The 539123-nt window shown below is 51.4% G+C and overlaps 182 protein-coding genes across 182 annotated transcripts; 83 read left to right on the top strand and 99 right to left on the bottom strand.

Annotated features, from left to right (window-relative positions):
- Positions 1-9871: 9871 nt before the first annotated feature.
- On the bottom strand, positions 9872-11424 carry CLAFUR5_13716 (Cytochrome P450 monooxygenase adrA; the record flags this gene model as incomplete). The annotated part of the gene is made up of 2 exons (XM_047912864.1): positions 9872-10290; positions 10341-11424. 2 exons carry the CDS (start codon positions 11422-11424, stop codon positions 9872-9874), a joined length of 1503 nt encoding a protein of 500 aa, XP_047768854.1.
- A 595-nt stretch (positions 11425-12019) lies between these two features.
- Positions 12020-12592, top strand: CLAFUR5_13717 (NAD-dependent epimerase/dehydratase terH; the record flags this gene model as incomplete). The annotated part of the gene is made up of 1 exon (XM_047912865.1): positions 12020-12592. The coding sequence occupies one exon, from the start codon at positions 12020-12022 to the stop codon at positions 12590-12592; it is 573 nt and encodes a 190-aa protein (XP_047768855.1).
- Positions 12593-14346: 1754 nt separating this feature from the next.
- Positions 14347-15983, top strand: CLAFUR5_13718 (uncharacterized protein; the record flags this gene model as incomplete). The annotated part of the gene is made up of 3 exons (XM_047912866.1): positions 14347-15284; positions 15342-15780; positions 15840-15983. 3 exons carry the CDS (start codon positions 14347-14349, stop codon positions 15981-15983), a joined length of 1521 nt encoding a protein of 506 aa, XP_047768848.1.
- A 366-nt stretch (positions 15984-16349) lies between these two features.
- CLAFUR5_13719 (uncharacterized protein) lies at positions 16350-16796 on the bottom strand (the record flags this gene model as incomplete). The annotated part of the gene is made up of 1 exon (XM_047912867.1): positions 16350-16796. One exon carries the CDS (start codon positions 16794-16796, stop codon positions 16350-16352), a length of 447 nt encoding a protein of 148 aa, XP_047768849.1.
- A 3030-nt stretch (positions 16797-19826) lies between these two features.
- Positions 19827-20207, bottom strand: CLAFUR5_13720 (FAD-dependent oxidoreductase oblC; the record flags this gene model as incomplete). Its single annotated transcript, XM_047912868.1, has 1 exon — positions 19827-20207. The coding sequence occupies one exon, from the start codon at positions 20205-20207 to the stop codon at positions 19827-19829; it is 381 nt and encodes a 126-aa protein (XP_047768530.1).
- Positions 20208-20327: 120 nt separating this feature from the next.
- Positions 20328-21193, bottom strand: CLAFUR5_13721 (FAD-dependent oxidoreductase oblC; the record flags this gene model as incomplete). Its single annotated transcript, XM_047912869.1, has 3 exons — positions 20328-20536; positions 20586-20715; positions 20768-21193. 3 exons carry the CDS (start codon positions 21191-21193, stop codon positions 20328-20330), a joined length of 765 nt encoding a protein of 254 aa, XP_047768529.1.
- A 5768-nt stretch (positions 21194-26961) lies between these two features.
- Positions 26962-28797, top strand: CLAFUR5_13722 (Sphingomyelin phosphodiesterase; the record flags this gene model as incomplete). The annotated part of the gene is made up of 1 exon (XM_047912870.1): positions 26962-28797. One exon carries the CDS (start codon positions 26962-26964, stop codon positions 28795-28797), a length of 1836 nt encoding a protein of 611 aa, XP_047768528.1.
- A 2606-nt stretch (positions 28798-31403) lies between these two features.
- On the top strand, positions 31404-33422 carry CLAFUR5_13723 (Tyrosinase; the record flags this gene model as incomplete). The annotated part of the gene is made up of 1 exon (XM_047912871.1): positions 31404-33422. The coding sequence occupies one exon, from the start codon at positions 31404-31406 to the stop codon at positions 33420-33422; it is 2019 nt and encodes a 672-aa protein (XP_047768527.1).
- Positions 33423-34965: 1543 nt separating this feature from the next.
- On the bottom strand, positions 34966-35370 carry CLAFUR5_13724 (uncharacterized protein; the record flags this gene model as incomplete). Its single annotated transcript, XM_047912872.1, has 1 exon — positions 34966-35370. One exon carries the CDS (start codon positions 35368-35370, stop codon positions 34966-34968), a length of 405 nt encoding a protein of 134 aa, XP_047768526.1.
- Positions 35371-35880: 510 nt separating this feature from the next.
- On the bottom strand, positions 35881-36938 carry CLAFUR5_13725 (uncharacterized protein; the record flags this gene model as incomplete). The annotated part of the gene is given in 2 exon segments (XM_047912873.1): positions 35881-36265; positions 36277-36938. 2 exon segments carry the CDS (start codon positions 36936-36938, stop codon positions 35881-35883), a joined length of 1047 nt encoding a protein of 348 aa, XP_047768525.1.
- Positions 36939-37144: 206 nt separating this feature from the next.
- CLAFUR5_13726 (Cruciform cutting endonuclease 1, mitochondrial) lies at positions 37145-38275 on the bottom strand (the record flags this gene model as incomplete). Its single annotated transcript, XM_047912874.1, has 1 exon — positions 37145-38275. One exon carries the CDS (start codon positions 38273-38275, stop codon positions 37145-37147), a length of 1131 nt encoding a protein of 376 aa, XP_047768524.1.
- Positions 38276-39081: 806 nt separating this feature from the next.
- On the top strand, positions 39082-41642 carry CLAFUR5_13727 (putative beta-glucosidase I; the record flags this gene model as incomplete). The annotated part of the gene is made up of 2 exons (XM_047912875.1): positions 39082-39286; positions 39343-41642. The coding sequence occupies 2 exons, from the start codon at positions 39082-39084 to the stop codon at positions 41640-41642; spliced, it is 2505 nt and encodes an 834-aa protein (XP_047768523.1).
- Positions 41643-41808: 166 nt separating this feature from the next.
- CLAFUR5_13728 (Interferon-induced GTP-binding protein Mx1) lies at positions 41809-44558 on the bottom strand (the record flags this gene model as incomplete). The annotated part of the gene is made up of 7 exons (XM_047912876.1): positions 41809-42241; positions 42347-42370; positions 42445-42626; positions 42729-42820; positions 42913-43375; positions 43429-44034; positions 44091-44558. The coding sequence occupies 7 exons, from the start codon at positions 44556-44558 to the stop codon at positions 41809-41811; spliced, it is 2268 nt and encodes a 755-aa protein (XP_047768532.1).
- A 296-nt stretch (positions 44559-44854) lies between these two features.
- On the bottom strand, positions 44855-47205 carry CLAFUR5_13729 (Ferric/cupric reductase transmembrane component B; the record flags this gene model as incomplete). The annotated part of the gene is made up of 4 exons (XM_047912877.1): positions 44855-46436; positions 46490-46949; positions 47001-47021; positions 47121-47205. The coding sequence occupies 4 exons, from the start codon at positions 47203-47205 to the stop codon at positions 44855-44857; spliced, it is 2148 nt and encodes a 715-aa protein (XP_047768531.1).
- A 3457-nt stretch (positions 47206-50662) lies between these two features.
- Positions 50663-51403, bottom strand: CLAFUR5_13730 (UDP-N-acetylglucosamine transferase subunit alg14; the record flags this gene model as incomplete). Its single annotated transcript, XM_047912878.1, has 1 exon — positions 50663-51403. The coding sequence occupies one exon, from the start codon at positions 51401-51403 to the stop codon at positions 50663-50665; it is 741 nt and encodes a 246-aa protein (XP_047768871.1).
- A 210-nt stretch (positions 51404-51613) lies between these two features.
- Positions 51614-52845, top strand: CLAFUR5_13731 (Proline iminopeptidase; the record flags this gene model as incomplete). The annotated part of the gene is made up of 3 exons (XM_047912879.1): positions 51614-51923; positions 52029-52601; positions 52664-52845. The coding sequence occupies 3 exons, from the start codon at positions 51614-51616 to the stop codon at positions 52843-52845; spliced, it is 1065 nt and encodes a 354-aa protein (XP_047768872.1).
- A 533-nt stretch (positions 52846-53378) lies between these two features.
- On the top strand, positions 53379-54978 carry CLAFUR5_13732 (uncharacterized protein; the record flags this gene model as incomplete). The annotated part of the gene is made up of 2 exons (XM_047912880.1): positions 53379-53570; positions 53632-54978. The coding sequence occupies 2 exons, from the start codon at positions 53379-53381 to the stop codon at positions 54976-54978; spliced, it is 1539 nt and encodes a 512-aa protein (XP_047768873.1).
- A 606-nt stretch (positions 54979-55584) lies between these two features.
- Positions 55585-59043, bottom strand: CLAFUR5_13733 (DNA mismatch repair protein MLH3; the record flags this gene model as incomplete). Its single annotated transcript, XM_047912881.1, has 1 exon — positions 55585-59043. One exon carries the CDS (start codon positions 59041-59043, stop codon positions 55585-55587), a length of 3459 nt encoding a protein of 1152 aa, XP_047768874.1.
- Positions 59044-59573: 530 nt separating this feature from the next.
- On the top strand, positions 59574-61034 carry CLAFUR5_13734 (uncharacterized protein; the record flags this gene model as incomplete). The annotated part of the gene is made up of 2 exons (XM_047912882.1): positions 59574-59607; positions 59695-61034. 2 exons carry the CDS (start codon positions 59574-59576, stop codon positions 61032-61034), a joined length of 1374 nt encoding a protein of 457 aa, XP_047768875.1.
- Positions 61035-62345: 1311 nt separating this feature from the next.
- CLAFUR5_20363 (uncharacterized protein) lies at positions 62346-62969 on the bottom strand (the record flags this gene model as incomplete). Its single annotated transcript, XM_059463199.1, has 1 exon — positions 62346-62969. The coding sequence occupies one exon, from the start codon at positions 62967-62969 to the stop codon at positions 62346-62348; it is 624 nt and encodes a 207-aa protein (XP_059319176.1).
- Positions 62970-64051: 1082 nt separating this feature from the next.
- Positions 64052-68785, bottom strand: CLAFUR5_13735 (ABC multidrug transporter atrG; the record flags this gene model as incomplete). The annotated part of the gene is made up of 2 exons (XM_047912883.1): positions 64052-64448; positions 64506-68785. The coding sequence occupies 2 exons, from the start codon at positions 68783-68785 to the stop codon at positions 64052-64054; spliced, it is 4677 nt and encodes a 1558-aa protein (XP_047768876.1).
- Positions 68786-72761: 3976 nt separating this feature from the next.
- Positions 72762-74735, bottom strand: CLAFUR5_13736 (Cationic amino acid transporter 1; the record flags this gene model as incomplete). Its single annotated transcript, XM_047912884.1, has 4 exons — positions 72762-73200; positions 73258-73929; positions 73983-74492; positions 74545-74735. 4 exons carry the CDS (start codon positions 74733-74735, stop codon positions 72762-72764), a joined length of 1812 nt encoding a protein of 603 aa, XP_047768877.1.
- Positions 74736-75955: 1220 nt separating this feature from the next.
- Positions 75956-76249, bottom strand: CLAFUR5_13737 (uncharacterized protein; the record flags this gene model as incomplete). The annotated part of the gene is made up of 1 exon (XM_047912885.1): positions 75956-76249. One exon carries the CDS (start codon positions 76247-76249, stop codon positions 75956-75958), a length of 294 nt encoding a protein of 97 aa, XP_047768878.1.
- A 179-nt stretch (positions 76250-76428) lies between these two features.
- Positions 76429-77610, bottom strand: CLAFUR5_13738 (Fumonisin B1 esterase; the record flags this gene model as incomplete). Its single annotated transcript, XM_047912886.1, has 1 exon — positions 76429-77610. One exon carries the CDS (start codon positions 77608-77610, stop codon positions 76429-76431), a length of 1182 nt encoding a protein of 393 aa, XP_047768879.1.
- Positions 77611-79017: 1407 nt separating this feature from the next.
- Positions 79018-79389, bottom strand: CLAFUR5_13739 (uncharacterized protein; the record flags this gene model as incomplete). The annotated part of the gene is made up of 1 exon (XM_047912887.1): positions 79018-79389. One exon carries the CDS (start codon positions 79387-79389, stop codon positions 79018-79020), a length of 372 nt encoding a protein of 123 aa, XP_047768880.1.
- A 147-nt stretch (positions 79390-79536) lies between these two features.
- Positions 79537-79976, bottom strand: CLAFUR5_13740 (uncharacterized protein; the record flags this gene model as incomplete). Its single annotated transcript, XM_047912888.1, has 2 exons — positions 79537-79742; positions 79793-79976. 2 exons carry the CDS (start codon positions 79974-79976, stop codon positions 79537-79539), a joined length of 390 nt encoding a protein of 129 aa, XP_047769162.1.
- Positions 79977-80901: 925 nt separating this feature from the next.
- On the bottom strand, positions 80902-82314 carry CLAFUR5_13741 (Glycosyl hydrolase 5 family protein; the record flags this gene model as incomplete). The annotated part of the gene is made up of 1 exon (XM_047912889.1): positions 80902-82314. The coding sequence occupies one exon, from the start codon at positions 82312-82314 to the stop codon at positions 80902-80904; it is 1413 nt and encodes a 470-aa protein (XP_047769161.1).
- Positions 82315-84219: 1905 nt separating this feature from the next.
- Positions 84220-85047, bottom strand: CLAFUR5_13742 (Heterokaryon incompatibility protein 6, OR allele; the record flags this gene model as incomplete). Its single annotated transcript, XM_047912890.1, has 2 exons — positions 84220-84944; positions 85026-85047. The coding sequence occupies 2 exons, from the start codon at positions 85045-85047 to the stop codon at positions 84220-84222; spliced, it is 747 nt and encodes a 248-aa protein (XP_047769164.1).
- An 80-nt stretch (positions 85048-85127) lies between these two features.
- CLAFUR5_13743 (Survival motor neuron-like protein 1) lies at positions 85128-85737 on the bottom strand (the record flags this gene model as incomplete). The annotated part of the gene is made up of 3 exons (XM_047912891.1): positions 85128-85237; positions 85288-85525; positions 85576-85737. 3 exons carry the CDS (start codon positions 85735-85737, stop codon positions 85128-85130), a joined length of 510 nt encoding a protein of 169 aa, XP_047769163.1.
- Positions 85738-85849: 112 nt separating this feature from the next.
- Positions 85850-87040, top strand: CLAFUR5_13744 (uncharacterized protein; the record flags this gene model as incomplete). Its single annotated transcript, XM_047912892.1, has 1 exon — positions 85850-87040. The coding sequence occupies one exon, from the start codon at positions 85850-85852 to the stop codon at positions 87038-87040; it is 1191 nt and encodes a 396-aa protein (XP_047769158.1).
- A 328-nt stretch (positions 87041-87368) lies between these two features.
- Positions 87369-88366, bottom strand: CLAFUR5_13745 (UBX domain-containing protein 1; the record flags this gene model as incomplete). The annotated part of the gene is made up of 2 exons (XM_047912893.1): positions 87369-87851; positions 87911-88366. 2 exons carry the CDS (start codon positions 88364-88366, stop codon positions 87369-87371), a joined length of 939 nt encoding a protein of 312 aa, XP_047769157.1.
- A 649-nt stretch (positions 88367-89015) lies between these two features.
- CLAFUR5_13746 (Vesicle-associated membrane protein-associated protein scs2) lies at positions 89016-89993 on the top strand (the record flags this gene model as incomplete). The annotated part of the gene is made up of 3 exons (XM_047912894.1): positions 89016-89055; positions 89118-89211; positions 89279-89993. 3 exons carry the CDS (start codon positions 89016-89018, stop codon positions 89991-89993), a joined length of 849 nt encoding a protein of 282 aa, XP_047769160.1.
- A 553-nt stretch (positions 89994-90546) lies between these two features.
- On the bottom strand, positions 90547-90857 carry CLAFUR5_13747 (uncharacterized protein; the record flags this gene model as incomplete). Its single annotated transcript, XM_047912895.1, has 2 exons — positions 90547-90669; positions 90795-90857. The coding sequence occupies 2 exons, from the start codon at positions 90855-90857 to the stop codon at positions 90547-90549; spliced, it is 186 nt and encodes a 61-aa protein (XP_047769159.1).
- Positions 90858-91829: 972 nt separating this feature from the next.
- On the bottom strand, positions 91830-92814 carry CLAFUR5_13748 (uncharacterized protein; the record flags this gene model as incomplete). Its single annotated transcript, XM_047912896.1, has 3 exons — positions 91830-92083; positions 92135-92234; positions 92287-92814. The coding sequence occupies 3 exons, from the start codon at positions 92812-92814 to the stop codon at positions 91830-91832; spliced, it is 882 nt and encodes a 293-aa protein (XP_047769166.1).
- Positions 92815-93559: 745 nt separating this feature from the next.
- On the top strand, positions 93560-95262 carry CLAFUR5_13749 (uncharacterized protein; the record flags this gene model as incomplete). Its single annotated transcript, XM_047912897.1, has 6 exons — positions 93560-93708; positions 93770-93945; positions 94008-94173; positions 94850-94998; positions 95055-95160; positions 95214-95262. 6 exons carry the CDS (start codon positions 93560-93562, stop codon positions 95260-95262), a joined length of 795 nt encoding a protein of 264 aa, XP_047769165.1.
- A 1768-nt stretch (positions 95263-97030) lies between these two features.
- Positions 97031-98285, bottom strand: CLAFUR5_13750 (uncharacterized protein; the record flags this gene model as incomplete). The annotated part of the gene is made up of 3 exons (XM_047912898.1): positions 97031-97960; positions 98013-98146; positions 98261-98285. 3 exons carry the CDS (start codon positions 98283-98285, stop codon positions 97031-97033), a joined length of 1089 nt encoding a protein of 362 aa, XP_047768799.1.
- A 750-nt stretch (positions 98286-99035) lies between these two features.
- On the top strand, positions 99036-99940 carry CLAFUR5_13751 (uncharacterized protein; the record flags this gene model as incomplete). Its single annotated transcript, XM_047912899.1, has 2 exons — positions 99036-99556; positions 99613-99940. The coding sequence occupies 2 exons, from the start codon at positions 99036-99038 to the stop codon at positions 99938-99940; spliced, it is 849 nt and encodes a 282-aa protein (XP_047768800.1).
- A 208-nt stretch (positions 99941-100148) lies between these two features.
- CLAFUR5_13752 (uncharacterized protein) lies at positions 100149-101515 on the bottom strand (the record flags this gene model as incomplete). The annotated part of the gene is made up of 3 exons (XM_047912900.1): positions 100149-101083; positions 101163-101385; positions 101450-101515. 3 exons carry the CDS (start codon positions 101513-101515, stop codon positions 100149-100151), a joined length of 1224 nt encoding a protein of 407 aa, XP_047768797.1.
- A 316-nt stretch (positions 101516-101831) lies between these two features.
- CLAFUR5_13753 (25S rRNA (uridine-N(3))-methyltransferase) lies at positions 101832-102743 on the bottom strand (the record flags this gene model as incomplete). The annotated part of the gene is made up of 1 exon (XM_047912901.1): positions 101832-102743. The coding sequence occupies one exon, from the start codon at positions 102741-102743 to the stop codon at positions 101832-101834; it is 912 nt and encodes a 303-aa protein (XP_047768798.1).
- Positions 102744-103016: 273 nt separating this feature from the next.
- On the bottom strand, positions 103017-105557 carry CLAFUR5_13754 (uncharacterized protein; the record flags this gene model as incomplete). Its single annotated transcript, XM_047912902.1, has 2 exons — positions 103017-105158; positions 105279-105557. 2 exons carry the CDS (start codon positions 105555-105557, stop codon positions 103017-103019), a joined length of 2421 nt encoding a protein of 806 aa, XP_047768795.1.
- Positions 105558-109263: 3706 nt separating this feature from the next.
- CLAFUR5_13755 (Putative reductase 1) lies at positions 109264-110442 on the bottom strand (the record flags this gene model as incomplete). Its single annotated transcript, XM_047912903.1, has 3 exons — positions 109264-109977; positions 110017-110264; positions 110304-110442. The coding sequence occupies 3 exons, from the start codon at positions 110440-110442 to the stop codon at positions 109264-109266; spliced, it is 1101 nt and encodes a 366-aa protein (XP_047768796.1).
- A 612-nt stretch (positions 110443-111054) lies between these two features.
- CLAFUR5_20104 (uncharacterized protein) lies at positions 111055-111422 on the bottom strand (the record flags this gene model as incomplete). The annotated part of the gene is made up of 2 exons (XM_059462944.1): positions 111055-111098; positions 111149-111422. 2 exons carry the CDS (start codon positions 111420-111422, stop codon positions 111055-111057), a joined length of 318 nt encoding a protein of 105 aa, XP_059319177.1.
- Positions 111423-112170: 748 nt separating this feature from the next.
- CLAFUR5_13756 (Transcriptional activator protein DAL81) lies at positions 112171-114035 on the bottom strand (the record flags this gene model as incomplete). The annotated part of the gene is made up of 2 exons (XM_047912904.1): positions 112171-112655; positions 112709-114035. The coding sequence occupies 2 exons, from the start codon at positions 114033-114035 to the stop codon at positions 112171-112173; spliced, it is 1812 nt and encodes a 603-aa protein (XP_047768793.1).
- Positions 114036-114377: 342 nt separating this feature from the next.
- CLAFUR5_13757 (uncharacterized protein) lies at positions 114378-114803 on the bottom strand (the record flags this gene model as incomplete). Its single annotated transcript, XM_047912905.1, has 1 exon — positions 114378-114803. One exon carries the CDS (start codon positions 114801-114803, stop codon positions 114378-114380), a length of 426 nt encoding a protein of 141 aa, XP_047768794.1.
- A 164-nt stretch (positions 114804-114967) lies between these two features.
- On the bottom strand, positions 114968-116203 carry CLAFUR5_13758 (Putative lipoate-protein ligase A; the record flags this gene model as incomplete). The annotated part of the gene is made up of 1 exon (XM_047912906.1): positions 114968-116203. One exon carries the CDS (start codon positions 116201-116203, stop codon positions 114968-114970), a length of 1236 nt encoding a protein of 411 aa, XP_047768801.1.
- Positions 116204-116664: 461 nt separating this feature from the next.
- On the top strand, positions 116665-119553 carry CLAFUR5_13759 (Leucine-rich repeat-containing protein sog2; the record flags this gene model as incomplete). Its single annotated transcript, XM_047912907.1, has 5 exons — positions 116665-116909; positions 116963-117074; positions 117127-117473; positions 117525-119109; positions 119161-119553. The coding sequence occupies 5 exons, from the start codon at positions 116665-116667 to the stop codon at positions 119551-119553; spliced, it is 2682 nt and encodes an 893-aa protein (XP_047768802.1).
- Positions 119554-120364: 811 nt separating this feature from the next.
- Positions 120365-120913, bottom strand: CLAFUR5_13760 (60S acidic ribosomal protein P1; the record flags this gene model as incomplete). The annotated part of the gene is made up of 3 exons (XM_047912908.1): positions 120365-120411; positions 120485-120704; positions 120845-120913. The coding sequence occupies 3 exons, from the start codon at positions 120911-120913 to the stop codon at positions 120365-120367; spliced, it is 336 nt and encodes a 111-aa protein (XP_047769180.1).
- Positions 120914-121365: 452 nt separating this feature from the next.
- On the top strand, positions 121366-122903 carry CLAFUR5_13761 (CUB1 family protein; the record flags this gene model as incomplete). The annotated part of the gene is made up of 3 exons (XM_047912909.1): positions 121366-121974; positions 122030-122250; positions 122303-122903. 3 exons carry the CDS (start codon positions 121366-121368, stop codon positions 122901-122903), a joined length of 1431 nt encoding a protein of 476 aa, XP_047769179.1.
- Positions 122904-123878: 975 nt separating this feature from the next.
- CLAFUR5_13762 (uncharacterized protein) lies at positions 123879-124412 on the top strand (the record flags this gene model as incomplete). The annotated part of the gene is made up of 1 exon (XM_047912910.1): positions 123879-124412. One exon carries the CDS (start codon positions 123879-123881, stop codon positions 124410-124412), a length of 534 nt encoding a protein of 177 aa, XP_047769178.1.
- Positions 124413-125077: 665 nt separating this feature from the next.
- On the top strand, positions 125078-125746 carry CLAFUR5_13763 (uncharacterized protein; the record flags this gene model as incomplete). Its single annotated transcript, XM_047912911.1, has 1 exon — positions 125078-125746. One exon carries the CDS (start codon positions 125078-125080, stop codon positions 125744-125746), a length of 669 nt encoding a protein of 222 aa, XP_047769177.1.
- A 1552-nt stretch (positions 125747-127298) lies between these two features.
- Positions 127299-128423, bottom strand: CLAFUR5_13764 (uncharacterized protein; the record flags this gene model as incomplete). The annotated part of the gene is made up of 5 exons (XM_047912912.1): positions 127299-127495; positions 127543-127612; positions 127666-127775; positions 127827-127938; positions 128025-128423. 5 exons carry the CDS (start codon positions 128421-128423, stop codon positions 127299-127301), a joined length of 888 nt encoding a protein of 295 aa, XP_047769184.1.
- Positions 128424-130092: 1669 nt separating this feature from the next.
- Positions 130093-130870, bottom strand: CLAFUR5_13765 (uncharacterized protein; the record flags this gene model as incomplete). The annotated part of the gene is made up of 2 exons (XM_047912913.1): positions 130093-130566; positions 130619-130870. 2 exons carry the CDS (start codon positions 130868-130870, stop codon positions 130093-130095), a joined length of 726 nt encoding a protein of 241 aa, XP_047769183.1.
- A 1243-nt stretch (positions 130871-132113) lies between these two features.
- Positions 132114-133374, top strand: CLAFUR5_13766 (uncharacterized protein; the record flags this gene model as incomplete). The annotated part of the gene is made up of 3 exons (XM_047912914.1): positions 132114-132680; positions 132769-133033; positions 133085-133374. The coding sequence occupies 3 exons, from the start codon at positions 132114-132116 to the stop codon at positions 133372-133374; spliced, it is 1122 nt and encodes a 373-aa protein (XP_047769182.1).
- A 543-nt stretch (positions 133375-133917) lies between these two features.
- Positions 133918-137823, bottom strand: CLAFUR5_13767 (Elongator complex protein 1; the record flags this gene model as incomplete). Its single annotated transcript, XM_047912915.1, has 1 exon — positions 133918-137823. The coding sequence occupies one exon, from the start codon at positions 137821-137823 to the stop codon at positions 133918-133920; it is 3906 nt and encodes a 1301-aa protein (XP_047769181.1).
- Positions 137824-138321: 498 nt separating this feature from the next.
- CLAFUR5_13768 (Cytochrome c oxidase subunit 8, mitochondrial) lies at positions 138322-138671 on the bottom strand (the record flags this gene model as incomplete). The annotated part of the gene is made up of 3 exons (XM_047912916.1): positions 138322-138347; positions 138406-138438; positions 138497-138671. The coding sequence occupies 3 exons, from the start codon at positions 138669-138671 to the stop codon at positions 138322-138324; spliced, it is 234 nt and encodes a 77-aa protein (XP_047769186.1).
- Positions 138672-139550: 879 nt separating this feature from the next.
- On the top strand, positions 139551-139781 carry CLAFUR5_13769 (uncharacterized protein; the record flags this gene model as incomplete). The annotated part of the gene is made up of 1 exon (XM_047912917.1): positions 139551-139781. One exon carries the CDS (start codon positions 139551-139553, stop codon positions 139779-139781), a length of 231 nt encoding a protein of 76 aa, XP_047769185.1.
- A 456-nt stretch (positions 139782-140237) lies between these two features.
- Positions 140238-140909, bottom strand: CLAFUR5_13770 (uncharacterized protein; the record flags this gene model as incomplete). The annotated part of the gene is made up of 2 exons (XM_047912918.1): positions 140238-140471; positions 140526-140909. The coding sequence occupies 2 exons, from the start codon at positions 140907-140909 to the stop codon at positions 140238-140240; spliced, it is 618 nt and encodes a 205-aa protein (XP_047768817.1).
- A 2735-nt stretch (positions 140910-143644) lies between these two features.
- CLAFUR5_13771 (Interferon-induced GTP-binding protein Mx1) lies at positions 143645-145833 on the top strand (the record flags this gene model as incomplete). Its single annotated transcript, XM_047912919.1, has 3 exons — positions 143645-144375; positions 144426-145539; positions 145591-145833. The coding sequence occupies 3 exons, from the start codon at positions 143645-143647 to the stop codon at positions 145831-145833; spliced, it is 2088 nt and encodes a 695-aa protein (XP_047768818.1).
- A 343-nt stretch (positions 145834-146176) lies between these two features.
- CLAFUR5_13772 (uncharacterized protein) lies at positions 146177-147172 on the bottom strand (the record flags this gene model as incomplete). The annotated part of the gene is made up of 1 exon (XM_047912920.1): positions 146177-147172. One exon carries the CDS (start codon positions 147170-147172, stop codon positions 146177-146179), a length of 996 nt encoding a protein of 331 aa, XP_047769146.1.
- A 1956-nt stretch (positions 147173-149128) lies between these two features.
- CLAFUR5_13773 (uncharacterized protein) lies at positions 149129-150352 on the bottom strand (the record flags this gene model as incomplete). The annotated part of the gene is made up of 1 exon (XM_047912921.1): positions 149129-150352. One exon carries the CDS (start codon positions 150350-150352, stop codon positions 149129-149131), a length of 1224 nt encoding a protein of 407 aa, XP_047768820.1.
- A 4142-nt stretch (positions 150353-154494) lies between these two features.
- On the bottom strand, positions 154495-157001 carry CLAFUR5_13774 (N-terminal kinase-like protein; the record flags this gene model as incomplete). The annotated part of the gene is made up of 4 exons (XM_047912922.1): positions 154495-155947; positions 155998-156629; positions 156687-156830; positions 156879-157001. The coding sequence occupies 4 exons, from the start codon at positions 156999-157001 to the stop codon at positions 154495-154497; spliced, it is 2352 nt and encodes a 783-aa protein (XP_047768814.1).
- A 453-nt stretch (positions 157002-157454) lies between these two features.
- On the top strand, positions 157455-162343 carry CLAFUR5_13775 (uncharacterized protein; the record flags this gene model as incomplete). The annotated part of the gene is made up of 3 exons (XM_047912923.1): positions 157455-157565; positions 157787-158992; positions 159167-162343. The coding sequence occupies 3 exons, from the start codon at positions 157455-157457 to the stop codon at positions 162341-162343; spliced, it is 4494 nt and encodes a 1497-aa protein (XP_047768815.1).
- Positions 162344-162619: 276 nt separating this feature from the next.
- Positions 162620-164006, bottom strand: CLAFUR5_13776 (uncharacterized protein; the record flags this gene model as incomplete). Its single annotated transcript, XM_047912924.1, has 4 exons — positions 162620-163214; positions 163275-163346; positions 163398-163767; positions 163814-164006. The coding sequence occupies 4 exons, from the start codon at positions 164004-164006 to the stop codon at positions 162620-162622; spliced, it is 1230 nt and encodes a 409-aa protein (XP_047768816.1).
- Positions 164007-165917: 1911 nt separating this feature from the next.
- Positions 165918-168847, bottom strand: CLAFUR5_13777 (Ribonucleoside-diphosphate reductase large chain; the record flags this gene model as incomplete). Its single annotated transcript, XM_047912925.1, has 3 exons — positions 165918-168491; positions 168546-168703; positions 168829-168847. 3 exons carry the CDS (start codon positions 168845-168847, stop codon positions 165918-165920), a joined length of 2751 nt encoding a protein of 916 aa, XP_047769145.1.
- Positions 168848-169788: 941 nt separating this feature from the next.
- On the bottom strand, positions 169789-171856 carry CLAFUR5_13778 (uncharacterized protein; the record flags this gene model as incomplete). Its single annotated transcript, XM_047912926.1, has 8 exons — positions 169789-169979; positions 170125-170453; positions 170507-170883; positions 170936-170988; positions 171057-171078; positions 171289-171456; positions 171487-171530; positions 171598-171856. The coding sequence occupies 8 exons, from the start codon at positions 171854-171856 to the stop codon at positions 169789-169791; spliced, it is 1443 nt and encodes a 480-aa protein (XP_047768813.1).
- Positions 171857-172189: 333 nt separating this feature from the next.
- Positions 172190-173244, top strand: CLAFUR5_13779 (Acetolactate synthase small subunit, mitochondrial; the record flags this gene model as incomplete). Its single annotated transcript, XM_047912927.1, has 2 exons — positions 172190-173090; positions 173144-173244. The coding sequence occupies 2 exons, from the start codon at positions 172190-172192 to the stop codon at positions 173242-173244; spliced, it is 1002 nt and encodes a 333-aa protein (XP_047769190.1).
- Positions 173245-173657: 413 nt separating this feature from the next.
- CLAFUR5_13780 (uncharacterized protein) lies at positions 173658-173987 on the bottom strand (the record flags this gene model as incomplete). Its single annotated transcript, XM_047912928.1, has 1 exon — positions 173658-173987. The coding sequence occupies one exon, from the start codon at positions 173985-173987 to the stop codon at positions 173658-173660; it is 330 nt and encodes a 109-aa protein (XP_047769123.1).
- A 1944-nt stretch (positions 173988-175931) lies between these two features.
- Positions 175932-176354, top strand: CLAFUR5_20364 (uncharacterized protein; the record flags this gene model as incomplete). The annotated part of the gene is made up of 1 exon (XM_059463200.1): positions 175932-176354. One exon carries the CDS (start codon positions 175932-175934, stop codon positions 176352-176354), a length of 423 nt encoding a protein of 140 aa, XP_059319178.1.
- A 551-nt stretch (positions 176355-176905) lies between these two features.
- Positions 176906-178633, top strand: CLAFUR5_13781 (uncharacterized protein; the record flags this gene model as incomplete). The annotated part of the gene is made up of 1 exon (XM_047912929.1): positions 176906-178633. The coding sequence occupies one exon, from the start codon at positions 176906-176908 to the stop codon at positions 178631-178633; it is 1728 nt and encodes a 575-aa protein (XP_047769122.1).
- An 868-nt stretch (positions 178634-179501) lies between these two features.
- On the top strand, positions 179502-181199 carry CLAFUR5_13782 (uncharacterized protein; the record flags this gene model as incomplete). Its single annotated transcript, XM_047912930.1, has 1 exon — positions 179502-181199. The coding sequence occupies one exon, from the start codon at positions 179502-179504 to the stop codon at positions 181197-181199; it is 1698 nt and encodes a 565-aa protein (XP_047769125.1).
- Positions 181200-182141: 942 nt separating this feature from the next.
- Positions 182142-183897, top strand: CLAFUR5_13783 (uncharacterized protein; the record flags this gene model as incomplete). The annotated part of the gene is made up of 2 exons (XM_047912931.1): positions 182142-182330; positions 182392-183897. 2 exons carry the CDS (start codon positions 182142-182144, stop codon positions 183895-183897), a joined length of 1695 nt encoding a protein of 564 aa, XP_047769124.1.
- A 123-nt stretch (positions 183898-184020) lies between these two features.
- Positions 184021-185752, bottom strand: CLAFUR5_13784 (uncharacterized protein; the record flags this gene model as incomplete). The annotated part of the gene is made up of 4 exons (XM_047912932.1): positions 184021-184888; positions 184938-185229; positions 185288-185612; positions 185663-185752. 4 exons carry the CDS (start codon positions 185750-185752, stop codon positions 184021-184023), a joined length of 1575 nt encoding a protein of 524 aa, XP_047769127.1.
- Positions 185753-186965: 1213 nt separating this feature from the next.
- On the bottom strand, positions 186966-188933 carry CLAFUR5_13785 ([Pyruvate dehydrogenase [acetyl-transferring]]-phosphatase 1, mitochondrial; the record flags this gene model as incomplete). The annotated part of the gene is made up of 2 exons (XM_047912933.1): positions 186966-188487; positions 188623-188933. The coding sequence occupies 2 exons, from the start codon at positions 188931-188933 to the stop codon at positions 186966-186968; spliced, it is 1833 nt and encodes a 610-aa protein (XP_047769126.1).
- Positions 188934-189213: 280 nt separating this feature from the next.
- CLAFUR5_13786 (60S ribosomal protein L31-B) lies at positions 189214-189800 on the top strand (the record flags this gene model as incomplete). Its single annotated transcript, XM_047912934.1, has 3 exons — positions 189214-189315; positions 189431-189505; positions 189582-189800. 3 exons carry the CDS (start codon positions 189214-189216, stop codon positions 189798-189800), a joined length of 396 nt encoding a protein of 131 aa, XP_047768621.1.
- A 1077-nt stretch (positions 189801-190877) lies between these two features.
- On the top strand, positions 190878-192404 carry CLAFUR5_13787 (uncharacterized protein; the record flags this gene model as incomplete). Its single annotated transcript, XM_047912935.1, has 3 exons — positions 190878-191066; positions 191221-191743; positions 191935-192404. 3 exons carry the CDS (start codon positions 190878-190880, stop codon positions 192402-192404), a joined length of 1182 nt encoding a protein of 393 aa, XP_047769128.1.
- Positions 192405-194143: 1739 nt separating this feature from the next.
- Positions 194144-194342, top strand: CLAFUR5_20365 (uncharacterized protein; the record flags this gene model as incomplete). Its single annotated transcript, XM_059463201.1, has 2 exons — positions 194144-194281; positions 194331-194342. The coding sequence occupies 2 exons, from the start codon at positions 194144-194146 to the stop codon at positions 194340-194342; spliced, it is 150 nt and encodes a 49-aa protein (XP_059319179.1).
- Positions 194343-195014: 672 nt separating this feature from the next.
- CLAFUR5_13788 (Adenylate-forming reductase Nps10) lies at positions 195015-198146 on the bottom strand (the record flags this gene model as incomplete). The annotated part of the gene is made up of 1 exon (XM_047912936.1): positions 195015-198146. One exon carries the CDS (start codon positions 198144-198146, stop codon positions 195015-195017), a length of 3132 nt encoding a protein of 1043 aa, XP_047769130.1.
- Positions 198147-198983: 837 nt separating this feature from the next.
- Positions 198984-200492, top strand: CLAFUR5_13789 (Major facilitator superfamily multidrug transporter mdrA; the record flags this gene model as incomplete). The annotated part of the gene is made up of 1 exon (XM_047912937.1): positions 198984-200492. The coding sequence occupies one exon, from the start codon at positions 198984-198986 to the stop codon at positions 200490-200492; it is 1509 nt and encodes a 502-aa protein (XP_047769129.1).
- Positions 200493-200532: 40 nt separating this feature from the next.
- Positions 200533-200937, bottom strand: CLAFUR5_13790 (uncharacterized protein; the record flags this gene model as incomplete). The annotated part of the gene is made up of 2 exons (XM_047912938.1): positions 200533-200596; positions 200651-200937. The coding sequence occupies 2 exons, from the start codon at positions 200935-200937 to the stop codon at positions 200533-200535; spliced, it is 351 nt and encodes a 116-aa protein (XP_047768765.1).
- Positions 200938-204037: 3100 nt separating this feature from the next.
- On the bottom strand, positions 204038-204563 carry CLAFUR5_13791 (Citrate synthase, mitochondrial; the record flags this gene model as incomplete). The annotated part of the gene is made up of 3 exons (XM_047912939.1): position 204038; positions 204156-204415; positions 204489-204563. Coding segments are annotated over 3 exons (336 nt in total).
- A 2939-nt stretch (positions 204564-207502) lies between these two features.
- On the bottom strand, positions 207503-208402 carry CLAFUR5_13792 (uncharacterized protein; the record flags this gene model as incomplete). The annotated part of the gene is made up of 2 exons (XM_047912940.1): positions 207503-208246; positions 208358-208402. 2 exons carry the CDS (start codon positions 208400-208402, stop codon positions 207503-207505), a joined length of 789 nt encoding a protein of 262 aa, XP_047768764.1.
- A 259-nt stretch (positions 208403-208661) lies between these two features.
- Positions 208662-209681, bottom strand: CLAFUR5_13793 (Aldehyde reductase 1; the record flags this gene model as incomplete). The annotated part of the gene is made up of 2 exons (XM_047912941.1): positions 208662-209298; positions 209347-209681. 2 exons carry the CDS (start codon positions 209679-209681, stop codon positions 208662-208664), a joined length of 972 nt encoding a protein of 323 aa, XP_047768720.1.
- A 1763-nt stretch (positions 209682-211444) lies between these two features.
- CLAFUR5_13794 (uncharacterized protein) lies at positions 211445-213007 on the top strand (the record flags this gene model as incomplete). The annotated part of the gene is made up of 3 exons (XM_047912942.1): positions 211445-211574; positions 211606-211981; positions 212035-213007. 3 exons carry the CDS (start codon positions 211445-211447, stop codon positions 213005-213007), a joined length of 1479 nt encoding a protein of 492 aa, XP_047768769.1.
- A 247-nt stretch (positions 213008-213254) lies between these two features.
- On the bottom strand, positions 213255-214729 carry CLAFUR5_13795 (Regulator of nonsense transcripts 1; the record flags this gene model as incomplete). Its single annotated transcript, XM_047912943.1, has 2 exons — positions 213255-214426; positions 214477-214729. The coding sequence occupies 2 exons, from the start codon at positions 214727-214729 to the stop codon at positions 213255-213257; spliced, it is 1425 nt and encodes a 474-aa protein (XP_047768770.1).
- Positions 214730-214837: 108 nt separating this feature from the next.
- Positions 214838-218190, bottom strand: CLAFUR5_13796 (putative RNA-dependent RNA polymerase 1; the record flags this gene model as incomplete). Its single annotated transcript, XM_047912944.1, has 7 exons — positions 214838-215314; positions 215398-215994; positions 216047-216525; positions 216659-216704; positions 216870-217313; positions 217359-218048; positions 218083-218190. The coding sequence occupies 7 exons, from the start codon at positions 218188-218190 to the stop codon at positions 214838-214840; spliced, it is 2841 nt and encodes a 946-aa protein (XP_047768767.1).
- A 120-nt stretch (positions 218191-218310) lies between these two features.
- On the top strand, positions 218311-219139 carry CLAFUR5_13797 (uncharacterized protein; the record flags this gene model as incomplete). Its single annotated transcript, XM_047912945.1, has 2 exons — positions 218311-218652; positions 218771-219139. The coding sequence occupies 2 exons, from the start codon at positions 218311-218313 to the stop codon at positions 219137-219139; spliced, it is 711 nt and encodes a 236-aa protein (XP_047768768.1).
- A 365-nt stretch (positions 219140-219504) lies between these two features.
- Positions 219505-220111, bottom strand: CLAFUR5_13798 (uncharacterized protein; the record flags this gene model as incomplete). The annotated part of the gene is made up of 2 exons (XM_047912946.1): positions 219505-219628; positions 219678-220111. The coding sequence occupies 2 exons, from the start codon at positions 220109-220111 to the stop codon at positions 219505-219507; spliced, it is 558 nt and encodes a 185-aa protein (XP_047768771.1).
- Positions 220112-220883: 772 nt separating this feature from the next.
- CLAFUR5_13799 (Ferric/cupric reductase transmembrane component 7) lies at positions 220884-222812 on the top strand (the record flags this gene model as incomplete). Its single annotated transcript, XM_047912947.1, has 1 exon — positions 220884-222812. One exon carries the CDS (start codon positions 220884-220886, stop codon positions 222810-222812), a length of 1929 nt encoding a protein of 642 aa, XP_047768772.1.
- Positions 222813-223349: 537 nt separating this feature from the next.
- Positions 223350-224314, top strand: CLAFUR5_13800 (uncharacterized protein; the record flags this gene model as incomplete). Its single annotated transcript, XM_047912948.1, has 2 exons — positions 223350-223478; positions 223532-224314. 2 exons carry the CDS (start codon positions 223350-223352, stop codon positions 224312-224314), a joined length of 912 nt encoding a protein of 303 aa, XP_047769153.1.
- A 100-nt stretch (positions 224315-224414) lies between these two features.
- CLAFUR5_13801 (uncharacterized protein) lies at positions 224415-224861 on the bottom strand (the record flags this gene model as incomplete). The annotated part of the gene is made up of 1 exon (XM_047912949.1): positions 224415-224861. One exon carries the CDS (start codon positions 224859-224861, stop codon positions 224415-224417), a length of 447 nt encoding a protein of 148 aa, XP_047769154.1.
- Positions 224862-226230: 1369 nt separating this feature from the next.
- On the bottom strand, positions 226231-227073 carry CLAFUR5_13802 (uncharacterized protein; the record flags this gene model as incomplete). Its single annotated transcript, XM_047912950.1, has 1 exon — positions 226231-227073. The coding sequence occupies one exon, from the start codon at positions 227071-227073 to the stop codon at positions 226231-226233; it is 843 nt and encodes a 280-aa protein (XP_047769151.1).
- Positions 227074-227564: 491 nt separating this feature from the next.
- Positions 227565-228056, bottom strand: CLAFUR5_13803 (uncharacterized protein; the record flags this gene model as incomplete). Its single annotated transcript, XM_047912951.1, has 1 exon — positions 227565-228056. The coding sequence occupies one exon, from the start codon at positions 228054-228056 to the stop codon at positions 227565-227567; it is 492 nt and encodes a 163-aa protein (XP_047769152.1).
- Positions 228057-228356: 300 nt separating this feature from the next.
- Positions 228357-229157, bottom strand: CLAFUR5_13804 (UPF0591 membrane protein; the record flags this gene model as incomplete). The annotated part of the gene is made up of 3 exons (XM_047912952.1): positions 228357-228506; positions 228567-228871; positions 228989-229157. The coding sequence occupies 3 exons, from the start codon at positions 229155-229157 to the stop codon at positions 228357-228359; spliced, it is 624 nt and encodes a 207-aa protein (XP_047768846.1).
- Positions 229158-230587: 1430 nt separating this feature from the next.
- CLAFUR5_13805 (Hydroxylase/desaturase CTB9) lies at positions 230588-231410 on the bottom strand (the record flags this gene model as incomplete). Its single annotated transcript, XM_047912953.1, has 3 exons — positions 230588-230943; positions 231063-231186; positions 231252-231410. The coding sequence occupies 3 exons, from the start codon at positions 231408-231410 to the stop codon at positions 230588-230590; spliced, it is 639 nt and encodes a 212-aa protein (XP_047768868.1).
- Positions 231411-231424: 14 nt separating this feature from the next.
- Positions 231425-231721, bottom strand: CLAFUR5_13806 (uncharacterized protein; the record flags this gene model as incomplete). The annotated part of the gene is made up of 1 exon (XM_047912954.1): positions 231425-231721. One exon carries the CDS (start codon positions 231719-231721, stop codon positions 231425-231427), a length of 297 nt encoding a protein of 98 aa, XP_047768843.1.
- Positions 231722-232423: 702 nt separating this feature from the next.
- Positions 232424-235304, bottom strand: CLAFUR5_13807 (putative ubiquitin-conjugating enzyme protein 17; the record flags this gene model as incomplete). The annotated part of the gene is made up of 5 exons (XM_047912955.1): positions 232424-232613; positions 232716-232842; positions 232943-233369; positions 233452-234967; positions 235213-235304. 5 exons carry the CDS (start codon positions 235302-235304, stop codon positions 232424-232426), a joined length of 2352 nt encoding a protein of 783 aa, XP_047768845.1.
- Positions 235305-235774: 470 nt separating this feature from the next.
- CLAFUR5_13808 (Acyl-CoA thioesterase 2) lies at positions 235775-236943 on the top strand (the record flags this gene model as incomplete). The annotated part of the gene is made up of 2 exons (XM_047912956.1): positions 235775-236020; positions 236107-236943. The coding sequence occupies 2 exons, from the start codon at positions 235775-235777 to the stop codon at positions 236941-236943; spliced, it is 1083 nt and encodes a 360-aa protein (XP_047769149.1).
- Positions 236944-237468: 525 nt separating this feature from the next.
- CLAFUR5_13809 (Dynein light chain Tctex-type) lies at positions 237469-238140 on the bottom strand (the record flags this gene model as incomplete). The annotated part of the gene is made up of 2 exons (XM_047912957.1): positions 237469-237867; positions 238126-238140. 2 exons carry the CDS (start codon positions 238138-238140, stop codon positions 237469-237471), a joined length of 414 nt encoding a protein of 137 aa, XP_047769150.1.
- A 477-nt stretch (positions 238141-238617) lies between these two features.
- CLAFUR5_13810 (Vacuolar transporter chaperone 1) lies at positions 238618-239246 on the top strand (the record flags this gene model as incomplete). The annotated part of the gene is made up of 3 exons (XM_047912958.1): positions 238618-238651; positions 238814-239036; positions 239129-239246. The coding sequence occupies 3 exons, from the start codon at positions 238618-238620 to the stop codon at positions 239244-239246; spliced, it is 375 nt and encodes a 124-aa protein (XP_047768520.1).
- Positions 239247-240082: 836 nt separating this feature from the next.
- Positions 240083-243476, bottom strand: CLAFUR5_13811 (PAB1-binding protein 1; the record flags this gene model as incomplete). Its single annotated transcript, XM_047912959.1, has 5 exons — positions 240083-240516; positions 240566-242500; positions 242553-242823; positions 242936-243134; positions 243361-243476. 5 exons carry the CDS (start codon positions 243474-243476, stop codon positions 240083-240085), a joined length of 2955 nt encoding a protein of 984 aa, XP_047768518.1.
- A 671-nt stretch (positions 243477-244147) lies between these two features.
- CLAFUR5_13812 (Bud site selection protein 6) lies at positions 244148-247583 on the top strand (the record flags this gene model as incomplete). Its single annotated transcript, XM_047912960.1, has 2 exons — positions 244148-244540; positions 244596-247583. The coding sequence occupies 2 exons, from the start codon at positions 244148-244150 to the stop codon at positions 247581-247583; spliced, it is 3381 nt and encodes a 1126-aa protein (XP_047768522.1).
- A 2118-nt stretch (positions 247584-249701) lies between these two features.
- Positions 249702-251861, top strand: CLAFUR5_13813 (U3 small nucleolar ribonucleoprotein; the record flags this gene model as incomplete). Its single annotated transcript, XM_047912961.1, has 1 exon — positions 249702-251861. One exon carries the CDS (start codon positions 249702-249704, stop codon positions 251859-251861), a length of 2160 nt encoding a protein of 719 aa, XP_047768521.1.
- A 1748-nt stretch (positions 251862-253609) lies between these two features.
- CLAFUR5_20366 (uncharacterized protein) lies at positions 253610-253972 on the bottom strand (the record flags this gene model as incomplete). Its single annotated transcript, XM_059463202.1, has 1 exon — positions 253610-253972. The coding sequence occupies one exon, from the start codon at positions 253970-253972 to the stop codon at positions 253610-253612; it is 363 nt and encodes a 120-aa protein (XP_059319180.1).
- Positions 253973-254514: 542 nt separating this feature from the next.
- Positions 254515-255128, bottom strand: CLAFUR5_13814 (uncharacterized protein; the record flags this gene model as incomplete). The annotated part of the gene is made up of 2 exons (XM_047912962.1): positions 254515-254813; positions 254870-255128. 2 exons carry the CDS (start codon positions 255126-255128, stop codon positions 254515-254517), a joined length of 558 nt encoding a protein of 185 aa, XP_047768516.1.
- A 302-nt stretch (positions 255129-255430) lies between these two features.
- Positions 255431-256016, top strand: CLAFUR5_13815 (uncharacterized protein; the record flags this gene model as incomplete). Its single annotated transcript, XM_047912963.1, has 2 exons — positions 255431-255913; positions 255987-256016. The coding sequence occupies 2 exons, from the start codon at positions 255431-255433 to the stop codon at positions 256014-256016; spliced, it is 513 nt and encodes a 170-aa protein (XP_047768515.1).
- A 950-nt stretch (positions 256017-256966) lies between these two features.
- CLAFUR5_13816 (uncharacterized protein) lies at positions 256967-258230 on the top strand (the record flags this gene model as incomplete). Its single annotated transcript, XM_047912964.1, has 4 exons — positions 256967-256995; positions 257049-257329; positions 257379-257620; positions 257673-258230. 4 exons carry the CDS (start codon positions 256967-256969, stop codon positions 258228-258230), a joined length of 1110 nt encoding a protein of 369 aa, XP_047769121.1.
- Positions 258231-258495: 265 nt separating this feature from the next.
- On the bottom strand, positions 258496-259326 carry CLAFUR5_13817 (Coenzyme A biosynthesis protein 3; the record flags this gene model as incomplete). Its single annotated transcript, XM_047912965.1, has 1 exon — positions 258496-259326. The coding sequence occupies one exon, from the start codon at positions 259324-259326 to the stop codon at positions 258496-258498; it is 831 nt and encodes a 276-aa protein (XP_047768517.1).
- A 209-nt stretch (positions 259327-259535) lies between these two features.
- On the top strand, positions 259536-260374 carry CLAFUR5_13818 (Monothiol glutaredoxin-5, mitochondrial; the record flags this gene model as incomplete). Its single annotated transcript, XM_047912966.1, has 3 exons — positions 259536-259562; positions 259612-259879; positions 260202-260374. The coding sequence occupies 3 exons, from the start codon at positions 259536-259538 to the stop codon at positions 260372-260374; spliced, it is 468 nt and encodes a 155-aa protein (XP_047768514.1).
- A 710-nt stretch (positions 260375-261084) lies between these two features.
- On the top strand, positions 261085-261519 carry CLAFUR5_13819 (uncharacterized protein; the record flags this gene model as incomplete). The annotated part of the gene is made up of 1 exon (XM_047912967.1): positions 261085-261519. The coding sequence occupies one exon, from the start codon at positions 261085-261087 to the stop codon at positions 261517-261519; it is 435 nt and encodes a 144-aa protein (XP_047768513.1).
- Positions 261520-261773: 254 nt separating this feature from the next.
- Positions 261774-262695, bottom strand: CLAFUR5_13820 (Glyoxalase 3; the record flags this gene model as incomplete). Its single annotated transcript, XM_047912968.1, has 2 exons — positions 261774-262156; positions 262215-262695. 2 exons carry the CDS (start codon positions 262693-262695, stop codon positions 261774-261776), a joined length of 864 nt encoding a protein of 287 aa, XP_047768862.1.
- A 2431-nt stretch (positions 262696-265126) lies between these two features.
- On the bottom strand, positions 265127-266828 carry CLAFUR5_13821 (Sugar transporter STL1; the record flags this gene model as incomplete). Its single annotated transcript, XM_047912969.1, has 2 exons — positions 265127-265876; positions 265935-266828. The coding sequence occupies 2 exons, from the start codon at positions 266826-266828 to the stop codon at positions 265127-265129; spliced, it is 1644 nt and encodes a 547-aa protein (XP_047768812.1).
- Positions 266829-268061: 1233 nt separating this feature from the next.
- On the top strand, positions 268062-268520 carry CLAFUR5_13822 (uncharacterized protein; the record flags this gene model as incomplete). The annotated part of the gene is made up of 1 exon (XM_047912970.1): positions 268062-268520. The coding sequence occupies one exon, from the start codon at positions 268062-268064 to the stop codon at positions 268518-268520; it is 459 nt and encodes a 152-aa protein (XP_047768863.1).
- Positions 268521-269719: 1199 nt separating this feature from the next.
- Positions 269720-270208, top strand: CLAFUR5_13823 (uncharacterized protein; the record flags this gene model as incomplete). Its single annotated transcript, XM_047912971.1, has 1 exon — positions 269720-270208. One exon carries the CDS (start codon positions 269720-269722, stop codon positions 270206-270208), a length of 489 nt encoding a protein of 162 aa, XP_047768864.1.
- Positions 270209-270391: 183 nt separating this feature from the next.
- On the top strand, positions 270392-270906 carry CLAFUR5_13824 (uncharacterized protein; the record flags this gene model as incomplete). Its single annotated transcript, XM_047912972.1, is given in 2 exon segments — positions 270392-270760; positions 270772-270906. 2 exon segments carry the CDS (start codon positions 270392-270394, stop codon positions 270904-270906), a joined length of 504 nt encoding a protein of 167 aa, XP_047768858.1.
- Positions 270907-271266: 360 nt separating this feature from the next.
- On the top strand, positions 271267-271725 carry CLAFUR5_13825 (uncharacterized protein; the record flags this gene model as incomplete). The annotated part of the gene is made up of 1 exon (XM_047912973.1): positions 271267-271725. The coding sequence occupies one exon, from the start codon at positions 271267-271269 to the stop codon at positions 271723-271725; it is 459 nt and encodes a 152-aa protein (XP_047768859.1).
- Positions 271726-272054: 329 nt separating this feature from the next.
- CLAFUR5_13826 (uncharacterized protein) lies at positions 272055-272603 on the top strand (the record flags this gene model as incomplete). The annotated part of the gene is made up of 1 exon (XM_047912974.1): positions 272055-272603. One exon carries the CDS (start codon positions 272055-272057, stop codon positions 272601-272603), a length of 549 nt encoding a protein of 182 aa, XP_047768860.1.
- A 930-nt stretch (positions 272604-273533) lies between these two features.
- Positions 273534-274220, top strand: CLAFUR5_13827 (uncharacterized protein; the record flags this gene model as incomplete). Its single annotated transcript, XM_047912975.1, has 2 exons — positions 273534-273791; positions 273846-274220. 2 exons carry the CDS (start codon positions 273534-273536, stop codon positions 274218-274220), a joined length of 633 nt encoding a protein of 210 aa, XP_047768861.1.
- A 1756-nt stretch (positions 274221-275976) lies between these two features.
- Positions 275977-276833, top strand: CLAFUR5_13828 (uncharacterized protein; the record flags this gene model as incomplete). The annotated part of the gene is made up of 2 exons (XM_047912976.1): positions 275977-276492; positions 276717-276833. 2 exons carry the CDS (start codon positions 275977-275979, stop codon positions 276831-276833), a joined length of 633 nt encoding a protein of 210 aa, XP_047768865.1.
- A 653-nt stretch (positions 276834-277486) lies between these two features.
- CLAFUR5_13829 (uncharacterized protein) lies at positions 277487-277849 on the bottom strand (the record flags this gene model as incomplete). The annotated part of the gene is made up of 1 exon (XM_047912977.1): positions 277487-277849. One exon carries the CDS (start codon positions 277847-277849, stop codon positions 277487-277489), a length of 363 nt encoding a protein of 120 aa, XP_047768866.1.
- A 1743-nt stretch (positions 277850-279592) lies between these two features.
- Positions 279593-282996, bottom strand: CLAFUR5_13830 (ATP-dependent RNA helicase mtr4; the record flags this gene model as incomplete). The annotated part of the gene is made up of 3 exons (XM_047912978.1): positions 279593-279773; positions 279826-282167; positions 282283-282996. 3 exons carry the CDS (start codon positions 282994-282996, stop codon positions 279593-279595), a joined length of 3237 nt encoding a protein of 1078 aa, XP_047768512.1.
- A 3458-nt stretch (positions 282997-286454) lies between these two features.
- Positions 286455-287060, top strand: CLAFUR5_13831 (uncharacterized protein; the record flags this gene model as incomplete). Its single annotated transcript, XM_047912979.1, has 1 exon — positions 286455-287060. One exon carries the CDS (start codon positions 286455-286457, stop codon positions 287058-287060), a length of 606 nt encoding a protein of 201 aa, XP_047768506.1.
- Positions 287061-287981: 921 nt separating this feature from the next.
- On the top strand, positions 287982-289065 carry CLAFUR5_13832 (uncharacterized protein; the record flags this gene model as incomplete). The annotated part of the gene is made up of 4 exons (XM_047912980.1): positions 287982-288216; positions 288266-288330; positions 288395-288664; positions 288772-289065. 4 exons carry the CDS (start codon positions 287982-287984, stop codon positions 289063-289065), a joined length of 864 nt encoding a protein of 287 aa, XP_047768505.1.
- A 1562-nt stretch (positions 289066-290627) lies between these two features.
- CLAFUR5_13833 (uncharacterized protein) lies at positions 290628-291200 on the top strand (the record flags this gene model as incomplete). The annotated part of the gene is made up of 1 exon (XM_047912981.1): positions 290628-291200. The coding sequence occupies one exon, from the start codon at positions 290628-290630 to the stop codon at positions 291198-291200; it is 573 nt and encodes a 190-aa protein (XP_047768504.1).
- A 55-nt stretch (positions 291201-291255) lies between these two features.
- CLAFUR5_13834 (AFG1-like ATPase) lies at positions 291256-293615 on the bottom strand (the record flags this gene model as incomplete). Its single annotated transcript, XM_047912982.1, has 2 exons — positions 291256-293466; positions 293523-293615. The coding sequence occupies 2 exons, from the start codon at positions 293613-293615 to the stop codon at positions 291256-291258; spliced, it is 2304 nt and encodes a 767-aa protein (XP_047768510.1).
- A 474-nt stretch (positions 293616-294089) lies between these two features.
- Positions 294090-295744, top strand: CLAFUR5_13835 (Maltose permease MAL31; the record flags this gene model as incomplete). The annotated part of the gene is made up of 2 exons (XM_047912983.1): positions 294090-294723; positions 294753-295744. The coding sequence occupies 2 exons, from the start codon at positions 294090-294092 to the stop codon at positions 295742-295744; spliced, it is 1626 nt and encodes a 541-aa protein (XP_047768509.1).
- A 1063-nt stretch (positions 295745-296807) lies between these two features.
- CLAFUR5_13836 (Branched-chain-amino-acid aminotransferase, mitochondrial) lies at positions 296808-298211 on the top strand (the record flags this gene model as incomplete). The annotated part of the gene is made up of 2 exons (XM_047912984.1): positions 296808-296810; positions 296913-298211. The coding sequence occupies 2 exons, from the start codon at positions 296808-296810 to the stop codon at positions 298209-298211; spliced, it is 1302 nt and encodes a 433-aa protein (XP_047768508.1).
- A 1797-nt stretch (positions 298212-300008) lies between these two features.
- Positions 300009-301407, top strand: CLAFUR5_13837 (Casein kinase I 1; the record flags this gene model as incomplete). Its single annotated transcript, XM_047912985.1, has 3 exons — positions 300009-300076; positions 300132-300271; positions 300332-301407. The coding sequence occupies 3 exons, from the start codon at positions 300009-300011 to the stop codon at positions 301405-301407; spliced, it is 1284 nt and encodes a 427-aa protein (XP_047768507.1).
- Positions 301408-302711: 1304 nt separating this feature from the next.
- Positions 302712-306350, top strand: CLAFUR5_13838 (uncharacterized protein; the record flags this gene model as incomplete). Its single annotated transcript, XM_047912986.1, has 2 exons — positions 302712-304357; positions 304415-306350. The coding sequence occupies 2 exons, from the start codon at positions 302712-302714 to the stop codon at positions 306348-306350; spliced, it is 3582 nt and encodes a 1193-aa protein (XP_047768503.1).
- Positions 306351-306602: 252 nt separating this feature from the next.
- On the bottom strand, positions 306603-307181 carry CLAFUR5_13839 (uncharacterized protein; the record flags this gene model as incomplete). The annotated part of the gene is made up of 3 exons (XM_047912987.1): positions 306603-306814; positions 306886-306939; positions 306980-307181. 3 exons carry the CDS (start codon positions 307179-307181, stop codon positions 306603-306605), a joined length of 468 nt encoding a protein of 155 aa, XP_047768502.1.
- A 516-nt stretch (positions 307182-307697) lies between these two features.
- On the top strand, positions 307698-309758 carry CLAFUR5_13840 (GRIP domain-containing protein; the record flags this gene model as incomplete). Its single annotated transcript, XM_047912988.1, has 3 exons — positions 307698-307737; positions 307890-308032; positions 308085-309758. The coding sequence occupies 3 exons, from the start codon at positions 307698-307700 to the stop codon at positions 309756-309758; spliced, it is 1857 nt and encodes a 618-aa protein (XP_047768889.1).
- An 851-nt stretch (positions 309759-310609) lies between these two features.
- CLAFUR5_13841 (uncharacterized protein) lies at positions 310610-311741 on the top strand (the record flags this gene model as incomplete). Its single annotated transcript, XM_047912989.1, has 2 exons — positions 310610-310947; positions 311288-311741. 2 exons carry the CDS (start codon positions 310610-310612, stop codon positions 311739-311741), a joined length of 792 nt encoding a protein of 263 aa, XP_047768890.1.
- Positions 311742-312995: 1254 nt separating this feature from the next.
- CLAFUR5_13842 (uncharacterized protein) lies at positions 312996-314966 on the bottom strand (the record flags this gene model as incomplete). Its single annotated transcript, XM_047912990.1, has 3 exons — positions 312996-314653; positions 314704-314832; positions 314909-314966. The coding sequence occupies 3 exons, from the start codon at positions 314964-314966 to the stop codon at positions 312996-312998; spliced, it is 1845 nt and encodes a 614-aa protein (XP_047768887.1).
- A 1220-nt stretch (positions 314967-316186) lies between these two features.
- On the top strand, positions 316187-317746 carry CLAFUR5_13843 (uncharacterized protein; the record flags this gene model as incomplete). The annotated part of the gene is made up of 1 exon (XM_047912991.1): positions 316187-317746. One exon carries the CDS (start codon positions 316187-316189, stop codon positions 317744-317746), a length of 1560 nt encoding a protein of 519 aa, XP_047768888.1.
- Positions 317747-318391: 645 nt separating this feature from the next.
- CLAFUR5_13844 (uncharacterized protein) lies at positions 318392-319949 on the top strand (the record flags this gene model as incomplete). Its single annotated transcript, XM_047912992.1, has 2 exons — positions 318392-318811; positions 318864-319949. 2 exons carry the CDS (start codon positions 318392-318394, stop codon positions 319947-319949), a joined length of 1506 nt encoding a protein of 501 aa, XP_047768893.1.
- A 258-nt stretch (positions 319950-320207) lies between these two features.
- On the top strand, positions 320208-322047 carry CLAFUR5_13845 (Heterokaryon incompatibility protein 6, OR allele; the record flags this gene model as incomplete). The annotated part of the gene is made up of 2 exons (XM_047912993.1): positions 320208-321926; positions 321976-322047. 2 exons carry the CDS (start codon positions 320208-320210, stop codon positions 322045-322047), a joined length of 1791 nt encoding a protein of 596 aa, XP_047768894.1.
- Positions 322048-322271: 224 nt separating this feature from the next.
- Positions 322272-322715, bottom strand: CLAFUR5_13846 (uncharacterized protein; the record flags this gene model as incomplete). Its single annotated transcript, XM_047912994.1, has 1 exon — positions 322272-322715. One exon carries the CDS (start codon positions 322713-322715, stop codon positions 322272-322274), a length of 444 nt encoding a protein of 147 aa, XP_047768891.1.
- A 345-nt stretch (positions 322716-323060) lies between these two features.
- Positions 323061-323444, top strand: CLAFUR5_13847 (uncharacterized protein; the record flags this gene model as incomplete). Its single annotated transcript, XM_047912995.1, has 1 exon — positions 323061-323444. One exon carries the CDS (start codon positions 323061-323063, stop codon positions 323442-323444), a length of 384 nt encoding a protein of 127 aa, XP_047768892.1.
- A 977-nt stretch (positions 323445-324421) lies between these two features.
- Positions 324422-324859, top strand: CLAFUR5_20367 (uncharacterized protein; the record flags this gene model as incomplete). The annotated part of the gene is made up of 1 exon (XM_059463203.1): positions 324422-324859. The coding sequence occupies one exon, from the start codon at positions 324422-324424 to the stop codon at positions 324857-324859; it is 438 nt and encodes a 145-aa protein (XP_059319181.1).
- A 379-nt stretch (positions 324860-325238) lies between these two features.
- Positions 325239-325655, top strand: CLAFUR5_13848 (uncharacterized protein; the record flags this gene model as incomplete). The annotated part of the gene is made up of 1 exon (XM_047912996.1): positions 325239-325655. One exon carries the CDS (start codon positions 325239-325241, stop codon positions 325653-325655), a length of 417 nt encoding a protein of 138 aa, XP_047768895.1.
- Positions 325656-327060: 1405 nt separating this feature from the next.
- CLAFUR5_13849 (uncharacterized protein) lies at positions 327061-328236 on the bottom strand (the record flags this gene model as incomplete). Its single annotated transcript, XM_047912997.1, has 1 exon — positions 327061-328236. The coding sequence occupies one exon, from the start codon at positions 328234-328236 to the stop codon at positions 327061-327063; it is 1176 nt and encodes a 391-aa protein (XP_047768896.1).
- Positions 328237-329159: 923 nt separating this feature from the next.
- On the top strand, positions 329160-329785 carry CLAFUR5_13850 (uncharacterized protein; the record flags this gene model as incomplete). The annotated part of the gene is made up of 2 exons (XM_047912998.1): positions 329160-329254; positions 329332-329785. 2 exons carry the CDS (start codon positions 329160-329162, stop codon positions 329783-329785), a joined length of 549 nt encoding a protein of 182 aa, XP_047769173.1.
- A 3233-nt stretch (positions 329786-333018) lies between these two features.
- On the bottom strand, positions 333019-333815 carry CLAFUR5_13851 (uncharacterized protein; the record flags this gene model as incomplete). The annotated part of the gene is made up of 2 exons (XM_047912999.1): positions 333019-333270; positions 333321-333815. The coding sequence occupies 2 exons, from the start codon at positions 333813-333815 to the stop codon at positions 333019-333021; spliced, it is 747 nt and encodes a 248-aa protein (XP_047768601.1).
- Positions 333816-334056: 241 nt separating this feature from the next.
- On the bottom strand, positions 334057-334662 carry CLAFUR5_13852 (Phosphocarrier protein HPr; the record flags this gene model as incomplete). The annotated part of the gene is made up of 1 exon (XM_047913000.1): positions 334057-334662. One exon carries the CDS (start codon positions 334660-334662, stop codon positions 334057-334059), a length of 606 nt encoding a protein of 201 aa, XP_047769174.1.
- A 664-nt stretch (positions 334663-335326) lies between these two features.
- On the bottom strand, positions 335327-336828 carry CLAFUR5_13853 (uncharacterized protein; the record flags this gene model as incomplete). The annotated part of the gene is made up of 2 exons (XM_047913001.1): positions 335327-335665; positions 335716-336828. The coding sequence occupies 2 exons, from the start codon at positions 336826-336828 to the stop codon at positions 335327-335329; spliced, it is 1452 nt and encodes a 483-aa protein (XP_047768680.1).
- Positions 336829-337539: 711 nt separating this feature from the next.
- On the top strand, positions 337540-338094 carry CLAFUR5_13854 (uncharacterized protein; the record flags this gene model as incomplete). The annotated part of the gene is made up of 1 exon (XM_047913002.1): positions 337540-338094. The coding sequence occupies one exon, from the start codon at positions 337540-337542 to the stop codon at positions 338092-338094; it is 555 nt and encodes a 184-aa protein (XP_047768683.1).
- A 279-nt stretch (positions 338095-338373) lies between these two features.
- CLAFUR5_13855 (uncharacterized protein) lies at positions 338374-338757 on the top strand (the record flags this gene model as incomplete). The annotated part of the gene is made up of 1 exon (XM_047913003.1): positions 338374-338757. One exon carries the CDS (start codon positions 338374-338376, stop codon positions 338755-338757), a length of 384 nt encoding a protein of 127 aa, XP_047768682.1.
- Positions 338758-340126: 1369 nt separating this feature from the next.
- Positions 340127-341829, top strand: CLAFUR5_13856 (uncharacterized protein; the record flags this gene model as incomplete). Its single annotated transcript, XM_047913004.1, has 3 exons — positions 340127-340248; positions 340299-341423; positions 341478-341829. 3 exons carry the CDS (start codon positions 340127-340129, stop codon positions 341827-341829), a joined length of 1599 nt encoding a protein of 532 aa, XP_047768686.1.
- A 302-nt stretch (positions 341830-342131) lies between these two features.
- Positions 342132-342782, bottom strand: CLAFUR5_13857 (uncharacterized protein; the record flags this gene model as incomplete). The annotated part of the gene is made up of 1 exon (XM_047913005.1): positions 342132-342782. One exon carries the CDS (start codon positions 342780-342782, stop codon positions 342132-342134), a length of 651 nt encoding a protein of 216 aa, XP_047768685.1.
- A 503-nt stretch (positions 342783-343285) lies between these two features.
- CLAFUR5_13858 (uncharacterized protein) lies at positions 343286-343684 on the bottom strand (the record flags this gene model as incomplete). The annotated part of the gene is made up of 1 exon (XM_047913006.1): positions 343286-343684. The coding sequence occupies one exon, from the start codon at positions 343682-343684 to the stop codon at positions 343286-343288; it is 399 nt and encodes a 132-aa protein (XP_047768541.1).
- A 518-nt stretch (positions 343685-344202) lies between these two features.
- Positions 344203-345252, bottom strand: CLAFUR5_13859 (uncharacterized protein; the record flags this gene model as incomplete). The annotated part of the gene is made up of 1 exon (XM_047913007.1): positions 344203-345252. The coding sequence occupies one exon, from the start codon at positions 345250-345252 to the stop codon at positions 344203-344205; it is 1050 nt and encodes a 349-aa protein (XP_047768540.1).
- A 1172-nt stretch (positions 345253-346424) lies between these two features.
- On the top strand, positions 346425-349511 carry CLAFUR5_13860 (uncharacterized protein; the record flags this gene model as incomplete). The annotated part of the gene is made up of 2 exons (XM_047913008.1): positions 346425-346617; positions 346672-349511. The coding sequence occupies 2 exons, from the start codon at positions 346425-346427 to the stop codon at positions 349509-349511; spliced, it is 3033 nt and encodes a 1010-aa protein (XP_047768929.1).
- A 180-nt stretch (positions 349512-349691) lies between these two features.
- CLAFUR5_13861 (Peptidoglycan deacetylase-like protein FGM2) lies at positions 349692-350616 on the top strand (the record flags this gene model as incomplete). The annotated part of the gene is made up of 2 exons (XM_047913009.1): positions 349692-350381; positions 350413-350616. 2 exons carry the CDS (start codon positions 349692-349694, stop codon positions 350614-350616), a joined length of 894 nt encoding a protein of 297 aa, XP_047768780.1.
- Positions 350617-350674: 58 nt separating this feature from the next.
- On the bottom strand, positions 350675-351618 carry CLAFUR5_13862 (3-oxoacyl-[acyl-carrier-protein] reductase, chloroplastic; the record flags this gene model as incomplete). Its single annotated transcript, XM_047913010.1, has 3 exons — positions 350675-350768; positions 350823-351477; positions 351531-351618. 3 exons carry the CDS (start codon positions 351616-351618, stop codon positions 350675-350677), a joined length of 837 nt encoding a protein of 278 aa, XP_047768930.1.
- A 2734-nt stretch (positions 351619-354352) lies between these two features.
- Positions 354353-355228, top strand: CLAFUR5_13863 (Allergen Asp f 7; the record flags this gene model as incomplete). Its single annotated transcript, XM_047913011.1, has 1 exon — positions 354353-355228. One exon carries the CDS (start codon positions 354353-354355, stop codon positions 355226-355228), a length of 876 nt encoding a protein of 291 aa, XP_047768931.1.
- A 779-nt stretch (positions 355229-356007) lies between these two features.
- Positions 356008-357141, bottom strand: CLAFUR5_13864 (uncharacterized protein; the record flags this gene model as incomplete). Its single annotated transcript, XM_047913012.1, has 1 exon — positions 356008-357141. One exon carries the CDS (start codon positions 357139-357141, stop codon positions 356008-356010), a length of 1134 nt encoding a protein of 377 aa, XP_047768932.1.
- A 2280-nt stretch (positions 357142-359421) lies between these two features.
- CLAFUR5_13865 (uncharacterized protein) lies at positions 359422-360791 on the top strand (the record flags this gene model as incomplete). The annotated part of the gene is made up of 2 exons (XM_047913013.1): positions 359422-359440; positions 359530-360791. 2 exons carry the CDS (start codon positions 359422-359424, stop codon positions 360789-360791), a joined length of 1281 nt encoding a protein of 426 aa, XP_047768933.1.
- Positions 360792-361822: 1031 nt separating this feature from the next.
- Positions 361823-362576, top strand: CLAFUR5_13866 (uncharacterized protein; the record flags this gene model as incomplete). The annotated part of the gene is made up of 2 exons (XM_047913014.1): positions 361823-362491; positions 362529-362576. 2 exons carry the CDS (start codon positions 361823-361825, stop codon positions 362574-362576), a joined length of 717 nt encoding a protein of 238 aa, XP_047768934.1.
- Positions 362577-364238: 1662 nt separating this feature from the next.
- CLAFUR5_13867 (GDP-Man:Man(3)GlcNAc(2)-PP-Dol alpha-1,2-mannosyltransferase) lies at positions 364239-365978 on the bottom strand (the record flags this gene model as incomplete). Its single annotated transcript, XM_047913015.1, has 2 exons — positions 364239-364447; positions 364502-365978. The coding sequence occupies 2 exons, from the start codon at positions 365976-365978 to the stop codon at positions 364239-364241; spliced, it is 1686 nt and encodes a 561-aa protein (XP_047768777.1).
- Positions 365979-366350: 372 nt separating this feature from the next.
- CLAFUR5_13868 (uncharacterized protein) lies at positions 366351-367703 on the top strand (the record flags this gene model as incomplete). Its single annotated transcript, XM_047913016.1, has 1 exon — positions 366351-367703. One exon carries the CDS (start codon positions 366351-366353, stop codon positions 367701-367703), a length of 1353 nt encoding a protein of 450 aa, XP_047768927.1.
- A 40-nt stretch (positions 367704-367743) lies between these two features.
- CLAFUR5_20368 (uncharacterized protein) lies at positions 367744-368631 on the bottom strand (the record flags this gene model as incomplete). Its single annotated transcript, XM_059463204.1, has 1 exon — positions 367744-368631. One exon carries the CDS (start codon positions 368629-368631, stop codon positions 367744-367746), a length of 888 nt encoding a protein of 295 aa, XP_059319182.1.
- Positions 368632-369789: 1158 nt separating this feature from the next.
- On the bottom strand, positions 369790-370334 carry CLAFUR5_13869 (uncharacterized protein; the record flags this gene model as incomplete). Its single annotated transcript, XM_047913017.1, has 2 exons — positions 369790-370110; positions 370215-370334. 2 exons carry the CDS (start codon positions 370332-370334, stop codon positions 369790-369792), a joined length of 441 nt encoding a protein of 146 aa, XP_047768928.1.
- Positions 370335-371876: 1542 nt separating this feature from the next.
- CLAFUR5_13870 (uncharacterized protein) lies at positions 371877-372770 on the bottom strand (the record flags this gene model as incomplete). Its single annotated transcript, XM_047913018.1, has 1 exon — positions 371877-372770. One exon carries the CDS (start codon positions 372768-372770, stop codon positions 371877-371879), a length of 894 nt encoding a protein of 297 aa, XP_047768562.1.
- A 1536-nt stretch (positions 372771-374306) lies between these two features.
- CLAFUR5_13871 (GTP-binding protein rhoA) lies at positions 374307-375206 on the top strand (the record flags this gene model as incomplete). Its single annotated transcript, XM_047913019.1, has 5 exons — positions 374307-374374; positions 374429-374456; positions 374583-374780; positions 374842-374976; positions 375057-375206. 5 exons carry the CDS (start codon positions 374307-374309, stop codon positions 375204-375206), a joined length of 579 nt encoding a protein of 192 aa, XP_047768561.1.
- Positions 375207-377379: 2173 nt separating this feature from the next.
- Positions 377380-378612, top strand: CLAFUR5_13872 (Tyrosine-protein phosphatase DSP3; the record flags this gene model as incomplete). The annotated part of the gene is made up of 4 exons (XM_047913020.1): positions 377380-377572; positions 377623-377830; positions 377882-378032; positions 378112-378612. The coding sequence occupies 4 exons, from the start codon at positions 377380-377382 to the stop codon at positions 378610-378612; spliced, it is 1053 nt and encodes a 350-aa protein (XP_047768560.1).
- Positions 378613-378744: 132 nt separating this feature from the next.
- Positions 378745-378978, bottom strand: CLAFUR5_20105 (uncharacterized protein; the record flags this gene model as incomplete). Its single annotated transcript, XM_059462945.1, has 1 exon — positions 378745-378978. One exon carries the CDS (start codon positions 378976-378978, stop codon positions 378745-378747), a length of 234 nt encoding a protein of 77 aa, XP_059319183.1.
- Positions 378979-379577: 599 nt separating this feature from the next.
- CLAFUR5_13873 (Amidase chry2) lies at positions 379578-381620 on the top strand (the record flags this gene model as incomplete). Its single annotated transcript, XM_047913021.1, has 2 exons — positions 379578-380535; positions 380587-381620. The coding sequence occupies 2 exons, from the start codon at positions 379578-379580 to the stop codon at positions 381618-381620; spliced, it is 1992 nt and encodes a 663-aa protein (XP_047768559.1).
- A 2355-nt stretch (positions 381621-383975) lies between these two features.
- On the bottom strand, positions 383976-385181 carry CLAFUR5_13874 (Tyrosine-protein phosphatase yvh1; the record flags this gene model as incomplete). Its single annotated transcript, XM_047913022.1, has 4 exons — positions 383976-384342; positions 384394-384729; positions 384841-385062; positions 385132-385181. The coding sequence occupies 4 exons, from the start codon at positions 385179-385181 to the stop codon at positions 383976-383978; spliced, it is 975 nt and encodes a 324-aa protein (XP_047768792.1).
- A 1961-nt stretch (positions 385182-387142) lies between these two features.
- On the top strand, positions 387143-389768 carry CLAFUR5_13875 (uncharacterized protein; the record flags this gene model as incomplete). The annotated part of the gene is made up of 3 exons (XM_047913023.1): positions 387143-387594; positions 388090-389163; positions 389267-389768. The coding sequence occupies 3 exons, from the start codon at positions 387143-387145 to the stop codon at positions 389766-389768; spliced, it is 2028 nt and encodes a 675-aa protein (XP_047768558.1).
- A 2326-nt stretch (positions 389769-392094) lies between these two features.
- Positions 392095-394155, bottom strand: CLAFUR5_13876 (uncharacterized protein; the record flags this gene model as incomplete). The annotated part of the gene is made up of 1 exon (XM_047913024.1): positions 392095-394155. One exon carries the CDS (start codon positions 394153-394155, stop codon positions 392095-392097), a length of 2061 nt encoding a protein of 686 aa, XP_047768557.1.
- Positions 394156-394599: 444 nt separating this feature from the next.
- Positions 394600-395510, top strand: CLAFUR5_13877 (37S ribosomal protein S25, mitochondrial; the record flags this gene model as incomplete). The annotated part of the gene is made up of 2 exons (XM_047913025.1): positions 394600-395054; positions 395105-395510. The coding sequence occupies 2 exons, from the start codon at positions 394600-394602 to the stop codon at positions 395508-395510; spliced, it is 861 nt and encodes a 286-aa protein (XP_047768556.1).
- Positions 395511-395740: 230 nt separating this feature from the next.
- CLAFUR5_13878 (uncharacterized protein) lies at positions 395741-396381 on the top strand (the record flags this gene model as incomplete). The annotated part of the gene is made up of 2 exons (XM_047913026.1): positions 395741-395956; positions 396007-396381. The coding sequence occupies 2 exons, from the start codon at positions 395741-395743 to the stop codon at positions 396379-396381; spliced, it is 591 nt and encodes a 196-aa protein (XP_047768555.1).
- Positions 396382-397149: 768 nt separating this feature from the next.
- On the top strand, positions 397150-398985 carry CLAFUR5_13879 (Integral inner nuclear membrane protein ima1; the record flags this gene model as incomplete). The annotated part of the gene is made up of 1 exon (XM_047913027.1): positions 397150-398985. The coding sequence occupies one exon, from the start codon at positions 397150-397152 to the stop codon at positions 398983-398985; it is 1836 nt and encodes a 611-aa protein (XP_047768554.1).
- Positions 398986-399533: 548 nt separating this feature from the next.
- Positions 399534-399788, bottom strand: CLAFUR5_14685 (Ecp38; the record flags this gene model as incomplete). The annotated part of the gene is made up of 1 exon (XM_047913833.1): positions 399534-399788. The coding sequence occupies one exon, from the start codon at positions 399786-399788 to the stop codon at positions 399534-399536; it is 255 nt and encodes an 84-aa protein (XP_047769104.1).
- A 109175-nt stretch (positions 399789-508963) lies between these two features.
- On the bottom strand, positions 508964-511477 carry CLAFUR5_13880 (uncharacterized protein; the record flags this gene model as incomplete). Its single annotated transcript, XM_047913028.1, has 1 exon — positions 508964-511477. The coding sequence occupies one exon, from the start codon at positions 511475-511477 to the stop codon at positions 508964-508966; it is 2514 nt and encodes an 837-aa protein (XP_047768987.1).
- Positions 511478-511780: 303 nt separating this feature from the next.
- On the bottom strand, positions 511781-512686 carry CLAFUR5_13881 (uncharacterized protein; the record flags this gene model as incomplete). Its single annotated transcript, XM_047913029.1, has 1 exon — positions 511781-512686. The coding sequence occupies one exon, from the start codon at positions 512684-512686 to the stop codon at positions 511781-511783; it is 906 nt and encodes a 301-aa protein (XP_047768988.1).
- Positions 512687-513641: 955 nt separating this feature from the next.
- Positions 513642-514450, top strand: CLAFUR5_13882 (Guanylate kinase; the record flags this gene model as incomplete). The annotated part of the gene is made up of 3 exons (XM_047913030.1): positions 513642-513747; positions 513811-514127; positions 514193-514450. The coding sequence occupies 3 exons, from the start codon at positions 513642-513644 to the stop codon at positions 514448-514450; spliced, it is 681 nt and encodes a 226-aa protein (XP_047768986.1).
- A 430-nt stretch (positions 514451-514880) lies between these two features.
- On the top strand, positions 514881-515726 carry CLAFUR5_13883 (uncharacterized protein; the record flags this gene model as incomplete). The annotated part of the gene is made up of 3 exons (XM_047913031.1): positions 514881-515193; positions 515273-515439; positions 515526-515726. The coding sequence occupies 3 exons, from the start codon at positions 514881-514883 to the stop codon at positions 515724-515726; spliced, it is 681 nt and encodes a 226-aa protein (XP_047768696.1).
- Positions 515727-515837: 111 nt separating this feature from the next.
- On the bottom strand, positions 515838-517226 carry CLAFUR5_13884 (uncharacterized protein; the record flags this gene model as incomplete). The annotated part of the gene is made up of 3 exons (XM_047913032.1): positions 515838-516677; positions 516729-517053; positions 517105-517226. 3 exons carry the CDS (start codon positions 517224-517226, stop codon positions 515838-515840), a joined length of 1287 nt encoding a protein of 428 aa, XP_047768985.1.
- A 1604-nt stretch (positions 517227-518830) lies between these two features.
- CLAFUR5_13885 (uncharacterized protein) lies at positions 518831-521134 on the top strand (the record flags this gene model as incomplete). Its single annotated transcript, XM_047913033.1, has 1 exon — positions 518831-521134. One exon carries the CDS (start codon positions 518831-518833, stop codon positions 521132-521134), a length of 2304 nt encoding a protein of 767 aa, XP_047768756.1.
- A 442-nt stretch (positions 521135-521576) lies between these two features.
- CLAFUR5_13886 (uncharacterized protein) lies at positions 521577-521867 on the bottom strand (the record flags this gene model as incomplete). The annotated part of the gene is made up of 1 exon (XM_047913034.1): positions 521577-521867. The coding sequence occupies one exon, from the start codon at positions 521865-521867 to the stop codon at positions 521577-521579; it is 291 nt and encodes a 96-aa protein (XP_047768983.1).
- A 559-nt stretch (positions 521868-522426) lies between these two features.
- Positions 522427-522933, bottom strand: CLAFUR5_20369 (uncharacterized protein; the record flags this gene model as incomplete). The annotated part of the gene is made up of 1 exon (XM_059463205.1): positions 522427-522933. The coding sequence occupies one exon, from the start codon at positions 522931-522933 to the stop codon at positions 522427-522429; it is 507 nt and encodes a 168-aa protein (XP_059319184.1).
- A 377-nt stretch (positions 522934-523310) lies between these two features.
- CLAFUR5_13887 (uncharacterized protein) lies at positions 523311-524144 on the bottom strand (the record flags this gene model as incomplete). The annotated part of the gene is made up of 1 exon (XM_047913035.1): positions 523311-524144. The coding sequence occupies one exon, from the start codon at positions 524142-524144 to the stop codon at positions 523311-523313; it is 834 nt and encodes a 277-aa protein (XP_047768984.1).
- Positions 524145-539123: the final 14979 nt, after the last annotated feature.

A 539123-nucleotide genomic window follows, 5' to 3' on the forward strand; every position in this document is an offset into this window, starting at 1 on the left:
AGCATAACCAGAATCTGAGTATCCCTGGAGAATACCTCCTCCTCTTCTGTACATCAAGCCCAGGTCCGGGTATGATCTCAGATACCTGGAGAGTTTCTTCAAAGCTCTAAGATGTTGCTTTGGAGGGTCAGCAACATATGAGCTGATTCTTCCAAGGGGGAAAGCAAGGTCTGGCCTTGTCATTGTCATTGGCCACATCCAGGTACCATTGCAACCCTGGTACTCCTGTTTGTTGCACCTCTCATCCATAGTAGCTGAAGGTCTCAGATCCTCATAGCTGTCTATAGGTGAGAGTGTGGGTGTGGCCTTCTCTGGAGAGATGCCCATCTTGGCAAGGTTAGTTTGGATGTAGTGTCCTTGATCAAGCTTTACAGTGCCTTGGGACCTGTCTCTTATAATCCTCATTCCAAGGATCTTCGTAGGTTCACCAAGATCTTTAATCTTAAACACTTTTCCAAGCTCAGCCTTAAACCACTGAACATCTGACAGCTTTGGAGCTGCAATGGGGATGTCATCCACATAGGTGAGGACCATGAGGTCTCTTCCTCTGTGGATGAGTAGGCATGGATCCACCTGGGACTAGGTGGATCCAATCTGTTCTAGCTTGGCAACACAGAGCTTGTTCCAATCTCTAGCTGCTTGCTTCAGTCCATACAGGCTTCTAAGGACCTTGAAGACCATATTTGGTGGAATTTCAACACCTAGGGGTGGGATCATGTAGATGTCTTCAAGAAGGCTGCTTTCGGTGAAAGCATTGTTCACATCCACCTGGTGTATCTCAAGATCTCTCTCACATACTACAGCCATGAAGACCCTAAGGGTATCATGCCTAACAGTAGGTGCAAAGGTCTCTTCAAAGTCAACACCATATTTCTGTGAAAACCCTCTTGCAACCAGTCTTGCCTTGAACTCTTCAATGGCTCCACTGATCATTCTTTTCACATCAAAAACCCACTTAGATGTAACCAGGCTTGCACCCCTTGGTGGTACAACTGAATCCAAGGTGTTGTTGCTTCCTAAGGCAATAAGTTCTTTCTGGATTGCCTCTTTCCACATATGTCCCCAATTGGGGTCTCCCACTGCCTCCTTATAGGACTTTAGGATTGGCACTTCCTGCTGGTAGGCTATGGCCTGCCTAACAGCAGCAAATGCATATCCCTCCACATCATTCAGGATTTTCTCAACCCAGCTCATAGTTGGATCAAGATGAAACATCTGAGCAATCAATGCCCTATGATGCTTGGCTTCATGCTCAGCAAAGCCATCATCTTCATCCCCCCTTGACCTCTTGTTGCCTGCAAGCTGAGGTGGCTGTTGAGGTTGATCCTCCTGAACAAGTTCCTCTTCCTTTTCTTTTCTTGGAGTCCCCTCTACTCCACTCTTCTGGTACACTCTAATGTCTTTTGGAGGTTGGGGAAGTTGCACAAACAGAGGCTTTGCCTGGAGCTGCTGTGGCTGCATTGATGAACTGGAGACCTGAGCAGGAGGTCTTCCAACGGGGTTTCTCTTCAGGGCTCTGCTTGACTGGTTTGTGAAGGTGATGCCAAGATCCATATCACCCCCCCTTCTCATTCTCAAACCAGTCAACTTGCCCGTGTGTTTTGATGGCTTTCATGTCAGGCTCCCAGAAGAGCCATTGCTTTGTGGTGTCCTCCACATAGCCAACAAAGACAACTTCTTTACCCCTATTCATGAGCTCGTCACTTCTCAAGCCTTGAGGTTGGGATCTCGGGTCTACACAGACCACTGCTTTACATCCCTAGACTCTCAAATGGTCAACTGATGGTACCTGGCCAGTGAAGGCTTCTTCTAGTAAAAGAGTAGTACCATCTATTATTGGTCCATTTGGAAGTCTGTTTCTGACCACAGTTTGAGCAATAAGGGCCTCTAGCCAGAATTCAACTGGCATACTCGAGTCCTTAAGCATAGCTCTCACTGTATTCTCAGAGGCTTGGATTGACCTTTCCACAGGTCCATTCTGAAGTGAGTTGTAGGCATCAGTTGTGTCCATCTGAATGCCAAACTCCTTCTCCCACTGTTTTAGCAAGGAAGGAATTTCCCTTGCACCATCACTACGGATTGCAGATAGAAAACACCTTGAGCTGTTCTCTACCTGAACCTTCCATTCCTTTAGAGCTGTAGGAGCATCACTCCTAGCCTTCAAAGGGATTACCTACTTCTTCCTCAAGAAGTTGTCTACAATCTCAAGCCAGTACTTGAAGCCAAGTCTTGAGACTGCCCCTTGAAAAGGCCCACAGATGTCAATAGAGATGAGGGCCAGCCTCTCTCCTTTCCTCTCTGTGGCAGGTCCTTTGAACTTCCTCATGTTTGCAAGGGAGCAGATCTTGCAGTTCTGGTGTTCAGAAGGAACAGGAATGGGATCTTTCTTGTCAGTGACTCTATGCAGGTTTCTTAGCAGTCCCTTGCTAAGGTGTGCACATCTTCTATGCTATAGCTCCCACTGGTCCTGGGACTCAGTGGCAGTCATAGCCTGTTCCAATTCACACTCAAAATGTGTACCTAACTTGGACAGATCCAAGTCATGCTCCTGTAGAGAGGCATATGCTTGAGGCATAGCTTCAAGCTGCTCTGAAACACTTTGAATGAATGGAACACCCCCTCTCAGTTTTGTCTGGACAACAGGTTTTCCAGAAAGGGATTTAAGGGTGAAACTGGGTGGTTGGACAGCAAATTGTTGGCTGAACTGATTCCATTAAACAAGACTAACTCCAAGGCCAGGAACAAACAAGACATTTTCTAAGACAATTTGCTTTCCAGAAGGACCACCCATTACTGCACTTCCCATATGTGTAGCTTGTAGATAGCCACCCCCAACCTTGATCCACTTCCTCTTTTGAAGAGGCTTCAGTGTCCTGAATAGTGAATCTTGGTCAGTCATATGTGATGAAGCACAAGAGTCAAGCAACCACTCGGACGAGGGGTACTTGCCCTTGGCTTCCACAGTGCAATGGGCAACCTCATCAACATCATCATCTTCTGATGGTATCTCAGGGTCTGATGCGTCTTCCTGGGTCGCACGGGCCCTTGCAGGCTTCTTACTAGAGGAGGCCTTTGGCTTGCGGCTCTCCTTCATCTGCTTTGCAAGGTCCGTCATCACCTTGAGGACATCACGAAGGTTTGGTGATGATGACCTCCTACGAGGTGGTGACGGTTGTCTCTTAGCAGGGTAGGTAACCCTAGCTAGTTTGTCCTTGTTCCTAACAGCCTGCTGAGCTGCAGAAAGGTGTGGGCACTTGCTCATAAAATGGTCACCATTGCAGAGATGGCACGTGAGCTTGCCCTGGAAACCCTTCTTAGCGAACATGGCTGTCCCTTGATGAATCATTGATTCTTGCTTCTCCCTAAGGATTGCAAGAATGTCTTGTGGTGAGAGATTCACCTGGGCATCAATTGCATCGCGAATTGAGCCAAATGAGTCTGGCAGAGCTGCTAAGAGTTGCTGGATCTTTCTGTCCTCAGTCTTGATGTCTTGGAACTGAGGCGAGATTAAAACAGCCCTCCTTGCAATTGAGCTAAGCTCCTGCCAGGCGTCATCTATTGACTGGTCCTCTGTCATCACGAAATTGGTGTATTGCTGAAGCAAACTTCTTCCAGTAGCGAGAAGTCTTCTCTTGTATTTGGCTTCAGCCCATTCCCACAACTCCTTCGCATGCCGGATCTCGTATGTCATCTCTTGGTCATCTGTCGACAGACAGATGTACATCTCATACAGGGCCGTTGCATTGTGCCGTCTGTACGATGCCTTCCTTATCGCTTGATCTAAAGGAAGGGATGACTCCGATGATGTAGAGGGTGTCGCTATAGATGGGGTTGCAGCGGGAATGTCCGTAATGATGTCTTCGAGGACCCAGTCAACCTGCTTTGATACCAGGTGTATTCTCATCAGCTTGAACCATGTTTCGTGGTTCTCTCTTGTCAGAACAGGTGCTACTCTCTTTCTTGTAAACCCAGTCTCGTTCTCCATTTTTTGTAAGTTGAGGGACAGGTTGGCTGCCCTCAGGTAAAAGGATGTATTCGGTCGTACGCGATCGGATCGAAATGGGATAAAACGAACGCGAGGTTGATGGCGGAGAGGATGGCTATCCGCCGGGAAGGGGAGGAAAGTCGAAGGATCGTGTTGGTGCTGAGACACTGTAGCGTAACTCTCTCAGCAGAGGGGGTTTCTGAGACACTGCGGCTCTCTCAGAATGAACAGTTAGTCGATGCGAACGCGATGTCCGGAGAGCGACTCTTCTCAGTAAGCTCGCCCACTTGTCTGAGGTATTGGCACAGGCTCCCTGACTCGGAGTCTGACAGTGCCTCACTAGGCTCTTTCACGTCTTATATGCACCTACAGCACGGCTATAGCTTCCTATACAAGGCGGGTGCGGCCTCCAGTCTGCCTTCCTTTTGTTCTGAAGAGGAATAACTCCAATACGACTTTGTCGAGGGTGAAACACCGAGTTGCTAACCCGGGCTCATAACCTATTAAACAGGTACGAGTTGCGCAGCAGTGGAAGACGGCGGATCACACAAAAGACGAAGAAGGACCCAATGGGATAGCGTGTATCTACATACAGTATCGCCGGTGTTGGTGTAGGTGTTTCAGGAGGGACAGCTGTACTTAGGACTTGACTAGCAAGCCCTGATTACTAATCCCCCTAAGCACCTAATGTTGACCCTATGACCTGCATATTCTCAACAGGTTATACCTAAGCTTACGAGCGATTATAGAATAGATAATCCGCGCTCGAATTAAGAACAGAATTCTTAAGTATAGTTAAGGTACTTATACGAATACTTAGTTCTTAGTAGCGAAGAAGGTCGAGCTAAATAGTAAAGCTATACTATATAGGTTGATCAACTCCGCTATACTCTTAAACGAGGTAACGATAAGGGATACGAACATTCCCCTAGATACGGACGGGTTCTCGGAAGACTTTACTAGGTATAGAGTAGCCTCTTTAGTAGACTTGTTTTCGGGGTACGACTAGATTACGCTTAACGAAAGCAGCCGAGACTTAACGGCCTTTATAACGCCTCTTAGGCTTATACGGTATATAACGTTACTATAGGGTACAACGAACTTAGTTACTTAGTTCGTACGGGTAGTAACTAAGGTGTTAATAGACTATATTTCTTACCGAGCAAAACTATTTCTTAACGATATCGGCGTAAAAGGTCCTACTAAGGACTATAGTAACGCTAAGGTAGAGCCTAGCCTTCGACGATAGGTCGTAGAACATATTATATCCCTTAATCTTATTCTTACGGACCTAGAGAGGGCCGGAGCGATAGTCGTAGGGGAGAAGTCGTAGTGGCTTTATAAGACCCTAAAGATCGTAGGCTATATTACTAGCCCGAGCGGCCGCTATCTAGATCCTAAGGTAGTGGCTAAGATCTTAAACTAGCTGACCCTAAAGTATATAAAGGACGTTCGAGTTTATTTTAGGATCTATATTTACTTCCGGATTTAGGTCCCCTAGTTTGTGATCGTCGCTCGGCTAATATATAAGCTTTTAAGGAAGGACGTCGAGTTTGTCTAGACTAAGAATAAGTAGTTCTCGAAAGAGAACCTAGTAAGATTCTTAGTAATAGTACTAGCGTTAGTGACTATCTCCTACGTCCTAGGAGCTAGTAGGATCTTCGTTTCTATTAACGCGAGTAGTATTAGGTAGGGTTATATAATATCGTAGGAACTACTAGATAATACTCGACGAAGACACCTAGTAAGATATAAGAGCAGCACCTAGAACGTAAACGAGGCTAAGTATAATATAGGAAAGCGGGAGTGCCTCGGAGTACTAAAGGGCCTTAAGAAGGTGTAGCGCTACCTCGTAGGAGTAGACTTTATCCTCGAAGTTGATACTAAAACGCTAGTATAGTAGTTAAATCGGCTAGTATCCGATATTCTAAACTCTCTAATAGTAAGGTAGGTTACTTAGATCCGGCTATTCACCTTTAAAGTAAGGTATGTCGATAGGAAGAAGCACTCTAGACCGGATATACTGTCTCGTAAACTACCTATAGCTAAGGAGCTTACAGAACCTAATAATAACATTAATAAGATAATTAACGACAAATTATTCCGTTACGCTAAGCTAGTAACACTTTCCCCGTTATTCTAGAGCGTAAACGACTCCTCGAACCCTAGTATAGTAACAATTCCGAGCTTATAGCTTATATTCTAGTATATCGAACACGACCGGAAGGGGTCACCCGGGCTAAGTATCGAAACCTCGTTAAGAAGAGTCCTCGGTACTACTTAAGAGACAAGCTCTTATTTTATTAGCGGCGAAGGGGTACACCGATATAGCTAGTAGTAGACGATAAAAATACTTAGAAAGAGATCGTAATATACTATTACGAAAAGTATAGTCACCGGAGCGTAGAGCTAGTATATAATCTTATTACTAGCCGGTATTACTAGGAGGGCTACTTCTCCGACGTATTAAATTAGGTAAGGACTTATACTCCTTATAACTTTTACGAAGGTAACTAGAGAGTAGGAGAAATATACTTCTCGACTTAGTAGGTTATAGGAGAGAGGTAGTACTACAATCCCGTCTACGTATATAGAAACGGGTACTTACCTATCGCCCAAGAAGCTCTAAGTAGGTAGATTAAGGCGAAGGTCGTACGGAAGCCTCTAAATTTACGGGCGATTACTAAGTCTTTATACGAGATAGTATTTAGCCGGTATAGATACTACTATAAGATTGTGTTTAATAACGCTAGTATTAATAAAGTAGAGGTAGAGAGGATGCTTATTAGTATAGGTATTAAGTATATCCGGATCTTACCCTACTATCCGTAGTTAAATATAACTATAGAAGTAGGACATTAACCTGTTCTAGCTATATTAGCTAAGCTTACTAAGAATACCTACAAGTCCTAGGAACGATAAATTGCTACAATACTTTAGGCTAATAGAACTACGGTATCTAGAATCACGGGTATAACGCCGGCGGAGGTCCTATATAGCTATTATACTATTCTCCCGATCGAGATAGAATACCCGATATAGGCAAACTATAAATAGGGATCTATTAGATCAAAGGAGGAGCTATTAGCTATTCGGGCGCGTTAATTATAGGTGCGGGACATAAGTCTTTAGGAGTTATAGTTACGAAGAGTAAGGCTTCGTGCCCTAAGTAAGGAATACTTCGATACTAAACGTAGTATTAACTTCTAGAGGTTCTAGGTCGGAGATCTTATAGTCAAGTTCAACAAGCCGTATAAGAATAACCTATCTAGAAAGAATAGGTACCGCTAGCTTAGGCCGTATCGTATAGCTAAGGTGTACTCGGGGTTCAGTATATACGCCCTTAAAGAGCTTAATAGTACGAGGTTAAAGGGTATATAAGCCCGAGAGAACCTGAAGCTAATCCTATAGTTAAGACCGGACCCGGAGCTTAACCTTCCTAAAGCTAAAGACATTATAGCGCTAGAGAATAGGGTTAATGTCGCGAATATCGAAAAAGGCGATCTTCCGAATAAGAATAGACCTACTACGTCCGAATCTAACGACAAAGAGGATGACGATATACTTCTAATAGGCATTAATAGAGCTGCTACACTTCCGGAACTAGAATCTAAGCCGACGAGACTATAGGTGCGGCCTTATAACCTTACTACGGAGGAGATAGCCAAATTTACTAAGATTTAGGTTAAAGGAGGGATAGGACTCTATTATTTCTTTTTTTCTTAGGCTTCTAGTACCTAGTTTCTAGCGTGCTTAACTGATTTCTAGGCTATATCCTTGATTTAAGAGTAGGCTTACTACGAATACTAGACTTTGACTTAGCCTCCTTAGCCCCTTATAGAATGAACTTACGATCTCCTTAATATCTCTAGACTAACTACTTGACTAGACGCCGGATCCGCCTTCTTTACGTATAACTTATAGGTATAGTTTCTTAGTTTATATTAGCGTGGCGGAGGTGAAACTAGGGATAGTTTCGTAATAGGGGAGGATATATTAACGAGCTAAGGGCCCCTTTAGACCCTAAAATTTGCGCGTCGAATCTCGTTAACCTTTAACGGTTAATTAAGTAGTAGGGGTATATAGGGGTACTACTGAGATATATATAGTTAGGAGGCAACCTTAGTAGGAAAAAAAGATTTAGGAAGAATCTCTCTATAAGGCGAAAATACGGGAATCTAAAAATTTCAGATTTATTATCTTTTAGGATCACTATATATATCTCACGGCCCGTAGACCGGCAAGTATACACACCTACACGTAAGCTATCCTAAGGTCACTAGGCGCGCCCTTGCTTACTAGGGTAGTTAGTCGTCTTTACTACCTTTCCTTATTAGGAAGGATATATCTACTACTCAGCGTAGCTTACTACCTAGTATATCCTCTATTATTAGCTATTACTACCTCGTAGCGTTCTCGTATACTCTGATATATACGTAATATGTCCTTAGGTATAAGCTTGGCCTATTCTTAATAGTAAGATTAAAGGTAGTAACTATCGCGATCCGAGCGTATATATAGGTAATATCCTATTATTAGAACTTGAGGCTACGTACGCTAAGAATTAGGTGACTAATTAGTTACCTATAGCCTCTTTAAGAGCAACACCTATCTATTCTAGATAGATATATACAATATATAACCTACTTTTGAAACACCCTATATAAGCCCGTACAATAACTTCCTATACTTCTAACGTAATAGCAATACCTTCTAAGATAGATATAGATAGCCGGAAGGGGTTAGCGTAAATATAGGGGTTATAGAAACTATGTCTAGGACTATAGCTCCTCCGTCGATCCTTAGATACTAGCGCGCGATACGGGCTAACTATAGCGCAATCTGATCGTCTAGCTTAATAACGTCGCGAGAGAACTAGACTTTAAACTAGAAGGCGTAGAGCCGAGTCTACTAACCGGCTAACTATCCGGTAGGTATATCCGGAAGGCGTGTCTTAGTACGAACGGGGAGCCGCGGGAAGTTGTTAGACACGGCCGAAGTATAGGTAACGGCGAGGGCGTCTATCTAAGCTATTAACTCCTCGCCCTAAGGAGAGCGCGGGACAGGAGCTATAGTAAGCTATAAGAGAGAAAGGAGTCTAAAACACGTTAGTATTACTATATTAACGCCGACACCGCGGCGCGGCTTATATATCTTGATCTGATTAAGAATAAGTTAGCTAAGGCTAAAGAAGGTTAAGGAAGAAGCTACCGAAGGGTAAAGAGGTTATTAAAGACTTAGTAAGCTTGAAGGTTAATGTTCGTAGTCAGATTGATTTAGAATAAGAGCGTGCTTTTATACTTACGTTCTATACGAGCTACCTAATACTACGAGCTTCTAACGATATAGGAAGGCGTAAACACGCGTAAGAAGCTCGCGGCGAGGTTATCTAACGGGGTTAGTAAGCTCGTAGTGAGCTTAGGTAGTAGAGTTAAGCCGCGCAAGGCAGTTGTATATACGGAGTGAAGTAAGCTAAAGGATTATAGGGTAGGAAGCCACGACGAAGGAAGCTGAAGCTTCAGAATCTCTTTTGTTATCGATTCAAGTATATAGGCGATCAGGCTGGCCGCCTCAGGCTGATACAGGTGTGTCAGGGTCTAGTAGGGGAGGATGTGACGTTCTTATCCGAACACACCGCCGGCTTGGCGCTCAGCTTCATATTTAGAGTTTTCTCAGGTAGCTTTTCTGTATCTCAAATTCACACTCGCCAAGGTTCTCACACTATTGTAAAGACCTCTCGATCCCACTGCAAGTTTTGCTTGGGGGTGTGATGAAGTCGTAGCAATGTTGATGGAGAATTGCTGTGCAAGTGCTCGCCGGGACGACGCTTGGCATTGAGTCGGTATGAGATGAAGTCTTTCATCAAGCACATCCGCTCAGTCGCGGTCAGGAAAAGACGGTCTTTTCAGGCCGCTTTCTAGTCTCAAGGCGCACGGCCGGATCCACCATCTGGAAAATACCATTCTTGACAGTCTTTGGTTCACACCCCTTCTGCAGTCTGAGATCGTACTGCAGCAGGACATGAGCCAGACATAATTTGATCTCGACCGCAGCAAGGAACCTGCCTGGACAAATGTGGTTCCCCATGCCGAAGACATTGTGCTCCTTGGTAGAGGACACAAAAGATGTACGCTCGTCGCCATCTTTCACCTTTCTGAGATACCGATAGCCGTCGAATTTCTCCGGGTCGTGGTGCAAATTCGAATTCCACATCCCAGAAGAGGCAACAGCGATGATCGAGCCGCGAGGAAGTCGAGTGCCGGCTGGTAAGAAGACATCGCGGACAGCTTCACGCTCGAGACTGACTGTCATCTTGTAAGCTGAGCTCGAGTGTTAGGAATGGTACGTGGCTTACCTATCGATGGCGGTCCAAGCCTTTGCGACTCTTTCATAACGCTGTCAAGCAACTGCATGTTCGCCAGCGCCGCCTGTGTCAAGCCCGTCGCTCCGATGGCGTCAGTGATCTCCCCTCGCAATGGCTCGATGATGTTTGAGTGCTGGCAAATGTCTATGAGGACTTGTCGCAGCGCCTCAGAAGTTGTGAAAAGGGCAGCCATGGCGAAAGCAAGCTGCACTCCACCATGATCAATGGGTCTGCCAGCAGCGATCTCTTGGCTCCAGGCAATTGCATCTTGAAAGTCTTCCTCGCTTCCTGCCTCTGCTGCTACCAGTCGTCTGTCAAGTTCGACTTGCATAGCATTCCTTACATCCTTCACCAGCTTTCGGCATGTTCGAGCTCCGGGCAGGAACCAATGAACAATCGGTCTCGTCCAGCTTGGCCATCTCTTCAGCTCAAAGGCGGCTGCAAAAAATCCGGTAGCATACGTCGTAGTCATACGCTGCCATTCAGCATCTCGCGCGAGATCAGGCCCCACGAATGCTGAAGCAGCAGCCCTCGAGACCAGGCTCATCGTGTCGGGAGTCCAGTTCAGCGTGTGCCAGTCGCCATCCAACCCGCAAACATCGTCAAGCGCTGCGCCAACATGCTCGCTAATGATAGGCACCAATCGTCCATTCTGCGACAGTTTCTTCTTGATGGTATCGATCACTATGTTGTCAGGGTTGTGGATGATAGCATTAGCTTCAAAGCCAGGGTAGTTGCCGAAGAAGTCATGGTAGATGAGTGCTTGATGATTGAGGTCCTTGTTGCTTTTCACCCAGTCTGTTAGAGAATCTGGCAGGATGATGCGAGGCCCTGATGGCGTGTCTAGTGTGACGGGTCCATTGTGCTTTCGAAGACCGTTGGCGACGAGAGATCGGGCATTTCGCGCGTACTCAGCGTGTGCTTTCCTTCGAGTGAAGTCTCCGGGGTAGACATTGACGACTGGGAAGATTGACTTTCTGCTTGACGAGTAGTAGAATAGAGATACGACTGTGATCAGCAGAGCGAGCCAGGTAGGCAGACGTGAAAAGAGATCCAACGCGTACGAGATTACCATCTTGAGGGCGAAACACAATGCTGCGGTGTACTCTTACCGTGGCTCAGTGCCAGCGAGGCTACATATATATGTTTGGGTGCCATGGTGATGAGCGTGCCGCCGTGATGGCGGTGTCAATGTTGAGGGCAAGTGCCAGTCGGAAGGACTGAAGAAAGGAGGAACGGGAATTGGTCCGCGGACGAAAACGGACGAAAGGTCTTGGCAAACTCGGGATTCCATCCTTCCAACTTTCACCACTTGCGCAACACCATCAATACACTCTCAAGGTATGTTCCGATCATCGTAAGCCACCATACATTACTTACTTCGCCATAATGTGAGGCTGTACGGCGTTAATATGGACAGCTCTGCACCCACTAATACACTCCCCTCCTAGGCCACGTCTGCGACCAACTTCTCCAACTTGGCTACAGGGTCAAATGCACGCTACGGGACGAGACTCGTTGCAAATGGGTCATCGATCACTTTAAAGAGAACTAACTTGGCCTATTCGAAGCCGTCGTGGTCACTGATCTGAGCTCGCCGGGTGTCTTCGACGCACTCTTACAGGATGCCAGCGGATTGGCACATGTAGCTACAGAGGCTTTCGGCGGCTATGATCCCAACATTGTCGTCAACGCAACGATCGCGTCAACAAACACTTCAGATCTTCCAATCAGCGCTGAAGAGCCAAACGCTCAAGCGGTTTGTGCTCACATCATCTAGCAGTGCTCGCTACACCACAAGCCCAAAGTCGAAGAAGCCAAGGACTATCACTGCACAGGACTGGAACATCGACGCAGTCGCCCGAGCATGGGCTTCGCCACCGTATACGCCAGATCGCTTCTTTGACGTGTATGCTGCATCGCAGACGCAGTCCGAACATGCTCTGTGGAAGGCTCTGCGCGAATGCGAGACTGACGTTGTAGTCAATGCTGTGGCACCAGACAGCAACTTTGGACCGTCTCTTGTTTCCGGCCACAAGAGCAGCACCGGCAAAATTCTCTACGATGCTTGGAAGCAAAGTGATGGCTCCATGCTCAGGCCTTTCATGGACGGTGGTTATCGATGGCTGCTCGACGTCCGAGATAGTGCGAGCTTGCACGTATCTGCTCTACTGGACCCAGATGTCCAGAACGAACGCCTTCTTGGATATGCCCATGAGTACAATGGACATCAGCTAAGTTGACTTTTTCAAGCAGCATGGCCAACACCTGGGTACCCATGTTGACTTCAAACCTGCTCTACCAGGCGACTGGTCTTGCATCGATCAGGTTGAGAAGTCGCGCTCGCTTGAGCTGCTTCGTCGTCTTGGAAAGAATGGCTGGATTGCAAAAGAGCAGACTTTGAGGGAGAACTTACAGTAGTAGCAGGACTGCGATCAGCTGGACTGACAGCGTTGCATCGATTCACGGATTCCGCGAAAGCTCGAAGATCGTCAGTGCCAGAGGTCGCATTTGCCTAAACCCGCAGCGTAATATTCACGGCATCCGTGTCGAGGGTCTGGCCTCTTCACAAAGTCCGGGCCCGAAGATTGAGAGAGTGACGCCCGAGGCTGGCTTGTTCCTGACGACGATTTGAAATGCTGTTGATTACGACTAAGCTACCGCCGTGGTCGAGCTGATCAGAGCGCGATCTAGGTGACCACGATCCTGCGGCCAGAAAGTTTTGCCGACACAATCCGTATCCAGCGTTCTACACAGCGCCCCGATGAATGGGATAGTCTGGTCCCGTGCCGGCCGGTCCTTCTTGTCGGGTCTCGGCCGTCGACCTAGTGATTCTAGTCGCTATCAACTTGTATGGTGCCGCTATCTATGCCTTTTGCTTCTGTGTCGCATATACTACTGCTGATGAGAGGCAGGATCTTGACCAGATCTGGTAAGGATAGCTTGTGTATGCGGCACATCATCTATGCTGGAGGCAGATCACAGCAGGATTCGCACTCTTCCGGATCGACTGCCTCGTATTCCACAAACTCTGAGATGAGGAACGAAGAAGCAAACCTTTGATCCTCACGCGGAACCATGTATGAATCGCGGAAAGGCCGCTGCGGAAGCAGAAACTTGGTACCGGTCGTCGCATGATTCGCAATCGGCTCAGCGTGGGCGCCACGCGCAAGCGCTTCGTGCCGGTAACTCAGCGGCCCACAGTGGCGATAGTTGCACAAACAACGAGCGACTGCGAACAACAACAACGTCTTGTCACCAACATTTTTGTCTAGACATCAACGTCGTCACAATGCTTCAGGGAAGCATGACTGTCAACGTGGTCTCATGGTCCTGCCATGCTGGACCAAGACCCGATTCTGCCGCCTGCTAGATATGATCGACGGCGCCTGCCCCTGACATCGGATGTACGACACTTAATATGCTCGGACGGCCGAACCTTGTCGCTTCGCAACGATCCGAATGGGTTCCAGGTCCTGCTCCAAATGGTATAGTCACGCCTCTATTCGAGCGTAACACTTGCCAAGCTCTCCATTGCAATCACTTTCGGCATCACGGTCGATCGAGGCGCATGCATGCTCCTGCAACATGATTGACCACACTTCAGATCGTCTATTCACCAACCTCAGCTCTTGCTGCCAAAGATAGGCTGCTCGCCTATGTCCTGTTCGACTCTTGAGGTACCATCATGCTGCTTCTCTAGCAGGAAGACAGCGCACACCAGTGATGGTTTCGAACAGCCGTTGGGGCACTGTCGTCGTCGGCGATGGTCTCCTCGGAGGGCGAGACGGGACTGAAATGACCTCCACGCAGCACTATCGGCGCAGGTTCTGGTCCACCGCAGTGCTCGACACCGATCGTGAAAAGTTTGATAGGACCTAATGGACATGGGCGATGAGACTCCTCGTGGCTCATAAGTAGGCCTTTCGACCCCGTCGACACGACCTTGCTCTGCCTCATCGACAGCTCATCTTCTATTATTCTTCTTTCCAGCAATATGGGATTTTCCAAATATATCGCCTTTGGCGCAGCTCTTGCTGTCGCCGTCCATGGGTCTCCGGCACCCCAAGCCCCAGCAATCACTGCCATTCAGGCCGCTCCAATCGTCGCTGACGGCCCACGCAATGATGGTTTCGGCAGCCAGACTGCCACACTTGTCACCACCTTTGCATCGCCATCTCCTAGCGCTGCTGCTGTTGCCCCATCCGCTCGCGACTTGAGCAAGCGCACCTTCTGGGGAGGATTTGGTTGGGAAGGATCTGGTGCCAGCAAGAAGTGCACCTGCCCCTTCTATGACCCCTTCTGTGTCTGGAACAAGCCTCAATGCCCACAACAACCACAACAACCACAACAACCACAACAACCACAACAACCACAACAGCCACAACAACCACAACAACCACAACAACCACAACAACCGCAACAACCACAGCAACCTAGCCCTCCAAAGCCAACCCAGCCTACCACTACCGCCCCTGCGGCCACAACCACAGGCCTTCCATCTTGCCCAAGCTCCGGCGCTTACACCCCTTACTACCCGGCTCTCGCGACCGGCTACACCACTGATCCCGCACTCGCCGCCAGCCGTACCTCCACTGCTACTGGACCTTGCCCAACAACTCCAGAGGCTGGAACATACTGTGGATTCATCAATCCACTTGACCCATGCGCTCCTCAGCCAGATGGCTACGGTCCTGTCCCCAAGGGCGATTCTGTCGACACCTTCGTCAATGACCCACAGCTGATGGCCAAGGCTCTTACTGCTCCAACTGTTGTTCCAGCTGCTGGCGGTAAGGAGTACACTCAGGTCTTCAAGAACTTGAAGGGTGCCACCAGTGCCCAATCTTACCTAGGTCTCCGCACACTCAAGGAGTACGATGTCAAGACATGTGCTGCTTTCTGTGACTGCACAGACCTTTGCACCAGCTTCAACATGTGAGAACTGCGCATGTCTGTGCTGATGTATAACTGACAGGCTAACGACTTCTTCAGGTACATCGAGCGTGATCCATCGCTCAACCCAACCAACAACGACTCTACCTACGACCCAGGCTACCCAACGGTCTGGGGACAGAACTGCCCCAACCCACCATCTATGACCTCCTACAAGTGCACTCTCTGGGGCTCCAAGATCGACGCCTCTACCGCTACTAACACTGGCGAGAAGCGCAGTGGCTTCGAGGTCGTTATCACCGGCTCAAACGGATACAGCAAGACCAACGTAGCACCACCTCCACAGCCAGTGCCTAACCCGCCAAAGGGTCCAAAGGACTGCGGAGGCAAGGGTATCAATGCACCAGAGTACTGCATCGGTAACAACTTCTTCCCAGGACCCTTCAACCCCAAGGTCTGCTACCTCTACGCTCTGTCGCTGAACAGCGCCAACTCCAAGGCTGGCATCAGACAGTCTTGTAAATTCTTCAACGCCTACGTAAGTCTTGGCATCATAACGTGTCATTCGCTATCAGAGTGATGCTAACTCCTCGATAGTACCTCTTCAAGAACGGCAAGCCATCGGGAACATACTGCAATCTGTTCAACAGCGAAATCGACATCTCCTTCGCTACCTACAGCGGCAGCAAGATTGGAGGCGACAGCTACACCTGTGGCCAGTCTTTCGGATACTTCTTGTAGACATCTTGCGGGGATGAAATGGAAGAAGAGACGAATGATCGAGAGTAGAAAATGGCGGAAGCAATGTTTGATGTTCGCGAGCTCAGCGTGTAGTTTTTCTGCGACATGGTTACAGTCGACATAATTGATTGCTTCAAGCTACTCCTTCAACTCACAACTTTTCCATCGTTCCATGAGCTCCCCAGCTTTGAGGACGTACGCAGCACTCGGCAATACTTGCTCTATCAACGTGTTATGCAGTTCCACAGTCCTGTCACCACATGCATCACGAACGACCCATCATCAGTGGCCTGCTTCGCTGTGCTCAACACACAGCCCTATGTTGACAGACCACATATGATCAAGCTCTGTACGACATTAGTCACTTCACCAACACATAGTCAGGGTTCCTCTTTGCAAACTTGCCTTGATATTCCTTTCCCCAAGCAATTCTCCTATGCCTTGCGACTTTAAACCCGATCTCAAGCCCGGCTGTCTCAAAACCCTCACCTCCTTCTCTCCATCCAAAAATCTGAGGTCGATATGTTCCTCACCGGCTTCACCTTCGGCGGCGGCCAGGAAACTTCGCAGATGATCGCCTCCTTTCGCTGTCGGTAGACGAGTTCCGTTGACGTCTACCAGACAGTGTATCACCGGTATTTCTTGGCAGATAGCCCAGTCACGAAGGATGCGCGCTTGGCGGACGGCAGACAGACCAGTCTCGCCACAAATATCGACGACGGAGTTGTGGTAGTCGAGCAGCAGGAGGGCTGTGCGGGAGGATGGATAATGGAGGGGCGAGGAGGGGTCTGGAGAACTGGGAAGGACGGACATGGTGGTTGTGACGTGTCTTGAAGGTGGGCTGCGTGAGGTATGAAGTGTTGGGGTAGTGGATATGTAACATCGCTGTCCATGGAATTCACCCGGAGATAGACGGAACTCACTTGCCGGTCTCGGCGGCTTGTGATGGAGGCCGCAACGATCACCCGGCGCCGCCACCCAATCTCTCTGCGCAATACTCACCACCGCACTCAGGCACAGACTTCTCATCTTCGCGCCATCTGTCGCACCGGACAACCAGGACCCTGGCCCTCATCTGCTCCATGTCTGTCTGGCTTTCTGGTGATCAAGCTTCGAGTCGACGTGCGACACCCTGTATTGGCCGGCCATCGTATTTCCCATTGCGAATTGCCAGTACCTCCGCCATCAGCGGACCATCAGCATCGTCTAGACTTCGCACACCAGGATGTGGGTCAAGCTGGATGTTCCGTGCAACTGATGCATCGTTCCAGGCCTTACGCTTGCTTTTCCAAGCCTCACCTGTATACCTCGAAAGAGCCTCACCAGGAGCACTGGAAGGCGTACCGAAGATATAAGTGTTTGGCTGGTCGTTGTTTCCAAGGTCTATATCTGCATCGAGATTGGACGGTTCACCTGTGACGTCTTGCTGCGCTGGACGGGTCAGATCAAAGTTTACATCGGCAGCTGCCTGCTCGATGTCTTCTGTCATCTGATTGCGGTGAATTACTCCGACAGGGACAATTATGTCAAGAATTACTACGACAGGGACCATTATGTATTTCTTACTCCGACAGGGACTTGCACGGTATCCATATTACTGCCACAGGGACCATTATTGCCACATCGTCGCATTCTCACCCCAACCCATTTAACCTGCTCTCCCATTCCAGCAGAGCACGTTAAATGAGTTAGGGCAATGCCAGAAACGCATGGCCTTGTGAAGGCGAATGATCGTGAGCTACTGAGCCATGAGCAGGTTAATCGTGGAGGTGAATGAACGAGGGGCACGAGCAGCGCGAGCAGGTTAATCGTGGAGGTGAATGCACGAGAGGCACGAGCAGGGCAATGAGACTATACGAGCAGGTTAATCGTGGAGATGAATGCAAGAGAGGCACGAGCAGCGCGAGCAGGTTAATTCAGTAGAGGTGAATGAACGAGAGGCACGAGCAGGGCAATAAGACGATGCGAGCAGGTTAATAAGACAATGCGAGCAGGTTAATGACACAATGAGAGCAGGTTAATGAGACGATAGACGGCCAAGAGAGTTCATTCGAGCAGAGCAGAGACAGACAGACACACCCTAAAGCTAATCACAATCCTTGCCTTGGTAGCGGTACCAGGCACACCGATTCATAGCGTCGACGCGAACGCCGACAGCAGAACGACCAGCCACAGAGTAACGCCAGCACCTATCACTCGTGTCACCCTCGGCGACACGGCCAACACAGCGACGGTATGGTGTTGGGCGAGCTTCACGAAGCTCAGGGCGCTCTATAATGTTGCCGACGTGCGTAGCTTCACGAAGCTCGCTAGCAGCGTTCTCATCAAGATGAGCATTCAGCTCGTAAGCTGCCCACTTCGCAGCAGACCACGACCACCACTTGCCAGCGACCACAGGTTGCCTGCGAGTGACTTTCGTCGTACCCGCAGGACGACCTCTCTTCTTCTTGGGAGCAGGCAGCGGTGCGCTCAGACATGTCAGCTTCGAGGTCGTGAAGGGTTGAGAGAACGACAAGCTTGCTTGTCGTGTTCGAGGCTGAGGAGTGAGACTTACGCAGAGGAGGGACCATTGCGTTACTTATTATGTCGCTCGTGTAGTTCTTATGCTTGCTATAGTGTTGCGGGTAGTTGTAAGAGGGTGTATATAATAGTGTAGAGAGCGAGCAGTATAAAAGGTGTAGTCGAAAAGATAGACATCGCGAGACAATAGCGTAGCGTAGGTTATTGTGTATGTGAGGGTAGGGTATAAGGATAGGATGTGAGAATAGGATGTAAGCATATAGCCTCTTTGCTACCCACGTTACGACAATAGCAACGCTCGACTGTAGGGCTAGCAGGCTCGGCGATTATATACGTTATAGCATTGCCCTGTCTAGTATGATTTAACCTGCTCCGCAAGGACAAGTGGGCAGGTAAAATCACACTAGACATAGTGCCTATAACTGTATAAGGTCTAAGGAATAAGAACGCCGAGGGAGGGCTATAAGCTAGGCGATCAAATGTATTATGCTACTTCCCTGTATTATATAACCTGCTCACCTGTTCTTGCAGAGCAGGTTAAATCGCATAGGGAAGGCGCCTATAACTAGATAAGGTCTAGTTAACAAGAGAACGAAGTAAAGTACGGTTACACGGACATAGCTATTAACTCTCCTTTGCCTACCTATGCTACTTGATTTGTTGCTCCTATATCGCTTTAACCTGCTCTGCAAGAACAGGTGAGCAGGTTAAAGCGATATAGGAAGCTCTACCTGGCTATAGTACTTCATTTGTGTCGTTGGCGATAATGGTCCCTGTGGCAGTAATATGGATACCGTGCAAGTCCCTGTCGGAGTAAGAAATACATAATGGTCCCTGTCGTAGTAATTCTTGACATAATTGTCCCTGTCGGAGTAATTCACCGCATCTGATTGTTTGCACGTTTGCTAAGCCTACCGAGCTTGATGAACTTGGTCTTGATGCTCACAGCGGCATCTTCGTATGCTTGTGGCGTCCAAGTGACGTTGCGAACACGAGTGAAGATGGAAACCCGTTCATTTGTTGTCAAATGCTCGTACTCGGTTTCGAGCTTGTTGATAAGCTTCAATTCATCTTTCGATGGCATGGCTTGGGGGCTTAGTCTCACTTCGTGAGCAGGTGTACTTATCACAAGATGATGACTCTCCTTCCGTTCTATAACCCATGCGTGTTTGCTAAATCGTCCTTCAAAATCCGGAATAGAGCCAGTTGCAGTCTGCGGAAAGACGTTCGATCGATTGGAAGGCCAGCGCTAGAAGATGCCAGAAGCGTGATAAGTATTTACAGAACGAGTTCTCTGTCTCAATCATGAAAACTCTCAGCTGTCTACTGATCCAGAGCCTCCAAGATCCTCGGTAGCACCTCATACTCCATAATGTTCCAGATAGCACTCGAACCATGACTCTCCCATGCCGAACCAGTCCAGAACGTATTCGTCTCTCCTTGCAGTGCATTCATCTTGTCATAGAATCGATCTTTGATGGCATTGACCGAGACTTCCAGCTGTGTCGGACTATGGTTCTGGAACTCCACGATCCTGGGGCCGCCTTCTTCGGGCGAGGTGTAGTTGTAAGTTCTCTGCACAGCTCTGGCGGCTTCCAAGATCGCGTTCTCGATTTCCTCGACTGGTTCATAGTGCGATGTGCCGTACCACACGATGTGCAGGCCCTCGAGTGGTGTTGGTGCGAATGCGTACGCTGCTGGCATTGGCGGAATGTCGGCGGGAGCTTCGGGGTCAAGGTTCGCGATGAGTGCATTTGATGGAAAGCCAGTGTTACCGACGATGACTGCGTAGTGGAAGCTGTTGTTGAACTGTGAGAAGAGTGCTTATTCGTTCTCGGTAATTCCGAGGAACTGCTCAAGCTTCTGAACCTTTGGCGGAATCGAAATCACGATCTTCTGAGCACGAATGAGCTTCTCACCAGACGGAGGACACGCTCGCACGGTGACACCAGTTTCGTTACGCTGCACCTCTGTGGGTATGCTGTCGAGGAAGACATTAATGCCCTCGCCAAGATGAGTCAAAGCAGAGTCGTCTGCGAGCTGTGAGTATTTGTACTGCATGAAGGCGTGTCGATGACTTACACAAAGCTTGATAGTCGTTGTTGGCGTTCACGAAGCGAGAGCCAGGTACCTGCGCAAGACCCTGCGCTTGCAACAGGCCGAAATATTTCAGCATATATAGCGTCGGCTGAGCCAGGATATTGCCAGCGCCCTAAGCTAAGTCAGGACGGCATTTAGACAAAGGCTGGAATGATAGATCGAACCTCGTTGATGTACCACACTGTCTGGGTCAATGCACTAAGATTGTACTTGTCCAAGAATTCGCCGTACGGGAGAAGTAGATCCTCTGGGATCGGATCAGGTAGATGGTATCCACTTGCCAGGTAAGGATACTTCTGCAACTGGCCAGCGTAGCCAAGCACGGCTGCAGCGACCTCGGTCTCGTTGTACGAAGGAGATACATCTGTCTCCTCAGCAAAATCCGCATAGAGGGTCTTCTGGTCAGGGACATAGCCTTGGAATGTGCCCATCGGGATGCCGAGGAAGTTGAAGTAATCGCGCACCACTGTTATATTGACCATAATGATGACTCCATAGTCGAAAGTCGTGTTTGTAGCCGCGTCCACATAGGTATTGACATGGCCACCCAACCTTTTTTGCTTCTCGATTACAGCAACACTCTTTCCCATCTGCTGGAGACGGATGGCAGTGTATATGCCACTTGAGCCGCCGCCGATGACTACAACATCACGTCGATGGTCTCGACAGTTGTGTTGGGTGCGCTGGTTGAGGAGGCGCAGGCGGCGAGTGCCTGCATTGCCAGCGAGGCCACGTAAGATAAGCGTAGCAAGAGCATGATGTCTTGATGCTGGATCGTAGCAAGAGATCACAGCGGAAATGGTTGAAGAGGTGCCTGCTGCCTCGATGCACACGCAGAAGCGTGCTTGTGCTCCTCGCGACTAGCAAGATCAGTGCGCAACTTGTGCTTTCGTCGTTGAGAGTCAGAGAAGCCTGTGATGATGAATGATGCCAGGATTCGTTGAACAGAACTTGAGCCAGTAGTCGTGGAAGCGATTCGTAACATATGTGAGAACAGTGGTCAAAGCAGCCGTCCTGGAGCCATAAGGTGGCAACCATCTTATACCAACAGGGTCTACGGTGAATGAAGAGTGACCAAAGACATGCAAACCTGATCCCGCCCTGTAGCCGCGTTGGGTGTAACAGTCGGCACTTTCTTGACAGCCTGGCGAGCATCGGTACCGGTCTACACATGTCAATACCAGCTGATCCTGCAGCTTCTGACCACTCGCATCCAGTGTGGTAGGTTAGTATGCAGCATAATTGAGCGAAGGGCAGCTTGAAGGGCATGCGAAAGTGAACGAGGCGAGCTTGCGAGCCGGAGTGAACGGAGCATGTCCGTAAAGCTCCCGTAGCGAGAATAACAATCAGACTCTGTCACCTGTTGCCTCGCCGTGTTAATCCGCATGTATGTGTATGCGGTCTGTGCTTAGTGGGGGTAGGTCGCTAGATAAGAGCCCTCGCTGCCAAATCCTGCTAGGACGCTTATTGGTTGAAAAAGGACCTACAATTTTGCAATTAGCTCGCTTAGTAGCTCTGGCGCGGTAAATCCTATTCCGAGCACGTGAGAGCACATTGCGACGACGAGCATATGCATATGCATATTGCGACGATGCCTACGATCTTTCTCGAGTCGTAGGAGCGCTGCCCTTCGCTCACTTCAATAAGGACATCGGCCTTTCAGCATATCATTTTAAACACCTACAGGTAGCTGTCAACACACGTTGGTCCTTCTGGCGCTAATTGAAGCTGCATGACGTGCCAGGATCGGAGAAGAATCCATGGCAGTGGATCATGCGGCGCAAGATTTCAGCTTCATGCAATATACGGTCAGTCAGGAGTGAACATGAAGGCGAAAAGGGTGTATGTTGCAAATATCGCTGTGCAACAAAAGGAGGCCAAGTTGTCGCCCCAAGTCTTGTTGGGAGGATAATTCCTCCGATCCTCTCCGCATGATCTCGGATGAGGCCCATTGATTTGAACGATACAACAGCAGGGTATCAGACTGTGATCCCTTCAGCGGCATGCCGCATCGACCCGTGCGTGTCGTCTTAACCGGAATGCCTGAATGTATGCAGTTGTGCTCGAGGGCGCTGTGTTTGGTGGGGAGATAACGATGAACATGCGTAGTGTCCCTCGTGGTGATCCGAACACCGCTCCTTACATGTCTTACTATCTCCAGCCATCATATGCCGACTCTTGTATCGCCCGCCACATATACAGTGCCGGTAGGACTGTAAGTGTCGTGCGATCTTCGTGTCCAAGATTTGAAGCCTCCAAGTACCAGGACGGACAATAATAAGTTGAAGTGGGCCAGCACAGCGGTGTAGGCTGGCGAACTCGATGACGGCGTGTGATTGACAGTAATTCTGCCCAGTCTCCGCAAGTGTGACAAGGGATGCGTGTCGTATTCCAGGAGGAGCAGAGTTGATGTTGCATCGTAAAGGAATAGAAGCTGGTGCAGCGCAGCAAAATCTCGGCTCAGCTAGACTACAACTAGCCGAAGGCCTGAATTGAGCTATGTACGGTATACTGCAGCGACGACCATTCCATCGTCTTTGTTTACTCTCTCGCTCCCTGATCCACCTACCTCTCTCCTTCTCTCAAGCTTCGATGCGGCCGGTGTTGCATCACAATCGTGTGAGGCCAGATCAACATTCGGCTGAGTAACTATACTATGCGTTTGAACGCTCCAATACGAATCGTCTTCGGAGTTTCTGCTCTTGCCTGAAGGATCTTCGACTCAACTTCGCCCACAACGCGTCTTATACAAAATCAACGATGGCTCTGGCCTGCGTAATACCACAGACATGGATCTAAGGCGCCTGTCCTCAAGGGAGTACTACACGGAATTGTCAAGGTCCCAATGATGGCGATGGCCTGAATAGTCCACATGGCCCGTTTAGATGAGCGAGGGCTGATGAAGAGGTGGCCACGCCATTGCTCCTCCTGCTCACTGTCCAAGAGGTCGAATCGACCGTCTGCAGTGCTAGGGGGGCGCTTGTAGCCTCGCATGTCGAGCATCGCTGAGTGTCTCGCCACATGCACTCCACTGCCACTACCAGTCCGCCTCTACTGGCCACGGGTCCGTTGACAGAACGATCAGGCTGCAGTTGGGTTGGCTGGTAGACCTCAGAGCAGTGCAATGATGTAATGCTTTCATTGGAAGACCCAATTCTGGTGAGCGCCTTAGACAAATCGACTCTCCGGGATGATACCTTCTCCTCATTAGTTCCTGCGCGCATTGCGACCTGGAGAACACGAAGGGTGAAGCAGACACTTTGTGGGGTGTGGGCGTGAGCCCAGATTCCGCAAAGTGGATGCTAAAAGGAGCTTAGCGCATACTTGACACGCAGACGATGGAGGCGTCACAATACTCAGCTGCCTTACCTCGTACCTCAGGGACCTCGCGACCGTGAATATCCAATAAGAATCTATAACGTGCTTCACCACCGAGCGGGCCACTTCTGCCAAGAACTGTACCACTTCCACTTTGATTACGACGGTATCTTAACACGACGACATCCTACAGAATCGTTACTAGGAGGACAATTCCTCTTCAGATTCTTCGCTATCTAGCAAGTCTACTTGACAGGTACGTACGTTATGCCCCGACTCGCCATATCGCTTATAGCGTCGTAGCCTTAGTGCTAGCCGAACACTATCTAGCGACTCTCTACTTACTTCCTACCTCCTAGTATCCTCTAGAGGTATCAATTACGACGCCTTATCGAAGGTTAGAGACCCTCTAGACTGAATGTACTTACGCTTTCGTGCTTTTCGCTATATAAGGGCCTCGTTAGACTTACGTAGCTTACTAATCTCGCTTCGTATAAGAGCCATCTAATGCGCTATCTCTCTACTCCCTTTTATAAGCTGATACACCCCTTCCTATAACGAGTTTAGCGATGAACCTGCCCGGGCACGTATTTTGTTCGTTACTAGTATCGATTAAGAGTCGAATTCTTTTGTAGTTCGTAGTATCTTCGACTCCTAAGGGGTAGAGTCCGGAGCTAGAGGGGTTAGCGTACGTAGCTTGACATTAAGCTTGTCTATTACTACCTATAGATTAAATAGAACCAAACCAGCGCCTCTAAAGCTCGATAGGATGTTCTCCTGTCTAAATATAGCATTCTAGGCTGCCCAGAAGGCGCGTAGGAACTCTACTTTATCGATATAAGTAATGCGCTAGCGTACTAAGCCCGAGAGCTAAGCACCGTATACCTTCTTTAAAGGCGAATAGCACCTATATCTAATAGCTAGAGTAAGTACGAGGCGTACGATGGTATATATAGGGCCAAGATCTTGTATTCCTTATATAGATTCTAGAATGCCTTCGAGTTATAGCTCTTGTAGCTATCGATAATAAGTAGTCTCTATGCCCTAGTCGTACGAGCTATAGTATGCTTCTAGAAATGCTCTAGCTACCGTATACCGAACTTATTATTAGTCTAGCCGTTCTCTATTAGCCCGATTGTCTAGTCTAGACCCAAGTTGCCGTCTTAGTACTAGGTACTAATGTGCTGTTTACCTATAAGGATGACGTAGGGTAGGAGCGCTGTTCCGTCTATATAGATAGTCTTAATCACTATTGCCTATTCTCTGTTACCCTATTAAACGACCTTCCTCTTTCCACTACGCCTTTCTAAACCCGTAACGACGCTCTGAGACGTAATGACACCTATTATAAACCCTGTCTCGTCGAAGTTGTAGGTGTCCTGGTCAAGGATGCTATACTTCTCCTTTATATTACGCACAAGCAAGAACCACCTCTCGATAACGTCTAGATCTTCTATTAGGGCTCGCTGACGATCGTATCTACGTGTTATGCGAACCTTTAGCTCACGATGCCGCCTAATGAACCTGTCTGTCCAATTGAGACTAGCGGGCTTAAGACCCTTCTCTTGTAGCAATGAATCGGCCATTGCTCGTACACTAGCCTTTGATGGCGGGAAACCTCTAAGATCCAGCTCGAGTATGTACTCAAGTATCACCCTCTCTTCTAGCTCTGTAAGCTTCTTCGAATTGGGCTCGCAGTCACCCCGAGGAGGTCGTCCATTCAATCGATACCCTAGTGTAGTTCGAGACGCGTCGTATACCTTTGCAGCAAGTCGATTCGTGACTGTCGCGTCGCGTTTCGTGGCCTGGACAGCTAAGGTCAGTTTGGCCTCGTTTGAAGACAATACACGCTGTAATGGTGGTTGCATAGCTGTATCTGTGGAAGTGGTACAGTTCTTGGCAAAAGTGGCCCGCTCGGTGGTGAAGCACGTTACAATGCCTTGTTGTTGTTATAAATGTGTTGCAGAACTTGGCCTAAAGCATAACAAGGTTTGACAAGGCTTGAGGAAAGGCCGGTTTGGAACATTACATCAACCGATCTTAGTACATGTCTAGAAGCCTCTCGAACGCTTTGCTATGTCTCGATATCTGCCGTTGCACATTACTATAACGACGACGACAGTGGCAAAAAATTGTCGCTTCTGTGGATCGAACTGAACACGTTGTTAGAACCTGTGGGGTGCGTTAACTTGGTGAGCTCGACCTACCACAGTACCTCCAGATACCGCACAGTTGCGTTGACCAAAGTGGACTTCAGTCTGTCAAATCGTTAGTTTGCGGCCAAGGCAACAGGCTAATAGTTGAAGACGAACCTGGCGCTCTCCCAAGTGAGCTAAAGCGACGGAAACTATCGGGTGGGATGGGTTTGCTCTCCCTGGCTGGTAGGTCATAGGGGTCTAATTGAATATATAGTACATAATCTACAACAGCAGTCCTACATGGGGGTTTCCTAAAAGCTTTCAATCGTCACATCGTACTTCGAAGCACTGCTGTGCAGCTTTGACCCCATGAGTGGAGAGGGATATGGCATGAATGGACCGGATCATAACTCCCTGCATACCGTTCGTCGGCCGTTCTGAATCATTGTAATATACCCACAACGTGCTTTACAGCCTGTCAAGACTTTCGTGCAAGTTGTGTAGGCACAAATTGGCGATGGGATCGGCTTCGAAGTTCGTGCTGTGAATTGGATTCCACTGGGCATGTCACACCTCGGCTGTGCGGACCCCACTGACTTCCTTTGCGTCAGTGTTCGATCTTCCAAAGTTCTTGCCTGCAGTGCTATATACTCTGTGTAACTCGAAGACACGACCTGCTGTATGCTAAGTCTCTTCTAACGATATGATTGCAAGATCCAGCTGATCACCAGCTCGTCGGCATTAAGACTGCAGCAACGACAGTGACATCGTGAGCCACACCTTATTGGTCTCGTCCACTATCTCTCAGGACGCGAAGGACCTACTGCCATTTGCGGATATGTAGCAGCCTGGACAGCCCACAGCAACTCTTGCCTCCTCCATCAAGGCCGACGACCTCAGCTATGATACCTTCATTCAGGCTGGCCGCGGCATTTTGCCTCCCACTGCTTGCCTTGACCCAGACTTCGCCACAGACAAGTGCACTCCTCAAAAAACTTGAAGGAATCGAATCATGTGCCGGATGCGAGACTCTTCTTGTCCAGCTTAAAGGCACCGCACTTCTAGGCGACACAGCCTTCATCGATGCCGTCGCCGGAGTATGCAAGCTGGCGAGAGCAGAAGACAGCGATGTCTGTGAGGGCATCGCAGAAGCAGAGGGACCAGTCCTGGCACATGCCCTCCGAGCAATGAGTCTACCTTCCCATACTTCTCAGCTCTTTTGTACAGCAGTACTTGGCCGGTGCGATATCCCGAATGTCAGGCCCTACAATGTCACATTCCCAAAGCCTGAACCAGAAGCGACACGGCCTCCACCCAGTGGCAAGAAGCCTTTGCAGTTTGTGCACTTCAGTGACATACATGTCGACCACAAGTATGAAACAGGAAGCAACTCCAACTGCTCCAAACCACTTTGCTGTAGATCTTACACACCAGAAGACGCTCCCGGCAACAACTCCTACCCAGCCGGACCAAACGGCGATCACATGTGCGACTCACCCAGATCCCTCGAAGAGAGCATGTACCACGCCATCGAAGCGTTCGCTCCAAACGCTAGCTTCGCGCTCTTCACCGGCGACATCCCCGACCATGCAGTGTGGTCCATTGAGAAAGAAGACGTCAAGTACAGTTTGCGGAACGCTTACGATACAATGGCATCTATCCTCACAATCCCCGTCTACGGCACAGTCGGCAACCACGAAGCAGCACCAACCAACAGCTTTCCCAGTCACGCCACAGTTGACCCAATAAGCAGCCAATGGGTCTACTCCATCCTCTCCAAAGCCTGGCGAAAATGGCTCAATAACGACTCCATCACAGCCTCCGACTACGGCGCATACGCACACCACGTCCCAGGCACGAACCTCAAGGTCATCTCCGTAAACACCAACCTCTGGTACAAACTCAACCTCTGGGTCTACGAAGACACCATGCAATTCGACCCCAACTCTCAACTCGCCTGGCTCGTCTCCGAACTTCAAGCTTCCGAAGATGTCGGTGAGAGAGTGTATATTCTAGGCCACATGCCGCCCGGCGTCGACGATGCGCTGCGCGATAGTTCGAATTACTTCAATCAGATCGTGAACCGCTACGATGCTACGATTGCGGCGATGTGGTGGGGGCATACGCATAAGGATCATTTTGAGATTACGTATGATGATTATGAGAACCAGAGGGCGGAAGGGGCGAGGATGGTGGGGTTTGTTGCTCCGTCACTTACTCCCACTTCGGGCTCGCCAGCGTTCCAGGTCATCACCGTCGATCCTGAGACTTTCGGAGTTCTGGATATCGAGACGTACGCTGCATCTCTGGAGCACCCAGAGTATCAAAAGTCTGGGCCGGTATGGGAGAGGCAGTACTCTACGAAAGAGAGCTATGGACCGTATCTGGGCGTTTCGGGCAACGGGGAAGAGCTTACGCCCGCATTTTGGCATAATCTCACTGAGGTGTTTGAGAGGGATGATGAAGTTTTCCAGGCTTACTTTGCCAGGAAGACGAGAGGGTGGAACGTCAGTCCTTGTGTTGATGAATGTAAAAAAGATGAGATCTGCCAATTGAGGGCGGCGGAAGCACAGTACAATTGCATCAAGCCAGCGCCAAGGAGATTTGTCATGGAAATGGAGAGTGGAAGTAGAGAGAAGCAGAACGATGGCGAGGATTGCCATGGTGTTAGTACTGGGAGCATCTTGAAGGAGATTGCGGATAGGCATGTCAAGAGAGGTTACAAGCAGGACCTATAGAGGTTGGAAGAATGTACTTTAGAGGGAAGGTGTAGAAGAAGCTAACGGCTCAACGCGTGAAGCATGTTAAAAGGAAGACGAAGAGTATCATCAATCGAAAGGACCAGGCAAGAAGTCGAAACGACCCGAATCTCCATGATCTGACTCCGTCCCGAGTCGTATGACCCAAAAGCGGTCGCCACGCTTCGCTCACATCCATCCTTTCGCATTCCGCGTACACCGCACTCGATCCTTCGTCTCGCCCTAAGTATAAACTCGTGTGCAGTAACACTCTGCATCACCACTGACTCATCGGAGCCTCCACGTGTTGTATCCAACAGGCAAGTGCTGTGCCACGCGCAGCGCTTCGAGCACTTGGCAAAGTGCCTCATTCGGCGAGGTGAAACGTACAAGGTGTGTTCGGTTGCTGGAGGGTTACTCAAATGAGGCTCTGCTGACGACTTCGTTTCATGTCGTGATCGAATCGAGAGGCGAGGCCGGTCAAAGTAATGCGGCGCCTGTCAGCTCAGAAGAGATTTTGTTTACACTGTTCACATTGTGATGCCATAAGTAACGTGCGTCGAAAGATGTCGTATGATTGACCAGGATCCTCATCGTGAGTCTCACCTCACGAATCAAGACATTCAACACTTTGCTCTTCGGACTCGGTCATTCGCATAGGAATGCCAGGTTCCTGACGACGTATCGACTCGCCTGCCACGCCTGCATCGTCAGAATATACTCCGCGTCACAGGGTTCATGACCAGCCTCCAGGGACCAGGGCACCTGCGTAGAGCGGAGCCCTATATGTGACTTTGGCGCCGATGATCCGGTTTGACACATGGTATCCATGGTCCGGACAACGACTGTGCATTCTTGGCCTGCGACGAAGATCATTATCGCATGGCATCGTCCTCTTGGTATTGTTATTCTTGACGTCCGCGTCATCGTGACCTCGTGTTTTGCTGACTGGCGTCTCAATCGGTTTACTGGCAAGCCGAACAATGGCTTGCACCCGGTTTGCGATTCTTCCGGAGAAGTCGTTGCTCAGCTCTCCGGTGGCCACGCGACTCAGGCAGAAGGGTCAGGCGAGGCATGCAGAAACAAGAGCATAAGGCAGGATTTCGATAGGGTGGGCATAAGCTCGTGGAACGAGAACGCCGATAGCTCTCATGAGCCCTAATATTTCGTCAACGATATCGATATGCGTGTGGATGCCTGATGGTGGCGGCCGGGTCAGCATTTCTTCCGCTTCAGTCTCGTGTTCTTGGTGTTCTTTCTTGCGGGATGCGCACTCTGCCTCGCGCCTGCCCCTCCAAGCAGCACAGCTTGGTGAGGTGCATCCATGTACGCGAGCAAGCCATTGCACCTAATAAGGACATGATAAGGTTGTTCCTACATTAGCACATTGAAGGAATGCACACGGACTTTTCTCCAGGATCACACTTTTTGCATCTATTTTCAGCGCTTTGCAGTGACACGACCGACGCCACGGAGAATGTTCATTGGAGCGATGCCCGATGGCAGTTCTAGAAGCTGAGGCGCCGAGAACGAGCACCTGTGCGCGGTCAACGTGAAACGGTCTGGCGCTCCCAGATTCCCAGAACCAGACTCGGTTTCTGCACCACGCGCGCCGATGCAATGCGACATGAAGAGAGACTGCTTCTGGTTCCGGTCGCGCGAGACAGCTGCAGCGGAAATCGCAGGTCTGTAGTATCCACTCCGCGATTCAGCACATCCATACGGAAACAATAGCATTCTTCCCCGACCTTCAGGCTGAACAACACCTCTCGCCGTGTTCGCTGTCATCGTCTCGTTTGTTTGTGGCGTCTGCGAGCCCGTTTCCGGGCAAGCTGCCGCACGCGTGTCCAATTTTATCAGCGCGCGTCGACCAGTAGGCACGCGCTCTTCGCAAACCCTCCTACAACTTACAAGAAGCAGGCTGGCGACATGCATCTGCTTATGCAGCACCTCGATCGCGACCCAATCGTCGCGCACGGCTTGACTAACATCCCTACGGCACCGCTGCCACAGCCCTGCGCCTTGACGTCTTCGGCCAGGAAGAGGGCTTCGCTAACATCGACACCAGTCAGCGGCACGCCCAGCGCCAGTGCCGAGAAGTCCCCTGTCCCCTATTTCAGACGGTAGAGAGACCCACTGCTCGAACACGAACTCGAGGGCGCACGTCGCATGGCTTCCCTACTGGGTTTCACTGCTACCGCGCCAGCCAAAACCACGCCTACTGCCCTAGTCATTGGCAGCATGCCGTCTGGCTGTGCTGCACTGGCTCGAGCACCCACAGCAGTCGCAGACGTCCCCGCGAGAGGTGCAACGAAGCGAGACCCCGCGAGATGTGCAACACCAAGCCCGTGTTGGACTAAAGTCCTACAGTCCTACTGCAACCGTTGAGCGCCTCCCGTTCCTACACCCAACTGTCAAATCTCCCTTAAAGTGCCTCTCCGCTACCACGGCACTGGGGCCTTTTCTCGAAGCACATCAACCAACCCATGCGCGCCAGCTTCTGCCTTCTGAGACTGTGACTCTCGTTTCTTACCATTGGCATTGCGCTCACCGTCAGGACCCTTCTTAATTCTTATTTCTATTGATTGACTGCCATCGTCTTCATCATGCGCTTCTTCACCGCGGTCTCCGCCCTTTCTGTCGCTTTCACCTCCGTTTCCGCACACATCGCAGCACCTTCGGGAGATGCGCCGACATTGCAAGAGCGCCAAAATGGCATTTTGGTTACCACTGGTGCGCAAGGCAACATTTACCCACGACTCGAGATCCGACAGATGAAGGACAACAACCCGAATCAATACACTCTTTTGGTCTTGGCTATGGAGCGATGGCAACAACGGAACGAAGGCGACCAGAGCTCATTCTTTGGAGTCTCTGGAATTCACGGTGTACCGAGAATCAACTACAACAACGTAGGCCGATGCAGCAGCTGTCAAGGCGCTGACGGTTATTGCACACACGATTCTATTCACTTCCCCGCGTGGCACCGTGTGTATCTTGCACACTTTGAGCAGGAGTTTTTGAAGGTGGTCAGGATCATTGCGAATGAGTACCCAGCTGGTAACGCCAGAAATACCATGGTAAATGCTGCCAATGTTATGCGATGGCCATACTGGGATTGGGCTGCGAAGCCACCGGCTGGCCGACCACACCTGCCCAAGATCGTGTCCGACTTCTCGGTCACGGTCAACGCACAACAGGGTACCCGAACCTTCAACAACCCACTTTTCCGCTACGACTTCAAGTCATCAGCTGGCATGGTCTACAGCCCATTCACCACATGGACTAGGACTTACCGCTATCCCAACAACAACGGCCCCAACGCCGCCAGTGACACCAATGCTTGCATCAACGCCTTCAACAATGTTCAACGCACTCTGCAAGATCAAGTTTACTCTCTTTTCACCAGCTGCAGGGACTACGCACACTTCAGCAACGACAACGCTGGTTCGAGCTCGACCCAATGCTCCAACAGCTTGGAGGGCATTCACAACACCATCCACGGTGTCGCAGGTGGTCCAGGAAGCCAAAGTGTCTCCGCCGGCCACATGACTTACCTGTCCAGCGCCGCTTTCGATCCCCTGTTCTGGCTCCACCACGCCAACGTCGACCGTCTGTTCGCCATGTGGCAGAGGATCAACCCAAACCAATACGGTGGCGCTCAGACTGCTCCACACAACACCTGGACCATCGCCCAAGGCTCGCGCCAGGACTCCAACTCACCCTTGACTCCGTTCTACAAGAACACCAACGGCCAATTCTGGACCACCAACGATGTGAGGGATTGGGCCAACACTTTCAGATACACATACCCAGAATTCTCCAACAGCGATGGCTCCGCCGCCTCGATCAACCGCTACATCAACGGTCTCTACAGCCCCAATGGTGGCAGGACCGCAGGCTCTTCCAAGCGTGAGGCCATGCCACAGCTGCCAGACCTCTCCAGCATCATCCCAGCCCTCAACACCTCTGTCCTCAGCGGCATCACTGATGCTCTCGCCGATGCCCTCGACTCCAACCCACTGGCGGCCCAGAACGGTTCCCTCTACCAGTACGTCGCCAACATCAACACGCCCCGCTACAAGCTCGGTGGCTCTTACAGCATCTACTGCTTCACCGGCCAGCCCGAGTCCGAGGACCCCAAGACTTGGACCACCGCAAAGAATCTGGCAGGTCTTATGGGTGTCATGGCCCAAGGCGGCATGGAGGAGAACCCAGTCATCATCGCTGGCTCCATCCCTCTCACCACATCCCTCTCAAGCCTGTTCGACAGCGGTGTCCTCGCCGGTCTGACCGAGGCCATCATCGCGCCTTTCCTCACCGCCAATCTCAACTGGCGCGTAATGGGCCCAGCCGGCACCAGCGTCGACCCAGGCACGATCGACGGCTTCGTGTTCTCCGTCGTCACATCAACCGCCAAGCAGCCAGCAGACTCCAACTCCCTCCCAGTCTACTCGCCCTTCATCGACCTGATCGATGTCACCAAGGACCAATCCGGTGGTGCCAACTCGACTGAGCAGGCCACCGCCGCGCAGTCTGGGATCAGCTCCGCCATGGATGCAGTTTCGTCGACTGTCTCGGATGTCCAGGAGGGTGTCAACTCGATGTTGTCGTCGGTAATGTAAATACGGGACAAGGCAAGGCATTGTTTTGGGGAGTACGACAGTTATTATTGGGAGACAAGACAACAGCAAATTTGTACAGCTCATCGGCTTAAGGCTCGAGAGATAGTTTCCTTTTATCCTCATTTTGATCTGATATCTTTGTGCAGCACTCATTTCTATTGCACAATTTTTGGCGCGATCAACTGCTGAACATAGCGAGATGATTAATGAAACAATCATAATCGATCAAAAAAGCCACCTCCTTCTTTTCGCACTCACTTGTTAGTGCATTGATTATCGCAGCCTTCACCAGGACAGCACATTCCCTCCATCAATTCGCTATATATGGCGCCATGCTCACAGTTCAGCATCTCCGAACCTCGGACGGAATATCGTAGCAAGCCAGAATATCTCTCACCAAACCTCTATCAAACATTCCGAATACAGTATCGCCAGCTTACACACGTGACACATCGACACTTTCCCGGGCTTACGCAATCCTCAATTGAAACATCAAAACGCCCACAAAGTCTCCGAATCTCCACAACAGAGTTCACGTGGAGGCGCAGCCGCGCAGTCTTTCCCAAAGAAGGCCGTTCCAAAGTCGTGTACCTCGTGTTTCCCGCTTCAGGAGATGGTGATCAGACAGATCAACCTGTGCAGCCAAAGCTTGTCGTGCACCGTTTCAAACAGCTTTGCCGAGATCTTCATTTGTGATGGCTAGGCCGGATTGGGAAGAGGATGTGGTCGGGTGTGGAGATTGGCTGACACGAAGATTGCCAAGGTGAGGAGGGTTTGTTGTCTACTTGAAGAAAGAAAGGGTACTTTGGGTAGGAGGGGCCGGGGGTGTTTGTGGTGATTGTGATTTGGATGTGTGGAAGGATTGGAGGAAGGATGGGTGTGTGGACTTGCTTTCTCTTTGATATGATTACATGTTTCGACTGCCAAACAATGAGGATGAGAACGAAGCCGACGCCTTGCAATGCCGACACATCGAATCGTGGACAGCCAAGCAGGAGAGTCGCAGAGGCGCACGGTTTGTGCCTGCCGAGTCGTGGTAGGGAGTGCGTGGCTGCCATGCAAGAAGTTTTCGGCGCATCGCCTGAGCCGTGAAACGCAGTGCTCGGCGGGAAGGTACTGCCCTGGTGTGTTGTGCTGTTCTGAACGCTGTCTCTGCTGTCAGATGCGCTTTGATAATGTCAGGTAACTGTAGCAATTGGGACTTGAATTGGCAACCGATTCTGCCCGAGGCCTCAGAACGGCGCTGTACTGTGATGCTGTCGAGATCCTATCTCTCTGGTTTTCTCAGCTGACACAGCCTCCAAGCATCTTAACACGCTCTAGCCTCAGAATTCCAGTAAAAACAAGAGCGATAGCGAGCCACCCAGACTATCCAAGCAGAAGCGACTGACCAGACAGCCTCGCAGCGCTCGAAGATACACGTACCGTATACCCCTTCCCTTGCCTAAGCAGCATCACATCTAAACCTCTCAGTCTACCACATCCATCAGCATCCCACATCCAACTCCCACCAGACTCATCAACTCACCCCACCCTTCTGACCCTACCGACAATAAGGCCCACACCAATCCTGGAAAGGCTGCACCCATCCCTCCGGCCCCGTCATCAACACCGCGCTCTGTGCATTCGCACTCGCCGCATAAGCCGCCTGCTGCGTAACTTCCGAATGCTGGACACAGTCTCCCACAACCTGGATGAATGTAGCGCCAACACACGCCGTTCCGTTGTTCGCACAGTCTTGGGCACAAGCTGCCAGGTCGGTGGAGGGGTAGCGGGCAAGGTCAGGGCCGATGATGTTGAGGCCACAGCCGATGAAGTATGTGAGCTCCTGGTTGTTCGCTGTGATTGTGACGTTTTTGGCGTTGTCGGTAGGGCAGGTTGGAGAGCATTGTGCCGTGGCGGAGAGGGCCAGGGTAAGGAGGGTAGTGACTGTGGTGGTGATATGCATGATTGCGATTGTTACCTTGAGGTGAGTTGGACTGTGGTGAGGGGCGGGGAAGGTGTTCAAGGCTGCACTCCTGTGGTTGATATAGCTTCGTCGAATAGATGAAGTCCTTATTATAGGCCTTCGCTAATGGATGTATTCCGGTCTTGGCTTGTTTCGATGCTTGTATCGTGACACAAAACTGGAGTCAATACGATGTGTGGCCACAACATCCGCATTTGTACAACAGGCCGGGGCGACCATCGTATGGATCCATTTCGTTTGGTCTTGCCCGCAAGAGTGGTGAGGGTTTGAGTACTGAAGTGTCGTGATATTTGGACAGCTTCCTGTGAAGCGGATTCTGAGCTGGACATGCTACGGGCAGATGTCGGGATCTACAGTTCTACAGATTCGTCCTTCGTCGAGACCCACATGTGTGGTCTAGACTGATACCTGCATTTGCAAGAATGAAGTCGTTTTGGCCTCAGGAATGTGATACTCTCAGCATGGCAAGGGATGTGCAACCCTCCAGTGCTACTTCAGTCCCCTCCTCGATTTCTCGAACGTCGCTCGATCCAGACGACCAGAGCTCAAAGCGGCTGCAATTGCATCTACCGCCTCACTGCCCTGCGACACTTGCCTCACCGAAGCAAGGACAATATCCATGCCAGCAAGCGATGCCAAGACCGCCAGCTCGCCTGTATTGCCAAAGCTCTTGATAGCGCCAGCTTCGAGTGCATCACTAATGGTGACGCCCTGGAAGTTGAGTCTACCACGCAGCTCCTGCTGAAACCACTTCTTACTCAGACCCGACGGCTTCTTGCTGTCGAGCACTGGGTAGATTGCCCAAGATGGCATGATCATCTTAACTCCTGCCTTGATGGCATTCTTATATGGAGTTTCATCGAACTCCGTAAGTCTGCCAGCGACACATTAAGTGTGACAGGCTTAAGGTCCGTATTGGCAGTTTTACCAGCAGCGCCAAGGCCTGGGAAATGTTTCGCGGTGGCAACGTAACCTCTTGATTGCAGACTGGTCACCCAGGATGCGGCGCGCTTGCCAACAATGGCAGTATCCATGCTGAATGAGCGACCTACGCTATCCGTGAAGTCTCCTTGCTCACGGAATACGTCCACGACTGGAGCCAGGTCGCCATTGGTATTGTAGTTGGAAAAGACGTCAGCCACCGTCGAGCCGGCAGATGCAGCTTCTCCGGCAGGATCATTCGATGCACCGATTGCTTTTGCCGACATTACGGGACCTCCTGGAAGACGATTGACTTTGCCACCCTCTTGATCTGTCACCACCAACAATGGAAAGCCGGGGTAGCTCTTGGACTTCTTGTAAGCATCTTGTAACGACTCGAGCTGCGCAGGAAGTTGATCGTTAATATTCTCGCCGAAGAAGATGACTCCGCCCACTTTACCAGCGGTCGTGGCGTCTATCAGTTCTTGGGGTATGGATGTGCCTGGCCAGCTCCAGATAACGTGATATCCAGCCTGTACTGCATTGCTGTCGGCCTGAGCTGCCGCAAGACTCAGCGTAGCAATACTTGCCAAGACCAACCATACCGAGCTGTTCAACACCTTCATGCTGTGTCGCTGCAATACACTCGATTTTGGAGCAAATTGTGCGAACCCCTGTCCACGAGGTCAACTTTATACCCGAGGAATCGCTGTCCAGGTCCCCATGTGGTCAGTCTCCAATGGCAGGGTAGCACCCACGTGAAAACTCTATCGTAGATTGACAGTCGATGAACAGCGAGGTCATCGGACTTCAAGGAAGCCGCCTGCTCGCTTCACTTCAAGTAGTCCGCTGTCTGCTTCTCTGTCATGCCTGGGAACGCGATGCGAGTTGCAATCCACTCGGGGCTGAAAGGATGGACAGCAGTCTGGGCATTGTGCTCTGACAGATCGCTGGGTTTGATCTCGTCGACGGTCTTCTGCCACAACTTGTTAAGAACGGCACGATTCTCTTCCCATATAAGCCAAGTAACAGCTTGCAGTAAACAGTCGGCCAGGTCGTCCAGCTTGCCTCCTGCCATCGCGACAGCGTCTTTACTCTGACGTGGGTCCAACCTGAAAGCCTCTGCAATCTTGATCGCTTCTCCTTCGAATCGCAGATCGAGGTCCGATGTCCCTGCTACCCAAGAGCGGACGATATCAACCTTGTCTTTCTTGTCAATCTTCCTGCGATCAGACATGGCGTGCGTGATCATGGTTTGCACATTGCCATTGTCCTCGTCAAATAGAGTCGGCGGCTTCAAAGACATCGATGCTGCGGATGACCAGAATTGCGCCACTCTCGCTGGACTAACTGCGAGGACGGTTGGAAACGCATCGGTCATCTTGCCTTCCTGTCGTAACGTTTCGAGGGACGCCCAGAGCATGCTTTCGAGCATGTTCACACGAACAGTCCACTCTTGGATGGCAGCAGCGCCGCCGGAACGAAATCTTTGACGCTCAATCAAAAGGGTGTCCGGTTCGTGGCTAAGCAGATCTTTCGTGACCCTGTACGCTGTTTTTGACAGCACTGCGGGGGTGAAAGAGTCTTTGGTCACTGGCGCAGCTAGCTTGGCTTTCACACGCTTAATTGATCGTTCTTGAGAAGTTTCCACGGCAATGTCCTCAGTGAAGTTGTCTGCAGCCGTCTCGAGCAGATCCATGCGTTTCCAGGAGTGCACAACCAGCGAGATCTGATTTGGCTTCTCTTTGGGCATACGAGGCTCAATAACGCAGTATGCCAGATTCCGAATGCCCATGTCCAGGCTGACAAGCCGTCGAGGAGTGTTCCCCTGTCTTTGCTGTGGAACGGTGGCCGTGAGTGACGATTGGAGCTCAGCTTTGGTTCCAGTCGTCGGTAAGCCAGTGAGATATGCCCAGTATCTGAGCTGCCAACCCTTTAGGGACGGCTGTCGAAGGATGGCCATGACGGGACAATTGCAGTGCCCGGGCTAATTGAATCAAAGAAGAAGGTCTAGTCACTTCGATGGCGCTGTCTTCGTTCTCGTAGGCTGGCTTGTCACTGTCATCGCGACTATTCCTAGCACCGCTCTCGGTTCCGTGGTCGTTACGCGTGATTGAAAGTTGATCGCGAAAGAACCGTCGCCGAGAAACACGAAAAGGGCACGGGCACGGACCACTTACGACATATCATGTGTTTGACATTGGAGCAGTGCCAATCATCGCATGTGAAAGCAGTGCCCAGCGTAGAGCCTCTGTGTCTTGATTCGTGAAGATGCGGAGGAATGTGTATGGTCGGAGAACACAGAGACACCCAGGGGCAACTGCCGACAGAACAGCCGAGGATCGGTCCGTGTTCGGCCGGCGACACGGCCCTGAGATCCAGCAAGATCTCACACTAAAACACCGCCATCTTGACGCCCTCTGTGGAGGGGTGTACAGCCACAGCAATCGTTGAAGCAGCATGTGATGCAGCACTCTCTTCAAGGCCTTGTCAAACGTGGGCTCGGCGTTGATAGGGCGCCATGTGGCCCACCTGCTACGAATCTTCGGAGCGTCCCCGTCCAGCTACCACGTGGAACGGAGGGCCGCTCTCCGCTGCACTAGCCATGGGCTTGTGTGAACCTCAGTCGTCTTGATTAGGCTGAGTACCTTCACTGATCACTACAAGATAGATCCTTGTCCCAAAGCAACACTCACCTCAAACACTGGGCATACAGCTGGCTGGAGCAGCCAGGTTTAATCTCGCTGCATAGCTTCGGAGGTAGACACCATGAAGTACCAAGACTTCGATGCGGAGGAGACATTGGCCAAATTAACCATTACTGAGAAGACTTCGCTGGTCTCAGGTACTGACTTTTGGCATTTGGCTGGGATCCCACGACTGGGCATACCCGCCATCCGAACCTCAGATGGGCCTAATGGTGTCAGAGGGACCAAGTTCTTCAATGGTGTTGCTGCAGCTTGTTTGCCTTGCGGTGAGTCGTATTGAAGCATTACCGCTCTATCGAAGTTGCTGAGAATCCCAATACAGGCACTGCACTCGGAGCGACATGGGACAAAGATCTTGTGCAGAGGGGTGGCGAGCTCATTGGCAAAGAATGTATAGCCAAAGGAGCGTCAATATCGCTAGGCCCGACTGTGAACATGCAGCGATCGCCGCTTGGCGGCAGAGGATTCGAATCCTACTCAGAGGACCCAGTGCTCGCTGGTCACTGCGCAGCGGCGGCCGTCAGAGGCATACAGTCAACGGGTGTTGCAGCTACCTTGAAGCACTTTGTCTGCAACGATCTGGAAGACAAGCGAATGTCCAGCAACAGCATAGTCACAGAGCGGGCGCTGCGGGAAGTGTATCTTCTGCCGTTCCAGATTGCACAACGAGACGCCAAGCCGTGGGCATACATGACTGCATACAACTTACTTAATGGTCTACACTGTAGCGAGAACCCGAAGCTCCTCCAGGACATCTTACGCAAGGAGTGGGGCTTCGATGGAATGGTCATGTCTGACTGGTTTGGAACATACTCCACTACAGAAGCCTTGAAGGCTGGTCTGGATTTGGAAATGCCCGGACCACCAAACCTTAGAGGACAACAAATCAGTTTGGCAATGAGCTGTGGCAAAGTGTTGAGGCACCATCTCGATGCACGAGTTAGAGAAGTTCTGAAGCTGATCAAGAAGCTGCTGCCTCTGCAGGTTGAGGAGAATGCTGAGGAGACGACCATCGATTCGCCAGAGACTGCTGCCCTTCTGCGATCAATAGCGGCTCAGAGTTTGATCCTACTAAAGAATGAAGACTCAGTTCTACCATACAAAAAGGACAAGACGACAGCTGTGATTGGACCGAACGCAGATTTCGCTGCATTTTCCGGAGGAGGATCTGCAGCTCTTCTTCCCTATTACGCTGTGACGCCCCTTGACGGTGTCAAGAGCAAGACGCAGAATATCCAGCACGAACTTGGCGCACCTGGCTGGAAGCGTCTGCCACTACTCTCGCGTGTGGCAAAGACAAACACTGGCAAGTCGGGCTTGATCATGAAATTCTACCTGGAACCACCAATCAAGTCCAATCGCACTGCGATCGACGAGCTGCACATCCGCGACACAAGTATCTTCCTGTTCGACTACAAGAACCCACAGCTCAGAACACATCTCTTCTACGCCGACGTCGACTGCACCTTCACACCTGACGAGACGGCAGAGTACGAGTTCAGCTGCTCAGTCGCAGGTACCGCAAAGATCTTTGTCGACGGCAAGCTAGTTGTCGACAACATGACCAAGCAACGTCCTGGCGATTCGTTCTTCGGCATTGGTACCGAGGAAGAGATTGGCAGTATCCAGCTCGAAGCTGGCAAAGACTACGCCGTCCACGTCGAATTCGGCTCGCTGCCCACTCTCACCTACAAGAAAGAGGGTGTGACAGCCTTCGGCGCCGGCGGAGTTCGACTAGGTTGCCACCGCAAAGTCGACACGAAAGTCGAGATCGAGCGTGCCGTAGCACTAGCGAAGAAAGTTGATCAAGTCGTCCTCTGCGCCGGTCTCAACAGCGACTGGGAATCGGAAGGCTACGATCGCGACCACATGGACCTCCCACCTGGCTCGGACGAACTCATCGAAGCGGTCATCGCCGCGAATCCGAACACCACTGTCGTCGTGCAGTCGGGCACGCCCGTTACAATGCCCTGGGCAAGCAAAGCCAAAGCCATCGTGCAAGCTTGGTACGGCGGTAACGAGACTGGAAACGCTATCGCTGATGTCGTATTTGGCGATGTCAATCCTTCTGGAAAGTTGAGTCTGTCGTTTCCGAAGCGGAATGAAGACAATCCTGCTTTCCTCAACTACAAGAGCGATGACAACAGAGTCATCTACGGCGAGGATGTATACATAGGCTACCGCTTCTACGAGAAGACCGGACGAGAAGTTCTCTTCCCCTTCGGCCACGGGTTGAGCTACACCACCTTCGACACTAAGAACCTCGCCATCAACGCCACAGACGATTCGGACGAGATCACAGTGACCGTCGACGTCTCGAATACTGGCAAAATTCCGGGATCTGAGGTCGTGCAGGTCTACATTGCTCCACAATCTCCTAGCATCAACAGGCCGAAAAAGGAGTTGAAGGGTTTCGGGAAAGTGTTTGTGGAAGCGGGCAAGACGGAGAAGGTGGAAGTGAAGCTTTTGAGGAAGTATGCGACGAGTTTCTATCACGAGGGGAAGGATGCTTGGTTGAGTGAGAAGGGGAAGTATACAGTGCTCGTGGGCAATTCGAGTGCGAACACGTCGTTAAGTGGGGAGCTTGAGGTGGTGAAGGAGTTGGTCTGGAAAGGATTGTAGACGTTCCAAAGCCGCAGATTGTCTCATGGTTGAAGGACACGGGGTATCTATCCTGACATAGACCGAAGCGCTTTATGCTGTGGTGCCACCTCCATCTACCACGCCATTGTTTGCTGTGTCCGTATGCTCTGCGCGAACACGTATTCAAAATATGCTTCGAACATCCTTAGACCTTGTTCAAGATCTTCATCGCATCCTTCAGACTTTCGATCTCCTTCTTCAACTGCGCCCTCATTCTCTGCAAGCCCGGCGCCTCTCCAGCAATCTCCCTCAACTCCTCCTTCTTGAGACGACTCACGTAAATCGGCGAGAAGAGCATCAATGGACTCTCCTCTCCGTGCAGAAGGTGATGGTTGACAGCCTGCTTGCATACGGAATCGACAAAAGTCTTGCGCGCAACCTTGTAGTACGACTTCAGGATGTCGTGAATGTCCTGGACGATGAAGTCGTCATTGCTCATGTCGTGGGCGGCGACGGCTTGGCTGACTGGGACAACTTCTTGGGTCATGCTGTCCGGGGAACCGAATACACTGTTTTGGTTGAATCGCGATAAAGGGAATGCGTTCTTCCTCATGCTGGCCATGACTTTGCCCTGGCGACTGGAATCTGGTTAGTAGGCGCTCTAGAATCGCGAGAGCGCAGAACGCGCCAAGCTGCACACCCGCAGCCTGGGCACTGCTACTCCTCTCAAGACTTGAACGTACCTCTTCTGTAAGTTGTTGTTGAAACTAAAAGCAAAGAATTCAAGGTCAGCAGGTGTCTCAGACACGCGAAGATGCCTGGCACCCTTCACTTTGCTTACCAGTGATTTTGAGTCGCCGGCGTGTTGCTCCTCTCGACTTGGAGCAGGAACTTGGTGTTTGTCATGGCCATGCCATAGCGAGTGTTGAGTTTGTCCGACATTTTGTTGAGAAGCGCTACGCGGACGTCTCGATCGGAGCATAGAGAAGCCAGGGCAGACTCAATGAACATTTGGACCATCACCTAAACAGAAGTGCATTAGCCATTGTCAGAAACCGCGTTGCGATGTCTCAGCGAATGCTATTGAGCTGGGGTTGAGGCCTCCTGCCCTTCGAATTAACTCACGATGATGTCGCTCACGTAGCCCAAGCTGATGTCTTCCCACTTCTCCGACTGCTTACGCATGGTCGTGGCAATGATTGAAGGGTTGAAGGTGCCTAATGGACAGATGTGTTAGCCAGAGTCCATGAATGGAGCGTACGGACTCTCGATCAAACCACCACTTTCTGAGCCATTGTTCAATGCTTACCGATCTCGAAACCTCTGTTCTGCAGAAACTTCTCGTGCAGCCACGGTTTGATGTCGCCGGCTTCTCGACGTAACAAGCTGATCTGCTTGTGAAGGACGTCGGCCAGCTCATCGATGTCTGCTTCCTTCCGCACGTTAAATTCGGTCTCCTCATCGGGCGGTGGAGGGACCGCATCCTCGCCATCCTTACGCAGAAACGAATATGTTTGACCGAACTTCGCCATTTCGTCCGCAAACGTGTCTTGTCTGAACCTAACAGCAGGGGCGATGCGCAGCGTCTCGTTCGAGTTGAACACAGTATCAGCGGCATAGTTGGCGGTGAGAGCAAGAGTCACTAAGCGCTGGAAGTTGGTAGCTAGTTCGGTGAGGAACGAGTTTTGCTCAAAGAGCTCGCCTCGCTCAGGCCCGAGGTTTTTGAGCTTCTTCTGCTGTGCATTCAATTGGGTCTTAATCTCTTGCTTGACCTTTCTTACTGTCAGTACGTGAAGTCTCTTGGTGGGTGAGATGATTGAGCTACCTTCGGGAACACCTTCTTCACCTGTCCAGATAGGATCTCCTTGAGTCGCAGACGTAGCGAGTTGATCCCGACCTTGTCCTTGTCGATGAGGTTCCATGGCGAAGTCGAACGAAAGAAGCTGTCCTCCAAGCTTGTGCGGTCCAACTCAGTGTCCGAGAGCTCCTTCTGGCCAGGGTTAACGATCATGTGCCAGCCAAGCTTCATGGATCGACTGCGGCCGTCCATCAGGTTTACGACATGTGACTCGGCGCCTTTGTCAACTAGGTCAGGCTTTGTAAGTACACCGAGCGTGCGATCCCCAGCAGGGTCAGCTTCTAGTGCCAGTTCGAGGATCTCTTGTGTGGCCACATCGACGTGGGCAGGAATGACAGCAAGCATGACTGACCGGGGGTTGATCATGTAGCCATGGACCATATTGCGCACCAACTCAATGTCAGCTTTGGTGGTGAGACCTTCGGTAGTGCTCTTGAAGATCCCTGGCACATCAACGACACTCAGATGCTCTTGATCAGGTCCAGAGACCTCGAGTCGCAAAATGTCGTTCGAGAAGGTGGGTGTGCGCTTGCCGTCTTCACCGGTCTTGGAGAGACCCATCTCGGTATGTACCTGCGCGTGGAGTCAGCATGTGGGCGTGGGTGGTATGACGACAGCAGCAAACTGACCTCCTTCATGATCTCTGTAAAGACAGCGGAGTCGAGTGACTCCACGTCCTTCTTGTACGCCCGGACTCGCGCAGTATGCTCGGGTGAAGCGTGTTGGTCGGGGATGATCGAGACGACGATACCCTCAGATGCCTCCCTACGGAAGACAATCTGAGTGGCGAAGCGGGTGCATAGTCCGCTGTCGCGTGGTAGAGGCTTGTTGACGAGACCTTCCAGCACGCTGCTCTTGCCGGAAGACTGGTCGCCCACGACGACGATCTGCGGCAGATCAACCAATTCGCCAACACCACAGGCGAACAGCTTGTCAATCTTCTCGAGCATAGCGGGCTCGGCCAGGCCGTTGACCTCTTCCTTCTTGTTTGCCGCCATTGTTGGTGTCGACAAAGTTGTGGTGGCAGCCGGGAAGAGTGGCTTGGAAAAGGGGGATGGCTGGGCGAAGCGAATTTGCGTCGGTGCGAAAGATCCCATCTCTTCGGAGTTCTGTTCGGGGGCGACTGAGGGAAAAGGTTGAAGTTCCAGTGACGGGTTAAAAGCGCTCGCCCGCAGCCCGCACGGCTATATATGCAAACGGTCATGCAGGTTCCCGCATTTAGCGCCGCAGCACATGTGAGGCAGGCACGACCATTCACAAAGCAGGCCGCGAGACAGTGTGTCTCAACGCGCGGAGCTACGGTGCAGTAGATGTAAGTCAACAGACTCCTGCGGGAATGTTATCGTGCTGTCACTCGTACCTGCCTCCGGCGTTGCAGCAAGGGTCGAGCGTTCTACCAGCTGTAGCTTTCCTCCACGAACGCCACTACAGCCTTCTTGTTCTCCCTAGCCAGCCTCGAGACGATGACTCGCACATCATCAGCCATACTCGGCGGCCCGCTGACAACAACAGCAGTACCATCGCCATCGCGACCCTCCTCACGAATCTCTCGCTCGAGTATCGCCTTCAGATTCATGCGCTCGCCATGCGTTATGCTGACCTCTGTACCGGCAAAGGCAGGCTCTCCGAGAGTATCACGAAGAGCATTCGCGAGGCTCGGTGTCCGCACGCCCCAGAACAGCTTGTTACGTCCAACCTGGCTCGAGAGGAAAGGTAGCACGGCAGTGATGCCAACGCCGCCAGCAATGCAGATGAGGTTCGGGTATGATGACAAGTCGTGGGCGCCCACCAAACTCTGACCGTAAGAAGATTCGACAAGGAGCGAGAGAGTCTTGCGGTCGCGTAGCTTCGACGTGAGTCCAGGATGGGTCCGAATAAAGAATGTCAGGCCGCCTTTGCAGGACTGCTGGTTCTGTGTGGACAAGCTGCGCGATCGAGCTGGAGAGCCCGAGGCAGAATCAGACTCAATCGCTTTAATCTCGTGCGCAGGCATCTTCTCATCGCTGACCAAGGCAGATCGTGGTGGCTGTGAAGTCTGATGCGCCTCAAGACCTCCGGCGATAGAGAAGGGATGATTCTCCCACACTCTCCATGTCAGCGTTGGAAAGTATAGGTAAGCTTGTCCGCTTGTTGAGACGCCAGGAATGTCAAGTCGTACGTAGTCTTCATCAATAATGGTGACGCGACCATATCTGACTCCATTCCTTGCAATTCGTAGGAACCGCATGAGGCGATCGGAACCCCAGAAACCAAAGGCGATGTAGAGCCATGTCTCATAGCCCCATTGGAAGTTGAAGCGCAGCACGACATGATAGAGACCACCAATGAGAACGAAAAACGCCAAGACCTGATGCCACACCAAGAAGAACTCGTATGCCTTTTGTCGTATCTTCAAGGCGGAGAGCGGAAGCATGACGACCAGACCAAGCGTTGCGACGATGCCCCAGATCCAGTACGGCAGCTTTGATTCAGTGGCATGTTCGTGCGTGTCGAGGTAGAGCTTGAGGAGGATGGCAGAGTGAAGGCATGCCTGTAAAGTGGCAATGACGGCGATCCAGCGATGAAGCAACAAGTAGGTAGAGTGCGACCAGTTGGTGACGTACAGCAGTATATTGTTTCGACCGGCGTACAAGATCAACAGAGCCAGATTGACGAAGCTTAGGACACCAGTGCGGTAGGAGACTAGAGTCGCAACTTCGATGGGTACCGTAGCCCACCAGGCATCGGGAGTCTTGACTTCGTACCCGAGTGAGCAGGCGAGGATGTTGATGATCCAGATATACGCGATGAACAGTGCTTGGCCTCGTGTGGGTACAAGCAAAGTGTTCGCAACTGGTACGCGGTGCTTGATGCCCCAGGCCGGTGGGTCAATGAAGATGGCATTGAAGCGAGTGACGAAGGTTCTTGGAAATGGAACAAATCTCAATAGTGACGTTGCGATGGGGATCCCAGCCCCAGTGAGCAGTAGTATGAGGCTGGCAATGATTAGCGCTGGCTCAAAAGCGAGTGAGACCATGATAGCACCTACCCTAAGGTCACATGCATACGTTCATTCTTTTCGAAGACCGAGTCTCCGTGGAAATTGGCGAGCCAAGTCTCGTCCTCTACAAGGCTCGGCTCCATGAGCATCTCCTCCGACTCGGTCACATTCGTTGGCGGGTTGACGACAATCTTGGCCAGTGACTGCTGGTAAGTTTCCTTCGGCTTTGGCTGGCCAGGTACTCTTCCCGTGACTCGACGATTCCACCACTGCTCAATCGTGTAGATGGGTATATCTTCACAATGCTGCGAGATGCAGTACGCCAACGATTGGAGGTACGGGTCGTTGACCGCGTAGCATGATGGCGATGGCGGGACCTTCTCTGCGCCCATCCCGGCCATGCGTCTCATGTGGGAGTGGTCCTGGTTGTCGCCTTCGCATTCGAGTGAGTACGCCGATAAGACATCGCGACATGCTGTCGCGCACGCCGGTTTGTACATCGTGATGCCTACTATCTTATCAGCTCATACCCAGCGTCACCGTGTCATGGGGTCCTTACCATATCCAACAAAGCCAGAGCCTGCCAAACAGAAGTGTGTCAGCCATACTCAAGAATCACATGGCAATGCCTCCGTAGGTGGTGCCAGACGGTGCCTTCTGCCATTCAGTGCCTACCTACCTCGTGTTCCCTTCGAGCAAAGGACTGAGGTAATGAACAGCGTGAGCAGGAGCCAGTGTGCCTTGCATATCGAATGGACAGCCATGGCGAGAGACGAGGGCCAGGGCCTTGATGGTCAACGAGCTTCGTTGAGTAGCTTTCACAGGTGAGATTGTCTAGTATCATATACCAACGATCCTTTGGTACAACCGGTGACTGTGCTGACCCTGCATGTGCATCTCGCGTGCTCACAAGCTAGTCTCCCACGTTTCGATCGTACACTGGCGCTCTGCTCTGCCGAAGAAGGCGTTGTTGTGGAATCGCGATAGGTCGAGCATGCTGCGAGAGTTTCCCAGGACATCTCTAAACTTGCTCAATCGCTCTCGAGGCGTTCCTTGGCGGAGCAGGAGCTCTGCGTGGCATGGGAGGAGCAACACATGGAGAATCTAGACCTCACCTGTTGACTGATCAGGTCATATGTACTGTTTGAGCACGTACTCAAGGCATGCCAGGATGGTCAACCTGCTGCACTTCGTATCACAGTGTGCTGCCGTCTTGGACCCAAATGATCAACGTGCCTTCGCTGACTTCCGCCCACCTGCGTGAGTCCATGTATACTCGCGACGAGAGCTGACTGCTACCAAGAAGCAGCACCCGACGGCACAACGATCTCGACCTGGTAGAAAGATCATCGCCTTGAACTTGCTCAACAATGCAGCCAGTCAGTCCCGCTCAGTGTCCTTCTCCTTGCTTCGGCAATGCTTCCCTGCATCTCGCCCGTTTTCTATCGTGCAATCTTTACCGTGTACCGTCAGTTCATCACAAGATACCACAATACTGCTTCGAAGACCAATGTTCTAGGAACGCGTCGTGGAGAGGATCGTTTCGTTGCCGGGGCTGGATGAGCGCGGTCACCGCCGTATCAGTGTCGAGCTACAGGGAACGACACCAGGAAGAAGAGACGTTAGCGATACGTGCAAGAGGAGAAATGTCGCGGTCTAGATGTATAGCACGGATGAGAGAAGGGAGGAATTGGAGATCGAACACTGCCAGGATATATGTCTCTATAGAATAGTACGCCGTACTTGCCCTGACAAGGGCTTCGGGCCGGTCATCCGAACCAAGCTGCCGAGGAACTTCAGCATGAGGCACAACATTCTTTCCCGTATATTTAACGCAAGGAGCCCTCGATGCTATCGAAGACAAAAGCGTCAGAACCTATCCTATAACTCCCGCTGAGGCTGCTTTTGATCTCAAGAGGTGCCTTGGTCCTCGAGACTTTTATCCAAGAATCCGACCAAACTCGTCTCAACCTCCGTGCGCGGCGGATACCTAGGTAGCTCGCTTCCCTCCCGCTCCTCGTCACCCATACGACATGACCATCATTCACCTTCCAGGATCCATACAGTAAGTCCTCTTTTGCCGCCTTCTCTGCTCGCTCCGTCTCCAGCCGATACACTTCATCATCATACTTGGACAACTCTGTATCGTAAGCCATCGCAGCCACCATTTCATTGTGCGCGACAATCATTTGCTTAATTCTTCGCTGTGCTCTTACCATTTCCACGTGACGCCTCATTTTCTCTTCTTGCCGTAGCGTATGCAATTGTTTAGCCTTCGTTGCACACCACCTGGCGCCTTCCCCGTTACCTTCAGCTAGGAATAGCCTCCTGAAGAACTTGACAATGTCTCTCTGCGTAGAGAGCTGTACATTCTGGAACTGGCCACAGTCTTCGCTAAATCTCACCCAGCCTGTTGGTTCATCTTGCCAATATGATATGCCTTTGGTTGGCTTGGTCTTGTCTGGCGAATGGCGCTTGGCAGCTATGCAAATCCGGATATACCAATCCATCCTGTGGATTCCGTACGAGTCCGGCCACCAGAAAGGACGATGGTCTGAGGTCCTCCAGTCGCTCCAGTCGTCATAGCGATTATGATAAATCGTGGAGAAGAATTGTAGTCGAGGGTGTTCGGCTATGGCATGGACCCACGGTATGTCCGTGAAAGGGTAACGGAAAGGGGTTCGTTGAACGATGTCCTCCACGGACGTACCAAGCGACCATCCTGATAACAAGTCACGGATATCAAGACGAAGGTACCGCAGATTTGGTAAAAGAGCCAGGATCTCCTGGACATACATTGTGATCCCTGAATGCATTTCCCTCCTCTTTAGATCGAGTGTGAGACAGACCGAAGTAAGCAAATTCCTCCATTCTTTGGTCACAGCCCTAAGGAGCACGACATCGTCCTCTCTAGCACGAAAAGCGAAGGTCCTTTTCCGGAAGTACGATCTCAGAGCCACGGCCCTGCACTGCTGCGATACGGCGAAATAGGGATGTGAGGGCCAGAACTCACGCTTCCCGCTGTGGCGGTTGAGCAAGAACAGCTCGCGGAGAGTAACATCGCGTGCATCAAAGAAGTCAGGAAGGCCTTGCTTGCGGAGTCTGATCCTGCGGGGCTCAGAGTCGCGGAACACTTCGTCAAAGATCAGTCCTTGGATTTCAGTGGGTAGGCGGAGAAAGCGTGATGGCTGTTCATGCCCATGAGCATCTGATCCCTGAAAAGGCCCGAGGGCGCTTGCTATGTTGAACTTGAGATTGCGAGCCATGGGTGTAGCAGCTCCAGAGATAATTTTGATGGTATAGGCAGAAAAGTGGTGTGAGAAAATCTGACAGTGTATATCGAGACGCGGATGTACTGCTTGATGGCAGAGGACAAAGGTGCGCCTTATGAAGTAGACTTAAATTTGCACCCAGACATATTGGGGACGAGGTGTCCAATGAGCAGCTTGAGTATCGTAGCGACGCTTCGTTCTCGATTGGCCGGATGTTTCGATTGTCCTCAAAAGCAGTTCTTGGCAAAAATGCGGATCATGACTTGCCTATCCTAGGCCATTGTCTAGTCTTCCGAGCAATGAGTGGCCACGCGATGCGACGCAAGCTTCTACGGATTGTTTGATTGGGTTGCCACAGTCGCTGCTCCAGACGCTGATGCTTCAACAGAGCAGATCAGGGAAAGGGCATAATGAAGGGACATGTGGTGGGAGGCGCGTCTTGCTACACTGCACATCTCTATACCTTTGCAGGCGCCCGATAGCTCCGTGAATTCCCTGGTATATACGTCCTGAGATCAGAAGCGCAATGGTCGGAATAAGCCTTTGGGTCGACGGGGTTTGTCCAGATAGCAGACCGGTCATGGAGACGGTCACTCCAGAGGTTTGTTGCTATACTTCACAAGTATGGGTTGAGGTAGCGATCGAGTGAAGAGCGGAGCGGACGCAGGAGAGTCGCTGAACTCCGACCGTGCTGCTGGGGGCTCTGAAACATCCAGGTCACCAAATATCGTCAAACGTAGGACCGATGTTACTGTGTAGTCCAGACCAAGGCCAGGGTGTACTCACTGTTCAGAATCGAGGATCGATGCATCTGGGCATTTCGTTGCAACGTCCATGTTCGTTGAACACGAATGGGGGAGCCATGCCTCTGATGTGGCAATGTCATTGAGCAGTCATCGGCAAAGTCCTTCAGCTACCATTGCCAGCAGGATCTGAAACAACGTCCACTTCAGACCAGCACTCCAACATACTCCGCCCTTCCCTTGCCCTTGCCCTCCAGTGTAGGCCACTGCACCAGAAACCTGTCCACGACCCTACACAGCAACCATCCGCTCAAACTCAACCTCTTGACTCTCGCCCAGCTCTCCACATATATAGTCCTCATTTTGCCCCTCGTCATACAACCTCCGATATTGAAGAACCTGAGCATTACACTTGCAAATACCAGAATCGTCGCAGTCGCAGGCCCATTGCATAGCATGAGATCCGGATGACCCCTCTTCCCCAATAGCCCCAAGCAAACCCCCAGACATCGAAGGGACGACACCGGCGCGGTGTAGAGAGGCTGGTAAATTTCCCTTGCCCTCGGTACAACCTCAACATTCCACAACCCAACACCCTCTCCACCCTGCGCATCGGCGACCTCCCCCTCAAATTCCCCAACCCTCTCAGCTGAGATGCTATCTCCCGAACTTATGACCCAAGTCCTCATCGGAAAGTCTCTCCATGCCAGTCTCACTTCACTATCCTCCTCGTTCACAGCCCGGCGGAGCATCGCGATCATCTCTGCCGTGTGGCCGCCGGAGCCGAGAACGATGAGGAGGTGTCGCGGGACTTTGACGGGTTCATGCCTGCGGCGTCGAGGCTGGGGTCGGTCGGGGTTTAAGATCGTGGAGAGGCGGTGGTAGATTAGTGGGAGGGAGAGGAGGGCCAGGGAGAGGAATGTTGCGATCCAGGCTGCGAGGTCCATGGTTGAGGGTGAGTTGTGGGGCGGCGGGGAGGTTGGTTATCGTGGTAGCATTTTGAGCGTGGAAGGATGGGCGCACCGGTGGAAGTAAGGCCGGGGAGGTGTTGTCGTGTGGGAGAGATGGGAAGGTTGCATGAGGTATTGATGGGGCAGTAAGTAAAGCTTGATTGGAGACATATCTCAATCGGGCATCGAGCTCTGGTGAACACATTGATGGTCACATCGCGGTTGCCGACATTGTCAATCCAACATATTGAATGTTCTTCTGGTCACTGCGATCGCTATAGCAGCACAGGAAACACAACAGGCGTCACCATGGGAGCCGGCTACCAACACCCACCAGCATGGGACAGCGGCCATCTACCAGTCGGCGAAGTTCACAGGCTCTACTACGAACAATACGGCCAACATGATGGCAAACCAGTAATCTTTCTACACGGCGGTCCAGGCGGAAGTACTGCACCAGACAACGCCGCTTTCTTCGATCCTGATATTTATCGAGTCGTGCTTTTTGACCAGCGCGGTAAGTAGTAGAACGTGGGCAGAGATGCAGTCCAGAACGTACCGTCGATAGTCACCAGATGATATCACGACTTCTTCGGGGAGACAGACGTTGATTTATGAATAGGCTGCGGCAAATCAACTCCCCATGCCGAGCTGCGGGAGAACACGACCTGGCACCTCGTCGCCGACATTGAAGCCCTCAAAGCTCATCTTGGCATCACCAAGTGGCACGTAGTCTTCGGTGGTTCTTGGGGCAGTACACTGGCTCTCGCATACTCACAGACTCACCCTACCAGTTGCGGCTCGCTCGTCCTGCGTGGAATCTTCGCGATGCGGAAAGTCGAGACAGATTTCATGTTCGAAGATAAGGGCGTTGCGATGATCTACCCAGAGTTGTGGGATAGGTTTGTCAGTCATCTGAAGCCAGAGGCGAGGAGCGATCCGAGAGACGCGTACTTGAGATTGATGACGGCTGATGATCCTGCCGTGAGTTTGCCAGCGGCCAAGTTATGGAATACACTGGAGATGAGTGTCAGTAGGGTCGAGCCTGCTGCTGAAGATGTTGATAAGGTTGAAAATGATGCGTGGGGTATTGCTCATGCGAGGTTGGAGGCGCACTACTTCGTCAATGGGGGTTTCATGCAGGATGGCGATCTGTTGAAGGAGGAGAACGTGGAGAAGATTAGGCACATTCCATGTAAGTCTTTGGCTCGACATGATGTCTGCTGGCGAGAAGTCTTTGATACTGATGGACAACAGGCAGCATCGTGCAGGGCCGTCTTGACCTGGTGTGTCCGGCGAGGACGGCTTGGGAGCTGCACCAGCTTTTGCCGCAATCAAAGCTGTACATGATACCTGTTGCTGGTCATAGTGCGAAGGAGCCGGGCACTTATTCGAAGTTGATTGAGGTGTGCGACGCGTATGCGAAGGATGACTTTTGAGGGTTGTCGTCCAGCACTGACGACGTTTCGACCTTGCTGATGACCTGGTAATGATGACTCGGCCTGGTGCGTGATAGCGAAGGAACAAGTAGTCAGTCCAATGATCTTGATGAAAACATGGCATTCTTCCAACAGTACGTGTTATCTCATTGGTTGTTGGTGCGTCCAAGTTTTGCTGTTGATTCCAGAGTTGTAATATGACACTGGCACGGCGCCCTACTTTGGAGCCATTACGGTCAGTCGAACATACCAATCTTTCAACAGCGCATGTGATCTCGTGAGTAAGTGGTGTGTCGGTGAATGATAGGGACGCGCTTTCCGCGAAACAACGCGTACCTGCGTCATTTATTAAGGTTTACGCCAAAGCACGGCCTCTGCCCCGCCGCTAGCTTCACAGCCGCGATTGCTCGAGCTCTCACCTCCAGCCTGAAACTCAGCCAGCATTTGTCTTCACGACATCACCACTGCGACAAGTAGTCTCGAGACGTTCGCCACGACATCATCACCACACCCGTCTCTGCCTCACTTGCTGCATGTACCCTGACAACAACGTTGGTCCAACGCTACCAACCGGCGACCGACTTCTCGAAAGTAGCACTGCCACGACGGCACACACCACCACCGCAATGGCCGACTCCAACATGGACGTAGACATGGACATCGACTTCGATCAGGAAGACCCAGAGATCGCGCGCATGCGAGCCGAGGCCGAACAAATGCAAGCGGTACGCCATCGAAACGACCGAAGGGGAGGGATGGAGGACTAACAACATGTGATACTTGTAGTTGCCAGAGGTTGAAATGACGACTGAAGCCATGGCCATGGATGCCGTGGAGGAGGGAGAAGTGGGTCCGAACGAAGTTGTGCCCAACAAGATTCACATCGAGGGCATCGAGTCACTCACCACGAATGACATTGAGAACTTCGCGAACGACAACTTCCCGACGGATGCGCCCGTGAAGATTGAGTGGGTGCATGACAACTCTGCGAACATCATCTACAGGACGAGCGAGGCTGCGACGGAGGCACTGCGACAACTCGCGACAGCACACCCGGAAGACCCTCTGGAGTTACGCCCAGCTGCGAAGCTCCTTACGAACCCCGACATCGAGCTCTTCGTGCGACGAGCAACCTCGGCAGATGTTAAGAAGAAGGGTGCGGCACGAGAGAGTAGATTCTACCTCAATCACCCGGAGTGGGACCCAGAGAATCGACCTCGAGGCAGCTTTCGTGGACGAGGCAGAGGACGCGGTAGAGGTCGCGGAGGACGATACGATGAGCGAGCTTCTAGGAGGAGTTCCGGCGCATCGGAGTCGTTCAATGTTGACCTCTACGATGACAAACCACAGGCAAAGATGCCAGAGCGACAATTGACGGAGGATCTGTACGCAATGCGACAAGCCAGGCGGTCGGAGCGACAAGACGAGGACTTGATCACAAGCAGAAAAGACGGCCGACTACGCAATCGAAGCGCGTCGCCTATGCATGATGGCGATGGACGATACGGGTTTAGAGATGACCAGCCTCAGCGCCGTACTGCACGCTACAGATCCCCACCTCCTCCCCGCCCACGCTCGAACACAGACAACTACGGCGCTCGTGATAGCATCCGTACTGAGCTTTTCCCCAACAAGAAAGGTAGCGCTGCACTCGGTCGCAGCAAAGACCCAGTCGAACTCTTCCCAGGCCGCTCCTCTTCTCCAGCAAACGGTAAGGCCGATCTCTTCGCCAACAAACTCACCAACAAGCGTCAGCCGGACGTACATCCCAACGAAGTGGCGCACGCCATCGGTAAATGCACCCTGAACAACAACCACGTAACGTTTGCTCACAACACCTCAGATCGACGACCGAGCCACCGTAACGAAGACAGCAAGCCCCGCGACCTATTCTCCCGAATTGACGGCGGCAAAGGGCTCGCCCTCAAGCCCAAAGCCGGCATCCTCAGCGAAGCGAACGAAGGCGACAGCGGCAGTGGTTTCAGCATCAAGGGCGCCGGTGGCATCAAGGACTTCAGCGTTAGAGGTGCTAGCAGAGTTGCGCCGCCTGTGAGGGAGCCGATGCCAGCGAAACCGGACCTCTTTGCGAACAAGATGAATTCGAGGCGGAGGCAGGCGGAGGACTTCTATTAGGAGAAGGATTTCTACACCGCTGCCCCTCGCGGTGATTCACCTATAGAGAGTGAGGACGAGCGAGATCGAGCTCCACCACGTGGACGAGACGAATATCGACCACGCTACACCGATCGCTATCCCGATCAGTACACGGACGATGCTGGCTACGATGGAGATCACAACGAGAGCTATAAGAAGAATCGTCACATCCACAAGGACCGCCGGTCGGATCGCATGGTGCATTAGAGGCCGAGTCACTTGGCGTGATACGCTGCGACGGCCGCAACTCTCGAACTCATGATCACGCGACCCCACCACTCACCATATTCTTCTCCCCTCAAACACCATAACGGCCTTGATCAGCATATTTTATCATAACGAGGCGGGCGATCATTTTCTTTGGGGCTTCAGCGAGGCGTTGAGGAGTTTGCGTTCTGTAAGCACTGTACCGTGCCACATCATCCTGCATGGGAGAGTGGGAAAGGAATGGGGTTAGAGCCTTCGATTAGATACCCTAAATGAGAATGCCCAGTGCTCTGAATGCTATTTTCGACAGTCTCTGATCACGCCTGCAACTGTTGATATTAAAGAGGATCACGGCAGAACTGATGCTACTCCTTCGCCTCAGGCTATCGCACTCTCGTCTACATCGTGTTTGGCTCCAGGCTTCTTCCCTTTCATCCACGCCCCCAACGCCCCGACATCAACACCGCCTTCCCTGCTGCTCCACTTGATCTCATACTCCTCACTTTCATCTTTAGACCTCCTTGTCCACCTAGTATCTTTCTCGATATCCCCTATCCCAGTTCCTATCCCTTCACCGTCTTTCCCCATATCAACCAAAGGCACCATGCTAACCCTACCATGCGCACACCCGAAAGGAAACACACGACCTCCCAAATCTGTAACGAGAGCTTCGCACTGGGAGAAAGACAGGAAATCATTGAACATGACTGCGCTTCGACATGAGCGGGACTGGAGGAGCGCAAGGAGTCTGGGTGGTAGGAGTGGTAGGATTTTGATCCAGTATGGCTCATTCCTCGCCAGCTCGTGTTCGCGTGACGCGGAGAGGGTACTGACGGCGTTGCGAGTGCCGTCATGGAGACTCCAGATTTCGGAGCGAAGGAGGTCGATGCAGATCGTTGGAAGTCTGGAACAACGTTCCGCGATGACGGTTGGGAGGTCTGTCACGACTAAGCGGTATTGTTGTTTTGCTGCATTGGTAGCGAGGGGCTGGGTGGGTTGGGAATTGTAATGGATACCGAAGAGGTTGAAGTGGGCCTGGTATTTCTGGAAGAGGGAGTGTTCCTGTGCTGAGATGATGTAGCGGAGAGTTTGGGCTTTGGTAGTCTCCAGCGCGATGTTCGTGGTTGCGACGACACCATCTTTAGTAAAGAGTGAACTGAGAAGCGATTCGAGAATAACACGTTCGGAGGCGGCGTGTTGGTCGATCAGGACGAGCAGCGTGGAAGGAGCGGATGTGACGTGTGGGATCGTTGCTGATGCTGGCATTTTGCAGAGTATGAATTTCCGATCGACTTGAGCGATGACCTGTGCGTGCTTGAGGGCTACCTTGGACAGCTTGGTGCCAGCCGCGTGAACGCTGGCTTGTACGGAAGTATGCAGGCCAGCAGCGCCACGAGCACAACAGTTGGCTTGATCTTCATGCTCGAGAAGGCCCGGCCCATCGATCGAGGCGACGGATATTTGCTCTTCCTGTCTGGACACGAAGACAGGGTTGTTCCACTCTTTCAAGAAACCCGGGAGCCATTTAGCTTTCGTGGCCAAATCCTCCTTTGTGCCATCTTTCGCTGCAAGAGCTGCTCTTTTGGAGAGACTCAATGGCTTTCCAGTCGATGATAAGGCAGTGTTGATACCTGCACTCTGCCGTTTTGCCGAGTCAGTGTCAGCTCCCAAACTAGGCTGCTCGGGAGCCGATGTTGCAGGAAGTACGACGCCCGTCCTCGAATTCACCCGATACGGCTGCTTGCTGACCGGATCTCTCCAGGATACAATGTCCTCCCCGCCCATTTCTTCAGTATCCAGCAAGGTAGCAGCAGGAGCTGGACCAAGACCACTGTCCTCCTCGGCCTGAAGTATATCGGCATCGTCTAGACCACTAAAGTCGTCACTTGTTGGTGCAGGCTTATCATTTGGACTATGTCCCGTGGCAGCTACAACGTTGTTTTGATCTGTGCTCGAAGGCCGTAACATTGTACCTGATGTTGGAATCCTGACGCTGTGCGCTTGTTGATCTGCATTCTCGAGACTGTTTGCTCGCAGCGGCTTGGAGCCAGGGTCATCGATCGTAGCTTGAGAACGAACTGGGCTGCTTCGATCAACAGTATGGTGTGGTTGAGATCTTTCATCCGTAACCTCTGGCGCTCTCTTAGTGACTGAGAACGTCGGTCTATGGATACCATGCGGTTTGCCTTCCAGCCTGCCAGCACGTATGTGGCTTTGTAGCATTACATCGGCCTCGTGATCTTGTAGTGCTCTTGGCCTACTGGCCGCAGACGCATCGCCGGTGGATAGATCGACGATCTTTCTGCGCTTAGAAGTGGGCCGTAGTGCGTCGCGGTCCTGATTGATGAAACTCTGCTCAGGCACAGACGAGCTTTGAGATACTGGACGACGACACGATAGAGTTCGTGAAGTAGAACCCGCAGACTGCCGTAGAGTCGAGTTTGATGCTACTGCTGGACGTTGCTGTAGTTCGTTCCGTCTTCTTCTACGTTTCCTGGGCCGGAAACCATGGCTATCGAGCCAGGCTGTGACAGATGCCTCGAGAATGTCAACCAAACTTTTCAGCGTGGCATCGTTGAGATTCTCGGCAGCTGATCCAGCACGCTGACCTGGCATGCGGAAAGCCAGCTGTATGCAATACATGGGAAAGCGATCTACGCCCTTTTGAGCTTGCAGCTGTTTCTCTGTGTATCCACTATTCGTCTCTTGGTCCTGACCGTTTCCAGCACTTTCGGGCCGTTCTTCTACGACACCAAAGCTACTGTTGGCAAAGACTTTGTTGACCGCATCGGGAAGCTCGTTGTTACCACTACCACTTCCGCAAGGGCTGATGCCCAGTGCCAGAAACTGGCATTGCTTTGTTGGAGCAGGATCAAGACATATCATGCCTTTCAGAGCAATTGTAGGAGTAGAAGCCGATAGTGGCACCCATCGAGACGCAGATTCCGGCGGAGCCAGTCCGGCGTGAAACAGCATTGGCATATTATCACGTAGATCGAATTCGGTCTTTTTGCCAGAGAGCTGATTGAGGCTCTTCTCCGTGAGAGCCGACGCCACTCTAGGATGGTGACCAACGATGTTCATAGCATTATGCTGTCCGCTCGAATCCCGAAGCTTGACTGCGCAAGGAAGAGGCCATGCGAGAAGAAGCGCAACAATGCCTCTTTTAAGTTCGTGTCTGTCTTTGTCGTGACTACCTTCGGCCACCAATGCACGCTGCTTGACACGAACCGGCATGTTGCCAAACAGGTCCCGCACTGATATGTTCGTACCATGAAGCCGACAAGTGCTGGGTAAGTTCACATTGTTTAGAGGAGCCATATATCGGGTGATGGTTTTGCCTTGGTGAAGGGCCAAGGTTGACGAATCGTGGTCGCCTGTCTGCATGGATGTAATGCTCAGCAACGACATTGCTGCTAGCTCAGCCAGGAAAGTGCCGTTCGAACCATGGAAAGTGGTAGTCGGGCTGGTTGACAAAGTTCCAACAGGAGCACGTTTCGAAGTACAGTACATCCTTCCAAGACCACCAATCTCGGCAAACTCTGCTCGGGGGATGCCGACGCCATCGTCGTTGATTGAACAGCCTCCTCGTCTCCAGTCAACCGAGATGTCAACTTCGCTTGATCTGGCGTCCAGACTGTTCTCCAGCAAGGCAAGCACCACGGCCTGCAAGCTGGTGATGTGTTTCGAGGAATGAATTTGTGAGATGGCTTCAGCACTCAGTGGCAAGATTCGATGTGGCGATGCTGATGATAATGGCGATGGTTGTGAAAATGGAGGCCGTGTAGGCTTTGACATGTCTTTCAAGGCGGCATGATCCTCTTTCTTCGACGACATATCTCCAAACTTTGTGCTAACATTTGGATAAGGATGTTGACTTTGGGTGGCAAACGGAGAAGCCACGACCAGCCGATATAGTGTCAAGTGTTGTCAATGCAGATATGTCGGCTGAACAAGCGCCTTTCGCGATGAAGGGACAGATTTCCCGAGTGTTGTATGTCAATGCAAGGAGGATATCGTCTTTTGTGAAAGAGAGCGTGGATAGGTCTTCCCACGTGAGCGACAGGGGTGTGGGTGGCTGCTTCCGCCCGGTGGCCCGCGTGGTTGCGTCTGACGCAGGGACTCGTGGGACTGGCCCGATAGGAAAGGCCAGCTCCTCGCTCGAAGCAGGAACGACCGTCGACGAGGGAGGAAGCTGCGTCGACTACCTACCTAGGTACTGTATCACCAACGCTCCGACACGCCCACACAGTCGCGACTCCGCACCGCCGCCATTCACACTCCTGTGGCCATCTGATTGCCTGTTTGCTGCTCCATCAATTGCTACGCGCAGGCTTTCTTTGTCGACGAGACCCATTACTACGACGATGGCTACTGCTGAGGTTGCGAGCAGACCTGCTGGTACGTCGATCCAACGCCATATCGAGCCAATGTGTTTTACGAGCCGCAGGGAGCGATTCGACCGCAAGACTGACACGCGAGCCGCAGACCACCCAATCAAGAAGAAGCCATTCGCGAACTTCATCCGCAAGCTAGGCATCAAGACCAACGACTCCGACAAGGCAAAGAGCAAAAAGGCGAATGGCAAGAAGAGCGTGAAGAACAACCCATATCCCGAGTCAGGACACCTGGCAGTGCAGCAGCAGGCGAGCCAGCCGTCCTTTGGCGAGTCGCAACAACACACCTACAGCAGCTCGTTCGCATCACTCCCTGCTAGTAACGGGCAAGAGCATGGCAACAGCAACAAGAGCGGCGCACCCACGCTTGCCACCAATCCTGAGACCGTCAATAGCGATGGCGGTAACAGCAGGGCCGCAACGAATACCACAGGTGCTGGCGCGCTGAGCAGCATGGATGGCCAAGGCGCAAACAGCACTTTCAGCTCTCCAAATCAGAGCAACCACTCTCTCGCTACCACACTCACCACAATCCAGTCACAGGCCAATGCTGCAGGCGCACCAAATGCCGCTTCTGGCAGCAATTACTCGCACAATAATCAGAGCCAGGGCATGGGCACCTCGTTCAGCCATCAATACCCCGTGTCACCATCAGCGAACTCCGCTTTGACCGGCACCGCTTCAGCCATCCCTCGACATCTTACCACCGATGCCAACACACCAGCCACTTACAACTCAGCCACAGCGAACAATCTGCTGAGCGACAACGCGAGCATTTTGACCTTGGCATCCTCCTCCAAGCGACGCAGACGCAGCATGGACACAGACGCCTCAGTACGAGCCATGGCACCCCAATCCGTCTTCGGCGGCAGCCGCGAGTCCCTTCCCCTCAGCGTCCTCAGCGGCACCATCACCAGCCCCGACGCTCCGCGCCAGTCCTACTCCCACGGCGTCTATGGCTCCGCCGCAGCCGAGCGTGCCTCCGTCTACTCCTCCGCAGGCCTTCGCGAGAACATGGTCTCCCCAGTACCACCAGGCTCCGAGCGCAACTCCTACTACGCCAAGCAATCTGATGCCAAATCCCTCCGCTCTGTCAACAACCTCAAGGACGATGCTCGCTCTATCACGGGCATCTATCCTCGCTCGGAACTCGATAACCGCTCCTTGAACACTACCGGCGATGTCGCCAGTCTGAGGAGCTTTGAGGCGAATAGCGGTTTCCAACACGCCCGGAATGGTAGTATCCCCGGAAGTATTGGGAATTTCACTTCGCCACCGAGCTTATTGAGGCAGGCTAGTACAAGCGGTGCTACGGCGCTTAGTATGGGAAGGACAGATAGTGATTGGCGTGAAGGCGATGACGAAGAGCCGACTGCTGTTGATGTGGAAGAGCATCAGGATGGTGGTGAGGATGTGAAGAAGCATGGTTAGGAACAGCCTTGTGTGGAGAAGCGCGGACGGGAGAAGGAGCAGAGTGACTATTGGAGGAGGATGGTGTTATGCAATGCCACGTGGATGGCTTGGGATGAGGCGTATCAGGCGAAGATGGGGTGGCTGGAAGCGATATGCGCGGAGCAGCTGTGACGAGAGAGAAGTCATCATTCTTGCAGGCGACGGAGAAGAAAGTTCCGCTATTCATTTGGAGTCTCTACAAGTCTTTCAGATAGCACGATACCCCAACGAATCAAGGTCGCTTTTCGGTTTTACCAGCGACCAGCCATGCATGGCACGGCAGCCTCATCGCTGCATAATCAACCCTTACCACAGGAAGCATTTCCTTGCCTTTCTTCCCTTACATTTTCGAGTGGGTTTAGGTTGGCAAGATTCGCATCTTTGCGCCGCATGGAATGAGGTGAGCTCTTCTTTTCGTTCCTTCTGCTCTTGGGACTCGCGTCTGTCCATGTTTGCCGCAGGGATATGTAGATGCTGAAGATGAGGAGAAGGCGGCGATGGGGATTGGTGTAGTCGAATGATGTGATGTGGTAGAGGAAGGTTTGGTGCGTATTATCTTGTGCACGGGGCTTACTGATGGTTAGAAGCAAAGCGTGGCTCAGGTGGAAGTCGCTGGAGGAGTTGAGGGACTGGATGAAAGTTAGTCTTCACGAAACGCGCGATGGTCGGCATGGTGTGGCTGACTGGAGTGACGGTGGCATGGTGGCGGTGCGTGGAGTCAATTCGGTGCGAAGATGAAGAGACTTAACCGGCGATGGAGGGTGCATCAGAGAAAGGCCAATGGGATATGCCAGTCAAGCCTCCAGGATCATACTGTTTATCGTCTCCCGTAAGATCTTATCATTGACACAGCCACTGTGGTCGAAAGAGTTTCTGAGTGAATAGCTTTGCACGTCTTCAGAAGCGCGGTATAGGGTTGTGAATGGGCGCGCTCCAGCTTGCAGGCACTTTCTGACACATCCCAAGCCGCGGTCAGCTCGATGCACTCCTCCTCTTGTAGCGAGAGCTGCCAGATAGAGTTGCGCAGTTCTGCTGCCAGTTTTCCGAGTCGAGAGTTGTCCATTGTGATGTTTTGATGCTGGGAGTGGGGAGTGGAGTTGTAGGGAAGCTGTCCAGATGGCGGATGCGGAGAAGTGGAGGGTAGTATCTGACGAGCTGGGTGTTGATGTATGATGTTTTCGGTGGTGTGTTGTAGTAGAAGGAAGGCGGGTGGAGGGCGCGAGATAAGCTGCGCGAATTGGGGCGCGCTTTCGGCATCTGCCGGTGCTAAGCATGTGATCGCGCCCCCATTCACTTCTCAGCCGACAAGCGCTCACCCTGCTCCTTGAGTAGCGCCATGACCTCAAAGACCGATTCCTGGTTGTCATCAGAGATTACAGCGTGTGGAAAACCCTCGCTCTCCGTGTCTTCGAACTTATAGGCCATGTCCCACAGGCTCTTGTCAATGCCACTCGCCCGTATCTTGTCGTACGTCTCGAAGATCCATTGTGCGTACATGGCCCGTACAAGGTCGTACATGAGCTGGGTATTGGATGCTGGAGCGGGGGCGGTTGGTGGCAGTGGTATGCACTCATTCATAGGGAGAGTGATCACAACATGAGGCTGCTTTTCGAGGTTGCGTCGGGCGGAAGCCTGAGACCCATGGAACGCGACCAAGAACTGGCGGCAGTCGCCCGGGGCCCGGGGGTCGATGGTGAAGGTGTTATGCGCGTAGAAAATTCCTCGAGTCTCGTCGTAGAGAGCCTTGCAAGTCTTTGAGATACCAAGAGGATGCTTCTCGCGTGCGTCCCGAGGAGCATGACAGATGCCTCGGCTGTCGTGTATGAGCTTGATAGGTTTGTCCTGGGATACAGCGAACATCGAAATCTTGTTGCGCAGCTCCGCAGGCAACTTGCCGAGTCGAGAGTTGTCCATCTCGGGTTGTGGTATGCTGGCGTCAGTGTCCGAGCTGTAGGAGAGGCAGATAGCGCCAGGTAGGAGTCGTTGAGGAGTTGCGTGGAAGTTGGAAGGCGTATAGTGCTACTATCAGATGGTTTGTTGTTTTTGTTAGAAACGTCGAAAGAGAGAAGAATTTGAAGCAGCTCGGCCCCCGAAAGCACCAAGTCACATGCTTCGAGCCGCGCTGTTCCGATGTAGGTGAATGTACGGGCCCTCGCTAACTTCCCCTTGTTCATGCACTTCGTCTATGACATGGGAGATCCGATTGAGTTCTCATAGGTGGCGCGGCATGTGTGTGTCCGCCAGCCAACCACTCGGGCGTCTTCACTTCTGCAGCTCATCTGCCTGTGAACATCAACATTGATACCACGACCACCACTGCCCAAGCAACGCGCAAGCAATAACCATCCTTGAAACGACTAGATCCTCGCCAACATGTTTCACTTCCAACCATTACACTTCTCCGATAGGAAGCGAGGTGACTACTAGAAGGTGGAGCGCCATGAACACGACAATAGAACCGAGATCCGCGACTTGCTGACGCAGAGATATGGCTGCCAAATTTCCTCCACGGCCTTCAACCCCACTCGCTTCAGATACCTCAGGTCTCGTGCCACGTGCACCAAGTCGTTTTGAAGGGCGAGGCACTTTTCAGCGGCGAAGAGACTTGAGTGCAGCCGGGTCAACGGCCTCGCAAGAGCAGGCGAAGAAGTACGCTACCGGCGAAGATGTTGACTTTGGTCTTGAAGAGCTGCCAGAGAGAGGCATGGCCGTGGTCTGAAAGTGCGACTGTATCGGTACGACCTCGCCAGTGAGCCACACGCTAGCTAACTTTGTCACCTGCCCTCAGAACTGTATTACTGAGTGGCTGCGCGATAAGGCGACGGTCCGGGCAGATTCATGCCAGATACCACAGTATGCCAAGTAGGCTCGGTGATACTCCGCCCGAGAAGGCTGGAAAATAAAGCATTCTGTAAGCTCTACCATCTCTCTGCAGAATTCTATGCAAACCTGTGCAACGGCACACTCTATCCATCGCAATGCCCCTAAAAGGCCCCTCACGCCTTCTTCTCCTTCTTCCCCCTACCCGCCTTCTTCGGCACCCTAACCAGCCAGTAAAAGAACACAGCCGCAAAAATATTGAAGATAATAAACGCCCACAGAATCCCAAAGTTCCTCCACCTATCCGCATAATCGATGTTCACGCTCTGGAGGAAGACGTTCGAGTCATCATAACTACAATATTGGCAGTCGGAAGTGGCCTGGTCATTCTGCAAGTACCCGCCGAAGTCGGCGATGTAGTCTCGCATGTAGTCGATGCAAGTCTGGCCAGCTTGGCCGGGTTGGAAGGTGAGGAATTCGTTGTCGGCGCAGGTGACGGCGGTGTTGGCGATGCCGGTGGCGAGGAAGCCGCCGACGAGGTAGGTGAAGGGGGAGATGCGGTACATGAAGATCCTGTGGAGATGTTAGTCATGACTGTAAAGAATGTGTCAAATGTTGGGATTGACTTACCAGAACCCAGGCAGACTCTCTGGTGTCGCGAGGACACCACAGAAGATGAGGCAGAGGGTGAACATCAAGTTGGCGATGTTACCACCTGTCTCCGCACTGTCCATGCCGGCGATGATCATGTTCGTGAATGAGGAGGTGAAGAGCAGGAACTCCAGCATGAAGAGGAAGAACAGCGCTCCTCGCTCATGTGTGGCGCCAGTCGAGGCTGCATTGTTGTAGAGGCCGACAGGGTAGTAGTAGCAGAAGAACATAATTACCGCCATGAGCGCATTCCACGGCAGTTCAACCGCAATGTTGCTGATCATGAACGACTGCCAGCTGTACGTCTTCGACGGTCGCTCACGAACCTCGTAGAGTGCACGTTGCGTAACGAAGTGCGGCATTATCTGCTGGACGAGCTGGCCGAAGATGGTGAAAGTCATGAAGATTGAGAACATTTGGTTCTGGAGACCTTGGTGCGTGACTGGTGCGTTGTAGAAGATGAAGCCGATGAAGAGGGCCGAGAAGAGACAGAGCGCGGTCTTCGAGTAGATGTAGGAGGGTGTTCGCCAGTATTGTTGGAAGACACGGATCGTGACTTGCATGAGTTGCTCGCCGAATGGTGCGGCGAATTCGCGGTAGCTTTCGGCGTCGTTCTCGTTCGAAGATGGCTCGGTCTGCTTGGGTCGCTCGCTTGCGAGGTAAGCTAGGTGTTCCTGGACTTCTCTGTACTCTGGGCTGTTGCGCCACACTTGGTGCCAGTCGATGTCGGTGGTGGTACCGGGCGCAGCGCCAATGACTTCAAGCATCCACTCTGCTGGGTTGGCATCAGCAGGACACTTGTGTCCACCATTGCGCTCGAAGTAAGCGGACAGGATGTGCGAGTTCTCGCCAACGTCGCCAAAGTAGACGGTGCGACCACCCTTCGCAAGGAAGAGCAAGCGGTCGAAGCGTTGGAACAACATGGCCGAAGGCTGGTGAATAGTGCACAGAATTGCTTGACCGGAGTTCTTGAGCTTCTCCATCAGATCGCAAATGGCCCAAGATGTTTGAGAGTCGAGACCGGATGTTGGCTCGTCAAGGAACAGAAGCAATTCTGGCTTGGCCGCAAGCTCAACACCAATGGTGAGACGCTTTCGCTGCTCGACGTTGAGACCTTCACCGGGCACACCGACAACTGCATCGGCGTATTCCTCCATGTCCAGGAGCTTGATTACTTCGTTGACGTATTCGAGCTTTGCGGCCTTGGGTGTAGACTTGGGCTGACGCAGCAGTGCGCTGAAGTTCAACGCCTCACGAACAGTCGAAGTCTGAAGATGCAGATCCTGTTGTTGCACATATCCGGTCTTTCGCTGGAACGAGGAATCACGTTGGCGGCCATCAACGAGCATGTCGCCAGAAATGACACCCATGGTGACGCGAGTAGCCAGCACGTCCAAAAGTGTCGTCTTACCGGCACCAGAAACACCCATGAGTGCTGTCAAAGTGCCTGGTTTGACCCAGCCGTCGACGTGATCCAAAATGCGACGCTCCTCACTCTTGATCTTGATGTCGTAGCAGACATCCTTCCAGCTGAATATGGCAGTCTGCTTAAGGATGATGTCGGTAGCCTCGGTGTAGCTTTGTTGCTTCTCGAGAGCATTCGAATCGTTGCGACCAGCATCGGCAGTCTCCTCGTCATTCTTCTTCTCCTTGAGGGCACGTGGGATGTGGCCTTTCTGGAAGAGAAGGACTTCACCCTTGGACTTCTTGGCGCTGATGAACTCCGTAGCGGCGAGGTATGTGCACATGAGGAAGATCATGAATGCGATGATGATACCGACGTTCCTCCACTTGTGACCTGGGTAGTAGCTGTATGCAGACTCAATGTAGTTGGTGCCCTCCACGTAAGACAATCCTGCCTGCGATCCAACAGCCGAGCACACCTGAGACTGGTTGTCCAGCGTGCCATAGGTTGGTACACGTGCACTGCATTCGTAGTCCTGGCCAGAAAATTCGTTGATCATTAGTGACTCGAATCCATATGCAACTGGGTCGAGGTAGTTGATCCACCTGCACCAGCCGAGCATGTAATCTGTCGGGATGGCGAAACCGGTAAAGATCACGATAGCCAGAATGAGGATTGCTGCGGGCGCCATGGCTTGCGACAGGGTTCTCGACGTAGCGGCGATGGTCCGAAAGAACATACTCATCGTCAAGGTAGTCAGGAAACTGACGAACAGGAAGAAGAAGAATACTCCGGGCTCACGGCGAAGGTTGACCATGAAGTACAGCGTGATGTTGAAGATGATGGCGTTGGCGATCTTGTACGGCATGTCCGTCAGCATAGATGCGAAAGCTTCTGCAGATGGATGATACAGCGCATAGCGGGAGTGCTTCTCGACGATGGGTCGCTGGGCGTAAAGTGTGAGAATCTCCAATGCGGAACCGAAGGCGTTGATCAAGACAGCGAAGAAGAGTACCGCACCGCGTTGGAAGAACGAGTTGGTGTCATTCTGGAGGTTGAAGAAGACGGAGCCGAGGATGAGAGCCATTGCGAAGTTGCCGAAGAGTTGTGTGTAAGTGAGTTCTGGATCTCCAACCAGACGGCGGAAGCCACGCCAGAGACATAGTTGGACCTGCTGTACGTAGGAAAGCGTGTATGGCGACTTCAGCCGCTGACCCTTGCCTTGCTGTGCCTTTCGGCTGGCGACGAATTGCTGGTAGGCCTCGCCTTCGAAGGGATACCGCTTGTCGTAGGCCTCGATGTCCTGGATCAGTTGCTTCCGCTCTGGGCTGTTCTTCCATCGTGCCGCGAATTCGTCCGGTGTGCGTGGCACTTTGTCTTCGTAGCCCTGGCGGACGACACGCTCCTGCGAGGATGTCATGGAGGTGAGGAAGTCGGCAGTAGTTTGTCGACCTGGGCATACGAAACCCATCTCCTCGAAATAAGCACGAGCCTCGTCTGTTCGGCCGAAGAAGATTTGACGACCCTCATACAGCACGATCGCCTTGTCGAACTGCTCGTATGCTTGCTGTGGTGCCTGGTAGATTGCGACAAGCGCACAGCATCCTGCAAGCTCGGCACTTAAGCGGACAGTCTTACAGAATTCGATGGCGTTGGCAGAGTCGAGACCACGAGTAGAGTTGTCCCATGCCTGGATCGGTGCACCGCTAAGTGCTGCTTCGGCGATGGAGACACGCTTTCTCTCACCACCAGAGACACCACGTACGAAGTCGTTTCCGACTCGCGTGTTGATAGTGTGACTGATACCGAATGTAGCCATGACCACATCTCGTAGATGCTCAGCCCAGTGGTGCTTGCTCACTCCACCGGGAGGTGTTCTCGGTGCTCGTGCTCGTGCAGCGAACGTCAGGGTATCGCCGACAGTCAGCATGGGAAAGTGCACGTCGACTTCGGCAGTGTAGATCGCTTCACCCCGGAAGTACTTGTGCATGTGCTTCGCTGGGATACCCTGGTAGTTGAGATGTGACTTCTCGTCAACCTCAAATCCATGGATCTCTCCAGTGATGGTCTTGAGGAAAGTGGAACAACCAGATCCAGGCGGGCCCAGAACTACCAACATCTCTCCGCTTTCGACGAGGCCATCGAAGTCGCGCAGAATGTCGATTCTCCTTGGCTTCGCCATGCCCAGTGCTTTCTTGACAAGACCAAATGCCTCAAGCCAGACGTTGCCGACATCCTTCTGGTAATCGGTTGCTGCACCGAAACCATGTGCACTGAGGCCGCGGAATGCAACACCGCCGGTTCTCGAAGGTGTTGTACCGTCCTCCTTGTTCATCTTGATCATACTCTTCACCCATGTCCTTGCTCTGAACTTGTCCGAGCTGGGATCCAGCTCGGATCCTTCTTCTGCTGTGAAAGGATTCGACGGTACTGCGCTCCACGTCGATTGCTGGGTCAAGGATCGTGCAAGAGTGGCGATTTGGCGATCTGACTTGGTTTGCGACTCCTCGTCTGATTCAAACTTCTTCTCCGGGGTAGCGTCCTCGTAGGGTTCGAGACCTTGCTTTTCGACATCTCGTTGGTCCACATTGCGTTCGTACGTCGGGTCGCCACTTTGGATGTGTTCTGAGGGTTTCCGGCCGACACCAGGTCGCTGTGCTGTGCTGGCGGAGGATCGTCTTCGTCCTCCAAACTTGGCGAAGCTGGGCCTTCGTTCTGTCGAATGCATCGCTCCCTCGGGATCTTGGTCTGTCACGCTGGAGCGTCGAATGAATCCAGTAGCGGCATTGCCAGCACCAGAGTTCTCTGCTGTGCGGTCATAGTTGCCGAAGGCAAAGTTGCCCACGAGGGACATGGTGCCCTCTTGTGATGGCTTCTTGCTTCAGCCGAGGTGAGGCGTTCGTCCGGCGGTGGTGTACAAGCTGAGCTGTCCCGGCCGCTGTCTATTAGGGGCAAAAGCAAAGAAGCATAGAGTCAGGCAACAACAAACAGCCCTACCGCGATCAAAAAGGAAGTCGAGCAGCATTTATTGAGCCCGTGACATGTGCCACGCGCTACGACAAGAATGCATAAAGGCAGCATTCCGAATTCCGGTAGGGACAGGAAGACACAACAATGACGGCGCAAGTTGCAGCTAGTGGGTCCAAGGCAGAGGCAGATGCTGTGATGTGAGTGGCTGGGAAAGAGAATAGGGCAAGGATAGATCAGCTTCCGGTGCCAAGTACATGTACGAGGCAGATGCGATGATGGATCATGCGAAAGCGCTCCCGGCAAAGTGGGACACGGGACGGCGACCGCGTGCAGCTGCTTTATGCACGACAGGGGCTGTGATTTGTATAGTGTATGTAGCCGGTGGTATCGTTCGATGTTTCCGCCCACAGTATATTGTAGCGTAGCCGACCGAGACCTCGGCTAGTCTAGTTCTACGGCTGCGGCTTTGCCGCCTGTACAGTATCCCTGCAACCTGCAAAGATCTAGGTACCGAACCCCAGTTATGCAAAGTTTATGCGCATAAATTGACGGCAATCCTCTACTTCGTCTGCCCGTCGTGCCGTGCTTGGAAACTCGTGGCAAACTTGCGCCAGTGGGAACGTCTGTGGAGCTTTTCGACTTCTCGAAGAGGCAGCTTTGCGTGCTTTGTAACTTCTCCAACACGCCATTCAGGGGTCGCGATCCACGCACGCGATAGCCATGCCACGTTTGCATGCCTGCGCTGTGCATCTGTGGATCTCCTAGTACCATCTCATGCAGCTTCGCATCAGCGGCGCGTTTGCCCAGAGACGACCTACAGCTTCCGCGAAACTTCTCGACAGACTGCGGCGTCATCGATAGGATTCTCGCATATGACTCAAATGTCTCTTCCGGCCCATACCACAGGTGCAGAATGACTGCGGACATCAGCACAAATCCACTTCAGCTCAGTCCAGCAGGCGTTGTGTGAGCCAAGACGTGGCTGCTATATTACGGAGTGCATATTCGTACAGGTACGAGGTCACTACTGCGAACACGCACCATCGTAAGGGAACGAGATGCAGACAAAGCTAATCTCAGCGCACTGACCGGGTCTCCACGCATAAAGTTCAGCACGCACGTGAGAAAGCTTACAGAGTTGTGCTAGCGTCCACGGCTTTATCCCTGCTGACACGAGTAGAAGGATCGCGAGGCACAGGCTATATCACAGCATTGGACAAACACGCAGCAAGTATGAAGATTTAGCAGTAACTTGCTCATTCGTTATACCTTGAGCATCCCCACCCCTGATCGCAAGACACAATCAACGCCAACCACACATCTTCTGCATAAACCTCTTCAACGGCGTCCTTGAGAGCGTCCGACGTGCCTCCTTGCTCCAATCGTTCAAAATCTCCACCGGCTGAGGCACTACGCTCCAGTCCATGAACGACACCGAAATATGGTCCTCCAAGCCACCGCTTGGTAACAACTCCAGCTCGCACTCCTCTTCTACCTCCACATTAGACAAGAGACCCTCCTTGATGTGTACAGCGGTCATCCAGTATCTGCACATGTGCGGCATACAGTGATCTTCGCCGCGCAGAATCACAATCTTTCTGATGCTTTGAACATCCTTGTGGCTGATAAGATCCAGTAAAGCGGTGGTCTCCCCGGACACTTGCGGCTCGAACTTTCGCATCGCCCTCCTGCAGCGTTTCTGGTACTGGTCCACGGGCTCCGTACACAGGCAGAAGACATTGTTCTCGAAGAAGTAGCGCCGTGCTGCAGTGGACACCTGAGCGAGCGGAGGCGTTGGCAAAGACCTGATGGCAGCCTCTCGGTGGAGGCAAATACGGTGCATACCGTCAGTAATCCAATTCTGCAGTTCCGGGGGTAGGTCCAGCATCCTGAACGGTCTTCTCGCCACCTGAAAACCTCTAGTACTCTTGGTCTAGCCCTCGAGCTGCTGGTCCATCTGTTCATTCGACAAGACGACTGGTGGGAACAGCCTATGAGCGGGTTTTCGCACCATCGCTTCTGTCATTGACTCATTCTGATCCTTTGCCCTTGCGAATGGATTCCGCCTTGGTCCAACTGGTGGTGTCCATGTTCTTCCCCAAATCTTGTATGTTGGAATGTCGACAAGTCAGATGGTTCCACGGAGAGGGGAACCACGGAAGATATACGTCTGAAAGTAGTGAATAAGTGCGTAGTAGGTGTCGTTGTTTGGTACTTCAAACCAATTTTCCCTTGAAGTGTGGGCGACCTTCACTGATGGAGGTGAGTCCAAAGTTAGATCAACAGCAGCGATATAAGGAGCTATTCACATATAGTCTCATCATCTTTGACTCTTTTCGGCCTCAAGGGTACATCTTGACCCACCATTTCGGGTTGGCAGCACTTGCAACCACGGTCCAGTAAGGGTACCAGACCAGTATCACAATGGACTCAGCAAGTCCTGCTAGAGATGTGTCTCGACGCGAGACGGGAACGCTGAAGCTTCCAAAAAGTAGATGGCAGGTACTGAGCGTAGCGCGGTAGCAAATGATCCCACGTCGAATTTGGTCTTGCGTCGTTAAGCGACTTGTCACCCTGGAACCGAAGGCTAGCGGTAGCGCTCACTATCAACTGCATATTTCGTAATGTAGGCAGATTGCCGGCAGCCTCAATCGCAGACGTTCGGAGACGACTGCTCCTCGGACCCCTTCGCTAGTCGTAGTAGGTTTCATATCAGGGCAAGATGGAAAGATGGATGCTCAACCCGCACTCAGGCTATAGTCGCATGCTCGTGTGTGACATCGGCTAATGGGTGGATTAGAGGCACGGCTTGATAGTGAATGAACTGTTCGGAGCCATTTTTGAGCGTCGAAGCAGCGTCGCATGTGCCGCCAAGCAATCAAGCTTCCCAAATCCTTCTAAGAGCACTTCCGTTCTCTTGTCTCGAAACCACCAGGAGAACAACAACAACGCCAAGCCCACGCATTTCAAGAATCATGGCAAGCAATATCTCCTCATCCCACTCGCCGTCGTCGCAAGACCAGCAACCATGATACCTCCTCAAGCTTCCCGTAGAACTACGCCTCAACATCTACGACGCAGTCTTCTCCCTCACGTCACTCAACCCTCTCGAGCCCCAACCTCGCCGTAACCTCTATCCAGACCTCCTCTACACTTGCACACAGATTCACTTCGAAGCCAACAAACCCTTCGACAAACAATGCGACAGGCTCCAAAAGAGCGCCAGGGTACCTCTCACTGAGGTCAGGAATCACATCAAGCAGGCGATCAAATATGACTCACTTTTCGGAGCCGGGCCAGAAGCTATGGAGCTGCTTGTTCTCAGACCTCGTCGATTTGAGACGGATGTAGCAGTCAGACGTATGGTTCATGCGGAATGGGAGAGGAGCTTTCGAGGCAGTATGGAGATATGGGACCGTGGCAGGGAGGGGTAGGGGGAGGCTGAAGTCGCTTCTCAGGAGCAAGAGTGGGAGCAGGAGAGGGACTCTCCGTCGAAACAATTGAGGCAGAGCTCAGGGGAGGAAGGGAAAGAGCTCCCCCAAGTCGACGAGGAGATCACTTCTTCCCACCGAAGATGGTAGAAGAGGGACTGTCTCTTTATGTGACTGTAGAAGAATGCATTATCATTGTCAGCCAAGTGCAGGGTCATTGGGTAGTGGCTCGGACACATGTGGTTGCGAAGCAAGCGCTAAATCATAGTACGTACAGGCGCACTGTTTTGGCTGTTTTCAGGAATGCCTCCGCAGACAATTTCGTTTGCAGCGGCTGTGTAGTAGCATTTTCTATAATTCGCATCATCTACGCAACGAATCGCATGACCTTACGACTCACACGGCAAGCTACGGATGACCTGATCTTCCTTAGATGATACTCCGAATTCCAGCGATAGCATAATCCTTAATTCCCCTCTTCTTCTTCTCTTCCTGCATCTCATTGATACTAGTCCGTCTCTGATCCTCCGGAATTTCCACACCACTAATCATAGTCCTCTGTCCCTCTCTCATGCCAGTGTAGATATCAATGTCCCTCGTCTTAATGTACAATGGGCGATGGTCGGGTCTCGCGAACCAGCTGTAGACCTTCCAGACCAGGTACAGGAACAGCGTGAGAGGCGCCGAGAGGAAGGCTTGGAAGAAGGCTTCTGCGTTGAGGTAGCCAGAAGGGGGTCCAACGGGGTAGAGCGCGACGTAGAACTGAGCGACTATGCAGAGGATGTTGATGATGAGGCAGACGTATGAGCCCCAGATGCCGAAGACGGCTTTGAAGGGCAGCTCCTCGAGGGTGTGGCCGTTGGCTTTCCTGTGGAATTGTTAGTCAATTTAGAGAGAGTGTGTGCAAATTGAGCGAACGACATACCAGGCTCTGCGAAATCGAATGTGAGCCAGCGCGATACTGCCATAGACGAAGAAGCCCGAGAGTCCAGCCAGAGACAGCAGCCAGTTGAAAATGACTCCACCATCCGGTGCCAGATTGATGAAAGCTAAGCAGCCAAACAGGAGCTGCAGGATGATCACAACGACTGGACGGCCCTTCTTGTCAACATATGCGAATAGCTGAGGACCCATACCTGCAATCATTGTCAGCAGTAATTTGCAAACGTAGGCAAGATTATACGCACCATTGGCAGCGAGAGCCTGGATCGTGCGAGTGGAGCCGAAAGTGCACGAGTTCGCAACACTCAGGACTGCAATCAGGATGATAGCGTTGAAGATCGACGGCAGAGCCTTGACACGAGCCATCTGGATGGCGATGACGAATGGCGAGTGTCGCGAGTTAGATCCTTCGGCAGTGTAAAGATCATTCATCTCAGAAGGCACGATAAGACCGATCAGGAGAAGATTGACAATGTAGAACAGACCAATACGCCAGACAACTTGCTTGGACGCTCGTGGAATTTCCTTCCTCGGGTTCATGGTCTCGGCAGCGGCCAGTCCAGTCAACTCAGTACCGTTGTAGGCGAAGGACGCCGTGACGAAAACCGTGCAAAAGCCGTGGAAACCGTTCAGGAATGCGTGGTAGGGTGCCGTCCTGCGCAAGAAAGATCAGTATCGTTCGCTTACGAGATGGAACAGCGGACTTACCAATATCTACCACCAATGTAGCCTCTGTCATCAGTTGGGACACCACCGACGTTGACAATGATTCCGAAGATCATAAAACCAATGCAGGCGATGATCTTGAGCAGACTCAGAGCGAACTCGACCTCAGCGTAGCCCTTCACGCCGAAGAACTGGATGACGACCAAGGCAAGAAGCAAAGGCACGATCCAAGCCGAATTGTTGATGCCTTCCGACCCTGGCCAGTAGTGAATAATGTTGCAAGCAGCGGAGATCTCAAATGGTAGAACGGTCAACCAATTTATCGCGTAGTCCCAGCCTACGGCGAAACCCCACGATGGGTCGATGAAGCGGCAAACGTACATGGTGAACGCGCCGTTCACAGGGTACATGACCGCCAATTCTGCCAATGCCTGCATCATGAGGTAGATCATAACACCGACAATGGAGAAGCCGATGAGGACTGCAGCAGGGCCACCAGTTTGGAAGGCACCGCCAGATCCGATGAAGAGACCAGCTCCAATGGCGCCACCACTGGAATTGCATGTCAGTATGGTGTCCGAGCGCGCGAGGCTCTTGTACTTACATGGCGATCATCTGCATGTGCCTGCCCTTCAGACTTCGGTGGAGCGCATTCTGGTCTTCGGTGACAATGGCCGTGTCATCGGGGTCGACGCTGAACTGCCCGCCGTGCATATGTTCGCCGATTGGTGCTGGGTGAGCATCAACGTGCTGGTTCTTCTCGCCAAACTCGGCGCTCTCTCTTGCGAGACTCATGTTCGCGACGGCGTGACAGGGTCAGGTCGAGTGAGGTCGGAAGCAGAGCAGCAGAGGACGGAGTTGAAGAAGATGAAGAAACAGCTTCCAGAAGGAAGGCGCGCGCGCTCGTGTAAATTGCCACGTGAGAAAAGCCAGCGGCCAAGGTCTTGATAAGGAAGGTCGGGTCGCTGGAGTGAAGCGTGCTTTTTAGCTTTGGGGGACACTTCTCTGCAACGTACCTGGGCAGTTCTAACTTCTTAGATCACACAAGCTCAGTGCTTATCTAGCCGAGCATTCCATTGCAGGCTTGGTTGTTGGTGGTGTGAATGTCTTATTACACGTTCACGTCTCTATCTTCGTTAGCACCGGCGGTGAATGGAGTCACACTGACCTGTCGGCCATGCCGTAGACGTGTCAACAGCTCAGCCGCATCATCAAATTGCATTGTTGGTTATCGCCAGGTCATCGAGAGTGGTAGGCCCAGCCAGCGTGAACCATTGGCCGCGTACGATAAGGGATCCCTAGCGTGGCGTGAGCGACGCGATGAAGGTTTGGCTGCGCGAGCGGCCGCTTTGCAACTTCACTCGTGGAAGGATGTGCTGGTGTGCATGGGAGAAGCTGACTGAAGCATCACAAAGCCGTGCAACGCCCGTATGCAGTGATCGAGGTTAAAGTCACGCAACTTGCAAGTGTCCTGTCTACATGTATCAATGGAGAGAAAGATGCACTACCCCAGACGTTTGCGCATGTCATCTATCATCTGGTTCGGTGGGATGAAGGAAGGGACGTTTGTACCCTGGTCGCGTCCCTGAAGCGAAACGAAACGTTCTGGACGCCGGGGCAGCCTCGGTGCACTTTAGCTCAGAAGCTGGCCCGTGCCGCTGCCGCGCAAATGCTTGCATGGTGCTTGTGTGGCTTGACTGGTGGCTTGACTGGCTTCGACATCTTGGGATCGACCACCGATGTCACATCGCTCGAACGCGCAATCCTTCCACTACCGCAGCACTGCATGGCAATTCCAACCAAGGGAACGACGGCATAGGCTCAGTGAACCCCTTTGCTGCAGGCACCGTAAGCAGCCACATCGTACACAAAGCCGTGCAATGTCGAGGCCAGGCAACTCGGCTGAAGAACACAGGATTGAGCGCCACCGATCGCTGAAGCTCACAGACAGGGCCCTTGCCATCGGGTGTCTCCCTTCGCAGTCAGGGCAGCGTCGGTAAGCCTGCCTTGCTGCCTCAATACGCAGCCTGCCTCTCGAAATAATCCCTCACAAACTCCACCCTCTCCGGCCCAGCGATCGGCACACTCTCGAACGCATCCCCAAGCTCCATCACAACCTGCGTCCCATTCTTCTCATTAGGCCTCCACTTCGCCAAAGTTTCATTACCACCATAGCTCCCGCCCAAATTAGGATCCAGCGTCTTCGCGAAGTTAGCCCAGTAGCTACTCATCTTCTCCTGAATCGCATAGTCCTCGTCCGTGAATGGATATGTCTCCGCATTGGCGTACAGTGCGTTGAGAGCGTACATAATTGGTGGAAAGCGCCCTGGTCTTGGCCTGGTGGTGCGTGGGTCCAGAAGTATGTGTAGAAGGGAGACTTGGCGGATTCGTACTATTTTGTGGCGTAGAGCCAGGAGCCGACGACGGAGGTGTCGGTGGCTGCTTGGTTCCATTGTGCTGTGGCTGTGTTGGTACTGTTGCCGGCCGGTTAGAGTCGGGTGAAGCTCTCGTAGAGGCTGCCGTACTTCAGTCCGTTATAGTAGTTGAACTCGCCAAGGGTGTAGGTGGTGATGGAGGAGGCACCAGACTCGTCAAGAGTATTGCCAGTGATGACTGGGATGTCGTTCGCTGGGCCGTCGGCGAGTGTCTCGGTGTACTTCTTTGGTAAGACGTAGCCATCAAGCACTGGCTTGAAGACGAGAGGATAACCTGCCGACACAGCTGTAACCCACCAGATGGTATCGTTGCTGACGCGGTCATCGGAGCCGTCAAGCAGACTGCTGAGAGGAAGCTTGCGGAGCTCGTCGATGGATGTAACATTGTGGTTGTATGTGTAGTTCTGTCCGAACAGAAGGGCTTCTTCCATTGTGACATACGAAGTGGCAAGACCAGCCAGGAGTGTGTCCTTTGGGTAGCGGATTCCAGACTCTGAGATACCTCCATGAAAGTACCTGGAGAACAGCTCGCTGTTGACGGCATGGTAGACCTGCGAAGAGCCAAAGGACTGCCCAGCAATAGTGACGCGACCAGGGTCGCCGCCAAAGTTGGCAATGTTGTCTTGAATCCACTGCAACACAGAAAGTTGATGCAGAACACCATAGTTACCACTTGTATAGTGACCCGTTTGCTGAAAGCCTTCTTCGTTGAGATCAGGGTGCGCAAGATATCCGAGAGCACTATCACGACGGTTGAAAGACACCAGGATCACATCTTTCAATGCCATACCTCCGCCATACCACCACGTGTTGTTGCTCGTTTCACCAGAGCCCTGGTTCCAGAGCATGACCGGGAGTTTCGCGTCAGCAGAAGCGGCATTAGTCCAGATGTTCAGGCTCAAGCAGTCTTCGCTGACGCTATCGTCATCACTAGGTCCAGTAGGACATGCGGACCCGAACTCAGTTGCCACGAAAGTAGTGTCCCATTTGGTAGGAGGCTGGGCGGGCTTCCATCTGTCATCGTAGCCCGTGTCTGCGCCGTACGGAATACCCAAGAAGGCTGTGACGTTGGGGCTTGATCTGCCGCAGTAGGTCTGTAGGGTGTTTTTCGAGAAGTACTGGAAGCCCCGTACCGGGCCATTCGTGGTTTGGATGGTCTTGTTCCATAGCTGAGCGTGACTCGTGGAGATGGCTAAGCTCGACAGCAGAGCTGCGAGGGAGAGTGTGGACGGCATTGCCTTTCAGACGTGGTGTACTGGGTACTGTGAGCGAACATGTTGTGCGGCTCTGCCAAGTGATATAGCCTCGGATTTGTGCTCCACAGTGGCTTCATCCGTACCGTGACCTCGTCGGCCGAGCCATGTTCGGAGGGCTAGCAAAACTCGAACCACAAGCCGCGTATTTAGAGCATCTACCCATAATTCCGATGCAGACTAAAGCTGGATTTGCAAAGATATGTACGCCTGTGTGGAGCCACTACACGTCCAAGGCCTCGCACGGAATGCGAGGCTGCGTATACATCGTCTCCACCTAGTGGCTATTCCGACTTGTTTGGCTGGTTTTCGTCGCACGAACGTCCTTGAAGTGGCTCTAAAACACATCAGCATACCCTAGTTCGAGCTCGTGGCTGTACTGTAGGCATCACAGATTCACAACACAGTCATCGTCACCGAGAGCATTCCAGTCAAGGGCCAAAAGCGACGCGGGACGGTACCGTGAGAACACACTCTGAGCACCGATGGGAGGCGGGCCTGTCCGCTGCCTCGCATGACGGCGAGCATTGGGGCTGTATGACCCTGGACGCTCGGCCGCAGCAACATACAGCCTGGGCTGAGTCCGCCTGAGCCAGATCTAGGGTATCTCACCGCCAAGCTTCGAAGCATGTGCGACTACGCCCTCGATTCCACCAAGCATCGTTGTCGCCACTCTTGGCCTCTCAAAGGTGTTTTTCGTCACATAGCTCTTGTCCGTTGCGTTGCTTCTGTTACTGGCTAGGCTGATCGCTCGAGGTGTGGACCAGAGACATCCGATGCGATCGTTGGTCACAATTTGGAGCAAGTCCGGAGCACTTGCTTCGATAGCGGTGGGCATACAGCTCAGGTTGAAGCACTGTATACGCTGTGTTCTGTACTCGGACTTCAGGCGCGAGGGTATCATCGTCGCCTTCGAGATCGGTCGTCCTGCCATGGTGATGCTTCTTACGTCCCTCTTGCAAGCACCCCGGACAGCCAAGGCAGACAATGCACTACGAATTGCGCTTGTTCATGTGCAGGTATCGATGTTGATAGCAAAGTATATGCCATACTTTACTCGAGCTTGTTGTTGTTTGTGTCGTGGAGGGGGAAAGCTGTAACTGCGTCCCGATGTACCGTAGGCCACAAAGACACCATGTGGTTCCTGAAGATCCACGTGCAAGCTCACCTCGTTCCCTCCATCAATCCATCAACATTAAAGTCGTGATCTCCTTCACGACTTCGACTAAACGGCACTTCATCACTCAACGCAGTTTGCAATGGGAATGGGGGGCCCCGGAGGTCTAGATGCAGGCCTCTTGAACAATCTGGAAGTCTTCTTACCATATCTCGACTTGGACCATTACCCTCTTGCGCCACCGATTCGCCAACCATCCATCAGTTTCCTCATCACTCCGCATCGTCTTCCTTCAACTCCAGCTTCAGCCCATACTTGGTTTTCATCGCACTCCACTTCGCTCGGCACAGCTTGCGCGCCTCTTCGGTAGTGTGCTCGTGATACTGGCAGATGTCGTACTTGTACGGCGCGGAGAAGCTCGTGATATCTGCATGGCTTTGTGCTTTGCACTCTTCGCCCTTCTTGCCTCGCTTACAGCATCGGCGCCGTTCGAGCTGCGCTGTTTTGCAGAACAGTCTTGCCAGCACCGCCGGTAGGAACCTTTCCACCGCTGTTGTGTTGTCCAGTCGTCGAGGAGTACAATCGAAGACCAGGATGTCGACCAGCAGCCGGCACAGCAGTGACTCTGTAGGTAGACCTGACATCGTCTCGCCAATGATGCCCAGAGCCGGGAAGAGACATTGACGGGGTTCAATCTGCAGGGCCTTATGCTGGATTGTTTCCATAACGATCTGACGGAAACCCAGCGTGTCGTACTGATCTGCGAACCGAAAGAGACGGAACAGGTGCTTTCATGACCAGGTAACCGGCTGCTCGCGAGTATCTTCGTGAAACTTTGGAATCTCCTGATCATTCTCTTGTATGCTCATGTCGTGCGCACTCGAATCGCTGTCGGGCATCGGTGTCGGTCCGCTGCAAGAGTATGTGCGGCTAGGATCGGGTCTCCAAGCGAGGCAGTTGGTGTAAAGCCAGTTCACGAAGCACTCAAAAATCCACTCTGCCATAATTGTCAGTGCGAGTTCTCTCAAGCTCAGGTTATACACCCACCCTGAACGTCACGGAGCTCGATGCTGCCGGTTTGGCCTTCGATGAACCGCTCACCAAAGGCTTTGTTGAAGTACTCAGACAGCGAACAGATAAGACCCCGTGGTACGTGAAAGGCTCGTCCTTTGGTTCCGACGTGGACCTGGAGCAGCTCAGGCGAGTAAAGCTCACTTGATGCAATTAGCATGACTCTGGTATGAGATCGGGTATTACTCACTGCGCTCGTGGACCGAGCTGGCCTACACTGGCCCTGTTGACGCAGTGGCGGCAGTTTTGGAACTGTCGCTGATGCTGTAAGTGTTGGTATACTGATGAAGGAGCTGGTGGTGGTAGTAATGGCGGTTGGTGTAGTGCGGTGTGGCGAGTTCGTCCGACAAGAAAGCAGCTTTATGGCGAGAGTCGGGGCAGGCTCATGGTCTGTGCGCCCTCACATTGACGCTAGCATGTGCTTGAAGCTCCATTCACTATCATCCTAGACCGACATCGGCGTGACGTACCTCCACGAACGCTCCTCGCAAAATGACTGTGCACGCACCGCTATTCCCCTGTCAACAACCATAGCAAGCAATATGTAGGGGTCACTGGTGCTTGACACGTACGCAGCCCATTTGTATGTCCTCATTGACAGATCATCACAGGTGCATGCATGGGTTTGAAACGTTCTCACGGGTCGCATTCAGTAGAGGACAGCTAGGTGCCTAGTCATGCGAAGCTGGCGACCAGCTCGTCGCCACACACCAAATTTAACGACTCAGAGATGCGCGGCATGATTCAAGCTGCTCTTATGAAGGTTTCTTGCTTGTGGCGTGTAGCTTTGCAGTCATCGTCGCGCCTTAGAAATTAGTCCACAAACGAGCATTCCATACGTGGCAAGCTAACAAGCTGTCAACTCGATCCGGAGGGCTTGTACGTTGGTTCTGGGAAGCATTTGGCCTCGAGAATGTGTGCCAAAGAAGTGGTAGCATAGGATGAAGCCTCATGATACCCGTACCTCATTAATCAGCCCTCTTCGACACAGCGTTGCAACTTTCGACTGCCTGAACATTTTCAGACTCAAGAGTGAAGGCTGTGTTTCAGAACCTCGCGAGATCCTCTGCAGATCATCGGAGTGCCTATCTCAACATAGCACTAACCCAAGGCTTCCACCACCTCTCAATACCCTCTGGAAACTGCCATCCATTCCACTCATAGTTCGTCAACGCCCACGTGTCCGGCACACCCTGGCCTCCAGACCTTATCCTGTAGCTCCCTGCCAAACTCCACATCGCCCAGCTGATGTTATGCGCAGTCGTGAAATTACGAATACATCCCTGCAGGGTGTCGTTGAACAATGTCTGATCCTGCGCCCACCCAAACTCAGACATGATCACCGGAGTCTGCCTTACGGCTTCCGGACAATCTCCCGTGATATTGCACGCAGCAGGCTTATCAATGCCGAGTGCATTGAAGCCAGATTGGTACAGTTCCGCTTCGATGATGGGACAGTTTCCGGTGTCGAGGTTCTCGGACATAGAGTAGAGATGCAGCTCCCAAACAACTTTGTCAGCCCAGGGATGTGACGCCAGGTCGAAGAACATGGGCTCCCGACGAACACCATCGCGCACCGCGTCGCATTTATAGCAAGGCGCCGTGTTGAGGTTCAGTCCAGTGGTCAAGGCTGACAGGTCTTGGTCGTACTGCATACCAGACCAGGTCACCAGAATATCCGGGTTCGTCTCGTAGATGGCATCGGTGGCGGATGTGTAGTTTCCCACCAGACTCAGCCAGTTGTATCCAATCGTTGAGGTGGGAGAAGTGACGTTGATGGCTCTGCGGAGCTCGTTTCGAAGGGACATCGATACGACGTTCTCATGGCCTTGGGCCCAGTTTGCGATGTACTGAAGGCCACGCTTCCAGTTGTCGACGGGGAAATTGTAGTCATCGAACCAAGCGTTGCCGTCTGTGTTGTTGCAACACCACTGAGCCTTGCCCACGTGCACATCCGGGTGGATGTAGATTTGCTTGCTCGCTGCGACCTGGGCGATCTTATCCCAGATCTCGAACCTCGTCGTGTCCTTCGACCAGCCTGGGTTGCGCGCAATGATCTCGTTGGTGACTTTCGTGCCATTCTCGTAGCCAAGACCGTTGATCATGGCCACTTCCAGAGGTATGTCTGATCCGTTGCGGGCGTAAATCTGGTTTATCATCTCATCCGCATAGGTCAGACGAATGAAGTTAAAGCCAACACTGGTGATCTGGTCCACAATGTCCTCGACTGAGGCCCACTCAAGGCCTTCTGGCACCATTGTCTCGCCACTACCTGGCCAGTTGACACCCGCCCATGTTACAGCTTCGCCGCGAGAATTGACGATGTCGCGACCGCGAGTGCTGAAAGGTCCATATGGCCATGAGGAGCTGTTGGTGCTGGTTTGGCGTGGATAGAGCTGATGTTGAGAGTCGTATGATAGGGCTTGGGCTGATGCTGACTTTAGCAGAAGCGCTGCTGATAGTACTACCGACAGCATCTTTGGCACAATTTGTGGCATCAATGGTAGGCACGGTGGTGTATATTTCAGGGCCGATCACTTTCGGCTCCACCTATGCATGCCAAGGATGTGAAAGCGGAGAATTATCCGTGTAGGCTATTGTCACGGTCCGAGGCGGGGATTACCAACGTGTCGTTCTTCGAGTAGGATGTTGTCGTTGCAGCAGAGAGACGCAAGAGCTATTGCTGTGTTATTGAAGCGATAGATGCCGGATGTCGATCACTGTCTCGGACATTGGAGGTCACTAAGGGTCATCGAGCACCCTCAATGATCCCCAAATGCCGTGCCTATGGATTATCTTGAATCTTGCCTGGCGACAAGGAGCAAGTGAGCTCTCCCAGCATGTGAAGCTTGAGAAGAGACCTATAGTCCATAGATTGGACGCAGCCTGCTGCCTGTGCAGTCCTTTTCTAGACGCGGCTGCCACTGCCGCTGTGCTTGGCTCACGTCCATCGTGACATCCTGTGCGTGAGCCTGCCGTGTCCATGCGCAAGTAATTGCTTCATCATGACCAGTCACACCAGCGTGATAATAGGCATATTTTCCACGACAGCATTCTCTGGCCAAGCTTGTCCCCGAATCAGATCTGGCATGAAGGCAGGTCTCACAAAGGTATATGACCCCTCGACATTCGTTTGCCGCAATACCAAGGGAAAGTCGGCTCCGGCTACGACCGCAACAAGGTCTCCCTTACAGAGCTGTTGACAGAAGCAGAGTCCGAAATGTCCATGGTCTTGTGTTACAAATAGCGCCTCGTTTGCTGAGATAACAAGCGACAACTGTAGAGAGTATTCGCCGACAGAGTCCATTTCCGGATGGGGGAACATGCCTGCTGCATGCGCTGCCTGGGACAGTTGATCATCATCGTCCTGCATTGACTGGTGTATCTCTAGCGCAGTGTGCAGTTTGGGTGCGAGGAAGTCCTCGAGAGCGTCTATCGAATGTCGCATCGATAGTCCATAAGTCATCGTGGATTTTTCCTGCAACAAAACAATCAATTTTCGTAACATGCTAGATTGCGTGGTACGATGCTGGACTCTGGCCGCCAATGCGAGGTACGGGACCGCCTCCCTGACGATTGTGGTAGCAGGAGCATACAAGTCCATTGCAAACTGTCGGGGACTATATCCGTCCCAGAACCTGTCAACTATGATGCCACGACATCGAAGCACCGAGATATCATGAGAGTCACGAACAATGGACGTCCATGCCGGACTGAATCGTGAAGCGGAGAAAGGCTTTCCGTTGGTGCTAAAGTATTTGGACCATTTGTAGCGCTTTCTGGGGTGTTGTCGTTTCAGATTGCCCATATAATGATTACATGAGAGTATTTCGTCTTGTTCCGTAACGCTGGCCCAGTCGATGGTCCAGCTCGGTAGGCCGGGTGTGATGCGCGTTGTGCATGCCAGATTCAAGAACTCAAGATCATCGTCGTGAGTAAATAAAGCTCGCGTGGCTGCTGCGTAAATATGCTGAACACTGTGTGAATAAGAAAGCTCCAGTGTCCCAAGACCGACCCGTTCGAAGATCGGAAGAGCTCCCATGACCTTATCTCTTGGGTCCGAGCTGTAAGAGTTTTTTGCCTTGATCAGTATGGGCGCGAAGCTTGCGGCACTGCAGCTATGTGGCCCAACACCTGCTTGAAACCACATTCTTAAGCCAAATCTCCACCTTTCTTCGTCAGCTATATCGGTGTACATCCAGCCTTTTAGTTCTTCCATATGTCGCCATGATACAGAGTGCACCCCACACGCAAGGTATGGCTCGCCGTTTAGCAATAGCTCTTGTATTGTCCAAAGACGCTGGAACCAACTCCGTTGTGCTAAGTCTCGGAACCCGCGTACGGCGGCGCTGTGGACACCTGCTCGCATGAGTAAAGCTTAAAGCGAGCTGTCGGCGAGCCTCTCACTCACCCAGATTCTTGAGTAGAAGGCTAATCTTGAAGTGCACCTTGAACGGTACGCTTACTGGGTCTGGCAGCAGACGACAAAGGCGAGCAGCACGAAACAGGTCCTTGGTGTCCGCAGTAGCCTCGCCCAACCAGATGATGCAGCGGCGTGCTTCTCGGTATATGTCAGGCATGAGTCGAACTTGGGACTCTTTCTCGATGACATCCGATTGGTTGATACACAGACCATCGACCCATAGTCTTCTCGACCTTTTCTTCAATCGCAGATAGCGAAGCGCGGTGTCCCAATTGGCGGCGATCGAAACTGCAACGGAGTCGCAGCTGATTTTTCTGGAGACCATGCCGTCACCCCAGGCATATGAGAGGGCCTCAAAGCTTGAGTCGAATAGCTCCACCTTGTGAAGAGTGCCAACAATCTTGTTGTGGAAGCATAACGAAGGCTCCAGCTCCAGCAACCGGATCTCGCCCTCACCAATATGTTGGTATTCGTGGGAGGGAGCTAGCTCGTCCGACATTGTCGAGATAAATCGTGAGGATTGGCTGAAGTTATTGTCGTGTGAAGTGTTCTCTTCCTCGTGGAGTTTCAGAAGAGCACTATTGGCTGTCGCCACGTAGGCGCACAGCAGCAATGCGTGCTCGTCCAGACTTCTGTGCAATACCAATGCTTGCACAACAAAGATAGGCGTCTCGAAGGCTTGCCAGGGTTCGTCATCTGGTAGTACTGTGTCACCTATGTCAGCTGGCAATCACGACCAGCCACAGCTGCTACGCAGACTCAATTACAGGGATCGCGAATACTTACACGACATTTCTATTCTAGCCATTTCATATGCACGAGTAGACACTCCCCATGCTGGCGGCGACACAACGTGTCAGTCGCAAATGGAAATGTTTGCCTTCTTCATCATCCCTCCTGCATCGCAGCCCAAGCCTTCTGCTGGCCCTCGTACAGTCCAGTATAGTAGCCAGCGTAGTACCACGACATCATGATATTCTTGAGGTTCTCGTCTTGTCCTACCTTTCGTCAGTAACACGGCAAGGAGTCGTCCCGAGGGAAATCATACCTGGCGTGATGATGTTCTGAGGAAGGCTTGCCAGACCGGGAGGAACAATGGGACCTGCTGTCGTGGCCGGAACTGGAGCTGTTGTTGCGGTAGACTTTGTTGTGTGGACGAAGTTGACAGGGGCAGTAGACTGTGGTTGCTTGGTGATGCCATTGGGCGTTTCTGATGAAGTCTCGTTTTCTTTCTCGACCGCCACTACTTGTACCTTCTCCCCCTTCGCTGCGAGGCTGTGGTATTTCTGTTGACATGTTAGCACGTGCTGGATTGTTCTTGCCTGTCAAGACTGACCTTGTACTCGGCGAATGCTTCGTCCCAGCTGTTGACGAGCGCAGAGTCATCCCACAGTTCGTCGTGTGTCAACTCAGCAGCCTCTTGCGCTGCCATGTCGAACAATGAGACGTGATGTAAGTCGGAGAAGGGAATGATGTGATTGGAGTTGTTGATGTCCATGTAGCGGGATCTCGGGCAGATCCGAAATTCTACTCGAAAAAGTTCAGTCTCGAATGTCAAGCTCCCATACTCCTCCAACACAACCTATTGCCCATCGAACTGTACAGCAACCATGTCCGCCGATACCAAAGGAAAGAAGCGCAAGTCCGGCGACAACATTGTCCCCGCCGCGAAGAAGATCAAGACCAGAACCGAAATCAACGTCGCAAAATCCGCCGACCGCCCAGACCCCGTCAAGTTTGCGCTGAAGAAGAGCAAGACAACAGTCGTAGAGAAGGCGAACGGCAAGAATACCAAGGCCGCCAAAACGGTCATCGAGGAACCAGTAGCAGCAGACTCAGAAGAAGCCGATACCATCGTTTCCGACGCTGAAGAGGGAGGCGCAACTCTCACAGCAGACCAGACCGAAGCCCTCCTCGCCGGCTTCACCGACAGCGAAGATGAGGACGAAGACGACAAAGTAGACGAAGGCATCGACCTCGCGAATTTGCCAGCACCACCGAAAGCGAAGAAACCTCCAGGCGACAAACCCTCAGACCCCGAGAACACCCCAGGCGCAATCTACATAGGCCGCCTTCCCCACGGTTTCTTCGAAAAACAGCTACACGCATACCTCTCCCAATTCGGCACCATAACCCCAGGCCACCTCCGTCTAGCCCGCAACAAGAAGACCGGAAAGTCAAAACACTACGCCTTCATCGAATTTGAAAGTGCTTCCGTAGCCGACATCGTCGCAAAAACCATGGACAAATACCTCCTCTTCGGCCACATCCTTCAAGTGCGCAGAGTACCCGCTGAACAAGTGACCGAAGGCATGTGGGAAGGACCAAAGGGAGTAAAGGGAGGCAAGGCTCGCCCTCGGAATAGGATCGAGGGCACGAGATTGAGAAAGGGTGCCGAACGTGAAGTCTGGGAAGGTAGAGTTACGAGAGAACAGCAACGCAGAGACGACAAGGCGAAGAAACTTGCGGAGATGGGCTACGACTTCGATATGCCTGACGTCAAAGCCGTCAAGTCAGTCCCCGCGCAGAAGAAGGTCGAGGATACGGTGACGCTGCATCTCGAGGACAAGCCCACGAAGCTTGAAGAGCCCGTGGAAGTGGTAAAGCCGGAAGAGGGCGTGAAGTTGATTGAAGGCAAGAAGAAGAAGCGCGGTAAGAACGTCGAGAAGAACGTTGAGAAAGTGGTCGAGGCAGTTGAGGATGCGCCGGTTGTGAAGGAGGAGACAACTGTGAAGAGGAAGAATAAGGCGACTGGCACAACGTCCACGACGAAGAGGAGGAAGGTCAAGGCTGCTGCTTAAAAGACATGGAATTCTGGGTATCTCGTGTACAAAGCTACCTTGTGAATGATCTCAAGTGTATTCCGAAAGTTCATGCCGTCGTGGCCTCAGTCGGCGGTGCAAATGCACCAACCACTTCCATGGCCTAGGGCCTCTCGATGAAAGAGGTGGCCGCCTATGTCAGCACTCGTCCCTCGATCAATACAACAGATGCGCGCGCTCGAACGCTACTACATTGTCTAAGGTGCTTCAAGCACTCTACGCAGGTGACCTCGTCATTGCATTTGGAGCGCGGAGGCCAGCGCTTTTGTCAGGAGCCCTCGCCCACTCTCACTATCCCGTCCATGCACTATCTGCACATCAATGCAGCTGATGGTACGAGCCCAGCTTCTTTTAGAGTCATGCCGAAGTCTTCGTACTTGAACTCCTTCCTGGGAAAGTTGCTGACGAAGGAGTTGACTTGAGTGCCGTTCTCCTTCTTGACGGCTTCGGCGACCTCGAAGAGTGTGGTCTCAGCCGGCAGCGTCGTCATCACATTGCCACTAGCTGTCTGCAGACGAAGACGTGCCTCGGAGTGATTTGCCTTGGGTGCTGTGGCAGCTTGAATGCCACCAGTGGCAGGAGTAGCGGCAGCGGCGCCAGGGTTGAAGGCAGCTGGGTTGTTGCGCATAGCCTTTTCCTCCTCTTGCTTCTGCTTTCGGGCGAGCTTGTCGGCCTCGATCTTTTCCTTGACACGCTTCTTGGCTGCGATGTCGTCGGCCTTCTCCTGCTTCTTCTTCATGGCCTCCTTGATCTGCTCCTTCCGCTGCAGATCCTCCTTCGCCTCCTCAGTCTGTATCATTATGTCAGCAGGAGTCATCATGGTATAATCATCAAGGTGCTGTAGCCTACCTCCTTCGTGATCTTCTTCTTTATCTCGTCATTCCGCTTCTGCGCGAGCTTGTCCTCCTTCGCCTGCCCTGCCCGCTTGATCGCAAGCTTCTCCTTCAGCTCTTGTAGACGCGCTGCCTTCTCTTCCTCGGTCAGAGGTGCGATCTCCTCTGTGCTCTCGGCAAAGTCGGTGTGGCCACTCTTCTCGGCGTGGAAGGTGGCTTGTGCCATGCTGCGGAACTTCTTACTGCACTCGTTGCAAATCATGCTCCTCGCCGACTCGCCCGCCTGTAGTTGTGGTGCGCCCTCCTCGTCCTCGAAGCCTGCATCGTCTGCCTTCAGCTCCTCGACAGACTTGTCGGCATTCTTGTCAAGCCAGTCGATGGCGCCTTGGAGATTACCGCCCTTCTTTATCGCGATCTGCGCCTTTTCCTTGTCGAAGCCCATCTCGACGAGAGTGTCGAGGTCGCCGGCCATGATGAGTGCGATTGCTGGTGGGTTCGGTGGTGTGGCGTGGTCGTGTGAGGTGGTGGATGTCGATGTTGGTGGGGTATTTGGTGGTGTTCGGCGAGAGTGTGGCGGTGTTATGGCAAGTGGATGCAAGAATGTCGAAGTCGTTTTGTATACCCAGTGGATTAGTAAGGCGCTGGTGGTGAAGGTGTATAAGTAATGAGAGGCTGTTGAGAGGGTGAATGTCTGTAGTCGTGGGAAAGAAGTGGCACATGTCACATCTCACATGCTGGAAGCTCTGGCTTGCAGGGGTCTTCTCGTTCCGCTGTGGGTGACGTCGCTTGCTTGCCCAGATTCACTCCACTCTTCTCCTTGATCGCCAGCATCCAGCTCCATTGACGACGTCGCATACAAAGACAGTCACCGAACACACGACTTACCTACAGGACACGTCGCGCGCATAGCCTGCACCACCTCCTACGCCCACTCCGACTTCTTCAATCACTGCGTCGCTACCTACAGAGCGACCAGCGATCCCCACGTCAATCCCAAAGCCAAATCGGCTTCCGCCTCAGCAAACGCCTGCCACCACCAGAACCTCTACTACACAAAACACGACCACCTCCCAGAGACACATCCACCATCGCATTCAACTCCCCGCGATAGCATCGCTATAATGTCTGTGGATCTCAGCCCTCCCGAGCTGGGCTTCAAGCGTACGCATCGGCCACGTCTCGGACATCCGATGCTGCCAACTTGCTAAACACGCCGCATACAGGTCCTTTCACCCACGAGGTCAGTCAGGTCCTGCGCCTGTCCAACCCAAACCACGATCCTGTCGCCTTCAAGGTCAAGACTACAGCACCCAAGCAGTACGCTCGCATCACAATGGCACATCACGACCACGGACTTCGCCGCTGACATTGCTTTGTAATACAGATACTGTGTTCGTCCGAACTCTGGTCGTATCGAGCCCGGCGGCCATGTCGAAGTCCAGGTCCTGCTCCAAGCGATGAAGGAGGACCCACCGCCAGATGCCCGATGCCGCGACAAGTTTCTCGTCCAGTCCGTTGCCATCTCCGCCGAGAACGATACCCCGAATGTCACACAGGTGTGGGCAAATATTGAGCAGACAGCTAAAAGCAGCATTCAAGAGAAGAAGATTCGCGTCAACTTCCTCCCAGCAGACGGCCAGGCAACTCCAGCTGTCGGCGGTCTCGCAGCCACAAACGGCATTGCGCATCACGGCGACGAGCCTCCAGCCTACGACTCTCCATCGCCTGTCGCTGTAACACCGCAACGACCGATCGCCGCATCCGCTAGCCACGAGAAGAGCCCCGCATACGACAACGCACACTCTGAGATCGGGCAACCACAGTCTACGCTCGGCGCAGCAGGCGCGGCCATCTCGAACGCGACCGGCATCTCTCAAGACGACCTACGACGCCAACTCGACGAGGCAAAGGCTACCATCAGTAGGCTACAGAATCAGGCATCAGAGGGATTGCGGCAGCGCAAGACGGGCGGAGAGACAACCACAGCACAAAAGTCGAGCCCAGGCATCCAGAACGCACCTCCAGCTGGCGGCGTCCCTGTCCAGATTGTGGCCGGTCTGTGTCTGCTGTGCTTCCTCATCGCCTATCTGTTCTTCTAGGTGGGCGATGACTGCGCTCCAGGCATGCCGTGCGTCGAAGACATATGTTCTATGCAGGACTGGTGGAGGTGAAGGACCCCGGACAACGACTGCAGGAACAGCACGGGACAGTGTCGGACATATGAGGGATGGTACTTCCAATGGGCACAACGAGCATGAAAGACATGGATACACTCTCAAGACGGCATTGTGTGATGGGGATCGAGTGCGCGCTCTAGGATCATCGGGCATGAGCGTGGGACTTGAGAGACGACGTTGGGCACACTGCCGATTCTTTCCCTTCTGTGTTCTTGTCTTTGCTGAGATACCGACCTTTCATACATGCAATCATATTACGATAGACTCGATTCTCCGACTGTCTCCACATGCTGCGGACCCACCTCCACATTGAAAGTGAGACAGGGAGTGACCGTGGATGGAAATGCAGTCAGGTCATACAAAAACTACCATGCCATGCCTCATCTATGCTACGTTAATGCGAAGTCCAAACAGAGCCTCCCCTTCAGCCCTCCCCTTTCACTTCTCCACTCTTCCCCTCTACCTCACCCTCACTCTACTTCTTCGCACCCCCCTCAGCCTTCTTCGCATCCGCCGCCGCCTGCTTCTTCCTCATGATCTCCGCTGCTGATTCCTTCGCTTTGGCGAGTTCGCTGCCCGATTTGTCGTTGCCGTTTTTCTGGTCAAAGTTGATCAGTCGGCAAGATCATCATATGTACGTGAACACTGTGAGATGGTCGAATGCTTATGGGGAACCGACAGTAGCCTCACAGGCCTCACTGCCCTCGAACTCGGAAGACTCACCATGCTAGCCTGCTTAGCCAAGTTCTTTTCACGGGCTTTGTCGCGCTGGTTGCCACGAGCCATGGTTTCTGCTGGTGGGGGTCTGTGGGGTGTATTGGATAAGTGTTTTGGTTTTTGCCGCGACGGTACGATTCTTTCTGGTAATTGGGGTTGTGGGATTGCTGTGGTCTGGTAGCTCTGTGGTGTGATGTTGTTGTCAGTGCGGGATTGTCAGAGATGCGGCTGCAATCTGCGGGATATTTCTGGAGTGAGGTCTGGAAGGCGCAAAGGGCTCGGGGCCACGTGGTGATTGGTGCGGTTGTTTGCTGGGGTTTGGAAGAAGGAACTTTGGCCTGATGGGCTTGCTGGTTTGCTTTCATGAACGTTGACAGACACAATTGAATGCAGGCGTGGCACTCTTTCGCCGGCAGTCGATGGTTGATCGAAACGTTTCGAAAATGACATTTGATCATCAGAATGTCGGCGAAGTCAGCACAGTGGCATCCATCAAGCAATTGCAAGAGCATGACACTTCTGACAGCATCGTCTTGCATTGACTGTACAGGCAGGGAGCTATGCCACGTCCTCGAAGCTCGGCCATCGAGCACAGGTCTACGAACTTCAGCGGCAACGCTATTGAAATACGCGCAAGGTGCTCAATGCCGCTGGCGGCTCCAATATCAACACATCGCCTATCGCACGAGTTCCGACTATGCCCTTGCGGACCTTGAGGTCTTCCCACAGGCGTGTGGGTCTCTCCCAAGCCTGACACCTTCTTCTTCATCTTCTCTCCACTCGAACCCCCTTCCGGCAGCAACCATTGCTACACTGCCCAGATCACCCACGACATGGACATCTCCAGCCTTTCGCTTTGGCCGCTGGCTCGTTTCCTCAAGCTCAACATTAACAATACCCCGGCTCCGGACGACCTGAACGGTTACCGCCCTGAAGACAAGGGTTCCATTGGCTATGTTGTTATGTTGGCATTCCGCTTTGTGGGAACGAGTCTTGGCGCAGGTTACAATCTTTCAACGTCGACACTAACGGTCGATTACCTTAAGGTATACCATCATGGATCTTGGCTCCAGGAATCGGTGGCGCTAGGTAATCATCTGGCACATCTTCCGGCAATTGTCGAACTTCAGCCCACTTCCTGATATCTTCGTAGTTGCGACAGACATGCTTCGTGTTGAAGTCCACAAAGGCTTTCGGATACGGGTCGTCGCCACCAGGCTGATACCACACCTGGCCAAGCACGCCGATGTCGACAGTGCACATCAACTGCTGCCGGATTATGTCGACACAGTGTGCTATAGAGGTCAGCCAAATTTCCAACATCTCAAGGTTGCGTCATCTCTCACATATATGCTTTTGCACGATGTGGTCCTCGTTTTGGAATGCGCCTTCACCAAGATCTTTGTAGTAGCCGAAATTGTAGTAGAGACCTTTGCGAAGGAGGTTCTGCGAATGAAGTCAGCATTCGAACGATACCTAGCGCCCGAACTGGACGTACCAAACAATGGAGATGGTGCAAGCCTTCGACATTTGCAGGAAATCCACCTCCATACTTCTCATTGATCTGGACCTGATCCGCCGCCAGACCGACCTCTGGGGCGACTTCACTGGGCACCCGCACAGCTCGGTAGTTGATGCCAAGAGCCTCCCAGGCCTCATCAACCTCAGGTCGGCCTTTCTGTCGATAAATGTTCTCCTGCATGAAGTGGCCCTCGAACTGCTGGATGTGGTAGTTGACATCGATGTCTCTCGTCACCGGCGAAGCTGATGACGTATGGCTCAGGCAACTCTTGGTCGTGTTTCTTCGATTGTATACAGTAGCCGCTCCAGCACCCAAGGTGACTCCTATGGCCAGTCCGATCGAGCAGCACATCAATGCGACCCAGAATACACTGTACTTTACTGCGGGCTTCGCGACACTCCGCGTCTCGGACGGCTTTTCGTCATCATCTTGCTCGTTGTCGCGGAACGGCGAGAAGCTGCTCAGCAGCGGCACAGCGGCCATACCTCTACCTTGCGACGGCATAACGATCGATGTTCGGCCAGCAGACTAGGCGAAAAGTCGTCAAAACTGATGGAAGTTGCACAAGTTCACAACAGAAACAGAAAGCAAGACTTCACGTCACACCCACCCACTTGTGAAAGGCAAACATCAGCTGGTGGTAGTGGCACGCACGTGGCACGCAACCTAAAGATTGGCGATACCGTATAGCCATCCTTTATGCAGCTGTGATAGGTGCATCAGCCTGCATTCGATAGTGCACAAAATCCTTCCAACGAGATCGACGTGGCGCACAGGGCGATGTGGGGGCATGCCGTGTAAGCTGTTCTAATTTTCTCCGACTCTACATGGCTGGGCTGAAGCTATGATCCAGGCCGTGCCCATTTCTGGAAGAGGACATCAGCAAGTCCTCCGCGGCGGTATAGCTTGGCTTCGTACACCACGTGTCGATCACTGTGCAGCAAGAGCTCTTGTGCCAGCCGTATAATCAATTGTGTGGCTGGCGCACACCATACGGAGCTCGCGGCTGGCCTTGAAAACAATGTCGAATATGGCTTGCGACACGGGAGCAAACACACCACGACTCCACGAGCTATGCGTCCAGAGCGCCATGGAGGTGTGCAAATGGCCCATGGTGTGATACTGCCGCTGCCATAAGTTCGGCGATGTTCGCTGCAAATTGCCCACTTGAAATCAGGCCACTGGCATATTCCATCAGGATCGACAAGACTTTCCAAGGATTACACATCATACCACTATATCCTTTACCATGAAGAGCATCCTAATCGTCCTTGCTGCCACATTGGCATCAAGCGCTATTGCTCTGCCCATAGCTGAGCCACAGCCGGAAGCACAACCAGAAGCACAGCCAGAGCCAGCACCACAACAGAATTACGGACAATACGGCAAGTATGGAAAGTGAGTCGCTTGCAAAGTACAACGTTCCAATCTCGGCCTTTCGTCTAACACAACACCACAGCTACGGCACCTACGCTCCTCAGACCTATGCCAACTACGGTAAATATGGCCAAAAGCGTGAGCCCGAAGCTGAGCCAGAGCCACAGTCAACGACGCCTCAGAGCTACAGTAACTATGGACAATATGGCAAGTATGGTACATATGGCAAATACGCTGCGCCAAGCTATGCCACCTATGGTCAGTCCGGATGCCTCGTCCCCTGTTGTGCGGTTCGACACACTGACAGCTGCCCCCAATAGGCAAGTACGCTGCCACGAAGCGTGACGCAGAAGCCGAGGCGGACGCCGATATCGATGCTCTGCTCGATATAGCTCTCGCCATCAAGCAGAAGCGAGCCGACCCTATTACATATGCCTCATACGGAACTTACACTCCTCCGAAGGGCGGTTATGGGAAATATGGACCGTGAGTAGCGAGCCATACTTGTTCGGCGAATGTGCCACTGACACATCGGGCAGATACTCCAACTATGGCAAATACGGCCAGGCCAAGCGTGACCCCCAGACAGAAGCTGAGCCACAGCCAGAGCCAGAGGCTGCACAGTAGAGGGTATGATCGTGACTCATTACATATAGGTAACGAAGTAACGAAGATAGATGAATATCAAGCGATGACTTGAACAGCCGAGATCGATGCCATTGGGCTACATCATGTTCCAGGGTTGACTCGATCGAGGGTTGCTAGGTCGCGCACGAGCACACGCTTTGAGTCAATACGTGGCGTAGCCTACTTCGAGCACTTTGCCGTCATCAATTCTATCGGAAGGTATTACCTGGTGGCGTGATGGTTACTGTCAACAAAGAACCAATGTCAATTTCTACCGAGGCGCTGTACAACAAGCGAGCTCACACCACTTCTGCTGATCGCGGTGCCAGCTTTCTCGTCTCGCTACAGATCGAAGGTCATCAGTGGCACTGCGAGGCAACGCCAACAACACTGTACATGCACCACGGAGGCTTGGCCTGGACAGTGTCCGAGTCGTGCATGAAGTACTTGATCGAGCAGTTCCCTCCACTGTCACAACCGTGCCACCCATTGGTCTTGGACAGAGAAAGCACACTTACCTTCTGACATTTTACAGCAACATGAAGAACTTTGCTATTCTGACCGTGGCCACGCTGGCCTCTGTCGCTCTTGCGGCACCAGTCGCGGAGCCTGTAGCGGCCGCTGTTGGGGACTATGGTGGATACGGAGATTACGGCACCTATCCAAGCGACTATGCCAATTACGGTGAGCGACCTGTCCTTCTTACAATCATCACTGAGAGACTCACTCACACTACGCAGAGCAGTACAAACGCGACTCCAAGGCAGATCCAGATGTCAGCAGCGATGCATCGCTTGATGCCGCGTCCGCGATCCCAGAGAAGCGTCAAGGCGGGTATGCAAGCTAGTGAGTAATACTTCGGTATCCTTGCCACATCCGCACACTGATATTGGCATCAGTGGCACGTATGCTCCGCCGTCGGGTGGGTATCAAACCTACGGGAAGTAAGTCTCACATCTTGCTTGTCTTCTCATAGTCCTGAGCTGAAGACAAGGGCAGATATGGAAATTACGGCAACTACCGACGTGAGGCTGAGGCTGAGGCAGCGCCGGAGTCTGAAGCTGTAGCCGAGTAGAGGAAAGTTATGAAGGGGCGACCAACGGTGTCCACCTTGAGAGGGTAGGATATCTGGGAAGTGTAGCAGTCGATCGTATACTCGTGGTTCGAGCCGTTCCGCTTCAAAATGAGCTGTGTGATAGCTAATGTTTGCCCAAATCGAAAGGCATTAGCTATCAGTCGTTCCAATGAAGCACAAGGACTTCTGCTTACCACCACCTCAACCCACAATAAGACTCAACCACTTTCAACACACCTTACCGACAGCCCCATGGCCATTGGATCATGGCACTAATCAGCCAACAAGCGCCTTGAAGGCTGTGCCAGCTCTTTCTGGATGCAATACTCCGGTGTGACGTCCCCTGCGTCCAGATGCGGACATTAGGTAACTGCCTGGCTAGATCTGCCCTGCCATCCAACTGCAAAGACTGGTCCTTGTGTCAGAAGGCAAGATTGGTAGCTAAGCATCATCAAGCTATTCGTTGGCATGTCGAAGCCACAGTAGCACAACCCCCTGGCCAAGCCTTGGCGTCATGCGGTTCTCTTTCAGCTCTCGGGATTTGAGACGTCGTGGCTGCATGGTCAATAGTGAGTGCGAATGCGAATCGCTTGGGCAACGAAGATTGCTCGAAATATAATTATGGCCAAGGCGTTCCGCAGGTGCATTCAAGACCTCCCTCTTTTTCACCCCCACAGACAGATCTCATCCATCGACAACAATCACATTCGTCTCGGAGAGAATTATGAGATCACTCATCGTATGCTCTGCTTTGGGGTTGGCGACTATAGTCGTTGCCACTGAATGGACATTCCTTGACTTCCAGTCTGCCGGCCTAACCAAAAGGCAGCAGTCAGATTTCTTTGGCTGGAACGAAAGATGCGGCAGCGGTGATACCTGCCAGGAGGCCTGTGGACCTACCCGTGGAGGCACATGGGATCGATGCACCGCGAACAATAGCAACCTTTGCTTCAACTCTACGCAGATCTGCTGCACCGATGGCAGTATGTCAGCTCCAAACTATCGCACAATTGGTCGACTGATTGAGATGCCCCAGATGTTTGCCCAGTAGGCTCTTACTGTGCTGGCGGTACTGCTTGCTGCCTCGAAGGAGATGTACCGAGCAACTGCGGAGGCTATACTTCCGTGGCGAGCATCGTCGGAGCTGAAGCTACAAGCGCTGCCGCATCTCAGTCATCCTCATCTGCGCCAACTCCACCGGCCTATGCTACGCCTACATCAACAACGCCGCCCTCAGCTTACACTTCCAGCTCGACAACAAGCTACGGCACAGTGCCCGGGGAGGAAGCAGTGACATCGACACACCCTCATCCTGGGCAGCCCACTGTCAATGCCACCACTCCCTCTTGGTACCCACCACCACAGCAGACAGGCGGCGCAGGCAGACAAGGCGAAGCGGTTCAGTGGATGCTAGGAGGTCTGGCCTTCCTGGGCTTGAGCTTTTTCTTGTAGCGCACAGATGATTGCAGGATTTGTGAGACCAGTGAGAACATTATTGGGAGTTGTCCGAATGTGTACAATAATGGCTTGCCAGATGTGGCTCCGGTAATCATGATTTCGCATGCTGATCCTTTCATCAAGCTTCTCCAGCAGTCTGACACCGCCAGCAGATGTCCCTCTCCCCGTTGCTCCATTGATTCTCTACAGGATGAAAGCATCAGTAACACTCTTGACCACATCCAACTTTGGGTCATTAGTAGCATGCACACTCGACGTGTCTTCCTCCACTGCCTTGCACTCGCCCTTCTCATTTCCCACGCACTGCATTTTAACATCGCGTTCTTCAATTGGGAGGGCCTTGACGAGGGTCTTCTCATCGAGCAAGTCGGTGACAGCCTTGAGCTGGCGCTCTGAAAGGCCACGAGCAGCGATCGGGAGTGTCTTGACGATGGTCTTCTCATCGAGTAAGTCAGTAACAGCCTTGAGCTGGCGCTCTGCAAGTCCGCGAGCAGCGATCGGTAGAGTCTTAACCACCTTCTCATCAAGCAGATCAGTGACGGCCTTAAGCTGACGTTCGGACAGGACCGGGAGATGGAGGTTCTGGAGTGGCTGGCCGCTGGTGAGACCAGTGATGCTCTCAAGCTCAGCGGCGCCTGGGTTGCCAATCTGGCGCTTGCGGATTGGGAGGACTTTGGTAGCATCGCCGACAACGGGAAGGCTCAAGTCGCTAAGCGCCTCGGTGACTGGCTCAAGCTGACGCTTGCTGTTCGAAAGGATGTCCAAATCATCGAGCTTATCGCTTGTGATCTCGTTGATGTCGACCTGACGCTCCTTCAGGCCGAGGAGGCTGAGATCGCCGACTGTGTTCTCGAGCTGTTCAAGGGGGTCCTGACGCTTTCCAAGCTCACCAAGGCCATTCAATGGGAGATCCTTGAGAATATCGGTGGCAGCATCGAGTTGACGCTTCCTGAGGCCACCGAAGCTCGAGACTGGGAGACTGTCCGTGACCTGATCAAGAGAGACAGAATCGGTGACGCCTCGAAGGGCACCAGACAATCCACTGGCCTGACGAGGACCGACAGGCAACTTGGTCAAGCCAGCGACTTCTTGAACGATGCTCAGTTCAGGAACCTGTGGTGACGTTAGCACAAGACCTGTCGTAATACGAGACAGCCAGCCATACTGTTTGCACTGGGGCTGCGTAGGCGGCGCCAGTGAGCGATGCGATCAAAAGACTGTTGACACGCATGGTGATCGGATCTCGGTGATATAGGTACTTGTGTGGGAGAGTTTGCTTGTTCGGAAGGAGCGTGGTAGCTGGATAGGCAAGACTTGGGTCAGTAGAACGACGTTATAGACGAATGAACCAGAGATGAAGCAACAATGTCTCGCAGCAAGGAGAAAGTCCTTATACTTGAGCCCTTCACGTACCTATACAACCACAGATTGGACTCATCGGAATACGTTGAAGCGGCACGCGTGAGTGGAAGATCTCAAGCTTCTTACATCATCTGGCGCAATCATCCAGGTGATGTGCTATCATCATGCTCCGATCGTGCAAGCCTGACAGCGTCATGGCAACGGCTGTGATGAAGTTCGAAGGCTGTCGTGTTGATCGGACAGGGGATGTCATAACGCTCGTTGCACGACTCTCCACAACACTAAGTCGAAAAGGTGCTTGCTTTGCAAAATCTTGCCTCGCAAGTGCTTGTGGTCCTCTGCTGTCCGGTAGGTATCCATCGGTCCAAAGCCGACTTTTTCGAAGGCTGCGTTGCAGTCATTAATAATACGCTGGCCTGGCGATGTTGTAGCAGAAGTTACTACGCGAACAAAGACATCCGTTTCGTGTCTCGCGATTTTAGCGAAGGGGAACATGTGGCTGCAGATAGGCTTCGACAGCGTCTATGGCTCAGCACAACATTGGCTCGGCTTTGGGTCTGTCGGTACCAAGCCTGCAGTAAAGGCGAGACTACATCCGATATGGCTACTGGAGGGCACAGCCAGCGAATGGGTTCCTCTGCTCGACGCCATGCGATGTTCTGGATGCAGCCATGTGCCTAAGATCTGTCTTCCGGCAGAATGGCGTTCGGAGACCAGCTGAGGAAGTCCGTATGTAACTTCAGGTCCCATCTTGCGAGGACAGTCCTTTCGTCCTCATCATTCTGTATTCCGTACTCGATCGCAGAAGAGCAGACGATAAAAGACGATGTCGCTGGAAGACCTGCCCCTCGAAAAAGCGTCCCTCCTCTCCGACTCCCCCGATTCCGAAACAAGCCAAACGCTCCGCCAAACCCTCTTCCACCCAAACAACGATCGACAACGTCGAGTACGACAATACTTTCTCCTTGCAGTAAATACATCGATTCTCTTGCTGTCGATACTATTGAACGTTCCGACATGGGTGCCAAGCAACAGCAGCACCGCCGTGAGCGCAGGGAATGTTCCATCATCAACGTGCATCCACGAAACAGATATGCAAGATGCTAGAGGTGCGATCGAGTATGAGCAGCGCGTCTTCACAGGAGCATTAGTGTATGATCCTGAGACAAAGAGGGCTCTAAGGAAGAAAGATGGGGAGAGGGAGTATTTTGGCGTGCCGTCGAAGGAGATTGATGATGCTTGGGATGAGTTGCTTCATGGGGAGTTCCCGGTCATGACGGACGAGGAGGCAGCACCTTACGAGCCAGAGTTGAAGAGGATCCCGATGACTGATGAATTCCATTTCGAGTGAGTGTGCTGCCATCTTGCAGTTGTGGCAATGTGACTGATATGCTTTGCGTTAGACCTGATGTCACGCATACCTTGCACTGCCTGAATGCCCTGCGACAGGAAGTATCGAAAACGCTTTACAACGCTACCACTGGTCACTCGCATGGCGGCGCTGTAGGATTGCCCGAAGGCTGGGCGATTACACACATGGAGCACTGCATGGACCGGATCCGTCAGTCGGTGATGTGTCACGCGGACCTTACGCCCTCGCCTCTGTATTACTGGCCAGGCTTCAGCATCGCCCTTGGGAAGACGGGAGAGCACACCTGCAGGAAGTGGGAGCCAATTCGAAAGTGGATTGATGATCGTGGCACTCGAGGTCCGATGATCGGTGCGCCATAGCTTGTCGTGTGATACTGTCCTATCCGAGCCACGATCCTCGAATAATCAGAAGCTATCGCCCGAGGTCATCTGGTAGGCCAGCGCAGCCCAGCATTTGGGTCCTTCAGCACTGATATCCAGGACCGAGATCACGATCATAATCCCCCTCGCGCTCCACAGTCGTCTTCAGATCTCTCAGCTTGAGCTTTCGTATCGTCCTAGCTGTCGCTCAGTACGCGCAGGCAACTGGAAAGGCAGACTCGACATTTCGTCGGGTCGAGTACACTCGCTCCAGAGTCAGCGGCTTTGCTTCGTCCGGGTCTCCTCCTAGCACTTGGCGGACATCTTTCTCAAGCTGGGCCGCCGCGCTAACGTCGCTCGACCAACGACTGAGCTCCAATACTACGCTCACATGCCATACGTTTTCGGCTTTGTCTAGCTTCGCCACGAGTCTAGTCCTCGGGTAGAATACCATCTCAAAGCTGGAGATCTGCGCCAAATTTTGAGGTCCCAGACTAGCAAGGAACTGATAGGACGGAGGCGTAAAATTGTGGAAGCCTCTCTCGTCAACCCGCTTCCTCACAGCATAAAGATCGTCCATAGTAAGGCTCTTCGCCTCACCTTCATCTCCGTGAAAGCCCTTCCTCGCCTCCTTCTCGATCCGTTCCATCGCCTCAAGCCCAAAGACATTCGGTTCGCGATTCGGAACCACCTCCACCGCCCACACCTTCTCTGCCTTATTCAATCTCAGCTTGACGTTAGAGAAGTCCCCAGATCCATGCGTGAAATCAACATTGAACCTCGACATCGTAGCCAAGTTCTCCGGCTGCAAGCTGCCCAAGAATAGCTGAGTTTCGTACCTGAGTCGGTAGCGATGTGGCGCTTCATGGCCCCAAGTTGTGCTCTGGAAGGCGAGTTGGAAGCAGATGGTGCCGAAGAAGATGGGTAGAAACTCTGATCGAATTAACTTGTAGGTCTGTGAGAGCGGTGGGTGGGTCGGATCCCACAGGGTATCGTTTTGGAAACCGTCGATGTAGAAGTCATAGATGCAGCAGCGAAGTTTGGCTGGTAAGTCGAGGAGCTTCGTGAAAGTGGCGTTGTCGTCTGCGGAGTCGAGGGCTTTGATGAGGATTCGTTGTCCGAGCTTAGGTGCTTTGCCGAGTCCTATCGCACAGCATCGTGTTAGTAGGCCCACCTACTGAACAAGCTCGTGATGATACCGCTTCCGGCTATTGACACATACCTCTATCTTCGTGGAATCTGCGGAGCTCTTGAAGCGTGCAGTTGGCATAGCTTACGAGGCCGCGATCAAGGCGATGCACAGCAGCAATGGTCTCGCCAAGACTGGCGCTCTTCTTGATGTGGTAGTTGGCATTCTGTGCCCTTTTTCTCAAGTCTCCGATAGTCGCTCCTCTGTAGGTGCGGAGGCGCCAGTATGTATCGCCTATGGACATACTACGGCTGATCTGTGGCTGAGTGGTCAGCTATACTGTGGTACACAAGCGTGTAGAACAAAGCTTTTGGCCATACCCTGCTATCTGCGCCGCGAGTCATTGTGTATGGTGATGATGAGGATGATGACAAACGTTGTGTCATGGGCGAGAGAGTCGTTTTAAGTGTGCGACTGTCATGCTCGCGAATGGACGGCTAGCTGGCAACTCGTATGTGTTCGCTGTTCTTCGCTTGTCGAGTCCATGGACTCCAGATCGCATATGAAGACTCGAGCACGTCCATTTTCTTCAGCCTCGCATGCCTTCTCGTGTGCTTTGTAGTCCGCAGGCAAAGCAGAAGAGCATGTGCACATTGCTCGCGACATTTCCATCAACGCTGTCTGGTCACGCCCATGGCAGCAAAGTACTTCTCCCCGTCGCCGAAGCTTCATATTGACAGTCCACTCTCTGACCAGGACCTCTCACCCATCCTCATCACTACTACTATCCTCTTCCCTCTTCCTCTTCTTCCTATCCTGCTCCCGCAACTGTTGCTGCCTGAGAGGCACCCCACTCTTATCCTCCACCCTCTTCTGGAAAACATAGCTCCTCGCCTCACGATCCTCTCCCTTCCAGCCCCCACCTCCTTCAACATTCCCCAACGTCCTCGCATGACCATATCCCGGATACGCCTCGGCCATGAACTTGAAACTCCTGACCACCTCAAGCCCACAATGCCGTCCCAGATCTCGAATATTCCAGAGTGTATACGGTTCACCTTCAAATAGCGTGACGACGATTGTGCCAGCTTGCGAGAGCAATGTGGAGCACGTTGTGAAGAATTTCACAAGCAGTTCCTGATTGAAGCGTACCTGCCGGTTCACATCTGTACTCTTCCCTCCCACATGCGGGAAATTAAACATCACCACATCAAATTGGCCTCCACTCTTCTTCAACGCTTTATTCCCATCCAGCTTCGTCGCGTCGACATTGTACAGCACCGTCTGTCCCTCTTCAAGGTACTGAACATGCTCTTCAGCCTGTGGATCATACTTCTTGAATAACTCTTCCTTCCCGTCATAACATGTCGCCGTCACGTCACAAGCACCATGCTCTTCCACGATACTCTTTGCGAACGAGAAGTCGCCCTCGCCGATGAGGAGGATGCGATCGCTGGTGGGGTCGAATGGGATTGTGGGGGAGGGGTGTTGTTTCTTCGCTGCAGAGTTTGGCTTGGTGGTGAAAGGCTTTGATTGTGATCGAGAGGAAGCCGGCGTTCTGGTGTGGAGTTTGCGTTTCTTGTTCTTGGCCATGGTGTAGATGGTGGGTGTGGAGGTTTTGGCATTGGTGCGGACTCGAGATTCACTTTCGAGGGAGCTTGGACTGTGGTGCATTGCGCTAGTGGTGCAGGGATCGGAGTGGAGTCCGCTGCACTTTGACAAGTAGAATAGTAGGACACAGATTCATGGGAATGTTGTCGTACAGAATCCATGAACTTCGTGACATTGAAGGAAACGACGGTAGTAAAAAGATGCACCATGATAACACTACCGAACGGTTTCTCATCTTCGCACTGCCATTGCCTTGCTTGTCGCAGCACTCTACACATGATCCTGCATCGACGATTGTTATGATTGAGTGCGTCTATCTGAATGCTAGACCTACTCTTAAAACATATATCCCGAATTATCATGCCCCGTCGACACACTCGGTGGCAGATCCTCAGCTCTCGTACCCCAGGCACTCTCGTTCCTTCCCAGCGTCAACTCCAGCACACCACCATCCAGGAAGAAACTATGCGAGATCCAGTTCTTAGTATACGGCTTGCCGTCAAGCGTGGCGCTTTGGATGTAGATGTTCTGATAGTCGGCATCGAAGTTAATGTTCTTGATCGTGGCCTTCTTGCCCGTGAGCTTGTTCCTGATAGACACTTCCTCGAAGAACGGAGGCGTGATGAGGTACACGTCCTGCCCAGGGTTTGGAAAGATGCCCATCATGGTTAGAGCAACGAACGAGCCCATCGCGCCGCTATCGTCGTTGCCTGGGATGCCGGCAATCGTATCGTTGAATTGCGAGGGGATGTAGAAGTGTGCGCGTTCTGCGCTCTTGCCTGGACGACCTGCGTAGTGATACTGGAACACTGGAAGGAAGCCTTGCTCGTCACCGATGTAGAGGAGTCCGCTCTCGTGTAGGTAATCTAGACGCTTGACGAATGTTGTCGGGCCACCCATCGTAGTGATTAGCGAGGCCATGTCGTGTGGCACGAAGAAGGAATACAGCCATGAGCTGCCCTCGTATGTTTCGTGACCGTCTGGGTTGAGGTAGCAGGAGGTGAAGTTCAGTAGTGGCGAGCAGAATATTGGATCCTGATAGCCCCAGGTCCCGTTCAGAAACTTCGACTGAAGGAACCCAGTAAAGCCAGTGTCTGTGCCATTGATGGCGCTCGTCTCATCGGCTTTCCACATGTTCTTCCAGTAGTCGGAGTTCGTCACGTATTTCTCATAGTCACCTTGGTTGCCCAGTCCACGCGCGACTTCTGCGATGCAGTAGTCATCGTAAGCATACTCGACCGTCCTGCTGATACTCCTGGTGAATGGTCCAACTCCATACGGGTCATAGTCCTCAGTTGGCACATAGTTGAGGGTCTTCCAACTATGCAACCCACCACGACCCTCGACTGACCAGTTCAGAGGTTCATCTTCTGCGTCTTTGACCAGTGCCTCGTAAGCAGTATCCCAGTCAACGCCGTAATCGGTCGCAAGCTTGCCGAACTTGACATAAGTGTCCGCAAGCACCACATCCGCATTGCTGCCGCCTTGCGTGAAGCCTTTGCACAGCGACATGCGGCAGTCAGGGAGCCAGCCTTCCTGTCGGTAGATCTCGATCAAGCTGCGGATCATCTGAATCTGAGAGTAAGGGTCGAGGATAGTGATCAGACTGTGGATGCTTCGGAAGCTGTCCCATATGCAGTAGTAGCTGTCGTAGTAAGGCTCAGTGCTCTCCCAGAGTGGGTTCTCGCCGGTGTAGTCCTGCGGCGAAATACCTGCTCGGTAAACGCCCGACCAAAAGGTAGTTTGGAGACTCTCATTGACGCCGCCTGGTACGACTTCTATCACACCCAAGGTATCTTCCCATGCTTGCTCAGCGGTGGATCTGGTTGCTTCAAAGTCGAAGTCTGGAATCTCCTTCTCTGCATTACTGCATGCCTGGTTTGAGCTGATGAAGCTGACACCAACACGCGCAAGAATTTGGTTGTCAGTGTGTGGTGCATTGAACTGGACCCAGGCGCCTGCTGGCAGGATGTCTGGACTGTTGTCGATGCCATCGTTGACCACAGTAAGGTTCTTCGGCTCAGTCCCTGCGCGATTGTTCATGAAGACTCCAGTGTCGCAAATCTCGGCGCCTGTGAAGTCCGCGCAGAAGTGAAGGGTGTAGGAGCCTATGCCAAAGCTGGGCGAGAAGACACCACTACCAGAAATGCGGCCAGTCTTGTCGTCTACTACTACCGAGCCATTGGTCCTCGACAGAGGAAGATCGATCAGGTCAGCCAATATCAGCGGTTTCAGAGTGGAGTTCTCCGCAGTAGGTGTCGCCGGGAAGTTGAAGCGATACAGCGCTGTGTGGTTCGTTACTGTCATCTCGGTGCGGATGTTGGTGTCCATTGTGACTGCAAAGTACCCAGGATGTGCTTCGGCTGTGCCGTTGATCCTGGGCACTGCTCGATCCTGTATGGGAAACACGCAGCCATTGATGTCGTCGTTCCGGCAGCCAGCTTGTGGGAACAGCGGGAAGTTGCCAAGTGAAGGCGACTGTGAGACATGTTAGTACACACAATGTTCGAGGACTGGATATTCAAGCAGCCTTTGACCGCCACAGTCTCGATGATGCTCATGACATGACCACTGCCATTATCATGACATGGCACTTACTCCTCCAGTGCCCGAGTCGTGCATATGGCTAAAGCCAGTTATGTTTCCCGTCACATCTCCAGTACTAAAGCCTCCCTGGTTCTCGACATTGACATCGGCGCCAGCCTTCGCCATACCGAAGGGTAGTGTTGCTCCAGGGAAGACATGGCCGCCGTTCGTCGTCCCGATCAATGGATCTACAAGACGAAGAATGCTGTCGCTGCTGGCATTCTGCGCGACTGCAGGCACAGCAACAAGACTAGTCAGAAGCGCAAATACAGCTTGGCGAGAAGTAGCCATCTGGACAACGGTGAAGATGTTTCGCGTTGACGGGAACCAACACAAGCGGCTAGTGTCGCTTTCATGAAGCAGAAAAGCTTCGTCCTCACAAGGTTCCAGAGCATCCGTTTCATTTACCCGGTGACCTCGATACTTCCGTTCCCCCCAGATCGCCGCCTTCCCCCCAGCAATACCCACACTTCAGATATAGCCATCTAGGCTCCTGTATCAAATGGCATTCAATATCGCATCAATTCAAGCTAATGTTATCGCGTCTAATCGCGTTGTTAGGTTGTTGTGGGCTCGCAGCGGCACTGGGAGGTGATCTCGAAATCCGCCCTCCCAGGACCTCATTTTTCGCACTTTCTCAAGCCTAATCTCATCCATTGCAACACTACCACCTCAATAGCGACATGGACGATTACGAGACGGTGTTGTTAGCATCACAGCCACCTGCTATCGACCTCACCGCCGCCGCCGAACCGCCTGTGCTGCCAGAAACACCTTGTTTTGACCGCTCCGACTCAGATGCGCGTGGGCGTCGAAGAACGCGGTCTATCACCTCTCACACCTTCATACGACCTCAATATTCGACACGCTCTGTATCACCACGGCCTCAGAAGCACGCGTTCATTATGAAGCCGGTGCTAGATAGTCCTATGCCGCGAGAAGACACGTTCTCTAGCGAGAAGGAATTGACCGATTACTACCACGCGTTTGGAAAAGAGGAGGGCTTCGAATACAGACCAGATCCGAAGGGCTCCAAGGATTGTAACCGTGCTGGACAGCGGTATCGCTACAAGGTAGTGTGTTGCTGTGCTGGCTTTGCTAAGACCGATAAGAATAAGGCGAAGAAGAAGTCTAAGCGATGTGGTTGCCCTTTCTACTTCTACGCTGTTGCTGCTATGCCAGACGAGCCTGAAGGGGAGTGGGAGATACGGCATTCGAACAAGCCTGAATACTATCGACACAATTATAAGCCGGACGATGTAATAGCGCTTGTTATATACCGCTAACGTTTAAGGACTGCTACGTTCTTAGAGGAGCTTGAACGCCTTCAGAAAACACGTATATCGACAGCGAAGATTATGGCCTATTTCAGGGGGCGTGTGTTGCTAAAGCCTCACGACATTCATAATATTGCTTAGGCTCGTAATATCAACGCTCGGCGTGAGCATAATTAAGCAGAGAGGATGGTTAATCTACTCAACAGTAAGTCTATATATTATAACATCTACACGGACTCCGAGACAGGCTCAATTCGAAGTATAACAGCCCTTCATCCGAAGAGCCTTAAAGCCTTTAAGAATACGCCGTATACGATCTGTATTGACTTAACCTATAGTATAAACCTATACAATATAGAGCTTATTAACATTATATCTGCTAGTCCTATAAACAATACAATCGAGCTAGGCGTTAGCTTGATTCGACCTAAGCCTAACAAGTTATACTTTGTCGAATTGCTACGCTCTCTTCGTAAGGGCCTTAAATAGACTAGTTATCTAATGCCTACGGTCTTCGGTACTAACCGTAAAGAGGTACTTATATTTGCCGTCGACGAGGTCTTTCTAGAAAGCACGAATATTATATACGATTAGCATCTATAGTAAGACATCCTTATACGCATACGGAAGGAGAGAGGTGAATTCGGACAGGTTAGGCAAGACGGCTATTAGACGGACAGTCTATCTACTGCTTAATTCTTAAAGCTATTCACTTATACCGTACGGAGTTAGTCTAAAGACGAGTTTAATAGCAACGTTACGAAGCTCAATATAGTATATCTAATATTTAAGTAGTACTTACACGTTAACTAGTAGCGCTTTAAGACACGTATTGTCTATTACTAGACAAACGAGATTAAGCACTTCGGCGAGAAGATAATATTACGAGTTGAAGTATATTACGGCCGTATTAAGGAGTGGCTTAACTATAGTAGCCGCTACGATATCTTTATACTCTTCGAGTCGTTACTAAATTAGTAGAACTAAGGCTAGGACCGTCGACGTAGTGAACTCGCTAATAACCGTAAGCGTTATTATAAGGTGTTAACCGGTCACTTCTAGTAGAGCGTAACTCGCTATATTAGTAACTACGTACTACTCGAAGTGCTTAAGCTTTATAAGCGCGTAGAAGCATTGCTCTATAATAACTATAGGGTTGACGATGCTAGTAATAAGATTAAGTACTCTACGTATAGCTACGGCTATAAGTAGTGTTAGTGTAACGACTATACTACTAAGACTCTAGGCTAGCTATATGTTTATAATATTATAAAGCTTCTTAAGGTAAATAGACGACGATCTACGAAGCTACTACTATAGCGCTTCGACCTCTATTAGTTTGTTAAGTTCGACAAGATAAGGCTACTTAAGAAGGTATAGCTACTACCTCAAATACGAGAGCCTAACATCTACTTTAGTAACCGTAAGCCTATAATAGGTAGTATAACGTTATATTCGACGAAGCGAGCACTTACTACTCGTAAATTAGACGACTTGAATAAGGCTACTATTAAGAGAGCGAAGCCGGCTATAGTAACGACTACTACCTTCGTTCTTAAGCCTAGAGTATCACTTACTTAATTAAAGAAGACAGTACCTAATTATAGCTATAAGAGTAGCTAATGCCGTACTTAGTAATACCCTTGCTAACGAGACAATCGAGTATATAGTCCTGCCTATTACGCTACTAGATACGAGTACTATAACCTTCGGTAGGAGTCCTTATAACTAGCTCCGCCGAAGTAGCTAAGTAAGGTCGATATACTACGCTAACGACTCGCTAAGATAGAGGCTCGTAAGTAGTAGCGATAACATACTAAGGAGGAGCGAGCAAGATTATAGGCTAACTACTATCGATAGTAAGTAATATTAGCTAAGTAATACCGTCGATAGGTTACGCTATAATAATACTAATTACAGTAGTTATAGTAGTAACGGATAGTATATCTATCGACTTAGCCGGTAAGGCCTCTATACTATAGTATCGTCTAGTAATAGTACTTCTAATAGTCGTAGTAATAGCTAGGTAAGTATTAACATTAGTAATAGTAATAATAGGTCTATTATATCTAGTAGTAGTAACGACAGCTTGATTAGTATAAACTAGTATATATAGCGCGTAGATATAGGGCTGTAGGGCAGAAGCTAATAGGCCCTAAGTAGATAGTAGTAACAATACCTTTTCTTAGCCTTATCCTAATATACTCCTTATAGCAAAGTAATAATGATGCCAAGCATACGATATAGGCGCAAATACGCTGTGCTACGTATATTATGTATCGTCGGTTATTGCTGCGGGGAAGGCGGCGATCTGGGGGGAACGGAAGTATCGAGGACCCGGTGAAGACATGGTCGTCGTTCATGCTATCATGCCCCGCGGCGGCATACAACGTTGCTCCACAGGTAGCGGTATGCACAATACGGTCAATACCATTGTGGCCTTGTCAATGGCCCCTCACCTGCCAGGTACGGAGAAGTGATGGAACGTTGCAGAGAGGATGCGAGGAACATGGCAACATGGCACGCATGGCTCGAAGGAAGCCACGGAAGCGGAGGTGACTTTTGGCGGAGGCTGGGATCATCCTGGTAGTCTATGGTCACGTGTCACGCTGTTCGTGGTGATCGCGTTGTGCAGTTGCAGTATTACAATTTACAGCGTGACACGGAACCACCGTCGGCGACCTTGTCACGGCATCGAGCTACTCCTGCTCAAACGTTGCCTACTTGCAAGCCATCACTACCCATCCTACTTCTAAAGCCCGTCCTCGATCGAGCCTTGGTGTTCGCAGTCCACCGCACCATACACACTGCATCGCTCCGAAGAAGCGCAGTACGACGACCTGTACACATGCCGTGTGATAGTCCTCACAAGAGCTCGATAACCGCAGCCCTCGCCAAAGCTGTGTCCCGACGACAGGCCTTCCCATTACACGTAGAACTGCACACCGAAGACCGGACTGATGTCCTGCAACCTCCCCTCCTCCGGCTTCTCCATCCCATTCAGCCAACCTCTTCACATCCAAATTCGACCTCATCCTCTCCGGCGTAGCACTCTTACCCACCGGTATCGTCCCTCTCTGCACAGCCCAGCTCTGTAACATCTGCCCAATCCCCATCCCGGCCCTCTCCGCCAACTTCTGTATCTCAGCATCGTCGATAACTCGCACACCAGTGATCGAACCGCCACCAAAAGGACCAAATGCTGTAGTCACGATCCCGTGCTTCTTGTGGAACTCTAGGAGCTCGTTCTGAGGTAGCCAGGCATGCATTTCAACTTGATTGCAGCTGATCGGGATCTCTTTCGAGTAGGGCAGCAGTTCCTGCACATCCTGCAATCCCAAGTTTGACACTCCGATGGCGCGGGCTTTGCCTTTCTTCACGAGCTCCTGCATGGCGAGCCAGGTAGGAACGAAACTTCCCTCCTGCCCATTCTTCTTCGCAACATGCTTCGGCGTATGCTCCTAATCCGGTACGGGTAGACCTTTCTCATCTAGCAATACCCCCATACCGCCCTGATCATACATACTCGGCTCTGCCTTCTCCAACGCTTCCCTTCCCTTGTTCTTGAAGACCACAGTATGATGTGCTAGGAACAGATCTACATATTCCATCCCACTATCTTGCAACACCTTATCCAGTGCGAGCTCAACATTCTCCGGTGCCAGAAATTGCAGCCACACCTTGGACGTTACGTGGATTTCTTCTCGTGGGATTCCAGGAGCTCTAATAGCGTTGCCGACAGGTTTACTGGAGTTATAACCCCAAGCGGAGTCAAGGTGTCGATAACCCGACTGGAGAGCTGTGAGGATGCATTCTTCAGCACTCTGCTTCTCGTCAGAGAACCAGGTGCCAAACCCGACTGACGGTATGTCGACTTTCTGGCCATTGGCTACTGGCATTGGGAAAGATTTGGGTAAGGATATGGTTGCTGTATGGTGTTGATCTTTGGGAACCGATCGTATTCTATGCTACTGCGGAACGCTCTTATACATTGGTCCTGGAGGCGACCTTTGAGATAGAATGCGGCAAAGGCGCACACTACCTTCCATCGAGCGGCCTGCCCTTCATGGGCATGCTGCGCGCCAAGCCCTGTTTGAGTTCGATCCTTCGGCCCCAGAGAGGCAAACCTTGGGAAAGCGTATCGATCGGCCGGTGAGACGTAAACAGCAACGCGAGACAACCAGGCGAGCCAGGCGACACGTGAAGCTGTAGCCAGACTGAGAGAATCCATGTTTATCAAAGGGACTCGCGGATCAAAAAAAAAGCGATAGACATGTTGTGGGCGCATGGAAAGCTTCGTCACATAATGCTTGAGCAGTGGCTAGGTTAGAACGGCCAACGTATGGCACGACGTCTGCTCTCACTTGCCGACGATGAGGACCCTTGTCGTGACTACAGCACAACTCGACACGACAACACAGACACTCCCAAGAGACTTGCACAACCAGACGTCTGATCCCGACTTACTCCCTTCATCCCATCTGTCCCTTCCTTCCACCCGCTGTACCCACTCAATAGTCACAACACCTGTAGTTCGTTCCACCAGGACAGAACCCTACCACCCCAGTCAGCGTCTCCCTCGCTAACCTCGCTCCCTCAACTTACCAGTCAAGAAGGTCCCACCCGCACACCCTCTGCTAGTCCAAGTACAATAGCTTGAAGAATCCTCACAAGGCTCCACATGGCAGCACCTGATATTGGCGGGATCGTTGGGACATGCTCCCACGATGGAGACACCACCCGCGGCGGCACAGTTGGCAGTTGAGATGCAGATGCCTTCGACTTGGTGGAGAGATGTGCCGGTGCAGCGGCCGTTGACGGCTGCTAGGGTGAAGGTGCTGAATGGGAGGATGGAGAGGAGGAGGGTGGTGTAGAGCATGGTGATGTTCTCAGGTGGAGGATTTTGGCCAGGGTTTGTGGAGCGAAAAGGTCTGAGAATCTGATAACAAGCTGACTAGTAGGAACCGAAGTTTCGAGCGCATCACTGGAGGAGTCGGCATCTTTATGCTCACTCCTGGACGAGGTCGAGACTCAGATGGTGTGCAGTCAATGCAGGCGCTCTTGGCCTATAGCTCAGCTGGCCAGATTCAGGCACATACCCGCCTCCTGCGGCCATTGGGGCATGAAGCCGGGCGGCATTGCACACTAGCACTATAGCCATCATGCAGATACACGCTGGTAGTACGGAGCGAGGTCCAGTCAGTGTAACTATACGAGCAACGAGTATGTGCCAAGCAGCGCCACCAATGTGGAGGGTAACACAACATACTGGAGGCTGCAGCTTCTCCTCATCAGCCCCCAGCTTTGCTCCGCGAATGTTACGGCAGGATGCCACTCAAGCAAAGGGTCAGATGATCGTGATGTTCTGAGCCGAAGGCCTAGCTAGGATATCCGTAGTACTGCCAGTCCACGCCTTCGGTCTAGGTCCATGGGCTGTGCCGCTATTCATCTATATTGACAAGGGATGGCGAGGCAAGGACAGAGTCTCGTGGACTAGAACCATGGGTGATCGCGCTCGTCACACTCAGAGGCATTGGACTGCTTCTTGTGGTTGACATAGTGCCTGGTCATTGTCGTTTGCTGCCAAGTTTTGGTAAGATGTTGGTCGTACAGCTCATGCTTAGCTTTCATCTAGAAGAAGCTGTTGCGAGATCAAGTCCAAAATCTCGGCAAAAAGCTTGCTGGTGCGCCGTGTTGCTATTGTCAGGCGCCGCCATATCATCTCGCCTGACTTGTCCAACACTAGCCAACGCATTCATCCTCGCTGCTGCAAGTTTTGTGGTGTCGAATGAAAGACTGTGCATATCCAGCAAGCGCCGATATCTCGTGATCTCATTCGTCCAGTACTCGACTTCCTCTTCTGTCACGGAGGAAAGTAGCATTGCGAACATGAAAGATCCGGCCATAGAGAAGTTACTGCGACAGATCGGAGACCACCAAAATGCCCTTAGACGAGTGACTTGAAGGTTTTCCAGAAGGGTCGAGATAGCGTTTACAGTGATTTTAGCCTGAGATCGGACCCGAAGGTAGAGAGGCTCGGTGGATGGTAGGATGCGAAGGAGCGCCTTGTGGACAGCGATTTGGACCGTGTAAAACGCGAGAAACACCGTACCTACGTGTGTTAGTGGTTACGCGAGACGCTACATGTTGGTACTTTCAACATACCTGTCGGATCCAGGAATATGTCGTTGACACGAAGTAGCTCTGACAAATACCGTGTCTGAAAGTTTGCGAGCTGCATATCGAAATAAGCACCAAGTCTTTCTATCTCTTCAGTAGTCGAAGCACCAAGAGTTTCTGCTGGTTTCGTCGTGTAGAACGTCGAAAGGACCGCGGACAAGATCTGGGAAAGCGCCGCGAATGCCACGAACATACGAGAGCATGTATGCGGGAGCACTGTACCCGTGATCATAGTCGCAGGCAGGTCTTCTGCGACCGGCAGGGGCACCGTTGAGCCATCTTCGTGAATGTAACACGGGCGTCCGAGTCCGAGAGCGGCCCATTTGTCTGTAATATACACAGACCACCAAAGACGTTTTCTTCGACCGCGATCCACAGGTGACATATCCCAGTTCGAGGGATCGACATTCAACCCAAGATCATGGCTCATACCGACCAGTGTTCCAATTTCGGGATAGATCCCGGGTAATGGTGGCGTGCGATGCGTTTCAGGGTGGCGTTGAATAAACAGTAAAGCCGTCTCGATGATCTCCAGGCGCGGAGCACGACTATCAGTCGAGAGTGCTCGGGAGACGTAGTCCTGTAAGGGAGCCAGCGCAATATCCTTTGCCGCAGGACAAAACGGTATAGCCAGTCCATACATTGCCGCCAGCAGCGGTAGATCGATCTCATTGCCTTTCGTGAAACGACTGGGGTCCAACAACGGGTAGCTCGTATGTATGACCTCAAAGTACGTCGTCAGCAGCTCGTGATGAAGCGGATATGCTGGGTCAAGCAGACTGCTTGGAGGATAGTGTGCTAGTCGAGCATTCAAGTAGTCTTCGGGCACCAGAACGAACATTGCCGGCGGCGCTCCAGCCACGCGGACGCGAAGACATGCAAAGCCATCGGTCTTGTGGAGGTCAGACTGGTTGAATGTCGAGTGTCTAAGCACGAAAGGGTCAAGGTCGCCGGACGGGCCGCAAAACTGGCTGATCCATTCTGTGCGGGTATGTCTCGACGCCTCGGCTGTCGTCTGCAGGTCTCCAGGCGGGAAAGATGTTGACGGTGCTGCATCAGGTGTCGCAGTAGCCGAAGAGCTCACAACTGAAATGGTACTCCCGGGCAGACCTGTTGCCGCGGGATGGACCCTCCTTCTCCTCGGGGTAGGTCCTTGATCATACGAACACACCTGTCCAGATGTCCGGCATAGATAGCACGCCTCATCGCCAGGATCTCGAATGCAGCACACCTTCCTTCGTCTGCAAGCATCGCATGGTCGTTCCTTTCGACTTTTGTACTTCCGGCCGTAGCTGGACGAGCTGGCTTCCATCAGCTCACTCCAGGATCATGCACCGCCTTCGGTGTCATCAAGCTACCCCATGGGCAACGTCGTGGAGAGAGTTGGCCGTTCATGGTTGTGTAGGAGCTGCAGTGGTGAGTTGGAGCTCTTATCTTCACCTTCCTTGTTCGAGCTGATAGGCACAGATCGGCGAAGCAGACCAATTGCCGAACACTACCGATCTCAAAAATCAGACCCACGGGACGGGGCTGAGGCAAGACACTTCATTGTAGCGCAGCTATAGAAAGAAGACAGATCTAATCAACTCCCAGGAGCGGCTCAACCGCATGGTACCACACTGTACAGTCCGCCTCGCTGACGCCTCCAATCATATCACAGTACTTCAGACGCCGAAGTTCGCGCACCAACCACGTTCTGCATGGTTTGCGGGAACACGAAGAGGTGTTTCCCAGGTACGCCAGCCTTGACCTCCTCCCACGTGTATGGACCACCCGTTATAAGGCAGCCACCAGGTAGCTCCTCCTTTCGTGCCTTCAGAGAATCCCTCCATGCCTCCATGGCTTCACTACGGATCTGAGGACAGGTTCTGAGTACGGCTTGTTCTCTGAGTGTCGGGACCTCATCCAATCGACTAATGTTCCAGCCATTTGCGATGATGTATTCGAAAATCTGAAGCCGGAGTTCTGTTACTAGCCGCCTCAGTGGGAAAGGGAAGGCTGGTGGATATGTTGCCTTGTCGGCCGTCTTGCGAAGTCGCAGGCCTTCACGGATGCACTTTTGCTTGTACTTGCTGGTCATGGTTGTGTGAGCAGCAAGATGTCGACGAAGATACAGAGTGGGCTGGCTTTCATATTCGCCTGGAATAGAACGCGCTTGCGGCCTGACACTTCTCGTTCAGTCTCATTGTTTGCTACGGAAATGAACGAGGGAGATGGCACACACTCGATGCAAGTCGTAGATTTTCAAGGAGCTATAGGTCTCGGTAGCATTTTCTCCAGCCACTCTATCAAGCGTCCACGCTGCCAGGAGTCCAGGTGATCCAAGGTTATTCCCATGGCAGACTCCCACGAGTCGACCTCGTGCACCTTGCGACGGATCATCCTGCTGTCGAGGGCATGCTTCTGGTCTGACGCGCCGCCCTCAGCACCGATAGTAAGCGCACCATCCGTGATGGCACCGTATCGAACGGAAAGTTCGAGATCAGCATCAAGGAGCACCTGAGATTTGGTCGACAGACTGTACTGTGGCGTCTGTAGGTATGTCCAGTCGAGAGACTTCAGTTCCTCGTAGCCTTTGCGGATATCTTCCTGCTCTAACCACCCTTCATCGACCTCTATCGTCGGCTGACTTTGAGCCTCGTAGTGCTTCGAAAAGTGCTTCTGCACGGCTGCGATAAAGTCGTCGTTGCTCAGCAAGATGTTCCCAACCGGTGAGCTAACACTCTCGACACCACGAGCAGTCATGAACGGCTTCGCGGGCGAATGTAAGTAGTCTGGTATGACAGGAAGATTCGGGCTTGACAGTAAGCACGTTCCGTGATGCAGTGCCCGGTTTCTGGTGAGCTTGTACGCAGAGCCAGAGACCTTCAATGGCTTCGGTGTATCAAAGTCAATGGCCTCGAAAGGTGTGCTGTGCGTGTCGTCTGGGTCAGCCCTCGCAGCACGATGGCCTTGATCAAGTACAATGTCATGCCGAGCATTGACTCTTGATCGCTCGACACCACAGCTCCTCAATGCCCGCACTACCATTTCGGCATGCTTGTCGCGGGTGAACTGGGTCGAAGGACATATCACCGTCCAGTTCACATTTCCCTCATCATGGAAGACTGTGCCGCCACCACTCCTCCTCCGTACAAGATCAACACCTCCCAGACCGGGAGGCTCCGTTTCGGGTCGTCCACGGGAAGCATCCAGCAATGCAAGATTGACCTCCAGCCATGGATTCTGGTTCCTGCCGATGATGATGCTAGGACGGTTGACGTACAGAAATAGTACAGCCGAATCAGGTGCAGCTTTCTGTAGCAGATAATGCTCGATGGACAGATTCAGGTATGGATCACGCGACCGAGAGATGTAGGATTGCACTGGCTTTTGCAGGCCTTCCAGTGCTGAGGACGAGAGGCACCTCCGCGTTGCTGTTGGCAGTCGAGTCACCCCTCTGGCGTAGGCGCTCTTGAACAGATGGTGCCTTAAAATCATGGAACCATACTGTAGAAACAATGATTGGTGATGTACAGGCTGATCTTCCAGGGGTGCGGCTGACTTTGCTCGGGCTTCGGCGGTTCAGCCCGCCAATCCGGTTGGTGGGTGATGGGCAACGGTGACAACGCGCGCTGGAGCCTGGCACGAATGAAGTGGACCTGATGCGTCTGTCATAGTGCGTGACGATATCATATTACGGTTCCGTTGTCTTTGTTGAAGATAGCATGTTATGAGGGACAATAGTCTGCCCCTCAAGTGTGTTGATAAGCATCGGGAAGTGTAGAGCTCGGGTGCGACGTACCTGCGTCTGGTTCCTGCAGCCAGCATACGCCGCCTTCCCTTTTGGGTTGTTTCATTGACGAACTCTCACTTCAAGCCTCACTTCCACCACCCACAACTTCACCCCGCCGAGCACCTCCCCTTCTTCCACCCGCCGACAGCGCGACGATAATGCAACAATGGCGTCCGACAACTCGAGCCAGTCATCTCGACCACCAATGACGGTCCTCGAGCTGATCGCCTTTGTCAAGAAAGAGCTCGACACCGATGAGGAGCGTCAGGCGAAGATCGCGCTCGCCGGAGATGGTGGCAGCGGCGTGGTGCCAGAGAAGGCACACTCAGGCCACACTCTGGACTTGAGCCACAAGAACATTGAGGCGCTGCCGGTTGCGGTGGTGGCATTGATCAAAGAGCGCGTGGAGAGGTGCGTGGAGGTGGGCAGGCGGAGAAGATGCTGCCGCGCTGACGGTGACACAGACTTGCACTATCACACAATCCACGCATTCAAATACCACTGGAGATTGCTCAGTGTGACAAGCTACGCTACCTCAACCTACGATGGAACAAATTGAGGAAGTTCCCAGACGCGGTCGGTGAAGAATTCGAGCCAGGAGCAGGGATGAGACATTGACATGGCGCAGGTACTGTCCCTGTCGAGACTGGAAATACTCGACATCAGCAAGAATGCTATCGATGGCATCCCAGAGGGCATCCGAAACATGACGAACCTCAAGTTCCTGGCCGTGGCTCGCAATCAAATCCGCCGTCTGCCTCTTGCCCTCGGCGACATGAACCTGGTCAAACTCAAATTCGACGAGAATCCTATCGAGTTCCCACCAGCTGAGGCACTCAAAGCGTCGGTGGACCGCACAGCCAATATGATCGACTCCGAAAAGGACAAGGACATGTGCCAGCATGTGAAGAAGTACATGAAAGTCTGTGCAATGCAAGAGAGTTTGCGCTCGCACTCCTCTCAGGAGAGCATGAGGTGTGTTTGGCTGGAGCATATTGTCCATGTTGCACACTAACGACCCCCTAGCGAGAGCCAGGAGACTACTCCACGACCTGCCAGACGCGGTGTCACCGGTGGTCGCTTCCCAGTACGACCGAGCATTTCCAGCATCGATGGTTTCAACCCCAATACCTCCTCGGACTCCCCGCCCAATGCACCACCACCGATCCCCCAGAGATCAACCGAGAGATGGCATGGCCATGGCGTGTCTTCAAACGATAGGTATCCGTCATCTATGAAGCGCCCACACGTCGCACCCCTGTATACTGGTGGTCTTGAGGCAAGCCGGAGCAGGAGCGAGACTGTCGCCTCCTCCACAGACTCCATCCGCAAGACCCGCGGCTACGGTTATGTCCCAGGGAGGAAGATCAGCCAGCAAGAGATGAGAAATCAGCTCTCTGCTCGTTCAAATCCAACGCCTGCACTGACACCTCCACATTCACGCGCCCCAAGCGTGACCTCAAGCTACAACAACTACTTGGCGGTCGGCAGTGGCAATGAATCGTCATCTGGCGCGGTAAGCCCGATTGACGGCTCATCCATGCGTGCCAAACTATCTCGCAAGCTGGCGAGTCTACCGGAGAGTCGCAACTCACGTCTGCCAACCATCACCGCCATCAGAGCTGTAAAGCGCGTATTCTATATGCTTGCTCATCTTTATGGTCCAGTGGCAGACATCGCCCAGCAGCTCGGAGGCAACTCTTCAAGAAAACGCACACGCTTGCAATTGCAGGTCGTCAAAGCGCATGTTCAAAGCACTGAGCTTGATCGTATGCTGAATAAGGCTAGCGTCACTGTCGAGGACAATCCGGAGATCGACGCGACACTTCTGGCAAACATCATACGCGCTGCGATCAAGTCTCTTCGAGAGCACGGTCTTGTTATCAACGAGCTGCGTCGCATCCATGCGCAGGACCTCAAGCAGATCGATGCAATTCACGTACGCTGTGTCATCACAACAGCCTATATGCTCATCATTGAGGCGCGCAACATCTGTCTCATGCTAGGCTTCAAGATCAAGCCCAAGGCCCAGCGCGACACGATTCGCGCTTCTCAAGCTTGGAGCAGTCGAACGGTGACTCCAACGCAACCGACGTCCGCAACCAGTAATCGTCGTCGCGGCAATACCATCCTCCCGAGCTCAAGCCATGTTGCCAACGTTCGAGGCATCGCACCTCCGGTGCCTCTTCACACTGGTAGCAGGACCAACACCATGACATCGATCAGCGCTGCAGCCACACCACGCTACAACAACTATGACCATGTGCAGCCACAGAGTGCATATCCTTCCCGCAGCAACACGATCCGCAGCAACATGACTGATGTGGAGACCGAAGAGACACCAGAAAGGGTATACTCCAAGCTCAAGGCTTGTTGCAACCTTGCAAGCCAGGTCCTGCCTACAGTACGCAACGATCTCCTGCAGCGCAAGATTCTGGCCGACAATTCGGGTCAGATGCACAACTCTCGCCAGTATCTCGGAGCTTTGAAGAGATGCGAGGCCATCGGCCTTCTCAATGAGAAGCTTCTCAGTCGGCTGAGTAATATGAGGATCGTCGACGCTGCGCGTCATCAAAAGGAGTTCTCGCACATGATTGAAGGCTTTGGAAATGTGAGTATTCCACCCCAAGCGTCTTCACGATACTTTTTGACCTTTCAGCAGGAATGGGCGAACTTCGGTAGCGAAGTTGCCAACCTTGCATCACAGCGGATTGATCTAGGCAACATTCGGCATGTCCTTCGACCTCTCCAGCACGCGGTCAAGGATGCCAATCGGGCGACACAGCACGTTACTCGCACGATCAAGCCGCCACCACACCCTGGCCTCCCGCATCAGCTGAATACCGCGTTGGCACAGCACGCAGGGCAGGTTCCGCCCATGCCAGCTACTCCATTGGCTGTAGCACTTGGTCCTGCTGCTCAGGCTACAGTGCCGCCGACTCCGACAACATCTTTTCACTCGCCGGAACACTATTTGCAGGATCCCATGCGGCGTCCACGGTTGGCCGAGAGAAGTGCAACCACATTGCCACTTCCCAGCTACCCGCGGATATGATTGCGACCGCAATCGAGCATTGGTAAGCACGTGCAGTGACGTTTATGTTTTGTGGGCGGCGGGTATGAGCACGGGCATGAGCATGAGCATGAGCATTTTCTTTTGGGTGGAGCAATTGGCAAATGGCGTTTTTGACAAAGGGATGGAGTCGGTTTCAGGGGCGCAGCGAGGACTACCGAAAAACGGACGGAAAAACAACGACAGGACGACTTTACGATACCACGACTACTGTACTACTACGATCGACTTTTGGCAAGGCGTCATGGGAATGGAAGGGAAAAGCGAAGGAAGGAGCTAGTTCAACAGACCTTGCATCGCGTTGTACCACCACTCGCGTTCGGCAAAAGGCAGCGCATTACGACTTCACGACAGCGCACAGAAGACGCACCTCGCGATCATTGGCAAGGGCACGGACAGGCTCATGGAACTGTACTTGTAGAGGAGAAAAGGGCGAAGAAAAGAAGTGCTCGGGCACTTCACAAAAAGACATGAAACCGGTGTCATGCATCGGACACGGAATGGAAATGCTCCAAAAAGCGACGAGCAAATGCGGCTTGCGCTCGATTGTCAAACAGAGCTGTTGTACCATAGCAACGCAAAGCTTGCGCATTGAAGCGCACCACTCTGCAAAGACTTTCACCTTTCCAGCCCACCACTCCCTGCCATTCTTCATAGTAGTCGTAGTGGGTTCCTTGTCGTGATCGTTGTGTACCCTTCGCAATGCCATCTCTTCGTCGCATTCCACCACATAGCATCAGTCGAAAGCATTCCCATCGTTGATCGAGATAGATTTCGTAGGAAGGCGATCCGCTTAGTCGAAAAGACCGAAGCCCATGTCCTCGTCGGACTCTTCCTTCTCTGTAACAAACCGTTAGCTTGCTACCCATGATCCCACCTCGCTTTCCGAGATCTGCGGAATCTCTAAACTTACCCTCCTCCTTTGCGGCCTCAGCTGGCGCATCAGCAGCGGCATCACCACCTGCGACAGGGGCACCACCAGCAGCGGCTGGGGCGGCACCACCACCGGAGCCGACGTTCAGTAGCAGCTCCTTGACGTCCTTGCCCTCGAGGGCCTTGGCGAAGAGGGTGGTCCAGATTGGCTCGATGTCAGGGACCTTGGCGGCGGTGATGAGGGATTGGAGCTTGTCGGCCTGGAGGGGGGTGTCAGTGGTGAGACTGGACGAGGAGAGGTGTAACAGAGGAAGGGTAGGGGAAGAGGGGTTATGCTGGCGCGCGGCGAGGTATATCGTGATGCTGCGCAGATATGTGTAGAGGGGAATTATGAACATACAGTGATCTCGACACCATCATCGGCGAGGATGAGGGCCGCGTAGGAAGAGGCGAGCTCGGCGGTGGACATGTTGACGGACGTCTTGGGAGTGGTATGTGGTTGTAGAAGGGATGAGATGCTAACACGCTCGAAGTGTCGTGAAAGGCTTCTTCTCGTCGACGATGATGGTGTACAGCAGAACTATCGGTGGTCGCATCCGGTCAACGCCTAAGATCTTTTCGCTTGTGGGAGATATCTTGGCAAGAAGCGGCGGGTAAAGCCGGCGATTGCTGAATGCCTGAATTGATGCCCGATATGATGCAGTTTCCCCGCTGTCGTAATACCGCCCGCCGCTCTGGAACCGGAAGGAACGCTTGTGCGATCTGAAGAAACGATTGTGTCCCTTGCTGCGGCATGAACGACTCAATACTATGAGCCACTTTCACCTCCAGCGACAGTGACCCAACCTGCCACTAACCAATACTTAATACCTCTGCAATCAACGTCGACAGTACAAGCACCACCCCCCACTCTCTCCCACCATGTCCGGCACCGATTCCCCTCACCATCGCGTGCCACTCGATCCCAAGGAGCAGCCCATCCTCGACCGCATCCTCATAATCCGAGACCACCTCTCCCTCCTCAAACAAGACCGCACCACCTACGTCAAGTCCGCCGATGTCACAAAATACTACACCCAACTCATCGAGCAAGTCGAGCTCCTCAACCGCATCCGCTCCGACAAGCGCAATGAGCAGAACCGCGTTGACACCGTCTTGGACGATTGTTTCCGTCTGATCTCCCTCTTCTTCCTCACGATAGGGAGGAACCGCGAAGCGCCTGCGATATACTCTGCCGTCTCGACCGTGAAGCGCTTACTGGATCACTTGAAAGAGGCGGGGTTCTATCTTCCTGCTGACCTGAAGAGTATTAGCGAGCATGTGGAGAAGTGGGAGCAGACGATTGAGAGGGGGAGGGAGGAGCATAGTCATCATATCTTGACGCTGTTGGAGGCGAGGATTGGGGTCTGCAGGACTACATTGAGAGAGTTGCAGGCGCCACTTGCGAATTTGGAGGGAAGGATGATGAGGCTTTACGAGAAGCTGGTGAGCATACTGAGGAGTCTGAGTGCTTGCAATTGTCGGAGCAAGGTATGTTAGCATGGATATGCTGGAGAATTGTGGATGTTTGGCTGACTTCCGGCAGTATCCGGAGAAGGAGGTTGAGGATTTTCGTCAGCAGCTTCTAGCGATCCAGGATGAGGTTCATTTTGAGAATGATCCACATGAGGGCAAGACTGCCGAGGAGGTGTATGTCGAGCGTTTGGCCATGATTCAGATTTGCGAGACGTGCCAACAGCCACCTGAGGTGGTGGTCAAGTCGCTCTTGGCGAGATGTTTGTTGTGGGTGGAGATCATTGAGCAAAAGTACGTGTCTCATCTTCGTTCCGGTGGGGCATATCACTGACGACCTTCCTAGACGCGGCAAGATCGATCCACGCTTCCAGGACCAATTCGACAGATTACTCAAAATCCGCAATACCCTTGAGAACGCCTCATTGACACAAGCCTGGTCACTTCGCGAGACCGATCTCTACGACTTCCAACGGACACTTGATCGAGTTGATGAAGCTCGCGTCGATGGCCAATTCCTCGACGCAGAAGGCAAGCCGTCGGATCTTCATGCTCAACGAACACTACTCTACCTTCTGCGAAAGGGCTACGCCATGATCTACCAATACATCATCTCCTCGGAGCCAGTATCAGAAGCTCTCCTACCGATCTACAATCAGCTCTTGACTCTGAAGAAGTGCCTCGTCGAGGTGAAGAAAGCTGGCGGTGTCGATTCACCAAGAGAGCTATACCCATACAGCATGAAGCTCAACTCAATCGACAACATGAAAAAGGATGGCAAATTCATGATTGGTGATGACATTCCTGAGGGTCAGGCTAGTGTGCAAGCACTTCTTGCAGAATGCTTTGATCTCGCGTACGATCTGAGGAATGACGCTCAGGAAAAGGATGAACCAGAGCCCGAGGCTGTCAACAGTGTTGGCGTTGGAATCGAGAATAAAGCATAGGAGCCTAACAGTGCTGGCTGGAATTGTTGCGACGATGGATTTTCTTGCTTGGCGAGGCGTTCGGGAACGGATACTACCACGGCTGGGGAGGCACTTTCCAGGCATGATGATGATGGCGAAGAAGATGAGATCGACGAAGAGGATGATGAGTTCCATGATGCTGTGGAGGCGCCTGAACGATTGGAGACATGGGGTGAATTCGAGGTTATAGACGAGGACTAGGGCGTGCGTTGTACATGTTCATCCAGAAAATGACAGGATGGATCTGTAATCGCGAGTGCGGTATACTTGGTGACATTGATAGTGTAGCTTGGTTGACAGCGACAGGATAGAGGTGTATTGATGTGAATTTGTTGATGTTAAAGCCACCTGTGGCAATCGAAGCTCACTAGCCATGAGGAGAGGTGTGGTATCTACGCTGCGCGACGGTGAATGCTCGACGCATGTGATACTTACGAAGCTGTGACGCAAGAACGTACCAGCCAACATGTGGGATTGATAGGAAGCAAGCACACTCCACTCACCATCCCGCACGACGCAGCATCAAGCCAACACAGAAGTTCCGAGGCGATGTCGGACGAAATTGCTGAAGGCTTCGCGGAGCGCATGCACAACCAATGTAGCGCTGCGCTATCACAGCTCTTCGCTGCTACTATTCGCTGTGGGACTCCACACGAAGATGGATTGGACCCGACAAATCATCTTCTGCACAATGCCTCGCTAGTGATGACGGCCGCGGGCGCACCTCGAACGAGTAGACCGTTTCGCTTGATGGATCTCCCTGGAGAATTGAGGACTCACATCCACGAGGTATAGCCGCCATTGCTTCCAGAGAGGCTGTCACTAACCACAGTCTCTGGTCAGCTCGCATTCGCTCGTGCTCCGGGGGAGGTCGTCCCCCTCAGAGACAAGCTCCCGGGCATCACCCAACCCAGCAGGCAGCTCCGTCAGGAGACCCTCGAACTCTATCTCAGCATGACATCCTTCCGCATAGCACCCGATGATTCCGAGAACGACTATGGCACCTCGCTCGTGCGGCTGAACAACTTGGGGCATAGCCACGCGCGCCTCATGCGTCGCATCCGCATCGAAATTCGACCACCAAAGCTACCGGAAGTCGACATTTGGCGATGGTTCCGCCCGTACAATGTCGACGACTACGAGAAATTGATTGTCCAATGGCGCGATTTCATCCATGCTCTCAAGGATGCCGGTGTGCAAGCTGAACGGCTACCGTGGACTTTGGGCGACCTTTCAGTGCGACATATCACGAGAGCTGGCTTCATAAGTGCAGCACAGGCGGCACAGATCGCCGCTCTGCACGAACTTATCATCAAACCAGTGCTGCGCCGTGCGGAGTTCTTCCCACTCATAGGATTTGCCAACGTCGCAGATCGAGTTAGAACCCACGCGAAGGCGGGCTCTGTTGTTGCATTTGACCGCAGGCTGATGGAGCAGATGCCGAAAATTGAGGAGGCGCTTGCACATCTTGACTGGAAACAGGATTGACGTTGGTAGGACGCCCGGAGGAAGAGTGCGAGGTGCTTTGTGTAGAACAATGCAGTTGAGCAAAGTGGCCTATATAGCGACGCGGCTTTATCAAGTGCGAGGGCAGGTGACAACGTTGATTGCCGCCGAGCGCTTGGACTTATTCTTATAGCAAAGGCCTTTGCTCAAACGCGCTAGCGTGTAGCTCAGCAGTAAGGCCGTACCAATAAGTCGACCTTGTAGCGCGTCGCCGTATATGTTATGCACGGCTAGCGCCCATCAGACAGCCTATTTAGAAGTGGATTCGAGACCACAGCCGGCGACGTACTTTGTCACCAGCCCTTGGTGTAGTTGCCAACGCTCTTGCCAAGCTGCTCAGTGCATGTGACCGCCAAGTCCTGCACGGCACCGGCTACGCGCGGGGTGCTGGAAACGCTCATGATTGAAATACTGCAACCTTTTGCACGAATTCCACGGTTGCCTATAGCCACATATTCAATGGGGCGACCTCTGCGACAGCGCAATGTCAAGGCGCAGGAAGAAACGCGCCGGAGCCAAGGCGTTTCGCTTGCTCGATCTACCGGCGGAAATCAGACACTCTATTTATTCATGAGGTACGCTCCTACTGACCCACGGTCCCTTGGAGACTACCCTGACATGGTTTTGTCCATCAGCTCGCTTTCGCCATGCCACCCGACCACACCTTTGACCTCAAGAGAAAGACCCGCGGCATCACCCGAGCCAACCGACAACTCCGCGACGAAACTCTCGGCCTCTTTTTCAACTCGACTCGATTTCGCATCAAGCTTTGCGGCCAGAGAGAAGACTATCGCACTTTCATCGGCAAACTCGCCTGCCTAGGTGCTGCTAGGGTTAGTCAGATCCGCAACATCGCCGCCATTCTGGTTCACTACGAAGACCGACCGCACATCGGAATCTGTGGGTTCCTCGGGACCTACACCATGAGTGGCCGACGAAATTTCCACCGCAGCTACGACTGCTTGATCAAGCTCTGGAGCACGGTCATGCACGAACTCACCAAACTGGGTATCCGGCCTGCACAGCTTTCTTGGCCCGGACTTGAAGCTGAGGGTCCCAGTGGGGCGTACGAAGCCACGGAGGTAGCGGTATTGTATGATAATATTCTCAAGCCGGTGTTGAGTCAGGTACCTGAGTTCGTGGTGGGGTTTCCGGACGTGAGGGAGAGGGTGAGAGCAGCTACAGGGACCTATGCTGTCGAGGCCGAGAGGGTCAATACGAGCGAGGCTGTGAAGGCGCGGGCAGCTTTTGCAAGGATTGGCAAAGAGCCCGGTAGAGAACATTGGGCGAAGCTGATGGCGGCTCATTTTGAATGAAGTGAATCTCAGCAAGCAGAACACATCTGGCGCGCCGATATCTGCATGTGATCATAGCTCAGAATATCAGCTGCTTCATACAGGCCGTTGCCCACTTTACAGCATCAGGGCGCATTGCTACAGAACCGAAGAAGAATGGCGACGCGCTGTGCCTCGACTACATCCGTCGGACCTTGCTCCTCAGCCACGTGCCAGCTTATCAAAGCGACGGCGTTCGCTTTGGTATCCTGTCGAAGCGCTCGGCGGCAATCAACTTTGTCACCAGCCTTTGCTCGTTACAGCCGCAAGCTCAGCTTTACTGATCCTTGACCTTACTCTGTCAAGACGAATAGCACCACTGAAAGCTCGCTAATCTGATAACTCTTATCATTGAGCGAGATGATGGCGATTTGGCCTGAGATGGTCGAGTACGTATCGTTGTATCTATGCAGAGCAGTCTGCCCTGTTATACCTCACCCCATCATCACTAAATGGCGTGCATCTACGCAACTCACATCAGCGCTCCCGTCTTCTCTACCAATTCCACGTGTGGCCAATTACCCTTTCCCGTCTGATTTACACGGCTTTGCCTCGTTGCACGGTAGATGGTCGCTTCCCTGTGAATAACAGCACCCAAAACTTGCATCCTCGACACAGGTCTGCGAAGATGTCAGTTAGCACTTGGAGGAAAGGAAATGGGGAGATATGTCTGAACCAGTAAGCCGGAATTGCAAGAGCAGACGCCGCAAGCGCGAGAACAGTGGCGCAGATGCTGAGCTTCTTGATGGTTAGATGTCTTGGGCGAAGACTCTGGAGTTGAGACTGGATTAGGAATGCGTGCAGTGGGGCTATATCGTTGTTCTAGTAGGTTGCGTACCAAGACTACGATATCGCAGCCCGACAAGAAGCCATGGCCTGCCTATTCGTAGCACAATCCTGCGAAGATCTGTAACAGCCAGATGAAACCGTGGTCGGCAGCCTGGTACCCGTGATGAGGTCGTGATAAGATAGGTGGCGGGCTGGACTCGGTATGGCGGATGTTCTGCGGCGTTGTCGGTCCATGGCCTTCACTAAGCGGTTTCCGGATCGTGCAATCGTTGACTATGCTTGGCATAAGGGATAGTGCTTCTGTCGTGCGAGCTACTCTGGGTGTAGTCTGGGACTTAGGTGTTTCTCGCTTTCTGGCGCTTCGCATAAGTTCGTATTGTGACTCCATCCTCGTCTGGCGAGACTCATAAAGCGCCGATCTTTTGGTCTGGGCCTGCAGTCAGGCATCCGGTCTCTCGAAAGAGAGCAACGTGTGATTAAGCGTTCTATACATTGCAGCCACCTTACCTTCACCTGTAAGCAGAGACGGTCATGTAAAGCGCCTCTCACGTCTTGCCAGCTTCGTCCACGTCGTCCGCGGCGGCGAGCCTCGAGAGTATCTGACAAAGAATGTTAGCACGCCCTTGAACATAGTTGCTGTCTACCTTGGGGAGTATAGCCAGCGCCTTGCGCATGGACTGCATAATGATGGAGACGGTCCTCCGAGGTGGTGGAGAGGCATTGAATGTCATAGAGTAAAGTCATCCTATTTCGCATGGTACCAATGTGGCTCGAAATTGTCTAATGCCACCTCATCAATCGTGGAACCCAAACTTTTCGACCGTAACGACGTATGAAGGTCTTGAACCAGGGGTCGCAGCACCGGCACGCATTGGACGATAACGGTGCCAGTAACCTCTGAGCTGTACCATATGTTGCTCATAGCGTTGCGCCAGAAGTACCCTGAATGGTCAGCGCGAGTGTAGCAGACCATGGTGAAGTTTGCTTACATTCATCCTTCTTGTTTCCATCGAACTTCCATTCTGTTCGGATAGCTGATTCGATGGCGACGACCATACCCTGGGAAGGACGTTAGTCGCGATCTCATCGGATATATCTCGTGATTGGCTCACCAGACTCATGGTTAGACAAAGCGCTATCTTCTCTTTCCTCTTCATGTCCAAGCCGTAGGTGACAACCCAGGGAAATGCGGCAAACACGAAGTCCATAACGACATTGTAATCTGTGCATGATCAGTAACGTTTCCTCGCAAAGTCGATCAGCGACGACATACAGTTGCCGCCCTCCTTGAACCTGTTTCGAGAATGCTTGCTCAAGCAAAAGTCTAGCCGATACCACACTTGGTAGCTGGGAGAATCGCAGATTCTTCCCCACTCCACGACACACTGCTGCTTGGTCAGTACGGCCGTGTTGACTCGTAGTGAATGCTGTTCCGGCGCACCTTGGCAATGTTCTAAGACATCATCGTGACTATGCAGAACCACAACACACCGTGACAGATCTTCCAGTGGGAGAAACCTCTCGTCAACTTCAGCAATGTGACTGCAAATGCGGACTTTGTCAAGGATTGACCCAGGAGATTGCCGCACGAAGTGATGTTGATCAATATATGCATTCGATCATCCCATTCAGGGCTGACATAGCCAGTCGCATACTCGATCGCTATGATAGTGTCCGTTATCGTGAGGATGCACCAAGCGAAGAGCAAAATGTAGTCATCCCACCACAGTCCATGCCGGCGGGTGACCTTAGACCCAACGCGCGCGGCGAGGAATCCTGTCGCACCCGCATACAGCGTCCAGATGCCAACATTGAGCTCCTTCTGAGGATCGGCGTAGTGAATATCCGGGTTCCTACGAAGGAGGTCCATTCATGCCGGGCGAAGCGAAACAACCCTGGAGGGAAAATCGTAGTCCACGGCCGGCGCTTGGCGAGAAGTGTGAATATGTTCAATGTGTCAGACCTGCTGGTACAGTAGGTGAAATAGAGCAAAGTAGTATCTAGAGTCAAAGGTCGAAGCGAAGAAGGAACGTCGAAGAAAACAATAGGCATGGGGTAAGCAGTCCGACGAGCCTTTGCTATATGATCTGGACCAGACTCGGACGCGAAAGCTCTGCTTATGGCAATGGCTCCAGAGGGGTTGCATCATGTCGCACCGGCTGCAGGCTTCGTAGCGATGCCGGTATATGGAACGCTACACCGGCGCGAGCTCTAGATGCCTTCTAGCCTGCACAGTAACAGTCGCTCTGCCCCAGATCAGCGTTGACTGCCGGGCCTCACCTCTTGCAGGATGGCTTTCCTGCCTCGAAGATCTCTCTTACGGCCATTTTGGCACTGTGTCTTGCCTTGCTAACATTGTAGAAGCTGATTGATCGTTCCCGACGGGGCGATGCGGCCAATATATTGCAATACAAGGGGAGTGTGCGATCGCTGGGACCGGAGGCGATGTTTCTCTTCACAGATGTTGGGCCGTGTCATATAGATTGCGATCCATGCAGTTCTTCTAAGCGATCGTGGAAGGTCCCGCTCCACGTGGCATTGGCAGTTTGTCCCACTGTAATGGGATTGATCACGGTATCATGCATCAAGCACGGTTCGGCGGGAGTGAGGTCGTCGTGTCTGTGTGTTACGTGAAAGTACGAAAGAGGACGTTGTGCTTCATGCTGATGAGTTGTCCTGGAAGAAGAGCAGGGGGCAGGTTGTCTCGGAAGTCACGATCCGAAACCCTAAGGCTTAGCCTGGCGGTGTTCGACACGAGCTGGCACGAGGTTCAGTGATCGCTCCTTCCATGCCATACAGTCAGAGCGCGACATCTTTCACATGCACATGTTACTGACGTCTCATCCCCTGGGCGTATCTCCTGTGGTTCCGAAAAGATATAGAAATGACCGTGATCGGCGTTCTTCCATGGCACCTGCTGGCGTGCGAGGCGATCTGGAACGAACCTTTCATCGCGTCGTGCACAAGATGAGCTTCCAAGCAGTGGTCATCATGAAAGCCTGGTGGTACAGTCGTGCTTAGCGCAGCCCGCATGGTCATTCAGAGTTGAGGCGCTATTGTGTAGCTTTCAGAAATCATGGCAGAAGGAAACACACGTCCACAAGAGACGGCGGTCAATGTGCTTCCTTGACAAGTCATAGACATTGCTGTGTCGAAGCTAGGCCAGAGCGTGGATCTCGCGACTATGGCCCTGCATAGGTGAGTGAATGTTAAGCAGCACTGGGCGACCTCTCAACGGCGAGATGGCGAACAGGTATGTGGCCACCTTGCAAGATCACCTCGAGGCGCAAATACAGGGTCTTGGAGCCAGTGATACATCGAATATCCTCGCATATAACCATGCCGATGCAGGAAGATTCCGTGTCTGCTGCCCTCACTATGACTGACGCGTGAAAACAAATTCTCCTCGCAGTGACACTCACTGCGTCTTCGCCACGTGCCTCCGCCAAGCAGAAGAAGAGGCATACCTCTGCGCTCCACGTCGGTACCTACGCACGTTCAGCCCGAGTCGTAGCTGCTTGTGATGAGGCGCGCTGTACTCAATCATCCTTCCACTTGCGATCTCTACTAACAAGAGCTGATCGCCAACCCACCAGAACTTTCTCGACCTTCTCCCAGGGCTCATCGTCCATCGCATCTACCATGCCAGACATCCCGCCAACCACGTGCTCCACCAGTCTTCCTCTACCGAGTTGCGCCTCTAGTATCTCTTTCGGTGTGTCGGGCGAGCCGAAGACTTCGCCTGCATGCCAACGACGTAGCCAGACCATGAGGTTCGGCCAGGAGGCCTGTGTGAAGTCGACATCACTAGACTGACCGATGCTAATGTTGTCATCGCCGAGACTCGCTGTTATGCGCTCAAGTTGCTGCTCCCAGCGGATGATGTGATTCGTGTCGAAGTTATGAACCGTCGTGATAAAGTCGTTTTCGTGGTAGAAAATCTTCAGGGTTTCGGCACGGATAGCCTTGCACGTGTTGAGCAGTGCTGGGCGATCATACCCAGAAGCGCTGTACTGAACTTCCAGTTAGCATGTTTCAGTGAAAAGACAATGCTTGCCGGTTTACCTTGATCCTTCGATTCCAGCCCTTTCTCACGAGTACCAATCGGTAGATCTCGTTGCGTAGCTCACCAGGCAGAGCAAAAAATGGACTCTGCTCTTGTTCATGGTGGCACGATTGCTTGGCGGCCGATCCTGGCTGTACGAGGGAGATTTGATGGCTGATGTGTGGATGTGCCCACTTGCGGCGCGAAAGTGGGAGTAGTATCGCACCGAAGATGAAGCCCGCACCCGCCAGCACGATGCTATTCGGAATCATGGTGGATGGTGTGCAGTGGTGTATTGTTGCAGGTCAGGTAGAAAGTGCCGCGAAGATGTTTATTTGCGTCGCGCCGTGACACGTCTGGAGATGTCGTAATAGCAAGGCGTTCACTACGACCGTCAACTCAGACCTAAAGCCGGAGAGCACGTGAGGAAGGCGCGCGGCTAGCACGAGTGGTGCAAAAGCCCAGACACTGCCACAGTCGTCAGCATTCAATCCGAGTTCTTTCTCTGACGAGATAGTCTCTGAGGAGATAACAGCGGGACATCCAACACTGGATTGCCGGTCGGCCGCCATGATCCATTCCCTAAACTCCACGCGGCACCACCGTATCCCGCCGATCCTGCATTGCCACTACACGCGCGAATCTCACATACACACACTCGAGCGCCGCCACTACTATGTGTACTTCGGACACTGTGACGGAGGCTAATTACACGATCAATCCGCCGACCCCGAGTAGTAAGACCGCTGATGGAAGGATAAGCCAGTGTAAGCATCCAGGCCTCGACGATGCTGACAACAGGTTGAGGAAAGTGCAGTACTGTGCGAAGTCTTGACCGAGCGCAGCACTACAAGACAGATGGGTATGCCTATCGTAACATGACGATCGAGCATGGCGGTATTGGGAAGCCAGAGGAGGATGAGATGTTCTTCAGGAAAGTGGATGCCTTCGCGGTGGAGGACGGCACCGTGCTCGAGCGATGCGCCACAAAGACGTATACCAGACAAACATCTTCCTCTTGGGCAGTCTACATCTTCAGACCGGCTTCTCTGTGCTGTCGCCTGAGCTCGATAGTGGCATTAGCTGAGTCATGTTGGCAGATATGGGCACACGCCATGTCTGTGGTAGATGTCATCAGAGCCGGTGACCAGACAGTGGACTGATGTATAGAACTCGACTTCTTCAACATAGATGCCATCGACGAGGAAGGGCGTGTCGGCAACTGCATGTGTGGGCGTCGAGAGGTGAAGTCGGCAGGTGCAAGCTTTCACAACAATGCTTGTCGTCTCGGCTGGTCACATGACCGACGGTCCTTGCAGACGCGTAAACTCCCAACGTGAAGATGACTTCACACTGCAAACACATCATGTGGTAATCCTCATGCCGCAGCACCCGCGTGTTGCCGTCATGTCTTTCAAGCAGTGGGCGATAAGTATACAGTGGCTGTCCCTTCCCTATTGTCTCTGCACTGTCTTGCACACCTGAAGCTATAGCACTGACAACAGATTCACTAATATGGACACCAGGAACGCCAACAAGAAGTACAGGACGACGCCCGAGTTCGCAGAATACCAGGCCGAGAACTTCTGGAAAAGCAACGAAGGCGAAGTGCCGCCCTTCAACACAGACCCCAGCAAACTCGAAGAATTGGCTCAGAGGAAGCTGTCAGAAGGCGGTTGGTACTATGCCTCCTCGAACGCCGGCCAAGCTCTTAGCCATCTTGCGAATCGACAAGCCTTCTACCGACACAAGATCATCCCGCGCATGCTCGTAGACACCAACAAGCGCGATATAGCGTGGGAGATCTGGGGACACAAAGTTGCTGCACCGATCGGGTTCGCGCCAGTGGGCATCAACAAGATCTACAACGCAGCAGGAGAGCTCCCTGTGGCCAAGGTAGCAGGCGAACTGAACCTCTCATACTGCCTCAGCACAGCAGGCTCGCAGCCAATCGAAGACGTGGGCAAAGCAAACGGTAACGGCCCACGCTTTTTCCAGCTACACATGCCCCACGACGACGAGCTCACCATCTCCCTCCTTCAGCGCGCGCACGACTCCGGCTTCACAGCCTGTATTCTGACCGTCGACACCTGGCAGCTCGGCTGGCGCCACGACGACATCAACACGAGCAACTACGCCTTCTACCACGGCATCGGCGCTTGATCCCAAGATACAGCCAAACGAGGCGGGTAGGAAGTCGATTGACAATGTCTGGCATGGAAGAGCACACGATTGGAGCAAGATGCCGTGGTTGATCAAGACCTGGAAGGAGACTAGTGGAGGAAAGCCATTTGCTATCAAGGGTATCCAGAGTGTGCAGGATGCGAAGAAGTGTGTCGAAGTGGGATGCGATGGCGTTGTGGTGTCGAATCACGCGGGTCGACAAGTCCATGGCGCTATCGGAAGTCTTGACGCGTTGGATAATATCGTCAATGGTGAGCTGACTGCTTCCCCTCGTCATTCAGCGCAGTGCTGACATATCGTAGCTGTCGGCGACAAGACCTACATCATGTTCGACTCTGGCATCCGCGGCGCGACGGACATCGTCAAGGCTCTGTCACTCGGCGCAAAGTTCGTCTTCGTCGGACGACTCTGGATCTGGGGTCTGTCCATCATGGGCGAGCCTGGCGTTCGCCACGTCATGAAGTCCCTCCTCGCCGATCTAGATATCATGATGAACGTGGCGGGGATCCAAAGTATCGATCAGCTTGATCGGACCTGGCTGGAGAGTCAGCCAAAGAGCGATTCGCTGATCCAGGAGAGGGCGAAGCTTTGATGAATACATGACTACAAGTGTTAATCCTTCAGGCATCCCATTGGCCCTCAGCGGTATTTGATCACAGGCCATGGCGCCAGTGAAGCATCATCGTGCAAGCTCTCAAGGTTGTCTTGATTCTCCTCCACGTTGTATGACGGAAGACAAGGCACCGAGGGCCCCTGACAGAAGAGCTGGCCGTCACACTCTAAAAGTAACAAGCACTGTGAACTGCACGCGATCCTCCGGGCACCCTGGACAACGCAGATTTCGTCGAAGCGCTGCGTGTGCTCGACGCTTCTAGATCACAAGCCGTTGCCACGCTGCGACAACACACTCCAACTTTCATGCGGCTGGCCAACTTTGTCGAAGGCGCTTGCAACATTACCACATGGTGTAGCCTTCGTTAACCATACGTTACGTACTCTACGTAGTATAGAGCTGGGTGCAAGTATATCGCATCCCCTACGAAGTAGACGAGGCCATGCCACCCAGTCCGCAACGCAACAAGCACGGATCATATCATTGATGAAGCTATCTTTGTCTTCCTCATCTGATTGTATGTCACGACTTCTCTAGCAAGCTCAACCTTTCGAACGCTTTCAGTAGAGGCGCCTCCTTCTTCTGATGCGAAGCCGACAGTGCATCAAATAACACACCCTGCCCACCCCAAGGACGATGCGGCTCCTCCGCACTCTCTTGTGTGCCAGTATGCGCAGGCTGGGCGGCATGTGTCATGAATACCTCGTCCATGCAAGCTCCGCAAGACTCCACCACGTCCTGGAAAGCCTTATCGACAGCCAGAGCTCTCTCCCTCATTGTTCTTCGCATTAGACCTTCCACCAGCCTTGAGGTATCATCCCCAGTGGCATTGAGTCGCTCGATGAGGCGAGCAATTGAGTTGACAAGGTACTCCTCTTCATAGACGGTTCCCTTCTTGCCACGAGCACGCTTGCGCTCTTCTCTTCGGCGATTCTTGGAGGTCTTGCGTGTGACGTCTGTCGCCAACGTACCCATAGAACGATTCGTGTACCTCGTCATGAACGTACCGGCGGTAGTGGTGTTGGTTGGAGCCAGCGAGATGTCATCAGGCATGTTGTCATCGTCGCCACCGCCATCTAAGAACGCCATTGGGTTCTCTGCCTTCTTTTGCCGAAGCTCGCGGAGGCGCGGAACTTGGTTTTGGAGTTGTGTTTTCATCTCTGCGAGCATCTCGGTCATGATAGCGGACGCTTCGATCAGGCCTGGATCGACGAGGTCTTTGAGGAGCTCGGGTCGTCTTTGCAGAGAGATGTGGCGGATTGCATCTGCGAATTGATAGCCGCGGCAAAGAAGGCGGACTGCAGTGTCTAGATCGTGGAGGTGGTCGAGGTATATCGTTGCTGCTGAGACGTAGTCTTTGGCTTCTTCTAAGCTTTCTGCAAGATCAGAGGCGAGGCCTGACATTTTCTCATCGGACATGTCCGTTAAGCCAGCACAGGCTAGACACTCGCGCCACATACTGCAGGCACGGTATGCTTCGTATGCTAGCCCATAGTCTTGTATGTATTCAAAGGCAATACCGGCTTCCTTGTACCGGTTTCTGGCGTCGAGATAGTTGCCGTACAACCTCATCAGCTCCGTCAATCGTGTATTATCGTAGCGATACAATTCGATTGCAGCGCTGTAAAGATCATGCTTCGCAGCATAGGCTTTGACTTCCTCAAACTCGTTCAATTCGTGTAGATGCTTCAGCGCTTTTGAATATCGCTTGAGATCGTTGTCGATGGCGTGTCTCTGCCTGAGAGGCTCCATGTCTTGAAGTTGCTGCAGATAAGGAAGGTATTCCCGTGGGTCTTTCTGGGACTGCTGTGCAACGAGGAGGGTCACATCGAGATCATAAATGCCTAGCGCAGTGTTGTAGAGCTGATTCACATCTGCAAGGAAGCAGATGTGCTCTACAGCTTGTTCAGGCTGCTCCTGCTTGCCCTGCTTCCGCAGCTGCGCTACGAGTGACAGGCCAGCTTCCAGATCTGGTGGATTCTTGGAGACATGTGCCGTCACAATGCATTGCAAGTAGGTGCTCTCATGACCAGATAGTACTTCCAAGAAAGCATCGCAGATCTTGTTCATCTTTGGCGGATTGGACAGCGCGAGTACAGGCGCATCGCCGTTAGTCGCACCATTCATAGCGATACCGCTATCATCATCGGCGACGGGCATTGTCTCCTTGTAAATTGTTTGCGTTACGTCCTCGTCGGAGAGTGAGCTCAAGAAGAGGTCGATGTACTCAATCTTCTTGACCTGCTTGATGAAAAGTGGTATGTCGTTCATGAACTGCTGAGGGGTGTAGTCATGGAGGATGTTCATGTCAACACGCTGCGTCCTGCAAATGGAGAAGGCTCTCTTGTAGTCTCGGTTGCCAATCGCATGACGGATACCGGCAAGGACGAGCGCTCGGGGGTATATGGTCTCCAAATTGCCACGAGGCATTTGCAAGACAAGGGAGTACGCGCTAGGCATGACCGTGATCAGCTTGGCACCTCGCTCGATGTTGCGACATCGCTCATCCTTTTCCGGCTCATCTGGTGGCACCTCAAGCTGCCCTCCATGAAGATGTATGAACTTCAAGAGGTGCTGGCTGGTGGTGTAGACAAGATGCGAGGCTGTCGCCACGAACGATGTGCAGCCTGGAATCTTCAATGCATGTGCCTCACTTTGCACATGCAGCATTCCGCCGGCGGTCAGACCGAAGACGATGTCAACACCTTCATGCGTCCAAACTTCGACTGATGTGCACACCGTCGGTAGCTTGCCCACCGAGCGGCCAGGTGCGACACTCAGGTCTGTTACAGCACCGCTCGCATCTTGTGCTATCGTCCGGTCGTGATCAGTGCATGGACAAAGCAGTGTGGTCGTCTCCACGTCATCAACCGAACGGCCACGACTCCCACTCAGGCGGGTCAGTCGTGCGCCAGAAGCGTTGACCGAGGCTGAGACTACAGTAATGTCATCTTCTTCGCCAAACGCTATTTGTCGATGCACCACCCTCTCCATATTAAGCTCGGTGGACGATGTGAGAGTGGTTCCGGCACGTTTGACGGGCTTCGATGCATAGTCGCAGCTCCAGAGGGTGACTTGATTGTTGTGTAGGACGGCAATCTTTGTACCTGTCTTATTGATAGCAACATCAATAGCTTCGGAGACAAGGTCTATCTCATCAAGGGCCATTGGCGGCGGTACATTGGCAGTCCTGAGAGGAGTGACTTTCAGCTTCCGTCCATCGATTACTGCGACAATACCAAGGTCGTATGGAGGGACTACAGAGCCTCGTGCAACCTCGAAGGTATAGTCCAGCATGCGCAAGCTTAAGTCAGCGAAGCAAGCTAGGCGCAATGGCTTTTCTGAGTGCCATGTTGTGTTCACTGCTCCGTGCAGTGCAGTGTCGAGCTGGATCTCCTGCTTGAGGTAGTAGTGATAGTTTCCCATTATCCATAGCTGGACACGATCCTTTAATGAGACCGCCAGGACAGAAGAGTCGTTGTTCCAGTCGAGGGCCACGGAGCCGCCGATCGTGTCGATCTCGTCTTTGCTCAACCTGAGAGAGAACTCACCATGCTGAAGGCCGTTCCTCTCGAAGAACACGACCTCAATTTTGTCCTCCTTCCTCTGGATGCCGGCTAAGAGTTGGCCGCTTGGCTTCCAGCTCAGGGCACCTTCGAGGCCATCAACCGGTTCGCTGACGCTGTCCAGCTCACCTTCTCGAGAGTACACTCGGATCACTCTGCGAGCGTTGTCCAGTATGCTGTTCACAGCGACGTACTGGCCATCGCCTCTCCAGCTGATAGTGGTTCTCCCGTCCTCGAAGGTGCTTAGCTTACCTTCATCAACGTGTTCAGGTACTGTAGGATCTCGAAGAGCTTTCGCACCGCGTCCTTGGAATTGCGTCTCCCGCTTACCCCAGCCCACTGAGACATGATTCGAAACCTTGAGATCATCGCTCGAGAACGTGATGTTTGCGATTCCTTCGAAATCCCTAGTCATGAACAGGAGTGTGTCGGCCTTGGTGGCAATAGAAAGTAGCTCCTCGTCAGGACTCCATGACGCCGCCGCAATACCAGCATCCACCGAACCAACAATCTCAATCTGATCTTCACCGTCTTGAGCGTCTTCGCGCACGATGATGATGTCTCCTCCTTCCAGGACCAGACATATCATGCCGCTTTCCTGTAGGCAATGTATGTTTAGAATGCGGTCCACTGCGAGATCCGGGTTCGGAGATGGTGCGTCCCAAGAAGTGATGTTGTAAGCTTGGTCCGGACTGTACGCATCGTTGGGGAGTCGTTTGAGTGTGATGGCCGGGTCTGACTCTGATGGACCAAAAGCACATATGAGTCCTGTGCCGCCCCATGCTGTTGCCGTGGGTAGGGCACCTGCGCCATCCTGACCAAAGCTGATGGCCGCGTGCTTGAGATTCCGAAGATTGCGCATGATGAAGGCTCAGCGGTCACATGCACTCAGACTGCAGCACTTAGGAGGAAATGTCTCTCGAGTTGGACGGCATTTAATGCTAGCGAGTCATGGATGGCAGTGCGGCAGAATAGTAGGCGCGAATCCCTATCGAGCTACCGTATATCAGGCTCAACCACTTGCGAGCAGGAGATGGTGATACATGTGTAGCTGTGTTTGCACAAGACAATACTTGAGTCGTTCTTGAAGTCTATGAGGTTCACGGTTTTTATGTACAGTTTCTCGCTAAGCGGCTTTGACTCCGATCGATTTGCGCCAATCAGAGCGTGCACAGGTCATGGAGTGCATGGCTTTGGAGCATTGTAGCAGTACTCTGCTGTAGTGAAGGACTCATGCATTGTTACAACATATGAAACGAGCTCTCCCATACTCTGTCTATGCCATCGCTCTATGCTCGTGCCCTGCTGTGTCACCCATAGTCTTGTGATGTCTCAGGGCCTCCTTCCCTGCTCACGCCATCTATTGGTTCTTCATTGTTTGCCAGACTGCATCTTGTATCAGCTCCGAGTTCTTCTGATGTCAAATATAACACCCTTCGCTTACCTGCAATGCCAAATGGCGCAGAGAAACCAACGACTGTGTCCAGGTTAGTGCCCAACCTCTTGCCTGTTTCTCGGTCTATGTGTATACGCACGCATGAAGCCCCAGTATCTCAGGTAAAAGAATCGCGTGAGTGGGTTGAATGGAATGTTGCTTCGTGGACCTTCTGGGTAGTGGTATGGTGATCCGAGCTGCTGGCGGGTGGTAGAGAAGCCGCGGCGAGCGATGGCCTGGGTTGGGAAGCGGGCGGCGGCGGTTCGGGCGAACATCTTGATCGTGTCAGTGGTGATATAGAGAGCGTAGTCGGTCGTTCGTACTTTGATGTGTGGCTCGGAGAAGGGACTGAGGTGCAATGGGACTCTGTACAACTCAGGATGATGCTGTCGCGAGAGGTTCAAGCTCGCGGAAGCTGCCGGTGCTTGGCCAGATCGGCAAGAGTCGCGAGCGCGACTTCCTCAACGTTGCTCTTCTACATCACAGCACTGAAGTTCGAAACATCACTGCCTCTGTCTGCACATGTTGCACATTGACATCATCAGACGAAAATGGGTATAGAGACCGTCACAAGTTCAAACGTGACAAGTTCAAAAGTGGTCAGCTCCATGACATCTGCATCAGTAAGATTCGCGCATTGACAGACTCTAGTTCAAAGAATAGCAACTTCACATACTCCAATACCTTCTTCAACAAATTCAACATCGGAGAGACTGAGCCACCGAGATCATGCGTCCCCGTAGAAGTGAGCCCGCTTCTCTGGTGGCACTTCCCATGGGGGTGAAGCGTCCTCGCCCATAGAAGATTCCTGTTCTGGAGAACCCCAGCAACCAAACTGCTTCACGGCTTCTCTCTCTTACGCCCGAGCTCCGTAACAATATCTACGAGCTCTGTTTCGACGAGATTCGCAACATACCACCCAATCACAAAGTCAACACGAAGAGGCTGATTCCGGCACCGGGTCTCTTGCTGGTCTGCAAACAAATCTATGCGGAAGCACTCAAGATTTTTACTACAATAAGACCGAGTTTCATTGCGCCACCGCGAATCAGATCGTCCAGTTCATCCGCAAAGTCGGCATTACAGGTGAACATGGCGGCGACCTGACTTGCGTTGCACTATCGCGTTCCACATTCGTGAGCCACTCACCAAGCATGGGTATCATGAGGTCCACCCCTAAGCAGAGGGCGAACATAGAGTTCAGGAAGCTGATTACAATGCTCGGCAAGGACAATATCGTGGAGAGAGCCAGTCTAAAGCCTGGGACTGTAGTCCTGAAGTATCGAGAGGGCTATGCGGAAGACTACCAAAGCTGGGATACTCTGCCATCGTTCGAGACCAGAACATTGGAAGAAGTAGCAGAGGGGCCAGCAGATGAGTATTGAAGACCAAGACAATGTGCTTCGCATTTGATGTCGCCTGCTGAGACAACGGAGATGCTGGGCGCGAGTTGCTCTTCGATGATGAGCTTTAGCCAGGGCATTGGGGAGCATGGCTTCAAGATCCGACGGAAGCAGGTCGGATTGGTTCATATGGCAGGCTGCCAGTGTAGCAACATCAAGGAATTGAAGCGACATCGGCTTTCATGCGAGAACTCGATGATTTCTTCACTACATCATGCCAAAGTCGCTTGCTCGCTCGCTTGCTCACTTGCTCATCAGAGGCCGTTGATTGCTAACCATACCATCGGGAAAAGTCTGAGCACTTCAGACCTCCATCCCCTCCCAAAACGCCGCTTGCCTCAATGCAAGTCTTATACTGCAGTATCATCACAGCGTAGCGCACAGCGCGAGGTGTAAAGTAATATTATACAACTCACTGGCGCCAGCGCCAAAGTGAGCTCAGGCCGTGCCAACCTTCTTCAAACCCATCATATCATCAACCATGTCTCCCCAAATCTGCTTCATCATGCTGGCCTGCTGCTCCACTGGGATCGACATCCTGCGCAGATTGGCGGCTACCTTATCGGCCATTGCGTGGAAGTCGATGTTCATGGCGTGGCCGTCGTGAGATTCGGCCATGGGGAGGTAGACGGCGTCTGCGGACATGACGCTGATTTCGGGTTTCATTACGACCTTGAAGATGTGAGTGGGGTGTAGGAGGGTGACTTTGGTGGATCTTGTACTTACAGTCTCTTCTGGCTCAGCATAGCTAATAGCCTGAGCACTCACCGTCGGGAGAATCGGGACGCGGACATGGGCGTAGATGTCGATGTTCTCCGGCGCCATGATGTCTGGGAGGTAGGCAAAGTCCATCGTGCTCGTGTCGTGGTTGGCCTTCATCTCGCGGGAAGTGTTGAAGTGCCTGACCTTGGAAGTTTCCTTCAGCTGCTCAACGACGGGACGCTTTTCAGCGGTCTCTGTGCGAAGGCTGGTCATGTCGCGAGGGAGCTCTCGGCTCAAGATCGGGGAGGCATAGGTAGCTGGGCCAGTCATGGAGAGGTGTCGAACTTGGCGGCTGCCGCGGGCCAGGTTTCGGAGGGCGAAGAGTTGGGTAGCTCTAGGTGCTGCCATTCTTTGATAGGTTGTTTCGTAGGTATTGCCGGACCAAGGCAACAGGTAGCACTCGTGTGCTTCGGGAGGTTCTTGTTGAGCGGGTGAAGTGCGAAGAGGAAGTGACGACTTGCAGCGACGGTAGGTAGGAAGTGACAGTGAGGTGAGATGAGGTGAGTTGAGCTTCGCGGACGCAAGGACGGGAGCAGCCAGGACAGCTGCTGTACTTATCTGAGCCATGCGGTACTTGGAGCGACACGCACACGGGTGCTACCAATCAGCTGCAGTGAGGCTGATTCATTCCCTATCTGCCCCGATGTGGTACAGCGAACCCTGTGCAGCTTCAATGCACCGTTGGACCGCTCAACGCACCCTGTGCACCATCACGCACACCACCACTCGGCGGTTGAGCCGGCGTGGACGACGTTGCGCGCCGCTCGTTCCCCGACAGCATTGGACAGGGCACCACTTCACCGCTGTTGTTCCAGAAGGAATGCAATACGCGTGTCTCATGCCATGTAATCGTAAGATGATACTCGAGCTCTGCCTTCTTTCCCCCGCAATCTTCACTTCACGATCGGCGGCTTCAACTGCGATGCTTGTTTTTGCCTCGATGCCAGCTTCTACACTTCATCGATGCAGCCTATAAAGACACCTCGTGATACAATACGTTCGTAGCCATCACTGAGATCTAGCGACGATGACATTCGGAGTCCGTAGTCTGCAGACGTCAATCAAAGCCACAGCAGTGGGAAATGCTATGTTTGTCCGAGACCCGATAAGCACGTTCGTGGTCCGTTCTCCCGGCGTTGGCATCGTTCTCGTTTTCGAGTTCGAAGAGGCCACATTTTCAAAAGACCGTGACGAGAGATATCGCGACAATGTGGAACGATGAGATGATTGCGACGCTGTTGACAGTGGATCTGCGGCACGATAAAGCGGCAGACGAAACATCAAAGCACGTTGTTCGCACGGGCAAACACCTCACCCAAAGCTTGGCCTGCAGGTGAGCAGGAACGCGTCTTGGGAGGGCATTCGGCGAATCAGGTATATCATGATCACCGCGCCTACTGCACAATGTTCATGACCGCTGCGAGACGCCGTGCGAGAGGAACGTGGGTGCAGTGACCAGCATGCACTCCTGGCCTTTCGTGGCTTTGAAGATCGAAAGACACACGATTATCAGCAGCAAGCCACCACCGATGTCCTTCGCGAGGAAAGTTTCAATGCTGCAGAAGGACGCTGCGGCTGACCTACCGAGAAGTTGCATGCCATCGGGTTGCCTCCCGCTGCGATGGACGACGAAGGCAGCCTTCCCATACCGACTCCATGACGAGCGGATATTGCGGATCTGGCCCTCGACAGCCGATGCTGACTTCACTCGCAGTCGCGCTATGTTCGTGATGGGCCAGTGGCTTTGGTATCGCGATGAGAGCATAATTGACGTCGAACACCCACATGTGCTCCCAGCTTTACCCAAGACACCGTGGCGTATGGATCTTTAGACCTCAGAAAAGTTAAAGGGTCCAGATTCCGTTCAGCAAGTCTACCACGAGATTGCGGACATTGTAGAATTCCTCTGCGCCTTCGCAACTGTTGATGTGGGCATGCTGCCGGCATATTTCTTGCACGAAGTGTAAGTATCGTGAGACAGAGTAACCGCTGACATGACCACCGCTGCACGCAGATAGCAAGAAGTATTCCGGGCTCTCAGTCTGAGATAGGTGTGGCTGACACGAAATGAGTTTCGTCACATGGAAGAGAGACAGGAGACAGGATCGCTCTGATCAACGCGCGCAACAGCAAAGGTGTTGATGATATGAGCGGCCGCGCAACAACCCTAGCGCTCTGCACGTTCACTTTGTAGCATTCCTCCTCCTTCGTAACCTGGTTTGAAAGGCATTGTTCTCCAGGGAGGTGGCGGACGGTACTGATAAAGCTGATAACACTGTGCGGATCTCAACAATGTGCGGACCAAGTCGCAGCGCAGGTATTGAGCTTCAGCTTCGCATTGGCTTTCGAGACATCGTCAGAACATTCGATGGGACCAGATGACCAGTCATTGGCAGGCACTACACCAATTACAGATGCCTTGATGAATGAAGAACATCAATCCGTACAACCCACATTGCAAATGGAGCTTTCCAGGACCCCAAGGTGGGACGATCAGCACCAGGGCACTATGCCACATCGAAGTGAGCTTGCAGATGGGAGCAAAGCTGATCACATGCAAGACGCAGTCAAGGGCCTCTCCCCGACTGAACACGAGGGTCGACGTTGGGCTTCATTCCGACTTCACTCAGATCGAGGATCGGGGAAGTAGGGGCAGCTCGTGGAACGAATGTGCAGATGGAAAGTCTGCATGCAAACGCTGCACCGGGAAAGGCCGTCATGACCGTGCTTCAGGACAAACACTGCACGCCGGATTTCTTTGTGGTTCCTGGATCTTCCGCCGTGCAGTTTTTGCAACACCTCAAACCGACAGACTCAAGTCCGCTCTCAAGCACTTCATTGCACGTCGAGCCACCCACCCACAAGCGTGTGTCATAAAATTGCAGTGCTTCCACGACACGAGTAAGAGCAGTGAAAAGCAGGAACACGACAGCGGCTTCAAGATGGCGGACGGTGATATTACTGACGGAGCAGCTGTGGTCGACGGTGTCGAGACCGTGACTGAAGCTCTAGCTACCGCATCTCTTGATGACCTTCAGAGCCAAGAGTATCGCTAGGTTCTGGATGTCGTCGACCGCCTGCGCATGGGCGGCCTCGGTTCCATACTTCCACTTCCTCAGCTCGTGGTCTGCAGCAACCAGTCTTCCGGTAAATCCTCAGTACTCGAAGCCATCACAGAGGTTCCCTTCCCGCGCAAGGAGAATCTATGCACACGCTTCGCCACCGAGATCATCCTGCGTCGTGATCAGTCGGAGACGATCCAGACGAAGATCATCCCAGACGAGTCACGCCCAGAACATGAGAAGAACAAGCTCAAGGCGTTCCAGGAGTCCATCTCTGACTTTGAGGAGCTTCCAACGCTCATTGAGAAGGCCACAATACTCATGGGTCTTGATGCCGCTCCCGGTTGGGGAGGAGATGCGGTGCCGCGTGCTTTTTCTAGAGACGTTCTCAGCGTGGAAATCACAGGACCAAGCCGCCCACAGCTCACTCTGGTCGATCTCCCAGGCTTAATTCAATCGGCAAACGAGATGCAGTCAGATGCGGACATTGATCTTATCCACTCTCTGGTCAGTGATTACTTGGATGAGCCCCGTACTATCATGCTCGCTGTCATCTCGGCAAAGGACGACTATGCCAACCAAGCCATTCTTGCCAAGTGCAGAAAGGTAGACCCAGATGGTCACCGCACCCTCGGCATCGTGACAAAGCCAGACTACCTGAGAGCTGGTTCCGCGAACCAAGAGAACTGGATCACTCTTGCAAAGAACAAGGACATCTACTTCGAGCTGGGCGGGCACATGCTGAAGAATCGGTAAGTCTGCATCGCGCCACAAGATGTCCCCATCACTGACTATGTTGTAGTGGTGAGGATGAAGGCGCAGACAGCTTCGCCAAGCGCAATGCAGCAGAGACGGAATTTTTCAACCAGGGCAAATCCAGAGAGATTCCTGCTTCTGACAAGTGCATCTCGTCTCTTCGCACGAAGCTCGCAAAGCTTCTCTTCAGACACTTGAAGAAGGAGATCCCCAACCTCCAAGCTGATCTCAATGCGAAACACGCTGCAACCATCGCTCAGCTTGAGGCACTCGGCGAGAAGCGTGGCACCACTTCTAAGCAGAAGCGCTTCCTCATGAACATCGCGAGCTCATACCAGAACGTCGTGACCTCTGCTGTCGACGGCCACTATGAGCATGCCTTCTTCGGACCTATCCAGCCCGACAAGCTGTTCGAAGACATCAGCAACATGAAGCATCTTCGTGCCGCTATCCAGCATCTCAACTTGCAGTTCGCCAGCCAGATGCGTCAGTACGGACACAAGTTCAGAATCTGGGCAGGCGATGATGCTGCAGGCACGAACTCGAAGAAGGACCTACCGGAGCCTGAACTGATGGAGCCATACGATGAGGCCAAGTCTCTGCAGAAGGTACTCAAGCGTCAAGATGCTGTGCAGTGGGTCAAGGACATCCTCGTCCGCACTCGTGGACGTGAGCTTCCTGGAAACTTCAACCCGCTGCTCATGAGCCAGCTGTTCTGGGAGCAGTCTGAGCACTGGAATCTCCTGGCAGCGAAGCACATCGATCAAGTCAGTGATCTCTGCAGCGCTTTCGTCCGTGCTGCGATCGAGTCTGCTCCCTTCCCAGATGTCGCGGCCCGTCTGCTCGCTCTCAAGATCAACGAGGCTCTCGACGTTCGTCGTCAACATGCTATCTTGGAGCTGCACAAGCTCATCGAGGACAAGCAGCGACCACCAATCACGTACGACCCATCCTACACCGCCAACATTCAGGAGTCTCGCAGCCGCAAGACTGCTGCCAAGTTCGAAAAGATGATGCGTGAAGCCTCTGTCACCACTGAAGATGGCAATACCATGCTCAATCCTGAGATCATGAAGAACCAGATGAAGGAGCTGGAGAATCCCGATATGGACCAGGTCTCCGCCGAGGACGCCTTGGACAGTCAGCTGGCGTACTACGAGGTATGCTCCCATTGCCGTCAATCCTCTTAGCTCGACACTAACAATGTACAGGACCGAGTCAAGTACTTCATCGCAGCCGTCACCGACCAAGTCATCGAGCGTAACCTGCTCCACAACCTTGCCACCGACACTTTCTCGCCCTTGGTCGTCAACGACATGGCTGATGGCGAGATCGGATACGTTGCCGCCGAGGCTGACGAGGTTACTCATAAGCGTGACTTCCTCGAGGGCCACAAGGCAATTCTCGAGACGGGTCAAAAGGCTTTCCGGGAGGCTGTTGGATCTTACAAGTAGAGCTGCCGGGGCATGACGGGGTGTGTGATATACGATGTGTGTTGGCATACATGCTCTTGAAGGTCTGGTTGGCTGGTAGAAGTACTGTTCAGAGTTGGTGCACAGATCTTGGTATGCCGGCACGACGTACCATCGAATAGCGTAGCTTCGGTGCGAAGAATCAAGTATGAAAACATGACGTCTTGAATATCCTCTCGCTATCCTGTCTTCGGTTATCGCACATCCACATCGTCTCGCCATTTCGTGGTATCATCTGAGCCATCAATCCCATGGATCCCATATTCCATATTTCTACCTCCTACACCACCGTTGCTCCTTGTTCCTCCCCTCCCATCAATCGCTCTCAACTCACATACGCATTCCCCGTCAAACTCCCCAACCCCCCAAACTTCTTCCCACCCCTCGCCGCCTTCATCTCAAGATACAGCGCCGGATTTATGCCCTTCTTCTCCAACTTCTTCAGCTCTTTCTCACTGAGCTGACTGGTATCAAAATTGCTACTCGTCCACTTCCCACTACTATCCACACTCCCATTTCTCGACGTGCTGTTTTCCGATACCGTATGATGGCTGTTCCCATCCTCGCCTAATTCGGAGTTCGCGACCTCGCTGTACTGCTCTACGGTGGTGTGTTTGAGGATGGACTTTAAGGGTGTGGCCGAGGAAGAGCTGGAGGGTGGAGAGATTGTGTCTGTCGATGTAGAAGTATTGGTGCGGGTTGGTGTTTTGCGGAGGATGGATTTAAGAGGTTGTGTGGGGGCTGGTTTGGGCTGCGATGGCTTGGATGGATTGGAAGTGGGTGTTGGTTGCCGGTCTTCCCAACGGAATTGTGTTTCAGCGGAGCTGATTGTGCTGGGAGAGGGGTCCGGGAGCTCGACGATGGAGCCGGTCTCGATGCGGGTGCCTTTCGAGGTGTCGGGGAGCTCTGCTATGTGCTTTTCCGAGGCAGGAGAGTCGTCCGCGAAGAAGAGAGGCTCGTTGGGGAGGACTTCGCTGTCGGGTCTGGAGGTGTCCTGAAGTTCTGCTACGGAAGCAATCGTGCTGAGAGTATCTGTCGAGAAGCGAGGTTCGTCGGGCAGAGCTTTGCCCTCATTCGACTTGTAGAAGGTCTGTATGGCGTGGACATTGCGGTCATCGTTGTACGCCGCTTGAATGAGCTCTTCCAAGTCTGGTCGCTTCAGATCCGATGGCCTCGCACTGTCCTTCCTCTCCTCTTGCACCACCTCCTTCTCCTCGCTTGCACCATGATTACTGCCAATGTCCCGCCTCAGCCGGGAGAAATTCACCACCGGCTTCTTCGCTCCAGCATCTTCCTCTCTTCTCGGCGCTGTCGTCGCCATTGCTACTGAAAATGCGCCAGATATGCCTCTCAGCCAGGATCCAAACCTCGACACAACCCAAAGTCCGACATGAAGTTCAAGACACAGCTCTCGCGCCCTCGCGACATCTCGAGGGAACAGCAGCAGAGCAGATGTCGTCGGCACTCCTCCCACTCCCACTATCGAATGGCACGCAGACACGCCAGACTCTGGTTCCTGCAGATCACCTCCAACGTCATGCTCATTACCCGAACGAATGATCGTCCTCCGCGTCTAGCGGATGCGAACCTTAATGACGCTTCCATATGGACCATACCAGCAACAACACCTGCGATCGCTAGGGATATGTTTCGATATCGTCCTTTCGGATCGTTGTTGGGGGGAGTTGGATGGGGCGTGGAGCTCGCTTCGTCCTTCGGAGCTTGCCTGAGGTGGTACCTTAGAAGCCTTCCCCACCTGGCGCACAGTCCCACCTGGCGCACAGCTTAACCAAAGCCGACTGTTGTCCAGGTGACGCCAGTCAAGTTTTGATGCGGATTATCTAACCTTAGTGAGAGTGTGGTGTCAGGTGGGATCGTGCAGCACATGGGGAAGACTTCTACCTCACCACCAACACCTCTTCCGCTTCCTGCCTCAACACCAAGCCTCTGCGGAAGCACATACTTCCCAATGCCTGCACGAATCTCCAAGTCGATCTCGGAGCTGCATCATGTAACATACTTCGTGCACATGTACAGCATCGCCACATCACGCCAGCTCGAAAGAATGCCGCATGTTGTGCATGATCAGATAATTCCCACCGAACCTTCATGTTCCTGACCTACAGCACCTGAGCACCGCCGTCCCTCAAAACGTCGCCACGCCGAAGGTATACAAGTATCTCGACTGCAATCTCCATCCGCGATAACAAAGGCATCACTTCGTCGCGACATTCAGGCAGGCCAAATAAGAACTCTCACCCACCGGAGCGCAACAGCACCCTCTCCTCTGCCCAGGGATATGCCCAACATCCGACTCCGTACTATGCCTCTCAAGATCCGACTCCGCGCCAAGAGGACATGTATTCGTTCTGTGTCCCACGTAACCTCGAGGATCTTCATGACCGCAGTCCTACCACCGCGACGAGGGAAGGCGTTGCTGATTCCCAGCCACGGTAAGGCCAGACTGCACTTCACAATTGCGGTGCGAATACCCGAGGCCAAACCTTCTCGGACCACGACCCGCTCTGCTGACAGCCTGACTCGAAACTCACACACGGCTCGCAGGTCCTGAGTCGGGAGGACATGGCCGTGCCTGCTGCATGGGGGTGGCGTGATGTTGGACAGGCCAGACCACGTGTTTACACTCCACCCGGTCGGAATCGACGAACGGGTCGGATAGAGCACCAGCAGGCGTGACAGATTCGGATCTGGAAGTATTGCGCTACTGCACATGCTGGAGTGAAGGTGAGCTGAGGTGAGGTGAGCAGCCGATGGGCAAGAACTGGAACAGGACAACGGACTCTGACGTGAGGGTATCTCATTCTTCGTTTCGTTTCGCTTCGCTTGCAGACGTTCTATGTCCGCCTTCCACATCGTGTTCCATGCTATATGTACACAAATCTTTGAATCGAAAAAGCCTTCAAATCATCTGTCATCATCCTCATCAGATTGAGGCTCTCGGTCATTATAGGTAGACAGTAGCCCATCGTGGTGGCGTTGGCCACCTTTCCCTGATGTTGTTGCTCCGTCAAAACGCCACAGATCTATTCTGCCACAAAAGGGCCAGAACCATAAACAGCACGCTAAGCACTGAAAACTCCCAAGTGCAGCTCGCCAGCCGCTGCTGATGATGGCGGCATTCTCTCGCCGGACCTTCCCATACGCCGGGCAAATGTATGGTCAAGCAAGAACTTTGTGTCGGTCCGTCCTAAAGTCGGGCAGAAACCAGGTAAAGATGCAGTGCATCGTAGTAATGCCGTCACTCAACTCATCACTATCACAAGCTCCGCTGAGTTGAGTGGCTTGACACCGCGCTCGGAAGAGCGCCTTGGCTCTTCTTCTTCCCGACCTTCATCCCGCTCAGCCTCCCGAGCTTCTTCCACATGCCGGAATCACGCTTGGGACTTTGCACGTCGCTTCCAGGCGGACTCATCGGCGGCGTCATTGGGCCTTCATTCGTAGGGCTGCTAGTACTTCCGCTATCGTCCGTTGTCATCCCAGCGCCACCAGATCCGGACCCGGATAGTGTGGCATCGGGTCCTGTTGCGACCGTTTCGTCAATGGTCGAGGCGGACAGGGGTGCCGCCGGCGAAGAGGTCGATGGTGTCAGCCTCACACTAAAGCGCGACTTTTGTGGCGGAGCTGTGAGAGGTAGAGGGGCTGATTGTCGGTATCGCGAGGGCGATGAGTAGGAGTATGCGTGAGGCTCGACCGCTGTTTGTGGCGGCGGCGAGCTGCGTCCATATCTCGATCGTCGGCCATACATACTGTGGCGGTCGTCGTGTGTACGCGATGTGGTGGGAATGTTGTCGTCGGAAGTATCATATGCACCCATCGGGCAGGAAGATGTTGTCGTTGGGTGGGCGGTCTGCGGGTAGACGCTGTTCAGGAATGGGACCAGCACTGACTCCTCCATGAGTTCGTAGATTTTGGCGACGGCAGGATCGAGCTTTTCAGGCGCAGGAGGTAGCTCGCCAGGCTTGAGGTTTATGATCGGATCTCGCACGTCAGAGGGCAGGTTGACCTCTCTCGACCCATTGGGCTGTATGTAAGCCTCCACCAGCCGCTGCCATAGTGCTTGGACATACTCCCTGTCCTTCACCGGCGGCATTGCACCTTCTTGTGCCCGGGATAGCATCTTCGCGTAATGTTTCTTGTATCGTCCGGCATCCATGGTGAACTCCAGTGTTTCTAAGCAGTGGTTATTTGACAGATAGGCCATGAAGGCCGCTAGTGTCCATGGCGGCGGCGATGTGTTGGCCAGTATTTCTCGTAAATTCGGGCGCCGTGGGCAGTGTGGCCCATGTGCCCCCACGGACGGTATTGCGACAGACAATGGCCGCGAGGGCGCAAAGTCGTCTGCGGACATGGCGTCCTCCTCGTCGTCGGCGCTGTATATTTCGTCGCCAAACGCAGAAGGCGGTTTGAGAGACGATGCCGTGCTGGCAGATGAAGTGGAGGAGTGGGTAAAGTCTGAGGAAGCGCGCTTCCGCACCACCATAACTCTGCGAAAGAAGCCCCTCCTCTTGGTTTCAGTGTAGGCTGGATAGCTCAGACACAGTTCTTGCCTTGACGGCCGCTGTATCGACGCCAGTTTGCAGTGTGAGACTGTGCAGTCTCGGGGGTGTTGCTGTGTGTCTCGCTGGTATGTACTGCTGGGACGCTGTCGTTGTCGTGTGCGCTGGGGCCGTTGGAGGGCAAGGTATGTGAAACTTGAAATGCAGGCACGCAGGGCCACTAGGTGCAATCGGAGGCGGTTTTGTTGATGAGTCGCACAGCAGCGGGAAGGTGCTATGTAGTACAGTGGTCGTGCTCTGCAGACGGCCGCTCTCTCGCTTTGCAGGACACAGTCTGGACGATGGTTGGCGCGTGCACCAGGCGAAACGAAGCGTTGCGGCAGGGCTCCTGGTTATGCGCACGCTGGGGGCCACGGATCCTGGAGTCGTTGAGTGGGAGAGAGGCGCTGCGATTCCCGGCGGATGATTATGATTACGTTCTCGTGCTGCTGAATCGATCGTCGCTGTGATGTCGTCGGAGAGATGTCGAAATGGCAGTGGTCTGCAGGCAAAGTGCGTGTGTGGTCGGCGTGCTTCTGCGCACGGAATGTACTGTAGGCTGGTGCTTCTTCGGGGACACTAGAGGCTAGAGCAGCACCGTTGCAGCGGATCTGACTGAGCGGCGATGGGCTGTCAGACTGCTGGAGGAGTCACGTCCAGTGTCAGGGATGTTCCGCAATGCTGAGGCTCATGCTCGTAGTAAGTCGTAGCTATCTCGCAGCATGTCCGAGGGTTCGATTCGTGCTACGCGCAGCTGCACTGATCCAGCAACCACTACAAACACGGCACAGTGTACACCGCAGAGGTCGAAGGGGAGGAGGAGGACATCACCGCAGAGCAGCGCCGAGCCCGCCCTTCTGCAGTATTCCTTTGGCGTCGCACTAGCTGCCATCGAAGACACTAAGAACAAAGCCAGGCCACAAGCAGTTTAAAAGACCAGCATATGCACGCCAGCGTGGCCAGCAAGGACATCATCTGGTTACTTGCCGCTTCCACGAAAAGCCACGGCGCCCCACCACGCCGGCTGCTACTGGCCACAGCACACCTCAAGCTGTGCCTTCCCTGCGCTTCGCAAGCTACGACCCTTCCACACATTCCTTCTCGAACAATTTCTTGTCCTCTGCCTTACCGCTACGAGTCTCACCCTGCCCGCACATGCCCAGCCGCAATCAGCACCACCCATCACACATCATGTCTCCCGGACGCGCCTCCGCCTTTGATCGGGCCGGGTTCCTTTGTCGGCCCAGCCGGTAAGCCGATTGCATGCAACCGCCTGACATGTCGCATCGTCGATCGCCCGTCATCGGGTGCGGTCGAACGTCGACGAGACAGGTAGCGTGAGAAGAGGGGACAGAGCGACGAAGCCATGGCCCGTAGCTTCCCGCCGTCTTCCCAGCTAGCGTGCATTAGGACCAGCAACAAGCTCAAGCTTCCAAGTTGCATCCTGTTGCGCAACAAGGCTGCTTCTGCTGCTGTAGCACCGAATCACCATAGAAGCTTTGGAAGCATTCCTGTACGAGCCTCCTGACGTATCGCCCCAGATGTCATCACAACCCTCACAAACATTGGAGTGTGCAGATACCGCGCCGCCGGATCGGCTCTGTCTCAGGAATGCAAGAGGAATGTTCCAAAGCACGTGCAGCAGAAGCGATGACAACAAACAGAGATGTCGCATCCGCCAAACCCAACGCAACCCAGGCATCCAGTCCTCGAAACAGGCGAACAGGTTCCCGTCAGCTTAGGCTGCTTAGCACGCTCACACGGCACACGAAGTGGATACCACCATCTCGCAAGATCTCACGCTGCTTACATCACCAACGCGCACTTTCTGTGGCACCGTCGCAGTTGACGTGCTCATGCATGCACAGAAGAGTTCTCGAAGCCTTCCCTTTCCGGCATTAGTAACACACCACGAAGAACTTCCACAATGCGTGACCACGCTAACAATTGAGACATCACCAAGGGCACGTAATGTCAACAAGCATTTCTCGGTCTGAGAAGAAACATTGACCGAAAGACTTGCCCAAACCAGAAACTTGCCGAGAAGGTTACGCAGATCCGCTCACCGTGGTGTCCGGCGCGGACCAGTGATTCATTCTCCCGAAGCTACTGCAACTTCCAACGACCTTCCCGAAGAAGAAGAACTTCATCAAATTCTCTTCACCCAAGCATCGCACGTGTGTGCATAGGGAAGAGATTTTCCGGCGGGCAGTTCACCGCCACTGTTGAGACCGGCTTGGCGTCCCGTGTTTCGATCTCGGAGCTTTTATCGGCAGCATCCAGGTGCGCGAGGCACGTCAATAGATCAGGCGATAGTATGTTTCTTAGGCAAGAGTTCACTTTTGGTGTCGGGCCTCCCTCCGGCTGCGAGGCGAGCAAGGTCGATGCCATTGAGTAAAGTCAAAGCCCGGTTTAGACAAACTCTGCTATGCCCCATGCACCCGCGAAGACCAGTATTGTACCTCCATTGACTCAGTATGTGACTCGTTCGTAACGCGGTCGCGGCACTGCAAGGGATAAACACTTCCGGGTGTTTTCTGTATAACTCTTGAATTGGATCGTGTTGAAGGAAGGTGGAGGTTGGAGCCTGAGCTCGAATCGAAGCTTCGTAGTCGTTGCGCTCGCGCTGTCTCTTCATCAATTTGCCTGTCATGTTCTTCGGTCCAACCGCTAGCCAACAGCATTCCATACAAGCATGCCCAGCTCATACCCTCTTAACCTCTCAACCTGTTCACTCCGACCCTACGCTTCACTACATCCGCATAACAGATGCACTTCCTTGACGGACTGTCGTCTGATACTCTTATGTCTTATGGCGCCGCCTCTTATTCTCCAATCGTGAACACTTTTGGAGCTTTGCAATTCGCCAACGCCTCCGTTGTGCTCATTGACCCATAGCCTCCTAGCATTCCGCCTTTCGGCGTTCGTGTCCGAATGAGAAGCAGCAGCAGAAGAAGAAGAAGAAGAAGAAGAAGAAGAAGAAGAAGAAGAAGAAGAAGAAGAAGAAGAAGAAGAAGAAGAAGAAGAAGAAGAAGAAGAAGAAGAAGAAGAAGAAGAAGAAGAAGAAGAAGAAGAAGAAGAAGAAGAAGAAGAAGAAGCAAAAGCTGATCCAGACTCATGACTGTTGACAGTGAACGCTCGAGTGACGGCTTATGAACTTGTGCTACCTAGCGTAGTCCTTCGCCTATGGCACGTCCAAGCTGCCATCAATCAAAGACCAGAGCTGGTACCTGTAGCGATAGCTTCATTCATCGAGCACTCCGCGGGAATAGGACAAGGGCCAGCCGCCAGCTTAGGATTGCAACACCGACGTAAGCGAAAACGGTCTTCATTGACTGTACCAACAACGAGTTGTGGGCCTCGACCGTCGCTAGAGAACGACTCGCTAACCAGGCCATGTAAGTGCGTGCGACCAGATGTGCTCCATGGCGATAGGTGTAGAGGCATATGAGGACGAATGTAAACATTCGTCGGTGCAATGGTGCAAGCTCTCTGAGGTTTTCCGGAGAGTGACGAGAGTCAGGGCGTGGGCGGCGAGGAGCCAGATGCGGAGTAGGTTCCCGATGCCCTTCGTGGTCCTTCTCAGCGATGGGCGGTTTGGATGTCATAGCTGGCGAGCAATGGTGGGGGAAGATGAAGTGTGAAGTGACAGTCGTGATGATTGTTCGCGATCAGACGAGCATGGTTCAATACGCAGGCACTAGTTCCTTCGTGACCAAGGTAGAGCTGAGTTACATAAACAGCTGTTCATCGACGAAAGTGATGACTGGTAAACAAGCCTCACGTCGAGGAAAGCTTGGCATTTCTTTGAGTTCCGCCCGCGATCCAATCATTGCCGTTGGGTATTAGACTTGGCGGCATCGGGCCGGGCGGTCGGCTTGTCTGCTTCAATAGCATATGGCATGTGCACCTGGGCCACTGACCCTGCATTGCAAACAGTTTGCTTCACTGGAACTGTGGGTGCACTCTGGCTAGAGGGACCATTGTATCTGAACGACCCGGAACGTACGCTGTGGTATGGCTCGTTCCAGTCGTGAAGCTTTTCTCGTTCGTGGGTATCTTCCTATCCGATATCATCAACACGCGCTCAGTCCCACGCCGATCCCCACTCGTCGTCTTCTTCTTCCGCGGGAGCTGCTGCTGGTTTTGGGGCTGCTGGCTTTGGTGCTGTCTTCGTTGCGGTTGTGAGGGGTGCTGACTTTGTTGATGTTGCGCGAGGTTGACCTGGTCTTGTGGGTGGAGTGCTTGTCTTCTTCGCGAGGCCCTTCGGTAACGGCTTCTTGCTGCCGGCTTTGGCTTGTGCTTGAGCATTGAGCCAGCCTTCAAAGTCTGGTTCACCGCCGTCGTCATAAGAAGCGCTGGATGTGCTAGGCTTGGATGAGTGTTGCGGTGACGATGCCGATTCGGCGCCCCATGTGGCGGCAAGTTCGGGGTCGTCATCAAGGTCGCCCCATCCGTCGCCAAAGTCTTCGTCTGGAATATCTTGCTCGATAGGCTGCACAGGAGCGACAGCATTGGTACGTAGCCCTGAAGACACTTTGGGCACCGATGATACCGAAGCCGAATGCGGGCCGGGACTCGGTCTTGGAGACACTCCATTTGACGGTGTTGACGTGACAGGCAGCCCGCCAGTACCATTTGTTTGTATCTCTCCAGTGGCGGAACCTATTTTGTTGGTGAACGAGGATATTGCCCATCCCATCCATTGACTACTAGGCTGAGGCTGCGGTGTGCTGACTCTGGTACCACCCGCGGATGCTGTTTCTGGCGGCGGCAACGCCGTGTCAGGGAGCGTCGCGCTGTATTTGCGTACTCTGTCGAGGTATATGTTGAGGGTCTTGTTCGCTTGTTCTCGTATCATCTTCTCTTTGTCCACTAACGATGGGCAGAGAGCCGGAAGCATTTTCGTGGCGCAGTCTTCTTCGCTAAACACGTCTGCTGTCGCTGCCAGGGCCATCAAAGCGGCGTTCCTCGCATGTACAAATGGGTCGCGTAACGCACGCGAGAATGCTGCGCTCAGAACCTTAGCTCGGGAGCTGGCACCAAGATTGCGCGCGATTTTGCCAAGGCAGATGGTCGTGTTCGTCCGAATGCCGGGTTGCTCATCGTTGGCAGTCTTTGCAAGGTGGCGCAGCAGCTCTCCGTTGATCACACGGTCGGACAGCTTCGACACCACGACGAGGACTGCCTTAACAGTCTGTTCTCTGATCACAGGAGCCAGGTCGCCAAACCCAGTCACCATCTGCGGGAAGATTTTGTCTGTCACAAGCTTCTGGCTCAAGTGATCGATCATTAGGGGCAAGTTGTCCAGTAAGCACACTCGCATTGCTCGGTCCGGACTCATGAACAGGCGTACCACAACCGGCGTGATCTGTGTACCATACTCGTCCTCGGGCAGCGTCTGTGCTATTCGCATCACCAGCGAAAAGGCTTTTGGTCCAGCTCCACCAAATTCAACTGCTTTGAGTAATTCTGGCAATACTTTGACCTTGAAGAAGTCTTCTGGGAATTCTTTGGCCTCGACAATGGTTTCAAGCTCACTGGAAGTCATGTTAGTGCACCGTGGTGTTGTGATTGGTGCTGGCCTTACCTCAAGAACGCCTCTTTCTCATCGGGGCTTTTCAGGCCAATGTTGTCAATGCCGTCTGCGAGCTCGATGAGCGGCGTATCGAAGAAGCTGCCACTTCGGGTGCCTTGCTCCAGGAAATGTCCCACGCTAAGCCGCATCTTGGGCGCTGCGTGTGTCAGGCGCTTATAGCTGTTCTGCATGTTCAGTGGAATGTTCTTCGTTGACCCGATCTGGTCAGAAGCGGAGAAGCCCCCGTTGAACACTTCGGTCACCAGGATACCATAGTTGTAGGCATCAACCGCGTGTATAGGACCTCCTCGCACACCACCCCAGCCATTCTTTGCAACTTCCGGAGGAGAGTATCGCCCTATATCTGGCAGCAGACTGCCCTGTGTGAAGATGACCGCATCGTCCTCTTTCATGGAGCTGAGTATATCCAGCCCACCTAGCTTCCACTCTCCGCTCTCGCTCGTGAAGATGGAAGATGCCCGGATGTTGCCGTGTACTGAAGCTGCCTCGTCGTTGATGAACTTCAGAGTCTTCGCAACGTTGTGTAGTCCCCATTTCAGGCTCTCTTCTGCCAATGCTTTCCGTCTCGTGGACCAGTTCAAAGGTGTAATTCGTTCAGTGGCAATGTAGATCAGTGTGTCTGTCTAGCTTGGTGTTCGGTAAGCATGTACTCCTTCTCTGGCGGGGGGACGATGACGCACCTCAATGGTGTCTAGCACTTTGACAATTCCAGGATGTCGCAACGTCTTGAACTTTCTCAGCGCATTTCTCGCTAGCGGTAATCGTGATCGGTTCGCGGCGATGTCGAAGGAGAAGATGCTGCATTTCGAGCCGTCTTCCTTGGGCTAGTCAGCGATGATGTATACGCGCGTGGAAGCAGCGCAGTCGCATACCCGTTTGGTGCCATTGTGCAGCGTCCAGATGGATTGGTCGACATCCACGCGATCTGCAAAGGAGTATCCGAATGCTGGACCACCTTTGGCGATGGAAGCAACAGCCGACTTGAGGAAGTCCATATCTCAGGGTTGAAGGAGACGATGGCTATGGAACACGCTCCCGGCGCAGTGCAAATGTACAGGTGTGGTAGGTAGCAGGCAGGCTGTTCTCACCCAAAAGACAGCATTCCCCGCGGTTCAAAACGGCGGCGGCATCTCCGCTGCACCCCTGTCGGACAGAATGACAAGGATCGACCAGACCATCACATCTTCATGTTCTGCTCTTTGTGATCAACACGACAACATGTCATAATTCAATTGCTGCATTGCCGGCGACACACTCGCCGTAGACTGCGCCGCACATACACATGCGCTCGCGTTGCCACGACCAAGGTGAGGAGCCTGCAGAACCGCCATTCCTCCCGCGTTTGTCCCTCAACCTGCAGGTGCAGTCACAATACTGTACGCGCTGCCTCGGACCTGCCCAGCAGCGACATGTGCCTTCTCGACATACACTAATCCAACATCCACATCATGGACCGCGACAATGATAGAGGCTTCCAAGTCCGGGGAGCTGCAAACAGGGGTGGCAACGCCAGTCGCCCTGAGCAGCGCTCGGGCGTTGAGCGAGGCACTGTTGACACGGTGAGTCGTGTTCCTTCTGATCCCATCACCCACACCCGCCCGAATGATGATCAAATGGTAAAAGGTCCGACACGTCTTTTGATGGTTGCGGCATGCATCCATGTACGCAGCCTCAGAGATCCCTGGGGTCGTACTTCTAAAACTGAAAAGATCTGACAAGGACGCACCCATCGACCGTCTGAAGCACACTGATCCGACATCCGGTGCCTAACACGACACAGAACCATAGGGCTTGGAAAGAAGACTACAACGATGCTATGCTGTCACGACGATCACGTGTAGACGACTTGCCACGATCTGATCCACGGCGGCGATCGGAGACCCATCGCAGTGACGATGCCTTGAGCCCCAGATATGAACGCGAGCCTGCTCGAATGTTTGGAGATAGGTATAGACCCTCGCCGCGGTCACCCATCTGGACACGCTCGCCTCCGGGCATGCGGCACTCCTTCAGGCCTGAGAGACCCGAGGCCAGTACGTCTTATGACAGCTATAGACCGCCACGTGGTCCATTGAGAACAGACTCTTTCGACCATCACAAGGAGCCCCCGAAAGAGCCATCCCCAGCTCACCGCTCTTCCCGAATCAGCCAAGGACAGCGGTCTTCCGTCACGACCATGGGCTCTCCCGAAATCGAGTCCAATGACCCGCGCGGACGACCGCTCTACGTGAACCCAACGTGGACTAAGCCTACTGCATCTTCGACAACTATAATCCGTGCTAGAAACGAGGTCAATGGAGTCAAAGATGTTCCAAGCGGTCCTGCCGGGCCCGACGTGCAAACTGCCGAGACTGGCCACGGACCTCTCCCGGAACACGTCAGGCGCAGCCCACACATCTACATTTCATCGCAGCATCTCCCGGCAAAGGCCAAGACGATAACACACTTGAAGAATTACTTGAGGCAACATCAGCCCGAGTTGGTGTCCATGGACGACTCGGGTTATTATCTCAAGTTTCCCGATTCCGAAAAGGGTAGATCCAGGCTTGAGATGTGTAGGAAGCTGTACGATGGCAAAGTACTGTTCAGCTCGTATACGCTAGTCATGGAGACCTTCGTAGATGGCCAGCGAAACGAGCAGCCAATACTGGACAACGCCTTGCCGAAGCATCCTCTCTTACCACCCCCAGAACAGGATCAGCAGCACGATCGCGGCGTGATGCTGCCGATCGAAGGTAGTCAGACACTGCCCAACGCTCGGACAATAAAAGCGAAAGATCGTCTAGAGAGCAGATCTCCTACCACTCATGAACTACAAATAATTGATCCCCGACTGCGGAGTTGTGCCAACCTGGTCTCCATGCCAGATCCTGCTCAACCAGAACCACCCTTCGTGGCTCTTGAAGATGTCGCACTCACGTCTACCTCGCGCTCATCTCCACACCGCGGCCTTGCGAAATCATCTCACGATGACGGTGCTTCTTCAGTGAGTGGGCGGGCCTCAGAGGCCTCAGCATCGGGAAAGAGATGTCACGTGTGTAGAAAGAAAAGCGAGCTCGATACACTGGTGGGTTGCTCAACTTGCACACGGCGCTATCACCGATATTGCCATTTAACGACCACTATTCCTGGAGTCCCCGGTCCTGCTTGGCAATGTCAGCGGTGCTGCAGGAGGAAGATTCCACCAAAGCGAGTCTTGGACGATGTTGTGGACGAGGGTGTTGCAGAATCATCAATCGAACCTGGTCTCCCACCAGCGAAGAAGGTCAAAATCACGACTGTCGAGCCCGTGTCAACAGTCGATCACAACGCCACTTCCCTCAGCGCCGATACACCAGCCAGTGGCCCATGCCACGACAGTTCTACTGAGGAGCAAACACCTCTGGACAAGATCGACGAAAATCGCTTTCATGAGACGCTCTTGACAACAATTCGCTCAAACATTGGCAAAGACGGCTTCATCATCCCGCAAGACAAGTCAGTAGAGGCATTGAGCTCTGAGCATTCCAAGCAGATAGTCAAAGCTCTCAATGCGCATCCGAGCCTGGATGGTCCGCTGCGTCGCAAGACCTCCAATATGATCGACCGGCGTCTTGCAACAAACACAATAACACTGAAGGAGCTGCTCCGTGGCGGATCCACCGTCGACATGCTTATCACCTCAAGTTCCAGGGCGGTGGAGGGCAAGTACCTGCCAGAATTCCCTCGTACCACCGTCAGGGCAGATGGAGGTGACGCCACCGATACTGTTGGTGCTAACATCGAAGAGCAACCAAAGACAGGGGCAAGCAACACAGTGGCGGTGCCTGCTCCAGATCAACGACAGACTCCGACTGATCAAGTACCTGCAGTAGCACCGCTCGCGGCACCGACTTCCGAGGCTGATGATTTGGTGGAACAGAGTTTCGCAACCAGTACTGGCCAAGAGAAGGCGGCTCCCTCCGACATGTCAAAGACGGCTCCCAAGCTTAGCCTGGTACGCAGAAAGGCAAGACCGGAAGCCCTCGACTCTTGTTCGGCTCCCGTCAATCGCGAGGTACCAGATGAAACTGCCGGAGGCGATACCACCACACATGATCACGCTGCGTCTGCGACTGCGACTAGTGCAAGTGCGCCACGACTATCGGAGGTGCCAATAGGTAGCAAAGAGCGGCGAAGCCAGGACTCACTCATACCGATCAATGAGCAAGTAAGTCTCGAGACAACGATTGTGCCGCAGATGATCACAGGAGTCAAAAATGGTCACGGTAAACGCGATAGCACTGCCTCTATATCATCGACTTCTGGACTTCCGAAACGCATCAAACCTCAGCCCACCAAGCTTGTCCGTGTCGACTGCGCCGGGTGCGGGAGAGTCAAGGTACCACGCCATCCCTCGGGCAGAATGTTATGCGTGCAGTGTATGCAAGACAAGGCATCAGTAGCGCCCGCTGATCCTAGTGTCGGTGGCCCCGAGTTGACCAGTAGACCAGTAGAGAAGACTCCGGAAAACACATTGAAGGAGGCACAAGTCAATGTCTCCAGTAATACCGTAATGCCAGTGGACATGACGGCAGGGCATACTACCGTAGAGACTGAAGCTGCGGAGATTGAACCGCGTCACGATGGTCAATTGGTCTCGGAGGCTACATGTGCGGATTGCAAGAGACGTCACAGACGGTGCGATCATCGTAAGAGGCCGCAGGTGAGCACGACATGCGAGGACTGTCGCAAGCGCCACAACCGTTGCGAACATGGTACCAGCAACAACGAGGACGACGATCTGGACTTCTGGTCTTCCAAAACCACATCGACATGTGAGCGGTGTGGTGCTGCTCACGATCCGACCGACTGTCCTGTGCAGAGCGTTCCGGTTGCAGAGACCTTGTCGGCATCAGACCAACTCTTCGCGGTCATAGAAAGCTCGCAAGAGAAGGGGCTTTGGGCCAAGGGCACCAAGTCGGACCGCACTGAGGTCAATACGCATGCAGAGGAGGGTCATGCTGCTGAAAACAATACTCAACCTACAAGTCGCAAGGATACCGCCCAGGTAGAGGTCGAACCCATTCCGTCTCCTTCAGAGTCTCGACGAGCAGGCCTCAAGCGTAAGAGCCAACATCGCGCTGCTGTCGATGCGAATGACCTAGGTGACTTGAAGTCGAGACCTAACGGTACTTTCTGCCGCTTGATTGGAATGGCGCTTCTCGAAGCCCCTGGTAATCGACTCGATCCTGCCGGTGTTGCGAGTTGGGTGGCTGAGAACATTCCTGGATACAGCAAACGGGTAGGCAGGTGGGAGAACGGGATCAAGGCCACGATGATCATGAACGCTAAGACCCAGAACTCTTCATCACGTGCAGAGAGATTAGAAGTTGACGGTCGAACCTGGTACCAGATGCTCCCACATTTGATCGACACTCACGAGAGGTGGAATCGCGAGCTACAAAGACCTGTGAAGCCTAACGGCGTGCGCCAAACTTCGCAGCTCAGCGCCAAAGGTATGATGGATGTTGAAGAGAGCGACCTCGAAGAAGCGCCGACGCTACCGAGACCACCACGCAAATCGTTGCAGGCGAAGACCACCATGCGGGCTGGCGCACGCCAATCGCGCAACAGTCAGTCCGTCACTGAAGGCGCAACGGACGTGGATCCGGATGAGCAGACCATCCCGAAGATTGTAAAGATCGGCCTGCCGCACGACAGCTCAGAAGACGAGCCACTAGCGGCCCAGCAGAAAGTTGCATGCACTGCTGCGAAGGCGCCCATGGCCTCCTTCGAGTCTTCACTGGCCCTCGACGCCACCGGGATCGCACGGCTTGATGGAATGCCTCTCGAGTCCTTCGATAACACACTAGGCATGCAACCTGGCGGGGTTCAAGCCGTGGGACGTGCATTTCTACCCAAACAATCTCACGCGGGTCACCTGCCAGATGAGCTACTGCTTCGTGCTCTGATTTACGAGGAGCTTGAAACTCGAGACTATTCTGTAAGATCTCTGGAGGATGACTGGCCTGAGCTTCATCCGGACTTTCAGTTCGACAAGAACGCCAAAACGGCGGAGATCAAAACCCGTCCACGACGAAAGCAACTGATCGGTAAGCCACCTATGGATGGCACTGTGAACGACCTCAACGCCTGGCAAAGCTACAGGCGTGAACCTTTCACGGTATTGCGCCATGATCCCTTCCCAAGTGCAGTCAATGATGAAGAGGAGGACGGCACGCGATCGAAGCGCTGCAGGACTCTGGAGGACTTCCTTGCCGTTCCGGATGATTTGGAGCCGCATATCCTGGACGAACAGCTGGTATACAGACATCGCAATAGTCGTGTTCGTACGGTGTACAAGACTGGCATATGACGATCGCACGGCATTATGCATTGATCGGGCCGGTCTGTCGCAATTTCCAAGTACAGTAGCATAGCACCTGCATGAATACACGAGTTGTCAGTGAACAGCACTACTTGAAAGTATCTTTGCAGTTGCCCCTACGGTGTGGCTGTGGGTGCGCAGTCAGACATTCGTACACATGTCCTCCACATAACATAGCTATCCCTCGGCCGTTCCGTCAAGTCCCTCCAGCTCCGTGTTCATACTCGTTACTAGCTGTAAAAGCTTCTGCCAGGTCGATGCCCTCTACGGCCTCTCCAGCGGCTGCGCAACCGGCACAAGATTCTCCGAACTACTCCCCAGTCTCCTCTCAACCTGCTCCACCGTCGTCACAACTTCAATCTCCCCTTTCCAATAACCCTTCCCCTCTTTGCTACCCCAACTCCCTTCCTCAACCTCACTATCAATATCCACCCTCTCCTTCCTGCCCCCAAACACCGAACTCCCCCGTCCGCTAAATCTAAACTTCCCCTTACTCCAATCCCTCCTACTCCCCGTCTCGCTCGCCTGCACAGTAACACTATGCTGACTCTTTCCCTGACCAGTAAGTTCCAGGTCCGTAGAGCTTGACATCCCGCAGGACGGGTCGGAGCGGGACATGAACATCATGGGCAAGTAGCTGGTCAACAGGCCTTTGAGGGTGGGAAGACAGGAGAGGAAGATTGCCAGTGAGACTTCGAGGTTCGAGTAGATTGCGCCGGCGGCGATTTCGTGCACTGGATCCGTGGCGCCGACGAGGACGTAGAGGGAGTAGAGGCGGATTATGGTGATGACGCAGACTATGCCGCCGAGGCAGAGGACAGCCATCAGGGCGCGTTTCTCGCGTTTGGGCATTTGCAGGCTGGGTGAGACAGTCAGTGACCAGCGGGAGAAGTGGAGCGTTGGGTGTCGATGAGCTTACTCTTTGATCATAGGTATCGGGAGAATGACAGTGGCGATATCGGTGAGGATGTTGAAGCCGGAGATGAAGAACCTGATGTTCATGTTAGAAAAGGCACTCGACTCGCACGCTGGTGGACCTTACCATAGCTCGACTCTGGGCAGGCACTTCCCACCTTCGATGGTCTTATCCCAAAAGTACTCGACTGGATAGCACAGGAATATCGACTGGATGCCAGTCCATAGCGTGAAGAGCTGCAACGCTAAAGTCAGCATTTCATACGTTGCCACCAAGCCATGCCCACGACTTACAGTCTGAATACTCAGCAATGCCCAAGCCCACCTCCTAAACTTAGGAACGTGTGCAAAAATCCTCAAGCACTGCAAGATAATCGACAACTTCGCAAAGCCCAAACCAAAGAAATAGTTCCACGCCGCAACCCAGTGTGATTTCTCCAGATTGCTGAGCCCTGCATCGCTCAGAGTGTCGGTATGCTGGCCCATGCCATATCGTACTGCTCGCACGTCAGCGTTACACATCAGAGGTGTTTGGAGACTGACTCTTGAACACTTGAGCCCCTGCATCGACTATCGTGAACGTCATTGCGATTGAGACACACAGATCGTCCCATCCTGGCTGTCGCACGAGGAAGAGGCGTGAGTACATGCGCAGAACGCAAGAGATGAAGGCGATGCTGGTGAAGGTGAAGCAGAGTCCGAGGACTGCCTCGGGAGAGGCGTAGCCGCTCACCATTGTGGTAGCGTGTCAAGCGGTGGAGTCGTGGTGTTAGTCCTTCGACATTTGGAGTTCGATCGATAGGCCTTCGCTCTCGTAATGTCGAGTAGGCAAGATCGATGCTGTGCTATGATTCAGTCTGGGGATATCGCAATAGAGATGGTGGAAGAAGACGGTAACGAGTGGTCAGTGATCGCCAGGTCGCAGCCCGCGCTGGTGGTGATAGTGTTTTCATCTCGCCAGGTGATATCCCCTGACAAGTCTCCTCTGTCCGCGGTGCATTTACCGATAAGAAGCCTCATTGCACCATGTTCAGTGTGCCTACGAATCTGGGCAAATACTATTCCGCTCGTACAGGTCTGCTATTTAGCTCGTACAGCACTTGCTTGAATCTGGCTGAAGTGACCAACTTCATAGCTAATTCTCTTAATGACGGAGCACCCAAAATGAGCTCAGATTTGAGGGATACAGACTGAATTGCAAAACCTCGTACCCGATGCTTTTTTAAGTCCCCCTTAGGGGGTTGGGGGGGGGCAATATAAGTCGTTGTCCTCGAAGCAATTTAGATTAAACTTCGAAGAGTGATGCTCTTACGACCATGTCGGATCTTGGTGCCTTAAGTGGCTCAAAATTGCCCGATTCGGCGAATCTACATGCGAAATAGCAGATGCGTACGTGCGAAATAGTATTTGCCACGAATCTGGTCCATTACAGCGTATCGTCCCTGTCATGGCCAGTACTTCTGCCAGGGCAGGTAAAGGACCCTCGAAGCTTCTGATGGAGTCAGCTAATGTTCCGGGTTCTGGCCATGGTGTTATGCTGGCTGAGTGATCGTGAGATTCGTGTGTTACAGAACTCTCACGATTCACAGCAAGCTGTCAATATTGAGGTCTTGGATGGCGAGTATAAGGACGACGCTGCCACGACAGCTACCTCTGCGGCCGACATTCGCCAGTCTGCAGCCTCAGTACACCGCGACACCTCGACAGCTCAACAATGCAGCAGCAGTTCCTGAACGACACATCTCCTTCCCAAGTCATCTCCTCAGACTTGGGTGAGCACCAGGCTGTGGCTGACCTCTCCACCACGCCATCCCTGCCTGTCAAACTTAGTCACATCTCCGGACTTCTGTCTTGAGGCCTGGTCCTGTCCACCGGCTCCTACCGAGCCATTCACAGGCCTTTGTAGTCGATAAAGCTGGAGCCAACACGAGTGAGGTCGGCAGTTGACTGAGCTTGCCTGCGAACGCCTGTGCTTGATCGTGACAAACATTGCTGAGGGCTTCGACCGTGACTAGCGAGCGACGTGACATGTCTCGAGTGTTCTATTTCCACTAACATCTCCAGGGGTCATTTCGGATTCTCAGCATCTCGGAAGCGTGTCGAAAAGTACGCCGTTTGGTCAGCGAATGCATCCTTGTCGTGAGAGGATATACCCGGGCGCTATCGAAATACTGAGAATCCGATATGAACCCTGGAGATGTTAACCGTTGAGACAGTCGAAACGGTTGTCGTAACGTTGACGGCGGACATACAGGTGAACGACGACTTCCTATGGATCTCCGGTCGTGCATTGTTTCCCATGAGCATTCTGGCCACGAGCTCTGTACGAGAGCGAATATCCCGGACTGTCTCCCATCCGTCAGCCACTTCAGGCAGGACATCTGGAAAGAGCAACAAGGTCGCAAGTGCTCTCGCGGGCCAGGCCCTTACCAGTAACAAGTCATTCTTTCAATCTAGTAACATACTTCAGTGCGATACTCATGTACAGTACACATGCCCACGATTAGTGGCAGCGCATCAATCAAAACAAACGCATCCCAAGCCCCTGTCCACATCATGAGCCTGTCCAGTATCTCCAAACGCCATCCCTATGCACCTAAAGCCAACCCGGTCGTAACATAACATCAACATGACAGTCGCACAACATCTAAGCGCTGCACATCAAACACGACTCAGGGTTCTCTATGCTGCAGGCGAGGACAGCCTCAGCGTAGATGTCGCCTTCGCGGTCTTTGCTCACCTCCTCGCTGTCTTCCTCCTGGCCAGCCTTCTTCTCGATGCTGACGGCTGGTTCGGGAAGAGCTTCCTCCTTAGGGATGGCGTTGACGCCGTCAGCGGCGAGGACATCTGGGCTTTCGCCCTCGTCCTGGTCGGCTGGGAAAGGTGGGTTGACAACTGCGGACGAAGTGCGGCCGAAAGTGCGCTTCTTCTGCTCCGGTGGTGGTGTTGCTGCTGGCGTAACCACATCCTTGGGCGGCTCCAAGGCCGCTGGAGATGGCTGCTTGTTCTCGTACAGTGGCTTTGGTGCAGCGACCGGCTTAGGAGAGCTGACGGCATTGTACGCGCCCGAGATGTTTCGTCTCTTGGCAGCACCAGACTTTCCGACATTGGTGTCTGCGACCTTGAGCATCTCCTGATCGACAGTGAACTGGATCGGAGCCGATGCAGCTTGTGTTCGGAGGTAGTACATGCCAGTCTTGAGGCCGAGCTTCCAGCCAGCGAAGTGCATGCTGGTGATCTTGCCCATGGTTGGCTCCTTCATGTGGATGTTCAAGCTCTGGGACTGATCGATGAAGGCTCCACGATCAGCAGCCATCTGCACGATGTTGCGCTGGCTGATCTCCCACACAGTCTTGTAAAGCGCCTTGAGGTCATCAGGGATGTTGGGAATGCGCTGGATGGAACCATTGTCGGCGATGATGCGGTTCTTCATGTTCTCTGACCACAGACCACGGTCGACAAGGTCCTTCAACAACCAAGGATTGACGACCTGGAACTCGCCAGCCAACACACGACGAGAGTAGATGTTGCTGGTGTATGGCTCGAAGCACTCGTTGAAGCCCATGATTTGCGAGGTCGATGCAGTGGGCATTGGAGCGACAAGGAGCGAGTTGCGGACACCATGCTGCGCGATCTTGGTCTTGAGTGCCGCCCAGTCCCAAAGGTCGGTAGGAGTCTTGCCCCACATGTCGTACTGAAGCTCACCTTGTGACACCGGGGAGCCCTGGTATGTCTCGTACGGGCCAAGCTTCTCAGCCAGCTCGCACGAAGCCTCAAGAGCAGCGTGGTAGATGGTCTCGAAGATCTGAATGTTGAGCTCCTTCGCCTCTGGCGAATCGAATGGCATGCGCAGAGCCAAGAACGCGTCAGCAAGACCATTGACACCAAGTCCGATAGGTCGGTGGCGGAAATTGCTCTTGCGTGCCTCTGGCACAGGGTAGTAGTTGATCTCGATGGTCTTGTTGAGGTTGCGAGTGACAACTTTGGTGACTTCGTGAAGCTTCTTGAAGTCAAAGACCTCGTTCTCGATGTCAACGTACGTTGGCAGCGCAAGCGATGCCAAATTGCAGACTGCGACCTCATCCGGCGCGGAGTACTCCATGATCTCAGTGCACAGGTTCGAGCTCTTGATGGTGCCGAGATTCTTCTGGTTGCTCTTGCGGTTTGCGGCATCCTTGTACAAGATGAAAGGTGTGCCGGTCTCGGTCTGTGCCTCGAGGATGGCATACCAGATCTTCTGTGCACGAACGGTCTCACGGCCCTTGCCTTCTCTCTCGTAACGCTCGTAGAGCTCCTTGAACTCATCGCCGTAAACGTCAGACAAGCCAGGGCACTCGTTGGGGCACATCAGAGTCCATGTTCTATTCTGCTCGACACGCTCCATGAAGAGATCTGGAATCCAGAGGGCGTAGAAGAGATCACGAGCACGGACCTCTTCCTTGCCGTGGTTCTTGCGGAGGTCCATGAACTGGAAAACATCCGCGTGCCATGGCTCGAGGTAGATGGCAAAAGCACCTGGACGCTTGTTGCCACCTTGGTCGACGTAGCGAGCCGTATTGTTGTACACTCGCAGCATTGGTACAAGACCATTGGATGTGCCGTTGGTGCCACCGATGTATGAGCCAGTAGCACGGATGTTGTGCACATGAAGTCCAATACCGCCAGCGTTCTTGGAGATCATGGCACAAGTCTTGAGAGTGTCGTAGATACCGTCAATGCTGTCATCCTTCATGGCCACCAAGAAGCAGGACGCCAGCTGCGCTTGTGGTGTACCAGCACTGAAGAGAGTGGGCGAGGCGTGTGTGAAGTACTTCAGCGACATGTAGTTGTATGTCTCGATCGCGGCCTCAATGTCTTCTCCATGGATACCAACAGCCACACGCATGATCATCTGCTGCGGTCTCTCAGCGACCTTGCCATCTATTCTGAGGAGGTATGATCGCTCCAGGGTCTTGAAGCCAAAGTATTGGTAGTTAAAGTCACGGTCGTAGACAATGGCCGAGTTGAGCTCATCGGAGTGCTTCATCACTGTTGCGTACGTCTCCTCTGAGATCATGGGAGCCTTCTTGCCCGTCTTGGGGTTGATGTATGCATACAGATCTTGAACCACAGCGGAGAACTGCTTCTTGGTCTGCTTGTGGAGGTTGGATACTGCAATACGTGCAGCAAGGATCGCGTAGTCTGGGTGAGTGACGGTCATGTATGCGGCGGTCTCGGCTGCCTGTGGTATTCTGTCAGTATAGAGACCACTTTACGCGTCTGACACGCGACTTACCAGATCATCGAGCTGGATCGTGGTGACACCGTGGTATACACCAGCAATGACCTTCATGGTGATTGCTGCGGCATCCACGTGCTCTGGGTCGAGGCCATAACAGAGCCTCGACACGCGAGCTGTGATCTTGTCGAACTGAACGCGCTCCTTGCGGCCATCTGCATGTGTGTCAGCTATGTGCTCTTGGTCGCCATCAACTCGTCTTTGTCCTCGCTGGTGGCAAGCCTTTGCTGTGGTATCCCATCTCTTTCTATGCTGCCATAAAATACTGGGTACGACATACCGCGTTTGTAGACGAACATCTTGGGCCAATGGCAGTGAGGTCGTCCTCACGGTGCGGGCAGTGTGCTGTCGGTATCGATCAACCTCTTGCTGTTGAACACGGTTGACGTGGTGCGTGATCTGCTCAAGGCTTGCAGTGAAGAAGCCTGAGGATTGGTTGAAAGGTGTAGAAGATGTTGTTGTAAGGAAGAGGACGATGTCGGGGCAGATATGCAAGTACACGAGGCAGGCAGGATGTTTTGTGGCCAGGAAGTCGCGTCCGTCAGTCAGACGCGCCTTCCTGGCGTTCTCGTGATGCCATTAAGCCTATCTGAGACTAGCGCATGGTGCGTGCATTTCTCGCTTAAAAATCATTCTCTGCATGAGACCTTCATCTTACCACTTCAACCTCATCCTTCAAGATCATACCACGATCAGCATTTGGCAGCGTACGATGCACTCTGTCTATGCTAGGCTGCGTAGGATCTCCTCATGCTGCGCAATCGCTCTGGTGTTCGGCTTCACACATAATGAAAGGACAACACCTTGTAGAAAACACTCCCTTGGCTCTTTCGAAGACTTGTCGACCTCGACTTACATACAGTCGCGAGTTCAATTTGTAGCCTAGACCGAACCAACCGGTCTGCCAAGACCATCTCACTCGTGTTGCAGTGTCCGAGCCTGGCTCTGAGGACTTTGCGTCTATTTGTGAGATACATCTGTCCATGTGAAGGTTCCGCCACATTCAGTGCCGCAGAAGCAACCGTTTCGGTTGGGGATGATCCGTAGGGAGACGAAGATACGTTTTGCACTCTCGACGCAGATGGAATATCTAACGTCCACCTTGATGGCTGAAGTTGTACCTTACATCAGATATGTACCCGCACAACTGCAGAAAGCTCTCTTGCTAGCGACGACGCTGCTTCCGCCGCGTAGCGACCGCTATAAACGTAGAAGCTGAAGCATTGCATGATGCCCCCTCTCACATGCCCGGCGATGCACCCTGCATGTAGTGGGCCATGACTGCGGCATAGCCTCCGTACGCGGCGTAGGGGTCTGCAGATGGATTTGCAGCGTAGTAGGCCGCCCATGCCTCATACTGTCTCTGTTGTTCAGCCGGATCTGTAGCTGCTGGCTCTGCTGCGACAGTTTGGGTCGGGGATTGAGCGCCACCTACAAAGAGAAGGGTGTTAGCCATACTCCAGAACCACGTGGTAGTGTATTGGATTATGGTGGACCGCGTGAGATACGTGCTGCACGACGCGCTCCACACCATAATCTGACACTGCTCGATGCCTGGTGCCCTTCAGAAACGTACCGTAGCCTGCGACAGCTGCTGGCTGCTGGGCGCCGTATCCTGCTCCGTATCCGCCATAGCTGCTGCCACCTCCATTGCCGTAAGCACTGCCACCACCGTAAGAGCCGGAGTTCTGTCTGTCGCCTCCACGATATCCTCCGCCTCCGCCTCCACGACGATCATCGTCCCCACCGTAGCCTTGGCCGCCGCCGTGACCACCATATCCACCGCCGCCGCCGCCCCGGTTTGGAGGACCTCGCTCTTTGAATGCGTCGTATGCCTCTTTGACTGCATCCAGGAGCGACATACACTGCGATTCTGCCTCGTCTACCATCTGTTGCTCGGGCCCGCTGTGATCAGTCAGCCGTGCACTTCTCATCTGGCTTACCTTTACTTGACATACGCGACATGCAAATACATCTGCTCATCACTTTCTCGACCAGTGTCGTGCTCCATGAAGCCACTTCCACGACCCTTGATCTGGACTCGACACCTCGTCTCTTGCTGAATGTGCTTCACGTAACTGCCGCCATGACCGACTACTTGGGCGCGCAGGTTGAAGCCGGGAATGGGTTCGAGATCGATTGGTATGCGCTTCTCTGGCCACTTTCGACGACCAAGGGCATCGCGTTCGGGTTCGGGGCGGTCTTCGCGGCGGCGGAATCGGCGTTCGTCGATGAGGTTCGGTAACTCCTGCTGCATGAGCTCGTTGATCTTCTGCACGGCTTTCTCGAGGCCATCCTTGGTGGTGCTGGTGACGTGGAGGTAGAGTGGTGGGTTCTTTGCAATGTTAGTACCGCGAATGATGCTTGGATGTGTTCGTGTCACTCACGGCAGCGGTCGCCAAGCTCTTGTCCGGATAGTAGTTTCCGCGGGTAGTGACATCTTTAGACATGTAAGCGACTCGACTCGGACCTAAAACAGTAAATGTTGGTGTGCAAGTGGGAGCGTACCGGCGCCAGTCTCTTCTTTGATCTAGATGTCACAGGCAGGTCAGCTAATGCAAATGGGGTGGTGGGCTGCCGTCGGCTAAGCACACTAAGTGTAAGTCAAGTATGTTCTCCTCTAATAATGTTCATGACAAACCCAATGCTGTTGATCTAGGGTGTGGTGAGAGTTACGAGGACATGCCATGGAATGGCTCTGGGAGTATCAGTGGGCAAAAGTGACGAGGTGAATATTTACCATCTTCTGGGTGCTGCCCTTGGTCAGGGTGTAGCGGTTGCGCAGGTCGTTGACCTCGATGTCCTTGATGAAGTCGCCGTCCTGTTGGTAGATTTCTGCGTTCAGCGTGCCGCCCGAGGCTGGAGTTTCGGAGGGAGATTTGGCAGCGCCGGGTTGGGTGGAGGGGCTCTGTGGATGCTGTTTAGTGCATGTACTTACAAAGTGGCGGTCCATTTCCTCGCGCGAGCGGGTGACGACAGTGTCTGGATGTGTCAGCGTGTCATTGGAGACTTACAGATCGAATGGGCGGTACGTCGACGTGCTGTATACCTTTCGACTTTTGGAGCGAAGCGTTGATGCGCGCTGCCGCTTCTGCTGCCTTTGCGGCTGCATCCTGTGCTGCAGCGGACTTGTCGCCATTCGCGGGACTGTCTTCTGTACTCTTGATGGGACTGCGTTCACGCGTCTCGGAGTCCTTCTTGTCATCGGCGGCGGGTGAGCGCGAACGTCGATCGAAGCGAGACTTGCGTGCTGGCTCTGGCTCGGTCTGGTCGAAGCGCGATCGCTTGCGGGTCGTCTCCTCGGACATGACGGCGGTGCTGGCGAAGTGGCGCTATCGGTGGCGGTTGTAGAGAGCAAAGGCGACCACCAAGCCACAGACTCGAGGAAGTGTCGAGGTCCTGTGTGTTTGTTGTTGTCCACGGGTGTCAGGATTCGCTTGCAGAGTGAACTGGAAGGATGAAGGTGAAGGTGGGCGCAAGCTTTCTGCAGCACGAGCGAGCAATCGCGGGCCGAGAGAATGCCGGCGCCGACGAGCGACTCACAGAACAGAGTCACCTTGACCGAACACCGAACACCTCCAGGGCACATGCAAGCTTGAGACAGCCATTGGATATTCACTTACACATCCACTACTACTACAATGGCTTCGAAACGCGCAATCAGAGCACTGCAATCGCAGCTGCCGACCTCTTCCTCCCTCACTCGAGCTCAGATCACCGCCCAGCATGCGAGCAAATCCCTCTCACGAGCGCAGTCCAGCGCGACCAATGCGACAGCCTACAAACAGCTCCATCGACGGATCCAGCCATTGCCTGCCGTACAACAGTCTGGCAACGTCTCACCCGCTGCAGCTGTGTCTTCCATCCTCTACGAGACGCCCATCCCCTCCACCGCACCACCAAAGAAGCACGTGCTCAACTGTCTTGTGCAGAACGAGCCCGGTGTGCTTTCGCGAGTATCTGGTATCCTGGCTGCAAGAGGCTTCAACATCGACTCGCTCGTTGTGTGCTCGACTGAGGTGGCCGATCTGTCTCGCATGACAATCGTGCTCCAAGGTCAAGATGGCGTGGTAGAACAAGCAAGGAGACAACTCGAGGATCTGGTGCCAGTATGGGCTGTGCTCGACTACACTGCGGCACCACTTGTGCAGAGAGAACTCCTTCTCGCCAAGATCAGCATTCTCGGACCAGAGTACTTCGAGGAGCTGCTTGCACATCACAGAGAGATGACTGGTGACCTAGAGCCAACCATGATTGCAGAAGAGCCAGCGTTGGACGAGGATGGACAGCCCATCCCTACACCAGGTGCAGAGGAGATTGGCGATGTCGACTTCCACCCACGGAACCTGCCTCCATCTGAAGCACTACGACTCAAACACCAGCACTTGGAGACCATCACATATCTGACTCATCAATTCGGCGGCAAGGTCTTGGACATCAGCACAAACAACTGTATCGTTGAGCTTTCGGCCAAGCCAAACAGGATCGACAGCTTCATGAAGTTGATCTCGCCTTTCGGTATCCTGGAGTCAGCACGAACAGGTAAGTTCTGCCGGCCAGCCACATAGTCACAGCACGTCTAACATAGATTTCAGGTCTCATGGCCCTCCCACGCTCCCCACTCCATGGCGCGGAGGTCGAGCAAACCGTAGAGGTCGAAGAAGTCATGGACGCAGCCTCCCTCCCACCATCATAGTCGATGATTGCCTCGGGCTTGTTATGTCGTTTTAGCATATGGCCTGGAGGAGTATTGGTATTTCCACGCAATGTGTACCTTACTACGGCTTTCGCGCTCGCCGGTGATCTACTGTACTGTGTATGTGGGGCGGCATGGTCTTGGGTACAGAACCATCATTTCTTGCTATCGCCCGTATATCCCCCCTTACCAGCCCCTTTCATCCCTCTTCTCATCTCGAGCACGATGCAGTGCTTTCGTCTCTCGTCTCTCGACCCTTCTCTCAGTTCGTTGCTCTACGCCTGCACTCCTTGCCATGCGGATAAGAGTCTTGAACCACTTGCTGAGCTTCTCGATTATCCGGCGAAGCAGAACTCTGAGCCTTCTAGTCGTGACCACCGCCTTTTTGTAGCCATGCAGTAAGTCTGTAGATATCAAACCAACAGGCGGGCGATCTGCTCTTTCATCACAGGCACAGCTTTAGCTGCGTCCAGATCTGCGAACACACCCTTCTTCAACTCGTCCTTGCTCCCATCACCGTCCACCCACCTTTCGTTCAAGCCTAGCGCTCCTGATGTCTCTGGAACCAGGATTTGGACAATGTTGACATCGTTCAAGGCATCGTGACTCTGCCATCCACCTCGCGCATCGAGGAGTTCATAGATTTCGACATCGCGATCTCGGTTCTTGCCTTCGAAGTCACCCCGGCGATGGACGGTGACGCGACAGAAGCGTTGTAGATCGCGGTCACGAAGGTGCGACATCTGCTGAAGGAAAGTGTTGTATGCTTTCGTGTGCTCCGCGTCCAGATACCAGTCGTCGTTCTCCGGGACTAGATAGGTCATCGTAAAGTGGGTGGACGTCCAGTAGTTGCGGTATGCGCTGCCATGCATAGCATGAGCTTCCGAGTAGATCTGACGTGAGGCGAGGATGAGCGATTTGCTTGGTGGTTGAGCATCGAGGAGGTCGACCTGCTCTTCTTCGCTGTTAGGAGTCAAGACAAGTTCGTAGATCTGGTTGCGCAGCTCGGCAGGTAACTCGAGAAGCCGACAGCGAGTGCTATCATGGCTGTTCGCAGTGTCGCGATGCGGTGCTGTGTGTGCAACGTTGTTGTAGTTGTTTTGAGACGTGCCGACGGTCGCGAATCTCGAGTCTAGTTCGAAACTTTGTGCTCTGAGTAGGAGAGTGGTCTCACTTTCTATTTGTATCAGGTGTGAGTGTTGTGTGGGGAAGAAAAGAGAGTTGCAACAAAGTTGAAGAAACGTATGGACTAGCGGATAGATATGCCAAGCTTCATATGAGTGCGCGCTCACTTGCGATGAACCAATGATCATTCACTCAGTACCGAGCATGACTACACACATGAACCAAGTCATGTTCAATCTAGTGCATATCATCGTCCCTATCCACCTTCGTCTGTATGTACAGTGAGAGATGGGCCATGATGCGTTGTGTTAATCTCCGATGCTATCAGGACACGCGGTCTTGGACTTGAACGGTTCCAACGCTTGCGGCTTGAGTACTGCGAAGGCACTTCAACTGATGCACACCCACTCCGCCACCTAACCTTGCTCCCGCTTCGACATGATGTGGATGCTGCAATGGCATGCGCGTGGCGTGGGCACATCAATGCGTAGTCTATGCCAGCAATATCGATATTTGTACTTTGAGCGGCATCACTGCGTCCATATCCCGCGACACCCCCCTCAATCTCTCCCTCGCTGCCGACTCATCGCGAACACCGGTACTGTCGAAGCCCATGTTGCCAGGCATCGAGACCAAACGTCCAGACTCCACGATCGCCATCATCAACTATTTATGACTTCTGCACGTGCACTCTTTATACCAGAAGCCACGGGTGTCGAGCAGAGTGTACTTCGTGATATCGTGCTCTATGTTCCTGGTCAAGTCGAGGCGACAGATGTGCTGTAGGGCTCGCTCCGAGACTTGGTTCATGCTGCTGAGGATGGAATCGATGCGATATTGGCGGTCAATGCTCCACGTCGTTAGCGAACAAGTGTGCTCCATGGTGAAATGTGTTGTGCTCCAGTACCTGCCCAACGCCTCCTTGTAGATGCCGCCCGACTCGTTGTACACCTGGCGACATGTGAGAATGAGCGACTTATCGGGCGGTTTGGCATGCAAGAGCTTGACAGCTTTGCATTGTTGTCGGAGGGAAAGGCGAGCTCGTAGATCGAATTGCGCAGCTCAGGTGGTAGCTTGTCGAGGAAGTAGCATGGGGTGCTCGAGATGCTGTCAGTCGTGTCGGGAAGCAATAGTGAGGATGTCGTGGGCTTCATGTCGAGTGCTACCGGTTTAACATCAGTCGTCGTGGTATGGATATAGTGTATGCTAATGCACTTACCAGACTGCGAGACTGAAGAAGGCACCTCCATGTCGATGTTGTGTACAGAGTTGTGAGTGCTGAAGCTTGCGGATTGAAAGGTTCTTGGTAAGCTCGAATCCAAAATAATTCGCTGCACGTAGTCTTTACTAGCCGCTAGCGTTCACCATCTCTTTTGCCTTTCATGTGACTTAGCCACGCATGTACAAAAGTCCTACTTTTGAATCATCAATTCGGCAGCTTCATTCTTATCATCGGTCAAGACACCGCGCAATCAACTTCGAAGACCTAAGTCAAGGTAAGTCCCATACCAATTGGACAGACCACACGGCACTAATACTCAAAGTCAGGTCTCACCGCAACCATGACCTGCCTCTTCTTCGAGAAGCTCCCGGGCGAGCTGCGCAACAACGTCTACGAGCTCGTCTTCGCCCTAGACAACACACATCCCGTCGATATCCTCAACGCGCAGCCACCGAGGAAAGACTTCCTGCTCACATGCCGACAAGCCAACGCCGAGGGTGGTGGTAACTACCAAGCGGCGTATCGTCAATCCTGGGCCGGTACAGATTTCGTCCTACAGATACCATCTTACGGGGACGACACAACGCAGCACATCAATGCAGTGCAGAATCTCCGACATGACGATATGATACACATCACGAGCCTGGCGTGCAAGCCACGGGAACCGTCAAGTCAATGGTATACCATTGAGCTGGTAGACACTCGCGGTGGCTGGCTCCACACGTGTCAACACTCTGCGAGCAACGAGTCGTCTCATCGATAGCTACACTTCGCTCCTAGCGCAACACACCAGGAAATTCAGATCAAAAGCCAGTTCAATAATAAGAACCAGATGTTGCAGAGTCTGTCCAGCTCTGCGCACTGCTCGATGACGGAGCAGCTACTGAGGATGCTCTGGACCTGAGATCTTTAGCGCTCCTGTAAAGTTACTGGTTACAGTAAGGGCTGCAGTGGGTATTGGCTGGTATCTGGGTAGTGTTTGCAGACTTGCATGAGGCTCGTTGAACGCGGCTTCTCAAATTTGTCACGGAATCATGACGGATATGCTCTACCAGCATAGAGGGTGTACAGCACGAAGAGGGAGGGCAGATCATGACGCGAAGCCAAAGTGGATCAGCTCTTTGTCCGCTAGAACCGCGGACGCCAAGAAGTCAAGTACCGTGATGGACTCGATGGTATAATGGTCGACCTTGATGGCTGAAGCTGTACCTTACATCAGATACCGATCATAGCCCTCGTGATTATGTCTTCCGAGTACTCACATTTGCAGCTTGTCTTCCTCCAAGAATCCATAAACATAATCGTCAACCAGCAATGCCTACATCAAGAGCAGACTCGCTTTCACCCACTCGCGAAGATACCTTGCCTTTCGTATACGACGTTCTGATCGTTGGTGCTGGACCTTGCGGCTTAGCAGTTGCTGCTAGACTACGAGAGCAGACGCCGTCAGCACTGTTCACGGATGAGGAACATCATCGATATCATTGGATTAATAAGCATGGTGGCCATGCATCGATCAAGAACCGAAAGACGGGGCGGACGAGACAGCTCGAGCCAGGGTCCAAGGCGCCGTTGTCGAAGCAGATAGGCCAAGTACAAGAGACGAGACCCGAAACTCCAAGTCGTCGAAGCGCATCAGAACCGTCGATGCTCGTGCTGGATAGCTCAGGCGATAGTTGGATGGCGAAATGGAAGCGCCTCTTCTCGCAGCTGGAAATCTCCCACCTTCGATCGCCAATGTTCTTTCACCCTGATCCGCACGACCGCGATGGACTGCTGGCATATGCACACTCCCAAGGTCGAGAGTGTGAATGTCTTGAGATCGCGGGCTGTGTAGGGAAAGAGCTGAGCAAGCATCAGATGAAGAAGAAGCGGAATAGCCGGAAGAATGGCGAGCAGGCAAGACCTTCGATCACAATCGACGAAAGAGATCGGAAGGACTACTTCACACCACCTAGCGACTTGTTCCAGAGCTACTGTGACTTCATCGCAAAGCGATACGACCTGCTGGACACAGACTTGATTCGCAAAGCGGCTGTGGATGAGATCGACTATGATTTCATACCACAGCTGTCGGCTGATGATAAGCTGTTCACAATCCGGGCCGGGAAGGATACTTACTTTGCGAAAAGTGTGGTCTTGGCCGTCGGTGCTGGGAACGCACCTTCAATACCGAAACCATTTCCGCAGAGTGGCTGTCCCTGCGCATGCCATGCTTTCACAGGTCAGGACGAGGCACTGGCAGCCAGGGTGAGAGCCAAGCGACCGACAAATGTGCTCGTCATTGGTGGTGGATTGACCAGTGCTCAGATAGCGGATCAAGCTATCCGGCGTGGGGCGACCAAGGTGTTCCATGTAATGCGAGGGCCGATGAAGATAAAGCCGTTCGATGTCGACCTCAGCTGGATGGGCAAGTTCCGAAACCACGAGAAAGCCACATTCTGGTCAGCAGACACGGATGAGGAGCGCTCAGATCTGGTGAAGTCGGCCAGAGGCGGTGGTAGCATTACGCCACGCTTCGTTAAGATCTCCGAGCAGCATGTCCGTTCAGGCAAGCTGTCAATACATACCCATACGACGGTAGAGCAGACCAATTACGACCCGTTGGAGCAGACATGGTCGATCAAGACTTCGCCTCCAATTGCAGATCTGCCGGCGATACACTTTGTGTACTTCGCCACGGGTGTGCAGAGCAACGTTGAGAGGTTGCCATATTTGCAGAGGATCGTGGAGAAGTATCCAGTGGAGTGCTTCGATGGAATGCCAGCCTTGACAGACGATCTCATGTGGAAGCCTGACGTTCCTTTGTTCATGACTGGCCGATTCGCAGCGCTCAGAGTCGGACCAGGAGCAGCTAATCTTGAGGGCGCTAGACTAGGAGCTGAGAGAATCGTCTGGGGTCTGCAAGACGTCCTTGGTGACGAAGGATCTGGAGGATCTGCTGACGAGGGACTGTCGCCGGAAGCATCTCAAGGCCAAAGCGAGTACAGATTTGCGGCCGGCATAGGTAGTCGATATGAGAGCCTGGAAGTGGAGGAGTGAATTTGGCCCGATGTTGTTCACAGTACATAATGATGACTGCTCATGGTAGACCTGAATAGTGATTCTCGTCCGCACCACACAACGAACGCTTGGCCTTTTCCTTGGGTGGATCTTGCGTTGAGCTTTGTTGCAACGTCACCTGCTCAATGTGTACGCCGTACGTTGGTAGGACGGTACCTCCTGTCTCCAGTTGTCATGGACGTTTCATGATTTCGCATACTCTGTGCCACAGCGCCATTAGTGAGTATGCAGCTGCACAATTCTGATCGCTGTCGTGACGCTATCGGGAAATGTTCGCTGTTGGGGCTGGGAATGATGTTACCAAGAGGTGTACAGTATCGTGAGTATCTGCGGAGCTGATGTGGAAGGAAGCCACGGGTGACCACCACTTATGGCAGGCTTGCTTGGCTCTTTCCGTCAGCCGAATAAGCGAGTGGCAAGTACGCCGGCCCTCAGCAAGGCGTGCTCCCTCGGAGGTCTAGCCTGCTTGTTGGTGACACGAGCAATGATTCTATATGCAGTTGATAGCAGCTCCAGACAGAACGCGTGTTTCCGCTGCACAACAACAGGGCTATGCCAACCACTCACGAGTCAGCAGAGACGCGTCTCGCTTCGCCCGGCGGCACGGCACCACATCCCTGGTTGGTGTCCTTGCTCGCCAAGGCACCTTGCTTCGCATCACCGCATGCTTGGCTCTGCATCCACGTTTGACCTTTAACACCACTCGGGTCAGCCGTTCACTCACCCGTTCCGTTCTTCTTCCTCTCAAACAGCACTATCTCGAAGAGACGAGGTTGACTTCACAAACACCGACATCACCCTCTTTTCTGGTCACATGAAGACCTTGCGCGCAGGTCACGCATAGCCGATGCTGGCGTTCAAACACCTACGAACACCCTCTGGGAGTCACAGTACAGAACCAGCCGGGTTCGCACGGCTGCTCACTACAAAACTTGCCAAGGTCATCGCGACTGCCGTCCTTGCGATATGCTTCGGACTGCTCTACCTGCAATGGGCCAATAACAACTCCTCCGCCAGGGTGGAAGGACCTGTTCCAGAGATCATCGAGGACCTCAAGGCCACCACAGCAGTGCCGCAGAGACAAGGACGCTTACATTTACTCATCCCCGCGACTAGCAGTAATTCAGACTTATGTAAGCTGTTGCTATCTGCACAGATCCTCGGATGGCCGACTCCAGTACTCATCAACTACGGCGATGTCGAGAACGCGGATGCTTACGTTCAGCATCTCGCCAAAGTGGAGGGTATCCTGCGCTATCTGGACCGCCTTGAAGCTTCGGAAGAGTACGAAGAAGATCTGGTGCTGATCGTGGATGGCTATGATATATGGTTTCAACTACGGCCCGACGTTTTGATCAAGAGATTCTACGAGACTAACTCTGCTGCAAACGCTCATGCAGTGGAGGTCTACGGCCAGGACCTGGTTGATCAGTACGACATTAAGCAGACCATCATCTTCGGGCCAGACAAGCTGTGCTGGCCGGTAGATTTCAGTAGGCCTGCTTGTTGGGCAGTGCCAATGAGTCCTTTGCCTGAGGCCGCTTTTGGAGTCACTGCCGGCGCCTACACTAATCGCGACAACAACCAAGCACGGTGGCTGAACAGTGGCACTGTGATGGGCATGGCTTCAGATCTTACAGAGGTCTTTCGCACCACGCTGGACGAAATTCACACCAACCATACCACAGACTCGGATCAGTTCTATTTCTCGAACGTTTTTGGGCTGCAAGAGTACGCTCGACTCTCACTCAAACCCGAGCTACTCGCCTCCGCAAAGGAAGTGGCGTACGACGATGTCGAGGATCCAAGTGAAGGTCACCGGTACGAGCCCGAGATCCAAGGAATAAAGACCGAATATCACATCGGCATCGACTATGCCTCGACAATGTTCCAGACGCTCGCCTTCTGGAAGCCGCATCTCTCATGGTCCCGTGTGATCGACGCTTGGACGACGTCAGACAAAGCCAAGAGCGTTGTCAACCCATTCCAGATGGAACTGCCAGATGACATCAAGCAGTCGGCAGCACCATACGAAGCTCTTAAATATGGTCTGGACCGAGAAGGACATCCTGGCTGGGACAGCATACAGCTGGTATACAATGTCATCACAAGGCAAATTCCCGTACTGTTACATGTCACAGGCAACCCACAGGAAAAGGAGTACCGCGCAAAGTGGTGGCCAAAGCTATGGTTTCAGGCCAGTGCAGAACAGCTTCGCCTTGCCAGCAACAAGCTCGAAAGCCGCGAAATATCTCCAGAGCCGATCGCAGGCATACACTGGTTTAACGCTGAGCCTGAAGATGCCGAAGAGATTGTCGGTGCTGGCAAAGGCGGTGCTTGGAATGATCGAGGTGGCTGGATGAGCTGGAAACAACTGTGCAAGAACGTGGAGGAGGACCTTTACGCGGTATACGGCGACGATTTCTGGCATCCACGGCCGAAGAATGAAACTGCAGACGCAGAAGCAGAAGCAGAGTCACAAGTACTAACAACCCCAGATGGCGATGCACCAGCAGAGGCTGAGATGGAGCCAGCAACGCGATAGCACGTGTTGCGGGTCATGCTGCAGGGACAACGGTACAAGCGTGTTTCTATCGTGATAGCGTTTAGCGAGCATCTGGTCGATAGTTTACGACAAGCCTTGTGTGTGCTTGGCTGCAATCAACGTCTCTCGGAACAATGCGCCATGCTGAAGCCGACGTACTTCCGTATCACAACTCCGATCATTTTGACGTATATGTACGACTCCGACATCTGGTGTCGCGATCCGAGCGTGCACATGGGCAACATCCCATCATCAAAACTTGAGGCCACGTACGCCAAGAATCAGGTGACTGATTAGTCACCTGCAGCCTCTTCAAGAGCAACACTTGTCTATTCTAGATAGACACATGCAATACACAACCTGCTTTTGAAACACCCTATATGAGCCCGTACAATAACTTCCCACACTTCTAACGTGATATCTGGAAGTGCTGACTTACCTCTCGGGCGTTGGCTCAGCCATCCACCACGCGTTGACACAAGGCTCGGTAGTGCTCCGGGAGCCAAGCGCCACAGCCGCCGCTCTTGCCCGCGGAGACCAAAATCTAAACCACATTCAACCAATCTCACGCATCCGCTTCATCCGCCATCATTTGATACCGACCCGTATATGTCGTGGCTCGCCTCGGCAAGACAGACCCGAGCAGCAGACCCTCCCGTCTCCTGCGGTCCACAGATCTAGGCTGCATCTCTTCCATCATGTGGCGGCTGAAAAGCCACGATGCTGATACCTCATCTCCAGAAGTCCATTTTGTGAGGGGCCAGGGGTAGCCCTACAGCACTAGGCCTATTGCTGGGTATCAGACTTCCAAGATTCGTTGCACCACCCAAGATAGGCTTTGTCTGAGGTCTCCTCGCCGAGCGAAACCCTGCGGGCGTTTCGACCGCGAACTTCACTTCTTCCGCACCGCCTGAAGACTTTGGGATCTCTGTATGTTATGACATGCACGTGAGGCAACGATCTTGGAGTACTGCTGAGGCAGCAAAAGATGTTGAGGCCAAGGATGTGAAGTGGTTTGGCCAGGGCCATGATGTGCCGAAGACGGGGTGGAAGGCGGTGGTGAAGCACCAGGGCAACACGTTTTTCTTGTTGCTCTTCGCGTGGGTTGTGCTGATCTACTATATAAGACGGGTGAGTACGACATGTGCAGCGACTCATACGCCAGAAGAGTGGGTTACTGAACGGGAGACAGGCACCAGTAGCAGAACGAGAATTTGCGTCTGTTGCTCCGAAGTTGGCCGCAGCGACATTAGGGAACACCACTGCGCCTCCAGCAAATCTCCATCTACTCGTACCAGCATCGAAGGGAGATCCGAATCTATGCAAAGTGCTGGTGAGCGCGGGCATTCTTGGATATCCATCGCCTGTGATAATAAACTGGAACCAGACTTTCAATGAGAACTTGGTCGAAGGCGGCTCGCATCTGGCAAAGATCAGTGGCATTCACGACCACTTGAACAAATTCGAGGCGAGACAGGATGACGATCTCGTCTTGATGGTTGATGGATATGATATCTGGTTCCAGCTGCGACCGCAGACATTGATAGATCGTTACTTTGCCATCAACCGGAGAGCTGACGAGCGAACGAACGAGCGACTAAAGGAAGCTGCTTCTCGACACAACATCCGCCAAGAGATTGTCTTTGGATGCCAGAAGCGCTGCTGGCCGTGGTCTGAGAATGACCCGCCTTGCTATGCTGTACCGCAATCAGATCTCCCATCAGATGTCTACGGGCCACAGACTGACACAGATATTGGCAACGAGGAAAATCCATACATCAAGTTCCGACCGCGCTTCCTCAATTCTGGAGTGGCTATAGGCACTGTTAGAGCCATGAGGAAGCTTTTCGCACAGGCGCTGAAGAACATGGAGAATGAGAAGAACTTCGGAAGCGACCAGTTCATCTTCAGTCATATCTTCGGCGATCAAGAAGTGTGGCGTGAAGCAATCCGACAAGACTCCCTTTCAGGACCAAAGAAGGTGGCTGAGAAAGTCATCGACCGCAACCAAAAAGTCAAATGGAACCCCGACCACATCGAAGAAGTCCGCAAAAAGGCCGCCCAAACCACCGACGGCACCTACGAATTCGGCATCGGCGTCGACTTCCGCAGCGAGATAGGCCTCAACACCGTCTTCGCCGAAGACGACACAGCCTGGCTAACCTGGAGCAACCACGACGAAGTCCTCGAGGCCAAGCAAGCCCTCGAGATCTCCGCCGAAGACCCCCGCCTCCAAAACCTCTCCACCGACATCGCCACCACAATTCCCCCCTTCTGGACCTTTAACCACGAACCCTCCCTCCCCCGCTGGACAAACTGGTCCTCCATCCCCCTCTTCACCAACATCTGGCACGACAACGTCCCCGCCGTGATCCACCACAACGCACACCGCGATGGCCGCAAAGCACTACGAATGGAATGGTGGGATAAGATTTGGTTCTTCAGGTATATGAGGACGATGTATGATGCGAGTATTTACGAGCCGATTGTGCCGATAGCGTATAGCGGGTACGATGAGGAGAGCCAGCGGGTGTGGTGGCCGGGGGAGAGGTGGAAGGGAGGAGGGAGGAATGGGCCGAAGATTGATAGTGAGATTTTCGATGAGCAGTGGGTTGGGTTTGAGGAGATGTGTTATGAGTTTCATGAGGAGGTTTTTAGGGATGGGAAGGGGCCTTGGACTTTGCCGGAGGCGCATTGAAGAGAATTTTGGGTAGGATCAGGGAATAGATGTGAATGTAGATGGTTGGTCAAGATATACAAAGCTTGTATTGTTATATCATTTTTATCGTGTTCTACACCAGATCTCGAGGCGGAGTTGTCCTCAAGGCCATCCCTCAGGCTTCGGCACGTCTCTGAACAGAGTCCATTCATACTCAGCAGGACACAGCTGATCCCAGCTCAATCGCCCTCCATCTGGCAGATGTGCTCCTCCCGTCGCTACCTCCAACCCATCTACAGTTGTGCTGCTGCCATCACTCTGCCGCCTCACAGCCTCCATCATTTCCCTCGCATGCGGCTGTATCCACAGATCCGTCCACTGCCAATGCCTCGCGTCCTTATTACCGTTGTGATGGATCATCACAGGTACCGTGTTCAAACAAAGATTCGAGAACAAAGAGACACCGTTCCAGCTTGACTGCTGGTCTAAAGCAGTGAGTGGTGGCCTGCTATTAAGAACGTCTTGAGGCAAATCCCCATCCACGCGATTCTTGCAGTCGAAAAAGTCGTTCCGGTCCTTGGCTCGGTCTTTTAACTGCTCGTTGATATCTTGGTTATACGTCAAGTAATGAGTATCCTCATCAGTATTGATCGTCTGCTGACCCAGGTCGGAAAAGTAATCCAACCCGATGCCGAACTCGTCAGGCTTCCCCTCTTTCGCAACACCCGGCTCGTGGGTGAATGATGGGCTCAGTGGATCGGTGATCAATGTTCCTTCGAGATATGTTGCCTTCGACTTTGCACGGCCTTGCGCTTTGTCGCTCAAGGACAAGTGTCGGCGCCGCATGACTTCTCGCTGGTACTCCTGCTCGCCGAAGATGGTGTTGAAGATGGATTGGTCGCTGCCGTGGTACATGAAATCAGATCCGTGGCTGCCGTTGTCCCAGTCGTCGTGGTCTTTCACGGCTTGGGCTTTCTCCCAGGCGCGCTCGAATAAGCGTCGCATCTCTGCGGCTGGGCCGATGATGTAGCTTTAGTGGTCAGTGAGAAATATTGTTCAAGAAAGGGGTTGATGCATACCCAGAATTCAAATACCGCTGCTTCAAGCTGGTGTACTTGTTCCTGCCCATGACGGTGTCTGTGTTGCTACCGTAAAGATCGTCTGGAAGAGGCGAATTGGGGATAGGATAGCAAGCGATGGTGTGCATCTGATTGGGAGCACATCGTTTGCCAGCGCCGAAGATGATCTTCTGTTCAATGCCTTCGGCGCTCTTTGCTTGGCCGAGACTGGTTGTTAACCTTCGGTTGGCATGAGCGTTGATCGTGTGATACCTATCGATCAGGACCTCGGGCCTCAGCTGGAACCAGATATCTAATTAAAAGGTGAGTAAGCGGTCGTGTATTCACGACTCCAGAACAAGTTGACTGACCGTATGCATCCATCATCATGACAAGATCGTTGTCGTCTGCACGATCCATGGATTCCAGGTAATCCAGCACCCCTGAGATCTTGGCCACATGGCTACCGCCGCCCAATAGCTTGCCATCGTCATGAGTCTTGTTCCATGCTATCAGAGTCGGAATCGGATAGCCAAGGACCGCTCCAGTCAGAAGCGTCTTGCAGAGATCTGATCCACCTTCAGAAGCTGGCAAGAGAAGATGTAGCTTCTGAGGCGAGACTGGCGTCTTCAATGTGGTCTGTTCGTGATGAACTCTGGAGGTCATCGAGAGCGCATTCTGCTTGATATCTTCGTGCTGCCATATTATAAGTCTTGAGATTGTTGATCGTCACCGCGCTGTCTTACAAATGTGCTTCCCAGCAGGATGAGTAACAGTATGAAAGTCGCTCCTGCAATCGCAACTGGCCTGGATGGCCAGGCGGATGCTCGGATCATGATCTAACGCAGGACACTACGTGTGTTAGAGTGCTCGAAGGTGATGAGGGTAAATCAAGGGTAGGTGGAAGCATGCTTGAAAGTATCAAAATGGTTCGCAGAGAGCATGGCCATAGCTCATCATTGGAGATTAAAGCGTTGCTGGTGCTGCAGCGGTCCGTAGACCGAAAATCCACTCCGCTCTTCCCAGAATTGAAGCGTTCGCCACACAAGGTTACCCACAAAATGATAGACTTCGAATAAGCTTCTACAGATACCGTTTATCCACATAGCACTAGTGCAGTGCAGGTCCTTTTTGCGGCTGTGCGCTACGCGTCTTGCATGAATGTTGCAGTCTGCGAAGAGCTGAGATCAAGGCACATACATCCTCATTAGGTTGATGTGCTCGCCGCAGGCATTGGAACCCATGTAAGAGCGGGTTCGAAGGTGGCTATGCGCTGCCGGGACGGCTTGGAGACTGATGCTTGCGGGCCGCGGTAGATGCAGCGACTGCTGCTCATGACCAATATCATTAATCAATGTTGCTATATCGTCTTGATGGGCGCCTCGCCCGGTGGCTCAGTGAAGCGGCACGGAGTGCGCTTGTGGCGAGGAAGATGTCACTGCTGAATGGAAAAGCCGGATGCCAAGATCCACGAATTTTGGCCATCGACGTATCACATATCAATGCGATCGCTCACTGTGGCTGCAGCTTTTCGGACGAGGCTCCGTCTATACATTTGGCATCGCATAACGAGTTTCAAACACTGCCAGCTGCTGCGTCTTCAGCGGGCAAGAATCTTGGTCTTCGGACAGGCCGACCATCTTCGCCGGGGTCGAAGTGCATCAGGCGATCTTATATGCAACCCGCAATTTCAGGAGCATTATCGACAACCAGTCGTTGCAGCGGACACGGGCGGTGTACGACTTGGCATGTCCAGCGAACGTCGAATTGAGTTACCTGCAGGAGAGCAGGTATTACGACAGTCGATGGCACTCGTTTTTCGTCCACGGATGTTCAGGGACAGGGCCTGCCATCAACAATCACCACCAGATAAGTGCAAAGCCTTGCGGCTGCCAAAGAAAGATCACCTCAATTGATACTCTTACATGACACCTGCTCTAAGCATGTCTGCCGTAGGGTAGCGTAGTCCTCTATCGCTCCGTGGTCTGTATGAACGCCTTTCTCCATCGCTATGCAACAACACAAATCGCTTCGATTGCCATGATGCCATCAGAGCTTCGGCTTGCCATTTGCACCGTTGCCATTAGCAGTAGCACTGGCCTCTTTGTTCAGCTCGACTTGGCCATTACCTTGCCCTTCACCGAAGAAGATGACTTGCACTGTCAGATCGTCTCTGTATCTCCGGCTGTAAGGCGAGGGCAGAGTCAGAAGTGCACTGAGCATATCCCTGTCCTTCCCACCTAGCGCATTACGCACAAGATGTGTCGCGGCGTTCTTGTCCTCGACTACGAAGCGCTGATCACCGCCGGCTACGCCCCATTGCTGTTGACGGACTGGCGCGCGGTGTCCTTCGCTGCCACCTTGATCGTGGTGCTCGATGGGCAGGTTCGATGCTTTTTGGCTGCTGAACCATGATGACAGCCATCCGCTGCTTGCGTTCTTGGCGGTTGTCGTTGTCGCGGCTTGTGTCTCCAGCCACTGCCCGACCAGACCAACGACTTCCTCATTTGTCAACATCTCCCAGAGACCGTCAGTGGCCATGACCACGAAGTCGCCGTTGCCAGGCTCAATCTTTGTCCTCGTGACGACAGGCTCTGCGGTGACATATGGCGGCGTTTCCAGGTATTTGGAGGCAGTACGTCCAAAGAAGTTCCTCTTCATCTTATCTTGCGTCTCTTTTGACCACTTATAGATCGCATCTCCAAACGCCCGACTGGGCTCCAGTCCACCCAGGATTCTCCCATTCATGGTCACATATGGTTCATTGGGGTGTTCGGCTCGCAATCGCGCATCTTCCGAGGGTGTACCGCCAGTCTGGTCGACGCTCAGCGCTGTTGCGGTCCACTTTCCGGTATTTCCTCTTCGTCCAAGCACAGCGCGGCTGTCACCCGTGCATGCTACGCGAAGCTCTTTCGATCGACTGTCGTAGAAAGACAGAAGTGCGCAAGAGCCGGAGAGTGCTGGTGCAAGGATCTCGGCAGCCACGACTTTCGATTGTGCCTTGAGCACTTTCGTGACTGAGTCGTTCACGATCTCGTTGTCCAGCTTGACGAAGCCCTTCTTGATGGCTGCGTCCACGGAGTCGGGGTCCGGCAATGTGAGCTTTGGGTCCTGCAGCGCGCTCTTGTACGTCGCGTTCAACTCTCGGGCGACATACGAGACAAGGGTCTGCCTCAGCTTGGCAGAGGTGGTCCAGCCGGAATGACCATCAAACACTCCCCAAAACATCCAGTCCTGGCTAGCCTTGCCATCTGCCGCCGCAGCGGTGGTGTTTGGCACTTCCACGATCTTCTCCACATGATCATCCTCGATCGGGTCGTTGCTGGGTATCTGCACCACGTCGTATCTCACCACACCCTCTCCTCTGCCTACCAGATAGCTCTCCTCGTTTGTTCTTAATTTCGCACTTGCTTGCTCCGGACTTAGCATCTCAAGCACCTTGCGTCCAGAGTTGTCGGTCTCTTTGCTGATGACTTGATCTGCAGGTATTTGTGCTGTGAAAAGCTGTCCTTGGTCTACAATCAGAGCTTTCCGTACAGCCTCTGGTACTGCTTCAGGGTCGATCGATGTACTACAAACAGAAGGGTGTTAGCCATGGTCGTGGAACATGCATCAGTCGATCGTTGCGCAAAGCGCGTCGTGCATCACATGTCTCGAGAGTTGCACCATAGTCTCAGGGGCAGACCGACGGCTCTGGACTACGTACCCGGCTGGTGGTGTGGAAGGCGAATGTGTTTGCGCGGTTGCGGCGGTGAAATAGCTCAGCGCGCTCGATACGGGCGAAACATCTGCTGCTGGAGCCACTGATTGTGCTCTTTGTTGTGTATAGCCGTAGTACAGCGCTGAGGCTCCCACACCGAGCGCGACTGGGACTGATATGCGTCGCGACAGACGCATGGACGAATGTAGTGGTTGGAATGACCGACTCGCTATCGATCGCTGGAGGGCATTGTGCGCTTTGCGTGGAGTCGCTGCTCTCCGAGACGTACGCAGGTTCTGGATCACTGCGCGACGCATCGGGACCGTGGAGCTGTCATGCGGATGGGAGTGAAAGGTGAGAAGGTGTACATGTAGACGATGGCAAGCATGTCAACATGTGACGGCTGAACGCGGATCAAGCTCCAGACCCAGCCGAGGATGACCCATCTGGTCTAGCACGAATCCAAGCGAGAAACGCACACGAACTTGGACGATTTTGCTCTATTTCTCTTTCGAGATTCAGCGACGACGTCCACCAGCCAATCCACCACCCAACGACCTCCCACCGATACCCTCCACCCCTCCCGTCACCGCCGCAATGTCGACCAAGACGCAGACCAAGAAGCAGTCCGGCAAGACTGGCCGCAGCGCCATCGAGGATGTCGTTGCCCGCGAATACACCATCCACCTCCACAAGAGGGTACGTTCAGTTTGATGAAGTCCACGGATGGCGCAGCACATGGCATGTCCACGGCTGCGCATCGGACGGAAGACTGAGACAAGAGCAACAAGACATCTGACATAATGGACAACAGGTCCACGGTGTGAGCTTCAAGAAGAGGGCTCCTCGTGCCATCAAGGAGATTCGTGGCTTCGCTGAGAAGGCAATGGTATGTACAGACATCTTGTACTCAATCTCATCCCATCATCTTCACGTGTGTACAAATACTGACTCTTGATCTATAGGGCACCACCGACGTCCGCCTCGACCCACAGTTGAACAAGAAGGTCTGGGAGTCCGGCATCAAGGGCGTCCCCTTCCGTCTCCGTGTGCGCATCAGCCGTAAGCGTAACGACGAGGAGGGCGCCAAGGAGAAGCTTTACTCCTACGTCCAGGCCGTCAACGTCAAGAACCCCAAGGGTCTGCAGACAGTGCTTGTCGAGGATGAGGCCGACAGCAAATAGATCAATGCACGACATATGACTTTGAGGGACAGCATGGCGTTCAGGTGGTGGTCCTCCAGCCAGAGATGCGCCAGCGATGCGCCCGGCTTAGCTTTTTACGACAGAAAAGTATCTTCGTACGTCACTGCGACAAATTGCACACCCTCACTGTCAATGTTCTCAGTCTCTACTGTCGTGTTTCTGCTTTCTCCAGCTCGCCTTACACGACACCTCTCGCTTACAGAACACCGCTACAGCTTGGACTCTAATGCCCAGACTGAACACGCACCTACATGTACCATGCGCGTCTATATCAAGTAATACCGAGGTTGCGACGCAGATTATCCGACAACGACGTTCGAGCTTCAACCTGCGACCACACCTTCTCACGTTCCCGACATGGCATCTGCTACCTCGCGGAGCGATGGCTTCGCAGCCCAGTATCTCACCAGATGCCTGCAGCGACGCGACTGCAACACCAGAATCTACTTCAGAATCATCGCATGACAACCACCGTCCCAGCAGTCCAGAAGAGATAGCTCTCCATATCAAAGCCCTCTCACAATCAACAGTCGCAGCAGCCAATGCCAGAGACCTATCACCCGACTCTCCGGGCTGGAGTCACATCATATCAGACGAACGCTACCGCATCGATGGGAAGCCGGCCGATATAAACGACCACTTAGACCGGCTTCGAAAAGTGATTGAAGAGTACCCTGGCTTCCATCTCGAGGTATTGTGTCAGGATGCGACTGTTGCCACGCACTGCCGAACCGCAGAGCTTTTTGAGGTCTTTGAGATGTCGCATGGCAATGGAGTCATAACTCACCAGGCCATGGCTACGCATTGGGAGTTGAGGGAGGGGAAGTGGTGGTGCATCAATTGTAGTACTACTAGAGGCATGATATTCGATTCATGAGCGAGACGAACCAGTCTTCATGCACGAGGTTGTCTCCAAATGCAATGCATGATCTCGACTTATCACATTGCGGATACCTGCATCTATCCTGGCTGGATCCACTTCCGGGCGCCGTTTGCTGTCTACCACTTCTTACGGCCCTTCGTTACTTCTGGGAATGCTCTTCAGCATAACACACTATGGCACCCATGGCTCGCTTCAAGCAAACGGGAGCTGCAAAGAGACAGCCGTACGAGGTCAAAGGCTCACCTGGAAAAGGCAATGGCGTCCTCGCCACTCGAGCCATTGAACCAGGAACTGTCATCATGAAAGACAAAGTCGCCATCTTGATCAAGAAGGATCCGCCTACTGTTCAGCCCACGGACGTGGTACGTTACTGAGAGGCACCAAGCACCGAGCCGTGGTTAGACTATGGCGTACATGGTGTGCATCGTGTAGCATGTCTTGCGCAGCTCACCGTAGTCCACGCCACTGCCACATGGTCAACGAGTATGGCTATGGCTAACGCTCTTCTCGATGTAGATCAAGGCAGTCGCATCATTGAGCACATCAGATCAAGCACGATTCTTCGCCCTCCACGAGGGCAGCCGTCCATACTCTTCACAAGCATTCCGAATCTACAAAGCGAACGCCTTTGGTAGCAAAGGAGAAAGCCGTCTGTTCTTGAAGATCTCCCTCATCAACCACTCCTGCGTGCCCAATGCCGAAATCTCCGACAGCAACAAGGACGACGACGACACAGATCACGTCTTCGCCATCAAGCATATCGCGACGGGTGAAGAGATCTTTATCAACTATATAGGACAGTCCGAAACCATGATTCGAGGTCATCGCCAGACTGTCGCTCGGATCTACTACGGGTTTTTGTGCTCATGCACAGCATGTCGACTGCCTGGTCAGGAGCAACAGTTGAGCGATCGCCGTCGCCAACTCATCGCAGTTCTTAGCAATGCTCTCGAAGGCTTCCAACCACCGATAGCTAGGTACTTCGATGGGCTCGCTCGCCTTACACCGGAGCAAGCAGAAGACCCGCGGGTTCTCAACGGTAAGTAACCCTTGGGGTTAATACGCAATTCTACTAGAGCCAGCAGTGTCTCAGAGCCACCTAGTCGTCTTGTATACACGAAGAAGCACTCAAGAGCATTATCCTACAGAATGGGGCTGAGCGAGACTGTTAGCTCTGCGGTGCTGGATAGCTTTCAGCCTCGTCATTACGATTGTGCTGACTTGATTCAGGTATTCCACGTTTTCCATTGAGCAGCGCTCTAACTCTCCAGCAGAAGACAGCCTACCACGCTCTCCTCGGCCACCTTCTCGTCGCCGAGAACTTCGCCGGCTTCAAAGTAGCCACGGCATTCTCCAATGCCGCCGAGACTTTAGTACACCAGATGGATCAGCTTGTGGAGTCACACATGCTCGTTTACCCTACCTCGACACGTTTGGCGACGTTGTGGATGGGTAAAGCTCTGCAGATTATGGACAGTGCGAGAGGCCAAGCGAGCGAGGAGTATAAGTACATTGCACAGACTTGGGAGTTCATGAAGGAGAGTAACCCTATGATCGCGGGAATGCTGTACGCGAGTAAGGTCACGCGAGGCAAGGAGGGCTCCTACGCTCTTCGGGTCATTGAGCGTGGAGGAGGTGCGGTGGAGATGAAGGAACTTACGGAGGCGGAGGCGAAGGGAGTCGTGCGAGGCCAAAAATGAATACTAACTGTCAAACCATTCACCGAACTCAGGAGTGGATGTGTCAACAAGTCATACACAGCACTGTCAACGCATGGTCCCGCAAATGGAACATGGTTTCGCAAATGGAACCTCTGTCCATGAGTTACAGTTATGGTCAGTAGCCACTGTTTGGATCTGGACACTTTATGGTATGTCTTCGATATGGTTTCACGCCTACGCCCTGTCTCGCACAAGACTCAAGACCAGATCCGAATCAATCTCTCTCGAAGTTCAAAGTAGTGAAGCCATCGACAACTGATACACCAGACATATATCTACACCACTCTTCAACGCACATCTCTCCTCACAGCACGACACATCCCCAACCACCACAACCAATCTTCGCAAACAACAACGAAAACCCACCGCCCCCCGACCTTGCGAACGCACAACCATCCTACCTGACCTCAGACTCAGCTCCACACCATGTCCCAACAACCCACCTGCGAGCACGTCTGGCTGAAAATGTCATATCACCGCGAAAGAGCCTACTGCTCTCGTGAAGGCTGCTTCAAAGGTGTGCATTACCTTTACAAGTGCTGCAAGTGTGGCGAGGAGGTCTGCGGGACGCACAAGAAAGATGCTTAAGGCGTGGGATGGCTTGGCCATATGACGGTATGGAAACGATGCGAGAGGAAAGGAATGGGGGAAACTTGTAGTTTTGGACTTCAGGAAGCAACGTCGACGGGCCTTGTAGATATGATCGAGTGGTGGTGCTCGTCCGTGTATGGCGAGTGTGTACGGGAGACATAGTCAGGCTAGGATCATTAAGAGCTTGTATTTCGAAAGTGAGAGACTCACCGGATTCCATGCTACTGCTGCCAGAAAAGGGTTATGCATGGCACGCTAGTGGCTATGAGAGTATCTTGAGAGAACATGAAGATGTATCTAGACCTTTCTTTTCTTCGCGAGGTTGAAATGCCATTGCTCGTGTTCTACGACATCCCCATTGGAAACCATCCAAGGAGCCACCAAGTTCGAGCCGCAAAACTCTGACATTCCACATAACTGCGCGATTAATACCGCACAGAGAAGCTCTGGACATTCCCAGGGCACCAGGACAAGGTCCGCGGCAAGACATTATGCAATTGGTGGCGGCAAGATGTCTCTCCACAAATGCCATTCGGGGTCTTGGCGGACATGTGCCTCTTCAGACAATGTCGTATCCTACCGAGACAGTCCGAGCTAACGGGCGTAGCGTGGAATCGGTACTCCACGTTCAGAAGTGCCAAATGACACGGCATCATCTCGTGAGAGACTGTGAACGCACTGACCGGCACTCCAGATATCGTAGCCATGATGTTGCGCTTGGCCCTCCTAGGACGCTGATGTATGCCTGAACGGACGGCTAGCGCGTACACTACCTTTATTGAGGTTTTATATTATGTTGCAACATGACCTTGCTCTCATGCGCGTGTCTGAACCAAATCATCTGTATCTTAAAATCTCATCAATAGCTACACTTGCGCTGCAAACACAGAGGTCCGTGCTCAGTAGGCTAGTCTCACCCTGCACACCACACGAACGCCAGATGACCAGCTCCTGTTCCTTATTCGCGTAGGCGCTGACCAGTGGTCATGATTTAACATTGGCTGCGTTTCGCCGGTATCTCGCTGTCTGTGATAGAGCTCTACGACCGAGTCTCATTCCGCCGGGATTGGTGGCTTATGACTGGATGTAAAGGAGTTGATCGAACACTTCAGATCAGTCTGACATCCATGGCAACAACTGGATCACTCTCGTATCATCCCCTGAGCTCGACGCAAGAAATCATCACTCCCGCCAAGCAGCTTCAGCAGGGCTTTGAGGTTGTCTCTCCACCAGTATCATGGACCTTACTCCAAGTCCCAGAGCCTGTCTCATGCATCGAAACATCGTAGTACGGCATGGATTGACGCAATCCAGACTAGCATCTAATGGCATATATAAAGCAAGAGCACTTTCTCCGAAACCCAAAGCACCAACAACCCATCAAGCAACACAACCAGCAACCTCCACAACAACGCCAAGGCAACAAACAGACTGCAGGCAGTCTCCTCACCATTTCTCCACCAAACCATTGAAATCACATCGATCAGAGCAACCACAACTACGACACGAGACCACAAAATGCCCTTACAAAACTCCAGCAACTCTCAGGGCCACAGCTGCGACAAAGACGGCCAAGGCCTCAGAATTCATGGCTGCAGCCAATGTCAGAAGTGCCACATGACCGCGAATGGCTTCATCCCCAGTTGTTCAAAATGCAAATCCCTCATGTGCCCAGTCCATCACCACAAGTTTGTCGCACCAGACGAAGTGATGCCCTCACAATTTTGCTGGCAGGTCCAGCGCAAGTGAGACGCTGAACGTCTTCATGGAGTAGCTCTTAGAGAGTTGGGATGGGAGGGGCGAGAATAATCAACTGGAGGTGGGATGGAATCGACGGAGTAGGATCGATGGTATGGTGCGGCGAGATGGTGTACGAGATGGTGTAATGGATGTTATGGGTCAGCAGACTTGGGTGTGTTTTCATTTGTACAGGGTTGTCCTTCCGAAATGGCTTGTAACAGTAGTCGTCGTTCTGGCATCTACGTGTCCTCGCCCCATCTATAAACTCCCAATTGACTTCAAGTAAGCCACAATCTTGCCCACAAGTTCCTGATCCAAGACTCCCACCTCTCTCAACGCTTCCGAGCACTCCTGCGCCACCGTTGTATCATAACTCAGACTCCCTTTCTTGTCATCATTATCGTACTTCCCAGCAAAGAAGTCAACAAGCTTGATCGGAGGGTTCACCTCCGGATCAGGATTCGATGCCCTCAACCTCCTGATCCACTCCCTCTGCCCGACCTCCTCGAACTCCACGCCTGCCGCTCGTAGCAATGGCAGCAGATCCCCAGCCCAGTGGAAACTGCCATGGTTCACCAGATTGAAGAGTCCTTTCTCCGTGTCAGAAGTCCCAATGTCAACGAACGTCTGAGCGACAACATCGACCGGCAACCATGAAGGTCGTTCGTCCAGCTTCGGTAGGGCACCGACCGTCTTCGCAGTCTGCAAGATCATCGGGATAGCCTCAGTCGCATTCCACACACCATGTTTCGTATCACCAATGACCTGGCCGACTCGCAGAACCCGAGCTTTTATGCCTCTCGATTTTGTCGCGCGATCACAGAGATGCTCTGTGACGTGCTTTGACTGAGCATATCCCATGCCCTGTGCGTATGAGAACGACTCAGGGAGCGCTTCGGGTACAACGCCGCCAGGTGTCCGCACTGTTGCACTGACAGAGGAGCAGAAGTTGAAAGTCGCAGGTTGAGGCCGCTTTGCTTTGAGGCAGAGGTCGATGAGGTTCTTGGCGCCGGCTATACAGTCTGATTCGAAACTTTCAAGGTTCTTGTTGAAGTTAACGGACCAGGCGAGGTGGAGGAGGTGGGTTATGTCTTTGGCGATTCCGTCGTAGATCCGCCACTCTAGACCAAGGAGGCTATTGGAGAAGTCCGAAGGCAAGGCGATGATTTTCTGGAGAGATTCGAGAGACAGGTCATCGTGGACACGTCGCAATCTTAGGGACTCTTCGACTCGTGCTGAGGCGTTGGAGGTACTGGATGCTCGGACTAGGCAGTAGACCTTGCGTACACGGTGTTGAGAAGCTAGCCGCGCAACAACGTGAGCGCCAAGCGATCCTGTTGCTCCTGTTACCACGATGTAGTCGCCATCTGCTTTCCGATCGATGGGCTGGTGGCGGTCAAAGTCGCTGTACTTCTTGATCATCGCTGCCATGCGGTCCTCGATGCTCGCCTTCTGTTCCTGAGGCTCGCCTGTTTGCAGTCTCAGGATTTCATTTGCCATCAGCGTCAATGTCGGAAAGTCGAAGACGAAGTTACGACCAAGCTCACTGCCCTTCAGATCATTGGTCTTCAGAATGACGCTTCGAATCTGGATAGCTTGTAGGGAGTCCACACCAAGGCTGAAGAGATCCGTGTCATCGCTGAAGTCAACCTCGCCCTTCGCGGCCAGTCGCTTTGTGAACTCCTTGCGCAGGAATGCGATCAGCTCGTCCCTTTCAAGTCGTAATGAGCCGCTTTGCTCGTCAATGTAGCACTGATCGATCTGTTTGGCAAAGTCTCGGTAGAAGGCAGCCCGAATGACAGTGCCTTTATCCGTACGTCGATAGTCAGCATCATGCGGCAAAGTCTTGATCATGTCCTTCGACAGGTGCGAGTAGGCTGGTAGAGCCTTGTTCATCTCCTCGATGGCAGGTACCACAGAATCAATGACTTGTGCGCTGGTCAGATCTGAGTCGGGCTTTGGGATGATGAAAGCACCTAGGCGTGGCTTGCCTGCACCAAAGACGACAGCTTCTGCGACGTTGCGATTGTGCCGCAGCACACCTTCGACCAGCAAAGGATTTGCTTTCTCGCCATTCTCCAGTACAATCGTATCGTCCAAGCGTGCGTAGTACTGCCATGCGTTTGGCACAGTTGGATGTGGCGTGAACAGATCTTTGGTTGCGTACGAGCCATCGTCACGATTTGTGGCAACTTTCGAGCCCCAGCCTTGCTTGACGCAACACTCATACAAGTTCGGGCCACGGAGTTCCATACTGAGATATGGCAGAAGCTTCTCCGGAACTCGTAGCCAGTCCCACAGCTTGTCGCTTTTGAAGTCCCTGAAGGATGTCATGAGTTGACCGACCTCAGTTGCTCCGTAATGACCGACCAGATTGACTCCGTTCCGGACAAGACTATCACCAACCGGCTTGGGGCACGCAGATCCACCAAACATGACGATGTCAAGGCGACTCAATAGCTCAGAGCCTTCTTCCGTTTCGGCAAGTAGCTTGAGGGCATATGGTACACCATACAGAATCTTGATGTCGGGATGTTCGCGAAGTGTCGCAAGCAAATGTGACGAGGCCAGGGGAAGCCGGGCATTGTAGAGATAGATCTTGCGCCGAGAATGGATGGCTCTGAAGGTACAACATATGCCATGGTTGTGATAGAGCGGTAATGTCAGATGACCGACTAGGCTGAAGTGCTGTGAGTATGTGTACAGCGAAGCACTATGTGTTTGGTAGATCGGCTTAGGCAAGCCAGTGGAGCCGCTGGAGTGGATGATGAAAGATCCGTTCTTGGTCTCTCGAAGCGGATCCAGTGTCGCTGCTTTAAGGTCAGCACTGCGATCTGCTAATGCCGCGTGCTCGACGATGGATGCCGTGTTTAGCTGTGGCAGCACTTTGAGTACTTTCCGCTCAGCTCCCTTGAACGTGGACTGGTAAATCAGAGCCGTAGCCTTCGTAGCCGACAGAAGTGATTCGTATGCCTCGTCTGTAATCCGGGTAGAGAGAAGAAGAGCTGTATGGCCAAGCCTCGATATAGCCAGCAGCGCTATGAGGTAGCTCAAATCAGAGTCGCCCAGAAGGCCGACAACCTGCACTGGATCATTCGAGGTCATTCTTTGGGGCACAACATTTGAGTAGAGATGTGCGGCCTGCTCAACGAGACGGTCCAGGTCCTTAGGCGAGTAGTCGATGTAGGTCGTTCCTTCATCGGGGTACGAAATGATTGGGTCATCACAACCAGATTGTCGTGCTCGCAACTTGATCAGCTCGTCGATCGTCCGTGGCTCCTGCGTCTCCAAGTCCAGCTCGGGAGTAGCCTCGCGCTCCAAGACCTCGATGGAAGCACTTTTGAAGGCGTCCGAGTAGCCAGCTACTGGCTGCAATACTGCTGTAGCCATTGTGCTTGAAGTGGCGGAGTTCCTGCTTGATGAAGCCATCTTCATACACAACCAGAGCGTGTATATGTAAAGTCAAACCCGGCATGTATCAACACTCACACACTCGCATATCCGCGCCAAGTGCCCAGAAATGCGGCCTTCTGAGCAGACATGGCCGTGGTCGGGGTGCAGTGGGGAGAGAGGTGGCGACTCACCTGCTTTTCCGCTTTGATCTGCGGATTTCCACGGGCCAAGTAAAATGCTCATCGTACTGTTCTTCGCTTCTATACGACCACTGCAACTCTGTGTGATAATTGCGCAATCCCCAGCAAGTCAGGCTTGCATGAGCTTGCATCTTTCTCAGATGGACAAGCATAGGAACATAGTCTTGGCGAAGACGGCTTTTCCGCTTGTGTCTAAGGGAGAGACAGCACGATCAGGCTGTTGTCCAGACCACGTCGCGACGGGACAAGCTTCCATGACAGGTTTCCAGCTTGTTAGAGGCCAGATCTTGGAGATCGTTCTTCAATGTCGACGCGTCTTCTCGCATCGTTTGTCAGTCGCATACGTTGATCGGACGAGTCAAAGGAAGCGCAGCACTTGTCGCAGCACTTCGACATTCAGACTACACAGCGCCGTAGTAAACGTTATGAGACCTTGAGCTGCGCCATTGATGATGTTGTTGATGCAAATCATCAGGACAGAAACGAAGAAGGCGTGACCAAAGTCCACGCACACAGCGACCCACCTCTTCTCGGCAACCCCTCCGATTCGATGATACCATGACCCGATGCTTTTTGCTCTCTACTTCTTTCACTCTCTCCGTGAGCAAGTCTCAATCACACAGAGATCCAGGCAATGGATCGAGTAGAGACCATCCATCAAGCCCCATCAGAAGACCGCAACGTAGCCCGCTTCGAACCCGGCGACAAAGCCAACCCTCGCAACTGGCCAGCATGGCGAAAATGGACCATAGTGGCCAGCATAGGCCTGATCGATCTTACAGTGTCCTTTGGTGCATCCGGGTACTCTCCCGCGTCAGCGTCATTCAAAGATGAGTTTCACGCCGGCCACGAAGTCGGTCAGCTCGGTCTTAGCCTGTACGTTCTCGGCCTGGCATTCGGTCCCATGTTCATAGCACCGCTGAGTGAATACTATGGCCGGACGGCGTTATACCTCATACCATATGGCTTGTTCCTGATCTTTCTACTGGGCACCGCGTTGGCGACGAATCTTGCTCATTTCCTGGTTCTCCGACTGCTATCAGGGACGTTCGCTAGTGTAACGATTGCGAATTTTGGTGGAACCATTGCAGACTTGTGGCCGAGACATGAGGTTGGGCCGGCGATGAATGTGTTCCTTTGGGCAGCGGTCTGTGGAAGTCCACTGGGGTTTCTGTTCATGTCGATCGTCGCGCAAGATCATGGTTGGAGGTATGTGTTCTGGTCGTTACTCGGGATCTGTGGTGTGCTGTGGCTGCAGATGGTCGCTGTGTTGGTTCCGTTCGGGAACGAAACGAGGCATTCGGTGATCTTGCGGAGAAGGGCGAAGAAAGAGAAGAAGCTGATTCCTGGCGAGGCGCAAGCACGATCGTTGAAGAATCTGTTCCGTGTCACGCTGTCCAGGCCGTTCCGCTTCCTGACGTCGGAGACGATCGTGATATTCGCAGCGCTGTATAATGGCTTTCTTTATGGACTATCCTTCATGTTCAACAGCGCCTTTGGCTTGGTGTTTGGCAAGCAGGGATATGGCTTTGACACACTCGGTGTAGGGTTATGCTTCCTGGGCCTGTGCATTGGGATCAGTTTGGGTCCTGTGGCTGGCATATGGCAAGAGAGATACTATCAGCGGCGAGTACACGGCGAGAAGCCTTCATCCGCAGGCTCCTCCGAGACCGACTCTTTGCTGCAAACGAGCGAAGACCACAAACCGAAGTACATTCCAGAAGCGCGCGTGCAGCTCGGAAAGGTCGCTGCCATAATGCTACCTACAAGTCTCTTCCTGTTTGCATGGACGTCGCCGCCGCAGTATGGTATCCACTGGATTGTCCCTATCCTCGCGACAGTGCTCTTCGGCTTCAGCTTCTTCACTCTGATATTCATGATGGCAATCTACACGGAGGAGAGCTACATGATATACTCAGCATCAGCACTTGCAGGGATAGGATTGGCGCGCAACGTAGCGGGTGCTATCTTTCCGTTGTTTGGGAGTAGAATGTTCGAAGGGCTGGGCTATAACTGGGCTGGCACGATTATTGCTGGGCTGGCATGCCTACTGGCGCCGATACCCTTTGTGTTGGAGCGTTATGGGCCGAAGCTACGAGAGCGTAGCCCCTTTGCGTGGAATCATGCGGAAGATGAGGATTGAGAGGATGGAAGCGGCGCGCGAAGTCATTGCATTGTGGTATCTAGTGGCGCGAGCCACCCTTGAGGGTTGGTGGTGGTGGCGAGGTGATGCCGTTGTCGCGGTAGCTAGATCAATATTAGCAGTGCTATCAGATGTCCTTCATCAATCGCTTCACGTACTGCTTCGCCAGCTTGCCGCGGACGCGAGGGTCGGTGCCCATTGGGGCGACCAGGTCGTCCTCACGCACTCCGAAGCAGCAGAGGAGGCGGAGGCGGTGGCGGAGGTGGATGAGCTTGAGCTTCATGCTCGCCATGTTGTGGTGTGGTGTGGTGTGGTGTGGTGTGGTGTGGTGTGGAGTAGTGTGCTGTTGGTGATGTGGTGTGGTGTGCTTTGCTTGTCTTGATGTTTGTGTGGTATGTTCAATATGACCGCGTGCGCTTCCTCCGATTCTCTCCAGCTTCAGCATCGTCCTCGGCGCTGTTCCTCAAACAGCCAGACGAGCTGCATACGCTAACACTAGCTCAAGCACAGGCCAGAGGGCGAGGTATAAGTATTTTCTCCTCTCTCTTCTCGAGCCTCTCTCCCTTTCTTCTTCAGCTGCCGCCCTGCTTGACGTTGAGTTCTGACCTAGCCTTTGCTGGCAGAGTCTCAACACCTCATGAGTAACATTGTGAGAGGTCAGGATACGCTGGCTGTCTTCAATTTTTGGTCCTCGTTGACAGTTCGCTGAGCTTGCTCATGTCTGTTGACATCGTGTCGCTGGTATCGCACTGCCCCAGCCGATGCAACCTTTTCATCATCCTCGGTGCCCATGGGCCTGACGCTGAAGAAGAGTCCCTTCTTTGTTGTTGTCCTGCTGTTGTTGTCGTTGCGTGCCCCATGTTGCTGTCCTTCGTACGTGGCGTGATGTTTGTGCTGGGTGTTTGCTGCAACGTACCATGGCGCCGAGAGCATCTCACCTGCCCGCGTAGTCTTGTATTGAGCCTGTGTATCAGTAGTTGTGTCTTTGCGGTGCCCTCAATCTCCCTCTCGGTACCGTCTTGATGCTGGATCGTCGCCGCCATTTCACGTCTCTGTCTATTCGCCACCTTGTATCCGCTCGCGGCAGTGCAGCTCTGAACGCGACCAGATGCTCGACATCCACCCCATCGCCGGCCTTATCATGGCTTCTGCTAAGCGGTAGATAATGGAGGTGATGATACCTCCGAGGCGCTGCAGGCTCAACATCAACAGCGATACCTCCACCCTATCGTCAACGAAGGCAGCAAAAGCACCTACACCCGCCAGCCCATCCTGAAACCTTCAACCGACGCTCAGACAGCATATTTCGTCGTATCCCGATCGATCAAGCGCCACTGAGAAGGACACGATGCCACGGCGGCACCGACACACGTGCCCGCGACCCAACCACAGATTCGGACGCGAGAGGCAACACAAGCGTGAAACTCACCCGAAGTACATGAGCATCGAAGCACAGTACAGTATGATCCCTGATTCATGGGTTGCGAGTCACTGAGGACCAACTGGCGGACATCAAGGGCGTAGGGCCGCCGCAAGAGCAAGAGGTGACACCACAATGGAATGGAGAGATGAACATGACACCAGCCTGAAGGCGCTCAGAGCACGCCAGGTGGAACATCACGCCTTGGGGATAGCCTGAATGCCACCGCACGCGTGGTGCGCCAGCATTAAAGAGTAGGTGGCACCAAAGGCCGTCGGTACAGCGCACAGTATAGGCCAACCATGGATCATGAGAGGCGTAGCGGCATGCCCCAACCGCGTGGTCTACAGCAACAGCCACCAGGCAGGTGCAAAGTAGAGCTGTGGCAAGGGTGACGACAGCGACAACGGCAGCGAGACACTGGCGGGCGGTAGCATTGCGGCAAACCGATGCTCCGGCAACAAGGAAGTACAGCTGGACGTTGAAGCGCGGCATGATGGGGCTCCTTGCTTCATAGTACCGACATGCCGTGGCGAAGAGGCCAACGTACTTTCGCCGCCCGATCGCCGCTTTACCCAGAGACGAGCGGATTCCTGCCCATACCGAAGTCACCATTCTGACAGTACGAGTAAGAGAGCTTGAACGCATCACACAAAAGACCAGGTGTCAGGAAGGCGGACCAAAAGCTTGCCACAGGGCTTGGAACCAAAGAGAATGGACGAGCAGCAATAGTACAGTGTACCGAAGTCCTGGCTGAGGTTGCTACACTGGAGCTCGCAAACCACAGCGAGATGATTGCGGTGGTCGAAAGCAGTGGCGCTGACCATGGCATGGTCCATTACCGGTCAATAACTTCTCAAAACGCATCTTGTTGTGAATGTCGTCCGCCGACAAGTCCTCCTGCCTTTGCGTAGCTCCATTGGGATGTCAAGTCGTCGAGAATGCAGCAGCCACCTGGTCTTTACTCTCTTGGGTATCGACGCAAAGGTCCCGTCAGTTGCACGAGGCCAAAATCGGCGGAGCTTCCTCTTTGAGCTGAGGAGGTGTGCCAAAGTCCAAGTCGGCTCATCTCAAGCACGACACTCTGTCGCGTTGTGCTCTTCAGCCCTCTCTCCTCCAACCATAGTACTGGCCGGCGTACTGGTAACCATGTCCACCATCGACAGGCTGGCCTGGGTCGGCGTACTGGTCACCACGACTCGAAACGGGTGGTATCTTGCTGCCGAGGGACAGAGTGACGTTCTGTGGGCGACCGCCAGCAGTGCGTGACATGTTGGCTGGAACTCATCCAGAGGAAGTGAAATTTGTAACAAGGTCTCCAAGCATGAGGCGGCGGAGGGATCGTTATCTAGCGAGGGCTCACGCCTGACCTCCGACCCTTTGTGAACCACCAACTCTGTTGCTCCGGGGCCATCGTCGCCAAGACTTGGCCGACATGAGCCATAGCCAGCGAAGCCATATCCATTGCTGCGACCAAGACGGTAGGCATGAATGGCGGAGCGAGCGTCATGCTGCTGTGGTACGTATGAGTTGTTCATGCAGCTCATGGCAGCTTGGCCGTTGGCGTTGGCGTTGGCGTTGGCGTCTAGGGTGAAGGCATCGTTCCGGGAGTGCATGCTTGGTGGATACATGGCTGGAGGGGCGCCGACAGGACCTGGGCCACCTGTGATGTACCGACCGCCCTGCTGGAAGCCGAAGGCAGGCTTCAGCAGTCCCTAGTGAGCGTGCCAAGCAGCATCCACCTGCAGCTGGCGAGGTGTGCCGCGATCGAAGGCAGGTGGATACATTGCTGGAGGAGCGCCGACGGGATCAGACATGAACGGTGGAGCGTCGTGCTGCTGGAAGCGACCAGGTGAAGATGTCGACCAGACCCACGACGTTCTGTTCCGGCCCAGCCTCACTCTGCTGGAAGCGACCAGGTGAAGACGGTCTCTGGATGGCGAAAAACCTCATTCATCTTGATGGCAAAACCAGGCTCCGTACTCATCGACTGAAGGAAGAAGACGCCCGCGCAGAGGATGCCGTGCTTAGCAGCATCGGCCATGGCATCCAGACAATAGTAGAGGATAACCACCACATCGTCCAGCATGCAGTTGTCGACGTTCTGTGTCGGGCCATCCTCGAATCTATCAAGTCTCAAAGGTATCAAGTAAGTGAAGAGTCTCCCATCTCTTCACGAGTCAATGACTCGGGGACCTACGCGTGACTGTCGCCTCCCGGACGACAGCGGATCCCATACGCACCACAGCTGCCGCAGCAGCAGTAGTACAGTCTGCCGAACTCCTGCCAGAGCCCGAAGCCAGCCAACGACTGACGGCACGGTGGTCAAGCCCATGCTGTCTTCGAAGGTGTGCTCCCAGTATTCCGTCTTTTTGATACCCTTGGCGTATGCCTTGGAGAAAGCAGACTTGTGCTCGAGCGCGTTGACAGCGATGGAGAGCTGGGCCATTGGGTGGAGGTCAGATGGGCAGCGGTCGATGAGCTCGGCGGTCGTGCGGTGTGCCTGCATGCTCACGGTCAGCAACTGTGTAGGTTACATTCCTGGCTCAAGCGAGGAATGTGGCGGCGATACGCACCTGATTGTAGAAGCTCTGTGGTGAGGGTGAGGATGAGGGTGAGGGCCCCTCGACAGCAGTGTCAACGCTGTACATGGTGGTGCCGTGTGATGGTGTTGATGTTGAGTGGAGGAGCGAGAAGAGAAAGCGAAGGGCAAGCTGGGTGAATTTGGCGCAGCTGCCGCTCCAGACCGCCAAAACACAGCGAGCTCGGACACGCAGGCCAAATCGCCACAACAGTCTGGCAAGCACACCCTCGCCGCTGTCTCTTCAGTGCCAGAGAGTGGGTCTTCGTGAAGTGCCTACTCTCAGTCATTGACAGGAGTACGCCCGGGTGAACCTGCCATGAGACTTGAGTTGCTACAGCGATGGTTCGAAACGTGCCCTTCGCCTGCCACACAGCTACTCGTGGGCACAGGTGCTCAGGCTAATTGAGGCCTCTACAAGATGCGGCCTCCCTCCTTCGCGCAACAGCCGCAAGGCTTTGTCCTCCGACCGTGTCTTTGGTCCTTCGACCACGGCAGGAACAATGCATTGTCTCTCCTGCGCGGTCTCCCTCAGTGGCTGCGCACCCGCGCCCCCGCTCGTGGGGTAATGGGCCGGCGAGAGCTTAAGCTATATGGTGGGTGCGTGAATATGTACCTCATCCAAAGCACGAGCCAACTCAAGCTCTTCATTACAGCTGGTCAGTATGGGTGAGCGGTTTAGACGGGCGGCGAGCAGCAGAGCATGAGCAGAGCAGAGCAGAGCAGAGCAGCAGCAGCAGAGCAGAGCAGAGCAGAGCGGATATAGGCACTGACCGGCCAAGCGTTCGGAAGCGCATCTTTTTTCGCCCTCAACGAGGCCATTTGTTCAACACCATTTTTTGCGCAGCGGATAGTCGTTACGAAGGGCATGACCATGATGATCAGGAGCCTCTCCGTCGTTCAAATATGCGGAACAAGTGTTGTGCGCTGTTGTATGCTTTTTACAGCAGTCAAAGCCATTGAGTAGTAGCGGGCTTCAGATATCGGGGCCCTCTTGAAGCTGAGGGCGTGATCTGACTGACACTTTTGAGCAACAGACACACACCATCGCAATGCCTTTCACCAATATGCCGGAGGCGACTCCGCAACGTGACCACTTTCGACAGCTTTCGTGGCCGTTGCCAGGAGATGAAGCAACTGAAAGGCTGTCTCCACCGCTGCCACGATATCAGGAGCGAGTTCACCACGTGAAGAAGCTCCTGCATCGATTTTGCACCACGCCGCAATTACACCCAGCACGTCTGACATGAGTCGAAGCCATCAAGACGCGCCCGAGCACGAACCACCGAGAGCCAACAGGCAGCTTGCTTCGTAGCAGCAGCTTCTTGGGCGCAACGCAGGATCCAAGAGCCGCCCAGGCGAACCTCCCCACCCCGAATGTGCAGAGGCCCAACGCCGTACTTCACACCAAGGCTATGCGAAGGCCAGGAAGAGTAGAGGTCAACCCATCGAGAAGAATAAAGGCAAGAGGAGATGCAGCCGATTCTGGACACGCACCTGGTCCGCCATAGGAATGATCCGCAAGAGGAGCTCAAGGTGATGATACAGACGGATAGCTCTCAAGCGTGGATATTTGAGGCCAAAATATTCAAGAGGAGGTGCGACGTAAAGGATAGATCCAGGGTCGACATCACCGGCCGCTCCGGTCGCTTTGCTGTCTCAGTTCCATGCGGCTAAGTCATATACAACAGGCAAAGGCTGGTATTACATGGCAAAATCTCTCTGCCGCTGAGGCTCAGTCGAACAAGAAGTCTTTGCGACCTCCTGCGACTGATCTACTGAGGCTGTCAAGGCTGTTGGACGACCTCGTGTCGCCTATCAGCTCTAACGGTATCAGTCGCCACGGAAGCAAGGTCTGCTGGTCCGCCTTGTGCCTTTGGATTGTCTCGTATATGCGAGCCTCCGGATGGTATGCAGTTTCCATGGCGCAGGATATGGCGCTGGGATATTTCGGGACGATTGATGTCTACCATGCGAGGACAGATCGAATCGCTTGAGGGAAGCAGCGCAAGGTGACTTGTGAAGCACTACCAGGAGACACTATGGTTCGTTCTACACCCATCATGACGCGAGCAGCCCTCACAGCGAAGTAGGGTTATCCTTGCTACCGTCCTGACAATGTCCGGTCATGGGGACATGTCCCTGCTGCTTGCAATGGACGTGGATTGCACAACGCCGCCGTTATCAATGCAAGAGCATGTACCTCCGACCGAGCATGAGTGATACACACTGTTCTGCAGAGCGCCCATCTTTATATGTGACAGTCCAGCAACAGAGCCAGGGCTCATGACACACTTTTCCTTTCATAGATCCAGCTTCTCTCCTATCCAGCTTCAAGCTTCCATAAGATATCCTCTTCCATGCATTGCTCGTACAGTCTTAATCATGTAGATTACGAGGAAGCGAAGATGTCAGAGAGTTTCCAAGCTCTTCCCAGCACAGGTCTTCATGCTCTTGCTTTGCGGCGATCATTCCTCCGCTGTCAATCTTCAACATCCTCCATCTTTTCGATCCTGGCCCAAGTTCCGCAAGATGAGTACATGACCGGCAGGCTACTCTGCGCCAGCGACAGAACCCAGACAATGTCCAATATTGATACGATCCGGTGGTCGTTGATACGGGACAGAGAGGCCTGGCAGAGAGAGGGGAGTGGGAATGTGAAAGTTGAGTTCGACGTGCCAGAGCATCGGAGTCCTGATCACGTGCATGCCCGACACATCTGGCCGGAGAATCTGAGTAGCTGCTTTCTCATCGCTGCATGCACGTCCACGGTCGTGCTAATGTTCAAAGGACCTATGGTACTGCTAAGCATATCACGACGTGGCCCTTCTGTCTGTCGCCCTCATAGCGCAGTCAGTCGGTCATCACCGGAGTACAAGCAACCCGCTCCTTCTGCACGACGTGAAGATGAGGACTTCTGCTAGGATACACAATACGAGGTATATTGCCACGATCACACTATTTCTAACATAAAACCTCAGCGAAGCCCCAAGACTACCGATCACATCATCACTTCTTAGCAACCAACAACCAACTCTCAATCAACACCCCACCCGCCTTCTCAACCTCCCGATTCCACGTACTATCCAGCGTACTCTCCCAACTATGCGAATCCCCACTTTGGCCCATGATTCCATCACAAGTCCTCTCAACATCATCCTTCAACTTCTGCAACGCCTGGCCCGTCACCAGAACATTCTCCTGCAAGACCTTGACCCGCTCGCTCTCAAATCCGGCCTGCATCGCCAGAGATTTCAGCTCATTCTCCATGGCACTTTCCCGCCCGCCTACAGAGTTCCTTCGGCCGGTGGCTGAGAAGACTGACTTCATGATGACTTCCACTGGGTTTCGCTTCATGCAGGTCACGATTGCTGTGCCGTTTGGGGCGAGGCCGTGGTGGATTCCGGCTAAGAGTTCGGATGTGCCGCGTTGGCTGTAGATGTCGATATGGGAGAAGGCGTGCGTTGAGCTGCCGTCCTGAACTTGGGATACGACCTGAATGTTGGCACCGCGTTGCAGCTCCGGCGATAATTCATGCTCAGCAGTCTCACCAGAGACGACAATGCCTCGTGGCATATCGTACTTATTCTTCCACAGCCATTCTGCCAATGTTTCTGCTGTCTGGCTGCTGCATGTGAGGATCGTAGACTCGCCGTTGAGCTTAAGACCTGGGCCTTGTTCGTTGAGGACCTGCTGGAGGAGGATCTTGCGAGCCGGCTCGAGGGCCGTGACGACTGGATCTTTTGAGGCCATCTTGATCACCATTTTTGCAGTCAGCTGAAGTTGAAAATGAGGTTTAGAAGCAGGTTTCTCGTTGTTGCCCAAGGAATTATGCAACTTGAAACAATCGACCAGGATCATTACCTTTCCTGGTTGTGAGGGGTTCCTGCTGACTTGCAAGATCATCATTGGCTGTATCGTGCATATCCTTGTAGTCAGTACTGTGTTGTATGCATTGTCCGTCTGCTGTGTCTAACTGTGTTGTCAGCATGATGATGTCTATCCCTCGTGTCAGACTTGGGAGGCTTCATGAGCAGAATGTTGCAAGGAGTCTGTGCCACGCCAAGGTGCAATGGCATGGCACGGTCTTGCGAGTGGCGGGCGATCCAAGAAAGGACTCAATTCATGCTGGGTATCTATCATCTATCCAAGCTTTTGTGAAGAAGATCTATATCTTGAATTTCGTCGGGTTCTCGGCCGCAGCATCCTTCGCGGCCTTCTTGACGGCCTCCTCACCAGCCTCATCGAAGATGTCCACGCCCCATCGTGCTGGGAAGTTGAAACGCTTGTGCTTCTCAAGAGCGTTCAGCGCATCAAATGCTTCCTGTGGCAACTCCCTGACCTTCAAGTTCGACGCAATTCTCGAAGGTGTCACACTCTTTGGCAGAACAACAGTGCCGCGCTGCACACCCCAGCCACCAAGCACAACGCCAGGATCCTGACCAAGAGACTTCGCAACCTCATGGACCTTCGGGTCGTCAACGGTGCGAGGCTCGCCTGTCTGGTTGTTGCCGAGTGGCGAGTATGCCTCGACGAGGATGTTCTTGTCCTTGCACCATTGGGTCAACTCTGCTTGTTGCAGGTATGGGTGTGCCTCGATCTGGTTGACAGCTGGAACGACAGAAGTCTTCTTGAGGAGGTCTTCGAGGCGGCGGATGTTGAAGTTGGAAACACCGATTGCCTTGACCTTGCCAGTGTCAAGGAGCTTGACCATGGCGTTGTAGGTCGTGACGTAGTCAGCCTCAAATGCCTTGAAGACACCGTCATCGCCGAGTGGGAACCACTTATCGCCTGATGCGAAGGCACTGTCACAAGTCAGCGATTGTCCCTTCCTCTTCGTTGGGATCACTTACACAGGCCAGTGCATCAGGTAAAGGTCAACGTAGTCTGTGCCCAAGTCCTTCAGCGTCTGATCCAGAGCAGGCTCAACATCTTCTGGACGATGCTTGGTGTTCCATAGCTTGCTGGTAAGGAAGATGTCCTCTCGCTTCACGCCAGAGTTCCTGATTCCGGCACCGACTTCAGCTTCGTTGCGGTAGATTGCAGCGGCGTCAATGTGGCGGTATCCTTGCTTCAATGCCTCTTCAACAGCCTTCTCGACCTCGTGAGGAGCAGCTTGCCATGTACCGAAGCCCACAGCTGGGATCTTGGCTCCAGTGTTGAGCGTGAAGTGCTCGGGGAGACCCATGTTTGATGTCGAGGAAGTATGGGGATTGGGTAGGAAGGTCGTGATGCTTTGCAGGAAACGTGAATGTGGTCAAGCAGGAGGAAAGATAGTAACAACAGACGACAGGGAGGAAGTTGATCACTCACCCAAAGACCTTGTTGGAAGCTACCTAGTCATAACCCAGGACGCCGATGCATTGCCGATGTCGTGATGGAAACGTGAATCCGCGTCTGAGATCCGCTCTCAACGAAAACGTTGCTTGAGAAACTGCTAGAAGCTTTGCATACTTGGCGGTCGTACAGCGTACTTGCAGCAACCGAGACGCGTGGAGTCACGTCTGGTAGCGCTCGTAAGGTCTGGTGTGTCAAAGAGGCTCAAGGGGCGTCATAGGAGAGTGGGATGGCGGGGTGTGTTCCTTGCTCCACAGAGAGAGTGTTCCGCATCGGCATATGGTATGGCGGCAAGTGAGATGCTTTTCCGCAACGCCGGCGGAACCCTGCTGGCCAAATCCGCATCATGATCTAAGGTGCACTTCATGCATCAGCAGATGACCGTTTACACTTTTCGAACAGGACGCTGTGCTCTTCCTCTGCTCTATGAAGAGGTATACTCTGTGATATCATAGTGCACAGTCCTGATCTGTGTCGAAGACGAGGCCCGCCGGCGTACTTGATTCTCACAGGCTCAGCAGAATATTGGACAATTGAGAATGGAGTCGATGTCAGGCAATCTGCGAGGATCTTTGAAGAGCCGAGAGAAGCTCTGCGTCGTAAGAGAACTCTGTGCTGGAAGTAATGCAAGGCAATCATGCCTTACATATCCATCGGGAAGTCTGCTCGGATTGTCAGTCCGAACATATCAGGCCCATCGGAGTAGCAACCGGTCGCTACCAACGATACCCGGCGGCAGCATTGAACCTGCCAGTGTGATGGACCTTATCTGCGAGCTGCGAGTACCATAAACTTTGGGTACTTCTTGGCCTGCCCCCAATAACACCGTGGACATGTAGACGTCGTTGGTCTTCTCGGCCACGGGCCAGTAACATTTGTTGGACACAGCCAGCTGGCTGAAAAGTGCGTTCAGTTGATCAGGATTGTCTTTCCGCTTTGGAGCCCGAGCCCTGGGCGTTGCTAAAAAGCCCAGCCGGCGCGGGCCTCGAGAGAAGAAGTCTTATGCACGCCTAGTCCGTAGATCTATCAGCATGGTGGATCTTGTCTTGGCAAGAAAATGTCTTTCTACGGCAGCTCAGCCCCCATAGGGTACCCCGTCTCGAGAAGCTAGAGCGAGTGCAGAATCCTGGAGCTTTGTGATGACGGGAGCAGTTTGATGGCGGTAGTCTCCAGACCACTATACAGGCCAGGCTCTCCGTCAATCGTCTATGGCCTTATGCATCGACTGCCCGGGCCGCGAATGAGCCAAACGATAGATCGACACGGACCGACCCTGGGTCCACTCCATCATGGTATAAGGCATTCTTGGCAGCCTTGGGCGGCTTCAAGATGATGCTGTCGTTACCATGTCAAGCTAGAGAACGGGTCCCGGGTGCTCCGCCGAGCAACAGTTTGACGTTTCTGCCCAACGACTGCGCAGTAACACTACCGTCCGTACGGTCATGGCTATGGAGCGGAACAAGAAGAGCAGCATGATGAAAGCTCTCTGCTGTCGTACCCACCATGCCAACGGCACCCAGATATATTAGCTGGTGTGGGGGTTGGTAGGTGGGAGAGGTACTTGAGGTCGAAAGCGTCGTCCAGGTCGGCAAAGTCGAGCCAGCGATCACAGCCATGCTGGAGAGAAGCTTTGACGAGAAGTCTGTAACTGTGTGCGGCGAGGCATCAGCAGCGGAAGAAGGCATTACGCGGGAAAGCTTTGGTGGACTCCATCATGAGAAGATAGTGCCGATCGAGAGAAGCTGTGAGTGCCGTGCGTGGTTACGCAAGGTCAGTCACCTTTCTGACCAGATTAGTGCTTCGAAAGCTCGACCTACACCTCTTCCTGCCACTCCTTGTGCTCTTCATCTTCGACATCCTTGATCGCACAAATACTGCCATCTCGAAGCTCGGAGGTCTTACCGTTGACCTAAATCTCACCGGCGTCCAGTACCAGACTGCTGTGGCCGTCTTCTTCGTTGCCTATCTTGGGTTGCAGATACCGAGCAATATTGCATTGAGTCGCTCTCGGCCAGCACTGTACCTACCGGCGGCGGTGGTCATCTGGGGCGGCATCACGTTATGTTTTGCGGCCCTCAAGGACTATCTAGGCATTATAGGCGCACGTATTGTGCTTGGCGTAGCTGAGTCTGTATTCTTTCCTAGATCTCTGTGAGTTGTGAAGAAGAACAAGTATCAGTCAATCGTTGCTGACATGCCGGTAGTCTGATGATCACTTCTTGGTACAAGCCACGCGAAGCTGTTCCACGAGTAGCAACCCTTTACTGTGGCAATCTGATTGGCAATGGTCTCGGTGGCCTACTTGCCGCAGACGTGCTCGACGGCCTTGAGAACACAGGCGGTCTAGTCGGATGGCGCTGGCTCTACATCATCGAAGGGACCGGGACGATAGTCGCCGGCCTGCTGGCGTTCTGCTTGCTTCCGGACTTCCCTCGCTCGCAGCAACCAAGTTGGCTTACTCTCCAGGAGCATCGATCCGCACAGTGGCGCATGTTATCTCCAGCCAGTGTGGAGGGCGACGAGAACGAAACGATAGCGCATGCGCTCAAAGCCACCGTGACAGCCGTCAAAGTGTGGGCTCTGGTAGCTGTGCAAAACATGGTGTTAACCACGCAGACCTGGATGCCCTTCTTCCCGAGCATCATGAAGACTCTTGGATTCGAGAACAAGGTGACGCTTCTGCTCACAGCACCAGTGTACTTCTTTGGCGTGATTGGAGTCCTTAGCAATTGCTTCATCGCAGCCAGAACAGGTCATCGCGCCGTTTTGATCGTGTGGCCACTGGCAGTGGCCATTGGTGGCAATGTCATGCTCATCAGTTCCACAGCTATGCCAGTCCAGGATATCGGTATGTTCCTGATGTGTGTCGGATCATACAGTGCGTTCACAGTTGTGCAAGCATGGGTGGCGTCGACGATACCTTCCTCAAAGACGAAGCGTGCTGTTGCCATCGCTATGGTGAAAATGCTTGGTGGGCTGAGTAACGTGTATGGATCCTATTTCTGGCCAGATTCTGATGCCCCTCGGTACCTTCCTGGTAGCTTGACGCTATTGTCGTTCGCTGCTGGAGGCATACTCTGCACGATGGGCCTTGGGATGCATCTGTCCTTGCTGAACAGGAAGGCCGCGAAGATCGAGGAGGAGTCAGGGTGTCCACAGTATCGATATACAATATGACATCGAAGCCCCTGGCGGCGCTACAGTATACAAAACCACAGCGAAAAGACCACCGACCAACTTGTGATGCCCGACTTGTGCAAACCTGATGTTGGTGTAGGAAGCTGGGATGGAAAGGTTAGGCGTGAATGTGGTGATATGACCAGGTCAGGCCCACACTCGATACGCCAGTCTCAGTGCTCGGGCGTGACTTTCTCATCACCAGTACTCGATGGTGCCCCGCAGTGCCAGTGTGATGCGTGGTTCATCAAGACGATGTGCTGCACGCATTAAGCCCACCGATATCATCGATCTTCACCTCGACACAGTCTTGCACCAACCGCGTCCACACCGCCTTGCTCGCCTCATCCCCATCACTTGCATTAACCAAAGTCGCTTTGTCCCCAACGATAATAACCCCGGTTCGGGCCCTCGTCATTGCCACATTCAAGCGCCGTTGGTCTTTCAAGAATCCGATATCATAATGAGCATTGCAACGAACTGTCACGAAGATGACGATATCTGCTTCGCGGCCTTGATAGCCATCGATCGAGGAGACCAAGAGATCTGGAGAGGTCGGCAGCTTGGACTGAAGCAGGAGACGTTGTCGGGTATACGGAGTCAGGATAGCGATTGAAGTAGCCGTCGTTGTAGATGATGTGGTGAGTAGGGTGCAGATCGTCTTCGTGAGGTCCGCTTGGCCAGCGTTTGACTTGGACTGATTTCCCATGTCTTCAGTGCTACTGCACTGCACGAAGACTTTCCGGACTTTGGGAGGCCAAGGGAACGCAGAGGTGGCGACATTTGTCTGCAGATTCGGCGCAGTCTTGAGTCCATTGTTGTAGAACTCTCGAGAGCTGAAGTCGCATATGTCAGAGTGCATACGATACTGCGTGTCCAGCATTACTCTCTTTACTCCATCGCCTTCTGTCGCGCGAGTGTAGACCTTTTCGAACAACGATAGGTCAAAGCCGGTCAAGACAGCGTGCTTCTGCACCGTTGCTCTGAGTTGGACATGATCTCCGACTAGTATAGCTCGCTGGCAGCCCTGCGTCAGTGGTATCAGCGTCTCGGGTTCGGTCTGTTGAGACGCCTCATCGACTACCACGATGTCGAATTCTTCGGAGCGGAGCAGTTCAACTGCTGCGCCAACACAAGTTGTAAAGACAAGGCGGCACTCTTTGACCCTCTTCTGGGCTTGGCGTCTGGCGCGAAAGTCTGCTGTGAGATCTTTTCCAACAAGTGCATCGCAAGCGTACTGCTTCAAGCTGGAGGCAACTTTTGTGAGCTGCGTTGTAACTCTCAGTGGTGGGCAGGTAGTCACTGCTCCCGACTCGTCTAGATAGCGCTGTAGGATATTGTCAACCGCGTTGTGAGTGGGTGCTGTGACTAAGAACCGGGACTTGGGAAAGACCTGCAGAAGACGTTTCAGGATTACGACTATGGTGTTTGTTTTGCCATTTTGAGCGGTGTTCCTGGCGTGTCGATACGCAGAGTGGCGGTGACAGCATGGTAGCCGTCACTGAGGCCATCGAGTTTGAGCGTGAGCATTTGTGGCTCGAACACGCGAACACCACTCGCTTCGTCGATATGCTCCAGCGCGATGCCGCCAAGGTTATTCACAAGCTGTTGCACCTCAACTTCGGTGCCGGGAATCAGTCGACGGCATTCAGGCTCGATGCACTCTAGCAAAAGATCCAATGCAAATTCTGCGCGGTTCACTGTCAATGCAACGAGTTCCATTAGGTCTGATAGTTGCTGAACTGATAACGCGTTCAGTTGCTTCAGAATGGACCGGACCGGTGCTTTGACGAAGGCGGGAAGACTGTTCGCGCAGAGGACGAGCTCCTTTCAAAGCACCGGGAAGATCTCAGCAGCAGCATCCATAACAACAGCTGTGTCTCGTTTCCACAGGTCTGAGTCCAGTACAGTTTCGATCAAGAAAGGGGCGATAGGGAGGAAATCCAGAAGCAACAGCAAGATCTCTTTGCCGGGAATTTGACAAGTACCATCCATGCTCATGGCCAGTACTTCAGTGCAAGCATCGAGAAGCTGAGTCTTCTGGCCGACTTCATTCAGTAGCTCCAAGGATTGCCGCACGTCATCAATCCCACCTGCGCCTCGCACGGCTACAGTGTCCCGATCTATCACGACTGTAGCCACAAGGGGTGCCAATGTGCTCCGGTCGAGATCCGCTGCTGTCACGACAGTATATTCTGAAGGTTCTCGGTCGAAAAGAGGCAAAACCTCCTCAGTGTCCACGAAATGGAGCCACGCGTCCAAGACTCGCATCGACTCGACATCTCTGTTACTGATCACGTAAATTTCCTGTCAACGATTAGCACCAGCGGCTTGGTGGAGTACGAGGCACTTGCTGCAGCAGAGACTGGTGCTCTATTCAGTCTACCAACATGCTTTTGTATGGGAGCACTGATCTTATTAAGTGCGACACTTGCTCTGCACTCAGCATTAACACCAGTGTCAAATGTCTCCTGCTTCTTCGCTCTTCTTTCGCTCTCATTCTTGGTGTTGAGGAAAGCGGATGGATCCAACTGGCCCCTGTTCAGGAAGACGAAGGTATTGCTTCCCTTTGATTCGTACAGCTGGAAAGTCGAGTCGTCACAGTAGAGCCGATAATGCTTCTTGGTCGGCGTAACTCGATAATTGACAGAGTCAGTACCAGAGGATCGAGGTAGTGCGAACACCCGTACCTCTTCGCCCACGTCAACTTCGCTGGCGTTCTCGATCTTCTGCGGAATGTAGATCATGAGTATGAGACGCTCATCGGGCTGTAGAATAATCAGCTTCTTGTGGAAGGATTGAAGAGCTCTCGCGGCACTGCTGAGAAATCGTCCCATTCGATCCGAGCTTGATTGGAAGACTGGTTTCCAGTGAAGATTGGCGCCGTGCAGGCGGAATTTGTGCACTTCACCGGGCGTAAGCAACTCTGACCGTAGCAGACCGTTCATGATGAGGCTTAGCGTGCCTTTCGCAACTGGAAGTCGAGACTGCATAGTTGAAGTGTGGTGCATACTCCGAGAAATTGCAGCCCTCCTTCACGCAAGCGCGAAGCACTAACTGAATGAGCTCGGACTCGGACATTGCAAGCTCATTACGATGTGCCAGCAGGTCCACAACGCCGTATGTGTCCTCCTCGTAATCGAAGTCTTTTTCCAAGGCTATATCAATGATAGCACGTGCGCTCGCATGCAGGATATCCAGGATGAAAGGATGCGTCTCAGTTGATGCTTCCGAGGGGTCCTCCAAAGCTTGCGGCACGCGAATGCGATTACCGTCCACACACTGGGAGAATAGCCGGTTGAGCTGCTGACACTCTTCACTTAGAGGACCTTTGATCCTCGCCCATTTGAGATACAGGTTTTTGACTCTGCCCAGCGAGGTATTGTTGGACTTTGCGAAAAATTCAGCTTGGTCATCGCCAGCGATCATGCCAAAATGTGCCTTTTCCTTGACGCCAGGATACTCAGCGGCTGGAGCGAGACGCCGCGGGATGATGTCGGGATCCCAAGTGACGAAGACTTTCGACGAGTCAGCTTATGTTACCCCCTCGATCATGTGTAGATAGCAGAGCCCGACACTTATCACCATCCAGATCTCCGCCAGACATAAGATCAGCGCTTGGTCTTTCACCACACGTGGGGAAAACGATACAGTCGACCAGGTGCGTGAGCTCTGGGCAGTCGACAACCTTGAACTGCTACAGTCGTGCAGAGTCAGCTGAACGTTTCTAATGTGGTGGAGTCGCCAGGCTGCCGCAAAACGTGGTCGTAGAAGAAGAAGAGCGAGAAGTGGCTGGAGAAGGATCTCGTTGCAGGTCATATCTCCAAGCCTGCAGTAGACCTATGCTATTGAAAACACTCACCAGGGTTGGATGCCGTGTGCAGAGAACCTCCGTTCCGATAATCGTCTTGGCCACACCATCGCAGTCGTCAGTGATCCGTACGAAACAAGTACCAGCTTTCAACTTTCCAAATGGATCGCATATGCCGAACAACAGGCGCGACTTTGGTATCATGATCCGGCATCGCTGCTCCTCGCGCTTGTTCAGCATCTTGGTGTATTCAGCCCTAACGAGTCTGCCGCAAGTACTGCGCACCGAGTCTGGGCCTTCCAGGAGGAGCCTCTCAGCCAGTTCCATCTCGCCTTGATAGCATAAGAACATGAACGAAGTTCTTGGCTCACAGAGCGACACATTCTTCAGGAAGTTCAGATACCCGGTCTGTTTTCGAAGTAGTGTATCACTGGAGATGCCAAGAGCGTGCAAGAGCAAGATGATCTCGTCGTTCAAGTACCCAAAGTTGTATGGCTGTGTTGTCAGCAGTGCAGAGCAGTCTTTCGATGGTGTGCTTACTTTCGAGTACTCAGCCACGGCAAAAGAGTGGTCTTTCACATCTCCAAACTTCTTCATCGAGTCCCGAAATTGGACCTGCACCTTGCCAAGCAGAGCAGGATGCAATGTGAGAACGCCTTTATAGCCGCGGTATCGGATCTGGAAGACGGACGGAAGGTATCGCATGTTTCGATGCACAATGTGCTTCTTTCTCGCCACTTCTCTCGCCAACTGCTTGGAGATCAGTCCGCAGCCATCAGTGAAAGTGTAGTCATGGTAAACGATGTCGGCTATGTCTTCGCACCGATCGGGGCTGAGTTCGATCGCGATGTCTGCTGTCGAGAATAGAAGACCTATGCGCTTGACCTTCTTGCCTCCCGACTTTAGTTTCGAGAAGTCCCGAAGCCCCTCGATCTTGGCAGCAATTTCGGCTTTCGACGCCGCATACATGAAGCACGATCGGGACTTCTGTTGGCTATTGCTGTGACCGCAGAAGTGGTAAGTGATGTTGTTCAGTGTGATACCGGTCTTGAGGATCTTTGCGATGTATTCGGCGGAGTCTCTTGCGGTTGCGAAGAGGACATGGCCATTCCCGGAAGGTTCATCTTGCCTGAGACGGAAGTCGTCAAAGGAGAGCAGGACGAGCTTGTCGAGTTGCTCGTGACGCGTGATTCTGCTGGAGTCAGCCCGCCTCAGCCGGAGCTGTACAGTCTGCCGGGTCAGCGATGAAGTGAAGGATATTGACTTGATCAGGGATGCTGCGTTTGTCGTTGTGGCCTTCGGCAAGTTTGCTACGACGTAATTCCACTGCGAATCGCTTGGTGTTATTCGTTCCTGGAGGTCGACCTGCCATCTCGACACGGCTCCAGAGATACGCGGCAGTGGTTACGATGATGGCAATGTGCGATGTTCCTGAGGCGCTGGAAAACAGCTGCCGTACGGCATTTTAGTGCGAGTGTATCCATCCTTGTGCATGAACGCAATCAATCAGAAGCACAAGGTAAGGCAATGGCTGGCATGTGTGTTAGCAAGGAGTGCATGCAGCATGCAGTCTGCCTGTCGCGATAGGCGCCCGCAGGTCGTATCTACACATCTGGTTTGCGGACAGGCTGCTGGTCTTGTGTTGACCTTGCGTGGTGAGTGTGGAAGTTCTCCCATCATGTCAGACATGTATTGCCAGAATGTGTTCATCGTTGGACCTCAGAGGAAAGAGAGCAACGGAACAGAGCGGGCGCCGGGGGTCATTTCCGAAGTGAGTATCAAGAGGACGAAGATCAGCCGCGAGCAGATCGCCAGCGCTCCAGATCCATGCCTTGTGAGTAGGCCCTCGTTCCAATCTTTTGCTCATAGAACATCAAGAGTCTGGACATTGTCGCATCTGCGCGACTCGAAATGTCGCCTCAATTGACTCTTCCCACAGACTCTCCAGAAAGCCATCCTGCAAGCTCAATTTGAAGCAGAAGAACGCCGTTCATCCTGTAGTATACACAAAGCTGTTGGTTGGTGAAGATGCAGTGCAGGATCTTCTCCATACGCCGCACTGGCAAAAGCTGCAACAGAACATGAAAGCCGGGCTCGTCTTCCTATGCGAAGCTGGCTGCCACTGGCTCGTAGATGATGGCATTCGTCTCATGCCGACAAGTGCAGAGGGATGGATGAAGGTGGACCATACGTTTCGGAGCATGCTTGGTGAAAGAGCCATGGCTTATACCTTGGTACCGAAGGACCTTGCAGTTGCTGATCGTGTCGAATTGGTGCTCAGTCTGTGCGAGAGACGTGCGGATACTCCGCGCCTACACTGAGAGCGCGGGTGGTAGCAGGATAGGGGGGGGGCGGCAAGCCAGGTGCGCGCTGCATGGACAGGTCCTGTTGATGAGCCCGCAGCAGCTGCGCGAAGCATTCAAAGGCAGCTCAGATACGCGTGACTGAGTGTGAACACGAGCAAGGTCGTCAAGTCTCCCTGGACCTCACCGATAAACAACAGAGACGCAGGAAGCGACTTTTGCAGAACAGTCGTCCTCCTCAGACTCTACATCGTGATTCTCATCCATTGTGGGACACGTCTATGCTGTTTGACTCATTTCCCTTCGTCGACATCGTGAGGCACACTGCACTGATGACAGAGGCCGAGCGAAGTCTGGTCTATCCATCCCAGTTGCCGCACCAGCTAATGTGCATCGCAGTGCATCGCAGTCGTCGCTGTCCAATCCCCGATCACAACGCTGCCCAAGAACGTTCCGCCTAATATCGACATGAAGTAGCCCACGTTCATCGTCATGACTGCTAACATCCTAGGTGGCGTCAGCAGAGCGTCAGAGGCAAGGGCACGCCAGGACTTACAGAAGGTAGCTAACACCCGCCAGGACCGTGTCAAGCACAGCACGAGCCAACGCCTCGTTGATGTTCCAAGGCCTCTTCGCAGTCGCCAACAGGCCCAACTTCACGTCGTCATCACGCTCTCGTCGAAGTATGCTCGTGTCCCTTCGGTACGCATGCAGTGCTAGTATGGCCGCGAAGTTCGCTCGTAACGCAATGATACCGCGAAATATGGCCGCGAGCACGATCAGGAAGATACAAGTGCCGACATACTGGCCTGTTGTCCTTGGGGTCCAGCCTTCAGAGTACAGCGGCGTTGAAGTCGAGGTGAAGAAGGTCATCATCATATCTCCCATCGACATGATGCTGCCATGACCCATGTCGCTCATGTCAGACATCGACGTCGACGAGGCCATCGCCCCCGATGCGGTCGTCGTCATATGCATAGAGTGGTCCATTGTCGGTGCCAGGAGCGATCGGGCAGTAGTCCTTTTGGTCGTTCAGTTGAAGTCGTGGTGTCGAATCGATGCGTTTTGATCGGAAACCCTGGACCTGCAGCTCCGGGAGACTCAAGAACTTCGCTCGAGGGGTCGATGCTATGCAATGTGCGAGACTTGAGAAGGTTCTGGAGCGGTGGATTGAAACTCGCTCCAACAATCGGCCTCATTCCTCACTCAAACATGCTCGACAATGCACTCGCTGGATCACGGCACGCGGTCCCGTCTGCTGGCACTTCCCATCTCGCGTGGGATGTAACGTGGCGCGACGTGCGTATCAAAGCGCATGGAAACACTCGCAAACTTGCTCATTGACGGGCGGGAGTAGCCCGCTTCTGGCAGGGATCGACTATGTTGAGGTCTTCTTGCGAAGTCACTTGCCTGTGCCACGTGTGCTGAGCAAGAGTGGCATGGTGCCGCGTGTCTTGGACTTCACACTCCAAGCAGCACTTCGCCCGGAACAAAGTGATCGTGAGTGCATTTGAGCACGGCGAATGGTCCTGCGGCCACACTCCAATCAACAAAGCCCGAGGTAATGGCCATGTGCTGAACACGCTTCTGGCCCACGTGAAACCGAATATTGTACAACTACTACGGGGCCGGCCGCGGGTTTGACACCCTTGTCGCCACAAGGAAACAGCTGCGAACGTCTGTTCGTGCAGAGCCAGTACAGCTTTCACACTACGACGAGACGCCTCGAAGAACGATCCGTCCAGGGCGTAGCATTGCCATCATGGCTATGTCGCACGGCCATGCCATGAGCATGAAGCCGTGGCTAACACAGCCGGTCGTGCTACACTCGTCGCGAACACACAAGTGCTCACTCAACACGACTGCACAGTGCGAGTGGCAGCAAGGCTACTGGAGATTCTGGTACGAGGCCGATCACCACTTTGCACTGCCTACCGTCGCCCTATTCCTGGCTACCATCCTCCTGTTCGCAATACCATACACACTCTCGACTCTCTGGCCACGCGCCGGCTCATCCTCAAGCATAGTCCGTAGGGCGAAAGCCTCGAACAGGTACTTGGCGTACAAGCAATTCAGGATAGGCAGGCTCAACTGGAACTCTGCGCCTCTTGGTGTGCTACTTCTCGGTGCAGTGGGCACAATCTACTTCTTCGCTATGACTCTTGGCCCACGACCATACTACTGGCCAAACCAAAAGAGCCCACCACTGTCGTTTGGCAACTCACCGCCAATAGCTAACCGCGCTGGATGGATGAGTCTTGCCTGCCTACCATTCGTCTTCGCTACCTCGCCGAAGTCGAACATGATTACCGGGTTGACTGGGGTCAGCCATGAAAAGCTACAAGTCTTCCATCGATGGATAAGCTACGCCATGTTTGTACTGGCGCTGATACACACCTTTCCATTCATCATCTTCCACATCTGGAAAGGCGACATGATGTTGGAGTGGAGGACGGACGTGGTCTATTGGACCGGTACTGTTGCAATCCTGGCACAGGCCTACCTTACCTTTGCAAGCATGAGTCCACTGCGAAACATGGCCTACGAGTGGTTCAAGGCTAGCCACTTTGTTGCTGCTCTACTCTTTGTGGTGTTCTTCTTCTTCCACTGCAACTATCGCTTGTCGAGCTGGGACTACTTTATCGCCACAGGCGTCATCTACTCGCTGTGCTGGCTGCACTCCTCACTGAGAGTCTGGTTTCAGCATGGTCTCGGCAAAGCAAGGATTGACTTGATGTCCAACGGCTTCATCCGGGTGGCTGTTTCCACCAAGACCACATGGAGAGCAGGACAGCATTACTTTGTGCGGTTCATGGGGATTGGGATGCATGCTTGGACAGCACACCCATTCACAGTGTGCTCGCTACCAACCAAGGCGCATTACTATGAAGCCGCAGACTCCGAACTCGTTTTCTACATTCGCCCTGAAGGAGGCTTCACGGCTCGACTAGCCAAGTATGCTGAGAAGCATCCCGGAGCTCAGATGAGAGTTATGCTTGACGGACCATACGGAGGCATCGATATGCCTAAGTTGGAGCAGTGTGACAGGATGGTAGTGCTTGCCGGAGGTTCAGGTGCTGGCTGGGCTTTGCCACTGATCGAGACATTTCTCCGGAGGAAGGACTGCGCTGCATGCTGTGACGCTCCAGCTGAAGTAGCCAAGGACTGCAGCTTACCGTCCATGCGAGTGATCCTTGCAACAAGAGATCTCGCCACCCGAAATTGGTTCGAAGAAGCCGTCAGCGAGTCGCTAAAGAACTCTTTGATTGGTACCTGTCCTCCGGGTCTGGTTGTTGAAGTGCACTACACTGGTGGTGATGAGAACGCAGCTGCTCCGAAGATCACTGGACAGTTCTTGAACAAGTTGGACGAACCGGAAAAGGCGCCAGATGCACACCTGGTACCACGAAACGGCACTGGCTCGTCCGACTCTGAGTCAGAGGACGACAAAGACCAAAGAACCCGCTTTGCGCGGTCGCTCAAGGACTTCAATGCCAGGCCGTATCTGCCGACCGTGGTTGCTGAAGAGTGCGCGTCCGTGGATGCAGCCACATCCATGGGCGTCTTCGTCTGCGGACCTCTGAGCATGCAGAGCGATGTTGCCAACGCTGTCGCACAGGAGCAGATTGCAGCGATGAAGGATGGGAAGAGGGATGTGTACCTTCATATGGAGCACTTCTCTTGGGCATAGCATACAGAAACTTCGACAACAGATGATTCACAATCGCCATATCGACAGCTTATACAGTTCCTGTTGGCCATCCGCCAATCGAAATGAGTGCTGAGTACTCTCCATGATTACAACGAGTCCACATGGTCCAAGAATGGCTTCATGCTTATAGATGCCGCAGGTCTGCTGATGCTCTACTGGCTGTCGCACTTCAAGCCGGTGGTTACACGAATCTGCGAGTCTTTGTGGTCGTGCCATGGTCTCGAATTTTGCCGTCAGCGGAACGCAAGCGCCTCGTCTTGGCTACCACATACGCTCATGCAGCAAGCAGCTCTTCCCGGCACTATGGCTCATGCTGCTCTACACCATTAGGGCAATGTCGTGTGAACGTCAAGCAAGCCCACAAAGAGAGTGGTCGCTTGAGGAATCATAGTGGAAAGTTTCTGTACTTACCATGACCTCGGTCCTTCCGTTGTGTTTACAGGAACGGCGCAAACTATATAAGAACACTACTTCGCATCGTCGACTGCGTGACAGGAAACCCAGAGTACTGACAGCATGGCCTTCATCAGGACAAAACTAGCACCGCTGCTGCTTCTAGCAACAAGGACTTTGGCACAGACCGCTTGCTCGAGGCAGCCAACGCTACCAACAGGCAGTGGCCCAGTTGCCACACCAGACACTTTGGTACGTCTTGCATCAATCCAAGATATATCGACGTGCTTCCGACATGATCTCAGGAAGCATTCTACAGCCTCCCAGCCATCAATGACGCAGCTACCAACGCTCCTGTCCCGAGTGGCTACACAATAGCCTACACCAATCTACAAACGACATCCAATGCCGAAGGCTACCAAGGCTACTCACTATTAGACTCCTACAACGTAACAGAATGTGCCAATCGCTGCGACACCAATGACCGCTGCACGGCCTTCAACATTGCCTTTGAGCGAGCACCCACTGTCGATCCAACTTCCGACGCTGAATGCTCCAACCCACCATCGACTACTCTGATCAAGTGCGTCCTCTGGTCAGGCCCCCTCTCCACCTCCAACGCTGTCAACAACGTCCAGGTCCGCGGGAACTTCACTGTTGCCATAGCTGGCTCAAATGCCTACAACAAAGTCACTCCTCCTGCCCTGCCCAACTACGTCGGTCCCACCAACCTCGGCCGCCGGACCTTCTCACGTAGCGTCGGAACCTGCAGCAACGGCACCCGTACGGGCATCAGGGAGCTACTCTCATACGCTCCGACAGATCCATTCAATGTAACGAGATGTGCGACCGCCTGTGATGCTGAGCCTCAGTGTCAGTTCTTCGCGACATGTGTTCTGACAAGAGAAAGTGGGGCCCAGTTTGGACAGATCTGTACGTTCTATCGCCTGCCTTGGGGCAAGGAGTATGCTACGCGAAGACAGATGAGCTTTGATGGGCCTCTGTGGGATGTCAGTGCGAGCTTTAGCTATGCGAAGGTTGGGAGTGAGGGGATGTGTCCTGCGGCTCCGCCTGAGGCTTCGCAGTGAAACGGGAGGATAGATCGTTTACGAGGGGTGTACTGTCTACTGATGCTCTAATTTGGAACTCACGCTTGAGAGAGTGTTTCACACCGCAGTTTCGTCAGGGTCATGCAGTTCTAAAGGGACCTTTCGAGGTCATAGCCCAGTGCTCTCTTGGGATCCACTCATCCATGTGGTTCCTGTAGTGACGCTGCTGCAGATGACGATACTGCCCTTTCGGGACCTTCCAAGCTCCAAGGCCGATGGTATAATGATTGCACATCTGATCCTGCAGTCTTTCTTCGAGATTGTGCTTCGCCTGGTTCTTCTTCCTTCTCAAGGTCTCGACCCGCTCCTCAATTTCGATCTGCTCTTCCGGCTCGAGATCATCAAACCCTTCGAGTAACTCACCATATTCATCTTCTTCCTCCTCCTCTACCCCCTCCCCCTCGTCTCCAGCCATCTCATCATCAACAAGAACGACCCTAACATCCCACTCCTTCACCACTCTCTCCTTCATCGCCTGCTCATACCACTGCTTATACTCCCTCCACTTCGGGTCCTCGTACCCCATCTCGAAGCACGTATCTCGATCGCACTCCTGACAAAGACTCACCTCACAGCCCTTACACTCATACATGATCTTCATGTGCTGTACCTTTTTACACAACGTGCACTCTTCTGTTTCGGGGAAACACCATCGCGACCTACAACCAGTGGAGTTACCGCACGCAGCGCAGCTGTAGCAGCGATGGGATTGGGATCTCGAGAGCCGGACTGGGCAGAGGCTCGGGGAAAATACCTTGGCGATTGGGATGCCATTGCGTCTAGGGATTTTGGGAACTCGGCGGCTTCTCATGGGGTATCGGGGGGAGGGTTCTCTGTGCACACGACTCAGATCTTGGATCCAAGGTGGTTGTGCGCCGAAGGGCCGGGACTTTTTCTTGTCTTTCTTCTTCTTCTTGGAGACAGTGGATGGCATCGTTGACTGCGACTTGCCCTGGGATCTAGTGGCCTTGGGCTTGCTGGAAGCTTTCGATGGCATTATAGTGTGGGACCTGCCCAGGAGTGTTATGTGTCGTGTACAGTGAATGACAGAGAACCAAGGACGTTCATACCGAGGGAGTTGTGAGAGTCAGTATCTTGGACAGAAGGAACAAAGAGCTTGAACTATATTCCTTTATCCTGTATTGTTGATCACAATCGAGACAAAGCCTTTCCTTTGTGCTCATTGTCCACCTTGAGTTGGGGAACGCCCTTGTGAGAGCCGCAGCTCTGGCGCTACTTTCATGCTCCACACCATGTACGCTATGTTGAGATGCCCAATAAACAAGCATACACGAGCGTGTAAATCCTGGAACACATTCTCCAATGGCTAAACCTCCATCAAGGACCTGAACCATACTCATACTCGTAGTCAATATGAGCATTCACTAGACGACACACCATCAGCGACCCTCATCCTTTTCCATATTGTGGTGAATGGACATACCGCGAAGACCGAACTTCCATCTATACGCCTGATGGGAGAGCGCATGAAGGCCGCAAGGACAGACATGTTCATGGCAAATCGAGCATCTGTAGACAATGCCGGAGACCCACTCCCGGCATGCGGCACAGATCACACCTTCGGGCAGAATCAGGGGCTCCCCGTTTCTGTTGCACATGTGAGGCGTCGTGGAAGGTATGAAGGATGGGTTGGTAGGATCGGAGTTCATTGAGGCTGTGAGAGCTGACGGTCGTTGTGGCTGGAAGTGCTGTTGACGAGTCCAGGGTGTTATGTGCAGTGAAATGCAAAGATGGTTGATCCAAGGGGTGTAAGCGCGTCTTATAGCTCCGGCGCCCATGTTAGAGGTGGAGATGCACGGTGTGTCTTGTCTGAGAAACTTTTGCCATATGCGAGACCGTGTGCCTCTAACACCAAACAGTCTCAAGCCCTGTCTCTAAGTATCGATGCAATCAAAGATCCGCTGCCAAATATGCAGCCCCGGCTTCATCGGGTTTCCTTCTTCGAAAGGCACGACCTTGAGACCGAGCAAATCGACATAAGCCTTTACAGTCTCAGCATCCCATCCCTGAATAGCCTCTGTGACATTCTCACACTGCAGCAACCTGGCAGCCTGTGTCTCTGGAAGCCCCCTTCTGCGTTTGCGTGCATCATGGGCTGGGTCCCGGTGGTATACAGCGGCATCGATCGCAATGTTGTGCGACGTATTATGACCTGGGTTCAACCCCGCTGAGGTCCGGCCTTTTCTGCCGATGTACACAGCTCCTGTCGTAGCGAAGGATGCAAAGCCAGCACTTGGAGGAAGACTCCATGCTAATGAAGGCTTGTCGGGGGCTTTCAGGGCGGAAAGATGAAGGTATGCCTTGTGGTCGTACGACTCACCGTCGGGCTTCGCGCCAGGCCGGGAGGCTGTGATCCATAGGGCGTTGACGTTGGCATGCTCTTGAACTTTCTTCAAGACTTGTCGTTCAGCAGGATAGCGAGGAGGGCGCGCTCCATGTCGTGTCGCTGGCGTCGACAGGAAGTCGTAGAAAGTGTGATCTGCAGTGTCGAATCTGGGCCCGGCTGCCCATTTAGCGACGATTTCAGCTTGATTCAATTGATGAAGCTCATCACCAACAAGGTCAATGAGCTCTTGAGGTAGTCGTTCATGCAGAATCTTGTTGACTAGGCTCTCAACATGCGTCCTGTTGACAAGAAAACGGGTCCCTATGAGGAAGCTCTTCGTCCCGGTAAAGATGCCATACAGCAATGAAGTTTGGATTTCGATTTCGGTCATGGTGTGTCTTGAGCAGGTCTCTGGTTGATTCTTTGCTTGGGTTCTGCTTTTCCTTTTGAGAGCGATGTTGTCGTGAGAGGAGCCATGTCTCTGCGTTGGTTCATGACTGTGCAAATTCTGATTGCAGTGTTCACTGTTGCGAAGGTCATAACACGAAGCATGCAAGCCACAGTTCTTTGTGCCATGCACGTGAGCTTGACAGGCGCCTCGATGATCACTGTCTCGGAGCAGGCCGGAGCAGCGTATCGCCTGTAGTCCATACTGTTGAATTGTGCAATTGACTGAAGGTCAATCCCATGAGGCATGTCCCCGTGCCGACTGCCTCCATTTCACGGCTTGTCCAGGATCGTTGCTGCTCATCTCTGGTGGTATAGCTCCGCCTCAGCGTGACGAGCCGACTCTGCACCGGCTCATGGTGACCACAGATCTCTTGAGCGTACCACGTCGGCTATTGAGGCATAGATTTTAGTGGAGCTGACCCAACTCATGGCTCACCCTCTTCCCGCTGTTGCGACCTCGCTAGACATCCTACTCTTGCACCTCTCCCTCCACCGTCCCAGCGCCTCTCCCAGCTTCTTGTCTCCCTCAACCAAACAGACCTCCTCAACCCTCTCACAAAGTTCAATGATCTCCTGATACCTCCTCTCATAATACATCTCGCCCAAAGCGTACCCAAGTAACATCACATCCTTCTTCCCCAATACGATCTTCTTTTTCAGCTCTTGTGATTCTGCGCACTCTTCATTCTCCAGCTCATTTGCATCGGGTGCGCTCGGTCTGAGGTATGGTACAGCTCTGTATAGCGCATCGAGGTTGTTGCCAGTATCAATTTTTGCGCGGTAGGAAGCTTTTTGCGCTTGGTAGTCGGCTTCAGACTGGAACGTGCGTGGGACGCTGGGAGTGTCGCCGGCGGCTGTTTCGGCGTAGTCGTCGGTGTCCACTTCGATTGCGAAGAGGCTGTCGTCGTGATCGTCCGACATCATGGAGTGGTGTGTTCCAGATCGTGGACGAAAGAGAATGTGGAAGGTGCAGGGATCACGTGGGGTAGGTCAGACTGATGAGACCAATATGGGACGTTTCTGAAGGGTACCAGGCATCAAGCAGCGCCTATTGTCTGAGCGCGTCGTGCAGCACGTATCTCACGCGGCCCACAATGGCCTATGACACTGGAGGCATGTTTGTATTTCTGGGTTCATTGCCGCCGTGCTAACATACAAAAAAGTATTTTGACGCGAGTCCCACGTCCCACGCTTCCATTCTCCTTCTCAGAGCATAGTCATCGCTTACTGGAAGCGGGCGGCCTCGAATGGAGAGGTGCGGGTACCCCACCAGGTAAGGAAGAGCGACAGACCAACAGTCTCGAAGATGCGGGCAGTGGCGCCAACGGCAACGGTGTCGAGTGGTCGCTTCTCAGTGAAGATCTGGGCGATGAACTGCGATCGCATGTTAGCTTGTGTCTTTGATTTTTGACTGATGTTCTTTATCATTCTTACCGATGGGGCAGATGAGGCAGCGAAGATCAAAGCGCCGAGGTATGCGGCACCCTTGTAGGAGAGTGTGCCAGTAGCGTTAATCAGAGCACCAACACCGTAGGACTGGACGGCGGAGCCGACGAGCGATGTTCCCCATGCGGATGCGGCAGATGCGGCCTCCTTGGACTTGAAGAACTCTTCAGAGCTGTTGGCCTGCTGGGCGCGGCGGTAGGTGTCGCCGAAGACTGGGCCGAGGATGGCGAGCGAAGCGGCGTGGTTGAAGACGGTGCCGAGGGCGATGGCGGATGGCTTGACTGGTGGGAGGTCTGCGAGATAGCAATGTCAGTTGCATGCTTCATGCTGACGAGTTCGAGATGCATCTGCTGCAGCCAAAACAAACATCGCACTGTTTGCGGCTGGTCGCAGCGTGGAGGGGTACGTACAGTGAAGAGTGGCCATTTTGGGGATGTTTGAAGTGCTTTGGAGTTGATTGAGGTGATGGGAAAGGAGTTCGAGTGTTGATTTCGGGAGGTTGTTGATGAGATGTGGTCGTGGTGAAGAGAATGGCAGGAGGTGTTTTGAAGCCAATTGCACCTTCCAGCAAAGCGCCATGTCGTCATGCGAGGTGGCCCAGGCTCCTTCTGTGGCGCTCGTGATATGACGTTTGCAGCGATCAGTGCGAAGAACCTGGAACTTCATCTCGGCAAGAAGCGCCATCCACCATCTCATCATGAACATCACATGCCATACCTCCTACTACGTTCTCGATGTACGGCCCTTTAGGCTGGACCACATCAGAACAATGCCGCGGCACTGATTCACACTGTACTGACACACTTGCTCCTGGTCCAAGCGATATGTCTCCATTCATCGGAGAGAACTCGACCAAGCCGTGGATGGTCTTGTGCGTATGTTCGCGTCATACCGTGGGCACATATTGAAGTGCAGGGCAACAACACCACAGGTAATGGGTCGAGTTCGACGGAAACCTACGATGACACGCAACGATCTCAAGGCGTTACGCTTCACTCAGTAGGTCGTTGTCCGCTAGCGTGGCTCAGACGATTACCACAACGATTTACAGTCCAGCTTTGCCCCTGATGGCTCAAACAGACAGCAAGTAAGACGTTCTCAAATAGTCATTCTGTACGAAAAGCTTTGGGGTGAGGACAAAGTTGGTCAGCATGCCTTTCCATTTATCCACGCTCTACTGCCGCTGTCGCTGCACTCTCCTGGCTCGCGGACCAGAACACAGAGAGCCTCAGCGACATGAAGTCATCAACCACGCTGGAGATGTCTCGAACGATACCTCCCACTCAGCAGACGGCAGGTCGCCCTTGCAGCTTCCTGCAAAGATTCCCGCCCGAGCTTCGCAATATCATCTATGCGCTTACTTTCTCCATCGAACAAGACAGCGAGGTCAATTTACTGGAGGCAGCGCCGCCGAGCGGAGCGTTAACACAGACTTGTGGTCAAATCTACTCAGAGGCCCGGGCCATGTATCGACATGCTTACCGAGAACACTGGCGAACGTCTCGATTTACCTTGCAACTTACCGTGGACGACAGAGCTCGAATGTCCGCATCTCGATTCGGGAATTTGGACGAATGGCAGAGAGCATGCTATAATCAGGAGCGCGCCGTCCTGGACAGCATGGCCCATCTGGAGGAGCGGAATCTACGACCAATCCAGGATAGCATATTGATCCAGATAATGACACTCTCAACACTTGCCGACTTCGAATCGTGGCGTTCCAACTTGGACATGCGGACACCCAGCAAAAGACGAAAGCGGAATCTAGCAAGCATCACGTTCAAAAGGACAGCGCCAGTCAAGGCGCAGGTTGTGTCCTGGTCGCTGTTCAGACTTTAGATCAGCGACAGACTCGAAATTGGACATCTGAAGTCCCAGCATGATTTCAAATAAGTCATACTCGACTGTAAGCAACTATATGGAGTATGCGTCGCACCACAGTCGACACTAGCCTACGATTCCAAATTTCAGCATAAATCTGGCTCATCACAATCCTCAACGTCACAGCCTCACAACCTCGCCCTTCCCGCCTCCTTCCCAAATCCATCTCCCTCCAGCCCAGTTCCTTCCCAAAACACAACGCACCTAACTTCAAGACTCTCCCTATTCAGTCCATTGTCCGTCGGCATCTGGATCGCACTATGCGGCGCCCTCCTCGCCCTCCCATTCATAGCAGAATCAAAGCACTTAATGAAGAAAAACTCATCCAGCTGCATGTTGTTGACCCAGTACCATTTCTGCCGCGGATTGTAAGCGAGCTGCCAGATTTCTCCTCGGGCTTCTTCGGTATCTCTGTATGCGCCAGCTGGCGTGATGATGGGGATGGGACGGAGATCGGAGTCGGGGACTGTGGCTGCGTCGCAGACTGCTAGGGGGTCGCGAGTTACGGGTTTGATGGGGCGCCTGAGTACGGGAGAGGATATTAGCAATGCGAGTGGGTGGAAGAGCGTGCGGCAAGATCTCTCGCCACTTTCATGAACCTACCAGGCATTGATGATGGCCCAGCGGTATTCCTGGGCTTTCTCTCAGACTTCAGCAGCCAGCTTGCGGTCTGTCCAATTGTCGAGCATACGCTTGAGGAGAGAACAGGCGCCTCTATACGATAGGTCTTGCAAATCATTTAGCCATACCGTACAAAGTGCGGCACCAGAGAAGTCTGCCGAGCTTACGAACATGTGCAAAAGTCGCCGGCGCCTCCAGCTTCACAATCTCATCATCTCGTTTCCCTTCGGTAGCTTTCAAATCATCCTCATGCGAGTACCGCCGTATAATATGCCCCATGGGATGAAACGTCGTCGCGCCATACCTACCCTCCAGTGAGCACCTCTCCATCCTACGACGTCACCTCATTCCACATGCCTTTTCCGCAACAACATCTCAAACTCCGGATAGACCCTCTCCTTGATCCTATCATCATCATCCCACTTCCTCTCACAGCTGGGACAATCTTTGACGTATTGAAAACCATTTACATCGAGGTTGAATTTGTTCTCCACCAGGCGGAGGTTATGGATCTTGGTGGGATGCGGGTCGTATTTCTTGCGCCTGGTGCGTGCGGCCATGACGGTATGCGGCATATCGGGCTCGCCTGGAGGAGGGGTATGATAGTAGTTGATCTTGGTGGTGAGGTTGGTGGGCTCCATGGCTGCGATATCTGGGTAGCCCAAAGATGTGAAGATGTTTGTGGATGGGGTTGGATGGAAGCGCTGTCTATGTTATATACACTTCAATGTCAGCGGTAGTTACTACGTGCGGTTGTTAGTTTGACCCGAGAACGCGAGACATCAAGACAGCGGTGCGGCGAGTAATACCAGGATTGCGGAACTCCACATCCTGTTGCTACGCCCTGGTAGCTGGAGCTGGGTGGGTTACCACATGCATATCCCAGTCAGGACAGGATCTAAGCTTTGGAAGCTCGTGGGCCGTGGCAGTCAGTCTCTTCGGAACTTGGCTTCCCGATTGCAGACAGTGCTACTCGGTCTCGTTGCGAGACCGCCAAATCTGATCGAGGCCAGGCATTGTGCTGCATGGCTTGACATGACTGATAGAGACAGTGTTGATGTCTGCCGAGAGACTTGTCTGTTGTGTTGTGCTATGGCTCCGATCGTGCATAAGCAGTCAATTCATGTATCGGAGTCGCCGCGAGAGCGAATGTGTAGGCTGTGCGGGACTCCACTGTAGTATGCGGGCCCAGGCTTTCCGGTCGGAGTGAACATTCTCCATTGCAGAGTGACACGTCGTACTGTACTGAAGGGGATATGATATAGCACTGACTGCGATCGCTCTTTAAGAAGCGGTGTGACTGCGCTCTCCATATCGCTATCGACATGGGCTTATCGCTCGTACTAAATGTACTGACCGCGCGGGATCCCCTTGCTGAGCTTCGACACAGCATCTTTGAGACATTGCTGCAGCAAGATGGTGGGTCCACCCGTCTCCGATGTCCACTTGCTTATTGTTGCGCGGATGTCCTTCTCGTTGGTATGGAAGTGCTGCTCGATGATCGCACTCCAGATATCATGTCGATCTTCGAGCCTGCGAGTAGTGTTAGCTAGAACGATCTCTCCGAAGTTGTATCAGGGCTTCAGTAGCTGCTCGATGTGATGAGGGATGATGCGCGTCGCGCAGTGCACTCACCAACTTATCATTGCATGCTGTATGGTCTTCGGCTGGAGGAACTTGTTGTAGCCAACACTCTGCGCGTTTCTGGCATCACTGTTGCCTCGGCCAGGTTCGTTGAACCAAGGAAAGTCGCAGAATATCACTGCGAAACTGATCAGCGTGGTATCACGAGGTGCCAAGCACTGACATAGGCCCGGTCGTCCAGGATGTAACAAGCGCGGCGTGGCGCGATTTTCACTTACTGGCTTGTATGCTGACAAGTACTTGCAATAGCGTGCTCTGCTTCGCATCCCACTTTTCGCCTTCCCAGGTACCTAGTAGCGAGAGGCAGACCTTGCCACAATTGTACAAATTTGGATTGAAGCGGACCGAACCATTTCCCGTGGTCCGGAGCTGCATCTGAGGCGGCTTGGTGGGAAAGTCGTTGTCACAGAGTAGATCGAATTCGAAGAGACCATTCTCGTATGGTGTGTCTTGAGGTCCGATGATGATGACCTTCATGACATCCGGGCGCGAGGAGCCATAGCGGACGAAGATACCATCCGGAAGGCTCGTTTGCAGTCGGCTGATCTCCTGCATGATACGCTTCATGCGCCCTGGCAGGACATGACTGCTCGCTTGTGGCTTTGATGCCAAGATATGATTCTTTAGGATGTACTCATCAGGAACCTACAGAGACTTCACGTTAGTGGTGGCCGAGAAAACACTCGCTCTTGGGTCGCGAGAGTCCGCCACTGTCTGACCCACTCACCTCTGATACCGCATACTCCTTACGCCATGCATTCTTGGCTGGCGTCGGAGCTTTCTTCGCGGAGCTTCCATTGGCTTGCAAGAAGTCACGAAGATCGATGAATGCTTGGTACAGCTGGCTCTCTGTCGGGTCAGTGCTATGGCTCAACATCATACTACACTGCACTGCGAACTCTTGCAAGCACTGCGATAGCGGCTGCACGGTGTCTACTTCCTTTCCGCCAGTAAGAGATGCTTTGCCCAGCGAGATTTTGAGTAGACTAGCACCCGAGCTTCGTACGACTCGCTCGCCGAACACTAATGCGCTTGTCAATGGGTGCATCGCTAGGGTCTGCAGCAAACGTGCCAGAGCGTCGTAAAGCTTCTTCTGTGTCGTGACTTCTTCCAGATCATTGTTGCGAAGAAGGCCCGCAGCTCGCTCGAGAAGCGAGCTGCATAGGAAAAGTGCTTGCAGTTGCCTCGCGTCGAGCTCAAACTCATCTTCGCGGTCGAAGGTCGGTAGCAGAGCGCGGAGTGCATTCGTCATCTTAGCAGTCATAACATCATCGTCATCTGACGGCTGTGTCATCTTCTTTCCACTGGCTGGCTGTCTTGCATAGCCATAGCCGCCGCTGTATCCAACGCCATTACCCGCGGCGCGCTTCGCAGTTTTCGTGCTTCGCCGCTTGTCAGGCTTGTTCTGCTTCGAGTTGGCGTCAAAGTCGCAAAGCAGGGCCCAGATCATATAGAGTCGCGCGCGTTTGTCGTTGTGTGGGTTGCGACAGTTTTGGCAGGGTATCGCTATTAACCGGCCCTCGCTGTCTTGAATGTACTTCGAGAATTCCAGTACGTGGCTCTCGCTTTTAACGACGTACTTCTTGCAATTGTGGCACTTCACACCGGTAATTGCTTCTGCGATACTGCGAACGGTTGCTTGTACGACTGCGGGCTGAGGTGTAAGCTCAGAGTCCGGAGGTGAGATGGCGTTGCGTGTCGATGGCCTCTCTGTATGATCTTGCTGTTCTGTGCCACTGGTTGCTGTACCATCATACTGAGCCTGTAGAGAGCGCGCGTATGCTTCATCGCCATGAATGGAATCGACCCGCTTTGGTGATCCACGGCATCCCGATATTGCAGGTCGGCCATCGTATTCTGCTTGTAGTTGACGCGCCAGCGCTTCGTCGTCGTTGTCCGCCGTCCGTGGTGCTGGGAAGCGACTCTCAGGCTCGGGATCGTCGTCGTCGCTCGAAGCATCGGTCGGGCTCGACTTGCTGAACAGTCGGTCAATCGCCTGTTGGATGTCACCACCAGCTGTCTTTAGAGCCTTTTTGGCCTTTTTGATATCAAACCCCATGTTGGTCAAAATGCCAAGGTTGTGGTCGTGGTTCAAGATTTTCGAATGAGCTGTACTCGGGAGCTGGTCAGTCGTATCAGAGCTCATTTTTGTGGCACTATTGTTTGATGTATCCTCAATATCAGCGAAGTTGCCAGGCTCGAAGAGGCGCCTTCGTTTGCGCCTTAGCTCTTCGCGGTCCATACTGCTTTGCCGTTACCTCAGTCGTGCATGTGGAGGTGGAAAGGGTAGTGGGCGGCGCGCTCAGCCTCGCTTGCAATCTTGCGAACCTTTTTGCCTTGTTCAACGCCGTTCTACTGTATGATGGTTGATGCCACGAAAGTGCATCGAGGTGGTGTTCCTCGTGGTAAGTCACTGTTGGAGCGCTGATGATTCGCATGCTTCATGTCTGCACAAGGAGAGCGCATGGGAATTGTCGCAATCACTTACGAAGTGAAGTGTCTAAGGCAACAACTGATCCCTGCAGGTTGAGTGAGGCCCGAGCGTCCAGAATCTGCAGTCGCTCTGACAGTCATGAACATTTCTTCTCTAATACACCGACGGGCCACTGCTGCGATGCACGACGCTTCACGGCTGCCATGTATACCGTGGCATATATGAGCCCTTCAGACAAGCTGCTGAGTGCCATCACCGCGGACGAGCAAGGCAGCTCTCCTGCTGTCTTGCAGCTGGGGCGCAGCATCTCAATGGGCTATGGGGCTTGACATCTGCAAGGCTGCATCGGTCGACCGCAGCATGCTTGGTGAGTGGACTGTAGGGCGAATGAGGCCTGATAACAGTGTGAAAGAAGAAGGACAAGATCATGCCTTCACGCCTTGCTGACAGCGCCATTTCCTTCCGAGTCGTTCGGCAAGGGGTTCCGAAGAAGCCTCGGTACAGCTTCAAACGCTGACCAGGGTACTGACACGCAGTTGAGACGCATAACTACTGCAGTGACCAGTTTCTTCGTACATATGTCTTACAATTTGGGAGAAGAAAACAGACCGATGAGATGAGCGGACCTGGCGGACGGCCCTTACAGTACAAGAAGGATCTTGAGAACTACCCCGGCAATACATACCGATCGTTTGCCGATCTCATCAAACTCGAGAAGATCGATGAACGAACATATCGATCGATAGCACCTCCCTTCGCACCTGGAGGACCTGTTGGTGTGGGGAGATCATATGGAGCACATGTCTATTGTCAGGCAGCATGGGCTGCTGGTCAGACTGTAGACAAGGGGTTTCTCTTACATGTAAGTCAACTCAACAGGGGTGGTCTGACGACACCCGAACAGATAGCAATTGACAAATCGCGATAGCGAAACTAACATCTCACCAGAACGTTTCCGGTAACTTCATCCTCGCCGGCCAACTATCCCTCCCCTTCGTCTACAAAGTCCACACAATCCGCAACGGCCGATCCTACGCCACCCGCATCGTCAACGTAACCCAGTCCGAAAACGCAGGCATCTGCTTCACCTGCATATGTTCCTTCAAGACCCCAGAACCACGACAGATTGAGACACAGGAGTCTCTTGACCTCTATGAACACTACTCTTCCGTCCTCAACGGCCAGCCACCTTCCGTCCACCCAGAGTGCCCGGGGACGGACTTGCCATTCTACTGGGAGCGCCGTGCTCGAACGGGAATCAACGATGCTTTCCCCGGGCTGGAATGTCGTAAAGTCGATATGACGGCTTACAATAAGGACAAACATCCTCTTGATCGAAGGCAACTCATCTTCTACCGCACGATCGGCGACATGCCCAACGATCCTAACTTCCACCTCTGCGCACATCTCTACGCCTCGGATCGCAACTCCCTCTACATCGTCTCGAACCATTTAGACCTAGGGGATAACTTCACACAAATGTCCTCCCTCGTCCACACCGTTGTATTCCACTCTCCGAGCGAGGACCTGATGTTCGGGCCTCCGTCGACCACCTCGTCACCCATGGACGAGTCCTCGGGGAAATGGTTCTGCATGGAAGCATGGGGAAGTCGTGTGGGTAGTGGAAGGACACTGTACCAGTGTAGAATTTGGGACTCGCAAGGACGGCATAGTTTGACGGCCATGCAGGATGGGCTGTTGCGTTTCGTGACTGGGAATGAAGTTACGGAGGAGAATGGGACTTTGCTTGAGGAAGTGAAGGGGAGGTGGAAGGAGAAGCTGTGACAGACTGCATAAAATTTTGACTCACATAATCTACTGATCTAAACGCACGCAACAGACTGCTTGCGTGGAATCCCAGCTTTCGTGGCCACATATTCGCTGGCCCTTTCTCCAGCTATCCACATTTTGGGACGCCCGAATGTAAGTGCTGCAAAATCGGGAAGAAAATGCAGTAATTCTGTGACAAGTCGAGTTTCTTCCTCCCAAAATATCAACGTACGAAGCTAGGGTATACAGCTGGTTGGCATACATACACAATCCCATGCCCACTCGCGTCGAGCCATGCATGCTACCAAAGAACAAACGCCTCCAAACGCCGTGCTTGCACACTCGTACAGGATGTCGTAGAGCACAAAAAGTTCGAGCCAAATCGAATCCGCCACAAGAGCCGTTCCTTAAGCTCGGCGTGCCCCCTCTCCTGATGGTCGTCATCTCACGACGCCATCAGATCGCGCCCCTTCAAGACTGTGCATGGGCGCGTGGCGTATCGGTTCCTCCGAAAGTGATTCATTGCACGAAGCGGCCCTTTCACACCGCAACCCACATCACACTGACCACAATATCCATCCCCTTGCCCTCTCCACCCTCATACTTGTAGCTCCACATGCCATCCTTCTCATTGTTCCAGAACGCACCGCTCGCACTATGCATCCCTCGCCTTCCCACCTTCTTCCCGGCCTCTGCACCGCTCTCGCCTCCCCCTCGTGGGTCGCTGAGGTGCTGGATGATGGTCGTGTTCACGATGAACTTGTACTTTGGCGGTGTGTCTTTGTCTGTCGAGGACTCGGAGATGACGGCTTTGAGGATCGAGTTGATGATTGTGTTGTTCCAGGACTGGGTCTGGGCGTGTTCGTAGACTGTGGTGGTGCTGATGGCGGAGTCGCAGGCGTCGGAGCAGATTTGGCGGAGGCGGGGGGTTGGGATGGGCTGGTGAGTGTAAGCGTGGGATCATCGAGTTGCGGGTGGTATGTTCGAATGTTCAATTCGTGGGAGGGTGTCGCTAGAGGGCACAAGGAATCGAGCAGTGGCATAGGTTATAGTGCAGTGTACGAGACATGCGCTGTACGGGGCGCTTCAATCCGCTAGGACACTGGCACGCGCTTCTCGAGTATCACCGACACCCTGCTATGTGTTGCACGGGAGGTGATGCAGTAAGGGCATAGTCATGGAAAGCTGCAGCCTTACCGAGTTGCTGGCCATTTCTTCTGGGGATTTGTTGTGGTAGGGGTTCGGTGTTATTTCTCGGCGGTGATGTCGTTCAATCGTCCTGTGTTTGTGGAGTATAGAATGGAGAGATGGCTAGAACGATGAACAACAGACGATGGTGGTGCTGTCTTATCCGGCGCACAATTTGGTCGTGTTCGTAATAAGGCAATGTAACAGCAGCTGTTTCGGGCAAGGAAGTTCGCTGCAGCAGCGTCCGGCGCGCTTCACTTTCACAAGCCGTGCAAGCTCTCGCCTGATGTCTGCAGACTTGCCGTCTCGGCGCATCTGATCTGCTTGCGGGGGCGTTGGTCTAAGCTTTTATGCCGGCTCAAGCATCCATGTTGATCCGTCCCACATGTTAGGTAGGAGCTGTTGATTGGGTAACATGACATCTGCCAGAACCAGACCTCTTTTCTGGTTCACCACCTCACAACATTCACTCACAAACAACAAATCTCCTGGATTGCAGCCATGTCGTCGCAACCACTACTACAGACCGCGCCAGGTATGTCCGACGGCAAGCAACATCAGTGGTTTAGAGCCTGGTGGAGCATTGGAGAGATACGCATTGCACGATGCGCTCGCTTCACTAATGGCACTACGATCTAAGCCACTGCTCGAAGTCCTGAGGTACCCTCCACGGCACCACTAACAACGGACTTTCCAGGCAAACGTATCGCCCTCCCCACCCGCGTCGAGCCCAAAGTCTTCTTCGCCAACGAACGCACCTTCCTCTCATGGCTCAACTTCACCGTAATCCTCGGCGGCCTGGCCATGGGCCTGCTTAACTTTGGCGATCGCGTAGGCCAGATCAGCGCAGTTCTCTTCACACTGGTAGCGGTAGCGGCCATGATATATGCGCTGGTGACGTTCCATTGGAGGGCTAAGAGGTGTGTCCATGATACACTTGGAGGGACAAGGCTGGGGCATGGGAGCAGGAAGAGAATACCACGGAACACAAGCTAATGATGGGGTTTCACAGCATTCGAATGAGAGGACAAGGAGGCTTCGACGATAGGTTCGGACCTACGGTTCTGGCGATCGCGCTTCTGGCTGCGGTTGTGGTCAACTTTGTGCTGAGGTTCACGGGAACGGCCTAAGAGCTGCATTGAATCAGGGAGAGTAGCAGACAGCGAAGACAATGTATGAGTCGGACAAAGTCATATTCAGAGGCAGGATGCCTACAGAGCGCAAAGGGCAGCCGTAGCGCGGAAAAGCACGCCAGAGGAGGGCCGATATGCACATTTGGTGAGATGCGAAGCTTTCAGATCACATCAGAGCGGCCGCACGAAGAGGAAGGCGAACAACTTGTACAATTATGAAGAACTTTTGAAACGACAGTACGGTACATGCAACGACATATACGTTCGGAGTCAAAGGAAAGAAAGCGTTTCACCAAAATTCCTCTCCATTCTGTCCTAAGATACTATACTGCTATCTCTTCACCTTCTTTCTCACTCACCAATTTTCGACCTCCACCTATCTTTCGCAAAGATTTGCACGTCCAATAAAGATTGTTGACTGAGTTTGTGTGGCACTTTCAGTACCAGATACCCCCAATAAGGCCACGGCTTCCTCACCTATCGCCATCCCTGAAGCCTCTCTAGTCCAGTCACGAAGATCTGGCCTGAGCTGGCCGGAAGTCTCAGGTTTGGCCTTTGTGCTCGTCTGACTGTGATCGAGGGCTGTCGCTCATGGATGTGACGAGGACTTGAGCTGCCGCAACTGGCCTTCTTTTGCTCCTCTGCAGGTACCCTGATAAAGCTTGGTACCCAATCAGACAGCGTCAACGACGTCGACTACGTGTCGGCCGTGGTCTTAGTAACGATTACGTCGTGTCTCGAAATCATCGCGCTGCGCTGATTTCAACTGGAGACTGGACGCCTGAGCTCCGGACTCTGCCGTGTATAGTCCAATAGTGGTTGCTTGCGACCCTTCACTTGCCCTCGTCGCCTTGTGGTGGAGCACCCATGCCCGGGCTACCGTGGTTAGGAACAGCGTGCTGCTGTCTTGGTGTCATATGAGGAAAGCCGCCCGACATCGCTCTCTGCTGCTGGAGGTGGTACGGATGGGGTTGTCCAGGAGAGGGAGCAAAGTTAGGCTGCATGGGCATGCCTGGCTGGAAGCCTTGGTGCGAGCCGCCCGGTTGCATCATTGGTGGTCGAGGGCTGTTGTTATTGTATGCTGCCGGGCCGTGCTGCTGCATGTGCGGCATATGTGGCTGAGCATGTGGCGGCATTGGCGAATAGTTCTGATTAGGCACGGGTCCGTTCATATAGCCTTGGGACGGGTTCTGTACCATCATATGGCCGCCCATCTGTGGTGCTCGAAATTGTGGTCCTGGCGGGAAACCAGGCTGCATTGGACCCACTGTAGAAGATTAGCACTGTTCAAACTCAGACCGATGGAGTTCACTTACTCTGCCCTGGCATCTGTCCTGGCATCATCATGGGTGGTCCACCCGGGAGGGATGGTTGTCTGTATTGCATTGACGGGCTCATACCATATCCTTGCATCGGTTGAGTGGGCATCATACCCATAGGTGGGATCTGTGCATTGAATGGTGCAATCGAGACTTGCTGTACTCGTGGTGAGTTTTGCACAGATCCATTGGGTCCCATATGCTGCTGCAGGCGAGGGTCGAACGCCGGGCCTTGGCCGTGCTGTTGTGGGTAAAACGGACGATGGGTTGGCGTGGACATATTGCCGGGCTGCATGTGCGGTGGCAGCTGATGCGCGTGAGGCATCTGTGCGTTCGGATTCGGTGTCTGCATTGGAGACGGGCCTTGACTGCGCGAAGGCCGGGGCGGGAATGCTGTCAGGTATGACGAGTTTTGATTCGCAGGCGTGTGAGGCCAGGTAGGAGGAGTGTTGTATGCCTGTGGAACGCCGCCGTTCGAAGCATACTTCTTCTTCTCCGCTTCGCTGTACTCCTTTCCGGCAAGTCTGTCGACCGGGTTGTACTCGGTCTTGAACTCTTTGACATCCTTGACCTTGTTCTTGAAGAAGGAGACGGTAGTCTCTGTAGGTGGGGTTATGCCGCTGGCCCTTCGCTGCGGACTCGGTGTCGTGCCAGTCGGCGTGAAGTTTGACGCTGCTGGTCGGAATTCGAATGCCTTGACGTTGAGCCGCGAGCCCGGGCTTAGAGGATTCTCCGCAGCTGGAGGGCCAGTAGGCATCCGCATGTCTGTCGGCAGTGGCTGTGGTCGTAAAGGCATGCCGGGAAACTGGTTGTGCATGCGCTGGTTGTTGGGACCACGAGGCGATGGCATGGCCGGGCCACCAGGGCGCATCGGCAGACCAGCCATGTTTCCTGACACCCGCGCTCTTGTTTGCTGGTTGAAATATGCCTGATGGTTGGCGTTAGCAACGCTACCCGCTATGCTGCTCGGTGGAGCCGGCGAAGCCGCCGCCGATGCCTTGTCACTAGTCTTGTCCTTCGCTCGCCCTTCCTCCTCCTTCGCTGCTTGCTCAGCCTTCTTCTTGATCTCGGCCTGCTTCTCGGCATCTTTAGCAAGTATGGGAACCAAATCGTCGGGCACACGGCTCTTAAGCTTGAAGTTCTCCGAGAATTTCTTCAGGTCGTTGAGCTTCACATTCTTCTCCTGTCTCTGAGAGGCGCGCTTCACCTCTTGTGCATGACGGACCTTGAGCTTCTCGCCGTTGGCGAAGTTTCTGAAGGCGTCGGCAGTGTCGCGAACTCGATCTTCAGTCGTGCCCTTCTTGGCGACGATTGGTGCTGCTGACACAGCGCTTTCGGCGTCTGGTGCGACTTGTTGCTTCGCAGCTTCGACGTGTGGTGCAGGTACTGGCTCGGGCAAGGCGGTCGACGGTGCTGTGGTCTTGACTTGAGCTGAAATGATAGCTGGATCGAATGGAGCCCCAGGCACAGTCGGCAGGGCGGTCATTTGCCGTTGCGAAGGTGGAACGTATGAGTTGACACCTCGCGTGGGCAGATTTGAGGCCTCACGCCTGACTCCTGAGTACTTGGCCTCCTCGTCCTCCTCGCCGTCGTACTCTGCGTTCTGGCGTCGCTCTTCAGCAACATGTGCGTTGGCTGGAGCAGAACCCTCGATCTCACGAGCAATCTTGTCCGCCTTCGCCGCCAGACTCGAGTACTTGGGGTCATCTCGTCTGATCGCCGTTGTGTACTGCTCTTCGTCATATGTCGTATTGATGCCGTATAGAGCCTCGTTGGTCGCAAATTGATCCCAGGGACCGTTAGAAGACTCAAGCGACAGATCAACAGACGTGTCATTACCTAGGTCGAATGGCTGTAGCTCGCGTGCTCGTAGCATATCCGATTCACGGGCGGATATTTGGGTGTCTGTCCTGAAGGACGAACCCGCAGAGCCTGAGAGAAGGTTATGTTAGCAGTCGTACCAAGTATGGGAGGAGTTACATACCATTCTGCTGAGATGTCACGGGTGTCGTGGAGACATCCTGCACGGACAGATCGATGGTGTCTTGAATGTCGAAAGCAAGTATGTGATCGCTGCCCTCGCCGATCAGTTCTGGTTCGTGCTCGGTCGTGCCGTTGACCTGGCCGTCGCTCGCTGGTGCTATCCGTCGCGCCATCTTGATGACATATTGCGTTTTGGTGGACTGCAGAGATGCAGCGCTGAAGACACCACTGTACTGCTCGCCATTCTTTAATGTGATGCTAACATCCTTGCCCTACGCTTGAGTTAGTCTATGTTGCTGCAGGTCGGTCTCGCCGCGTTGCGGAGGTGGTGCAGGCCGGTGTAACCATGACCATCGCAAAGTGCCGGCATGAGTGCTTACGTACAACAAATTGTGCGAAGAGGAACATGGAACGATCGTGTGCATGCTTGTCTGCATTGAGGTCTGTCGAGCTCTTGAGTTGCTGACCCTGCGACGGGAGCTTGGGTAGAGGCTTTTCGGTGCCATTGGGTGTGGTGGACGAGTTTCGCGACGTGATCGGGTTGCGCCCGTTCTGCCAGGCGTTGGCGGGCTGCTGCTGCTTTCTGAAGCGCCAATACATTAGTACAAGTCAGAGTGGGAGTTTGATATGGTATGGCGGGGTTTGCGTCTGCAATGCATAGGAATGGTGAGGGCTGCCGCCGCGAATGTGGTTGTCGCGACCGGCTACACGACTGAAGCGTGCTCAAAGCATGCATGCATGCACGCTCCAGGGCAAAGTGGAGTGCTGAGTGTCTCGGGAGGATTGTCGTGTCATTGGGGAGGTCTTACTTGTGCTGTCCCTGTCCGTCCAGTGCTTTTGCACTGCTGCTGCTCTTCAACTGGTGCTTGGACGCAGCGGTCGCGTTGCTCGTGTCACCGCCGTTCATGTTCGAGACAGCCGACATGGCAGCTCAGGAATGAGACGGCGGGCGATAGTTGTACGAAATGTGCGGCGTCTTGGTCGACGAGAGAGGTATGGGAGGCTTCGTGCTGCGCGCTATGTGGAGAGAGCTCAAGGCTCAGGGAGGCCGTCGATCGTGTGTCAGGCCGCACAGCGATAAGAATGGAAAGGATAACGCCAGTCCCCAGTCGTGTGCTGAACAGAAGAAGGAGCCGGGCTGTGGAGAGTGCAGCCACTACCACGCTGTGAGGGAGAGAGGGGGAGAGGTGTTGTGTGGGAGTGGTGGAGTGGTGGAGTGGTGGCGTGGTGAAGTTGAGTGCGGATGGAGTAGCTTCAGAGTGGCCGACGGCCGTGCGATCTCTCAGGGCTCCGGGGGTCCCAGTCACGAAGGTTAGAACAAGGTCGACTTGACCGAAGTCACAGCAACGACCAGGCACATGAATCGTAGCTGTACAGCAGTATAATACTCCGCAGCCATGTGCAGACGCTGGCAGACAAGCCGCAGCAGAACAATTGCAGCAGACGGTTGGCTCTCAAAGATGTCCGCCGAGCTGCACGTGAGACCGGAGTGTTCGCAGCGTCGCCAGTCAAGACTCAAGCAGGGATGGAGACGGCGTAAAGTCTATTCGTTCCATATGTCGCGTAGCCTCCGACGACCACCTCCTCGCCCGTCGTATGGACGACCTGCACTTGTCGCTGCTTGACACTGCACATTGTCTGCGTGCTCCTCTTTGCAAGCTTCCCTTTGACTTCTTCGGCATACTTTGCGCTTTGGTTTACACTGGTAGACGCCGCGACATCGTGTCCTCGGGAGTCACGTTCTCGCGCAGCACAGCACAGTGCACCCGATCTACAGCTGCTTTTGGTCAGCTGCCACGCCGGCAGACCCAGATATACACCACACCTGCGGCGCACATTAACACAAGCGCCGGTGCGCCTAGAGACATCACCATGAATGGCACTGCAACCACCGCCGCCATGTCCCAGGAAGAGCAGTCGCAGCGAGGCAGCGGAGGGAGTTCCTTCACCTCCACCCGCTCGACAAGTGGTAGATCGCGGCAACAGAATGTATGACACGACCCCAACTGAGGCCGACAGTAAGGCTGCAACTGACACAATAAAGCCGCAACAGCAGCTCTCCACCATCGAGAAATCCGTCACTCACCTCCTCGTCGCTACGAAACAGCTCCTGGAGACACTCACCATGTGGTCGACACAGCGCGCCAGCGAGTCCGAGGTCTCCGATGTATACGTTCGATTGGGATACGAGTTTAACATAGCTTGTCGGGCTTTCAATGCGATCGGCGTGGAGACGAACGACTTGGGCCCCGTCCCCGACATGTTGCGCGGTATACTAGAGGAGACATTATCACAGGACGCCAGTCAGCAGAGCTTGGAGAAGTACTTGCCTAGGATCAGGGACATCATCATCAACTTACTGCATGGTCTCAAGAAGAAACAGCAGCGATTACGACAGCGGAGTAACAGAGAAGGTGCCGGTGAATCATCCACGAGGCCCCCCAGGCAGGCCTCAACTGCGAGTACCCTGAGTATTGCCACAAACCTCACGGAGCAGCTGGAAAACATACCGTCGAGATACAGTAGCCAGAGGTCGTTTGCCCAGCGGCAAGGGAGCGGAGATCTCAGTGGACCAGATCTGCCTCCACGGACAACGAGCGTCCCAGGCGGACGAACCTCCCCCAAGAGGCATGGTCTCAGCCCGCAGAACAGCATCAGCGTACAACAGCCGCAGCAAGACAGTCTCAGCACGTCAGCAAGCACTTCTTCCCTGTCTAGCAACACCATGCAGAATATCCCAGTCATTGCGCCATATCCTGAAGGAGATACGATGCCCACGAACCAAGGATACGGTCAGGACCAATCATCACCAGAACGACCCAAGCCGCCGCCGAAAGCCAACGATGCGCTCACGGCCCTGCAACGAGGAGGGGAGCTGGAGAGACGAGCCTCGAGGCGATTCTCAGCATACCAAATCCAAAAACATCTGGGCGGCGGCAGTATGAGTGGCATAGGCGCAATACCACCCAGTCAGAACTCGCCCGTACCGAATAGAGGTCGGGATGCGCGCGAGTCCATGAATGCGGTGAGGTCAAGGGCGAGCATGTTACACAGCCGAGCTCGGTCACGGAACCAAAAGACGACCTTTGAAGCATCGCCAAACCGCGACCTGGATGTGAGGAGGATATCAGAGGCAGATGAGAACACATCGCAGCACGCAGAATTGGAGGCTCCACCGGCGCCTTTCGCGAACGACGATCAGGCCGATAGTCCACTAGTCAGGACTCCTGAAGATAAGCTGGCAGGGTTCTTCCCTGCGCCGCCAGCGGACAACTCGATCGGCGCGACTTTGAACGGACCTGTTGAGGAGCCTTTCACGCCGGGAGGTAGCCTGGCCAACGATGAGCACGAGGAGCCAACGTCGACAATCAAGCGGGGGCAGTCAGTGCGCATGGCCAGAGACTACACTCCTCCAGTATCTCAATTTCTGCCAGAAGACTCCCCCCAGCCAGGGAAACAGCTCACACTCTTCTTGCAATACAAAAGCAAGATCAAGAAGTTTGTGCTCCCCGACGGAGGTCAACTCACTTTGGCTAGGTTGCAGTTGGCCTTCATCGAGAAGTTCAATTGGAATACTCACAACAACGGCGTCGACCTTCCCGATATATATATTCAGGACCCAGTGTCTGGGGTACGTCACGAGCTTGACGACATCAATGATGTCAAGGAACGTGCTGTGTTGGTGTTGAACGTCGAAGCGCTCGATGAAGTCAAACGCCACTTCGACGATGGCATTGGTGGTCTGCGGCGCATCGTCGAAGGCATCAAGACGAGCGTCGATGATCAGCAATCAGCGTTGCAAAGAGTGTCCGAGCGGCAGCAGGAGACCGCAAAGGAGCTTGCAAGCCTGGCTGCGGCACCTCCACCCGTCGCGGCATCTCGACCATCTAGCACACCAACCACTGCCGCGAGAGGCTTGTCCGGAAACCTTAAAGAGGTGCAGTCATTACGCCGCGACCTTGCGGTCGTGCGTCAGACATACAAATCTTTCATGGCAGACACCGAGTCAATGATGTCTACCCTGCGCTCAAAGGCCCTCGGCGTCAAGAAGGCTGCAGCAGACACTCTGATTCCCGACATGGATGAGGCAACCGGGCGCTCCTATGTCAACAAAGGCAAGAAAACCCTCGGAACCGACAGTGAACGCATCGTCGATCGTGTCGACAGCCTCCAGGACATCGTCGAAGACCTGCGCAAAGACGTCGTGCAACGTGGTGTCAGACCGCTTGCACGGCAGCTCGAGGATGTCAGCAAGGACATCAGCACCGCCACTGCAGAGCTCAAAAAGATGCAAGAGTTCCTCAAGCGCGAGAAGCCCATCTGGACAAAGATCTGGGAGAAGGAGCTGCAGGTTGTCTGTGATGACCGAGACTTGCTCACCATGCAAGAAGAGCTTGCGGCTGATCTTGAAGATGACCTCGACAAAGCAGCGCAGACTTTCGCGCTGGTCGAACAAGCGACGAAACAGCAGAACCTGGCGAACCCGAATGGGCATGTCGGCGGATCGCGGTCCTCAAGCAGAACTCTCGCCATCGACCAAGGCGCCGACCCGCACAAAGCCAAAGACGGCGTCCTGGGTGAAGTCCGAGCGCTTCAACCCAACCACGAGTCTCGATTGGAAGCCATCGAGCGTGCTGAACGAGCTCGGCAACGCGAGCTCGAGAATCGTCAAGGCGGTGAGTTTCAGCGCGAACTCGGCAACTTCGTCGAGGAAGGCAAGCTCAAAAAGACTGGTGGGCACGAAGAAGTTGAGCGCATCCGCCAGCAGCGCGAAGAGAAAGCCCGTCAAGAAGCTGCCGATCTCGCCGAGCAACGACGTAGGGAAGGCAGAAAGCGACAAGAGGAGGTTGCTGCTGCTGCTGCTGCCGAGACAGCCGCTGCAGAACCACAAGCGCCTGTGGACGAAGTCATTGACAATGGAGACAAGCTCGAAATTCCCACTGAGCCTCACAGCGAGAGTCACAGCCCCGAGCCGAACTTCGAGGATGCCAAGGAAGAGGTCAACACTCCTTCGACAGAGGCAGCGCCGTAGGAAGGTGCGGTCTACATTGACAGAGCGGTGCTTGATTCGACTCCGCTTATCAACGGGACGCCGAAGGGGTGCTGGCAATGGGGTTTATAGGGCGTTCGGTGTACAGAATGCCTTCGCAGTAGAGGGTAGATAAGTTGGAGGTAATGTGTGACGAGGATGTGGATGTGGTACGGTGCTGTGGATTGAAGTACAGTCACAAGAACCGCAGTCGTTGCCTTGGTCGTACGACTTGAAATAGAGAGTGGTGCACAACAGGATAGCAAACACGTCTCATCCTCCCTCAAACGGTAAGTCTTACAGCCTGGATAGTTCGTTTCGAGAAACGCTGTGGCTCGTGTCACCATCATCACAGCAGTACAGCATCAGAAATGCGTGGCTATGCACGAAGGACGAAGAACGAGGATCCTAGCGCAAAGAACGCCCCAAAGCCTCTTCCTAACATCCAGAATCCCCACCAACACCTCACACTCATTCTCCATCAGCGTCACAAACACCCGTCCATCCAATATCATGATCTCCCTCCACCACACCGCCCGCCTGCCCCGCAACGTCCGCACCTTTGGAGGCGACTGGGAACTCAAGTCGCAATGGAAGCTGGAGTACTTCTTGCGGAAAGCGCGTTCGATCTGTCGAACTACCTCGAGGTGCATTGTTGAGAGATGTCGGTGGGCCTGGTATTCGGTGACTTGTCGGAGGAAGAGGGATGGGTATGAGGATTTGGAGATGCAGGATGCAGGGGCTGGAGTGGATAGAGTAGGTGAAATGGATGATGGGAGGAGGGTCAGGGGTGGGGTGTTGAGGGGGAAGAGGAAGGGGTGAGTACAATTTGCTTCATGGGTGAAATTGTATGTATTGATGAGGTTGTACGTGTAGGTTTTGGGGTTGGTTCGTGTGATTGAGCGAGTTGGATCTGAGGTTTTGTTGGGGGTCAGCGCAAGGAGCTATCGGATTAGCGGTGAACTTAAGCAGGCCAATGTCGATGTACTTGCACTGGGCTGGGAAAAGGTGATGTCGACGAATAGGTGTATAGTAGTTGGCTGTATAGTAGTAGACATTATTTGGTCCTATTTCCTCGTTGTATATGCCCAGTATCCCGTTCCGAAGCAAATCACGTTCAGACATGCCATCCAAGCACTCATTGTGGACTGATAGCCCTGCTTTCCGCCCCTGTCAGCAACGGCTCTATCATTCTTCAAGAAGCAATTTGTTCTCCAGCCCTGCACGCCAAAGACATCGGTCAAGTTGGCGAAGTATGTCACAGCCCTGCACTCAGGGGGACCTGTTCCGTCGTTGTAGAGATCGCACTCGTGAAGACAAGCTTCGACGCTTTACACCACTCTCGAGTATATACTATTCATGGTGTGCTCAGGGTCGTAGTAGGAAAGGGCCCCATTGCGGTATCTGGTATTGCACTCCTCGACGAAGGCTGTGCCAGCCGAAGACTGCATGGTTGACTCCAGGCACGCATCGGGTTGCGAATTGTTGACGCCGTCTTTCTTGGTAGCACCGCATGTGCACTCAGTAGCGAAGCAAGTCGGAAATAGGTCGTAGGACAGTTCAGGGAAGTTGTGAATCGATCAGCAGCCTCTTTCAGGTGGCTCAAAAGTACTTGTTGCGCAGCGCGTGCGTAGACACTACAGCATCTGCGGACTGTCATACCCTACAGCTATAGCTGTCAGTATTTCCGACGATCGACGCGTTTGGGGATCTCCCAGATGTCATTTGACTGCCATCGCAGCACCACAGCGGCGGATTGATCGTTTCACAGTCAAGGCCGTGTACATGCCTCGTGGAAGCACGTACGCCATCGAAAGCGCCATGATAGTCGCAGCCGCACGACGACAAGATATCGTACACCATGACAGCAGTGTGCATGATCATGGAGGGTCAGAGATATGGTGAACAAGACTGTAATGTGGATGTCGTTGTAGTCGAGGGCTAGACTACATAGACCAAGGCAAGCACGGCCAGATGGGAAAGACGGCCGAGAACGAAGTTTGCCGCTTGAAACATCCCGCTGCCGACGGCCGGCGCCGAATCCGAGAATATTCTTAACATGGATGTTTTACCGTGATTCTGCCAATCCTTGTACACGCCTGTACCACCTCACCTTCCAACATGGCCGCAACAACAACACCCTCCTCTTCTAACAAGAGGCCGAAAACCATGGCCACCACCAGTCAGTTTCTCCAATCGCTCGCCTCCCGCCCAGTCGATTTCCTACAGCCAACTCTGCCCCTCCATACCGATGCAGTCGCATACCTCAAGCACATCCTCGATCCTATCGCGAAGGATGTCGCCACACAGCAGCAAGAGCGCTTGAAGCAAGAGCGGAAGAAGCGGAAACGGCGCGGCGAAGATCGGGACGAGGAGGAGGTTTTGAGGTTGAAGCAGATCCATACCGATGGCTTTGGCGTAGAGCAGATCTGGGAGCAAGCGCGAAGAGTTATTGATGCTGCCAGGGAGGAAGCGCAACGAGAGTACGCCGAATGGACGAAGAAGCCGGAAGCGCAGAAATCTGACGAGGATGTCAATCTTGCCGATCAGAGCATGTTCGACGAGGATGATCTGGAAGATGAAGATCTCGGCGTGGAAGGTGAAGACTATGAAATCGAGGGTGTGGACTCTGGCGAAGAGATGTACGAGGGCAGCGATGTGACTGGCGATGACGAGAAAGACCAAGTTCTAGAGGATGACGACGAGGATATCGACATGGACGGCCACGACGACTTCGACGACATGGAGGACGATGAGCCTGAAGAAGAGCAGCCTGCGGAGGAATTCGTTGCAGACAAATTCGGACTCAACGATGGCTTCTTTTCGATTGACGACTTCAACCGGCAGTCGGAGTTTCTGGAACAGCGACAAGTACGAGGCGAAGATGACGGCGCCGCTAGTGATGAAGAGGATATTGACTGGGCTGCAGATCCGACACAAGCTGTAGCGACCGTTGATACCGAAGATGCAGAAGCTGGTGCTGATGAAGACGAGGAAGATGGCCCCACGTTCGGCGACCCTGATGCGGAAAGCGAAGACGAGGATGAGGAAGTGGAAGAAGGCGAGCTAGATGGCATGGGCGGCATGGCGAACACCAATGATGTCATGTACAAGGACTTCTTCGCGCCTCCAGCACAGAAGAAGAGCAAGAAAGACAAGAAAGGCCGGCTGAATCCCCACAACTTCCCAGCATCTGCGGCACTAAACCCGCAGAACGATGAAGAGCGCGAAGAGGACATGCAGAGGACCATGGAAGCTGTACATCGCGATCTATTCGACGAGTCTGAAGAAGAGCCCGATGAGCATGACGAAGAACAAGACCCAGCAGATCCACGATCGAGGAGGTCAGCACACGAGAGGAGAAAGGCTGCAATAGCGGAAGAGATCCGGAAGCTTGAGGCCGCCAACGTTGCAAAACGAGACTGGCAGCTGTCTGGTGAAGCACGAGCGACCGACCGTCCTGTCAACTCGCTTCTCGAAGAAGACCTTGAATTCGAACGTGCAGGCAAGCCAGTGCCAGTGATCACGGCAGAAGTCAGCGAGTCAATAGAAGAGCTCATCAAACGTCGTATCCTGGCGCATGACTTTCAAGATATACCGCGAAGGCGGCCGGATGACCTCGCAACAGGAAAGGACGGCAAGCGTGGACGTTTGGACTTCGAACTCGACAACAACAAGAGCAAGAAGGGTCTGGCAGAAGAGTACGAGGAAGAGTACAGCAAGCGCACAGATCCGAACTACGTCGATGTCAAGGATGAAAAGCTGCAGAAAGAGCAGAAAGAGATCGAGGCTCTCTGGCGCGAAGTCTGCGGTCAGCTTGACAGCCTCTCGTCTTGGAACTTCCGACCTAAACAAGCCGCACCTCAAATGGACATCCGTGTCGACGCACCCACCATCACCCTCGAAGATGCACGACCCAACGCTGGAGGCGAAGTCGCGACATCACAACTTGCGCCGCAAGAGCTGTACAAAGCCGGTGAGGCCTCTAACAAGAAGGAGGAAGTCGTTGGCAAATCTGGTCTACCGAAGGCTAGAGAGGAGATGGATCGCGATGAGCGAAAGCGCAGAAGGAGGAGAGAAAAGGAGCGCATCAGGAAGGCTGGCACGAACGAAGCACCCGAGACGCAGAGTAAGAAGACGAGGGAGAAGAATGGTGTCATTGGTGACCTTAAGAAGGGTAATGTTAAGGTTATTGGGAAGAAGGGCACGCTTACGGATGTCGAGGGGAGGAATGCTGTTGAGAGGGGAAGTGGGCAGGGTGCTGGGCAGTATAAGTTGTAGGCGATGTGTACATTTTGGCGCAGCTGCAAGGCAGACTCAGAGCGTTGTGCGGCCTGCCATCTCTTTGGAAGCGCTATAGGTCCTCCTTCTCCGGGTTTATCAGGCTATACGCCTCAAACCAACAGGTATCCAATTTGGGTCTTCATCATGACCGCTGCATCAGCTGGACCAGTCCACGTCTCAGTCCCGCTGTCATCGCATGGGCCCATGAAATGTTATAAATCGCATGATCCGACCCGGTGCGCGCTACAAGCATAAGACCGGCTTCGAGACTCCGCAAAGTCTGCCAAGCCCGCATGTGTTAAACCGTTCACTGCCACAAAGCACAAGCGACATAGTACACGACGCTACAGCATCGCAAGAGCAATCCAGTACTGCATCGCAAGTGATAGTTGGTTCTGGTCGTTTGATTCGCGCCGTGCCCACAGAACCCCACGAATAGTCTTCGAGTCTGCTCGAGCCATCCTCGTCATGCCTAGGAAAGCAGAAGTGCGATCTGCGTCCTCAACAACAACACCGCCGGAGCTCTATCGAACCAGCGCCCCATCTGACTCTCGTCGTCCACGGGACTGGTGTATTTCTGAGTCACCCGTCGTAGTATGTCGTTGCGGGCATCTCCAAGCTTGTCATCCGTCACGATGAAACCAAACGTTCCCTTGCCGCCAAAGTCGCGATCCTCGAACCAACCACCACGGGTATCAATGAGCGTGAACTTGTCCTCTTCGCAACCTCGGGGATGCTCAAGGCGAGATGTAAGTGCTAGCTGGTTTATGCTGTGGAGATCGCGGTCCTTGATGGGATTGAGTGCTTCGATGATGACGTGAAAGTTGAGCTCGCGTGAGTAGTGACTCTTGCCAGTGTAGCTGAGCTGCATGACAAATCTCGTGGTCCTCCAGTAGGTCTGATAGGCGCTTCGGTACATTGCGCTTGCTTCGTGGCGGATCCGGCGGCATGTGAGGATGAGGTACTTCTCTGGTGGTGTGGCTTGGAGGAGATCGACTTCGAGGTCGTTGTCGGTGGCTGAGAAGACAAGCTCATAGATGGCGATGCGAAGCTCGGCTGGCAGCTTCTGGAGCAGGTAGCAGGTGTTGTTGTTGCCAGAGCCGTCGAGGTCTGTGGTAGGTGACATCTCTCGTGGCCTTTTTTGGTGGTGTTATGTGCGCTGCTATCGAGTCCGTATATAGCTGATCGCGAGGCCTTGTATGATGTGGCATGCAAATGGACAAAATTTGCGTCAATTGGTTATGTTCGGATGTTGTTACTGACTGGAGCTGATTTTACAGGAGAAGTGTATAAGACTCGAGTGCTGTCGCCAAGCTTTCATGTGTCAGCTCATTCACCGACTTGAAGCAACCCCTCCAGCGACGCACTAACTCGCAGACGTCTGTTGTATCCACGCGACCCTCAAATCGACCTCTAAGGCGCCGCACAGCTCTAGCAAACCGTCCCCTCGTGTGCTTCTACCAGCCGATAAGAGCGGCGATCTGCACCTTCGTCAATACCGTTGCCTCAGCCTCGTCGAGCTATCCTTGAATCTCGGCCAAACCTTCCTCGTACTGTCCTTTCTTGGAAGTCTTTCTCATTAAGTTACGACGGCTCAGATCAACCATGACTACGATAGGAGTCGGTCCCGACTGCTGGGTAATCTCGCTGGCCTTCCACCCACCGCGGTTGTCCAGCAAGGTGGACTCGCTGGTGTACTTTTGGCCAGCCACGGTGAAGTGCTTCTGAAGTGTCAGGTGTTTGATCTAGTGGAGATCGCGGTCCTTAAGATGATTGAGGGTCTCCGTCATTGCGTCTATGGCGTCCATGCCCTTAGGGTCCCCAGCTTCTGCTTTCGTGTTCTGCATTGTGAAGTGTGTCGTAGTCCAGTAGTCTCGATTTACCCTCCGATACATGGCTCCCGCCTCGTGGTAGATGCGGCGACAGGTCATGATGAGGGGGCCGCTCGGTGGTGCAGCTTGTGGAAGGTCAATGCTGTCCTTGATCTCGGATGGCATCAAGACGAGCTCGTAGATCTGGTTGCGCAGCTCGGCGGGCAATATGAATAGCTTGCATTGAGACTCATCACCACCGGAGGCGGCGATGTGTTTAACTGTTGTGGTATCCATGTGGAAGCTCTTTGATGTCTAGTCAGTGTCTGGCGTCGAGTCAGTATCGAGAACTTCATGCGCCCTCCACGCCATGACACTCATAGTTGTGTGCGTTGTACCCAGACCTGGAAGCTGTCATGTGCGACTCGAGACTGGTGAAGGTAGACAAAAGAACATGTGCATCTATGATGCTAGTTATTACGACAGCGTGATTCTCTCGCGACTTTACGATCTGTAGCATGATGTGTTTCTATTATTGATACCTCCACGCGGCACATGTGACTTGGCATATAGAAGCGAGCGCATGTGTTTACAATGGAGCGATCGAAATCATGGTCCTGTATCGATGGTATACTTTATGCTATCTCGTGACACTGCAAGACATTAGCCAACGGGCGGTCAGACAAGAGTCAGGTCATGATCAACCGTGATTAGGTCCCTTGAGTCCCGAACAAACCCAAGATGGCGGTCGCTGCGCGACCCGATACAAGCAAATTCAGAGTGCTGTAAAGATGATGGCAAGAACGAGCTGAGATTGACACTGCCGCTTGCTTCGTAGCTTAACCCATAGCCTCCACCTTAGACTCTGACTTAACGAGGGAAACGTAATCGAACGGGTGATCATTGCCCTCAGCCATGTACTCGGCTCCGACAGCTTGATCAACGCGACTCTGGCTCTTCCTCTCCTGGTCAATGCCCTGCTGGTTTTCGGTCATCTCGTTCGAATTATCTTGAGCGTGTGGTCCGAGTAACTCCTTGGTCGCACGCAGCTCTGCTAGTGCCTTCTGGTAGGCGAAGTACTTGCTGGCTACGTTGTAGATGGTCTTGCTGACTGTGTATGCGATTGGAGCAAAGCTCACTGTCTGAGTCAGCGCAACGCACTCGCAGAAGTGCCGATTTTGTTGAGGGACTTACGAACGAATACGGCTTTGGAGGCATAGCCCAGGGGATGCCAGAATGACGGCTCAGCACTGATGCCCGTCGTACCGGCTTCAGCCAGTCGCTTAGGATCATGTGCGCCGAGAGAGAACTCCTTTGACAGACCTAGGCCCGCGTCGACGCCTCTATTGAAGCCATTCTCCCAAGCTTCATAGGCAAATGGGCAATTTTGTATCCACGTGTCCATCGACTTCGAAGGCATACTCATGAAGATGTGGTCGGTGTTTGAGGTCATGAATGGGATTTGAGAACTGCTGGAGGCGGTGCTGGCGGGAGGTGCTGGAGATCAGAAAGGTTCGAAATTCAACACTGAGCATGCGCGCGGTCAAAGTTCAGCTGACACCATGGATAGCTTTGCTGACTGCCTTGGTCAGGAATTCTTGAGTGGAAGGTGTGTTTCAACGATGATCCGATATCGCCCTCTGCTTTCGTGTAAACCTTTGATGTTACTTGGCACTTTCAGAACTGTACAAAAACTTTGTTTTCTCGTAGAATACGTGAACACAGACGAAATGTTCCACGACTAGAGACGCAGCAATGTCTGGCGGCAGAGAGATGAGACATGCCCAGCAGAGCCTGCGACTCCTTCCGCAATTCCCAGACGAGATCACACTGCGAACTCTGGACAACTTACCTGCCACGACACTGCTAATATTGCGACAAGCGTCCTCGCGACTACGAAGGACAGTCGATGCCGAGTCCCCCAGATTATGCACAGTCCTGAGGGAAGTCGAAGAGGATCGGGTGAAGGCGATGAGTCAGCCGTTAGATCTGAAGAACCTTTCCATAGAGGAGGCCTTGCGACTTCGCGTCCACCGCTGGGGTAAGCCACGGTCGAGGGAGTACTGGCTGGAATGCAGATCCTTAGCAAGCAGCTACAACACCGCCAACCGGCATACGGCCAGGGTTTCTTTCCAGGACAACGTCTTCGAATTTCTGCTCCATCTCGACGACGTGTTCCACGAAAGTGCCGCGATGGGCATGAGACATGATTCGGAGATAATCTCAAGGCGACCCAGGGTATGTTGTTGGTTAGACCACCGGGCTCAGAAGTTTCACAACTTGAAGGAAGAGATGACCACAGAGTGTGCAGTCATACGAGGCAGGCGCGATGGGTAGATGAGATCATGATCCCTGCAGTGCACGGACTGACCAGGTCTGACCAGGATCGCGTTCCTCTCCATCTCAACTTCACTTCTTGCTACTACCACAAACACAACAACACGATCTGTCGCGAGGCACTGAAGACGGTCCAAATGATGCTGCCCGCATCGCGGTCGACTCGATGCAATGCGCCCACGATGCAGGTACCGTCCTGATGCCAATCGCGAAACGCCCTACCAAGAAGATCTGAAACGCTACACGCGCCGAGCTCTCCTGGCCACTAATTCTTCGACTTCACCTTGAATCTACCGGGCTGGCCCGTTCTCTGCATGCATCGGAGCAAAGCAACACCAATGGAGCGCGTTGAATAGCTGCAAACTCATGCTTGATATCAGAAAGCGGCTCTTCAGATCTGCTAAACGCCTGTACCACAACCACATCGGCACGCACAACCTTCGCGCCAGGCACCCCTGCTGCCGACCTAACCTTGTGGACTTGACAATGCACAGACAATATCTGTTTCAGCCTTCACTTCGAGGTTCGGATCGCCCTGTATTGTGCTGTTCCCGCCGCGGCGGGGCATAGCTCTATTGTATACGCTCTCGCGCGTCTATTCATGGCACATCCCGGCTTCGCGACAACATGAACCACCACGCGATTCTGGCCCACTTTCGAAATCTCCCTCAAGTGAGGCCTTTTCCCATTGTCATTCTCTTCCTCTGGTATTGTCGCGTGCTTTTTATTGTCAGTCTATTCTTCCACGAACAAGACTTCATTGCCTTCAAAGGCTTTGGACTTTCTTCTCTTCTTCATCCTTCGACATACATTACTCTCAGAGCTATCAACACTCTTTACTCGCAATCGCTGGTCGAACAACGCTTTCCAATACCACAAGATCACCACCAAACCACCACCACAGCCTGCAGGACAGCAACTTCTACGTAATACAACCACCACTGCGAGAACCACATGTTCCTGCGCCTCTATCCAACTGACAAGTGCGTACCAAGCTCAGTATCAGAAGCGTGTTGCAATGACTGACACTACACAGGCTTGTCTACATCCCGTTCGAGAGCCGCCGAATCGAGCTGCTACTGTCGAAGTGCGAGAGAAGCAAAGACGAATCGAACGAGAAGACCGAAGGAATGGCACTTTCACAGAAGTCTCTGGCCGGTCCAGGCTACATCATCTTGAACGGCATCCGCGTGGCCAATGTTATCGCCTTCCTCGCAGTCATCACCGCGAGTGTGGTCATGCTTGTCAAGATTGATACCGACACGCATCTCTTCTTCTTCGATGCTGTCAGCCATGTCATCACACTGGTGACAAGCAGTGAGTTGGTTCGTCATCGCTATCGGCAACACCAGACTAACGTTTGCAGTGTTCCTGATCGTCTCCGAACTCTCGCTATTCCGCGGATACTTCGCCCGCAACTGGCCACTTCTCAGCCCGAGCCATGGCTTCGTCACCCTCGCATTAGCTATGATTGTCCTCGGTATCAATGTCATGGGCAATCTCAACAAGCCTTCCGGCAGCCAAGAAGAGCTGGGCATGGCATTCTGGCGCATCGTCATCGCATCTGGTATCCTGATCTTCATCCTTGGCTGGTTCAACTTGCTTGCTGTAAGTACTTCCATGATCCAGAACGGGTCCACCTTACTGACGACCCTTACAGAGCTTCATCTTCCGCAGCCGCAAGCAGAACATCACTGCCCGCCAGGTTCGCGCTCACGGTGCCGTCGCTGTCCACAAGACTCCAGTACCAAGCGAGCATGGCTCAATGACGCCACCAGCTCCCGTTCTGGCGCAGTCCTACATCTCGAACCCGATCACACCATCTCCGACCAAGGCCAACAATCCCTTCGAGTTCATGTCTTCCTCCGAGCGCCGCACTCCAACACTGCCATCGTACCATACCGCCGCCTCGAGCACTGCCTCGCCAACCAAGACCTACGTTGAAGAAGAGCGCCCAACTTCACCCACTAGCAGATACTCTCGCGTCACTGCTTGCACCAAGAAGAAGGTGTTCGGTGGTACACCATGGTTCCGATCAAGCAGACAGAGCCTCGCGCCACCACTTCCAGTCAATACCTACACTCAGCCACAGCGAGAGATGGAGATCTCAGCACCGATGGGTGTGAACCCGCAGTTCGCGCATCTTGTGCAGCGCCCGGACAGTGCGTTGCACCCAAGTCGGACCGGAGAGTCTCAGGCTTTCAGGTGGCGAGTCTGATGGCCGGTGCCAGACAATTCTGCTCGCGAGAAGAGCATTTCGTAGTCTTTGTTCAGTGCTGGACCAGGAAGCACTTGCTTGCTTGCCTTTTAGCGTGCGTGGCCAAGAATAACAGTAACTATACCCAGGAACGGATCAGATCCAGATGTACGCTCGTTCATGAGGTACGCTCGTTCATGAGATGACGAACCACAGAAGACTTCACAATTTGCTCCTTTCACGTTCCTGCCATCACTCCTGTTGCCTCCCTTTCTCCTTCAGATCGCTATCCAAGGCGTTCCTGTACAACCTCCACAATCTCACTCCACTCTCTCATTGCACCACCTCCCATGTCCCCACATGCGAGATCTTTCTCAATCGGCCTGAGCACTTCCACCCACCCACCATTCTTCACATTCCACTCTCCCTCCAGAATATCCAGATGCCGCTTCGTCACAGGATGATTCCACATCGCCGTGTTCATCGCCGGCGCCACCATGATCACTTTCTTCCCGATGCCGTTCCTCGGCTTGTCGATCAAGCCTGTCGTATCCCATGCCCTGGCCACGGAATAAAGCAAATTGCCCGATAGCCCAAGGCTTAGCGACGCCAGCCCATTAGCAGAGAGTGGAGCAATCAACATCAGATCCGCCCAGCGACGAAGTTCAATATGCAATATTGACGCTCCGCGGGTCCAGGGTTGTTTCCATTCGTCAGAGTCGAAGTAAATACCTTCGACATTCGGCATTTGCAAGATCGCTTGAAGACTTGGTTGCTCGGAAGACTGACCTTGGAGAAACTCAGCAGCGGAGGAGGTTAGGATGATGCGTATTGAGAGGTTCTTGTGGGTTGAAAGCGCTTGGATCATGTTGGGCAGTTTGATTGTTGCTACGGAGCCGGAACAGGCTAGGAGGAGGTGGCGTTTGCTGTCGTTGGCATGGTCGGCGGCTTTGAGAATGGGTGCGGGGGGTAATGTGGTCTTGTTCTTTTCCTTGGAAGAAATTGTTGCCGTCGAAAGTTGTGTTTCCTGTCTGTAGTAGAGTAGCGAGACTGCTGTGGAGAGGAGGAATAGTAGAGTCCTTGTGAGGAAATCTGGGTGTAGCTCCGTTGAGTCCATGTTGAAGTGAGCTGCTTCGGAATGGCAAGGTTGATGCTGTTGTTGAGATGTGCTATGGTATGGAAGATGTAGCATTACTCACAGCCCTCACTGTTTCGGCCCCCAAATTTGGTTGGTCGCCAACCAATTGATCCTTGCGCCATCTCAAGGCCATCGAAGCTCAAACATCTCGACCACGAATCTTTCTACAAACATCTCACACGCCAACGATGTTTTCAAGGACAGCTTTCTCAGCCGTACGCGCTCCATCACCTTATCCTTTCTATCATCACTGACACTCTCTAGGTTGCCGGCGCAGCATTGCGACCATGCCGCAATCCACTCCTCTCCTCTCGGTTCGCCGCACTCCAAAAGTCCTTACTCTCGACAGAAACGCGACAAGCCATCGATAAGGCGGTAGCATCGGCACCTGTAGTGCTGTTCATGAAGGGAACGCCAGAAACGCCACAATGCGGATTCTCGAGGGCGAGCATACAGATTTTGGGATTGCAGGGTGTGGATCCGCAGAAGTTCACTGCGTTCAATGTTTTGGAGGATCAGGAGTTGAGGCAAGGTATGTGACAAAACGATGCGCAGGGTCTATGATGGGGCTGTCGTGGAATTGCTGGATGATGGCTATGGACAACAAAGGTGTTTGCCGGAACACCAAATTGTAATAGCGATTTCAACCACTCTGAGGACTCGTGCAGGCCTTCGGCTGTGGGACGAGTCGCGATGAGGCGCATTGCGGCGCTCAGCGATCAGAGTGTCAGCCAAGCCTACATGTCGCCGCGGCTGTGATTGCGAGGTGGCTTCATCGTTGGACAGCGGGCCACCTTCGTTGTCTATAGCCTGATGGGGGGAATCGAATGATGGGAGGCTAATGCGTTCAACAGGAATCAAGGAATACTCAGAGTGGCCAACGATCCCACAGCTTTATGTCGGGAACGAATTCGTGGGAGGAACAGATATCATGATGAGCATGCACCAGGATGGCAGTTTGGCGAAGCTGCTGGAGGAGAAGGATGTGTTGATACCAGCTGAGAGCGAGGGCAGCAGCAGTCCGTAAAGAGCTTGCAACAAGACAAGGAACCTATTCCGATCCCAGTAATACCATCGCCATCGCTGTTTTGACACGGCCGTCCATACAGGTACAGTGTAGTGAGCTTCTGCCTTTCATGGCGCTCCTGGTCGGATGTGATGGGTATGGTGCTGAACTGACGTCGCGGATGAGAGCCATGGATGTCCTTTGGGGCTGATGCTATGCACGACGCGCTGTCGTAATGTGTGCTATTGCCACCGTCATGCTCTTGCTCGCGGACGGGAGTCTTGAGAGGAGCAGCTAACGCAATGGTCCATATATCAGCGTGACTGACACTTTCCACGTTGACTGACTGATCCAGCTGGGCCTCCGTTCGTTGACTCACAGGTGAACCCTAGATATACATCGCTCCTGCCCTAGTACAAAGGCTGAAGAGTTGGCAACCGCACATTTCGAGCAACAGCGATCACGACCTAGGTAGGGAATTTCTAACATCCTAGACGAGATGGATACTGTCGAAGCGATCATGGATGTGTGCACGCTCGCGCTTCTACTTGGAAGCAATCGCTACGCCGCAATTTGGCTGTTCTAACGATCGGAAGGCTCTCAGGAAGTGGAAGGTGCGCCACCATGAGGTCTGAGCTTACTAGGCAACTTCCTTCTGACTTCACGTCTCCGAGCTCACCACAACACCAGACATAACACGAAGCACCCCCAACACATTGCCAACCAAGAAAATGGAACGCCCACGGATTCCAAGCGAAGCCGAAGTCGAGGCCATCGAAGCTCAAATCAAAGACCTTGAGAAACCGCTTGAAGACGAAATCATGAACAATGAGTGGCGCCAGGACAACACAGTGGTCGCGGAGCGCCTCGGCAACGTCAACGACAGACTTCAGCAACGTATCACGCGGCAGAACGTTGATATCAAGGCATTTGAGAAGGAGCGACGCAAGGTCGTGAAGGAGATCGAAGTCCTGAAGACAGACGTGCAGGGCGGAAGCAACGGATTGGCTGAGGCGAATCAGAAGCATCAAGCGCAGATGCAGGCACTGCAGGATGAGATCAAACAGGTCGAGAAGTTGGCCGAAGCTGAGCGGGAGAAGTTGAGAAAAGAGGAGCGGGCTGAAAATAAGAAGCTGAACAACAAGCTCAAGGGCCTGTTGGCATGAAGGTTGCTGGGCAGTCGAGATGAGGCGCAGCGCATTGCTCCGCTGCCGTTAAAGTCGACTTGCTGGCTGCACTGCCCCTGCAGTTAGCAAAACAGGGTTGAGTGCCAGAGCGACCGTCACGGCAGTTGTCTACAGTCGTCAGAAGTCTGTGACAAAGCGAAGAGCATTTGGGTCAATAGCTATTTTCAAGTTCGGGAATTGCTACATCCGAGGTATCATCGCGAGACTAAACATAACCAGCACATGCATTCCATCTACCGCCTCTCAATCGCCTTCAAGATTGCCTCGCCCACAGGTCCCGCGCTGTTCGGGTTCTGTCCTGTGATCAAGCGACCTTCAAGTCCGCTGTTGACGACCTTCGCACCCCAAGGCTCCTCAGCCTTAATGAACTGGCCACCGTTCTCGACTAGCTTAGTCTCAAGGAGGAAAGGCATGGCGCTGCTCAATCCAACCTGGTCCTCTTCGACATTGGTGAAGCCGGTGACGTCCTTACCCGCAATGAGATACGAGCCATCGCTGAGCTTGACGTTCGCCAGTGCTGCTGGACCGTGGCAGACGGCCGAGACGACCTTGTTGGACTCGTAGAAGGAGCGGATCAAAGAGTGAGATGTTCCATCGGTTGCGAGGTCAAACATTGCTGTTCAATCGTGTCAGTACTCCATTATGCCAGCAAGGGAAAGCAGAGATACACTTACGTCCATGCCCACCAACATAAAATATTGCATCAAACTCCCCCTCTCTCCCCACAAAGGTCTCCAACTTCTCCGTGTTCTTCCAGAGCGCCTCCTTCTCTTTCAAGAATCGTGTCGACTCCGCATCCTCTTTGAACATTTCCACCGAGCTTGGGTCGAGAGGCGCCTCACCACCCTTTGACGATGCGATCGTGATGTCGGCGTGAGGTGCGAGCTTGTTGTATGGGTGAGCGAATTCTGGAAGATACCAGCCGGTCGGGTTGCCGGTGTCGCCCATCCTGTCGTGGGAGGTCAGAACGAAGAGGATCTTCGGGCGGCCTGTGCTCGCTGCTGTCTTTGGGGCTGCAGCTGGTGCTGGTGCTGGTGCTGGCGCGGTCTCCTGGGTTGTTGCTGGGGCTGGGCCGGCGGTAGTGGACTCGGCGGCATCTTTCTTGTCGTCGTGGCCAGGGAGCTTGGCTTTGATTTTCTCGATGAAGGAGCCCATGATTGCTGGTGTCTGCTAGTTTGGTTGTTTCGAGGTATTTGTTGTTATGTCTGGTACGCTGTGTGAGATTTGCAATCGATTTGATCAGAGGAAGGTGTAGAATAAATATGAAGACTTCTTCCTTACCAGTACGATGTGACGTCTGATTGTGTGATGTCACCGGCATGTATGAGATCTTCTCGCACGAGGTATAGCCGTGCAGAAGTGCGAAGAAACCATGATGGCAAGCTTATCGATCGCGTCCTCTGGCGTCATGCAAGTCATCTTGTGACCTCATCTCCTGTGTCGTCTTTTGAGAAGACGTGAAGTTGTGAGTTGCTGATCAGCGCGGGTAGTCGAGGCCCATGGTCATGGCCGTGTGTGCCGTATCGCTCGGCTTGTGCCTTTGCTACCACGTTTATGATATTATGGTTTCAAGATGGGATAGAGAATGATCAACGAAGGTTTGTTTCTTGACTTGAGAGTTTGGGTGAGTTTCTAGGTGAGTGAAGTGGTGTTTTCGTTGCGGCTGGTGTGGATGTGGAGGGGTATGTGCTGGATGGAGAATCGATCGATACGGCACCGAGTTCCATCTAGTTCCCTACCTGATTGAGCGTTTGGGATCGTCAAGAGCGAGATTTTCAGATGGGGCTTCGAAGACATTGTGGCTTCCGTTGCATCTGATGCGCCGCTGGGGGTGTGAAGAGCCAGGTCTGTGATCGAGAGCGTCTTGCATCCCACGCGCCTGGAAGCAGTGTTGTTCTGACCCTTCACGGGGCCTGGTGAAAGCGCCGTCGTGTATCTGAGGAAGTCCAGCAACACAAAGGTGATGGCAGAAAGCAGCTGTCGCGAGGCTGAATCTGACCGTCCGAGCACTGTCGTGCGACAGTCTTTATGCCGCGGAACAGAACCAACCCAATCCCGTTTCTGGCTTAACACGAATCTCCGCCTTGGGAACAGGCGATACTTATACCAAGTACATGCGGTGCTTTCGATGGCGTTCATGCATGTCAGCGTGCGTCGAAGCCGGTTTCGCCATTCTTAGCCAGGAACGAACGAAACCCTCGCGACCGACCTGTGCCGGCAGAAACAGCAACTATGCTCACAGCCTTGGATAGGACCGCTCGCCTCTCATCGAGCATCTCTTCTTTCGGCCAACGCGACTTGCTCGAAGATCAGGCGATGGAATGATTGTGCAGTGTTTTCGTGGTCTGACAGCGGTAGCGAAGGCGGTGAGAAGATAGCCATCGCGGTCTGGCCATCGGAGTGCCAGATCTGGAGACACTGTCCGCACCAGTTCAAACGTTGGAGTCTGGTATAAGAAGAAGCATCTCCTCAGCTGCGACGCACCAGAAGATGATGGGAACGTTGTTGTCGCAACACATTGCGGGATATCCTTCCTTGATCTGTGGCTGTCTTGCTTGGGCAGGACTTCCCGGCCGGTGAGGAACGCACGGGCCGTCGTGGAAGTCAACTTCATCTTCGCACATGAAGCAGTCCTCGCCGCATATGACCACTTCTTCGTCTTTCAACTCCTCTCTTCGTCGAGAACAGTACCTAATCCGCGTAACCACTTTCACTCCAGGGGCAGTTTCCCGCAGTTTCCACATGCACACACTATACGATACTCCCACCAGCCAGCTCTTGCCCTCTTCGGCGACAGGCGGTGTTCAACCAGACATCTGCCGCGTGCCAGAGCACGTCTCAACACCTCTCCGCCACTCGGAAGGGCATGTCTAGTCCACAGTGACGGCGTCCTGAGGCAACCCGATCTTCATCTCCATGCTGTTGCACTGCAGGTTCCCCGCCTCAGTGTTCACCCGGGCGCTACCGAATGGCTCCACTGTGCCCATGGGGTCGGATGATGTTATGAGGAACGAAGTGTATAGTTTGCGAATGTTGTATAGACGCGGCCAGAATGGCGAGTAGATACCCGAAATGTGCGATATGAGCCATCATCGCGTTCTGAGTCCCCGGTCATCGACATCGATGGCATGCCTTGTACAGCTTTCATGGAAGCTGATATTGACTGTGATGGCTGACAAAAATGTAAAAGGTATGTGAGGGGGCAAAAAGAACGACACTGGCCTAACAGTCGACCACAGCCGCCAGTGGCAATGAAATTCGAACCACGGACGTTCCGTGGCTCGAACTTGATGCACAGTAACGAGTGCAGGGCCGTGCAGGATTGATCACATGCTATCTCCGTCGAGGGTTCGCATTTGTACCGTTAGGCCAGTGCTGCTCGGCGATGTTCAAGCATATCAGGTGGCATATATACCTCCTCACCAGCGTGATCACATGGTTGCATGAGAGACACTTGAAGCCTGATATATTGTTGTTCTTGACTGTTGTTCTCATTTTCTGCATAAAACATCATGCTACAGGGTACAGGGTATAAAGCGTACTATCATCTGAACCGTCTTCTCACAAGAAGCATTCCTCGCATTCATCATAGCTCATTGCTCCTTCTCTTGTACTCCTCATCATCCGCAATCTCCTCCTTCTCGATCTCCGCTCCACGCACAGTGCCCTCGGGATCACTATCACTTCCAGCCTGCGGATGCTCGTGCTTCTCCAGGTCAATAGTCTCCTTACCCTTTCGCACCCTTCTCTCGGTCCACACAGGGTTCTCACCCTTCTCATGTGCGGTCTCGAAGATGGCGTCCATGGCTTCGAGCTTGTATCCGTTAGTCTCGGGGAAGAACCAGTATACGACCGGGATGTGGAAGTAGTTGAAGCACATGAAGACGAAGTAGGTTTGCCAACCGATCTTGTTGATCATGATGGGTGCGAGTTGGACGACACCATAGTTGATGAGCCAGTTACTGCAGGTAGAGAAACCGTTGGCTTCGGCACGGATTCGGATTGGAGTTACCTCGGCCGGGTAGAGCCAGGTCACTCCGAGCCAGCCGATGGCGAAACAGGTGTTATAGACGAAGATGAAGACGGTGGCGGCGTAGGCTGGGGCCTTGTAGGTGTCGGTCGCTTTCGATAGGCAAGCGCCGATGATGAGCAAGCTTGTTCCCATACCGAAGGCACCCCACAGCATGAGCATGCGACGTCCGAGCTTGTCGACAACGAAGAGCGCGATAAGGGCGGAGATGAAGAACTCCGTGCCCAGGCAGCCAGTCATTAGACGAGAAAGCTCAGGATCGAAGCCAAGACTGTCTTCAAACACAGTCGTAGCGTAGTATGTGACCTGTCTCGTGTTAATACGTGCCTACTGACCTGGAGGTCAAATGGACTAGATTACTCACCAGGTTAAGACCGCCAAGCTGTTGGAAGGCTTGTGCCAGACAAGCCGCGCTGAGTCGCCAGAGATTCATCTCTTTGCCGTTGGTGAGCAGCTCTTTGGGCTTGAGCTTAGTCGAAGAGGTGATCTCGTTGATGCGTTGCATCTCCGCGATGTCGGCGATCAGAGTTGGGTCGTCGGCTGGCTTGTCCTCAAGAACTGCTGTAATGGTTCGTGCAGCATCCACATTCTCCTGCTTGCCAGTTTTGATGAGCCATCGAGGCGACTCTGGGTAGAGCAATACACCAAGTATCAGGAGGAGACCGAAGACTGCTTGCAGCGCGATCGGGAACCGCCATTGGAATGAGTCGTACTGTGTGACGAACCAGAAACCGTAGTTGACCCAGTAGCTCAAGCAGATTCCACCTGTGATGAGGGCACCCTCAAACAGTACCAAGAAACCTCTGATCGTTGGTGGAGCCATTTCGGATTGCCAGACAGGTATACTGCTTGTATTCATGCCGTTCCCTACTCCAGTGACTATCCGTCCGACAATCATATGTCCTAATGTGAAGGCAGTTGATTGCAGAGCAGTTCCGATGAGCATGATAACAGTTCCGATCAAGACCGACTTCCGTCTGCCAAGTTTGTCTCCGACAAAGACAATGAGGAAGGATCCAATGAGACAGCCGACTTCGTAGATAGCAACGACCAATGCCTGAATGGCGCCGCTCTTGTTGTCCGGATCCATTTGAGGGAATTGTTCTAAGAAGGCAGGCTCCGTGATGATTCCGGACATGATTCCTTGATCGTAGCCGAAAAGTAAGAAGCCAGAAGCGGCAGTGATACATACACCAGTCTGCAGGGCTTTACCACTAATATGGCCGCCCAGCATGCCTTTGTGGCTAAAGATTGCCATGGTTGATCGAGCGCCGTGCTAGAGTCCAGCTCGACGGGGCGACTAAAAGAGTGTTGTGTTGGAGGAAAGGGTCAGAAGAGAGCCCACAGAAATGACAGACTTACCATATATACGTGCCAAACGGCATCTTCACAGACCGACGCTGTGACGAAGTCCCGGTGCCTCCAAAGGCGTCAGAGAATTCAGTTCCACTCTGGAGCTCTGGGGAGGCCGCGCCAAGACCAGATCAGCATACTCAACGATGAACACATAGTTCGGAGTGCTTGCAGTCGTCGCGATGATGTTGTGAGATGTATGGCCGACGCCGAATACAGCGGGTCGAGTTCGGTGGACTTTGACATCATGGCCGGCATGGGTGGAACTCGGAGCGGCTGTGGAGGGTTCAACGCCGCATCCACTTCCCTATCGCAAGCAACAGCAAGAGGTGCAAGCGTTGTGAAAGCTCATCTCGCCAAGCGCTGTGACATAGTCTGGCTCCAGTCTTGAGTGACGATCTTCTGTATGAAGTCCTGCGATCGAAGTCTTGTTCTGATGTCGTGAAGGAGGCTTTACAACGACATGCTTCTTCAATCGGGTGTCATTGTGTCCTGCCAACGTGAGCGATACCGGTTCAATCGCGCCTGTCTAGGCATGTGATATGGTCCAAGTAGTTCCCAGTGCAGCAGTCGATGGCCAAACAGCACTTCGATGGCCTCGATCAGATCGCAGAAGATGTGGATTGTTGAGCGGTGCCTTCTCGGTGAAGATGTTTTGGGCGCACGGGCCCAAGATCTCGGGAAACTCCAATGAGTCGCGCCGACGTCACCTTTCACCTCACCTTTCATGCTTGCACATGCTTGCGTCGTTGGTTGCATGTGATCTTGGTCATGCTTAGCATTCTTTTCAAGCAAGCACCACTCGACCTCCAACGCAGCCTTCCTCTGTGACATGAGGTGGTCACTTGTCCATCTTCGGACTGCGGCCCTAGGTCTAGACGTTGCTTCCTTGGGAGGAGGATGAGCACGAATACAATTCGAACACTTGCGATACCATGACTCGAGGCACCAGCGTGGACGTACGCTACTGCGATACTGGTGAATCTGTGGGGTTCCAAGTGCCGGAGTGTGAATGTTAGTAAAGTGTCATGTGTTGACACTGTTGAGGATGTGGTATGAGCCAGCACTCGAGATGCCGCTTTAAGTTTGTGCGACAACGCTGGCACATACCGCTCATCGAATCACGAGTACCAACCAAATGGAGTCCACCAGTACCAGCGATAGGTGCTTTATCCTCGAGATCCCAACAGAGCTTCGATTGATCATCTACGAGATGAGCCTCGCAGATCATCGCATTGAGCCGAAATGCGACAACTCCCCGCCGCTCCTTGTGGTGTGTAAGGCGATGCGCAACGAGGCGTTGGAGGTCTTCGAGAAGACGCTGAGGGCGAACCTGGCTACCTTGGACCAGCAAGAGCAGGAGTCGAAGCAGCATTGGCATGAGGAGATGGAGGTGGCATACACCCACGTGGCGAAGTCCACTGCGAGGAAGGCGCACGCTCAGCGTATGCGAGACATTCGCACACTCCAGCGTACGAACATGCAGGAGTTGGGTACGGTGCAGAAAAGGCTGTATGGTAAGATTGGAGAAGATGTTGTCAGATGGAACGCACTGGAAAGCAGACGCTTCGTGCCCGGGTATCCTCCGTTGGCATGAAAGGGAACGGTGAGCATGCAATCTCGAAGGTTACGAGTCGAGCGACATGTGACGCTGTGAGGAGCTCGCCGACCTCAATCGAGGATGTGCACATGGCGCCAGCTGGCCACATATGGGCTATTTTTTTCAAGCTCACTACACAAACCGCTCGATTCTCTCCTTTCTCCAAGTCCTCTGCCCACAGTTTCAAGGAGTTTGAGCCGATTGCGCAGAAAGGTGTCGCACGACATGGGTAACAACTGCTCTCGTGCCAGACGACACGCCCGGAGGAACAAGGTCACGTCCGAGAAGTGCTGTATTTTGGCCATACCTGCAGAGCTCCGTCTCAGCATCTACGACTTCTACTTCTGCGAGTATAACACAAACTTGCACCAAGACAAGTGTCCAGCCCTTCTACAGGTCTGCAAGCAATTTCACAACGAGGTAAGAACATCGTGGTTTTCCGGAGTCCAAAACGTACGGCTGATGTCGTCTTCCTCTGATGCACGCAATGCCCGAATATGAGAAGCATTTGAGGTGTCGACTGGCTGCACTCTACGAGGAGCGCAATACAATGGCACCTCGCCTTGCAGAGGCTCGCGATCTACATTGGGCGCAACGCAATAGAGTGTTGACACCGCATCCGCGGTGACGACGCTTGAGATCCGGCTCGACGAAATGTTTATAACGCCGCGCGCTATCCGCCAGATGATCGCTAGGATATCGCAAGACGAGGGCTATGGGACGATCCGCGACGAATATCCATGACTGCATAGTAGAGCATGACCGTCCCCAGCGGCTTCTAGTATCATGGGCATGGGATAAGAGACGAGCAAAATAGAGCCAGTCTAAAAAGGCGGTGAACGTTCAGGGGCTCTCGGCAAAAGAGGTGGCCGCGTCACGAGAAGTTGAGGTTGTTTCGACCGTTGCGGGAGCATAATCGTGGCGTAGCGACTGCTTGAAAGGTAGCAGCATTAAAGCTTCGACGATATCGAAGTTTTCCACGGTGCTCGAAGCACCCTGTGCAAGCCATGCCTGTTATTATCGCTAGAGCGGACAATTGATTCACTTGGTAGTGAAGACCAAACCCGCTTGGTCTGTGCGGTGTGTGCTGGCACATGGACTCACAGAAGATTTTCTCTTCCTCTTCCTCTTCTCATTATGCCATCACTCCGAGCCCTCATTGTTCAGCTCAAATAGCAGACAAGAATCCCATAAGCATGGCCAACGAGCAAACACTCTCGCTTCAGGGCGAAGCGCAATCGAAGACATCCAAGTGCCACCTCCTTGCCCTCCCAGTGGAACTACGCCTCTGTATCTACGACCACTACTTCGCAGACTGCATCCCCAATTCGACCAACAAGGACGGCTCGGCGCTCCTCGAAGTGTGCAGAACCATCCGCATCGAGGCCACGCCAGAATGTGAGAAGCACATGACCACTCAGCTGGGGATCCTCGATCGACAATTTGTGGCGAGTACGGAGCATTACTTGAACATACGGGCTCGATGGGCGTCCGGCACTCACCCCATCTTTCTAAGTGGGATGATCCTGGTTAGGGAGAATCTGGACCGGATCTCGAGGAGGAAGTGCGCATTGATCAAGATGCAGGGAGACATTCGGCAGGTGTGGGAGAGGGAGAAGGCCGAGGATGCGTTTAGTCTCATGGTACTGGAGGAGAAGGGAAGTGAGAGATTGCCGTGGGCTTGAGGAGTTTTCGAGAGTGTGGTTGAGCCGACTTGAAGGACATGTGCGATGACTAGACGGCCTGCATGTGACTGCACTTGGTCTGTGCAGAATGAGGGGCTACAAATGTCTTCGCTTCGGTTCGCTTCTTTTCTCGTTGCCATCAATCAGTACCTTCAACAAACTCCCAAAGTCACCACCAAGACCATGACTACTTCAGGCTCACATAGTGACACCACTGCAAACAACATAAAATATCACATCATGATCATACCACCAGAAATCCGCCTCGAGATCTACGACCACTACTTCACTTCCTTCAAACTCGACATCAAGGCCGACAACACGAGTGCTGACGAGGGCAGGGCTCTCAAACCGCCTCTGCTCGCCACCTGCAAACGCATTCGCGAAGAAGCTCTCACTTGCTACGAGGCTCGACTCAAGACGCTGCTCGAGTGCAATGAACAGAAGCTGCAAGAGAAGCTGGACGCCAACATGAAAGACACCAATGCGGACCCTTTGCCGCGACCAAAAGCTCACCTGGTCATTCTCAAGATATACGGGCAGACAAAGACAGTGTATAGCAGGAAATGGTCAGGGTGCAGCTGGACGGAAAGGGTGTAGCAGAATCTGACATGGTGGACTGGAGTGGTAAGGGGCAAAGCCCAGACATCTTCGACCCATCTGAGGACGCCGATGTCCAGGACTGGCTTGATATGTAACACAAGACACTGTCACTACTCTGCTAGACTCATCCCGTCGTTGGGGGCTGTCTCGATGGCCTAACATGTCCTTTAATGAGGCGAATTCGCCAGTCATTTATACATATGCAACAAAGAGCAGGAGGTGAATGATGACAGAGCTGTTAGAGCCGGGAGCTTTCACTGCAGGTGAATAAGAAACAACACGCTGAAAGGGTGTTATAGACGTGTTATAGATGTGTTATTGAAAGTATCATACCTCTTCATTCGTCCTCCCATCTCTGTTGTCAACCACCAACATTAAGCCACGACTATCATTCTTCGTCCTATCTCCTGACATCACCTCCTTTACATTCAGTTACCAGTACCCAAGAAGTCGACATGGGCAACCGACAATCAACTCCCACCACCAAGACCACTGATCAGGAACCAGCAACGGCAGTCAACCCCACAGCCGAAATGCAAGCTCAGAACGAAGCAGAGACATCCTCGCACAGTCCCTTCCTCGGACTACCACCAGAAGTCCGCGTCATGATCTACGAGCATGTCCTGTCCGAATTCGAGATCACCACTGCAGCTCCCAGAGATCGGGATCTCGCAGTGCCACTGCTCAACGTCTCCCGATTTGTCGCAGAAGAAGCCATGGAGACGGACAAGAAGCGCATCCTAGCTAGCAAGCAGCAGGCTGCGAAGGAGTTGAAGACTGCTGTGGATGAGATGTGTACCAAAATCAACACCTACCGCCTCCCAGAGTTGGATGTGCGGCGTCACAACATTGCTATATGTGAGGAGGAGCTCACGATGATTGCGGCTGTCAAGCGGGAGTATAGGATGCCGTAAGATATGGCGTGCAGCGTAGCTACGGAAGTGTCAGCAGATGATGAAACTGCTCAAATATCAGGCGGGAGCTGGGTAGCTTCGCAACATCGTGAAACAGCCTCAGTTACGCAGTGTCAGAACCGAATGCCAAGCTTAGTGACCAGGATCAATACATTCACCTTATTTCAGTTTGTCCTTCCAAAGGAAGTGAATGCCAATAACGCATAATTCAATTGTTTCATACACTGGAACGAGCATATATCTTTGTCCTGCGATGCAGTGTCCTCAAGTTGTTGAGCACATCTGCGCCACCGCTTTGCTCTATCAACAGTAAGCGCGCAACCGTAACGATGGGCTCATACCTATCAAAGGCAACCCCCTCTCCGAAATTCCGCTTCCTAGACCTCCCTCCAGAGCTTCAAGACCTCGTCTATGAGCAATACTTAGCAAATCTCAGCCCAGAACACGGCAATGACCTAACCTCAGGTCTGATGGGAACGTCTCGCTCCGTACGAGAGAGGTCCTGGCAAATTTACAAGAAGCATGTCAACAAAAGCCGTGAGAGCTTGCGAGAGAGGTACGAGGCCATCGCGAATGGCATCAACCAAACGAACGTCGAGCACAACGGCAGTGGCGGCGAGTGGGACATGCTCGAAGCAATCGACCGAGCTATGCACTTCTTCGCCAACGAGAAGGAGTGGCTTCATACCGACGCGAGGTACCAGCGTGAGATCATGAGGATGAGAAGATTTGAAGGCCTGGAGGGATCGGTATTCCAGGCAACGATTGCTCATGTGCCTCGTGGAACGACTGAGGACCAACTGGATGTCGTTCGCCTGGCGTGGCTATACTTGGCAGAGCAGGATGCGGGGCCCATGGGTGACCATGCTCGAGATTGATGGAGTAGCCAGCGAAAGCATCTGTTCGAAGTCGACATCAGGACGCACGCAGCGGGTGAGCTTCTGGGACGGTGAAGCAGTACACTGGTTGAGTAGGACGTTCGATGCTCTTGCAGGAGTGAGTGCACGGTGCGGGTCGTCTCCTTAGAGTAGGTGAAGTATGTAGCTGTCACTGATGCCGACTGAGCATTCAAACCGCTCCTACGAGCGCAGGTGGTGTTGTGGCTGTGTTTCTCTTTGGTGCTTACAAGAGCGGATGCTTCTGAGGGCTCGGAGTTCTTGCCCGAGCAGCATGCGGGTGAAGTCGGTCCTTTGGTGGATTCAGGCGCATGGTCCAATGCTGCGATGTTGCCAGGAGAAGACAGAATGGTGCAGAAGGAAGCTCCTTGGATTCTGTTCATGCAGTCTAAATTCATCTTCTCGGCTCTGACCCCTGTCTGCGGGCCGCTGATCGACGTGCCACGCGAAAGCAGGGAACGTTTGCGCCACAACAGTTTCATCGGTCTCTCTCCTCGCGTACCCGACACATCACAGCTCGTTCGCTGGGCCAGAACGCACACAAAGGAGGCTTGAGGCACGCGACATTCCAACGATTGAGCGTAGGACCATTCTGCGATGAGTGTGGCACCTCGCCGCAGGCGGGACATCGGCAGCAGAGACCCACGCAAGGAAGGCGCTATGGTGTGGACACCTCCGTTCAGGCTCTCTTCCGGCATCGTGTTGTGCTGTATGCAAATTTGCTTGATGCCTACCATTGGCAGTACGAGCCTTATCAAGGCTTAGCAGTATGTGTAAGCTACGGGAGGAGGTGAAGGAATACATTGTAGGTCGCTTCGGAGCTAGTCTAACATGCACTTCACATTCGCTTTTCACCTTTCCCAACGCCATTGAGCTTCACCGAACATTTGATATCGAGCGGCAGCTACTTTCATGCCCAACAGACTACCTACAGCAGCAATCGATATGCTCTCACTCCGCGCAACCGTATTGTGCCTCGCGACACTGGCCTGTGGCCTTGCGCAAACGACGACCGGCTTGTCCCACAAGGCTGGCAAAGAAGCACAACTCTTCATCCACAATATGGACCCAAATGCGCAGTGGGCAGCCTCGATACAGAACGCGTGTCACGGCTCGACGACCTACGTTCTTTCGTGTACTTCAGCAGCAAACGATGCTTGCAGCCCTCAGGTGAGCGCCCCATTAATCCAATTTCGCTTGCGGCAAGCTGACTGTTTTGCATAGACAGCTACCATAACCGAAGGCACCGACTTTTACATGGTCACCACGCCAGCCATATACAGCGAAACCTCCGCCACATACACCGAGTCTTGTACACTGGACCCGGAGAAGTCTTCCGCGTTATGTACTGCCACCATTGTAGCTGGTCAATTCGGCCACGACATAGCGATAACCATCAGCTACAACTTGACTGGAACGAATTACTACCAGTACGATGTGCAGGTTACAGCTGGCGCTGACCACACCGCGAATGGTGGTGCCTGCCTTGCCCATGTCAAAGGAGCAGCGCACTCGCCACGTCTCGGCGGTGGACTTCAAGACATTGCCATCGTTGGCGCCGTGCTCCTGGCTGGTCTAAGCATTCTTCTGGCCTTATAGTCCTAGCCGATACGTGCGTGACCAATCCAGCCACTCCATATCCCGACCCGACTGCGACAGTAATGCTGTGCGCAACTGAGCTTACTCAACAATGCCGCTATCTTGAACCACCGCGACCTGCATGCTTTCAGGCACCGGCCATACCTCATCCCTGCGAAGGCACGCATACAGCTGGGAAGCGATCAGATTCGGAGCAGCGGACAAACCGCGGCCTCGATCGAGTTCCCTTGCAGTCGTAACTGCTTGGTCAAGCTTCCAACTATCTCTATGGGCCAGTGTGCGCTTTTCGGCGACCAGATGAAGCCGGGTCGGCTTGTACAGCAGATGTCGGACGAACGATCGGCATCACATACTACTAGTGCCCCACGCGCCAAATGTACATAGCTTCATGTACGTGACGACCTTGACGACAGCTGCGGATGTACATTCAAGTTACAGGCCGCGTAATATCACATTCCACGTGCAATACCCCAGATCCCCATGTTTCATACTGGTCGCACAAGATGCGCGATCGGCATGCGCACTCCCGGTGTCCCGAAGCTTGCCGAGCAAGTTGGCAAGGCAGGAACGACTGGAGTGCATAAGGAATGAGATCCTTCATCTCGGACAATGTCCCATGTAGACACCCCTACCACACTTCTCTGTACAAGATCTGCCTTGCTTTGGAACTATTAGTGTTCTGTCTAAACCGTGTCAACTGTCACAGTCATTGAAGGTCTTGCAGCATTCCAGGCGATGGACGACGGCATCAACATGGAGCTCCGCCATAGTTTGCTGGCAGTGTGCTGTCCGGGTCGTTGATCCCGTGCTGGAAAACCCTGATTGCAGAGTACGGATATGACGGAGCGAGACAGACTCGAGTGGCGATGGTCGTGATCATGGTGGTGAGTTGTTCATGACCTGGCATCAGCGCAGCATGCTCCCTTGAATGCAGCATGTGGTGAAGTTCTAGCGATGCTGCTGAATCGCCGCCCTGGATCGGCAGAGGATGAGCGACTCCTTCTTCCTGTTGTTCACATGCTGATATTGTACCATTTCTCGATCGAACATACAGCGGGAGGTCTAGCCTGGAAGCTGATCCCCTGCTGCGCGCTCGTTAGCACTGTAGATGTCGAACTACTGCTGAGGAAGGCAGGCACAGTCAAGAGGACAGCTACACCGCGATGGCCATGGCCATTTCCGCTTCGGACATGGTCGCTTGAGTACACTCGTCGGCAACTGAACCATCGCTGGCGACTCTAGCTACTGCGAGGCTTAGTAGATACCTGGAAGGGCAAACAAGCTGGCGGCGACAGTTTGCGTCGTGATACATTACTTCCGATGCCGCTGAGCCGCTGTGCGACGCTTGCTGGACTCAGGCATGAAGAATCTTCTCACTTCCTTCGCGCGAGGTTACCTGAGATGATGAGACATCATGTCTATGTAGGCGAGACACTGCTGCGTAATCTGACGTTTAGTAGTCTGACGCCGGTCTGTACCAAGTCTTCGAACTCGCGATGATCGCGAGATGCTTCCCGAACCGAAACGAAGCTGAAAACGTGCAAAGCTTCTGTCCACGCATTGCTTTCTGTCCGGGGACAGGATTACTATTCCTCACATGTGATCTTGGAAGTGGGGCCCGTGCTTCCCCTTCGACGTTGCGACTACTTAACGACTTCCTCTTCCTTCTTTCCGACTGCGAACACATCACAACACAGATCCTCTCTCATCATCTACCAAGCCCAACGTCCACATCCATCAACAAAGCGCCACCGCCATGAGCAGCAAGCAGCCGACAGAGCAGAAACCATGCTTCTTCCTCAAGATCGCCGGCGAGCTCCGCAATCGCATCTACCGCGAAGTGCTCCTGCAGCCAGCGCCGATCGATTACGGAGATAAGGGCTACATTCGCCCAGCTCTCCTCAACACCTGCAAGGCAATCCGCTCAGAGGCCTTGAAGATCTACTACTACGAGAACTCCTTCCACACCGACGTTTGGGCTTACAACGCCTCGGGGATGTACCGATTCCGCACCTCACTCGAGCCGATTGGAGTCAATTATGAGAAGATCGAGGAGATGACTACTACGTGCTTTGACCTGGCTTCTTGGAGCAATCTGATGGAGTGGTTGCGCCAGTATCATGCCGATCTGAACGACTGGAGGATCACGTACAAGGAGGAGGAAGACGAAGACTACGATCGTGCGAGGCTCCAAGAAGCTCTCAGTCAAATGTTCGACGTCGTGGAGGGGCTGGGAGGAATGGAATGGGAGCAGGTCGAGCAAGAGATGGGGGTGCTACGTTGGGATCTCACTATGATGGATGAGGACTGGGGAGATGCGGAGGAAGACTCAAAAGACGGCAGCGAGGAGGAGGATGAGGGTGAGGATGATGATGATGATGATGATGATGATGACGATCCTGAGCAGGGGTCCTCCGATAACGAGGGATGAGACTAGGCAGTTGGAGCCCTGATGCAGAAGCGCGAGTGGCGTGGACGACAGATGCATTGTCGCAGAGTCTTGACATGCTGGAAAGTCAGTTCATTGGCCTGATTCTAAACAAGACACCCTCATTGTCGCTGATTGAGGCGCTTGACTCAGTGCAGTCAGGCGCTTTTGCGCCAACGAGCTGATCTCTCGACGTATACGGACTCTATCAGTAAGACAGAAGCATAACATTATGAGTCGGTCTCATATATACATGAGACTATGCAGAGTCACCCAGCTTAGACACTCTACACTCGATGCCGACCTGGCCAACACCCCATCACGAAGCGCACATCGCTTCGAGTCAACCCGAGCGTCTTCCCTTTACCCAAGCCTCTCGCCTCGATCCGATCTCGAATCTCCTGCACTCTCTTCTCGATATCCCTCTCCACGTCTTGAGACCACATGTGCCTATTCACACCTGCCAGCTTCTTCGCCGTGACCACGCCATCCTTGTCGACATCGATACTCCAGAGCGATGCATCAGGCTCTACCACCAGCGTGAGGCGGAAGTTGCAGATACTCGTAAGGATCTCCTCAGGTACCGAGTGCTGAAAGTTGACGTTTGCAGCGCCACGGTAGTGCTTGATGAAGTTGAAAGTGCACTCGCTGTAGAACAGTGGAAGCGTTTCGTTGCGGAGTAGTCTCGAGGCCCGAGTTATTGGTGGTTGTGTTGGTAGAGTGTTGTGGCGATCTTGCGAGGTGACTAGACTGTTGTCGGGAGGAATGCCGATTTGGTCAGTCTTGAGATCTGCGAGGTGGAACTTTTAGATGATCACACGAAGCTCTGCTGGCAGGTCTACGAAGGGGTCGAGCGTGGCGATGTCGTCTGCTTGTTCGAGCGTGTCAACGAGGTCGTACTTGCGCGCTTGACTTGGCGGGTCAAGTCCGCGAGACTTGCAGAAGCGGCGCAATTCTGATACGGTACACTTCTGATAGTTGAGGAAACCGCGGTCGTGGCGTGTGAGAAGACTTTGCTTGCGATCAGTTCAGTGGTCATCTTATCAGACACAAACTTGCTGATGCCGATGTTCGCCATGTTCTGGTCAATATGCTTCCTCCCACGTAAATTCGCGATGCTATGACGGTGATTGTCGATCTTCCAGTAATGCTTTGGGCCGTCGGTAGCTGAATTGAAGTCGGGCGACTTGATTTGGACCATGTTTGCTGTATCCCAGCGTGTGGCTAAGGGGGTGTAGTCACTGTAGGTTCCCGATGTCTTGGTTTTGGTTGAATTCTGTCGACGTCCAGACCGGGAGTTCGTCGAGTGGTGAAGAAGAAAAGTGCGCAAAAATGGTTCATCGAGTGTGCTTGGTTGTGAACACCCCCGTAGCCTTCTCATTCACCTTTCGAACTTTACAGTCGCGTCTGGCACTTCCACGTGCTTTACTTCTCCCAAGGTCCCCGAATGACAACCAACCTCTGCAGTCTGAATCTTCGAGAACACGGGGCAAGGCAACGCGCGACCGCTTCGTGTAGGACGCTACTGCTATGCTTCGCTTTAGCATGCTGGACAGTCTAAGCAATAATGTGGTTACCAAAGATGGACGACGCGCTCGGCGCCTGTTAACAAACTTTTTCCACAGCCCTTGTGCGCTCGTCAGAAGGATCTCGAGCTTCGGCCCAAGTTGCTGCCACGGAGCAAAAATTCAGACGCCGCAACAGAAAGCCGCTCCGTACCGGCACATCCAAAAGATACGAACTAACACCCCAAAATCTAGCAAAAAGAACCCGCTCCTCCTTAGTGGAAGCGCCAGGATAGAGAAAAGTGAGCTTTAACGGCTACTTTTTTGCTATTTCAAATCACGGCTAGAACAGGATTCATGTCCGAAGACAAGGTACTAGCGCACTTGGAATGGGGAAAGTCTGCGACTTCTTAGTTGAAGGCGCCTGATTTCGCATCTACAATCAATTGAAATTGATGGCATCGAGATCCACTCGACCACTCTGACTTGCTGTGTTTATTGGTCCGGCTTGTGGAGATTTATAGGTTGGTGGGCGAGCGTGCGCTAGTGCCGGATGAGGGTTAGCGTGACGGTATGTGAATGAAGAAGCCGGAAGCTGAAATTTTCAGACGCCGAGAAGTCCGTAACATGATCTCGGGGCCTTGCTCCAGCCGCCAGCAATCTTGGAGACCGTTCGAGTGACTTTCGCTGCGAAGACTGATCTTGACCTTGTTGTCTCTGAGGGATGATATGAGAATGGACACGAAATAGGCAGCCTGGAAGGTGCCTCGGACGATACTGCACTGAATCCCTACAACAGTATCAGCATCCTTTCAACAGCATCTCACTGAAGTTGGATCAGTGCACGGCCATGTATCAGCGCTCTCTTTGGATCAAGCACACTGCCTCTCCCACAGCATGAAAGATTGGCGCTAAGTAATGTCCGCGCTCTGCGGGCTGACTCTCGAGAAGAGGACAACCACGGACCAGAACGCTTGGAGGACTTGGGTGTACATCATGTGTCGGGGAAGGGAGGAGGAGGGAGGTGGCGTACCTGCAGAGTTTAATCCATCATTGCTGGACAATGCCTTATGACAGAAGAGATCGCTGCCGACATCGATGTTGACCGGAGTGCAGTGCTTCAAGCACCTTTGACCATGAAGGGGTCGCTGGAGCATCCCATATCTCTTCCGCCTCCACAGGGATTTGCGACGCTGCTGAGTCACTGTCGCGACGCAATAGACATCGCCGAGCCTTTGTAATGCGGCCATCTTCTTTCGTCGCCAGCCGTGAGGGTGATCCAACGGGCGATCTTTTGGCTCAAGGCCCTGAGGTATGTGCCGTAGCACAAATTATGTCTCATTCATCATGCTATGCTATACTACAAGCCAGCTCCTGAAGACCACGCCGCGAGGACACACTGGTGGTATGTGGTATCATGAAAGCGCGATCTATGTTATCTACAAGTACAAGGACTGCGCAGCGACGATGTCACGTCTCACCTTCGTGAGCGCGACCTCGAACTTCTGCTCGAGCTCATCGGAGCCCATGACCTTCGAAGCTTGCGCGACCTGCCGTAGCAACTCCTCAAGTCGGCGGAAGAGGCGGATGAGCGAGCCTTCGTAGACATCTGTCATTTTGCTGCGATGGTTGTTAGTAGATACTCGATGTCAGCTGAGCAGGGCATACTTACCAGATCGCTGCGAAGCTCGCGCCATGCGTCCAAGCATACACAACTTCCATGAGTTCCGGCTTGAACGACTGTAGATATTCTTCCTCGTTGACCACCACCTTGCTCTCCATGCTGACCTTTGCCACCTGTCGCGCTTGCGCCTGAATTTCTCGGAAGGGTTTTGCGAGCTCTTCCTTGAGGGCGCCCTTCTCTTCACTCTTCTCCTCGAAGATGAAGCATGAAAGGACAGCGGCACATTGCTCGGGTGTGAGCTCGTTGAAGAAACGGTTGAAGAGAAGCTCTGACAGCACGAGCTCATCTCCAGTCGAGATCTCGCAAGCGACACGAGCCTTGAGCTGAACCACATCGGCGTCATTGACAAAGCCGAGTCGTCGCAGCACACGCTTGCGGTTCTTGAGTTCGTCAAGTTGGAGAACTGACAGAGCATCAGACATCTTCTTGCGAAGCGCCTTGATCTCGTTTGACAGCTCAACCTTCGCGTTGTACTGATCGTACAGCTCGGGTAGTCGCTCGTCTTTGTGCAGTGGTGAAGACAGCAGCTTGTGCTCAAGCACTTCGATCTTGCGCAGAAGCTTCTTGAACCCATCATCTTCAATGCCCATGTTCTCAATCGGGTCGAGGATGGCAATGCCGTCAGGGAAGCGCCTCGCGATCTCTTCAAGCGCCTTGCGGACAGTGTTGCGTTGCTCCTGCGTGCGCAAGTCGTTAGGCAGGAACACCCGGAGGTGGCCAACACTGTCGATTGTGCCGTTCATGATGGGAGCGACCTCCATCTTGCCCTTCTCTCCAGGTCCAGGTGGTCGTACTCCCGGCGGTAGATCGTCGCTGAGCTTGGATCCAGGCGGTGGTGGCGTCACGTCTGCTGCGACGTTCAGGAGGACATCGACCACGACTGATGCTGAGGATGGAATATCCTCTTGCTTCTGGCCCTTTCCTGGTTTGACACTCACAAAGTTGACCACGGCACCCCAGCCGAAGTCGTGATCCTTGTACTTGACTTTCACAAGTCGACCTTGTTGCAGGAACTTGGTGAGGTATTGGGGATGTGTGATGACGGCCTTCATCTCGTTCGCGTAGTTTGTGAGGTTTTTTCGCAGGTCGTAGTACTCCTTGATCTCGGGTTCGTTCTCGATGGCCATCTCAAGTCGCTTTTGCTCAAGCTCCATGAGCTGCTTCTCCAGGCCGGAAACTGATGCCGCGTTCTGGAACTGGAAGAAACAGCGCTCGAGCATGAACTCTGGACTGATACCCTCGACTCGCATGAGGTTGAGAATCATGTTGTAGCCCAGATAGAAAGCACTGTTGAGCTTATCTTGCTCACCGCGTACAATCTCCTTCGCCACACCGGGCTCCATCTTCTCGTCGATCATCATGATAACAATACCACGCTCGTCGAGACCTCTACGACCAGCTCGCCCAGACATCTGAATGAACTCACTGGGCGTGACCCAACGGAGTGAAATGCCGTCGAACTTGCGCACCGACGTGAACACAACAGTCTTTGCCGGCATGTTGAGGCCAATTGAGAAGGTCTCGGTTGCGAAGAGTACCTTGATCAACCCCTCCTGGAAAAGAATCTCGATCGTCTCCTTCAGGATCGGGAGCAGACCAGAGTGATGAATGCCGATACCTCGTCGCAGGAGGGGTAGAAGATGTTGTATCTGGGGCAGCTCTTTGTCCTCGTCCGACAGCATCTCAATCGCACTGTTGAAGACTTTCGACACCATCGCCTTCTCAGACTCATCGTTGAACGCGAGCTGGCTCATTTGCAGAGCATAGTTTTCACAATCTCGTTTTGAGAAGGAGAAAACGATGACTGGGTTGTAGTTCTTCATCATGATCATCTTCACGATCTTATAGATGTCCGTCGGTCCATCCTTCTTGCCGCCCTTGTTCACCTTCTTGTCTTTGCCTTTGCCTTTCCGCTTAGCCATTGGATCTGAGCCATCATCTCCCGCTTTTTCTGCGATGGTAGCCATGGCTTTGTTGAAGTTCTCTTCTCGGAATACACCCTTCTCATCCACGACCAAATGTATGCCGTCTGCGCCTGCTGGGAAGAAGTAGTGCTGGAGAGGTGTAGGTCGGAAATCGGTGTAGACGACGTGACAGGGCTGGTTGTGAGTCTTTGTGATCCACTCGGCGAATTGCATAGCGTTGGGTATCGTGGCGGAGAGGAAGACGTAGCGGACCTTGTCGGGGAGTAGGATGATTGTCTCTTCCCATACCACACCACGCGACTTGTCGCGCATGTAATGGACCTCGTCAAAGACCACCCAGGCGACTTCGCGCATGATCTCACTACCGCGGTACAACATAGATCGTAGAATCTCCGTCGTCATGACCTAAAATAAGGGTGTTAGCCATAACCGCCCATCGCATCGTGCTGGGAGTTCCTTGAGCCAACCAATACAGTCTGAGCGACTGCTCGATGTCTGATGCTATCCTCCAGTGACTTACCAAACATGTTGCCGTGGGATTGATGGTCACATCTCCAGTCATAAGGCCAACATCGCCAAAGTCAGCCTGAAACTCGCGGTATTTCTGGTTGCTTAGCGCCTTGATAGGACTTGTGTAGATGACTCGCTGGTTGTTCTTGAGACACTGGGCGATCGCGTATTCTGCCACCACCGTCTTCCCTGCACTAGTGTGCGCCGACACTAGTACGCTCTCGTTGCGCTCTATCGAGGCTATTGAGACCTCTTGGAAAGGATCGAGTTGGAAAGGCCATACCCGCGCAGGCTCCGACGGGCGCTTGTGTTGTGATATGGGGACGTAGTCGCAGTCGGGAGGTAGTGATACTTGATGGCGCACTTGATGCTGCAGTACTACTGCGGTCTCCTCTTTCTCCGCTTGCAGGCCTGCTGCTGCGGCAACTTGTCTCGATTGTGTGGTGTCAAATGAGTCGGTGACTACGGGCTCGGGTTCTTCATCGCGGCGTCGTCGCTTCTGTCCTCGGTCGGCATCTTCTGAAGCGACATCATCGTCTGCTGGCGCTGCCGGTGCTGTCGTGGCTGGAGGCGCAAAGTCGTGTGCATCTGTCATATTCGCATCGCCATTCTGCTGCTGTTCTGCGCGTTTGACATCGCCATTGAGTGATCGCTTCTTGCTCTTCTTGCCCTTCGATTTAGCGGTCGCCTTCTCGTCGAAGACGTCAAACATTTCGTCGGCCATGATTGCGGTGTTGGTATGGGAGAGTGTCGCGGTGCAAAGAAGCGCGACATAAATTCAAGATGCAGTTCGAGTTTCAAGACGGGCGGAAGCTCGGCCGAGTCATCGCCGCCGCAACTTGCAAGGGTTTCCAGTGCAACTGTTTCGCGTCTCTCTTCACGCATCAACCATCATCTTCTGCTGTCACCGGCATCTCATCACGGGCTAACTTCAATTTCACAGTCAGCTCCATGTTCACGACATTCTTTCGAAGGAGGGAGTCCCGACGGGTTCAGCTGTAGCACTCCATGGCGGGGTTCGCGACAGCAGCGCGTGCGAGCACGTCCTGTACGAAATCGTCACACGTAAGATATTACACGCACCGAGCGATCATGCACAGCCGATATGCCATGATGCTCCTGGCCAAGATGGGATGAGAGCTTACGCATGGCGGGCGAAGCGTGCGGAGCCGAAGGTACACTCGCTCGGCGATCTCGTGTAACACTGCCTCATCCTTCGCTTCAACCTCATACCAACCAACTCCCGGACATGAGACAATGGCCATACGTCCCACGGCGCTTGCTATCAAGACGGCTCTGCTCCGCCTACTTATCGCTGTAAGAATAACTACACTTGGGCCCTAACGCGTGCCAGCGTCTTCAGGCCACCAGCGCGAATTAGAGACTTTCTGGCTTAGCACTACCAACACATGTGCCGTACTCTGACCTCAGCAGGCCTGTCATGGCAGCGTCTTTAAGAATGGTAGTCGCACATGGCGTGACGAGGCTTGTTTTCTCCGGACTTTGTAATGCCATAACGATCGCATCAACTGTGCTATCCATATTTCCCACCAGTATTTGCTGACAGTACGACCGTTGATTCCCACAGACAATGACGAACGGCCTCTTGATTAAGCGTAGCGACCGAGCGCTAGCCACACCGGAGTACGAGCTTGCGAGTACGTAGGTGAGGCGTCAGCGAGGGAGTGAAGCTCTATACCAGCCCTCAACTAGCCTTGGCGCCCGCTCTGATTGGTCAACTTTCAAGTTCTAGGGTCACGTGACCTACCGCACTGTGCCTGTTGGCGAACTCGCAAACATATACTCGTCGCTAACGCCTATGTCGTCGTATAATAAGCACTGTACGTCGGGTAGCGGTAGCGTGGATCGCACGCTACTTTGCAGTCTAGAAGGGTTGGTAGAGAGCTCCACTCCGCTACGCTTACCTTTGGAGGTTCACAACCGCCAACAGCACATTTTTGGTCTGGTTGTGGCCATTCCGATACTTTGCATACTGATCGCTGCTGCCACCTACTTCGGCATCCGACAAAAGCGCCGCAGCACAACACGGAATGTACCAGCTACCACGCCCAGGATCATCATCAGGTGCGCCTGTGATTGCATACACGCCCAGATCCACATCGATGCCTTTCACAACTCGATACTATCGATCCTCCTCAACACCATCGAATTGCTCAACAAGCACGACTTCCAAATTCGGCCTCTTACAGTCCAACAGCGCAGCAGCAGGGCCAACACTTCCGCAGTTCCAGTCTTACGCAGCATCGGCGCGGTCATGCAACACACTTGTATCCCCGGCGTCTGTACACATGCCACCAATCGTGCGACTAGCCGTACAGTGCCACAGACCAAAGGTCCTCAAACCAGTCTCGCGAGCAGCAACGCAGGTTGGGGAGATCCAGACTCGCGACCGATCTGCCACGCCCGCATCGGGGTCTTCAACTTATTCAGTAGCAAGCATGGCGGACATGGAGCTCGGAACGCCTGTTGTCGAGACTGCTGTGCAGGTCCGACTTCATCGGGAGACACTGCGCGGTGCAGCCAGGATCCAGTCGACGAGCGGCAAGTTGCGTTACTCCTGGGAATCATCATCGAGGCCGGACAGTGCAGCATGCATTCCAGCCAGATCGTCGTCTTATATTCCGTACAGCCCAAGAATCTCGAGATCAGTGTCTACGGCGAGTGAGGCTTGATTCAGTTGCGATTCCTGCTGCGTTGCGGGCCATGAGAAGCAACGGCGAGGGGGTTTGCTATGCCTGATACCACGGCGCTGTCCACTCCGGCGATGAGACAGCTTGGTTAGTGGCTGAGCAATGAAGTCATCGTCCATATCATGGACGTCGTGTGCGCTTCGGCGACGGATGTGTGCTGGCTTTGGCATTGCCACAGGTCGGAAACAAGTGTGGTGCTGATGCCACGTGCTGGTACCGTACCCTGACAGCGCTCCTGACGGTTTACCCATGACCTCGTCTGTCTCACTGTTTTCGACTACCGCCCTATTGCTGACATGCTGGTGAACCTGGCCCGCCGCTCGATTGAGTCCTGGAAGGCAATGTGGTTCATCTACAGAAGCGACTGCCAGGACTTTGGTGGCCTCTCTGTGACGAAGGGGCCTTATATCGGCATGAGCTGCTGATGGAGCATCGCAGAGCATTGCCGCTTGCCGATTGCCTGCCGAGTCGAAGCGATCCTGGCAGAGCTGCGTTGTGCGTCCCTTCCTGGGCTGCAGATCCCACAAGATCAGAAAACATGCCCTCAAGAGCATACATCGGAGACGGCGGCAAGGTACTCGAAGCTTGAGATGTCTTGTCGATGGTCCTCGGCCTCGACCCAGACACGCTACGCCCAGTGTCCAGAGGCTCCAGCACTCTATCCACCAACCATCGAGACTTCCCCTCTCTGATCTGCCACTTCCATTGATGGCATCGCAAAGGGTTCGTATCATTTTTGCCATTATCCTGAGAATGTATGACAGCACTCTCGTGCTTTGGTGGCTCGTTGCGTACCCTGAAAGAAATCGTGGAGCGCCGGATGTTGCAGAGGCTTGGTGGTTGATCATGTTGCTGGCGAGACCAATCCCGATTTTGCTTTCCCGTATCGCAAAAGTAGACCAAAAATGTTGTTGTCTAGATCGTCGGCATCATCGTTTTGTTTGTTGTGGTGAAAGGTGCTGTTGCCAAGCCGTTGTGATGCAGCGATCGCGAACCATGGTCTGCTCACACATACCAGCCACCAAAAGCCATCTTATACTACACGAGACCTTCGATGATTTTATGTACGGTACCCTGACAGCGCGCAGGACTACTGCTGTTTACATGTCTTGTCTAAGTCAATCTCACTAATCAGCTCGGCCGGTATCCTTCATGTGACGTTCAGCGAGCATGTTGCACAACATAATAAGTCCGCAATGTCAGCATCTTTACTAACCTGCATGGAGTTCAGCTTAGATCGCAAGCTAATTGATATCTTGTTCTGACCCATTGCAGGCCGAAGGACAGCTGTTGTGTTTCGAGGCTTCGACAGCGCACTAACAAACCCACAACACCCTGCGTTGCATACGATACGAGTGCCAAAGAAGTAAATGGGACCTTCCGGGTGCCGCAGGTTACGATTAAATCCAGAAGTGCGTGCGTACAGAACTCACTGGATGAGTGGAATGCAAATGCCCCGAGATTGGCCAATATGTCCGGAGTCGCTTTCGAACATGGTCCTCTGCCTCAAAACACCATCCACGTGCGACTGGTGCAGATTATTCAGTACGATAATCAAGGCCTGCACTTGAGCATGACCGTCTGGCCAGCCCAAGATGCGCCTCCGTACCGTGCGGTATCATATACCTGGGGCTCGCCAGAGGAGCCACTGAGTCAGGTACGCATCAATGGCAAGCTCTTTGCAGTGCGCAAGAACTGTCATTACACTTTGTGGCATGTCCAGCTTCACTATCCGAAGTGCTACTTGTGGATCGACTCAATCTGCATCAATCAGGGTGATGTCTCGGGAAAGAGTGCCCAAACCGCAAAGATGTGGTCGATCTTTAATGACGCCAAAGAAGTGCTCATACGTATTGGACCGCATGTGGATTCCAGTGAAAGGCTTCTACAGCTAGACTGGATGCCTGAAAGCATCCGCTCGCTTAAGCATCACTTGACCGTCTGGGTTCATGATCCTCCGAACAGCTGGGCGCCTGATTTCCTGGCTGGCGCATCTTGCAGCACAACGCAGATGGTTGATTTGCTGAAGAGGTATGTCACGTTCTCGCGGCGAGGATACTGGAAGCGTACCTGGTGATACAAGAGGTGATTGCTGGCAAAGGCAAGCGCTCTATACTATGCGGTCTGGATAAAATGTGCTGTTGGCGGTTGTGAACCTCCAAAGGTAAGCGTAGCGGAGTGGAGCTCTCTACCAACCCTTCTAGACTGCAAAGTAGCGTGCGATCCACGCTACCGCTACCCGACGTACAGTGCTTATTATACGACGACATAGGCGTTAGCGACGAGTATATGTTTGCGAGTTCGCCAACAGGCACAGTGCGGTAGGTCACGTGACCCTAGAACTTGAAAGTTGACCAATCAGAGCGGGCGCCAAGGCTAGTTGAGGGCTGGTATAGAGCTTCACTCCCTCGCTGACGCCTCACCTACGTACTCGCAAGCTCGTACTCCGGTGTGGCTAGCGCTCGGTCGCTACGCTTAATTATGCCATGGTGGGTCTTGGAGACATACGAGGAAATGTGCCTTTGCTCGGGAGGTGTTGCGATGCAGACAGTCTTGGATCCTGCCTACACGAAGTCAGCCCGGCCTCTGTACACGCTGCTCAGACACGACTAACGATGGAAGACCTTCGATATTGTAGAGCTCTTCAGTAATTTCTGGGCGACGGAGTGCAAGGGCCCACGCCATCGTTTGTATGCCTTGTATCATCTGGTGGAGCAGCCTCTCGATCTAAGGGATGAGGAGTGTGGGAGTGCGTCTGATCTTCTGTCTGGGGGAGGCATGTAGCGAAGACACTGGGACCATATCGTTATTTACTTCATCGAGGTGCCGCTTTGGGTTAGGCTGACGGTTGAGTCGTTTGAAGGCAAGGATCGCGCAATCACATGCAAATCTGCGGCGAAGCTCGAAAGTGCCCCTCGCACACAGCTTCTATCAAATTTCAACATCATCGTTTTCGCACTTCACCATCACACACTACACAGCGCATGTTCGTCGCATCATGGCGCCATACACAGGCGGCACCATTGTGGTCGTGCCTTCCTGCATTGGTATGATCATGCTCGGAGACTCGATATACGGCAGTGTCACTGGCTCCAAAAACGTGTACCTGCGCTTCAAAGTGATCTTGCAAGGTGGTCGCATCCCCATCCTCACGGTCACGGTGGACTTCGGGAACAAGTTCCGCTCAGCAGACATCCCTCTGAACAGATGCACCGACATCGCCATCGACTTTGGTAAGCGGACAACACGGAAGACTCGAGTCCTCGCTAACTCAACATCTAGGACGGGTGCGAGTCAACGACTGGACTGACTTGAACCCCAAGCTGGAGGGCTGGGCTGAGCACGGCGTTTGAGTTTCATCCAGGATCGCGCAAACCACGGAGCAACAGAAACAGAAGTGTAACCTTCGAGGTGACCTTCAAACAGCAGTTCCTTACTGGGCGCATTAGAGGACTTCCATCAAAAATCGAGTGGTCGGGAGCGAGTATCGAGGAGCTGGGACAAAACGGGAAAGAGCTGATCCGTCTGTTCGAACAAGACCACAAGGACATCAGCGTTCTGCTTGTCTGGGATGGGCGCGCAGAGACACCGAGCCTCGAGAAGTTCCGGAAGGCTTGTGAGGCCGGGATCGAAGAGAGATTGCGAGAAGATCTTGAGGCAGACAATGAGGCCACGAAGGAGGTAAGTTCTTGACAGGGCCGCCGACCGCGTCAAGCCTCGTGCTGCACGAGCCTGCTAGGCCACTACGATATATACGGAGACTCGACTGACAATCATCTTCTGAGTAGGAAGATGAGCGCGACGTGTTACCGAAGTGTGACGGCAAGAAGAGATCCGCAGGGAGTAGCTTGGGTGAGAGCAGTGAATATCAAGTGGTGGCCAAAAAGCCCAAAGCGGCTGGCGCAAAGTATGAAGCCGCAAGAGAGGCTCGGTACGAGGACCTCGAGATCAACGGCCTTACGTCGGGCGCTGCTCTGAAAGACCTGTCGGACGAGAAGCTAGATGCCATGACCTTTCAGCTCATCGAGATGCTCACTGGTTATTCTAGGGAGAGAAAGAAGTGCCAGGCCGAGATGGTGTAGCCAATTCTGGCTGCAGATGTAACACACTGGTGGGCAAACAGGCGAGAAGAGAATATGTCGAGAAGACTGCGGACAGGTAGCGTCTTACTGTCCTCCTTGTATGATCTTGTGGAGGCATCGGCGTCAGGGGCACGAAGTCGCAGGCTCAGGGATACGCAGGGCAAGCCACGATCATGTAGATTCTAGCACACCCAAGAACTGTTCTTCTGCCTGGGAGGGTGGAGATGCTTGCATTCAAAAAGCTTCGTTGGTCTTGCATGTCAAGGGGTGGACAAGTGACAGCGAAGTAATACCGCGACATGACTTTCAACCTAAACACCGTTGTGCTAAAACGCGCTTGATCCCCATGTCTTCAAATACGATAGCTTGGAAGGCAAAAGATTCAGGCACATTGTGTGTGCATCAGGTATCGGATGTGATGTGCGGAAAATGGGCAAAAAAAAGAACCCCACAATGAACCATGCTAATAATAAGCGTAGTAGCAGAGGGCTTCCAGACAGAGGGAAGCATCGTAGCAACCGGCGTGCTAGAATATTGTGCGTCAACCCCTCACCCACGAAGCGATGCGCTTAACGCGGAATGAGCCAGTTGATGAGTAAGGCAAAGTTTTAGTCAAATATATAGCTCAAATTCGCACGGGCTTGGCGGGCACATGCGGCTTTAAATCGTCATCGCCGGCGTCAGAAACGCGGACACTCATCCGCGGGCTCTTCCAGAAGACTATAATTGTGGATGTGCTCTCGCGCTTGCGGGTTGTTATACGATTGAATTTAGCCAGGGGTCTGTTCAAGCACGATTTGCTGCTCGTTCTGCGACATCGAGAGGACGAGATATTCGAGATCATTGGGTACACTATCATGTCGAGTGCTTACAAGATCGCAAGGACATACTCGGTGACTCCAGGCTATCCAATTCTACAGGGCGAGCCAGTTGGGAGGTTTATGCCGGGCCTGCAGCTACAGCTCCACATCAGTCCCGAAGATGCCGTCGTGCTTTATGGAGAAGACATGCACCCGCAGAACATTAGCGAGTTTGATCGACACCGCGAGTGGGAGCTTACCCATCATGATGTAGACAAAGGCGCCGTCACACGCCCTCGTCATGATGAACCGGATCGCATTTCAGAGCATCAGCTTCGATCTGTGAAAGCGGTCTGCGGGAGATTGTGGACCAAAGTGACGTCTGCATCTGTGGGGACAGCACATTTCGAGTGAATAGAGAGGTCGGAGCCGTATGTGTGAAGCATGGTGTGTTGGAGAGGTGCCACATGTTGTCTCCCTTGATCTGTGAAAATTGGCTGCATGCCAAGACTTATCGCCAGTCTAGCGCCAAAGCTTGCTAATTCCACAATAGTACAGCACAATAGAACCTCTGGACACCAAATTTGTCCCCCAGTCGCTTTATATTGTCGTAGTAGCTATTGTCGCCCGAACCATAAGTATCTTCTTTTCGCCTTTCATCTCTTCTTCCTCCAGACACAGCAACCACAACATCAAGATTGCAGGCAATCTTTATTCATTCACCTCAAATCTGCACAACCACCATACCTGCCCATAACAAACATGGCATCCTTCAACTTCAACCACCTCACCTTCCCGATGCAGGCCGTCCCACAGCAATCGACCCTACCATACTACCACCTCACCGACTGCTGCGACATCCGCCTCTCAGATATCAAGAACCTTCTCCTCATGAAGAGAGTCCCCTTCAAAACCGCCGCCACCCACAAACGCTGCACAGTCCTCCTCAACCGCGCCGAGCGCGGCCTGATGTCTTACGAGGACTGCACGATCGAGGAGCTGCAGCGCTTTCTGCAGCAGCGCGGATTCGCAAGGGAGCCACCGAGTCAGCATACGCGGCTGGTCCGCTTGCTGGAAAAGATGGACAATAGGGCAAAGTTTGAGCGCTTTCTAGAACTGCCGCCGGAGTTGCGGAATGCGGTGTATGGGTTTCATTTGGGGGGTTTGGGGGTGTTGCAGGCGACGAAGCGAGAGCGAGACAGCAGGAGCGGCTCGCCTGTGCTGGTGAAGAGAGTGGTGGCGCCGCCGCTTTGTTTGGCTTCGAAGCAGTTGAGACAGGAGGCGATGCTGCTGTTTAGTGGTAAGCGTCCGCTTCGGAGCGATATGAAGGGCTGAGCGCAAGAAGTGTGTACCATCGGTTTGTCGGTCGACCGCCACGACTCGAGTTACATCAGCGCTTCTCGCTACCACGATCCTTTAACCCATCAGGACCCTGGCCCCAAGCACCAGCAAGACCACCACTACCACCAGGCCATTTGATGGTACCCCAGAAATGCGTCCATCCTATCTTCTTCGGCGGCTCTCTTTCCGGCTGAGATTTCGGCGGTACCCTGGCCTCTGGAGTCTGCCCGTCTCTCATCTCCGGCGACAAAGTATACTGCTTGAAGCTCCTCTCATCTCGGCTCTTATCCTCAACCTCACCAGTCATGCGAATCTCAGTATCAGCAGCAGAGCCTGCAACGGCATAATGGGGTGCAACGACTTCTTCACCAAAGCTCTCCCAGCGCCTGATCTCCTTCGGCAGAGGTCTATGCCAGTCGGCTTCGTCACGAGCCCACCAGCGCTGGCTACACATCTCCCATAGCCGGCTTTGGGCACGTTTGTATGCGAAGCGCTCATCTTCACCAGTGAAGGCCGAGGTCTTCTGGAAGTCCGGACGTTGCGTGTAGCGAACTTCATCAGGATCCACTGGCTTGCGTTCGAATTCTTGGTCTGTCTTGCCAAAGGAGCGACCAAAAGGGTTGCTGGACGATCCACCTTTTGCTCCACGATCTACAACTTTGGCCATGCCGTTTGGTGTACCATCTTCAAGAGAATCTGCGCGGAGGAGCCCCGACAGGCGGGCATGAGTGTAATCTGGTTCAAGTTCGGGTTCGGCGTAATTTGGATTTTGTGTCAAGATGTTCGGTCGGAAGGGAGCAGTCGCATCTTGGTAGACTTCAGATAATGTTTCGGAATATACACTGTCGCTTTCTTCACCCTCGCTTTTCTTCTTTTGTTCTTCTGGGAAGAAGATGTCGTCCGGGCCTGCTGCTGCACTGACAAAGAGCTTGCAGCGGCATTCGTAGAGTGCGTCCAAAACTGTGATGAGTCGTCTCGCTTCGTTCTTCATAAGCCAGTTGAGGACCGGTACTTCTGTCAAGATCATGGTGTGAAACGTCGATGCCAACGTAATGTAATCGGCAGGCCCGAAGTTTGCTTTGCAAAGCTCATCGAACGTCCACATACAGACTCCCTGATATGCTCGCGGCACACTGACCTTTCTCCCATATACCTTGATCGTCGCTGGAGTCCACGTAATCTCATCGACACTTTCGCCGTTGGTTGCTGCGATCAGTGCAACGTCTAGTGGGTTCCTTCCGTCATGTGGGTTGCCTGGGACATTGTAATGCTTCGGCACAGTGGCAGTCTGCTGCGGCGCCTGTTCTTGTTCGTCGATTTCGACCTCGATGTCTAGCTCCTCGAGCACAACCGCGCTGTCAGCCAGGCTCTGCTCATCGATTTCCTTCACGGGCGCGACACTGCTGCTCTCCACTCTTCGCCAGTCTTTGCCGCCTTCCGTTTCCCAGACCTCGCACCTTGCTTTCAGCACGTCCAAGAATGCCACAAACTCATTGTATCCTCCATACATACCACCACCTTGACTACGTCGTCCGCCCAGTCCCATTTGCCAGCCAAAACTCCTTTGCGGAGGCGCCTCAAACGTTCCCAGACCTGCTGCTTTTGCCAACTCTTCGGGCATCCGATTACTTGTTGCGATCAATACTCCACCAAGCTGAAAGAAGCCAGTCATTAGATTCGTTAAGATCTTGCTCGCTACTCTGTCTGGCATCTGGAACTCATCAAGGAAGAGGATTGGAGATGTCTGAATCATGTCTTTCGCCAACCACAATAAGGAGTAATCATCCTCTGCAAAAGCGAGGTGCGAAGGTAGTCGCGAAGTACCAGCCGCCGATCGTTCTGCACGTAATGCTTCCAGCTTCGCGAACGTCTCCAGCATGAAAGTGTTGAAGTGACTTCTCCGCTTCTTTCGATTAGGGAGGCAGTCCGCAAACAAATCGATGAGCATGCTCTTGCCAGTACCCACTTCGCCGTGGAGCATCAAGCCTTTGGGTGAGTTCATCTGGAGGGCAGATTCGTGGGAGGTCAGCTTCCTGGTAAGAGCAAGTGTATCTTGCCTCTCACGCGCGGACAGCCATCTTCGCCACGCACTCTGTCGTGGAGGTGCTGCTGATGTATCGTCGGCATTCTTTCGACTGGGCTGCTGTCGATTGATGGCTCTTGAGATCTTGTCAAGGCGATGGCTGTATTCCAGTTCTGGCTCGTAGTCCTTCAATCGTTCGTACAGCTTTGCCAAGTGAAGTGCCAGGCGATGTTGAGACTACTAACAAGGTCAATACACATTTTGGGTGCAATGCTGGACAATGCAAGACTTACAGGATCAGGACTGATGGCCTTTGTGGCAACGAGGGCTCTATACTTCACCAACGGATTCGTGATTGCGAGCCCGGTCGCAGTACCCACAGACATCGCCCATCACACACTCCAAAACAGAAATGAAAGAATGTCTATGTTTATCGATACAATCTGATAATGCATGAAGTCGACCGGGAATGACGTGTTTGACTCCGGCCTCGGCTGTCGCGTGGAAGATGCGTGGGAAATGGCTTGTCCCACGATGGGCAGTCGTTCTTCATCTCCCATTCTCCTTATCTTCCTCATCCCAACATCAACGTCGATGCGTCAGGAAATCATCAAGCATACCTCGAAACTGCTCAGCAACAGCTAGCTTGTCAGTGTCTGGAGTTGGACCAATGGACCGTCGTTGTCCTTCCAAGAACTGATCGACGTTGCATTGTTGCGTGACTGCGGAGTCCGTCACGCGCAGAGCTCTGCCGCCATGTGGTGAAGACGTGCTACAAGCACTGTCAGCATGGCAAGATAATATCGCCTGTCTCAATTACCACTCGGTCGCGAAGTCAGCTACGTGATTGACTCGATAGCATGAACTTCCTAGAACAACAGCACGAGAAGCAGCCAGCCACTCACGATGAGGTCAATGAGAAAGGCCATCCTGCGACAAGCAGCACGAAAGTCGCCGACATAGCCCTCGATGCCAAAGATGCTACGGACAAGGAGCATGCCATGTCATTGCGACAAGCCATCAAGCTCTACCCAAAGGCGATAGCATGGTCAATGTTCCTGTCTTCCGCCGTGGCCATGGAAGGCTTCCAACTCATCCTCATAGCATCCTTCTTCGCCTTTCCTCCTTTCACCAGGAAGTTTGGTGAGCTACAGCCAGACGGATCTTACGAGGTCACAGCACCTTGGCAAAGTGCTCTCTCGAACGGCGCTCGCGTTGGCGAGATCCTCGGACTGACCATCCACGGAATCATCGCAGAGCGTTATGGGTACAGGATTACAATCATAGGGACTCTTATGTCGATGATAGCGTTCATCTTCATTCTCTCCTTTGCTCAGAATATTGGCACCCTAGTCGCTGGGGAGATATTGATGGGTATACCTTGGGGAGTGTTCCAGACACTGACCACTACGTACGCTGCTGAGGTCTGTCCGGTGGTGCTCAGAGGATACCTCACGACATATGTCAACTTGATGTGGGCCGTTGGGCCGTTGGGCAGCTGGTCGCAGTGGGTGTACTACGAGGATTTCTCCAACGTTCAGATCAATGGGCTTATCGTATACCGTATGCACTCCAATGGATGTGGCCTCCAGTTCTACTTATTGGCACTGCCTTCGCCCCAGACTCACCATGGTGGCTAGCACGAAGATCTCGATACGATGACGCCAAGAAAGTCCTCCGACGACTGACGTCTGCCGCTTCAGAGACCGATCTCGACCAGACTGTGGCAATGATGCGACACACAGACGAGCTCGAGAAGGAAGTCTCTATCGGCACATCCTACTGGGACTGCTTCAAGGGCACAGACCTTCGCAGGACCGAGATTGTCTGCGTGGCGTGGGCCATACAGCCACTCTGTGGTGCCTCACTCATGGGCTTCTCAGCGTACTTCTTCAGGCAAGCAGGACTCAGCACACATGTGTCATTTGACTTCTCGATGGCACTATATGCCATAGCCATGGTCGGCGTCATCATTGCTTGGTTCGCGATCCATCGCTTTGGCCGCCGCACCTTGCACCTCGCAGGACTCACAGCAATGTGCCTCGTCCTTCTCATCATCGGATTTGTCGCCCTGGCTCCGGCAACAGCCAAAGGTCCAAACTTCGCAATCGGCTCTCTGCTGCTTGTCTGGGCACTTTGCTACAACATCACAGTCGGCACGATCACGTTCTCCATCGTTACGGAGATACCTTCGAACCGCTTAAGAACAAAGACTGTCGTCCTTGGCCGCAACTTGTACAACGTGGTCGGCATCATCAACGGAGTCATCACGCCTCGCATGCTGAACCCTTCGGCGTGGGATTGGAAAGGAAAAGCAGGGTTCTTTTGGGCAGGTATGTGCTTCTTATGCCTGATATGGAGCTACTTTCGCCTCCCTGAACCGAAGGGCAGGACGTATGGTGAAATGGATGCTTTGTTTGAACGCAAGGTCAGCGCGAGGAAGTTCAAGACGACGGCGGCAGAGCTCTTCTCCGCAGCGGCCCTTGAGAAGCAAGCTCCAAAGGTAGCAGACTAGACTGTGGTCAGCAGTATCTGCATCGGCAGACCGTTACTGAACATTCATGGTGACACTTGTGTGTCATTGTGTAATCTTTCTTAGCCCACGTGCAGTATGTCTTGCACAGCTGCTTGTTCACTTCCATGGAACCAGTCCTTTCCCCTCATGATCGCGAGGACCTGATGACCTCTTTTGGAATCCAGTCTGACCGCCTTCCGTCTTTTTGTGATGAGTGCTTCTTCTCTTTTATAGTGGTTTTTGTTCTGCGGAAGGCCCCCTTTGCGGACAACTTCGGAGGGTCAAAAGTAGGTTCTGAGTATCATGGGCATTCGGAGAACTGCGAACAGCAAGACTACCTGTTCTTTGATATTCGAATAAGTGGACCATTCGGCATAGTATGAAGCATTCCCATCTTGACGGCTTACAGCGGCATATGGATTGGTAAGTCCAAGGTATGGAGAGCGATTAAATGGCAGCAATCCGAGCACTATGTGGCACATCAGCTTGGCCTCGGCACAGTAGCTCATCGTCCCAACTTGCGCTGTCTTATTAAATGTATAGTCACCACTGGTCCGCTCCTTATCATTTGCCCTGACATCTCGGCTCAAGCAACGCCCCAGAGAAAAAGTCGTTCCTGCATGCTGCACACGCACGCGCTCTGCAAGGTCGACACGCCCACTACTGCGTCCTTCCATTCCGAACCTAGCAGAAGAAAATGTGCAGCTGACGATGAAGGATTCGGCGCACCTTCGGGCCCAAGACAATTGAATGCGCGAGGTTCGCCGTCATCGCTCCCTTGGGAGAGTATGATAAGACTCATTACCCAGCCAGCCCCTCATGGAATGACTCCCGGTAGGTTCATTGCATCCATTTCTCTTGACTTTTGCCATTGGCTTTGCCTCTGCTCCTCAGCTCCTCACTTCTTCTCCTGCTACAGTCTTCGTAAGCGATTGTTGTTTGGTGAGGCATCCTTGACTTTACGGCAACAAAGCATTGGCAGGCACCTGCTGTCTCATCTCAAAGTAAGAGCGGGACGTCCACTACAGGAGAACATCCTCGAATCACTACGCCGCCTCAAACCATGGTACGTTACTAAAGGCCAGCAGACGTCGAGCAGATCTAGACCCTGCGAGCCGTGCAATGCACGACGCGCTTTAGGGTACGGCTAACACCCTGCTGTTTGTAGGCTCCTGCAGCAATTACACCAGAGGCCTCTGGCACCAACACACCCATCACCGCCTCCGCCTCCAAACTCACAGAAGCCGGCATCAAACATGCCTTCACCACCGAGCACGCCGCCCTCGACACGTCGAAGATGACCTACACATACACCAAGAACCCTCGCACCGTACCCGCACCCGACAGCGACGAGACCAAAGCCCAGAAGACATGCACCGACCACATGGTGTCCGCCCGCTGGACGATCGAGAACGGCTGGGATGCCCCAGAACTCAAGCCCTACGGCCCTCTCGCCATCATGCCCTCCGCCAGCGTCCTACACTATGCCACCGAATGCTTCGAAGGCCTGAAACTCTACCGCGGCCACGATGGCAAGCTGCGTCTGTTCAGGGTAGCGAGGAACTGCAACAGAATGCTCAACTCCGCCCGGCGAATCGCTCTGCCTGACTTTGATCCGAAAGAGTTGGAGAAGATGATCATCACACTCTGCGCGACGGACGGGGATAAGTGGTTGCCTAAGGAGAGGGCGGGACACTTTCTATACATCCGCCCGACGTTCATTGCGACGGACGAGGCGTTGGGCGTGCAGAGACCGAGGGAGGCGCTGCTTTATGTGATCATTGCATGTTTCCCGGATATGTCCAAGTCGATCCCGCCTGCGCTCAATGGCAGTGCCAATGGCAACGGACACGCCGCGCCAGCGAAGCAGGGCCTCAAGTTGCTGGCGAGCAACGAGGATACCATTCGTGCGTGGCCGGGAGGTTTCGGATATGCGAAGCTCGGTGCAAATTACGGACCTTCTCTCGTGGCGCAAGGCGAGGCACGGTCAAGAGGTTTCGATCAGGTGCTTTGGCTGTTCGGACAAGAGTGCTACGTGACCGAAGCCGGCGCATCGAACTTCTTCGTGGTGTGGAAGACGAAGGAGGGGAGCACGGAGCTTGTCACTGCACCATTGGAGGAACGCATCATTCTCGAGGGCGTTACACGAGCTTCTGTTCTTGATCTTGCGAAGGATCGCTTGAGCATGGATATCGGGGATGTGGAGGCTGTGGAAGTGGTGGAGAAGAGATTCACGATGCATGATCTTATCGAGGCGCAAGCTGAGGGAAGGTTGATTGAGGCCTTCGCCGCGGGAACTGCGTTCTTCATTGCGCCGATTGGTCTCATTCATCACAGAGGGAAGGATCTGGATGTGCCGACTGCAGAGGGTGAGAGCGGGAAGTATGCTAAGCTGATCAAGAGTTGGTTGGTGAACATTATGTATGGCAAGGAGCAGCATGAGTGGGGCGTCATCGTGAAGGAGTGAGTGTATTGTTGGTTCGCGTGGGAATGCAAGGACGTTACGGCGCTTGGGGAGTTGGTCGGTATCCTTGGCTGTGGGAAGAGTCTATAACAAAAGCCATATGATACCTCTCACGACAGAGAAAGCCTTCGAAACACACGATTCACATCTGTATTAATACCCTGTATGCGTCGGCATCTGACACACGAATATATCGACTACCCGTGCTGGGCCGTCTCGGTAGTGATAACACGTCCATGCCATCGATTGGCCAGTTTGATGCTCCTGCCATGAGACTCTGGAAGCAACTCCACGACGCGATGGAAGTTCTTGTTGTACTGAAGAAGTTCTCGGAGCGCCAGACGATAGCCCTTGTTGAACATACTAACCAAGACGTTGGTCAATGACTTGAACTTCAGGTCCTTGTACTTAAAGTGCGGCGATGAGGCAATCCGCGTGTTCGTGACGAATCGCAGAGTGCCTTTCCTGTGTTGGTTGCTGGCACAGGCTCCTAAGCAGCGATTGGTTCGCATCGACAGTGTGCTTGCGCTCGAGAGCTGACATCGTTTGGCCGTGGTGGTTTTGATCACCGGCGTTTTCTGGCGTACTACACTCCACGTATATGCAAGAAGATGGGGTGTCGATTCTGCACCAATTCTGTGCGGCCGGCTGGGCAGGTATCGAGTCGAAGCATATTGATCGAGAAAGGCTTCGCGAGATGGAGTAGACCATGTAGCCCTTTTCACAATGACCAATGTTCCGTGTCCTACGGCATTGCCTGAATGTGCACGCGGACACGTACCATGGCCGTCTCAGTCGGGAATGAACGGCTTGGTGAGGGGTGAGGAAAGTGCCTTCCTTCTGTTGAATATCTCCAAGTGCAGCGTACTTTCCGCAATCTATACCGTCAGCGCTCGTGCCAATGCCGGGTAAGTGCAGTCACGACCGCTGCGTCACTGTGTCTCAGCGATACGATCAAGGCCCAATTGGATGCGAAGTCTGCTTTTCCTTTGCCGAGTGTTCTCCATGGTCAGTAAGAAACATGTTCGACGTTGACGCATCTGACATCTGTCAAAGCTACGCATAACGGTGATGCGGTATGCGGGAGAGTCAGAGTCAGCGAAAAGGAAACGCTATCGGCCATACGAGGCGTGAAGTGGGTCGATACCGGACGGAGTTGCGCGTGCAGAGGCGGTGGGACTGCGTCGTGACCTGCATCCTTCAAGCGAACTTGCCTAGTCAGTCTGGAGATTAATGCAGGAGTGCATGGACCTCGCAGATGGGAGAAGGAGCCATGCGATAGAATCGTGAAGGATGAAAGCAGAGGACGACGGAGCGGATGCGATTGAGGCTCACGACACACAACGATGGGGTCCCCAAGATCACATGGAAGAGAAACAGCGTGATGATGAAGTTGTTGTTTGGGGGGCTCAGCAGCATCTTGTGCCCGGGAGCGACATGGATGGTGCGAACCGTGAAGCTTGATTCGGCTAGCTCGGGTTTGGCCGCGGCGGCCTGAGCTTCTCGATTGATCCCTTCCTACCTTCTCGACGTCGACCTCGACTTCCCTGGCGGAGGTTACAGACCAAACAACCCAGTCCACCACCACACCACACGCTCTCTACCGCGATTGACCTTTCCACCGCACCGAATCGTCTGCCGGACTACAATTCGACGCCCCCCCGTCTCGAGCGACAATTGTCCTCAGCCTCGACACCGCCCTCGGTGGTCGTCGCACGCTGCACCCAACCTTGACCTCACACACACGCACACACGCACTACACTTCGCATGCACCCATCCCCACCACGACATCGACTACCATGGCATCGACTTCGGTCTCCAGTAGCAATGTCGTCGGAGTCCACTACCGTGTTGGCAAGAAGATAGGGTCAGTCACCCTCACTCTCACACGCGGCTGGAAACATCAGCTTACACTCACACAGAGAGGGTTCCTTTGGCGTGATCTTCGAGGGCACCAATCTGCTCAACAACACCCAAGTCGCAATAAAATTCGAACCAAGGAAGTCCGATGCACCACAACTGCGCGATGAATACCGCACCTACAAGATCCTGGTTGGCTGCCGTGAGTACCTTCCAAACTTCATGTGAATTTGCTCAGTCTTGCTAACGGAGATGATTGTAGCTGGCATCCCCAATGTCTACTACTTCGGTCAAGAAGGCCTACACAACATTCTCGTCATCGACCTACTCGGACCTTCCCTAGAAGACCTCTTCGACCACTGCGGCCGCCGCTTCACCGTCAAGACCGTCGTCATGGTGGCCAAACAGATGCTCTCACGCGTACAGACCATCCACGAGAAGAACCTCATCTACCGCGACATCAAGCCCGACAACTTCCTCATCGGCAGACCGAACACGAAAGCACAGAATGTGATCCACGTCGTCGACTTTGGCATGGCAAAACAATATCGCGACCCGAAGACGAAGCAGCATATCCCATATCGTGAGAGGAAGTCGCTCTCCGGAACCGCTCGATACATGAGCATCAACACCCACCTCGGCCGCGAGCAGTCAAGACGAGACGACCTTGAAGCACTCGGTCACGTCTTCATGTACTTCCTTCGAGGCGGACTCCCATGGCAGGGCTTGAAGGCAGCTACAAACAAGCAAAAGTATGAGAAGATCGGCGAGAAGAAGCAGACCACAGCTATAAAGGACCTGTGCGAAGGCTTTCCCGAGGAGTTCAACAAGTACTTGTCGTACGTCCGCAACCTGGGCTTTGAGGACACACCTGACTACGACTACCTACGCGACCTGTTCACAAAGGCGCTCCAGAACAACGGCGAAGTGGAGGATGGAGAGTACGATTGGATGAAGTTGAACAACGGAAAGGGATGGGATGTACCGAGCAGACCCTCTGCACGTGAGCATGGAGGCGCGTCAAATGCGGATATCAACCGCGTCGCGCTACGCGCGTCGAACACACCCCAACTCGACCGCGAGAAGCCACTCCCTAGCAAGCCAGGGGCCGTCCGACAACCTCAGCAGCGCTCGCAGCAACAGCTGCCACCAGCGCGTCGTGCACAGGGTGCTCTCGAACCAAACGTGGACCGCCGTAGCACGGCGGCGCAATTTCAGAGCAGCAGAGCCGACCTCGCTCCGCCGGCGGCTGCGGCCGCGCCGGTGAGGCAGGCTCACCCAGAGCCGCCCAAGGAGGGCGCTCTCGAAAAGCTACGCAAGGTGCTCTGCTGCGCATGAGCGGCTCCGCATGAAAAGGACCACTGCTGTAATCGGGATCGCTAGCATATTACATATCATTACCCTACCCTGTGTATGTATGTAACATGCAAAAGCGCGTCGTGCATCCTACCATCTCCATTTGTTTTCAGTCTTCCAACGCGCTGCTGCGGTGGTGTGGCTCTGATTCTGACCCTCACTGCTCGAGCGAGTCGTTTTTGGATTCCGTCCTCCACCGCCGCTTGGCATGTGAAGGTCATGCCCGCTGCGCCCGCCGCCCGGCATGTGAGCAGCATGTCCGCCTGCGGTCGCTTTTGCCCATGGAATATCCATGCTTGACTCAGTATACTCTACCACTATCGATTTGGGCGGTCGCGCGACCATCGCCACCCGGCATGTGAGAAGCATGCCCGCCTGCGGTCCGTCTTGCCTATGGAACATCTATGCTTGACTCTCGGTATCCTGACACTATCGCTTTGGACGGTCGCGCAACCAATGGCTCAAATACACCTAGAACCCCTGGGGATCAGTTTTACTGAGGCCTAAGCGACAGCATAGATTCCGCAGGTTCCTTAGAATGATCTTCAATGCCAGGCGACCTACCTGATCCCAAGCTACGTCTTCGTGGAGGAATGGCGACGCGCCAGCAAGAGTCGGCGTCCAAATGTCAAAACCCAGGTTCAAAATCCAGGGAAAACGCATCATGCAATGCGGTTTTGGCCAGAGCGGATGGAAGCCAAAAACGACCCGCTCGAGCAGTGAGGGTCAAAATCAGAGCCGCAACGCCGCACCAGTCCCTTGTCAAGCTGCATTTTCGTGGAGGGATAGCGACGCGCCAACACGATTCTGGCTCGAAATTCCAGAACGGAGCGTAGCCGTAGGCAAAAGTTCTGACCGCAGGCGGGCATGCTTCTCACATAACAGGCGGCGGAGCCTGCATGTAGTGCGCCATAACTGCGGCATAGCCTCCATATGCAGCGTAGTATGCTGCCCATGCTTCATACTGCCTCTGGCTCAGCTGAATTGGTAGATATGTCGATTGAAACAACGCAGTAATGTCACCACTTGCATTTGAAGCATTTAGCTTCAGCTTCGAGCGCGATGTAGACGCGACTGGCGAGAATAGCAGAGCACCGCCGACGTTATCTTAGACCATGACAAGCTCTGTGCAGGCTGGTCAGCATTACTAGTCACATAGATGAGTACACTGATGACAGAAGCTAAATTTCAGCGCATATATATATCCCTTCTCTGCACCCTTTCCTCTCACACTCCAATTACAACGACCGCCACAAATCAGCCTACGCCTTCGACCACGACCGATAATGCGCGCTTCGAGCATCTTAGCACTGTTCGCGAGCTCTTCGCTACTGACACCGACAGTGTCAGCAGCTTCGAAAGATGAGCATCGACCAATATTTCCGCCTTGCGACGACAAATGTCGCCACGAATATCGCGATGACCTGGCCCTAACTAATGCGGCCACTGCGGCTACTGATGCCCTCGAGAGTTTCGCGGCGTGGGGAGAATGTGGTTCGCAAGACTGGTGCACAGACGCCGTCAACATGATCATCACCAAGAGCGCCGTCCATGCCGTAGCGAACAGCAGCATGCTGGTGCCACCGAAGGAAGATGTCGAGTATGCTAAGCATCTCCTGACAGTTGGTAACACTGCTGCTATGAACACCGCCTTCGACATGTACAACATGCTGGATGCCATGAGGAACAATGACCACAAGATCCTCAAGGAGCACTGGAATGCGACCGCCATACATGACAAGCACTCCTACTCCACCTACAATGAGTGGGTCAATGGCGCTGCCCATGTACCCAGGACACCACCGCCAAAGGCAGAGAAAGGCGAATTTGTCCTTCCACAGGGGCCGGACAAAGTCTTGTGGAACGCGGGCATGCTTTATCAACAGCTCCAGCAGCCTCCGGCGCTGGATGAGATCCGGTTTGGCGCTTTTCTTGCATGGCAGGATGGCGTGGGGCAGGCTGGTACTTCTGCACCAGTCTCGAGCGGTTCTGCTGTCCCGACGCAGGCTTCGCCTGCGACAGTCCTGACGATTACCGTCTCCAACGTCCGCAACCCCGGTACCAGTCAAGCCGTGTCATTAGCACCAAGCTTGGCTATCACCTCTCCTCAAAGCTCGACCATGTCAAGGACAAGTGCCGCCGGTATCCTCAGCTTCGCACGCTCGAGCAGTATCGCCAGTACCGGCGAGGCTCCACTCCTGACGACAAGCATTGCTAGCACAGCCTCTGAAACCCAGACACTTGGCACTCGCACCACATCGAGCTCTTCGATAGCAGCGATCATTCCTCCTGACCATAGCTCCGCACGCCCAGGCAGTATCGTGAGTACCGGCGAGGCTCCACTCTTGACGACAAGCATTGCTGGCACAGCCTCTGAGACCCAGACACTTGGCACTCGCACCACATCGAGCTCTTCGATAGCAGCGATCACTCCTCTTGACCATAGCTCCGCACTCCCAGGCAGTATCGCAAGCACCAGCGAACCGCCCAGCTTGACTGCCATCACCATATTGAAGTCTTCAGCAGCAGTAACCGCTCCCGGTGATCATAGCTCCGCACACCCAAGCAGTACCCCGAGTACCGGTGCGGCACCGCCCTTGACTATAATCAGCGCCTCTTCTGCGTCTGAACCCCAGACCGGTGGAACTCATACCACATCAAGCTCATCGTCAGCGGTAGCCTTGCCTCCTCCCAAAAGCCATCACGGAGACAAAAAAGACCTCGCAGCCCTTGGTGCTTTAGCTGTTCTACCTGCGGTCGGAGCGCTGGCAGTAGGTGTCAAACCTGCATATGTCAAATATAACAACTGGTGGAACTCCAATACCCCGAAGATCCCAACCAGGCCACCGAACATTGTAGAGGACAACCCTCTTGAATATGCAGCACATACTGCTCAAGAATGGGCAGAAACCATGGCGCAAGAAGCGGGAAGGTGAGGAACCTGCCCCTCACGTGATGAATCAGTACACTGACATGATTGTTCTTCTAGCTCTTACCAGGTTGCTGAAGAAGTGTTGGCCAAGATTCCCAAGACCGAACAATGGGTCGATAACGTTCTGCAAAACGACTTCTATGAGCCAATACCTAAAGACAATATTGTCTTCGACAATCTTGCAGAGAAGTTTACCTCCCAGATAAATAAGGCCATGAGAATTGGAGGGCGCGAAGTTGCGTTTTTCGAGGATAAATTCGTGGCTCAGAGTGTTGCTGTTGCGAACACTGCCCAAGCAGTCCTTGACGGTGCTGGTGGAGCGGCCTCAGCACTCAGCAGTCCACTTGGCTTCTTCAGTAACCTCGTGAATCATGCTCTTAGGCGAGCCGGTAACTGGCACAGCCCGAGGTCGTACCATAGCAGCGATTGGGAAACCATCGATGGCAGTTCAGGAAGCAGTTCGGGAGGCAGTTCAGGAAGCAGTTCGGGAGGCAGTAGTTCGGGAGGCAGTAGTTCGGGAGGCAGTAGTTCGGGAGGTGATCCGGGAGATTGGGAGACCGACCCCGAAAGCAGTTCAGAAGGCAGTTCGGGAGGCAGTAGTTCGGGAGGTGATCCGGGAGATTGGAAGACCGACCCCGAAAGCAGTTCAGGAGGCAGTTCGGGAGGCAGTAGTTCGGGAGGTGATCCGGGAGATTGGGAGACCGACCCCGAAAGCAGTTCAGGAGGCAGTGCAGGAGGCAGTGCAGGAGGTCTTAGTCCTGGCGCCCCCCCTCCAGGCATCTCTGGAATTTTCAGTCCTGGTGGCGGTATCGGAGGCATCTTTGGTGGTGGTCATGGTGGTGGTCATGGCGGTGGTCATGGCGGTGGTCATGGTGGTGGTCATGGTGGCCATTCTGGCGGCGGCTCTGGTGGCAGTCCTCCTGGCAATGGTGAAGGATCACACCCAACTGCCAATCCACCCAAGGGTCCAGGCCATGAGTCTGCCATATCGGGCACAGCACATCCTCAGCCGACTGGGGAGCCTCCGAACGATCCAGATCAGAAGTCAAGCTTTCAGACCACCGTGAACCCCAAGCCAACTGGGCAACCTTCTAACGATCCAAACCAGGAGTCAACGCTTGCCTCCTCTGGGTCCATAACCCAACCCTACATCACCTGGAATCCGTTTTCGACCCCTACCACTTTCAGCACTACGACTGGTATCCCGTCTGAGTCCACCACCCAGCCCTACACCTGGAATCCGTTCTCAACTGGTATCCCATCTGAGTCCACCCAGCCCTACACCTGGAATCCGTTCTCAACTGGTACCCAATCACGGCCACCCGACATAGTCATCGAGACCCCTACCCCATCAACCTACAGTACCTGGAATCCGCTGTCAACTGGTCTCCCATCTGAGTCCACCACCCAGCCCTCCACCTGGAATCCGTTCTCAACTATCATCCCATCAGGCCCCCCCGCCATAGTCATCGGCACCCCTACCTCACGCGGCTTTACCTGGCCTTCCCCCACCACACCCACTCCCATCTCAGGCCTCACAATAACCGGAGGACCCACGCCCCTTCCCGGCGCACAGTTCGAAGAATGCACCCCAACCTGGTCGGACATGCGTATAACCTCCTGGATCCTCCCACCCAAAGGCGGCCACCCAAACTACTGCTTCTACACCAAAGACTTCGCCAAGTATCACTACGAGGCTCAGGAGATGGGCTGTCTCCCGAACTTCAGGAACAGGGAGTGCCGCGCGAAGTTCTTCGATAGGCAGATTGACGGATTGTCGGACGTGATGCCAACGGATCCGAGTGAGCCGCATGAGTGTATGGACACGTGGACAGAGATCCACAAGGGATGGTGGCAAGTCCCCCCGGTGGGCGGAAATCCACAGTATTGTTGGCTGCCGCAGGACCAGAAAGTAAAGAAGTCCGCAGAGGCGGAGCGTAAGGGTTGTCTGCCGCATTTTACGACCGAGTGGTGTCGAAGGGAGTATTTCTGATGCTTTTGGAGTGAGAAGTAGTCGATGCGAGTTGAATTTCCAGTACGTAGTTCTAGGTGAGCTTGAAATTTTGTTTGAACATTCTTCTCATGCACAAGAATATCGCAAGTCCAGCCTGACTGTTGTAATGGTACTTTGTATGTGCTCAATTGTGCTGTGCCAACCACACGACCTGCAGAATACCTCAGTGATATCCCAACCAAAAAATTTGTGCCCGGGTAGCGTATACAGTCTCACCATCTCTTTCGCCTTTCACGGCCATTCATGGGGGATGTTGGACTCGTGTTGGTCGGGCTTGAGGTATTCGTCGTATAGCTTCTTCTGAGTCTCTGTGTTAGGTACGACGCAGTATATGAAGACGTAGTCGCTGAAGCGATATGCGGTCTGAGAGTATTGGGTGTGGATTCGAGGTGATGGTTCACAACCTTGAAGCGTGCCTTTTGAAGGTCCGAATCCGTGCGGTTCTCAAGCTCTCGTACTATCTCTTTCGTCTCCAACTATTTCGCCGGCTTCATGCGTATATCGAAGATTTCACGGGCCGTCCTAGCGTCTGCCAGCTCAATGGCTGGGGTGCTGGTGAACTCGATGTCTTGGGTCGGTACTCTTTTGCCATCCTTATCTCGACAAGCTTTGAAGATGTGGTGGTAGATTATCCAATACTGTGAATGTGGCCTTGAATATGCCGTGTGTACGGACATGCGTGCCTGTATGGACACGCTTGTGATCAACGAACTGCTGCTCTGGCTGCTTGTTGATCTGCTCGGCAACAGCGTTGATATCATGTTCGATGAGGTGACGTTTGACGTGGGGAAGGGATGGACCCTCGGACATGGTTCCCATTGCCATGTCTCTCAGCTCGCGTGTTGAGTTGTCGCGTTGGTGCGTGCCCCCAGCATGGCAGCATGGGAGTCGCGAGAGTTGTGTCATAATGCACGATCGCCGCTCGTGACAGCATTGAAGCTATCGTGATGTTGGATGAAGCGAATGGATAGATGTATCATGTAGTTGGTGGAAGAAGGAAGGTGAATGTCAGAAGCTGAAACACGAGTCGGCGCGCGACTACAAGCCACGTGCAAGCCTTCCCCACCTAGCGCACAGTCCCATCTGGCGCACAGCTTAACCAAAGCCAACTGTTGTCCAGGTGACGCCAGTGAAGTTTCGACGCGGACTATCTAACCTTAGTGAGAGTGTGGTGTCAGGTGGGATCGTGCAGCACATGGGGAAGACTTCTACCGACGCTAGTTGAGATAGCGCTGGTAGAAGGCCACCTGGAACATGCAACAAGAAGACGGTTCGCTGCATACTCCAACCACAGAAACATCATAGACTCCGTGTCTGATCGAGGCCATGTCTGCTGTCAACGCGCAGGCAGATGCCAGCAAATCGGGTATGTTTCTTCAACCGTTTCCTCCAGACGCATCTCGCTTGGCACGTGGTGGTGGTGGGCATGGCCGCGAATGCATCGTGCATCGCCTCGGTCGTTAGTGGTGGAAACGGCTGTTAGTCTGAGAGAGTAAGGCTAATTTCGGGGCATTGCAGCGTCCAAAAAGAAGAAGAAGAGCAAGAAGAAGGCCAATGGCCAGCCCACAGCAGGAAGCACGTCCGTCGGACACAACGGTGCCAAGGAGATAGCCGATGAGGATGGGGATGAGGATGAGGATGAGGAGTCGAGTACGCACGCAGTAAGATATGGATGCAGGCAAGGAGAATGCCGACTGCTAAGACACGTTGCAGCAAGCTATCATGCCTTCCAAAGGCTCAGCTGAGGACTCATCACACACGCCATCCACACCAACCGAGCCAGCCTCCGCGACAGAGCAGCCATTACCTGTACGGATAGGTGCTCAATGGCCGAAGACGTCTAACGGAGCGAAGCACGAACCAGAAGAGGACGAAGATGAAGAGGAAGACGAATCTGCTAGACCTTCACGACAACCATCAATATCCGGTGACACGACCGCACGACTCGACGCTATGCAGCAGGAACGGGACAGCTTACGCGCTGAAGTCACCCAGCTGAGGAAGTCATTGGAGAGCTTGCAAGATGCACAAGGCGACGAGCTGTCGACTGTCAAAAATGAGCTGCAGCAGACACGAGAAGGGAAGGAACACGCCGAGACGCAGTACAAGAATCTGCTTGGAAAGGTCAACACAATTCGATCACAGTTGGGCGAGCGTCTCAAGTCAGATGCTGCCGAGTTGGAGCAATGCCGCGAAAGGATAGAAGAGCTGGAGACATCCAACCGGACGGCGCGAGAGGAGAATCAGCGGTTACAGGAGAACATCTCGAAGCTGAACACCGATATGGAGTCGCAAGCCACCGAGATTGAGAGCCTACGGAGCCGAACAAATCTGTCAACCAGTAATTGGGCGAAAGAGCGAGATGACATGGTGCAGAAGGAGGCTTATCTCCGAGAAGAGTACGAGATTGCGAAGCAAGCCATGCAAGATTGGGAAATCCTGGCTACGGAGGAGCGGTCAAGAAGAGAAGCACTTGAAGAGCGAATGCAAGAGCTGGAAGAACAACTTAACGCACAACGAGAAGCATTCGAGCGGGCACAAGGCGAGGCCAATACGCAAAGCAGCACGGTCGATGGCTTACAGCGAGCACTGCGAGATCTGCAAGAGGAGCGAAAGAGGGAGCTCAGAGAGATGGTCGAACAGTCACAAACACAGCTCGATGCACTACGAGCGCAGACGAAGACTGCTGAGGAGACCGCAGCAGAGTTCAAGGCACAGCTCGAGACCACACAGAGAGAGCTTGAGCGTACGGCACCTTTCGAGAAGGAAGTGAAGGAGAAGAACTTGCTCATTGGCAAGCTCAGGCACGAAGCGGTGATCCTGAACGACCACTTGACAAAAGCGCTCCGCTTCTTGAAGCGTGGCAAGCCTGAGGACAATGTCGATCGACAGATTGTCACGAACCACTTCCTCCACTTCTTAGCCCTGGACCGCTCGGATCCCAAGAAGTTCCAGATCCTGCAGCTCATTGCTGCACTGCTCGGCTGGGACGAACAGCAACGCGAACAAGCCGGCCTCCTCCGTCAAGGATCTGGCTTTGCGTCCGCCAGCGGCAGTCTTCGCGTGCCTATGTCGCCCTTCCGGCGAACGCCCAGCACACCTTCACTTAGCAGCGACTTCAGCCCTCTTTCACCTACTGGCGAGCAAGGGCGGGAAAGCCTCGCAGAGCTTTGGTCAGACTTCCTCGAACGAGAAGCAGAGCAAGGCGGCGGTAGTAGCCGGAGGCAAAGTATACAAAGCAACAGGAGTCCAAGTATTGGCGTCATGGGCCCCACGAGCGAAAGAGGTGGACCCATGAGCTCAAGACCTGACTTGAAGCGGAAGGAGAGCCAGACGAGTCAAGCTAGTGGCCACGTCAGGCCGGAGAGTAGTGCGAGTGGGAAGTAGTATCTCCCATTCCAGGCTCTTGTGGTAGGCACGTGAAATGATATAATCTTTTCTAGAAGGCCTTTTGGCTTACTTCATTACGTCCTGGATTCACTTGCAGTGCCACGACCGCGCAAGCTGGACTGTGTGATCGAGAAGCCTACATTCATTTTCCCACAGCATGGCCACGGCAAAGAACCAGGTAGAACTCGTCATCGCCCAGTCAGTGCCTTCCTACTGGAGACGATTGCTTCGCTTTTGCCAGCTGGTTGTGCCGACTGCCTGGTCCGTCGTGGTCTCGAAACGGATCGGAGGTGATGGTCAAACTCTGGCATCTTGTGGTCGACCGGACTGAGCATGGCTATCGCATGCCACGTGCCATGTGCTGGAACGTTTGGAGATGCAAGCTTAAGTCGGAGCCTGGAGGCTACAAGAGTGGGTAAGACCATTGCGGTCGACTGCTTTCACGCTGGAGTAGACCGGCATCCAGCCGAGGAACGGTAGAAGCTGCTGCAAGACAAGGAAGAGCCGATGCTCGAGGATGGGTGGGCGACTCTTAAAGGGGAAAAGGACGTCGAGATGATTCACCAAGCATACGAGTATGTGGTGAGTGTGCGAAGTCAAGTGTGCGATTCTTCACTTCCATGCGAGCATTCGCTGCACTGTGAGGCTGCTATCGTAGCGACTGAAGAACCGTTGAATGAACGCGTTGCTGCGGCAGCTTCGCGCACATGAAACGCTAGCGCCAACTCAATTTGCACCGCGAGATATTATATTCTACTTCACTTGCGGACTTCAACTTTCCCCTCAAAACAAACTTCGCAACAACAACATCGTCAGCAAAAATATCCAACACACTCAACACGCCCACAATGTCTTCCAGGCAGCCATCCCTCTCCACCCTCCCTTGTGAACTTCGTTTGCAGATCTACTCTTACACCCTCTCTTCCACCACCGCCCTCACCATCAAGCCGGCCGTCGTCGCCACCAAGACCAACCAGTGGTGGGACCGCCCATTCCGCGACTACACCGCACCAGGCATCATGCTCACCAACCGCCAAATGCGCTCCGAGGCGCTTGAGCTCTACCACAAGTTTCTCCTCTCCCACGTCGTGGACCTTCAAGGTATGACTGATCCCACCACTGGTGGCAAAGACGTGAAGATAGCTAATGAGACAGGCACAATCGATGCGATTGACAACCCACGCAAGTGCGTCTGGATCGTTGGAAACTCGCCAGGCTTCTCCGCCAAGGAGATGACGCTGATGAGATGCGAGAGGGATGCGACGGAGAAGGAGATCAGGTTGGTTGAGATGGAGCTGGAGTGGCAGAAGGCGACAGTCGTGGCAGAGTAGTGAGCAGAGCAGAGCAGCGAACAGAGCGAACTGTGTAGATAGTACTTGAGGCGCTGATCGGGACGGAATGGGCGTGCGGTACAACGGGGTCCGCTCGTTGATGGACTACTGGGACAGGCTGGAGTTGGTAGAGTCATGGGCACAATTTGTGCTCGCTGGTTAATAATGCGCAAAGCGCTCACGGGATGGATACAGGCATGGTACAAAAGCATTGGGTTTCTTCATCCCTTCTTTCTCTGTCTCCTTCCATCTCATCATCCAGGCTGCTGGCGAGCTTGTGATGCATGATCTACACATGGCCATATTCTCCCACGTCCGACGAAGCTCACTCATCGCGACCTACCACCTCGCTACTCACCTCCTGCTCACCACCTCCGCCAAACTCACCACCAAGCTCACCACCCTCCCATGCCCGCAGACTTTAGAAAAGACTGCTTCACCATCAGCGTACGTCCGCACACACGGCAATATCAGCTATATCAATCACCACTCATGTCCGAGCCCGCCTCTAACAAGCGCGTCAAGACGTCTCACAGCACCCCTGCTCCTGTCACCGGAACTCACAGCGTCACACGCCAACGAAGCTCTCGTCATCTACCTCCTCCGCCTGCTACTCGAATACCAGAATGCCTTCTTCACCCGCACATGACACACGCCGAAGTGCTCAATGGCTGTGATAGATCGTGCGGTGTTGGGGCTATATTTGCAGAGTCCCAGTGCTCACGTGGCTTGGTGGAGTGCTGCAGCCGTTCCAGTGCGCTGGTGGTTGCTGCTGCTGCTGCGAGCGCTATTGACATTGACGGACGGCCCCTGGAATACTAGGGAATGCCGTCTCGCGGTCGATGCCTCCACTGGACACATTGTCATGCTCATGCGCCGCCTAGGAAAGACAGTACCATCACTGCGCCTCCACGACTCTAGCGATTCCGATACACAACACACAAGACAACGCCGATAGGGTCACCCGCAATGTCGTACCGGTCGCTCGAAAGCAGCTCTTGGTAGAGGGATTGCGTCATGCTGCGGAAAGCTCATGTCCAAAAACTTGAGGCCGGGAAACTAACATTGTCGCTGGTGCTGGAGCCCACTGCTAACGCGGTAGTGCAGTCCAACGACATTACTACTGGTGCTGTAGCTCCTGCCGACGTGATAATGTACACCGAAGACATTGCTGCTAATGATGGAGCTCCCTGGCTAGCGGTAATGCACGCCGACGACGTTCTTGCTGCTGTTGATGACCTTTCCTTACCCACGCGGGTAATGCACACCAAAAAATTCACCGCTGCTGCCGACCCTCCCTTGCCTAAAAACCAGAAAGGGCCTTCTATCCACCGCTGGCCGACTCTGGACTGTACGACACATCACGCTCGATGTCGGAGATCTGAACCTGCTGTCACCATAGTTCGATGTGGACTATCACCCGCCGAACCTCTACCTGTGAACACTGACATGACATACACAGAATGGATGGCATTGGAGGCGAATGTCTGGAAGACATGTCTTCGTCGGAACGCCGTGATCGGCTGCTTCTCTTGCGGCATCGTGGGTATCCTGTCGGCGTCATGTTGTGGGCTGACACTCTAGGTTGTTGGAGTCGCGTAATGGTTGGTGCAGTCTCTCCAGTGTCTATGGGCACGAGAGAGTGGTTTCGTAGATTGTGAGTAGGGTAGCGGTGGTCAGTAGAGAGGTGGTAGAGTTGGTGAGTTGATGAAGCGATGTAACCTGAGGGTACAGAAGTGCGACCGATGCGTAGACTCTTGCCGCTCCAGGGGCGAGGACTTGCGCCGAAATAAAAGGAACCACATGTACCAGGTATCAAGTAAATTCATTGTATCACGTTCTCTAGGTCTTCCAGGTCATCCATGGTCGTTTCTTATCGTCGCTCGTCCAGTGCTGTGCCCACTCAAGGTAAAATCTTCGAAGGTAAGCTTGCAGATCCCCTGTATGGAGCAAGCGGCACTGGTATACCACCGCTGTATCCAACATCTCCTTGTGCTTTCTGAAGCATGGCGGCAGTCTTCCCGACAATCTTCGCGATCCATCTGTCGTTTACCATACCAGCTACCATGGTCCTCTTCGTCTTCTCCAAGCCGTCTTTTGTGTTCTGGTGCAGCTCTTTCGCGAACTCCTTGATCTGGGTGCCTGTGGTACCATCTTTCAGGTTTTGTCGAATGTTCTTCGCGAACGTCTTGAAGCCCGAAGCATCTTTGGAGTCCGATCGTGATCGCAGAGAGTCTTTATCGTTGTCCGCCGTCGAAGATCGTGATAGTGGTGACGCCGGAGTCTCTTGCTCTTTGCCGCTGGTCTGCTCTATCACCTCGACTTCCTTCTCCGCTTCGATCATCTTCGTTGCCTTGACCAGTGCAGCAACAAAGTTCAGTACTGTTTGATCACAGCTCAGTGGCAGACTGGCATGGACGCTCATAGTTATGTTCGTCTCATCCTTCTGCAACTTCTCTAGCTCCTTCTCTTTCTGAACTTCATGCGGTAGGCCATCGGCTTGCTCGACTTCGATTCTGAGCTCGTGCTCTTCCTGGGGTGTCGGCTCTGCAGGAATGATATGTTCGTGATGGGGCAGAAGATACGATGGAATCGTGAAGGTGGCATCAGCACCGCCTAAGCGCACCACTTGGCGGATTGTGTTCTTCTCTGGCTCTGTGCGATATGCCATGACATCGCTGAACTTTAGGTAGGCCACGATATCGAATAGAGTGCTAAGAGGGACTTGACCGAGTCCAGAGACATCCGTAAACTGCATGCAAAAATTTGCGTCTGCCAGCCAGTGTGAGATCCGCCGGTGTATACGTCGAAGTTCGGCATTGTGCTCCGTGTGGTGCTTGAACACTTGTTGCTGGAGCAAAGCTGATAGCCATTGACCAGAACCATTACCTGTGATGCTCGAGATGCTGATCGGATGAAAGTAGCTGAGTGGAGCAAGAAGCAAGCGCAACAGGAACGGTAGGCGATGTAAGAAACTCCGCACATATGGTGGCGCTAGAGTCTGTAATGTCGTGACTCGGACAGATCGGTTCGGGGGATGCGGAATCGATGGTAGTTTGTGGAGCTCAGCACTGACTGCAGCACGCATGTCATTTTCGTTATCAAACTTGAAACCGTTCTCGCCTTTAGCTTTCTGGCGAACTTGTTGCCGTGACTGGTACACCGCACTCGTGGTACGAATCTCCGTTAGTCTCTCGTGGTACTGCTTGTCAGCGATGTTGTCATCGGGAGAGAGGCTCTCGACCATATTGAAGCCAGCCTGTGCCGATGAATCTCTCATTGTCTTGACTCCGCCTGTCAGAGATTCTCTGAGCATTGGCCTATCAGTGAAACCCCGAGATCCGGCTGTAGCAGCTCGTAAAAGTGGCGTATCGTCGAGGAACACGCTGGTTTCGCTCGATGCGTCGTCATCTGCGGTAAGGTCGAGATCACCGAGTGTCATCTCGAACTTGCCCCCCTTGACATTGGCGTATACATCACCTACGTCGATGCTCCTGAAAAATTGCACGACCACCTCATCCACATACATGGCAAGTTCGATGTCGTCCGTGAGTTTGAGGCCTGCGAGATGTCGTTAGTATGCTTCAACGATAACGTGGACAGACACCTACCAAGCTCGATGCCATGTGCGACCAAAGTGAAGCTCGAAAGCGAGAAAGTGACTCCTCGAATAACGAACAGGCCATCGACATCAGTATCAATCTCAAGAGCCGGCAAATTAAACAGAGCAATCCTGCCGGCTGTTAGCACATGACTCCACGTGAGTTCCCTGCTTACGACTTAGTGGGCTCTTTCAGTACAAGCGGAGTGACTCACTTGTCCTTAATAAAGTGAGGATGCTGTCCCAAGAACTTCCGGAGACCACGCCTGGCATAATGCGCCGCTCGAGGAAACTGGAAGATCGTCGTGAAGAAGATAGTGATGTAGCAGCTCACGGCGAAGACACCAATCAATAGCCATGAAGTCGAGCAGATGGCATATACAAGGTTGAGAGTCGTTATCACCGTCCACAGTGGTATTGATGGAAACACTCGATTGTCGGTGCTCGATCCAAACAGGAGTAGCAGGCTCTCAATCGCTGCTCCCGATACCGTCCAGCGTCGAGCGCGAGATGAGACCGTCTATGAGCGAGGAATGTCAGTCATAGTCGATGAGCACAGTGGCAGTGTTTAGGACTGCGGTGTAAGAGAAGCGCGTCATGCAGTACATATTTCGAGTCAACCACTACAGTCGAGGCCACTGCTCGGAGTCTGATGCCCTTCAACTACGTACCACAAGAAGTACCAGAACTGAAGTCGCCACGATCCGGGTAATAGTGTTTGATCTTCGTCCTTGGGCAGTACGGGAATGCCTTTCTTGAGGCACTGGCTTCCTGGGGATCATTATAGGATTTGGAGCCATCCTGAGAGAAGCACGACACCCGCTTCGAGTTGCTCAGAGGGTCCAGGAAGGTGGTGGCACTTTGTAGGTGTTGATATTGATATTCTCTGGCGAAGCAGCATCGAACTGCATGTGCCTGGAGACCAGCAATCGCAGGCGGCTCGTGCGTCATTCTGACGGCCGGAGCCAACGCCGAAAGCTTGGTCGGACGTTTCAGTGCCATGGTAACATGGACGATGTGAAAATCCTACAACATTCAGCAGTGCTATGTAGGACGCTGAGATTGTAGTAGAAATGAAGTCTACAGTATCCCTTGTGCCACCGAGTCACAGGACAAGGATACGAGCAGGGACAAGGATCTCACCCCTGGAGCTTAGAACTAGTCACCGGAACACTGAGCCGAGCCTAGCGCATCAGAAGCACTTGCATCTGTGTTCATGTCCACGCACTTTTCATTCACTTCACTCCTTCCGCCTGTGCTCACGGCTATCATTGACATATACTATATACCTATGAGTACTACCCCACATCTCGCCGACACCTCAATGCTCCTCGTCACCCTCGACACGACCCGTATCAGGCTAGCCAATAACCTTGCCAGTCCGGCGCACGAGGCGATCGTACCTGCATCAAAACGTGCCATCTCCCGAACTTCTTGCTATGACGGCTCTGCCAATTGACACTATGGAAGCAGGGTAGCATCGATAGTGATCCATGCGGCTCGGCGTGCCGTCTTATAAAATAACAATCCTCTTCATCATGCTCACTATACAGACCGTTATCTCCATCATGATGAGATTCCACCAGAAAGCGTCCTCGCTCTTTGCAGCAATGGCCGGCCAAGCCATCTTCAGCAATGCACAAGCTGGCAACGCGTCGTGCTCCGAGTCTACGAATGCGAGCTTATCGTGGCATCCACCGGTCCAGTACGACGTCAACAGCTTGTCCAGCGCAATCAATGGAACGGGCGTATACGGCTTTATATTCAACTCCAGCCAAGGTCCACTTGCCACATACAACTGGTGCAACATGCCACATACCAATCCCCAGACCTACTCAAAAGTCAGTGATGAGTACAAGCTGGAATACGTTGAGGTCATCCATCGCCACCACAAGCGTACGCCTTATGCGGACAACACCTTTCCGAGGGAAGGTTATGCTTGGTCCTGTAGCGACGAAGGCCTATTCTATGGCGGCAAGCCGTTGAATCCGCACGGTAACGAGTCTGCGTCCACCTACTGGTCTGTCTATACGCCCGAGTCCAACCCTCTTGCTCCGCAGGGCTTCAATGGCACCTGCCGGTTCCCACAGATCACGCGCGAGGGCTTAGACGATAGCCATCAGCACAGCGTGGACCTCAAAGCTGTGTACTCAGATCTTCTGGGCTTCATACCGAGGGAGTACGACGAGAAGGCGGTGTCTTACCGCGTTACAAACAACGTCATCACTTCTCAGGTGGCTAGCATGCTGATTGCTGGCATGTATCCATCGCGCGCAGGACAGGACACGCCACTTCTAATCCAGCCGGACAGCGTCGATTCACTTGAGCCAGGATACTCCTGCAGCTCAGCATCAAGTCTGTTCAGCTCGTATGGCTCTGGTAGCTCGTCACCCGCCTGGCTTGAACACATCAACGCCTCTCGGGATCTGCTCACCCGCCTTGATGCTCTTTCTGGCGTCGATCCAGACGACTCAGACTGGCATATGAGCTACGACCACTACTTTGACAACCTGTCCGCACGTTTATGCCATGACAAGCCATTACCATGCAATGTCAACCACACCGATGACTGCGTCAGCCTAGCCGAAGCCGAAGAAGTCTTCCGACTTGGCGAGTACGAGTACAGCTTCATCTATCGCGACTCGAACCAGTCACTTGCTGCCAGCACTGGCAGCTACGGCATCTGGCTGGCCGAGCTTGCTCAGAACTTCCGCCATGCGATGGGAACTGGCGCCTCGTCCACAGCCAACACGACACCGGCGAGCATCAAGTACAGACACAACGTGGCACACGATGGCTCCATCTCTAGACTTCTCTCCATTCTTCAGCTAGAGAAGATGGTGTGGCCTGGTATGGGTGCTGAGGTGGTGTTTGAGATGTACAGCAAGAATGGGTGCTTCTTCCTGCGAGTTCTATGGGGTGGTCAAGTCTTGCGAAGCAGTCATCCTGATTTTGGGATGATGTCCATGGTGCCGGTGAGCACGTTCCTGGCGTATGTCGATGGTTTGGTTGGAGTGGGTGCAAGCAAGATTCCGGCGCTATGCGAGTCGTAGGTTTTGCGACAGTTGTGGGTACTCTGTACCCACGTTTTGGGCTTTGCTATCGACAATGCCGCCCCGGTGAGCACTGCTTGCAGGTGTTGAAACCTTTCTATAACGCTGTCTGAGATCGACAAATTAAGAATCGTGGCGTGGGTCCCATGCGTGGGTCTGTGTCACCTACGAGGAAGCCTCGATCTCTGTGCCGTGTCATGCTGACAGCTCCTTCCTATGTTGCAGTGATGCCTCGGTATAGAGCAGGTCCATTGACTTTTCCACGATCGATCTTGTTGACTGCCCTATTGACATGGAATCCGAGGGTTGCATGGCTGATGGGACAGAGACGAGGTATTTGGTAAGCTCGCTGTCCCTAGCCGAGCCACGTTTTGTTCAGCCGTCTTGGCGCACGTGAGAGCGATATCGGCCAATGAAAGATGGGGAGAAGCCGGGGATTGTGGAGCCATACGAACTTCTGCGGCTGGAAAAGGCGAATGCAATGCCGCTAATGAGCGTCTGTGAGGTTGTACCGGTGCGTGGTAAGTATGCAAAGTAATCCTTCTGGTCGGCAGGTCGTCTCTCTTTGTCCCCATCACCCCGCCCAAAGCCCATCTCTTCCATCGACACCACCGCAGCTCTGGCACCACCGTCCCGTCGGCAAGCATGAAGCTCCCATGGCAAAACGAGAAGCAGACATCGCCGGCATCATCTGTTGAGGCACCAGAAGCAGCGTATGCGACAGACTCGGTGGCGCATGGCTACGACGATGACCTCCACGTCCAGTGTCCGCCACACACCACCGAGCGCAAGCTGGTGACCAAGATTGACCTCCATGTCATTCCCTTCCTCTGCATCCTCTACCTTCTGGCATTTCTGGACCGCGTCAACATCGCCAATGCCAACGTCGCGGGTCTTTCCAGGGAGCTCGGCCTCGAAAATCACGAGTACAATGTCGCGCTTGTGATTTTCTTTGTGCCCTACATCCTCTTCGAGATCCCAAGCAACATCCTGCTCAAGAAGTTCAAGCCCAATGTGTGGCTGAGTCTCAACATGTTCTTGTTCGGCTTCGTCACAATCATGCAGGTGAGACCATCCGTGGGACTGCCGTATATGCACACACTCATAGATTTCACAGGGCATCGTCACGAGCTACTCAGGGCTGCTCACCACCAGATTCTTCCTCGGACTCTTCGAGACTGGCATGTTCCCGGGCTGCTTTTACCTGATTGGCATGTGGTATCGCAGACACGAAGCGCAGAAGCGCTATACCTTCTTCTTCAGCTCCACCACTCTGGCAGGTGCTTTCGGTGGACTTCTGGCGGCAGCTATCACGAAGATGGATGGAGTGGCGAACTACGCGGGTTGGCGATGGATCTTCATCCTTGAAGGTCTGTTGACCGTTGTGGTTTCCTGCGCCTTTTTCTTCCTCATCCCAAGCTTCCCTGAAGAAGCCAAGTGGCTTGGCGACGATGAGAAAGCGTACGTTGCTGCTCGCCTCCGCAAAGACCAGGGCAAATCAGCAGTCGAGCGGTCGATTGGCTTCAAGGACGTTGCCCAGGTGTTCAAGGACTACAAGGTCATCGTCGCTGGCTTCATGTACTTTGGGCTGATCGTGCCAGCTTACGGCTATGCGTACTTCGCTCCAGGCATCATCCAGACTTACGGCTACAGCCCGGTCCAGACGCAGCTGCACTCTGTCCCACCTTGGGCGGCCGCGTTTGGTTGGGCAATGGTGTTAGCTGCAATTTCGGACGCCTCAAGACACCGCTTCGCATATGCTGTGTTCAGCATTTGTGTCGGCATTGCAGGCTTCGCTATACTGATCTCGGTCCATGAAAATAACACCGTTCAATATGCAGCACTCTTCTTGGTCACTATGGGGACCTATGGTGCCATGCCAATCATTGTGTGCTGGTTTAACATGAATCTGGGGGGCCACCATCGTCGATCAGTGGGAAGCGCTTGGCAAGTCGGGTTCGGTAACATTGGCGGTATCATCGCCGTGTTCGCCTTCTTGCCGGACGACAAGCCGAAATACATTCCTGGGTACTCGATCTGCATCGCCTTCACCATCTTGAGCATTATCGCATGCATCATCTACGGCATCGCTTGCTTGAGTGAGAACAGGCAGCGAGACAAGATGGCGCATAACATTGGCCTGACGGAGTCTGAGAAGACGGAGCTGGGCGATAAGTCACCAGACTATAGGTATCTGCTTTAAGTGGTAGCTTGATAGCTAGCTTGACATTATGAGAGGTGTACCTGCTCATGGCTTCGGCCTTCTTCTACGCACAAAACCTTCCGCTTCCACGCGAGGGAAACAAGGATGGGCTCGCTTCTCAAGAATCCATGCAGCGATCTCAGTATGACCCACAGCGAAGTGCGGCTGATATGAAGTCTGCCTACGATTTCAACAGGACACATTTCACTTCCTCCATTGCACAGAACATAGACGTCAAGGTTCCCCTTGCACAGTACCATGTCGAGTCAGTTGTACCAAGCTCTAGACTCGAGTAAGCAAGAGATCCGCATCCTGATAGTCGACACCCAGGATTTTTATAGTGATGGAACTTTGAGCTGCCGCCTGGAGATAGCATCTCTTCTCGATGAACCTAGACCGTACTTCGAAGCGCTTTCCTGGACCTGGGGAGATCCGACACACAGCAAGTACATCACGATAGACGGACACAAAGTCGGTGTCTCTGCCAATGCTGAGGAAGTGCTTCGCCATGTCTGCTACGAGCAGAAGCATGGCCGTGTATGGTTAGACGCTGTCTGTATCAATCAGTCGGATCTACATGAACGAGGACAGCAGGTTTCGATGATGGACGAGATCTATTCCAGAACTGCTCGTGTTCTTGTCTGGCTTGGGCAGGAGGATGAGACTACCGAGAAGGCGTTGCGAAATATCGATCAGATTCTGGCACAATGCCAAAAATTGACCAACGGGTTTCAAAGCTTGGAACAGCGGCTCTTGCAAGAGTATAGTAGTAGACCACACTCTGAGGTCCCTCTTCCTCAGTGTGACTGGCCTGCCATTTTGAAGTTCTACGCGGCTCCATGGTTTTTTCGAGTGTGGGTTCATCAGGAAGTCATGCTCTGCAAAGAGGCCCTCGTCTTCCAAGGTAGACACTCGCGTTCCTGGTTTGACATCTCTCTCGCGGCACAATGGCTGTCTCACTCCAACTTCCGCCAATACAGTCGTCATATGACTGATGATCCTGGACTTGGTGTCGACAAGGCTAGCCGAATCTGGCGATTCACGCGACAGCCACCTGGCGCCACGGGATACCTATCGATGACGATGTATCTGGGAGCGACAGATCCTCGGGACAAAGTATATGGTATCTTGGGCCTTCTTCGAAGTGTTGGGAATGACACGTTTAAGCTCACGTCTTCTTATGAAGCCAGTCTGAGAGACGTGTACACAAAGGCCACCAAGCTTGCGATCCATGCCGATGGACTGGCTGCTGTAGAGCTGGCGCAAGGCCTGGTACCGGTCTCGGAGGGGCAAGAGCTAGAGTCCGATGATTCTCGTTGGCCTTCTTGGGTACCACACTACAACTGGCGTGATTACAGGCCCGGAGGATCCCCAGCTATGCCAGATCTGCCACTTCAGATAGGTGCCGCGGGCAGTGAGCCATTGCGGCTACGATTTGATGATGATAACGCAGACATACTGACCCTCGGAGGCTGCGTTGTAGACACAATCACAAAGCTGGGAAGTATCCTCGACATGGACCTCATCTTGAGTGCCTCGAGGATCGCCAAAGAGGTGTCAGATTGCAGAGCGATGGTACCCCTAGTACCTGATCTCGACTTTGCCCTCACGATGGTACAAGGCCTGGACTACAATCGAACTCGGCCATCAGAACACATCATGAATCAGTTTCCCGCATTCGCTCAGGGGTGTAGAGCGAAGCTCACCGGCCAATGCCATGCAGAATTGCTGCATGATGATGACTCGCTTACATACTTCTCCAACATCGCGTGGGACTATGCTAACACCATCAACGTGCACAGTCGGAACAGAAGGTTCTTCGTTACGGAGAAAGGCTACATGGGCACGTCGTTCCCGAAGACGCAAGTTGGGGATAAAGTTTGCATTCTCTATGGTAGTACGATGCCATTTGTACTGCGAAAGGTCGAGGAGCGATGGCGTCTGTTGGGCACGGCATATGTACACGACATCATGGAAGTGAGTGTGGAGATGACATATTTGAGACGCAAAATACTGACAAGTACAGGGCGAATATGTGCAGAGGCTTCGTGAGGCGAGCCGGCTGCAGGAAGAGTCGCATTCTTTTGACATCTGCTGATATCGACAATAACGCCAGCAGGACCAAACATACCCTTGCCACGCTTAGCGTTGCTCTGCGTCCTACCCATAATAACCTCCTTCATATCTCCAAGCTACAATTTCGCCTTTGTCGTTCGCATCAGTAAGCCAATATATGACTCTCGTCTCCCCTTGACTCTAATATCTCAGTCATGATACGCTTCGACGGGGCCGAGGCCTTTCTGCCAGCTCTGCCAACTCTTCCTACGCCATCATTGCTTGTGTCTTCTTCTTCTTCCACGTGTAGTCCCCGCCAACCTGAGGCCTCAGAGCGAGCTTGAGCAGCTCCGCTCCACACACATACTCTTGCTCTATCCAAACACGAAGCATAGTCCTGTCCACGTAAAGGTATTTCAAGCGCTCGAGGATTGATGACGCAGTCTCCTGAGCGCGTCTCAAGAGTCTGATGCTGATTTCGAAATCGATACGATTGTGGCACTGGATGCGCCTGACATGAGCCTCATAGAGCAGCCACGCTTCGTGGCGAACGAGCTTGCATACGGCGAGAAGGGGCGGGGTTTGTGGTGCTTCCGGGTCGAAAGGGGTGAGGCGGAAAGCGTATTCGTAGACGTGGACTCGGAGCTCGGGTGGTAGTTCGAAGAAGTGGCATGTTGTGTCGGGTATGCCGTTCGCCGTGGTGATCGCCATCTTGAGATGCTACTTGGTGGTTAGCTTTAGGCGCTGCAGGATGCACGCAGAGGGCGATACCTTGTAGTGGTGGAGGTATCGAAAGTCTTGGTGAAGTTTCGGGAGATTTGAAGCAGTGTGCTTCTTGTAGGGTTTTTTTCGGACCTCGAGCAAGCCTCGAAGACGCTTTGACCGCGAAAGCTTATTTACGTAAGCATCACATGTAAGTGAAGTATTACATTGTTCACCACACTAGTCTTAATCTTCACGACCTGGCCATACTCGAATAGTACCATCATGTCATCAGGTTCAATTCATCGGATAACATCGTCGGCCTTCTCCTTCGTGCTCGGGCCCAATAACACGATGCACCTACCATGCTACATCTTGAAACTTCCCCCGGAGCTTCGCCTTCTGATCTACGAGGAGGTTATGGATACTACCAGTGCCGGCCCGAAGACCTACGCACGCCGAGAGCTCCTCAACACCTGCAGAACATTTCGCGTCGAGGCCAAGGACATCTACAGTGCCAAGATCGAGTCCATCATCGCTCGCTACGACCAGAAGCGCGTGCAGCTTGAACAAGAGATGAAAGATGCCTATCAGGAAGTCAAGTACGGTGAGAAGGATTGGAAAGACTTCCATCGTGCAGACAGAGCATGCGCGCAGGCTGGGTTCCGGCAGTCGCAGGCACGCAAGATGCTGAGAAAGGAGCTCGCCTGGGTCGCTGACCTGGGCCAGACTGACTAGGACTTCATGGGTATGTGTGTCACTATCTCGGTTGAGAATGGTCACTCAAGCTAACGACTCTCCAGCAATCCAGCGGTGGCAGAGAAAGGACGGATGAACGAGGAAAGCTACAATATATGTGAACCCGTGTTTTTGCGGGAGGCCGGGCCAGTATCTGAGACATGGCTCTAGGAGATGGTTCTCTGTCAGCCAGCTGCAAAGTACAAAGAAAGACGAAGCCGTGGTGCGAGATGCCGAGATAGATGCAATGTCTCAGATAAGCAAGCTACTCCAAGAACTACAAGACAAAGTCAAAAGCGTGAACTCCCATACAGCATATCACTCTTGCTTCACGCAGTATACAGCTGCACTTTCGTGCGCTGGGGTTCTGGCAGCAGGCCGGATGGCTTGACGTATACTGTCTTCCAACGTGCGCAGTGAATGAAACATCCGGGACTGACGTAGATATCCCTTGTTCGCCACCTTATACGTCATTCAATACGATGTCTATCGACTCATATAGTCCAAGAGCGTACTTGAACGCTCCATCTCCGTCCTGCAGGCCAACGACTTGAACATGGCTCTTGGCAAGCGCTCTCCAAAGGGCCAGCACGAAGCCAAGTCGTGCTTTTCGCTCGCAGCATTGCGCTGAGCTGCACATCATGATCTATGAGGGCACGAGCGAGTGAGTACCTCTGGGCACTAGAGAATCTCAACGATGAGGGCTGCCGCATGCCATTCCATAGACTCAGCATGGGCCCTCAAGCCGTGCTCGCCCGCAGTCAGCGATGGGCCAAGATGGACCAGCATACTGGGCTTCATGTCTCCTGAGACGCAGTTGGATATTCACTACATCTTCACCAGCGTAAACAGCTCCAAGCTGTATATACAACACACAACACATGGACTTCACTACACAATGTGTTATTGCCGTCCATGGATAAAAGTCTCAAACGCCCCATGCCTCTCTTTCATCACTCAGTTCAGCAACCGTCAACATGCAGACACGCAGCCAAACCGCTGCTGCTCGTCTCGCAGCTTCGAAGAGGTGTCGTCTTCTGGAGCTGCCTGTAGAACTGCGCAACAACATCTACGAAAACACTCTCGGTACAAGTGTGCCTGACTTCAACGACTTCGAGAATTTCAGACGCCCAGCTCTCGTCGATACCTGCAAGACCATCAGGACTGAGACTTTGAGACTTTACGGTCAGCAGCTGGAGTCTGCGCTGGAGGAGGGTAAAAGGATCAGAGACAGTGTATCCAGCGGGAAAAGATACAGAGCCGCGGCCAGTATCACGACTGCCGTATCTGACTGGACCAAGTTGCAGTGGCGATGGGAAAACTTCAAGAGTCTCGTGGTCAGTGAGATGGACTGGGTCGAGGAGGAGATGGCGAGGATCGACGAGGAGGTAGCGAAGGTTGCATTTATCCATTGAGTAGCTTAAACCTGCTGTAGCTGCTCAGAAATGGCAATCCTGAACGATTTTGCTTGATATGGAGCTTCCCTTGTATGCCCCTTGGTCTTACCTTATTCCGTTCATGTCTTGGTTTAGATGCCTTTCTAGTCGTACATGAGACCCGTGGGGCATGGTAAAGCTGGAGCTACTTTGTTGCTGTAGAGGGTAGATCTCAAGATCTCATGCACCGCTGCCTGGATTCACTTGCTGAAGAAGTGAATGCCGTAATCCTCTGATCTTCATCGCAGCACGACACATCTTCTTCACTACCTGATGTGTTCCCAGTACACTCTGGATCAAACCTCTGTCCCGGCATCCTTGGTTTCCTCATCTTCGCATCTCTCACACAACCGCCAAGATGGTATACCTCCGTAGCCAAGCCATCGCCGCCCGCGAGATCGCAGCAAAGCCAGCAACCGAGTGCCACTTCTCCAAGATACCTCCAGAGTCTCGTGTCGAGATCTACAAGCTCACTCTCACCGGTGTCACCGATGATCTCGAGAAGCTCAAACGTCCACAGCTGCTCAACGTTTGCCAACGCATTCAAGTCGAGTCTCTCGACATCTACCGTAAGGAGGTCACGGACGCGCTCCAAGAAAGCAAAACTACGCGCGATGAGATGTGGAAAGCTTTCAAGAGCTTTGTAGGCAGTGTGAGAGGCAGGAGTGCCGCAGAATGTCGCTATCACGTGGCACGTCTCGATCATAAGAAGAGTCAGGAGATCGCAGAGAAGGAGTTGAGGTGGATTGAAGAGGAGATGGAGAAGCTCGATTGAGGAGATAACGAGAAGCTTTCGATAAGATACAAAGACAGGTACAGGCGGGACATGATAGCACAAGGTCTGCGAGGATAGTGGACTTAATGTTTCAGCTGCTGAGAATACTCGCTGTTCGAAGTTTCTGTCCTTTGTGTCATATGTGCCCACACAACGGACAATGCGTGATCGCCGACAAAGAGCCACAATGGCTTGTATTCGAAAGGATCACCGAACTTTCCACAGCACTTTTTGGAAGTTGGTCATAATGACTACACACTCGAAGCACCGAGCTTCACGGAGATATGTCTGATGGGCAAATAGATAGCAAGCAAGCCTAGAGATATACAAGCGACAGACTCTTGACCATTGGCTCCTGCAGACATTTTCAAACTCTCATCGTATCTTATACACTTTCCTATCCTGCTAACTACAGCGTGCACTATCATATGCATCGGCATGTCGGTGAATCTGCAATTCCTTGGCGCACGCGCTAAGAAGGCCCGAGACCCACCAACAGACGCGCAACATTTCCCACCGACAGCTCTACCCGACCACGTCAACTCTCCACCAAAAACAGTGCTATACACTCCACGACAGCAGCAATAATGTGGAACTACTTCGTCGCCAGCGTCTGCGGACACTCTCTCACATCAACATCAATCCTTCCCATGGCCAACAACCCCATCGACTTCAACACCCCCTACTGCGACGCCTGCCTCGCCCAACAACACGAAGAAACCCTCACCCGCCAACATGAACAGCTCCTAGCACAGGGCACCGGCACCCGCGACCAAGAAAAGGCTTCCCGTCGCGACGTCAGCCTCGCGCACCTCGCCATTCTCGAGCACACATCGCCAGACAGCCAAGCCGCTCGCCGCACGGTTGGTCGGGCAGATCATGGTGTGCAGCTCCTCGAGTCGCCAAGCCGAGGCGCTTCGCGTCCTCGTACGAAGAGTGTCAGCTTTGCGCCGCAGGAGCATCGTGCTGAGGAGGACGTCAGGACGACTTCGCAGTTTCAGACAACATCGAGTCAGTATGTGCCTGGCGTATACGCTGACCAGACTGGTGAGGGACATTTGGACACCAGTGATCCCAATGGGGAGGCTGCGAGGGAGAGAGCGGAGAAGGAGGCGGAGGAGAAGGCGAAGGAGGAAGCGGAAGCGAACGAGACGGAAGAACAGTTCAAAGAGAGGTTGGAGAACATGTCGGAAGAGGAGTTCGCGGAGTATTACGAGAAGCATGGGGGAGGTTGAGACGGAAGCGAGAGGAGGCTGGGAGTGGGCGCGTGGAGTTGTTCGTAATCCGGAGGAATGAGAGATGCTTAGCGACTGATGGAGGCGTTGTTAAAGGACGGTCAGCATGGCGAGATTGGTATGATGCACTTGCTCGTCGCGTTCGGTTGAGTTTCTGTATATCATAGCGACTATGCTTCCTCGTCTTCGGAGTCACTTTCATCGCTTTCAGACACATCATCGTCGTCCTCTGTTGCATCGTCCTCGCCCGAAGATGAGCTACTTAACCCCCAAGTATCATCGTCCTCAGGATCCCACATAGGGGTCATCCTGGCCAGATCCACATCGAACGACGGCGCTGGAAAGTAGTACTGGCAAGTACTCGTCAGGATATAATCAATAACCTCACTTGAGCTGCGCTCATAGCCATCCTCGCCAGAACAGCTCCTGGACTTTCTGCCATAATACCACAATCCGTTGCTAGCATGGCTGGTAAACCTGCCAGTTAGTCGGACCTCCTTCAAGTGCGTCAAGTTCCCAGCGAATGCTTCGATGCACGTCTGCCAGAAGATCCCATTCTCATCGGGCTGCTCGCGCCACTGTTCGCCTTCATCGTGTTCGTATAAATGGACATTGTGTAAATGGAGGTACTGTAGCGTTAATGCGTGGTTCAACAAGAACGACGAGAGTCGTTCTGGCGTGGCCTGAAAGTTCGTCATGCGGACACGTCGTAGGTGACGCAAGACAGATGCATGTGGGAAGAGGAGTCGAAGATCTACTCTTGAACTGGCAGACGAGCGATACGACAAATCCAGTAAGAGAGTCTCAAGTCGCGGACAATTCGATAGCCTGGTGGCCAGATGGCTGTCTTGAATGCCTCCCACAGATTGGTGAAGGGCAGGATCGTCGTTGCCACGCAGGTCTTCATCTATTGAATCAGGGTCTTCGCACTTCCAATGGAGCCTGGTCAAATTCTTGATGGCGGCGAGAGTCAGGGTCGTGTCGACATCTTTCATGGAGATCGAGCTAACGATACCCACAGACAGATCTCGCAGATCAAGTGACGCATCATAAGCAGCTAGCAACGCCTGGCCGAAAACATGTGGGCCTGAGTCGAAAGCTCCGTGTGGCACACGAAGCCCGCAAAGCCATTCCGGATTCTCGAACGCCTTGTTCGGATGAAGTATGTCTTTCATGTTGAAAGAAAGCTTGGTGAGATTCGGGCATGCAAGGAACAGTGCTTTCAGCCTTGCTCTGACGATGGCACCATTCCTAACCCGATGCTCGTCTACGATAAGTCGGTTGTAATGCTGAAAGGCTGAGCTAAGCGCCGAATCTTCGCTCGCCTCCTCGTGTTTGAGGACCATAAAAAAGGGCCCAGTGTCTTCCACCTTGCCAACGGAAGAGTATGCTTCTATGGCTCTCTCGTTGGTGCTGCGATAGAATCGAAGAGCTTCATGTATAGTTGACTGTCTTCCCTCGCCGGATGAAGTGCCATGTTTGGCAAGCAAAAATGAACACCTCTGGCTCGCTTGGGCATACTCAAAGTGGCGACTCCTGTTCCGAAAATTGAATTGGTACAGACCTTCGTTGGGTAGATCAGCGAGATAGTCATCCGTCCCGTCAGGTTGGAAGTACAAAGACTTGATAGAGCTCCGGACGGCCGGCCGAGAAGAGGCGCTTTGTTCAACGATGTTCAATGACTGCTCATGGAAGAAAGCATGAACTTCGGGCAGCAGGTGTTCGTCACCCAGCTTGCAGAGAGCGCGGCATGTAAGGCGAAGTCTGCACACGACAGAGATGTGTGCAAAGTGGTATACGTGATGGATCAACTCCGGTGGCAAGTCAAGAAGAGAAAGCATGTTGGTGGAAAAGTGAAAGTCGAAGATGACACGTACCAAACAGGTACTCATTAAGCTCGGGGTTGACTCCATAAACTGCCAATCAAGCTTCGATTAGTCTTTGCAAGGATGCAGCAACTTAGGCGTCCAGACTTGATGGGCCAACGTCTTGTCAACTGAACCGTCAACAGCTGTCAGCAGAGCGAAAGCAGCACAACACTTGTCAGTACTCCGAGTACAGCCGTCCGTTCCTTACCACAAACCACCCTACTCACACTCATTCATCACACACCCTTCACCAGACCTCTCACTCATTCGAGGCTTCCTTGCGCAACCTGAAACGTCACACCACGCCCGTCGCGCCTTCCCACATTCCGACACAGCAGTACTACTGCCACCTGCACGCTTGAAACCTCCGAACGACATACCACACCACATCCATAGGCAATATGTTTGCCAAGCTTACTACCGTCTTTGGGCTCCTCGCCGTCGCCGCGCAGGTCGTGGTTGCGACTCCCCCGGCATGTGTCATTGCCGCCGTCAAGTAAGGAACAGAAAGAGCCGCAAAGAGCACATGCGCGCAGCGTGATAGACAAGAGCATAGACTAACACACCCCATAGCCAAGCACCTGACCCAGCAGACATCAAAGCCGTCTGCGACAACGACAAGGTCAAGAACTACATCTCCACCAAGTGCGGCGACAACACCGACGCTGCCAACAAATACTACGCCGACGTCTGCAAGGACGCCGGTGTCACCGTCTCCACCTCCAAATCCTCCTCGAAATCTGGCTCTGCATCCGCTACAGGTACCCATGGTGGTTCCCACACCACTGCTTCCCCCACTGAGACTCTTTCTGGTATGCCGACTGGCACCGCGGGTACTGCTTCCTCTGGTTTCCACACGGCCACTACTAACGGTACTTGGTCAGCTCCTACCGGCACTGGCGGCTCGTCCGCAAGTCAAACGACTGGAGCAGGTGTTGCCGAGAGCACTGGCGCTGCATCGAGATTGGGCATGGATGTGGTTGGTCTCGCCGCCGTGGGCGTCTTCGGTGCCATGCTGGCGCTTTAAGAGCCATACATGGACAAAATTGGATTCGGGAGGTCGTTCAAGAGCGGTGTACATTACTGGTGTTTTTGGGCGATAGCTTGCATAAAGCGGCTACAGGCACGGACATGGGTTCATTTAATCTGAGTTGTGGCGATTCGGGATAGGGCTGGTGTTTCTCTAAAGCTACGGTAACTATCGACCGAGTTGTCTCATTCTAGTCTGCTCCGCTGTCAAGCTGACACATTTTGGACCCCCTAATCATATGACAGCGCATCATTCGTCGAACTTCCTTTCCGGATCATCTGCGAGGGACTTTTGCCATGGTCCTCGTTGCCCATTGAGATCACATCTTGTTGTCGCGCAGACACTCTGGACCGTCATGGTCTGGAGGGCACCAGAGGCTGTAGTCCATGATCAGGCAAGAAATGGGATCTGCGTCTGGCATCCTGGCTCGACTTTAATTAGCCACCTGCGCGGTATTCGTACGGATTGTATCAGCGCATCGGTTTCATGCCAATTTTGCCCGTAGCCCGTGCGATGCTGGAGGATGTTCATGGACGTTGCGGTTCCGGTCGGCGCGGACAAGATGCGAAGCAGGAACAACATCTCCCACGTACCTCGGCAAGATGCTGATGGCGACAGGTGACAAATATGTGTCCCAGCCTGTCCAGTATATGAGATCTGTATTCGTGGTGAGCCGCCAGGTTTCAAATAGTCGCCGTGCTAAAATCACTGACGTGCCAGACGGCGTCAAAGGCGCTGGAAGACTCATGCGGCGCTGCACAGCGACTATGCAAACCTATGGCGCACCCTCTCCGAAACGAAGATCGGTGAGATAGTTGCATGCCTAAATCGCTTTGTCACGAGCCAATGACAAGCCGGCGCTAGTGAAAGAGCTCTTACACTTGCTACGCCGCAATGCTGCAAACATCAAGGCGCTTAGCGGTGTCACCATCAACTCCCATCCGTTGATTCCCCCAGACTACACACTTGAGCGTTTGGAAAGACTGCCCTTGTCCTCACCTTCCGACATCCTGCGGGTTCCACACCATATAGCTGCTGCCTAACATATCCGCCCGAGCAAGGCTTCCAGAGTATCGAGACTGCACTTGCTGTGGACAGCAGCGAACGGTGCGCCATGGGTGGTGTCGAAATCTTGAGCATGTAAGCCAGCATGCATCATGTCATGATCTCTTTACCAGACGCTGATGATTGCAAAAGGCTGCTGATCGTGGCCATGCCAGTACCCTACATGCTGCAATTTGCAAGGCTGTATGCACTTCGTTCAGCGGATGGCCTCTCGTTGTGGGCAGCTTCTTTGAGTACTCTGGTTTCTCAGATACAGGTAGCCTACATGTCCTACCTCTTCAAGATGTCTCCGATCATGAAGGAGGGAACATCTGTCGCAACGCCGCCATCAACGCGCGACCGGTTGAACTTCACGCAGCTGATCATCCAGTGGCTATGCTCTCTGGCACTGTAGGTTCACCCCCTCTAGTCATCAGGTCAGGGCGCTGCTAACAGGCCACGGGATAGATACGGAACAGTACTATTGATACAATGTACTTCGAATCGTGGCCAGGCTGATGAAAACTCCACGCTCCGGTGCTCTGGGCAACTCATTGCTTAGCAGAATCGGATCCGCAGCCATATTGCTCATCCACGCTATGCTGTTCCTCAGTACTGCTACGCTGGATGGTCGGCCGAGCGACAGGTTTTCCGTTCTATCGATCACATTCAACATCGCCGCCTGCGTGGTTAACCCACTGGCAACGTTCTTCCTCACGGTTGGTCTGATCTTGCAACTCATGGTCTCGCGGTCTTCGCATGCAGACGGCTTAAGTGGCATAGCGCTCATAACACATTGTGTCGTGTTCTCTATTTTGGCATTGTCATGGCCGTGTAGGCTTGTACTGCCAAAGAGTCTATGGAAAGCGCAATCGGCCGGACCGCTGGTGATCACAAAATGGTATCCCTTAGTGGGATCGGTATGTATCAACAATGGCATCATAGCTATGGGGGCAGGTCTTGCGTTGTGGATCAAGATTGGAAAACATGCTGGTAAGCGAAGTCCTGATTCAGGAGAAAGTGAAGCTCTGCTGAATAGTCGATCACGATGACAGAAGTGCTTATGTATACATCTCTGCTGGGAAGGCACGATATGGCAGGCCAGTGTGCACCTCGTTCTTCCTTTCGAGGACGTCGCGTATCATAGTGTACATCGTTGACCTTCTCCAGTAGCGATTGCTTCACTGTTGTCCAGCCCTCTCCTTCGACTCTCCGCCCTCTTCCTGGCAATCCATCTCTTCGTCGGTGCGCAACTCACGTTCCTCATCGTCTGAGTCGTACTCGCTGCTTGGGGAGGAGTAGTTGTAGCCACGGCGGGAGGTTTCAGTGCCGGCATCACCACTCCGCTTGATGCCGGACCAGAAAGACTTCGGAAGTGTCTTCTCCGGGCGCTGGAGGAATGGGGGAATGCGAATTAGCATCGCCGCACGTGTGTAGTTGATGCCGATGCCTGGCTCGTTGCCATACTGCCAGCATGTCAGTGGTGTTTGCAGCGGCCGTTCACCTTCGAGGCTTACCGTCATGTATGCCATCTGCAGCTCCTTGAACTTCTCGGTCTCATCGACAACGACAACCTTCTCCTTCGACTCTGTCTTTTGCTGCAATTCGGCAGATGCCTTCTTGCCTGCATCCACCGGTACCTGCACCTTGACCTTCTTCTTGTAGGCCGGGTTGAGCCAGTCACTTTGCTGTTTGGAATTCTCGTACCGAACTCCTCGCCACCGTCATCACCAAACATTCCACCAGCGTCTTCGCATGCGTAAACACCGGAGAACTATACGTCGTAGGAGTAGTGGCTGCTGTACCTGCATGACGAAGGGAGTCAGCCGTGGTTCTCAAGCACAAGACCGAGCCTTGATGGACGGACTTACTCTTTCTTCATGACAGGCACCACTTGGCGCCACAAGTCAAGAGCAGAAGCCGCCTCGTAGAGCGCCATGTCAGCACCTTTCAGCGAACTCGGAAGGAAATTGACGTGCGAGCTGGTATGAGCATAGCTGTGCGTCAACCAAACCGCCAGGACTCGTCCTTGGCTTAGGAAGCCAGGATTGTCCAGAGCGTTCTTCAGTGCTTCGTATAGTGGTAGCTGACTCGGATCGAGAGCCGAAGGGCTTCCGGCCAGATGACCAAGACCGCGGGTAACGTAGAGGTTGTACGTCAGAGTGAGACGATAGCCAGAGGTCACTTCACGGACTTCGTGCTCGCAGTCGCTGTAGAAGGCTGCCCCACTTGACGTCCGGTCGATCAGTATCGCCTCTCTGGGACCAGTCGAAAGTGAGTTCTTTGCCAGAGTTGCGGACCACCAGTTGACCGCCTTCGTGATCGAGAGGCAAACACACCACAAGACTGCCGATCTGATCTTCGCTTCTAGGGGTGTCGACGTGAGCTTTGAACTTTCCACTTGGGGCACCGTAGACGTTGAGCTTGTAAAGCTCCGCCTGGACGAAAGTCAGCTGCCAACCAGTAGTCAAGAACGCCTGACAGTTACCTTGATGCTTCGCTTGTGCTCCCGCTGACTACTCGGTGATAGCAAGAGTTGAGCGACGACGTCGATGATGCCGGCCTCATAGGGACAGAAGTTTGTGGCGAAGGCTGTACGATCGAGTTTGCTGGCCTTGCGATACTCCTCTTCGAAGACTTCTTCGTTGCTCCTGCCAAACGAAGCCGGCTGGCAGGCACTTAGAAGCGCAGTGAATTGAGAAGAGTTGTCGGTCTGGATTGGCAGGGTGAGTGTCATGCCTTTGCCGCTTTCCCCAAAACGCAGGTCGATCGAGGGGATGCCGCCGATACCGTTAGCAAGTGCAGCCTTCTGCTTGTTGTCTGGTGTGAAGTTTACTGTACCACCACAAGCAAAGATTGCCTTGCGTGACTGGAGTCTGAGACATGACTTCAGCTCTTTCAGCAGACTAGCCTCTGCAATCTCAGCCAGAGAGCGAATATGGCGTTCGTCTTGGAGCTGCTTCGACTGCTCTGCTTCAGCCATGTTGGACAGTGGCAGGCGTGCTTGCTGTGTGCCGTGAGGGTAGGCGGGACGGACGAATATGCTATGAGGGGAAAAGCAGAACAGTAGAAAGAAAGAAACGTATATTTGAGTTCAGGCAGAGGAGAGCAGGCAGACACGGGCGTGTCACTGCAAACGGCGGTTCACCCTGGTCTTCGTTGGCGGGTTATATGTGTGTTGCCGACACCAGTGCAGCTACCCGAGCTTCCAGCATCGGGCATCATTACAGGTCATATTTCTTTGCTGGTGGCTCATCATCTTTCAGCGAAGAGACAAGACCTTGTAAGCTCTGCACAGCTTCATCGGCATCCTCGCCTTCTGCCCAGATGGTCATTGTCTTGCCCATGGCCAGATCCAGCCCCTCCATCTCAATCTTGCTAATCCCACTGACCGTCCTGCCGTCGACTGTGATCCGTATGTTCGAGCTGTAGGTTTTGGATTCTTTGACTATGTGGTGTAGTCCGACATCGTGTATGCCGTTTGGTGTCTGGATGACGACGTCTGCAGAGGCCGTGGTAGAAGGCTTCGAAGGCGCTGGTTTCGAGCACAATGAGCCCGTTATGGCTGTATATATTATATATGTCCGGACCAATGTGTGCTTGACGGAGGCTCTATAGACTTGGATGCATCGTACTTGTTGAGAAGTGAAGATCAGTCGTATTTTGTATACGGTGACGTTGCGCAAGTGGCCCATGACTCTGTCGACCATGAGCCGCCACGCGCCACCACCGATACACGATTCGTTGGTCGATGTATAATGCGCTGTCATGCATAGCTGACCTGTTTCGGACCTGGCATGGTACCCTGTAGCAGCTCTCCAGGGCTTCATGTTCCACTATGGATCTGAGGAGCTGCTGGGCTGCGTGACCGATCACGATGCGCAGGCGTTAGCACAGCTTCACAGCTTCTTCAGCCTTGACGCTCATCTTCGAGCGAGTCAAGCAATGCAGTGTTGCGCATCACCACATAATGTGGAGCACTCGCACAGCTCGTACTCTTTGCTCAAGGTGCTTGTCTGATCTTGCTTCGGTGGGCGGTAAATGGCCTCGTACTATAACTCGCTCTCGCGCACCTGTCGTAGTGATACTGATGATGTTCGTGAGAATAGTGACCTACGGATATCGTGTCCTTTCGCTGCGCGACAAGCCCGTATAGACAGGCCAGTCGCATGCTCAGAGAGTTGAGCATATCAGACTCGTTCCAGCTCGCCTCAGGACAATCAGACTGACTTTGCATCAGAGCATCCATCAGCTTTCTAAGCGCCGAGAGGCAGTCGTCGCCAGGACTCCAGACACACGGCCCATCTGCGGGGACAAACGAAGGCAGCTCGAAGGAGCGCTGAAGGTCCAAAGTTCTCTTTATTTGGCACTCTTCTAGCGCCCATTTCCTCCTTCTTAGTATCATTATAACCTTCAACTGCATTTCCAATGCCATCCCGACCCGTAAACCATGCCGTACGTGCTCTCGTGTGTATCATGATGTGGCAACCCTGGTCACCTCAAAGTCCGCAATTGCATCTCTTGTACCGGTAATCTGTCATTATCTTCCCCTGTCTGCGCAGCTTGCATGCCACTGAGAAGACCTCTTTGCGCCTCTTCGTCCAAGACTATCTGGCTGCCTTCTGTGTTTCCCTTTGTCGAACCTGAGTCTTTCTGTAGTGCGACTACGATTGCCGAGCCTAAAATGAGGCACGATCCGATGATCGAGAGGACACCAGGGGTGTGGTCGAAGATCCACTTATCGAAGGCTAGAGCGAAGAGCATCTGCGTGTAGGTCATGTTCGTTGCTCGCGACGACTTCTCGTAAGACAGAGCGGCTGCTAGGAGGAATTGCTATGGTCCTTGGTCAGCGAGATTAACCAGCCGGCGCGTTGCGTCCTTACCATGATGAAGCCACAGACGCCCAAGAAGAACAGGTAGCCCCATTCTTTAAGGTCCGTAGGGAAAAGAAAGCCTACATTCGGTAAGACAAGCTGCATGACGAAGCTCACAAGCGTGCACCACGCCGCGAAGTAATTGACGCTGATCAGTGGATGAGCACGCTTTCCAATCCAGCGTATGGTCGTAAAGGCGATGATGGTGCCGCATACACCTATCATCGCAATTCCCACTGCCATCAATCGCTCCATGGGAGTAACATTCTCGTAGTTCGAGGCATCAGATTCGGCTGCGTGAGAGGTAGTGTTGCCAGCTGACTGGGCATCTGAGCCTTCTCCGAGGGCTTGAAGCAGTGTTGTAGGACGAGCGATGAACACAACACCGACCAGGGAGATGAGGGTCCCGATCTTCTCAATCCTAGTGAAAGGCTCGCCGATCAAGAAGGAGCAAACCCAGCAAGCCAGGCCTGGCGCCAAGAATGCTAAGACCGCCGCATCGGCCAGTGGTAGATACAGCAGCGAATAGTAAATGCCGAACACTCCAAAGAAGCCTCCAAATCCACGAGCGACTAGCAACCACCGAACCTCAGGCAGACCCAGAGGAAAGTGCGGCGTCCTCTTGTACCACATGTATCCTGATGCCAGGACGAATGTGATGCCCATGCGTGCGAACAAGATTTGGAAAGGATGGAGGCCCTTGCCGTGATCGCCTTCAACCTCTAGTAGGCGAGTGGTCACATTCATCAGTGTGCCAAAGATTTGTGCGGCCAGCATGAAAGCCAGACCTTTATTGCGCAGCCAGGATGCCTGGAGTTTGGCTCGCCATCCTGATGCATCTCTTGGTAGGTGTGCGGGATCTGTCACGATAGAAGTTCTCCTGCTTGGTCGTACCTGGTCATATCCATCTGCAGAGAGGATTGACAGCGTATCGGGTGACAGTGGCCTTATTGGTCCTGTGAATGGGGCTGACAAGAAGCCGTGAACATCTTGCACGGGCTTGTGTTGTCCGTCAAGCATAGGCGTAGCATGGATGCTGTCTACGACATCAGGCGTAGTCTCCTCAACAGCTGTGGGGAGCAGACGAGCCTTGTCTTCACGCTCTGCCCTCGGTGAACTCATGCTCGGTCATGGGGTCTGTCTGGTTCGAGGTGAATACAAAGTGTTAGATACCGAACCAAGCCTAGTGTAGGAAAGGAAGTGACAGTACGAAACAAGAAAGATGCTTCTGCCTGACAGACAGTGGCGGTCGCGGAGTGTAGGACAAATGGTTTGCGGCAGTCATCCTGTCGCGCGACAAAGTCGCACTTTTCTGGTGGTGAAAAGTCTTGAGCGGCATCGTGAGTAGCTCACTGTTGCCTCTGCTGGTGTCCTTCCTCGGAGTACTGGCCCACTTGGTCAACAAGATGCATAAGTCCCCGCGATCGGGCGAAGGCTTGATAGGTCCATGGCTGCTTCGAAGGAGCAGACAATGCACAATCCCGTCCGTGTCCCGACACGCAGCGGAATGTGGTCACCGTAGCGCGGTAGACGCTGCGAAACGGAGAGACAATCTGGAGCCATGTCGAGGTAAGGTGAAGTCCAAGTCGATGCACACTGTTGTTGTGTGTTGCAGATAACAGTCCCGACAGTGAGTGGCAAGTTCGTCCCTTGACACGTGATCGTCGGCCCGAGCTCAGTCTAGCGGCCGGCTAAGTTCACTTTGCGACTGCCTCGGACCGAATTTCACGCCAGCAGCAGCGACAACAACAACCGAACCGGAGACAGAGTCTCCTCATCACTGCCTCTACATGGTTTGAATCATTACCAAGGGCATCACTTGACAGACCGACCATGATACCACCGGGTGAGGCATTTGCCGAAAAATACTTGGCCGTGACCACGACGGAAGCCTTCTACAACGCCACCCCTGAAGAAAGAATCACCGCTGTTCTGGCAATCAAGACACCTCACGATGTCCGTTTCCTGAGCAGCTTCTTCGAAAATCAATGCAAGCTCCATTCATTCAAGCAGACATCGGAGAACAGCTCTATCGCCATCTTCAAGTTCAAGGTCGCTCGATACTACTGCAATGGATCCGGAAATCTCCACGGAGGCGCGCACGCCACCATCTACGACGTCTTGACCAGTATGACCATGCAAGGGATCGGCAAACCCGGCGGCTGGGTCAATGGCGGCGTGTCAAGGAGCTTGAGATGCACCTATCTAAGACCAGCTCCGGAAGGCATTGATGTGCTGTGCGAAGTCGAATTCATGCATTCCGGAAGATCGCTGGCTCTGATGAGGGGTGTGATGAAGCGTGCGGATAATGGCAAGCTCATCAGTACTTGCGAACATGATAAAGCTTATGTGCCAAGCAAGCCTGGATGGGACAAGCCGAAGCTGTAGACTGGACACTCGACTAGACATTCTCGCGGCAGCGCGTCAGTGCTGTATAAGCCGCTGTTGATCTGGATTGCTGCGTGAATGAGAAGTTGCAGCAGTTCTGGGGTGCTCGAAGACGAGGCTTGAGACAGCGGCGGCCAGAAGTCGAGACATGCATGTGTTTGCCGCACAGACCTACCGTTTGCTCGATTTCCAGCGACCCCCTCCCTCAACTTCATGACACAGACAGTCTGTTCGCAGTATTAAGCAGACCATAATACAAGACCCAACTGCTGCCTCATCATGACAGCCATCATGCCGACACTGCTCAACATGGACATCCTTAGCGCCAGTGCCGCCGTATTCTTGTTCTTCATGGCCATCAAGTTCTTCATCTACTTTTTCACAGGCTCCAATTCGACGAGGAAAGCTCAACATAGCTTACCGCTGGACTCAGAACAGACGACATCGCCAGATGTCTCCAAGGGCGACAGTGGCTCAGAGAGCAGCGAGGATGACGACTTCGACGGACTCGCTCACTTGAGGGCAGCGCTGAGAATGGTCGACCAGACCTTCGCTCCCAGAACATCTTCCACAACGCACAAAAGCGACGATTTCGAGGTGTTTGCGGACTTTGCTTCGGCCAGTCAACGACGAGCTATGCAAGGAATGGAGCGCGAGAATTGAGAGGCTTGCAGTGACAATAGCTGAAGATGTTGACAGCAATGCACTCCGAGGATGACTCTGGAAAGGCAAAATATTGTTCGGCACAGTCGGAGCGTGGTACGGCTTCGACTACTGGTCGCGTTACCCTCTAAGCAGCTTCTCCTTGCAATCGTCAACATGAGCGCATGGCATATGCGTTCAATTGCCACCAATCTTAACGCGATCTGGAGTAGCATACCAAGCCTATGGCTTGATCACGCCTTTGTCTGGCTTTCAGCCTTCAGCGGTCAATCATGCTTGGAGATTTTCGGCAGCTATGAGGAACTGTATCTCACAATGGAACTGCTCAATATACGGGTCTGCTGCTCTAAATCAAACTCTTGTTCCGAGCGATTCCAACGCATAGCAAGTCTCCTCGCATCACCATGCACGGCGAAAGGCCAAAGTCTATGCAAGCTCGACGAGCTGCTGTCAGGCTAGGTACTAGATCGGCCTCGCCCGTGTCTCTCGGTCCTCCCCGGCCGTGATGTACGTTCTCGATCACTCGTCACGGTGCCTCAACTCGGGGATCTTCCACGTTTCATGGCCTGATGATGCAGCGCATCTGATGATTAGAAGAGAGCGGTAAGTTAGTACCAATTGGGACTCTGCAGAATGTCTAGGTAAAGCGAGCTAGTCATGCAATTCAATTGGTCTCCATCATTTAGTAACCACAAATTCCCGCTTACTGATCCTCAGAATCCACGTCTATCAAGGTATAGCCCCAGGTTCTTCCACTTCATTACCGACATCTCCATCACCCTAGACGTCAAAGATAGATATACTCTCGCCACCCCGTTATCAGCAATACTCCAAAGAGTTCTTTGTTCACAGCGAAACCCCTGTATGGCCTCCAGTCTTGGCAAAATTATTGCGTGCTCGCTAGCGGAATTTCACCATCAAGCCAAGTGCTCTGGGCGCACGTGGATGAGCCAGCGACGTCTCAGGCCAAGGAGATCTATTCCACGCCCAGGGACGCCTTCATAACATCTCACTGGAACAGTATGGAGAGCGGCTGCAGTTCAAGACTTCTAGAGTGTTGGCAGGCTGAGATATGCTTTTTCTGAACCTAGCATTTCCTTTCCGTTGGGGTGACCCTCGCTCAGCATGAACGAGGATAATACGCTCGTGGGTGAGGGTGCTGCCGGGCGGTTGGCTCAATTGTCTCTTTGTGTCCAGGAAGTGACGCTTAAGATCGGGCGAGAAGGACGATGCGGACGAAGGAAGGTGGTGCAATGATACTTGGCAAGGCGCCATTTTGAGATTGATATAAGGCATTGTTCTGTTCCTGTTCTTGGGTCTTGTTCGATATCCTGGATCTTGGACCTTGGACTTTGACCTTCCTCAAAAGATGGCGACCCTTGATGAGAAGCATGCTTACCCAGAGCAGTATGCCGCGAGCAGTGATGATGAAAGAGCTCTGTCCGCGCAGGCGGACTGGACACCTGAGGAGGAGAGGAAGGCGAAGCGGAAGTATGGCTCCCCGGAGACGAGTCTGGTGAACAATGCTAACTGCCGCACAGGTTGGACTTGATCATTATGCCGATCTTGACCCTCGGGTTCTTCTGCCTTCAGCTCGATCGTGGCAACATCGCGAACGCCATAACGGACAACTTCCAGGAAGATGTCGGTATCACCCAGAACCAGTTCAACGTTGGACAGCAGATGCTTTCGCTCGGAATCGTCCTTACAGAGATCCCGTCGAACATGATCCTTTACCGAGTCGGACCTGGCAAGTGGTTGACACTGCAACTCTTCCTCTTCGGCATCGTCTCTACCTTTCAAGCCTTCCAGACTGGCTATGGATCCTTCATCGCGACTCGGTTCATCCTTGGTATCACGGAATCTGGTTTCATCCCTGGTGGTCTTTGGACACTATCAACCTGGTACACTCGCAAAGAGACAGCCAAGCGCGTCATGATCTTCTACTTCGGTAATCAGCTTGGTCAAGCATCAGCAAAACTCCTCGCCTATGGCATCCTCCACATGCGTGGTGTTGCAGGTCGTCCAGGATGGTTCTGGCTCTTCGTCCTGATGGGCGCCTTCACCATTGCCTCCGGCTTCGTCTTCGGTTTCTTCTTACCAGACTCCTTCAAGAATCCACATTCGGCCTTCCTACCCAAAGTCAAGGTCTTCTCCGACCGCGAGATCTACATCCTGAACAACCGTATTCTCCTCGATGATCCTGCCAAGGGCCACAAGAAGAAGCGCATTGGTCTCACGGCTTTCAAGAAAGCCTTCTCCAACTGGCGCGTTTGGGTCCACTGCCTCATCACTCTCTCCAACAACGGTCCACAGCGTGGTTTCGACACTTATGCTCCGTCCCTCGTGAAGGAGATGGGCTTCGGATCGCTCACTGCGAACGCATTGGCATCCGTCGGTCTCTTTATCCAAGTTCCGGTGTCTTTCTTCTTCAGCTTCATATCTGATCGCTTCGACAAGCGTGGTGAGACTGTGATCGTCGGCCTTAGCATGACGATTCTGGGTTACATCTTCAACCGAAGTTTCACGGAAATCTCAAACCAAGGAGCTCGGTACTTTGGTGTGGTTTGGACGCAGACATTTGGCACGCTCTCACATCCTTTGAATATCACTTGGTTGTCTTTGACATGCACGGACTCAGAGGAGAGAGCATTGGCTATGGCAATGTAAGTTCACAATGACGGTGCTCAGCTCCCAGCATCACTAACATGTGCATCCAGGGTCATCATGGGCGCCAACATCGCCGGGATCTATGGTGCACAACTCTACCGCTCCGACGACAAGCCGCGCTACCGCAGAGCTTTCGTGGTCTGTATCGCTGTTCTTGTGGTCGGTGCTCTCGCCGCGATTGTTCGCAAGCTGGACGAGATCAGACAGAAGAGGAAGGCAGTGCCGACCGACAACAGCAGCGATAGTGAAGGTTACGATGCTCTCAAGGCTGTACCACCGAGCGATGTGCAGCCAGCTCCAGCTATGCTAGGACCGGGAGGACCTGAGGTGAGCTTGACGACGGGTACTTTGACAGACACGGCTGCGAGGAGGACGATTGTACACTGGGACACGATCTTTTGATCAAACACGATCGTTAGCGCCGCACACATACACGAAAGAAGCAATGAGACATGTATGAGAATGCCAATGCAACGGGCTCTGTACTACATTTCGTATCGAGAGTTCGTCCCGGTGTGGCGCCTTCCGAGTCGGCACTTCCGCAGACCAGTACCCTTTACTCGTCCGCGACATTGCTCCTCCTTGTTTGATCACAGTATGGCCACGTTGCTTGCTCCTAGGTGATCAAGCCACAACGATGCCGCCTTCCATCATCACCCCTGGCTGCCCACGAGTGGCCGTTCGTCCCTCCGCGTTCCAGAGCCTCACTCCTCATCCTCATCCTGCTCCCACTTCTTGTCGAAAGCCGCCAGCGCAGGTCTCCAAATCTCCATCAAGCCCAACACCACCTCAAACTCCACTCCAACCATCTTCTCTACAGTGTCGAACATCCCGCCGATGATATACCTGGCAGAACACGTCATGCCCATCTCCTTCTTGAACAAAGCAGGTCCAGGGCACCTGCTCATTGCTTTCGCATGGAATCGGCTGAGCCACATGATCAAGTTCTTCCAAGAAGGTTGATCATAGGTCACACCGTTTTGTATCATCATTCTGCGTCGGTCGAGGTTCATGCCTAAGAGCAACTCGTCGAACTTCATCATAGCTGAAGAGTCATAGTGGTCGACATCATGCATGAATGTGTTCTCGTAGTAGAAGATGGACATGGCCTCCGCGCGGATCTCTATGTTGGTCGCGAGAAGGGCAGGTCGCTGGTAGCCTGATGCGTCGTACTTGATGTGCTCATCTTTGACGAGAACCTCCCGATAGATGCGGTTGCGAAGTTCTCCAGGGATCTTGAACAAGAAGCACTGAGGTGGGTCATCTTTCTGCTGCTGTTGATGTTGGTGGTCCTGTTTCTGTTTCTGTTCCTGCGCCTGCTGCTCCTTCTGCTTCTGTGCTCGTGTCCTCGTCATTGCGAAGTCTTTGAGCGTGTGAGGAATTGGTGTTGATTGTAGGATGGAGGTTGAAGATCAAGGAAGTGACGAAGTGTTAGTGTTTCAGCCATACCAAGGGCACGTGCGCAGATCCTTGCTTAGCGAGACATTCCGGGAAGGAGTGAGTGACGCTTTTTATGACTTGTGCAATGTAGAGCGCTCTTGAAGAGTTCATTACGCTTGAGTCTCGCCAAATGCTCAATTTGCCAACGTCTCGAACGTGCGCCCACAGTCTGTCCAGAATAGTGCATTGCAGGTGCAAGCACATACTCATCGTGACTGCTTCCTCTCGTTCCCCATGCAATATCCACCATCTCGAAATCCATCGGTGCTCAACCCTGAGCCCTCGTTATATCTCGCATCGGCCTTGACCAAAGGAAATACCACCCCCTTCACAGTTTCTTCAACCTGCTTCCAACACGCGAGCACGGGCATGGTGCACAAGTGACTAGACCCATAATCTCCCGCCGTCCGCTGGCCCTTCAATCATCACCCCAGCGAGCATCTGCTTTTACCAACAGTGGCCTCATTCCCGTCACGATCTTCTCAACTTGATCCCACAGCAAGCTTCTCAGTGACTCCGCTACATAGAAGACACTGTTCACAGCGATCGCGTGCAGATCCGAATTCGGATCTGTCAACGTATCCTCCGGTGACGCGATGCCCCCGGTGACCTCGTGGGCGTGGTAGCGTTGCATCCACGTGAGTAGATTCTTCCACGACGGGGACTGAAATACTGTTTCCGTGTATACCTTGAGCTCGAAGTCGCGAAACTCGAATGTCGGGAGTCGTTGAAGGCACTGCGCCATCTTCAGGAGCGCGGTGGAGTCGTAAGCGTTGATGGTGGTGATGAACTCATTCTCACAGTAGAAGATCGACATTGCTTCGGCGCGAATCTCCTTGCTAGTGGCGAGAAGACCTGGTCTCTCATGGCCCGATGCGGTGTAGATGACTCGTTCTCCTTCTGGCTTGACGAGGACTGCGCGATAGATGCGATTGCGAAGTTCGCCGGGCAACTTGAATAGGCGGCATTGTGGTGACTAATGCTCCTTCTCCTCCTGCCTCTTCGTATCCTTCACCTCCTGATCCGCCCCTTCGAACTCTTGCGCTAGCTTTTCCGAGTGCGCGACAGCCATTGCGTAGTCAACCGGAACGTGTTGAGAACACGCCAGATATGGTGGAGAGGTGACGCGAGTGGGGGGTTGATGTGATGTGAGTAGAAGCTCGGTGGAATTGCGAAGAAGCGAAAGAGACCACGATGAAGTGGATCTGCCCCGCTGGTGCTTGCGCCAATCCTTGCTTGTGCGGAACTTTGAGAAAGCGTGAATGAATCCGCCAATTCTTAGAGCGGCTGTACAAAGGTATCATACACTCTATCTCCATCTTCATCTCCACCTCATCATTGCTCCTGCTGCATCACAACTCCTCTCCTCGCCTGCTCCTGCGCCATGACCTCGCCAATCTTCGCCAGCTGCGCATCCGTCAATTCTCTGCTCTCCTGTTGTTTCTGCGCCGCCTTGAAGTCCGCCAACTCCTGCAATGGAGTCCTCATAGTCTTAATCAGACCCTTCCTCTCCTCTTCCTTCGTATCCTCCAGCTCCTTCTCCATCCTGAAGTCATAATCATGCCGTGTCCTGAATCTGCTGTACTTGTTCCTCAGCTCGTCCACAACACTCAATGGCATCGGCGGTCGAATTAGGAAAGGTCGGAATGTCTGCTCTTCAACGCTGATTCGTAAGGTATCAACTTCGTTGTCTTCGTACTGAGGGTCTGCCTTTTCGGGCCAGGGGATAATGGTGTTGGTGCCAGGAATGACGCGGTCGCCCTCATCCCATTCGCGCTTGTTCTTGTCGAAGCGGCGGTTCACGCATTGTAGTCTGTCGACGATGACGTCTCGGGGAATGCCAGTATCGGGGTCGGGAAGAGGGTATACGAGCTTGACGTCTTCGATGGACATGAGTTGAGCGTGCGAGAAAATGTCTCGGTCATCGCTGTTTTGTTGCTTGAGCCAGGCTGGCAGGTGAATATCCAGCATATTGAGATCCCTCACTTGCACTGCTGCCTTGTCCAAGCTGACCTCACCCACGACACCTATCTTTCCCTTGTCTCTGCCGCGTGTGATGACAACTCTGTCTCCTTCTGCGATGTGCGACCATTTCAGATGGAATTCGGGGTCCTTGTCTGGCATCACCATGTTGTACAACGATTGTGCGCCGTATGTCTTTGTCTTGTCGCCGACATCTCTGCGTGGTGCGAGAGTGCCTGATTCCCAGTCTATGCGGCGGTTCACGCGGTCTTCTCGTATGAGCTGGTGTTGGTCTCGCACGATTCGCACGCGGTTCTGATTTCGTTCCCAGGCTTCGCCCTTCTTGATGTGATCATCTTTACGGGCCTTTTGTCGAGCGGCGACCCGTGTGGCCTTCTCCGTCCGTCGTATTATTTTCTGCATTGCGGTGGGTGTGTAGAGTCCAATGCTTCATCGACATCTCCCTGAAGGAGTGATGGACTGGCCGCGGGAGTGCCTCGGACGTGCTTGCCGAAGCCTGATACAGTCCTGGGCATAGTTTTAACAACCCCTGTTCTTCCACCTTTCCTCGTTAGGAAGGATGTATCCACTGCTTGGCGTAGCTCATCACCTGGTGTGTCCTCCATTGTTGGCTATTACTGCCTCGCAGCGTTCTCGCATACTCTTGCATATACGTTGTATGTCCTTAGGTGTGAGCTTGGCCCATTCTTGATAGTGAGATCGAAGGTAGCAACACCTTCTGAGATGGACATGGATAGCCGGAAGTGGTTAGCGTAGATACAGGGGTTGTAAAGACTATGCCCAGAACTGTAGTCTACGCTTGGGACGAAGCTCTTAACCTCCCCAATGCCACATATAACTTGGTCTTCCTTCCAGCTCACACCTTCTCCTTTACACGTCGCTCTGCAGAAATCAAACCCGCCATAGAACAGCATAAACTCCATCTTTGGCGAGGCTCTTGCTTACGAGTATGCTGTATGGTCCACGCTATGCTGTCGTCCACTTTCTCCTCTCACCAAAAACGATCTCCGCTTTTCATGGTTGATGTTGGAAGTCCTTCAGCTAGCGGCGGCCATTCGCGAGCCAATAAGAGAAGATCTCTGCTTCTAGGTCGAAACATCTCGCAGCTTTCACGGCCTCCTTCTTTTCACGACATCATCATCACAAGAAGCTCCACGTCAAGCTGACCTCGCCGACGAAGGCATGGTCAATAGCACTCCTACCCTGATGAAGACCAGGCGACCGACGTCCGGCAAGCGGCTCAACAACCGCCCAGCCCAACTTTCTCCATCGCGGCGGCTACACAACACTTTCAATGGCGCCTCCGATATGCACCTCTGCGGCGCAGGTCTCAAGCAAAGTCTCTGGACCTGATCTCCCTCTGAATGTGCAAGTGTCCACGGCTATATCGAGAGTGCGCGGTTTTCTGCCCAATGAGCACTTCTCATGTGTTGACGATCGTTTCACGGCCTCCACTTCACTCTGGCACCACAACATGCTATACCATGCATCGCGAGCATCTCCACGAGCTTGAGTCGACAGGCGCCTCGATGAGTCGGCCACGATTGAGGTCTGTTGTAAGTTAAGTATGCATCATGCCACCTGCACTACGCAGGTCGTCCCTCCAAACCCTTCCTGGTTGTTGGAAAGTGGTCGCAGGAACAGGGCCGTTCGTCGCCTTACGTTTGCAGCACTACGCGCTCATAATGCCGCCAATCTGCCTCTCAGCTCTTTGCCAGCTGGTTTTTCTTCTTCTGGTACTTTTACATAATGCTGCGGCGCTGAAATGTGAGTATAGAGAGGTACCTGACCGTCAGGAATCATCACTGACCAGTCACCCAGTCTACACTAATCCTACGAGCTTACTATCTCACCATAGCACACCTGATACGACGAGAATCTCAAGTATAGAGGGCTCGCAAATACGAGACTTGGGTAGTTACATCCTACAAGGACTGGACAATGGTCACACAACTGCCGATGCTCGTACAACCACAACCGCACTAGGCGCGCAGCACGCAAACCAGACGAGCCAAACCTCTAACCTTGGCACAGTCACATCTAAAGCCTCCTATTCTCGTGCGTCGTTCACATCTCCTACGCCGATGCGGTCCGATGTATGGAACGTGACCTCGAGCTTCAACGCAAAGCCTGAAGCTGTTTCGAAAGCAAGAAAATGCTGGTCCGATATTATGACTTGGAGCAGCTCGAGCGCGGCTTGGTGGAATGAGCATGTGGCAAACCGTACATGGCCGATGACAAGCACCGAGGAGCCTGACAAGTATTTAACATCATGGACCAAGACCATATATCCGCCAGACGTGAGCACTTACAAACTATGTGATGGTACCCCACGAGTCAACGCACGACCAACGACACTGTCTAGTTACTACAACACCACCACAACAACATACACACGAACTTTTGCCGCAGTCCCAACGTTTCGACCACAGCCGTGCGACCCATCTCCTCAAGACTGCCATATCTGGTACGCCGACTCTAGCATCAAGCAATTGAACGAGAACGCGCTGCTCAAACAGTGCGGTAACCCTGCCCACGGTACGAATGGACCTTGCGTATTCGGCATAAAGGGCGCCGTTGAGCTCATCTACTTCCCCGTCGAGACTCTCGGCTCGAACGGCAGCTTGTGTACAGGCAATGGCTCAACTCTCCCGGCCACACCTACGGGCACGGGGCCGAACAAGATCACGACTCTCGGGCATACCTTCACCAGTGGCTCAGCATACATCTCCATTCAATCTTTGTCTGCGTACATTGATGGCTTCTTCTACACTGTTGGTCCAACTTTCACCGACCTGATCTTGACGTTGGCTTCTTCAGAAGTCTCTACACAATGCGGCGGTATTCGAAACCATGCCACCCAGATGAAATGGGAAGACCTCAACTGGCCAGTACCTGCCAGCGCATACAGTTGCCAGGATCGATGTGGACATGGAAGACTCGAGGACCAGGTTGCAGGTACCACGCCGACACAATGTTCGACCATCTGGAGTGATGTTAATCCGCTACTGGCGATTCCAACGATGATCACGGACCTGGCCCCTGAGTTCTCGACGTGCATAATCGAGTCGAATGGCAATCTAGCGAATTTTTGGTTTGACCCGCCCATCGCTCTGCAGCCAGCTGCAGCGAAAGCCACCCCAACATTATCATCGCAGCCGAGCACGACGCCTGCTTCCGTTGGAGATTCGCCGATTAAGCCAACCCCAGACAGTACGGCAACATTTGGAATCACAGAACCGATCACAACGACTGTTGAGAATGTCCCTCCCCCACCGAGCCAAAGCGCGGGACCTGCTTATCCATCCTCTGCAGACGCCGCTCATCCTTCCTCCATTAATGTTGAATCACCCAATGGTCCGGACGTCTCGCTTGGACACTCTAGTGCGAGCCGTCTTGATGTAAAGCCTACAATGCAGCACTCTGGACCTGAACCTGTGGAGAGCGATGCTGCTGATGATCATCCGATCAGTCAGTCACCAACATCTGTAGTCGCACCCGTCGCTGCACCTCCGGCTCTTTCTGTCCTGACAGAAGCTCTGTCGACTTACACCTCCTCGTCTGCGTTATCGAACGCGCCAAACACCGAGGGTGGCCAAAGTGTAAGTCAAGGTACACTACCAAACCTATCGAATGGTCTCCCCGATCCAACTGATGCGGCCGGCGGGGCTATTTTCACCTTTGACCCTGTCGAGACCAGCAAGCCTACTGCGACTACTGTCAATGACTCGCCAGAGGTGCCGGTGATCCCGGGACTATCTGTTAGTACAGACTCCAAAGGATGGATTGTCGTCTCCCCCAGCGGACATACAGCTACTGCGACACACCAAGCGAGTGGTGGAACTCTGCCCTCCATCACAGGCATTTCTGTTCCGCAACCTCTTATATTCACGGCCCAAGACCCTGGAGGCAACCCCCGAACGGTTGTGATCGATGGACAGGCCGTGCCCGCCGACGGTGCTATAACATTCTTGGGCCAAACAATCTCACACGTCAGATCTGGATTGGCAATCATCCCTGCGCCAACGAGCGAAATAACAGGTCTCGCACCGACTGTTCTGCAAGCTGGTGATCTAACATTGACTGCGAAGCCGGTGTCCGGCGACCCTAATGCCGTCGTCATCCATGATACTACGCTCACCCAAGGTGGTTCTGCAGCGACCATCAGTGGTCAAATTGTCACGCAAGCGTCCGACGGTCTTCATTTGATAGGCCCATCTTCGACAATCCCATTCAGCCCCACCACCCCGGCTTCCAAAACGTCTTCCAGCGCCCCTGTCGAGATCTATGTTCTCGGCTCCGTCACCATGTCTGCTACTCCTGATCCGCACTATGTCAATGGGTGGTTGGTAGATGGTACGAGCTTATCATACGAGACCGGGAGTATTGTCATCGATGGGCTCACAATCACGCATGCGTGGGGTGCGATGGAGATCTCTGGGACAGAGATGAGTACAGTTGGAGTTGCGAAGACGGCGACCAGCTTGCCTTCTGTGAAGATACATACGTTGACGAGAGGCACGAGCACGAAATCTGAAGAAAGTACTGCTGCTGTGGCGACCAGTGAAGTGGCGGCCAGCTCTGTAGGAGCCAGATTGCAGCGTGGTGATGCTGTGCTGCTGACCATGTTGTTAACCATCATGAGCATAATCGTAATTTGATAAAAAGACCGACAGCTTTCTCTACATCCACATCTCAAGTCGAATCAAACGAGCCGAGCTATCGAAACAGCTCTCCACCATAGCTCTTGACCTTCAGAATCTGGCAATGCACCAATTACCTTCAAGATACTCATGTTGCAAAGCAGATGGACCATGACCATCACCATCTCAGACTACACAATGGCACAGAACAAGCCCAAAAACAAACTCCTCATCGCCTGGTCCATCGACTTTGACGCCATCTCTGGCTGGCTCGGCACAGGCCAACACCACTCCAACAGCACAGCAGACTACAGTTCCGGCTACTTCAGCGCCCACGTAGGAGTGCCCCGTCTCCTCAAACTCTTCCAAAAATTGCAGATCGCCGACAAAGTTACCTGGTGTATCCCTGGCCACAGCATCGAAACCTTTCCATCCCAGACGAAAGCCATTGTAGAAAGCGGAGCAGAAATCGCGCTCCATGGCTATGCTCATGAGTCGGCCAGCCAGATGACGGCGGAGCAGGAGCGGGATGTGTTGGTGAAGTATATGGACCTCGTCGAGGGTTTGACGGGGACGAGAGTGAAGGGCTATAGAGCGCCGCTTTATCAGTTGAAGGAGCGGAATATCTCGCTTCTCCAAGAACATGACTTTCTATGGGATTCAAGCCTCTCTCATCACGATAGTGCGACTTACTTTCTACCGAAGGACCCGGCACCAATCGACCCTATCGACTTCAACCCGGAGACGAAGGCAGAACAGTGGATGCATCCGACGCCTGACTTCGCATCGTTGCCGAAGAGCAACTTGGTAGAGATCCCATGCAATTGGTATATGGAAGATATGACTCCGCTACAGTTCTTCCCAAACACGCCTAATTCTGCTGGGTATGTGGATGGACAGGTTCGAGTGGTTGCTCAAGGAGATTGAGGAGGGGAGGGAGGATTTGGTGGTGTATAGTATTGTGGTCCATCCAGATACGAGTGGGATGGCGCATGTTGTTGGGATGGTTGAGAGGTTCTTGATGTGGGTGTTGGACCATGGGGAGGATGTTGCGGAGTTTAGGACTTGTGGGAGTATTGCTAAGGAGTTTAGAGAGAGGGAGCAGGGGAGAGAAGGGAGATGACGTCGGGTTCAAAGAGACTGTGGCCATGAGGGCGTAAAACGACGTCCATGTATCTCCGCTACACTTTTTTGCCCTTGAAATTCGAATCCATAACCTCATCCTCTCTCCACACAATCCTCCCCTCCATGCCGCCGTCGACGCTGAGGCATTGCCTATAGAACGTCAGCTATACTCAAGAGCCTTCCGGAACATCGTTCGGTACTTACCCAGACATATGCCCACTCGCCCTATGACTAGCAAGGAACGCAACCGTCCTCGCCACATCCTCCGGCTGCGCAATCTTCCTCAGACTCGCAGTACCCTGAGCCTCAAGATACAACTCTCGCGGGTCATCCAGACGATCACCAATGAGATCTGTGTTGACCCACCCGGGCGCAACAGCATTGATCCGTGCCTTCGAATTGATCCGTACAATTTCATTCTTCACAGTCGGCACAAGGCCGTACTGTAATGCAGCTTTGCCACTGGCATATTCGGCATGACCTGCTTGGCCGAACTTACCGCATTCGCTGCCTGTCACTACGATAGCGAGGTTGGAGAGTTCGGTGCCTGAGCTTTCTTGGGCTTTGATGGCGGCTTGGAGGAAGTGTTTGATTGTTAGGAACGTTCCTCGCACGTTGACGCGGTAGACACTCTCCCAGGTCTCCAGTGGGAGCTCCCATATGTTCGGGTGACTTTGCTCGTTGGTGATGCCCGCATTGGCGCAGAGAATGTTGATTGGGCCGAAGTGTGCTACGGCGTCTTGGATGGATTTTGAGATGGAGGCTTCGTCTGAGATGTCGCCCTCGATGGTGAAGACGCCTTCTGCTGGTGCTTCTTTGGGCGGGCGGAGGTCGTGGGCTGACACTTTGCAGCCGTTTGCTAAGCTACGACATCAGTGCATATTTTGACGATAACTGATTGTTGGTGCACACCTAAGAGCTCCTCCACGATTGCGCTTCCGATGCCGCCTTGTGCTCCGGTTACGAACGCGTGGCAGCCCTCAATGGCGAGAAAAGACATGTTCGGCAAGTCGTGGCTTCAGCAATTCTCGTGCAGGTCGAATGTATTGTGTGTATGCATCGCTGAATGTTCATGATGAGCGTTGGCGCGAGCTACGGCAGGTGGGGTGGTGGGTGGGTGCTTGCACATCTGCTCTTGCCATCTCACCATCTCGGCACAATACGAAAGTCGACCTCACCTGCAGCACGTCTTGGTTGACATTCGTCGAATATGATTTTCGTCAATGAGGTGCACATGTCAAAGCTGAGAAAAACAACCAGTCCCGATCTTAGCGCCTTGCTTGACGATGAAACAAGAGAGCCTGCATACTAACCACCTTGCTGCTGACAGCTTGCAGTCTCACCGCACTGCGAAGCGCCGCTGGTACTGCAGCATATGTCGTCTACATGACCTTGCGTGATGGCTGAGACATCAACACGGCTTTCAGCATTCACTTTCGTCCATTGATCGACACGTTACACGATCTGGTGCGACACCTGTGTGACCACACTTCATGCTACCATCAGTAGGACAAAACAACAATGGACAACGTGGCCAGCACATGCGCATGCGCCCTGGGCGTCACCACCTTTAGGAAACCGACTGGTGGTGTCGTCGATATCTGGTTGATGCCTCACTGCAAGCCGTACCAGTATATCTCAACAGGATGCTTCAGACTGAGACATCCACGTATGTCTGCTGCAGCACACACGGGTCGAGTGAACGAACAGCATCCGAATGGTCGCCGTCCGCGGAGTGATCTGATGTGCTGTTCCGCGTAAGCCAAGTCGCTTCTGTTCTGCTGAGGTGGGTGGCATTCGTCAAGCGGTGTCTGTGGTGTTGAGGCTCGGAACAGTCCTCGACGATCAAAATTGGGTCCTAAGTGTGGAGGCCCAGAACGTTGAGCAGTGCGGTCGAACGGCTCCATCCCACTCTCGTTGCTATAGCCTCAGCAATGGCTGGTAACGCACTGTGGACTGCCATGCTGCGGTGCTGTGTGTTTCGCAAGCTGCAGACACGCCACGACCATAAGCAAGCTGCGGTCGACCCCCCCCCAGGCCAGTACCCAGCTGCGACCCACGTGCTTCTAGACACACAGTTGGTAAATCATCGTTTGCTGACCATCATGATGTCAAGCCATGAATTTGGATATGCACTTCGGCGGATCCAACGATGTGGTAGATGGCAGCTGGAACCGAACGATCCACCTGAAGGTCTGGCCATCGAGACGGATATACCGTTCAATTGACTTTCCTGCGGCAGATGTACTGCTCTGTCTTACGAGGTAGGTATTCGTTCGGAGGAGAATGCGACGACGAAGTCGACTGAATGCTAGAGTCTGATCCTCAGGCATGACTTAAGCATATCTGATGAACAGGATCGGCTTCGGGATGGCTGCCACGGGACGAATCAGATGGCGTACGTACTGACTCCACAAGCAATTTCGGCGTTGCAACACCACAGGCTACAGCTGGGCAAGGTTCTCTGTCGTCACGTCGATGGGGTCAGATTGCATGCCCGACATGGAAGACTGCGGTCGGCAGGATCGAGACACATCGATTCTGCGTGCCCTTTCTTCTGCCTACCGGATCAGGTTTGAAGTGTGCGAAATCCATTCTGCTACAGTATTAGCCTATAACGCCACCACTGCGGAAGAGCCAGAGGTCCGGTACTCGGAAACCGGCGAACTTGCCTGAGTTCTCGCCTACACACTCGTGTAGCACGTCAGCCTGTGCATGCGACGTGGAGATGCGCCATTTCTTTCAGCAAACCAAAGTGCATGCGCAGTGCTTTGTGACTACTGTGTGATGGCAGACCGCAGGACATGTTTTGTGTGTGCAGAGGAAACTGCGCAAGATGCTTGGCTGCAGACTCAACGTGGCCACGGCTAGGACCCGTTGTTCCTTGCAGGGCTGCTGCGCGATTGGCAGCAGGCACTCCCGCTGTAAAACTCTAGGTCAAAAGGAACGCTCCTTAAGAGAGCTGAGTAGTCTGGTTATATATAGTTTCACACCCGCGCTTTCGCTCCTTTGAGCGTCGTGAAACCGAAAGAAAATTGGAAAGTCGCGAAACAGCAAAGGGCGAAAGGGGTGTGAGCTGACACGGGGGCAGTTGATGCCGCCGGCTGGACAAGGTGTATACAGTATAGCAGGTCGAACAATGCGCAGTACAGTGCAGTCCAGCGAGCTCACCGTTTTCCAGCATGATGGGTCTGCTCTGCGTCAAAGATTTCTAGCCTCGCGTAAGGCTTAGGTGCGGAGAGCCCCTGCCCATAACGATTGGTCTGAAGTGCTGTCATCTCAGGCACCGAGGCACAAGGGGGTTGCCGGCTTGGGGACGTCCTCCGCTCGATGGCTTTCGGCGCCTTTGACTGGACCGCTGCCATGCCGACACTGTTCACATATGGGCCCACCGACCATGCATCCACGGTCCACGGCCGCGTCCTCCAGCGGTGCGCAGCGCACAACCGTCGGACACAAAGCGTGTTGTGGCTTCGGTGTGCCACCCCTACTTATTCTTAACCTACCCTCCGCATTCCTGTGCTCTAGTCCCTCTCTACAGATTCACAGGTTGAAAGTCAGGCCGTTCGTCCACCACATTCCTTACCGGATCCCAGTCGCTCTTTGATCTTTGATAGATCTGCCCACAGTCTTTGTGAGAATCAATAGCCTTATCCGCCAGATCCAGAGATCTAGGAATCGCAAGTCGATCCAATCACATTCGCTACTTCAGCCGGACGATCACTACCGTCGACATGTTTACCAACAGCATCCTCGCCGTCTCCGGCGCCCTCCTCTCTGTGGTCGCAGCTGTGCCAATGGCCGGCGAGCACCATCAGCACCACCAACACCATGCGCGCGACTATGTCTGGGAGACGAAGGTCCAGGAGGTCGTCGTCACCGTGCCAGTGACGAAGACTGTTTGGGTCGAGCCCGGCGAGGCCGTCCCAACTCACCATGGAAAAGCCAGTCCTCCTCCTGCATACGGCCAGTCAAGCTCTGCGAGCACCACTGCTCCAGCAGCTCCAGCCTACACCCCAAAGTCGAGCAGCTCTGCGCCAGCCGCACCAGCATACACACCACAGCCAAGCAGCAGCAGCAAAGCTCCAGTCGCTCCAGCCTATACTCCACTAGCCAGCACAAGCACATCTGTTTACGTTGCTCCAACTCCAAGCACGACTGCTCCAACAGCGCCAGCATACACCGCACCCTCCAGCTCTGCCCCAGCCGCCCCAGCCTACACTGCCCCATCATCTGGCTCTGGCTCTGGCTCATCGGGCAGCAACGGCCTCACCGGCATGGCCGCTTCTGGCACCGAGTACACGGGCGACCTGACCTACTACGCCGTCGGCCTCGGCGCATGCGGTATTACCAGCACTGAAGATGAGAAGATCGTCGCCATCTCCGAGAAGATCTTCGACGCCTACAACAACGGCAACCCCAACCTGAACCCACTCTGCGGCAAGTTCGTCACCATCACTGGAAACGACGGCTCCGAGTACAAAGCTAAGATCGTCGACCGATGCCCAGGCTGTGATGAGGGATCCCTCGACCTCCCCCAGTCCTTCTTCAACACCTGCACGAGCAACGGTGATGGTCGCGTCAGCGGCATGAAGTGGAAGTTCGACTAAGCGCTGTTGCTCGGTCCCAGTCGAGACACGACGTTATCAACACGTATACATACATGCATATGAGGGCTCGGGGCGCTTTTCGGCGAAAGGAGGAAATAGGCATGCAGGCTACGCACAACCAGAGCGGCACTCAGAAGATGCTAGCAAGCTTCACGATGATTACGAATTTGGATATAGGGAACACTGTCGCGCATTACGATGTTGCTGAAGAAACTTGGGGGACACATTCGGCAAGGCCTGGCGCATTGCGAAAAACGGAAAACTCATCATGGGATTGGAAACAGTCGTCTAGGCACAGTTTGCACAGATCTGTTGATTCTTGGAAAGCTGGACATTCTTTTCGTTTCTTGTCTATAGACTCTTTACATTCTCTTCGAAAGCAAAGAAGGGAGCAAAACATCCCATCAACCCAAGATCTATCATTCAATCTTTCTGTTTCTCATCACTCTCACAACTGCTTGGCTCTTGGTCACATCCACTCAAAAACTTCCTCCGACATCCACAGTGGCACAGACTCGTATCCCAACCAAGTTCCAGAGTCCAGACCACGCTTCCCTGCTCTGATCCTGGCTGCGTCGTCATGGCATCCACATTGCCATTGCTCGGTCGTCTCAAACTTGCCGATAACTCGGGCCACGGGTGAAATGGAACTTTCACTTCATAGTCACGACTACTCGGAGCATGTGATGCCTCCAATGCTACAATCAGTCCGAGCCTTGCGCATTGTAGATCCGGCTAGGGTACGGCAAAGACTGCGCTTGTTGGCTTGCAAGTCGAAGCTATCGGAGGAGAAATGTCAAGTTGTTTGAGGAGGTACATCGAGGACCAGCTGTATCCTTGACCGCGTGTGTCGTGATACAGGAACGGGAATTGAAGGTCTTGTTACTGGACGCATAAGTGCCCGTATTTTGATGGACTTTCCGATCCGATGCTCTGGTCTCAGCCAGAGGATGATTGCCAGTGATAGGGGTGAAATCCCCCATGTCGAACTCATGAACAGAGCTCTCGAAAGCAGCGTCTTCATTCGCCCAGGCCGTGGAGTCAAACGACATGCCATCTACCTCGCTTGGCGGCTGAAGCCCAAATGCTCCATACCTTGCCTTCCTAACCTGTGATCTCAACTGCTTGAACTCCTCGGTGTTGGGCTGGGCAGATGGATCGCACGGAGACGCGAAGGCCATTCGAATACTTACACCATAGCAGCCGCGAAGTCGTCTTCCGCTTGGTCTCTCTTCCCATGGCTGCTCGCCCATGATGTCGCAATTCAGCTTCTGCTCGAAGGGTACATCAGACATTGCCGTAGCGGGACTCGGTCCACCGAGCCGCGTGGACTCTTTTCTTTGTTTTCTGGCGTCAGATGGGTTTGGATCGCGTAGGATCCGTCTGCGTTCCTCACTGTGTCGGCTATGCGTCGTCATGACATTGACCTTGAGTCGCTGATAAGTGTCTACCGCGGCTTCGTTCCACAGAAGAATCATGCTGTCGCTGAGATGATCAGCTCCAGCATTGTCGCGTTCGTGCCAGGACTCCTCGAGAAAGTGTTTGATAGCACATTTATCGCGCCTTTCGTGCTCGTTGTGCAGCTTCCAAGTGTTCCAGAACAGTAGTGGGCCATGTCGATGGAGTTGACCCAGCACCCACCAGACTGTGGACTGGTTCAGGATGCCAGGCTCATACAATGGTCCGGACTGTCGGGAAGAATAGCCTAGGACAGCCATGAGTAGCGGATCCCACAGGGACCGGTATGCGCGTACTTGCTCCAGTGTCAGGCTATCGAGATAGTCACATCTCCTTCGGCACGCCGTAAGCTCGTAGAGCACATCGAGGTCTTCGATTCCGGTGCTCTGTAGCCAGCAGTCATCGGCTTCCGTTCGGTCGAGGCCATCGACACGAGGCAAGTCATGTCTCGGCATCCTGCGGACATCATCATGAATTTGAACGAGTCGGCACAAGATTCTCCAGCCGATAGTCAGATGGTGGCGGAGTGGAGATCCTACTTGATCTTCAGCCGTGAGGTGGTGATACCGCTCGACCACAACAGCGGCTAGGTGGTGGAGTTGCAAGTCACGCAGCCAGCGCCGACAGTCAGCCGTGCTGGAGCCTGCTTTTTCGCACTCGAGGAATATTCGCTGCTGGTTGGGAAACGCGTTATGAGCAACCGCTGATGCTATGCCGACCACGTGCGAGTCGATCAGGTCGTGATGATCGTGGCACGAGAGGCGTATGTTGAAGAATGCGTCGATATCGAGCCGCTCGAAGACGACGAGCATTATATCTTCCGGAAGAGGTATCATGCCGTGGGCATCGGAGTTGATGAGCACATCCACGATGTTTCCTGCAAGAACTTGATCTGATGTGGCAGACTTCGGACCTAATTTTCCAGGTCACGATGTCTGGCCAAGAGATGGAAGTTCACGCGCATGATATGTCATCCGCCAAGCACATATGAGATTCTGCTAATAAATGCAACCACAGCGTGGAGCAGACGTCTACATGTAAGAGAATGTTGCGGATTCATCGATGGCCGTGCGAGGCTGCCAGTCTCGGTATTGCTTCGCGGTCTCAACGGATGTACCGCTGTGATGTATGTGAGAGGATCGCTCTGCGACATCTGTATCATGGCACTCCGGTTCGGTGGCGTTGGCAACGCGAATCTCGTGTATTCTCATATCGGTGCAGTATGTGAAAACGTATACGAGCTCTTACCTATCGTGCAGTCAGCTTTGTAGAAGCGCAGCTCGCTGGTGCCGATGCTGTGTAACGCCTTCGGTCCATCTATAGGCCATACAGCAGGCTAAGCATTGTCTATACTTGTCCTACTGTCGGTATCTCGTCTTTTGGAGACGGAAACATGCAGGAAGCCGTTCGGATCGTCATTGTTATTTTGGTGCATGTTCGCAAGGGAGCCCTTCATAGTTGACTCGAAATTTGCGCTGCCGGATCGTGGGTAAACAAGGATCATCCATCGCTGCTGATGAACTGGTTCATGAATTTCTGCCAAGTCCTTCTCGAGGCAGATCTTCCAGATGCTCAAGAAATGGGTCAACATTTGACATTCGTGTTACTACACAACGTTGCATCGATGGTGAGCAAGTCATGTGATGCAGCATGTGCCTCAGAGTGTACTTAGCTGAGGCGTTCGTTGGTAGCTTTCGTGTTCTGCCGCTCGTATTGAACCAAGCGTCCGAGGCAGACGCGGGTCGTGGCTCTGCCATTGGTGAAGCATGGTCACTATCATCAGCTGTAAGCCATCTGCGTGACAGCTGAGCTCTGGCGCGACATTCGACTGTCATCGCGGTGGATGTCGACGTGCATGACTTGTCGTTGTCAAGGACTGATGTTGATTGTTGAGGTCGTCGTGGAGCAACGACGGTAGACGGCCATGGGATCTGGCGTCAAGGCGAGGCAAAACAAGGCAGACGGAGACGTTTGGAGGAAACGCTGGTGTATACGAAAGAAGCAGACGCTCAGATGAGATGGGCGGTGGCAGTGCTATGTAGGGAAAGGTGGGATGGCAGTGGATGATGCTATTGGTTGCAGATGCTGACGGCGCCGCTACGGCCTGTTTTTGAGCGAGATGAGCATTGATGGCTTGAGCACCGAGCTCCAACGTGTCGGCCGGCCGAGTGGCAGGGCAAGTCAGAAGCCTTTCTCGTGCCTGCCGTCGCTTGTTCATTACAGTACTGTGTTTCTTCGCCATCTGCAGTGACTGTGTTGGACGTTGCGGCACGACAGGAATCATTTGACAGCAGCGACCGTGGCAGCACACTCGCAGCAAGCGCCGGCAACACACTCACCAATAATCCTGGGCAGAAGCCGGGACACGAATCGACGGAGTGGAGCCTCGCTTTGTTTCAATTTCTGGCCAGAGCGACGGGCCACTTGCGCAGCTGCGTGGACAGTGGAGCGATTGGGAAGTCGTGAAGGGGGTTGGAGCTTGGGGGGCTGCCAAACGTGACCTGGAGAAGAGCAGCACGCCCATCTACCAAACACCATCGACCATCGCACCTCTCACAGTCTGGAACACTGCTGACTGCTGGCCATCGACATTGATTCTTCTATTCTTCCCGCAGCAGCATTCCAGTGCTTAAGCTTCTGTCTCATGACTTTGGCCCGTCGAATCACAAGCGAGCCTGCAGCCAAGCGGAAGCGCTGAACGAGTCTCTTTCTACACGACCCCGACTCGCCCGACCATGGCCTCCAACTCGACGTGTAAGTCTCGCCAATTCCAGCCCGCCCACGCCTAACACCCTCTTTCACACCATTCGCGTGTATCGCGCTCACAGCATCGTCTCCCACAGCCATCAGCACCACCATGTCGTCTGCCGCCGAGTCTAGCTCGTCGGCTGCACCGAGTACCACGGCAGCCAGCAGCACTTCCGTCTCCTCCGTCTCCTCCGTCCCCTCCGTCTCCTCCGTCGACACATCATCCATCGCCGAGTCCATCTCATCTGCCGTATCCTCGTCGATCGCATCACCAACATCCACCTCTGCGGAACCCACCAGCAATACCGCAATTGTTTCTACGGCAACCATATCCGAATCATCCATCCCGCCCACCACAGCAGTCGTCACGTCCGTGGTCACGCGCACACCCACTTCACCGGGCGAGACACCTGTCGTCGTCACAGTCACCGCGACGAACCCGCCCACCAACACACCCATCACCACCGGAATCACCAGCACTGGCCGCACCTCAGCGACATCCTCGTCACCTGCGCTCAACACCGGTGGGAGTGGCAATGGAGGCAACGGGGGTGGCGGCGGCCTCAGCACAGCAGGCACCACTGCAGTCGCCGTCGTAGTTCCAGTCGCCGTTGTCGCGCTTCTCGTACTGGGAGGCATCTTCTTTTGGCGGAAACGGAAGGCGAAGAAAGCATCCGAAGAGCAGCGTAGGAAAGAGATCGAGGACTATGGGTTCAACCCGAACAACGATCCTACTCTCCCGGCTGTCGCATCAGACAATGGCGCCGAAATGGCGGAAGACACCAGCGGCTATAGAGGGTGGGGTGCAGCGACCGGCAGCAACCGGAAGATGTCGACGACCCTGAGCGGCGGCCACACCCAGGGCCAGCTTTCGGACGCAGGTAGCAACACATACGGCAGCCAACTTGGTCCAGGCTCGGCTTCGCCTACGGGTGGCAATTCTGATGGACATTCTGCCGACCCTCTGATGCACCAAAGGCGAGAAACGATGAACAGCGACGTAGGATCTCTCGGAGCCATCGGTGGTGCACCTGTAGCGGGCACTGCGGCCGCAGGAGTAGGCGTTAAGCGCGGTCCTTCCAACGCGTCGTCCACATACAGCGTTGGGAACCACTCTGACGTATCTGACGGCCCACCACCCGGAGGCCTGGGTATGAGCCAGTCTTATGAAGCCTACAACCCCAATGGCTTCGGTTATAGTCAACATGGCCCCTACGGCGACGGCACATACGGCGGCGCTCAACAGGATGGTAACGGCATGCCCGTAGTTCGAGACGTCAGTGCACGCCGTAACACGCGGATACAGCAGCCTGGCAACTACCAACAAGGCAACTCCGGCATTGCACAGAACTTCTAGACACATTCTCATCACCTTCGATCATTCCCACCACACATCATCACCAAGATCAACTCTTTGTTCATAAAAGCATCACCTTTCAAGCTGGATAGCACGGAAGACGGCACTGAAGGCGAGGCAGACCTCGGAATTTGTATTTACTCCCACATTACCCACATGGCGATGGCGTTCTTTTGTTTCTGGGCATGTCGGCGAGCATGCAGGGGGTGGAGGAAGGCAGGGAGGGGGGGGGACTGATACCACTTTTGGGTTTCGTCTGTTCAGAATGGGAGACGGTTACACGTATTGTGCTGTCGTTCCCAACGATGATGACTCTTCGCATCTACCATTGTAGGCTAATACTGCTAGTGTGGAGGCCTCTTTAGGGGGGCTGCACCGATCACATACTGAGACTAGAACTGAGAGATTGTTATGTTTTGCAGCCTGCTTTGTGGCAGTTGAGGTGCGTTGTTTCTGCTTGGATGACTGTGCTGGCAGACTTTGGAAAGGGTAGTCGCGACTGTAGGCCACAGGACGATTCTGTCTTGCGGCCGATTCTTCACGATGTTGACGGCTACCGTGCTCATGTGAGATCTTGCCGAGACTTCACTGCATGGAGACAGCGGGAGAGCTCTCGAGCATGGCGAAACACACGTACATGTACACATCAGCAGTACACGTATTGACAGCGAGCGGCCCAGCGCCTTTTACCGTAGGCATCGCTTATTGTCAACAGCAGAAGACCAGCACATTGACCACAGACTTACAGCCGCCCTTCAAGCACATCTGGTACATGCGGCGTCCGGCCTCAAGTACATAGCTGTGAGTGGTTTCGCTGGTGCAAACGTTTTGAGCCACCGCGATTCTATGAGGCAGTGCTCGTGTAACACACCATCTCATAAAATGTACTTCACGCTTCGCCCAACACGGTGAACCTTTTACCTGCTTTTCTACCCAACACAGAGATCGAGGCTCTGTCGCTCTGTAGCTACAGATCAACAGAAGAAAATCTGTCTGAGCTTCCCTGATGGACAATCTCGTCAAACGACCTAATGGATCTCGCGACTTTACACGACGATACGATCGACCGCACCGCAGACGCATGGAGTCCTTCAAGCAGCTCCAGTGACGACGACGCTTTCGACTTCTTCTCCGGTGAAAGCCGGGAAGTCGCAGCGCAGACTGTGCTCGTCGACACTTCACCTTCTGCCAGCGCCGTGCAGAACGACGGCGTAAAGGACAGGACTTGGCGGTGGCTACCTTTGCAGGGCGTCAACGACATTCATGTCTTCTGCTTCTACGACACCAACGCCGGTGACAGTTTAGGCGCAATCCATGGCCACTTTCGACTGGTAAGACTGGACGAAGTGCACGAGTATTCTGCCCTGTCATACGCCTGGGGCCCAATTCATGCGGATGGCTCTCACCTTACGCACAAAATTGTCGTCGATTGTCTAGAGTTCCCGGTGACTGCACATCTTCATGCAGCTCTGCGAGCTCTACAGCGAGCGCGACAGCTCAGTCCGAAAACATCGCTTCTCTCGGCCATCTGGATCGACGCGATCTGCATCGACCAAGGCAACCCGGTCGAAAGGAGTGCGCAGGTCATGCTGATGGGTCGTATCTATAGCAAAGCAGCAAGACTATACGTTTGGCTCGGCGAGCTGGATTCGGGCCCTGTACCTATTGAAACCTCCGATGTTGATCTGCTGATGGAGCGTGTGGGACCCCTTCAACTTCAGCCACGAAGTATGGTAGTCGTTGACGCTATCCGGCAGCGAGGATATTTCCAACGACGCTGGGTGATCCAAGAGGTGCTTTCATGTACCGACCCGATGACATTACTCCTCGGGGAATACCAGCTTGGTGTAAAGAATCCGGAGGCCATGCTCACAGCATTTCCCTTGAAAGGAGACATCATCCCTGCAGCTTTGGTACTCAGCCTCCAACATGCTACTGATGTTCTTCCCGCACACCCTTCTGATGAGCCCAGAGCCGTGGCGGCTTTACTGTACAATCTCATCAAATACCGTGACTCACTCTGCTCGGATGACCGCGACCGCGTGTTCTCACTGAAGAGCATCGGCTCTGATGGACACTTTCTAGTCGTCGACTACAGAAAAAGGACCGAAGATGTTTTCATCACACTTGCCACGCAATATATCCTCGGGGGTCATATCATCCCGATCTTACAAACTGCCCAGCTCTTGTCTGCTCGCGGTCCACCCTCCAAACTCGAGGCCATATCAAACCTACCTTCTTGGGTTCCCGATTGGCGTCTGACTTCGGACCACGCTTGTGTCCGCAACAGCAACGACGACCTCCTCGAGCTTCGAGCAGTCGAGACCAGGACGTGCTCATTGTGCACGCATAACCCAGCACAAATCGCTACTATCGCTCCTGAAGTCCTACTTTTGCGATCAACACCTTACCCCTGCTTGAGGGTCCAAGGCCACCTGATCGCGCCTTGCCAGCATCACGGACTCAACCAATTACTGAACCAAGACGCACTGAGAGACCACGCCGTTCAGCTCAGACGTGTTCGGTCAAGCGGGGCAGGTCCTCCCTGCCCATGGTGCTTCTTGGCTGCCCACATCGTGCCTAGAGATAGATCACGCGAAACGCCCTTCGTCCTCGAGATACATCTCCGAGTACCACTGTGTTCTGGGCCAGCCGCCGGGTATACTGACCGCGCAGAGAAGACCGTGCGTGCCAGGCTCGACTGGCAAAGGAGCATTCACGCTGTTGACTTGTGAGGAGGGCTTGGAGCTCCGAGGGGAGTACTGGTTGAGCCGGAGGCTCGATCGCCATGTACTGGTCACGGCGAAGGGGTCTATTACTTTGATGTAGGGAGAAGAAAAGGTGTATGAGTGAATATGTGATACGTGCCAAACCATATCAAGCTCGACATAATCGTTCCCATAATGCGAGCATGTAACGCGGGTCACCCAAAAACGCACAAGGTCTCGCTACAACAGAATGACATACCGTTGAGACCATCGCCTCACGATACATGTACCATCGAAAGCACATCGAAGGCCAAAAAGGGGCAAAACAACCACCCTCGTCTCGATAGCCACGGCTCACCGCTACCACCGCCGTAGTACGCTGCTTGCGGAGGCAGCTGATCAAGAGCATAGCCAGTCGCTCTCTGACTTGAAGAAGCGCCGTACTGACTGAGCCATCGAGGCGAGATTGATTGTCGAGGAAGCAAGATTGGGGCTGTATATGTATGTCCCCTCTGTCGGTTTCAGCGCACTTTCGGGCAGCTGTCGAAGCCATAGGAGCCTCTCTGAAGGGCCGGTATAATCGGTAGGCAGGGAGGTGGCCCAGTAATAAGGAAGACGACACGATAGTAGTGGGCCATCTTTGACCAGATGTGCTGTGTCAAAGAGCTTCGTGACATCACGGAGAATCTGTGAGGAAGCAGAAGCGCAGAGAATGACTTGATTCAGCTTCATGGTAATGCTACTTCGACTTATCTCTCTCCTTCTGAGAGTGATCGAGAGCAATCAGGTTCGCAAGGTGGCCCAGCCACGCCTCGCGGAAGACCTGCTCGGAGAAGCGCCAACTGCTCTTACGTGCTCGTTGGCGCATCGCTGCTACTTCATCGTCCGACAACGACAACGCTTTGGCAAAGCCGTCCGCAAAGTCCTCCGGCGTGGAGGCGTGAAAGCCTGGTATAGCATTAGTGATCAAGTCTTTACGAGGCACGGGTGTAGTCAGCTTACCTGTCGGCTTCCCATCGATCGGCACCACGATATCCACCTTTGGTCCGCCAGAGTCATTCACCACCGAGATCAGACCAGCTGCTTGATACTCCACCACGCCGATTCCAAAGTGCTCATTCCACATGCCGTTAACGCCCACCGAGCTCGACTTGAGATGTTCCAGGATCTGCGGCCACTTGGCGTTGACGATGAAGTCGACACTGTCTTTGACTTCCTGGGCCTGCAGTCGGAGCTTATACACGCGCTTCTCGTCAGAATCGTCCCGGACACTACCTATCAGCACGAGGCGAGGTCGTGATTCGAGAGGCGTGTTAGGGTGATGATCTCGCAGGAACTTGTGAAAAGCTTCGATGATCGTTTGGTGCATCTTCTCAGGTCGAAACTGTGCAATGTAGAGCAGGTTCTTGGTGCGGTCCTTGTCGCATTCCGTCGGTATCTTCTCGTGTAGCTCTTGCACAGCGCAGGGTGGGTAGACGACGCTGATCGGGCATTGCTTCTTGTTTCTTGTCCGTGCTTTCGTCCACAGCTGCGAGACATGATTTTGTGTCCAGCTACTGTTCGTCATGACCACGTCGATGCTTCCTCCAACCCACGAGTATAGTCTGGCGAAGCACTCCCAGTAGAACTGCTTCGCTTTGCCCTTGGTGCCCTTTCCTGCTCCTGCATTCAGACCGCTGCCCAGGTCGGCGTGTAGAGACTCGAGCATATCCGTGCTGATGGTCGGGTAGTGAACGTATGCACCAGTTGGCATGCTCGGGAACAGCCACTTTACCAACGCAATCACGAAAGCATAACCCATGGTGTCCACGAACATGTCTGGCACAAGAAGAGTAATTGCATCCCAGCCCATGATCAAGCTTCCCAAACTCTGTCCCAGAAGTGTGAAGTGAGGATATTTCGAAGCAAGGACCCACTCGCGAGTGGTGAGGTAGAGGAAGACGACGCGGGCAGGGTTGAGGTGGATGTTGAAGCGATTGCGGACGTTGGTGAGGATCTGCTCGCGAGAGGCACCGTGGTCGCCGGTGTAGACAACGCAGAGGGCGTTCGGGTAGCGACGTTGTGTTGCGAGGATGGCAGCAAAGAGGACACGCTCTCCACCGCCGCCGGCATTGCAGAAGGGGTGGAGGAAGCCGATGACGCCGTGGTAGGACTCGTCGACATGTTGGGAGGTGGGAGGCGTTCGTTGTCCCTTCGGAGTCTTGGCACGTCCCTCGTTCACCTTCTCCCAGTCTGAGTCGAGAGATGTGGAAGACGAGGCTGTCTGTGGTGCGCTGTGCGGCACTGGTGTCTGCTCCCTCTCCTTGGCTTGCTCCTCCTCTTCGGTGTGACATGTCTGCAGCAAGATGTGCCTCCTGCTCTGTGTTCTGCTGCGGAGGGAGTTCCCAACCAGCCGGAAGATCAGTGCAAGCGCGAAAGGCAGCACGCCAGCGAGAGCCAGCAGGCCCAGACACAGGGTCAGCATGATTGTGAACAGCATCGTCGGTGGCCGTGGGCTGCAGGGAAGTGGCTCGCTATATCAACAAGGCCGCGGATCTGACCTGGTCGGTCAGTCTTCCCATCATGTGAAGCAGGTCATGGGAGGGGTGATGGTGGTTGTGGTTGTGCAGTGTCAGTAGTTGTGTGCCTGCCTTGACACGAATCAGGAACCAACGGACAGCAACACCTGCGTGCGTCACAAGCCACGTGCAAGCACACATGATCGGCGGCAGGGCTCACCTGCAGGCTGCAGCGCGTCAACTCCGCGTGAGAGCTGCATCAAACTTGACTGACACCTCGAATTGGAACACTCGTGCACTGCATCATCCACATCCTTCTGCCAGGCCATTGTAGGCGTGCGGTGGCCTCCATCATGGCATCGCAGCGTCTCAGAGCTCCAATGCTACAATTCCCCCCAGCGATCCGCAGCTCCGTCTGCCAACAGACCACCTCGAAGCGAGCCTTCTCCTCCACCAACCCGCGCAAAGCAGACTTGAGCACAGCCATTGCCAGTGCACCTGCAGCGCTTTTCGACACTCTGCACGCGTTCATGCCATGGTACATTGCCATACCAACAGCAGCTGCGCTTGTTCGCGGCGTTCTGGTATATTACGTTGCATCACTCCCCATCCGTAAAAGCGCTATAACACGAAGGCACCTGTACCCGCTATGGAGCTTGCAGGCCAAGCACGAATGGATCATGTACCAAGACAAAGCAAAAAGGGACGCTCGGGCAAGCGGAATGACAAGGCCTCATCAAGCGGATGCGGCATTGGCGCTCGTCAGAAGAGGATGCTTCAATATGAAAGCAGCGCACCAAGTCGGGTCGAGATATGGAGCACCCATGTTCACTTGGACGTCGGCCGTCAACTTGGCCGCCATGGTCGCTTTCACAGAAGCGCTGCGAATCAAGTGTGGCTCGAAAGAGGGACTGCTGCCTATGATACTGCATCCGATCGAATGGGTCAAGGATGCGATAGCGAACCCGGTTCCAACAGAAAACACAGAGCCAGGCATGGAAAGCGTGGAAAGCATGACACCCGATGAAAGGCTCGCGGAACGATTACACGCGGCACGAGAGGCACAGGAAGCTGGAGGACTCCCGCCGGGTATGACAGACACGGAATTGCTTGAGCATGCCCATCATCTATCTCCCTTGAAAACACCCGAATATGCAGCATACCTCGACCCGACACTTCAAGTCGAAGGTCTGTCGTGGTGTCCTGACCTCACATCAATCGATCCGACATTCACGCTGCCAGTTGCACTCTCGCTCACAATTGCTGCCACCGCCTTCCTGCGGACTTCTGCACGAGATCTGGAAGACCTGCAGGATGAAGCGCACAAGAAATCCGCCGAAGTGATCGCTTCGAAGCCCGCTTCACATCCTCCACAGCCGAGTAGTCCACCCCAGAAGCAGAATGCCAACTCTCTCCAAGCAGCACTACAAGAAGCAGACAGGGTCAACGCCACCGCTCCTGCCACAATGGCTGGACCTTTGGCGCATCTCACGTTTCGCCAGCGCATCACGCTGACCGTCAGCATGGTCTTCTTCCTCTTTGCCTTGAAGTTGCCCGCTGCCCTTCTGCTGTATCTCGTGCCGTCATTTGCTGTTGGATTCCTGCAGGGCAAATATATGGACCTCAAATACCCACTACCTGAGGTCATCCGACCAAGCAAAAGGCCGATGAGGGCAAAGGTGAAGAAGACCCTTGGAGATGTGTGAGCAAAGCCTGCTCGAACATTGTCGTTTTATGGCAATCTCTTCATCCGTACCGCGGCCGCACCACGGCTGGGCCATTGCCAATGCAGTCGGCGTACTCATCTGCGAGAGAGTTATTGCTGGTGACACTGACTGGTGCCGATGCGTTGCTTCCAGAGGCGGTCGTCCGATAGGATGGCTGCCGACCACGGCTGTGCTCCGACCAACTACCTGGCTTGATTCGTGGCAGCCACTCCTGTACATACATGTACTCGTACTCCTCTTGTCTAGCGCCATACGACATGATTGGAGGTGCTGGTGCTGGTCGTCGTCCCTCCGGCGGAAAGTATGCACTGACCTTCTTCCGCATCGGTGGAAAGTACGAATCTTTCCTCTCATCTGGTTCTGGCACCTCGCCGAAGCGTCTGCGCATCGCTCTCTCCATCACCTGCCGCTGCACTTGCTGGCGACTCCAAATTTGCTCCTGCTGCCCTGGCAGTGGACACCTTGCCTTGGCGATCTCGATACGCTGTTTTCCGCTGGCCCTGTCTTGCTTCTGCCGGCATGCGCTGTGCTTCTCCTTCTCGGCACTATGATCTGCCTGCGTCTGCAAGAATGCATGCACCGTCGCCTCTTTCTCTGCAAGATACGATGACTTCGTTTTGCCCATGAAGGTGCGCTGCATAAAGCTTGGCTTGGGAAAGTCTGCCTTGGCGGCACCAGCTTTTCGGTATGCGTCGTACGTGATCTTGATCTGTCGGCTGCAGCATTTTGCGTTGCAGCAATAGTCGCGGGTGTCGGTCTTTGTGATCACGTCGCAGGCTGCATCGAAGATTGCGGCATCTCTGTTGCTGAGCGCTGGGTTCATGCGGGCCACAGCGTCAGAGCAAAGGTCGGTGGTGACTTCGCCGTTGTGGCCACATGAGTGGAAGCCGGCTTTCGTTTGGCACATCGCGGTAGTGCTCTACTTGGTCCGTCGGAGGACGCGTCTCGATCTGTGGATTTTGGGAAGATGTTGGTAGCTGGCAAAATGCGAAGAATTTACAACATGACGTGAAAGCCTACGACGGGGCGACCAGAATGTCGAGGGCTTGAGGACATCAAGCACTAAGAATCGGCACTGCCCGTGAGGCTTTGACAGCTGGACAACTTTGCTGTGCGAGTTGGGATAGCCTGTTACCACTGCCATTGGCGTGAGAGGAGGACTTGTTTCTGTGCTGAACCCTTGTAACCCGTCGAGTGTACTACTTCATCACTGGTCAGGAGGACCACGCTATCGTATAATACAGGGCGTGGCCGCCTGCGCGACAGGTCTAGAGTGCTGGAAGCGCTTCACGCCAATGGTGGTTGCTATCGCTCTCTGGAGCGAGGTGGCCGACGGGGAGTCTCATGGGAGCGAAGAACGACGCGGAGGGAGGGAGTTGTGAGTGCTGGGCCGTCCATACAATCGTACGCTAATCTATTGCACATAGCCAAAAAACTACCTCGACATCGTTTCTGAGACGATGTAGTCTGCAAGCTTCGTTAGTAAACAAGCCGCGCATTATAAAGCACCCTGTGCGTAAACCGTTCAACCCCCGTCGATCTCTAGCTCTACACCCTCCCTCTCTGCTAGCCCATCACCACATCCTCCTCCTCCTCCTCCTGTCCCTGCTTCTGAGGCATCTCATGCACCTCCCTCTCCGCCTGCAGCCATGCCACGCCTACGGGTTTGCCAAATCGACGCAGTGCACGACGTGAGCGATCTCAGATGTGCAAGAGGTCTGGTGGAACTCACGGCGGTGGATACAGAGGCGTGGAAGCCGCATGACAACCGGAGGCATGCGTCGCAATGGCAGAGTTATGCTATCGCTGCGCAAAGATACTCTTGATATTCGTCCACAAGGCAAATCCTTTCACTCTCTCACGCCTCTGCACTTGACTCGATCGTTTGGCAGACGATAGTGCTCCACTTTGATTTGCTCGCTTCTTCGCAAGAGCACCAGCTTTGTCATAGCCTCTAGGAGAAGCTGGCTCGTACCTTCTCCGGGGTGCACTGACATTCGAAGGAAAGGACAATTCAGGCTCTGACTGAGACGATCTCCCTCAACCGTCGGAACAACCCACTGTGCTACCGGCAGATGAGTCTGCGATGCCACCACGAAAAATTTTCGCCACCTTTATCCGGTCCTCGCGCCACTGAGTATCTTTCAACCAGTTCCTGGAGGTTGTCGAAAGAGTCACGGTCAGCGACACTGTACACGAGCGCGCAAGCTTCGCATCTCTCCAAGTATCGCAGCGCTACGTCTATCCACTGCTTTTTGTTGTGCTCCGCTCGCATACCAGAGGCCAGCTCCAGATCCACACGCAGTCGTCGGCCATAGACAGTCAAGTTTATGGATTCCAGCTGGCCAATGAATGGATCACACTCCACAGCACCGCCACGAATTAGCTGTTATCATGTCAGCTGTAGTCACACTGAACGCTTGACGTCGATACCATGCTGATAAGTCTGTTCTCTGCGATTGTGTTTGAGCCTATGAAAGTAAAGCATACTGGCGGAATCGAGTTCCTGTCTTTGATGGCGCGAGAGTCTGCAGCGCCGATTGCAGTCCAGTCTCTGAAGCTGTCGAGATAGCCGCGGATCTTTTGCTCTTGCGTATGATCTAGCTCCATTGTATTGCGCGCCACGTCGAAATCGAGTGTCTACTCGAAGCATTTGTTCTCTTCAGAGAGCTGGTGGACTGACTAGGCGGCAAGATCGCGATAGTGGCACAGCAGTGCAGGTTCCGAATCTCCGACTTTCAATTCTCTTTATCTTGACAGCGCTTAAGGATGCGACGCGAAGCACTCACGTGCAGCAAGAGCCCCATGAAGAGTGATTGTCAAAAACTTGATCACGCAAAGTGAATGCTCTGGTGATCACATGCAAGCTCGGAAGAAATCCGGGATGTGAGGCCTGTGCTTCTCGCACCAACTATTTCAATCTCAACTCTCGCCATTCTCTCCTCCGACAAACATCACCAAAACAGTCGCAAATACCGCCTCCACCAACACACACCAACCGCAGCACCTCACACGACACTCCCCATCCAACAGCGAACACACATGCAGACGGCGTTGACACTCACACTCACACTCACAGCATCTCGCAGTACAGTCCTACGCTCGACACTCACACACCGCCGCCGTCGTCACCACTCGCAAAAGACCTTCGAAGCTGCTGGAGACTGCCCGACAGTCTCCGACGTCCATACTGACATACTCACAGGAAACATGTCAACACCGGCTCATCTCCGGGCGCCATGACTCATCAATTGAGTGAGCTCATCAATTGAGCATGTGAGGACTGAGGGATTTTCGCTCATCGATGGGCGCCATCACTCATCAATTGAGCGAGCTCATCAGTTGAGCATGTGAGGACTGAGGGACATTGCTCATCTCTGGGCACCACCACTCATCAATTGAGTGAGCTCATCAATTGAGCATGTGAGGACTGAGGGACTTTCGCTCATCAATGGGCGCCATCACTCATCAATTGAGTGAGCTCATCAGTTGAGCATGTGAGGACTGAGGGACATAGCTCGTCTCTGGGCACCACCACTCATCAATTGAGTGAGCTCATCAATTGAGCATCATCGGGAACTTGTTCGCGCACGGCTTATCAATTGAGTCGGCTCATCAACTGAGCACATTTGGGAATCTGGGGGTCAAAGCTCATCAATTGAGTAGCTCATCTCGAGCACAAGAGTCCCATCAATTGGGTCCCAGCTCATCTCTGGGCAAAGACGAAATGGTAAGTTCCCCTTCCCCCCCCTCTGTACTCCAGCAGCTTCGACCCGGCAACCTCAACAACGACACTACCGACGGTGGCGAGCGTGACGACTACGAAGACATGATTGAACGAAGCAAGACCTGGTCGGATGCTGAGATGTCTGGCGCTCGGTGGAAATTGGAGCTGTGATGGTCAGAAGCGGAGGAAGTGGGCGCGGAATTTGCCATCGTGTGGCAGATATCAGCATCTACTGGGCAGTGAAGAGCGAACAAGGGATTTCACAGAGCAGGAAGCATGTCAGAAAGTATCAGCCAGTAGATGTTGTACACAAGCTTACTCATATCGTGTCATCTCTTGCGCTGTCATCCGTCTGATCTTCCACGCACCACCAAAGCCCTCTACCCTACCTCTCGTCTGGATGAGGCAGCTGCAAGCTCTATCATCTATACTACCCAATTTTGAAAGGCCTGCATGTACAACCCAAACTCATCATCTTCAACACTCTCCAGATACGCATCCCTCGCAATCTTGACCACCCTCGCAGTAAATTCGTAGAAGTCACCCCCAAAACAGTCACCGCCCCTTGCACTGTGAGCCCGCATGACATCCTGCGAATACTCAGAGAACTCCGGAATGAGCTCATAATCCGCGACCTCATCGAAGAGCTCCCAGTACAATTCTCTTGCTTCCATGACCTCCCCGTCTTCACGCCGGAGGACGTTGTGGAATATTTCTGCGATCTTCTCCCAGTCGCGATGGCATACATCCCTCAGAGTATGAGCATCGCCACGGTGAGGTTTGAGGTAGAGCAGGGTGGCGATGCAGGCGTCGATTTGGGATTGATAGTTGAGCTTGACGAGTTCGTCACTTTCGACTGGGTTGTAGTCGAGGTTTCTGTCGTTGCGCTGGTACAGTTCAGTGAGGTGGTCGATGATTTTGTCGTGGTTGGTGGCGAAGGTGGTGGTGATAAGGCCAGTGTCAGCGGCCAGTCTGCGAGCTGTAGCTCCATTTATCCGCTCGCCGTCTTCGCCATCAGTACTATCGCTCTCGTAACCAGCTTCGCGGTCCGAAACAACGAAGTCATCGAGACCGTCATCATCATGAGCGGCGGAGAGATAATCCTCAGCATCGGGCAGCAAGTACAAGATTGTTCGACACGTAGGACAAGTAGGAGCGTCGACCGTCCATTGATGAAGACATTTGCGACAAAATGTGTGGCCGCAGGGCGTCGTGAATGGCAGAATCACGTGTTCGTAGCAGATGCAGCAGTCCTGGTCATCACTGAGTGGCTGCAGCTGTGCCAGGAAGCAGCTCTTGCCGTTACAGATGTTTTGCATTGTGTCGTCTACAATGGGTGACACCGAGACTTGTCGCCTTCCTCACAACGTCGGTATATATGATGGGGAGCAACCATCGTCCTGCTTTGATCTCTCATCTCCCTGTTTGCTGGATCGTCTAAACTCTGCCTAATATCCGTAAAGGACATCTCATGGTAGCACGCAGTAGCCTTTGTCCCTCACCACATATCGTCGAATATGCCGGGCAAGCATTGCCATTGGATTTGAGGCTTCTCGCAAACCGCTCAGCGTTGCATCGAGCGCTTCATTGTATGCCACAAGTGCAGTTGTCATCGGCTGCAGGCCTTTGAAAGTGGTCCGCACACATTTGCATTGTCGAAGGAACTATGCCTGTCTTACAACGCTTGCTGTCACAGTCGTTCTTGGGAGGCATCGTTCGTTTATGCTAGTCTGATACAGACCACGTCCAAGGATATCAGTGGGAGAGTGTTTTCGAGGCTTTACGATACCTACACACAGCAGAAGACGGGACCAGGGTTTCTGAGAGTCGCGTTGCTCGGTGCCATCGACGTTCGCTGCGAACACGAAGCTACCGGATCGCTTCATGCGTCGTCGAACAACGTGATGTTGCGGGATGAGACGCTTGTCATTGGAATGGCGATTGTGGCGCAATACGATAAGGCAAGACCAACCGTGCGATGGTTTCTGCTGCGCCTCAGTTTCGCTGCCACAGCCGTCTCATGGGCACCAGGTTCCTTGATGGGTTCGATGGCGGTGTCATTCCGGTGCGTGAACTGCGTATCAGACAGCCCTGGAGATGAAGAATCGGCAAAGTTTGCGAACGGAGATGCATTTCGTCCGCCTGGGGCACAGCTTACCGCTGCCTTCAGCTGAGCAGGGGTCCAGAGCAATGACCGTGGGTGTGGCTCGTGATGGACGGAGTGTTTGTGCCAGGCATGTGAGGATGCATAAGGCTCGATGTTGGTGGTAAGGTAGTAGGCTGCCTTGCGGACTGGAGTGTTGATACAGTAAGATGTACGTACCTAGGTAGATTCAGTCGCACAGGTTGTTGTGTATCGTGAGAGTAGTGAGCCCTCGGAGCGAGCAAGTCAACAAACCGCCAAGCGCCTGTGCTCAAACTGGGAAGGCGTGGCTGCTGGCGTTGCCGTGGTGGACGACTTCAAACCTCAAACCTCCACGCTCTCGCTCTCTGCACCTCAACCGCAATCGCCCCTCACACACTCTTCCACCCGTCCAGCACCCCCCAGTGCACCACATTCCATCACTTGCGACAACCGACCGCTCACCAGATACCCGGCAGCGCGCGATCGTCGGCGGTGAGCGCTTTGGAGCTTAGCAAACACAGCCCATCGGACCAGCGAAGGTAGGCGGCACTAGCGACATCCAAGCCTCAACTCCAGTTTGTTCCTCAGGCGCCTTCCTCCTTTACCGCCAGCACTTCTACACCGCAAACACACCCCATCTCCCCCTCCATCACCTCTCGTCGCCACCGCACCCTCGCGCCGACGCAGCACACTGTCAACTAGGCTGGGAGTGCTCTAACCGATCGCGCAGATGGCGGAAATCCGTCGCAAGCTAGTCATTGTTGGTGACGGTGCCTGTGGAAAGACCTGTCTGCTCATGTAAGTCCTGCAGCATACCACACATACCTACATCGTGTACTGACAGCGCTGCAGTGTATTCAGCAAGGGTACCTTCCCAGAGGTTTGTCTCGCTCTCCCACCGCCCCTTAGCCATCCGACCGCGTCATCACCACCGATAAGGCGCACCACGATCGCCCGATCACCTTACACAGCCCATGCGGACACATACTGATGCCACAGTCTACAGGTCTACGTCCCAACCGTCTTCGAGAACTACGTCGCCGATGTTGAGGTGGATGGCAAACACGTTGAGCTAGCACTATGGGATACCGCAGGCCAGGAAGACTACGACCGACTCCGACCGCTTTCATACCCCGACTCGCATGTCATCCTTATCTGCTTCGCCGTTGACTCGCCCGACTCGCTCGACAACGTACAAGAGAAGGTAGGCATACTCACGTGCCTCGTACATCACAGGTGAACGCTAATTGGCTGTGTGTTTGTAGTGGATCTCAGAGGTGTTGCACTTCTGCCAGGGCCTGCCCATCATCCTTGTTGGATGCAAAAAGGATTTGAGATACGACCAGAAGACTATTGAGGAGCTGCACAAGACCTCGCAGAAGCCGGTGACACCAGAGCAGGTATGGCGAAGACACCAAGTCCTGTGGACTTCAAACATCCTTCCGCGGATGAGCACACTACTAACATCTTGTCCGCACAGGCTGAGGACGTCCGCAAGAAGATCGGTGCCCAGAAGTACCTCGAGTGTTCCGCCAAGACAAACGAAGGCGTCAGGGAAGTCTTCGAGCACGCCACGCGCGCTGCGCTACTCACACGAAAGAAGGAGAAGAAGAAGTGCTCCATCCTGTAAACTACTCCATACCCAACACCTGTCTTAAATCAGCAACTCGTCCTACAGCTACACGACCGCACACAACCCTGAAATCACACTTCTTCACCTCTGAACGACGAAACAAAGACGAGCGAGTAGCGAAGTACCACAAGCCATCAAGACAGATAATTTTGCAACACCAAGGGAGGCACGAGCACGGACAAGGATCTGGGAAGCGAGTCTGGCATAGATGTCGCTTGGAAGCAGAAGCGCAGCATGAATGGGGCGAAGCGAGTGGGCATTCAGCTGGCTGGAACGCTCTTTGACCAACGGGGATGGAATGGGAGCCGGCGTATGAGTGTCTTGTACTCTTTTCTCCTCCTGTAACTTCACGTCTATGTGTGTTTCTTTCTTCGAGGCTAGGATCATATCACGGCATTACCTGCTGGGCGTCTAATGGGTGAGCAAGCACACTTTGAAGTAATGACTCTCTTTCTGACAACATGTTCCCACTCATCGATTCCTTTTCCGTACTGCTGACTGCGAGTATGAATCGGAAGTGCGAGCAAACGAGATACAATGTCTACATGCCAATCTTTATGAAACTATACATCCCACGCGTGACAGCCTGCGCGTTCCTGCCGAGTCATGCCTGCCACTACCTCCAACCATGTCAGCTTCGGTACCTCACATGGTCTAGAAGCGGGATCCGTCGTACAACAAATGAGAGCTGGATGTGCTTTCCACGTTGCACGGCATGTTATACTGAATGCAGCTGGCATGACGCTGATTACTCTTGTGTGATTCAGCTTTTGCTATACATGTGTTGGTCGCACGTGAGCTGAAGAGGATGCGTATGCCTTCGTAACAGGTAAACATGGCAATGGTCACGCAGGAGGACGTGAGCAAGCACTTCCTGAAGTTGACAGTGAAGTGTGTGAGCATGTGCGGACGCATGCAAGCACCTGCAGTGACATGTGCCTTGCTTTGAGAGCGTTGATACAAAATAGCAGTGGACTCCCTTTCTTCGAACAAAGACTCTCTTTGAAGCACAGTGACGAAGCACTTCATCTCCCACAGCAACGTCTCCAGCAGCTGCGTATAGTTACTCTCTCGTATTGCAATAATAATAGGGCCGAAGACTCTGGAACCCTCACGAGCGGCTGCAATCACCAGCGGCGTGGTTGTCTTGCGCGAACCATCTCTCCACCAAATCCCTCCGCGGGCTGAGGCCGTCTCCGGAGTGGGAGCGCACAGCAGGTCTAGTAGAAGTGGAGGGAAGAGACTGGGCACACGACCAAGTGCCTTCGCCTTGTTCTACATATCCAGCCCACGAAAGAAGTCTGACATATCGCTGCTGCTTGCGCACCACGCGGCAAAGCCTGCTAAAGTCCTTCTGCCAGCGTAAGGAAACGCAGCCCAGCAAACTCTGAAGTGCCGCCGGACCCTCTCAACGACGACGGTCCGCAGCATTATATCATCGCTATTCGCCTTGTCACACCTTTTCTACCCGACCTTCGCGAGCCGACGTTTTTGGCGCGTGCCAGACTTCGAGCAAGTTCATCATCAAGTTGGAACTTGGTGAGGGGCAACCTACCTTTTCAACACTTCACACCTCTTCCACAACCCCCACACACACCAACAACCTTGACACTGCGAACAACCGCGCCTCGTCCGTGCGACGCACCACAACCACCCGCCGACACAGACACCGACTGCGACTGAGACTGCAACTGCGACTTCCGGATATTGCACAAGAGTAGCATGCGACTGTGTTGCGATACACTGAGCATCATCCACGCACAATGCCTTTACCGGTGATCTAGCCGGTGCACAGGTACGTGATGAGACACGAGACACGTGCTCGCCTGCCTAAAACGTGGCCCGCGCATTGGGCATGGGCACAGAGCATGGCGGGCACGTTGCGAGAATACATCAGTGCTTGCTGGGTAGAGGATATCGGATGGAGTGAATGGTACTGATTTCGAGCGCAGGTCTGCTTCGTGCAGGTGCCTTTGGGTACTTGGACTCGTTCACCAAAAACGACACATACGTAAATACACATCCGTCTGTTACACCTATACATACATTCGGCCAGGACCAGAACCAGAGCCAACAGCATCTGTCGGTCGCTCTTCTTCGAGGATCTACATCATCCGCGCGATCCGATACACCCATTACACGACGCGATCCGAGGAAATTGTAAGTGACTATGCCGTACCTAAGAAGCAACCACTTCAAGGGCACCTGGAGCGAAGGCGGAGCAGAGGAGGTTTCTATCATGACCATGGGGTTGATGGGGTGTGGGCGGAAAGAGTTGAATGGGCACATTGATCCGCGAATACCTACGAAAGTAGCGGACATCATGGGAGAGGCAATGACCCTGACAAAGACTCAAGAAGAGGGTAAGTTACGGGCCTTGTCGTGCTACCAGACCGTCGCTAATTCACAGAAGCAGATGAGTATGCATCGAAGCCGCCGACGCCTCCACAGAGCAGTTCGCCCACACCTCGAGTCACCATCGCGGACTGCCCAGTGAGGCTGCAGCCGCTTTCGGTGCCGCGAAATTATGGCGCAGTCGAACGTGACACCATCTACAGGAGTGGCAAGCCTGCAAAGGAGAATCTCGACTTTCTCGCGGCATTGGATGTCAACACCATGCTGTACGTCTTGCAGTCGTCACACAAGTATTAATCTCGCTGACTCTTACTCAGTACATTGATCGACCCATCAGCCGATGATAAGAAGATTGATGCTGAGGTGTACGACTTCGTGAAGGCACACGGCATCAAGCATGAGAACGTGATCATCACGCCGAACAAGGACAAAGATGGGACACGTATCTCACCTGACAGTCTTTGCGAGGTATGTTGCAGTTGCGCTTTACACAAGGCGTTGAGCCAGATGTGTCTTCGCAGTCTCGGTGAGCTAATACATCGAACAGGCACTGCTCATTGTGCTGAATCCGATGAATCACCCTGTGTATATCCATTGCAACCAGGGCCGCCACCGCACTGGTTGCATTGTTGCGTGCCTGCGCAAGATCCAGCAATGGCCAATCGAAGAGATCTTGACTGAGTACAACACGTACGCCCACCCGAAGCCTCGCAAAGAGGACCTTGCTTTTATCAAGGCATTCGACCCATCAGTCGTGTACGAGTACGCCAAGGCAAACCAAATGGTTGGAGCACGCGCCAACTCACAACATCCCTTCGACAGCGCGCTGGACATTTGCAATATGGCGAGTGGACTCCCCACGCACGAGATGGCGCAAACGTCGACTAGTCGGTCGAGTAGCTCGGACAGCGATGACTGGCTCGAGATGGCTCGTGGCCGACACCCACGCAGACGCGACGCCGATGGGGATGTGGTCATGGAGATGGGTGAACATGACGCGCAGCTCGACGACCCACAGCACACGACGAATGCTATTGGTTTTCGATAGCACCAGGCTGCTGAGTGCGAGAGCTCACTCTCATGCGTAATCTGCCTGTCGTGGGGAGGCGCGATATGTATGACTCCACTGCGTGGACTTCTGAAGGTCTACAGCACTGACTTGCATGGAGTTTGGACCTCTTCACACGAAGTCCGAGCTTGCTACCGCGCGACATGACGGTATCTCGGCGGAAAAGTCTTTTTGGTAAGGAAAGGGACATGGCATGGCACATGCACTGCATTTCGATTTCTTGGTTTTAGCGCCGGCGCTGGAGGAGAAAAGGCCGCTGAGACAAAGGCAGGCGTGCATTGTGGATGATTTTTGGAGATACTCTCGGCGCCACAGCACAAATCGTTGTTGCTGTTGCATTTGCATAATGAGCAGCCTAGAGCGCTGCAACACCTCAGAAATGGCTTTGCGCTTCACTGCACCCACCACAAGCTGTACACTCGCATCATCTTCGTCGTCCAGTATCATGTGCATCTCGTGAGACTGCAGTCATCCACAGCATTTGGCCCGGAACCATTGGATCGAGGGTCTGCACTGCGTGAGACACCAGCTTCTCTATCTTCCAGTAGACTTCACCTCCTCTTCTCCATCACAATCAACTTCCAGCTCATCAATTGTCGTGGCTTGCAGCTTGAGGCATATTCGCCCACTGCACGTGGGAAACACCACGATAAGCACGACATGATGACGAGACACTATTGGGTGAAAGACTTAAGGTTGTCGTGGTTCATCGCTGCCAGAGCTATCCACGATCCTCAGTCGTCATTGCCGTAGTCCGACCCACTTCTTCACGATCTGCCTACTAATTGGTGTTAAGAAGGAACTACAACGCAATGGCGATTACGACTTCCACAGAGTGGTCGTTCGCTCGTCTGGACGCGTCAAGTTCATCTCCGCTGCTTGTCTTCCACCTGTAGCATTGACAGACCTACAGGACCCCTAACAGTTCGCTTCTTCCTATAGACATGTGCGGCATTTCATCACTAGTCGCCCTTCCGGGCAGCAACAACACTCTTCCTCATGACGAGACGAGACGGCAGGTACAGGCAAGTTTGGACAACATCTCGCATCGCGGGCCAGATTCCAGCGGGATATGGATCAACACAGACGGAAGAATAGCACTTGGACACAATCGTCTCGCGATCAACGACTTGTCTGAATCCGGATGCCAGCCTCTCCACAGCCCAGATGGAAACGTTCACGCTGTGGTAAATGGCGAGCTTTACGACTTCGAGGATGTCAAGACGAAGCTTACCAGGAAAATTGGCTACCATTTTTCGGGACGTAGTGACTCCGAGATTGTGGTCGCTCTATACCAGGCTTATGGCATGGACTTCATGCAACATCTCCGGGGTGAGTTCGTGCTTTGCCTCTACGACGAAAAGAAGAAGCTCTTCATTGCCGCCCGGGACCGCTATGGCATCAAGCCACTGTTCTGGACAAAGTCGCAAGGCAAGCTACTGGTGGCATCAGAGATGAAGACTTTCTTACCACTGGGTTGGCAAGCTGAATGGGACGTCCACAGTCTTGCGGAAGCTGGATGGAATTTCGACGACAGAACTGTCTTCAAAGGCGTGAAGAAAGTTCGCCCTGGCCACTACATGACCTGTACTGCGGACGGGCAAATCAAACAGCAACAGTACTGGGACATGGAGTATCCAGACAAGCGAGGGCACGATCATCGGACAGAAGCGGAGATGGTTCGAGGTGTCCGTGAACGACTACTGGAGGCTGTACGCATTCGCCTTCGAGCCGACGTGCCCGTTGGTGTCTATCTCAGTGGTGGTATCGACTCTTCTGTCATCGCCGGAATGGCCGTCCATCTGGCAAAGGAAGGTCGAGCAATGGGTAGTATGCCTGCCAAGGACAGAGTTAGCTGCTTCACGATATCCTTTGACAAGAGCAGCGGCTTTGATGAGTCTGGTATGTTACACCCTCACTGACATAGATATGGACGCGCTGACGATTACCCAGAAATTGCTAACCGCACCGCCGACTTCCTGGGTGTCAAAGTCTACAAACAGGTGATGGACGAAGAGGCTTTCGCATCGCGTTTTGAGGTTGCTACATGGCATTGCGAGCACCATAACCCAGACCTGAACTTCATCGGCAAGTTTGCTTTGTCAGAGCTTCCCCGTGAGCATGGCTTCAAAGTGGTGCTTACCGGCGAAGGCGCGGATGAGATCTTCACTGGCTACGACGTCTTCAAACCAGACTTTCTGCGCGAGCCAGATTTCACCACTCCCATGAGAATGCCAGAGTCTGAGCGCTCGAGGCTGTTCGCCAAGTCAGAAGCCGAAGCTATGCAACACTATGCATCAATCGGAGCTGGAGTCACACCCAAGGCGCAACGCAAACTCAACCTCAACATTCTAGCCTCGATGGCAGCGTTCGTTCCCGATGTCTTCGACGATCGCCTGGCAGCTTCCCACCCTCGAAACCCACAAGACGTCCTCGCTAGCTCCGTCCCACTGCTTGTACTCGAGAAAGCCCAAAAGGTCCGGCATCCAGTCAACACAGCACAATACATTTGGGCCAAACATCACCTCTCCAACCAGTTCCTCAGCTGCCTCGGCGACCGCACAGAAATGGCCCATTCAATCGAAGGCCGCATGCCTTTCCTGGACCATCATCTCACAGAATATGTGAACAATCTCCCACCCAGCGTGAAAATGCGATATACTGGAGGAGATAACTTCACTGCGAAGTGGATCTTGCGGGAAGCGATGAAACCGTTTCTCACGCCGGAGCTTTATTCATGTGTCAAGCACCCTTATTCGGCGCCGCTGGCGTATGAGGTGGGTGGACCGCTTTATAAGCTGCTCAATGAGCTTATAAGCGAAGAGAATGTGAAGAGTTTGGGGTTTGTGAGCTGGGACAAGGTGCGGGATCTCACACGAGGGGCCTTTGAGGGGAAGGAGGCTTCTGCGGCTAGGCTGGCATTTGTGGTTGCGCAGTGGGTTGTTCTGCACCGGAGGTTCGGGGTGTTGACTGCGAGTATGACCTGAGATAGTTCTCTAGACCTGGGAAGTAGTTGCCAGTAGCACGCTCTGGTTGTGACAGCTGCGTTCAGCCGTGAGCTGTCACTTCACTGTCCTGACTACGCATGTTGAGATTGGGAGCAGGCGATTGTGGACGTCCTCGAGCCGGCCGGCTGCAGCACTCCCTAGCTGTGACACCTGCACCTTGCCGCAGATATAGGCTCCATCGCCCGAGGCCTCGACTTCGCCTGCATATCACTATATTGATTGAAAGCACGCGGAGTCAACGGCGATGGGTCCTGCCGCCATGCGCATCGACAGTGTGGTTCCTGCACTCTGCCGCAAAATCCGTTCCCGATATTGCTCCGCATCCATGTCGCCAGTGCGAAAGAAGAAGGTAACACACGACTATGGCCGCATAGGATGCATGGCTGGCTCTACTCGCGCTTCCTACTGCAGAATGTGGGTGCACTGGTACCATGTCGTCGGGTCAATTCGAGGAGAGGGCTAAATCATGCGCGACTGTAGCGGCCGCGATTCGTCTTGGTTTTCTTCGAACGTCTTTGCAGGCTTGCAGCCCTGCCTGACTTCACTCTATCCGTATATAGGGCTGAATGGCGATCGTGTGGGCACCCGTCCGCGGGTAGTGTCGACTACCTCACCGCACGACTTTCGATCGATGAGGACACTTACTCCTGCTCCCCTCCGGTCCATTCTCTGGCGTCTCCATGTGAAGTTTCGGCGAATGTGGTCCGGTCGACGGGACTACTGCACATGCGCGAGTTTCATCGCCAGCAAGCCAGCAGCGGCGTCGTTGCCTCGCTTGCAAGTTGCCGGCTGGGCAATAAAATCCCATTTTTCTTCACGATATGCACCTATGGAGATGACTCCGCTCGCGCGGCACAGCGGACCAGGATCGATATTGCATTGCATGCAAGCCTGCAAGTGCAGAATTTTGACGGAATCGTGGAATGATCCTTGCGAGCATCCCTGGTCGGTGTGGCTAGTGCCATCCGTGCTTGGGATGCGCCTCCACGAGCTTGTTGTGACTTCAGCAGATTGGGGTTGGGTTTGTCCGGCTGTGGGGTGAGACTCGGCCGAAGGTCATGTTTTCCGTGCACTGAGGCACAGGAGAGGCTGATGCAGATAAATGAGTTCCGTGTGAAGGATGTGATGGAACCTTACCCGAGATGCTGACTTGCAGGGTGCTTATCCGACCCGGGACGGTCGATATGCGGATGAAGCTGAAGCAGAGGCGGTAAGCAATGGGTACAGGAGGCCACTTTCGAGATTCGTAGATCGCCCATCGAGGCCTTCCGTTCTGAGTCGAAGTAGTCGGTGTATCGTCTCAACAGCTTGCGACGGAAAATTCGGCTTGCCTGTGGTTCCGTCGTTCACTTCCTACGTGGTAAGCCATGAGCGTTGTCTACAGGTGTTCTCATTAACCATCGTCTCGTGACAGTGAGCCACTTATCCGTCCACTGTGTGTCGCGCTTAGCCCGAGGAAGGCGATGATCGATTTGTGTGATCAGCAGTCAACATAATTATCAGTAGAAGTGCAGGATGTGCTGATGGCCATTGAAGAGCTCCATGCTTCAGGACGGTATACATGACACGATCGCTGCTCATGTGTGATACTGAAGAGTAACAAAGGTCGAGTTTAGGCTCCACGCGCCGCTCGCCCCAAATACTTCTCACTATACACTGAGCAATACACTTTCAGGCCTCCCAATGGCCAGTGCTATGCATTGTCAGCAACTTGCCGACGACATCAAGCATCGCGACAAGCTGATTAGAGATGCCTATTAGCAGCGAAATCATTGACCACAGCTTCACTGTATTCGCCATCACCCGTGAGGAGGTGTGTAGCTGAAGAAGTTACGCCAAGTCGTTGACCCAGGGAGATTACGTAGCCCGCACGCTGTGGCTGCTCACTGCATGGCCGGTGATGTCTGTGGTCCAATGTATTGAGTGGAGATTGAGTCGTGTGCCAGGAAATATCAGCTGCCATCATGCGTGCATGATGTGGTGATCGCCGGTAGAATGTGGTCCGTAGTTAGCTCCGTCAAATGTGTGGCTGGAGATATTCAAGACGGTCGAGCTTCATCTTCTCCTCACTGTAGCCTGCCTGCATACAGAGCTGTGTGGTCTCTACAGCACTCCATGCACGAGCGCCAAGTAGCGTGAGCATGGCTGTCGTATCAGCGGGTGAGATGGGCCGCAGAACCGGTGGTGCGTGCTGCAGAGTTTGTACAGGATGTTTAAGCATATAGTAAGAATCTGTGATCTGCCAGCGTTGTTTTTGTTACAAGCTGTCGTGGAACTGTGTTGTGCAAGGTAGCACCGCAGTGTGATCATGACCGCATGGCCCTCGTATAGCGATCAAAGGTTCTCTCGGCCTTGACCACCTTTATTGTTGACCGCTGACGGTGGCACTCGGATACCAAAACCTGGCCCACTTGCTGTCCTCGATTTGATCTCGTCGATTCTGCCTTTAGCCAGACTGATACCAGGCACAACCCAGTCACTACAGCTGCATTGCATGCCTTGCCAAGCGTACTTGCCAACGTTCGTCTTGCACTTCGGACACTCGAGCCGACCATCAAGCTTGCCTTGCTCGAGTTCAGGCCTCATCCATGACAGAGGATCGAGGAAGTAGTGTGAGCAGGCTAAAGGTGTTTGCTTGGCTGATGTCTCGCCTCTGCGTGGTTGATGAGTGACGAGATACTGCGAGTTGGCCAGCGTACGTCTATGATCGTCAATATCATTATCATGCCTGTCTCTTGACTGGTACGCTTACCTGCACTTTCGACACCGAAGATCGAAATCTGCCGAGCCTGAACCTTGGGAATGTTCATCTTCGAATCTAATCTTTTCTGCTTCCGGTGCTTGACCACATGCTCGGCTGAGCTTGACCTCCTGCAGGTATACCCATCGCTGATACGCCGAAGTGGACTCGAGATTTTCCGGCGCACCCATCTCGTGATAAAGCTCGAGCTGCTCCCAGAAACCCTCGTTTGGCTCAGCCAATGGCCTGTTCTGTCGTATTCTTGCCAGTGCCTCGTCTGGGCTAATGCCATAGCGATGTATCAAATAAGCACAGACACACGTCGCTGAGCGCGACTTTCCCATAGCACTACATTGTCAGCCGTGGCTAACGGGGTGACATGAGATCCTCATCGCTTTGTTGAGATGGAGGGCATCTCATCTGATGTGATGCAAAGCCAAAGGGCACAACAGAACTCACCAGTGCACAAGGATGCCGCCGCTCGAGTCGAGCGCATCTTGGATGAATTTGTTGGTCTCTGGAAAGTACTGCAACAGGTTTTCATCGTCGACATCATCCACTTCTACAACCTTCTGCTTGAAGCCTGCGAACAGCTCTGCATCAGGCTGAAACCTCAAGACGGATAGAACATGCGTGATGCCAGTGGTCTGCAGCGCCTCTCGTCGCCTCAACGTGAAAAGTCTACCTGGGATCAGAATCTAGAAGTGGCGAGAACGCGGCATGGCTGCATGGGCAGGAGCTTCAACGCACCCGCCAATGTACAACTCGTCGTCGCCCTGCACTCTGTCAAGCAATGACATTGTCGGTCGATGCGAGAGTGTTCCTTTGAAGATCTGCGGAGGGGTTTTGGTAATGTCGTTGTGTGTGTGTGTGTGTGTGTGTGTGTGTGTAGTGTAGTGCCAGGGTGTCGTAGCCGAGTGTGTCATGAAAATCGGCAAAGAGTTCCGATGTAGCCCTACTTGGGAGCACAGACTGAGCGGAAAGTTTGAGAGCCCTGTATTCTAAAGCTAGGTACACGACTCGAGCCTTCAAAGTTCACGTAACCACGCAACACGTTCTCTTCGCTTCGCCTCCAGATGGATTTGCCTTGCTGCCGCGACGGGTGTCTCCGACCTGACGACAACAGACAAGATCGTCATTTGATTGCAAGTTGCATTGTCCTGCAGATCGCGAACAGCTTCCGGCATGAATCGCGCCAAGTCAAGATGCCGTTGTGCCTAGGGCTGCAGGGCACAGGCCGCACAGCAACGGCGTGCGGACTTTGCCTGGCGCCCACAAATCCAGCTGTAGGCGCCCAAGCGCCCTGGCATGAAAGATGATTCTGATCCTCGTCACGCTACTGTACACGCTCACAGCAAAGGAGGTAGAGCCAGAAGCTACCCAGCCAAAGCAAACTCTGCACGAAAGGGCGCACAAAGCATCCGTCCGCTCTCTCGGATCTGCAGGCCCGATGTGCTCGAAGCGGACCATTCCATTGACCATTATACTGTATCAGCCCTACCTGCTACCTATCATGAATACGAGAAGTAGTATGCGTAAGCTCAGATCATTCAGCCTGTTCTGCTGAAACTTTCTCCGGTGGGTTAATGTTCTCCGCCAGACGATCTTGATGTCTGCGTTGGCGAGGCGAAGGAGAAGAGCAAGGTGGTGGTCCAGCGATCCGCGGGATGCAGTCTGGATCAACACAGCGGGTGGCAGCCTCCACGAGCCATCCCTGTGCAACAGCCCTATATGGACGGTACATGGCAGCAGCCCCTCCCTCACACAGTCAGCGAATTGGCAGCAGCGCTCGCATCGTTGCCGCCGTGCATGCGGCTCAAAATGCGGTCTGTCGTCGGTAAGATGTCTGCCAGCATCATGTGGAGCGTGTCCTTCTGCTCCAAGTCGTTGTGCGTTGTGCGTTGTGGTGCTGTTTCTGTCCTGCATCCGATCTGCAGCTTCCATCTGCGTTTCCCACGACTGTGGCAGAGGTGCTAAAGGACATGGACGTGCTTTGCCTTTGCCGTACTAGCCAGCTCTCGAACCTTGAGCAAATGTTAGGTCTCCGCCGACGAGCGGCACGAGTAGCTGCACCCCTGCCGCCCGTCGTACAGGCTGGGACTTCATCCTTCCACAAAGTAAGCTGCAAATGCGAGCGCAACCGTAGAGTCTGCTGCTAGTTGAGCGCGCGTTATTCAACCTTGCACCACCTGAAGGCTGAAGCTGCCCTTAATCTCCCGCTGCGGGCCGGCAAATGCCATTGCCAGCGCTGCGTGCTGCTATTGTACTGTACTCGCCTTGTGTTGTGTGCATCACCAGCTCCATGTCCCCTGCGCTTCTGTCCTTCCTCTTCCCGTTTGGTGTGTCGAGTGTGGCAGTGCTCTCCCCACGGCACCTCTCTGCTGGAAATATACAACAGCAAACCCACTCGCCGCCAGCCTGCCTGCAGTGCCTGCTTCTCCTTCGTTGCGCATGGCTTGGTAGGGCTGAGGAGCGAATCAATGCTGCGTGTCGACCCTCTTCCTCTGCTCGCATGACCTGCGTGCCGGGCCCTTCAGCTTACTCTGCGCGCCTGCTCGCCCGCACCATTGCACTCGGGGCGCCGCACTGCCATTGTTCTCGCAGCTGCTGCAGAGCACAGCGCTGAGACGCCATAAGCGCAGCACGCGGCTTGCCACGCTGGGCAGTGGTGGCGATTGTGTTTCTGCCTTGCCTTCACCTGGTCCTACGAGTGGAGCTGCTATTTTGCCCATGACGAACAACGCTAGCGCTCCTGTGGAAGATGTCTGGTACGCCGTCCATCAGGATATCCCAACACCAGCGCGTCGCCAGTCCGTCGCGCTACCCTCCCTATCCCATCCCCTCCCTGGGACCAATGGCCATACCGAGAGCACAAGAAGCTGTGCCGCCGCCCTTGCCACCGCCCAACTACATACCTGATATCGCGGCTGGCCATGATCCAGGCTGGCAGTGGGGCAACGATCCAAATGGCTCGGACTTCGGAAGGCCAGCCTCTGTGAGACCTGGGAGCAGCCTGCTGGGTGGAGGCTTCATGAAGGGCTTCAGGCAGGAGAAAGAGCACGGTTATCCTTCATATCCGTCTGTCGCAGATGCACGGAGAGGCAGCTCGATATCAACGGTCACTGCAATGCGGGACACGCAGGACAACATCGAGAGTGCTTCGACACCTAGCGATGACGGATGTTCTCTATCCAGGCCATCCTCAAACTACAGGTACGTTTCATTGTCTTTCATACTATTGATGCTATCTTGAGCCGTCCTGTCACGGACTATTGAGCAACATCGATTGTGTCTCGCAGTCAAGATTGTCGAATGTATGCCAAATTGGCACAACAGCTGTACCACACATTGCCGACCTTCAGACACCATCCGGGGCAGCTGTGCCACATCGAAGGTCTCACAAATCTGCACCACCACTGCCCGACTACCGAGATGATAGTTGCCTGCAGCGAGGCAATAGAAGCGACGCCTTACTTCGACGCGGTCCATCTCTGATCACGACTCGCTATGCTGGTTGGACATCTTTCGGCACGGCCGCATGGCTTGCGGACTCCTGGTTCACCACAAACCAACCAGAAAACTTCTTGCTGGAATACATCTGGCGATAGTTGCTAAAACATGAGCCTATATATTCACGAGTCCACTTCTTCGAACTTGCACATGTATCATTGAGAAAAATTCTTGTGCAATGCTAATTGTATCCGGCAGATTGCACGGCGAAAAACAGCTTGAGCAACGTACTTTGGAGTCGTCTTCCAACACATACGACAAACAGCTCCTGAGTCGAATAGGCGGACCAAGTGCAGGCCTCAATACTCCAAAGCGCACATCTTTGTCGTATGCTCTGCCAAGTGTACACGAGACTGCTCAGCTGGCGCATGCTGAAGCTGAACGACGACATGGACAGCTGCGACCGCTCTCGATGCCAGAGAGACAACAGACTTTGCTGGACTCTCCCGCTAGCTCGCGTTGGCCCTCTTCTGGTGCCGTTTCTCCAGGATATACGGCGGGTGGCTTTTGGTCGGAGCACGGTCCCCCTGAAACCAGCCGTCTTCACACGTCCTACACACCACGCCGTGGTAGCCTGGCATTCGACGACAGCATCTCCCAACGTGGCAGCTATGATCAATCTATGTTCATCCAGGGCGACTTGATGGAAGATGAACCTATGAGCCATCTCAATCTTCACGACCGCAGTCCAGGATCCTCGGAAGATTTCCAGCTGAACGCCAGGGCTGGTACGAAGAGACGTGCATCTTCGCCGCCACGGGACGCATCACGGGAGGAACGCTCTTCAGGCAGCAGTGCCTCGGGCCACAACGATCTCTATCACCGGCGCTCAATCCAGCAGCTCCCGAACAGAGGTTCACCGGTATCTCGTTTCCACCCAAATCACTCATCGCTGTCATCGTCATCATCGTTAGGACCGCGTCAGAACTCATTCGGATCCTCGCTCGGTGTGTCCAGCATGCCAAGTAGTGCCACGAGCTATGGATCAGGGCGTCTATCACTGGGTGGATTGTCGCCCTGCTACGATTCCCATTCTGAACATCGTCTAAGCAACGCTAGTAGTGTCAGTCTTGTGTCACCAGCTTTACCACGGCCTAAACACCAGCGGACTGTCTCAGAGAGCACACAAGGAGGTGTACCAAGCGCACACATGACCCCTACAGAGAGCGCTTCTCATTCCCGCAACGGAAGCATTTCGCAGTTGCCGGGCGTCTACATCTGCGAATGCTGCCCAAAGAAACCCAAAAAGTTCGACACTGAAGATGAGCTGAGGTGAGTGGTGGAAGCATCTTGCTGCCGCTTGAATCGTGCTGTGCTTTTATTTCAGACGATGTCAATTCCCTATCAGCTCGTGGACTGGCTAACGATGTTACAGACTTCACGAATCTGAAAAGCAATACACTTGCGCTTATTGCCCCAATCGCTTCAAGAACAAGAACGAAGCCGAACGTCATCAGAACTCATTACATCTTCGACGCCACTCCTGGAGCTGTGCATCCCTCGCTGGCGTCGAAGCGGCGTATCATGCATCGACATCAGGCAACAACGCAGACGTCTGTGGATACTGTGGTGACGAGTTCCCTAATCCACCCCAATGGGATGTCCGAGCAGAACACCTCAACCATGTTCACAAATTCGGAGAATGCAACCAAGCCAAGAAGTTCTTCAGGGCGGACCACTTCCGACAACATCTCAAGCACTCACATGCTGGCACCAGCGGGAAGTGGACCAACCAGCTTGAGATTGCCTGCATGAAAGACGAACCTTTGCCGGAGAAGCGTGTCAGCGTTTCGGCCCAAGCTCCGCCTACCCTCATGATCAGCACGAGCATACCAGGTCAATCTGGCGAAAGTGCGAGAGTGGAGGAGGCAAGCTAACATGAGCTCTCGCGCTGAGAGGGATTACCGCGTCTGATTTGACATTGTGTCTCACCCACATTTGGAGCATTTTACTGCATCGCTGATTGGGAGCTGTTCTCATACTTGGGATGTTTTCCTTAACGAACTTATGACCGCATCCATTAATGGCGGGAAAAAGTACTGTACTTCCATGGTACAGCATTGCATTTGGCTGGCGTTCTGCATGCCCACTGCATGCCAACTACAAGGCGGCGTTGCTTGCGTTTCGGATTAGACTAGTCTGCGCGTTGAGCGTGGACGCAACCGAGAGATCTCAGCTTAGCGCTGGGAAGCTGTTCATCTGCATCAAGACCCTCCCTCCATTCCTGCTTCTCAGCTTGTATCACGCAAGCTTCGCTAATGCTGACAAGGCGGGTCCCTTCTGCTTACACCGTGTGGCCGCGAACAGCCACGACCTGCGAACTCGAGTCCAACCGATCCTCGGACTGAAGTCTGTTAACGAACATCACCGCGTACATCGTCTTGGCTTGCCGGAGACCTGCATGATGATCTGCTGAACGAAACTTTCATCAGCCACTTCGGTTTCATCACAGCATCCTCGGATTCGGAACTCACTTCGTCTCACGCCAAGACAAAGCTCCAGCTCCAGCTCAAGCGCAACATCGGTATACTCTTGTCATAGCGTTGGTACACAGGCAGGAGCCCTCAGGTCGTATCCATCATCTGACTCCGCAGGACGAGTCTGTACAGCTGCAATCTGCGATCAGCAAGAAGCGAACGCCCTGCCTTAGGGCTGACATGGACTTCGGCTTCACCAATTGGGTGGGTCCATGTGCACGATCATCCGGATACCACATGGTAGCTCGCATGTCAGCGATGTGGTCGCGGTACAGTTCTCACGAGGGATGGATTTTGCGCCATTGTGCTGTCTGACACTGCGGGTAAGAGGTTGGTACAGTTGTGGCGGTCTGGTGCTGGGATTTGTGGGATGTAGCAGGAACAGGATACCACACACCACTGAACTGGACGTCAGCGGTAGATCTGGCTATGTGATTCCCTCCCGAGGATCGAAGTAAGGGTCGGTGTTGGTAGCATGTTATGCTTGGCAGAGGTTGTGTCTCGAGGCTGGAAGGACCGTTGGAGCCGGTGTTCTTGAAACATGCGCTTCCTTTATCCATGACCCAGAATAATCCATGTTTCTTGGTCCATCTAGATTTGGCCAGCAGAGTCTCGTAAGACGCACCTCATCTCTGATGGTCAGTCGAACTTGTTGACAGCATGATGTGCACAACCCGTTGTTACATTGCGGAGCAGGTTCGTCCGACATCTCAATCTGATCGGGGAGACTTGATAGATACCACTCGGCGAACATCAGCGCGCAAAGTCGAGCTCTCTTGACTGCAGGTACTTGGCCAGGCATTGCTGCGGCTTCTGATATTTACTCTCTGCTCATAGACAATAGGGCCTGCTGTACGCTCCTTGCTCATTTCGTGGATGAACGGTCCGTTCGACCGTTTCTGTGCAACAGTCCTTTCCAAAGGCCGTCGTCGTAACAGGGTAAGTGCTTGCTGAGGTGGTGAGAACCGTGAGACTTGGTAGACATGGGAATCGTGGAAAGAAAGCTACTCTTGCAACCTCTCCGTGGGGCAGTAGTACTCCTTGACACATGGTTTCCTGAGCTCAGGGTCGGTGTTGGTGCCATGATACTCCTGGCATTGATCAAGTATTGGTGCAATTCGAGGCTGAACATGCGGCAGGACGGTAATCTTGTGAGCGAACTGCCATGATACTGTCTTTCCAGGACCCAGACAGTATCATGGCAGTTCGCTATCTCACAGCGGCGAATGGACGCTATGCTGTTGAGATTCCCGTCTCCCTCACAGCTCGCCATCGAGGCGAGAAGACACCCACCTTCAACCCTCAGACTCGATGAACATGCTCGCTTATGTAGCATGTGTATGCACATATACCAGCTGAATCTTTCATCCTTCGACGACCATCCTCGCCTTGGTGGCTGAGTCTAGGCGTTGCAGCGGAACCCTTTGGACGAGTCGCCGCCGCGTTGACTGCCCCTTTCTCACCGATCGTTGATGTGACAGGATCAGCAACCAGGCGCCTTGCCACCGGGACGAGGGTGATTGTTTTCTGCTTCTCGTCTTGACAGTGACCATCAGCCTGACAGGCACCTATTGATGACACAGCTGTAGTCGACGCGATAGATCATCATCGTGTAATGGAGACAGCGGCATGGCATATCTGTGAAAGGCGCAAGAAGACAGACCCTAGCATCAGACATTGCTGGAGTTCAAATGTTTCGTTATAGGTACATTGCTATGTACAGCTATCAACGGCGGCGGCGACTATACGCCGCCAGCCTATCTACACGTTCTTGTACTAAAGCATGGTCCTGGTCGCTGGCATCGTGCCATCTCTCCATGATGACTTCCCACACCTCGAGCATTCGCCTCGAATCGGTGCACTTGTAGAAGGCTTGTATCGCAGCCATGGCCATAGCCTTGGTGAAATATGGTGGTCGCTCGACCTCAGACTGGGGTGGTTCGACAGCTGGCGATTTGCTGCTAGGCGGAATTCCCTTCGCACGAGAAGAGGATTGTTCGGCGAGCATAGCGCCAAGCATATCAGTTGCATCCTCCTCAGCGCTCACAGCCGGTGGTTGTTGCGCAAGGTGAACGGCAGATGGTGGCGGTGGCGATGCTGCCAGGACCTCCTTCCACAGCGCTTCAAGACTTGCTGGACTCCACTCCGAGTTGGCCCATCCACCGTGCATATGAAAGCCTCTCAGAAGGTGAACATATACACTGCCATGGACAGGCAGCTTTCTGCCCTGCATCTCCGCTAGAAGCTCTCGTGTCTTGTTAATATTGCCTGAAGTGTACGCGTGATGCTTGATCAAAATCCTGTAGGTCGTCGAATCAGGTGCGATTGGAGTCGCTTGCTGAATCTGCTCCCGCTTGTCATCGCTGGAGAATGCGGCGCCGAAGAATGATGACTCGTGCTGTTTCTGGTCTTGCCGAAGTCGCGCGCCAGTCTTGTCAAGCACCCGACCGAGCTCCTTGCGAGCGCGCCAGTCTTCAGGCAGAATCATCCCGAATTTGTCCTCGTGTAACTTCTTCATGCGTAGGAAGACATTCTCAGCAGCCGGAGCCTCGCCTGCGCGCACGAGGCCGAGGATGACGGAGTTCATGGTTACTGTGTCCACGAGCTCACCAGCATTGACCAGCTCTCGGAACGCGCGTCTCACCCCATCGCCATCTTGTCGCATGCCAGCGTAATGGATGACACTTGTCCTGAAGTACCTGTTCAGCGGCAGATTCCGAGCGAGCAACTCTTTGTAGATTGTGTCCGCCAGCGCAAATCGGCTCGCCTTGACTGCCACCAGGAACAGAATGTTGAGCGTGACGTGGTTGGCTCGCATCCCTGACTCTTCCATGCGCATCCACACCTCGATGGCAGCCTTGACCTGTGAGCTCGTGGTGTCTCTTACCCACGAGCCTGCGTTGTGTATGGCTGTGTTCCAGACGCCTTTCTCAAGAGGTATCCGTTCTGCAATCGCTTCGCTGAGCAGATCGAGGTGTCTTTGCATGGAAGCCTTGGAAGTCCTATATTCCACCATAGACAAATGTCGGAACATATGATATACAGTGCGATTGCTGAGGTAGCGTAGGGGTGGCGGCCGGAGGCCGTCAAAGAGCTCCCATAGCTTGTCGTGGGAAATAGTACCCCGATCTTGCGTTGCCAGCAGATTCGTAAATTCGTCCAGCTGGCGAGCGTGATCTGCATCTTCTGGTGGTAGAGGTTTGCGACCCTCACTGCCTTTGTTGACTTCCTGCTCGGGTGTAAGGACAAGACGAGACGCCAAAGGAAAGTGCCTCTCCGCTTCCGCTTCCTCCGCTGCCTTTCGAGCCAGGTCCAGCGGCGGTAAAGTGTGGTTGGGGAACGACGGATATGTGTTCACGAGCTCTTTATACTCTTCTTGTGATATGTCTGGCGTAGTGGAAGGCTCTGCCATGGCAACAGTATTTTGGCAGCTCGCTCGTCTGGAGGAGAGATGTCGAATCTGCTGTTTCGTCCCTTCCAGAACCTGGACGTGGCGTTGTAGCCTTAACCTCTGCCTGCCAGTGATGCTCCCTCTGACAGTGCTCCTATGCTCTCGACATGTGCCAGCAGCCAGCAGGGAGCTGATGAAAATGTCCTCTATGCTGGATGCTGTTGTCTTCCCAGCAACCGCAGCTCCAGCGCCAATGTCACCGCGACATGATCGTCTGTGTGTGCGTTCTTCGTGATGTGGTCGTCTGTGCGAGGTTGTGCATACGGAGGTGGACCGGGCTGCTATCGAGGCCGCTGGGAGACATTGTGGCTTGAGGAGGGATCCGAATAGGGACATGAAGCGCCGCGCATGGTGCCAGCGACTCCATTAGTGTCTCGATGGCATCGTCCGGTCCGGAGGAGAAGGTGAAAGATCCAGGTGAAAGGTCCAGGTGACAGATCCAGGGTGATGTCGCGTGAGATGATCTTTATCCTTTGCCAAGCATCTCCAAGGGTCTCTCCCGCGGCGAACATTCAAGGCGTTCGCCAGCGACATACATATGTAGGCACTTCTTATTAGCTACGACAATCCCTCCGCGCCATAGCGACTGCCGTGAACGTGGAAGCGGAACCATTGCACGACGCGCCTCTCTCAGATACCTAGACATCACCATCCATATGCACTCGACCTACGGCCCTAACAACGACCGAGCACACTTCGACACCATCTCTATCAGAGGCTCTCCACCTCCTACGCTTCCTAAGAAACAGCACTAGTTGCGCCGTCTCCTTCACGTCTTACATGGGCCGCTACAATTTCGCAGCACAGAATGTGCACAAGCATGCAACACAACTCCTCCAGACCAAGCGCGTGTCAGCACCTCCACCATGGTACCAAGCAATCGCCACAACACCGCCCAGCACACGACTCACACGGCAGCCTCTACAAAGAAGGCAGGAGCCCGGAGCAAAGCCACCTAAGAAGAGGTCGAGACTATTCCAGCCGTTGAACCTGCAATACCAAGAAGACGCCCTACGATGGGAATACTTCAACGATCACCCTTGGGAGCTGGCGAGACCAAGAGTCGTGCTCGAGAACGATGGCCGAGATCTGGAGAAGTGGGATTGGAGTTTGCCATTGGACTACAGTCAACTGAGACCGAGAGCTGGGGCGGAGGATATGTTCGGGAATGAATTGGTCAAGATCTGGGACGAGAACATGGCGACGCAGAGTGCGAGGCCTATCAATGGTGAAGCGTAGGTTGAGATCTTTGCAGCCATACAGTTCACAACTAACAACATGGCAGGGTGATACAACGCCAACAATACCTCCTCCGGCAAGGCCTTCGCCCCGCACAAGCATACGATCAAGCACGAAAAGAGCTGTACCGCCACCGGCACGCAAAGGAGGTGGAAGTTAGAGTCGCGCGGGAAGAGGCATTATCCACCGGCGCATACTTTGGCCCTGGGCCATTGGAGATCGGAATGGAGCTTGAAGATAAGGCATACGAGCACTGGAAGAGGTGGGCAACGCAGGAGATTCAAACCTCCAAGCAGCTGGCCGGTTCGGCGTATACTGGTGTGCATGAAAATGCCAGCTTGGAACTCGAAAGTCCGGAAGAGGAAGCGTTGCAGGTCTCAGAGGTGGCTAACGAAGTGCCCGGAAGCAAGAGTGGACAGACTGCGAAAGGAGGTGCTGCGGTTCATCACTAGGGAGTGTATACGTATGATACCCTGTTCTCCATGTGTATGTTGACTTGTACAGAAGGTTTCGAACTGAATAGCCGATCGTCCTCCACCCTACGTCCGATGCCGTAAGATCCCTCGATCTTGAGGTCTAGTGACGGAGCCGTTGTTGCTCTTCATCAGTAAATCTTTGTGTTGTCATGGCTGGCTGTGAAAAAACACAGAAGGGAAATTAATCGCTGAAGGAAGATGAAATCATGGGCGCCACATCGCGAGATTATCTGCATGTGATGTGGCGAAGTCGAAGAGCACCCGAGCTTACTCCGGCCTCGTTTGCACTGCTCTTCACTGTCTTGGAGCAACATGAAGGTTCTCCTTTCATGCACCTGACACCAAGAATGTCGGCACCACCACCACCACCGTCCAGGCTGCTCGGAGTGCCTGGCGAGCTCAGGAATCGCATATACCGCTATGTAAGCATCACTGCGCGCAGTGTCAGGCAATTCCCTGATGTCGATCACAGGTCCTGTTGCAAGAATCGCCAATCATCGTGACCGATACCGGCTTCGACAGGCCTGGTTTGATGAGCACCTGCAAAGCCGTTCGTACCGAGACCGTCAAGATCTACTACGAGGAGAATAAGTTCACGGTCGACATCATCAACCTAAGCTCCGAGACCCTCGTCGCTTTCTTGAGATCAATAGCACACCTGAATCGTGCTTCTGATACTACTCGTGCCCCCTTCAACTTGATGGTCACCCCGGCCTCCCGCCATATTGGGGCGGGTCGAAGCTGGCCCAATCACCTTGAGACCCTCCGGCGAATCCATGCCCGAGAATTGGGCACGATGATTTCCCGCCCGAGCGACGCCTCCACGCATTCCAAGAGCCCGGTATAATTGCTGATGTGCAGCATGTTTAAACTTGCCATGGTATTGAGGAATGAGTCGTGGCCTATTGTGGAGAAGATCATGCTGGATCAGCGGGCAATAATGAAATCGCTCGGCTTCGTGTTTGATGAGCAATAGGGAAGAAGCACCATCGCTGATGCGGAGCGAGACCTTGAATGCGCCTGTTGCTCAAGTTCAAGGAACGATAATCCGCTAGGGACGACTGGATGTTCAAGCCTCACACACAAGTTCAATATGGCGCACGTGCTTCGTGGGCAGCCATGGCAAGGGGTGATGGTACTCGTAGCCCATCAAAAGGACGTGACAGACGCATTGGGCTTCATGTGGGACGATTAGGGAAGGCAGAGTGCAACAGAGTCAAAGTAGTGATAAAGGAACACTGGTGAATGCGAGGTTCTGTCGAATAAACTCGAACGTCTTGCACGTGAAAAGCGGCTCGCAACGTCAAACTATGACAAGAATTCAACAATCAGCTCAAAGTTCATTGCACTTAGCGTCAAATGTTCAGGAAAAGTAGAGTGCATGTTCGGGCGAAGAACGAGGCGATGTTGTTGCTGTTGGTACGGCTGTTCCCGCTAAACCCTGTAAAGTCCGACGCTAAATCCGCTTTCGGGTCCTCGACATTCACTTGAGGAGCGCTCGGAAGCACACGACACACCACACCAGCTCGCCTCTTTCACCCAATATATATGCAAGCTTACATACAGCTGCATCGAATGTCCAAACAACGCGAACTCCAACTCTCGTCACAGCAATATGTTCTCGCGCATCCGCTGCCACTTCTGCACCAGTAAACAACCTCACAGCAAATCTGTCCGCGAATTTCAGTGCAGCGAATGCGAAGCAGTGAACTACCTCGACGGCAAAGGCAACATCGTAGATACGCCTTCCGCAGTGGCATCTCGAGCAACGTCACCACCGCCTACATCTTCCACACAACCACCACCCGAAACACTCGATCACCAACAGAACCCAGCCTTCTGCCGAACATGCCTTCAAAACCAGCACTTGTACAACGAGACGCTTGCGAACTACCTCCCAGAAGAGTCGCATCCACAATACAAGGCATTTGAGGCAGCGATACCGGAATACAAAGAGGAGCTGGCGAGGAGATACCCCCTGGTCTGCAAGAGATGCGCTCCTCAGGCGCAGAGCAAGATCAATCGCGCCGACTACTACGCCTTGACAGACAACTTCGCGAGACTAGCAGGAGCCACGAGATCAAGGAGAGGGCGGACAGTCACACGTACAAGAGACAACTGGGGCAAGAAGAGCATGCGCATTATCTTCAACCTCATTGGCCTCATACTTTGGCTAAGCTTGGCGGTTCAAGTTATATACCACGCATACGGGATCCTCAATATCTTCTTCAGCACTCGCACACCAGAGAGCGAGTTCCTCGACACCTCCGACTTTCTTCGACCCTCAGTGCAAGACTGCGTACAAAATGCTGCTCGCCTGAATTCCCTCAGCAAGTGTTACAACTACTTCAGTACTCTGGTCCCGTATGCTCTCGCGGTCTCAGTAGCAGGCCTCTGGTACAACCCAGGACTGAAGGCGTGGTATCATCACACACATCGCATGGAGGCTGTAAACGGCCAGAAGAACTTCTTCATGATGCAACTACTCATACTCGCCGTTAGATCATGGGCATGGCTCATTCTGTCGAACCCGTCAACCACAGCGGAGTTCCACAAAGAACAGCTCTTCGCTATGCACGCTTTCGCAATCTTCTTCATGTTCATAACTCCTGCTGTTGCCAATCGCAGCATTCAGACCGTGATCTGGAAGATGAAGGGCAAGATGATGCCGAAGCCCGAGAAACAAGACGTCTTCGGCACATTTGCTGGTCCCGAGCCAGAGAACTACACCCCCAAGGCCTCAGAGCAGGATCCCTTCAAGTACCTCCGCAAAGACAATCGGCCGTTCGACATCAACAGCTTGGCGCCACAGCCACCAAAACGACACACGCCCTCACGGATAGCTCCTTATAAGCAACAGCCATCTCCTGAGGCCTCTGATGAAGAGGAAGTCGATGCGATGGAAACCGACTATCGACCAGTGATGCGCTCATCGCAGCGGCAGCTACTATCGCAACGACCCGAACGCCAGCCGCGAAATCGCAACCTGAACGGTGCATCACTCAGCTTCAATGGTGGCCTCGGCGATGAAGTGTACGATATGGATTCTCAACTTCGTGCAGAGCAGGAGCGCAAACAAATCGAGCATGAGCAGGTCTCTCGCTCGTTTCCACCGCGAAAGGAAGCATCACCTTTTTACGGACAGCTCCCCCCAGCACCAATGAGTATGGAACGACGATTACGCAACCCAGCTTTCAGGCCCGCACAACCAGCACAAGTGCCTTTGAGCCAGCAGAATGACTTCATGGCACGGATGGGCGCAGGTATCAAGCCCGTACAATATCCTCAGAAAGGAAGCAACTTCGAGATGAAGAAGAGTGAATGGGTCCTCCCCGGGGACATGAAGGAAATAGGAATAGAGGAGAGATTTGGTCAGAGTTTCACTTTACAGGATCCTGCCCCAGCTGGATCTGGGAAGAAGGTCGGGAAATGGGGCTTTCTTGGGCTTTGAGTTGGTCTTGTCGGAACGGAAAACATTTGCGGTATTGAACGGGAGTTTTTGTTCGACACGACGGAGCATTGTAAGCATACGACAGGGTGTCTTGTGTTTGAGATACCCATATGAGACGACGATGCACGGAAGTGCAGCATGATAGCATGGTACTGTAATGGACATTTTGTGCATGTATTCCCTGTTCTTCCTCGACATCTCCCCGCTATACGTCTTCCAAAATAGCAGATCGACTGAGGACATGACCAGGTGGCAGGAGTTGCAATCCAACTTCGACGCTAACCTACCATACGATACAACGTATTGCGAATGACGCAGTCTCATACGGAGTCTTCCGCTATTTGGACTCGTGCCAATAGATCAATCCCACGCACGCCAATCTTAATTCTGTCATGAAATACATGCCGAGAATGAGGCAGGTCATATCGAGGTGCCACGCCATGACAGTTACAACACCCTCCCTTTAACACGTTCTCGCCGTTCCTATCAGTACTCCTTCGACTCCACCTCTAGCACACATCCTCGTCCGCCTTAGCTTCGGGCGTACCTCAGTGGTGGGTGCGGCAGCATTGCATACACAAGTCAGAGCATGCTGCTCTGCCGCAGCAATAGTAGGAACCGCATGCTGAACAACAAGCGCCACAGAGATTGATCTCTGGGGCGAGCGGTGAGCGGGCGTTGAGACTCATGATTTCGAGGGGATCTTCCACGGCGTCGAGAGGAGGGAGTGCCATGACTGACGTAGTCCATAGTAGCAAGACTGTGATGAGAGCGAAGAGCTTTGTGAAGATTGGTGGCTGCATCTTGGTGGTCCACGTGCGAGGAATCAGGAAGCCAGATGTTGTGGTGTTAGGTCAAGGGGTTGTTTTCCTTTTCCAGAGCTGGGCTTGATTTTCGAGAGCTGTCGATGAAGTATTCGATTGGGAGCCTGCGAGAAGGCAGCGAATCTTATATGTGATCTCGAGAGAGCCGTTGCTCCTGCGCATCGCATGTTGGTAAGATGACTGATCCGCTCTCCCGCGCATACACCTTTTTGGCCAATCCCTGAGAACAACATGTAGGGATGGAGATGTGTGTTTCTTTGGTTGAGCAGCGTCGTACGACGAATCACATCAGTCGAAGGAATCTCCCTGACATGAAGAAGCTCAGTGCGGAGACCCTGTGTAAGTTTTGAACGTTGCTTAACAAGGACAGAGTCTGACTAGTCCGGTCTGTCGCTGTAGAATGCTAGCATAAACACCTAGTGCACTCGGCTTCCTCGATCGTCGCGTTAAACCGCGACGTTTTAAACAAAACAGTATATTAGGCAATAACAAAGCGCTTATATATAGTTATATATATACTAAAATGCTCGCCTATATATACGTTATTAAATACGTGCCTTAGAATGCTATATACTAAGAGTCTATTTTCCCGAGAGCAAAGAATAGCAAAGTCTTGGCGCTTATCGACGTCGATAATTTACGACAAACTTTTGTATATAGTTATAGCTATAACTCCTACTAACGTGCTTTACTACCGAGCGGGCTATACTACCGAGCGGGCCACTTTTACTAAGAACTATACTACTTCTACTTTAATTGCGACGGTATCTTAACACGACGACATCCTATAGAATTGTTACTAGGAGGACAATTCCTCTTTAGATTCTTCGCTATCTAGCGAGTCTACTTAATAGGTACGTATGTTATACTACGACTCGCTATATCGCTTATAGCGTCGTAGCCTTAGTGCTAGCCAAACACTATCTAGCGACTCTCTACTCACTTCCTACCTCCTAGTATCCTCTAGAGGTATTAATTACGACGCCTTATCGAAGGTTAGAGACCCTCTAGACTAAATGTCCTTACGCTTTTGTGCTTTCCGCTATATAAGGGCCTCGTTAGACTTACGTAGCTTACTAATCTCGCTTCGTATAAGAGCTATCTAATACGCTATCTCTCTACTCCCTCTCTATTACCCTATTAAACGACCTTCCTCTTTCTACTACGCCTTTCTAAACCCGTAACGACGCTCTAAGACGTAATGATACCTATTATAAACCCTGTCTCGTCGAAGTTATAGGTGTCCTAGTTAAGGATACTATACTTCTCCTTTATATTACGTATAAGTAAGAACTACTTCTTAATAACGTCTAGATCTTCTATTAGGGCTCGCTAACGATCGTATCTACGTATTATACGAACCTTTAGCTCACGATACCGCCTAATAAACCTGTCTGTCTAATTAAGACTAGCGGGCTTAAGACCCTTCTCTTATAGTAATGAATCGGCTATTACTCGTATACTAGCCTTTAATAGAGGGAAACGTCTAAGATCTAGCTCGAGTACATACTCAAGTATTATGCTCTCTTCTAGCTCTATAAGCTTCTTCGAATTAGGCTCGTAGTCACCCCGAGGAGGTCGTCTATTCAATCGATACCCTAGTATAGTTCGAGACGCGTCGTATACCTTTATAGTATATCGATTTGTGATTATCGCGTCGCGTTTCGTAGCCTAGACAGCTAAGGTCAGTTTGGCCTCGTTTAAAGACAATATACGCTATAATAGTGGTTATATAGCTGTATCTATAGAAGTGGTACAGTTCTTAGTAAAAGTGGCCCGCTCGGTAGTATAGCCCGCTCGGTAGTAAAGTACGTTATAGTGTATTTAATATTGCGAAACTCAAATTATCGATAGATCTATATTAGTTCTATATTTCTAGAAATTTGTATGCTCGTATCTAGCTATACTACGAAGTTATATCTTATTTTCTGATTTTTTTTTAGAAAATTCGCGATTTAGCGGACCGGGAAAGCCGAGTGCACTAGGTGTTTATGCTAGCGTTCTATAGCTTGCACAGGTAATTCTATAAACGCTATTTAGCTTAAAGGATCCGAAGCAGAACAACAAGTTACTGGCGAACTTACGACTGATAGTAGTGAGTGCTGAGACCACTAGGAGTTGTTCACAGTAGTTACCCTATTTAGGCAGGCGAGTCGTATCCGTGGAGTGATAGGTTGAACCTTCGCCGGATTCACTTGATATTCCCATAGGACTTTGATGGAACCGAGACAGCTCACAGATTGAGATCGATGAGGTCCCAAGATTGGAGAGAGGCAATGGTTGAAGCCATTGTTATGTTTTGTGTGATCTCGTGAGCCAGCGAGAATGATCTGGCGGCAAATTTCTGATGAGATTTACACCCTCTTATTCCCGTCGTATGAAAATCCAAAGCTGTAAGGATCCGAGGATCGAGGCCTAATAACATCTGCCACGGTCATTTCGGATCCTCAGCATCTCGGAAGCGTGTCGGAATATACGCCGCTTCGACAGCCAAATTATCCTTGTCGTGAGAGGATGTACCCGCGCGCTACCGAAATGCTGAGGATCCAAAATGACCGTGGTAGATGTTACGGCAAACTGTAGGACTTCAACTGTTCTGTAGGCCAGGGTTCCCTAGTGCGAGAATACAAGTGATACGAGTAACGATTTTTGCTACGATTATCGCTACGAATAACCTATGCTCGTACGTATAAATACGCTAAGATCTCCGGATAAGGTGTCGGGATCTAAGCGTATATATAGGCAATAGCCTATCATTAAAACTTAAGGCTATATACGCTAAGAATTAGGTAACTAATTAGTTACCTAGATGTTCTTAACGATAGGCTAATAGATTTTACGAGAGTAGAATATCGACGAGGATTATCTATTTAACAGCCCTTATTAAGACGAGTAATCTACTTAAGTAGTAGCGACCTGTCTATGCTAGCGGCGGCGTAATCGTAGTATAAAGAACCCTAAAACTAAGGTTCCGTTTCCCTAACGGTAGACCCTAGAGTTACGGAGTTACGGAGGATAACTACCTAATTAGGAAGCGCGACCTTACCCCGAATAGTAGCAGAGGATAGTAACTAACGAGAGCTATAGCCTTACGAACATTCTATACTAAGAGCTAAACTAGGGAATAAACTAAGGAAAAACCTAGGATATAAGCTAAGGCCTACTATATAGAAAGTAGAGGCTAACGATAAATAATATAGCGTAGATAACCCTATATACGGAGGCGGAAAACTTACTAAGGGATAATAAACACCTAGCCCGGGTATATAAGAGTACTATAGTATAGCTACTAGAAGCGCTAAAAGCGCTATTATACTAAATCCCGAAGATAATCTAATAAGTAATATAGAAGGTAGCCTAGAGACTAACTATATAGGTAATAGTAGTAGTAGGTAAGAATTAACCCCCTACGAAGGTAAGTAATACGGTACGCCTATATATTACTAATCCGGCGGAGAAACAAGAAATCGTAGCCCTAATAAGTAAGGAGATGATCGATAGAATCGGCTAAAAGGAGGTAGTTAGAGTAAAGGTAGAGGTAATAGGCGTAGTAAGACTCTTTACCGTATAAGAGTCTAATAGACGAAAACTAGAGACCTATAAGGAGTAGACTACTAAAGTCGCGAAGTCAGTACGAGTCTCCTACTAATAGTATACCGTTATGGCCTACGGGGTCCCTAGGATATTTAAGGTCGAAGACCTTCCCTAACTCTAAGTATAGAACTAGAATATATCCCTAGGAGTACGACTTATAAAGGCGGTATTATTAAGCAGGTATAGTATATATATACGGAAGTTAGGACACGTAATATAGAAGGAGGAAGGACTAATATAGTATACGAAGGTATATAGTAGAACAATAACGAGCCCGATCGTCGCTCTCTAATCCTATAGCTTGTCGCGTCTTATCTGTGCCTTCTTCTCTTGTGTCGCGCGACAGTATTGCTCCTACGTCTCTTAGAGCATTTAGGGGTCCAGAAGGCCTTCTACTACGTTAAGGGCCGGAGTAACGGCGTATATTGTTCCGCTACTTGCTATATAACCGAGGTCATAGATGCCGTAGGTGACACGATGATAGCGATCGCAGGAAACGACCAGGAGCAGGAGAGTAACGAGTGGAAGGAGGTCTGCAGGAAGGCAGAAACAATGGCAATGGCAGGAGATGGCGAGCACCCAGAAAGAGCACTTAAGGGGATGATTTTGGAGCTCCTTGGAGGGCTAAAGGCACTAAGGAGCCAAACAGGACAGATCATTAACAGGACAGTAGCAGCAGCAGCAAAGAAGAGGACACAGGAAGGCCAGAAACTAAGCCAACCAACCTGGGCAGCAGTTGCATCCCAAAACCCTCCCCCCCAGAAAACAGCTATCAAGGTCTACATTTCCGACCAGCAAGAGCAGAAAGAGATTGAGGGCCTGTCAGGCAAGGAGATCATACAGAAGATTGGGATACAAGGCATCATTGGAGCCAGGAAAGAGAAGGGAGGTGTCCTTAAGCTGTTCACAGCACAGGAGCAAGACAGGAAGAGGCTAGAGACAGAGAAGGAGTGGACAGTCAAACTAGGCAAGACGGCTAAGGTCTCACACCAACAAAATATGGTTATTGCCTATAGGATGACCATAAAGTTTGACATTGAAGGAGACCTTAAGAGGCTGCAGGACCAGAACCAGGCTGTATGCCCAGGGCTACAGATCACAAAAGCAGCATAGGTCAACAGAAAGACAAAGGACACAAAGAGAGAGTCTTCTCTAGTGCTCTGGATAGGCACTGTAGAACAGGCAAACACCGTGCTTGACAAGGGCATCTTCTGGGAATGCGAAAGAATGGACACAGAAATCTATAGAAGCACCCACAGACTACTGCAATGCTTCAAGTGCCAACAGTATGGTCATATCTCTACTAGATGCCCAAGCCAAAAGGACACTTGTTCCCACTGTGCTGGTAGCCACAAAGTACAGAATTGCACAGCCCCAAAGAGTGAAGCCAGATGTGCATGCTGTGGAAAGAAACACCCTTCCTGGTCCCAAGACTGCACAGCTAGGATTGAGGCAAAGAGGAGGGCAAGAGAAGCCAGGATCAACACCCCTATCAGATTCCAGACAGGGACAATCACCCAAGAACCCCTAAGGACTGTCTACAACCCTCTGAAAAGAGGCAGAACAGAAGAGACCACACAGGCCCAAGGCCACCCTGCTATGGGTAGACCAAAATCAATTGTGGTTGCAGGAAGAGACCCGTCACAAAGCAGGCTCAACCTTACCACAATCCCAAATAGCAGCCAGCAGCAGGAAGCACGAGAAGACCAGCAGGAGACCAGCATGGATGAGTCATGATTGAGACACCTAATCTTACCACTATCCAGTACAACGTCCACAAAAGCCAGCACAAGGTCCAGAGAAGCTTTCTCCAAGCACTGGACCCAAAGAAACACCTAGTTATTGCAGTCCAGGAACCTTGGATCAACAGCAAATCTAACAGACCATCTACTGCTAACGACCCAAGGTATCACACACTCCTAGCCAAACAAGGCACCCCTAGAACATGCATGTACATCAGCAAAGAGATGGCAACAGACAGCTGGGAACAAATCCAACAGGAAGGGGGAGACATCACCTCAGTCAGACTCAACACCAACCAAGGCAGCATCCACATCCACAGTGTATACAACCCACCCCCCAGCTCCAGAAGCAGCACCCAGCTGGGCACACTACAACAGCTGCCAGACATCCTGCAGAGTGACTCCCAACACATCGTGCTGGGAGACTTCAACTTGCACCATCCTACATGGGGATCAGACTTTGCACCTGCCCATCACTTCCTAGCTAACAGACTCCTCTCCACTACCCAAAGCAACAACATGCACCTAGTTACCCCAAAGGGCCTAACTACCTGGTCACAGAGAGCAAGCTCAAGCACCATTGACCTGTGCTTTGCATCACATGACCTGCAGCAGAAGGTCACCAGATGCTGGGTTAACCAGGACTTGGAGTCCTCATCAGATCACCTCCCAATTCAGGTGGAGTTTGAAACACAGACACAGCAGGAAGGAGACCTAGAACCTCAGCTGGCCTGGAAGGCAGCCAACTGGGAACAGATCAGACAAGACCTGGAACAGAAGCTAGCTGGACTAGAGACCAGGAGACTGGAAACAGCCTTAGACATAGACCAAGCAGTGGCAGAACTGGTTAGAACAATGCAGGAAACTACGGCAGCCCACACCAGAGAAAAGAAACAGTCACTGTACCAGAAGCCATTCTGGACAAAGGAATGCTCAGAGAAGGTCAAGGCAGCCAGGCAGGCCAGGAGAGCCCTTACCCAGAGTCACTCCCAGGAAGCATGGGACAGATACAACTAGGCAACCAGAGACAAGAAGGCCCAGATCAAGAGGGACAAGATGCTGGAGTGGAGGTCAACAGTTGGATCCATTACCCAGAATCCTGAGAAGATGTGGAAACTAGCAAAGTGGGCAAGACAACCCACACAGGACAGAAACATGCTGCCCCAGTTTCCAAACATTGAAGACCAGGAAGGAGTAATCCAACACACTCTCCCAGGAAAGGCACAGGCATTGGGGAAACATTTCTTTGGCACACAGGTAGAAGCTGACCTGCAGGATCTGGAAGGCAGTGTGTATCCAACACCACTAGAGCAATCCTGCACAGTGGGAGAGGGAGAGATCAAGAGCATCATTAAGACACTCTCAGGAAACAAGGCCCCAGGACCAGATGGGATTCCAAACTTGTTCATCAAGACATGCAAGGACCAGATCTCCCCTACGCTGTCAAACATCTTTTCACAGTGCATGGCCCAAGGACACTGCCCTAAACACTTCAAGGAGTCACTAACTGTGGTCTTGAGAAAACCACAGAAAGAGGACTACACAAAGCTAAAGGCATACAGACCTATTGCCTTGCTCAACACACTAGGCAAACTCCTGGAAAAGATCATAGCAGAAAGGCTGACAAACCTAGCTGAAGAACATGGAATCCTTCCTGAAGAACAGATAGGAGGCAGGAAACAAAGATCAACACTAACAGCTGTGGAACTTATCACAGAGCAGATTAAGACCCTGTGGCACTTTAGGAACAACAAAGCAGCCACACTCCTCTCACTGGACATATCAGGAGCCTTTGACAATGTCTCACACTAGAGGCTGATCCACATCCTGAAACAGAAGGCTATCCCTAACTGGACAGTCCAGTTCATCCAGTCGTTCCTCAAAGGCAGAACCACAAGACTAAGACTAGGCAGATACAAATCTGACAGCATGCCTACAGAGACAGGAATCCCACGGGGATCAACAATGTCTCCAATCCTGTTTCTCCTCTTTATGGCAGACCTGCCAGCAAAGCTGAACTCTAGAAACACATCAGCCTCAGGGCTTGTGGATGACACAAACATCCTAGCTTGGTCAGACAGCACAGAAGAGAACTGCAGAATCTTGCAGAAGAAACACAAGGAATGTGAGGAATGGGCCAGGAAACATGGAGCCAGATTTGCCCCAGAGAAGTATCAACTCATCCACTTCAGTAGAGCCAGAAACAGACACAATATGCAAGCCCCAATCACTATTCAGGGACACACAACAGAACCCTTAAGTGAATTAAGGGTGCTAGGAATATGGATGGATCTAAAGCTTAGCTGGGGACCACAGGTCAAGAAAGCACAGGCAAGAGCAGACAACAATAGGCAATCAATTGACAGGCTTACAGCCTCCACATAGGGAGCCACATTTGCGAAAGCAAAGGTTATGTACAAGGCCATTGTGAAGCCAGCTATGCTATATGGAGCCCAGATCTGGTCAGCCCAAGACAAGATCCCAAAGAGAATTGTAGATCCCATCAGCAGAGCCCAAGCCTCCTGTCTGAAAAAGGTGCTTGGAGCATACAAGTCAACTCCAACAAGGGTGGTCGAAATGGAGTCTGGCTCCCCACCAGCCAAGCTCTACCTTCAAGGGTTGAGATACCAGTATGCAGGAAAGACGTCTGCATACCCAGCCCAGCTAGTAATCCAGAAGGCAGTCAACAAAATCAGGAGCCAGTGCACAAGAAGGCACAGACAAGCAAGACCCAATCCAGCCCCACAGAAGCAGCAGGACCTGCAGAAGTTCAAAGAGCTAACAGAACAGCTGCACCTAGCCCAGCAGGAACAGGACAGAAGGGCTCAAGGGAGAGGATCAGCAGCCAGCCAAGGGAAGAAGCAACAGTCTCTAGCTGAAAGGATGGCAGGACTCCTCTGGAAGACTGAATGGACAAGAACCCCACAGAGGCCAGGAACCCCAAAGGCACTCCAACAGTTTGGTAGCCACAACTACCTACTGTACTCAGACCTGACCAGGTCAAAAGCAAGCATAGCAATACAAATCCGCTCTGAACACATCGGAGTCAGGGCATACCTGCATCAGAGAAAAGTCCCAGGTATCGAAGACAAGAGTTGCCCATGCGGCTACCTGTCCCAGAATGTCGAACATAGACTTCTGGTTTGCAAAGAATGGAGTATAGGGAGAGGTGAATGAAGGGCAAGGGCAAGGAACAGAAACTTCCAAGCCATGATCAGCAATAAGGGAGACCTCTAGAGAATTACAAGGTGGATCATCCACCAAGGATTTTTGGAGCAGTTCTCTCTTACTAGGGAAACAGAGAGATGGATTGAGGAGAGAAAGAAGGAGGAGGAGAGCAGGAAGAGGGGGACAACTCCAGGGTTGCAGACAAGGTAGTCAGAGGCTAACCACCATGACACTAGTGCACCCTAATGGAAGGAAAACTGAGAACTCATGGCAAGGAAGCTATTAGAGAAGGAGAGGAGGTTTTTACCTAGGAACAGGTTTCCTACCTTATGCAGCAACATATATAGACGTAAACCCGTATAGGCCGGAGGGCACTACAACGGGTAAATAAATCATCTATCTATCTATCTATATATCCTCGGGATAACGCCTCGTTCGCCTATAATTACGGTATAGTATCTCCGGTTATTACGAGTAGCTAGGAGTCCTACGTAGGGGTTTATCTAAAGTTCCTATACCGTAATAACGTAGTACCGTAGCGGGTCTAGCTCTTATAGAAAGTAGCGCTAGACCTTGTCCCTACTTTTGTTTACGTTATACTATACGATAGTAATGTTATCGTATAGTATTATTCGTTATCCGTAAGGTCTATTTCCGTACTAATCTACTATATCTCCTAAGCCTATATCCCGCTATCCGGCTAGCCCTAGGACCGCTAGGGCACTCTAAAGATTCGTATTTAGCCTAATTCGTTAGTAGCCCGATTAAGATGTCTAGGTCTACCGGGAGGTAGATACGTTTAAGGTTAGGTTCTCTTATTCGTCTCTTCTACCCTCTTCCTCTTACTTAGCTCGAAGCCCTTATATACGGTAGGTCCCTCCTACTACCGTTAGGGGTACCTAGCTAGTATAGAGATCCTTACTTGTCTCGCTAGTTCTTATACTACTATTCTAGCTAGGCATTAATTTAAATACGCTAGGTACCTTCTACCGTAGTATATATACCTACTCTCCTTTTTTAGGCATTCCCTTCCCTAGTATAGACCTACGTAGTAAGGGTACCTTAGGGTCTTCTGCCTATATTTTACGGCTATATAACCGTACTATTAGTATTAGAAGCATTATAGTACCCTATAGCTACTCTAATAGATCTCTATATCTATTCTCTCGTAGTTCTAGAATAGTCTATTATCTAGTATCTAGTTAGCTTATTCCGCTATCTCTACCTAGATAATAAGCAATAAATATATCTTCTCTCGGTCTACTATCTTATATAACTATACCTATTACAAATATAGGTTAGTAGGTATGTCGTACGGTACTAAGACTGACTTAGTATATACTAAGCTAGTCGAGACAATAGTACGGCAATACTACTATAATACTATACGAATAGTAGGAGCGACTTAGAGGACCTAAAGTCGCTTAGCTAGTTAGTACAAGACTGTCGGACGAACTACCGTCGTAGGATAAGATATAGATAAAACTAATAAGGCGTAGTAAAATAGAACTAGGACTAGAGTAATATCCCTCTATATAGGTATAAGAGACGTAGTCTCTATACCAATAGTAGAGACACCTTTAGTACTAAATACTATTCTACTATATACCTTTATATACTCTATTAGTCCTTCCTCATTCCCTATTACGTGTCCTAACTTCCGTATATATATACTATACCTATTTAACAGGTTATAAGCCCGGGTTTGCTTAATAGGACATCGATATACTAAGGAAGTACGACGTAGGGTATTATACCCTATACCCGGAATCCGTACGGTAACGTACTAATAGACTCGGGGAGTCTACTATACGGAACGCTACTAATAGACCCGGGGAGTCTAAGCTTATTCTAACTACCGTAGTTAAGTAGAGCTTACTATATATCTAAGGCTACCTTCGCTATAGAAGACTTAACGAGTTACGAGGGCCCCCGGAAGGTCGGCCCTACCCTTACTCGTAAGAACTAGAAGCGCTAGTTCGTTATACTACGAGACTATCTCGAAAGCCAGGAGGTATTCTAGGTTATCGACGACTCGTCGGCTAATCTCCTAGAATCCGTTACGCCTAAGATCACTTTAAAGGCGAACGGTATAGCGAGATATACTATCTTAGTATATTTACCCGAGGAGGATAACTAAGAAATCTTAGATATACGAGATACGAAAGAGATCTAGAAACTTCTATAGAAGAGGTATAGTAAGTTCTATAAGGTATACGTAGTAGCGCTTATAAAACAGCTAGTGTCGTTTAAGCTACTAGACGATTAGACAATTAGATAAGGGTAGATATATCTAGGTAACCTATCTATATAGATTACCGAAACAGATAGTAAAGAGACCTACTATAAGGACCCTATCCGGAGGTTTAAGTACCTACTAGGTAGCCTCCCGGACGTCTACGCTAGTACTAGGGACACTATCCTAGCCTAGCTAAACCTAGGCTAGGAATCCGCTATAACCTTACTTAAATCCTACAAATTACGGATCTAAGAGAGTAAGGGCGAGACCGCTCTATACTCCTAGAGGTAAGGGGGTAAGAGCGGCTACTTTATCTACGATAGTAACTACCTAGTTATATCGTGCCCGGAACTAGATTCCGTAAAGGTGTAAGTGCGCGCGTACTATAGGGTCCAAACGAGATAGTTATTGTTCTACAAAGCTACGAAAGAGGAGCACGAGGCGCGGCGAAGTTATAAAGTAAAGCTAAGCCGCGCTAACCCAATACGGAAGGTCCGCGGTTTAGCCGGGCCGACGTAGCTATAGTAAGGGGTCGCGGGCTACCCGTAATAGTACCCCCCCTCCTAAAATACGCCTTAGTCCTCTAAGCGTTATCTACCTTATAAGGCTACTTACCTATCGAGCTCTATAATCGCGCGAACGCCTAATTATCCTCTAGTACCCTATCGTTATCCGATAATATCGTATTCGCTCTATTAAGACTATCCTCGACCGGCTTCCTTTAAGAAACATATTACCTAGTTAGCTAGCTTACCCTAGACCTAAGTCTATCTTCGGCTAGTACTCGCGTATAATCCTTATAACCAAAGTTAGGTATTATTATAGGCTCTATAGGCTCTACTCGATTATCGAATATATACGGAGTAGATTCTATTAGAGGTAAGGCTCGAGGCGACTTATTCGTAACGCTGTCTTTCGGAATAACCCTAATCGTATTAAGCCCGAGCACCTTAGTAGCTAGTAGGGACTAGTTAGATAGAGCTACGAAGCCTATAGGCGTAGACAACTCCGGCCGGTTATAGTAAAAGTCTATAATAGCGGCGGCTACGTTTTTAAGTATATCCTCTATAGGTTACTAGGTCTTACTATCCTCCTCGGTCTAATATCTAGCCTATTTCACCTTATAATATATATCTACCTTACGCTTATACCCCTTCTTTACCTTACCTACCCGCTTACGGGTATATATATTAAGGATCTTTTCTACCTCGTATATATACGTAGGTACTACTACTATATCGGCTACTATATTAGCCTCGGTAGTGTTAGGTTCGATAGTTATCGGTAGTAGCGGCGCTAGATACTACCCTTTAAGTAGTAGGAAATCGGGGTAGTCGGCTCGTTATAGTAGTAAGGTATAGAAGTAGTTATTAAGTCCTACTCGAGCGTCTAATAGTTTTAGTCGATAAGAGAGTCTAGCCGGTATGACTTCCGTAATCTAGTAAGGGCCGGTATATCTCCTATCTAGCTTCTTAGATAGTCGAGTCGTACGAATGTTCTTAGTACTAAGATAACCTAATTACCTACCTTATAGTCTAGAGGAATACTTCGGTAGCGGTTTACTACTTCTACTTATAGAGCTTATAACATTCGTATATTCTCTTAAAGGTGCTTATAAAGCTCGCAAATTCGACGTATAAAGGTTTCTACTAATCACGTATCTAGTCGCTAGAGAGTAGTTAGTCCTCCCTCCTTTCTAGTGTTTAGGTCAACTCGCTCTATAAACTTAGGGTTATAGCCTAAGGTAGCGTAGAACGGCGACATACTAGTAGTCTTAGATAGGTAATTATTGATCGCAAACTAAGTAAGACATAGCTATTCTACCTAGTTATCCTATACTCTATTAGGAAATATACGAAGATACTATTCTATCGCCTAGTTAGTACGTTCTAACTATCTATTAGTTTCTAGGTAATACGAAGAACTTAGCTTACGATTTGTACGGAGTATCTTATAGAGTTTCTTCTAGAAGGTAGTAACCTACTACTTACTACGGTCTAATATAATAGTATTAGGAAACCCGCGCCGATAGAACATATATTTAAGGAAAAGCCTTGCCGTATTCTATACTATTATCGCGCTAATAGGGATCAGCTCGACTTCCTTAGTAAGCCTATCGGTAACGGTTATAATATTATTATAGACTATACCGTTAAGAGTACTATCTAGGAGTCCAATAACGAAGTCGACTACAATGTGTTTCTAAGGCCGATTTAGAACAGGAAGTAGCTATAATAATTCTAGTGGCTAGGAGTATAGAGATTTTATTATACGGTAGGTACGGTAATTCGCGGTATATCTACGTACGGATCTCGCTAATCTAGGCTAGTAGAATTTACGTACTACGAGTTTATAAGTACGAGCTCGTCCTAGATAGCCTACTACTAGAGCGTTATAGTTTATCTTAATTCTCCTAGTCTATAAGGCTTAGTCATTTAGTACCTATAAGCTCTAGCCGTCGTATTGATTTCGAATATATAGTAGGTCGCTATCTACTTTATAGTATACTAGGTAAATATTTGCTCTCTATAGTAGTGTAGGAGTACGGTCTTTCTATAGGTCCTTAATCGCGGTCTTAAGCTCGTTATCGGTTACGTACGCCGTCGATATTTGATACTCGAGTTCGGCTTCCCGCTAACTTTTACGCGTCGCCGGTTGTTTAGTAGGCGTATCTCGTTCTATAAGTATAAACTCTCTAGCTTTAGGGTTTAGCTATACTAGTTCCTCTTTTTCCGGCGTATCTTCTACTATTACCTATAGTAAGGCGATCTTAAGGAATCGCTTAGGAGGTAGTAATGTCTAATACTAATGCTAGTTCCGAGGGTCGTCTACCCCCTACGGAAGGTCCTAGCTACGTCTCGTTAGGCTGTCTAGCTTTATACCTTAAAGTCCTAGACGGTATATTATCTTAAAGTTAAACTATAATAAGAACTTAGCCTAACGCGCTTGTCGCCAATTTAGCTACTTTGTCTTTATAAAGTATTCTAGGTTCTTATAGTCAGTATAAATCTTAACTAGCTATTAGTCCTTATTATCTACCTCGTAGGCGAGCTCGGGTCTCTATTCCTTAAAAGCCTTAATAATAGCTAATAGTTCCTTGTTATAGATTTGATAATTACACTCCTATAGACTTAACTTCTTCGAGTAGAAGGCTATAGGATGTAGTATACCATTCTCGTTATACTACGAAAGTACGCCGGCGTTTACAAAATCTAAAGAATCTGTCTCTACTACTGTTTCCCTACCTAGTACGTAATATACGAGTATACCGCCTTTGCTAAACGTAGCTTTCAAATTGTTAAAGGCTCGTTAGTAATCTAGTGACTATTAAATCCTTCTATTCTTATAATTACTTAGTCCGTCCGACTTGGTCAGGTTTATAAGAGGAGTAGCTATACGTGAAAATGCTTTGATAAACCGCCTATAGAAGTTGGTAAATCTAAGGAAGGCCTACATATCCTTTAGGTTCTTAGGAGCTTCCTATATCTAAATACATTCGAGTTTCTCGAGGTCTATCTCGATACCGTTAGGGGTTATAATTAGCCTAAGATACTTCACCTTCTATTAGTAGGATTCGCTTTTGTCGATGTCTACTATAAGTCCTATATCGCGTAGCTTAGTAAGAACCTTCCGTACGTGTTTAATATGCTCCTCTAAGGTGTTACTAAAGATAAGTACGTTATCTAGGTAGGCCAATATAAAGTCGTCTAGGTGTTCTTATAAGACCTTATTAATATATAATTAGAACGATACTAGTCCGTTATATAAGCCGAATAGTAATACTAGACACTCGTAGATACCGTATCGTGTCGTAAACGCCGTTAACTACTCGTACCCTTTAGCTATCCGTAACTTATTAAAGGCTACTATAATGTCTAGCTTTATAAAGTACTTCTTGCCGTATATACGGTTAAGCGTCTCTTATATTAAGGGAATCGGATATCGGTTCTTAATAGTAATCGCATTTAATCCTCTATAGTTGATATAAACACGTAGCCTACCTCTAGGCTTACGTACTACTAGTAATAGTATAGGAGACTAGCTCGTCTTTTACCCTACTTTCCGTACCTTCCCTTTAGATATTTACTCGTCTAGTCATTTCTTAACTACCTCGTTCTCCTTCTTAGCTAGGCCGTAGGGCTTACGGTATAGTAGCTCTTATAGACTTTTAGGCTTAATATAAATCTTATGATCTACGCCTAGTCAATAAGGTAGGAGTCCTTTATAATCCTTAGCTAAGAAAGCGTCCGTAATATCGTAGTATATCGGCGGTAACTTCTCCTTCGGGTTGTTATTAAACTGCTTATTCAAGAATTAGTCTAGATCATTAGTAGCTATTACACTTAGCTTAAGCTCTCCGCCGTCGCTCTTACGCCTAGTAGGTATAATATAGAAGTACTTAGCCCTAGGCCGGTACGCGTATATCCCCTACGCGTATTAAGAAACGCCCTAGTAGTCTACTTCTTCATCGTCTATGTCTTCTAGGTTATATAATAAGACGTTTAGCTCTGCCCCTCCTACTATAAAGCTTGCTACTTCTCTAGTAAAGGGCTCTAGTCCGTACCGTACTAGTGCCTACTTCTTCTTCTCGCGGTAGTTTAGGGATTATACTATTATCGATGTCTTATTCTGTAGATAGTGACCAAAGTAGTAATACGACCTAAATACCACCTCGCCTATCTCCTAGAAGATGTTTAGGTTATACGCTATGAGCTACGGTAGGCTAAAGACGATGTCGTATTTGAGGTCGGTAACGTAGTATAATATTTACTCGTAATAATCGCCGATAACTACGTCTATAAGGGCCGCGTATATAATCTGCCGCGTAGTAGCCGTTCTATCTCCTAGTGTTAGTCGTCGGCTTTTTGTTAAAGGGATTAGGGGTATTATATATTTACGTATAAATTTCTAGTTAAGAAAGAGAGAGGTAGAAGTAAAATCTATAAGGCCTCGAGCCTTTCTCTATTATATTATTACGGGTAACACTATATAAGGGTGCATAGCTTACTATTACTTATCTAGTACGTATACCGATATCTTAAGCTCCTTACTATAGTCTATTACCGTCTCTTACATTCCGTGTCTCTTAATCTTATACTCTTTCTATCCTAGGAAGTTCAGGTGACCGCTATCTACTACGCTTAGGTAGCGGTCGTACTATTTCCCTACTACAGATCGGCGGCTAGGGAACTAAGGTTTACGTTCGGATTCGGCGTAGTGTTACATAGACGCGGTAGGCAATAGTCGCTATCGTACCTATATATTAGGTATTTAGGGTTAGTCGATACGTAAGAACCTATACGGTAGCGGTAGTACTTACCCTACTTCTTAAGGTCTTCGCGCTACTTACGGTTAAGCGTAGGTAGGTTCTATAGATATGTCGGTAGATCCTCCTTCTTCTTAGTACTAGCGTACTATAGTAGGCGCTATACTAAGGCACCTACTATACCGGTAGCGGTACTAGGAACTACGTTACCGTTATTCTAGTTATTCTAGCCGCTATTACCGTTCGAGTTACTATTACTACGGGGGCGCTCCTTCTACGGGTATAGTCGATCTGTCTCGTAGAAGCTCTCGTCTAGTACGGTATACTCCTCGATAACGTCTTATATACTATCTAGGCGGCGGTCGACTTCGCGGTCGCTAAAGGTCTTAATAAAGTACTTACGGTTTAGTTAGTTACGGAATAGTATAAGCTCGGTCTTATCGGTCTATAATATCTAGGCGCGTAACTTCGAGTAGCGGGTATAGAAGGCTATAAAGGCTTCGCCTTATTCTTACTTATAGGTAGTAATACTAACTATAGCCTTAGTTCCTTTATTACGTATACTATATTAGCGTATTATCTAATCTAATAACTCTTCTCTAGTCTTAAACTCGTTAAAGGACTACTATCTAGGCATAGGGATCCTCGGCTTAATACTTTACTAAGGATTACCTTACGTCTACCTATATACAAAGCGTAGACTATCTACCTTAGTACGGAAGGTTACTATAGTTAGCTTTAGGAGAACACTACTATACTAGCTATTGAAATTAGGGTCGTTATCGTTCTTAAAGTACTTAGGGTTAGGTACACCCTTACCGATCTCTATACCGCGAGTAAGGGTGCGGTTAATAGTAAAGAGACGTTCTAGAAGGTCAACTAGTAGTGTCTAGGTACAGGTATTACGTATTCTCGAGTTACGACTATTATTAGGTCCTAGTCGCGGACGGTCGTTATTACGTCCTCGGCTATTATTACTACGGTCATCGTCGTCTCTATTGTTATTACTACTACCGCTACCGCCACCTCTACTAGTAGCTTCGCGATACCTACGTAATAGCTACTCGAGTAAGGTCTCGCGTAGGCGGGAACGAGAGGGTCGGCGGCCTAAGCGGCCCCTACCTCAGTTCTATATAGTATCTCCTACCTTAAGCCGAGCCTTTAGGTCATCGACTTCTTATTATAGGGCCTAGTTCTTCGCCTTAGTATCTTGTGCCTTCTTCTTCTCCTTCTTATAGATCTCGCTAAACTACTTATATAGGTTATTAGCTTCCTTATATTTCTTCTCTAGCTCTTATAACTTAGCTAGGTCGTAATCCTTCTTACTCTTAAGATCTACTACTTTCTATATAATGAGCTCTTCACTTCGTAGTATCTTATAGATACGGTCGTATTCGGTATATAGCGTAGTATACTAGATGTTCTAGAGGTCGTTAGCTCGCTCTATTATATCGAGTTATCTACCCTTAGTAATCGCCGTATTAACTACTTATAGTACGAAGTCGTAGGTAGTCTTCGGGTGTTAGGATATAAGGGTCGTAAGGTTGTCTAGGGTGACATTCTAGTATTCAGATACGAGAATATGTTCTACCTCGTCGAGTAATAGATACACCTCGTCTAGGTCGCCGCCTAGGTTCTCTTCGAGCTTAAACTTAAATAGTTCTATAAAGTCAATCTTACTACATTCTTCTCGCTCGAAGGCCTTCTAGTAAGCTTGATTAATCTCTTATTATAGCGCGACACCGGTGTCTACTATAACCCGCCGGTTATCGTCCCATGTCTAACTCTAAGGAAAAGAGGAGAGGTCGGGGAAAAGAGATATACGCTACTTACTTTTGCCCTTAGGCTTAGGTAGCGGTAGTATACCGCCGTTCGCTATTTATAAAGTTATATTATCTAGGTTCGGGGGAGGCGTAACGGTGCCTATATCCTGACTGTCTACGAGCGCGCGACTACCTACTAATAATATCGCCGCGTTACGTTCTCTAGGTATCTACGCGCTATACGCCTTACCGTATTCTATATTCTAATACGACTCTACGCGTTCTTGAGTTCTACGGTTCTGTCTATTCCTATTCTTACGCGTCCCTTACCTAGATCCGCGATCTAGGTAGGGTAGTAGAACAAACTATAAGGTCGCGCGTACTATAGGGTCCGAACGAGATAGTTATTATTCTACGAAGCTAAGAAAGAGGAGCGCGAGGCGCGGCGAAGTTATAAAGTAAAGCTAAGCCGCGCTAACCCGATACGGAAGGTCCGCGGTTTAGCCGGGCCGACGTAGCTATAGTTAGGAGTCGCGGGCTACCCGTAATAAAAGGAGTTTATTAAAAAGAAGAACACCTAGAAGTCACCGGAAAAGAAGTTATACGAAGAGATAGTCCGGGATCTAGAGAAGGCCTAAAACGCCCTTAAGAAGTCTAGGAAACAGTAGAAGGATAGGAGAAGCCAATCCGACAATAAGATAAAGGTAAAGGCGATACGAGCCTATACCTTACGAGAAAGCGATACCGAGGAAATATACGATAACGAAGTCGCCTATTCTACTACCGAAGTAAAAGGCAAGTTTCCCGCCTCCGAATAGTTACTAGAGTCCTATACCTCCTTATATATAACTAATAATAAGTCTCTATTTAGATCGCTTAGGAAACTAGCGAGAAGGAAAGTAATTAAAGTCGGTAGGGAGTACCTAGATATATTCTATAAAGGAATAGTAACTATAGGAGGCCTAACGGGGAAATAAATTACGCTAGAGAAAGTCTTATTTATTCCTAATCTCGGAGTTAATCTAGTTTTATAGAGGCAGTTTAGTAAGCAATTCGATATCGAACCTCTAAACTTTATACTTAAGTATAAGAGCGGAAAGCCTATTGTACAATTAGTACTACGAGGGGGTGTACCGGTAGTATCTTTGATATCCGACTCCCTAAACTAGATAGATTATAGGCCCCCGGAGATATTACCCGCGGGTAATATTCCTAATAAGAAAGCTCTAGCCGCGGTAACTACCGAGGATTAATAGGAGCTTTAGTATAGAAGATTCGTATACCTAGGTAAAGGATTACTCCGGAATGTCTATAGGGTAAGTAATAAGAAGGACCCGATTCCTATCCCGGACGAGTATAACTATAAGATATACTCTATCGCAAAGATATAGAAGTTTAAAGGCGCTATCGTAGAACGAAAGAACGAAAGACTTGCGCTATTATCTATCGATATCTACGGAGCCTCCGAAAATACGATATCTAGGCTAGGTTTTAAATACTAGCTAGAGATCGTAGATAACTTCTTAAGAAAGAAGTAGGTGATCCCGCTTAAGAACAAATCCGACGTACCGTAAGTACTACGATAATAGCGGCTAACTATAGAGAAAGTATCTAAATACTACGTAAGAGTAGTACGGAGTAATAATACACCTAAGCTACTAATAGTTCTAAAAGAATGGGAGAAAGAATTAGGGGTTTAATACGATACGACGGATACTTCTAACTCTATATAAAACGGAGTAGTAGAAAGGTTAATCTAGGTATCGGAGAACGCGATCTACGTAATACTCGAGGAATTGGGGATACCGGTAGAATTCTAGCCTAAAGCGCTAGAGGTATAGGCGGTTATACGTAACCTACTACCGAACGGACCTTTACTTAACGGTATCTAACTTTCGCCGGAAGAAGTATTTACTAGCAAAGTACCGACGGTAGATCACCTAAGAGTATAGGGTTATAGAGTAGTAGTTTACGTAGAACCGAAATTATATCTAATAGGGCTACGATAGGATAAGTTAATAAACCGGGGTAAGGAAGCTAATTTCGTTAGATACGGTTAATCGACTAAGCAATAGTTGTTCTAGGAGCTAGATATACGAGCTATTAGGTAGTATAGCTAAGTAGATTAGTTCGAAAACGAGAAGTAGGGAGATCTAGATTTAGGTATCTCCTTTATAAACTAACCTAGTAAGGTACCTAAACAAAGGCTAGTCGGTCGACTACCGGCGATCTCGCGACTACTACTAGTTTAGCGACTAGCGGATACCCCGGTAGTAATCTTACGATCCTCGGGTAGTATAATACCTAGGCCTAACGAGAGTAACGTAAGCGAGATAGGGTATAAAATACCCTAACTTTCTAGTACTAAAGTAGCCGAGTCCTCTATAGAAGAACCGACCTAGCTAATCCCCGCTCCCTACGTAGAGACCGAACCCGCTACGGCTAAGGACAAAGGACTAACTATCTTAAGACCGCTCTATATCTAACTTCCCGGTAGACTAGATAATATCGCGGACTATAAGAAGATTAAGGAAATCCCGGAGCTACCGGAACTAATCGTCCGGAGGAAAAGGACTAGGAATCCTAACGATAACTACGGCTAAGACTAGGACTATAAGGCTAAGCACTATAAAGCTATAATAGCTTTGTTCTACTAACTACTATAGGTAAATAATAGATTTACCGATACCGACGAACGTATATTTATAGCTACGGTAGAGGAACTATTCGACGAAGTCTAAGAATACGCCTTTACTACATTCGGACCCGATATCGCCTACTAATAGGAAGTACCTATCCCGAAGATATATAAGGCTACGGTAGGGGATCCTAAATAGGGCTACTTAAAGAAGGACGCTATCAATACCGAGCTATTCTCGTTATTAAATAATAATACCTAGGAAACGGCTATCGCTCTAAGGGGGGCGAATATAGTTACCTCTAAGTAGGTCTTTAACGTAAAGAGACTTATTAGCGGAGTAATCGAAAAGTTTAAGGTAAGACTTGTCGTAAGAGGGTTTTTATAGACATTCGGCGTTAACTTTCAAGAGACATTCGTACCTATAGTACGCTATAACACCCTAAGGGTCTTTATAGTAGTAGTTTACGAGCGGGATCTCGAGATATACTAGGTCGACGTTAATAATATATTTACCTAAAGCTACCTAGCCGAAGACATCTATATAAAACCCCTATTATTAGGTTCGGAAGGTGATACCTATAGCGGACGAGGACTATTCATTCGACAGCCCTTATTAAGGCGAGCAATCTACTTAAGCAGTAGCGACCCGCCTACGCTAGCAGCGGCGCAATCGTAGTATAAAGAACTCTAAAACTAAGGTTCCGTTCCTCTAAAGGCAGACCCTAGAGTTACGGAGTTGCGGAGGACAACTACCTAATTAGGAAGCGCGACCCCGAATAGTAGCAAAGGATAGTAACTAACGAGAGCTATAGCCTTACGAACACTCTATACTAAGAGTCAAACCGGGGAACAGACTAAGGAAAAACCTAGGACACAAGCCAAGGCCGACTATATAGAAAGTAGAGGCTAACGACAAATAATATAGCGTAGACGACCCTATATACGGAGGTAGAAGACTTGCTAGGGGATGGCGAACACCTAGCCCGGACATATAAGAACACTATAGCATAGCTACTAGGAGCGCTAAAAGCGCTATCACACCAAATCCCGAAAACAATCTAACAAGCAACACAGAAGGTAGCCTAGAGACCAACTATATAGGCAACAGTAGTAGTAGGTAAGAATCAACCCCCTCCGAAGGCAAGTAAGGCGGTACGCCTATACATTACTAATCCGGCGGAAAAACAAGAAATCGCAGCCCTAATAAGCAAGGAGATTGTCGACAGAATCGGCTAGAAGGAGGTAGTTAGAGCGAGGGTAGAGGCAACAGGCGTAGTAAGACTCTTAACCGTATAAGAGTCTAATAGACGAAAGCTAGAGACCTATAAGGAGTAGACTACTAAAGTCGCGAAGTCGGCACGAGTCTCCTACTAATAGTATACCGTTATCGCCTACGGGGTCCCTAGGACATTTAAGGTCGAAGACCTTCCCTACCTCTAAGTATAGAACTAGAATACCTCCCTAGGAGTACGACTAACGAAGGCGGTATAGCTATATAAGACAGTAGACCGAGAAAAGACATACTCATCGCTTATTATCTAGGTAGAGACAGCGGAATAAGCTAACTAGATACTAGATAATAGGCTATTCTAGAACTACAAGAGAATGGACACGGAGATCTATTAGAGTAGCTATAGGGTACTACAATGCTTCTAATGCCAACAGTACGGTTATATAGCCCTAAAATGCGGGGAGAAGACCCTAAGGTGTCCTCACTACGTAGGCCTATACTAGGGAAGGGAATGCCTAAAAAGGAGAGTAGGTATGTATACTACGGTAGAAGGCACCTAGCGTATTCAAGCCAATGCCTAACTAGAATAGTAGTATAAGAACGAGCGAGACAAGCAAGGATTTCTACACTAGCTAGGTACCCCTAACGGTAGTAGGAGGGACCTACCGTATATAAGGGCTTCGAGCCGAGTAAAAGGAAGAGGGTAGAAGAGACGAACAAGGGAACCTAACCGTAAACGTATCTACCTCCCAGTAGGCCTCGACACCTTAACCGGGCCGCTAACGAACTAAGCCAAATGCGAATCTTTAGGGCGCCCTAGCGGCCCTAGGGCTAGCCGGATAGCGAGATATAGGCTTAGGAGACATAGTAGGTTAGTACGGAAATAGACCTTACGGATAACGAATAATACTATACGACGACATTACTATCGTATAGTACAACGTAAACAAAAGTAGGGACAAGGTCTAGCGCCACTTTCTATAAGAGCTAGACCCGCTACGGCACTACGTTATTGCGGTATAGGAACTATAGGTCAACCCCTACGAAGAACTCCTAGCTACTTATAATGACCGGAGATACTATACCGTAATCGCGGGCTAACGAGGCGTTATCCCGAGGACATATATATACGTAAGCAAGACTATAGACCTTGAGTCGTAGAAGGTTATACTACCGTAGTAGGGCAACCTAGGAGACATAACATCAATCTAGATCGACACGACATAAGGCCCTATCTAGATCTATAACGTTTATAACCCGCTACCGCGGGGTCGGACGAGTAGGGAACTAGGAACCCTCGCCTACCTAGAGCGGACCCTAAGTCAAGACATAAAGCAAGTACTCCTCGGCGACTTCAACCTCTACTACCTACGGTAGGGACTCGAATTCACTCCCCCGTACGCGTTTCTAGGGGAAAAGCTACTAGATATAACCGAACGCTACGGAATGGCCTTAGTAATACTAAAGGGAACAGAGACGTAGAAGGCCCGTATAAGTATAAGTACGATCGACCTATACTTTCTATTACGAGAACTTGAAGAGAGACTAGTCTAATGCCGACCGAACTACGCGCTAGAAGCCTCCTTAGACTATATCCCTATCTAAACGACGCTAGGGGTGAAGGCGATAGAGGAGCCTATAAGCGAACTACGCCGTAACTAGAAGAAGGCACGCTAGGACGATATAAGAGGCTTCCTAATAGCGAACCTACTATAGTATAGAGAACTCGAGACGACAGCTTAGCTAGATCAAGTAGCGGAACAGATTACCTCGGTTATATAGCAAGTAGCGGAACAATATACGCCGTTACTCCGGCCCTTAACGTAGTAGAAGGCCTTCTAGACCTCTAAATGCTCTACGAAGGTAAGGGAGGCTAGAAGGGCAAGGCGACAGTAGACGAAGGAGCACACCTAAGAGACGTAGGAGCAATACTATCGCGCGACATAAGAGAAGAAGGCATAGATAAGACGCGACAAGCTATAGGACTAGAGAGCGACAATCGGGCTCGTTATAGAAAACCCGGAACAAATATAGAGACTTACTAAATAGGCACGACTACCTAAAGAGTAGCAAACCCCTCACTTCCCCCTAATCGTAGACCGCGAAGGGATTGCCTAGGCTACGCCCTAGGGCAAGGCAAAAGTATTAGCCGACTATTTCTTTTCGACGTGAGTAGAGGTAGACCTTACGGATATCGACCCGAGTATATACCCGGAAGCCCTAGACATAGATTAGGCGGTTAGCTCTAATATAGTAATAGGAGTCATAAGTAAGCTAAAAGGACGGAAAGCCCTAGGCCTAGACAGGATACTAAATATACTGCTAAAAGAGTATAGAGAAGAGATCGCGCCGAGCCTAGTAAACCTGTTTACCGCGTACCTACGGCTAGGGTATCACCCGAAGCCGTCTAGAGAGTCTATAACAGTAGTGCTACGTAAGCTACAGAAGGAGGACTATACTTAGCCCAAGTCGTATAGACCAATCGCACTTCTAAACACGATAGGGAATGTCCTAGAAAAGATAGTAGCCTAGAGACTTACGTAGCTAGCCGAGGATAACTACGTACTCCTAGCAACATAGATAGGGGGAAGAAGCTAGCAATCGATACTAATAGCAATAGAGCTAATTACGGAGCAAATTCAGACCCTCTAGCACTACGGTAGGAACCGAGCGGCGTCCTTACTATCCCTCGACATCGTAGGAGCCTTCGACAACGTCTTATACTAAAGGCTAATATATATCCTATAGTAGAAAGGCATCCCCTAGTAGGTAACGACGTTCGTCTACTCCTTTCTCTAGGAACGGACGACATACCTAGTCCTAGGAAGGTATACGTCCGACCCGGTAAAGGCAGAGACTGGAATACCTTAGGGATCTACTCTCTCCCCTATCCTGTTTCTGATATTTATGTCTGATCTAATCCCCCTACTTACCTCTCCGTAAACCTTAGTATCGGGGTTCGTGGACGACACAAACATCCTAGCCTAGTCAGACTCGATAGAAGAGAACTGTCGCCTCCTCGAAGATAGGCACAAGAAATGCGAGGAGTGGGCAAAGAAGTATAGTACCCGGTTCGCCCCTAAAAAGTACCAACTTATACACTTTAGTAAAGCGAGAACACACTATAATATAAAGGCGGCGGTAAGAATCTAAGGCTACGAGACAAAGCTATTAGCGGAGCTACGAGTACTAGGGATCTAGCTCGACCCGAAGCTAAGCTAGAATATATAGGTTAAGAAAGCCTAGAGTCGAGCACAAGTTAACGAAGCCTCGATAAAGAGACTTACGGCATCTATATAGGGAGCAATATTCGACAAGGCAAGAGTAATGTATAAGGCGATTGTCAGACTAGCTATACTATACGGGGCATAGATTTGGGGAACAGGAGGCGTAGGCAAGCCGATCCCAAAACGGATAGAGCAACCCCTAAACAGGATATAGGTAGGTAACCTACGTAGGGTACTAGGCGTATACAAGACAACGTTAACAAGCACGGTAGAAATGGAGACAGGAACACTACCAATCGGCTAGTACATCCGGGGAATAAGAATTCAATACGCGGTAAGGACGATAGGTTACCTAGTACAAACTACGATCTAGGAGGCAAAGAATAAGATAGAAAGCTACTACCGGAGAGGGGCCGGACATAGGACAAGCCAAAAAGAGGATGACCTTACTACCTTTGCGGCTATATAGACAAGCACCGAATAGCTAGCACGAAAAGAGGAGGAGCGTAGGACTCGCTAGGCCGGCGGGAGCAAGGCTAAGACCTAAAGCCTAGCGGAACAGATAGCGAGCTACCTATAGGAGTAGGACTAGAAAAGGAAGCCCCCTAAGACAATAGGCCCGATAGCGCTCCGAGCCTTCTAGAGACACAATTACTAGCTATATAGGGACCTGACAAGGGCCGAGGCAAGCATAGCGATCCAAATCAGGTCCGAACACATTAGGTTAAGGGCCTACCTGTTTAGAAGACGCGTACTAGACATCTATAGCCTAGCCTACTAGTATAGCTACCTATCGTAAAACCCAGAACATATACTACTACGATGCCCGTAGTAGGCGAGAGGTAGGGGAAATTGGAGGCACTAAGCGGGAAGGAGAGACTATAAGTCAATTATTAGGGACAAAGGTAACATTCGCCGAATCTCTCGGTAGATACTATAGTAGGGATACCTCTACTAGTTTAGCCTCGCTAGCGAGACGGAGGAGTGGATAGACAAGAGGCGGAAGCTAGGGGGTGGTAGATAGGGTAGTCATTAGGGCAGGCCTATAATACTAGCGTACCCCTAACAAGGGAAAATTAAGACAACAACTAGGAGGAAAAGACAGGCGGGAAGGAGGAGGGGTTTTTACTAACACGGTTTCCCCTCTATATATACGAAAACAAGATAGCATAGCTATATAGGCTAAAGGGCACTACAACAGCTTAATGAAATATCTATCTATCTATATAAAACCCCTACTAGGAGTCGAAACCCTACTGAATACGGTCCTTAAGGTACTCCGGAGTCTCTACGGCCTAAAGTAGGTAGCTAGAGACTAGAATAAGCTCTATATTACTACGTTAGTCAAAATAGGATTCTACTAGTCCGAGGTAGACCTATATCTCCTAACTTATACTAAGAGAGACATTATACTACTTATCTATATAGACGATATACCTATTATAGTACTAAGGTTAGCCGATATCTAATAGTCTAAGAAGTAGTTCGCGTAATACTTTAAGATTAAGGATCTCGGGGAACCGGAGAAACTACTAGGACTAAAGATTACTCGCGATAGGCGTAATAGTACCCTAAAACTCGACTAGGGCTATTATATCCGTAAGGCCCTTACTAAAATAGATATAGTAAAAGAAAAGGCAAGCCTAATACTCTCGCTAATAGATAGTTACAATAATCTCCGTCCTATAGCCCCGAACGACGAGAGATATAGTAAGGATAACTACTAGAGTAATAATAGGACCTAGATATAGCTAATAACTATAACGAGACCGGACCTAGCCTTCCTACTCGGGAGAACTAGTATATATGTTACGGATCTAATAAAGCGGTATATAAAAGTACTAAAGAAGGTCTCGAGATACCTAAGGTCGTTCTCCGACCTAGGGTTAATATTTAGACGTAGTAGCGGGGCCCTAACTAGATACTTAGACTCCGACTACGCGATAGATCGAGTAGACAGGGTCTCAATTCTAGGACATGTCTAGCTAGTGTACGGTACGCCTATATCCTAGATAAGTAAGAAGCAAAAGTCTGTAGTAACCTCTACTATAGAGGTAGACTTTATAGCAATAAACGCCGCCGCGAAACAATCCTAGTTCCTAGCGGCTATCCTCCGAGAGATAAACTACCCGGGGCTAGTAGGAGACTACTCTTTCTAACTAATAGTCCTAGCCAATAAGAGTACTGTCGACGAACTAAGACTAGTACGCCTTATAGGGGATAACTAGGCGGCTCTAACCTTAGTTAAGGACGCCTATATCTACGAAAGATCTAAGTATATTAATGTTACCTATAACTATATTAGGCACCTCTAGTAGTAGAGAAAGATTAAATTAGAGTACTACTATACTAAGGAGATAGTAGTAGATAGTTTAACTAAACCGCTAGCCGGTCCCTAGTTCTAGACCTTCGTACAATAGCTATAGCTAGTATAGTAGGAATAATCGTTCCTTACCTTACGACCTAAGTAGGAGTATTACGAATATAGGTTAGTAGGTATGTCGTACGGTACTAAGACTAACTTAGTATATACTAAGCTAGTCGAGATAATAGTGCGGTAATACTACTATAATACCGTACGAATAGTAGGAGCGACTTAGAGGACCTAAAGTCGCTTAGCTAGTTAGTACGAGACTGTCGGAGGAACTACCGTCGTAGGATGTATATAGGTAAAACCGATAAGGCGTAGTAAAACAGAACTAGGACTAGAGTAATATCCCTCTATATAGGTATAAGATACCGATAGTAGAGACACCTTTAGTACTAAATACTGTTCTACTATATAGATAGATAGATGATTCATTTACCCGTTGTGGTGCCCTCCGGCCCATGCGGGTTTATGTCTATATATGTTACTACATAAGGTAGGAAACCTATTCCTAGGTAAAAACCTCCTCTCCTTCTCTAATAGCTTCCTTGCCATGAGTTCTCAGTTTTCCTTCCATTAGGGTGCACTAGTGTCATGGTGGTTAGCCTCTGACTACCTTGTCTGCAACCCTGGAGTTGTCCCCCTCTTCCTGCTCTCCTCCTCCTTCTTTCTCTCCTCAATCCATCTCTCTGTTTCCCTAGTAAGAGAGAACTGCTCCAAAAATCCTTGGTGGATGATCCACCTTGTAATTCTCTGGAGGTCTCCCTTATTGCTGATCATGGCTTGAAAGTTTCTGTTCCTTGCCCTTGCCCTCCATTCACCTCTCCCTATACTCCATTCTTTGCAAACCAGAAGTCTATGTTCGACATTCTGGGACAGGTAGCCGCATGGGCAACTCTTGTCTTCGATACCTGGGACTTTTCTCTGATGCAGGTATGCCCTGACTCCGATGTGTTCAGAGCGGATTTGTATTGCTATGCTTGCTTTTGACCTGGTCAGGTCTGAGTACAGTAGGTAGTTGTGGCTACCAAACTGTTGGAGTGCCTTTGGGGTTCCTGGCCTCTGTGGGGTTCTTGTCCATTCAGTCTTCCAGAGGAGTCCTGCCATCCTTTCAGCTAGAGACTGTTGCTTCTTCCCTTGGCTGGCTGCTGATCCTCTCCCTTGAGCCCTTCTGTCCTGTTCCTGCTGGGCTAGGTGCAGCTGTTCTGTTAGCTCTTTGAACTTCTGCAGGTCCTGCTGCTTCTGTGGGGCTGGATTGGGTCTTGCTTGTCTGTGCCTTCTTGTGCACTGGCTCCTGATTTTGTTGACTGCCTTCTGGATTACTAGCTGGGCTGGGTATGCAGACGTCTTTCCTGCATACTGGTATCTCAACCCTTGAAGGTAGAGCTTGGCTGGTGGGGAGCCAGACTCCATTTCGACCACCCTTGTTGGAGTTGACTTGTATGCTCCAAGCACCTTTTTCAGACAGGAGGCTTGGGCTCTGCTGATGGGATCTACAATTCTCTTTGGGATCTTGTCTTGGGCTGACCAGATCTGGGCTCCATATAGCATAGCTGGCTTCACAATGGCCTTGTACATAACCTTTGCTTTCGCAAATGTGGCTCCCTATGTGGAGGCTGTAAGCCTGTCAATTGATTGCCTATTGTTGTCTGCTCTTGCCTGTGCTTTCTTGACCTGTGGTCCCCAGCTAAGCTTTAGATCCATCCATATTCCTAGCACCCTTAATTCACTTAAGGGTTCTGTTGTGTGTCCCTGAATAGTGATTGGGGCTTGCATATTGTGTCTGTTTCTGGCTCTACTGAAGTGGATGAGTTGATACTTCTCTGGGGCAAATCTGGCTCCATGTTTCCTGGCCCATTCCTCACATTCCTTGTGTTTCTTCTGCAAGATTCTGCAGTTCTCTTCTGTGCTGTCTGACCAAGCTAGGATGTTTGTGTCATCCACAAGCCCTGAGGCTGATGTGTTTCTAGAGTTCAGCTTTGCTGGCAGGTCTGCCATAAAGAGGAGAAACAGGATTGGAGACATTGTTGATCCCCGTGGGATTCCTGTCTCTGTAGGCATGCTGTCAGATTTGTATCTGCCTAGTCTTAGTCTTGTGGTTCTGCCTTTGAGGAACGACTGGATGAACTGGACTGTCCAGTTAGGGATAGCCTTCTGTTTCAGGATGTGGATCAGCCTCTAGTGTGAGACATTGTCAAAGGCTCCTGATATGTCCAGTGAGAGGAGTGTGGCTGCTTTGTTGTTCCTAAAGTGCCACAGGGTCTTAATCTGCTCTGTGATAAGTTCCACAGCTGTTAGTGTTGATCTTTGTTTCCTGCCTCCTATCTGTTCTTCAGGAAGGATTCCATGTTCTTCAGCTAGGTTTGTCAGCCTTTCTGCTATGATCTTTTCCAGGAGTTTGCCTAGTGTGTTGAGCAAGGCAATAGGTCTGTATGCCTTTAGCTTTGTGTAGTCCTCTTTCTGTGGTTTTCTCAAGACCACAGTTAGTGACTCCTTGAAGTGTTTAGGGCAGTGTCCTTGGGCCATGCACTGTGAAAAGATGTTTGACAGCGTAGGGGAGATCTGGTCCTTGCATGTCTTGATGAACAAGTTTGGAATCCCATCTGGTCCTGGGGCCTTGTTTCCTGAGAGTGTCTTAATGATGCTCTTGATCTCTCCCTCTCCCACTGTGCAGGATTGCTCTAGTGGTGTTGGATACACACTGCCTTCCAGATCCTGCAGGTCAGCTTCTACCTGTGTGCCAAAGAAATGTTTCCCCAATGCCTGTGCCTTTCCTGGGAGAGTGTGTTGGATTACTCCTTCCTGGTCTTCAATGTTTGGAAACTGGGGCAGCATGTTTCTGTCCTGTGTGGGTTGTCTTGCCCACTTTGCTAGTTTCCACATCTTCTCAGGATTCTGGGTAATGGATCCAACTGTTGACCTCCACTCCAGCATCTTGTCCCTCTTGATCTGGGCCTTCTTGTCTCTGGTTGCCTAGTTGTATCTGTCCCATGCTTCCTGGGAGTGACTCTGGGTAAGGGCTCTCCTGGCCTGCCTGGCTGCCTTGACCTTCTCTGAGCATTCCTTTGTCCAGAATGGCTTCTGGTACAGTGACTGTTTCTTTTCTCTGGTGTGGGCTGCCGTAGTTTCCTGCATTGTTCTAACCAGTTCTGCCACTGCTTGGTCTATGTCTAAGGCTGTTTCCAGTCTCCTGGTCTCTAGTCCAGCTAGCTTCTGTTCCAGGTCTTGTCTGATCTGTTCCCAGTTGGCTGCCTTCCAGGCCAGCTGAGGTTCTAGGTCTCCTTCCTGCTGTGTCTGTGTTTCAAACTCCACCTGAATTGGGAGGTGATCTGATGAGGACTCCAAGTCCTGGTTAACCCAGCATCTGGTGACCTTCTGCTGCAGGTCATGTGATGCAAAGCACAGGTCAATGGTGCTTGAGCTTGCTCTCTGTGACCAGGTAGTTAGGCCCTTTGGGGTAACTAGGTGCATGTTGTTGCTTTGGGTAGTGGAGAGGAGTCTGTTAGCTAGGAAGTGATGGGCAGGTGCAAAGTCTGATCCCCATGTAGGATGGTGCAAGTTGAAGTCTCCCAGCACGATGTGTTGGGAGTCACTCTGCAGGATGTCTGGCAGCTGTTGTAGTGTGCCCAGCTGGGTGCTGCTTCTGGAGCTGGGGGGTGGGTTGTATACACTGTGGATGTGGATGCTGCCTTGGTTGGTGTTGAGTCTGACTGAGGTGATGTCTCCCCCTTCCTGTTGGATTTGTTCCCAGCTGTCTGTTGCCATCTCTTTGCTGATGTACATGCATGTTCTAGGGGTGCCTTGTTTGGCTAGGAGTGTGTGATACCTTGGGTCGTTAGCAGTAGATGGTCTGTTAGATTTGCTGTTGATCCAAGGTTCCTGGACTGCAATAACTAGGTGTTTCTTTGGGTCCAGTGCTTGGAGAAAGCTTCTCTGGACCTTGTGCTGGCTTTTGTGGACGTTGTACTGGATAGTGGTAAGATTAGGTGTCTCAATCATGACTCATCCATGCTGGTCTCCTGCTGGTCTTCTCGTGCTTCCTGCTGCTGGCTGCTATTTGGGATTGTGGTAAGGTTGAGCCTGCTTTGTGACGGGTCTCTTCCTGCAACCACAATTGATTTTGGTCTACCCATAGCAGGGTGGCCTTGGGCCTGTGTGGTCTCTTCTGTTCTGCCTCTTTTCAGAGGGTTGTAGACAGTCCTTAGGGGTTCTTGGGTGATTGTCCCTGTCTGGAATCTGATAGGGGTGTTGATCCTGGCTTCTCTTGCCCTCCTCTTTGCCTCAATCCTAGCTGTGCAGTCTTGGGACCAGGAAGGGTGTTTCTTTCCACAGCATGCACATCTGGCTTCACTCTTTGGGGCTGTGCAATTCTGTACTTTGTGGCTACCAGCACAGTGGGAACAAGTGTCCTTTTGGCTTGGGCATCTAGTAGAGATATGACCATACTGTTGGCACTTGAAGCATTGCAGTAGTCTGTGGGTGCTTCTATAGATTTCTGTGTCCATTCTTTCGCATTCCCAGAAGATGCCCTTGTCAAGCACGGTGTTTGCCTGTTCTACAGTGCCTATCCAGAGCACTAGAGAAGACTCTCTCTTTGTGTCCTTTGTCTTTCTGTTGACCTATGCTGCTTTTGTGATCTGTAGCCCTGGGCATACAGCCTGGTTCTGGTCCTGCAGCCTCTTAAGGTCTCCTTCAATGTCAAACTTTATGGTCATCCTATAGGCAATAACCATATTTTGTTGGTGTGAGACCTTAGCCGTCTTGCCTAGTTTGACTGTCCACTCCTTCTCTGTCTCTAGCCTCTTCCTGTCTTGCTCCTGTGCTGTGAACAGCTTAAGGACACCTCCCTTCTCTTTCCTGGCTCCAATGATGCCTTGTATCCCAATCTTCTGTATGATCTCCTTGCCTGACAGGCCCTCAATCTCTTTCTGCTCTTGCTGGTCGGAAATGTAGACCTTGATAGCTGTTTTCTGGGGGGGAGGGTTTTGGGATGCAACTGCTGCCCAGGTTGGTTGGCTTAGTTTCTGGCCTTCCTGTGTCCTCTTCTTTGCTGCTGCTGCTACTGTCCTGTTAATGATCTGTCCTGTTTGGCTCCTTAGTGCCTTTAGCCCTCCAAGGAGCTCCAAAATCATCCCCTTAAGTGCTCTTTCTGGGTGCTCGCCATCTCCTGCCATTGCCATTGTTTCTGCCTTCCTGCAGACCTCCTTCCACTCGTTACTCTCCTGCTCCTGGTCGTTTCCTGCGATCGCTATCATCGTGTCACCTTCCGGTTCGACTAATATATAGCGCTAAGGTCGTTCTAGTATAGAAAGTGGATATACTATAAATATATAGAGGTAAAGCCTTTATATAGTAGGTAGATAGGTCACTCATAAATGAGCTTATCCTTCCTAGGGCAAAAGCAATGTCTAGCCTTGTAATTGTTACTAGCCATATCTAAGTACTATTAATACTCTAGTACTCTGCCTTGTCACACCTCTTATCTATATAGCTTGAAGGTTTGAGGGCCTTATAGCTGTCTATAGGTGAGTGTGTAGGTGCTACCTTCTTATAGTTCATTCCTATCTTAGCTAGGCTGTCCCTAACAAAGTGTCCTTAGTCAAGTTTTAGGATTCCGCTCTTCCTGTCCCTTATGACTCTTATACTAAGGATCTTTTTAGGTTCACCTAGATCTTTGATCTTGAAGATCTTACTAAGTTCTCTTTTGAACTAGAGAACATCTGTTAACTTTAGTATAGCAATTGGAATGTTATCTATATATATAAGGATTATGATCTCCCTCTTCTTATAGATAAGTAGGCATAGTTCTACTTCTAACTATATGAATCCAATCTCTCTAAGCTTTAATACGTAGAGTTGATTCTAATCTCTAGCTACTTGCTTAAGTCTATACAAGCTTTTCAGGATTTTGAACACTATGTTTAGTAGAAGCTCAACTCCTAGTAGTAGTAACATAAAGATGTTTCTAAAGAGGGTGCTTTCTATAAATGTATTATTCATATCCACTTAGTAAAGATAAAGATCCTTCTTATACATAATAGCTATAAACACCCTAAGGGTGTCCTGTCTTACTATAGGTGCAAATGTCTCTATAAAGTCAACACTAAACTTCTATAAGAAGCCCCTTATAACTAGTCTAGCCTTGAACTTTTCAATAGCTCTACTAATGCTTCTCTTAATATCAAAGACCTATCTTAATGTAACTAGATTTGCTCCTTTTAGTAGAACAGAATTTTCCTAGGTATTGTTACTCTATAGAGTATCTAGTTGCTTTTAGATTGCTTCCTTCTAAAGATGTCCCTATTTCTTGTTATTTATAGCATTCTTATAGGATTTTGGAATTAGGACCTCTTACTTATATATAATAGCTTCTATAGTTACTATAAAGGCCATTTCCTTAACTTCTTCTAGGAATTCGCTATCCTATAGTATTGAACTGTCTACTGATTATATAGCTACAAAGAAAGCTTAGTGAAAAGTAGCAAGGTTCTCTAAGAGGTCTATTGCTTCTCCTACTTTAGTAGTTAGTTTGGGCTTAGGGACTATAGATTTTAGGGCTTTCTATTTTATGTTATAGCCCTTAACATCATAGTCATCCTTTCTCTTTCCAAGGGATGATTTAGGGACCGTTACTTATAACCTAGTAACGTCTATTTCCTAGGGATCTAGAGAGCTTCTCTTAATTAGCTAATCGATTTTCTGAAATTCCCCTACGTTCTCCGGAGGTTAGGGAAGTTATATAAACAGCTTTCTCGGCTAAGCGACTTTAGGGCTCTTAATTAGCTGATCTGCTTCTGGGGTGCTTTAATGGACGTCTAAATAGTAGGTAGATTGTCCTAAGAATACGTTCTTCCACGGCTTTCCTAAGGGCTTCCTAGCTAGTGTACTATTTAGTAGATTTAATGTTAGAATATTAAGACCTATATCACCTCTAGGCTAGTCCTTAAAGAAGTCTATATATATATGTTGTTTAACAGCTCTTATATCTAGTTCCTAAAAGAGCTAGGCTTTAGCTATGTTTTTAATATACCTAATAAACACTACTTCTTTACCCCTATTTATCAGCTTGTTACTTCTTACCTATTAAGGTTAGGATCTTATGTCTATATAGACAATAGCTTTGCATCCCTAAAGTTTCAAATAGTTAATAGTCGGTTTGATACTATCAAAAGCCTTATCTAGTAAAACCTTAAACCTATCGTAATCTAGGCTATTTAGCAGTTTGTTCCTTATATAAGTTTAGGCCTCTAGTACTTTAGGCCAAAATTCAACCGGCATTTTAGCCTCTTTAAGCATTGCCCTTATAGAGTCCTCTAAGGTTTGTATTGACCTCTTAACTAGTCCATTCTGTAGAGAGTTGTATGCCTTAGTTAGCTCGAGCCTAATCCCTAAATCCTTCTCCTACTGCTTCACTAATATAATAAGTTCTTTTATATTATTAAGCCTTACTACTTTTAGCTACGCTAATAATTTTCTCTCTACTTTGATCTTCTAATTCTAGAGAGCAACTAGAGCATCTTCTCTTTTCCTCAGAGGAAAGGTCTACTTCTTCCTAGAGAAGTTGTTAACAATCTTAAGCTAGTATTTAAATCCTAGTCTTGAGATTAGTAGTAGGCCATATATATTAATAGATATAAGGGCAAGTCTTTTAGGTCTTCTCTCTATAACTTTGCCTTTGTACTTCTTTATCTTTGCTATTAAACATACTCTGTACTAGTAAAAGCTATCCTTAGGGATAGGAATGAGTTCTTTTAAGTCTATTACCTTATAAAGATTCTAGAGCAAATTCTTCCTAAAGTATACAAATCTTCTATACTAAAGCTCCTACTACTTTAGGTCGGTCTCTAATTAAGCAGTCATAAAGGCATTATCTATTAGTAGTGTATATAATAAGTAATGTACCCGTTCTTATAGGAGAGGAGAAATCTTATTAATAAATAGAACCCCCCTAAGGAGCTTTGTCTAGACAACAGTCTTACTAGAGGGGGAAACAAGAGAAAATGATAGGGGTTAAACACTAAACTACTTACTAAACTGGTTCTATAAAACCAGGTTTACTCCTAGCTTAGGTATAAGTAGGATATCTTCTAAAACAACTTTTCTACTAGCTCTCCTACTCATCTCTACATTCCTAATATAAGTGGCTAATAAAAACCCACCTCCTACTTTAATCTATTTCTTCCTTATTAAGGGAGTTATAGATCTAAAGAGGTAGCTTTAGTTAGTTATATAGGATAAAGCATAGGAGTTAAGTAACTACTCTAACGAGGAGGATTTGCCTTAGACTTCTATAGTTAAGTAAGCCACTTTATTATACTCATTATTATCAGACATTGTCTCTAGGGACGAGCTGCATAAGTCACGTGACTCTTAGGCGGAAAACCTGTGACGTTCTTATCCGAACATACCGCCGGCTTAGCGCTTAGCTTTATATTTAGAGTTTTCTTAGGTAGCTTTTCTATATCTTAGATTTACACTCGCTAAGGTTCTTATATCTAGTAGCTTCCCTTCCTTTTAGCCTTTCTATTAGGTTGAATTAGCCTATAAGTGAATCTCCTAAGCTATAAGTCTCCGACTTACGCCTTAGTCGGACCTTAGTACTAAAGCTAAGCGAGGTAACCTTACTAACCTTATCTTAGCTCCTACGAACGGGGCGGGCTACTTAAACCTTTAGTATAGAGGACACTAACTAACACCCTAATTAAGGCGGTTATTACCTACCGGATTAGCAAGGTTTCGCTACTTATCTAGTTGGAGAGGGCCTAGCCTATAGTCGCGCCCTAGGTAATAACTACGCGGCTTAGCCTACTAGCCTAAACGACACCTTTAGGGCCACTTAGGCTATACTCCTAGCTACTCGGTCGTACCGCCGCCCTAACTACGATAGCGACGCGGAGATAGATAGGGCGGACTACCTAGACAAAGATAACTTTGGCCTATATAACGAGCTAGCTAGTAGAGGTAAGGCGCCTAGGATAGGGGATCCCCCTATTCTAAACTCTACCGCTTAGAACGACGAGTACCTTAACTAGATCTCGTCTTTTAGAGCCTAGATTAGCCTAAATAAGAAATAGATTATTAAACAACGCCTTTCCGACCTAGAGAAACTAGAGCTCGTTAGTAGCTTCGTTAGTAGCGACTTTAACTAGTTATAGTTTAAAGCTATTAAAGAAACGCGCCTAAAGCCCCCTTATCTTAGGCACCGCGATTTCGATAATATAATTACGTAGATCTCTAACTTTATAGTCGACCTAGACTATTAGGAGCAGATCTAGCGTAAGTAGGAGACTACCCGTTAAACTAGGAGTATTAGGACCTTTATTAGGTCGCTTAGGCTAACTAGGAGCCGTATAACTCCTCTACTAGATAACTTTACCTACCTACGCAAGTTTTTAGCCGGCCTAAAGCCCGATATACTAGCTAAACTAGACAATCGTAACTTCCGAGCGACTAATACGAATATCCGCGTCTACTTCTAGTAGGCTATTATAGCCAACTAGCGACTCTATCTTAGCCGCGGAAGAGACTAGAAGCTAGCCGTAATGATATTAGCCGTCGAGAAGTTTGTAGACGGGGACACTGAAGCCTTTATAGCTCTCCGGAGCGACTTAGGTAGTTCGGCGCGCGGTAGAGGACGCGGTAGAGGCCGCGGCGGACGTAGACGCGGGCGAGGTAATCGTAGAGGCCCCTCCGGGCGCTTAGACGAATGCTATAACTATAGTAAGACAGGCCACTTCGCGCGCGACTACTCTAAGCCAAAAAATAGAGCCTAAGACGTCTTAATCGAGGTAGACGTACTTAGGATTATTAGACGCCTCTATACCCCTACCTAGAGAATCCTACTAGGATAGGACGACCCTAGCTACTAAGGGTAAGGCTTAGTAGACATAAGTAGAAGAGGATAGAGCATTGTCTTTATCTAAAGAGCCCGAGTCGGAGACTAAAGAGGAGGTCGACTATATAATAGAGAGGCTAATAGCGATAGGCGGAGGGCTCTTTACTATCGATGCCCGCCTAGGACCTAATTAGGTTCGGGCTAAGGTTACCCTAGACTACGTAGCCTCTAAAGTGTACCTCTTAGCCCGAAAATCGAAGTAACTCCCTCGATCGCTTCTTAGGGACTTGCCGCTAGTAAGGATCGTCCTCCGAAACGGTAAGGAGATCATTTCTACTTAGGGTGTCCTTCTACTATATTAGATTAGTACCTAGTAGGACATAGTCCCCGCTAGAGTTATTAATATAGAAGGACTTGACCTTATCCTAGGCCTTAAGTAGTTCTAGGAAGTCAACCCTAACGTAAACTAGTAGTCTAGCTCTACTAGACTACAAGACCGGCGTGGCCGGTACTATACGATTAGGTCGTACTCTAAGGTATTCGACCTAAAGGACGACGAAGGCGAGCTAGAAATGTTTAACTCTATATATTTAGTAGACTTCGCTATACGACACGAAGGACCCTAGCTCTTCTACTCGCTTAGGCGACTCCCCGACGATGCCCTAGTTAATATCGACTTCGAGGAACACGGCTTAGATAAGGCATACAAACGCCTTATAGCTATAGTAGGAGACCTAGACGACGAGTCTTAGCTACCGTAGGTAGGTAACTAGGTCTTCTAGACGTTAGTTAATCTCTTCCTAGAGATCTAGAGAGCTTAGCTCCCGGCTAGACTCCTACGGAAGAGAGCTTTCGACTATACTATCCCTACTAGTAACGCTCGACCTATTAACTAGCCCGTTTACCGTCTAAACCCTAGTCAGCTTCGAGAATAGGCTCGCTAGATCTAGATACTCCTTAATTGCGGACTAATTAAGGTCTCGTCCTTACCCTAGGGATCCGTAGTCCTCTTTATCCCTAAGCTAGACGGCTAGTAGCGTATATATATCGACTATCGCGCCCTAAACGCCGTAACTACTAAAAACAGCTTCCCCCTCCTACGTATCTAGGAGTACCTAGACACGGTCGCGAAGGCTAAATACTTTAGTAAACTAGACCTAGTCTTAGGGTACTAGTAGCTACTAATCGACTTAGCCGACACGTATAAGACTACGTTTAATACTAGGGATAGGAAGTACGAGTTCCTCGTTATACCCTCTAAGCTAATAAACGCCCTAGCCTCGTTTTAGTCTATAATAAACGAGATCCTAAGAGATCTACTTTAGAAGAAGGTCGTCGTATACCTCGACAACATCCTAGTCTTCTTAGACTCTAAGAAATAGTACGAAAAAGACCTAAAGGAGGTCTTCGACCGCCTAAAGAAAGCTAAACTATTCTACTCCCCTAAGAAGTACGACATTAGAGTCAAGTCAGTCACCTTCTACGGGCATTAGATCGAGAAGAATTCGATTAGGCTACTATAAGACAAGATCGACGCGATCAATAGTTAGCCTACGCCTACTAATATATAGTAGATCAGGTAGTTCCTTAGCCTTATAGGCTACTATAGCCGCTTTATTAAGGGCTTCGCGAAACTCGTAGTACCCCTCTTAGATCTTCTTAAGGAAAGCAACGAGTCCCTTAGGCGGAAAAAGCGTCGCCTAGTACGATAGAACGCCTAGTACGTATACGCTTTTAAGAGCCTAAAGCTCGCGCTAACCTTAGGGCCTATACTAATCCCGCCTAACCCTAAGAAGCCCTTTACGATTAAGACTAATATATCTAAATAGGCTATAGGCGCTACTCTCTATTTAATAGGAGCTGATAACTAGCTACACCCTATAGCCTTCTCTAGAAGGAAGCTTTAGGGAGCCGAGCTAAATTACCTAGTTCACGAAAAGGAGGGCCTAGTAATTAAGGAAGCCCTCCGAACCTAGGATAACTACGTAGAAAATAGCTATACGGTTACGATCCTAACCGATTACTAGTCGCTTAGGTACCTTAATAGTACTAAGGGCTAGAGTAAGAGGATCGTACGATAGGCTAAAGAGTTTTAGTAATACAACTTAGATATTAGGTATCGTAAGGGAGAAGAGGCGATCGTTCCCGATACGCTCTCCCGTCGGCCTAACTTTATCGGAGAAGGACCTACTAACCTAGCTTAGCCGGTTAAGCAACTCGTAGCTATAAGATTTAAAGCTAACGAGACCGACTTGTTCCCTAAACTAATAAGGCAGTTCAAGTTAACGGGATAGATACTAACTTACGGTCCCTACCTCGAGAGCTTAATTAAGGTACGAGAAGAGGAATTCGAGCTACTCCTATCGATCGACGAGTCTAAGGAACCTAGATTAAGCTTTATTCTTCTAGACGATAAGGGAATAGCGCCTTTCCTTATACTAACCTAGCGTCTTAATCTAGTAAACTACGTATACTAGCGATACGGACACTTTACGGCGCCCGGGCTAATAGGTTAGCTCGAGATAAGAGCCTAGTAGCCTAGTATAAGAAAGGACGTACGAAAGTTTATCGAATCCTACCCTAGATACTAGCTGACGTAGAAAAAGAAGCCTAATAAGCCTAAAACACGCGAGCCGCGGTTTTACTAGGTTAACGATAAGCTTAGGCCCTTTAAGAGATAGGCGATTAATGTCGTAGGGCCTTTACCGAAGAGTCTACTAGGAAACGAGTATATTATTACGGCGATAGATTACGCTACGGGTTAGCTAGTCGCTTAGGCCGTTCCGCGTACGGATACTAAAGCGACTATAGTATTCCTATAGGAGAGAATCTATTAGGACTACGGGCCACCCCGCGAGCTCCTCTTAGATAATAGTAAGAACTTCCTAAGTAGGGTTATAAGCTACCTAATAAAGCAGTTTAAGGCTAATTATCGTCTAGTATCCCTATATTATCCTATAACGAATAGGAAGGTAGAAAACCTAAACGGTATACTAGGATCGATACTAACGAAGCTATATATCGGTAACGATATTAGGCTATAGGATACCTTTCTACCTAAAGCGATCTACTATACTAGATACCGCTAGTATATAATAACCTACCTTAGCCCCTTCTACCTTATATATAGCCAACACCTACGAATCCTAGAAGACGAGAACGAGCTACGAGCTAAGAATATCTTAGTTAACGACTATAGGAAGCGTATCGTCTACGTCCGCTATACGCGTTAGCTCGTAAATAAAAGACTACTTTCTCGAGCTTAGACTAGGAACCTAATAAGTCTAAAGTTACTTCCGCCGGAGGTATAGCTAAGACGTAAAGTCGGAGAATAGGTCTTACTAATAAACCTAGATCTACGTACCTAAGTACTTTAGACCCTATAAGATCCGTAAAGCGAGCTTCCTAGAGACGTATATACTTTAGACCCCTACGGGTAGGATTCTAAGGCATCTCGTCTATAGGAATAGGCTTATGTTAGCCGTGTATAAGGATCTAGCTAAATTCTAGTATTAGTATCTAGCTAGGAGACTTCTAGATAGGTCCGGTATTTTAGAAGATAAGCTAGAACTTAAGGAAGTTCTAGGTACTAGTTAAGACACGAGTCTTGATCTAAAGGACCTTTTAACTATACCGGAGGCTAAGTAGTTAAAGAAACAAGTTAAACTCTAGACTACGAAAGAACGTAGCTAACCTTACGTAGGAGCGCGAGGGTTCTTAGTAGGGGAGGAAGGTTAAAGAAGAGAAGCTAACTTACTAGAGCAAGTTTAGCGAGACCTAAGAGTTACGAAGAATACTTAGAGGAAAAGAAGCGAGTAAAAGACTTTAGCTAAAGCACTTAGGTCTTAAAGGCGATCTTATTAGATTAAGTTAAGAAGAGTAGGCGAGGAGCAAGATTAGGTATATTCCCTACTACTCGAGAAGGACACTTAGGAAGACCGTTAGCCTCTATAATAAGAAAGTCCTTAGGAAGCTATCCCTACCCTAGCTAAACCCGCTAAGGTCCTATAGGAGATACCGGTTAGGGAGATTAAAGTGTTTAGCTCGACGCTCTATCCCTAGGCCGACGAAAAAGAGTTAGCCCTACCTTAGAGAACATTACTTAGATCAAGCGTAGCGGACGAAGTTATAGCCGAACCTAAAGCGGCTAATAGCCTTTTAGATATAGATATACCGGACTTAGTAGACCCGGAGGTTAGATAAGCTGACCTATCGTAGTAGCTACTTTAAGAAGCCGAGGTAGTAGCTAAGACCGCTCGCCTAAAGGGACTAAGGTAGCGGATAACGAAGAAGAAACTATAGGAGTAAGCCTAGTTACCGAAGCGGCGCTAAGGGAGTTAGGTCGTAAGAATTATTAATTAGGGTTATTAGTCTATAGTACTTTTGAGTTAGGCTACTCGGCTACCTATCGCTCGTATAAAACAAGAACGTAGTACTAAATTATAAAGTAGCCTCGGGCTTATTATTATCTAGGCTCTTAGAGCCTTACTTCTAACCTAGGAACCGGAAATTACTAGGTACTACCTCTAGATCCTCTCTATTATTATCCTCTATTATCGGTATAAGCAAACGAGCTAAGGAGCTAGATAGAACTATAGCCCCTCTTAGCCTCTCGGTAATCGAGCCGAATCCTAAAGTACGTCTAGTCGCGATTAACTGCCTAAACCGCTTAGCTACTAGAAGAACGGGAGGACTAGCTATACGACCGTAGACCTTAGGCGAGGTTACGTCCGCCTCGCCCTTACCCTTAGAGTCTTCTAGGAGAGGCGTCTATACCGGAATCTCGCGGAGCTACCTAACGTAGTTAGAGGTATCGCTTAGACCCTCCTACGGCTTATTACGGTCTAGGGTATAGCGCGGTAATATCTACCGAGGGCTACGCCGAGTCCTAGGAGCTAACTTCTTCTTAGCTAAGGCCGCGGGCTTCTTACTAGCTAAAGATATAGGCTTCTTACTAGGAGGCTTCCTAGGTACCTTAGGTATACTAGCGGACTTACTAGGCTTAGTTAGTAATACGAACAAGCCGTCGTCCTCCTTATCTAAGGTGTTATCCTCCTAGCTAGGTCTATTCGTATTACTCTCGGCGTTCTCGTAAATAAAGGCGTAGACGTGAGCTAAGTTAGCCTTTAACGCGGCCTTTAGGCGGCTAGCGGCGTCGCGGGTAGTACGAGGCTTACGACTAACCTAGAAGACTAGACTATATATAGCTAGGGTCGGAGCGTTAATCTAAGCTAGATTACGATACTTAAACTTAGTGTTCTAGAACTAACTAGACTCCGTAACCTAAGTAATATCGTAGGCCTAGGGAAGATTAGAGAAGTTAGCTACCTTACTAGGGGTGACTAGGCGCTTAGAGTCCTTTAACCGGGAAGACTGCTTAGTATAGCTAAACTTAGTACGAGACCGGCTACGGTCGTAGATAGAGTACTTACTACTCTAGAAACAATTAGTATAGCCGCCGCGCTCGATAAAGGTAAAGTCGCCTATATTATTAGGCTTAGGATCCTCCTAGTCGTATTTCTCTAGCTTACTACTTGGTAGGCTAAGTTACTAGTACTTAGTAAAGGTTCCTAGCGGACGCTCGGTATCGCCCTTAGAACGGTAGCTTTATACGTATCGCGTAGATCTAGAGCGGCCGCTATAGTAGCTAAAGACGATTACCGCTAGCCTAGTTTATACGGTATACGGTCTAAAAGCGATAGGCTACCTTAGAATACCGCCCTTAGGGACCTCTTCGAAGACTTCGTAGTCGAAGTCTAACGCGACTACTAGCTTTAGAACGCCGCTAAACTAGAAGCGGCTATAGCGCGAAGGGAGTATATAAATTATCTTAAAGAATCTAGATCCTCCGTCGATCCTTAGATACTAGCGCGTAATACGAGCTAACTATAGCGCGATCTAATCGTCTAGCTTAACAACGTCGCGAGAGAACTAGACTTTAAACTAGAAGGCGTAGAGCCGAGTCTACTAACCGGCTAACTATCCGGTAGGTATATCTAGAAGGCGCGTCTTAGTACGAACGGGGAGCCGCGGGAAGTTATTAGATACGGCCGAAGTGTAGGTAACGGTAAGGGCGTCTATCTAAGCTATTAACTCCTCGCCTTAAGGGGAGCGCGGGACAGGAGCTATAGTAAGCTATAAGGAAGAAAGGAGTCTAAAACACGTTAGTATTACTACGTTAACGCCGATACTACGGCGCGGCTTATATACCTTAATCTAATTAAGAATAAGTTAGCTAAGGCTAAAGAAGCTTAAGGAAGAAGCTACCGAAGGGCGAAGAGGTTATAAAAGACTTAGTAAGCTTGAAGGTTAATGTTCGTAGTCAAATTGATTTAGAATAAGAGCGTGCTTTTGTACTTACGTTCTATACGAGCTACCTAATACTACGAGCTTCTAACGATATAGGAAGGCGCGAACACGCATAAGAAGCTCGCGGCGAGGTTATCTAACGGTGTTAGTGAGCTCGTAGTGAGCTTGAGTAGTAGAGTTAAGCCGCGTAAGGTAGTTATATATACGGAGTAAAGTAAGCTAAAGGGTCGTAGGCTAGGAAGCTACGACAAAGGAAGCTAAAGCTTTAGGATCTCTTTTGTTATCGATTCAAGTATATAGGCGATTAGGCTGGCCGCCTTAGGCTAACATAGGTATGTTAGGGTCTAGTAGGGGAGGATATGACGTTCTTATCCAAACATACCGCCGGCTTAGCGCTTAGCTTTATATTTAGAGTTTTCTTAGTTAGCTTTTCTATATCTCAGATTTATACTCGCTAAGGTTCTTACAAAACCTTTTCTAGTCTTCTTTGCTTTAGAGGTATCAGACTAGACCTAGTTCTTCTAGAGCGATAGTATATTAGAGCTGAGTTTCTTCACTATTTTCTTAAGTTCTTCTATAGAGGACTTCTCTCTTAGTGTCCTCCTTAAAGTAGGTAGTAGAGTTCTCTTCTTCTTAATATATGTTATATTGTAGGAAGATAGTAGTTAGGAATAAGATCTAAGGACCTTTCTTGCCTTAGGTAGACTAGGGCAGTCCTTAATTAGATGATCCTTCTTATAGAGAAGGTAGGAGAGTAGTCTTACTAGACCTAAGGGCTTGACCTAGGTAGCTACTATACTATACTTAGCCTTAGAGGGATCTAACCTAGCTTCTTAAGCTTTAAGGATCTTCAAGGTCCTTTTATAATCTATCTTTAGCTAAGCTATAATAGTATCCCTAGCTATATAGTAGTTAGGTAGTAGTGAGCTTAAGAGCTAGGTCATCCTTATATTAGCTTTCCTATAATGCTGACCCTCTAGGTCAACATTAGCAATCCTTTTTCTAAGAGAAACTAGGTATATCTATATAGATCTAATAGTGAACTCTTCACTTATCTTAAAGGTTATAAATTGCTTTATAAGCTTATATATATAGGTTAGTAGTACCTAGCTATACTTGTTCTAGAGATATACCTACTTCTTAGTAGCTCTTCTAGATTTATATAAGCCCTTAAGCTTAAATTCATCTTCTTCTATAAACCTACTAAGGATACTAAAGTTGCATACTATATTATATCTTATCTATATTAGCGTATTAAGGATCTCTTTAGTTATAGCCTCTTCTTAGAGTTTTAGAGTCTTGCCCTTAATGTTGTTAAAAGACAACTTCTATTAGGTCATTAATTGTAAAGAATGCTGATTAGCTCTCTATCTTATATCTCTAAAGGTTGAACTATCTCTTCTAATTGTCCCTCCTAAGAATTGGGATTTTGCGTCCCTTCTCCTCTGTCTTCTCTTAGTATAAATCTATAATAGATTAGATTTAATGAAACAAGGTGTATATATTCTAAAGTAGTAGCTTAGATCCTACTAAGGCTTCTAGTATAGAATAGGAAAGTTCGTAGGTATAGATACTAAGGCCTACTTAGTAAAGTAAAGAAGGAGCGGTATAAGGTCTCGGGGCTAGGACATAGGTCTGTCTCTCCTAGTAGAGCTTCAAATGACTTACTTAAAGTCCTTCTTAAAAGTATCTCAATACAGTTCTACCTATAGAGTATCTTTAAGATATTAGCTTTAAGTAAGCCGTATAGAGTCCTTGTCTAGGTTGCCTATTACTTAGTATCGAACTAAGCTCCTTAATAGGATAGACGGGGTAGACTTCTGATTCCTAGATGTTTTCTACTACGATAGTAAGGGATATAAGTAACCTATACTAATATAGGTTACTCTTATTCCTATATAAACCCGGGCTTATAACCTATTAAATAGGTACGGGTAGATAGTAGCGGAGTAGAGTAAGAGATTAATCTTTAACTAACTAATAGCACGAGTATATAGCAATATATTAGGAACCAATATATTGATTATATTAGATGTCTATCTAAGCTAAAGGGGAGAGAAGGTATCTCCCTATAAGCTAAGTTATGGAAGATACCTTAGGCTACTAGATCACTTCCTAATTATTGACTCCCTTTAAGATACTATATCTTAATAGATATATACCTATATAGGCCAAATAGAGTCCTAGAATAGGGGAATAGCAAATCTATCTATCTATTATATATATCTATCTAGAATAGACAAGTATTGCTCTTAAAGAGGCTATAGGTAACCAATTAGTCACCTAATTCTTAGCGTACGTAGCCTTAAGTTTTAATAATAGGATGTTACCTATATATACGCTCGGATCGCGACAACTAGGTTCTAGGCAGGCATCGATAGTAAAGAGCCCTCTACCTATCGCCGTTAGCCTCTCTATCGTATAGTCGACCTCCTCTTTAGTCTCCGACTCGGGCTCTTTAGATAAAGACAATGCTCTATCCTCTTCTACTTATGTCTACTAAGCCTTACCCTTAGTAGCTAGGGTCGTCCTATCCTAGTAGGATTCTCTAGGTAGGGGTATAGAGGCGTCTAATAATCCTCAGTACGTCTACCTCGATTAAGACGTCTTAGGCTCTATTTTTTTGGCTTAGAGTAGTCGCGCGCGAAGTGGCCTGTCTTACTATAGTTATAGTATTCGTCTAAGCGCTAGTTCGGGCCTCTACTATTACCTCGCCCGCGTCTACGTCCGCCGCGGCCTCTACCGCGTCCTCTACCGCGGGCCGAGCTACCTAAGTCGCTCTAGAGAGCTATAAAGGCTTTAGTATCTCTGTCTACGAACTTCTCGACGGCTAATATTACTACGGCTAGCTTCTAGTCTCTTCCGCGGCTAAGATAGAGTCGCTAGTCGGCTATAATAGATAGATTATTTATTCGCCTGTTTTAGTGCCCTTTGGCCTATATAGGTCTCTCGCTATTTAGGTCTATTTATATAGGTAGGAAACCCGATTAACGGATAAAAACCTCCTCGTCTTAGCCCTCCTTGTTCTTTCCTGTCTTGTCCTTTCGTTCTCCTTCCTTTAGGGTACGCTAGTATTATAGTTATTACCCTATAACTACCTTGCCCGTAACCCTAGTAATGTCCTCCTCTCGATTCCCTTTCTCCCTTCTGTTTCCCCGGCTCTTCTCTCTCTCTCCCTCCTCTCTATCTACCTTTCCGTTTCTACTACTAGGGAGAATTGCTCTAGGTAGTCCTCGTTAAGTATCTATCTTGTCACTCTCCTTATATCTTGTCTGTTCTGGATAATAGCCTAGTATTGCCTGTCTCTTGCCTTCGCCCTCTACTAGCTTCTCCCTTTTACCTACTTAGTATAGTTTAGCACTATATACTCCGGGTTTTAGGTAAGGAAGGAATCGTATTTAGCAAGCTAGCTACGAGATAAGGTGACAAGTCTTAACCGCGCTTTCCTACTTATCTAGTACTACCGTATAGCCTCGTTTCGAGAGGTTAGCCCGGAGCAAAAGCTTCCCTCTACGCCCTCCCTCCCTATTTGCTCCTTAAGCCAATATCCACCTCTATAGGCCTAAGCCCTTTAGTGCTCTCTATTGACCGACATACGTATCCGTCCTCTCGGGCTATATAGATAGTGTCAGCCGTCGCTGCCAGTGTATACTACGCCCTAGGTTTTGACGCCCTTCGCGTTACCGCAGCCTATCTCTAGAAAGCGGCCGTCCATGCCTCGCAGGTTTGCTCGGGGCACACACTACGCCGGGCAGCGTACTCCTTGCGTTTCTACCTACTAACTAATATAAAGTTCCTTATTACCCTATCCTCGATCCTCCCCGATTATAGAACTAATCCACTTGTATTATACGTCTTTTCCCCGTCCTAATAGCCGTCTTTTCCTTACTTAGGCTATCGTCTTTTCCTCGTCGCAATCTACTATATTAGACTAGGTACGTCGTGTAGCGGGATAGGCAGTGCCTTAGGTAAAACCCTCGTTCCTATACCGGGTATTTAATAGGCCCTTATAGGCTTCGTCGCGTGTCTACCTACCCACCGTATTGCCCGCTAGTAAACACTAGATTGTTTTGTAGTCCGCTCGACGCCGTCGTATAGTCCGCTGAGTTATTGTTCTATAGTCCGCTCGTCTAATGTTCGTCGCTTAGCCCGCTCGGTTTACGGTCTCCAGAGGTGAAAATTCTATACTTATACTAGAGGTGTCCTATCGAGCGTATAGGCCACGGTTCCGCGCCCTTCTTATACGTAGAAAGAAGAGGGACTCGCTCCCGACACGAGTACACGCTCGTCGGATGGTTTTTATACCCGTTTTGCTAGTAGTCCTCTATTCGCCGCGGCTTCGCCTACGTTACGCGCCCGTCGCGCCTACGACGCTCTAGCGTAAGAATACTTAGCTCTCTCGTAGCTAGACGAGAGGTTCGTAGCCGACACTACGTACAGGTGATTCTCGTCGTCGACCAGTCGGCTATAATAGCCTACTAGAAGTAGACGCGGATATTCGTATTAGTCGCTCGGAAGTTACGATTATCTAGTTTAGCTAGTATATATTACGGTTCGGTTACGACGCGCCTAGCGATCTAGAAAGTTAGGTAACTACTAGGCTAAGCGCTTAGTAAAGGATCGCTTAGAGTGCTTAGACTATATAAGGTAATTAGACTGATTAGACTACTTATACTTAGACTGCTTAGACTGCTCGGATAGGTAGTAGGATCTCCTTTATACTTAGGAACGACGAGATACCCTTATAGCTTCGAGGCGTTTAACTTATATTACGATCTTACTAACGTACTTTACTACCGAGCGGGCTATACTACCGAGTAGGCCACTTTTACTAAGAACTGTACTACTTCTATAGATATAGCTATATAACTACTATTATAGCGTATATTGTCTTTAAACGAGGCCAAACTGACCTTAGCTGTCTAGACCACGAAACGCGACGCGATAATCACGAATCGACTTACTATAAAGGTATACGACGCGTCTCGAACTACACTAGGGTATCGATTGAATAGACGACCTCCTCGGGGTGACTACGAGCCCAATTCGAAGAAGCTTATAGAGCTAGAAGAGAGGGTGATACTCAAGTATATACTCGAGCTAGATCTTAGAGGTTTCACGCTATTAAAGGCTAGTATATAAGTAATAGCCAATTCATTACTATAAGAGAAGGGTCTTAAGCCCGCTAGTCGTAATTAGACAGACAGGTTTATTAGGCGGTATCGTAAGCTAAAGGTTCGTATAACACGTAGATACGATTGTTAGCGAGCCCTAATAGAAGATCTAGACGTTATCGAGAGGTAGTTCTTGCTTATACGTAATATAAAGGAGAAGTATAGCATACTTGACTAGGACACCTATAACTTCGACGAGATAGGGTTTATAATAGGTGTTATTACGTCTTAGAGCGTCGTTACGGGTTTAGAAAGGCGTAGTAGAAAGAGGAAGGTCGTTTATTAGGGCAATAGAGAATAGGTAATAGTGATTAAGACTATCTATATAGACGGAATAGCGCTCCTACCCTATGTTATCCTTATAGACAGACAGTATATTAGTACCTAGTACTAAGACGGCAACTTGAGTCTAGACTAGACAATCGGGCTAATAGAGAACGGCTAGACTAATAATAAGTTCGGTAAACAATAGCTAGAGCATTTCTAGAAGTATACTATAGCTCGTACGACTAGGGTATAGAGACTACTTATTATCGACAGCTACGAGAGCTATAACTCGAAGGCATTCTACAATCTATATAAGGAATACAAGATCTTGGCCCTATATATACTATCGTACGCCTCGTACTTACTCTAGCTATTAGATATAGGTTGCTATTCGCCTTTAAAGAAGGTATACGGTACTTAGCTCTTGGGCTTAGTACGCTAGCGTATTACTTATATCGATAAAGTAGAGTTCCTACGCGCCTTCCGGGTAGCCTATAACGCTATATTTAGATAGGAGAACATCCTATCGAGCTTCAGAGGCGCTAGTTTAGTTCTATTTAATCTATAGGTAGTGATAGATAAGCTTAATATTAAGCTACGTACGCCAACCCCTCTAGCTCCAGACTCTACCCCTTAGGAGTCGAAGACACTACGAACTACAAAAGAATTCGACTCTTAATCGACACTAGTAACGAACAAAATACGTGCCCGGGCAGGTTCATCGCCAAACTCGTTATAGGGAGGGGTATATTAGCTTATAAAAGGGAGTAGAGAGATAGCGTATTAGATAGCTCTTATACGAAGCGAGATTAGTAAGCTACGTAAGTCTAACGAGGCCCTTATATAGCAAAAAGCACGAAAGCGCAAGTATATTCAGTCTAGAGGGTCTCTAACCTTCGATAAGGCGTCGTAATTAATACCTCTAGAGGATACTAGGAGGTAGGAAGTAAGTAAAGAGTCGCTAGATAGTATTTGGCTAGTACTAAGGCTACGACGCTACAAGCAATATAGCGAGTCGGGGTATAACGTACGTACCTATTAAGTAGACTTACTAGATAGCGAAGAATCTAAAGAGGAATTGTCCTCCTAGTAACGATTCTATAGGATGTCGTCGTATTAAGATACCGTCGTAATTAAAGTAGAAGTAGTATAGTTCTTAGCAAAAGTAGCCCGCTCAGTAGTATAGCCCGCTCGGTAGTGAAGCACGTTAATTAGAATACGACCTCTACTCTAATTATTATACTTTACTCTTAGCCCGCCTTAGCCTCTCTAAAGAATACCGCTACGTAACTTAACTCTTCTCTTTTAAGACTAGCCCTAGAACGAGATATAATACTTTAGACGCCCTTAGGATAAGTACTACTTAGGTAGCTAGAAGGGGAACACCCGCCCCTAGTAAAGTAGGAAGTAGCCGCCGTACGCTACTATAGATAAGTACTATAAAGGACGATAAGTCTAATAACGATAACAAACCCGTTCCTAGGAAGAAGGACGTTAAGGCTACTAAGCCTAACCTCTTCTATAGAGATAGGGCTAAGTTCGACGACCAGGTCAATCAGATAGATATATACCTTATATTTAACCTAGTCGATCCCGATAAACGGACAATTTTTACTATTTCGTTCCTTTATAGAAGTACGTAGAACTAGATCAAACCTTACCTTAAGAACTACCTTAACGGTATAGGATATTAAGAACATATAGGCCGTAGGTTAAGTATATAGGTGTAGGTGTGTTATATAACTAGATCACGTGACTAGGGTTTGCTAGCCTATAGGCTAGTAAACATCTAGACACCTAGTATCTACCTATACTAATACTAGCGATACTATATATAGATATAAGCTTCTATTAGGTCCTTCTTCGTCTTTGGTATAATCCGCCGTCTTCTACTACTACGTAACTCGTACCTATTTAATAGGTTATAAGCCCGAGTTAGTAACTCGGTGTTTCACCCTTAATAAAGTCGTATTAGAGTTATTCCTCTTTAGAACAAAAGGAAGGCAGACTAGAGGCCGCACCCGCCTTATATAGGAAGCTATAGCCGTGCTATAGGTGTATATAAGACGTAAAAGAGCCTAGTAAGGCACTATTAGACTCCGAGTTAGGGAGCCTATACTAATACCTTAGACAAGTAGGCGAGCTTACTAAGAAGAGTCGCTCTCCGGACATCGCGTTTGTATCGACTAACTATTTATTCTAAGAGAGCCGTAGTGTCTTAGTAACTTCCTCTACTAAGAGAGTTACGCTATAGTATCTTAGTACTAATACGATCCTTACCGACCGACTTTCCTTCTCTTCCCGGCGGATAGCCATCCTCTCCGCTATTAACCTCGCGTTCGGTTTATCCTATTTCGATCCGATTACGTACGACCGAGTATATCCTTTTACCTAAGGGTAGCTAACCTATCCCTTAACTTACAAAAAATAGAGAACGAGACTAGGTTCTTAAGAAAGAGAGTAGTACCTATTCTAATAAGAGAGAACTACGAAACATAGTTCAAGCTAATAAGAATACACCTAGTATTAAAGTAGGTTAACTAGGTCCTCGAAGACATTATTACGGACATTCCTGCTATAACCCTATCTATAGCGACACCCTCTACATTATCGGAGTCATCCCTCCCTTTTGATTAAGCGATAAGGAAGGCATCGTATAGACGGCATAATATAACGGCCCTATATAAGATGTATATCTGTCTGTTGATAGATAATTAAGAGATAATATACGAGATCCGGTATATAAAGGAGTTAAAGGAATAGGCTAAAGCTAAATATAAGAGAAGACTTCTCGCTACTAGAAGAAGTTTGCTTTAGTAATACACCAATTTCGTGATAATAGAGGACTAGTCAATAGATGACGCCTAGTAGGAGCTTAGCTCAATTATAAGGAGGGCTGTTTTAATCCCGCCTTAGTTCTAAGATATTAAGACTAAGGACAGAAAGATCTAGTAACTCTTAGTAGCTCTACTAGACTTATTTGGCTCAATTCGCGATGCAATTGATACCTAGGTGAATCTCTTACTATAAGACATTCTTACAATTCTTAGGTAGAAGCAAGAATCAATAATTTATTAAGGGATAGCTATGTTTACTAAGCAGGGTTTCTAGGGTAAGCTTACGTGCTATCTCTACGGTAGTAACCATTTTATAAGCAAGTGCCTACACCTTTCTATAGCTCAGTAGGCTGTTAGGAACAAGGACAAACTAGCTAGGGTTACCTACCCTACTAAGAGATAACCGTTACTACCTCGTAGGAGGTTATTATTACTAAACCTTCGTAATGTCCTTAAGGTAATAACGGACCGTATAAAGTAGATAAAGGAGAGCCGTAAGCCAAAGGCCTCCTCTAGTAAGCCTATAAGGGCCTATACGACCTAAGAAGACGTATTAGACTCTAAGATACTATTAGAAGATAATAATGTTAATGAGGTTGCCTATTCTACTATAGAAGCTAAAGGTAAGTACCCCTCGTCCGAGTAGTTACTTAACTCTTATACTTCATTACATATAACTAACTAAGATTCACTATTTAGGACACTAAGGCCTCTTTAAAAGAGGAAGTAGATCAAGGTTAGGGGTGGCTATCTACAAGCTATATATATAGGAAGTGTAGTAATAGGTAGTCCTTCTAGAAAGCAAATTGTCTTAGAAAATGTCTTGTTTGTTCCTAGCCTTAGAGTTAGTCTTGTTTCGTAGAATTAGTTTAGCTAATAGTTTGCTATCTAACTACCTAGTTTTACCCTAAAATCCTTGTCTAGTAAACCCGTTGCCTAGACCAAACTTCGAGGAGGAGTACCGTTTATCTACTCGATCTCGGAAATTCTTAAGCTATAGTATACTAGTATACTCTCTTAGGAACGTGACGGCACCGCTATAGCTAATACTAAGTCTAAAGATTAGTAGGAGCTATAGTATAGAAGATATGTACACCTTAGTAAGGGACTGCTAAGAAACCTTTATAGAGTTACTAATAAGAAAGATCCTATCCCTATTCCTTCTAAACACCTAAGTTATAAGGTATACTCCCTTACTAATATAAGGAAGTTTAAGGGACCTACTATAGAGAGAAAAGGAGAAAGGCTAGCCCTTATCTCTATTGATATCTATAGGCCTTTTTAGGGCGTAGTCTCTAGGCTAGGATACAAATATTAGCTTAAGATTATAGACAACTTCTCTAGGCAGAAGTGGGTAATCCCTTTAAAGGCTAGGAGCGACGCTCCTATAGCCCTACGGGATTAGAAGGTCTAGGCAGAACGGTAGTCAAGGTGCTTTCTGTCTACGATCCGTAGTAATAGTACAAAGGGAATTCTCGCCTTACTAAAAGAGTAGGAGAAGGAGTTTAGTACTTAGATAGACACAACTAATACCTATAACTCTCTTCAAAATAGACCTATAGAAAGGTCAATTCAAGTCTCTAAGAACATAGTCCGGGCTATACTTAAAGACTCTAGTATACTAGTTAAGTTCTAGCTAGAAGCTTTATAAGTATAGACTATAATTAGAAACAGACTGCCTAATAGTCCGATCATTAATAGTATTACTCTTTTACTAGAAGAAGCCTTTACTAGCGAAGTACCGTTAGTCGACTATTTCCGCGTCTAGGGATATAAAGCTATAGTCTATATAGACCTAAGAGCCTAATCTTAAGGCTTAAGGAGAGACAAGTTGATAAACCGAGGAAAAGAAGCCGTGTTTATAGGCTATTTAGAAAACACTACAAAATAATAGCTATTCTAGGATCCCGATATAAAAGCTATAAAAGCGTATAGTCACGTCGACTAGTTTAAGAATAAGAAGGGGGGAGATATAGATCTTGGTATCACCTTTACTAACTAGCCGAGTCGAGCGCTATAGCGTAATCCTGTTAGGAGGAAGCTCTTTAGGGCGAATTTTCCGATAGGGGATTATTAGAGACACCGTTACGAAGGCTAGGAGAAAATATTAAGGCGGTTTTAATACTATTAAAGGCTAATAACGGTGGATCTATACAGAACCTATCTAAGTTATTAACACTATAGTAATCGCTATATATACAACTTCCCCCTCCCCTAAAGGACATTAGGGAATACTAGTAATTTAGAGATTAGGGTACTCTAATAAAAGAAAAAGAAGATGTCGTTTAGTTCGACCTATCCGAACACCTAGCGCTACCTTAGGTTATAGGCAACAAGAGGTTAAGGGGGGACGGAGATAATAACTCTAAAGAGTATAAGGCTACATACTATAAGGCTCTTATCGCCTAGATATTCTATCTAGACCCTATAATAAGCTAGGTAGAGAAGATTCTAAACGACGTAGAAGAATATACATTTGCTACTATTAGGTAGGCTATAGCCTATTAGTAGGAAGTACTAATCCTAAAGTCCTATAAGGTAGCCGTAAGAGACCCCGAATAGGGATATATATAGAGAGAGGCAATCGAGAACGAACTTATTGCCTTAGTAAGCAACAATACCTAGGAAGTAGTTATACCGCTAAAGGGTACAAATCTAATTACTTCTAGGTCGGTCGTTATTATAAAAAGAATGATTAGTAGAGCTATTAAGAAGTTTAAGGCAAGACTAGTTATAAGAGGATTTTTATAGAAATATAGGGTTGACTTCGAAGAGACCTTTATACCTACGGTTAGACATAATACTCTCCGAGTATTTATAGCAGTAGTGTGTAAGAGAGATCTCGAGATACACCTAGTAGATGTAAATAATGCTTTTACCTAAAGTAGCCTTCTTGTTCAGATGTAGCATCTTAAAGGGAGTTAATAATCAGGAAGTGATCTAGTAGCCTAAGGCATCCACGATGACTCAGCTTATAGGGAGATACCTTCTCTCCCCTTTAGCTTAGATAGACATCCAACACAATCAACATATTGGTTCCTGATATATTGCTACATGCTCGTGCTATTAGTCAGTTAAAGATTGATCTCTTACTCTACTCCGCTACTATCCACCCGTACCGGTTCAACAATTCTTAAAGAAATCTATATAATCCTACCCCTAGGAGTTAAAGCACCTCTAAATATAGTATTTAAGGTCCTACGAAGCCTTTATAGGCTTAAGCAAGTAGCTAGAGACTAGAAAAAGCTCTATATTATGAAGCTAGAGAAGATTAGATTTACCTAGTCCTAGGTAGATCTATACCTACTTATCTATACGGATAGAGACCTTATAGTCCTTACCTATATAGATGACATACCTATTATAGCTCCGAAGCTATTAGATGTTTAGTAGTTTAAGGCTAAGCTTAGAAAAGTGTTTAAGATTAAAGATCTTAGTAAACCTACGAAGATCCTTAGAATAAGGATTATAAGAGACAGGTCCTAAGGCACTTTGAAGCTTGATTAAGGATACTATGTCTACGCTAACTTAGCCAAGATGAATATAGCTAGAGAGAAGGCTACGCTAACCTACTCATCTATAGAGAGCTACGAGCATTTAGTACCTACGGCTCCTATAGATAAGAGGTGTAACAAACAGGATTACTAGAGCTATAATAGTACCTAGATATAGCTAATAATAATAACAAGGCCAGACTTAGCATTCCCCCTTAGAAGAATTAGCTTATATATTGCTAATCCCTCGTAGTAGTATATAAAGGCTTTAAAGAAGCTCTCCCGATACCTACAGTCGTACCGAGACCTAGGTCTTATATATAGAAAGGCAGGGGGCAATCTCTAGGGATACTCGGACTCTAACTACGCTATAGACAAAGTGGATAGAGTCTCAATTCTAGGATACGTATAGTTCCTTTATAGATCACCTATGTCATAGATAAGTAGGAAGTAGAAGTCTATTACAACATTAATAATAGAAGCTAAGTTTATAGCTATAAACGTAGCCGTAAAGTAGTCACAATTTCTTGCTACTGTCCTTAGGGAAATGGGGTGCCTAGAACTAGTAGGAAAGAGCTCTTTCTAGACGAGTATAAGGGTAAGCAAGGGTACTATTAACGAGCTAAGGCTAGTCAAGCTTATAGATAAAAACTAAGCCGCTTTAACACTTGTTAAAGATGCCTATATATATAAAAGGTCAAAGCATATTAATGTTATATATAACTATATTAGACATCTCTAGTAGTAGAAGAATATTATAGTGAACTACTCCTATATAAAGGAAATAGCTACTAATAGGTTAATAAAGCCTCTTAATAGCTAGTAGTTCTAAAACTTTATAAGGTAGCTCTAGCTTACGTAAAGGGATTATAGGAGACTATATAGCCTAAGTAGGAGTGTTAAGAACATATAGGCCGTAGGTCAAGTATATAGGTATAGGTATGTTATATAACTAGATTATATAACTAGGGTTTGCTAGTCTATAGGCTAGTAAACATCCGGACACCTAGTATCTACCTATACTAACACTAGCGATACTATATATAGATACACGCTATCCTATTAGGTCCTTCTTCGTCTTTCGTATAATCCGCCGTCTTCTACTACTACGTAACTCGTACCTACTTAATATAGGATAACGAGACCCTACTAGAATGTTTAGGAACTATATGCTCTTTAAGGATAAGATAAAGTCGATCTTCGGGACTTCGAACAAAATATAGTAGGCTATACAAATTATTTGATACCTAAAGTAAAAGGCATCTACTTCGGAGTATATAGCTAAGTTTAAAGAATATAGACAGATTACTAGATAGGACTAGACGGCGCTAATAACAATATTCCGACTAGGACTTAAGGACTCTATTAAGGACGAGCTTATAAGATACGGAGGATAGATTAATAACTACGAGTAGCTAATAAAAGCGTCGATCGACATCGACGACTAGCTATAGGAACGGTACTAGGAAAGGAAGTACGACTCTAAGGTAGGAGGTATAGTAGGATACGTTCTAGATTGTAAACCTACTATAGATTACGTAGCGAAGGGGGACTTCCCGCGATAGAGCCTACCCTACTATAGACTATAGCTAATAGAACTGGATATTACCTAACAAGGAAATAGGATCGATAGAGGTAAGGGCCGAGGAAAGCCCTTTAATAGAAAAGGATAACTAATATACTACGCCTATAGTAAGGAAGGCTATATAGTAAGGGATTGTCGCGGTAAAAAAATGGTGCGCCGCGAACAGTTGAATATAATATAACTACGAACTAGTAAACCTAGGAGTAGGGTTAGATCTCTAGGAGATTGTCACGGGTAGCCCACGACCCCTTACTATAGCTACATCGGCCCGGGTAAACCGCTGACCTTCCGTATCGGGTTAGCGCGGCTTAGCTTTACTTTATAACTTCGCTACGCCTCGCGCTCCTCTTTCGTAGCTTCGCAGAATAATAACTCTCTTATTCGGACCCTATAGTATACGCGCCCTTATAGTTTGTTCTACTACCCTACCTAGATCGCGGATCTAGGTAAGGGACGCGTAACAATAGGAATAGACAGAACTATAGAACTCGAAGAACGCGTAGAGTCGTATTAGAACAGAGAACACGGTAAGGCGTATAGCGCGTAAATGCCTAGAGAACGTAACGCGGCGATATTATTAGTAGGTGGTCGCGCGCTCGTAGATAGTTAGGAAATAGGCATCGTTACGCCTCCCCCGAACCTAGACAATATATCTTTATAGACAAACGGCGGTATACTACCGCTACTAAAGCCTAAGGGCAAAGGTAAGTAGCGTATATCTCTTTTTCCCGACCTCTCCTCTTTTCCTCGGAGTTAGACATAGGACAATAACTAGCGGGTTATAGTAGATACCGGTATCGCGCTATAATAGGAAATTGACGAAGCTTACTAGAAAGCCTTCGAGCGAGAAGAAAGTAGTAAGATTAACTTTATAGAACTATTCGAGTTTAAGCTCGAAGAGAACCTAGGCGGCGACCTAGACGAGGTGTACCTATTACTCGACGAGGCAGAGCACATTCTCGTATCTAAATACTAGAATGTTATACTAAACAAACTCACGACCCTCGTATCCTAGCACCCGAAGACTACCTACGACTTCGTGCTATAGGGAGTGAATATAGCGATTACTAAAGATAGACAACTTGATATAATAGAGCGAGCTAATAACCTCTAGAACACCTAGTACACTACGCTATATACCAAGTAGAACCGTATCTATAAGATACTACGAAGCGAGGAAGCTATAATATAGAAGATGGCCGTAGACCTAAAGAGTAAGAAGGATTATGACCTAGCAAAGTTATAAGAGGTAGAGAAGAAGTATAGGGAGGCTAATAACCTATATAAGCAATTTAGCGAGATTTACGAAAAGGAGAAGAAGAAGGTATAGGATGCCGAAGCTAAGAACTAGGCTCTATAGAAGGAGGTTAACGATCTAAAGACTCGACTCTAAGCTACTAAAGACACTATATAGAATAGAGGTAGGGGCCGCTCTAGTCGCCGACCCTCCTATTTACCTCCGCGCGAGACTTTACTCGAGTAGCTAATACGTAAGTATCGTAAAGCTACTACTAGAGGCGGCGGCGGAGGCGGTAGTAACGATAATAACGGCAATAGTAATAACGACCGAGGACGTAATAGAAACCGTCTACGACCTAATAATAACAACGTTCGCGACTCTCGAGCGCGTAACACCCGTATATAGACTCCCCTAACCGAACTTCTAGAACGCCTATTTACTATCGACCGTACTCTAATACGCGGTATCGAGGTTAGTAAGGGCGTGCCTAACCCGAAGTACTTTAAGAACGATAACGACCCTAACTTCGATAGCTAGTATAGTAGCGTACTTCTTAAGCTAACTATAACTACTTTCCGCTCCGAGGTAGACGGCCTACGTTTTATATATAGATAGACATAGGGTGACCCTTAGAGAAGTATTAAGCCGAGGATCCCTATACCTAGACAACAATTATTTAACGAGTTTAAGACTAGTAAAGAACTACTAGATTAGATAACGCGCTAGTACGGTATCCGTAACGAAGGAACTAAGGCTATAGTTAACATCGCTACCTATAAGTAGGAGTAGGGCGAGACCTTTATTACCTTCTACGCTCGCTACTCGAAGCTATATACTTAGATAGAGTTGACCGACAAGACTAAGCTAATACTGTTTCGTAACCGCCTAAACCGTAAGTACTTTATTAAGACTTTCGGCGATAGGGAAGTAGATAGACGCTTATATAATATATAGGATGTTATTAAGGAATATACGGTATTAGATAAGAGCTTCTACGAGACCGACCGACTATATCTATAGAAGGAGCGCCTACGTAGTAACCCTAATTTGAACAATAACGGCGTATAGGGCGGTAGTAATACCGTAGGCGCCGTAGCTACTAGTACGACCGCTATAATCGTCTAGCGACTACTATAATACGTAGGTACGAAGAAGAAGGAGGACCTCCTAGTTCACTTATAGAACCTACCTTCATTAAACCGTAAGTAGCGGGAGGACCTTAAGAAGTAGGGTAAGTACTACCGCTACCGTATAGGCTCGTACGTATTAACGAACCCCGAATGCCCAATATATAGTTACGACGGCGACTACCGCCCTCTACGCCTACGAAACAACGCGAACGCTAACCCGAACCTTAGCTCCCTTACTACCGACCTATAGCAATAGGGAAATAGTACGACCGCTACCTAAGCGTAGTAGATAGCGGTTAGTAACCGAACTTTCTAAGACAGAAAGAGTATAAGATTAAGAGATATAAATGTAAGAGACGGACTATAGTAAGGAGCTTAAGATATCGGTATATATACTAGATAAATAACAACTAGCTATACACCCTTATATAGTATTACCCGTAATGATATAACATAAAAAGGCTCGCGGCCTTATAGATTCTGCCTCTACCTCTCTCTTTCTTAATTAGAAATTTATACGTAAATATACAATACCCTTAATCCCTTTGACGAAGAACAGACGATTGATACTAGGAGATAGATCGGCTATAGCGCGTTAGATTATATAGATAGATAGATAGATTATTCATTCGCCTGTTTTAGTGCCCTATAGCCTATACAGGTCTCTCGCTATTTAGGTCTATTTGTGTAGGTAGGAAACCCGATTAACGGATGAAAACCTCCTCGTCTTTGCCCTCCTCGTTCTTTCCTGTCTTGTCCTTTCGTTCTCCTTCCTTCAGGGTACGCTAGTGTCATAGTTGTTACCCTATGACTACCTTGCCCGTAACCCTAGTGATGTCCTCCTCTCGATTCCCTTTCTCCCTTCTGTTTCGCCGGCTCTTCTCTCTCTCTCCCTCCTCTCTATCCACCTTTCCGTTTCTACTGCTAGGGAGAATTGCTCTAGGTAGTCCTCGTTAAGGATCCATCTTATCACTCTCCTTATATCTTGTCTGTCCTGGATGATGGCCTGGTATTGCCTGTCTCTTGCCTTCGCCCTCCACTGGCTTCTCCCTTTTACCCACTTAGTACAGTTCAGCACTATGTGCTCCGGGTTTTAGGATAGGTAGCCACAGGGGCAACGTTTGGAATCGTATCCTGGGACTCTTCTTTGGTGCAAGTATGCTCTCAGCCCAATGTGCTCAGAGCGAATCTGGATAGCTATACTTGCTTCCGCCCTCTTCAGGTCTTTGTAGATAAGGTAGTTATACCTCCCGAAGGTCCTGGCCGCTAGTGGGGCTCCTGGCCTCACCGGTTTTTGGTTCCAACGCGTTTCCTATAGGTGACCTGCGATCCTTTCTGCTTGGCTTTGCTTCTTTTTCCCTTTGTCCCCTGTGTTAGCTTGCTCCCTCAGAGCTTCTCTCTGTTCAAGGGCTGCTAGGATTTCCTGTGATGTTTTTAGGTCTGCTTCCTTCTGTGGGATCATGTGTGGCCGGTTGGGTCTTCTCCTCCTCTCCCACTGGGTTCTTATCCTTTGAGTAGCTGCTTGGCAAGGAAGGAATCGTATTTAGCAAGCTAGCTACGAGATAAGGTGACAAGTCTTAACCGCGCTTTCCTACTCATCTAGCACCACCGTGTAGCCTCGTTTCGAGAGGTTAGCCCGGAGCAAAAGCTTCCCTCTACGCCCTCCCTCCCTGTTTGCTCCTTAAGCCAATATCCACCTCCATAGGCCTAAGCCCTTTAGTGCTCTCTATTGACCGACATGCGCATCCGTCCTCTCGGGCTGTACAGACAGTGTCAGCCGTCGCTGCCAGTGTATACTACGCCCTAGGTTTTGACGCCCTTCGCGTTACCGCAGCCTATCTCTAGAAAGCGGCCGTCCATGCCTCGCAGGTTTGCTCGGGGCACACACTACGCCGGGCAGCGTACTCCTTGCGTTTCTACCTACTAACCAATATGAAGTTCCTTATCACCCTGCCCTCGATCCTCCCCGATTATAGAACTAATCTACTTGCATTATACGTCTTTTCCCCGTCCTAACAGCCGTCTTTTCCTTGCTCAGGCTATCGTCTTTTCCTCGTCGCAATCTACTATATCAGACTAGGTGCGTTGTGTAGCGGGACAGGCAGTGCCTTAGGCAAAACCCTCGTTCCTATACCGGGTGTTCAATAGGCCCTTATAGGCTTCGTCGCGTGTCTACCTACCCACCGCATTGCCCGCTAGTAAACACCAGATTGTTTCGTAGTCCGCTCGACGCCGTTGCATAGTCCGCTCAGTTGTTGTTCTATAGTCCGCTCGTCTAATGTTCGTCGCTCAGCCCGCTCGGTTTGCGGTCTCCGGAGGTGAAAATTCTGCACTTATACTAGAAATGTCCTATCGAGCGTATAGGCCACGGTTCCGCGCCCTTCTTACACGTAGAAAGAAGAGGGACTCGCTCCCGACACGAGTACACGCTCGTCGGATGGTTTTCATACCCGTTTTGCTAGTAGTCCTCTGTTCGCCGCGGCTTCGCCTACGCTACGCGCCCGTCGCGCCCACGACGCTCCAGCGTAAGAATACTTGGCTCTCTCGTAGCTAGACGAGCGGTTCGTAGCCGACACCACGTACAGGTGATTCTCGTCGTCGACCCGTTAGATTATATATATAGCCCTTATAGACGTGGTCATCGGCGGTTATTACGAGTAAATGCTATACTACATTACCGACCTCGAATACGACATTGTCTTTAGACTACCGTAGCTCTCCGCGTATAACCCGAACATCTTCTTAGAAACTAGCGAGGTGGCGTTTAGATCTAACTACTACTTCGGTTACTATCTATATAATAGGACATCGACAATAGTATAATCTCTAAACTATATCGGTAGAACCTAGTTAACGGAATATAGACTAAAGCCCTTTACTAGCGAATTAGTAGGATTTATAGCCGGAGGGGCGGAGCTAAATGTGTCCGCTCTAGAGGTAGATAAAGAGGTGGATTGCTAGGAAGTCTCGTAGCGCGTATAGGAGATATACGCGTACCGGCCTAGGGCCGAGTGCTTCTATATTATACCTACGGGGCGCGAGGATAACGATAATAACGATAATAGCCTCAAACTAAGCGCGATAGTAGCTAATGACCTAGATCAGTTCTTAAACAAGCAGTTTAACCACAATCCTAAAGAGAAGCTCCCGCCTATATACTACGACATTATAGATACTTTCTTAGTAAAGGACTACGAGGGACTCCTACCTTACTAACTAGGCATTGACTACGAGATTTATATCAAACCCGGTAGACCTTAAGAACCGCTATATCGAAAGCTATACGGACTAGCCGAGAAGGAGAATAAAGTTGTTAAGAAATAGTTACTCGAATAGACTTTAGAAGGTAAGGTACGTAAGGCCGGTTAGAAAATAAGCTAGTCACCGGTACCGGTATTAGTAGTAAGAAAGCCTAGAGGAGGGCTACGAGTATATATTAACTACCGTAGGCTAAACGCTATTACTATTAAGAATCGCTATCCTATTCTATTAATATAGAAACGCTTAACCGTATATACGGAAAGAAGTACTTTACGAAACTAGATATTATAGTAGCCTTTAATAAGTTACGTGTCGCGGAAGGGCACGAGTAGCTAATAGCTTTCGTAACACGCTACAGTATATATAAATGCCTCGTATTACCGTTCGGCCTCTATAACGGACCCGTAACCTTTTAGTTATATATTAATAAGGTTCTATAGGAACATCTAGATGACTTTGTGTTATTATATCTAGATAACGTCCTTATCTTTAGTGACACTCTAGAGGAACACGTCGAATACGTACGAAAGGTATTAATTAAGCTACGAGATACCGGGCTTACTATTAATATCGATAAGTCCGAGTTCTACTAGGAACGTATAAAATACCTAGGCCTTATCATTATACCCTAGAGTATCGAGATAGACCCGGAGAAATTGGAATATATATAGACCTAGGAAGCACTAACTAATCTTAAGGATGTCTAAGCCTTCCTAGGATTCGCGAACTTCTACCGTAGGTTTATCGAGGCCTTCTCTCGTATTACATCCCTATTAACTAACCTAACAAAGTTAGATAGGCCTAGCAATTATAAGAACCGTAGAATTAACTAGACTAATAATTGCTAGAGGGCATTCGAGGCGTTAAAAGTAGCGTTTAGTAAGGCGGGTATACTAGTATACTATATACCGGGTAGGTAGACTATCGTCGAGACTAACTCCTTAGACTTTATTAATGTAGGTATGCTCTTATAATACGACGAGTAGGGAGTGTTACATCCTATAGCTTTCTATTCGAAGAAGCTAAGCCCCTAGGAGTATAATTACGAGATCTACGATAAGGAACTCCTCGCGATTATTAAAGCATTCGAAGAGTAGCGCCCGGAGCTTACTTACGAAGTAGACGAGGACGGCGATCTAGTCAAAGTGTTTATAGACTATAAGAACCTCGAATATTTTATAACTACGAAGTAGCTAAATCGCCGATAAGCGCGATAGGTAGAATTTCTATTACAATTTAACTTCTAGATTATATACCGCCTAGGTATATAAGGAACGAAGCTAGACAGCCTAACGAGACGTAGCTAGGACCTTCCGTAGGGGGTAGACGATCCGAGAAATTAGCACTAGTATTAGAGATTACTTCCGCTAGAGCGATTCCTTAAGATCGACTCTATACGAGCTACTATTAAAGATACGCCCGAAGAAGAAGAGACGACTCTCCTAAATCCTAAAGCAATTAAGTATATTCTAGAACTAGAACAGGTACTATAAATATAGCTAGTACTAGCTTAGGAAGTATAGACTACGAATGAAGCCGAAGTCGAAGCTAAACTCGAGTACCGTATAACGACTACTTACGCCCTAGACTAAGAACTTAAGGCGGTAATCAAGATACTACGGAAAGATAGTACTATCCCTCTACTCTTATAGAAGGCGAAGATACACCCTACGCACTATAAGGTGGATAGTAACATATTATATATACGAAACTAGTACGATAGTTAGAGCCTATAGGTACCCGATAACTAGGCCCTACGGACTCGGCTTATTAGAATAAATTATAACGCTCTAGTAGTAGGACATCTAGGACGAGCTCGAACCTATAAACTCGTAGCACGAGAATTCTATTGGCCTGGCTTAGTAAGATCAGTACGTAGATATACCGCGAATTGCCGTATATACCGTACGACGAAATCTCTATACTCCTAGCTACCTAGATTATTACACCTACTTTTAGTACCGGACCGACCTTAGAGGTATATCGCGGTAGACTTCGTAATCGGACTTCCTAATAGCACCCTCGATAGTATAACCTATAATAACATTATAACCGTAATAGATAGACTAACGAAGGAAGTCGAGCTAATTCTGATCGGAGCAATAACTATATAGAATACGGCAAGACTTTTCCTTAAGTATATATTCTCCCGACGCAGATTTCCTAACACTATTACTTAAGACCGCGGTAAGTAATAGGTTACTACCTTCTAGAAGAAACTTTATAAGATGCTTCGTATAAGTCGTAAGCTAAGTTCTTTATACTACCTAGAAACTAATAGACAGTCGGAATATACTAACTAAGCAATAGAATAGTATCTCCGTATATCTACTAACGAGGTATAAGATAACTAGGCAGAATGGCTATGTCTAGCTCAGTTCGCGATTAACAACCACCTTTCTAGAACTACTAGTATGTCGCTATTCTACGCTACTTTAGGCTATAACCCTAAGTTTATAGAGCGCGTAGACCTAAGCGCTAGAAAAGAGAGAGGACTGACTACTCTCTAGCGACTAGATACGCGATTGGCTAAAGCCTTCGTACGCCGGATTTACGACCTTTATAAGCACCTTTAAGAAAATATACGGATGTTATAAGCTCTCTAAGCTAAGGTAGTAAACCGCTACCGAAGCATCCCGCTAGACTATAAAGTAGGCGACTAGGTGTACCTAAGTACTAAGAACATCCGTACGACTCGACTATCTAAGAAGCTCGATAGAAGATACGCTAGCCTATACTAGATTATAGAAGTTATACTAGCTAAGCTCTTATATAAACTAAGATTATTAGACGCTATAGTAGGGCTCGATAACTACTTCTACACTTCGTTACTTTAGCGAGCCAATTATCCCGACTTCCTACTACTCGAAGGCTAGTATCTAGTACTACTACCGCCGATAACTATCGAGCCCGATACTATAGAAGCTGATATAGTCGCTAATATAGTCGTAACACCTATATATAGATAGATAGATATTTCATTAAGCTGTTGTAGTGCCCTTTGGCCTATGCAGCTATGCTATCTTGTTTTCGTATATATAGAGGGGAAACCGTGTTGGTGAAAACCCCTCCTCCTTCCCGCCTGTCTTTTCCTCCTAGTTGTTGTCTTAATTTTCCCTTGTTAGGGGTACGCTAGTGTCATGGGCCTGCCCTGATGACTACCCTATCTGCCACCCCCTAGCTTCCGCCTCTTGTCTATCCACTCCTCCGTCTCGCTAGCGAGGCTAAACTGCTAGAGGTATCCCTGCTGTAGTATCTACCGAGAGATTCGGCGAATGTTGCCTTTGTCCCTAATGATTGACTTGTAGTCTCTCCTTCCCGCTTAGTGCCTCCAATTTCCCCTGCCTCTCGCCCACTGCGGGCATCGTAGTAGCATATGTTCTGGGTTTTGCGATGGGTAGCCACACTGGCAGGCTGGGCTATAGATGTCTGGTACGCGTCTTCTAAACAGGTAGGCCCTTAACCCAATGTGTTCGGACCTGATTTGGATCGCTATGCTTGCCTCGGCCCTTGTCAGGTCCCTATATAGCTGGTTATTGTGTCTCTGGAAGGCTCGGAGCGCTATCGGGCCTGTTGTCTTAGGGGGCTTCTTTTTCCAGTCCTGCTCCCATAGGCAGCTCGCTATCTGTTCCGCTAGGCTTTGGGTCTTAGCCTTGCTACCGCCGGCCTGGCGAGTCCTACGCTCCTCCTCTTTTCGTGCTAGCCATTCGGTGCTTGTCTGTATAGCCGCAAAGGTAGTAAGGTCATCCTCTTTTTGGCTTGTCCTATGTCCGGCCCCTCTCCGGTAGTGGCTTTCTATCTTATTCTTTGCCTCCTGGATCGTAGTTTGTACTGGGTAACCTGTCGTCCTTGCCGCGTATTGAATTCTCATTCCCCGGATGTACTGGCCGATTGGTGGTGTTCCTGTCTCCATTTCTACCGTGCTTGTTGACGTTGTCTTGTATGCGCCTAGTACCCTACGTAGGTTGCCTGCCTGTGTCCTGTTTAGGGGTTGCTCTATCCGTTTCGGGATCGGCTTGCCTGCGCCTCCTGTTCCCCAAATCTGTGCCCCGTACAACATAGCTGGTCTGACGATCGCCTTATACATTACTCTTGCCTTGTCGAATGTTGCTCCCCATATAGATGCCGTAAGCCTCTTTATCGAGGCTTCATTGACTTGCGCTCGACTCTGGGCTTTCTTAATCTGTACATTCCAGCTTAGCTTCGGGTCGAGCCAGATCCCTAGTACTCGTAGCTCCGCTGATGGCTTGGTCTCGTAGCCTTGGATTCTTACCGCCGCCTTCATATTATAGTGTGTTCTCGCTTTACTGAAGTGTATAAGTTGGTACTTTTTAGGGGCGAACTGGGCACCATGCTTCTTTGCCCACTCCTCGCATTTCTTGTGCCTATCTTCGAGGAGGCGACAGTTCTCTTCTGTCGAGTCTGACCAGGCTAGGATGTTTGTGTCGTCCACGAACCCCGATGCTGAGGTTTGCGGAGAGGTGAGTAGGGGGATTAGATCAGACATAAATATCAGAAACAGGATAGGGGAGAGAGTAGATCCCTGAGGTATTCCAGTCTCTGCCTTTACCGGGTCGGACGTGTACCTTCCTAGGACTAGGTATGTCGTCCGTTCCTAGAGAAAGGAGTAGACGAACGTCGTTGCCCACAGGGGGATGCCTTTCTGCTGTAGGATATATATTAGCCTTTGGTATGAGACGTTGTCGAAGGCTCCTACGATGTCGAGGGATAGTAAGGACGCCGCTCGGTCCCTGCCGTAGTGCCAGAGGGTCTGAATTTGCTCCGTAATTAGCTCCATTGCTGTTAGTGTCGATCGCTAGCTTCTTCCCCCCATCTGTGTTGCTAGGAGTACGTGGTTGTCCTCGGCTAGCTACGTAAGTCTCTGGGCTACTATCTTTTCTAGGACCTTCCCTATCGTGTTTAGAAGTGCGATTGGTCTGTACGACTTGGGCTGAGTATAGTCCTCTTTCTGTGGCTTACGTAGCACTACTGTCATAGACTCTCTATACGGCTTCGGGTGATACCCTAGCCGTAGGCACGCGGTAAACAGGTTTGCTAGGCTCGGCGCGATCTCTTCTCTACACTCTTTTAGCAGTATGTTTGGTATCCTGTCTAGGCCTGGGGCTTTCCGTCCTTTTAGCTTACTCATGACTCCTGTTACTGTGTTAGAGCTAACCGCCCAATCCATGTCCAGGGGTTCCGGGTATATGCTCGGGTCGATATCCGTAAGGTCTGCCTCTACTTGCGTCGAAAAGAAATGGTCGGCTAATGCTTTTGCCTTGCCCCGGGGCGTAGCCTGGGCAATCCCTTCGCGGTCTACGATTGGGGGGAAGTGAGGGGTTTGCTGCTCTTTAGGTAGTCGTGCCTATTTAGCAAGTCTCTACATCTGTTCCGGGTTTTCTGTAACGAGCCCGATCGTCGCTCTCCAGTCCTGTAGCTTATCGCGTCTTATCTGTGCCTTCTTCTCTTGTGTCGCGCGACAGTATTGCTCCTACGTCTCTTAGGTGTGCTCCTTCGTCCACTGTCGCCTTGCCCTTCTAGCCTCCCTTACCTTCGTAGAGCATTCAGGGGTCTAGAAGGCCTTCTGCTGCGTTAAGGGCCGGAGTAACGGCGTATATTGTTCCGCTGCTTGCTATATGACCGAGGTAATCTGTTCCGCTACTTGATCTAGCTGAGCTGTCGTCTCGAGTTCTCTATGCTGTGGTAGGTTCGCTATTAGGAAGCCTCTTATGTCGTCCCAGCGTGCCTTCTTCCAGTTACGGCGTGGTTCGCTTGCTAGCTCCTCTATCGCCTTCACCCCTAGCGTCGTTTGGATAGGGATATGGTCTGAGGAGGCTTCTAGCGCGTAGTTCGGTCGGCATTGGACTAGTCTCTCTTCAAGTTCTCGTAATAGAAAGCATAGGTCGATCGTGCTTGTACTTGAACGGGCCTTCTACGTCTCTGTTCCCTTTGGTGTTACTAAGGCCATTCCGTAGCGTGCGGTTATATCCAGTAGCTTTTCCCCTAGAAACGCGTGCGGGGGAGTATATTCGAGTCCCCACCGTGGGTGGTGGAGGTTAAAGTCGCCGAGGAGCACTTACTTTATGTCTTGGCTTAGGGTCCGCTCTAGGTGGGCGAGGGTTCCTAGTTCCCTACTCGTCCGACCCCGCGGTAGCGGGTTGTAAACGTTGTGGATCTGGATAGGGCCTTGTGTCGTGTCGATCTGGATTGATGTTATGTCTCCTAGGTTGCCCTGCTACGGTAGTATAACCTTCCACGACTCAAGGTCTATATTCTTGCTTACGTATATACATGTCCTCGGAATGACGCCTCGTTAGCCCGCGATTACGGTATGGTATCTCCGGTCATTACAAGTGGCTGGGAGTCCTTCGTAGGGGTTGACCTATGGTTCCTGTACCGCGATAACGTGGTGCCGTAGCGGGTCTAGCTCTTGTAGAAAGTGGCGCTGGACCTTGTCCCTACTTTTGTTTACGTTGTACTGTACGATAGTAATGTCGTCGTATAGTATCATTCGTTATCCGTGAGGTCCATTTCCGTGCTAACCTGCTGTGTCTCCTAAGCCTGTATCTCGCTGTCCGGCTGGCCCTGGGGCCGCTAGGGCGCCCCAAAGATTCGCATTTGGCCTAGTTCGTTAGCGGCCCGGTTAAGGTGTCGAGGCCTACCGGGAGGTGGATGCGTTTGCGGTTGGGTTCCCTTGTTCGTCTCTTCTGCCCTCTTCCTTTTGCTCGGTTCGAAGCCCTTGTATACGGTAGGTCCCTCCTGCTGCCGTTGGGGGTACCTAGCTGGTGTAGAAATCCTTGCTTGCCTCGCTCGTCCTTGTGCTGCTATTCTAGTTGGGCATTGGCTTGAATACGCTGGGTGCCTTCTGCCGCAGCATGCACACCTGCTCTCCTTTTTTGGGCATTCCCTTCCCTGGTGTGGGCCTACGCAGTGAGGACACCTTGGGGTCTTCTCCCCGCATTTTGGGGCTATGTGACCGTACTGTTGGCATTGGAAGCATTGTAGTACCCTGTGGCTGCTCTGATGGATCTCCGTGTCCATTCTCTCGCAGTTCCAGAATAGCCTATTATCTAGTATCTGGTTAGCTTGTTCCGCTGTCTCTACCCAGATGATAAGCGATGAGTGTGTCTTTTCTCGGTCTACTGTCTTATATAGCTATACCGCCTTCGTTAGTCGTACTCCTAGGGAGGTGTTCTGGTTCTGTACTTGGAGGTGGGGAAGGTCTTCGACCTTGAATGTCCTAGGGACCCCGTGGGCGATGACGGTATACTGTTAGTGGGAGACTCGTGCCGACTTCGCGACTTTAGTAGTCCACTCCTTATGGGTCTCTAGCTTTCGTCTGTCGGACTCTTGTGCGGTAAAGAGTCTCACTACGCCTGTTGCCTCTACCCTCGCTCTAACTACCTCCTTTTGGCCGATTCTGTCGACAATCTCCTTGCTTGTTAGGGCTGCGATTTCTTGTTTTTCCGCCGGATCGGTAATGTATAGGCGTACCGCCTTGCTTGCCTTCGGAGGGGGTTGATTCTTGCCTACTACTACTGTTGCCTATATAGTTGGTCTCTGGGCTACTTTCTGTGTTGCTTGTTGGATTGTTTTCGGGATTTGGTATGATAGCGCTTTTAGCGCTCCTAGTAGCTGTGCTATAGTGTTCTTATATGTCCGGGCTGGGTGTTCGCTATCCCCTAGCAAGTCTTCCGCCTCCGTATATAGGGTCGTCCACGCTGTGTTGTTTGTCGTTAGCCTCTGCTTTCTATATAGTAGGCCTTGGCTTGTGTCCTGGGTTTTTCCTTGGTCTGTTCCCCGGTTTGACTCTTGGTGCAGAGTGTTCGTAAGGCTGTGGCTCTCGTTAGTTGCCATCCTTCGCTGCTGTTCGGGGTCGCGCTTCCTGATTAGGCAGTTGTCCTCCGCAACTCCGCAACTCCAGGGTCTGCCTTCAGGGGAACGGAACCTCAGTTTTAGGGTTCTTTGTACCACGATTGCGCCGCCGCTAGCGCAGGCGGGTCGCTGCTGCTTGAGTGGATTGCTCGCCTTGATAAGGGCTGTCGAATGAATAGTCCTCGTCCGCTATAGGTGCGCGGCAAAAAATCCTATCTTGCTTATAAAATAGTCACTATTATAGAGATGCCTATATATATATATATACCCGTAAGCGAGTAGGTAAAGTAAAGAAGGGGTAGAAGCGTAAAGTAGACACTTAGTATAAGGTAAAATAGCTTAGATATCGGAATGAGGAGGATAGTAAGACCTAGTAACCGGCTAAGAATATATTTGAACACGCGGCCGCCGCTATTATAGACTTTTACTATAACCGACCGGAGTTATCTACGCCTATATACTTTGTAGCTCTATCTATATAGGTCCTCCTAAGTAATAAGGTCCTCGGGCTTAATACGATTAGGGTTAATAGTAACACCGTTACGAATAAGTTGTCTCGAGCTATACCTCTAATAGAATCTACTTAGTATATATTTACTACGTACCGCTATACTAGCTAGGGACACGGGAAAGCCTACTGTCTTAACTAAGGACTCCGGTGTTACCTACTACCCTTAGCTCTATAATAGTACCGGTAGTTATACCGATGCTCGAGTAAAACCTATAGAGCCTATAATAATACCTAACCTTAGCTATAAGGATTATACGCGAGTACTAGCCGAAGACAGACTTAGGTCTAGGGCAAACTAGCTAACTAGGTAGTATATTTCTCGAAGGGAGCCGGTCGCGGATAGGCTAGTTATAGATAGATAGGATATAGATATGTTACTAGACGATAATAAGGCATTAGAGGATAATTAGACTTTCGTATAGTTATAGAGTAGTACGGGCAAGTAGCCGTATAAGATAAGTAACACTTAGAGGACTAAGACGTATTTTGAGAGGGGGGTACTATTACGGGTAGCCCGCAACCCCTTACTATAGCTACGTCGGCTCGGGTGAACCGCGGACCTTCCGTATCGGGTTAGCGCGGCTTAGCTTTACTTAATAACTTCGCCGCGCCTCGAGCTCCTCTTTCGTAGCTTTGTAGAACAATAATTCTCTTATTCGGACCCTATAGTATGCGCGCCCTCATAGAGATACCGACTATACTTAGGGAGTAGAAGGAAGAGTTATTAGAGAACCTTCCTTAGACCCCTTATAAGGACGAGGAGGATATTAGGGTTAAGAGGACTAGCTATAACATTTTATAGGAATATACTAGAAAGGAGTCGATAAACTCTAATAAGAGAAAAAGAACCTCGATAATACATTCGACTAAATTAATACCTAGATACACCTCTACGAGGGTTATATAGATCTCGCGGTAATATAACAATACGGTAACCTCTACCGATAATAGTAGGAAGTAATAGACGAGATCGAACGAAAGGAGAAACGAGAATTTAGTATAATAATACAACGAGTCGACTACGAGGCCGATACGAGTACTTAAAATAATTACGGAACCCTTTATTAGAGATTCTATTATTAAGACTTATATTAAACATACTACTCCGCTAATTTAGGGGTAGGGTACTAGCCGTAGTAGCCGCGTAGTACCCTCGGAGCGTAGTATAGATAAGACGCTACGCTTCGGGAAGTAGATATTAACGAATCTTACTTCGATAATAGCGATAAGGAAAACTAGGACCTAGAATAGAACGGATCGTAGTCGCTACTACTCTCCGATACGTAAGAAGAACCTAGCCTAGACACTATCGAAGAAGATCCGTATCCGGAAGAGTTAGGCGAAGACTTATCCGAAGGAGAAGAGAGTAAAACTAACGACGACAATAAAATTAGTACGTTTACGGTAGACGCGCTAAAGAAGCTCTACGAGCTTATTATCTATCTATAACGGAGACACGAGAAATTCCTACCTAAGATTTCCGGTATAAGACACTTATACCTAATCGAGTTCGATAGGACACTCGACATAATACGGAATATAGTATAGAACTATCTAGCGATAATAGTTACGGAGAATCTAGCTACGGCGGTAAGCAAACGACTACCAATCGGAAGTAAGATAACTAGTATAGGGTACCTTATACCGTTAGGAACATTCGTATCGGACGAATTACGAGAAGTAGTATAGTACGTACGGGCTCTCTACTTAGAAACGTAGAAGATCTAGGAACGTAATAGACTATAAGTATAGATATAGAGTAACGGGCTAAAGGTTCTAGCCGAAGTATCTAGGTACAAAGTATAGTAAACTATATACTATTCGGGAAAAGGATTAACTCCCTAGGAATAAGCGACTAAAGGGAGTTATATAATATAGAAGCTCGAGCATCGACGTTACTAAAAGTTTTCTAAACTAAAGTAATCGTTAATAGATATAGAACTAGTATTATAATCTACTCCGGAGTAGTAGGGAATTTTATCTCCGAGTCTTTTATAAGAAGAAACGGGTTAGCTACCCTAAAGAAGAAATAGGGTTACGAGTTAATTGTAATAGACGGATTACCGTTACCTAGCGTAGAATAGGAGACGATACTATTACTACTTACTATCTAACGGCACTACGAGGAAAGTACCTTAGATATTACTAATATAGCTAGTTATAACATAGTATTAGGTATGCCTTAGTTAAGAAAGTATAACCTAGTTATAGACTAGAAGAAAGGAGTACTTAAATTCAGGGAATATAATTGCGTTATTAGTATTTAGCCTACGTATTAATAGCGGACGATAGTAGATAAGGTAAGGAAACAGCTTAACGTATTTAAGCTTACGCCAAATAGAAGGACAGAAGAACCACCTTCGACCGGGACAGATACTAGCGTAGGGCCGCCGGATTACGAAGCTACCGGAACGGATAGATATAACGTACTATTAAAGGATACTAGTATATCGGAACTAGCTATCCCTAAAGAGTACCTTAAGTAGAAAAGACTCTTCGAAGAGGAAAAAGGCAAAGATATACTTCCTAAGTACCGCCTATAGGATTATAAGATAAATATTTAGCTAGGGAAAGAGCCTCTATAGAGACCTCTATATTAGATGTCCAAAAAGAGCTAGAAACCCTACGAGAATAGCTAAAGGAGAAACTCGCTAAAGGATAGATAAGACGATCTACCTCTAGCGCGGGAACTCTATATATATTTGTTCTAAAACTAAACGGGAAACTACGACTCGTATAAGGCTACCGGAAGTTAAACGAGATTATAATTAAGAACCGATACCTACTACTAAATATCGAAGAAGTATAAGATAGACTTACTAGATCGGACTAGTACACGAAAATTGACCTACGAGACGCCTTCTACGCTATACGGATAGTAGAAGGAGAAGAATAGAAAACCGTATTTAGGACCCGATACGGACTCTACGAGTTCCTAGTTATGCCTATAGGTCTGACTAATACACCCGTATCCTATTAAGACCTAGTTAATAAGATACTAAGAGGCCTTCTTGACGTATACGTTATTGCCTATATAGACGACATCCTTGTCTATACTAAGGGATTATTATAGGATTACGTTACGAAAGTCTAGGACGTCTTTAAACAGCTTACTCGAGTAGGGTTTAAGACGGTACTAGAGAAATACGAGTTCTATAAGAAATAGGTTAAGTTCTTAGAATTCATTATTAGTATAATAGGAATCCAAATCGACCTAGTAAAGATATAATCCATTCGAGAATAGCTAGAACCGGCTAATATTAAGGACGTATAATTATTCTTAGGACTAGTAAACTATAACCGGAAGTTTATTAATGATTATTCTAAGACAGCCGCGGCTATAACCGTACTTATACGGAAAGACACCAAGTAGATATAGGGTAATAGAGAAAAACAGGCGTTTAACCTACTTAAGGAACAATACGCCTCTATACCTATACTTCAATTGTTCGACGGTACGAAAGAAGTCTAGATCGAAACGGACGTATCGGATATAGCTATAGGAGTATACCTTACGTAGGAGCATAATAGGAGACGACACCTAGTGGCCTATTACTCGAGAAAAATGACACCCGCGGAACAAAACTACGATATCTATAATAAGGAACTTCTCGCTATTATCGCTACTATATAGTACTAGAGAGTATACGCGGAAGGAGTACCTAAGCTAACAATTCTTTCTAATTATAAGAATCTCACTTACTTCACTACGACAAAAGTATTGACCCGAAGATAGGCCCGCTAGTCGGAACTACTCGGATAGTATAAGTTCGAAATCCGCTATACCGTAGGAAAGGACAATATTAGGGCCGACGTACTAAGCCGAAGAAGCGACTATATAGAAGTAAAGGAACTAGTACGATAATAATTACTTAAGGCCAATCTAGATAGAAGCCTAAGCGCTAATATAAAGGAGTTTAATAATATAGTATACGTTCTTTAGGATACGGAAGAATAGTTCCTACTAGTATAAGGGAAATATTAAGTACCGAAAGAACGGGAATAAGAATATATATGTCAACACTACGACAATAATACGTATAGACATCCTAGAACTACAAAGACTCTCGAGATTATGTAGCGTAGCTTCTTATTTCTATAGATAAGACAAAAGGTGCTATAGTATATTAGAGAGTATATATACTACTAGCGGAACAAGGCTATATGATACAAGAAATATAGACAAATACAATTCAGGACGCTACCGACGTAACTATAGGACGAAGTAACTATAGACTTTATTACTAAGTTACCTAACTTAATAGATAAAGCGACGAGTATAACCTACGATATAATCCTAGTTATAGTCGATCGCTTAACTAAATATATACACTTTATACCTACGAGCGAAACTTATATAGTAGAACAACTCGGATACCTCGTTCTAGACAAGTTAGTTAGATACTACGGATTTCCTAAGGTCTTTATTATAGATAGGGACAAGCTGTTTACGTCAAACTATTAGAGAACGCTAGTAGCTAAGATCGGAATCAAATATAAACTATCTATAGTATACTACCTATAGACGGATAGTTAGACCGAGAGGGCAAACTAAACATTAGAATAATACCTACGGCACTACGTTAACTACGCGTAGGACAATTAGGTATCACTCCTACCTATAGTATAACTAGCCTTAAATAATCACAAGTCCAAAACTATAGACGAAACTCCTTTCTTCGCAAACTACGGAAAGCATCCTATACTATTCGGTAAAGAGGGACAACACCCGTAAGTAGAAAGAGCTATTACTATAACATCGGACGAAAAAACACGACACATTCGAAAGCCCTTATTAAGGCCATTTTAACGATCTATAAGGCAGGCTACTACCCCTAGAATTAAGGGAGTTCTACCTTATTTAAGTTAGATAGCTTGAAGTTCTCTTTACCCTATTTCTTTAGCTCTATAGCCCTAAACGCCGCGGAGGTTCTTAGCTACATTGAGCAACTCCTAGGTAATAGTAGCCTAGGCTACGGTACTACCGGCGTATACGGCTCTATAGGCGAAGCCCCTCTAAGACAACTAGTAGTAACTTATAGAGGACGCAAAAAATATAGAAACTAACGATTAGCTCCTATACCGGTCTCTATAGGTAATAATTACTTAGCTACGTACGGCGCTTATACTATCGTATTACTAAGGGCAATAAAAAATAAGGACGACGTCTTAGGCGATTAGTAAGGCCACCCGGAATCAACACCCCTATAGCTAGGCATCGGTCGCGGCTTCGATACTAGGCCCCCGCCTAACGTACGATATAGTTACGATCCGTATTATAGTAAAGGAAGACTAGGCCGAAGTGGCGAAGCTATCGAATAAGGAGCTCGTCTAGCGAAGTAATTAACTAGGGGTAGTCGTAGTGAACTAATAGTCTAATAGTACTCTATAGATCTATACTAGCTCTACTACTGCTAGGAGGCACCTAGAGGCATAGCTATAGTAGGCATCTAAGGTTACGGTATTAGCGAAGGTCTTAACGAAGCAATTTACGATCCTAGTCCACGATATACCTAAAGAGTTCGACCTAACTAAGGTCACCTACGTACTCTCTAAGAGGATAACCCGGTCACTCTTAACTCTCTAATCTAGAAGGCAACTTGGCTCTATAGGAAATGGCTAGAAGGTAAGAAGGCCTCGGCACTAATCGTATAGCTATAAGACGCAAAAGCGGCGGATCTAGTAATAGAACAAGGCCTGATCTAGTAATATAGCCTTAAGATAGTAGAAAAGCACTCCTTATCCTTCCGTATCCTCTAATACTTTAAATACTAATAGTATAGATACCAAACCTATACGTATATAATCAAGTAGGCCTACTCGAACTATATAGGAGACCACTTGTCTAGGGACTATATATCGGCTACGAGGCGGTACGCGAACTGTCCGGGGCACTACCTATCGTATAGCGCGGAATGCCCGTAGCAGACACTAGCGAAAAACAAGGTAATCACAAATAGAACCGTCGCCCTAAGATTCTACGGCGACCGTAAGGCTAGTCTATACCGGAACTAGCTAGCGGCGGCCGGGTATAAGCGCCCTAGGGCTGAGAATAATATAAAGGATATATAACCTAGGGCGTACGGGAGGCTACGTACTCTACTAGTTACGGCGAGGGAATCTAACTAGGCCCGGCTCCCCTTTAGTATATAACCGATAGGCGTAGACTAGGACGCGCTAGGTAATAGGATATAGGACATTATAGAGGAAATGATTGTCGATAATAATAACTAGCCTCGATACGCTTAGTATTATCTAGTATAACGTTAACTATAGTAAGGATATAGTATAGAACCATTTCCTATACAAGGCGGACCCGTACGTCTACTACGTCCTAGTAATCTAGGAGCTATAGATTAACCCGTACTATAAGAGACTAACGACCTACAAGTTACTAGGCTATACGATATACCTACGAAGCGACGGTAGACCCCGTAAGTGCTTCTATATTAGTAAGGACATACTAGAATCCGAATAGGAGGTAGTATACTACGTAGACGAAGAAGGTAGGGGAGATATTACCTCCCTCTACGTAGGTAGTACTAAGATATACAACATATATATACAGCCGCTAGCCTCGAGGTCTAGCCGCGACCTTAGGGTCTATAGACACCTAGACAGTACGCTTAAGAGAAAAGGCTGCTATATCGTAGTAGGAGACTTTAATATATACTACCCTTCCTAGAAAAGCCTTATATAGCCGCACCCTATTGCCGACAAAGTAATCGACTTGATAGCGAGTAACGTAATTGCGCTTAATACCCCGAAGGACCTAGGTACCTAGAAGAGAGGGGGACTCTAAGGTACGATCGACTTCTCCTAGATCTTAGATAGCTACTACTATATAGTAACCTACTATAGGATCGAATATAAACTCGAGGCGTCGTTATACTATATACTAGTTAGGACCTCTATTACGATATAGATATAATATATACTAGTAAGAACCTCTAAGCTAAACTAGGGAAAGGCCTACTAGGCCAAAATCTAGGTATACCTCGACGACTCCGAGAGGCTAGTCTAGATCGCGTAGTAGCAATATAATAGTAAAGACGAGATAGACGAGGCAGTCTAAGGGTTAATAGACGAAATAAGAAAAGCAACCTTACTCTACGTTCCGCTTACCTAACTAACAATATAGTCTAAACTATACTAGACGCCGAAGTATACTACGATAGTAAGAGAAGTAAGGAGAGCCCGCCGGGTATAGACGAGCAGCTATAGCGAGGAGGCCTAGAACGTATATAGGGAGGTATACTAATAGAAGAAAGCTACGATACGGAGGGAGAAAGTAGTCGGCTAGAGAGCTATAGTAGAAGAAATTGCCGACAAGCTAGCGAGGATATAGAAGCTAGCGAAATGGGCCCGATAGGACCCTATATAGGGCCCCTCCTTCTCTATCCTAGCGCTATAATCGCCTAGTAGCCCGGTTAGCGACCCCGAGGCTAAGGCGCGTCTACTAGCTAGTAAGTTCTTCCCGCCCCTAGTCGAGGCTAATCTAAGCGACATAAACAGCTCTACTCCCCTAGCCCCTAGTATAGCGGTCTAATAGAATATATCCGAGGGAGATATTACCGCTATACTTAGGAAGTTACCGGCGAAGAAAGCCCCGGGGCCGGATAGGATCCTAAACGAACTACTAAAGAAGTGTAGAGATCAACTAGCCCTAGTAGTTATAGCGATCTTTAACGCCTACCTATAGACCGGATACCACCCGATAGTATTTAAATAATCGACGACAGTAGTCCTACGTAAGCCGCAAAAGGAAGACTATACGTAGATAAAGTCGTCCCGCCTAATTGCGCTCCTTAATACTCTTAGGAAGGCGCTTAAGAAGCTAGTTATAACGAGACTCTCGGAGGCGGTAGAGGAGTACTCCCTACTCCCGGACACCTAGATAGGTACGCGCCTATAGCGGTCGACGCTATCCGTAATAGAACTTATCACCTCTTAGGTAAAGGCTATCTAGTATAGGAATAGGGACAAGGTGGCATCCTTACTTAGCCTAGACATATCGGGAGCCTTCGACTACGTGTTATACCCGCGGCTACTCTATATCCTAAGGTCGAAAGGACTCCCTAAGTAGCTTGTTAAGTTTGTACGGTCCTACCTCTAAAACCGTAGCACGTCGATCCTAGTCGGTTAGTATAAAAGCCTATTTTAAGTAGTCTATACTAGAATCCCGTAAGGCTTAACGCTAGTACCTATCCTGTTCCTCTTCTTTATAGCGACGCTACTCCTAGCCCTAGAATCCTAGAACACCGCTACGAGCGGCTTCGTAGACGACATAAACATCCTAGCGTAGTCTTCCTCGACTAAGGAGAACTATAGGCTACTAGAAGAGAAGTATAAGATCTACGAGGACTAGGCTAGGAGGTATAGGGCCCGGTTTGCCCTAGAAAAATACAATCTAATATACTTTACGCGCCGGCTACGGTTCCACAATATATATACTTCTATCTAGATATAGGGGCATACGACTAACCCGGTAAATCAGCTTAGGATCCTCGGACTATAGGTAGACCCAGCGCTACGGTAGAGGAAGTACGTATAGGTAATATTACGGAAAGCTAAACAGAATATAGCATTATACTAGAGGCTTACTGCGTCTATATAGGGGGCGGACTTTCGGTAGTTACGACTTCTATATACGGCTATTATACGGCTAGTCCTTACCTATAGTAGCTAAGTATAGTCCTTAGGCGAGAGGGCCTACCTATTAAAGGGACTCGTTACGCCGCTAGTAAAGATCTAAAACCAATGCCTAAGGAAGGTCACCGGGGTATATAAGTCGACACTAACGAGGATACTTAAGTACGAGACCGCTATACCGCCGATCGACCTATATATCTAGGGACTACGGACTTCCTACTTAGGCAAGTCGGTATAGTACCTAGTATAGAAGGTTATTGCTAGTATAGTCGTAAGGGCCCGCGAATTAGTACTAGCGTATAAGGGCATTCGACCTGGAAACGAGCCGAACTACCGGGTAAGGGATAAATAGCTAGTAATATAATAGGAGGGTAAGAAATTGTTTATAGAGCAACTATAGAAAGAGAGGTAGAACAACTAGGTTGTAGGGCATAGTAGACGCCCTTAGCTAGCGGGACAACCTAAGGAATAGTTAGCTACAAAATCCGCGGTCAAGTACCCCCCGAAGCTTATCTACTACCGCCTTATAAGGGTATAGAGTAGTATAGTAACCTAACTACGAAGCGAACGTATCGGCCTCTAGGTGTACCTATTATAGAGGAAGGTTCCAGAATATACAAATACTAGCTACCCCTACGGCTATTACTCCTAGAATATACGGTACGTACTCCTCGTCTATTCGAGGTAGTCGCTAGGAAGGGGGGAGTAGATAGTAAAGGCGAGGAACCGGACGATTAGGGCACTTCTTAATAACGTTAAGGACCTACGGCGTATTACGAACTAGATACTAGACAAGGGCTCGCTAGAACAGTACCGCCTAGTAGGAGTAGTATAGGAAGAGAGGACACGGCGTAGCGCGACGAGATCGGCTAGGAGCGGGGGCTAACGGGGTAGTAATATAGACTACGTACGTTTAGAGGGAAAGCTAATCTAGATAAGGAGAAGTCGGGGCGGGAAAGGTTTTCACCTATTCGGGTTTCCCTTTATATATAATAATAGATATATACCTATATAGGCCGAGTAGGGTCCTAGAATAGGGGAATAACAAATCTAATCTAATCTATAATATCGGACCTACGAAAGGTATATAAAGACATAAACAAGTAAATCACGAAGATATAGAACAAGCTCTCCGTATATAAAAGTCGGACTATTTCTCGTTAAAGAGTTACGAGGACCGGTTAACTACCGACTATAACTACTAAAGGACGTAAAAATCTACCTAGTGTTCTACATTTCTAGGTTAGAACTAGTAGACCCTAAGACGTTATACTAAGAAACATTCTACTTCTAACTAGAGGAAGAAAACGAATTGAAAGTCGAAAGGATCCTAGATAAGAAGGGTTAGCGATACCTTATTAAGTAGAAAGGATACGACGACTTAGAAAATACCTAGGAACAAAAGGGGAACCTAACTAACTATTAATAAAAGCTCCGAGAATACGAGAAACAACGAGTATATACTACTACGACCGACTACTCTCCGTAAGAGGGGATAGGAGGGAAGAATCGGCCTAGGGTACGATACTAGAAATCCTTACCTAGTCCTCTACCGACATCTTAATAATGTTATAAAACAGAAAGGGCGTAGAAGAGGCCTCGACACTAGACGACTACTCTAATAGGGACAGCTCCTCCCGTACCTCTTCCTCCTCTAAAGAATCGAGCTTAGACGCGACCGCGTTATCGGTACGACGCTTAGCTAGATAAAGTTATTTCCGAAGACGGATCTTACGTATCTTTAGACGTACCTCCTCTTCCTTAATCTTTTCTAACTCTAACTTAAGCTTATTACGAGAATCGCGTAAACGCTCCTAATTAGTACGCGTAAGGTATATATTATAATCCTTATACTCCTTCCTAATATAAGCCGAAGACTTTCCCGACCGGGTACCTACGATATACTTTTAGACCGCTCTAGACGACCGCGCCTTCTAATAATTAGAACAAGGAGCCATTTCGATACCTAACGATTTAGTTTTAAGAGTAAGGCATTAGCGACGTTTAGAAGAAGAAGACGACATCCTTAGGAGAGCAATCTATAGGAATCACCCGCTATAAGTAAGCTTCGGGACGAAGCTAGACTATTAGGGCGATAGTGTTATAGTTTGGTTACGACGCGCCTAGGGATCTAGAAAGTTAGGTAACTACTAGGCTAAGCGCTTAGTAAAGGATCGCTTAGAGTGCTTAGACTATATAAGGTGATTAGACTAATTAGACTGCTTATACTTAGACTACTTAGACTACTCGGATAGGTAGTAGGATTTCCTTTATACTTAGGAACGACGAGATACCCTTATAGCTTCGAGGCGTTCAACTTATATTACGATCTTACTAATTAGAGTACGACCTCTACTCTAATTATTACACTTTACTCTTAGCCCGCCTTAGCCTCTCTAAAGAATACCGCTACGTAACTTAACTCTTCTCTTTTAAGACTAGCCCTAGAACGAGACATAATAGTATATCGGGCTTTAGGCCGGCTAAAACCTTACGTAGGTAGGTAAAGTTATCTAGTAGGGGAGTAATATAGCTCCTAGTTAGCCTAAGCGACCTAATAAAGGTCCTAATACTCCTAGTTTAACGGGTAGTCTCCTACTTACGCTAGATCTACTCCTAATAGTCTAGGTCGACTATAAAGTTAGAGATCTACGTAATTATATCGTTAAAATCGCCGTGCCTAAGATAAGGGGGCTTTAGGCGCGTTTCTTTGATAGCTTTAAACTATAACTAGTTAAAGTCGCTACTAACGATATCACGTTAGAAGTATAGGAAGTTATTATACGGGCTTATACAGGGGGTTTCAAAAGCAGGTTATATATTGTATATGTCTATCTAGAATAGACAATTGTTGCTCTTAAAGAGGCTATAGGTAACTAATTAGTCACCTAATTCTTAGCGTACGTAGCCTCAAGTTTTAATAATAGGATGTTGCCTATATATACGCTCGGATCGCGACACACCCCCTTAGCTCGTACGCTAGAGTAAATGAGCTGATTTCTATATAATCGCGTGCACCCTGTCATAACTACCCCCCCTACCTATAGTAGTAACGTCAGGCCCTCGGTATTGCTACTACTATAGTAAGGGTAAGTCAGCTATTTCAAGTAAAGTGAGCTAAGGTGAGTAAGGTGAGCTTTGTACCCCTTCCCTTATTCCTTACTTTCACTACTACTATTGTTACCTATATAATAAAGTATAGAATATATAACTATTACTGGTAAGATAGCTTAGGTAATAGTCCCGTTATACGGACTTTTACTTAAGTATATAATCATCTTACTTACCGGCAAACATTAGAGGTCCTAAGTTTAATCTAGGGGTAGCCTTAGTCCTATCGTATACTTAAACATATATTGTCGTCCGCTTAACTTATTAAATTGTCCGATAATTACTCTATACTAAGTTATTTCGCTCCGGCGAATAGTAAGAGAGCTCGCTCTGCCCCTAGGAAGTATAAGATACTAGTTAGTGGCGCAATATACTAGGCTGTCTACGATAGAGCTTATACTATATAAGGTATAATAGGGCTCTAATAGGTAATACCGGAGCAACGGTATTAGAAAGTTAAAAAGGCACCTTTGGGGTGCCTTACTTTCTACACTTTTAAAGGTTATCACCTTAGGGTAGTGACACCTTTTTGTTTTAGGCAAGTGTATACTATTTATAAGGTACGAAAGTAGCGGATAATATAGTAATAAGGTAGTAGTGTTATTACTAGTAGTAAGTTAGAGGCGTTTCTCGCTTTCTAATTAGACGCGCTACTTTTATCGCGCGCGTACGCTACTACTAGTAACAGGGGTGTTTCTCGCCCTTACGCTATTAGCTAATAGGAGTCCGAGAAATACCTATTAATAATAGTACTAGGGCCGTACCGGTGAATAGTAGATACTTTACCCTAGCTTCGTTATCGTCTATAGTATTAGTAGCTACTAGTAGCCGTGTTTTACGCCTACTAGCGCTTCTAGAGAGGTGTCCGTAAAGATAAAGCCTTTCGGTGTTCGTTTCGAGATAAGGTAAGGCCGCTACTACGGGCTTCTTAAGCGTCTATTAGCCCGTTACCTCCTAATACGGCTATAGAGGGCACTAAGGTACGTAGGTCTACGCCTTTCTTAGCTATATTAAGTAGCTTAACAAAGTGCTTATTGTTACGGGCAGCCCGCGACCCCTCACTATAGCTACGTCGGCCCGGCTGAACCGCGGACCTTCTATATCGGGTTAGCGCGGCTTGGCTTTGCTTTATAACTTCGCCGCGCCTCGCGCTCCTCTTTCGTAGCTTCGTAGAACAACAACTATCTCATTTAGACCCTATAGTACGCGCGCCCTTACAGTTTGTTCTACCTTACTACCTAGATCGCGGATCTAGGTAAGGGACGCGTAACAATAGGAACAGACAGAACCGTAGAACTCGAGAACGCGTAGAGCCGCATTAGAACATAGAACACGGTAAGGCGTATAGCGCGTAGATACCTAGAGAACGTAACGCGGCGACACTATTAGTAGGTAGTCGCGCGCTCGTAGACAGTTAGGATATAGGCACCGTCACGCCTCCCCCGAACCTAGACAACATGACTTTATAAATAGCGAATAGCGGCATACTACCGCTACCTAAGCCTAAGGGCAAAAGCAAGTAGCGTACATCTCTTTTCCCCGACCTCTCCTCTTTCCCTTAGAGTTAGACATAGGACAATAACCGGCGGGTTATAGTAGACACCGGTGTCGCGCTATAATAAGAGATTAATAAAGCTTACTAGAAGGCCTTCGAGCGAGAAGAAGGTAGTGAGATTGACTTTATAGAACTGTTCGAGTTCAAGCTCGAAGAGAACCTAGGCGGCGACCTAGACGAGGTGTATCTATTACTCGACGAGGCAGAACATATTCTCGTATCCGAATACTAGAATGTCACCCTAGACAACCTTACGACCCTTACATCCTAACACCCGAAGACTACCTACGACTTCGTGCTATAAGTAGTTAACACGGCGATTACTAAGGGCAGACAACTCGATATAATAGAGCAAGCTAACGACCTCTAGAACACCTAGTATACTACGCTATATACCGAATACGACCGCATCTATAAGATGCTACGAAGTGAAGAGCTTGTCACACAGAAAATGGCAGCAGATCTTAAGAGTAAGAAGGATTACGACCTAGCTAAGTTGTAAGAGCTAGGGAAGAAATATAAGGAAGCTAACAACCTATATAAGCAGTTTAGCGAGATCTACGAGAAGGAGAAGAAGAAGGCATAAGATGCTAAGGCGAAGAACCAGGCCCTATAACAAGAAGTCGATGACCTAAAGGCTCGGCTTGAGGCAGGAGACACTATATAGAACGGAGGTAGGGGCCGCTTAGGCCGCCGACCCTCTCGTTCCCGCCTACGCGAGACCTTACTCGAGTAGCTATTACGTAGGTATCGCGAAGCTGCTAGTAGAGGGGGCGGTAGCGGTGGTAGTGATAACGATAACGATAGAGACGACGATGACCGTAGCGATAATAGCCGAGGACGTAATAACGACCGTCCGCGACTAGGACCTAACAATAGTCGTGACTCGAGAATACGTAACACCCGCACCTAGACACTACTAGTTGACCTTCTAGAACGTCTCTTTACTATTGACCGTACCCTTACTCGCGGTATAGAGATCGGTAAGGGTATGCCCGACCCTAAGCACTTCAAGAACAATGACGACCCTAACTTCGACAGCTAGTATAGTAGTGTTCTCCTAAAGCTAACTGTAGTAACCTTCCGTACTAAGGTAGATGGTCTACGCTTTATATATAGGTAGACATAAGGTGATCCTTAGCGAAGTATTAAGCCGAGGATCCCTATACCTAGACAGTAGTCCTTTAACGAGTTCAAGACTAGAGAAGAGTTATTAGACTAGATGACACGCTAATATAGTACACGTAATAAGGGAACTAAGGCTATAGTTAATATTGCTACCTATAAGCAAGAACAAGGCGAAACCTTTATAGCCTTCTATACCCGCTACTCGAAGTTGCGCGCCTAGATGTTATAGACCGATAAGACTGTCAGGGCGAGAGCCTGGCCTGTGAGATGCAAGGGTGAAAGCGAGAATGCAGGTGCGAAGTGCAGATGCAAAAGGGTATGGTATGATTGCTACACAAAACAAAAGACGAAGAAAGCAAGAGAGGCCTGGGGAAGGCCAGATATTTATACGCGACCCTCGCGAGTGCGTGTCCCCGCATCAACAGGGCTAACCCGTGCGGAGCCGCGCTCAGCAGCTTTGCTCAAAACCTTATTCCAACCTGCCCTACGTTCCGAGTCTTCCACGTGCTTCTTCCAGGGTCCAGCGCAGTCGCGGGTGCTCGCGGGAGTGCCGTGAGTCACACAGTCACGAGCCGAAGTGAATCTGTCAAGGTTTAGTAGAGGGGTGAATTTGGAGGGCTGGGTCCCGTAGTGAATGTTGCGGGGCATATGATTCTTGGCGCTCACACACCAAGCTGGACTGTCACTTCTTGACGACTTCTGAGCACTCTGAGGCTCTTCTGTCCCCACCTTCTGTACACTCTGTGGGGAGACCATGATAGTAGCCCCCCCGAACAAAGCTGAGTTCCTACGAAGCCGTAGTAGTTCCACATATCGAGGATGTTCAGCTTCAGTACCAGGCCTAGGCCTGATGTCATGGTCGATACACCATTGGTAAGCCCCGTCGAAGAGCTCAGATTCGAAGAGCCTGCCGATGTTGACTTCTAGGCCGTCTACGCGGGCGTGGTATTCTTCGATTGCTTAACGATTGAAGATGATATGTTGGATAGGTTCCTATGAGGTATCCCACTCAGGGCAACCTTGCTATTCGACTTCATACTTGATCGGCGGTAGTCCTTCAACGTCGTTAGGCTCTACGCGGATTCCCCGGATCTTGCGGACGGCATAGTCGTCAGAAGGTAGGTTAACAGGCTCGTCGACTTCTACTTCATCGGGAGGACCTGGCATGTCTTGGTTTTGGTTCGGGAATGGGTCCTCAGCCGACGGCCGAAGGCGTACGGGATGGAAGACGTCGTGGATCTTTATGTTCGCAGGAAGAGCTAGACGGTAGGCGTGTGAACTGATACGCTCGGTGATCTCAAAAGGACCTAGGTTCTTCCAGTTCAGCTTCTTAGAGGGGCGGTCTGTCTTGATGTTCTTGGAGTTGAGGTAGACCATATCGCCTACTTAGTAGTCGGGAGCTGGCTAGCGACGACGATTGGCTTGATCCTCGTAGATTGCTTGTGCGTACACCATCTCGTCGTGAACTTCTTTATAGATCTGTGAGAGCATAGTAGCGAACTCGTCTGCTGCTTGCTCGTTTACGTCTTCGGTAGGCGGGAGAGGTTCTTCTAGTTCCATGCCTGTACGAGGGTGGTAACCTCTCGTAGTATAGAAGGGAGAGTAGCTAGTAGTCTCCGAGTCCTAGTTACGAGTAGCGAACTCTACCGTAGGGATATGCTGAGGCCAATCCTTCTAGTAGTAGTCGACGAAGCAACGAAGGACCTGCTCGAGGATAGCGTTCGTAATTTCGGTCTGGCCGTCGGTCTGTGGCTAAAAACTGGTCGAGAGGTTATGCTTGATGCCCAGGATAGCACACAGACGCTTCCAGAAGTGCGAGATGAACTAGGTGCCTCTGTTAGAGGTGATGCTATCCGGGAGGCCTTGAAAGCGCCAGACGAATTCGTAGAACAAGCGAGCAGTCTCCTTTGCGGTCATGCTCTAGTACGGGATCATATACCGGTCCTTAGAGTGACGGTCCACGATCACTAGAAGGGCCTTTGCTTTCACGCCGCTGAAGGTCTTGCCGTGAGGAAGATCGGTGATAAAGTCTATAGTGATGTGCTTCCACGGACGATCAGGAGCCGGGAGAGGGTGCAAGAGACCGTGGGGACGGTGGCGGTTAGCTTTGGCTCTTCGGCAAGCAGCGCAGTTCAGCACGTAGCGGCGGACGTCCTTCTAGGAATGCGGCCACCAGTAATACCTAGCGAGGAGCTTGTGGGTCTTAGCTGCGCCTAGGTGACCCCCAGAGGCGGAGTCGTGGATGATTTGAAGAATCTCAGCTCGGATATTAGAGCCTTCGGGCTGCGGTACGTAAAGCTTCTTACGGAAGTAGACGACACCTTCCTGGAGCTCGCACTCGGACAGCGAGAAGCCCGGGAATGTCCTCGCGCTAGATTCAAGGGCCTGAACTAACTCTTAGGCGTCTATGTCGGCATCGTACGCTGTTCGTACTCGTGCTATGATGCCTTCGGGCTGCTCCTCATTATCAAACCCCTCAAAGTCTGATTCGGATGAGCCGTCGGTCGTTACTAAGCCCTCTTCATCGTCGTTCAAGTCCTCAGCGTCCGAGGCGTATTCTTTAGGCTCGGATTCATCGTCACTCTCGTCAAGGTAGGCAGGAGCGAGTACGAGAGTAGCAAAGGAAGCGGCGAGCGTAGGCTGGCCGTTCGATAGGTACTCTCGAAGCTCGGAAGAGAGGTTGTGCTCTTTAATGACTTGTTGCCCTGCGATTTGCCGGCCCCCTCTTCGATCAACTGGAGAGTCACTAGGGCGGCGGGTAAGGGCGTCGGCCATCGAGTTGGCCTTGCCGGGCGTGTACGAGATCACGAAGTTGAACCGGGAGAGGAACTCGCTCTAGCGGGCCTGGCGACGATTGAGCAGCTTGCTCTTCATAAAGTAGACGAGGTTCTTATGGTCGGAGCTTACTTAGACGGGCATAGTAGAGCCTTCGAGCTCGGGGCGCCACTCTTCGAAAGCTTTGACGATGGCGAGAAGCTCCTTGTCGTAGATCTCGTGGTTACACTCCGTAGCGGTCATCTTCTTGGAGAGGAAGGCGACAGGTAACCAGGGGGATTCAGGCGAGCGGCGTTGTAGCAGGACACCGCCTACCACGCCGTCGGATGCGTCGGTCTCTACACGGGTCTCCAGTTCGAAATCGAAGTGCCGTAGAAGCGGGTTCTCAACAAACTTCGCTTTGAGCAAGTCAAAAGCCTCCTGGCATTCGTCGGTCCAGGCGAACTTCTCACCCTTGCGCGTGAGCTTCGTCAAAGGGCGTACCACGCCCGAAAATGCGTGGATGAAGCGGCGGTAGAAGTTGGCAAAGCCTAGGAAACCCTGGACCTCTTTGACGTTCGTAGGAGCATCCCATTCGACGATAGCGTCGATCTTCTCTTGGTCCATCTTGATGCCGTCTGCGGTAATGATCAAACCAAGGAACTTGACTTCGGTCTTCTCAAACTCGCACTTGTCGATGTCGAGCTGCAAGCCGGCGTCTGCGAGCTTCTGAAGGACCTTACAGACGTGCTCGCGGTGCTCCTCCTTAGTCTCGCTGTAGACTAGGATGTCGTCGATGTAGGCAGTGTAGAACTGATCGAGGAACTCCTAAAGGATGTCGTTAATGAAGTTCTGGAAGGTACTAGGCCCGTTACAAACGCCGAAGGGCATAACGAGCGACTCGAACAGCCCGTAGCGAGTACGGAAGGCTGTGAGATACTCGTGTCCTTCTGCCATTCGTAACTTGTTGAACGCAGCGATGACATCGAGCTTGGTGAAGTACTTGGCCTTAGAGAGGCGCTCGAGCGTCTCCTAAATCAACGGTATTGGGTAGCGGTTCTTCTTTGTAATAGCGTTCAAGCCTCGGTAGTCTACGCAGAAGCGTAGACCACCGCCGGGCTTCTTGACGAACATGACGGGACTGCCAGCGCTGGAACGGCTCGCTCGAATGAACCCCTTCTTTAGGTTCTCTTCGAGGTATCTCTTGAGGACGATAAGCTCTTCTCGGGACATGGAATATAACGGTCCGAACGGTGTCTCTGCACCTTCTTCTAGCTCAATCTTGTGGTCGTGAGGGCGATGAGGAGGCAGCTCGTCTGCGGCTTTAGCATCGAATACGTGGAGGATGTGGTGTGCCCAAGGAGGGACCTTCGTAGCAGGGTCGGTAGGTGTACGCTTCTTGTCGAGCTTCTCGAGGGCGATGTCGATATCGCGGAGAGAGGCGGCGAAGACTTGAGCTTTGGGCTGCTTAGCAGCAGTGGTGAAGGCAGCGGCGTTCACCTGGAAGATCTTGGTATACTCAGGACCACGCTGAGACGGCGGAGAAGGCGGAGGTGCCGGAGGAACTTCTGGAGGGAAGCTGACAGTAAGGGAAGTCCAGTCGATGATAGGTCGGTGTCGTCTGAACCAGGGGAGGCCGAGGATAAACTTCTGATGCGGTAGGGACGTAAGGAAGCTGGTGATCGACATACGCCTGCCTCCGAGGGTGATTGACGTGTGTACAACATGAGTAATCTTACCAGTGGTAGTCTCCGTGCCGTCAAAGAGTTCAAGGGTGCGAGGGTACTTCAGTTCCTGGGGTTCGAGGTTGAGAGAGGTCGCGAGTTTATAGTCCATAAAAGACTCGCCTAGTGCGCCAGTGTCCATGAGAGTGAGATTGGAAGAAGAGAGTTTCTTTGAGCCGATATTTACATTCGTGACGAACGGTTTGCAAGCGTGGTCCTTGCCTGTCTCGTCGTACAGGTCTAGCTGTGCTGTATTGATCCTCAACTTCTTTCCTCTCTTCACTTTCGGTAAACGTTGTTCTTGGTCTTCATCGCGTCGATGAGGAAGACCTAGGCTTTTTCCTGCTCAGCGGGAGCAGCAGGAGCAGGCTCGATAGCGCCGACAGCGCCGCGAACCGGGTTGCGGGCGTTACGGGCAGCGAGCTGCGGACAGTTGGCTGCGATGTGGCCTGGACCGCCGCAGTAGGTGCAGAGTCCGGCCTGGCGACGGCGAAGCTTCTCTTCGGGAGTGAGCTTACCGTTGACGAGGCCCTGGACTCGAGGGACGGCGGCACCAGCGCTGAGATCCATAGCGTCACCTACAGAGACGGGAGGGAGAGCCGTAGGAGCGGCGGCGCCTAGTGGAGCAGCGAAGTGGCTTCCGGGACCACGAGGCTGACGACCTTGAGAACGGGAAGCGAGGAGAGAGGCGGTGTGTTTCATGTTGGAGTCGAGGCGCTGGCAGGTCTCGACGAGCTCACGGAAGCTCATAGCACCGACGTCCTTGTCCTCGAGGGCTCGAAGAAGCTCTGCTGACAAACCACGGCGGAGAGTGCTCTTCTTGGTCTCTTCGTTGTAGCCGGTGAACCCGATGTCGCGGTTGAAGGCCGCGAGGTACTCGACGAAGCTCTTGTTCTTCTGGAGGAGGTTGTGGATGGCGTTCTGGGCGGTGGCTCTACGGTCTGGATCACCAAAGGCAGCACGGAGGTCCTGCATCAAGGTGAGGACGTCCGGGCAGCCGATAGTCTGCGTGGCGTTGTCGATGTAGTGTTGTACCTGAGCCGCGGCGTCTCCCCGAAGGAGGGAGAAGACGTACGTGACTTTGTCCTTCTCTTGCGGAAAGTGGTCGGCATTAGCCAACAGCTTGATGGTGAGCTGTGTCTCAAATGCCTCAAACTTGCTCTTGTTGCCGTCGAACTCGTCTGGGTCGTTGACCTTCTTCGAGAAGTGCTGGCGGTGGTTGTCGTGGGCGTGCGGGGCGAGGTTCTGGAAGGTGTTCACAATACCTTGAAGGTATGTTGCTTGGTTGTTTGCTTGCTCGACCTGCTAGGCGGTCTCGCGGAAAGAGGAGACGGTGCGGTTGATGAGAGCGTAGGCGGTGTCGGGGTTGGCGTTTGCCCAGGCACCGAAGGCAGCGGCGTTCGAGAAGGGGATGTCAGTCCACTCACTGAAGTGGAATGGAGTGTCTTGGTTGTCGAGGTTGACACCTCCATCGGTGGCGTGGTCACCCATGAGGATGACTCGAGTGGTTGACGGTTTGTTGGTCTTTTGTGATGTCAGGGCGAGAGCCTGGCCTGTGAGATGCAAGGGTGAAAGCGAGAATGCAGGTGCGAAGTGCAGATGCAAAAGGGTATAGTATGATTGCTACACAAAACAAAAGACGAAGAAAGCAAGAGAGGCCTGGGGAAGGCCAGATATTTATACGCGACCCTCGCGAGTGCGTGTCCCCGCATCAACAGGGCTAACCCGTGCGAAGCCGCGCTCAGCAGCTTTGCTCAAAACCTTATTCCAACCTGCCCTACGTTCCGAGTCTTCCACGTGCTTCTTCCAGGGTCCAGCGCAGTCGCGGGTGCTCGCGGGAGTGCCGTGAGTCACACAGTCACGAGCCGAAGTGAATCTGTCAAGGTTTGGTAGAGGGGTGAATTTGGAGGGCTGGGTCCCGTAGCGAATGTTGCGGGGCATGTGATTCTTGGCGCTCACACACCAAGCTGGACTGTCACTTCTTGACGACTTCTGAGCACTCTGAGGCTCTTCTGTCCCCACCTTCTGTACACTCTGTGGGGAGACCATGACAGTAGCCCCCCCGAACAAGGCTGAGTTCCTACGAAGCCGTAGTAGTTCCACATATCGAGGATGTTCAGCTTCAGTACCAGGCCTAGGCCTGATGTCATGGTCGATACACCATTGGTAAGCCCCGTCGAAAAGCTCAGATTCGAAGAGCCTGCCGATGTTGACTTCTGGGCCGTCTGCGCGGGCGTGGTATTCTTCGATTGCTTGACGATTGAAGATGATATGTTGGATAGGTTCCCATGAGGTATCCCACTCAGGGCAACCTTGCCATTCGACTTCATACTTGATCGGCGGTAGTCCTTCAACGTCGTTGGGCTCTACGCGGATTCCCCGGATCTTGCGGACGGCATAGTCGTCAGAAGGTAGGTTAACAGGCTCGTCGACTTCTACTTCATCGGGAGGACCTGGCATGTCTTGGTTTTGGTTCGGGAATGGGTCCTCAGCCGACGGCCGAAGGCGTACGGGATGGAAGACGTCGTGGATCTTTATGTTCGCAGGAAGAGCTAGACGGTAGGCGTGTGAACTGATACGCTCGGTGATCTCAAAAGGACCTAGGTTCTTCCAGTTCAGCTTCTTGGAGGGGCGGTCTGTCTTGATGTTCTTGGAGTTGAGGTAGACCATATCGCCTACTTGGTAGTCGGGAGCTGGCTGGCGACGACGATTGGCTTGATCCTCGTAGATTGCTTGTGCGTACACCATCTCGTCGTGAACTTCTTCATGGATCTGTGAGAGCATAGTAGCGAACTCGTCTGCTGCTTGCTCGTTTGCGTCTTCGGTAGGCGGGAGAGGTTCTTCTGGTTCCATGCCTGTACGAGGGTGGTAACCTCTCGTAGTATAGAAGGGAGAGTAGCCAGTAGTCTCCGAGTCCCAGTTACGAGTAGCGAACTCCACCGCAGGGATATGCTGAGGCCAATCCTTCTGGTGGTAGTCGACGAAGCAACGAAGGACCTGCTCGAGGATAGCGTTCGTAATTTCGGTCTGGCCGTCGGTCTGTGGCTGAAAACTGGTCGAGAGGTTATGCTTGATGCCCAGGATAGCACACAGACGCTTCCAGAAGTGCGAGATGAACTGGGTGCCTCTGTCAGAGGTGATGCTATCCGGGAGGCCTTGAAAGCGCCAGACGAATTCGTAGAACAAGCGAGCAGTCTCCTTTGCGGTCATGCTCCAGCACGGGATCATGTACCGGTCCTTGGAGTGACGGTCCACGATCACTAGAAGGGCCTTTGCTTTCACGCCGCTGAAGGTCTTGCCGTGAGGAAGATCGGTGATAAAGTCCATAGTGATGTGCTTCCACGGACGATCAGGAGCCGGGAGAGGGTGCAAGAGACCGTGGGGACGGTGGCGGTTAGCTTTGGCTCTTCGGCAAGCAGCGCAGTTCAGCACGTAGCGGCGGACGTCCTTCCAGGAATGCGGCCACCAGTAATACCTAGCGAGGAGCTTGTGGGTCTTGGCTACGCCTGGGTGACCCCCAGAGGCGGAGTCGTGGATGATTTGAAGAATCTCAGCTCGGATATTAGAGCCTTCGGGCTGCGGTACGTAAAGCTTCTTACGGAAGTAGACGACACCTTCCCGGAGCTCGCACTCGGACAGCGAGAAGCCCGGGAATGTCCTCGCGCCAGATTCAAGGGCCTGAACTAACTCTTGGGCGTCTATGTCGGCATCGTACGCTGTTCGTACTCGTGCCATGATGCCTTCGGGCTGCTCCTCATTATCAAACCCCTCAAAGTCTGATTCGGATGAGCCGTCGGTCGTTACTGAGCCCTCTTCATCGTCGTTCAAGTCCTCAGCGTCCGAGGCGTATTCTTCAGGCTCGGATTCATCGTCACTCTCGTCAAGGTAGGCAGGAGCGAGCACGAGAGTAGCAAAGGAAGCGGCGAGCGTAGGCTGGCCATTCGATAGGTACTCTCGAAGCTCGGAAGAGAGGTTGTGCTCTTTAATGACTTGTTGCCCTGCGATTTGCCGGCCCCCTCTTCGATCAACTGGAGAGTCACTAGGGCGGCGGGTAAGGGCGTCGGCCATCGAGTTGGCCTTGCCGGGCGTGTACGAGATCACGAAGTTGAACCGGGAGAGGAACTCGCTCTAGCGGGCCTGGCGACGATTGAGCAGCTTGCTCTTCATAAAGTAGACGAGGTTCTTATGGTCGGAGCTTACTTAGACGGGCATAGTAGAGCCTTCGAGCTCGGGGCGCCACTCTTCGAAAGCTTTGACGATGGCGAGAAGCTCCTTGTCGTAGATCTCGTGGTTACACTCCGTAGCGGTCATCTTCTTGGAGAGGAAGGCGACAGGTAACCAGGGGGATTCAGGCGAGCGGCGTTGTAGCAGGACACCGCCTACCACGCCGTCGGATGCGTCGGTCTCTACACGGGTCTCCAGTTCGAAATCGAAGTGCCGTAGAAGCGGGTTCTCAACAAACTTCGCTTTGAGCAAGTCAAAAGCCTCCTGGCATTCGTCGGTCCAGGCGAACTTCTCACCCTTGCGCGTGAGCTTCGTCAAAGGGCGTACCACGCCCGAAAATGCGTGGATGAAGCGGCGGTAGAAGTTGGCAAAGCCTAGGAAACCCTGGACCTCTTTGACGTTCGTAGGAGCATCCCATTCGACGATAGCGTCGATCTTCTCTTGGTCCATCTTGATGCCGTCTGCGGTAATGATCAAACCAAGGAACTTGACTTCGGTCTTCTCAAACTCGCACTTGTCGATGTCGAGCTGCAAGCCGGCGTCTGCGAGCTTCTGAAGGACCTTACAGACGTGCTCGCGGTGCTCCTCCTTAGTCTCGCTGTAGACTAGGATGTCGTCGATGTAGGCAGTGTAGAACTGATCGAGGAACTCCTAAAGGATGTCGTTAATGAAGTTCTGGAAGGTACTAGGCCCGTTACAAACGCCGAAGGGCATAACGAGCGACTCGAACAGCCCGTAGCGAGTACGGAAGGCTGTGAGATACTCGTGTCCTTCTGCCATTCGTAACTTGTTGAACGCAGCGATGACATCGAGCTTGGTGAAGTACTTGGCCTTAGAGAGGCGCTCGAGCGTCTCCTAAATCAACGGTATTGGGTAGCGGTTCTTCTTTGTAATAGCGTTCAAGCCTCGGTAGTCTACGCAGAAGCGTAGACCACCGCCGGGCTTCTTGACGAACATGACGGGACTGCCAGCGCTGGAACGGCTCGCTCGAATGAACCCCTTCTTTAGGTTCTCTTCGAGGTATCTCTTGAGGACGATAAGCTCTTCTCGGGACATGGAATATAACGGTCCGAACGGTGTCTCTGCACCTTCTTCTAGCTCAATCTTGTGGTCGTGAGGGCGATGAGGAGGCAGCTCGTCTGCGGCTTTAGCATCGAATACGTGGAGGATGTGGTGTGCCCAAGGAGGGACCTTCGTAGCAGGGTCGGTAGGTGTACGCTTCTTGTCGAGCTTCTCGAGGGCGATGTCGATATCGCGGAGAGAGGCGGCGAAGACTTGAGCTTTGGGCTGCTTAGCAGCAGTGGTGAAGGCAGCGGCGTTCACCTGGAAGATCTTGGTATACTCAGGACCACGCTGAGACGGCGGAGAAGGCGGAGGTGCCGGAGGAACTTCTGGAGGGAAGCTGACAGTAAGGGAAGTCCAGTCGATGATAGGTCGGTGTCGTCTGAACCAGGGGAGGCCGAGGATAAACTTCTGATGCGGTAGGGACGTAAGGAAGCTGGTGATCGACATACGCCTGCCTCCGAGGGTGATTGACGTGTGTACAACATGAGTAATCTTACCAGTGGTAGTCTCCGTGCCGTCAAAGAGTTCAAGGGTGCGAGGGTACTTCAGTTCCTGGGGTTCGAGGTTGAGAGAGGTCGCGAGTTTATAGTCCATAAAAGACTCGCCTAGTGCGCCAGTGTCCATGAGAGTGAGATTGGAAGAAGAGAGTTTCTTTGAGCCGATATTTACATTCGTGACGAACGGTTTGCAAGCGTGGTCCTTGCCTGTCTCGTCGTACAGGTCTAGCTGTGCTGTATTGATCCTCAACTTCTTTCCTCTCTTCACTTTCGGTAAACGTTGTTCTTGGTCTTCATCGCGTCGATGAGGAAGACCTAGGCTTTTTCCTGCTCAGCGGGAGCAGCAGGAGCAGGCTCGATAGCGCCGACAGCGCCGCGAACCGGGTTGCGGGCGTTACGGGCAGCGAGCTGCGGACAGTTGGCTGCGATGTGGCCTGGACCGCCGCAGTAGGTGCAGAGTCCGGCCTGGCGACGGCGAAGCTTCTCTTCGGGAGTGAGCTTACCGTTGACGAGGCCCTGGACTCGAGGGACGGCGGCACCAGCGCTGAGATCCATAGCGTCACCTACAGAGACGGGAGGGAGAGCCGTAGGAGCGGCGGCGCCTAGTGGAGCAGCGAAGTGGCTTCCGGGACCACGAGGCTGACGACCTTGAGAACGGGAAGCGAGGAGAGAGGCGGTGTGTTTCATGTTGGAGTCGAGGCGCTGGCAGGTCTCGACGAGCTCACGGAAGCTCATAGCACCGACGTCCTTGTCCTCGAGGGCTCGAAGAAGCTCTGCTGACAAACCACGGCGGAGAGTGCTCTTCTTGGTCTCTTCGTTGTAGCCGGTGAACCCGATGTCGCGGTTGAAGGCCGCGAGGTACTCGACGAAGCTCTTGTTCTTCTGGAGGAGGTTGTGGATGGCGTTCTGGGCGGTGGCTCTACGGTCTGGATCACCAAAGGCAGCACGGAGGTCCTGCATCAAGGTGAGGACGTCCGGGCAGCCGATAGTCTGCGTGGCGTTGTCGATGTAGTGTTGTACCTGAGCCGCGGCGTCTCCCCGAAGGAGGGAGAAGACGTACGTGACTTTGTCCTTCTCTTGCGGAAAGTGGTCGGCATTAGCCAACAGCTTGATGGTGAGCTGTGTCTCAAATGCCTCAAACTTGCTCTTGTTGCCGTCGAACTCGTCTGGGTCGTTGACCTTCTTCGAGAAGTGCTGGCGGTGGTTGTCGTGGGCGTGCGGGGCGAGGTTCTGGAAGGTGTTCACAATACCTTGAAGGTATGTTGCTTGGTTGTTTGCTTGCTCGACCTGCTAGGCGGTCTCGCGGAAAGAGGAGACGGTGCGGTTGATGAGAGCGTAGGCGGTGTCGGGGTTGGCGTTTGCCCAGGCACCGAAGGCAGCGGCGTTCGAGAAGGGGATGTCAGTCCACTCACTGAAGTGGAATGGAGTGTCTTGGTTGTCGAGGTTGACACCTCCATCGGTGGCGTGGTCACCCATGAGGATGACTCGAGTGGTTGACGGTTTGTTGGTCTTTTGTGATGTCAGGGCGAGAGCCTGGCCTGTGAGATGCAAGGGTGAAAGCGAGAATGCAGGTGCGAAGTGCAGATGCAAAAGGGTATAGTATGATTGCTACACAAAACAAAAGACGAAGAAAGCAAGAGAGGCCTGGGGAAGGCCAGATATTTATACGCGACCCTCGCGAGTGCGTGTCCCCGCATCAACAGGGCTAACCCGTGCGAAGCCGCGCTCAGCAGCTTTGCTCAAAACCTTATTCCAACCTGCCCTACGTTCCGAGTCTTCCACGTGCTTCTTCCAGGGTCCAGCGCAGTCGCGGGTGCTCGCGGGAGTGCCGTGAGTCACACAGTCACGAGCCGAAGTGAATCTGTCAAGGTTTGGTAGAGGGGTGAATTTGGAGGGCTGGGTCCCGTAGTGAATGTTGCGGGGCATATGATTCTTGGCGCTCACACACCAAGCTGGACTGTCACTTCTTGACGACTTCTGAGCACTCTGAGGCTCTTCTGTCCCCACCTTCTGAACACTCTGTGGGGAGACCATGACACTCTATGGGGAGACCATGACATAAGGTGAATAACGCTCAGAGGACTAAGGCGTGTTTTAGGAGGGGGGGTACTATCACGGGCAGCCCGCGACCCCTTACTATAGCTGCGTCGGCCCGGCTAAACCGCGGACCTTCTGCATCGGGTTAGCGCGGCTTGGCTTTACTTTATAACTTCGCCGCGCCTTGCGCTCCTCTTTCGTAGCTTCGTAGAACAATAACTATCTCATTCGGACCCTATAGTACGCGCGCCCTTACACTTATACTTCTATAGTAGAAGCAGCTTAGTTAGCCCGTCTATAGGCATGTCGTTAGTACTAAGATACTTAATCTTAATGTCTCTACGCTAGTCTCGCTATCGGAGCTAGTAGTAGTAGATATTAACGTAGCGTAGCTTCGTATTAAGCTTTTACCCTTATTAGTTAATAAGACGGATAGTCTACGTGTTATCGTAGTATAAGTAGGTACGCTAATTAAACTGAAGGTGTATCTTAGCGAAGACTCGTTCCTACTATATAAGCTCTAAGGCGGCTTATAAAAGCCCGAGTAGCTTAGCCTCTATTATAGACTTAGTAACAGTGATTTGTTTAGATGCCTTATAATCTACTAGTCTACCGAACAGTATAAAGACCTAGCTATTTAAGCTAGTCCTATTATTATTTATACCGTAGGACGCGTCCGATACTCTAAAGAACTCGTAGTTACTACCGAGGTACTCTAGTTAGCTATAAAGGCTAGTAATGTATTTGCTAGCGCTATATATAAGGCAGAGGTTCTTAGTCTCTAGGAGATAGCGTAAGCACTAATCTATAAGCTTAAGGTATGTCTTAGTTAGCTTAGTTAGATACTACAATAGTATAGATAAGGAAAAGGCGATATTAGGCCGCGTGTGTATAGCGGCAAAGTTAAGGGATCCTATACGTTATTAGTACGTAAGGATAGCGATAGAGGTAGGTTAATGACCCTCTAGAACGGTCTAATTAAGGTTTTAATCTACTAGGACTATCGTTTTGCGTATATTCGTAGATATACTAAATTTGGCGGCTAGCTTCTTAATATAGTCTTCTTAAGAGAGCTATAGTAAGCGCTTGTTTCTATCGCGCGTAACCTTGATTCCTAGGAACTAGGAGAGATTACCGAGCTCGTATATCTTATACTTAGTAAGTAGCCGCTACTTAATATTAGTAGTATAGGCCTTATACTTACGGTAGTAGAGTATAACTAGGTTGTTAACGTAAAAGAAGAACATAACCTTGTTATTATAGTAGATACATTCGGAGTCCGATAGGGGTACTAGTCTAAGGGAGGCTAGCGTCTCGGTTAGGGAGTTATACTATAATAAAGGGGACTCCTTTAGACCGTAGAGGGCCTTAACTAGCTTAAGGGCGTGTCTATAGGATGGCCTGTCGATTCTAGGAGGTAGTTATAGATATATAGTGTATAGTAGGTCCGAGTTTAGGAAGGCGTTAACAATATCGAATTGTTCGGCTTCTAGGTTAAAGCTCGCGGCTATAGTATAGTAGAGGCGGAACATACTTACTAGTAGTATAGCGGCGTATATGTCTAAGTATGTTCCTTACAAATCGCCTCTTACGTATAGCCTAGCCTTGAAGCTCTTAAGTATACCGTGCTTGTCTAGTTTATATTTATATACCTACTTAAGCGGTAGTAGTAGCTAAAGTCCCTCCTCTTACTAAGCATCCTAATCCTTCTCTTCCTTTATTGCCTATCTAAATATGCCTGTTACTAGGGCTTTAGTAAACTCCTTAGCTATAGCTTCGATCTACTATTAGGAGAAGCGGTGTTTTATAGCGGCTCGGTAGTTAGAAGGTTCGGGCGGAAGGTTATCGCGGTATATAGAGGTAGTAGTATTAATACGCCTTATACAAAGCAGGCCACTGCCCCTAGGACTGAGGGAGTTCTACCTCATTCAATCTGGACAGCTTGAAGCTCTCTTCACCCTGTTTCTTCAGCTCTAAACGCCGCGGAGGTGCCTTGCTACATTAGGCAACTCCTAGGCAATGGTAGCCTAGGCTACGGCACTAACGGCGCCTACGGCCCTACAGGCGAAGCCCCCCTAAGACAACTAGCAGCAACTTATAGAGGACGCAAAAAGTATAGAAACTAACGATCAGCTCCCTTACCGGTCTCTACAGGTAATGATCACTTAGCTACGCACGGCGCTTGTACTGTCGTATCACCGAGGGCAACAAGAAATGAGGACGACGTCCTAGGCGATTAGTAAGGCCACCCAGAATTAACACCCCTATAGCTAGGCATCGGTCGCGGCATCGATACTAGGCCCCCGCCTAACGCACGATGCAGTTACGATCCGCATTGCAGCAAAGGAAGACCAGGCCGAAGTTGCGAAGCTATCGAACAAGGAGCTCGCCTAACGAATCAACCAACTAGGGGTGGTCGTAGTGAACCAACAGTCTAACGGCACTCTACAGATCTATACTAGCTCTGCTACTACTAGGAGGCACCTAGAGGCACAGCCACAGTGGGCATCTAAGGTTGCGGTATTAGCGAAGGTCTTAACGAAACAATTTACGATCCTAGTCCACGACATGCCTAAGGAGTTTGACCTAACCAACTAGGGTCACCTACGCGCTCTCTAAGAGGACAACCCGGTCACTCTTAACTCTCCAATCCAGAAGGCGACTTGGCTCTATAGGAAATGGCCAGAAGGCAAGAAGGCCTCGGCGCTAATAGTATAGCTACAAGACGCGAAAGCGGCGGATCTAGCGATAGAACAAGGCCTGGTCTGGCAATATAGCCTCAAGACAGTAGAAAAGCACTCCTCATCCTTTCGTGTCCTCCAATGCTTTAAATGCCAACAGTATGGACACCAAACCTACACGTATACAAATAAGCAGGCCTGCTCGAACTGTACAGGAGACTATATGTCTAGGGACTGTATATCGACTACGAGACGGTACGCGAACTGTCCGGGGCACCACCTATCGTATAGTACGGAATGCCCATAGCGGAAACTAGCGAAAAACAAGGCAATCACAAACAGAACCGTCGCCCTAAGATTCTACGGCGACCGTGAGGCTAGCCTACACCGGAACCAACTAGCGGCGGTCGGGCACAAGCGCCCTAGGGCCGAGAACGATGTAAAGGATACGCAACCTAGGGCGTACGGGAGGCCACGTGCTCTACTAGCTACGGCGAGGGAATCTAACCAGGCCCGGCTCCCCTTTAGTACACAGCCGATAGGCGTAGACCAGGACGCACAGGGCAGTAGGACACAGGACGATATAGAGGAAATGATTGTCGATGCCGATGACTAGCCTCGACACGCTTAGCATCATCCAGTATAACGTCAACTATAGCAAGGATATAGTCCAGAACCATTTCCTACACGAGGCGGACCCGCGCGTCCACCACGTCCTTGCAATCCAGGAGCTATAGATTAACCGGCACTATAAGAGACTAACGACCTGCAAGTCACCAGGCTACACGACATGCCTACGAGGCGACGGTAGACCCCGCACGTGCTTCTATGTTAGCAAGGACATACTAGAATCCGACTGGGAGGTAGTGTACTACGTAGACGAAGAAGGCGGGGGCGATATTACCTCCCTCCACGTGGGTAGCACCTGGATACACAACCTATACATGCAACCGCTAGCCTCGAGGTCTAGCCGCGACCTAGGGGTCTGCAGACACCTAGACAGTACGCTTAAGAGACAAGGGTGCCACATCGTAGTAGGAGACTTCAACATACACCACCCTTCCTAGGAAAGCCTTATACAGCCGCACCCTATAGCCGACGAAGTACTCGACTTGATGGCGAGCAACGCAATTGCCCTCAATACCCCGAAGGACCTGGGCACCTGGAAGAGAGGGGGACTCCAAGGCACGATCGACCTCTCCTAGATCTCAGATAGCCACTACCACACGGTAACCTACTGTGGGATCGAACATGAACTCGAGGCGTCGTCAGACCACATGCTAGTCAGGACCTCTATTGCGACACAGATACAACGCACACCAGCGAGAACCCCTAAGCTAAACTAGGGAAAGGCCCACTGGGCCAACATCTAGGCGTACCTCGATGACTCTAAGAGGCTAGTCCAGATCGCGTAGCAGCAATACAACAGTAAAGACGAGATAGACGAAGTAGTCTAGGGGTTGACCGACGAAATAAGAAAAGCGACCTCACTTCACGTTCCGCTTGCCTAACTAACAACATGGTCCAAACCATACTGGACGCCGGAGTGCACTGCGGTAGTAAGAGAAGCAAGGAGAGCCCGCCGGGTATGGACGAGCAGCCATAGCGAGGAGGCCTAGAACGTATACAGAGAGGCATGCTAACAGAAGAAAGCCATAATACGAAGGGAGAAAGCAGTCGGCTGGAGGGCTATAGTAGAAGAAATCGCCGGCAAGCTAGAGAGGATGTGGAAGCTAGCGAAATGGGCCCGACAGGACCCTATACAGGGCCCCTCCTTCTCTATCCCAGCGCTACAATCGCCTAGTAGCCCGGTTAGCGACCCCGAGGCCAAGGCGCGTCTACTAGCTAGCAAGTTCTTCCCGCCCCTAGTCGAGGCTGATCTAAGCGACATAAACAGCTCTACTCCCCTAGCCCCTAGCATCGCGGTCCAACAGGAGGTGTCCGAGGGAGAAGTTGCCGCTATGCTAAGGAAGTTGCCGGCGAAGAAAGCCCCGGGGCCGGATGGGATCCCAAACGAGCTACTAAAGAAGTGTAGAGATCAACTAGCCCCAGCAGTTGTAGCGATCTTCAACGCCTGCCTACAGACCGGGTACCACCCGATAGCTTTTAAACAATCGACGACAGTGGTCCTACGCAAGCCGTAGAAGGAAGACTATACGCAGGTGAAGTCGTACCGCCCAATTGCGCTCCTTAACACTCTTAGGAAGGCGCTTGAGAAGCTGGTTGCAACGAGACTCTCCGAGGCGGTAGAGGAACACTCCCTACTCCCGGACACCTAGATGGGTGCGCGCCTATAGCGATCGACGCTATCCGCGATGGAACTTATCACCTCTCAGGTAAAGGCCATCTAGTATAAGAATAGGGACAAGGTGGCTTCCTTACTTAGCCTAGACATATCGGGAGCCTTCGACTACGTGTCACACCCGCGGCTACTCTACATCCTAAGGTCGAAGGGACTCCCTAAGTGGCTTGTTAACTTCGTACGGTCCTACCTCCAAAACCGTAGTACGTCGATCCTGGTCGGCCAGTATAGAAGCCCATTTCAAGTAGTCCACACTAGAATCCCGTAAGGCTCAACGCTAGCACCTATTCTGTTCCTCTTCTTTATGGCGACGCTGCTCCCAGCCCTAGAATCCCAGAACACCGCTGCGAGCGGCTTCGTAGACGACACAAACATCCTAGCGTGGTCTTCCTCGACTAAGGAGAACTGTAGGCTACTAGAAGAGAAGCACAAGATCTGCGAGGACTGGGCTAGGAGGCACGGGGCTCGGTTTGCCCTAGAAAAGTACAATCTGATACACTTTACGCGCCGGCCACGGTTCCACAATATGCAAGCTTCTATCTAGATACAGGGGCACACGACCAACCCGGCAAATCAGCTCAGGATCCTCGGACTATAGGTGGACCCGGCGCTACGGTGGAGGAAGCACGTATAGGCAATATTACGGAAAGCTGAACAGAATATAGCATCATGCCAGAGGCTCACTACGTCTATATAGGGGGCGGACTTCCGGCAGTCACGACTTCTATATACGGCTATTATGCGGCCAGTCCTTACCTATAGCAGCTAAGTGTGGTCCTTAGGCGAGAGGGCCTGCCTATCGAAGGGACTCGTCGCGCCGCTAGCGAAGATCCAAAACCAATGCCTAAGGAAGGTCACCGGGGCATATAAGTCGACACTAACGAGGATGCTTAAGCACGAGACCGCTATACCGCCGATCGACCTATACATCTAGGGACTACGGACCTCCTACTTAGGCAAGTCGGCACAGTACCTAGTACAGAAGGTCATCGCCAGTGCAGTCGTAAGGGCCCGCGAATCAGTACTAGCGTATAGGGGCATTCGACCCGGAAACGAGCCGAACTACCGGGCAAGGGACGAACAGCTAGCAACACAATAGGAAGGTAAGAAATCGTTTGTAGAGCAACTATAGAAAGAGAGGTGGAACAACTAGGTTGTAGGGCATAGTGGACGCCCTTAGCCAGCGGGACAACCTAAGGAATAGTCAGCTATAAAATCCGCGGTCAAGCACCCCCCGAAGCTCATCCACTACCGCCTTACGAGGGCACAGAGTAGCATAGCAACCCAACTGCGAAGCGAACACATCGGCCTCCAGGGGTACCTATTATGGAGGAAGGTTCTAGGATACACGAATACTAGCTGCCCCTGCGGCTATCGCTCCTAGAACGTACGGCACGCACTCCTCGTCTGTCCGAGGTGGTCGCTAGGAAGGGGGGAGTGGATAGCAAAGGCGAGGAACCGGACGATTGGGGCACTTCTTAACAACGCTGAGGACCTACGGCGCATTACGAACTGGATACTAGAGAAGGGCTGGCTAGAACAGTACCGCCTAGTAGGAGCAGTACAGGAAGAGAGGACACGACGCAGCGCGACGAGACCGGCTGGGAGCGGGGGCTAACGGGGTAGTGACATGGACTACGTACGTTCAGAGGGAAAGCTAAACTAGACAAGGAGTAGTCGGGGGCGGGAAGGGTTTTCACCTATTCGGGTTTCCCTTTGTACATAACAATAGATATATACCTGTATAGGCCGGATAGGGTCCTAGAACAGGGGAATGACAAATCTATCTATCTATTAATACGCCTTAGAGGGCTGTTACCTCTTCGTATAGGGCTTCGATCGCTCTTATCGCGATAGGCGCGTACTCTAGGTTATATACCGGATATCTAGCCGATAATTATATTAGCGACTATGATCTAGTATAGTATATAGTAGAAGTAGGCCGTTTATAGGCGCTTTCTATTCTCTATAACTATATAGTTAGACTCCTCTAGTATATAGAGCTCTAGCTCAAGGGGGAAGAGTAGTATATTAGACGCGTTATATATTAACGCGTCTTCTAGTAGTATAAATATAAATAGATATAGCTCGTAATTAGGGTCCGTGTTGCCTATAATCTCCTTACGGTCTTCTACGGTAAGGGCATCTATTATCTACTACTATAGGGTGTCGTAGTAGTTAGTAGTGTTGTATACTAACTACTATATGTTGTCTTAAGTCACGTGATCTGTTACGTACTCGATTTGCCGGTCCTTTTAGTTATATATTACTAACTCGCGGTATTACAGCTAGTATAGTTCTTACCTAAGGAGCTTTTAGTAGGCGTCTCGAGGTTATTAGGTATACGGCTATTAAGCCTATTCTTCTACCCCCTCGGCCTATACTATGTCTTGCTCGTAGTAAGCGATATATAGGTCGTAGTATTGTTTAGGCTCTTTAGCCGGTTCCGCTATTACGATGTTCTTGATAGGGGTCGTATACCCTACTATTAGGCGTAATAGGTTATAGAACGTAGTCTTGTCGAAGAGGACGTCCTTGACTCGTATAACCCTATCTTTTAATAGGTCCTATACGCGGTAGATATTAGTAGAGTCGTATCCTATAAGGTAGCCTATAAGTGCTCTCTCTTAGAGTTTCTTGCTCTTACTAGGCGAATCTAGTCTATAGATAAACACGTATATAAGGGAGCTATATACTACTATATGACCTACGTTCGGAACTCGTCCTATTACTAATTCGAATAGGGTCTTCTAGCCCTTTAACTAGATAGGGGATCGCTAGAGGATGTATACCGCTACTATAGTATATTCTAGCTAAAGCTTTTCTAGCAATCGTACGTAGATACAAATAGTTCTACTTATAGTAATGATTAGAGCTCTAGCTCTTTCTACTAGGTCCTACGTAGGCGCGTATTCTGCGGTTACGTGCTATTTGATCTTGTTATTATTAATAACTAAGCGAAACACCTTCCCAATAGCGGGCTCGTTATCGCTATAGAAGTATACAAACGAACGACTAATAAAGTTAATAAAGCTTAGTAGGCTATTAAAGCAACCTAATACCGATTGCTAATCCCTGTTCTTAATAGTGAACTAGAAGTGTCTATAGGTATCTAGATCGTAGAAGTAGACGAGGTACCTATTACCGTTATAGGCGATAGTGAATTCTACTAAGTCTATAGCTATATAGCCGTATAGGGTCATTACCCTAATAGGCTAAGACCGATTATATACCTTATAATCTTTACTAAGCCTATATGCTCTATAATATGTAGTAAGGGGTGCGCTTAGACTATCGTTAATAATCACCCCCTTAACTCTAAGCGGTAACTACTTAATACGTTTAGCGCTAAGATAACTAAAGATTTGATACTACTAGCGGCTAGAGAGCTTTCGGTATTTAATAGGGGTCCTACTAGACGTAGCTATACCTTTAGTACCCCTAGTACTGTTTATGACTACGAGAACGGTGCGGTCACTATACTCTTAAGTAGTTAGAGATACTACGCTATTAGTAGGTTCATCGCCGATGTTTGTACCCCTACTAATAGTGCTAATAAAGTGCGCGTTACGTATCTTTTTAGTGACCTTTGGTAGTACTAGGCCCTCTTTTATAGGCTATTAGTAAATAATAGGTGACTTAGGTAGTATGACCACCTTAAAGAAAGGGATTGTACTAGTAGGGCGGTATAGGTCTATCAATTTAGTATCGTTATGCTATATTGAATTGCTACGTCCGTACTACTAGAGTCCGGCTCTTTCTATACGTATATAAGAGATGACGTTTATATAAAAGCCTAGGTAGTAAGCCACATCTAGTAAGGTAAATGAATAGCCCCTAATTAATATATAAACACGCCCTAACGCTACAATTAGAAAGGTAGTTGTTCTAGCCTAGATTTTTAAGGTGGTAAGGCGCTCTATAATAAGCTCTATACCCTCCTAGTCACAATGATTGATCACATAAGTGTCTAAACAGTTATTATATACCTAGTAATCCCTAAAGTTAACGCTAAACTTGCTAATTGAGCTAGAAAGAACAGTAAGGCCAACAAAGCCCTTATTGCTTAGTAATACCTTCTTCGTATTAGCTATAGCCTTGTTACGTTCCTAGTCCTTACGATTGTTACGATTTAACACGCTAAGTAGACGCTCGCCGTCGTCGCTTAAGTAGTAGTTAATAAAGTTTTTCTAGTACTTCTTCTACTACTCTAAGCGCTAATCCTTTACTAGGCGCTTGTCGGGGTTAATCACATCGTATAAGAATAGGCCCTTATAACAGGTATCCTTAGGCTCGCCGGTAATGTTCTAGTAGCCGCTTAGCCTATTATTGTCCTTGTCTTTGTTCTTATCGCCGCGGCTACTACTACGACCCTTATTACCGCGGCTATTACTACGGTTATTACTACGGCTACTACTACGGTCACCCTCCTTTTAACTAGCACCTATAGGTGCTGTTTTATCCTCTACTAAGGTTTCTCCGGAGAAGGTTACGAAGACTAATCGACCGTTAGTTATTACTAGTACGGTGTCGCGTATCTATTCGAGGTAACGCTTAGTAAGCTTTTGTAGTAACATTTTGTTACGCTTCTACTCGTTATATAGAGAAGCACGGTAGGCTAGAGCCTACTTCTACTAAATAGTAAGTAGGAAGTGTCTACTCAGGTCGTCGTACTCGGTATAGTTATACTTAAGTATCTTAGTCTATAAAACTAACTAGTCTTAGTACTAGTTATCGATTCTACGTACGCTAGCCTTCTAAAGCCTAGACAGCTTAAGCGTTAGCTACCGCTTACGTAGTATATCGTCTAGACTATACTAATCCTTAAGAGCCTAGTATTTCGCTCTAAGGGTATTCTAGCCGTATATTAGCTCTTACTCTAGCTCTGTTGTTATACGGATAAGGTAGGTAATAAGCTTTAATCGCGTAGTAGTAAAGATGTCGTATATCCATTGCCTTCGGTCTACGTCTATTTGTCGTAGCTTAATAAGATCTCTTAATATAGCGCCTCCTACCGTATACGCTTATTAGATTTCCTTAAACGTTAAGTAAGTAGGCTCTATTAGCTCGTTACTTAGTTAGTAAGGATCTATATACTTCTAGACATTTAAAGACTCTACGTAGAGCTCTAGCTAACGGTCAAACTTGTCCTATTAGTTATAGCTCTTTAGAACTACGGTACCCTAAGGTAGGGTACCGGTAGTTACCGGGGTTTCGGTAGTAGCTATAACTATAAAATAGGTTATAGGCTAGTAAAAGTTCTACGCGGGTTTACTAGGCCTAGGAGATACTACTATACTGGTTATAGTAGTAGTGCTATAACGATATAAACTCTGCTTTAGGGCTTCCTTATCGTAGCGAATGTTAATAAGCGCTAACCGGGCTTATAACTATTACGTTAGAAGTATAGGAAGTTATTATACTGGCTTATATAGGGTGTTTTAAAAGCAGGTTATATATTGTATATATCTATCTAGAATAGACAAGTGTTACTCTTAAAGAGGCTATAGGTGACTAATTAGTCACCTAATTCTTAGCGTACGTGGCCTCAAGTTTTAATAATAGGATGTTACCTATATATACGCTCGGATCGCGACAAACGAAGCTACTAACGAGCTCTAGTTCCTCTAGGTCGGAAAGGCGTCGTTTAACAATCTATTTCTTATTTAGGCTAATCTAGGCTCTAATAGACGATATCTAGTTAAGGTACTCGTCGTTCTAAGCGTTAGACTTTAGAATAGGGGGACCCCCTATCCTAGGCGCCTTACCTCTACTAGCTAGCTTATTATATAGGCTAAAGTTATCTTCGTCTAGGTAGTCCGCCCTATCTATCTCCGCGTCGCTATCGCGGTTAGGGCGGCGGTACGACCGAGTAGCTAGGGGTATAGCCTAAGTAGCCCTAAAGGTATCGTTTAGGCTAGTAGGCTAAGTCGCGTAGTTATTACCTAGGGCGCGACTATAGGCTAGGCCCTCTCCGACTAGATAAGTAGCGAAACCTTACTAATCCGGTAGGTAATAACCGCCTTAATTAGGGTATTAGTTAGTGTCCTCTATACTAAAGGTTTAAGTAGCCCGCCCCGTTCGTAGGAGCTAAGATAAGGTTAGTAAGGTTACCTCGCTTAGCTTTAGTACTAAGGTCCGACTGAGGGGTAAGTCAGAGACTTATACCTTAGGAGATTTACTTATAGGCTAATTCAACCTAATAGAAAGGCTGAAAGGAAGGAACGTAACTAGATGTGAGAACCTTGGCGAGTTTGAATCTGAGATACAGAAAAGCTACCTGAGAAAACTCTAAATACAAAGCTGAGCGCCAAGCCGGCGGTGTGTTCGGATAAGAACGTCACACGAGATCATCGGCATTCCACGCATTGCTTACCCTTGGGTGGTACTTGACTGCCGGCCTTGACCCTGAGGTACATACAGCTGACCTTGCAGGTATGCTGACCTGCAGTAGCGATTGAGTTCAGCCTGCACGAGTGTGACAGCGCTGCCCACAGCGATGACAACAGATCCATGTGCGACTTTACTTGCCAAATTCGGTTCAATGAGACTTGTATTTACAAAACGTCCTACAAACATGCGAATCTACTGGAGATCAAGCGCAATACGGACCCAAGCTATAGTCTACACACTTCCAGTCCTACGAAGCCTCCCAATCATGGTGCTATCACTCAGACTTGCCGCCAATGAGGTCCTCCTCGATCAACCACTCCTCCCGAACTCCATCGCGCGTGTCTACTGAAAATCCTGGGAACGCCATCAATGCTGTCTGAGGCTCATACGAAGTGTTGCCGTCCGCATCAAGTGCATCCCATAACCAGTCACCTTCCAACTTCGATGCCACCATCTGACTCTTCACTATGAGAGCTTCACGGCAAGCGTCAGCAAGTTGCCGATACATATCGGTATGCCAATCGCGGGCTGAATTGCTCGTATCAGTGTACTCATGCAGGTGCTCGCCAAGAGTCAGCAGTATTCCGGCTGCAAGCTGCTGTGCCTTGGGCTCCACGGTCGTGGCCACGAAGTGCTCATCATTTATCTGAGCCTGGCTCGCGAGCCACAACACCCTCTTGACAGGACGGCCATTGTCCCCACGAGGGTCGGCAACTGCCGCTGCGATGTAAGTACTGCTAGGTGCTGAGGCTGCTATCTGCCATGGTAGATCAACACTGAAAATCTTTGTCAAGAGCTGTGATGCTATCATGCTGCGCAGTAAGTCGGAGGGCTCAAACTTCTCGCGGAAGGCAAACTCCTCAATGACGACCATGTAGTCGTGCTCCGTGCTCAAGACGTGTCGGTACACCGCTTCAAGCGCTGGATATGGACTTGGTGCGATGGTGATGAGGCGGCCAGATGTTTGACCGATGTTTTCAAAGAAGCGCTGAGAGGTCTGGTCGATCATCTTGCTGAGGTTGTTGAAGGCTTCTTGGAGATCGGTAGAACTCATACCGGTCTTCTCGAGCGTCATAACATTGGCTGAAGCGGACTGTTGGATGGTAGGTGCGTTTGGTGGCATGGTATCGTCATGCTCTGGAGTCTTGGCCTGTTCTGCTACAGCCGCCAAGGCAGCCTCATGAGGTCTGTGGTCTTCCTTCTTTTGTCTCTTGCTAGGGGTCCAAACATCTGAGGCATTCGGAGAAGCCCTTTTAGCGGGACTGGTCGGCTTGATTTGATGCTCATCAGGCCTGCTGTCGCTCAGTAGCGGTCGGCCATCCTCGATGTCAGCTCTCCCAGCAGAGGTGTCAGCATCGGTGAGCTCGTCGACCTCAGAGCCTTCCTCCTCCTCGTCTTCGTCGGCGTCTACCTCGGAGCATGGCGGGGGTGGCTGCTCGTCACTGCCATCATCACCGTCGTCGCTCTGCTCGTATTCTTCGTCAAAGAAGTCATCCTCCTCACCCTCTATGCGAGTGCCTTGGCCGTTCACGCGAGAGGGCGGTCCGGGCGTACCAGCTCGATTTGCAGCACTCTTGATCTTCTTTGATGAGTGCTGCTCTGACCGAACGCTATCGTCAAAATCGTCGTCGTCGTCCGAGAGAGCAGGAGAAGTTCTCTTCTTCGGCTTGGTGGCGATGTTGATCTTGGCCGACTTCTCTTCGACGGTCGCGGATTTGGCTGCAGCGTTCCTCTTAGACTTCTTCACTTCAAAAGAAGACTCAACCTCTTCGTCGTCCAAAAGACCTTCAGATGCGTTGTCGTCCGCCTCTGTCACTTCACCTTCATCTGACACGTTGCCCGTGACCTCATCGATATCGTCAATCTCTGGGTCGCTGGATTGGGCCGCCTGTATCTCATCGTCATCAAGACTGAAATCGGAGACATCACTATCGATCTCGACCAGGCTCTCGGGACGAAGTCCTGATTGCTTTGACGTTGTTTTGAGCGCGCCGGCTGGCTTGGCATTCTTCTGGGCACCATTACGGGTTGTTCTCTGGCTGGGTTGGTCTGCTGCGGGTTTGGCTGTAGCTGGACGACTTGGCTGCTTCTTTGGTTGGTCGTCCATTGTAAGGAAGTTCTGCTTGGTATCGATATCCTCATCATAGTCGCCAGTGGGTCCATGGCGAGTCTTGTCCAGGGTTTCGATACCAGGCTTGCCTGTAGTCTTTTGTCGCTTGTTCGAGGTAGAAGCTGTTGAGAGGACATCTTTGCTGTCTCCTCCTGCTTCTCTGTCCCCATCTTCATCAACAGGCTTCCGTAAAGTCGATCTCTTCCTACCAGCTCTCGGTGCTGACTCTTGCTTCGAAGCTGTCGATTGTCCAACAGGTAGACGCGAAGGACGTCTGCCAGAAACCTCCTCAACAGCCACTGTTGTCGGTGGCGGCACTCCTACAGGTTTCGGAGCACTACGAATTGTGATCAAATAGTTCTGCTCAAAGTACACGCTGCCTCGCTTGAAGACCTCATTGATACCATTCGAGCCTGTGATGTCAATGTTCAAGCCAGACCTTTTGTGTCGTTCTGCGGCTTGCTTTAACGAGGTCCAGAGCTTGTACTGACCAACATCGTACAGGCCGTAAGAGTACTTGTCTGCATATTGGAGCTTCTGAGTTGTGATGAGAGTCGACAAGGCTTTCTTCTGGCTGCTCTCTGTGTCGAACTCGTTGGTGTGGGCATCGATGTACTCGAGAGCTTTAGCGATCGCGTACGCGTAAGGATCAGATGCGATACTGTCTTTTCTGGCCATCTCGGTGCTCAGTCTTTCTGCTGCTTAGGTTTGGTTCGTACCTCAGGAGCTGAACGAGAGGGATCTTATGCTTAACGAGCACAGCAAGGAATGATTGTGTAGCAAACTTGAACAATGCGCATGAGACAGTGGCGTATGCACATGCAAAATTCTGGAACCTGAGACATACGCTGCAATTGCAAGACGTCGATTCTGTCTTCTTGGCAGCGACGATATTTGACATCTAGCTTTGTTACAGACGGCGCGCAAAGGATGGTCGCAGCATCTTGTGCGAGTGTGTTCCAGACAAAATACATGGAAGATCTAGAGTAAGGCAGCAATAGCCGCCACAGCGAGCAGCTTGATGTGAAGCAGACCGTCATCCCTGGTGCCCCTGAGCGTGGCCTTCCTCGTCGCAGTATCAAGAGTGTCGGTGTTCTCGTTGAGGCCTAGAAATTCGGGAGCATCTGTTGGCTTTGAGCTCTTCGTAGCCACATGCTTGATCGTCTGCGTGTGTGTCTGGGCCTTCGAGGTCCGATGGTGTATAGATGACAGTCCTGTCTTGCGGCGTTTGGCGACTGCAATGCTAGAAGTACCACTGCTCGAGCCCAGAGTGCCTGCATTTTGGTCGTCGTTCAATGTCGAGGTATGACGACCTGAGTTTTCTGTAGAGCACGATTCGATCCAAGATTCGATGAGACTAGTCTTTTGGTGCTGTCTTGCGTCTTGTACCGTGGCACTAAGACGCCGCTTCTTGTTTGCGCTTCTCGTTCGGCCGGCCAGGTTCGGTGTATACTCATCGTCCGAGTCGGTCTGCGCCTCGATGAAGTCGATCAGCTCTTGGTCAATCTCGCTTTCTTCCTCACTATCGTCGCTATCACTGTCCACCTCCAGTTCGATGCCCTCGGCCGCCTCTGTCATCGCTTTCAGGTAGTCATCGTCAAGCATTCCGCTACCACGCTCGAACAATTCGTCGACCGCAGACTTTCCCGGGCGAATATCCTCGCCATCTTTGCCGTGATGTCGCATAATGGCAACGAGAACGCTTCTGAGTGATTTCTCGTCATGGCATGTGTGTCCATAGGTGCTGCTGTAGTAGCGGAACTTGTACTTTGACGTCATATTCTTGAGAAAGGAGTCTTGCTGTGACCTGCTGGCGATCTTGCCAGGATCTGCATCGATGTCAGCTAGGACTTTGGCTACAGCTGCTGCGTTCGCTGGTGGAGACATTGGGAGGCTCTTTTCACGTTTCGTGACTGATGTTGTCGATTTGCAGTCTTAGTGATTGGTGGTACGCCGAAGGGAAGGCCTGTGACAATCATCGTGTTTGCTACCTAGCGTTAGTCAAAGGACTAGTCATCCTGTCTCATGCTATCGCGCGTTAGTGCGCAGGGTATCTCAACAAGACGCAAACTCGTCAACCGTGGCGGTGTGAAAGGGATATCAGCAACGCGGTGCGTACAGCTTCGAGGGGAATGGGCGAATGATGGTATCGGTCAGATGGTGTGACGTTAGGTAGAGGAACCTTGGAGTAGAGTTGGCCAAAAAATACTCCCTAACATTTCCATGTGGCGCCAGGCGGAACGTTATGCCCAACGTTAGGTTGAGGAACCCGACTTTTACTCCTTGTCCAGGGCGGCAAGTAGAGTCGGTCATGAAGTACTCCTCAACATTGCCTCGCATGTTTTCACGACCGAGTATAGCTCTTGGCAGGTCCTCTTGTGTACATGTTTCCAAATCCAAAATGCAGTTCAACTGTTCAACTCGTGCTCACACTGCCTGCGTCTTCATGCTGTCTGCCTGCTCAGACTCATTGGATGCACGGGTCGAGCGATGGTCTCATGAGAGGAAGCATTGATGCATCCCGTCGCGTGCTGCGCACCCGCCTTGTACTCGACATAGCCGTGCATTTTGCACTCTTCTTGGCGTCCAACCTCAGTATGTGGGATAGCTCGTTCGTCGAAGCACTTCACAGTATGCAGCGAAACAGGCCGGTCAGTGAATGTTGGAAGGAACATGAAGGAGAACGGAGGACTCTCTCTGGTTGTTGGAGAACTCACGGAGCCAGCCGCTGGCGTCCGCCTCGTGTCGCCCAATCTTGAGGCTTGAACCTTATCGACACGTCGGTTGCTCACCGCACACCAAAAGGCAGCCAGCTCTCCGCGGTCTTCATGTGATGCCTTGAATGCAGCAGATACTTCGTCAGCTTCACTGCTTGACGCCTACCCGCTCACTACTGACTCGCAACGTCTTGATCACGTGTCGCTCGTTCTCCGACATGGCGCCAACCGGTACGACCGCCAGCGCGAATCCTCGACGCATACCCAGACCATAATCCTAATTCAGCTCGGTAGGCACAGAGCAGCCTCGTCCCATCGTCGTTTCCGGTCCGTCAGGCTCTGGAAAGTCTACACTCCTCAAGCGCCTCTTCGCGGCATATCCCGGTCGCTTCGGTTTCTCCGTATCGCATACCACTAGGCAGCCACGGAACGGTGAAGAGGATGGCAAGGACTACAACTTTGTGACAAGAGAGGACTTCAAGAAGCTGGTAGATGAGGATGGCTTCATAGAGCACGCGCAGTTCGGCAGCAACCTATATGGCACTAGTGTGCAAGCTGTGAAGAATGTGGCAGAGCAGGGGCAGAACTGTATCTTGGATATCGAGATGGAGGTATGTCATAATACAAGCGAGACAGTGCGGATGTATCCATTAGCCTGTCGCTGACTGTGTTACAGGGTGTCAAGCAGGTCAAGAAAAAGGACCTCAATGCCCGCTTCGTCTTCCTCCAGCCACCCTCCGTCGAGATTCTGGAGAAGCGACTCCGCGGTCGTGGAACTGATAAAGAGGAAGCTATTCTGGAGCGTCTGAAGCAGGCAGAGAAGGAGATTGAGTTCTCCAAGACGCCTGGCGTGCACGACCAGATCATTATCAACGATGATCTGGAGAAGGCTTGGCAAGAGTTCGAGGCGTTCTGTGTGCCAGACAAGAAGTAACTTCAATCACCAGATGCTTTTGTCAGTACACCACAAGGCGTCTCGTGAGCCAGCATAGACAAAGCCTTGAAGCTATTATGGGAACTCCAGAGATCCAAACAAACTGCAGCGAATGTGACATGGACGTTGCTATAGGCGTCGACGCCCTGTACCTCAATCCGGTCATGCTGGAAGTAATCAACCTCCTAGCTACCAATGCAGCAACAATAGACACGGTCGTAAAAGCCCTCAAGGCGTTCGGAACAAGGTGTCAATAGAGATCGATCCTTTGTCCAACCCCAGCTTTCCCTTTCACTTTCATGCTTTGTACAAGTACAAGTCTTGGCGACAGCCAACCAATCTTCACGATCGAGGTAGGACTACCAGACACATCCTCAACAGCATTGCCGTCCCATCCGATCAGTCCACTGACCAAGCCCATCACGTCAAAATGCGATTCTCCATCACGACCCTCTCCCTCCTCGCGCTCTTCAGCTTCGTCTCGGCCGAAGCCAACGCCATCCCCAATGCCGACCCAGTAGCGGAGCCCAATGCTGCTCCTGATGCTGAGGCTAACACTAACAACCTCTGGAACGCTATCAATGGCGCTGCCAAAGCGAAGCAAGCCGCCGCTCTCAACCTAAAGAACTTCGGCATGTTCGGAGCCATTGGCTTTCCCAAGGAGCAGACTTGGAGGCAGAAGTGTAAGAAGAAGAATCCCAAGATTGAGCATGTGATTGCGAAGTTTTGTGAGAGGGGAACTGGTAAGTGATCCCTTGGAGGCATTTTCGTGCGGAAGAGATGCGTCAAAGATGTGAGAGAATGTGCTCATGTCCAGGATAGGTGGCAAAGGCGGCGTGACCGTGCCAAACAAATACCCAAGCGGCGGCATGTGTACAAACATTGACCCCAAGGCTGCAAACCATGCACCTGATGGTAAGGGCAATCCGCATGTGAAAAAGCAAGTCCAGTGGTGTACGAAGATTGGAAGTAAGAAGAAGAAGTGCAAGGTAAGTGGCAACCATCTCACTCCAACTCTCCCTTCATGTACACACCATGTCTGAATGCGATTATATCACTCGCTGACGATCCGTAGCCTTTCCGCATTTCCAAGGACATGTGCATGGGCAAGCTCTTCCAGGTGTGTGCCAAGGGCGATAATGAAGGCAAAGGGAAGGCGGCTGAGAATGGAGGCTGTCAGGTCTATAGGACTGGGAAGATCAACTACTCGAACAATTGGGTGGGCGTTGGGAGGAACCCGTTCTATGACGGCTGGACGGCGGCTGGTTTTTATTGATGAGGATCGGATTTCAAGGGACATGTCCATACAGCCATGGGCAAGATGTCTCCCTTCTGTTCTACTAGTAGCTCGTGATTGTCTTGTCTTTCTTACGTACCTGTAGCAGCTCTAGGCATCTTCTGCGACTTTGTAGCGACCGTACCAATCGTCCCTGGCCATCACAAACCCCCAGCCAAACCTAGCAGCCAATTGTTGTGAGGTATACTCTTTCTCTGATTTCTCGTCCACATGGCAGATCTCCCAATCACGAGAGTCCTTTTCGTCGTCCTGGTCCGATCTGGCGAGGTGAACTAATTGAGTTTTGACAGCCAAGCCTGTGACTTGACCGCGGCTCAACCAGTAGCGACGAGGCAGCGATGGTACGTCTTCGAAGCGGCAGGTATGCGGCAGAGCGATTCGTAGGACTCGAAGATCTACGCACTGCTGGAGAATCTGTATGCATGCGAGACGGGCCTGCTCGAAGCGGAGTGGTGCTGTAGCTTTGATGGGTAAATCGACCTTCCTGATAGCAGCCGGGCGTTGGCGTGCACCTGAGTCCGTGCCATGAACCACGGAAGAATCCCACGAATCAACGTCCTCGTCGTGACCTCTCCAAGGCACGCAGACCGTCAGATGACCAAGGCGCGCCGCATTCTTGTGCCCAATCATCGTTAGGAAAGAGTGCAGGACATACCAGCCGAGAGAGTTGGTGAAGCGGAATTGGTTCTCCCCGTAAAAGATGTCGGTAGCTTCGCGATTGATCTGTTTGTTGACTCGCGCAATATTGAGGACGCCTTGCAGCTTCTTCCGATGTTCGTGTGCCATGTGGTATGCGGATTTGACCTCATACTCGTCACCAGCTTTCGGTGCCCACTCCACAGGTTGCTCAAGCACAAGCGTAAGACGATATATACGGTTTCGCAGCTCTCCCGGGAGCTCCAGGAACTTGGATCTGGTACGTTGGAAGGGCTCCTCTGATCAGCGCGAGTACAAGCTCCCTTCATGCTCAATGTGACTGACGTAGTTGCTCGCGTGAACACGCTCGTTGTACAAGATTCGATGTCGGCCATACTTCGCGAGTGCCTCGCGAGCAGGAGCACAGCTTGCCGGACGATCTCTGGTGTAGTCGTCCGTCTCGAGTCTTGCTGTGTAGACCCGGACTCTGTCTTGCTTCGTCTTTCGTGCTGTTATTCGGTCTTCAGGTCGCATGTAGACCGGTCGAGGAGAGAATCTAGCAACCAGGCCGTCTGAAGTGCGGTAGAAGGGCAAGATGATAGCTTGCGTATTGCCATAGTGTGTGACGCCGTCAAGGTCGTCCTGTGAAGCATCTGGTGTGGCAAGGCGCCTATACAAGGGTCAATGATATCCTTTTTGGAATCAAAGGTGCATGTGTTACATCTTATCCATGTCTTCACTTAAGTGGTCTGTTTGCTGCATGCTTTGTCGTGCTTGGCCTTGGTCAAGAATGTGCCGTGAGGTGTCGGCATCTCTGCCTCGACCTCGAGGGCCATGCGCCATGTTGCGTGTTTTGGATGTTTAGGCGACTGTGCTTAGAAGAGAGTGACAAGACCGCTGCGGCTCTTTTATGGGTTCCATGCTCGGCTCAATAGTGCCCCGTGCGAAGAGGATATTCGAAAAGCCATCACATGCTTGGTGTTCGATTTCACCGTTCATCTGAATCGCTACTTTCGGCCTTGGCCTGCCCTGGAGCTGTGCAATCTGCAACTTTTCATTTATCTGCTTGGGATATGATCATCAGGAGGATGCATTGAGAGCAGATGGTGGTATCGATTCGTGGCGAGCGCTGCGTGTCAGATACAGCGTCCGTGCGTAGGCCTCATGCCGTACAAGGGCTCCGTGGTGAAGAATTGTGACAGTGTCTCGCAGATGTGCCAGGCATTGGCATGCAAAGACACCGATATCATCGTGTCCACGGTATAGGAGAAGAAGAAGAAGACGACTTCGAATGAGAGGTTGTAAACTAAAGGGGTGGCCGTCGATACCAGAGCCGGACTGTCTTTTGACTGCTGCAAGAGCGATAGAAAGGCTTAGCGATCGCTGGAGAAGTGGGAGCAATCAAGGCACTATAGTATGCTTTGCTTCGAGCGCACCGAGAGTGTCAAAGGGACTGCATCCATCTTACAGCGCTCGCTGATACTGTCTTTGATAGAGAGCACGAACGTTGGTGACATGTTTCGCACACAACTCAGGGCTCCTGCCGATGAACCGAGGAGCTTGACCTCATTGGCATCCTTGTTCCACTGCTCTCCAGTGCAAGTTCCCGAGACACACGACACCAATGCGATGACCTCGCCGACATGGCAGAATCAAGTCGTCCCCGCGCGTCTTGCCTTTCTCGCCATCTACAACCCTGCCCTCGGCCCCAGCGATGAAACGTTCCACCATCAGCTCGTCTTCTACTACAACCGCGCCGCCCACGATGCACGCGTCGCATCGAGAAAGAGCAGTCGCAACGATGCAGCAGGCGGAGACGCGATACGCGCGTTGGAGAACGAGAAGCTGAGGCAGATCGGACTGGCGCAAGGCATGGTATGTTACTGGAGTGCACCATACATCGAGCAGTGGCTTAGACCACAGTGCAGTCTAGGAGACATGCACTGCACGAGGCGCTTCACTGCGCTGCTTGCACCATAGTCTCCGACACTGCTACCTCCCTTCCGCGTATGGCTAACACCCTTCTTTTTGTAGGTCGACTTTGCACGGTAGGTCAGGTCGTGGTAACGAGATACGAATGAAGCTGCGCAGGAGTGACTGAGAGCCCAGATAGGAGCTTCGCAGATGGACAGCCTGTCGACTCCGTCGATACGGAAAAGAGTCGCATCATCCTCCATGAGCTAGAAAATGGCTGGTGGATCCTTGCAGTAGGCACATTGCAACGCACATCTGGGCATTGCTTATGGTAACAGTCAATCGATCTCACACGACTGCCCACTCTGCCAACATCATCGCCAGAGAACCCCAAGAAAGGCGGCGAAAAGCCAGCAGCGAAGCCAGGTGTCGAGTATTCTTCACGAGAAGTCAGCCCGCCCGCGCTTCTCCTGCAACAGATCCTACAGGCGCACTACATCTTTTCACTGCACCATGGGCCATCGTTGTCTGAAATGTTCGTCAAGCTGCCCAGAGAGAAGTTCTGCAGCACACTGGACAGATTCTGGGCACGGTTTGCACGGACCTGGGATGTGTTACTGCACGGCAATCCAGCTGCGGACGTCTTTAGCGCTCTCAAGTTGTCCAGCGGCGGTGAGCTAGGCATGGGTGTAGGTGAAGAGGAATCGGGCAGTGGAGAGCGAGATGTACTGGAAGACCTCACACGACGAACAGAAGGTCTGGTAGATCTGGTCGTCGCACGATTCGGAGATCCTCCACCTACGAAAGACGACTCTTCTGTGAGCGATGCGGAGGCACTGCCGTGGCTCGGCGGAGGCAACCATCCCTCTGCGTCTGATGGCATTGTGTTTGGTGGTATCAACGCGATCACCCGCCCTTCTCTCCGAAATGTCTCGTTATGGATGCGACAGATCTACACTTACGGAGACTATGCCTACGGTGTTCGCGACAATCCTGGTAGAGAAAGACGCAAGCGGAGACGCCCCAATGTACCCAGGACTGTTGTCAGAGATGAGCGGGATGCAGATGAAGAGCCTCCTGATGCGAATGGGCACGGCAAGGGTGTGCACAATACACAAGGAGTCAGCTCAAAAGACCATGCTACGCAAAAGTCTAAGCGCAGCAGAGCCAAGGGCAGCCAGAGTGCGCCAGTGTCGGGCGATCCTTTCACCGGCACTCCAGATGCAGCACAAGATGGTCATCATCCTGGCATACCTCCACCCATCGTTGCAGCGGCGCAACGCTCTCTCAATAGTGCAACCAGGAACGCTAAGACTGGTCAGCAACAGCAGAGCGTGGACGACTCCAACACGACGCTTGGCATACCTGATCAATATATGAAGTACATGACTTTTGGCTTGAGCACTTTGATGAAACCAACACGCCCGGAGCCCCCGAAGAGGACCTCGACCAGTAGTTCGGCGACAATCAAGGCATCAAAGGAAACGTTGGCTAAGTTCAGGACCACCGAGGCAGTCGTCGAGGACGATGAGGAGGCTTTGGACATGACTCAGATTGACCCAAACCCTGACGGCCAGACATTACAGGACAAGATCATGACACAGAAGCGCCAAGAGGAGAACGGTCTGTTTGTCATCGGTTTGAAGGGCGAGCTGAGTAACATTCCTGAGGACCCGGATGCAAGCATAGAGGATATCGATGACCAATCAGACAGGCTTCGCAACATTCTCAGAACAATACAGGTCGAAGTCGTACCGAAGCCGACTGAACGTCAGGATCAAAACGAATTGCAGCGTACCTTGAGTGACGCCGGCCTTGACGCTGGCACGGACGACCCGCTCAACTACAAGCGTCTGCGAGTACTCGTATACGTACATCGACCTTTCATGTATTGCTTTCTGTTTGAAAGCAGGGCACACTCGCTCAGCATTGCGAGCTTCTATAAAGAGCTCCATCGCAGCCTTGAACCGATCCACAGGCCGTTGGTAGCATCCACGAGCCCATCACGAATAATGCAGCGAATACAGGAGACGCAGGTCCAAGCTTCAGAGCCGTCCTCTGACACTGCTAGCATCACTAGCGGAACAACGTCTACGAAAGCGGTTGAATCGAAGCCGATATACGACCTCATATATGACCCGGCATTACTCACGGTGCACACTACTATTCCGAACATTCCTGATCCGGGAACACCTGCTGCCGAAGGCATAGTCTCAAGCAAGAAGGAAGCTGGTTTCCTTCAATCGCAAGAGTGGACGCGAGTCGAAGCATTGAATGTCCACAGTCAGATCCTCAACAGTCTTGCCAGTACACAGCGTAGTCACAGCGAGTACGAAAGGACCAGCAAAACAAGTCGTGGCTGGTGGGTCGTCTGGATGAAGCTACCACCTTCGAAAACTCGAGACACATCTGCAGATGGTGACAAGGTCGGAGCTCGACAAGACGCGGCTCAAGGCCCCGGTATCGAAGAGTCAGCATCATCTTCTGGGTTTCCAGCCACCCTCCGCAAAGAAGAGTCCGACGACACTGTCCAAGCCAGTATGGAGACATCTAAGCGATTTCTCCAAAGCACCATCACTGCTCAGAAGCCGAAGCCAAGCATGAACCGGGTTGCGTTCCTCGTCAGGAAGGCGAGTGATGCTGTGCCGGTGCAGAAGGCTTCTACAACCAGTCGAGCGGCGAGTAGCATGTGGCAGACTTTGTCACTACGACCTGCGAGCACGAGTGATGAGGCTACGGGTGGTGCTAATGCGGGCTGGGGACCTGCTGCGCTTGTGGGTGGCATTGGGGTTGATGCGAGGAAGTATGTTGAGGGGTTGTTACAGCTGAATCGATAGCAGGGTTATCAATTCAGAGCCGGCTATCCAAGTCATTACTGCTCAGGTCCCTCATATGTGTCGGTGCAACAGAGTCTAGCCCAGCTCAGTCAGACCATGAGGGCTGTAAGCCTGGCAATCACGTTAGCTTTGACATCCCATGATGATCGATGGTAGCAGTACTCACGACACAGACTCTCGTATCATGACACCAGAGGGCCTCTAGGCGAGGGCGATGGGCTCATTCTCCACTGCCCTCTCCTCTCATCTCCGCCTCGACCTTACGAAGCGTCTTGATATACCACCTCACTCGGCGAGCCTTGTAGACACGGAACCATGCGTCGGAATTCTTCCGGGTGTTGGCGAGCCGCTTAGCAGGTACTCCTTGTAAACTTGCAGGGCTGCGCTCCTCATGAGGCTCTGTGGCCCACACGACCAGGTGCAGTAGCCGATTCATTATCGCTTACTCCTCGAAGCTGAGCTTCGGCGATTCATCCTCCCCTTCCTCCTCCTCTTCTTCCTCCCTCCTTAGAGTTTGGAAGAAGTCCTCCCACATCTGATGATACAGCTTCCGACCACCGCACTCGTCAATGTCATACTGGAGGAGCATGTTGGTAACATTTTCAGCTTCCTTCGCGCACTCCTCAAGCTCGGACTTATGCTTATGATAATCCATCTGCCAGGGATCCAGATCGCGGTTTTGCGGAGTGATGGTCAACTGCCTCTTCATGCTGTAGATGTGACTCTTGTACATTTTGATCGATTCATTGCGCACCGCATGGCATGTGTCGAGGAGTGGAGCCTGGAGACCTTTGCGGTCTTTTCTGCGGATAGTGATCTTGAGCTCGAAGGCTGAGATGTAGAAGGAATAGACGATGATGCGGAGTTCTGGCGGTAGGTCGAGGAGGCGGAAGACTGCGGTTCTTTCTGTTGGATGGGGACGACATGGTATCCAAGCGGTCTTTGAGTGGTTGTAGGGTGGTTCTTAAGGGAGTTGGTGGTCGAAGCGATGTCGAAGGTCTAAAAGGCTGGTGCTGTCAGTATGAAAGAGTGGCCATGACACTGAAGATGCTCTGCGCTCGATTGAATGACAGATTTCATTCGCCAACCTATAGCACGTGCCAAAACAGCGCCACCCATGCTGCTTAGCATGTGCTCGCGTGCGAAAGTGAAGTACGCAGAGCATGTGAAGGACACTGACTATGCGTTTGCCAATCTCCGCATTTCCGTTCCGTCCAGTTGAGGGTCAACCCCCCCCCAACTGTCTATGCTCAACAACGTGAATCAGATGAATTTCTTCTCCAATACCCATCCTAGGATCTGTCATTTAGCAGTGCAGCCCCTGCCTTCCTCTTGCCCTCCTCCACCCGTTCCTGGCTAACCATTCCTCTGATACTGCATACGCCGAGTTTCTCCCACCGAGTAACATTCGCCTCCGAAACTGATTGAGCCGTGTCAATACGTGCCCATCCGTCTGCACACAACTTTGCGAGCTCAGTCTCGAATGTCGGGATGTAAATGCCCAAGCCTGGGTATGCCTCTAGCACAGTCTCCACAGCTTTCTGCCCAATGTCGAGTTCCCTTTTGGCGTGGTCGGTGACTGCGTTGAGATGCTTTTCGTAGACGGCGAGTGCTTCTTCGTAGATTTCGAAGCACGTGTAGAGGAGAGCTGGATTGCGGTCGTACAGGCGAATCTCTGGCTCCTCGAGCGGAAAGACCTGCTCGTAGATCTCGAGGCGAAGCTCAGCTGGCAGCTCGAGAAGGTGACATTTCTTGTCGTCTAAGTCTAATGACTGGGTGTTGTTTTCGGTAGTCGACATAGCTGCAGGAGAGGCGGGAGTCGTGGACGTGTGTGATGTGTCGACAGTGGTATGCGCTAAAGTAATCGCATGTCAGCGTAGTAAGGAGAAAGAGCCGAAGCAGTCATGTAGTTAGAAGCCTTTCTACTGCAAGTGTAAGCCGCCTTTGTCATGATCTCGAAGACCGACCCTCGAGGTTCATTCACTTCCCCGGTGATCATGAGTCATTAAGCGCGTATGCACGTGCATTGGTCGCGTGCTAGTTGCAGGTGGTTATGTACAATACTGCAAGCACATCATGATGTACACTGCACGCCTAGCATCACTGGCTGGAAGCCCTTGATGACGGGTTCGTGGGATGTACGATACGGCCATACTTTCAGACAATCCGACCCAACCTATGTAGTCTCAGCCAGCTCCATCTCACTAACGAGCAATATACAGGTATCCTGCAAACCGGCAACCTTCTGCTGATTCAGCCCTTTGTACTCGGTCGTTGACAACATATACGCATAGTGCCATACACTGTCGTACTGCGTCAAATTTGCCTCGTCCCATCTTTCGCCACTTTTCTCGGTCGAGCTGGTGTTGCCATTCCCGGCGTTGTGCTTCATATCACTAGCGACAGGACCCATGAACTTGACGCTGGCACCCGCAGTGCTGCCGAAGCTTTGCTTGAAGCCATCCATATACGAGTCGTGCGCGCTTCGATCGTTGTTGCTATATTTGAACAAGTTGAAGAAGCTGACTGGAGCATTCGCAACGGAGGTGGGCAAAGCTGAAGATAGAAACTTCGCCATGCTTGAGTCGAGATGTAGTTCGCCCGGCTTCAATGCTCCTGGTTGCGTCTCAACGATGGCGTCCTGTGTAATTGATCCAGTACCAGGCCACTCGACTGGTAGTGGAGGAGTGTTGCTCGAAGGTGTTGGTCTTTGGCTAGCTTGTCCCAGCAGCTTCTCAAATTGCGACTCTCCGAGCGAGACGTTGATTGATACGTGTGCCGGCACAGAGTCCTCGCGGAAGCTTAGTTGCAAGTTACCCGGGAGCATCATGAAGAGATCCCATTCCTGAGACAGCAGCTCACTTTTGTTGAGATCGTGAGGTTGGTGGACCCATCCATGAGGTATGCCCTTCAAAAGAACTGGAGCATGATCGGCCAGAAGCTGGTTGATGACCTTCTCAGGTGGTATGCCTTTGACGAGCGAAATGAGGTGGATCGTGCATTCAGGCATTGTAGCGAGTGTATGGGGATCGAAATGCAGTCGGAGTAATGGCTTGAGGTCTTGTCAGTAACGAGATCTGCACTGCTAGTCGTTAGTGGCGAGCAGAGCTTTGGAGCTCAAAATGACGTCGAGAAAGCTTCCCGCTTCCAGGAGGTGACCATGATTCAGGTACATATGTAGGACAGCCTGTTCCAGATACGACATCCAACTCCCTGTGAAGGACTTGGGCAGCAGTGTGTCGCTGGGTAGTGCGTGCATCGGGTCGAAGCACGAACGTGAGCGGCACTGTATGGGTTGCACCGCTTGAGGCAGTGCTCCGTGCACAGATGCTTCTGCTTCGCATGTCAACATCAGATAACTGTGTCTTTTCGGCAGTCTATGGCCTTTTCGAGATTGCAGGGCTTCAACTCCTCGTGGTGAGGCGGTATCACTGAGCCGGTACCTGCCTGGTGTTGCGGCAAGAGTGCCAGAGATGGCAGTCGTGGGTCGTCACTGGGGGAGCATCATGTTCGGCTTCTCGACAAGCTGAAGGCTGCGCAATATGGCTTCGATGTGCCGACGACAGTTCTGTCAGAGAGGCAATGTCCAGTGATGTCGGTGTTGATGCCAGGGGTGCGGAAGAATTCCTGACTAACACACGTGGCCCGAGCTTGCTCCGCACCTCTTCTCGCCAAATTTGCTCGGTGATCTCTTCTTCCTTTCTTCTTCAAGTTGATAAAAAACCATGGCTCCCTATACCGTGAGTAAAGTCAGGCACAGAAGCCTTAACGAGACACCTGAGATATACCCAGGACGCTTATTATGGCTTCTGCCCCCTTCGTTGGAGACACCCAGGCTAACGTACCTTTTCTTTAGCTTGTCTAACCTTACCATCAATAGGTTAACGCATATTCCTGTGTGAGCGAGATCAGATCTCAGCCTTTCATAATCCTGGCGTTCGCCGATGCACTTCGTTGCTGTGGTACGACAGATTCGCTTCTGGCATACAAACCTCCCACTTCGCGATTCAAGAGATGGTCGACGAGGACAGCAAGAGATCGACTGGTGCTGATACGCGTATCGGTCTGGCATGCGCATCGAGATGGCGCGATGCTCTGAATAATGCCTGGTGCTTCGATACGATGGCCAGAATGACTTGCTTTAGGTACAGGTAGGTTTCGAAACAAAGCGTACGACGCAACCTACGTTATTACACCTTTCATGCCAACATCATACAGTCCTAGGCATAGTTTTTACAACCCCTGTATTTACGCTAACCCCTTCCGGCTATCAATGTCCATCTCAGAAGGTGTTGCTACCTTCAATCTCATTATCCACACACTCACACACGCGCTATCTATCGCCACCATGCCGAAGGGACGCGTCTTCACCGAATTCGAGAAGGGCGAGATGTGGTCTCTTCACAAACACGCCCACTGGCCGCTGCAGCAGATTGCAGACGCCCTTCACACTAACAAAGGCTCTGTCTCTTCAGTAATCTCACGGCTTGAAAAAGAGTGCCACCTTCCACACCGAAGAAGAGAGGCCCACCACCTGCAATCAACACCTCCAAGCGTCAGCGACTTGTCCATCGAGCCACCACTGATGCCAACAGCCGCCGCCTGCGATACGAACAGATTGCCGCGATAGAGGGCATCTTCAGCGACGTCCGGACAGTAAGAGCTGCGTTTGAGAAGGAGGGCTTCTCACGATATGTCGCAACACGCAAGCCGTTGTTGACTGAGACACATAAGGAGGCACGGCTTCGATGGGCAAGGGCTCATATTAAATGGACAGTGGAACAGTGGGCTCAGGTCCTTTGGACAGATGAAGCTTCATTCAGGTGTGGAATATTCGGACAGGTCTATGTGACACGCAGGGCAGATGAGGCTTATCACGAACACTGTCTTACAGCACGCTTCCGCAAGTTCTCAGCCTGTATGATATGGGGCTGTATCTCTGCAGATGGACCCATGGAAGTCCATATATTCGAGAAGAGCTCTGTCGACGGTGAGGTGTATCGCAGCCAGATTGTCCCTCTTATCCACACGGCAATTGAGAAGCAGCGAGTGTCAACAGGCTCGCAGGACTGCATTGTTATGCAAGACAACGCCTCAATCCACAAGGCGAAGGCAACGGTGAGTCTATTTAAGGAGAAGGGCCTACACCTTATGGAATGGCCAGCCAATTCACCAGATCTCAACCCTATTGAGAATCTATGGGCTCTTCTTAAGCATAGGGTAGGTGCTCATTTTCCTACAACACGAGATGAGGTAATAGCTGCTATCAAGATTGAGTGGGCCAAGCTCACACCTGAGGACATACAACGTATATGCAAGAGTATGCGAGAACGCTGCGAGGCAGTAATAGCCAACAATGGAGGACACACCAGGTGGTGAGCTACGCCAAGCAGTGGATACATCCTTCCTAATGAGGAAAGGCGGAAGAACAGGGGCTGTAAAAACTATGCCCAGGACTGTACGATTCCTGCTCATCAGCACATGGTCTTCGCTTCGCTCTTGATGGTAGGAGAACATCCTACCCCATCCTTGCTCTGTACCGCAGTACGTTTGCACATGCTGGGGCTCATCGTTGCATGATCTACGCATCAGTTCAACATTGTGGCACCTGCCGGCATTTGAAAGTCGAGGCCTCTACTGCCTTTATTCGCTCTGATGGTGTTTGTCCGTCGGGGCAGCTGCCGTTTTGTCAGGCACACCACTCTGCTCATTGTACGCAGCGCACAAATCTGAGTCAATAGCACTCAACGTGGGTGCCCGCAACCCGACGCAAGAAGGCCAGCGAATAGACTCGCTCTCAACTGCCATCAGCCAGCTCATGCCACCTTACAAGACTCTCACCTGAGCTTTGCCCTCAAGTTGGCGGAGGTCAAACCTCCCCATGCTCTGGAGGTCGTGTGGTGCCCATCTCAGCAGCGTGCGGCCGCGCGTGGCGCGACACGACACTCTCCGTTGAACTACAATAAATCATGTATGGACGATGTCATCCTGGGATAAACATCCCCAAGCATCAAGAGGCTATCCAGAATTTCCGAGGTATGGTCGGAAAGATGTATAGAAGGCCGGCTGCCTCCACACTGTCCATTAGACCTGAGTCTCACCGACGATTTCTGAAGCAACCCTCAACACCTCTTCGCCACCATTGCAAGAACCGACGTAAAGAGATATCAATCCTTCAACACTCGAACATAGTGCAAGCATCCATCAAGAAGATCCTCGCTCTCATCCTGACGACTTCACTCTGCGCCACTTCCGTCACGGCACTCCCTCCTCTCGATATCGCGGTGGAGAATCCACCTGAGATAATGAGTTTCAACGCCCGTGCTCCTCTCGCGCCTAGGCTCGCCCTATGCGGTGCTTGTTGCAGCCCATGCAGCGGCTACGGTTTCTGTTGTAAGGGCGCGGCATGCGAACGTGTCCGCAGTGCTGCTAAGGAAAGTGCGAGGTGTCAGGTTGATTTAGGAAACATATGGATGCCTAAGGTGGTGTTTGGTACCAGATCACGGGAACGTTGAACGGGCAAGACGAGGGCGATGTCAAGGGAACATTGGTGGCGAGACAAAGACGTACGATGAGAGATCAAGTGTTCGCTCTATGATCTACGGGGCATTTTGCTCAGACCATCCCCTCTGGCAGAGCTACTGTCTTCATGTCGATCTACCCAACTCGATTCTGGCCTCTGCGTTCTTAAGCAGGCTTGGTCGCCTGCGTACGATCGCAGCATTCGAGATGCTCGGGACCTTCCACACGACACTTGCTCAACGAGATACGGCACGGTTTCTCACCAAGTGTTCGTATTTCTCGTGCTACATGTCACAATGTATCGCCTCGCATCCAAGCCAAGCGATGCGATGTAAAAAGGCCGTTTGACTTTTTTCGAAGACACCATTTCGCGGCCGTAAAATGTGCTGTTGGCGGGTGTGAACCTCCAAGAGTAAGCGCAGCGGTGTGGAGCTCTGTCTGCTAGCCTGTCGCGAGGGCGTGAAATGCACGCCACAAGAAAGGAGAAAGATTTAGGCCATAGATGATGTGTTATTCAAGCTATCTCCTACTACTAGATACAGAGGGTGTTACCCTTGGAGGGTAGCACGCTAAGAGTGGTCCGAGCGTTTCACCCTCGGAGGGTGTTACGCCGGAGTAGTGTTACGCTAGTAACTTTATACGCTACCTCTCTACTCTATACGATAATAGGACAACGCCCTCGTTATCTACTTTAGTAATACTTATATACCTTTTATCTTATTAATATAGACAAGGCGACATAGGGCGTAAATATATAAACACCTTAGTAGCTAGTCTAGATCGCGTAGTAGCAATATAATAGTAAAGACGAGATAGACGAGGCAGTCTAAGGGTTAATAGACGAAATAAGAAAAGCGACCTTACTTTACGTGCCGCTTACCTAACTAACGATATAGTCTAAATTGTTAAACAGGTACGAGTTGCGCAGCAGTGGAAGACGGCGGATCGCACAAAAGACGAAGAAGGACCCAATGGGATAGCGTGTATCTACATACAGTATCGCCGGTGTTGGTGTAGGTGTTTCAGGAGGGACAGCTGTACTCAGGACTTGACTAGCAAGCCCTGATTACTAATCCCCCTAAGCACTCAATGTTGACCCTATGACCTGCATATTCTCAACACTCCCACTCAGGTCAGAAGGTCTCAAACAATCCCTTATACAAGCTAGAGCTGCCTCACAAAGTTTTGAAACTGCTGGCCATTGAGGGGCTTAGTCAGCCCATCAGCAACTATGTCCTTTGTGTGGCAGTAATCCACTACAATCTTCTTTTGCCACTAGAGATTCCTGACATAGTAGTATGCCACATCAATATGCTTTGACCTGTCATGGACATGGGCATTTTTGACAAAGGTCAAAGCTGCTTGGTTGTCACCCATAAACTTCACGGGTCTCAGCTCATCAACAGTACTGCTTGCCTTCATCCTAGGTTGGAATGAACACTCTCCAACCAGGTCAGGACACCTCATCTCTCTAAGGACTGCAGCAAGAAACTGTGACTACTTAGCTGCTGCATTCATGGCCATGAACTCAGCCTCCATTGTTGATGTGGCAACAGACTTCTGCTTCCTACTCATCCAGGACACAGGTGATCCACAAAGGAACCACACATGTCCAAGGATTGAGACTCTGTCTGCCTTGTCTATAGCATAACCAGAATCTGAGTATCCCTGGAGAATACCTCCTCCTCTTCTGTACATCAAGCCCAGGTCTGGGTATGATCTCAGATATCTGGAGAGTTTCTTCAAGGCTCGAAGATGTTGCTTTGAAGGGTCAGCAACATATAAGCTGATTCTTCCAAGGGGGAAAGCAAGGTCTGGCCTTGTCATTGTCATTGGCCACATCCAGGTACCATTGCAACTCTGGTACTCCTGTTTGTTGCACCTCTCATCCATAGTAGCTGAAGGTCTCAGATCCTTATAGCTGTCCATAGGTGAGAGTGTGGGTGTGGCCTTCTCTGGAGAGATGCCCATCTTGGCAAGGTTAGTTTGGATGTAGTGTCCTTGATCAAGCTTTACAGTACCTTAGGACCTGTTTCTTGTAATCCTCATTCCAAGGATCTTCTCAGGTTCCCTAAGATCTTTGATCTTGAACACTCTTCTAAATTCAGCCTTGAACCACTGAACATCTGACAGCTTTGGAGCTGCAATGGGGATGTCATCCACATAGGTGAGGACCATGATGTCTCTTCCTCTGTGGATGAGTAGGCATGGATCCACCTGGGACTAGGTGGATCCAATCTGTTCTAGCTTGGCAACACAGAGCTTGTTCTAATCTCTAGCTGCTTGCTTCAGTCCATACAGGCTTCTAAGGACCTTGAAGACCATATTTGGTGGAATTTCGACACCTGGGGGTGGGATCATGTAGATGTCTTCAAGAAGGCTGCTTTCGGTGAAAGCATTGTTCACATCCACCTGGTGCATCTCAAGATCTCTCTCACATACTACAGCCATGAAGACCCTAAGGGTATCATGCCTAACAGTAGGTGCAAAGGTCTTTTCAAAGTCAACACCATATTTCTGTGAAAACCCTCTTACAACCAGTCTTGCCTTGAACTTTTCAATGGCTCCACTGATCATTCTTTTCACATCAAAAACCCACTTAGATGTAACCAGGTTTGCACCCCTTGGTGGTACAACTGGATCCAAGGTGTTGTTGCTTCCTAAGGCAATAAGTTCTTTCTGGATTGCCTCTTTCCACATATGTCCCCAATTGGGGTCTCCCACTGCCTCCTTATAGGACTTTGGGATTGGCACTTCCTGCCGGTAGGCTATGGCCTGCCTAACAGCAGCAAATGCATATCCCTCCACATCATTCAGGATTTCCTCAACCCAGCTCATAGTTGGATCAAGATGAAACATCTGAGCAATCAATGCCCTATGATGCTTGGCTTCATGCTCAGTAGAGCCATCATCTTCATCCCCCCTTGACCTCTTGTTGCCTGCAAGCTGAGGTGGCTGTTGAGGTTGATCCTCCTGAACAAGTTCCTCTTCCTTTTCTTTTCTTGGAGTCCCCTCTACTCCAATCTTCTGGTACTCTCTAATGTCTTTTGGAGGTTGGGGAAGTTGCACAAACACTGTTTTAGCAAGGAAAGAATTTCCCTTGCACCATCACTACGGATTGCAGATAGAAAACACCTTGAGCTGTTCTCTACCTGAACCTTCCATTCCTTTAGAGCTGTAGGAGCATCACTCCTAGCCTTCAAAGGGACTACCCACTTCTTCCTTAAGAAGTTGTCTACAATCTCAAGCCAGTACTTGAAGCCAAGTCTTGAGACTGCACCTTGAAAAGGCCCACAGATGTCAATAGAGATGAGGGCCAGCCTCTCTCCTTTCCTCTCTGTGGCAGGTCCTTTGAACTTCCTCATGTCTGCAAGGGAGCAGACCTTGCAGTTCTGGTGTTCAGAAGGAACAGGAATGGGATCTTTCTTGTCAGTGACTCTATGCAGGTTTCTTAGCAGTCCCTTGCTAAGGTGTGCACATCTTCTATGCTATAGCTCCCACTGGTCCTGGGACTCAGTGGCAGTCATAGCCTGTTCCAATTCACACTCAAAATGTGTACCTAACTTGGACAGATCCAAGTCATGCTCCTATAGAGAGGCATATGCTTGAGGCATAGCTTCAAGCTGCTCTGAAACACTTTGAATGAATGGAACACCCCCTCTCAGCTTTATCTGGACAACAGGTTTTCCAGGAAGGGATTTGAGGGTGAAACTGGGCGGTTGGACAGCAAACTGTTGGCTGAACTGATTCCAAGAGACAAGGCTAACTCCAAGGCCAGGAACAAACAAAACATTCTTCAAGACAATCTGCTTCCCAGAAGGACCACCCATCACTGCACTGCCCTCATGTGTGGCATGTAGGTAGCCACCCCTAACCTTGATCCACTTCCTCTTCTGAAGAGGTTTCAGGGTCCTGAAAAGTGAATCCTGGTCAGTCATATGGGATGAAGCACAAGAGTCAAGCAACCACTCTGAGGAGGGGTACTTGCTTTTGGCTTCCACAGTTGAATGGGCAACCTCATCAACATCATCATCTTCTGATGGTATCTCAGAGTCTGATGCGTCTTCCTGGGTCGCACGGGCCCTTGCAGGCTTCTTACTAGAGGAGGCCTTTGGCTTGCGGCTCTCCTTCATCTGCTTTGCAAGGTCCGTCATCACCTTGAGGACATCACGAAGGTTTAGTGATGATGACCTCCTACGAGGTGGTGACGGTTGTCTCTTAGCAGGGTAGGTAACCCTAGCTAGTTTGTCCTTGTTCCTAACAGCCTGCTGAGCTGCAGAAAGGTGTGGGCACTTACTCATAAAATGGTCACCATTGCAGAGATGGCACGTGAGCTTGCCCTGGAAACCCTTCTTAGCGAACATGGCTGTCCCTTGATGAATCATTGATTCTTGCTTCTCCCTAAGGATTGCAAGAATGTCTTGTGGTGAGAGATTCACCTGGGCATCAATTACATCGCGAATTGAGCCAAATGAGTCTGGCAGAGCTGCTAAGAGTTGCTGGATCTTTCTGTCCTCAGTCTTGATGTCTTGGAACTGAGGCGAGATTAAAACAGCCCTCCTTGCAATTGAGCTAAGCTCCTGCCAGGCGTCATCTATTGACTGGTCCTCTGTCATCACGAAATTGGTGTATTGCTGAAGCAAACTTCTTCCAGTAGCGAGAAGTCTTCTCTTGTATTTGGCTTCAGCCCATTCCCACAACTCCTTCGCATGCCGGATCTCGTATGTCATCTCTTGGTCATCTGTCGACAGACAGATGTACATCTTATACAGGGCCGTTGCATTGTGCCGTCTGTACGATGCCTTCCTTATCGCTTGATCTAAAGGAAGGGATGACTCCGATGATGTAGAGGGTGTCGCTATAGATAGGGTTGCAGCGGGAATGTCCGTAATGATGTCTTCGAGGACCCAGTCAACCTGCTTTGATACTAGGTATATTCTCATCAGCTTGAACCATGTTTCGTGGTTCTCTCTTGTCAGAACAGGTGCTGCTCTCTTTCTTGTAAACCCAGTCTCGTTCTCCATTTTTTATAAGTTAAGGGACAGGTTAGCTACCCTTAGGTAAAAGGATGTATTCGGTCGTACGCGATCGGATCGAAATGGGATAAAACGAACGCGAGGTTGATGGCGGAGAGGATGGCTATCCGCCGGGAAGGGGAGGAAAGTCGAAGGATCGTGTTAGTGCTGAGACACTGTAGCGTAACTCTCTTAGCAGAGGGGGTTTCTGAGACACTGCGGCTCTCTTAGAATGAACAGTTAGTCGATACGAACGCGATGTCCGGAGAGCGACTCTTCTTAGTAAGCTCGCCCACTTGTCTAAGGTATTGGCATAGGCTCCCTGACTCGGAGTCTAATAGTGCCTCACTAGGCTCTTTCACGTCTTATATGCACCTATAGCACGGCTGTAGCTTCCTATGCAAGGCGGGTGCGGCCTCTAGTCTGCCTTCCTTTTGTTCTGAAGAGGAATAACTCCAATACGACTTTGTCGAGGGTGAAACACCGAGTTGCTAACCCGGGCTCATAACCTGTTAAATAGGTACGAGTTAGGCAGCAGTGGAAGACGGCGGATCATACAAAAGACGAAGAAGGACCCAATGGGATAGCGTGTATCTACATACAGTATCGCCGGTGTTAGTGTAGGTATTTCAGGAGGGACAGCTGTACTTAGGACTTGACTAGCAAGCCCTGATTACTAATCCCCCTAAGCACTTAATGTTGACCCTATGACCTGCATATTCTCAACATAAACTATACTAGATGCCAAAGTATACTACGGTAGTAAGAGAAGTAAGGAGAGCCCGCCGGGTATAGACGAGCAGCTATAGCGAGGAGGCCTAGAACGTATATAGGGAGGTATACTAATAGAAGAAAGCTACGATACGGAGGGAGAAAGTAGTCGGCTAGAGAGCTATAGTAGAAGAAATCGCCGACAAGCTAGCGAGGATATAGAAGCTAGCGAAATGGGCCCGATAGGACCCTATATAGGGCCCCTCCTTCTCTATCCTAGCGCTATAATTACCTAGTAGCCCGGTTAGCGACCCCGAGGCTAAGGCGCGTCTACTAGCTAGTAAGTTCTTCCCGCGCCTAGTCGAGGCTAATCTAAGCGATATAAATAGCTCTACTCTCCTAGCCCCTAGTATCGCGGTCTAATAGAATATATCCGAGGGAGATGTTACCGCTATACTTAGGAAGTTACCGGCGAAGAAAGCCCCGGAGCCGGATAGGATCCTAAACGAGCTACTAAAGAAGTATAGAGATTAACTAGCCCTAGTAATCGTAGCGATCTTTAACGCCTACCTATAGACCGGATACTACCTAAAAGTATTTCAATAATCGACGATAGGAGTCCTACGTAAGCCGTAAAAGGAAGACTATACGTAGGTAAAGTCGTACCGCCTAATTACGCTCCTTATTACGAATATAGGTTAGTAGGCATATCGTATAGTACTAAGACTAACTTAGTATATACTAAGCTAGTCGAGACAATAGTACGGCAATACTACTATAATACTATACGAATAGTAGGAGCGACTTAGAGGACCTAAAGTCGCTTAGCTAGTTAGTACAAGACTGTCGGAGGAACTACCGTCGTAGGATAAGATATAGATAAAACTAATAAGGCGTAGTAAAATAGAACTAGGACTAGAGTAATATCCCTCTATATAGGTATAAGAGACGTAGTCTCTATACTAATAGTAGAGACACCTTTAGTACTAAATACTATTCTACTATATACCTTTATATAGATAGATAGATAGATTTGTCATTCCCCTGTTCTAGGACCCTATCCGGCCTATGTAGGTATATATCTATTGTTATGTACAAAGGGAAACCCGAATAGGTGAAAACCCTTCCCGCCCCCGACTACTCCTTATCTAGTTTAGCTTTCCCTCTGAACGTACGTAGTCCATGTCACTACCCCGTTAGCCCCCGCTCCCAGCCGGTCTCGTCGCGCTACGTCGTGTCCTCTCTTCCTACACTGCTCCTACTAGGCGGTACTGTTCTAGCTAGCCCTTCTCTAGTATCCAGTTCGTAATGCGCCGTAGGTCCTTAGCGTTGTTAAGAAGTGCCCTAATCGTCCGGTTCCTCGCCTTTGCTATCCACTCCCCCCTTCCTAGCGACCACCTCGGATAGACGAGGAGTGCGTGCCGTACGTTCTAGGAGCGATAGCCGTAGGGGCAGCTAGTATTCGTGTATCCTGGAACCTTCCTCTATAATAGGTACCCCTAGAGGCCGATGTGTTCGCTTCGTAGTTGGGTTGCTATACTACTCTGTGCCCTCGTAAGGCGGTAGTAGATGAGCTTCGGGGGGTGCTTGACCGCGGATTTTGTAGCTAACCATTCCTTAGGTTGTCCCGCTAGCTAAGGGCGTCCACTATGCCCTACAACCTAGTTGTTCTACCTCTCTTTCCATAGTTGCTCTATAAACGATTTCTTACCTTCCTATTGTGTTGCTAGCTGTTCGTCCCTTACCCGGTAGTTCGGCTCGTTTCCGGGTCGAATGCCCCTATACGCTAGTACTGATTCGCGGGCCCTTGTGACTACACTAGCGATGACCTTCTATACTAGGTACTGTGCCGACTTGCCTAAGTAGGAGGTCCGTAGTCCCTAGATATATAGGTCGATCGGCGGTATAGCGGTCTCGTGCTTAAGTATCCTCGTTAGTGTCGACTTATATGCCCCGGTGACCTTCCTTAGGCATTAGTTTTGGATCTTCGCTAGCGGCGCGACGAGTCCCTTCGATAGGCAGGCCCTCTCCCCTAAGGACTACACTTGGCTACTATAGGTAAGGACTGGCCGTACAATAGCCGTATATAGAAGTCGTGACTGCCGGAAGTCCGCCCCCTATATAGACGTAGTGAGCCTCTAGCATAATGCTATATTCTGTTTAGCTTTCCGTAATATTGCCTATACGTACTTCCTCTACCGTAGCGCCGGGTCCACCTATAGTCCGAGGATCCTGAGCTGATTTGCCGGGTTAGTCGTGTGCCCCTATATCTAGATAGAAGCTTGTATATTTGTAGAACCGTGGCCGGCGCGTAAAGTGTATCAGATTGTACTTTTCTAGGGCAAACCGAGCCCCGTACCTCCTAGCCTAGTCCTCGTAGATCTTGTGCTTCTCTTCTAGTAGCCTACAGTTCTCCTTAGTCGAGGAAGACTACGCTAGGATGTTTGTGTCGTCTACGAAGCCGCTCGTAGCGGTGTTCTGGGATTCTAGGGCTGGGAGCAGCGTCGCTATAAAGAAGAGGAACAGAATAGGTACTAGCGTTAAGCCTTACGGGATTCTAGTGTGGACTGCTTAAAATGGGCTTCTATACTAGCCGACTAGGATCGACGTACTACGGTTTTAGAGGTAGGACCGTACGAAGTTGACAAGCCACTTAGGGAGTCCCTTCGACCTTAGGATGTAGAGTAGCCGCGGGTATAACACGTAGTCGAAGGCTCCCGATATGTCTAGGCTAAGTAAGGAAGCCACCTTGTCCCTATTCTTATACTAGATGGCCTTTACCTAAGAGGTGATAAGTTCTATCGCGGATAGCGTCGATCGCTATAGGCGCGTACCCATCTAGGTGTCCGGGAGTAGGGAGTGTTCCTCTACCGCCTCGGAGAGTCTCGTTATAACTAGCTTCTTAAGCGCCTTCCTAAGAGTGTTAAGGAGCGCAATTGGGCGGTACGACTTTACCTACGTATAGTCTTCCTTCTACGGCTTACGTAGGACCACTGTCGTCGATTGTTTAAAAGCTATCGGGTGGTACCCGGTCTGTAGGTAGGCGTTAAAGATCGCTATAACTGCTAGGGCTAGTTGATCTCTACACTTCTTTAGTAGCTCGTTTGGGATCCTATCCGGCCCCGGGGCTTTCTTCGCCGGCAACTTCCTTAGCACAGCGGCAACTTCTCCCTCGGACACCTCCTATTGGACCGCGATGCTAGGGGCTAGGGGAGTAGAGCTGTTTATGTCGCTTAGATCAGCCTCGACTAGGGGCGGGAAGAACTTGCTAGCTAGTATATACCTTTATATACTCTATTAGTCCTTCCTCCTTCCCTATTACGTGTCCTAACTTCCGTATATATATACTATACCTATTTAACAGGTTATAAGCCCGGGTTTGCTTAATAGGACATCGATATACTAAGGAAGTACGACGGAGGGTATTATACCCTATACCCGGAATCCGTACGGTAACGTACTAATAGACTCGGGGAGTCTACTATACGGAACGCTACTAATAGACTCGGGGAGTCTAAGCTTATTCTAACTACCGTAGTTAAGTAGAGCTTACTATATATCTAAGGCTACCTTCGCTATAGAAGACTTAACGAGTTACGAGGGCCCCCGGAAGGTCGGCCCTACCCTTACTCGTAAGAACTAGAAGCGCTAGTTCGTTATACTACGAGACTATCTCGAAAGCCGGGAGGTATTCTAGGTTATCGACGACTCGTCGGCTAATCTCCTAGAATCCGTTACGCCTAAGATCACTTTAAAGGCGAACGGTATAGCGAGATATACTATCTTAGTATATTTATCCGAGGAGGATAACTAAGAAATCTTAGATATACGAGATACGAAAGAGATCTAGAAACTTCTATAGAAGAAGTATAGTAAGGTCTATAAGGCATACGTAGTAGCGCTTATAAAACAGCTAGTGTCGTTTAAGCTACTAGACGATTAGACAATTAGATAAGGGTAGATATATCTAGGTAACCTATCTATATAGATTACCGAAATAGATAGTAAAGAGACCTACTATAAGGACCCTATCCGGAGGTTTAAGTACCTACTAAGTAGCCTCCCGGACGTCTAAGCTAGTACTAGGGACACTATCCTAGCCTAGGTTTAGCTAGGCTAGGAATCCGCTATAACCTTACTTAAATCCTACGAATTACGGATCTAAGAGAGTAAGGGCGAGACCGCTCTATACTCCTAGAGGTAAGGGGGTAAGAGCGGCTACTTTATCTACGATAGCAACTACCTAGTTATATCGTACCCGGAACTAGATTCCGTAAAGGAGTTTATTAAAAGGAAGAATACCTAGAAGTAACCGGAAAAGACGTCCTACGAAGAGCTAGTCCGGGATCTAGAGAAGGCCTAAAACGCCCTTAAGAAGTCTAGGAAACAGTAGAAGGATAGGAGAAGCTAATCCGATAATAAGATAAAGGTAAAGGCGATACGAGCCTATACCTTACGAGAAAGCGATACCGAGGAAATATACGACGACGAAGTCGCCTATTCTACTACCGAAGTAAAAGGCAATTTTCCCGCCTCCGAATAGTTACTAGACTCCTATACCTCCTTATACATAACTGACAATAAGTCTCTATTTAGATCGCTTAGGAAACTAGCGAGAAGGAAAGTAATTAAAGTCGGTAGGGTGTACCTAGATATATTCTATGAAGGAATAGTAACTATAGGAGGCCTAACGGGGAAATAAATTACGCTAGAGAAAGTCTTATTTGTTCCTAATCTCAGAGTTAATCTAGTTTTATAGAGGCAGTTTAGTAAGTAATTCGATGTCGAACCTCTAAACTTTATACTTAAGTATAAGAGCGGAAAGCCTATCGTACGAATAGTACTATAAGGGGGGGTACCGGTAGTATCTTTAATATCCGACTCCCTAAACTAGGTAGATAATAGACTACCGGAGGTACTATACAAGGAAGCTCTAGCCGCGGTAACTACCGAGGATTAGTAGGAGCTTTAGTATAGAAGATTCGTATACCTAGGTAAAGGATTACTCCGGAACGTCTATAGGGTAAGTAATAAGAAGGACCCGATTCCTATCCCGGACGAGTATAACTATAAGGTATACTCTATCGTAAATATACGGAAGTTAAGAGGCGCTATTATAAAACAAAAGAACGAAAGACTTGCGCTTATATCTATCGACATCTACGGACCCTTTGAAAATACGATATCTAGGCTAGGTTTTAAATACTAGCTAGAGATCGTAGATAACTTCTTAAGAAAGAAGTAGGTAATCCCGCTTAAGAACAAATCCGACGCACCGTAAGCACTACGATAATAGCGGCTAACTATAGAGAAAGTATCGAAATGCTACGTAAGAGTAGTACGGAGTAATAATATACCTAAGCTACTAATAGTTCTAAAAGAATAGGAGAAAGAATCGGGGGTTTAATACAATACGACGGATACTTATAACTCTATACAAAACGGAGTAGTAGAAAGGTCAATCTAGGTATCAGAGAACGCGATCCGCGTAATACTTAAGAAATCGGGGATATAGGTAGAATTCTAGCCTAAAGCGCTAGAGGTATAGGCGGTTATACGTAACCTACTACTAAACGGACCGTTACTTAACGGTATCTAACTTTTGCCGGAAGAAGTATTTACTAGTAAAGTACCGACGGTGGATCACCTAAGAGTATAGGGTTGTAGGGCAGTAGTTTACGTAGAACCGAAATTATATCTAAAAGGGCTACGATAGGATAAGTTAATAAACCGGGGTAAGG

The sequence above is a fragment of the Fulvia fulva genome, chromosome 12, assembly GCF_020509005.1.
Source record: "Fulvia fulva chromosome 12, complete sequence".
Taxonomy (NCBI): domain Eukaryota; kingdom Fungi; phylum Ascomycota; class Dothideomycetes; order Mycosphaerellales; family Mycosphaerellaceae; genus Fulvia; species Fulvia fulva.